Below are 468666 nucleotides of genomic sequence, written 5' to 3'. Positions count from 1 at the left end.
GCATTGTCTCTTGGTATTTTACGTTTCCTTTACCTAATGGAAACGACCCTTCTTATAGATCTTTGCCCTGGCTTTTAAATTACGTCACAGTGTATAAAATAGCAGAAATCTAGGTCTACTGGAAGTCAGTTCGCTATTTTACCCTTGAATTTTATATTTCATTTCCCATATGTGTGCTACCTTACATGTATATTATAGCCCCGACTCTTAAAGTCGATGACTGAGACAGAAAATGCACAAATCGAGGCGAACTTGAAGCTAATTTGTTATTTTTCGCTTTAATTTTACATTTCGGTTTGTAAATATAGGTTGACCTTTTTGTTTATTTTAACCATGGCTATAACATTAGGTGATATTTGAGCCCTGGCCATAAATGTGGGTGACAGAGCCAGTATGAGAAGAAATCTGGACGAACTTGAAGCGAAATCCATGTTTTTCCGTTGAATATTACCTTTTGTTTCCCAATCGAAAGCTATCCGTATTGTTTTCGTTATCCCTAGCCATAAAAGAAGGAATAGATACAGAAATAGAAGAAATCTTGTTGAGCTTGAATCCAATTCAGTGTTAATTGAATCCAATTCCGTGTTTCTCCACTGTTTTTTTAACATTTCGTTTTCTAAACGAATGGTTCCCTTTATATTTTCTTTAGCCCTGACCATAAAACTAGGTGCCAGAGGATGAATTTGTAGAAATCTTAAGGAACTGGAAGCCAATTCGTTGTTTTCCCTTCCTTTTTCCAAATGTAGGCTTATCTTTGTTGATTTTAGCCCTGTCCTTAAGAGTAGGTGACAGGGACGGCAAAAGAATAAATCTAGACAAAGTGGAAGCCAATTTAGTGTTTCTCTGATGTATTTTAACTTTCATCTTCCAAATGTGGGCTGCCCTTTATATTTAGTTTACTCCTGGCCCATAATAGAAGGTGGCAGAGGCGTAAAAGAAGAAATGTGGACGAACTGGAAGCCAATTCGGTGTTACTCCTTTGTACTTTACATTTCGTTTTCGAAATACAGGCTTCCCTTTATGTATATAGCTCTGCCCATAAAAGTAGGAAACAGAGACAATAAAAGAAAAAATCTAGACTAAGGGTGTCGAACTCAATGGTGCTCAATGGAACATGGTGCCATTCGGTGCAACACGCAGGATTCATGTGGGTCACATTGCATACACAAAACTCAGATTTTAAGAATTTTACGTTTACCTCGAAATTGTTTTAAACACTTAAATTAATTCAAATATTTGCTCAAGATTTCTTAAATGGAGCAACATTTAACAAATAAAACGCAATGTTAGGAAAAATTAGGGAATAAAATCAACAATTTTATATTTTATTATTTTTTTTTATTTTTGTATTTTTAATAACAAAATATGCTTTTCATTAATAGGCAATAAATATTTTTCATTTTTATACTTTTCTTTTGCACAACTAGGTTAGTTTTATAGATTTTTTTTTTACTCTGCAAATTCACAATATTACAAAAAAAAGATGACAGAAAGTGAAGCACAGAGAGAAAAGAAAAACCTGACACGAATAAAAAATTAAGATAAAGGAACTACATTTGTTTTGTTTTAAATAAAATAATAAAGATAAATTATAGTTTCTTCATTTTCGTATAAATATCTTCTGATAACAATTAATTTCAATTGTAACAAATCTTTTTAAATTATTTGTTTTCTACTGAATTTGAAATATTTTCAATAGATAAATATTAGTTACTACAAATAAAAAAAATATATATATTAAAATCAAACACTTCCCAAATATATACATACACATGTATTATTTTTTAAATATCACTAAGTACGATGGTAGAATAATAATAAAAAAAAAATAGAACTAACCAATCAAATACATAAAAATTACTTGAAAATACAGAACATTTTATTAGATTTATTTGTTGAGTGGGAACAAAACGATCGAGAAAAAAACTTCTTTTTTATAAGAGTAAAATGTTTTATTATTATTATTTTTAGAGCGATTATAGAAAAAACGTGTATAGCTTTCTAGCCACGTAAAGCGAATAATCTTTAATTCCTTCTTAATAAAATATCCTACTTATAATTGTACTACTATTTATCTTGATTTTTCTTTATAATGTGAGAAATATAACAGACAGTATTTTTATTACTTAAAAAACTTAATTAAGCACAATCATATACACTTAATCTTTAGTTATGCTTTTTTGTAACTGCAGAAGAAAGGGCAAAATTGAAATATTCTTTTAACAAAACAAAAACTATTTTGACTTTTGTCAATACTTATACTGCCTACATCTTTTTGTAATGAAAAACTTGGCTTAGTTTCAAACCAACAGCGCATAAATTATTACAATTATCCAGAAAACATGACAAATAATTTGTTTAAAAAATAAAAAATGCCACGGGAAAAACTCATGCACCGAAGTGTTTGTAAAATTTAAGTTAAAATTTAGCAGAAGACCCCTTAACAATCAATCACCTATTACGTTCTTATGTTTTCTGGTATTCAAATAGTTTGGAAATTCGTACAAAACTAGAGTTATAGTATTACTATTTTTTTTTTTCGGAAACACTTGTAAATTGTCAGAGTTAATCAAGCTTATGTCTTATTTTCCTCTTTCCGTGATATAAAAATATTATACTAGAACAGAGGGCTCTGTGTTCAGTAGTTAGATGAAATAACAGGTTTGTAAATAGCAAAGTTTGATTACTTGCTGGGGAACTAAGAAAACAGAATAATTGAAAATTAAGAAAAAACTTTTTAATTTAATTTCTTGAAAACTTATTTTTAGGTTGATTGAGAATATTTTTGTAAAAAAAGAAAATAAACATTTCAAGCCGTCCATTCAAGATCAGAACCTTAGCTATATGAGAAAATTGATAAAATCGTATCAGGATAGAGACCTCTGCTAAATTTAAACCTGTATTGCATTAAAAACTGGCGGTATTCGAAAAATATTTGTATTTAAGTTGTACAGATATTTCCAAATCCTGAGTGCTTATTTTCTGCAAATGTTAAATTCTTTAAAAGAATTTTAATTTGTAAGCCGAACAAGAGCTGAGCTAAAATAACAAAATTAAAGATCCTTCAAATCTTGTTCACTTTTTCAAATTGTTTATTATAAATATATATTTTTTAAAATTAATATTCTCTTTTTGGCACAAGCTGATGTTTATAAAACAGATACAAAAACTGAGTTTTAATTTATGTAAAACTAGGACCAAAAATAAACAAACAAACTTCTGCACATTCTGGAAAAATGAAAATAAGTGCACACTGCTCAGTTTTTGACCTCTACCTTTTAAACAAAAAAGAAGATATCCGAACAATTCTTAGCAACAAAAATTTCATTTAAGTTATTTATAGTTTAAAAAAATAAATTGAATGCAGCTAAAAATCAAAACTGCTTATTTGATACACCCGGGTGCAAAAAAAAAAAAAAAAAAAAATACTTGGATTACCAGAGTTAATTAACTTTCTACATTCTGAATTTCATTTGTTTGCTCTTGATAGAAAAATAAACAAGATTATAAAATCTTTGTCAAGTTTAAAAGTTTAATTAAAATCCTGCAATATGAACTGCTTCAATTAGGCATGCATAACATTATTGATTCTTTACTTCATTGAAAGAAAAATATATCTTCATTTTCAAAAAGAGACATCAAGATTGTTTGAAGGTAGCGAGGGAAGATGGCAGAATTTATTTATATGCGCGTTTTTGGTTCAATGGCAGTCAAAGTACTCTATATATTATGCAAAGATTAAGGATTGTCAAGTTGTAATGGCAGGTGTAAAATCAAGATCCGTCTTGAACCTCTTTCAAAACTGCATTCCTACTCCTTCGGATGGTTTATGGAGTTCAATGAATAAATGTTCGAAAGAGAAGGTTGAAAAAAGCGTTAGAGCGCTTCAAGATTTGATTGTAGACTTGAAGTTTCTTTATGCCACTTTACGGCAAGATCTAACATTGCTAATCGATAGCTCATGTGAACAATGCAGCAATGGAAAAATGAAGTCAGATGACTTCAGATCCTCTTAAGACGCGACAAAGGCACGAAAATGTTTGAGAGGTTGGCGTGAAGTATTTGTGTTGTACTCAAAAACCGATACCTATTTCTGCCAATTAGTTTTGAAAAGTTTATTAAAAGATTTTCGCTTGAAATTTTACAGTAGAATAATAGTAATGCGCTTTGCATCACAGCTTCAACTACAACCTACCTAGAAAAAAATAGCCATCTTTTGCATCCGCGTGTAGTTTTTGACAGAAAGTATTGTATTAAATAAATTGAAATTTTTTGTCAACAGAATAAAACAAATTTAAAAAATCACAAGCTAAAAAATATTTCTTATTATTTAATTGAATCTTCACAAATTATTTTTCCTGAAAATCCCTCTAGACAAAATATCTGAAATATTTGTTTCTAAATATATTTGTCACTAAGCTACCATGATTTCTTACTTACTTGATCAAAAGCCTTTCTTTCATAAATTTCAACTAGTCTAGCAAATTCCTCTGTCTCATACAATATTCCTTTAAATACACATCAATATATTTAACTACGAACTTTAATTATATATACACAATTTTTTAACAGATTCATATAGTTGGTTATTATTTTTCTTGCTTTTTTTTTAATTCATCCAAAATGAATTCAACTTCATTGTTACAAAACTCATAACTATAATTAAGCGCATTTGACAATGCCAATAATTAATTTGTTTTTTGTTATTTATTACGATAATAGAAAAAATGGACTGCGCCTTCTACGCTTTTGAACAAAAACTATTAATTATTTATTTTGTAAAAATTATTCCTCAATTAATATAAATTGAGCAATTGTAGGCTAAATTTTTATTATAAGTGCTTTCCTCATTCTTAAATTTTTTGTTTTGTTATAATCGAAGCGATCTATTAGAGTCCATTTCAAAATGAAGGTGTTTGGCAAAAAGTGATTACATACATTTCAAGTATTTTTCATTTTCTTTTTTCTCTCATTTTTCTATTCGGATGATTAAGTTGGTTAAGATGGTTCTCACTAAGAATTTTCCCAGCCATCCATTGCGATGATTTTTTTTTCCAATTCTATTGAAATCTACATATTAAAGTTAAAATTGAAAGATTTACACTCAATTAAAAAGCAATTAAAGGCTGTTTTATTAGCTTCCTTCTCAAAGGTCAAAAGTGGAACCCGAGAAAAAACACCAGTACAAGATGAGCAAAAACGTTTTCTGCGATCTACCAACTGGTAGATGATAGCTCGACTTAAGCTATTTAGCCAACTTTCGAAAATATTTCGAGAAAATCTAAAGGCGCTGGAATCCAGTATTCGCTAATCACTCAGCTAATTCCTTCCCTGGCTCAAACCATTCAGCCTAGTTCTTCCACCACTATTAGCAATCCATTCTATATCAACAACAGAAACCAAACTTCCGGAGTTCGAGGACTTACCCTCAAAAAAACTATGAAGTACATAATTAAAAGCATTGTCTACTCCGGTTGTGTAGTACCTTTACAACTTTCAGCAGTAAGCAGCAAGTATTGTTTTTTTCCTCTTTTTAATTACATATAAGTTGAGTACATCGAATTAGACTAGGAGGTTTCTTGCCAGACTTAATGAAAAAAATGGAGCCGACGTTATTACACTTAAAACGATTATTTTATGATTTGTAATTTCACTAAATGGATTTTGATAATAGAATTTTATGTGGGGTATACCTCTGCCAGCGAAATTCTTTTTTCCTAATTGCTTTCTGAGAAACTCTTTCAGTTAAAGTCGTTTTTATAGAAAAATAATGAACTCTTATTTTTATTTAATTTAATTTTTGTAATGACTATGTTAATAAAGCACTATTTCTTATTAGAGTTTTACAAAAAAAAACTGTCCAATTATTTTAAAAATTTTAGATCTCTGACTTTTGATAAATTACTAATTGAAAAAATATCTAATAAAAAGCATATAAAAGATTAACTATTTCCGTGTGAATTTTAAAAGATACAATTAACAGTTAGTAAAGACAAAAATCAAAAATATATAACCTTTGTGAAATGGACTCTCAAAAAAAAAAAAAAGAAAAAAAATTCACAATAAAATGTCACAACCATTGTTTTTTTAAAGGAATAATAAAAGACCGCTACAACTAAGTTTTGTTTTCTGAACGCTATGCCTCTTATCCTTACTCCTGAAAATAAAGGCTTAGGTAAGTTAGCAAAGTTTTGACTAAACCTAAGAATTTCGGAATAACAAATAGTGAGTTTAATATTATTACTATTATTATGTTTTGTACCTTCCATAATATTATGGAAAGACATTTTTTTTTAACACTCAGATAAATAAATAATAAATGTTTAGATTTAGATATACAATTATTTTTTACTCTGACGGTAAACAAACACTGAGTAGACAAAATGAATTTGCACAGTGAAATAATTAAAATTACGGATTTTATTTTGCTTACAAAAGATACTTTTTTATAGTGGATAAATCCAGTAAACAATATATGTAAATATACACAAAAAATTTATTTTATAAATAATGAATTTAACAATTTTTAAAGTGTTATAGGCGGCAGTAGCTACTCTCTTTAAATTCAAGTTTCTACTTTCACTTCCGTGCCTGTTATAGGATCAGAAGAGTCAATGGTATTGTAGGGTTAGTAAAAGCTCCATGGGTTAAAAGTACCCATAGGCGCAAGCTGACATATGGAACCTCTTTAGGCTTTGGATAGATAAGACGATTTTCTTTCCCATTCGAGCCTGTACAAGAGTAACCTTCCTCTCCGTCAATTTTCTTAAAGGCAACATTGAATTAAAGCTAAAAAGACATAAGACATTTCTGGCTAGTACTAGATTGGGCAGTAAGGTTTAAACATTGTGGAAGGCAAAAAAATATTTTTATCCTTCCGTTTTTTAAAAAAAGGTAATACATTGCCATTTTTTTAATTTTGTTTGCTTATTTTAATAAAACTCCAAACTTGTTTTAATTATTTCACTGTATCTGTTCAGTTTTTGAATTAAACTCAGTCAATATTAAAAAAGGGGGTAAAAGAAGAAAATATTTAGAAATTACAACAAACCTTATTGCACAATTTCAACTTAAAAAAAAATACTTAATTTAATTTTATAACGTAAACGTACTGGAAAGAAGAAAAAAAGTAATGATCTCTCAAAATTGACTAACATACTACGCTATTTACAACAAATTTCTTTACTGTTACCGTATATAAGTTATTTACATTATTTAATATAAACTTCGCGAAGGACTTTATTTTTAGTTTTTTGTTCTGTAATTTTACTTAATTTTGCTTATAGTTTCGCATAATAGTGCATCTTAGTTTTTTTTAATTTAAATAATTATTTTTTAATTTTCAAACTGTTTTCTTGTTTCTTTTTTTATTTTTGCACCTATTTAAATTTTGTTCTCTCTCTCCATTTTATTGTTTTGAAATACACATTTGCATTACTTGCAGGTAAAATTGCATTACTTCTTTTTTTTAGAGCGCTTTTATTTCAGCATCATTACCTTCTTTTTTTAAACACTCTTCCTCTTTTTAGACGATTTATAAGCTATCACAGAAAGTTGTTAATTCTTTTTATTAAATGTTGGATGTTCGTTGCACATGATTACATGTAGAATATAATGGTTTTTTTTTAACTTTTTATTCATCGTCCGTATCACCATCACTGGAGAAATCGTGGGCTGGAATTGTCCTATTGTATGGAGTTCCTGACATTTGTCTGTTGAAATAAAAATATACAAGAGAATACATTAAAAAAAAAAACTATGTATTTATTGATTTAATTACTAGAGAATTAAAGATATGACCACGACTCTTCAGAAATGACCACTTTCTTTTTAATGTGAGGAATGTTCAAAATCCCCTTCAAACAAAGCAAGCAGTAACCGTCAATGATAGCACGTTGCAGAACACTGCAAAATCTGTTGTGAAAAACACACTCACTTTCGTTTATTTCATGCGATGAAAGAAATGTTTTTTTTTAATTCTACGCTTTTAAAAGTGAAATAATATTGACAAATATCTAGGAATGGATTTAAGAGTCCAAATTGTTTATTCACAAGACGAGAAATCAGCTGACAGTGTCTCTTTGTTAATGAACAAGTTTTTCTGGCTGAGGTTTATACAAGAGGTATTTCATTAAATTAAACCTAGCATATTTGGCAATGTCAGTCCCGTTGGCGCTGTAACATTTTTTTGTAAACTGGATATTCTGCCAAATAGCTATATTGGTCTGCTCTTGCTGGTGCTTGGACGGACCACTCACCTCTAGTTGGTGATACAACTCACCCGAGTACTTCTTTTACATACTCTTTCAGATAAAACTAGTACTGTGACGTAACGTCTAAAATTTTGACAAGTATAGTCATTTTGCTGTTAAGTGTGTCAAAAAGTCCTCTTACAGGTTTTAGCAGCACCTTAAAGTGCTGCAAATACGCCATAAGAGTGCTTCGAAATTATGAACCGTTCGTATGAAAAATGCTAAATGTTTAAAGGTTATAAATATAACCTACTTTCCTATTACATTTTTTAATTCAATATATAACCGCAATAATTATTTTATAACAAAATAAATAAAATGGTGTTATAGTACGCAAGGTTTCATTACTTGATAAAATTAGCTAGACTGGTCGACTATTATGGTGTATTGATGCAAAAATATTTCGATATTTAAGTTTAAATTATTCTATATATGTCACGAAAGTGTGAAAAAACATATGAGAAGATTGAAGAAAACAAAAGAAAAGAGCTTCAGGTTCATTCAGGAGCAGATCATTAGAAGCAGCTAATCTAATTAACGCTACTTAAGTACTGCAAACTCGAAACCTCCCATCTAACCTCCCAAAATCCGTGTGTTTGGAGGCCACTAATTTTTTTTTTTTTTTTTTTTTTTTTTTTTTTTTTTTTTTTTTTTTTTTTTTTTTTTTTTTTTTTAACAAGTAGTGTTTAAATGACCGTGAAAAAATTACGATGAGAGTAGGGTGAACTAGGGGGAGCGTCGGAGTTCTGGTTTATTAAACAAAAAAACTAAATGAATTCGTCTCGGGAGCTTTTATCTATTCCAGAAATTTGAAGTGGAAAGAAGAAAAGTAATAAATCTTGGAAATTTTAGAAAAGTCTTTGATGTCACTGTCATTTTAAGTTTTCCACATAAGTGAAACAGATATTCTGTTGATGCTGTAATTGTCGTGTCGCCTGTAAAAAATTACTGTTAAAATTTTATTGTAAGCTATACTAGATCACCTCTAAAATCGACTTAAGAAGTGGTACAAATTTTGTTAATTCAAGAAGCGTGCAAGTGTTAATAGCTAGACGCTTCTACCTACTCTATAAGTGGCGAGGGCGTAGCATCTATAAGTGACTAGCAGACTACACAATAAAAAAGTGGCCAAACTCTGAAGAAAAAAAAAAATAGTGTTAATAACATACACAAGTTTTTGAATTCTGAATGAATAGATGAATAAAAAAAAATAACATGCTACTTCACTGATGCAGCAACCATTAAAAAAAATGAAATGAACAAATTGTTGTTATAATAAAACAAAAATTGATAACCTGCTACAGATTAAAAACGTAAGGCTAACTGATGTGGAGGTTACAGTTCTGTATGCTTCATCAACCCGAGTATGTGGCGATCACTGCCCTAGTAATGGGGAAAATATCCCCTGCAGTTAGCACATTATGTAACGTCTATAAAGGCTGAAGATGCGCCACAGAAACAGAATTCGAGCTCACGGATACGTTACTGGAAATATATTGCGTTATAAATAAGTAAAAGATGAACTTTTTACCATCTAACTCTACTAGGATTGTTATCCAATGAATAAAATAAAAGCAAAGACCTAAATGGTTAAAACATATTTAAACTTATTTATAAAACGAGAAAGGATCCAAAAAAGAAAGGTCAGAAAATCAACGGAAGTTAGAAAAGCAATAATAGCTTAAAATCTCCAGATAAACGGAAATAGAACATATTTATTTACCTGTTATCATCAATCATTAAAACAGAGGAAAACTATGGATTTAAATTCGGCATTAAAGTTACGCGAAAAACAGGCTTAAATGGAATTTGGGTATAAGAAAAATCGAAAATATTCTGTGTTGACCACTGTAGTTACTACAGTAACTCCATTAGAATGACTTTTTATTCTTGTTATAGAATGTCCTAAATGAACTTGCTATACTGCAAAAATTCCTTTGAGAATCTTAACATTATCTTGAAAATTTTACTAACAATTTCAGTTGTTTTTGTTTAAGTGTTGAAGCAGTACAGGTTTTTTAAAATGTTTATTATTTTCTAAATATGTCACTATATACCAATATTGATTCTAGAAAACTGACACATAGCAAATTAGTGTGACGAAATATAGTTTAATGGATAAGAAAAACAATATATAGCCAATATGCCAATTTTAATAAAATACAATAAAAATAAGCAATCATTATGCATCAGAAAATGCTTCAGTTTTCATAAATCAAATAATAAAATATACTTATGTTATGCACATGTAAGGGTATAAATACCTTATGTGTAACTTTACTGGAAAGTACTAATATTATTCTGATTAGAATTAGTACAACTTATTTAAAACAGCCCGTTTTTTATCGATTTACGTGTTATTTGTAGTTACGTCGCTTAGAATGAGCACACTTTTTTCAATCAAATTACTTAATTTATTAAATTAAAAATAATAAATTTACAAGTTATGTTACTTTTCTTGCCAAAAGACCGCTACGTCTTAATATCTAGTTCAAATGAACCCCTTTAGCGATCGCCAGCAAAGAAACAGAAAACTCAAAAAAGTCGTTCTACACTTTCGGAGAAATGATATTCTTCCCATTCTTAATTATGGTAAGAATTTCAAAAATATTATGCTAGTATTACAACCAAACAATATCCTGAATCGGCACTTTGGAAGAAAACTTAACTTTAACCCTCTTTCAGAACTCCGCTTGTAAAGTTAATTTGAAAAATGTTTCAAGTGAAATTATGTGATCCATTTAATGTGTTTTAACGATAAGAAAAGTGGGATCTTTCCGAGAAAATAACTGAAAACATTCAGTTTTTTTCCGCTGATAGTGTCACAACGTGGCACTCATTCCGGTCGTCCAATTTTTTTCAAATTTGGACCTTGTGGTTTAGAGGTAAATCGCCTCCCCTTTTCCTTTAAATTAATGTTAAATAAGTATTCTTCGGAAAGATTTTAAATAAAATATTCCTATCTACACGTAGAAAGCATTAGCATAACAATGTTAATGAAAAGCGTTGAAGTTATTTTTGAAAAAGATTGGGTAAAACTGACAACCAGTTCCAGTAAAGGCACACTTCTGGTTGACCTATAGACCCCTACAAACTCATTCTCACTCACACACTCCTTGCACAAAAAATTCAATTCCGTGAACCTCAAAAAAATTTATTTCTGTTAAAATTAATTTCCAATATTTGACACGATTACAACACTACCTTTTATTTATGTATTAAATTAAAATTACAAATTTACGAGTTAAGAGAAAGTAAGAGAAAGTAAAACTGGAGCCATAACGACAATTAGTTTCTTGGACATTTCGTCAATCAAGTACTATTCTGTAACATCTCCAAGGCCTTCATGATCTGAAACTTCCATTTGACTTCTAGTGATTTTAACAATTGTATACTTACGCTAAACTTCGGTAATGATTCAGCCATTCTTCTAACATTTGTGCTACAAGTAACGGATGCCCTTGAGCTCTCTGTTTGGCCACCAGTAATCCTCCATCTGTCGTACTTACGTCCAACCACTGACGCAGTAAATGTTCCTCACTTCCAACCTAAAATCGGATTAGAGCAAATGTACAGTGGATTAAAGTTGAATAATTGCCAAAATATTTACTTATGAAATCTCCAATAAAAATCGTATCTTTGGGCGATTGGGACTTGATTACTAAGTTAGTTGATTGCTTATTATTTACCCCTTTCCTTCGAAATAGACCATCTTCGTATATTTTGGAGGACTTTACGAACAGAATTTTTTTCAGAGAATTTAACTATATACAAGGATCCAAAATTTTTATCCATCAATCAAATAGTTCACAAACTTTATTCATTTACGAAATTAATGCTTCGATCTTTTCGATCACCTAAAGAATTGTATAGTGCCAGAATCTTAAACTACGTACAATCAACTCGCTCCAGTTGTTTAGTTTGCAAAGAAGACAATAGATTTCCCAAGTGGCCAGTTGCGATTTCTAAACTGCTTGCATATAGCCTTCCCACGCCTTTAACTTTTATTTATAATGCCTTGCCAAGCCAATTTATTCAAGAACTCTAGACATTACGGTGGCGCTGAACGTCAAATTCTGCCAGTTTTATGAACCTAAAACCGGTCACTCATCAAGCGTACTGCAAGAAAAATCTGTGGTATTTACTTAGCCAATGATCCAATTGATAAAATCTTGTGATTTTTCCGGACATAGTTCATTGAAACTTCTCTTACTAGAGAATCTTAACTTTAATTGAAAAATCAACAGTAAAGTCGAACTTCCCTGTCATGGGATTTCTAAGCATGACTTGTAGCAATCGATGTAAAAAAAAAATAGGAAAATCAAGCTAGAGCTTTCTAGAGATTTTTTTTAGTTCTTTCGATATAATTTTCACTCAAATGCGCACAACCACGCTCACACACACAACTAATGTCTTAAAGAAAGTTTTTCTAGCTCCAGTGAATTTTTTTTTTTTTAATGTATCACGATCATGGTACTTCCTCTTGTAAGATTAAATCCTGACGAGAATTGGTAACCTAAGCAAGATTTTATTCGTCAGGTACCAAGCATTCGGATCACAGAGGCAATGAGGCGGATCGCTTCGCCCGGGATGGGCCCTGTGCCGTTTTCATGGGAGCCGAACTCTTTTCTGGCATCGCAAAACGCCTAGTCTTTGCGGCCTTCAGGGAATAGGTACATGTAAGACGCAGCAAGTTGGGGGAAAAACCCTCAATGGTCCTTTCACTGGCCATTGCAGATTGAATGAACACTTGGCATCGCATAGGCCTGGCATAAGGGTGGCCTGAGTAGGTTCTGTCACAAAGAAAATGAAGCATTGCACACGTTTCTGAGAGAGAAGGGCTCAGTTTAGGTCAGCGCTCGGCTCTTCGAGGAAGAAATATCTATGCCTTAATATTTTGTCCAGGAGCCTCTCAGCAGATTTTCTGGTTAAACAGACAAGACTGAAGGGAGCCCTCTAATTTAGTGAATCCCACAATAGATACGTTAGGTTAGGATTCCTTGCTGAAGAGGCAGTCCACTTTTCCCGACAGGGTTACTAGAGAAAGCGAAAATAATAATAGCCTTGGTCAACAATGTACACATATAGAAAACTATTTACTTTATTTATTATTCAAATGAGATAAGTATGAATTTAGTTGTCTCCAACTTAAAAGAATTTTTCCGTAAAAAAAAACACTAACCTCAGCTTTAGTGAGGAAATGAATAGGTAGCAATTTCCGTTCACTGTCCACCAGTGGTAAATAACACACTCTGACCATATTATTTGGAACACCCATATCATGCGTTCTTGAATGTTCCACTGGAACCAAAGCTGAAAAATGACCACGCGTATAACCCAAAGCGACGGGGGTTACTGTACAGAAACTTGGTTCCCATAATAATGGTAAATAAACACCTAAAAAATAAATATAAGAATAAATACTGACGGTGATGTTTTATTAAGATATAATCAAAAGAGTAATAAAAATAAATTACCTTGAAATCCAGCATAACCTATATCTTCACCTCGAAAACTTTTTACAAATTTCACACCGTAAACAATAACTGGTCTTCTCAGGACATGTGCTAAAGCGAATACGTGCAACTGTTGTAAGCTGGCTCCAGGTTGTGAAGCTCTTCCTACAAGTGAGGACCAATCTTCAGCCCACTGTGCTTCGGAAAGGCTAAATTCAAGTTGGCGAGCTTGTCTAGTTTCTGATTCCAACCAACGGGGATAAAGACTGTACACAAAAAATAATATCTGGTTTCAAATTCATAAGCTATCGGAGGAAATATCAAAATCGCAGAAAATACTCACAGATGGCCACCATGTGTGAGTGAATCGGCAAGTGCACCTCTCAACAAGGAATCTCTATCGAATACACCCCAAGTAGCTTGCATCAATGAATCCAGAAGGCAATCACCTTGCGATCTATTCCATAGTGCGTATAATCTAGAACCTAACTGTACTGTAATTTCAACACTCCAATTTATCACAGCAGGTTCACTTTCTAATTGTTGCTGTACATCTTTGTCTAATAATTCTTCAAACAATTGTTCTTGCACTGCTGAAGGTAAATCTTCTATTTCTGTTGGAGGAAAGAAAAATCAATGTTTTCTGACCCAATTTTTTCATCTTAACTACAATAAGTGGGATGAACTGCGGAATCTAATCACAATTTTCCCGTGGTAGCCCACAGGCAACAAGTGCACGGCCACAGAGATAGTATTGACACTTTTACACCGCCAAGACTGGGTGGTCAAAGACGTCGATCCTCCAAATTTCTAACATAGAGAAGTTCATTGACTAAATGCGAGAACTTTCAGTAAAGGTAGTTTTAGAAACACCTAAAATATTTACCTACACAACCTACTTATGGGTAAAACTACAGAGGAGTTGCTCTTGCCTGTAAGAACCAGCGAACTAATCTTCTCCTTTATCTCACCTAATTTGTGAGCGGGATTTAGAAGATTTGACTAAAAAAAAAAGGAGAACGACCACCTTAGCTCAGTAATGAGAAGCCAATGAACAGAATTAAGCTCTGGATCAATCTCCCTGGATAGATTACTGAAACGTGTGAAGGAAAATAGCTTCGCAAGGTGCTTCTATGCGGGCCATAAGCGCCTCGAATATAAAAAGCATATAAAAAGGTGTCCTAGGAAGTGATACTCTGGCAGATTTGTTGAAGTGTCCAATGCATATACTAACGAACTGGGATGCCATCATCCAAGAAAGGTTTGATTTGGAAGTATGATAATTACGAAGTATTGGAGAAGGATATACCGTTAGAGAATAAATTAGTCTAAAATAAAAGCTACAAACCTGCTGGTAGAATAAATGTAGTAAATTCCGTAACAAAAGGAAACGGAAGCGAATGCGAGTGTTTTGCATTAAAAATGGTTGCTGCATGACGTCTAATAGCACTTGCTAATTCCGGCGCTACATACGAAGGAACCCTCTTCAATCCTGGACCACCTCCATCTATACTACTCACCAACATGGCCAGCATATCTTCTCGATGAAACCTTGACCAAACATTTAAGGTACTGATATTAATTTATTCTACAATAATGAATTGTCAAATTTTTTATTTTTAAATTCTTGAATTATATATTTATAAACCTGATGGCAAGATGAACCAATGTATGACCAATATCAAAAGCTGAAGGTCTGTTCAACAGTGACACTTCTGACGCGGTAAGTTGTCTGGTAGGGTCACCACCAGATTCTAGGAACGCTTCCACAGGTACGGGATCTCCTTCGACTACACCTTGACAAGCATGAAGCCATGTCCAATCAGCTTGTCGCCGTCGTCTTTCATATTCATAATTGTTGCCAGCTGTTGAAGCTTCACCGCTTCGCCGACTGTTGCTAACACGGCTACTGGAAATATAAAGACTAAATGATAATTTCATTAAAATAAAACTAGAAAATTCTTAACATTTCAACATATTTTCAAACTCTTTAGCGTACGCCTAAAAGAGAAACAATTCCCCCCAGTCGAATATAATGAGCGTGTTTTTCAAAAAACTTTTTTATGAGTTACGTTTTAAATTTTATATCTAAAATTGGTTTAATTCTTTTAACAATTCAAATCATAAACTGTATAGAACAAAATGAATAACAGCCATTAAATTTGAAAGAAAACATCTATTTACTTTTATTTATTCCCATATAAACCAGGGATCGGAGAAAAGAAACATCCAACTAAATTCCATCGATAAATATTTGTTCCATTATTTCTTTCTTTTTCATCTTCTTAGTCAGTAAACTCATAGCTCTTACATACCGCAGTGGTTCCTCCACTGTTTGCCGCATTCAACGTCAAACTCTCTTCTACCCAACTATTTTTCAGTACGTTACATTTTCTTAAATGTATAGTCTTTTACGAGTGTCCCTCGATCTTCCCTTATCTCACTGACCCTGCACATTGGCTTCGTAGTACTGCTCGAATACTCTCCTTACGTTAAACCATATCAGATAACCCCACCATCAAAGCCAGTCGGAGCATCTTGTTTTAATTTTCTAGATTAGACACATACTCGTTTTGCCATCGACCCAGCCTATTTTTCAGTATCACCAAAATAAGTCAAGTATCTTTACGCTTTAAAACAATTTTTTTCTAACATTCCATACAAATCACATTCTATACAAATCACGGTATTACTGAACTCTCTTGGATGAAGGTTTCTAACACCTTAAAAGGAACAAATAAAATTTCATATTTTTTAAGCTTATTCTTTATCCATCGCCCACTCAGACCGTTACTTTTAAACACTAAATCGTTAAATAATTTTTTTTGAACAAATCAAAATTATTATAATTGAGGCTGATTTATTTTATAGCAAGCTTACTTTTGGGCTTTTCAGTTCAAATAAATCATTTTTCTAAATTATGTATTCCATAATTTAAAAGGTGTTCCTAATATTGTGCTCTTCTACACAAAACAAATGTTAACTCAGGAATAAAAGTTTTTGACAAATCTAGAATAACGTTCTCAATTGCCCCACCAATTGTTTCTAAATGTGGCTACTGATAAGACTCCCAATTTTCGCAACTAATTAAAACTTATGGTTCCTAACTACCTTTTGCTTTGCCTTAACTGTTGACCTATTTAGGCTAAAATTTCATCTTACCTTTTATTGTCTCGGGTGACTGTAACATCCCTTTCAGGAGATGATGTAGGGATTATTGCAAGATTAGATCTGGATGGAGACAATCGACCAACAGGGGACGGGGCTGTAGGTGCTGCTGAGCCACACATGATACACTTTCTTGACTTTGGCCAATTTTCATACGTACAAATAACACAGGACCACTTGCCTCCGGTACACGGCTGATGATGATGTAGATGAGTTGATTGTTTAGAAAATTCCGAGTCGGCAATTCTTAACGGTTTAAGCTGTTCATGAAGATTGTCGGCAGTTATAATTGCGGCCGTACCTCCTCCTACCCCGCCGGAACCCACTGCACCATCGTCATTGTTACGCAGGCGGTAAATGTCTTCACTTGATAAAGGTTTGGCACCGCGACACATTGTACACTTTAGAGCGTTTGGGAAGTTCTCATATGTGCAATACTCACACATCCATTTCGTCTCGCGACTCATCACGGACAAGTCCTCCCCACAATGACCAACTCACTTCCAGCATATATTGCTTTCCTCAAAATTGATGATCCGAGAAAAACTGTAATAACAAAAATAACTCAATTTTTTTATGTCAAGAGAAAGGTGTGTGAATTTCCATTCCTACTTTCTTCTTTCTTTCTCTTTTAAAATGAATGTCCCCAGTTAATTCATACCTAGGTCCAAACTCAGCTGATTACAACTGCAACATAAAAAAACACCTGTGCTTGAAATCGTATAAAAAAAAACTTTTTTGTTTAAAACTGAATAATGTACATTGTAATGACCTTATATCCATTAATAACCACAGCAGTCCAAATAATTAGGCTATTTGCCAAAATTGACTTATTATTACACAAATTCTAACCAAAAAACGAATGACGTAGAAGACGAAAAATGAGCATATTAAAGCCACAAAACAAAATAAAAAGGTTTTAAGAATAAGAAATGAAATGTCATACTACCTTTCGTTATCTACAATCATTAGAAAATAAAATGACGAACCATTTAAAACACTAAAAACATTTCAAAATTTGCACTATTAAGCTAAACATAATCCCGCTAATTGTACTGTGTTTAACTACCAGAAAAAACTAACAAAGTACCCTACTTTACCACAGAATAAGAAACCTAACGTCATGCGGAAGCCATATTTGTGTACAAATTTCAAGTTTTATACAGCAGGTCTTATAATCTAATTTTAAGTAATAATGTAAGTTATTAAAATTGTTCAGAGAAAATAATTATTGGAACTCAACATAATATAACTAATTTATGATTAATTAATTCAATTAAATAATGATTACATTAGACATAAAAACATGATCTATATCCACTGCCGTAACTATGTAGGTCACAAGAGGAGGTCAAATTCAAATCAAAGATGAAAATAAAATAAATAGGTATTGCAAATATTTTATTGATTTAGATAAATACATATTTAGAACATCTGGCTTCATCGAACATTTCCTCGTATCTTTGATTTTCCATGTTTTCTTTATTTACATATTCCAAAATCAATGAATCTCCATCTACAAGGGAACCCATATCAAAAAGACTTTGCATTGTAAGAGACATATTATTTGATATAATTTTTCCATCACTACTAAATAATACTAATTTTGGTGCATCACAATCATCATTTTTGTTAATAACTTTCAAACGTTTGGAAAACGTATCAACGCTTTTACCAAGTGTCCAAGTTTTGCAGACATAAAATCCCCTTGCTATACTTTTATCGTCATTTTGCCGAAGAGGTGGGGCAACCAAAAAAAATACACGATCCTTAACTGGGATTTGATTATCGCCTACTGCTGAACTCTTAATTTTCATTAACTTAATTTTATTTGCAAGTGCTCTATTTTTAGCATTCCTTAATGTGTCCTGCACCTAATGAAAAAACACAAATATTAATTCAGTTATTTTAAAATTATTGTAAATATCATAAGTCCAGTTTTTAAGAAAACCATTTTATCAGTTTCTGCTTTGGCTTGTTTAAACTGCTCCTTAGAAGCTCTTTGTTTTTCCTTTTTACTAGTGCTTGGAGCAGTATCGAGACATCCATGATGGCGATGTTGGAGGCAAAAATGTTTTTTGCATAAGATACACTTCATTTCAACAGCATCAGAACTTTTGCAGCCAGCTAAATTGCATTTGTAAGAAGGGGAAACCTAAAAGACAACCAAATCTAAAAGAACAAGAGAATTTACATCTATCTAAACATGGTAATTTTTAAACATGATAATTTCAACTAACTTGCTTGAATAAGCAGAAAGTAGAATAATATCTCCTACCTTTTTCTCGGTAATAAAATTATCTTTATATTTCGTACATTCATGTGAAGTTGTGTCCGAATGATCTTTACAAAATTCTAATTGACAATGTGCACATTTTACTGGTAAAAATTCTAAAAGTTTACAATATTTGACGTTACATTGTTTGCCAGTCTTTGGAAATTCCATTCTAATTTGATTTTTAATAAAAACATAAATATAACCTAGGTATTTCTTATATTCTTAGATAACCACCCAATTGTTGATACCTTCCAGTTCCATTTAAGATATCTTCCTATCACAGAATCATATGTTATATGTACTACATACTTCGAACTTCGGAGTTTAGAGTTCAGAATTATGAAATGGGCTACGGTTGCTGGTTGTTTTTCTAAGAGCACTAGTGCTTGTCATTTAAAAAATGCGTTAATATTGTTCCAAATCCGCGTTTTATGTTCATATTGAGTGTGAACTGATTTACTTATTATGGAGGCAATCAAGAGGCAAGCACTTGCCACTTTCAGAAACCACAACGGTTTCGAAGAAAACTTATCTATGTTAGTATCGTTGATGAATAAGCTGACCTCAAGCGATGTAAGTTTGGATCACAGGCTTTTAAATAATCCAGTTGGAAATAATTGGGCTCCAGTAACTTATGTTGGTATTATGGATAATGAACATTTTACTATCAGTATGTTTGTGTTAAGGCAGGGAAGCAAATTACCCCTACATGATCATCCCCTCATGCATGGTATCTGCAAAGTGGTTCATGGTAAGGTGCGGATGAGAAATTTTTCATTTACAAGTGATCCTCTTAGCACGCTAGTGGAAGGAACAGTAATGGTGACTAGAGATGGTGATAGGGAAGTAACAGCGACTGATCCGGCAGTAGTTTTGTCGCCAACAAGAGGTAATATCCACGAAATCTCTGCTCTTGATGGTCCTGCAGCGTTCGTTGACGTACTCGCACCTCCTTATAAATCCTTAATCGTTGGATACGGCCCAAGGCCTTGTCACTACTACCTAGAATTGGACTGTGAAGAGGAAAATGCTCAAAAACTAATTAAGATAGCAGATCATCCTGAATATTGGACTGATATAGCACCCTATCAGGGTCCATAGCATAAATCAAAGAATTCATTTAATATTTTAACCAAATTTCAATATTTATTTGAAAAAAGTTGTTAATAACTTTGCGATAACAGTGATCGTCAATCCTATATAATATGAACATTAATTTTATTAAATATTTATCGAAAAAAAGCATTTGATTTACAATGTTGAAGTTCACGCTTGCAATGATTATTTATTATTGTAACCACTTATTTATCATTTAATATTTCTTAAGGTAAACAATTTAAAGAAAATATAGCAATAATACAAATATTGTAAATTTGATTGCTAAGATTAAATTGTATTTTTCAAATAATTTGTGTTCAAATGTCCAAATTGCTTATGACTTCATTTTTCTTTATTGCGACCTGATAAAAAAAGTAAAATTAATTGCTTCTCTACGCGCTTGTTTTCTTCCTCCTTATTCTGACCCATTTCGGATTATTATTCATCATCAGAGGTTGATTTAAAGATATCAAGTGTACCAATAGCAGAAGCTTTCTTACTGGTGTGTAAGCCAAATTCTGCACCAAACTGAAAAATCAACAATAAATTAAAAAGGAAGCTAGTAGCATGACGGGACATAACGATAAAAATATTTTTGTGTACGTGCAACTATGTCTTTCGTCCTGTATGTCTCTGCTTTGAAATAGCGTCGTTAATACTTACCACTTTATCCAGCCTATTTCACTTCATCTCCACACCATCGGGTGGCCTTCCCGATACTCCCCACAATCCAAGTTCATGTTTAAGGAAACTTACCTCTAAGAAAACTTGACGGTAATAATAACACTCGGAACACACTGTACACACACACACACACACAGATAAAACGTACTGTCTGTATCACTTCGACCAAGTTACAACATTGGTTCGCTACACTCAACCGCTGTTACACCAAGTCTAAGGAATATAGTTCATAGATGTTACGTAACTCAAAATTGCCGCCAACAAACAATTAAAATGACATAAATTAATTATTAAACACGGAGACAATTTTTCTTTGAATTCACTATTTTAGCAAACCATAGCAACGTGTTTTTCAATTTAGGTAAATGCTAGTTATAATTTCATAATGTAACTAGGAAACAAGTTACTGTAATTGTTAATTAGTGGTAGATTCAAACAAATTTTTGTGGGCGATTGTGGTAATTATCGAAGCATTCAAATGGACGATAGTAAGGGCCATTTGATATTACCATTTAATATTTTTACAACCTGAAAAAAAGTAACGTCAAACTTCAAGAAAAGAATATTCATAAGTTTAGGTTGATTTATCCTTGCGTAATTGTTTACAGCATTGAAGTACAATATTGGAGACCTAGGCTCCAGGGTACGAAGGATCTCAGATATGAGGCAAGCAGCAGTTTTCTCTTTAGTTGGCAACTTTTCCTGATTGAGGTCTAACACGAATTCAATTCAGATCCACTAAGTTTTTTCTAAATTGACAAATGTCTTATATTATAAATCGAGAAAACATTTATCACTTTACTAATGCGATTCCCTTTTTCTTTATTTGCCTTGCCAGTTACTGTTTGGTGAGCATTATTGGCCATTCTAATAAGTGTTGTAGACTTTAACTTTAGTCATTCTGGCAGTTGCTTAATACAAGTTCTTTTATTACGAATTTCGGGCAATCCATCCAATTCTTGTCATTTAATTTCCGCGTTATCATTATTCTGGACTCCAGGTACTAAAAGTGGTATATACTGGCAACTGGTAAGTTGAATTTTTAAATTTTGAACCAATTTATTTTTTTACACTGGGATACCTCGAGGTATGGCCCACCCTATTACATTCCTGCAGCTCCCGAAAAACATCTACCATAATCTTCAATTGTTCACTCCTAAGAACTGCATGTTATCTACTATGCATGATGTGACTAGTTATGAATTGTAGTTTCACCAGAGTTGGTTTTAATAGCAAGGTTTGCCCACTCCACTCAATAAATTAATGTGGTTAGGACCGCAGTGCTATTTTATTCAACGTAGCACGCGTACTGAAGGGGCAACAAAAGTAGTTGGAGATGGAAGCAAGAATGAAGTCGAATTTGAACATCAACTATTAGTCAACCCCTGATGAAGGATAAAAGTCCGTAATTGGTCAGGAATACAATAAACATGAGTTTTCTAGGAAGGATAAAATCAACGATAATAAATAAAACTATACTGAAAGAGTATTTCTGGAGAATCTAAAAACTTAGAACTTAACTTATGAAATTTTATGTATTTTATGTGTTGTTTAACTTCTTCAGGAAATGTTGAGTTTTTTTGGAAAACTGACTTGCCTAAATATTCGTAGCATTTGTTATCAGGCGTGCGCTGGTTGGGGATGAGGCATGTATGTATGTGATGAGAGTATCGTGAAGAACGCTCTTGAAAAGGCAGAAACAGAAAAATCTAGATGGATTGATGGTTGAAAATAACCTTTCACATCTTGGAGAAAGCAGATTCGAGACAAAAGGCGAAAAAAAAGTGATAGTAAACAGTTGTTGACGAGACCTAAGTTGGCGAGCCGAAAAGTAAGTATGTAAAAAGTAAAATACCAATATTTAACTTTCTTACTTCAATTTTAATTCTTACCAGTTGTAAGCTTATATTTAAGGCAAACAGAATTATTGATATAAATATATTAAGAAAAATATATCACCATAACTTATTTAAAACAAAGAAAAAAGGTATTTCGTTTTTTTAGTTTAGAGCGTAAGTAAATATTAGTATATTTGCCTTCACTATTCAATCAAAAAAGTATTAATATCTACAAAAGTTTTTTCTTTTATTTGAAAATCACAATATCTACCTATACAATTATAAAATCAATGATAAAATTGCAACACTATAAATATAATCTTTTCAAATATTATTTTTTATTTTTCATATATTTTATTTCAAACTTATTCAGTTTTATAAGTTAACAATAAATTCAAAAAATTTACTCCCCACCCAATAAAAAATTAAACAATGGTCTCTGTTTATAATTTCTATTTTCAACAAAAGGAAAAAAACAAAAAACGAACAAGTAGGACAAAAAATTACGAATAAACTGGCACGTATACGAAGTTTATTTATTTATTTTTTTTTTTTAAGAAGGAATAAATTGTTTTAATCGTGGGAAACATTTTGATGGTGTGCATCACCGCCGGTTAGTGTTGATATCCTGAGTATTCTAAGATTTTCCTCATTGTAATCAAGAATTCTGCGCCTACTTAGTCTTTTGTACACTTGTTGTTTATGATACATTTTTATTATACCTTTTACTGCGATAAAAGCAAGGCCACCCTGTAAAATAAGAAGGCAAAATTAAACGACATTAAATACTAAGGCAAGATGAAAAGTGTTCGACCATGTACATAGTTGTCGCTGCAATTAATGCAATTTTTATTATAATGTGGGTTTTAACAGAATAATGTATGGTTTAACTTGATTTGTCAAATACATTTTTCTATATACTTTTTTTTTTATGTTTTGTGTAATTATTAAAATGGGTGAATCTGTGAAAATGGTTAGGAATAAAAAAGTATCGAAAACATGTTACTTACAAGAAGTGTCCGTTGCACACTAGATGGTATTGAAGAGAAAAACATGTTTCCACAAACTGAAGCTATAGTCGGCAGCAGAAGAGCTCCTGTGAATACGCGTGTAGCACCCATTCCTTCGGTAACGGGAACCTCAGTAGCTGTTCCACTTTCATTTACTCTAAGAGGGTAAACAAATTAAATTAAAATAGTCTTTTATCGTCCATAATAAATGCAATTAAAACTCAGATTTTGTTTTTAATTAACAGATAGTTGAATTTAATAATATAAAGTCTGTTATAATAAAATGTATTTTAAAAATTGCATTGTAAAAATGCATTTTCGGTTTGACTTATTTTACTCGAACATAATAGTTATTATTCTGAATGGAAAGTCATGGGAAGCTTAAAACAGCAGTTCACCCGAGAAAACCCTTTGGTAAACCAATTTCCCGCCTTCAAAAAAATATATATATAGTCAATTTAAAGAAAATTTATAATAATAAATAAATAAAAGAAACTGAAAATTGCAGAATTTAATACTAGGATTAGGACCATTATCGGACCTGAAGATAAGCTTTCGGACAAAATCCGCCAACCATAAGTGCCATTTTACTCTGAATAGATTGGTTTTCAAGTTTTTTGTTTTTTCATGATTTTCTTTAAACATGAAACGCAATTACATCAAAATCCTATAATTTTATTACAAACATTTTCCCCAAAAAATCTATTTAACTACCCTTTGAAGGGAAGGAGTTGATAAAGACTTGGATATATGACTTGGCTTGACGGCATATTTTGAACAGTAATTTTTTAAGATAAGATAAGCTCTCCTCTTGTGGGCTCTTTTTGTATTTTTACAAACCTATGTAAAATTAATCAGTATTAAATGTATAAATAAAATTCCAATTAACAAACATTCAAGACCGCTGCTAGTATAGTTGCCTTTTCCTTAATTTTTTAAACCTGGCGAAAAATCTTTTGAACTTGAACACAACCTCTTTCACTACGAACGTCTCTCAAAAAATGTAGCTTTTAATAAGGTTCTATGGAAGTATGACGTTTCGAATTATTTTATGTATAATTTTCTTATAATGAGCACATGTAATACTCAAGATTCAAGAAAATTAAATTATGTAAATCGTGGGAAGGACCATGTGTTACCATTCTTACGAGGCATGTGAGAAAGTAAAAATGAAAAACTAAATTTGAAATAAAACATACACTGGTGCAGGTAAGAAATAATTGAGAATGGGAAGACTTGGTGATGTTTTTCTAAGAAAGACCAAAAGCGAATCTTCCCAATGGATCATCTTGAGCACGATCAGAGCCACGGGGATAGTAGGTAGAGCTGTTAACAGGACAGCAGGCTCTACTCTGTCCATCACATCCATTGCACCTTCTTGACCAGCTATCTATAAAATATACACAAAAAAGGTGCGTTAAAAATAAATAAATAAGGAAAAATTTCATGATTAGCACAACTGTTCAAAAAATTTCAAAAACTAACTTACTTGCATAACGGTAACGGCACCATAAGTTACGGCCGTCCAATACAGCGAGCCAACCATTATTCCAGCAGCGAAGAACGGACACATTTTGTAGACTAAAGCATCCACTTGATCCAGTACGAGGACTATGCGATCTGAAAAGCAATTATTTAAACGTTCAGAATGAAATGAAAACACATTATTCTAGAAAAAAAAAGTCTAAGTTAGTCTCCCCCTAAGTAAAAAGGCTAATCCCGCAAAAAATTGAGTAAGTAGAAACTACATCTATTAATAATGTACCAATTCAAATAAAATATTAAATAAAAGATCCGAGCAATACACATTACAATGAAAGATAATGTAAACGATAGAAGCTAAAGAAAACTCAAGAGCAATCAGAAATGGCAAGCTAGAAGTTGGAAGAGGTGTTACAATGATGCAGGAGTTTCAAAATCAGAGATTGTAGGAGAGTAAAGATTGTTTTCAGGTAAAGAGTTTTAATAAGAAGTGGCATGGATGAAAGAGGATTTATCATAGGATGCAGTTCTATGGGAAGTAATACAAAGGTCAGAAGGACAAGAGCCGGTGTGTCGCGATTGCACATAGAATTTAAATGGGGAGAATGAAGAATATAGAAAGGTCTTTAGGCTTTAATAGCGAGAGATCTCACGGAAATATAGGACCCCAAGAAAATATTTGAGGCGAAATTCAGGGCAGAGCCAATAATGACTGAATGATAGAGTCATCCCTAGGAATTCCGAAAATAAATCATAAAACAAGTTCATCTAACGCTTTACCTATAAGTAAGTCTCATACAAACAGACACCTATCTTCAAAGTGGGAAAATTTAGAGAGGAGACGGAGAGGGGAGCTGATTGAAGGAATTGAGAAAAAGGATGGTCCGTTCGGATATTTAAGCGAAATGTTGTTCCAGTAAAGTAGTTTTAAAGAAAAAAGCAACAAAGCACAGAGTTGACATTTCTGGAAAGAATTAAAGGCAGGAGACTAAATAAGAGAATAACTACATGTATAAGCAAAATTCAAGATTTTCAGTACAATGGCTACTTACAACATATTCACAGATTGGACCCATCAATGTTTCCAAAGCAAACATTACAGCAAAATACAAGCTATAGAGTCTTATGAATACCTGAATAAAATGCAATAAGCAGTGTGATCAGGCAAAAGATCAATTATCCAAAGCAATGTAGTTTGCCAGAATAGTTTATTTAATTACTTCCAAACGGTACTAATTTTGCTGTACATTCAAGCTATAACTAATAACTAATTAAATACTTACTCGCTTGTGGGAAAAAAATTATATACTCCGTCTTGCATTGTGGACAGGCTACTTTCTTATCACGACTCTCCCGTTGCTTCTCATCTACCCATTGTTGTAAACATCCCTGATGAACCTATTTAATATTTCAAAAAATTAGTTAAATGACAAGAAAAGATAAATACAGAAAAAATTGGATTGTCTTGAAAGTTCATGCTTTAAGTTTAAGGTAGTAGGTGAAGTATTTGTTACTGTCTCTCATTTTTAAATGATTAACTTTTATGCTCTTCACTCAAACAAATATCAATTTTCTATTTTAACTTTTTTACTGGAAAATCAAATTTTGTTACCCGTCCCAAAAAGTAAAATTGGTCTTTCAGACATTTTTTTGGGAGAGAAGCGAGTAAATTTAGGAGAGTGAAATCTTAAAACGGTCTAGGTAAGAAACAGTTCCAGAAAATAAAGAGCTTATTAAATGAAGTCTTGTTCCTTTTTTTTTTTTAATCCCAAGACATGTGCAACGAACCTTCCAGACAACCCTATGTTACTTTAAATTTTATTTTGTACATACCCACTTCGTTGTTCCTCGACAATTGCAAGGTTGTGTCCAAGACGCTCCCGCATCATCTTCTTCAGTTGCAAAACATATCCAACATTGCCTCATACCGCTTGCTCCTCTTGTAATAAAGGAATAAATAAGTAAAATTATCAACATACAATTACTTAACAATTTTAAGCTTGCTCAATATTATGAAATCTTACGCTGATTCACTTGGAGCTGAAGACGACGGCGGAGGAGTTGGTACACTAGAAACTACATCTTCACCTGGTAAGTTCCAAGCAGGGCTTGGATTTACATCGGACATATCACTTGATGAGTATTTATATCTAAAATATAATGTATGGAATTTACAATAGTTGACATATGTTGAGTAACGGAAAAAAATCAGATAACCTTACAATAATAAACAGGTTGGTTTTATACAATTCAATGTTATTAATAATTCCAAGCTACGGATATGTATAAATTTAATGTCCTATTTAAAAGTAAATTTAATTTTAATAATAGTTGAAAAAGTTAAAAATATTTCAAAGACACACATCGCAAATGTTTTCACTCAAATCGTTCTCACATTAATACGCAGCACAGCCATTAATTCAACTGATGCAATTGCAATACAGGTCAGCAGTTCTTTAAAATTTTTGGAGAATCACAAATCGCCCGCAAAATTCGTCCAATTTTTGCAAAAAAAAAAGAAAAGAAAACGATATGATAACCAGATTAAAATTAGAATAAGTGACATTCACTATTTATTTTTATTCTTTGTATTGTTGCAGAATTTAAAAAAACTATATCATAAGCTGAGAAAATAGGTAACTCGTACACAATTATTTTAATTCTTTATAATCCTATAGTTCAAGAACTGATGTTTAATCATTATTAATTTTGCTAATTAATAATTCATGAGAATCAAAATACTGTTGAGGTCGAATGTTTTAACAATGTAAGATTGTACCTATAATCCTTTTCCCTGCCTTTAATAGTTGAAACATAATTTGTTTAACAATTATTTCTCTACATCGCTTCAGAATAATAGAAAATTAAACTGCATTAAATTCACATAATAATGTAATTTTTAATAGTTTTAAAAATGTCAGTCAATTACCTGCCCGTATCTCATTCTAAACAAATGAATTCCAATTTTTAAAAGATTTTGATTGAAAACAAATAAGAAAAGAAAACATGTGTAAAAATTTTGATCTTGGAGTCATTTGGGTTTATGTGAAAACCTAACAAAAATTTCCACAGAAGCGCTAATATTAAAAAAAAAAATCTATTTTAGCCAATCTTAAGTGCTTTGACTTTGGGGAGAACTAGTTACTAACTAAGAGTAGTTATAGTTAGTATTAGACCTTAAGCAAGTGAGTCAATCTTAATAAATTAAATTATAAATATGTAGATACAAAAAATAAGAGGTGCAAATAATTGTACAATTTTTTTCTGAGAACTAACAAAAAGCTAACTACATTAAAAAATTGATACACAGTTCTGTAATAGAAAAGGCTCCATTATTAGTGCTTTTATTTATGCGCGAACAATTCCGTTCCAGAAAAGTGTTATGACTATTATTACAATATTTGTTTTCCCTTTTATCCAGTGCTTTCAACAAGAGATGGATAGTTGGAAGCCCTGTAGAACATCATAAAGAAATTATGACTTTAGAGAAGGTTCTTTGCCTCTAGCAGCACTTCCTCGTTATATGCTGGGTAAGCCATCCAGTTTTACTTCAAACATAAACTGAATTAAGAAAATACCTTTTTATCTAGTTTTGGAGGTACTGTTCGTCAGATAGTCTTAACCATTTTTTTTATTACGTTTATAGTATTATAACTGAAAATACAATGTTAAAACCGATTTGATTTTTATTTATTTATTTATTTGGTAATTTACAATCTTTATACATATATACAATGAGTAAATGTGATAAATAAGATGAACTGATGCGGGAAGAGCAGGAGGAGAGAAACTACCCAGCGGTAGCACTTTCTATAGAAGAATAATGATGTTTATGATCTTCAGACCTCAAGGAGGTCGCGGGGCCTCTGCCGATTTAGTCGGCGAGGAGGATTTTAGGGATGTCAGAGGAGACGAGAGATAGTACAAGAGGATTAGAGCAAGTAGAGAGAGCCGTATGGAAAATTTAAAATTTTCAGATACTATAGAAGTAATACTGTATTTTTAAAATAATTTGATCTGATGAATCGTATGTTAATTTTTGGAAATTGAATTATTTGTAATTGCTAAAACTTTTTTAGTTCTGTATATGTATAATGATCAAAATATTCAAATTATCGCTGTGTCTTAGTAAATTAGTATAATTTAAGAAAAAATACTCTACACGGAATTAATATAGTTACGTTTAATAATCAAAGTATTATTTTCCTCCTAATTAATTTTATTACAACTTGGTAATAAGATATACTTATATCAATTTACTTATATTGAATGGAAAATGGTTTAAATTGGTTGAAACTAACTGAAAAAAAAAATTTCTTTTACAGAAAGTGTTAAGTTGGTAAAATATTTCTATTCGTGGGAATTAAATTTAAATAAGGTACATACTATGGTTTTAACATAGTATTTGATATTCTTTTATCCAATGCTTTCAATAATTTGCAGGTTTGTAGCCCAGTAAAAGGCAGCTTTCATAAAAAATAATGACCTTAAGACCGTTCGTTGCATCCCGCAGCTCGTCCGCACATTAGCCTAAGTAAGTCTTATCCATTTTAAAGTATTATTCGAATTATAAAGCCATTAAACCAATTTGAAAATTTGACGCCGCATTTTAAAATCTTTATTTACACAGGTAGGAAGGCGAAAAAAATATAAAATTACGCATTTAATTAAAAATAGTAGTTAACGAGTAAATTTATACATTAGTTACACAAATAATTATTTTGGATATTGATCAGGGTGGAAAATAAATGTTCACATTCAGGCCAGTTTTTTGGTATTCTTTATTTCTATTCCCAAGGCTACATTTAAAAGAATTGGTTCCATGTGTAGGACGAATGAAATAAAGTGAATCAAACAATGAGCCTTACGTGAACATAATATGAAAACTGTACAAAGTGACATAATGTTAGCCTTCATGTAGCATTTAATTTCCTATTTGATTTTTTTTTCTGGAAGTTTAATTTAGGAGATAAAGACTCGATTAATTCTAAGCCGTCAAGGAAACGCTTATTTAGGAATTGTAGTATGTACACACGTTGCTGTACTTTTTACAAAATTCTGCGGAGTGGGGCCTCTTTACATTGTTGCCACTGATAGCCAAATGTGGGACTTTTAGTTACCTTCCGGAGGTTACTAATGTCTGATCTCATCACGTCAACTGATCTCAGCCGGCTTCAATCAGCGCTCCTAGTACCAATTACACTTCGTGTTTGAAGTTTACATATTTAGTATTATTGTCTTGGGAAGTTTCGTTAACTGTAGTGTTGTTATCTGCAATAACTCATTAAATTCTTTTAGAACTATAGACTGAGTCTGCCTTGGACATGATCTACAGTATAATCACTGTACGTCTTTACCTATTCTTTATTTTTATACATCTAGTCTTTCGATATAATTGTAATTGCTTATCAGTCATTCAATTAATTTATCCATATTTTTCAGTCTATATAAGTTTATATATATTCGTTGTCATTTGATTTTATATAATTCTGTGCACCGTTTAGCTTGATATATATAATTTTTCATGACTAAAGATTAATTTCACGTGACTAAAGATTAAACAATTAACAAATTACTTTGAATGTTATTGCTATAGCTCTTTTTATTAATATTAAATCATTTTTTTTCTAAATAAAATTAAATCTTTTTCCTAGGAGATTAAAACTGCCTGAAAAAAAGTAGTTTAACACAAAAATGAAGATTTACACGTTTATAAATGTGGGGTGATTTGCATCTACGTCTAGTCAGGCAATAAATCAACTAACAAAATCTCCTTCAACTGAGGTTTGTCAGTAGTCTTTATTCATTTATATATTTTTTAATTCGTTATAAGCAATTTAACAGCAAATGGAACTTCTTTTCTGATCTTATCTTTTTTATCATCTGAAAAAGAAAAAGTTTACGTTCTTTTGAAACCAGGGTTTTATTTGATTTAAAAAAATCATAGTGGCACTTTGTTAAATTTTAATGAAACATTCTTAATCAGATAAAACCACTTTTCAGTCAACCAAAGAATTTAAATTTAATTTCGTTTTTTGCAAAAAAAAAAGAAATAATACTGTAGACAAATAAATCTGATTGACAATGAATCATATGTTTATTCTTAGAAATTTAATTCTTTCGTTAAAGTTTATGTGTGGTTAATATAGCTTTTTCAAATAATATAACAAATTTAATTTCATAGAAATTGCTTAAACAGACTGCTTGAAACAGGTACAGTAGACCAGAAAAGTTTTATCCAATGCTTTTAAGACTTGATCTTGATGGACCTGCAGTCCTGTAATGCTCAGCTTTCTTTCGAAATGATGACCTTAGGGAACCGTTCGTTACATCCTGCAGCTCGTCCGCATATTAGCCTAGGTGAGTCGTATCCATTTTAGAAATAGAAAAGAAATTTATTATTCTGGGACAATTGTCCCCTAAGAATAAATACAGGAACAAATAGAGGCCTTAACAGTTTGGCCTGTGTTTAAATGAAGTTTAATTGTAAAGTGTTATATCAATAAATGTCTGAATTAGACATGTTTTATTTATATATATAGAAATTGTTTAATTTGATTGACAATAAAATGTAAATTCCTATAGAATTTTTCTTTAAAATATGGAATGTTATTTAGCCGAGCCGTTTAGTCAACATTTTTGACTAAATTTCTTGAAACCTACGTTTAAACTATAAAAACTGTTAATATTTAATGGTTGTAATAAGTTTTACGATTTAGTGGAAATTTAATCTATTTCGTTTGTAAAGAGTCTTTAAAAAATGATAAAATTTACTTATTAATTTTTTAGGCTAGTTATTTAGTTTAATTTGATTCAAAAAGTTAAGTTTTAATGTAGGATTTGTTTCCTAGTATCCATTGCTTTTAACACTTGGCGGGCCTACAGCCGGTAGAGCTCTAAGCATTCTTCTGCAATGTTTGATTTCCTTCAGCAGCAACTCGCCTGCATAATAGCCTAGGTAAGTTCGCACTTAAATATATTTCTTCTCCAAATATAAACTAAATAAAGAAATGACCCACTCTAATTGTGTTTGTGGAGGTGTTCGCCAGGCAAACTTGATGTTTTCATTACGTTCAAAGTACATTAACAGCAAATTAAACCTTTTTTCAGATCTTAGTCTGTCAATCTGAATTAGAAAAGTTGTATTTTTTACATAGACGGATTCAATTTGAAAATTATTCGGGCCAAACATTTCTTGAATAATGTGAAAACTTATTTGAAGATGTAAAAGTGCAATAGATTTTAGTAGTGATACTGTATTTTTCAAACAAGTTAACCGGATTGTCAATGAAATCGAACGGTTATTAGTGGATATTTACTTACTTCTTGATGAGGAAAACAGATTGTTTCTTCAAATATATTTAAATATCTACACCAACTTGGTAGCTTAGTTATATATTTTATTAGAACCTTTTGAACCAAATTATGTCCTTTTCTAAGAAAATTGAATTGCTACAAGATTGATATAGGACTTAAGTTCAAATAAGTTACTGACAGCAATGTAAAATAATTCGTTTTTTAAGATTTATTGGTTTGATAGATTTAAAAATTCATATTAAATTAATAATTTATGTAACCATGGCCTAATTGTAGGTATTGTTTTAATAAAAGAATTATCTCAGAAATTATTTTCATTTTTTATATTAATTTTCAGAATAAAAACAAGTGAAACTGGAGTGCATCCTACATAAATGTTCATCAAATTAAGCCAAAATGAAAAAGACGTTGCAAAACATCTACCCAATGGAATTACACAAACTTTATTCTTTTATAAAATATTTATTTTTAAAAAGTATATAATATTAGAAAATGTTATGTAATGTAAATTGTAATTTTATAATCTTTCCTTAAAACATGTAATTGAATTGAAAATGTTAGTTATTAAAAAAAAAATGTTGGTAGCAGATTAAATAATCAAAAAAGATTTAAAAACTTCACTACTTATTTTCTCTTTTTCCCATAACTTGTTATTTTAGTTATATTTGTAAAAAAACAAAATTAAAAAACACTAAAAATGCCATTTACATTAAAAGTAGAACGAAATTTCCAAAAAAAAAAAAGTTAAAAAAATGGATTAAAAATTGGGAAATAAAACAAAAATAATAATTAGTTCCAAAAAATGCCGTATGAGAACGGTAAAAAGCAAAAAAGAAAAAGTTAGTTTACATAATTGCCACCAGGTAACAGCACCTACTGGATATCCACGTCAATAGAAAAAAAAATAGTTTACATGTTTGCCGCCAGGTAGCACTTAAACTATATACAACTGTCAAACAAAATTTCCCTTCAGTACGACTTGAGTGACGAGCGGGGGCATATCGCTCGTCGCTCCAACATATTTCTTGTCTAATCCTACTATTCTCACCTCTTAAACAATCTTGATTATATATCATATAACAGTCTGAAGGCAAATATTCATCTAGTCTAAACATCACTTTCGCCGAAGATAATATGTTAATTATTTTTGGGGACTGATTCATATATGTATATCATGACTGAAACGGGCAGTTATTTTTTCATCCTATTGATATAATGTGCCATTATTCCTTGTGCCCTACAAATACGTTAAATATTTTTGAGATGTGACCACCTCGACGGTCAGAGAGCAAATGAATGCCCCACCCTCCCTCCCACGAGGCGAATTTGCTTATATACCCTCGGACCCATCATGGCGGCGGGTCATATCACCATGACAACGGGTTCCCCCCCTAGTATATAGTTCCACCAGTTGCCACTAGATCGCTCGTGCTGCCTGTTTTACCTTTAAACTTTGTTTTTACTCTCAAAACTTTGGCAGCTGTTTTTGTAACCTTTCTTAATTCTTTGTACATACTCTCTAGACTCTGGCGGCCATTTTAATCTTATTTAAAGGTGTTTTTTTCATATTAATTTCAAAAGATTAAAAAGGAAAATAAACACAATATTGATATAATAAATTCGTTTATTAATTATACATTTAATGTAGTAAAGCAGCATAACACTTTAGATGTAATGAAAGTGCATCTAGAAGTTTTTGTAATGGAAAAAATTATTTTCGTTTATTAATGCGGAAACAACTAAAAGAACATAAGAAAATCATTACAATGCCTTATATCTATAATACCTTTAAACAATTCCTGTGCCTAATGAAAACTACCTGGAAAGGTTATTTTATCTCATTCGAGTTATTTGCCAGTGACTTTTATTTATAACTACCTACAAAACTCATCGAAACTTTAAAAGTGTTAAAAAATTATATACTTGCCAACAAGGGTTGAGGAAAGAAAAGGTAAAATCGAAGTAACTTAACAAAAAATAGCTATTCCATGGAATACTAGCACGTAATAACAAACTTACTGAAAGAAAGCAAGAAAAATTTCGTCACGAAATTCCCTAAATGATTCACTTAAGAATTCAAAAATAGTTCTTTTACTTACGTTAACACATTCAAGCTAATTGTTAGAACTAAAGCCACCCACAAATATATGGAAAATACAAGAATAACAGTTACGATATGAAAAATAAATGTATCAAGAAACAGCAGTCCGTGTAAAACAATTGCTAAGTCAATCGACGTTCTACGATAAGAAAAGTGTTCATCCGGAAGTAGATATCACAATAGATAGCATTTACTAAATTGATCTGTGTAATGTAAGTTTATTTTTTAGATTCGACTATACAACTAAACGAATAAATTAGTTTATACGCAGTTTCATTTGTTTATAACTTTCTGAAACACTTGCTATTTTCCTTGTTTCTGGTATTCACCGTTTTAATCAATTACTCGTCTAATATACATACATATGTGGGGTTTAATAACCTTTAAGAGGAACATCCCTAACAGGTTATCCATACGTAATATTACACTATTATGAACGTCAACAGATAAATTAATTTTTTTTTATTATACATACATTTTTTTTTAATGTATTTAACATTGTAGCCACTTCAATCTTATCCTTGAACGTGAGTGTACATAGTGCCTATTTAAGTGATTTTATTCATCTAATTTGTGAAATACAAAAAGAAAATGGCCCTTAATCATGCTAAAGTATTCAAACAGCCGATCAAAGCATTATTGTTAGATATTAGTGGTGTATTAAAAGATGGTGATATACCAATACAAGGATCAGTAGAAGCTGTTAGAACGTAAGTAAAGTTATTTCACACTACATATTACATTATATAGATTGAACAGGATAAAGTATCTCATTTAATTCCAGATTACAAACTATGGGATTCCCATTCCGTTTGATCACGAATGAAACATTAAAACCAAAGTCTACGATCAGAAATACATTACAAATGCTAGGATATAAAGTAAATGAACAAGACATGCAGTGCCCTGTACCTTTTTTAAAGGAGATATTAATTAGAGAAAATCTCAGGCCACATTTATTGCTTCATCCAAGGGTATGGCCTTTTAAAATCATGTACAATTCATATGATATGACTGCTAAAAAAGAATTTTTTAAAAAATAATGAAATCAGCTTGTTGAAATAAATTGGAGAATGTTTGTAATCCATTTAAATTAATTAACAAACTAATCTGATACAGATGTTTGCAGAATTTGATGGCATGGACCTATCTAATCCTAATTGTGTGGTTATGGGAGATGCAGAAGAATATTTTCATTATGATTCTCTAAATCAAGTTTTTAGAAAACTAATGGACATGCAGAATCCAATTTTATTTTCCTTGGGAATAAAGTAAGTTTATTTTTTCTAAAAAATTTTAAGTTTATTGATGACTGTCATCTCTTCGGATTTCGAAGGCAACATGCACACATTGTTGGAGACCCCAATCAAAAATAGATATGTTTAGAAATAGACTTGTGGTTTGCAAGAAACTTTTGTGCACGTTTATTTGTTAAACTCTCCTATTATGATCATTTTTTTACTTAAATTTTGTAAATTTTCGGACGCTGTTTCTATTGTCACCATAGTGAAAATCAGCGTCTAAAATTTGAGAACTTTTAGGAGCTACTCAGTATTTCAAACCAGATGTTTATTGTTAGTTATTTTGAAAAATTCACAAATAGAATAGGAAAGTCATTGATCTGAGAGTAGAGTTATTTTGAATTCTTACTAAGATAAATATGTAACATGTACCTACTAGAGAGGATATTTCTGACAGATATTTATTTTTATTTAATTATTTTTTTTATAGCAAATATTATTTGGATGATGACGGATTGTCAATGGATGTGGGAGCTTACTGTAAAGGAATTGAATACGCAACAGGAGTGAAAGCTCGAATCGTTGGAAAACCAAGCAAAGAGTATTTTTTAAAAGCAGTTGATGCTTTGGGATTTAAGCCAGAAGAGGTGAAAGTACAAATATGCTTAAAAATAACTTTTGTTGCATTTATATAACCAAAAAAAATAGATTTGTTCAGAAAAGATCTGAACTGACCTAGATCTGATTAGATCAATGTAAAAAAGTATTCGCTTGTCACATAGTATCTGCCTAAATGTTCTTAAGTAAGTGCAAAACAAATTTTATGTAAAAGTGCCAATAAGAATATCAACTTATGTTAAATGAAAATAGTTTTTCAATCAGAAAGAAATAATAATGTTCGAGTAAAGAATAAATTAGAAAATGTTTTTCGCATAACTCCTTGGCTAAAAAAAGTAGTGTTTAAATAGGATTAGAAATATATTAAACCAAACCAGTTAAATACAAATGGGCAAACCAAATTGTGCCATATAAGTTCATGAGAATAAAATCTGAAAATTTCATCAGGCAGAAATAAAAGTAGTAAATATATCGGTATTATAATGAAATGTATCTTAATTTTTAAAACTGATTTATGCGGGGTGTGAATATAAAGCAAAATAAACGTGCACCAATATAATATAAACTCTTCTAAATAGTAATTAATTGGATAAACATTGCTTTATGTTAGAATTTAGGAAAATTTTATGATTAAAAATCAGATAAATTATACATATTTTTACAAATGGCTGACTGTTATGTTAGTGCCTAAATTAGGAATTACTACAATGAAATGTTGATATCTATTTAGTTATTTAAGAGAACATTTTTACAAGTTGCAATGATTGGGTGGGACCAACAAGTATGAATTTCAAAGTTTTGGACACCTTCACGAACTACTATGAAGCAAAATCTAATAAAGGAAATTTTTGCTAAGTTATGAGACCCCTGAGTCTGAAAATATGTTTTTTAGAAAATAATTAGAGTTAAGGGTTCTCTCATGAGACCCTACAGCAAATACTGATGAAAATCTTAATTTATCTCTATACTGAGAGGAATCTTTTACTTTCTTGAAGTTTTCCTCAGAAACGATTCCCAATAATTTTCTTTAAAATTGATCCACTCTTTGCGTGCTACATTTATTTTTTATATTTTTATTTTGCATTTTTCACTACTTAAACGTTTTTTCAATAAAATAATATTGAGGGCACTTCCAGGGGAGGGGAAATATACTTTATAACATGGCATCATGGTGCAATTAAATAGATTTGTACATTGTATGGCGTTGACGAGGAAGAAATGGTTCGTGTTTAATATAAATTGTGAATTTCTTGAAGACTTTTTCCTAGTTTTTCACTATCAAAACTAAAACTAATCTATCTGATCTCTTTATCTCCCTTATAAATGAAGCCGTTAGATTAAATAATCTATTTAATAAATAACCTAATTTTCTAGGTGGTCATGATTGGAGACGATATTGAATACGATGTAGGAGGTGCCCAGGAATGTGGGTTACGAGGAGTTTTAGTAAAAACTGGTAAATTTCGTCAATCAGACGAATCACATCCTAAAATTAAACCTGATGCAATAGTAGACAATTTACAACAATTTGTCGATATGTGTATAAAAGTACAAGGTAAATTATAAAACGAAGTCAATATTATTTTAAATGTTCACATTACTGATTGAATGTTTCTGCTTAAGGTTTGAGTTACTTGCCCACTCCTAAAAAGAGAGATATACAAATAAATAATAAAAGAAACTAAAATTATTTTTTAAAGCATACTTTTTTTTATTAATAATTAATTATTACTTTTTCTCACTCAATTTGTGAAAAAGGTATTGCAGATTTTCTATATTGAGTTTATATATCTGAAAATTGTACTAGAAATATCTGTTTTGGGGTTCCCCAAGCCCGAAACAGTGGGTTTACAAAGTTTGTAGTATGTATATCTCTACTGTGACTTGAAAAGGGAAAATTCGCAGAAAGTTTTAATTTGTTATTTTGCATAGGTACCAACAGAGGGGGCGCGAAAACGATCAAAATCGAATGTACCACTTTGCTGAATCAATTTAAGATATTTTTTAAAATGGTTCCAGCAATTTTCTTTAAACGTTTATTAATTGCACTTAAATAGAATTACAATTTTAATTAAAATCATTTTTCAATCAAAGTTCTGTAAGGAACATTTCTGGGATATAGACATTGGTGTAATATGTTTCCTCTAAAGTCATACTTTTGGGTATTGTGTTTTCTCGATATCTGTTATAATACGTAATTATTAGTCTTACTCAGACTTTAAGTAAGAACAAGTAAATTAGTTCATTCAATTCTCTACACAAACCTTAAGAATGAGTCTCTAGAAATATGGAATCAAATTCTGAACAGGGACGAATTATAAGCAAACATAAAGTGGTCATGATTTAAAAAAAATATGAATGAATAACTTGAGTTTTTCATTTCAATTTAGATAGTAAACAACAATAAGAACTGAGGAGTCAGTAATGTGTCTACCCCAATCTACCAAGTAATTTACCAGTCTTAAAAGATGAACTTTGTGAGAATAAGATGTGTTAGCAACTTTTTTCTTTCTCGAAAAGAAAAAAATAATAATTCAAATTAAGCAAAGAAAAATCGTAAGACACTAAAGAGTTAAGGATTTTTCATGCTCAGAAAATATAAGAATGAAAAAAAAAAATTAAGAAAATTAATTCCAAGTTGACTTATCAAATATTTAATAAAAATTATGTTATTGAAGGCATATAAAAAACCTTGTATAGTAACCCTATAAGTTGTACAACTAAAATATGTTATTCAATCAGCGATTTTTCTTTTTATACTAAAGTAATTTTATATAGGATAGTAATAACACTTATTTACATAGAATATGAAATTTTTTAAAAATTAACTAATAAAATGAATGTTTTTAATAAGCTGAAGAATGTAAAATCATAAAGGGCTGTTAATAAATGTAAGAGCTTTTAAAAAGATAAATGTTTGTTTTCATATAATCATCAAACGACAAGAAACTCGAATTCTTTTATTTTTAGTACGTTATTTTGACTAATTTGTTTAATTTTTTAACTTATTTAAATAGAAATTACCATGTTTTAATTATATAACCATTTGTGAAAAAGAATAGGCAAAATTGTTTTTTGGACAAACTATCTAAAATTAACTCATCCGAATATTCATTTGTATGTACTTCATAAATACGAAGTCACAAACGAATCCAATTTCCCCACGCTTTATTTTCAAAATAACTTCATTGAACATCAAATAATTACAACCAAGTCACTAAAGTATTAGCATCGTAATGGAAAATAGATCCAAACTATTTTTTTGTTAATTAAATATATCGTTTCACCTTTCATTCTTCTCTTTTGTATGCTGAGGTGGTCCAAATTTGAGGTAAGGTGGTATCTTTTCACATTCTATCTTCCAGATAGTTTTCATCGCAAATTGGATGGTGTTTGGCTTGCCCGAAGAAGAATAAGAAAAAAGTATTAACGGTGAGGCAAAACTACTAAACAGCATTCTGATTGGTTTTAATACTTTTTAAATTTGTTAATAATAAATAATTCTTATTATTCTCTCCGTCAAATACACGTTGTCACTCTGTAATAGGACTATCATATTTGACTTATTTGTCTTGCCAAAAGAAGAATAAGAAGAAACCATTAAGGATGGTACAAAACTAAATTCTGCTGCAACTACTACAACACATTATTCTTAAAAGTTTTGTTTTATAAATTTATAAATAAAAATATATTATTTTTTCAGTCATACTTGATCTCCCATTCAGTAAGTCAAATAAACATAGATAAGGATAGAATAAATTTAAACAATACTCATAAGGTATATACAAGAAATAGCTCCATCATAAGAAGGTGGAATGAAATGTAATAAAAAAAAACCTTAACCATTGCCTTAATGAAAGCAATATCAAATCCTGAAAGATTCAAAGATAAATCTGAATGTGTTGCCCAATGTTTTCGATCTATTCAGACCTTGTCTAAAAATTTACTAGTCAGCAGAGACATGGTGTCTCGAGATCCAAACCATAATCCGCAGACGTAAAATTTACCTTACTCTTCTCGGATCGCTCCCTTACTTGTACTTCTTTTTCTTTTTTAAACAGATAAGTAGCTTCTCTTCTACGCCTGGTCATCATCAGGCTTTATTATTAGATCTAATAATTCCAAAAAGGTAGGTCACATTGTCTGCTGGTAGGTAATGCAGAGCGCAAATTTCTTGCAATTGCTTTAAATTTTTATTGCAATTTAATAAAATGAAAATTTCTTACTGCTTTACACTCCTCGACATGGCCTCCTCTTGTCTTTTCTGCCTCCGAACACAAGCGCAAAATATTGAATTTTGTACTAACCAAATTAAACTTAATTAAAATTTCCTTTAAACTCTTGCACCTCTTCCAGCAATTTCGAATATCGAAGGCTTCAGAAAGAGCGATGTGTTAATTAAATTGGAAGCCATACTAAGATACTTAAATATATATTTTTTTTTAAATACTCCAGTTACAAAGTAATGATAGTCCTGTTGAATTATAATTATATTGTAATGAATATTACTTACTTGGAGAGCCAAGTAGAGGCTACAATATTCTTACATTTGTAACTTGCATCCCGCTTTCAATCTCTTAACTGTCACGACGAGCACTCCAGGTCATTCATTCTCCCGGGTGACCTAAGAAGTATTAAATATATCAAACAAATATATCTATTTTTGCACTAATTACTAAAATAAGATTTCGACTTAGAAGGACGCAATGCCAGATCCCAAGTCTCTTTCATAATTTTGTTAATAAATGCTAATAAACATAAATAATAGGTAGCGTGTAAGAAATTTGAACCTGGATTGATGATGTTTCAAGGGATCCTTTTTGTTCGATTAATGCAAAATACATACTGAAAAAAGCAGTTTTTGAGGCGTAACCTCTTTTTAAAAACAAATGATTATATTAGTTACAGTAAAGAAATTAAGTAAATACCAACATCTAGCTCATGTTCCCGATATTTCAATACTTAGTGGTAAACGTTTTTTTAAAAAAACTAGTTTTTTAGCAAATAAAGACTTCAAGCAACAAACAAATTGAACTAGGACGACGTCTAGGGGATAATAAAGATCTTCGTAATTCCTAAAACCATAACTCAACTGGGGTAAGAATTTACTGAATGCAAATACTGCTGTTGCCGTACTGCGTACCTAACCACATTTGCAACTGGGTTATTAGTTTAGAATGATAGCATGATAAGCTGATGCAAGCCTTCGTAAACTCATGCTTTTCAAGTATAATCTCGCTTATGTGGAGACCTGCGCAATTGCAGGAAGCTGAGAGAAATTTTGCAATCTTAATTTACCATTAAAATCTCAATTTTATTAAAGAGACTCCGATAATTTGAAAGAAGTTTGTCAAATATGTATTTGTACATTCGCGGTAAGAAAAAGTCTATTTGTTCACATCAGATTTTTTAAATGTTCGTAATTTTGATAGAAACGTCACTTTATCTCACGAATAGAAAGAGGAAGTAAAAGTAAACTAAAGTATTTCAGAATCACCAGAGACCAAACTAGAAATTCTTTGTAAGTTGGTTACACAAATACATAAAACGCAATAACGACGATGATTCATTAAAATTTTGGCAATCATTTCAACTAATATATGTATTTTTTCTTTTCCTATTAGTTGTAATGAGTTTATTTATAAGAAACGGTACGAAGTGATCGCTGGATATATCATCATATTATCTAATTTTAGTAACTACTTTAAACTAGCAAATATGTATATAGGTTAGTGATATATTAATAAAATTTATACTCAGCTTTTAGCCCGCTAACACATTAGCTATTTTTTTTAATGAAACAACTGTTTATGTGCGTAATGTGCTAGGTTTGATTTAATTGGAGAAATATCCAAAATCAATGAGTACTATTTTATAAACGTACATAATTTACTACACCACATTCAAAATGAATCCTACTTTTGAGAAAATAAAAAAAGTCGAAGAAAAAAGTTCATGAAAATCGCACTTTTAGACATACTTACTAATAAATGAAGCGATATTTTGTAATCAATAAACTATTATCCAGTTTAAGATAACTATTATCCAATTTTATCTTCATAAGAGGAAGAATTGAGATCTGATCAAATTTGTAAAGTGACTTTTCACTAGTCTATACATTTTTTTGAGATTCCCACATCACGATTAAAATATACGTTGGCTGTAAATTATGTTATTGTTCTTTGGGAAGGAAGCAAAGTGTAGACCTTTGGGTCTACATAGGTACTTCAAAGAAAAACAAAAGCAATATCAGCCGAGTATAGGACAAATATCTAATTCTGGACTTGTGTCACCTAATGTTCATAACTGTCCGAACAAATCGTACATCCTTAAAGCGAAACAGCCTAAGCTCTTTCACGTCAACCAGTCCCTTATCTTAAAACTACATTCCTCACATCCCAAACAATGCATAATGCAATAAATGAGCGTTTCCTACTCTATCGCAAAGATTACATAAATTAGATATTATGAAAGCGAAAATTTCTAGAGAAGTCTCCTTAAATCAAAATCCATTATTAGAGATGCTATCTGGAACCTCCCAGATGATGACCACGAGAAACACTAAATCATTTTCGTAACAGCCATAAAAAGAGTCCTAATCACCATTTTAGGTCTCCAATTTCCACAAGAATGTCTGTTTTGAAGCTGTTCATTCTAGGGAGCTAAACAGTCAATGAAAGTTTATAATTCTGTATAGTCCCGGTGCAATTGAACTTTGAAACTTCTGAAGTAAAAATTTTCAGTAAAATAAAATTCGTAATTAAAGTTAATAGATTATGTCCTTTCTTTCAATTATTAATACTGATTCAAATTTCAAAATATGAGAAGAAAATGCGTTAACCTTCAAACAGAACGATTGTAGAATATAAATTAAAACTCCACTGAAAGAGAGATGAAAATAACAAATTATTCAGTGTTTCATGTTGTAACAATAAGAAATATAATAGTTCTTTGTTACAAAAGCCTAAGCATTTTTTATTTTGCAAGTTGATTTTTTTTTTTTTTAACTTAACGCTAAGTCTACTCCTTGAAATATATACTATCATTTTATACACCAAAAACCCGTTTTCATTTCTTTCCACTTCCTGTATATTTACAAACGTCAATTTAAAGAAAAGCTTGATGGGAAAACACAAATTTCAATTTATCGATTAGTGAGAACATTAGCCTTGTTCGGCCCTCCGTTGTCTTCTATCTTATTTTTTTGATTAATCTAAGAGAAATAAATTTCAGCAAAAACGGAAGGTATGCTTTTTCTAGCAGTGTAGAGTACAGTTCCAAAGTAAAGGTTCGCTCGACAGAAATCAGCTCAAAATTAATGACATCTACTTTCAAAATTAGGGTAACACATACATTTTTTTTTTCTAAAATTTGGCAAACTGATTGTAATATTTGTAAACTAACCAAATTCATTATTATCGTTTGTTCTTGAGGTATAAGTTTAGTAGTAGTGTAGAGCAATGCTAATATAATTAGTTGTATCTTTGACTTTAACCGTCTTAGCATGTTTATTGTATTCCTGACCAATTTCTTTATCCATCACCTGAGGTTGGATTAATCAGTTTAGTGCAGTTATTTCCTCTTCACTTACGTTTCCATCTCGCACTATACTTGCTGACTGAGTGAGGAAGGTTTCATGGGTGTTTCATGTACAAAGTGTTACTGAATCGTATAACATTTTGTAAAAATAATGAAATAAATTTAATGAAACCTAGTAGTTTAAGGGTACTGTACGTTTATTGTATCTATAACGTACTAGAATTTTAAAGATGGAGTTGTATTTTATAAGAGGACGCGCGAAATTAAGTAAAAAACATGCAATTATACTTTTATTTCATTTTTACTGAGAAACAGCTATTGTTGAATACGAGATTCTAATCATTTAACAAATGTAAAGTAAAATCTTAAAAAGAATACTTTTAAACAGAATACGCAAAATGCTAGTATTTTATTGGTTTTTGTGAGGGTTTCTCAGTTGTATCAGTGTGTTTAGTACGGGAAATTTAAAAAATACAATTTAATCAGAATTAAAGTTAATTGGGTCGTGGGTCGTTCATCATGTTATGAGGGTTGTAAGTTTCGGTATGTGCATGTATTCTGTTGCCCAGTTTGTTGTTGGTCTTAGACCCGGTTTTGAGGCCTGGTTTTTTGAAAAGATTACATAGTTTGTATGTCTCGTTTCTCATTAGTAAAAGCGCCGAATATATTGGTTGGGTAATGGTTTGCTTGAGTTTGCTATTGGATTCGCTAAACACAAATATTGCATACATCAACTATCTTTGCAGGCCCTACTAGCATTTTATGGGGTTGACAGTGTAAGTGTTGTTAGGCTGGATTATTCTCGCGTTAACCTAAGATCTTGGTGTTCTTGTGAATCTTTAGTTCTATTCTAAGACAACATATTTAGTTGTGGGATCTACACTGCCCTACGGTTATAAATTTATAATTAAATAAAAGAAAAAATAATGCGAAAGTAAAATGTACATATCTAAGATAGGAAACAATAATTTAGTACTTAGTAACGGAAAAAACGAAACCAATTTACACCTTTTCAGATAGAAGGGAGAAGAGGGTTATATTCAACAGTTCACACCCTTATTTCATACCCCTCTATAGACTGGAACAAGAATTTTAAATGAACCATGGGCTTTTTATTTTTACTGAAATTGATCCAAAATAGCCAATTCATTCATAAAATTATTTAAAGATTTATTTTAGGATAAAATTAACTAATTATTAACCATTAATTGATCTAAAAATATACTTTTTTTTTAAATTAAAGATTTTCCACGAATACAGACGGATTTATCTCATGTTTCTAAATATTCTTCTTATAGTTAACCCGCCTCTAGTTCATCACTAAGTGGTAGTACTTTATAATGCTTCCTCCAGCTTTCTATGATTGGATGGTCTCCTATCAAACACTACGTTACCCCCTACGGAGGTGAGGAGTGGACGAAGAAAAATAGGAATATCTGCCTATGTTTCTTTCACTTATCGGTGCCGACCATATATATGTGAATTTATCTACATTGCTTAATATGGTTGAAATTAAAGAAAAAACGTAAGATTAGTTCGGCAATTGAGAGAGAATACGAAACAATAGGATTGTTAAAATATGAAGGAAATGCCTGATGGCAGTAAAAAAGTGGAAAGGCTAAAAAGAAAATGACTGATGGCAAGAGAAAGTGCAAGAAGAAAACGTGAAGCTGGAAGTGTGGAGGTGGACTACGAATGCCAGGTACAAAGAAGACTGGATGAGGATTTCTAATGAAATCAAGCCTTTCAATGGTACTAATGCTAGAAATGGACATCCCTAGTTCCTAATGGAATAAAATCGATTAACCAAAGTTGTAATTTTACAAAATGTAATTTAGGAGATTTTTGGAATTCACTAAAAAAAAGAAGCAGTTTCTCTTTAATCTTGAAATGATAAACGCCCACATATGTATGTATATTTAATTTTGATTAGAAAAATTATTTCTTGAATGTTTTAGGAAATATGAAAGCTCGTTGAAGTGTAAAGTTGAGATTATTTGTTTTTCCATTCACGAGACCGTAACACACATCTAACCAATAAAAATAAAATTATTTCTCTTACAGTTGTAAGGGAAAGCAATAAACACGATATAAAATTCGGTAAAATTCGGCCATGTTCGTGAGTGGCGCCTGGCTGGCCCACGCTAGTACAAGTTGAGCGGTGAACGCCGCCAAACGGACTTTTTACTGTACAGCCGACAGACCTCCTTCATGACTGAGTAAAGTACGTCCTCTGACGGCCGACTGCAATGTCTCTCTTTAAGTTAACATCGTGATACTAAAACAAGTGATTAGATTTTATTTTTTTTTAATATCAAGTTTTTAGCCCTTTTTTAATAAAACAAAAAAGACTATTGCGAAAGAATGGTGGAAGTGCACGAATCGCGATAGAGTAAAAAGTAAATACTAAGTGAATGATAATAACTGAACTAACAAGGCTTTTTGAAGTGAACTATAATTATCAGCAAACATGGAAAAGAAAGCAGAAACGGAAAGTAAGTATGTTATAACAATAATTAATGTAATAAAAATGGAGAAAATATGTTGAAATAAGAGTCCAGGAAAGCGATTTCAATTTACAATCGTCCCTTCCTATAGGAAATTACGATAAAATCCGAAATTAGAAGTAACATTTTATGTGTAGTTTTCCTTGAACATTCTTTTTCACCTCATCAAAGGAAGTATTACGATCCTGCCTCATTTGACCGGAAATTTGTTTTGAAGAACCCTGTAAACGAAACTCCAGATAGAAAGTGACCGGTAGGGCTATAATATAATGTCATAACGATATTTGATTTCATTTTTAAGAGATAAACCTACGTCTCCCAGAACAATCGTTAAATCAATTTTTTCATAAAATATGCTAATCGCAATCTAATGCAAATTGCTTCAGACTTTTCGAGTAAACTGCAGAAAAAAATAAAATTTTGTAAAATCGCTCTTCAACCTATTCGATTTTCCTAAAATTTGGTATATTAGGTAGGACTTTTCTAACCAGAGCTCGGAATTGTAATTTTCTTTCAAGAATCTTTAAAAGGATTTTGGCAGTTACTGAGAATTAATAATAGAATTATAAGTCCTTATCTGAACAAGCAGTTTAGTAGTTTAAAGGAAATCTTTGTAACCATTTTTAAGAAAATCACTTAAAAAAACAAAATTAATATCAAACTCAATTTATTGTTCATTGTTCTGAAACTTCTGGGTATAAATTGCACATTTGTTCCTCGAAACAGAAGTGAGAAAAGCGAGGATACAGTTTTTAAACTGGTCTGTCTGACAGTGACTCTATCAGTATTCATACTAAACGAGGGTGGCCCTTATCTGCTTTGATGAAACTTGCTATCAATAACTTAGCCCTACCTTGAAACAATAGTCTCATCGTGTATTGGAATTTCGAAGGGAGTATTCTTCAAAGGGACTATTATCATTAAATAGAAAACGTGAGAGAGTGAATAGAAGTGAATTTATTCAGAAATGAATTTTAAGCCGATTAGTTGCCTTCATTAAAAACATTCTTTTAATTAAATACAATTTTGATATATAAGAAAAAGTTTTCAATTTTTAAAGAAAAAAGTGGGCAATAAAGTCAGCTTTGAAAGGCAGTAAAAATTCTTAAGAAAATTGACTATCCTTTTTACAAAGCCCTAACAATAAAACCCTCACCTTGCCGACCTGGCTTGCTGACGGAACTTGTAAAGCTTTAGTTTCTTGAAAATTAAAGGCTATGGTCAAAACTAAATTCAATACTTAATTCAACACTAAATATTAGTATTATATTTTGTTCGTAATGTTGCTTACTTTTATATTCAATTATATAAAATTTAATAATATTAAAGAAACATTTCGTATTTCATCAAAACAAATATCCTTTTTTAAAAACACACTTTTCTGATTCAAGAGGCTACAAAACAGATATATCCGGTTAATGCTTAATTTCGAAAATTAGACACGAACGTAATACTTTCCCTACCAGAGGAAGTAATAAAAATCATACTGACCACCAATTAAATTAAAAAGCTCACTGTTTATTATTTCATAGTGAATTTTAAAAACTAATTATAAAGCCATAGAAAATCGTTTCCCAAGTTTGTCTGTCCTTTCATTTACAAAGTCAATTTCTGTCTAAGATTTAGGTAAAACAAAACTTTTTTCTTGATAAAAACTTGTTTGCTTTCGGACATAACATGATATCCTTCTAATCAAGCTGGATCGATACCGAGACTTCCTCAATTAGTAGGCAAATAAGATTCCGTCCATGACACCTAATTTGTTAGTTGGACGTAAAGCCAGCCTGAAAAAATAGGCATTACTTTGCTTTATACCATATATATAAGATACTTGATTATTGACTGCGGCACTAGTTAATGATTAATTTGATTAATTATTGGCTTAAAATTTGATGCGAAAATCTGTAATTTGATAAGATTGATTAGGCAATTTTTTGTTTTGTTTGTTTAAAAAACTCATTTATTCATTAGTTTCATTTAGCGAGCAAAACAAACAGGGTTTAGCTTTTGTGAAACAGTCCTTCAATGTTAACACACTCCCGCTCAAATACGAACACTCGCAGGAAGCACCAAAATTAATATTTCATTTGTACATCACGATAGGACCTGGGTGGGCATTGGAGCGGGTGATGAAGCAGTTCGAGTCCCGCGGGTGGTAAATTTTATTTGTTAGAACAAATACTCAAAATAGAGTAAGTGATTCCGTCTAGGACACCTAATTCGCTGTTTGACGTTAAGCCCCGCTGAAAAAAATATAGGCGATTACTTTACTTAATCTAGAACAATTAGTTTTCGGGCAGTTGCGGTGGTAGGTAAGGGATAGACACCCCTCTAAATTACTTTAAAACTTTTCTGTCTGATCTACGGTTTTATAAGCTATATAATGTTATAGAAAATTAGATTTCATTTCGAAAAGTCGAAGGTTAAACTTTTTATGGTAGAGATTTGTTATAAGAGAAAAAAATCGTGTTGTAATAATTTCGTTTTGTTCAATCACTTACTTGTCTTAAATGCAACCAAACACCTTCGGTTAACGGTCCAATTAGTTTCAGACTTTTCTCTGAGCAAGAGATTATCCAATTATAATATAGTACGAATTTGATGAAGCGAGGATTCTTTGTTAAGGCGAAGATGTTACAGGTGGAATTTCAGGTTTACTGCTCGACATTCATTTATTCAGGTCCTGCAAACAGATGCAGATTATTAACTCTAATTAAAAAAAAACTTGTGTGTAAAAAATGTAAAGCATTTATACACCAACCCAATAATCAAACAATTTATTATTAACTTTCATCGACATTTTTTCTATTTGGTTTCAAATGACTAAATATTGTTATTTTTTTACATATATATGTTTCCTATACTTATAGATTTACTAATAGAAAAAAAAATGCGGTAAATATCATTTGTGTCAACTAGTTTTTTTTATATTTTTTTTCTTTTTAAACAACCAGACTGACATAACAAGAAGCAGCTGTGATGAATATAATTTTAGAGGCGAAGAAGGAGGTGTGAAGCAGTAAAGTAGAATGAGGTGGCCTCTGTAAGAAGGCAAAGTGATGTATAAATGACAGGAGAATTGAAGAAGAATGTGAGACACCATTGCCAGCTAGATGATTTACATGTTAAAATAAAATAGTACACCCTTCCATTATACCGCCATTTTTTTTTTTTTTTACATTTTGAAACGAAAACCTTTAAAAACTTTCTATTACAAATTTTCTAGTTTCTCTATTATTAGATTATAGTTTTTGAAAAAACAAAAGATTCGAGAATCCATTCAATCAATTTTCATGAACAGAATTTCAAACAAAAGCGATATCTTTTTCGAATAAATCATTATGTAAATAAAGCTAAAAATAATTTTTTTACGAGAATCACATTCCGGAAAGCAAATTTATTCTAACTCGGAATTTTAGGCTCATATTTAGTTCTCAATAAACTTTACCTATGTACACTTTAATGAAAAGATACTTTTAAAGGAAGCCATTCATCCATACCACTTCCACAACAAACATAAAATGAATTTACCATGACATAACTTATAGCCTTTCATATGAGTGGTTAATAATATACTAAGTTTAAAGACAACAAGAGGAGTGAAACGTGAAAACCCCTTCAGGAATGCGTAATTACGATCGCAACCTTTTTTTTTTAACATAGAACATTAGCCGCTTATTTAATCCTCTTTGCAATAATTATAAAAAGATAGCTATATAAACTAGGAATACTAAAGTTACTTTAGAGAAAAGCCTAATCAACTTCTCATTTAGTAGAGTCCTTCAATTAAAATTTTCTTAGAAAAATTGAACTTGGTCTCGAGAAATAAAAACATTAAAATTAATATATACACAATCTATTGGAAATTAACTTAGTTTGAAACTTACAATTTATGTCATTTAGTTAAATTTTATTGAAATAACAACTTAAGAACATTTTATCCGAGCTTCTAGGTAGAAAAAAGTTTTATTTACTAAATAAATTGCAATGTTCAATGTTAAGGTTTCTAAACTAGTTATCGTTTAGTTATGTTATTTCTATTTTATAGAGAATTACGTAATTTAAAGTGAATGATAAGGTAAAAGGAACAACACATAATAATTGCTAGTCATTCAATCGGTAAAAAATTGAAAAGGTTTATTCAATTAATTTTCGTGAAAATTGTATTCTTTTTTATTACCTTCATGAATTCGAGAAATAAGTTTTCCACAAGTTGTGCGGCTTTAGCTAATTGTAAAACCTCTGATTATCTCGACTGTTGGCCTTAGTCATCTTAGGAGAGATGCTCAGATAAAAAATGAACACAACGAAACCTAAGAAATTGTACCAAATATTGCTCGTATTTTTTTTATTTCATTTATTTATTGATAATAAAAAGGTATAAAATACTGTCAAGATTTTTTTCTAGGAGAATTATCTTACGCAAAAGTACGTTAGTTTCACATTAAAAAAAATAAATAATAATAATAATAATTAAACATTAGATAAAATGAATAATAACAACATAGAAAAGGAAATGGCGGTCTAGACAAACTGGCACTTCTTTGTAACAAAAAAAATGTGGGAACTTGGTATATAAACAGAATGTCCATTAGACAGTTCTACGCCTACTAAACTGGCTTTACACAAATTCTAGATACATGTTTGTTAGACCTCTATGCTAACCACAAGTTAGTACGCTTGGCATTTGGCGCAGTACATTAAAATTTAAGAAATAAACGTATTCGATAATGCAAGTTTTTGTTGTTACAAATCATTACGTTTTCTTGAAAGGCTATAATATAAGTAAATGCTGAATGTTAACTAAATATACTCTTTTGGACAAAAGCCCTTTTCATTTGTTTGTACTATTAAATACGAATTGAGAGAGGTTGATGATAACTAATATTTTTATAACTAGAAAAACCATGTTTAATTTTTCATAACTGTCAAACTGTTTTGGCTGAAGACGAAACACTCCCGTTTTTTGGTGGGTATTGGAAGTACCCAATAGAGTATGAAGCATGGATTTGTTAAGTGGGATGTACCACGTCGATGTAGCCACTCTTTATTTTTTAAAAAAAGAAGATAATTATGAAGTATAAACTTCCTTACCCGTCAACGACAATTAGTTGGTAGTTTGAAATCAAGCCCTTTTCGAGAGCCTTGCACAAGATTTCAAAGGACGAAGCTACCTATTGCAGCGCAATCTTTCTGATGCAGCCGAAATAAATTCCATTAAAAGATATCTCCCCGTTGTTCAGCACTATGGTCAAGTGAGAGCAGGAAAACCCTCACATCCCTGGCCCCCTCCACTTTTGAGATTTGGCAGAATCGGATGTCGGATAAGTTTAAAACAACGCTATTCCAGAAGTAGTGGAATGAGTTCCAGAGGAAGATATGGAGGCGCTAATAACCTAGCAACTGGTGCACCTACAGAAAAAAAAAAATCATTAAAATATAGCTATATATTAAATTTACATGACAATTATTAACCAATTTAGAACCTAAATCCAACAGAACATAAATGTACAGCTCTCTTCTCTCAGTGTTTATGTGATCCAAATAATACAAAAACGAAAAACCGCTGCAAGCACAACTTTGATATTTCATTTCGAACATGGCGATACTGCTTGTTTTAATTAACTAATTGAGCAAAAAAGACTCTTCCGCGAATTCTGATCTGAAAAAATGTTTTACGCAAAATATGGGAACTAAAAATTTGCTTTACTGACTTTAGCAAGCTTAGTTTAGTTAGCTAAGGAATTTCAAGGGCGATTACATTCAGATCTGCAATGATCGCTTATTTTAGCTGATGAAAAAAAAAAAGAAAAAGAAATCTAATACAATTTATCAGATATGTGTAAGTCTGAGCTGCATTAAGACAGAGACACATAAATCTGACAGCAACACAGATGTACTGTCAGTGGCCCGATTATCTCACGCAATAACCTTAAAAATTTACTTGACATCTGCATTCATAAATCCTGAGCATATATATAAATATATTGTGTGTTTCAGTGTCTAATTTTGTATCAACCATTTAAGTTCCCCAATCTCTTCAACAATCTTTTTGTAGAATTGTAGATTGTTTTACGATTTAAATACTTGTTTACTTCATTTTACTGGCGGAAGAGAATTTGAGCTGTAGTTGCAAATTTTCCAATAAGTAAAAATCAGAAATACATGGTGAAGAATCCTTAAATATGAAAATAATTGTGAGATGTACAAAAGTAATTTTTTTTCCCTACTAAAGAAGGTCCGTGGATCCATCTGAATGCTCTTGCTTACACTTAACAACTTTCTTTTACTTATATGAAATTTTTTTAAAAACATGCGTCTTTGTGATAACAAATCGCAAAAAAAAAGTGCACTTCTGCTCAATGACTTTCTTAAAAGTGCATTTTGCATTCTTAATTTATAATTAAACATGCAATCAAAACCGCTATTCAAGTTAAATCCCAGCTCTTTCTAAGAACTACCTTAAGAAGAATTATTTGGAATGTAAGGAGGATTGGAAAAAACTTTCATACAAAAGTTTAAGGTCTGTAATGATTATGGAAATCCGATTCTGTATTCGAGAAAATCTCAAAAAAACTAAAAATCTATTCAATAAAGAGACCAGAACCTTATTGATATATCACATGATAAGGGCCAAATCAAATATCAAGTTTGAACTTTCCCCGAATTTTCAAGATTTGGTGGATACTTACACGTACACATGACCAATTTGTAAAAACCTCTTTATAAGATTCAGGGGACCTCATAACACAATGAATTTTGGACATAATTTTAGCATTACAAGCAATAAAAGTGTCATATCAATTTGAGCACTCCTCCACATTCAGTTTTTGAAATACATATTTCGTTCACACATAACAGAAAAGTAAACAATATGAATCACAGGATAAATCGTGCGCTGAAAACTTCTTATTTTTTTTTTTTTTAAAAAAACTCAATAAATACATCAAAATTTGGGCCGATAATCCTCCTGGACTTAAGAGTTAGCATCAGTTTTAGAAATCATTGCCCACTAACCTCTTCTGGACAAAGCAAATTGTGGTAACCTCATAACGGTACTTCTGCCGGGTCGCATGGGTCTTGGGTCGGACCTCAAAACCAGTGAAAACTGTACCAAAAATTTGACCCGATTTCATAACTTCTTTAACCCTGTTACAGAAATTAAAAATACATATTAATTTTACCAGTTTACTAGAAGATAAATATGCTACCACCATTTATTTTTTGTTCTAAAAATAATCATATTTCTACTAATTAATCAAAGAGATTGAAATGTAAAGATATTAGATGCGTCAAAGCTATTTTTTCTTTAGTTTTACGCTGACAAGAAAATATATTTTAATTAGTAATTTATCTATCTAAAATGTGGTAAAAAAATGATTAGCGACTAATTTGTTATATTTTTAAGAGTAAAATTTAATTTAATATATGTTCAAATTCCAATGCTGAAACTTGGCATTCGTTTATCATTAATACTGACCTACTCAACAAAGTTCTATGTGAAAGACACAAACGACTTCATTTTGAATTCAGAAAGAAAAATTTAACGAACAAATTACTTTTTGCGAATGCCTCATACAATTATTGAAGTGCCTAGAGAAAAGCATTGAACTTGCGATACGACAAGAATTGCCATGACGACAGTGTTACATTAATGGACGTTGAAAGAAAGGAATATATACACTTTCTTCTGAGCAATCGCGCGTCTTTTAAATCAGAACTATTTTTCTTTGCTTCAAATATGGGTATCCAGTTTGAAAAAGACATCAAGCACTATCATTCTACAAATAAATGTCCTTGGGGAGGAAATCAACGCGAATGCGAAGAGCGTCACCGCCCAAAAATGAGTTCAAGGGAGACATTTCGCCCTTCAACAACTACGGTAGGATTTGATAAATGATTTACGACAAATAGAGTCCATTTTCTGTCGCTTTCGTTTGGTCTCACCCCTAACAGCATTGTCGAAGATTACCATTGGTCACGATTTCGTAAGTCAGTCTCAAGATTCAATGGGGTCAGACAAATATCAGTGGATTTTATCAATAAATAATATTAAATTTTTGAGATGAATTCCGTTTTCGTTCAGAAGAAATGATCGACAACTGATAAAATTGTTCCGAGAGTGAAGGGGTAATTATGAGTTATACCAGATTGATGGATGAGACACCTACAAAGAGTGAGTCATATAACTGACCTCTGTCTCCGAGTAAATTGTGAAGGCAGCACCTTTTCAGCCGGCAACTAGAGAAATTTAAATGATATGAGAAATATTAACTGCGATATACGCTACAAAAAAATAATAATACTATAATAAAAGAGGAAGATTAATCGTTAAGTGCGACAACCATCATGTCAGCAGAATAATAATAATTCCTAGGAGCTTCTTACAGCTCACTGTCCGTTGATGGACAGTGTTGTCTGTAACGAGAGAACACTGTCCGGAGGCCGGCAGTGCACTGGAAAAAGCTCCGGGCGCTAATGACCTCAGCTGTTGATGCGCCAAAAAAAAAAAAAACAATAATAATAATGTAACAGATTTGTTTTATCATAATACGTTTATAAACACAAATGTTTCTATAGTTACATTAAGTTACTAGTTCTAAAACAGTTTGCTTTTAGGTTTTATCTGGAATAGTGCAACCATTCATGTCAAAATGTTTGCTCTCTTCAACGAGTTAGATATGCTATTCTGGTCACAAATACAATTCAGTTCAAATTAAAATGTGGTACGTGCACTCGCTAGACTTACTCTAACAAAAATTTTCCAGTTTTTTTTTCCTAATTGTGAATCTTGAATAAAACATAATTGGCCTACCATAGGTTCATTAAAGTAAAGGGCTTTAGAGGAAAGAATGACATGACGTCTCAGAACTTCATTAAATCAAGTCCATGAAAAGAATTTCAAACCTTAGCGACAAACTTTATCCTTAATAGTTAATGATTGCTAAAAATTTTAGCATTAAAACTTTTCAACCTAGTAATGTATTAATTCCGAAAAAAAGCCTTTTTTAATTTCGCCCCTTAAAGGTTAATTTTGGCAAGAGTCGTATGGTGACAAACTGTCCAGTATGAATTCACTGTTTTATGTACACATATTTACAAATTAAAAATTGACCGGCTAACTTCTTCAACAAAATTGAATTTAAGATTCATCACAAGTTAAGACGAGAAGAAATAATGGCGATAGCAAACTGACGAACTGACTTTGCTAATGTTGACCCAAGCTTAATAAGTACTTAATAAAAGTGTTCAGTATCTGCGCGTTTGTTAACCATAATTCTTTCCCTTACCAGCCCATTTATACACTTTTTTTCTAAATAAAAAAATATTTTGGTTTATGAGGAAATACATTCTTCGGTTAGAGATGAGCTTCCGTAATGATTACCTACTTCGATGTTGAAGGGCGTAGATTTATCATGGAAAGGGTTTTTAGCAACACGGAGCGCCTCTACAGCATTCGCTAAAAATTTTTAGATTTTCTCCAATACAAACTCCCTGAAGGATTTTACAGGGGGAGAAAATTAAAAATCAGGGAATGGATATGCCTAATGGCTGACTTTACCACCTGTGTTTTTGAAGAGTACCTAGGTGTCACAGATATATTTGGTAGCAGTGCATAGCAACAAAGCTGTCCATTCATAATGGCAATCAGTAAAAGGCTTTACATCGAACTATTTTAAAGATCAAAATATTGTTACGATTTTGTTAAAACGACAAATTACGTCATTTTTAACAAAGTTTCTGAATTTGTACGTACATTTTGAAGTGTTTTGAAATCTTTAAAACTTTCAAGTTTCAAATGTCAAAATAGTTCGTACAAGAATAAATAGAATAATATACGATTTAAATAGAGTTAGAACTGGCAAACTTATGTTGTAAATTGCGTCTTTATGACCTTAAAACCATTTTTTTCTTTTCTTAAATTTATTATTTTGATGTTAACAAATTTACAAACCTCAGTTTCTTCGTAAAAGACATCTTGTTAATAGGATTTCCTCTTAAATCTTCCTCTTTCTAAACGAGAACCTTTTTGATCGAGAATATAACACAGCACCAAAAAGCATCTGATAAACAAAAATATTAATTAATAAATGGACACCTTTTGTTGCAGAAGATATGGACGATGATGGAGCTAGTCCTGCAGGAACAGAGGACAGTCTGACCGCATCACTGACAGGAAGCGGTCGTGTCAGACCGCACATATCCCTCAGGATACCGGCACCAATAACTGTATCCCCAGGATCACCTGGAAGCAGGCCACCTAGTCATTTCTATTCAGCCCCTATGACACCCACTTTAGTTGTGAATCCAATGGATGGTGGATTCAATCCAATTATAGCGTATCCTAATAAAGCAGGAGAATTTATATCTAAACAGTTTTTAAGTAAGTATACAAATTGGTATATTATGTTAGATATCTTATAAAAATAGTTATTTATACAACTCATGAAGCAATACTGATGGTCTTCTTTTCTCATATAAAAACAAAATTCTGCATGTTTTCCTTCATACTTCATATTTTTTAGATTCCACCAAATGGTTCATTTTATTAAAGAATATTAATTTGAGGAAAGCATGTCGGTCCAAGCCTCCGTCATAAGATAGATTTTCCAGAAAACTATTTCCAACAAAAGCAATACGCCTTTACCTAAGGACTGGTTTACGAATGCTAAAAAGAAAATGAGGAATTCGCACTTTCAGTCGAACTACTTTTTTAAAACTCTTATTTCATTCTCATAAAGCCTAAAGATATAAATGCCATAAACGAAATTTTCGTGGAAAAAGATGCAAATAAAAATTACATCTTTTTTTTACGAAGTAGTTTAAACTCTAAGTTAAAAAAAAAATTAGGTAATTGAATTTAAACTAGAACATCTCGCAAAAACTAAACAAATCTTCCCATTTCTCAATTCTACTTGGGATTTCAGCAAGTTTTAAAGACTCTCTTACCTTATATAAGTGTTATGTCCGCACATTCCATAAAACTAGCACTTTGAACAACGTTTTCTTGAAACATTTATCCGGGAAAATTTTATTAAAGGTTACCACTTGGAGAAGGGTTAGAAACTCTTCTAGTGTGCCCTTTGAGTGAAAACGTTTGATCTTACCACCTTAGCGGCTAAAATTTCACATCAGGAATTAGCTCTTTGCTATAAAAAATAAATTGGACATTGAAACACTTTCTACTACTGATAAAATTTAATTTTGAACTATTTATTTTTTCTTTTTCCCTTAAATAAAAATCAATCAGATTGCCTGTCAAGATCACGTTCTGTTTATAATCAACCAATTGATAACTTAAGAAAAGAAGATGACAAGAAGAATAAGATAACGCTGCATCATAAATAAAATTGTTAACGAAGTCAATTTAGTTACGACACAATACTATAATATTAAAATTATAGTAATAAACCAAGAATGTTTTGTAAAAACATTAAAATAAAGATTGTTACAAGCGAACTATCTGGTATACTTGACTTTTATTTACTATTTGTATAAACATGAACAGAAGTAGTCAAATTAGAAAGAATCATAAGTTTATTGTACTCAAAAGTTTTAGAATTATATTGGGCTTCGGTATCCTTAATTGGTTTATTCTAATAAATTTGTCATTCCTTGTTATGGAGGCAACAGATGCAAATAATTAGAACGGCGTCTACAACTCATTTAGATCCTGTAACAAAATTTCGTTCTTTGCATACAATCCCCAAAGAAATACTATATACAAGAAAATCAATGACAAGACCCTCATTACAAACATACTATTATGTATAAATTAAAACTTTATATACCAGAGGGTACAACCTTTGTTGTCTAAGGGCTAGTATTCTAAACAGTATTAATAAAGGGCCGCTCTAACTACTCTCCAATATCCCACAAAAGCCAATATCTCATAAGTTAGTTTATTATTGTAGTAAATCTATAGATGGGTACCAATTTACATACTACCTTTCGAATTTTCCATTGACGTTCATTGGCCATGGTATAAGTGATTCAACTTGTCTGTAATTTTTGTTTTGAGTATTTTGATTTAAAAAAAAAGTACTAACAAAAATAAGTTGTAAAATAATACGGTAAAAACTGGTAACAACTCTTCTAGATGTTAGATTCTAGCGAGAAACATTCACTCTTATTTTTTGGATATCAAAATTCATACTCCTTCTACAGTGATTCTAATTTAAGAATATTTAAATTAAAAGTGCTTAGGACAGGTCTGGAGAGTTAGCTTTAGAGTGAGGGGAGCCACAACAGATCCAAAGGGATCTGAGGCCTTGAGGCCGCCCTAGTTTAATCTATCTAAAAGTGCTTGACATATAAATGTAGTTGGTAGAGTTTTCACTCGAAAGATTCAAGCTAAGTGTACCGAAACGAAAATGCAAAAATTAAAATCTAAATGATTTCTATGTACATGTATCTAACCACATAATCATTTAAGGAACTTTTAGAAATTAGTAAAATTGTTTAATTATAAACCTTATTACCGTAACAGCCATGCGGATCTGAAAGTTTAACTGGTAGTGTTAATGGAAAATTCATTTAAAACATACGTACATTTCTTAGATCAATGTGTTTTTACCATTTTCTCTCAGAGATGGTTAATACTTCAAGCAAGCACAGTAAGTAAGCTTTCTTCATAACAATGTAAAAGCAGAAGTCGTAAAATACTCGTATATCATTACCTTATTTCCAACATTCCTTATATTTCAGGATAGTGTGTAGTCATGTTCCGAAAAAGGACTTTCATTTCGATCAATCTTCTTTTCTGAACAACTGCTTGGCTATGTATCAATTTTTTGTTCAACCCTACGAGTAAAGAATAACATAGGAGTCAACATTATTATTACTTTCTCTACACTAGGCCAAGTTCTAATAAAATTACCTAAAAGGGATCAGGATATAGTTTTTCAAAGCAATAAAAGTTCCCTTCGTCTGGATTTTGATAACTGCAAATAAAAAATGATTTATTAGCATTTTTTTAATATTTGAAGCTGTTTCATAACAACAGTCTTCAAAACTGCAACAGAACAAAACCACTATTTAAAATTATGGGTTGGTTTATGGAGAGCAAATCAATACTGCGTAAAAAGTCTTGTAAGGAATTAACAAAGTACAAAACAATCACTGAAAATATGCCACCATTATAAATTTCCTTTAATGCCGTAATTAGGAAGCATTTAACATGATAGTACTTTTCAGAAATTAAGATTAATAGAATTTTTACTTTCACTAGACTTAAATACTGTCGAATTGAAATATACCTGAATTACAAATGAGTTTACCTGATAAAGCTAGAAAGATGTTTTAACTAGTCAAAGAATAGATGTACATACATAGCAAAAAACAAAAATAGTACATTTGGAGATCAGCATCTTTATCATTTATGCATGTATGGTGCGAAAGAATATAATACACAAATTGCGTTCTTGGCACTTCAACAAACAAAATTTTACTCAACGAAATTTGATTCTGTTATCTGTTGGCATTATATCTTAACGAGAAGTGAGAATGGGGCTCCTGTTATTTTGTTTGTGCAGTTTCGAAGACTTACTTTTTAACGTACAATGTAGTTATGAATAATTTTAGAAATTGGCTGAGTATTAAACTTTAGTAAAAAAATTAACTAAATATATACAAAAGAAAGTTTCAAGTGGAAGTTCTATCTTATTAATCATCTGGTTTTTATCGATCACGAACGATAACCATAACTAAGCTGTCTCAAAAATTGTATAACCTACTTACACCAAAAATTGCATCAATTACTTTTAGCACCATCTATTCTATTTCGAACCATTTTCTCTAATTTGCTTCTTCTTACCTTGTGAGAAAATGTATCTGCATCATAATTAAAACTCCAAAATTTGAGTTTTTTTTTTTTTTAAATGAAGTTTAATTTATAAGGCCAGAAGAAATTTTTTTTGGTAGTAATAGTCATTATTTCTACAACTAAAGTATCTCACAAACTAATAATTCAAGTAGTGCAGATCCGACTGGCAAATAGAAAGTACCGAAGAATAGTAATTAAAGACAAAAAATATGAATTCAACTATAATGTAAATTGCTCATTCTCATGTGCCTATAAAGACCGAAGAAGCCCTTATTCGCAGATATGATCCTCCTGATGATCTCGCTCGAGGCGTCACTACTAGCAGGTATTAGGGATCCCATGTATACAAAATTGTAGACTTTCTCACAGGAGTAGCCGCCGACTCTAAAAGGGCCTTCAAACCTTTGATCATTAGTGAGAAACTTAGTTTTATTTTTATTTACAAGAAGGCCCATATTTCTGCCAGCCTTTTCTATCTCAATAAAAGTAGATCTTACAGCATCGACAAATCTTCCTATAATGTTGACATCGTCGGCATACGCCAGAAGTTCTACAGACTTACGTAATATAGTTCCGGTGGTTTCTATTCCGGATTTTCTAATAACCCACTCCAAAGCTAGGTTAAACAATAAGTAGGCCAACGCGTCACCCTGTTTCATTCAATTAGAGCCCTGGAAGTTTTGGGACATATCCGACTGAACTCGCACAGCAGAGTTGACGGAAGACATAGTCATCCCAACAAGGCGCACTAACTTAGCTGGAATGCTGAGGTCTACCATTGTCTGGTAAAGCTGGGTTCTATTCATGCTATCGTAAGCCAATTATGGTACTATGAACAAATTGTAGGTGTTCAGCTGAATTTCCTTACCTTTCTCCAGGATCATTCTTAGACTAAAGATGTTCTGTAATATGTTAAATATGAGACGGTGATCTATATTTCTCAAATGAAGAAATACAGAAAAATTATACCATTTTAGATCAAAATTTTTCTAAATATTTTCCCTTGACGGTACCGATTCACCATCACTTCAGACTGACATCGATACGTCTTGGAAATAATTATTTAGGTTGTGAGTTTATGGAATCATGCCTCGCATGTTTTTACTCTTCTTCAATTTAAGAACGCTTATTTTGCACGCTTTTTTGAGCAGTTCAAAAACAAAATCTTTTGTGGTAACAAGGAAAGTGGAGTTCGAGACATTTAAATTTCATATCTAGGATTACCACAATCGTTTAGGATGAGTGCAAATATCACCATGCTTAACTAACAACACAATGACACAAACGATTCATGCGATTTTAAAAAAATTGCATGAAAATTGATTTTAATGAGATTTGACAAGTATGGGTCGCTGTTACTCTCTTTACCATAAACCTTTAATTTTAATTTGACACATTTTCCAAGGAAAATTCATTTTAGGTCATTTGGAGTGAGGGAGGACTTATTAATTACTATTAATAAGTAATTTTTTAAAAAATCCAAAAATTATTGAACACTAGTATAAAGGAAATGAAATATTGAACAATGAATCATAAAATAAATTTCACTAGAACCCTAATAGCGTGCTTACTAGCCATATTTCTTTCAATGAAAACGAAATGCCGTAATAGGTATCCATGGAGATTATTGTATTGGTATTTTCATTCTCAGATAATATTGAACATATACGCACTTATTTTAATGGATGTAATAACATTAAAACATAGAAATGGAAAGGTTGAATAAGAACTAAATAGACAATGTAATTAAATGAAATTTTATTGGCACAGTTTTCAAAGAAAAGAAAAAAAAAACGGATGCAATTCACTGAGTGTAGCTATCTGTTCTTTGTGTACCTCTCAATCCTTAAACGTACTTTTTAGAGTTTACAAAAAGTTTCTTCTTATGCACAACTTTTACTTTCACTTAACCCTTAGATCAACAAGATAACGATTACAATGTAGACTGCGTTGAAACTCATAGAAAAGACAAATTCGGATGACATCGTGTCATTATTTTAAAATAGACTGTAACTCTGCTATCGCAGCTTCTAAAATTAATGGTAAAGAAGGGCAAACTCTTAAGAGGCAGCGGTTAGTACGGTGTGTAGTAATTTTTAAGCGAACCTGCAAGAAGGTGACCTCCAGTTCAAGTTCCGCGTGTACCTACATTTGGGAAACATGGTTTTTCCAGGATAGGTTTTGATCGAAAGTGATATCAAGGTTTTTCACAGAGGAACAATATTTTATTGGGGTATTGTAAAGGAAAAGATTAGAAAGAGGAGCCAATGATTTAAGGAGTGGGTTGGAGCCAATAACAATAGCTTTGGTCTTTTCTACATTCAGGGTAAGCTTATTGTTCGTGGCCCATGCTGAGATATTATTGAGGTCTTCTTGAAGTTTAAATACAGCTTCAAACAAATCCGACGGGGAAAAGGATAGGTAAATCTGAAAATCATCAGCATAGAGGTGATACTGGGAATGAGAGATGGAAAGAGGAAGGTCATTGATGTAAATTGAGAAGAGGGTGGGAGATAGGGAAGAACCTTGAGGTACACCGCGTGACAAAGGAAGAAGTGAAGAAGGATTACTATCGGGAGTGACAACGAATTGGGAACGATTAGACAGGAAGGATTGGAACCAACGGAGGGTGCTATTGGAAAAAGAGAGGGATTGTAGTTTAGATAGCAGGATATGATGGTCAACGGTATCAAAGGCTTTGGAGAAGTCTAGGAGTATAAGGATGGTAAGTTTTTGGTCGTCAATAGCCGTCTGCAAGTCATAATCACAGGCCAAACTGTTAAGGCCTCTATTTGTTCCTGTATTTATTCTTAGGGGACAATTGTCCCAGAATAATAAATTTTTTTTCTATTCTATTTCTATTCTACTCTTAAGTTCGTCTTCAGGATTAGTCACAGTATTAAAAAAAATGTAAAAGCATTCCCCTCCTAAATAATATATAAAACATCAGAGTATTTCATTAAAGCTATCCACTCAACCATTTGAACACTTTAAATCAATCCAGTTTAATATTTCACGCAGTAAAAAGCCAATATAATTAACAAAATTAAAAAGACTAAGTAAAACTTTAATTAAAATAATACATAAATTAATTAACAAAAGATTAATAAGAACAAATAATCTGATGTGAACACCCCCACGACTTTCTTTTACTGCTACTCTCAACGGTTCATCTCACAAAGTAATGTATTTATATAAACTATAAGAGTAGAAGTAACTTAACAAAAAATACTTTTTCCTGACTCCTATTACATATATTTTAGCCACAACTTGAGATGAAAACATAAGAATCCCATATTCTGTTTATCCGAGGAATACCAAATCCTTGTAACACTAAGTACCGCACTTCCAAAAGAAGAATAGAACAATACCCAGCCTTAAAGAAAGTTAAAGAAATGAAATCAACAATTAGTCTCCCTTCAAGTATGATTTCTGAAATTATCACAGTTCGAGGTTAAAACATAGGCTGAAGGTTAATGAGTATTAGTGGAGTTGTTGTGTAAAACACATTCTTTACCATTTTTGCTAAGAATCTTTGTATTTTCATTTCTTGAAAATTATAATTCTTATAATTATACTTACTAAATTATAGTTCTCTCGAAACATGTTAAGTAGAGCAATGTACGATTTCTCAGCTATATATTGTTAGGAATATTAAAAAAATTATTATAATTTAAAATTTGAATAAAATCGTTTATCAAAATGGTACCTATGAAGAACAGATATCGCAGTTTAATTTTTTTTGAAAGCAGTTGTGCAATATTTATTAAAATTTGGATGCAGATTGTTTATGTAATGTAATAAGCAATAATTTTTTATCTTACATATTTTGTCGGGAAAACTGGTTAAGATTTCTGGGAACATAAATAACTCAAAAATTGACAAATACTTCCGGTAAGCGGTTGACGCTGCTTCGTGCGGACACGAAGATACGTAAGCAACCAGCTAAGAATAACTGAACAAATTGTTTTCAACTTAATTGTGGAAGTTTACGACTGCTTTAGACAAGGCTGTCGAAATGGAATAAACAATTATGTGTTTCCAGTGCTTTTTCATGTTCGACTATTTCCGCCGAAAATTCAATATTTTATTCAAACAAGTGAAATGTTCACAAAACAATACATCTCACAGGGCTTTTTAAGTCTTAAAAACAGAAAAATTAGTCGTCAGAATGGATTAGCATCTTTCTTTTTCTCCCATATTCATAATCTCTTCTAGCTTTACTTTTCGAAATATTAATTTTTCTTTTTTTCTTACCAACAGGTTTCCGTGATTTTACATTAAAATCGGCCAAATCTGGGCTTAGCGTTGGTGAGAAGGCATCAATCTGGATGTACGGCAAAGTATGGGCTCTGTCTAGGAAATGGTTCACACATATATTCTTATTTCTAATTATTGCCGCATACTCCTTGCTGGGTGGTTTCCTGTTCCACACTATTGAAGGAAGAGCTGAACAGAAGAATGTAATAGATATTATCCAACACAGGAAGGACGTCCTATTAGAAATCAGGCAGGTTAGTTTTTATTACTATTGTTGTTATTCCGTATCTTAGGGAAATATACGTACGTATAACTTTCTGAAGTTCTATAGCAAAAAATAAACTTCTATAATCCAGTTATCTCCAAATCCACTCAAGCCTGATGTCAATTCATTAGTTCCTTGTTGTACGTTTTACAACTTTTCCAAGGCGAACTGCCTGTACAAATCTTTAACAAAATAAATTAAAAAGGAAGAATCAAACAAAAAACAAATAAAATGTATGAACAAGCCTGATGTCTATAAACATCCATAAAATTTCTAGTCCCCATAGGCTGTTTTTATATTACGTCCCCTTTAGATAAATTGGATCTTTTTTTTTTTTTAGAAGGCTGTATTAGGACATAGTTAAGTCTCATAATAGCATAATGTTTAAGTGGAACTCTCTTTTTCGAAAAAAATCGCAAAAGTAAACCAATCCATTAAAGAGACCTTTTCGTCCGCCAACTTGCTTCAAATTAAACATTTTGGTTATTTAATAATTTCTTACATTACACTAGTTCTTGTAACTAGTTATGACAATTTTTTTTTAACCTCGTGTTTACGTTTAGGATTTTCTTTTAGGACAGTTCTGGAAGTTGGGCTGCAGTATGCTTCCCTCTAAAAGTTTTGAGTGTAGTTTCAGGGTAACGTACGGTTTTAAAATGTGTATCAATACCCAATCATATATGGTATGGAAATTCGAAGAATGGAGAAAATATCTTGATTAGAACTATGGGAATTCCAAATTGGGTGAAAGGTCACAACGTTTTTTAATTAAACTCTATTTGATATTACATTTTATTAAAACACATGAAGATGGAATAAAAACATAAATACTTAAAGAAAAGATGAGCTTACGATCTACAGTCACCATCTTTCATGTCAATTCTAGTCAGCATACCCAGGGCTGTAGTTATTCAACCTCATTTAGTTCTTCAGCCGACTTCCAATCTCAAAACATCTCTAACCCATTTAGTTGATTCAACCTCTTTTATAAAGTGGGTTTAATGTAACCTTCGCTCTAAATTATCTTCGTCGAATATTAATTCCTTACTTTACTACCAACAAATTGTTCACGAATATTTCTTAGTCTTCTAAGAAATACTTCTCCCTTCACACATCAAAATCTCAAGAATCGTCTTTCTTTTTGAGCTTTTTTTATCCATAATCAAATCATATTTAATCGATAAGTCTCTCCTGCGTGTAGGTAATTCATGTTTTTAAAGAACATCTGAAACAGAATTAAAACAATCTTTAAATACAAATAAAGCTTTTCCAAGTTTTTTGTGTATAATTATTAAATGATTGCTTTTCTGGAATTTATCCCTCACTTAATAAACTGAATCCCAAATACCCAGAAACAGTAATTCAGTAAAATATCTAACAAATCATCAACACTGTATTAAGCTTAATAAACATGTATTAAATTTCTACTGCAGCCGTAATCAATAGTCTGAGCTGACTAATCACAAAAATATGCTTCCTCTATTTTAAGAAATATAACTTCTAAAATTAGGAATAAACGAAAAGGCAATGGAAATTAACATTGATCAAATTATTGGATTTAACGATTCGAATTTTAAATCCGAATTAGTTAACAATGTCTAATAAATTCTAAGTATTTATGAGTAGAAGTAACCGTTGCCAACAGATTGTTTGGCACTGCACTCCTGCACAATGGACTCTTTCTGTGATTAATCATTTTTTGTTTCAATATTTATAATGCTTAAACTAATGAATAAAGACAAAAAAGAAATGAAAAATAATTTATAACTTACTGGAATTGAAAGATGTTTAATAAAGTATGGTTAATGAGTTTACGATAAGTGGAATTGTTTTAGAACCTCCTCCGTCATTTCGACGGATTTCACCACCTACGAAAAACAGAAAAATTGTTTGCATTAATTGTCACAGTCTAAGGGCTGATTATTACTTTTAATTCAGTGGCACTTCATCCAGTACTTCTGGATGAAGGAACAAATCTGTTAGATGACAGGGAAATCCGGGGGTTGGAAAGTGAATCTACCATGCCATATTATTGAACATTCTTTGATAATTAAAATAATAAGAAAGTGACATCAGATGAATTAACAGCAGTTTACCACCGCGAGGTAGTCTATTATTGATGTAAAAATATAGGCAGCCATTTTAGTAGTATAAAGAACGTTATAGAATAAATCTTCATGCTATGAACTGCGCAATTAATGGCATTAACAAAGCTTTTTGTTATCGACGTTAAGCACATGATTTTGAACAGATTCACCTCTTCTTGGAGTGGATCGATGGCAAGACATACAAATTGTAACGGAAGTCTTATTGAGCGAGTAATGGCCGATAAAATTAAGAACAGAAAAAAAAAATAGATGGAATATTTTTTATATAACTGTCATTAAGTTTTGACGGATATTTAAGCAGGAACCTTTTCGTCTTCATACAAATATCATTTTACTTAATTCTTTCGTTTTAGCTGAGTGTGGTAGAGTTCAGAGTTAATCCAGAAGCCCGATGTACAAAGTACATATTTCCACATCGGCACCCGGCTTGTTTGGGTTTAAGTTCGTGTGGAATACTTCAGTAGCTCCTGGTAACCATGTCGATTGCACGCAGACAGCGGTTGTACCTACAAGTGAATCTAAGAATGTAGGTATTGCTGAACGTAGCTAATTTTCCTGCTTATATCACTTTATTCAATGGAAGCCTATGCAACCCATGTAGAAACAGAACCTATTCCAAGTACTTTACTAATTTCAAGTAAAGTAATTAGTAATATCTAAGATATTTGGAGTTTTGGCCTCCAAGGGTATCAAATTCGCCACACCTGGTTCTCTTGAAAGACACAGAATTGCTGGGCTTTCTAAGTTTTAGAAAACAATGGTCTACACTTCGAGGAGTAAATTTATCGAAAGAATAGATAATCCTCATCCTACCTAAAGAGGTTCTAGTAAGAGACTCGGATGTATATAAATCTATCTGTTCCTGTTTACATAAAGTATTTACCTGGCAGGTACAGATTGCTACCAGTTTAATCCTAAAATACCTCGTAGGCTGGTTTTTACATCGCTTTAGATCTGGATGCTACTTATGTACGACAAAGGTAATGAATTAGAATTAAATTAGTGAAATGTTCATTAAATTAATTAAATTTATGAATATGTCGTGAATTAGAGTTATTTGAGCATTATAGAATTTGCCAGTTTATAAGCCGCTTTGTTACGATCTGCCTCAGGCTTCGCTAATGCCAACGGCAACCCTAGCTGATCCTCTGATCTATTGTTAATTTTCTGAAAACTAATAAATTAATAATAAGAGACTGTTGAAGGAAACCTAACGTTATAAACTTTTAGAATCACTAAATCAATGTTCCCCGGGCAAAGGTTCCAAAATCTAATGTAGTCGAAAGATAGACACTTCTTCCAACTCAGGCTTTTGGATAGACATTTGTGAGTCCATAAATACAAGTGATAAAACCACAAATTACACTGAAATGGCACTTGAGTGTAGAGCCATATTAAGTAACGTTTTCTAGAAAATAACGTTTAAACCAAAATATGTAGAGGACAAATGCAGGGAAAGTTTAAAAAAAATTCTTAGAGGCCATTTTCAAAAAACTCAACTTAAAAAAAGAGACTGCTCAGATATGCATTTTCGTACTCAAAGAAATCTATAATGTGTACTTACAAAAAAGTAATAACTAAAATGAAAAATCCGCACATTCATAATACTTTCTCTTATGAAAAATAAGTGAATTTAAAAAAAATATGCCACCTACGTCATCGCAGAAATTTTAGATGAAAGACTTCATCAAATTAGAAAAAATTGTACATTTATAACTAGCCAGAAAAATCTAACCAGGAATGATTTGGAACTGTTTTAAATTAAGACGTCGTCTATTAGTAAACAATAGATTTAACAGTAATGTTTATAAGACGATCTTTTGTTTACGTTTCAACAGGAAGAAAAATCACTACTCACTTAGTTTTTATTTTTAGAGAAAATAATGCACCAAATGACGAAAACAATCTGAAATTTCGTTATCACTTAATTTTCTTCCCAATTCTTTACACTGAAAATTGCCAAACGGACAGATTGGAAGTTTAGAACACTATTATGTGTCTAAATTCGAATGGTCTATTGTGTATTAATTTGATGTTTATCAAACCATCTATTTATAACAATACCATGTATCGTTGATAATTTCAACTTTTCCTTTGTACGTACAGTTTTTCCGTGAATTTAGCCCAATGGAAAGTGATGAAGATGAACAAAGATGGCTGGGGAGATCAACGCAAGCGATTAGAGAATATGAAGGAGTTCTATTGGAATATTTCAAACAGGATACCCATATAATGTCAAAAGGAGATAAACCCGTTTGGGATTTTTGGAGTTCAGTATTCTTCTGTGGGACAATATTCACTACTATAGGTTAGTTTGTATATATTTATATTTATAAAAATTGTTGAAAGAATGCTGATAAGATATCCAAAATTTGTTTAATGTTAACAAGCAGAAATGCAAAGCTTTCTCCATCAGAAATGTATAAATATAAAAACTGCAAATGAATTCAGGTGGTGCATTTTTTTGGCTTCTGATTTGGATGATTGAGTGAATGGGATGATTAATTGAATGGACATCATTTTAAGACATTTTTTCGTCCCGGCTGAGGAAGTAAACCAGCAACCTCTTGCAACCTAACTGGGCCGGTACCAGCCTTTCTTCCGACTAAAGAATGTGAATGCAGCTACTAGTCAAAGTTCACGAAAATCATTTTTGGAAGCCAAATCAAGAAAGGCGAGAAAAAAGTTTAACAAACTTTCGGTAAAGCCGTAATCTTCTCTCTCATATCCTTCTCAGCTGTTTTTCAGCTGCTGGAATCCGTGTTCTCCGAAATGTTTACCGATAAATACTCAATGTCAGCTTTGTAAAAATTACAAAGCTTCAGACTACTCATGAAAGAAATTTTTGCGGATGCTTTGTAAAAGTTGATTAATTACTCACCTTTGCATAAACAAGAACTTTTTTTAGTTTTATCCCAAACAATTTTACTACTAAAAACAGTAGAATCATGCAAGAACTAATTATAATTACACCTAAGGAAGCAATGCTCTTCTTTTTCTCTATAGCGTATTTCAGAAGTGATTTCGGGTTCTATCGATTGGCCTACATTAGAATTAGTACCTCAGAAGAAGCACCCAACAATAAACAACAATTAATTCCTTAAAGGTTATTTGAAGAATTTTTGCTTAAATAATACAATAAAGTAAATTACCTGGAGTTGTTTTCTAAAGTGCTCTTTCTTAAAAAAAAAATTGAGAAAATGTTCGCACGATGTTCCATACCAGGACCATGTGTGAAGTGGCTGCTGCATTCTAAGCCAGTTGATTTGTCCATTTCAGCATGTTTTGCCATAATTCAAGTAAAACTTTTTCACTCGAAATCATCGACAAGATTTTTAGGTGGTTTTAAAAACTATCAATGCTTTTAGTATAGCCTGGCTGTCCGCAAAGATGAGAATATCCCCTTCTACAGGCCTTTTCTCAAGTGTTCCTCAGCTTAGATCTCATTTCATTTCAACCATTTTAACTTGGAATATCGTGCACTGATTCCATTTCATTGTACGAACATCTCTTGACTCTCCCGATAGACTCCGGCTGCTGTTCCCCAGAACATTTTTGAGCTATTTGATACATACAAGACAACAAAAGTTTGTCATTTCAGGAAAATCGTACGTGTACATTCATACCATAATTTCTACAACACATAATAAACATTTTCTATTAAATATAATAAAGGGCACTATACTTGATATTCGATATTTTTAATGGCAAAAAATAAAGTGAATGATCATGAATTAATTTAAAAATTATTAAACTATTTAGTTATATTTATAAGCAATCTATTAACTTTTTTTTCTTTTAATTACTGATTTACGCTCTTTCGTTTGATAATTCTGTTATAATATTTAGGTTTATTATCAAATAAATAAAAGAACAGCTCGCAACAACACAACTTACGAAGTATAAAAGGTAGATTTAATTTAATCCTAATTCTCAATTTAATTAAAAATGTCATTTGTCAAATGTCAATGAATTTGTTTAAAATCTGGTATACATTCACAACAAATCTAGTACCTTAGTTTTGTAATAAAATTCTACACGAACCTATTATTTACAACTAGAGAAATTCCCTTGTTAAGTTGACTTTTCGATTATGTAAGGGGGGGGAGCAGTACGCTATTGAAGGGAACACATACGTAAGAAAATATTTAATAAAGGATTCATGTAACTATTGAAGAAAATAATATACGAATATAATGAATTATACGTTGTCATAAGCGAAGCGGAGCTAGATTTTAATAAATAATTTTCTACGGATCCTTCCTAAAAGATCTTTACAAAAAAAGTTTAAGTTATTAAGGTGTGAGCTTAGTACACCAATAACTAGATAGGCTGTCCAGAAAATAGTGGCGACCATAAAAAAAACTCTTCGAGAAATTCGCACTTCCGACACTCCATGTTCTTCAAACTAGAACTTAAGCAACACATTCAATTCTGGTTTAGCATTTCACAAGAAATATGAGTCCTTCCTTAGCGATGGTACTTTAGAGAGATGCTTAACCAACCCCTTTTTTTAGATACTCGCCCCACCCAATGCGTGTTCCAGTTGAGGGCCACGGGTCATCCTTGTTTTAGAAATAAATGTGGATTTAAATAGCAAGTTTCATGAGATAAACATAAGAAATGGCAACATTTTGCTTCACACTGGAACAAACAATCTGACAGGAAGACGGACATTTTAGTAATCAATTTCAATAATCTTTGAATGTTTTTTTTTCCCTAAAATAAATAACATAAGCAGCAAAGTAGAAACATTTAGGATGTAAAAACAGCTAAAAGTTATTTATTTATTTATTTATAAGACAATGAAGTTTACTACTAAATGCAAAACTAATTTAAAATTTAGCAACACAAGAAATCACGCTGGAAATATACCAAATAAGAATAACCACTTTTAACAAATTTCTGATGAGTTCAGTTTACAGTCAAATTAACAGCAGAGAGGCCTCTTCCGCATGAGCAAAAAAAAAAAAAAGTGCTGAAAATGTTTGGAATCACTCCAATCTGCTTTTTAAGAAAATACAAAAGACAAGAAAAATGGTGACAAGTAAAATAAATAAATGAAATTTATTATCACAACCGAACAATAATGCGTAAATTAAAGTGTAACAATTTTTATTATGTTTTTTTGTCATCTTTATTTATTTGATTATATTTATATATATGTAGTTTGCCGCATTTTCTTTATTTCTGAATTGTAAAATAATTTTTTTTTCTCTCTGGAGTTGAAAGAAAATAGTCCGGATTTTCCAATAATTTTTTCCAGTTTTCCGCAATTTTTATTGAGGACTTATAGTTTAACTTAAAAGTTTTTCAAAATTGATTTTTTCAGAGATTTTTGTGGAGAAATGGGAGTATTTGAACTAGCATCTCAAGTATTTTTTGTGACTTATTCAGATTTATATTTCCCAAATGTTAATGTTACCACGATTTCAATGTGAAACTAAAATCCAAAGAATGTCAATTCAAAGAAAACTTTGTCCTAAATCTGTAAAGTTTTAAATTAATGACAGTCGTGTGAGGATTCTTACCAGATTCATTTGCTTACTTGTCGGACCGAATAGTCAAAATGTGCTTCAATAAATATTAGAAGAGTAAATTTTGTAAATAAAAAAGCACTGTTCGCACCAAATTTGTGATCAGCATAAATCAAATCCATTGATATTGAAGTAAGTTCGCAGCTCTGCATTGCAGTGTTCTTAGGAGGACATGAAATTTCTTTAATCGATCCGTCATTTTGGTTACATTATGATACACAATATTGAAGGCCAGCAGTCATGTTTAACACAATTATCACAAACAACATCGGGCAAACTTAAACCACATTGTAAAAAGGGGATGAATATTTTCTTCCTTTTATTTCTCTTGCCAAAAACCACAGTGAGCTTTCAGTTGTTTTTTTATGATTATTTCTTCGAACGCAATAGGTCTAAAGTTCAAATAAATAAAATAACCTATTAATAAGCATCTAAATTTAAAGTTTACAGCGAATTCAAATAGTTCTGCAGAATAGGGACCAGGTGTTCATTTAGCTTACGTTCTTAATAAAACTCTGTTTATATAATTCAAGAGAAATGGTTGCATTCTAATTTCTATTCTGTCTTAAGGAGGGTGCATTGGCCCTCCCCCACAACTTACAACAGTTGGGGATGTCCCAGCAAAATTTTAATGGAGGCTAAAAATATAGAGAGATACTCTACATTTGAAATGTAACTTGGCACTGGATTCGATATTCTAAAATAAATAAATAAAAAAACACGCACGTGTTTTTTTTCAAAATCCTATTTAAAAGTTGCAAGTGTAATGCATTTTGATCATAATTATTTCTTTAATTATAAGAAAATAGGTCTTTTCATCTTAAAGTGGAGTTAAAAAAAAATCACACTAAGCCTACACTTTGGATCTCACCGATATCTCATAACAAATTGGCTGCCAAAATCTTTCACGCATTGACCAACTTTTCTGAAAAAAAAATTTGGTTTTTAGATTTTCTCAAAATTTCCTGTTATAATATGAACAAGTAAATCTTCCACTGTTTTATTTTAAACATTTATTCAGGTTATTTTTTATTTCAGGGTGTAGGTTGGATTTGGAGGGAGTATGGGAGTCTATGTGTCTGTGCACTTCTCTATTTCAGTAAATGTACAGTTCTACAAACACTGAGAATTAAAAATGCAGCTAAAAGACCAATTTCATAAAAAAATGCTTTGATGGGAAATTTCAAAATGCAAATCAAATCATATGAGTTGAATAAAAATAAACTTACTTTTTTCCTTTCCAAACATATATTAAAAATGTACGAATAATACATAGATAAAATAATTATCTACAAAGACAGTAGGGTGTTCGGGGAATAGAGAGCACAATGACTTCAAGTCAATGTAATTGTCAATATCTTTAGGTAACACAATGAAATAACTAGAACTGCGAATTTTCGAATGGTTTTTTAGGGTTTCGGAACTCCTCGAAAAACATACCAGCTATTATGTTTAAACTTTATTATTATTCATATAAGTATGTAGGTTCTAAAAGTGAAATTTTGAGAAAATTTACTTAGGAAGTATCTCGGGAAAGATATATGAGCTTTCTTCTAAAGTGTCATTACTCATCCTGAGTATTCCACCACTTTTCTCCGACGACGAACTAAATATAAAAGCAAAAAAAAGTAAAGTAATGTCTATTTTTTCAAATGGGCTTTTCGTCCAACTAACAATTATTTGGTGTCGTGGACGAAGGCGACTAATTCGCCCTCAGTAGTGGCGTCTTATTTATTAACATTCCATGTTTCTTATTCAAAAAATGAGCCAAAAAAAGCCGTTAGAAATAATGAGTTCTCGCAAAGAATTAGGAAAATATCGAAATAAAAAAGCAAAAATAATCATCCTTCAGGAAAAGTGGGTGTTTTAGAAAATACTAACTTCTAGATGTCCAGGAGATATTGGGTGTCTGAGGCATGAAGATGCGACAAAAATAAAGCCGACTATGTGGAATACACTTGTTAAACACAGAAGCAAGTAATAATATCACTACAAGTTTTCAAATTTAACGCTAAAATCGTAATGAGATGTTTATTAAACAATCACTTTAGTTTCCAACGAATTATTTGATACATTTAACAAAGTATTAAAGACAAGCGTCGGATAAAAAATCACCGACAGGAGCTTTATTATTCGGTAATCAATTTAATCCCAGTATGTATTTTAACTGGTTCGTATTGCAAAACACTATACTTTGATCCACTTAGGATGAGACACGTATACCTATGTTTAGTATTGAATTGATTGTTATAGTGTTACTACTTACTTCAGGCAGAGTTCGAATCACAGTTGAACTAGCAATTTTAGGGACAGCAGAAATCACACTACATGAACTTCTATCAAAAACTGAGCACCTAGAATTAACTATTCACAAATCCAAGACAATTTTGAAAATTAAAACGTATCTATGTATCCTTTTAAATACATTTTTGCCTAATGAATTTTTTTTTGTTACGAAATATTTAAAGCAACTCATAAAGAAATAAAACTAAACACTACGTTATTTCAAACTGATTACACTCAACAGGTTACTTTAAACGAGCGCACATTGTCAAGATAACAGTGATAAAAGCTGTTGCTTTAAAAAAACTCAGATGCTATCTATTGGCAGTTTTTAGATACTAACTTGCCGTTATCGATTATGCGCATTGCGCGCTGCCGCTGCACTATTTTTAGGGCGATGCAGACAGTTTGATCACCGTGAGTTGCAGCCCCTTCTCCTAAAACTTCAAGAATTTTTTTTTTCTTTACTACTTAAAATAAACAGCGCTACAGTTAGCCAGTCCATGTTGAGTTGCTTTGTTGTTTCTGTGGGTGTTTGATTAATTTTAGTGAGTGTGTCAACATTTTACCCGTTGATATGAGTGATGAAGAGGAACACAATGGTCAGGATACTGCTGGACAGCAACCTGCTCCGGCTACACCTCCAATTAAAAAGCCACCAAGAAGAAGCCCTACGACAGGACATAGAAGGCGCAAACAGGAGGCGAAAAGAAGTCATTCATCACCTAGAGAAAAACTTGAAGCTAGCTCTGAAGATGATGAAACGGTTAGGAGAAATTCTGAAGAAGAGAAACCAAAAAAGACAGTGAGAAGGAGGAATAAAGTAAAAATTGAAAAACCAGAAGAAATTGTGCGTAGTGTAGAGGAACCTGAAGAAGAAGAAGAAGCTGCTGTAATTGTTCCCACAGAAGAAGAGAAATATGAACTACTGCAACAAGGGTGCACCACAACAACTGTAGAGCCTGTTTCCTGGTGGTCTCGTTGGATCCCATATTGGTCTCGGATAAATGTACAAGATGAAGAAACGTCTAAGGATAAAACCGAAGATACAATCAAAGATGACGCTGATCTTAACTCTGAATTCGCTGCCCTAGTGAGTCAGACAGAGCGTAAAATACTTGCTGAATTGGAAAGCCAAATCATTACAGACCTAGAAGATCAACCAGAAAAGAAAGATTTACTAGAGGAAGAGCCATCAATACCACCTCCAACCTGGTCTTCTTGGTCACAGTTTTTCCATGACACAAAACTTAAATTTAAAAAATATAAAGAAGAATATCCTCAAGAAGTGGAAACGCTAAAAAAATTACGCAATAGATGTATAAGTGAATTAGTGATTATGATGATATTTTGCGGCCTAGGAGCTTTAGTTTTTAAATTTGTTGAAGGTGCTTTTGAATCTTTTTATAAATGTGGTGTTAAACGTGTAAAACGTGATTTTATTGATGAACTTTGGCGTGGCAGTCACCATCTTAGGGAGGATGAATGGAAATCTAAAGCTAGAAGAAAACTAATGGAATTTGAAAATCAATTGCATGAAGCATTTGACGCCGGAATGACAACATATAGCGGCAGAAAATCATGGAGCTTCATTAATGCTGTGATTTACTGTTTAACAGTAATTACAACAATAGGTGTTTTACTTAATTAGTTTTTTAAAAATCTTTATTATTTTACTTATTGCTAGAACTCATTTAAGAAATCCGCTTTTCCCCCTTTAACTTTAAGATTTATGGAATAGCCAACAATGCGCAATAGTTACGCAGCATGATTTATCTAAATTATTTTACTAATACGGTTTTCCCTTTAATATTGCTAATAATAGCTTCAAAATAGAACCTTCACAAAAGTAATAGTCATTTTCTACATAAATAGACTGAATCATACTAAATTCTAAAAACAAACGTCATTTTTTCTTAAATTTGTTTTTCTACTTTAGTTTAACTTTTAATGTCATGAACCTTATTAAGTATAGGGACCAGTTATTTTGATGAGACAACTTTTTCAAAAAGCCTAATATTATACTAATATTCACGAAGTTCTGTTAATATAAATATCTCTCAAATATTTTTTTTTAACAAAATTACTTTAGAGTTACAGACTTTCAGTATTATAAATACATAAATACATATAAATGCATTAAATAAATACTTATCTAAAGTCCCAAGTTTGAAGCAAATTCCTGGAATGGCAACTATCAAATCGATCTGTATCTCAGGAATTATCCAAACGAACTTTACCAAAGACATTCTAGTTAGAGTCGGCAAACAAAACTGCCCACCTTTGCTGTCTATTGCCATAAAAACGGATAAATGTTTAATAACTATTTCGAGAACCTAGGAATAGGTGAATGATGAAATATCCTACTCATCTAAATATAATTCGGGAAAATTTCATGAATTTTACTTGAATGCTATACTTTCCCTTGCAAAAGAATTAATTGAGACTATAGTAATTTTTTTTTTTTTTTTTTTGTAATAGGTTATGGTCACATAGCTCCAGTGACGACCACAGGTAGAGCATTGACGATTGCCTATTCCATCATTGGCATACCATTGTTCCTTCTTTTACTAGCCGATTTTGGAAAACTATTTACCAGGAGCATAAAATTTTTATGGGCATTTGTAAGACGCGTGTATTATACAGGAAGTTGTAAGAAAGTAAGGAGGACGGCACCGGTTCAGGTATGATATTATATAATAATATTTATTAAGCTGAGGAAAACAACTTATGCCCAAGGCTTTTTCTTACAGAATTTTATACAAATATATAAAACGTATAATTGTTGAAATTTCATTGCTTATAAAGTGATAGAAGATATAGTTAACTTGCCAATTAACAGTGTCACACAATGGGTGCCGGGCACATAAGTATTTATGGAAAAGTAATAGTTGTTACAGCAGCAAAAAGAGATGTCGGTAAAAAAGCGAAAATTGAGCAGACGATTATGGTCTCAAACATTCAAAAATTCTAGATGTGAAAGAGTGGCAAGCTTTGTACGAGATGCATTCTACGCATAAGGGGCATAACACTTCACCAACATGAACAAGAAAAAAAACATTGTGTCAGGGCTTGGAAGGACGAAGAGTACAATGAACTTATTAAAGGCTAAAAACTTCGAGGCATGTCAGAACGAAGAGAATAGAATAGAAAAGAGATAGAGAACTGCAAAATATGTAGAGACACCCGATAGAAAAACCGCATTCTTAAGGAATTACAGAACATGACTGAAATATTGAAAAGTTCTGCCAAGCTATCCTCGATTTCCTCTAAAATAAATTTTTAAAACTAGGAGTTTAGAACATTTTCCTTCACGAATTAGGACAATTAGCTAAGGATATGCTCTTAGCAGTTAATATAACCTATTTTATTTTTATGACTTTGGTCCACAGTGCACAGGCCGTAAAATTTACTAAAGCTCGTTTGTCTCCTTCACTAATATCACTACGAATAATTTAAAATTTCATCCTCCGAACAGGATACTTCCATCCCTGTTAAAGCGCTTTCTTTTGATTGGTTTGAAAGGTATTCATATTTCGCTTTATAAAACCGCAATAGTCAACTAAATAGCCGACTTGCTGCATGTTCATTCTTCGCAGGCACCCAGTTATCACGTCTTGTAGAGTCTACTATAACTTCTAAATAGCTAATGCTGGCGCTTACCAACAGCTTAGAACCCATTGCTCATCGAATTAGGGAAATCACAAACAATAAATAATAAAACTAACAAAAAATGAAAATGCAGTAAAATGAGTTTTTTGGTCGGTCTCCCCTAATAGCATTTAAACGAAATTTCAAGTCCTAAATTACTGATATTCCATTTTTTCTGATATACTCCATTCATTTCTGAAAACTTCAATTATGTAACAACAAACAATTGTACGGATCATAATGGTTCCTAATGAGAACAAATATTTTTACACTTAATAGTTCGTAGTAATGTAATTATTGAGTCTTTTATCACAGGAAGTGATGAAAGGTGTACAAATGGTTTACGATATGGCCCTATTACGACGTCCAAGTCAAATGCAATCGGACAACCCTGAAGGTGGCAATCAAGTACCTCCGATGACACCAGCTTCACCAGGTGATGCACCCTCAACACCAGCGCTTTCCGCATTTGCTGTTGACGATGAATTCAACCTACCAATCACTGTAGCCATAGTAATACTGCTCATTTACATCTTTATGGGTGCAGCGGTATTCTATATTTGGGAAACTGATTGGACATTTTTTGATGCTTTTTACTTTGTTTTCATCTCCATGTCGACAATTGGATTTGGTGATTTAGTACCGGCTGTAAGTTGATATTTGTAAGAACAAATTATTTATATGAAATTAAGGTTAAAAATAGTAATTGAGTGTTGACTCAAGTCTATCAAAGCTTAATTTTGTGACCCAGAATTAGAAGGCACTGGCCGTTATTTTATTGATCAAACCGTGTTTGCAAAAAGAAGTCCAATCTCGAACTGTCACTCAGCTTTTTTAATGCATTATTATATCGCTTTTTTGAATTGCTCAGAGTACTCTGGAAATAAAAGTGATGAGAATCTATCCTAGGTATTAGGAAACGGCGTTTATGCGTCGGTTTCAAACTAATAGATTCATCTATTCAACTCAAATACTATTTCCTTTTTAGCCATCTTCTCCTGCTCTCGCAAGGAAAAGTTTTGTGCTCAATACCTCCGAAATTAAATTATTTCCGAAATAACTAATTTCCGAAATTGAGTTTAAATTATGTTTAAGTTCTTCAGCTGGTATCGTCTATGAATCCACACAATAACATCTTATCCCAACGTGAAAAGAACCGAGACCACTGCAAGCTGTACAAAGGACGGAAGTCACATAATTCTGCCAAAGCAGAGGACTCTATAATTTCGACCCATAAGGTTCAAAGTTGAAAGTGCCATTCACTAAGAAACTGTGACAAGCCTGATGCACACATTTCTTTCAAGGAGTTGAACAAGGTTTTATTTTTCTGTACACATTTCCTACGCAGTCCTACCCTATGTTTAATATGGTGCTAATACTACCCTATGAAGATGTTTCTTCGAATGGCAATGACCTGCAATAAATAGGCAGTAAACTAACTCAGCTAAACTTTTGTTCTGCAAAGACACAGAATTTGGTTGACTTTTCAGTCACTAGAATAAGTTAGCTCATCCCCGCCATGATATTGAAGTGGGTGGAGAGAGGCGTTTGGAAAAGCTACCAGATCATCGCTAATGGTTTTAAATGCTTATTTACTTAGAGGGCCCAACGATCATCCTTGAGCCCTTTCCCACCACCACATTGACCCAAACTTAGTGGAAGAAAATTTGTCAATGCTTAACATTGCAATTGGAGAAAGAGAAAGCCAAGGTTTTTTTACCAGAATTTTTAATTTTTTGTTACAGAATCAAATGTACATGATGGCATCAATTGTTTACTTAGCTTTTGGTTTGGCTTTAACATCAATGTGCATTAACGTTGTCCAGGTAAATTGATCTGTTGTAGGGCATAAAAACAAGACAAAAGAAAAGTTTCACAAGATCCTACTTACCATTTCAAAATGTAATGAGAACCTGTCTTGTTCGTTCATGTCTACAGGAGAAACTCTCGGATACATTTAGGCAAGCCAGCGCAAAAATTGGTGCTACAATAGGTTTAAAAGTTTGCGAAGATGATGGAACAGTGGAACCAGCTTCACCAACACACGTGGAAATTGCGGAAGTGCACAAAACACCATCTACACAAATATAATAATGAATAGTTATTGAAAAAATCCTAAATTAAAGGAAACATTTGAAAATATAAAGCATAATGCAGCATGTGATTACTAATGCCTTCCAATTTAATATTTTAAATTTAAACAAATAAATTACAATTTATTTGCTCAAAAAATATAATTTACCTTTACGTGCGACGTCATTTCTATTCTGTAAAACCATAATGCTTTATTTTTACTGTCAATTTAGTGATTCATTATATAAAATTAGTTATATTAATTAGTTACCAGAATTCAGAATTGGATATCAGATTTAGAAAAGAATTAAAATAATTTTTTTACTTGTTAACACTTCCGATTTTTTTCTTTGTAAATATTGTCTTTTTTAATTTTGTTTTCGACTAAACTAATTGGTTTTGACTACAATAATTTTTTTTTAGTAACTGCCTTCTCTCAATTGGTTGTGAGCCACTTATTGCCTAAATTGTAAATAGCTTTTCTTAAAAGAAGGGAAGAGTAATATTGACTAGACAGAGATATTTAAAATATAAAGCCATATTGTTCCATGATTAAATAAACCAAAAATATTTACATGTATATATATTTTGAAATAATTTAAAATAATAAATAAATAAAATTTAGTTGTATGTTACTTTACCTGACTCCTTACAAATTCCTTTTCTAAATTGCCTAAGTATTGCTATCAACTGTCAAGGTTACTTTTTACCTGAATAATAAATCATGAAATTTGAAACTTCAGTTTATTATGCATTTGGAATGTTTTTTAAATTTGTAAATATTTGAGCTTCCTAAGATTTATATGTCTTTGTTTAAAAATTATGATTTAAAACATGTTTGTGCCGCAATAATTATTTTAATAAACACTTTGGAATTAATTTATTTTATTCATTTCTTTTTATTTGGCACTTTTTTCTATCTACGTAGCCTTTTTATCCTTATCATTTGTTTCAAAGTAACTTCATCCAGGACAAGTAAGTATGTAATATTATATTAATAATAGCATGTTTCTAAATGCATTTTTAAAAAGTGGAGAATTAGTTGATTATTTAAGTAAATAATATTACTATTCAGTTGTGTAGAAGAAGGAGCAGGAAAAATTCAATTTAAAATCCAATTAACAAATAAAGAAAATAATTTGCTAAAGATTGACCAATGTCTACATTTCCGAATTAAAAATATCCGCTGCCTCCTAAGCAAAAGCTTCGATTAATAAGTATAAATTATTTAAATTTACTAGATAAGATTCATTTTATTATACCTTCATTTTTAATTTTAAGCCCTATTATTACTAGCAATATAAGCTTTGTAGTTGAGTTTATTCAGAGTAAATTACGTTTTTACAAACTTGGAGTATGATAAAATTTATAGGTTAAAATTTAGATCCTTGAGAACTGTAAGTAAGAAAGTTGAGCGAGTGCACTTATTAAACAAAAATCTTATTAAACAAATACTTCATACTTGAATAGTTTGTTGGAGGCAATTTTTTGAAATTACCAATAGATTGCGTTACTTGATTAGATATTCTAATCAGCTGATCAATGCGTTTAATAAAGGGAAAGTGATACTGCATTAAATCAGCTGTATTTGCCTTTCGTTGAGAAGTTGTTATTCGTTATTTCTGTAAAAATGTTTTTAACTAGTGATTTACTTTTAAAAAAATATTATTCCGATTTTCCATACTCTCTTTTCTCTCTGTAAGTACTGGTTAATTAAAATTATTCGGTTTTTCATTACGTTTTTCCAACGATGGAGTATTTTGGCTTTTGTTTACTTAAAATAAGCGAAGTATTTTCAGATAACAGATTTGGGGTGCTTTTATTTCTTTTAGGAAGTTAATTCTAGAATTTTTTTAGATAAATTATTAACTAACGAAAATCCTATTTAACTTCTTGATATTATATTAAAGAACTAATCAAGGTTTTGCTCCTTTTTATAAAAAAAGAAGAAGATATTTTGGTTAATAGAAGTCTACAACAGTACGTGTGCATTCAGATAGTGTTTAGCATCAATAGTATTTGTCATAACTAAAAGATATGCTTGAAGTATCTTCATTTTTGATTAAATTCTTATCTAAAACTGAAAAAGTTAAGAACTTGTACGCGTTTTTAGTCTATGACTCATAACTTCAGTGTTGTTGGTTATTTACATTTTACGCTTACTTTTTAATCCAATTAATTATTAATTTTAAATTTACTGTTTTTTTGTTTTTAGAATTTCTCTTGAATTCTTAAATAACATAATTTTTGTAGTTTTATGATGGTAACTTGAAGGCTCACAAGAGAAGAAATGTATGTGTCAAAACTAATTGAAACAACTATTCCCGAACCATCACCATGGAACTCAACATTAAATCTGGATGGCATACAAATGGACAGCAATTTTGCTATGCTGCTTTGTTCATTGATGATGGCCATGGCGTGGGTTATATATATTACATATTATAATTCCAGAGTAGTGGGTTACATTATCACGAGGGCTCTGAATAGAATGTATGTCACCGATGGTTACTTCAAAGTTGGTTAGTTTGTTTTATATGTAGACTATACTTCTATTGGACAATTTAAGGTATTAGTTTGTAAGGTGCATTATGAATTTACGTTTGGAAAATTAGGTCTATTTATTTTACTTCTTCATATCACAGTGAAGGCATAAGCAGTGTGTTCTCCTCAATAATTATTAAGAAAGTGATCATTGAGTGTCTCTTTAGCGCATTTGGTGGTGGTTTTTTTTTAAAGAGGTATTTTGATTGTTACTTTCAGTACCCTTGCAGAACCCTTTAAAAATGATTAATATTTAACGACTTTCTTAAGCGGCGAGATTAGGCCATTACCGTAAGTTTTTATTTTTCGCATTTGTATATATAATTTTGGAGTTGTGGGCTTTGATTGGAATGTATGTCACAGATTGCTCCCTTCATAACCATTCTTTTACGTGATAATAAAATGTATTGCGATCATGTAAAGTTTTCCTATTTTGAGTTTTCACAGGAAATATCTTTTTTGACCGAAAAAGGGAGTTTCAAGTAAATGTAAACTAACTACCTAAATAACTATAAAATCGCAGGAAGCTGAAGCGACTGTTCTAGCTGAATTTTTATTCATATTTACTTAAAAAGTAAACAAAAGTTTGCGGTGCTAATCTTTTTTTTTCGAGGGTTAAAAAGCTTAGAAGTTTGGCAATTCATTTTGTATTTGGATTTCAATTAATGTTTATGAGGATATTATTGTAAAATATGTAAGTATGGTTACGACAACTGATCGATAATTGGACATAAAGCCCACAGTTGAAAGTAGGCATTACAAATAAGCTAAAAAAACATCTCCCTTATTGGGAATAAAAAACTTAAACAGAACCTATTAAACATTTTTGACTTAAATCTGTTTGTGAAAGTAAAATAATAAGTTTTGTATTCTTTTTTGTACATTTTACAGGATCATTCACACTTTGCTGTTTGTCTGGCAAGATTATGTTTAGGGACATAGTGTATATAACACATGATTTTAGTTTTCGAGTTCAGGATGGTTGGATGATATTTCGGTGGTGGAGAGCCTATGTTCCAAAAGATGTATCAGAAGGTAAGATGGCATTTTTATTTAAGGAAAGTAGTCATTTTATATATGATGGGGTGCAGGCCAAAGCTGCTCTGACACATCGACCCGCAAGGTCCCAGTCAGCCACTAATGACTCTGAGCAAATTCTTAAGCTCATTGCTCAATAGCAAATCTCGCAAGGAAGAATGACGAACACAATGCTCTTTCTTAGCAAAGCAAAAACCTGCAGTGACCACCTTTAAGTCCACCAATAATATATAATGGGGTTAATGATACTTATTTACATCTGCAATGCTATTTAGAGTAAAATCTCCAGATTCTTCCACTGAGCCATTTATACATATATCGTATACCCAGGTTAACTCTGTCTTATGGTTTATCCTGAAGATTTGTGGATTTTTCCTGAGCTTTTTTCCCTGTTTGGCTGGCGGAAAGCTGACGCCCCTAAACACGTTCACCCCTCATTCCAGTCAATCCTCTTGTTTCTCATAAAAGGTACAACCATAATTATGTGCTTTTTTGTTTGTTTGTTTTCATAATCTTTGAAATAATTTTGAAATTTGAAATAATAATAATAAAGTATACTGTTTTCTAATTGTAGACTTATCTCATTCTGATACAAGACTTTCTGTGATGTTAAATGGTTTTGAACTGCATGTGTACAATCGATCAGATGTGTATAGCCAGTTGGAAAGGGTATTTGGATTAGAACCGGGTATCATTCCTTCAAACGATTCTAATTCAGGTTTTTTTATTTTGCTTCTTTTTTAAATTCATGCATATTTGTAATACTTAAAGTTTTGCCATTTTTTCTTATTTTGTGAATTGAATGTAAACTATTTAGGGACGAACAATCAAGATGAAATCGAACTAAGATCTAGACGGCAACCTGGTACTAGATCTTTAGGGAAAAGTTGGAGAGATCTCATTCCTGTTATTAAATTTGATCTTTCTTCGGTAATTTATTAATAACCGAACACTACTTGTTTGAATGATTATTAATTTTATTTTATACCTCGAATTTTTTAAATTAATCATTTTTTGTTTGCATTTTCTGAAACAGGGTCGTGTAGTATTTGGGAATCGTTTAGTGCCCACAACGTTATCAATTCAAGTTGAAGAAGCACATATTGTTTATTCTACAAAGCCAGCTGCTTCGAGGCTGGATCATTTTATGCACTTCGCCAAATGTAAAGCTGAAAATTTTAAGGTATTTTTTTTTATTCGAATGTAATATGTAATATAGCATTAAGAAGACAAAATAAATTTTTTTGCTTATTAAAATGTTCCAGGAAATTTAAAATCCATCCAATGACATCTGGTTTAAAATTTGATTTACCTTTTAGACCTTGGAAAAGTTTCTTAACATGGTGTACTTATTTTAAATATGTATTTAGTTTCTATGTGGGCCTTATAGTAGAAAATCTTTGAAATAAAAGTTGTAGAGCACCATTGTAGCCAAACAATAATTTTAGGTAAAGAGGATAAATTGAAGGAAAAAAGTTTTGTGGTACTAAGAAATGATTCAATACGAATTCATTCCTGATTGCCTTTCCACGTATTCTTGTGTATCCACAAGATAATGCTCAGCCATATGTAACATTTAAAACATTCATTTCAAGTTCGTGTGTTTTAAGATTTTGAAAGAAGTGGATATAAGTTAAATCCATAGCGATCTATTGCACCCTAAAGTTCTGTATTCTTTTTGGTGTATGTAAAGTGTAAGCGCTAGCGATGAGTCTGAGATGGCCGGCGAATTCGCCAAAACAAGCTTAAATCACACTTATTAGCTACGTTTTCGGGCAGTGTGTGAATTGTGTGAAGTTGAAGGCGACTATGTAAATATAAGAGTGTCTTTAGTGTACATTATCGTTTCTCTTTTGCATGTTTAAGGTTATATTAGCTCCAAGCCCCAAATATACTGGAATGGCGGACGACCCTCCAAGATATATGGGAGAAGGTTTCGTAGTACTCTCTTCAAATAATGTAGATCTCTACTATTATATGGATGAACCAGGTAAACATTCAATTGTTTTATGTCTCGAATTATTTTCAGTTTTTAACTTAAAATAGTTTTTTTATTTAATAATTTTTAGGTATAGTTCCTGCAGAACCATTGATGTTGCAGTTAGCAAATGGTGATATTGTAGAATCGGCGCCTCCAATTTGGGGCATGGATATTAAAGTATGTTTTCTAATATTTTTATAATTTTAGTGAAAATATATTAAATGTTACACATTGATAAATTCCTATTTAAAAAATCACAGTGTGGAAAAGGAACTGATTTCAGTTATGGTCCTTGGGCAGATCGTCAAAGAGAACACCTTTTTAAGTTCTTTTTTCCACAGGATTATCAAGGCCTTAAGGTATTACGTATTTTATTTATTATGCCAGTTTTTGTGTTTTACTTTTAAAGTTATTTATTTATTTATTTTTTTAAGGTTACCAGACCACCTTTACCAGGTGAAAAAAGACAGGTGCAATCATTTGATATAAGACTGAGTACACTATACGATGCTACTATAGATATATTATTTTCTAAAAATAAGGTAAGTCGCAATCATTCCTACCGGGTTGATTGTGCATTCGTGCTATTCTATTTCAGGATTCTTTGCTGGATAGAATTGGATTTGTAGATGATTATTTCTTCTGCATATATGAGTTTTCCTATTGGTTTAATGACATTGGTATAGATGTGCCATCCTGAAGCTTAATCCTCAAATTTTCCTCCATAACCTTTTAACCTCTGTTGAGTGATTGTAGTAACCTTGTGCTTGAAAGTGATCAGTAAATGTTATAACTAATTAAATGAACTTAAAAAAGATTATTTGACGATATATATTTTTATTTAATCATAGGAAACAAATGCAGTGCATGTAAATATAGGGCCTGGTTCGTACCTGGAAGTAACAACTCCTTGGGTAGTAGGTAATGATGGTTACACTACCAAAGTTACAGGGCAGTTGTTACATTTAGAAGCAACTACTAGTTTACAGGTGAGATTGAATGTGAATTTCAGAAAATGTTTTTTTTTTTTGCTGATTTGTAAATTCTGGAAAAAATGTTTTTCTAGTATCGAAGTTTAGTTGAAAGTGAAACATTAGAGTTTACAGTTAGAGCCAATTTCCCCGTAAAATGGAACGATCATCAAGATTGGGTACTTAATTTAACTGGCTGTAAGGCTACCGTATGGTTTATCTACGCTCACAAGGAGTTCTTTCAAGGTTTTTCTTTTTACAAAATAATTGTAAAAAACCTAAGAAAATTTATTAATCTTTTCAATAAATTATTATTTACTCAATGTTTAAGCAATGATAAACGATTGGGCATCAAAAGCAAGACCAGATTTATTACATTTCATACCGTACACTTGGAGATTTACATTGCTTATGAAAGAATTTGAATTCATTATGCCGGCCAATGAGTATAATTGGATTGATTGTTCATCTCAAAGCCATGAAAATAGTAGGTTTATCCTAAATTTTCCAAATTTTATTCAGAACCATGTACCTAGTTTATGTTCCTAGCGATTTCAATTTTTTTTTGTTTCTAGTGTATATAGCATTTTGTGGAGATCTTTTTGACTTTTCCTTTGACTTACCATTTACGGATTTTCTTCCCCCAAATCTGCCTCTCAAATTTTGGATACAGGTAAATCTATTTATTTAGAATACAGGATTTTCATTTATGTAATAATTTTATTTGTATACTTTTCTATTATCTGTAACAAGTAAAAGAGAAATAAATATTAAGACATGGTTTTTTTTTTTGTTTTTTTTTACCACTATTAGGGAGAAAGTATGGATCTTTCACTCTATCTCCCCGAAGTTTACACATCTCGTTGTACAGTACTATCGTTGGATAAAAGTGCAACTTTACTGGGTCGTGATGGCAATATTATGGCACCAAGAACCACTGATTCGAATAAAAAATGGAGAAATATTTGTAGAAGAAAGTAAGTAACGTATATTAATTCCACAGTTCTCCATATTGATGATTTTGTCCACAGTACATAGATGAAAATTGGAAACCGGTAAAATTTTAAAAAAGTAAAAACTCTCTTACTACGATTCTCAAGGTTCTAAGGTTATATATTTTCGTTAGCTTAGATGTTTTACTTAATTTTGGTAGGCTTCATTCATAAGTTCATGATAATAAAACTGATGTTTGGAGGGAAGCGTGACATCTCAGCTTCCCAGGCAATCCCTTTAAATTAATTTTCACAAAGAATTTTAAACAAAAGCGATAGATGCATGACTGAATTGCTGGTACTCACGCTTCCGATGAAGTAATTTTATTCAGTTTTCTTAGTGACGTAATGTAATTCTCACTAATTTTTATTTTACTGGTGGTCCAAAATACCACCTACCTTGAGACTCTCTTAAAATTAATTTTAATAAAAAACTTTTCATAACTAAAGTTACATCATATTATTAGTTTAGTTACAACTATTAGTATAGTTAAAAATGTAGTGATCCTCAAATACTGAAAAATCTACTCCAAGTTAGTAGCAACTTCTGGCTAGCTAGTTTTGATCAAAAGCTAATTATCGGATGCACTTGGTAGTACAAATTTTCAATTTGATCTTGTTTTTTTATTTTGCCTTTAATTTTCAATTTTAGTCTTGTTAATAATGACAGTCTTTCACGCAATAACTCTTTCTCTTTCTCATGGCCTTTGAATTCATTAATTCTTACCCTCTTACTTTCTCAAAAAGTTAAAAAACTCGTGCTTTATAATCACTACTAAATTATTATTTTAATAATTATTAGCCCACATTTTACAGAGACGGTTGGTTAGACTGTTGGTCAGTGCCGATTGTAGCCTTGTCAATCAATTATATCTACCATCCAATGCCAATGTTTGGACCACCTCCTCAAGCAGATATTACCACACCGGAAAAAGAGGAAATTCTACTTTCTCCGATGAGAATTCCACATACTAGAAAGAGATCAGTAATTAGAAATTGGCGTCAGGTATCTTTCATACAATTAAAAATAAAGTAGCTAGATTATTTTAGTTTAAAAAAAAAATGTAATTTTTTTTCTAGGATGGCCCTAAATTTGATCCTACAACACTTTCACCGGATAAAGTTAGCCTTGAATTGGAAATCGGCCCTTCTGTATTACTTATTTATGGTTCATGGATTAAAGGTTTTGTGAATTTAAAGGTACAAATATTTGAAAAAAAATGTTTAAGTATATTTTGTTCACAATGTATGTAATCTTATCTTAATTTTACCCCGAAAGGAAAACATCTTTGGAGATGATCAAGTATTCACAGATATGAATGAAACACCAGAGTTTCATTTGACACCAAAAGCACCAAATATAGTACCAGAAACGCCTAATTCAACCGCAGAAGATTCATCAAAAGAAGATTTTGACCCTCGTGTTTACAGACCTCTGGAAGTAACAGTGTCCATAACAATGCACGACATACAAGCACATTTAATGAAGGTATTGTAAAGAACTAGTTCTTTCTTATTTGATCTGGATTTGTCGTTCATGAAGAATTTAATCTCAAACGATTTTAAATCCCTTGTAAACCCTCTTATTACTCTTCTCATCACTGTAGTTAGTGAGCTGCTTCCTAAAAGGTCAAGATGAACTTCCTTCTCGTAGTTTTCTTCAAATTCTCCTATGGAACACCAAGGCCTGGACACTCCCATTTCGACGATCTTTAAAATTGACATTACCTAATTGATAGAAACTCACCTGACTGATTGGATAAATTTATACATTGATGGTTACATAGACAAGTTCTTGTAGGTTACATAGACAAGTTCTTGTTGGTTACATAGACAAGTTACAAGTGATATAATAGCAAAATATTGTACTGAAAGGTCATAAAGGTTTATGGACTTGATCAGATGTGTGGGGCTCCACCAAGTTAATTATCTCCGACTACAAACACTCCATTCAAGTGATCTGTTATTTCTTTTAAATTTGTAAAACATCGCTCTTCTTTCTTATATAGTTAAACTCTAAGCGCTTATTAATCTACAAATTACTCTCATCTCTCACAACTCTACTTATAATACCTTCATCTCATTTACTATCAATCGCCTGCATATTTCTCACTCTTCACTACTTGTAAATACTTTGGAGGGTTGTCAGTGGACAGCTACTCCATTCTTGCTCTCATCTTTTTCACATTTACAAGTTTTTCCAGTTGTAAATTTTTCAATAAATAAGCATGAAAAACAACATTAAACAAAGTTACAAGCACGGAAGTTGATTAAAAATTAAAAAATGATTCGAGACCAAATATGGTGTCCTTTGTAAGAGAAAATACGGCAAACTAAAGGGAAAATGGGTATTCTCCTACCAGTAGATTTGAAAATAAAATTAGATTAAATTAAATATAGATTTAAATAGATTAATTAGTCTGAGGAGAGGAATGCATCCCAGTTTGAAGACCTCCATCCTTAGATGACATGACTTGGGAATCTCCCAAACTTTTAAAAAAATGAGTAAATAATAAGTAGTAAACATTGGATTCCTATTGTGAAATTTCCATAACCACCGACTTTCATAGAAATCATTTGGAGTGGAATTAGCGAGTTCATCCTGCAAGTAAGAACTTTATTAGCAAGTTTTAATTTAAAGTCTATGCATTTCTCTGATTCTAGCAGAATCTTGCTGAATTTCAAATATTTGTATTAACAAAGCATTATTTCACATAGGCTGTCGTGCAGATAGATTGGTACTATTATTTTCATCACTTTTATTTTGTTTTGTTTTTTTTAGAATTGTACTGAAAAAGATCCACCATGCCCAATAATTCTTTTGGAAAGATTTGGATTTGAAATGAAAAAAGGTTATAGGGAAACCCAGCTTCAGTTGTTACTGTCACCAGCAATTCTTTTGAGCAGCGATAAGGTAAATACTAGACCTTCAAAGGACAAACATCTAGCACAAGGACATCTTATGTTATCTGGTTTCCAGGTTAGCGTTTGCAGGATTTATCCTTTTTGTTTTTTTACCAAAATATATATATATATTTTACAATTTCTTTTCTGCGTAGTTAAGGGGACAGGCCATGTTTAGTGATGAAGGTAGAAGTTTAGATCAAGAAACATTAGAATATGCTTGGCTTTTAGAACTTCAATTGGGCAAACTTAGCGGAAAAATGACTACTCCTCAGGTGAGTAATCAAATAAGAGCTTCGAGCAAATTATGGTGTGTTGCATTTTTGTAATAATTTATTTTCTAAAAATATTTTACAGTTGTATAATTTGATGACAAGCATGGAAACTCTTATACTTTTAACAATCGACAGCGAAAATCGTTTAGTTCCGCCTAAAGCTCCACCTCCTTGCCATCATGGTCTAATACCCGTTGAATGTCCGGAAAGTGATCCTAATGGTACTTATCGTTGTCCACCGCCTGATCAGATCAAATATCGACTCGTCAGAGTAGCTTTGGATGCACTAGATTTATACATACTTGAAGTTGGAACTGCTATTAATCTGTGGGTAAGTTGCATGATGCTTGAAGAAAAAAAAGTATTCTAAAATTTAGAAGGGATTAACTTATTTTTAATTAACCTAATTTTTTTTTTAATGTATTGTCACAGGCAGCACCAATACGGTTCTCTACTTGTAATCTACATGGAAATCAAGTAAAGTCAGGATTAACTGGTGTTATACCTCAAGTGAAAATTAGACAGCTGATCGTAACTAATCACTTATCTGCCACGAACACAACAGGAAGTGGTCGTTCTCAACACAAGTAAACACATTTGGATTAATCATGGGATTTTTTGTTCAGATTACCATTATTATTAAGCCAATTTTAGTAACAAATTTATACCTTATATCTTACATTTTTTTCCATCCCTTCTAAAGCATACAATTTTTTTCTATAAACCGCGGCGAAAATCTCAATTTGTTTTTAAGGTTTTTAAGCAATTTCGCATTTACCAAATCGCTAAGAATCCTTATGGAAAGTAATTTTAAGTCTTTCCTCATTTCATCCGAATAAAAAAAGTAACCTTTACAGTCCAATTATTGCTTTGACCTTATGGCGAACAATTTAGTTCCAAGACAAAGAATCGGAACTAAAGTTTTTTTTTCAACTAATCATTTATTGCAACCTTCTCAGTACTCTTCTTTCATCACTTCCTCCAATTTTTGTGTAAAAAGTTAAACCTGTTTTGCTGCTAAATTTTTCTAAAGCACTGAAATCCTGATTTTCCACTTAACAAAAAGTCGTAATACATTCTTAGTTTTATTTTTTCCAGATCCAGCAACGAGCCAGATGTTTGGTTGGAAGTTGGATCAGTATCGCTTGGTCCTCTTATACTTGAAGCGGCCGTATCTCTATCAAATACTGATCACAATCTACATTTAGTACAACATAGGTAATATTTTTTTTTAAAATCTACTTAACAATAAACCTCTATAGAAAATATCTTATAAAAAATACTGACTAATTGGCAGATTTTTGAAAACACACGATGAAAGGACTAGACGATTGTGGTTGTTATGGCCAGGTGAGAAGACAGGAAAGTGTGGATGTATCGGAGGATGTAGTTTTTTTGGTAGCAATTCCAATGGTGCAAGATTTTTCAGACCCAGTAGACAAGATGCTGTAGATGGTATAAATATTGCAGCGTTTAGGTAAGATAATGTGAGACAAGATTATGTTTCATTGAGATCAAAACTTTGGAAAACTAATATTTATATATTTTTTAAATTAGCATCAATGAAACTGGTAAAGATCCCGGATTTGGACAGAGTATCCTACACGAAGCTCAACTAGTATTCCATACACCACCGTATAATTCGCATGATGTTAACATTTTCGATTCGGTGGGCATCTGGAATGATAGTATCAGCCATCGATCAACCGCGCATAAGGTAAAAATACAAAATATTTTCATTTTTTAAAACTTTAAAATTTTAGTAAATGTTGGTTAGCATTAATTTATTTAACAAAGTATACTTTTAAAGTATGCAGAACGTCCAGCTCTTCTGGAATAACCTAAAATCTCTAACAAAAATTAAAATCCAAAAAAAGAAAAAACTCTCAAACTAAGCCATCGTACATACATCTCAGAAGTGGCATTATTTAGTTCACCTTCTGTAAATAAGCTCAGCAATATCCTGATCTTTTTACTTGAGACCAATAGGTTAAAGATATAGTAAATCTCGTACTAACCACTAAATCAGTCCTCTATGGACAACTCAAATGTATCCGCAATATGAGGAAGTAGATAATAATAATAACAAACAAACTCATTTTGAAAATTAGAAACAAAATGTTCATAAGTTTGTGATCTTGTTTTTAACTGTGAAGTTGTCAATTAACAGATTAACAGTACCTGTACTTCTGAAACAACATCAAGTAATACAACAACAGTCAGCACAACTACATCAACAACCTCAACTATAACCGCTGTTGACAATCTACATGTTCATGCTAGCGCAGTCAACGCAGCGGCTGCCGGCACCCTAGTTGGGGAGAACATGAAAGTGGAAAGATCTAGGTCGGTAACGGATCACCATAGGGATAGAAGGAAAGTAGATACACCTAGTCCTGTAGCAAGTATTAAATCTAATCAGCCTCGTAGATTTTCTTATACATCTACCACACCTAACAGGTATTGCATTTCATTTTTATTTTCTATTAAAAAAGTAATCATTTAAGAGGGCGTAAAAATACATCCCTTTTTTTAAAAAAAATATTAACACTACTGCAACATTTTCAATAAACTTTAACTTCAACGAACTTTAACTTAAGAAATCATGAAACAGTCAAAATTCTGTAGTTTTTTCAAACATTTAGATTTTAATATGACAAAAATTGAAAGTAGTGAAACATGAAGAAATTCACTTAAAGGTCTGTAAAAAAATGAAATTATATCTGATGTTGTGAATTAATTTTTTTTAATTAGCTATTTAGGAATATGTTCATTGTAATAAACCTACAACTGCAACAAAGTAAAAATAACTTAGAATAAATTGTAAAAATTAACTTCATAAAAAATAAACTGAGATGCTCATCAAGAATTTAGCCAATTTTAGCTTTTGTCCTGCTCTAACTGAACTTGGAGTTCTTATCCAAGCAAAATTTACGATTTAGAATTATTTATGATTTAGGCCTTTAAGAAATACTTGCTGAATAGCCAAGCCTATAAAACCTTATTTAAGGTCTTCCCATTAACCCTTTCAGAACCCATCCATTTTTTTTTTCCTTTAAGAAACAGTTCCATTAATGTTTATTCTCCGATCTATAAATTTCTCTTGATAAGCCTCTCAGTCAGCATCTGGAGAAACATTGGCTGATTCTTGTCACATATGCTTCCGGGTTCCTCGAGATACTCTAAAAGGCCGGAAACTTAGAGCATTTGTTTTCGCTGTTAATTTTTTTGTTTAGTGTACAAAATAAATTTGATCCACAAATGTTCTGGAAGTTTCGTTGCAGGTAATGAACAATTCATTTAGTAAAGGAAGATGAAACTTTTTTGCTTCCAGCATAAAATTTGTTTTTGTTTTGTTTTTTAAGCAATGATAATTTTGAAAATTTAATGAATACAATAAGTTCACATCTTCCTTCTTAGGATGGTCTTTTTTTATAATTTAGTTGGAATGATTTAGAACTTTCAATATTATTTTATTGACTGCATTTTAATTAATATGTTAATAATCATATTTATTACTTTTTACAACTTAACTTATCTTGGTATATGCATTTCACTAATTCTAATTAATGTAATATAATTTTGCAGAATTAATATTGTTTTATAATAAGATTTGGTCTTAAATAATTTATTTAGTGGATTCAATTTGTTTTAGTCAGTTAACTTTTTTGGGGGAATTTGTCAGTACTTTCGTTTTAATTTATGTAGACAAATTCAGAGTAATAACTTCTCTTACCGCAGCTAATATTAAAAAAAGAAAAAGAAGAAAAAAGAAAACATAAAATCTTAGTATATATTCTGTCAAATAATTAGATGACTATCTCACTGCATATAAAACTGTCCAGACATCTTGAACTCCTTTGAATGCAACAACACATTCCTTCAGAAGGTGCTGGAACGGTTCCCACCGTTTATCTTAAACAGTTCTCCAAACCATCTACTCTTTTCTTCTTTGATTTCGGTTTACTTACGAATTAGAAGCAAGTGAATTTAGTCTATCTGCTTTCTTCGTCTTCCAGTCTTCTTCATCTCTTAATTCACAGAAAAGCTAAATGTACAATGTACTGGAATTCTATTCAACGAAAGCAAGAATAAGTTGAGTTACTCTTATTCGGACTTAGTTGACCATACTGTGCAGTTAAACGCATGATAATCATCGCTATATGACCTTCATTCTAATCTTTCCGAATAGGCAGTTGTAAATTAATTAAAAAGTATGACAGAAATAAGAGTCTTTAAGAGATCATCTTCTGAATAGAACTGAAAATAGCTTAATGATAATTCACTCAGAACAAAATTTAACTTGAACTCCAAATATTCCGAAAATGTTATATTAGAAACAAAAATGTGCAGTAAGAGAAAGTTTTTTTCTAGATTGTCTAATCAGAATGCATGTTCTTACCTTATGTATGATAATTTTGAATAGTTGAGAAATTATGTAAAAATGTAACCAAAAAAACTTAGTTTAATTCATTTGTAACTTTTGTTTCTCTGTAATTTTTTCAATTATTTTTCTTATAACAACCACATTAATTTGTTGTGAAAGGTCCTCAACAAATGGACAGGTCCGCGACGTACCTTATGCTAGACTGGTTGATGCCAGTCCAACCGGTCTTCTGCCTCCAAAATTGGATTCAGATTCCCGTTTACATGCTTCAGATAAAGCAAGAAGTATACTGAGCGTACCAGAAGCAGAAACACAACCTAAATCTAGTATTTCTGATTCAAAGTTAGCAGTAGATTATTTCAATTCAACAGCACAACAATATAATGCACTTATTAGCAGTGCCATTGCTAAGGTTTGCAATAATTCTATTTTTTCTGCTTAGTTAACTATTTAAGTGATACTTGATTTTCGTTTAAATAATAATTTTCCAGGGCCATATAGATCCTTCTGAATCCGAACATTCATTACAGGAACAGCTAGTACAAAGGACTACGTCAATGTGTAGTGAGAACCATTCAGAGGCATTTTTCTCAGCTGAAGAAGATTCTAGTCAAGGATTGCCACCTGGTGGTGGCAGCCGATCATCGTCCTTACGTCATTCAATAAGTCGTGCTGATAATAAGTAAAGTTTATTTATTCAATTAAATAGATATAAACGAAATAGACAGATTTTTGGAACTCATTCTATGTGGAATTTATGTTGTCAGTGATCCACCACTTTCTCAAAAATGTCTCCAACTTAAAAAAAAAAAAAAAATCTCTATTTAAATGGTATTCATTTTGGCATACAATTTTCATTTGAAGCATTTTTTAGGAAAATTCTGATTGTGGTACTTTCTGTTGAGGTAGTGAATGGGTAGGCATTTCTCTAAACGTTCTTTTTAAGTATGATGTGCAGTTTTGTGTTTTTGGAAGAGTTAAATGTGATATAATTTCTAGTTTTTATACAATCTAAAACCGCGAATGCATCTTCAGTAAGATTTTTTTTTTTTTTAAAGAAAATTTCTCTGAACTTAGTGAATAGATTACTAGGTTGTATTTGATTAATTTTTCAGTGAGAATTCGTTTTAGGCATTCTGTGATATGTCAAATTGGATAAGTTAGCACTTTTAGAATTATAGAGAAGATCGCGTGAATGTTCATACCTGATTATTATTATTTTATGCAAAGGACCTTTGATGTTGCGTACCTTTCAAAACAGAAAAAAAAAAAATATTTTATTTTTATTTTTTTAGAAAACGATTTGGCAGTGATATGAGCATTGTCGGTGGGGGAGTATTAACACAAACACAATTAGGAGCTAATGGCCAACCAATACAGCGGCTATGTACCCACCGAAGTGATCACGAAATACACACCCCTCAACATAGAACCGAACAGGTTCGGTTTTGATAACCTTAAAGTGGAGTTTGTAGAAATACTTTTAAGATTTAACGAAACGTTTTATGTTTTTCTTAATATATAGATTGATTATTCGAAGAATGGTAACGATGTAGATTTACAGAAACACAGCCTAGTTACGCCATTGTTTCGTCATGGCGGTGTAAGTCCCAAATCAACAAATTCTGAAACACAGGCAAGTTTTTTTTATCTTTTAATTAATATCTACTTTAATTTAGTTGTTCTTGAGTTAAACTTCAACTTTCACATGTTTTCTTTCACATAGGATGGTGTAACAGTAATGCTTGACTCCTCCGATACACATTCCATTTCAAGTACTTCATTTATTTCGGCTGTTTCTTCCCAGGAAGATCTTACAATGGTAAATCTACATATGCAGGTTAATAAACCAATCGTGGATTCACCGTTACTCATGTCAAGTTACGTGAACCATCTATCGCAGGTAATTGTTCTCAAAATGTTTTATTTATTGATTTGTTTTTTTCTTTCTTTTACACTTAGTACTAAATATTGCTATCGCAGGATGTTCATCCTTGTAAAAGATGAGCCCTGAAGGTGTTAAATTCCTAGCAATCCATTGAAGGTGTAAATATTATTGACATTACACTAAAATGGCACTCATCGTGTCATTATCCGATGGGGACCTCCTCCAAAACAATTTGACAATTTTTAGCCAGTACTACTTTACTGATTTGTTTTCTGAGATTATCTCGAAAACGGCTGTGACTTAATATTTTGTACGTAGAACAAACTTTCATAAGTAGCTAAAACTTTTTGAAACTTTTACCATGGAGATTTTATTAAAGGCACTTTGGAGAAGGAAGTGATTAAGCTCGCTTATGAGTCATTTTAAAATTTAGTGTACGATCTTTTCAGTTAATTCCTTTGAACATAAAATCTTCAGGCTCATTTTTTGTTTAAAAATTTAATTTCCAAAAAGAAATATTTTTATTAGTTTCATTAAGAAACTTTGTTTGTAAAAATATCAAGTTTGATGACTTTTTACCATTTAAAGCTGAAGATTTCAGTAAAATAGTTCCATTTAAGGGTCTTGCATTTTAAGAGTATTTAAAAAAGTAACCCAATATATGTTTTCATTTATATGAAATGGTTTAATAAAAGGATACAAAATCAAAAGCAATAATCATTTATATGTTTCAGTTAACATGTACTAATTGGGCTATGTCTTCATTTCCAAGTGGATGTGAGGCGTTCACTGTTCCACTATTTCAAAAAACGGATGATGGTAGATTAATATATGTTGGTATGTTTGATATTATAAGGAAAAAAAAAAAATCTAGACTTATATCTTTAACATTCACTAAAAGAAATAAATATAGCTTCAAATTAAATTTTACAAAAACAGGAAGTAGATTTACTCCAAAATTTGAGACATTGACTGAAGGATTTACATCTTTGAAAATGATCAATAGAAACCGTGAAGGGTTTTCACCACCTCCTTCACTTGGAAAAACACCAACACATCCATATTCTTGGGATATTCTACCGCCTGATTCAACAAAACATGAATCTGATACTGATTATGGTATGTATTCATTTATATATCTTATCTATAATAATCTTTAAAGTAAGTAAATCCATGTCTACAGAAATGGCAGAGTACATAATGCTTTAGCAGTTTCAAACAAAATCCTAAGACTCTGTACCAGTAGTGTTTTCCTGTCATGGAGTTCGAACAGTACTTCTACAAGTTTCTTTCAACTTGCCAACTCACTTTTAAATGAGAATAAGCAAAGAATAATAATAATACTAGATTTCAATTAAGTTTTGATTTTAAGACATTCAATTTTCAGGCCTACTTCTATCTTACTGAATTGATGTATAACATAACTACAGTGTAAAATTTCGTCCTTGAAGCGTTACTAATTGTTCCAGGAGCTCAAGAAGAACTTCTTTCAATTAGAAATGAGACAGGAACGCGAACAACATTAGTGGTGAAGATGAAAGGTGATGTGGACATCATGTTTAGCCCTTTAGTCCTTGAATCGTTGCAAAGGTTTGTAGTTTAATTTTATAATTAAGAAACGATCTTACAAAATTAAAAAATAAAAAAAAACTGAGAAAACTAGTCAAATTAAAGTTTAAATAGAGCAACAAACTGCGAATAGTAGAATTTATTGAGATTATATTAGTTAAAATGACCCTGACCCACTTGTGGATATCAATGGATATTTGATAGTGGCGAACCGAAAACGTTAATTTTTATCTTTGACTTTCCTTCTCTGTAAAAGATGGACCTAGAAGTGAATAGAAAGCCAATAATTACTTGAAATAATGATGTTCTCGCTTAGAAGTAAAGACTAGACAAAATTTAGATCACAGAGATTCCTGGATCAATCAAACTGGCTTAGATTCTTTTTTGTAGGACAATAACCAGCGTTAGTTTGTGTCGAGGAAAACAATCCAGAAATCTGCTCATCGCATTTTGAAGAAATACCAATGGCTACCAAGAAATCTAGTAAAAACTTTGGTTTAAAATTAAGATGAAAGTTTTCATTATAATTTTTTATTTCATTTAGAAATTTACTAGTGGACTAAAATTTACTACAAGTAAAAAACGCGTGGAGAAACTACCAAATCGCAGCCACTACATATAAACCATTTCCTTGGTCACTTCCAAAGGAAATCTTTTGCGGGCAATTTGCGGACCATTAGCGTGGTGGATTTTCAGGTATAGGAAGAGAGGCGAGAGATTACGAAAGGATTAGAATAGTGCGAGAGCAGTATGGGATTCATATTTTTTCTTGGCGGCATCTTTTTTACAGTTTGATTATTGTACTGTTTATTAGTTCTTCAGTTCCATTTGTAACTTAGAATGTCTTCCAAGAAGTTGGTAAAGAAATTTGACACGTTTGGTTATAGTTTTTCAATTAAGTCTCAATTGTGGGTTTGATTCCAAGTAAGTAGTTTGTATGTGAAGAACCCAAGGAAGCGCACAAAGTCTGCAAAATAAAAGTAAATAAAGTGATGTAATAGTTGTAGAAAAAATGTTCTTATGGGTTCTGTAAAATAGTGCTTGTTTGTTTTTTTTCAGAAAATTAGTTTTTCTAGCATTGTAGAAAATTTATGGAAAGCACCGAGAACGTAGTGAACTTTTTTGTACTACACATCGAAATATTTAGTTATTATGGATTTTTTAGATTTATAGATTCAGTGACACCAACTTTATCCAGCCTACATCCATTAAGCGTGATAAATAAGTTAGCGTTAAGTTGTATGGATCGTGTGGAAGCGTCTAACGTATTAAAACGGGATCAGTATCTATCACAGCTTCAAGGAGGTGGGAGTAAACGTAGTACAGCAGAACGTGGAAGTTCTACAAAAGCTGGTGGACAGCAACCTCATTGTGTGATTGAACAGTGTATAGCAACACAGATTCAGGCTACTATTATTTTACCTAAGGTCAGAAGTTAATAATTATAAGCAGCAGCTGTCCAGTGAGGTAAACAGTCTTTCAAAATTGATATTTTTTTTTTTCTTCAGATCAACATAGCTCTTTTACAAGCCTCTGTGGTTGAAGAAGTTATATCCTTCTCAGCGTTGGATAATGTACGTGATCTTACCTGTGTCTCACTTTTAGCTGTTTCGTTTGACAATCTAACGGCTAGTTTTCATTGTGGCAAACAGGTAAATAAATAGCTGCTATCTAGCAGTTATCATTCTCAAAATTCAGAGCTTTTTTAACCCAAGAAAATTAACTTTGCAGACTAGAGAAATAGTTGAAACTTTTGAAAGACCGGCCGTACTACCCAGCGGTGCTAAAAAAAGTGGCTTCAAAACAGGTAAAGCCCTATTTTTAGGACTTAGAACCAGCACAGCTAAACATGATCTAGCCGGAGAATCTGTATATATTGAAACTTCCCAAAAACAACAAGAAGAAACTGTAATTACACTGAATATAAGTAAGTTAAAAAACTAATTAATAGTTATCACTTCCTGGTTTTTGTTTAATAGAATTTTTTTTTTATAAATATGAATTTAATTTAAACAAAATCTAGGTAAGATTCATGCCCAGTTGAGAAGGTTACACAATGAATGTACTCTGTTGAAAGATGCAGAAATTACTGCAATACCAAGTCACTGTTCTAAAGTTATGTTTGCAACACGATTGGCAACCAGGAATCATGAAGAAGTACCGGTAAGTTTATAAAATTATAAGGTACATGTAAAATAATCTCAAAATTTTGGATTATCAAAATGAGCATCATAATTATCCTTATCGCATTTTCTATAAATGTTTATAAAGAACGAATCTATTAAAATTTATTTCCTTTTCCTTTCTCTTCAAATAAGTCACTTCATGGGACCAGTAACCTTTGTCCTTCAACTATTAACTTGACAATTAGACATTCCTATTATAATGACTAAGCGAGTTTTTGAAATTAGATCTTATGGGACAATTTCTGTATAATAAAAGAATTTTCAACGCTGACAATACAATATGGTATATAAATAAATAAAAACTGTGTTGGGTTCTAACTTACTCACACTTCTGAAGATAAAAAATTATTATTTTCCTTTCTTTTTATAGCTAAGATTATCCGGAACAGATGACCCTGCTTTAATTGGTCTTTCGGACGAAAAACTAGGTTTCATCATGTTTGAATGTGGCTTAGAGGGTGTTTCATTCAAGGTAATTGACTAATAATTTATATGTTTGTATTATTATCGTTGTTGTTATTATTAATATTATTATTATTTTATTATTATTTTTTTGGCGCATCATATATTATTATTATTATCATCATTATTATTATTATTATTATTTATTTTTATTATTTAGAAGAAATCAGAAATTAAGAAATAGTTTTTCATTTTAGGTTGTCAATAGATCCAAATTTGATATTGAAGAAACAGACGATGGTAAAGGCTCCCTAGCTCAACCTGGTGAAAATGAAACGAACTACACGGACTCTGTCCGATCTAAAGAAGAACTAGAATCGGTTATTGTTGAATATCCACATCAGTCAGGTAACCTGATTTCCATTTACAGATTATCCGTAACAGGTGAATATTCCTCATAAATGTAATTTAACGAGCAAAAATTTATTTCAGCATCAGCTACCCAACCAGATCCTTCTAATATGACCCCTACTTGCTTAAAAGCTAATACTAATACTCAGCAACCACCAACAGATAGCAATAGTCAACAAGAATGTCATTCAGAACCGACGTAAGTTTTTGAATCAATCTAAATTAACCTTAACTCAAGTTTTCCTGGGTTTTATCTTAAGGAAACTTAAAGAAAAATGCATTCTGATTGTGTATCTAAGGTATACTTTTCAATATTTCAGAGCAAACAATACTATTTCTTTACATGGAAAAGATGGAAATGCTTCTTCATGTGTTATCGACGTAAAACAGGTATGGTTTAACTTCGCTGCTCCACCTAGGACACCAATTACCAGAAAAATCGACTTTACTCGGTACGATTATCTTTTAGTCTCAGATATTTCTTGATATTTTTGACCAAACTGTTTATTCAATTTATTATTAGTGTTTATTTATAACTGATTTTTTTACAAATACATACAAAAGTTAACTACATAGGGTAGGGCTAACCTAGTTCTTCAAGCTCTTGCCGTCCTTGCTTTTGTCTAGCCTACCGCCATTTTCGAAACTTAAATTGACATTGCAATTTTCATCCGGGATTTGGAAAATTAGTTGATATTTGCAATTACCTACAACTTCTTAGCATACCATCAAAAAAGTATTTATTCTCTTTGTGATTACTACGCATTAATACTGCATTTTATATCCTCGCATAAATCGTAAGAGTTTCACTGGATCTTTTGTGGTTAGTTTTGATTTAACTCTGATCAATGCTCCCTGAAAATGAAATCGTAACTTCTTGTAATTATTGAAGTTTTAAGCAAAATTTGATAATAGTCCTTACTTGAGAATTCAATATACTTAGTTTAAAGCGTTCAGATTGAATCATTTTCCAGTAAGTGGCAGAGAATTGATAAAATGTATTCAAAAAACTCGCATTTCCAGAATTACCAATCTCACTAAGCTAAGAATTAGGCGCCACGGTAGCCGAGAAGTTAGAGGCGAGACCTTCGAAGCTAATATGTATTGTGGTACTGGGTTCGATTCCCGGTCTTAGGCCTTGGATTTTATTTAATGGTTAATAAAAGAAGTTTATAGTAAAGTATGTTTGCTAGTCGCCTCCGTGCACGACACCTAAATTGGTAGTTGGACGTTAAGCGCCGCCTGAAAAAATAGGCGATTACTTTACTTTACTAAGCTAAGAATTGATAAACTACGATATAATTTTCTTCAATTTTATGTAAGGTAAAGTTACTAAAATAGCACTTGGATTAAAGTTAACTAATGTCGTTTTCTTCCCAAGAAGTGTGTTTGATTGATTATTTCTGGAAAATGTTTTTTTTTTAAAAAAAAAAAAAGTTGCAGATCTACTTGGATGCAATAAGAAGTGTATACTCGTATAGCACTTTTCTTAAACTAATTTTTTTTTAGGCTCACGTGATCTCAAAACGTGTATTTCCAGTGCAGATTAGATGCAATCGAAATACTTCCTTTTTTGGGGGAATAAGAGAAAAGAAGATTCAGTTTATAGCAACTAACACATACTCTTTCACATCTTCACTTCCAGATTGGATTGGAACCTACTAAGTACAGCTAGTCCAGCGATAAATGCATGGATGAACCCAAATAATAGATTTGCCATTAGAGTTGTACACATGTTGCGTTGTAAATATAGACGAAGTACAGCAGTTGTAACTTGCCTGATGGCTGAAGCTCTAGACGTCCAAAGTATTCATATGCCTATCAAAGTTAGTATCAAAACAAGTATTAATTTTAAAGTGTTTTTTTGGAATGAAGGATGAATAAGGACTTAATTGTTTTTAAAAAATTTTTTACTTTCTTAATGCACCCTAATTTTTAGAAAGTTTTTTTTAAAAAAAATTGTCTTTCTGAAAAAAAAATTCATTATTAAAAACTAAATTTAAACTGATTGCGTTTGAATCTAATTGTTAGCCTGATTAGAAATTGTAAAGTTCGTGGATTTTCCCATTATTACTTTACTAATGAAGACGAATTAGAAAACATTAAGCTTTATTTATAGTTCACTACTACAAGTAAAGTGGGCTTTTTGTTGGTTAGTAAAAAAAAAATGTTTATAGTTAGGTGCTTCCATCCCCGTTCACGATACCTAATTGGTAGTTAGATGTTCGCTACCGCCTGGAAAAATAGAGGATTACTTTACTTTTGTTTTAGAGTCGCTATGGCAGATTTACCCCGTTGAGCAAAACGTTACAAGAAGATCCATCATGTCAACTCTGCTGTGTTCTTCGAAGATATATATTGCTAAGTACTACCAATATTGAAGATAATTTTCGGGAAACAGATCTGCCACATTTGTCAACATTGCGTCAGGTTAGATTTTAATTTATTTCTAATTTTGGTGAAATAGAAATTATTTAACATTTACTATTTAATTAAAATGATTGTATTAATGACTAAGTTGATTAGTGATTTTGAACAATCTACTCAAATTTTATGAGTTCTATTGCATGAATATTTTTAAATTTAATTTTCTCTTTAATAAACTCTAGTGCTTTATCAGAATGTTTTTTTACTTTTTTTTTTAATTTATATTCCTTTGCAAGTAGTCTGTTTCGTTTAATTTGTAGGTTTTATATCTGTTTTTTAGGGTGTAATAGTGCTGAGTAGACAATGGAAGAATGTATTGTATACTCCTCTACTGTTGGAACACAATTTCAAAACGAGGCATAATATTATCAAACCATTGAATGTTACATTCGCCGTACCTGATGCTGATGACGTAAGATTAAAATATTCCAATTGAAATCAGACTCCAAAATAAATTTGAAAACAAACAACAATTTAAAATATAACTAAATGAAAAGTAAAAGAGTCTACAGAAAACTCTTGAGGTTTTTAGAAACTGCTGGAAACTTTTAATAGAGGCTTAAGAGGTGTTTGTAGAGGTAGATGTAGCGCTATTCCAAGACGACGTTATGGCTCTGTTTTGTGTTGAATCATTCTTTAAAAAAATGGAAATTTGAACCTGTTCCAAGGTATATTTTGCACTTACTTGGAGTTGTCACATTTTAGAGAAGAAATCTAAGTAAAAGAATTGAGTTTTGAGTCCTTTTTTGTTTATCATATATTTACTTCAAGGTTGTAGGTTTTTAATGGACCAAGGGTTACCGTAAAACGTATGGAAACCCTCAAACTTCTTTTTTTAAAGAACTTACCACTGTTTTTTTTTCATTGCTGAAGATTTTGCTTATGTCTCTTTTTCCACTGCATGAGTGTATCTTCAAGAGTATCTTCCACCCTTAAGGTCATAATTTCCCTACAAAGCGCTCTCTAGGACTGTAATCTTTCAACTAAAGTTTTAAGTGATTTCCGTTTCTGTTTTGTCACTCTGAAGCCTCTTACTTTTTAAAGCCAGCGGCGGTAATTCTGAGTTATTAATCATCTTTTGAATGCAACCTCAAATCAAAGCCAGTCTTTACGCTACTGTTTGGAGCAAATTTCTGCTTGGAAGTGCAATTGCTTGCCTCATTCTCGCATTTATTATCTTTACGAGTGTTGATACGCCAGTTCTGGCTGATTGAAGGGTACCTAAGTTTTTAGTTTCCAATTTCGTAGCAGCGTGCAGAGTTTCGTAGTAATTGGAATTTCTTCGACAAACTAGAGATCTGAAATTTCTTTTATTTTTCTACTTAAGAAAATACTCATGTAATGCTTGGGGGTTTGGATGATAGAAAAAGGTACTTCACTTCAATAAGAAATGAGGCCTGTTCGCAAAGTTTTCTAAATTTTATAATTTATCTGTAATATTCGATATAATGTCTAGTCTGCCTCTCTTCTAAGTCCCTGAAAGTTTAAGCCTTTCCAAAAACTTCAAGTCTTGATGTTGGACTCGTGTCTTTTGTCGCAAATTAGTATTTTTTTCTTTAATGAAAGCAGTCTGGGCTAACTTATTAATCCAATGTCATTTTTTATTTATTTTATTATATAATTATTATTATTTTTTGCAATAAGGGTTGAGTTGCCAATAAATTAATAATTAATTGTTAAATAATGATGCCGCATTTTATTTTTTGCTTCATTTAAAACCTTATTGCAATGTATCGATTAAATTTATATTGCTATTTTTATTTAAATTACTTTAATATAATTTACAATTAATTAGCTTTAATTTATTATTAATAAATTAATTCTCTTCCTTTGTTCTTTTTTAATTTTTTTTCGATTTCTCACAAAACCAAATTTGTTGCTATAATACAGGTGTCTTTGTGTTACATCTCAGACGATACAGAAGCTGATGAATACAGTCCATTTTGTAAGGAAGTATTTTTATTTGCAAAAATGATTGACTTGTTTAAATTAATAATAATAATAATTTAAAAAAGACAATAAGAAATAGAGAAAAAGAACAACATATAATATATCAGTCTAATAATCTCCTCCCATAATCCTCTGTATAGACGCTTTTAACGTAATTCTAATTTTTCTTTTGGTGTTAGATTTTTTCGTTTAGTTGTTTTTTTTATTTTTTTTTGTTTTTCGTGTTTCGTTGATTTGTGTTTTAACTAATCATGTAAAACTTGGCAGAACAAGTTTTTGTTATTATTATTTTAATTATTATTTGATGTTTTTTCATTGTCTTTAGAAATTTCTGTTATATTAAAAAATTTAGGTTAAAAATAAAATAAAAATTGAATCGTTATGGCAAATAGGAAAAGCCGTCTGCGCCCCTAAGAAGTTGATTCATTAGTAGAACAATCTAATAACAATCTATTCCAATTTAATGTGTTTGAAGTTTGTGAAATAAAGTTGATTCTAAATTCTTAAGTTAATGGGGATAGAGTTTAACGGCTTATGAAAAAACAAGATTTTTTCGCTCAAATGTAAGAAAGGCCATTCGTGATGAATTATTGTAACATTGCTATCCTTGTTAAATAAAAAAAAGTTGATTGTTGAATTATTTCCTCGCGGTTTGGGATTAAAATGTCCTCATACAAATTCTACATGATTTGAATTTCACTATATAATTCAAAATAGTAGGCATGTAGACCGACGTTTGTAGGTCACAAAAGAAAAGATCTAGATCGCATTAAAGCATAGAATAAGCAACTTGTATATCTACATTGCAGATATAACAGAAATTATTTATTCAGGTTTTTTTTTTTAATTAGATCTCCCATACTTATCTGAAATATTTTGTTCTGCCAAATGTTCAGTAACTCGCTTGATTATGTTTATGGGGCATGTTGATTATACAATTAATGATTTTGTTTAATGTGCGCCAGTTTATTTTATCTTTAATAAGGCTAGGAGAATTGGTTAGCTGCTTTATTTTTATAAAATTCCATATCTATTACATATTAATGAAATACCTTTATTATGTACATTGTAAATAATATGTTAGCCTTGCACTGCATTATTATATGAATACGCACTTTACCAAAGAGAATAAAACACTTTACGTTCTTTTTTTTAAATATTGAAGAAAATAGGTCATATTTTTGTGTAAACAATTTCTTATCTATATAACGAGCCTATAATTATGTTACGAGAAATTTATATGAAACTTATGTTCTATCATTGAAGACTAATTAGTTGGAAGCTTTGCTTTTGCATTAACAAAATTTTCAGCGAATGAAATCATTAGCCAAATAGATTTGCACTCTGAGAATTATTTTTATTATGGAATACTAGATTACTGAAAGTTAGTTCGCATCTTTTAATTTTTAATTGTCTTGAAACAAAGCTCCAATCCCAGCTACGGCCTAAAACTCATAATCCAACGGTTCCCATTTTTAGTTATCGTTTTCTTTTCCTCAAAGATTCGGAGTGCAGTTTTGTGTAATGCAGAAAAACGTTTTGTGAGGGGGTAGAAAGCCTTGCTAATTCTCATTTTCACGCTAGCAACATCCACCCTTCTCTTAATTCAAGAAGTGAAATAAGCAGTTATCTTTCTTAGCGCTACGGAAAAACAGGTAGTTCTAAATGATTTAGAAAGAGACCTAGTTTGCTCTAATTTCGCTTAGAACCTTTAAAAGAAAAACTTCAGTTTCCAACAGTTCTAAAAACGGTCTTTGCTCGCAACAGTTTCGCACTGTATCGAAACGCAATTTGTTTCCAAATCCAATTTTTTTTTTCTCTCACTACTCTTTTATTTTTAATCCCGCTTTTTCCAAAGATATCTCGGCTCAGCCAGCTGTTATCTTTGAAGTCCTTCAACAAATTTTTTCTGCTAGAAATGGGGCATCTATTCCATTTATTGGTCCACAAACTTTCAAAGGGTTAAACAAATTTCTGAAATTGATAAGTGCGCTCGTTGAATAGTTCTTCGCTCAATAATTAGTTCCTGTTCCATTTCTGTTTTCTACAATAAAAATATAAATAATTCGGAAAAAGTGCATCTAATCCAATTTGCTAGCATAAAAAAATGTTTAAAAATGATTTGTTATTTGCTTTTATTTAGTTTTTAATTAATATAACAGACGTGATATATTCTAGATAACTTTTCATCATAAATTTTTAAAGTAACGGTTTTTTAATTTTTTTTAAATAAATAAAAACGAACAAAAAAATATAATTTGGCATAGTCGAAACGAAAATCTTGGTGTTGGGCACAGGAAAATGTACTCACAGATGGCGAATTTTCTTATGAAGATTGTGAAATCACTGATGAATGCGCTATGTTGCTAAATGCTGAAGCAGGGACCACTTTAAGAAAAGTACTCAAGGCTGCGCAAAAGCACGGTAACATTTCATAATTTTAATAATGATTGTTTCAAAATTGTTATTATTTTTTTTGTATTCAATATTTTAATTTATTTATTTCTCTATTAATTATACTTGATGGTTCTAAATTTGTAGAAAGGGATTTGATAAGAAAATTATATCAATGGTGAGAAAGAAATGTATTATGAAATGAACTGCTCGTAAACTTTTTAAGTTTTCTTCAAAATATACTATTATCTACATTAATTTGAAAAATGTAAACATTTATTGAAATTCAACTATTTTGAATGTTATCTGTGTTTTGCATAGTTCTTCACATTCTCTACTTATTGATATTAAAGTAAGGGAGCCACAATAGATCCAAAGGGGTCGCAGGTCGTAGGCCTTGAGACTGCCCTAATCTAATCTAATCTATCTAGAGATGAGAACTCACTCGACTCACTGCACCCTTCTCAATCCTTTTTCTCTAAGAAATTTTAGATTCTAGAGGGATATGGGATGATAGTCCGTTCAATAGTTTTCAGAACTTCAAAACCTCTCTGTAGACAATCTTTGGAATAACCTGCATTTTTACAAAATTTGCAAGAACTGTAAATTCTGGAACCTATGTCTGTAAATGCTCCAGAGTAATGACCTCCTCCTAGAAAGGTTATTTCTTTCCTAGCCAAATCTGGCTGCAATGCCAGTGAATTTAAGAAAGTCTTTAAGAGATCTGAGCATACTCGTATTCCAGCCAACAACTAACATCAATAAGTTCATTTAAATAATTTTACTTCGACCTTACACAGTTAACGGATGGGGGCCTTACAATGGTAAGCTACAAAATCTTTTAAATTGTAATTCCCCTAAATGAAAAAATTCAGGATTGGACCAGCCAATGTTAAAGTTTTCTTCTTTTAGTACAATTTAGATACAACTTGTTCTTTTTTTGCGGCAACATTTGAGAACACGTTTTCGAATACTTTTTAAATTTTTTTTTTATTATTATTAAATTTTTAGTATTATACCAACCACGTTTCGGGCCATCTAGTATAATTTCTATTATATTTTCAAAGTTTAATTACTTATATTACGCAATAAATGGACAAATTTCAATGATTCGTTCAGAATTTCAAATAAAAACACTTTAAAATTGCAATACGCGTTTCTTTACGCAATGCAAAGAAGATATGATGGATTGTTAATTTTTATTGATCTTTCAAATAATTCGTTGATCCCAACACAATTACTCTCTTAAGTAGCACTGCTTGAATATGGAAATTAAAATGCTCTACATTTTGCAGCGCTTTTTTTATTTGTCACAAAACAATTCAGAAATATAGCATGAATATTGTTTGTTACTATTATGATGCTAATGTGAACCAATCTAATTGTATTTTTTGTTTCTTTTTTTTGTTTGCATGTTTATGTTTATGCCCCTTTTGATTATTTTTTTCTATTGCATACAACTTTTGAATAAATTAATAGAGTTTAATTCTCAAATATTTATTCAGTTTGTATTTTAGAATTAAATCTTTTGCGTTCTCTTTTTTTTAAAAAAGTTTGAAATATTTGCAGATTTTCTATTCGAGTTTTCAACAGAAACTTCTATTTTGATGTTCATTTAGTACTAACACGTGGTATTAAATATTAATTGGTTATTAACATAACCAACAAATAGAAATTCGTAGAAAGTTCAAATTTTATTTTTCGCTTAGGGAGACGCATCCATTAGTTTTAAGACTTTATTAAATCGAATATTTATTGTACTTTCAGGGTCCGAAAATATTGATGTAAACGGCTCATACTAGTTTCTTTAAATTTCGTGTACTTATTCTTAATAGATTGTGATCTATTAACTTTTATTTAAAACATTTTCTTAAAAAAAAAAATCAAGTAAAAGCAATTCTGAGAGAGGAATGTTTAGGCCTTCCTCAAAAGTGCATATCATTGATTTGCATGGTCTTTTCACTTTTAACATTGACCAAAAAAAAGTGGATAGAATTTAATGCAAAAAAATCTACCAGAGCTTCTTCAGGTGTTTTTCCTCTCCTTTTTCCCATATTTGGACCAAAAATGAGCCTTAGCACTTGCCTGTCCCAACAAGAACTGGAGCTCAGAAGCAGCTGTCAAGGTACAGGTCTCTGTACCAAACAGGACAGTAAGACTGATAATTAATTGTGAGTAGTTAATTTGGCACTTCGGGGAATGTTCTTCTTTCTTAGAATCGGTTTTAAGATAGCAAAGCATCTGTTTTTAACCGCACAATGACTTCATAGGCCTGTAATTTAACAGATTTGATATGTACATTACATTACTTTATAATGCTTGAGTACTTCAGTTTACAGAAAAACGACTTGGTTTCCTCAAAATGACTTGGTTTCTTTTTTAAATTTGTAAATTGGAAATCAACGTGAAATTTATATTTTTCTCAAAACTTACGTAATTTTTTTTCATGTTGTTATTCTTATATTTTGAGATATAAAATCCATTCTTGTTACTTTCTAAATAGAATCGATAGAAACTAATAAAATTTGAGAATTATCTTCCAGTATTTTTGTTTTTAGACTTAACGACTGTTATATGACTTTTAGTTTTAAATCTGTATTTAATTCATTTCACTTTGTCATCATGTGGCGAAGTCTTATAATTGTTGATAGGTTATTGAATAAATGCTCAGTATATTTAAACCATTTTACAGAAATCATTTTTAATGATAGATGCAGGTAGAAAAAGTAGATATTTTGATTAGTTTTGCTTTACCACATTTTTATTTTGTTTTGTACTATTGAGGCTAGATGAAACAGAAATTATTGTTCATTGGAATTTTAGTTCACTGTAGTAGTTTGGTTTTTAATTACAATTTTACAATTCACCTAATAGAAGGACTTTTATTTTTTCTGATATTGGCACATTGTTTTTTTTTAATTTTTTATTAATATAAAAGAAAACCGAAAAAGCGTATTATTGCACCATTTTTTATTATTATTTTGGAATGAAAATTATATTTTGTGTTTGTGATTGATTAATTTTAATGGAACAGATTATAGCTAATGAAAACTGTTTAATAGACATCTTAATCTAATCCAACTTTTTAATCTAAATAAATGCTTCAAAAGTCACATGATTTAGATTTGGTAATTTTTTTCTATTTTTATAATTCTGTAACAAAATATCACTTGAGCGAAAAAAGAAAAAGTAACAAATAGTATATCTGAGAGAATTTAGCTTTCTTCAGCTAAAGATATTTTTTCATTAAGCCCCCTTCTTAATTAACTGAATATAATTGGTGAAACCCAAAGTATAGACGGTCACTTCTTAATTTCTCAAACTGGATGGTTTATATTAATATCTTATAGCCAGTATAGTTTTTTTTTTATCTCCACATTTGCTATTGAGCTGAACAGAAAATTCACCAATGAGCGGTTTTGCCTAATCTTAGTCGTTCAGTGATGTTTTTTACTGCTTAGTTTCTAATGGCTTGTAAGATCAGCTGTCTTTGAATTTCTTTTAATACTGTTTGATTAATAAACCATATTCTTTTTCTAAAAATACGTATTTATAGACATACCAACTACAAGTATTGAAGCGCCACCAATCAATGTTCAATCACCTCAAGCTGCTCATCTAACGCTAGATAGCCTTGCGTTTAGTTCGCCAACATCGCCAAGTTCTGTGCAACAAGTAAGAATAATACATTTTCCCCTATGTCAAGAAGTTATTGTATCACAAATTTTCTATCAATAATAATCTTGTACCATGCCATGTTTTGTTTCACTAGGGAGGCAAAAAGAAATCATTACTGCCTACGCAAGTACCTTCATCATCAAGAGCTAGTATTGTATTTCCTTTGTTAACAAACAATCCATTTATAAACCACCATAGAACAGAAAGTGACGCCAAAGGAATTGGTGAGTTTTCATTTTTATTATTCACTAGTGTAAAATAATAAAAAAGTGTAAAGTACAAATAAAACATTTAATCGACTTATTTTAATAATCCTCCATTCAAAAAAACCGAGTAATTAGTAGTTGCGATAAATTAAATTTCTGCCGAACAGTATGGACGGTACAAAACATTTTGCTAACATCTAAGATTCAAAAGTGGGTGGTAGGTATAATAAATTTCAAAGACTACCCTATTCTAAATTGTATTAGAGATAATTAAATATGATTATTGAAATTTATAACTAATTTCTGCAGGTTATTCCACTCTAAAAGAAGACCAAACACGAAGTATGGCCACGAACGGTTCAAATCCATCAGTTTGTTCTGGTGCAGGTCAAGAGGAATCACCACCACATCCTTCATTGCCTTCTCTGTCTCCTCCTAGAGATACAAATGAAGATCTATACACTTGGATGGCTAAGCAGCAAGAGTTTACTGAATCAAAAAGGGAAAAAGTTGTTCATAGCCATTTGCGCAATTCTGTGGTTAGTTTATATTCATATGGAAATAATTCTGTCGATATTTATATTAATCTGAGTTCTGTTAAATTTCTCTAATAAAACTAATTGGATCCCAAATAAATACGTTTTACAGGTCGAATCGAAGATCTCAGCAATACCTGAAGCACCAATACACATGAATCCAGATACTTATATTTTGCTAACTTCTGGCTACAGTCTGTACCCGATGCATGATTCTCTAAGGTTGTTAGATGCTCATCTGATATTTGAACCGCTTCTGTCAAGTCTTGGTGTAATGCCAACGCAAATGATTAGTAGTACAGGTATCAAATTAGATTTCACTTTTTGTTATTTCTGCTGTGAAAAGAGGTTGTCCATGCGCCGTTTGTAAATGCGGTTGTTGTTATGTAAATACCGCTGTTGTAAAACTTATTTAATTTTATATAAATTCTTTTGGCTTTAATACAATTTTAATATTTTTTGTTGAAATATAAAGTTGAAAAGTTTTTTAAAAATAATTTTATAGATAAAAAAATTCTTATTTATAATTTTTGCCTCAACAATTTTAGGTTCAAGTACTAATACTCTGGAATCATGGGGTTCAAATCTTTCGTTGATAGGAGGTGTTGATTCAATGCGTATAGATATTGTTGTCAGTGAATATGGTAAACCACAAGATAAAAAAGGCAAAGCTAAGTCTGCAGGTAATTAATTATAATTGCTGGATGTTTGGTAATTTTTGAGAAACAAAATTTGTTTCATTTATGAATCAGTTTATTTTTTTCTTTCACTATTATTTTATATTTCACGTATCGGAATCTTTGAGTCGTACCATCATTTTAAATGCACTTAATGAATACTTGGATTATGATACAGTTCTAATAATAATAACCGTTGAGTGTTAGAAAAAGAAATAGTTATTTTAATTTGTAGTTTTTGACACATCATTTTAAAAATGTAATTTTTATTATACAATAAAAAGTAGAATAATTAAAAAAAACATACAAACAATCTCAAAATAAGGGATATTACCCAACCATCAAGCGATTTTTAAATAATTAGTCTACACCTAAAAGAAAATATATTAAATTATATTCTCAGAAAAATACTTGCTGCCATTTAAAAATATTAAAGAACATGCTAATTAAATTTAATCATTATTGTAGATGCTAAATTTTGGTTGGAAATGCCACCTGAAACACCAGCATTCATTTGTGAAAGAATTAGTGTTGAATTAGAGCTGTGCAGATTGGCAGATATGACAATAGTTGAAGATCTGAGCAGGCAGCGTAGGAATATGCTTTACGTCTCTAGAGGACAACTTAAGAAACATTCAAGCACTGTACTTAACGTTACAGTTGCTATCAGATATATCTCACAACAGGTATGCAACAAGTAACGTATAGCCAAGCACAAATCCTAACAACTAACCCAGCTAAATAATATGTACTTACCTCTTTTGATACAGGTTAATATGCCATTATTAAGGCTACTTCTCCAGATCAGCAATATGTATCAAAATGTAAAGGAAACTCAGTCAGAATTAAGAGAACAACAGCCAACGGACAATAAAACTGTCGCCAAGACTCCTCCTGCAACAACTTCACGTTAGTGATCATGTCATCTTCGAATTAAATTCCTTGAACATTTTATTATTAATTACTAAAAAATTTCATTTATTAGGTTTAGATCTTCAAGAAATTGTATATCCTCTACCTTCGGACATTGATAAACCAAAAGTTTTTCAGAGATCAAAACTTACATCCGATAATAAAACACTTGTATCGCCTTCATCATCAATTCGTGCACAGTCTTTGGCGAACAGGATTCGTTCTACCAGTAAAAGTGTCAGAGGTTTGTGTATTTTTTTAAATGCATCTGAAAGCATTTGAATATAATTGTTCTTAAACTTAATTTTGTGGAACCTTTTTTTGCAATCTCTTTTTCTTTTCCCTCTTTTTATTATTATTTTATTTTTACTCTAAGAGTTCTTTGAAAATATAAGTTAAATTTGTGGGGTCAAACTTATGTAGAGTTAATAATCTGGTTGGGCTCACAATGCTGGGAAAATATAGTTTCTTTTATTCGTTTAAGAACGCGTTTTCTATAATTCTGAGATATTTCGGAACTTCATTCTTCTCAGAGATTGATTCTTCTGAAACAAAAATTATCCTATCCATTTCGGTATAAAGCATCCAAGGTGTCGAAACGAATGATTACATGGCACAAGGGAATTTTTTTATCGAAAATAGCCACTAACGCAGCCTGAAAGTTTGCGAAGTTATCATCTTTTAAAGGAGTGCGGTCACTCTTTAGGGACCTATTTTCATTTCCAAGACATTAATAAATTTCTAAGTTAGTAGTAATGGCTATTATTTTTATTAGAATTTACGCCCACTTCCAAACAGTGTATTAGTGGTAGTTTAACGTATTTTACTTCAAATTTCATTTTGTTAGCAATTAAATAAAATACAAGGCCAACATCGGGAATAGAACCCACTACCACAATACACCTCAGATTTGCTGTTCATGTTTCTAATCGCTCCTCTATAACTTTTAAGTTATTTTGCTTACAAGTCAAGATTCTTCCTATCTTAGACGATTAATCGATTTAAATCTTGATCGGCAGCGATAAAAAATTTGCGGAGTGATGTTTCCTTCCATTAAGTTACCAATTTGGCTATATTTCTCAAACTAGTCTTTCATCACTCTTTCTAATTTACATCTTGATCACTGTGAAAGACTTTCTTGTGACCTCTAAAATCATTTAATAAATACATTTTTATATTTTTTTAGGTTATATGAATCTTTCTGAAGCAAGCCAACTTACCTCGCCTATTTCAGTACTAGATCGTAGAGTATCAGTAAAAAGTAAAGAAGGTTCAGTAACAATAACTCCTCGTTGTTGGAAAACTGTTTATCATTTGTTGGATCTGTATGCTACGAAACCACACACTAAAACTATAACGCATAGGTATTTTCGATTAAAATTGTTTTACTAGTTCAGTTTTAGTATTAGGAATTAGCGAAATTGGAAAATAGTTTACATTGTTTGTTTGTTTTTAATTTATATTCTTATGATTTTTTTTTTAAATCATATTTTTTATTTTTTAAATTAACATTCTATAGCAGATTTTCAATGGTTGGTGAAATGTCGGATAGCTTCAGAAAGAAAGCAGAATCAACTTCAAATGAAACGAAAAACGACGATCCAGAAAAAGGTGAAACGCGCGCATCAATAAGTCATCCAAATAGCAGCACAACTAACAAAGAAACAAGTAAGTATTCTATATTAACAATTGAGGGATACTTAGGGTTCTTGTGCAGGAAAGTGTAAAGGAGGCTGATTGTACCCTTGGGTTAAGTATTGAACAATTGGATAGAGGATTGAGGCAAGATAAAGTCGATCCAATGTTCGGTCAGTGTTCTGTTTTCATCATACAGTGAACATTGATAGACAAATTCACAAATATAAGATGAAAAGGGCTTATTGAAACTTCTTTCAAAGAATCGTAATATCATTGGATATCGTATAGGTGTTTGCTAAGGAATGTGCTCTGCAGCTAGGTATGATTTCTCAGTTTAGAATAACATACATGTTGAAATAAAGCTGGGTTGGGAGATTAAAAAATTCGGAATTTGAGGGTTTTAAATTGAAGGTGTTGCCAAGTTATCAGACTGGTGCTAACACTCAAGGTTTTAGAGCGAAGCACTGAATATCAGGAGTGATATTCTGAGAGAGGCCCAGAAACAGGTTCTATTCCAGATTAGTAAGAAAAATTATGCGTCCTACCCAACGTAAAAAATCCTGCTTTTGAAAGAAATGCTTTGTGTAATACAAATTATTCTGTTGATTCTCTTCTATGTTAAAGGCATTCTTGGCGAGAGGACTCGTTTAATAGTATTTGCAGTAGCCAGAATTCATCGTACACGATTATTAGCCACATTGAGCGGTTTGAAACTTGAAGCAGAGATGACAAATTTACATTCTAGTCTCACTGTAAGAAAGAAAACTAGGCCTATCAGTTTGGAATGTTCAGTGACTGGTCACGTTGGACGTACCATGATTGTATTGTTGGAAGGAGTTCCGCCAAATCAACAGTGAGTTCATTTTTTATTTTTGTTAATTGATGTTGTTATTCTTGACAAAACTAATGATAATAGTAGACTCTCTTTAGATACTAAAGCGTGGCTGCTCAACTTAGTTGAGCTTCTAGTAACATACTCGTAGTTTCCTGATCAGTTTGAAAGACATCAATTTGAAAGTCTAAGAATAAGTTTGCAGGCCAAAAACGCGATTCATGAAGACCATATTATCAAGGATTATATGTGAAACACAAGGACTCCGCTAGAAGTGTGACGCTGCTAAAATTGACTCCCAATCGAACACCCTGACATTGCAAGCCTCGATTCCCTAATAATAATAAAGACAATTTTTTAAATACATTAATTCTTCACAGGACTGTCGTAAAAATGATGATCGGTAAATCTCAAGCGTTGTTTTCAAGTATGAACATACCGAATAAGGATAAAAACTCTGCTCTATTAACTGTGGGATCGATTGGCATAACCATACCACAACATCCTGTTGCCTTGCACGGTATGATGGCTAGAGGCAGTAAGCATCTGTCTTCAACTTTACAGGTAAATGTTCTTTACTTTGCCTTGTAACAGTTTTTCGTTTCTTTATTTCAACAGTTTTTTCTTTTCTTTTTTTTTCACAATACAGGAATTAAGAGTAACCAGGACTTCGAGTAGAATTGGACGAGCTGCTGCAGTGGACGAGGTCGATACTCACCATCCTCCCCGTTCTCCTTGTCAGAGTCGTAACGTATATAATTATTCCAGTTCTCAACAGAATACTGGAACCACACCACCTTTGCTCCAGCCACTCGTTATTCAATTTACAATTGTGCTTCAGGTGACTACTACCTTTCTTATAGAGTTAAGACACCCTGCTTTGTAAAAAAATGTTCATTTATCCATTTCCAGAGCCTCACTATAACTGCCGCATTGTTACCATCTTTGCAAGCCCAATATAAAATGGAACAAGTAACAAGTACTGGGGTAACTGCTAGTAAAGTAAAGTTTATCGTTGATCTTCCTCGCCATTCTCTTTCATTTTCTACTAAAGTGCAGGTGATTATTTCTCAAAAATGGCGCAGAGAAATTCTTTTACTCTTTTATTTTACGGCTGCATTTATCATTATTACTTTTTTAAGGTAACTGAGACTAATCTTCCATCAGAGGCTAATATCGCTCTGCCTCAAGTACATGTTTCTGCTGAATATGTTCAGGATAGTAATACTTCTGTAGAAGGACAGTTTGGTGGTAAGCTTCAAGTTGTTGTTGTAAATGTGGTGAATATATTCTAATTAAATTATGCTTGTTACCCCGAATACAGTCGACTTGAGAAAAAGATCGGACTATTAGTTGTGCTAAGTTAAGTTCTAAAGGAATGGATTCTTTATTAATAAATCCGAAAACTACCCACCTACAACACCTTCTACCTTCAGGACTGAAAGCCCAAATGAATTCTGCATCTCTGTCAAAAAAATATAATATTTATTTATCCTAATTTCTGCGTATTTTTCATGTTTTTTCAGATGGTGTAGTATTAAGGCATGGTAACTATTTAAGCGCTGTGGCTGATATTGGGGTTTTTGAACATTCCTTAACTACAGATCTTCTCAATCATTTAGTTTTTGTGCAGAAAGTTTTTATGAAAGTTAGTTTTAAAGTTGATTTCCTTTAATGAAACTACGAGCATTAAGTATTAGCATTAGTTTCGCATTTTAAATTTTTATAACTTTTAATTATTTTATATATATTATGTATGTTTTTTATAGGAAGTAAATGAGGTTGTGCAAAAAGTTTATGGTGGGGAGAAGCCAGTCCCTTTATGGGAAGATGATCCAGAACATTCCAATGCTAATATTAAAAGAATGCTTTTTCTTCTAGTCATTAGGCTTAAGGTTAGTTTTCTACTTCTAAAAGTAAATTGAAAATGTCTGTAATTAGAAAAAATAATATCAAATTTGATTTCCAGAGAATCCAGTTAACTGCTGTTACACCCACAAATTGTGCAGTTCGTCTGGAAACTGGAAGCGTGGATCTACAACTTTCAAATAGGGTACAAAATGTTTCCGGACCTGTACAACCGAATACAAGTATGAAATTATTTGTTAAAGCTACAGTCGATGTGAATCTTTCGTTAGGACAAGTTATACGGCATGCATTATTCGAAGAAGCTGATCCTGAGTTTCAACAATTTGCTTTTTTCAAAACTAGAATAGGTATTTATCTAAAATAACAATAGAAATAAGGTTTTTGGTTTTTGTTTGTTTAACTACTTTGTAGGCCTTAACAATAAGTAGAGTTGGATATTATGCATTCTAAATTAATAACTCTTGCTGCTTTTTATTTAGTTCTATTAAACATCCTGTTTTGAAAGTTTGGTAATTTTAATTACGAGAGGCAGGCATAAACAGTTTGATGAATTTACTGTCAAAAGTAATATGTTCTATTTTATAATGCAAAAATGAATTTATAAAAAAGTGGGGGCAAAGTAATGTTTCGGACTTTTTTGCGGAAGGAATAAGTAACTTCCTATTTAAAAATACTGCGTAGGTGTTGACGTAAAAGTAGTTTAGTAGATTAAACTCCAGAAGCAGATAGAATGAAAGGAAAAACTTGCCCTAAGGATAACAAAATCCAATGCGAACAGAAATATTAGACCTCATTGAAATGTAAAGATTTGAACTTTAAGTGTCTACAATTGTAGCATGTATTCGTGTAAATAATGATGATAATAACTATGAATGTGCGAATTTTAGAGATGTGATATGACGCAATTAGTCAAAAATAAGAAAAACATTAGCTATCTCCTCAGAATCAAAGTGTATTGTGTAAGCGTGAGTTAATAGATAGTTTTGTTGTTATTCTGGGTTCGGGACTTCACAGTATCAAGAGAAGTGGATAATCCATTTATCTCCCAGGATAATAAATGCTTAATATTTTCTAGTTTATGGTACCCTTTTTATAAGTTACACTATTTTCTTGTAAAACAAAAATAACTCTTGGCTGATAATTAACAAAGAGGACTTTCTAATTGCAGGTTTACGAAATGCTTTTCAAGGGGAAATGATAGGTACAGGAAGTGAAGGTAAGGAAGTAATCCTGATCACACTTCGTAGGCCATTGATTTATATCCAGCCTATGGCCGTGGACAAAGCTATACTTGTTTGGCTGAATTATAAGAATGCCTATGAATATTGGAATGAACAGCGCTCTTCTCTGAATAAGGAAGTTTTGACGGCCACCCAACAAGTATTCGAAAGAGTTCCTTTCGAACGTCTCACATCACCACCCATTTTGGGCACTCTGTTCTTACAGTTGACCGTAGACGATATGGGTATTTGTATTCCATTGAATCCTCTACCTCCTGTTAGTTATTATTGTTTTTTATTGTACAGTTACAATGTTAGAGTATTATTTTATACTTTGTGTTCTGTTTTTTACCCCAACAGCAGCCAACATGGGGTCGTCACATGTTTGCAGAAGATTCTTGTTCTGCTGTTGTGGTAACCTTGGAATCTACCAGTATTTCAGCGTGCAGCTGGGGCTCATTAGTCAGTAAAGGACGTTTTGTGGGGCTTTGTCTTAGATTTGCGGATGATTTTGAAACATCACTTGATGATTGGAAACCTGATCCTTCAGAAGCTGCAATGAATTTATGCGTAGTATCCGAGGGTACTTATGAAGTTTGTAGTCGTACTGTAGCTGCCCAAAAAATTGATTCTGGTAAGTAAAGTTTGTTTTTTTTGCAATAAAAAAAAAAGAAAAAGAAGTTTAATGTACATAATCTTTCATTGTTAAGAAAATGCGAAATGGTTTCTAAACGTTCAGTGGGCTATGCAAGGAGTTGATATACATTTAGATGTAAATATTGGCAAACAGCTTTCTGCTTTAGGCCATACATTGACAACATTAACCAGCTATCAAGAAGACGATTTGCCAAATAGAAGTTACGATTCTGATGACAATGATATTATCGATAATCCTGAAAATTCACAGGTAATTGAACAACAATGAACAATTATTCATTGTATTGATAATGTTTTAAATATTCTAATGTTTTTGCAGGAAAGTCCATTGATAAAACGATCACGGCTAACTTGTGACAGCCTTCCAGCTTTTGCATTAGATCCTTCGTTAGACGCTAAAAAACGTTCGAAATTAATTGAAAAAGAAATGAATGAACAAGCGAAGATAATTAACGATCTGAGATCCTTAGGTGCATCACACGGAACAATTGAGCAAGAAATGAAAAGATTGCGAGAACTCGAAGCTCTTGTGTTTAAAGATTTTAGAAGGTAAGAAGAACCCTTTTATGCGATCTGTATTTATTGAATATACATTATTTCTTACCTGAATAATCGGCATTTGATTCATTGTAAAAAATTAAATCCTAGGTTTATTCATAGTAACCTAGATTATTCCTAAATTCTGGGCTAATATCCACCAGTTAATGTTTCAGAATATTTGAGTTACATTTGAGTAACAATTTTGTCGAAGATTCCTTCAAGTGTATTAGAAACTCGCAGCTAAAAAAAAAAAAAAAATTGACCTATACTATAGGAAGGAGAGAAAAAGGCCTTAATGCATATTAACAATGCAAAAATTAAATTTAATTAAAAAGAGATTATCAAAATTCTTCATAGTGTAATTCATAATTAGTCGTGTTTATTGGCAGCATTTATAATTTTTCAATAAAATGAAATGTTCATTTTCTTCTAAGCTAGGAAACTCAAGACTAAGCTCCATTACAAATTGTAGTTTACAATACACTATTGAAGTTATAGAACTTGCTTGAATTGCCATGTTTTCATGTCTTATTAAAACATTATATATTTTCAAAAGTTCGCATTTAAACAGGACCAATTTTTGTCTTCAAAATGTTTTAAAAGTGATAGTTTGGTTATTAAAAGTAATATTTAGTAATTTATACGAATTAATAATAACTGCATTTCTGCGTTAAGTGTCCAGCAATCGTTCTTTTATTCCAAAAATTATTACAAATGTAATTTTCTCGGAATTCAGACTTTAGACTACACTTTTTTTCTAATTAATATATTTCTTCTTTTTTCAGAGATATGATGCAAAAATTGAAGCGACAAAGTGTAAAAGCTTCTAACATAAAAAAACGATTAATGGGCTCAAAATCTGCTACATTCAGATCTAGATCATTTATTGTACCGTCTCCAACACCGGAACATCAAATTGAAATTGAAAGGTAAAAGAAGACATTTTCTAAGAACCTTTATTAAAGATAATTATCTAGAAAAAAAGAAACGCACAATAGATTTTTTTTTGTATATTAGTTTTGGCTTTAGTTGTAGTTAAACACTTAAAAAAAACTATGTATAACTTTTTATTTTATCTAAGTCCTGACATGGATGCAAGCAGTTTTGGAAGTTCACCAACTTCATCATTATTTCCTAGAGGTCATTTAACATCATCCAATCGAGTGACTTTCAGCGGAGATGCACATAATTTTCCCAGGTGTGATTCTAACCAAATTGTGAATATTGTCTTGCTTTATATATGTCTTTCCTCTTTGTTGTTAGTGTTTTATTTCACTTCATATAAATTTTCTTTAATTATTATTTAATATGTTTTACAATCTACATTGTTTTGTGCATCGTACTTGTAAAGTGTAATTTTTTTTATGAAACTATTAATTTTCGGGTAGATTTTTAAATTTGATTTATTGCCGGAAGTGCTTGTTTGTGGTGGTTCTCCAATGCATGTTTATGGAAAATGCTTATATCCAATTGGATATTAGATTTTATGACAGTCAGACGGCACATCAAAAATATTTTATTCAAAAATCAGCTAACTAGGAGAAAAACTTTAAGAATAGGCTACTTATACCTATATAATTTTGCCTGCAATTACAGCGAAAAAAATAGTGTAAGGACTTTTTTAAACAAACGTTTAAAAAAAACAAAGAGAAATACCCAGACAGCTGAAGTTTCCAGAGTTAATTCACTTTCGAACATGTTGTCCCTGTCATGTTTGGGCAAATGTATTTGTTTATCAACTTGAGCCTATTTACCAAAACGTTTTATGCAAACACTATATAGGTGTGGAAATGGCGTGAACCCGAGAAGGAAAGACTGAATAAAACAAAGAGAAATAGGTAAAATTATTTGTGTTGGATATTCGGTAAGAAGGCATCTTATAAATGTTCGGCAATAAGGAAAAAATTATTCTATTATTATATAAGTATTTTTAATAGGAAGAGGTTTTTTATTTTTATAGGAACCTAATTCTTGTTTGTATCGACCACCCCTCAATCAAACATTTATTCAATTTTTTTTATATTTATTTACTACATTTAAGCTGTTGACTTATTGTAGGCAGTTGTTTTCATACTTTAAAATGCAAATTCATTTATAAAAAAGAAATAATGCCTACATAAAATAACAAAAAAAGAAATATACATATATAAAATAATATAAACAATAATTAGAAATGAGACCATTACTTTTATCACAATACCTAAGGATAACCGAGCGTTTGTTAGAATTTGCTTTGCTTGTTACTCTTTCGATTTACTGAAAGAAAAGGAGAGGGAGAGAGTAAATTGATTCTTAGTATTTTCTTTGAACTTCCCAAGAACTTGAACATTAACTGTAGAGCCTTTTGCTATTCTATTTCCATCTGGGTAATTTATGGTTTTAAAATCTTTTTAATACTAGTGAAAATCAAATATGATTTCAATTTTCATAATTTGAAAAAAATATGTAAAAACTGCTTCGGGATAATTGTGTAAGTGTTTTCAAATATTTTTGAGTTGCATACTACCTCCACAAAACATTAAAAAATCATAAGTATTATTTCTCGTGATCCAGAGAACTTAAAAATGTGTTTTCTGAGATATTCAAACAAATCTTCGTCAAAAATTTCGTCTTTTCTAATACTAGAAGAAAAAAAAAATTCATATTGATTGAACACTGAATATTCTGAATTAAGATATTCTTCTTTTCTGTTCTTTATCTTTTTTACTTTTAAATAATTAGTATAATACCTATTATATTTTTAATATGAAATAAAATTTTAGGCAATCATCATTGCCAAGTGCATCTTCAGAACTCAGTCTTCCAGTTGAAGGGGAACTATTGGAGTGGCAAGCCGGTAGGCATTCTACAGACAACATTCCTCCTCATACTGATGTAGATCATGGGTAGGCTTTTGTCATTGTTTCACTTGAGAAGTTTCTTTCCACTTATAATGAAAGAACATTAAAGAAAACTTCTACTTTACTAAATGATATGTGTCGTTTCAGTGCTTTATTACTTGGAGAAATGGGAAGTAGCACTACTGGATCTAGTCCAAGCACTACCACGGTTCAGCAAAAACCGACTGAACCAAATATTGATTTTGAGCTAGATGTTAAAGTATTGATTAATCGAGGAAAATGTGTCCTGCATACTAAAGACCAAGCTAGAGAAGATGAACTGAAGATGTAAGATTTTTGAATTACTTTATTTTCGTCTCTCGTAGAGATTTTATGCATTTCTTTTCCTAAGCTGTTTCTAATATATAGGGTGAGTTATGAATATAATTTTTAATTGCTCTTTAAGAAAAATGTCATCTCTGTTTTATTATGTTAGTTTTCGAGAATCTAAGTTTCCGAACCGTAGCCCAAAGGAATAATTATTATAATATAATTATAATTTGTAATTGTCAGTAATGAAGGCAATTCTGTTTAAAGGTTAATAAATTAGTGAAAAGTTCATATCTTAGAGATGGTAATAAATAAGGAGTTCTCTTTGGTATTTGGTTACTTTCTTGTAAAACTCTTCTGAGCTGAAAGTTGATTAGTATCTCGCTTGATTGGAAAATTAGTACTAAGAACATCTGTAAAACTTTAGTACCCATTTCTACAAAATTCAAGTCCTTGGTGGGATAGGATTTCTGTTCAGAATGATAACTGAGGTAATTCCCTCCGTTGAATCGTCAGGATCGTTTACATGATTATATGAATCATTAACTACTTCATTTAACATAAATCATTAACATGTATGTCTTATCATATTAGTTCTCTAATAACCGCCTGAGACAGTAAGCCTTCGAAACATTGACTCAACTAATTGAGCTAAGATTATATTGAAACTTGGGCGTTGTAGGAAAACAGCTTATTGTTGAAAAAACATTTAATTTCTCCCCAATGATTATTTCTTGTTCTCATTCATACTTTTATCAGATTGTCTAGAATGAAAAAGGAACGAAGCTGTTCAGGTGGTATGTTTGAATTTCCTCCATCATCGCCAAGTTTAAGTAGAAAAACTCACACCAGACATCATAGCTCTACGCCTGGAAATCGTTTGAGACAATTACAGGCAGCTCCTCTTGGCGATGTTACAGTATTTCACATTCCTGGTCTTGATGTAAAGGTAATTTTGGTTTGATGTCTCTTTAGTATTTTAATTTGTGACAGAAATAATTAATTTTTTGATTTTTTAACAAAAAACATTATCATTTTAGGTGCATTATGAATCTAAAACTGCCCCTGATTTTGGAAAGTCTGACTCTCCAGCTGGCATTCGTAAAACGTATGGTAGTATACCAGGACCTCCTCCTCTAGGCAGCACCGTCTCTAGTGGTACTAAAAAGGCGGCCTTGTTCGCTTGGACTACCCTTCAGAGTATACCAGAAGAGACAGTTATTTCTCCACATATTCTTGAATTTCTTGAACAAACCCTTGAACCGATACCAACGCATGATAAAAGCCCGCCTCAAGTATGATTTATAGATTTGTCAATATATTCTATTTTTTTATTTAATCTCCAAACCCTGGGAGTATGTCCTCAACTTAGATCTCGTAATCTCCAGCACACCTTCACCTACAAGAGAAAAACCTGGCTAACTGCACGTTTCCTCTCTCATCCTCTGGTATCACGATAATAAACTTTTGGTGAACCGTTTCTGCAAATCAGGATGTCCTCAAGTTCTCCCACATTTCCCATTTATTTGGCTTTGGTTGACTTTTCCTAACCCCTTTTTAAATGTTTCTGGGAAACTTCTCATTCTGTCGTATCAGAACTCAAACATGTTCGAACATTCTTCAACACCTCCAATTTAAATCCTTTTTTGCACTCTAACCATCCCTATCTTCCCTACCTTCTGTCGTTCATATTCCTTCCCACCGGTAGTAACTTACAACAAATCGTTCCTTCTCTGTGCCTATTCCATTTGGACTCTTTTTCGGTATCTACTCGTCGTGCCACTTAGCTCTAGTTTTTAAAATCCATCTTTTCCAATTTCCCAGCATGCTTGAAAAAATGATTTCCTTGTTTTTTATAATATCCACAACATTTTTATTTTATTTAGTTCTTGGGAGAATTGATTTTGTTAGCCAGATTAGGTCAATAATTTTTTCATTTAGTGGACATGTTTCAGAATAAATTGTATTTATTTCATTTCAATTTTAGGAAAATGATTTGAAACGGATGAAGCTGTTCTATTGTTTTATATTCTTATTAATTTTTTAGGTTGGTGGCATGTTTACTAATGGCAATGCTGCTAATAATACAGTGCAATACTACGCATCATTTCCGGTCGACGTAATAGTTTACTTTCATATGCAACCTTCTACTTTTCGATTTTCCTGTTTGCCAGTGTCGCGGGTTGAATGTATGCTGCAGTTACCTTCGCTTGATATAGTATTTTCTTCTAAAAGAGCAGATCCTCAGTCGCCGTAAGTTTATCTTTATTTATTAAATTTCTGAAACTTGAGGGAAGTTAGTACGTTTAACAGTTTATATCAGTTATCATTGCATTACCTCGTTCTTTACCCATGGAGTCTGAAGAGTTATTTGGTATTTATAAATTATAAAGTTACGAACCGAGACATAAATGTTCTTCCAACTTAGTCCCGAAACCCGTCTGAAAAAAAGAAAACTAAATAGTTTTACTTTTACTTGATACAAGTTTGAAGATTTTTTGCCTGATTGGGAGATAGTCATTTCTTAAGAACCCTAAGGAAAATCAGTTTTCAATTGTAGGTGTTGGCCTTTCTTTGCTTCCACAGTAAAGGGAAGTTAAAGAAAATTGTTGGAGCAATCTAACTTTGTGTTCGTTGGTACCCCGTTTCTGCTACTTACATTAGACTTTACGGAAGGGAAGCCACTTTACAGAAGTAAATTTCAGTTTAATGATTTTTTGAACTTCGTGCTCTAGTGTCTTACTAAATGCCTTTTTAAAATGAATTAAAAGCTAATTAAATGTCTAAATTTTTATTTCCCCATGATATTTTCCCTCCAACATCTGTAACTACCCAAGTTTTTCAAGCCTGGGGAAAGCCCCAGGGAGAACAGAGTTAGAGTTATCCACTCCCAAATTAAGCCGTTGAGAGAGTTATAGAGAGGTTATATTTACACACCTCCAACCAAGGTATTTTCCCAGGCTCTCCAGTGAAGGTATTTCAAGGGAGCGGGAAGCTGGCTGTTAGACATAACTGGTATTCCTTGTGCCCAATACCTCTTGCCGAAATCCTCCATCCAGGGAGGATAAATATTCTGGTTGCTATCTAGTCCTAAAGAGGAGAGAGAGCCGGCAGATTTGGATGTCTTCTTAATACTTCCACTCTCGAGTGAGTTGTTAACCGTTCTCCAGGCTTTCTGGAAAATACACCTTTCCCAAGCCTACATTAATCAAGAAAGGCTGCTAAACTGTCGCCTGATCAATTGGAGGCTCTGTTCACGACAGGGCCCTCCCTTTGCTATCCATGTCGATGCAAAATCAAATACGCCTCGGATTGGACAGAGCTAGAATTGCCTGTAGGATCAATAAATTTAAATAGTTACATAGTTCATCTACCTCTTATAATACTCTTTACTTTTTTTCCACTTTTGTTTGTTCACTTTGTTCATTATTTTTATTAAAATCGTTACAAATATGCTAGAAGTCACAAATTTGGGACTGATGCCTTGATTTCAGTATCCAGAGGAATAAATTGCAGTTATAACTCTTGTTATTTTTTGCAGTCCAGGAGTGCCGGGTGCAATGGGCGGTATAAGTGTAACAAGTTGCCTTTCGGATTTCTCATTGTATATTTTTCATCCCTATGGAGGAAAGAAATCTGGTATTTTGACTTTTTCTTATTATTCATCAATTATCTAAAATTCTTATTTTTTAAAAATTGAATAATAAAAATTATTGCATACATTTTATTATTATAGGAATGAAAGAACCCCAGTGGAGTCCGTTGTCCGATAGCGAACGAAAAGATTCTCTTAGTGTTAATGTGGAATTTGTAAAATTTCATTTATCTAGATCTAGAAAACTAAATCTAGAACCAAAAAGTACTTCAGATCAGAGTCAAGCGATTATAAGATTTTCAAGTAAGCATTAGAAATTCGTCTTTGACGAAGTAATATATATATTTTTCAAATCTTTAATTAAAAAAAGTGAAATCTTTATTTATTTTATTATTATTATTTCCTCTAGCCATCGTTGACATAGGTTCAGCATCGTTTAAATATGATATGCGACGATTAACCGAGATTCTAGCATTTCCAAAAGCATGGTATCGACGTAGTATTATGAGAAGATTATTTCTTGGTGATTTGAGCAGCACTGCAACCTATAGTGATGGTGATGATTCTGATACGGGGTGTGGGTAAGTAGGAAAACTCTTATCTAGTTAGCTTTACAAACTGGAAATGCAAGAAAGGAATAGGAAGGAAGTAATTAAAGTTCAAAATTGTTTTGCATTTTAATAATAAAGTTCTTTATTTGTTTCAATTCTTAATCTTTGAAAAATAACTGTAATAAAATAAAAATAAACATTATTTTTGTTCACAGAGACTGTAGAACTTACAATGAACGTAGTCCAATATTATCACGTGATAACTTAAGGCTAAATTTAGATTCAGATTTATCGAAAATGGTGAGATACAGACAAGGTAAATTATTTACTTATTGTATTTCAAATCAATCTCTGACTGATATTTAAGATTGTTGGAATTTTAAAACCATGCAATATACACAGAACATTCACTAGTTAAAAACAGAGCAATAAGCGATGGCTGATCTTTGAAAACACTGTGAACCCAGAAGCCGTTTTTGAGAAGTAAACTATTGATTGAATAAATAAGTAATTCTGATTAAGGAATCTCTTTCAAACTCGATTGTTAATCCCTCTAAACAGAACACAAAATAATGGACCGTACATTACATAAAAATGGCACTCTAAAGGAACTTTACACTCACCTTATCCAAAAGTGTCATTAATATAAATTCCCTAGAAAAATGCGGTTCTGAAATCTCTCTCTATTCATTATTCCGGTCAGCCAATTTCTGTCAAATTTTGAACTCAAGTTCGACTTTTGATTCTTATTTCTATTATGATAAAGGTGGCGAGGTTGTGTACAATTTAATTGATTGATTTAATCTGAATTAAATTATGCTTTTTACTATTATTATTCAGGTGACATAATAGTGTAGAATACAAAAATTACACATTAGAGGAAAGCCTAATCATCCGCTCTCTAATAAATGCATTTAATTGAATTTAACTGAGATAAGCTCAATTAAAAATTATGGATTAACTTAAATAAAATTTTTACATCATTCTTGGTGTAGTAACATAACTTTTATTTTTAACAAATAAAATTTTCCCCAAGAAATTATATTAATGGTGCTTCTGGGTGAGGGGGCGTGTAAATTTCTTTTTAAGTGACATTTTTCTGTTATGTACGGTCTTTTCTTTAAAAAATCTCATAATAATGTTGAATCCTAAACAGGTCAATATTACGTTTATGAAATTTGAAACTTTCTACATAATAATGGTCATTTACAATTGTGGGAATTCTAGTAAAAGAAATTCGTGAGATTTATATCACACAAATTTTTAAAAATCAAAAAGTAAAGCATTAAATTTAATAAATATACATTAAATTCCAGAACGCAGCTCTAGCTCTGATTCAAGCCCAGTTACAGCAGATAAAATTCCAAATTCTGCTTGGGAAACCTTAGTACTTTTTGCGGTAAATTTCAAAAGACTTAATGTGCACATGAACATGGGTAATGTAATGGGAAATGTCATGTAAGTAACTTATTCCTTACCGTAATACGAGAATAAGAAATAAATGAAGCAATAAAAGTTTAATACATTTTTGTTTTTCTTGCAGGTGGCTAACGAAAGATTTTAGATCAGAAGGACGACTGGCTATAGGTAGTACAGGACATAAGAACATGTACATTGGGCTAGGATTGGCTGGTGCTAGTTTGGACGCTAAAGGAGGTATTGTCGGTGGAACAATTGATCTGAGCAATATAGATACGTCAAGTAAGTAAATTACATTTTCAAATTACATAGCTTTTTAAAAAGTTAACTGTTTTAATATTTTTGTTTATAGTAACAATTCGAGAAGACCCAGGTACTGAGCCTGACCATACTGTAGGTCTGAAACTTGCAGCACTTGAATGCCGTCTAGACTATATGGGGACAGCTGTACTTATGGGGCGAGTCAGCTGCTTAGAGGTTCAACTGAGAGATGAATGGAAGACTGGCGCTCCAAACGTGGATGTTTTTTCTTCTACAAGAAGGTAGGGCAGCATCTGCTGCAATACACGATCTCTTTTCTTATCATTCAATAGTCGTATTTCATTCAGTTATTTGTCAAAATTCCGGGTTTGAAGAAAATTACTTAACTGTAAGTAATCTAAGAAGAAAAGAAAAGTGTATGAGTAAACATTCCTTTTTTGGTGCGATTATTCAACCAGCTTTTTCGAAATACGAAATCCCAATAATTAAAGTAGAAAGTGTAACCATATAAAGTTAGTTCTAATCATGATTTATGTTAGAAAATACCTATATTAATTGTAATACTGGAATTACTCCTTAATCCTGTTCTCAGACCGGCTATGATCTTCATGCACGGAGATTTAGGATGGGATCAGCTACAGGTTATGATATCTAAATCGACCACAGTTGACCTTCTCAAAATGCACTATAAATTAGAAGAGTTTTTCACTCAACAATTTAAGAGTAGCAAACGAGTGTTCTCGTCGTTAGGAAATGAAGGAGCTGGAGGAAGTGGTGGAACATCTTTTAGGAAAAGACAGCCAAGGAAAAAAATATCAGCTACGGAAAGTGAGTAGAATCCTTTAATAAAATCAACGTTAATAAAAAAAGAAAGTATTAATTTTGTGATATTCTTCTGAACTTCAGACTGGGCACAAGAAGCTCGACATCACCGCCATTGGCAGCGAGCTCTCGGCCAAGCAATTGGACTAAACATCACATCGCATTCAGATAATAGTGCAGTTCTTGGTGGGACATTAGATCTTCACGGTACCAATATTTCTTTAGCCTGCTTTCACGGTATCAACTTTAAATCCAAGTCTTGGGCTTTATTTTCTTTAAAAGAACCAAGTATATCTTTCGCTACTGAAGCTCAAAGGGTTCCTAACAGTGACAGTAAGTGTTTTCTGATTTGGAATTTTTAATTCTCTAAACTTCACGCAATATTTGTTGATCTAAATGTAAATCTGATTTTTGTTTTTGATTTGGAATAGGTGGTCTCTTAGATTCACACATCGTGCAGACGCTCACATTTAGTTTAGGCATGATGCAACAAGGTACTGCTCAACATGACAGTATGGCCACTGTATGTAAAGTTTCTAGAAATGTCGTATTTCCACCTCAGTTTAGAACACTACAAGAATGGTTTCATTATGCATTCTCATGCAGTGAAGGTGATGGTAAGTAAATTTGTTTGGGTTAGAAAAAAAAACTAATTAGCACTTATACAGACAGACTTGTTTCGGTTGTACCCTACCCTTGCAGACTTGCTACAAGTCATAATTAGGTTTACAACAATAAACTTTTTATAATAGAATTTACGTGTAAATCTAACACTTTTGGTGGACTATTTTTCTGGGAAATAATTTTCTTAGAGGAAGCATTGGTTTCAGGCTTTTTTCTTTTCAGAGAACAGATATCAGGAGCGCCACCTTCCTTCATCAGTGCGTTTCTAAAAAAATTTGGAGCCATTTAAGATTTTTTACTAAAATCTTGATTAAAGTTAGAAGAAATTTTATTAGATTTGCCTTTTTACAGCTGTTGACAGATTTCCTTGTGTGGAAAAGGAACCAGATATTGGTTCTGGTCGTGCAAGAGCAGGCAGTGGGGTGCCCAAATCGCCAGATCCTAAACATACTCGTGAAGTTATTTTTGCTTTACCATCCTTGCAGACACATCTTAAAACTGAACATTTACAAGCACCTACGACGCCTTCAATTACAGGTAAGGATTTTCGATCAATCTTGTCTGCTAATTCGAGAAGAAAAATGTATTTAATAAGATTTTAACTTTTTTTTAAATCATCATCCTAGAAGATAAACCAATTGTGCAATGCAGTTTTGTTACCGAATTTGAAGATCATATATTTGTTACGGTTGATGCTGAAGCGTTTTTCTTTCTTCACGATCTTATTACGTCGTATTTAAGAGAAAAAAACAGAGTGGTAAGTCGCAGCCTAATATTGTATTTTTATTTTTTTCAACAATTCGAACAACCCAAATCATGATTTTGCAGTTGGGCACGGTACCGTCTATCAGTAGTGCTGCAAGTAGCGGTCGTGGCCAGAGCCCATCACCAGAACCCTCTAAACCTGAGCATAGAAGAGGAGACAGTTCTTCCGGCGGTGGATCTGATGTAGGTGACGAAGATAAATCAACAAAATCCTTCGATCCTACAGATGTATTTAATATGGACTGGAGATCATTTGTTTGTAAAACATGGCATTTAGAACCGACTGTCAGGTAAAATATTTGATTGAATATTTTAATAAGAATAACATTAAGTATAAAATATTATAGTAATAAGAACAGATAGGATGGCAAAGCAAGGAATACTATTATATTTATTTTTTTATTTGAATAGGTTACTTTCATTGGAATAATTATTAGAAATCGTTCCTATAAAATATTTACAAATCAAATAAACATAATGCGATGCTAAAGTGCAGATGTTACAGTACAGATGCACACAGTTCTCCATTATGTGTCACAGTTTTTCAAAAAAAAGGTTTGTTATTCAAATCCTGCCTTATGATTCATTCCATATCTTGCCCTGTCATTTTTTTTATCTTTTATTTATCTCAATATCCTCATCTGCATGCAACTGACGTGCTTCCTAGTCAATTTCTAGAGTCGTTAGAATTTTTGAAAATACGGGATCACCTTTTTCGTGTCTTTTGTTTTCTCTTTTTCTAATTAAGGAGTCAGTTATTAAAATAGTTAAAACACTTCCTCGCAGACTTTCCTTTCTCTTTTCTCCTTGTCTGGAGCCTTCACCCTGCAAGTGAGGCTCCAAAAATTTGAAGAAACAATAATTCCATCGGATTCTGCTATATTCAACAATGACATACTTCCTCTCAATTTCTATCTCTTATCACTGAAGTATTCAGGAAGTTCAAAGGCACATTCATTCCAACCAATTGAAATACTGAAATACCACTGTTCCTCTTGAGATTTCTTTTTTCCCAAACAGAAACTAGTCATCTGCAAATGCCTTCAGTGTAGTCAAGGTGAAATTTAAACTTTTTTCTTGAGGTAATAATCCATGACCATATCAATAATTTTTATTTTTTTTTAACTTATATAAATTAATTAATTAATTTTTTTACCAGATTACTGTCATGGGGTGGTAAACGAATAGAACCTTACGGAGTGGATTATATTTTACAAAAATTAGGATTTGCTCACGCTAGAACAACCATACCAAAATGGATGCAGCGAGGTTTTATGGATCCACTAGATAAAGTATTATCTGTATTAGTGTCTCGAATGTTGACTGTAGCTCGAGAAGAATTGGCAAAAAATAAGCGATAGGTAAAGCATATTATTTTTCTTTTATAATAATTTTATAAAAAGTTATATCATCATCAACTTTCGATGATTATTTATAAGTAACTTAAAAAAAGTAAGTTATAAAAAATTGAACCAGTTTTTCCTCAATAATTGTGTTTTCCCCCTCCTGTGAAAACTATGTTAACAGAGTTATTATTTTAATACATTTCACCAATTTCTTAAACTGCAATATAAATACCTATTAATCTGATTCTCTCTATTTAATTAAATTTATTTCATTTACTATTTATCGCTTTTGTCTTTAATGAGCGGTATGTTTGATTGTAAAAAGGTTGTGAAAAATGAAAAAGAAAACAAAGTATCCTAAAAAGTGGACAATAAATATTTAAAATAAAATAAACAAAAAGAATTAAATCCATTTCATCTAAGAATGAAGTTTATAACAAAAAATGTTGCTGGTCACTTTAATTTTGTTTTTATTTCTAATTTGTACCAGCTATGACTTTTTACAAACAAATTTTGTTTCTTCAAATTGTTAACAATGATGAATCTTAAATAAGTAAACCTAATTTCCTCTTACAGTATTATTTATATGATTATTTTACTTATAAGCATTAGTGAATTAGAAATTTAAATAATATATGTGATTTTTTGATGGAGAATTTTAGAATACATATTTATTTATATGTTATTTTTTCGGAGAAAAAGAAATTTATTATAAAGGACACAGCGATTTCCTAGCTTTTTTTTATAGTAAAACCTTTTATTTATGAGGTTGTGTTGGGTGTTTGAGAATCGGGTCAATGCTTTTCTCATTAGACTGGGATATCTTAGAGACGCCGAGAATCTGGAAGAGGTGATTTCAATGGGATGCCTTGTATGCGGATAGTTTCTAGCTATAATGCGTGCACATAGTTCCCAATTTCGCATTTCATTAACAAATCGTAGTTAAGCCTGGAAATACAAAGAAAGTATTTTGTCCTTTTTAATTTCCAAATATGACTATGTCCAAATGAATATGTCGTGCTCCTATCACTTCTTGTACATATTTTTGAAGGCGTCCACTCTAATCAGCTTTGCCATTTCTGTCGGTACGAAGCCTAAGAAATTCAATGCCGGTTATAAGCCTAAAGCAGGGTTCTGATGGCTGTTACTGATTCCGACAAATCACTCATTCAAGACCAGTCCAGCGCTGGTCCTCAGTGTGTTCCTCTAGGAACTTTCTTTGCAAAAAGATGGTTGAAAATTCATTAACGCTGTCTTTAGATGTAGAAGCTGGCCTCTTGTGAAGTGTCTGAAAACTCCGTGATTGTCCATTCTTTACTAGGAGGCCATTACCGTTTTAATTTAGTTAATTCTGCTGCTATAAATTATTTGACAAATGTGTTCTATAATAGCATTTTTGTCGATTATTAATCATATCACTTTTCTCTTCTTATCGTAGGAAACCGCGAATACTTAGTTTCACGTTTTCTTTTCAATTCACCAAGATTCCCTGTAGTGATAAAGCTGAAGAAAGTCAATGCCGGTTATGAGCCTAAAGCAGGCTTGCTGGCTGTTAATATTTCCGAGAGAATCATCATAACTCTACATTCGATAACTTCTCTCTTAGGGTTCAAAAATAAACTCCCAAATTATGGAAAGAATATTCAGCCTTTTAAAACAAAAGATTAAACAGGGCTAATTGCAAATGCATCTTCTTGAACATCTTTTTTTTCTATTTATGTTCTAATAAATTAAGTAGGAAATAGTAATTCTGTTTAAAAGTTATACACTAGTATACTTGATTAATTGCTTTTGTAGGAATATTTATTGCACATTTAAGGGAAAATAGCGAAGTTAGGTCATTTTTAACATTACCATCTGATTGTTGCTCATGAAGTCAGATAGGAATAAAGAAAACAAAAAAATTATATCACTCACATAAAAAAAATGCGAATAGTTTTGTGAATAACAGAGTAAAAAAAAATATCCTTTTTTTTGCATAAATTGAAGAACTTGAATGTATTCTGAACATTTTGTAAGAAAATCTTTAAAGCATATAGACGTACTCAGTTTCAATATTTTTTTTTTTTTTTTTTTTTTAATTATCTGATTATAAATTTATTTAAAGTTTAACAGAACAACTGTTCCAAGTTTCTACATATTTGTATATTAAAATAAATTATATTGTTTAAAACTTCGTGATAACTGCGTGTGCGATACAAGACTGAGAATCATTAATTTTAATAACTATTACCTCCGATTTTTCATTATTATTATTATTATTATTACTATGCTATCCAAAAATTAGTTCATTTTTCCAATTTTTTGTTATTGAAAAGTGAAAAATTACCCATGTTTCCAATTGATGTAATTTTTGTAATTATTTTTATTTCCGATTCTTTGTTAATTAATGTAACATATTTAAATGTAAACTGTTTTTGTTTGTACATTGGCAAGAAAAATAAGTATATGTTTAAGTTCTGTTTAGAAAAGTTTTTATTTTTTCCTTTATTGTACTTTCTCCTACGTTACTTACGTGATTTTATAATCATATAGATTTTCGCTGTTGAGATTTCATCGGAAGTATCCGTTTTAGTGGTTTTGATTATTTGCTGCATGTGTGTGTGTGTTTATCCACATTAACTAAAAACGAAAAATCACTTACAGTTCAACTTTGATATCGCTTAGGTGCTATCAGAGGATGCCACTATAAGATTTTGTTTAAAATCAGCCAATCGGATGCGATAGAAATAAAGAATTCAAATAAATTACAGCGAAGATACCAGTATTAAAAAAAAAGAAAAGTAGGCATTAATATAAGCCTTATTCTGGTTGTAAAGATGAGGTAATCGTAGTATTTCTCCTAAGTTACTTGACATGATTAATGCACTTTCCTCAACTGCCCTTATTTCCGAATGAAAATAAAACTGGTGATATGATAAAATAGTTTTGAAGATTAATTTTTGTTTTCAGGGACACTAAAATATTCCCTGCACAATGCCCATACAGTTCAGGCGCTTTATGGAAAAAGGATGTTTTGGAACAAAGGTTTCATAGCAGAATGTAATCATTTTCTGAATGCTGCGAGCGACGGGTCTGTAAATTTTAGTTTGCGTAACGAATGTACGTGTTGGCTACATTAAAAAACCTCAAAACGTAACATTGCTGGCTAACAACCAGTCTTGATATTTGGTGTCTGCGAAAGAGTGACTGTTTACGAAGAAAAAAAAAAAATGAAATGAGGGAGACAATGAGTAAGGATGAAGGGAGTAGAAAAAATTGCTGAAGTTGAAAATACGTTTTATACTAGGTTTAAAATACCTGTACTAGGTTTTAAAACTTTTTTTCTAGCAATTTATACTGTTTTTTTTATGAATGATCACTACGATTTTTTTTTTAACTTCCTAGTTTATTTAAATCGCTTTTGCTTGAAACATTTTCTAGGAAAATTGATATTTTTGGAGTTCTCAGGTAGGGTGACTTTAGGCATCCTCCTAAAAAAAAGGCCACGTCAAAGTAGTTGCAGAGACCTAGGTTTTTTAGTATGGTGGGAAAGCTGAGAGTTCTTTGAAGTTTGAGTGATGTACTTTTGGAGTGATAGCAGATTACAGTTCTATTGGTGGTAAGAAGACAAAGGATAATAACCCTGATAATATAACACAAAATCATTAATCCCAAGATTTTATTTAATTCTAATTACAACTTATCATCTAAATTTATGTGAAGCACACTTTTAAATTTAGTTTTGTGAAATTATTAATTGCACTTAAAATGTACATTAGGCAAGTGACATAAGCAGTGGTGGCAATGTCCCAAGAAAAAATCATAAAGACTGCTAAAATTGTCAATAATTAATTCGTTATTATAAAGAATTTTGCAATAATTATAAAAATAACAACTTTGACTAGCAAATATTTTCTTTCAGAATGTATTTGAATATTGTCGATCTTAACCAAATATTACTAGAAGGTAATAATATTGTTACCCGTGCATTGAATGAATAGTGAAGGAGTAATTATTTGATTACGAATAGCTTTTTCTTTTTTATTGTTTATAGCTTGAAATTAATGAAGTAGCTTTGTGTCATTGCATCTTTCAAATCTTGTGGGTCAAGATGCCAACTACAGCTGACATAGAACGGAGAAGAAATTACAGTTACCCTGCTATACACAGTTGGACTGATGATCTTCCAGTTTGTCGTAAATCAGGTAGCGGTTTTTATATATTTTTTTAAATTTTCATATGAAATTGAAGAAGCATTTGATTTAAGTAGAAAAACAAAATATATATCGAAGAATATCTCTTCAATTGATATTCTGAGTGTACTTTTTAAAAAATGAGAATGAAGATACTTTTTTTAAAAGAATCTTTATTTATATATTTGGAATTATTCGTAGGTGTTGGTTTTGCAACAAATCAAGTTTATCGTGAAGATGGCCATAGGCAAGAAAAACATCCGTTTGAGGACACTTCTTTCCATTCTGGAAGTAAAGAGGATGGCGGAACCACAACTTACCTTTATGGTGTTTTTGATGGACATTATGGAATAGAAGCAGCACAATTTGCTGTACAAGGTCTTGCCGCCGAACTTCTTCTAGGCCAGTTAAGCGGAAAAATCAGAGATCAAGACATTAAGGAAGCACTGAGGTCAACCAATTACTGTTATATTGATGTCTTAAAACTTTGAATGTTAAAGATTGTTCTGTGATAATTGTAATGTGAGTCGGGATGTTGGACACAGGGTATCTTCTATTGATGAAGATACATGTCATAAATATTAAGCAATAAGATGTTCTGCTAACAATATTTTTCTGAATTACGAAATATCTTTAAAACGAATTTTTCCAAGTACACCTTTATGGCTGCAACATAGCTGAGAATGTTTTAATAAGGTGAAAGATGTGTAAGTTTTAAACCGTGCAAATGAAGGTATTCTCGATTATATTTTTGAACCACATGACAGAAGAAACAGCATAGGTTATTATGATCAAGAATTTGGTTGACTATTAATTTATTGTCTTTTCATGACGAAATATTCATTTCAAAGCCCATTTGTTGAGGCCTATGAAAATGATGTATTTTTAGCGATTTAGAATTTAGCAAATTTAGATTTTTAACAATTCTTCCTTTTTCATTTATTTTATGTAAATCTGAAATTAATGACATTATTAATATTATATATTGTTTACATCATTCAAAATCCTTCTTACAAACTCATAGCCTGACACTTCTGAACAATTAAAAATTTTAATGAGAGTCCTGTTCAAAAAATATGCTTTCAGAATATCAAATGATAAAAGTAATAATAACGTATTTAAGGCATTATTTTTTGTAAAGGCAGTCAGGCGTTTGTCGCTGTTGAAAAGAACTACCTCGAATCTCTAGATGATCTCGTTGCCAAAAGGACAAGTTTACAATTTCAAATTCCTGATGGAATAACTTCTTATGAAGCATATCAGAATTATCCACATATCGTTAGTATTTTATTTTTATTATTACCATGTTCTCGCAGAGTCCTAATGATTTAACAAATATTACTATGGAGCTGTTTTTAGGTTGACCAAATAAATAGTTTAAATGGACAGCTATCCTGTGGAACTACAGCAGTAGTAGCCTTAATTGTTGGTACTAGATTATATGTTGCAAATGTTGGCGATTCACGAGCACTTCTTTGTAAGACGGACAAGCATGGAGTGCACAAAGTTGTACAGGTCAGTGCAGATCATAATCTTACCAATGAAGACGAAATACTGAGATTATACAATCTTGGTCTGGACTTTACACCAGCTTCACGTAAAAGTTGTTAGTAATCAATGATTACCCTACAAGGAATAATTAGAATCAATCAATGTGAATCATAAAGATATTTTTTTTAATGCTTAAAGGTTGTACATTGGGCAACCAGGAGAACACTCGTTGTCTCGGTAACTATCTAGTCAAAGGTGCATATAGAGAATTTGAAGAACTTGCACCAGCTTCTGAGGAACCTATTATTGCAGAACCAGAAATACAAGGTGGCATAGAACTGGATGAATCTTGCTGGTGATTATTTTTACAAATTTATTATTTTACAAATGTGTTTAACATTGTCATAATTGTTGTTTTGTTCTTAATAATCGATTCTAATTGAATCTAAAATAATTATAGTTTCTTACTACTAATGTCAGCCGGACTCTACAAATCCTTAGAAGAAGCTACAGATTCCACCCAAGTCAACAAAGATATTGTTCAAATGGCAATTGCTGAGGTATGTTTATCAATTATTTTATCATTCATAAAATTTTTGATAACTTTGTAATTAGTATTTTTATTTTCACCACAATAATCGATTAGTCAAAGGGAAATATTCCGCAAACGAAGTATGGATAATAATATAGTAAAATTTAATAGTAAAGAGTAAACAAAAAATATAGAAAACAAAAATTGCAGGAAAAAGAGCAGATAAGGGGACAGCTAAGAAGATATAATTTAAAAAAGAGGTGATGAGAGAGAGATTCAGCTTAAAATAAGTGAAGTGATGAAACAGATACAATTTTAAAAAAGTGAAATAATCTCTTTTTTTAATAAAAAATAATAATTTTTTTTTTTTGAAAAAACTATGTTAAAGCATTGTTAAGATGACAATAATTTGAAATAGAATGTCTGCCTTGGTTGTTATTTTGATAAAAAATGTTTAATTTTCGTCACCTTGAAGACTGCTTTATAAAAGTAAATCAAGCATCAGAAATATTCTGCTAGATGAAGTGTGATTGTTCATATCATGAACAGATATTGAAGTAAACATCTTCCTCTCTGATTAGTTTCTGTTTTTTATCAGAAGAAAATTTCTTTCTTTCGTTATTTCCTGATTTGATTCATTGATGATAATTGATATTTTTTAATATTAAATAAAAATGAGGGTAAAATGCCGTAAAGATAAAAGTGGCCTTTGATTAAGTTAATTTGAAATAAGTAATAATCTTATAATTTGTTTCTATATGATTATTATTATTATTATTTCTTTTTTAACTAGTTTCGCGAACAGAAGACGTTAACAGGAGTAGCACAAGCAGTTGTGGACAGAGTAGTTCGACTGCACACAGATAAACTCATGTCCTCAGTTTTAACAAACGAAGGTCAAGCCTTCAGAGAAGATATGACATTATTAGTTAGAAGATTCAATATTTCTGTTAACACTACACCCACTCAACCTAATATACTTGGTCCGGATACTTTACAAGGTATTCTCACTGAATTTTATTTGTCTAAATGGGGTTTAATTATTTATGACAATTTTGTCTGAAAAGTGGGAAGAAAAATGGGGACTAAGTGTTTCTCTTTTATTTTTAAATTAAAAGAATATGCAATAATTAAATAATACGTAAAAACTAAATTGCTAATATTTTATGGAGATATACCGAAGAAGCAGTCTGCAGTTGGTTCCGCGCATTACGACATTGATGTAAACGTAGCCAACCGAGATAGCGGCTAAACAAGTTTCGCTGATGTCCGAATATAATGGTCAACCATAATGCACAGCACCTAGGAATATTTTAAAGTATGAGGTGTAATTAGCGAACCTAAGTAACTTTTTGAAAGTTGCGAAAAAAATGAAATGGAAATGCTTAACAGCTTACCCTAGATCTTAGGCTTTTCAAGGCTGAGATAACGTATTTTTGTATGATAACAGTCTATATTAATTGCAGATGAACATTTTCCTGCATTCGTGGATTAGTGCAATCCCGTTTCTGATTTGCATGTTGCCAAAGTGACTTTAGAGCATTTCGATTTGCATATTGCCAAAGTGGACTTTAGAGCATTTCTACATTTGCTTCTCTCTAAAGATCAATCAATCTTCTTGTAACTAGACGATACCGTACGGTTCCAATTAGTGCAATCTGGACTGTAAGATGGTTAACCTCTCTTCTAAAACCAATTGCTTAGCAAAAAACTTTCCATTCTTGAAAATATTGTTGATTTGATATCTGGATTAAACATTTAAATTTTTAAAAGAAAAGAACATAGAATTTGTTATATTATAAGAACATTTCTTATTTATATTTGATAAAATTAAACGACTCAAGAAATTTTTTGTTTTTTAATCCTTAAAGCAATTTAGTTATCTGCCACAGCTTACGAAGAAACCAGTCCACATCTGCTTGAGTTTATCATTATCATCATCTTAATACTTGCATATTTGTGCATAAGGGACCCGTTTAACTGCTAGCCATAATTTAAAATGAGAGGTATTATTTAATAAATCCGGGAATTTTTAATGTTAGTCTTTGAAAATTTGTTCCTTAAAAGTCACCAGTCTGAGTTCAAATCTATGAATGAATAATTTTTGCTTGCTATTGTTAATTGTAGGTATTGGAGATAAGATATTTATTTTATATTTTATGTATTTAATAAAATATAAAAGATTAGGAAAAAATCATGAAAAGATGGGGCTACCTTTACTATTTTTGAATTTATTTTTCAGTTACTGGACAGACAGTTTTTGAAAGTAATTCTACGTCGAGCGGTGGATTATCCAGCCAAGCGCCCCCACCACCTGTTGAAATTCCACCTTACGTTGATTTCTCAGAATTTTATAGGAATATTGCTAAAGCTAGAAAAGATGGCATTCTTCCTCCTGAACTTGAAGATATGTTATGATGATAATTTTGAACCCAATTTGTCCCACCATATATACAGCAAAAATAGTAGAGTATTCCCAATTTTATTTCGTTATAATTATTTTTTTTTTCATTTGAAAAAATTGAAAGGGAAATTTTGTTCGTACAAAGATTTTCATTAAGGAAAGCTTACCAAGGCCCAGAACTTACACCAATTTATTGGATCCGTTGACTTTCGAGGGATCTAAAAACACTTGCATGGTCTTTCTTTGCAAACAAAGGAATATCATTTGAAAAAAGTATGTTTATCCTCACAAGTTTCTTTAATTTTGATTTTGTTATGTTATCTAGAAAGATGTCTAAACATGAAGTTTAACAAAAATTTGATTGTCTGTTGTGTTTCTTGTTGTAAAGTGATTTTTCAGAAAAAAATTAATCATATCCACAGATTTTCTTATTGGAAATAGAAGATGAATTGTTTTTGGACTTACCATTGCATCTGCCTCCTATCATAACAAAGAATATGAGTAAGATAAAAAAGAAAAAAGAAAAAAAGTTCTTATAGAGAAACAGAGGATATTAATAAAATCCCCAATACTTATTATTTCCCTCTTTCCTGATTATTTCAAATTACTTTGCTTCGGATCAGAACCATATTTAAAATTCATTTTGTCGAAAAACTTAAAAGAGTTGTAAGCAGTATTTACTTTCATTTAAAAAAAAAAAAAAAGTAATTTAGAGTGATCTCTTTTATCTGAAAAGTAGACATTTTTTTGATATTTGTAAATAAATTAATTGTTACCGTACTATTTTTATGGGGAAATTTGGTTTTACGATATTTTTCTATTTAATAGAAATTAGTGACTTCTTTTTAATGTGTTTGGTCCCCCAGTGTTAGATAATACAGTTGATTTTTTTATCCATCAAATAAGTTTGTTTCCCATATCTTTTTACCGGTTTCGGATTTTTATCCATCATCAGAGGTTGATCTGACATTTAATTGTTGAAAATTGATTTCAAATTATAAAGCCTTTGGTCGCACTACTGCATTTGCTAAGACTCAGTCTTAGTATTCTTGGTGGGGTGCTTGTGGTTTGCTGACTAACTCAAGACGTAAGAGAAATAAAAGTAATTGAATGTAAATAAAGTGCGCGTTGTGACAATGTTTATTATTGCAATTAAGAGTATTGAATTGATGCCTTCATATACATGACCATCTAACAAATTAAAGATGAGGTCATGATCAGAAAAGACCAGTCGTCAAATATATATTATGCACACAACATCATGAAAATTCGGGAAGTTCAAAAGAAAGAGAAGGTTAGTATAAATAATAATAAACAATAATTGATATCTATTATATTTATTTATAGAAACTAAAATAAAATAATTATATTTATTTGACAAAAATTTTAAAATATATTAAAGAATATGTTACCTTATCGGTAGTTGGAAGTAAAGCCCATCTGAAAGAAATAGGCTTTACTTAACTTATACTAAAGAATTGTTCAATATTTCTTTTACTGTAAAGTTGTCACATAGGTTCTTTTTATGTACGTAATATGACATAAATGAAAAGTACTCATTTTGATAAGAAAAAAGTGTAAATAATAAAGAAATGTACCTTTACAGATTTTGTTTTATATTTGACAGTCACTATGAATTTGTAAAATGCAATTGAATGAATTAATTTGTGTCGAGGTTATTAAATAACATACAGGCAAAACACGAGGCTTATGAAATGTTTCGGAAATTTAAATAAATGAGCATAATATAGTTTTTAGAGGGTATTTTTTACTAAAACAAATTTTGCTTATATACTAAAAACGGTAGAGTAAAAAAAAAAACCTACTTAGAATGTTACGTTGATTTTTCATACTTCGCCGCGTATCAGGATGTTGCCAGTATCTTATTTTGGATTGCCCTCAACACACTAATAATAAGATAAGAAGTTTGCTTTTTTCTCAGTTGATATTTTTATTTTATTAAAAGCTCTTTAACTAACACAAATGTTTTAGCCAAACATGTTTTCTTCAGTAGCAGGGAAAGGGTATAGTTATTCTAATGATTTTTTTTTTTTAGGAATTAGAAATTTCCCTTGCACAATGATTAAATAAACGTTTCAAATTTGTTTACTTTGGGAGCAAATTAAACGCAGTGAAAACTAATTTTTGTTAGCGAAGTCATTTTTTGATAAGTAAAGAAATATACCGTGATCTAAGGCTAGGCTAGGCAGAAACTGAGACGTGTGATTCGATCTGACTTGCTTGTATTGTGCTAAAGATTCTATGGTGATTCAGACATTTAGAGTTCGTTGATTATTATTATTTACTTAAGTATTTTTTAAATTTCAAATTCACTTATTTTAATCATGTCCACTGCAATGTGAAGAACATAATGTGAAACTCGTTTACACAAATGAATTGAAATTTTGTGTAAATTTGCTTCAATAAATATTGTTAATAGGTAGACGCACATGAGGAGACTAATTGGGCCCGGTAAAATTTAAATTTTGGTTATTTTTTTATTTATTGTAAAGTGATTACATAAGAATTCTCTAAGTAGCTCTCACGATACGAAATGAAGGAGTAAACATTTATTAAAGTAATATGTCAAATTTCTATCATACAACAAATTATATTTATACACAATTGTGAGAATGATTAAGTTGGGATCTGGGCGGAATGTTTTATTTCAGAAGTAGGTAACTCTTTTCTCCATTGCATTTCTTTTTCTGCATCTTATCCCGTATATAATACTATACCATTACATATATCAAAGCTACTGAAGAAGCCATACCTAGGCTAAAAATGTTGCGACATTTACTTATATCGTCGACATTCTTTCAAAACCTCGATAAATCTGAATTTAGTTTTTTTTTTGCTGGCCACTTTTTCATATTAACTTCTTTCCTGTTACTTTCACTACTTTAAGTCATTCCGGAAATGAATCGTAATGAGAAACATAAATCAAAATGATACACGTTTTTTGATGTAATAACAAAAATAGAGTGTCACCATTCTCGGCACTGAAAGAACATCAACGATGTACAACTGTTATAAAATAAACGACTGTAAACGTGTTTTTGATTATAGATAGTTTTATACACACGTTGTAATATCTACACTTGTACTTAAATCTACTTCAATAATAGCAGAAAACTTTCTTCGTATTATCGAACTTTTCTAACTCTGCCTTTGAATTTTAATAATACTCTTAGTAATTAATTAATAATATAACTTTATTATTTGAAAATCTTATTTTTATTTTTTTTTTTTTTTTTTTTGGCGCATCAACAGCTGAGGTTATTAGCGCCCGGAGCTTCTTCCAGTGCACTGCCGGCCTCCGGACAGTGTTCTCTCGTTACAGTCAACACTGTCCATCCCCGGGTAGTGAGCTGTAAGAAGCTCCTATGAAGAGAAAATCTAAGGGTCAGCTGCTGGATTCGAACCCGGGACCTCCGAAGTATTATATTAAAAACTAATTTAAAAATAATAATAAAATGAAATTTGGTTTAATAAATCTATAAAAAAAACCCTCGGACTTTGGGAGGAGGCTATTAAAATAATTTTTTTTAAATAATGCTTTCATTAAAATATAGACTTTTATTATTTATATCATTTTAAAATAATTGAGCATAAAATGATTTTGTTTTATATTTCAATTTAGTTAAATACTTTGGTCTCATAATCATGGAAATGTTATAACCTGCCCTAAGCTTAACTACATAACACGAAAAACAAGTCACATAAGAAAAGCTGTTTACTGTTCTTTAATAAGAATTTTTTCCTTTAAAAAAATTACTAACTTATTTGACAATTAGAAAACAAAATTAAGGTATATACACATTATTACTGATTGCTAATTCACAAGAGAACAATGATCTATAAATTCTTACTATATTTTAAATGTAAGAGAGCTATATCTCCTATTTTACATCTATTATTTATTATATACATAAACATTTCTAAAAAAAAAAAAAAAATGAAAATAGATAAAATATTAATAAATCTGCAATTTACATTATAGTGCAACTCCAATTACTATTGGGTGCAGTAGGGGAAGAAGACTGCAATGATATACCTGCCACTGTGTTAGTCTCTTCTAATTCTAAGTCATTTAAATGACCATATAATGATTTATCATCAAAATTTACGGCCATTGAATCTTCAATGTTTGTGTTTCTGCTGTATGGTGTCGCTGGGAATGGTGTTTTATATGGGGTGTGTCCAGGTGGTGGAGTATCTCGGGGTGACCAAAATCTGTTAAAATTAAATAAGGTAAATGTTATTTATGTGATTTAAAAATTAAAACAAAATATGAAAAACACTGCAATACCAACACAGGGAGTGAGCTTAACGTTCTAGCTATTTGCCACAACTTTCTAATATGTTTCCTCAGAAAATGTTTAACACAAAAGTATCAGCCTGGTGATTTTAGGAACGCTTATAATATATTATAATTAACTGAAGAAAAATTTACTCAGTAAAGAATTTTCATCAAAGTATTAATGATATTTTTTTATGCATAATTTACAGGGTTCAAAACCCGTATGTTACATTAAAGTGTTTTTTTTTTTTTGAGAAAAGAAAATATTTTTGAGTCAAACGTTAAATATATACGATTTCCATTCGTCTACTAGGGTATTTCAAAATAAAATAAATTAACATTAACCATAGAGCTCTCAGGTCTTTTTCTGAACAAGAAGTTTGAATCAGCTATAATTGGATCGTTAAGAAAAGGAATAAGAGTATGTCAAATGAAGGAGTAAGAAATCAGTGCTAATCAAATTACAGTCTTTTATAAGAGCTGTTACTGTATGATATTTCAGATCGCGCTGTTTCCTTCAAAGAAGGAATTTCTTATACTACGTTATAGGGCACGCGCATGCTGCTGTATTGTTTTTTTGTATACATTTTTGCAAGTATTGTTGCTAATAGCAGATATGTAATACCTTTCAAAAAGACAAAAAAAAAAATTGTAACAAAAGTTATTGATCCACGATATGCCAGGTTTCGAGGTAATCGTTGCGAGGCATTTTCAAAAAAATAGAAGATACAAAATTTGAAGTAGTACTTCCGGCAGCGGAATTTCCTTGAATTTAGCAGGAAGTTTAATCTTTCTTTGTATAAGACACAGGAAAACTAAATTTTTAAACTCAGGGGACTTCAAAATAAATAACGCGAAATAGAAAATTTGAATTATTAAACTTACCTATTATTAAGAGAGAGTAAAAATGAATTAATATTGCGTGGTCCATGCCGCAATAATAGGTTTTTATTGTGTTCTTATTGATACCTACCTAGTGAATGGTGATTTTATGAATTGCCAACCAGGACTCAAAATTGAAGGAGAAGACAATGCTTTTGATTGACTGAGTGCCAGCTTCTTTTTCTGACTGCATCCATCATTTGTAAAATCATCGTATTTTCTCTTCTTATATGCGGATGATCTTTGCTGCCACAGTGATCTACGTCCTTCCGATGGTGATTTTATTAGTCGTACTGTTTCAGTAGATATAGCTACAGCTGTCGGTGTGGAATCTAGACCACCAACAAAAAAGAGATTACAACATCAAGTTTAATAGAATATTTGTTTTAGATAATGTCTCTAATAAAGAGAATGGAACAAATTTATAATTCCGCCACTCTTACAATAAAATACAACTTTATTCCATAAGTGAGGCTTATGTTAATATAAAATCAGAAATATACAAATACCTCTTGATTCCCCTCTCTTTGTTTTTCTTTGTGTTGTTTCCTGCGAATCTGATCGTTTGGAAGCAGACGGTTGGGATTTCGAGGAAGCTGCTTCTACAACGTTCACATCCGCTTTACCTCGAATACTACGTCTAAGAACTCTCACTGGAGATTCTGTCGGCTCTTCTTTTCTAGCATCATTGATCTCACTTCTTACAGTGTCTTTTTCTTCTTCCTCATCTTTAGCAGCACTTTCTTTATCTCCAATGCATTCTTGAATAACTGCATCACTAACTATTTCGTTTATGTCATTAGTCAAACTAATTTCAATTTCCTTGCGCTCAATTTCCACCTTTTCAGTAATTACTTGTTTTTGTGTGTTTATCTGTGGAAGAAGTTTTTGAATTGAAGTAAAAAAAATTAAAACACTCAAACATGATACAAACACTCAATCTTAGAATTTTAGCATAATTCCTGTTATATATTCATAAATAAACTGTTAGCAGTGGAACATTCATCAGACGAGTAGAATTTGGCTTTGTAGCCAGTCCATATCAATTAACAAAACCACGGTAGATATGACTTACATCATTCTCTCCATTGACATCGCCTATCTTCTCAACTGCTTCATCTTGATCAACTTTATTATTACCAACATTTTCCTCACTTTGCGATTCCCCATTAGTCATTTTTTCAATTTTTTCTTTGACACCATTATTAATATTTTTAACGTCTTCTTTAATTTTTTTATTTTCTTGAGTATCCTCGTTTTCAACATCAACACTCATTTTTCTTTTAACAGATTTGTTACCTTTTCCTATATTTCTGTCTCTGATTTTCTGAAAAATAAAGGCCAATAATAAAATTGTTTCCAACATTCATTAGCATTTGTTTAAAAAAAAAAAAAAGTTGAATAAATAAAAAAAAGTTAAAAATACAGTAAAACGAAATAATATCACAACAAACTTTAAATCTACGCAGTCTATGAAGTGGTGTTAGGGGATCCTTTAAACGATGTACATTAGGATTCTGATTTTCAGTTTTACTTTGCCCAACGCTGTAAATTAAATAATAAATAATAATGATAAATTAGTTGATGGAAATTATTAAGTTTACTTTCATTTCTTGTTGGTTAAGTTATGAAAATGAAAGAAGAGAAAAAAAAAACATTCTAAACATTTAAATTAACACAACTAGAAAAAAGTATTACCAGTAAAAAAGTAATTACAATTTCTCTCTTCAAATTGAGTGTAATAGTACGCACCTATTTAGGTCCTTCTGGACCCTGGCGTGGAAGTTCTTCTTTTGATGAGTGGGGCTCTTTGAACTCCTTGGATCTCTTACTGGTAATTTACTTCTTGATCTACTCCCCATAATAGTCGGCAGTACGTGTGATAACTAACATTATGTGTACACTTAAAAAGAAACCAAACTATTCACATGCACTTTTATTTTTTTAACAAATAAATCACAAAGTAGCAAAAAAAAATTTGCCCTTTGTTTACCCCAAACTATAAGAAAGAAAAGACTGAAATTGCGGGACTCAACAAACGCGCGCGGCTTGTGTTCTTTGTATGCTTGGATCAACCAACAAACTCCATAAGGACGCTTCTAGCAATGTTGCCAACTGCTGGTTCACTTGTTTTTTTTTCTATTCAAACTCATTCAAGGTTTCGAGGTCACCAACCAATTATAATTATACAATTAGTTGGTAACGCTATCTATATTATCAAAGTAGAGGTTAAGTGAGGTTATATTTTAAAAATCTAAATTATTCATGAAATAAACAACGAATTCTTAAAATAATTGTTGCCTAAGAATGTTTAGTCGATTATCTAAGTGGACACTTTATAGAGATAATGATTGTGTCTTATTACAAAAGCCCATTAGAGTCATTTTTTAAATATCCATTAATGAAATTAAATCTTCAAAAGAACATTCAACAATTGTGTTAAATATAACAATATGAAACAAGAAACGAAGAAAAAAACAGAAAAATTTAGTGATGAAGAAAACAATCCTTGTCTGAAGGTATAAAGTTTTCATGAAAAGTTCTATTACAATTACAAAATTAGCCACTGGAGCCAATTTCTTTCAAAAATTAAAATAAATACACCTCCTCTCCGATTTACTTAAAGGAACGGTTCCACACTAGCCCGAGTGAATAAGTTAAATTTCAACTAGAAATCAAATCAAATACAAAATTATCATTTAATAATGAAATCAAGATATATTAAATGTTGCCATCCTGGGTTTATTATTATTTTATACCCGATTAACTATTTGATTGAGGCAATGTTGGTTAAATGGTTTTCGAGTTGTGAAAATTTCGCATTGGGCGTATTCTTAGGCTTCATCCTGGCTTGAAACTTAATAATTTTCATTTTGTAACCGAAAAAGCTTTTTAACATACAGGATAGAAACTGATTTCACATCATTACATAGTTATTGTTTGAAATTATTCTCATGCTTTCATCTGATATAACGTTTAATATCTTTCACAGTGGTAGTAGCGAATTGAACCTCGAAATATTTTTATTTTACTAACGGGTTAAGCCACTAAACTACGGAGAAATTAATTTTTTTAATGGTATAGTAGTAGGCAGTGCAGCTCTTGTTGGATTCATATTCTATAATCTGTTAGGTTTTATCCAATGATACAATTGATCAATTACAAAAAAAAAAGTGCTGATGAATAGTTATACGATTTGACTATTATTACGTTTCTTATTTATATTAATATTCTTTCTAGGAGCACAATATGTCATTAAATTGTTTATCACAAAATCATTACAGTCCAGACGAATGCCAGAAACAATTTCAAAACTACAAATTATGTAAAACATTCTGGGTAAGTTTGATAATGTATTCATTTTAGAAGGTTTCAATTAATATAATCGTAAAAATAGAATTATGTACTCTCTTCTTTTTAGTAAATTGGTGAATAACTTTTTGCCATATTTTTTGTAAAGCTTTGACAATTAAAAATATTTATAATTTTACTGGCATTTTTTTCAAAGTTATGACTATGCATGGACTTACTTCTGAAAAAGATTTGTGCGCTTCTTCTCTTAACAAGTTGCTCACTAATCATTAACTCAATCAAGATTCAAATGTTTGTGGTTCTAATATTACGAAATCTGCGGCAGATTAGATAAAAATTCTTTGTTGATTAGTATTTAAGCAAACATTATTTGTGAGAAGTTAACATTGTCCACTTAAACTCATTAACTAATCAGCAGGCTGTAAATTATGAGGTACTTTTTCACTTCGGCAGAGAAATTCTTAACAGAAAAGTGTTTTTAGTTCAAGGCAGTGAACTATTATTTTTTGTAGGACCTGATAATGAAGGATAATTATAATTTTAAGTTACCTGACCAAAAACAGTATACTATGAATTAATTTTTTTTTTAATTGATTTTTTTATCCCCCTTAGTAATACCCAAATATTCGTCGGTATGAAATGAAAAAAAATATCAAAAATAAAAATTATAAAATTTCAAAATGTCTATTTTCACGGTAAAAATAAAATCTGTTTCTATATTTTTTAGAATGAAGTCAGACGATACAGAAGAATAAATGGTATTAGTCCTTTACTCCCGCCGCTTAATGAAAGGGAATCTGTGAAGGCTAAGTATTTTGAAACAGGGAAATTTAGTTAATATCTATATAAGTATATATAGAGTAATAAAGTTATTTACTTTGACAAGTTATGAGTTGTTGCTAATGAATGTAAATCTCCGAAAAATAAAATAAAATAAAATCTAGGTTTAGTTGGTTGATAGGTTCCAAATTTAGCCTTCAGTGTCATTTACTAGAAGGGGGTTGAGGCATTTATATATATATATAATTAATAAAAACTATTCTACCAACTGCGACTGTTCAGAATAGGAGTGACATATGATCAGATAAGGAACCCCTTTATTGCGAATAACGGTGATTGCATGAAGGTCCGAGAAGCAACTGTGGTTTAGTTATTTAGAGACGGTGAACGGAAACTACAGGATTCCACGGTCTGTCCGGCTATTTCGTGGCTACTTTTTTTAGCTGTGATACCCTTCCAGTAACTTTTTTAACATCCATAACCAAATTTTCTCATGACTCACACAATGTATATGTTTTTACTGTCTCTACAATGGACTGAAATTCGTAACTGGTAACAATATTCAAGAAAAATCATTTTTAGACAAATAATAGCAAGCTTTAAAATTGTCTAGCACTGCATGGATCCTGTTTTTTTTCAAACGTTTCGGCACTAGTACTTCCGTCATTGTTTTGACATATAAGCTGTGTATGGGTATTACAAAACCTGTCCAGCTCAGAAATACAAAATATGGCACAGTTTATCTTTGCAATCGCAGTAGACTTTTATTTACTCAGTTGCTTACTGAAACGCAGGATTTGAGTTCTAACATTAAAATTTCAGGGAGAATTTAGAATTTAAAGGGAAAATTCCTCAAAAAAAAAGAATGAATGAAATAACTTAAAAATTTTAATTTATTAAATTATAAATTATAATGTAGGATAAGAGAAATAATTCGACATAAGGAATAGTCAATGGAACGCAATATTTTTTTATACACACGATAAATTTTTCAATTTTCTCTTAAATATTTTTTATATAAATTTATATCTACAAATAATACAGAATTTAAGATATTCTACTTAAATCCCGTTCACATTTTTTTTTTTTTTTTTTTTTTTATTGTTTATCATTATTTACAATAATGTACAAAACATCCTGACTGTAATTTGCCCAACATAAAATAACCTTAGTTATTTAAACATCTGGTTCCCAGTAGGATTTCGTTTTTTAAAAGTTAAAAATCCTTAAGAAAACTGAATAAATGTTAAGGTGATGAATTATCTTGTGAAGACGATTCGACATCTCCTCCAGCAGTTCCGCCTCCAGTACCACCGCTACGTCTTTGACGGCGCAATTCTTTCCTACGGTTGCTCACATATCTTTCCCAGTGTCTATGATTTAATTGAGTCAAATCTTCAAGTGGAGCGATAGCATCGAGGTATCTGGAAAATAAAATGCACTAAGATAAATTAAGGTGGCAGTTTAGTACGTAATCCAGAGTAAGCGTAAATTTAGAAATGCAGGTAGTAATGATTACAGATTAAGAGTAACCAGACATTGTAGTTAGGAACTCGCAGAATGATATAAGATTTATAAATTATGGATATCTAATGGTCAAGGCGAAACGTGCAGCTTATCTCATCGGATAGGAGAAAATGAAATTAAGAATCATTTGATGAAAGGTGCGACTTTTGTGGGCCCAAAAAACAAACCTTTTCATGAGACATTCTCTCAGTAATGAAGAGATTGCATTAATATAAAACGTAAATAACCATGGTAATCCAAATTTAATTAATAAAAACTATTCTACCAACTGCGACTGTTCAGAATAGGAGTGACATATGATCAGATAAGTCACCAAATTCGAATCACTCTTAATATGCCTTTAGCACATAATTGTCATTTCCACTCAAAAGTGGCTAATCTACATAATCAGCAAATTAAAAAAAAAATTCTTATGTGACACTACTACGACTTTCTCTCATTATTCGTTCTCAAGGTTCTAACACACTTTTTCTTCAAACTTCAAAGATATCATATTTAATTCTTTAATAATTCATAGTTCTTAAAATTGTGCATAACCTGAAATTTATTTATTTAGAAAAGCTTATAGAACAGTCTTAAAATGAATTATTGTAGAAAATAACTTCAAAGTAATAAAAACTTGCATATAAATTACTCAAGAAAATTTCAGAAAATATGAAGAGCATTTGTGAAAATCTCAAAAAAAATGAATACATCATCCCTAAAACTCTCAAAGAGAATTTATGCTTCAATCTAATCTTAATGGAAAATGAAACATATAAATCTATTACTTAGAAATAAGGCAAATATTATTGACGAATTATGCTAAATAATTAACAAGAAATACAGTAGATTGATTTATTAACCATGCATAAACTGACTTAAGACATACTATTCAGTAAAAACTTACGATTTCCTTACATTATTATTATTTTTTTAAACCTACAAAGTACCTGGTTAAGCGAAGTAATTCTCGGTCTGTAGCTCTGTTTAGATGTGCTTGTCTGAATGGTCTTATTCTCAAGCCGTTCTGAGGATTCATGATGAAATTTCGACGTATATCATCAAACATTATTGTATTGGATTGTCGGTATTCATTTGGAAATTTGCCCCAAATTACTCCTAAAGGTTTCACCTATGGAATGAAAGTGATAAGTTCAATTAATTCCAATGAAGTATATGTACACTGCATACTTTTTCACGAATATCGAATTTGTCTTTGTCTCATTAAGACGCTTATAACTAAACAAAGTGATGGACGTGATAAGTACCTGTATAACTCCATACTTCGGAGTGTGGACAGAAATCATAGCTAAATAATCAAGATAAAAGACTATTTTATAATTTGCATGTGATGAAACGCCTAGTAATTTCATTTTCTCTTCAATCCATCTCATACTAGTTGCAGACCAAATAGCAATATCAAAATCCTATGGACAATTTTAAATTAAGTACAATTTTTTAAAGAAGGCCGTCTTTATTAATGAAATTAAACCGAACCTTATACGCTGATGTAAGAAATTCGTGAAGGTATGGTCTCATAAGTTCATAACCTTTCTCAGCAACAGACTTATGGTCGAAAAGTGTGTAGTCTATGTCTAAAACAAGAAGTTTCTTTCCAGGTCTTGGAGGGTTTAGTATTTTTATCTATTAAAGAAAATTTTGCTATTAGTTAACAGATTGCAGAAGTAATAATTAGGAATTCAATAGTCATTCTCACTGTGTATTCTTTAATACGTCGGTCAATTTTCGCAAGATAAACATCTCTATTTTCTATAGCAACTTCTTCACCATCTTCAATATCAAAATCATCGATAACTTCAGGTAAATCATCTGGGATTGTATTGGCATCAGCTATTGCTTCTTCTAATGATCCCATCATCATAACTTTGAAACCTGACTTTAAATTTAAGGCGGCCAGAAGACAATCATTGTCTGGTAGTTTTCCTAATGACATTTGTTAAATTATGAACCATACACAAGCAAAAATCTCATTCAGAAAAAAAAAACATACCTTTGAATTTCAAGTTCAACAATTTTTGCCTTTCAGGTCTAACTCCAGTTTTTTTAAAAATAACATCCTTTAGCGTCCCAACACTGTCATTGTCTGATAAAGCATCAATTTCATATTCTTTACAATTCCACTTCACTATTAATTTTACTTCGTTTTCCATTACAAAAATTTAAATAAGCAAAATAGCAGCCAAATCATAACATAACCTGAAACTCACTATCCACCCTGTACCCACTTTACAAAGATATATACAGTTATATATATATATATATATATATATCTGCACTGGAATAACGAATAATCTGACAGAATGTATAGGAGTTAATTTACTTAAAACTATCATTAATTTAAATTCTACCAAGTTTTGTGCTTAAAGAAAAAAATAATAATGCAGATTATTGTACATTTTTCAAAAGAATGAACAGAAAAAGTTTAATTATTGTTGTTAAGTTGGTATCTTGCATAAACCACATCTTTGGTTAACTTGCAACTTATATTTTGTGCCCGAGTATACTGCTTAGTAACACTTTATTTAGGGAGGTTTGAAAGGTATTCTTGTCTATTTTATTAAATACGGTTTAAAAATGACCATTCAACCAAAGGAAAAGACACAAGATACACAGCAGGAGGAAATGGTGAGTGTAAAGCGGTTTACATTATATTATTGCTATTCTATTCGATTTGTAAATTTGAATAAATTATCAGATTAGAAATTTTTTGCCGAGTAAATTTACAGTTTCTGCTGTTAAAAATTGTTTCAATATTTAGAAAATTATTTTTCTTATTAGTTCGATTTTTTCGCTAAATATTAAACTCATTCATAATTGCATTGTCATGTTATGAAGTCTATAAATTTTACAGTCCGAAGAGGACAAGCGCCTCCAAGAAGAACTCAATATGCTGGTTGAGAAAATTACTGTGAGTTCAAGATAAAATGAAAATAATCTAAAATTGCCAAGCTTATAGTGGGATGGTAATAATAATAATAAATGTTTTAGGGTCCTGACACGCAGTTATATATATCTGCACTGGAGGCAATGCGTGATCTTATCCGTTCCAGTACAACATCTATGACTTCTGTACCTATGCCTTTAAAGTTCCTCCGTACTCATTATACACCACTTAAGGATGCCTACACTGCGATGTCTGATCCTTCAGCCAAAAAGCTATGTGCAGCTATAGTTTCGGTCTTAGCAATGGGACAAGAGTTAGCTGCCGGGTCAAGGGAATGTCTGAAGTAATTTCATTAACATTAATATATTTATTGTTTGTAAATTAATATATTTTTTAGTACCATACCTAATTTAAATTTCTTTCAGATATTGCCTTGCCGCTGGAAGAACAGACGTGGGTGACTGGGGTCATGAATATGTTAGGTAAATTTCAGATTATTTATGAATGAAAATTGCTAAAATTATGGAATTAAAGGATTATTTTACAGGCAGTTGGAAGGCGAAATTGCTGATGAATGGTCCACTACTGAAGATAAGGATTCTCTTTTACCACTGGTTGAAGGAATTATTAAGTTTGACATGGAACATAATGCCGAAATCCAAGCTTGTGATCTCCTTATGGAAATTGACAGGTTCGTTAAATGCAGAAGATGAATTTTTATACTGAAAAATAGTTATTAAAAAAAAGTAAAAACACTCAGTACTAAACCTAATATTTTCAAGAGGCTTAGCTTCAGAGCCTTTTATGAAGTCCCCGCCTATGCTTGTAGAGCAGGGATTTAGATATTTTACATAAAATGTGTTTTAAAATGTCTAAGCATTCTACGAGTATTCTCTTGTATAGTAGTGACGATATGTTGCCAGTATTTGCTTAGGGATTACTGGAGAGAAGTTAATATCTGTATCTGAACTTAGTATGTAAATCATCGCTGAAAAGCAGTATAGTGTTGCTTATTAAATTGATTTATTTATTGAGACAGGGTGTCTGTCTAAGGCACTGCAGCTAAAGATGCCACTGAAGGTCTGATAGAAAAGTCCTCTAATTTTCATGATGGTCGTTTTTTGTGTTATCTCCTCTAGCCTGCAAATGCCAGGAGCCTGGGTATCTTACATAATGCCACCAACAAAATTAAAATTGAATAAGAGACAAAAACATCACCATTTAACAACCTGGTTGGTTGAATAATGCGTACTGGATCCTCAGTTTTCCCCATATCTCAAACCATCTTAATCTTCAGGTGGATCACTCAGGCACACCCAATTAATTATTTTCTGTTCCTTTTAGAGTTTTCTCTATCGTTAGGAAATTCAGGATTTAATTTAATATTCTTCATTTATTTTAATTCTTTTCTAATTGTATTCCTTATCTCTTAAGAGTATTTTTAATACTTTAAGTGTTTCCAAAGTATTTTTCTTTTTTCTGAACTATACTTACCTTTCTTAGAGGATAAGCATTAAAATTTCTCCCCGTATCTTGTCTGGTAATATCATACAGAAGACGGCTAGTTTATTTTTCGCTTAAATATTTATTGTGCTTCCTGGGATCGTGTTTGTCTCAGCTTGAATGTATGCACTTCTTTTAAACACTTATTTCCGAAGTAGTTCTTCTCTATGTGGATCAACAATATTCTCAGAAAGGTCTGAGCATCTAGATGCATTGTAATTGCAAGTCAACAATAGATATTAATGCTAAAATTGTTTTTGTAGGTTGGACATGCTAGACAGTCATATGGATCAGTCAAACTATTCTCGAGTCTGTCTCTATTTAGTCAAGTGAGTAAACCAAACGTTTCTCTGTTGAGTCATTTTTTACTTTACGAACTTTTCATCTTTTATAATCCTTGTTTTTTTTTTTGTCTTTTTATCAACTAGCTGTGCTGTCTATGTTGAAGAACCGGAACGTGGTAACATAGTGGCTGGTGTCATGCGACATTATCTTAGATTCAAGGAATATCCAAGAGCGCTGTGTCTAGCTATGCAACTGAATAAACCTCAGCAGATGATTGACATATTTAATAAATGTGAAGACCCGTGAGTATTGTTTGTACTTTATGCTACTTGTTTTCTGTTGCTGGAAGATGAACATTACATTCCTATCAAAGTGTACAGTGTTACTTTTTCTTACACAAATAAATTTTCCTGTAACTTAGAATTTGCACCAAAATGGTAGTAGAGCCTCAATATTAAACATGATGTTTTTAATGAAATCATTTACGAAAAAATCGCTAAAATAATTTCAGAATAAACGGTTATTCTGGTAGACCGATTTTTAAATATTTAGTCCTTGGAAGATGAGACTTTCCATCAAAAAGGCCCTTTATTAAAGAATTGCGGTTAGTCGAATTTTCCCTGTTAAATGTATCAAATCAAACTTGTAAACCTACAAGAATACCAACTTAAATTAATTTAATCTTGTTTGTCTGTGAGTTTGGAGTTATGTATGTGTGGGTATTATAACTCAAAAACGGACAGTCGCAGAAAATTATAGTACATCTGAGATTTCGACTAGGTCTCATCAGGAGACGCGACAAACAGCTTTTGGCCGCAGTCGATTAATCGGAAATATCACTTCCCAGAAAGAATTTTTCATTTTAGAATTTTTGAGATTTCCTCAAAAATGGCTTCTGTGATTTTCTTCTCAATTAATTCATACACCTAGATTTATAATTTTTATTTCCCTGGAAATTCCATTTACATTAGGCCATTACTGGAAATGAGAAGATAAGTCTGGCTGTAAAATATCATTTCAGATTAATTTATAGTCGCATTACCTGCATAAAATTAATAAGGATTATATTAATTGTTAAAATTTTGAGTTTGAAGATATTGTTGTGGCCGTAAGTACATTCCTTGAATAGTTTTTTACCTTTCAGCGATTTTCTCAAAAATCACTGTAATTGATTTCTTTTATTTTGGACATTAACCATCCTTTTAGAAAGCTACAGATTTTGCTTTAAAAATTATTCTGAAAACAGTATTTTAGTTGGTTTCGGGTGAGGGAGTACTTAAGACCTTAATAACATGCCATTGTATTGCTGTGCTACGTGTCCTCTACTGGTGAGAAGAAATGTGTTTCGCAAATTCGAAAAATTCACTTTTTTTTTTTGGATTATTATGTGTGAATCTCTTGTAAGATTTCTTGTAGTTTAAGCTCTACTCAGTTATTTGCAGATTTTGTTTGTTATTCTCTTGAACATTAAATATTTGGTAAAAATTAGAACTCCGAACGGAGTTTGAAAATTAGAGAAGTGTAAGTTTAAGAAGTGTGTAATTGAAAGTCATGTATGAGTTCATAACACTAACTTTTTTTTAGCAAAATACATAACCTTTTTCCCTTTTTCTCTACAGTTTTAAAATGTTTGTTCAGATTAGTGAGAAAACAACTAGCGTTCATGGTTGGCAGACAACAGTTGAGTCTTGAATTGAGCAGCGATCTACCAGATAAATCAGATCTTACAATTATTATGTCGAACACTCATGTAAACGATCACTTCCACAGCCTGGCTAGAGAGGTAATCTTGTTAAAAAGTATGCTAGTTCGCAGGATATGTACTGATTATTAAACAGTATATTTTAATAAGTAATCAAGTATTATTATTTATTTATTGGGGGCATTTTTACAGTTAGACATAATGGAACCAAAAACTCCTGAAGAAGTTTACAAAACATGGCTGGAAGGACTTGTATTAAGGCCTACTTATAATTTAGATGTACCTGTAGATTCGGCCAGACATAATCTAGCTTCTACATTTGTTAACGCTTTCGTGAATGCCGGCTTTTCCCGAGATAAACTAGTGTCAGTGGAAGAAGGTAATAAATGGATGTACAAGAACAAACAGCATGGAATGTTGAGTGCAGCTGCATCTTTAGGACTTATCCATTTGTGGGATGTGGATGGAGGGCTTACACCTATTGATAAATATTTGTACACATCAGAAGATTATATTAAGGTTAGCTAAAATATAATTCAATTCATTAGTGCACTGTGTTAAAGGCATTTCTTTAGAATAATGTCTAATGATTTAATGTCTATTAAATCTGTCTAATGATTTAATGTCTATTAAATCTGTCTAATGATTTAATGTCTATTAAATCTGTCTAATGATTTAATGTCTATTAAATCTGTCTAATGATTTAATGTCTATTAAATCTGTCTAATGATTTAATGTCTATTAAATCTGCCTAATGATTTAATGTCTATTAAATCTGTCTAATGATTTAATGTCTATTAAATCATTAAAGCCATAAAAAAATTTCCTCTTGATCATTTATAATTCCCCCAAAAAAGTTAATATTTGCATTATTGTATATACAGTGTAGTAAAAGCTCTATTTCTTCTTATTCCATTATTTTTTTAATTTTCAAAGAAATGAGTTATCCTTAATTAATAAGTATATTTTTAAAAAAGTATTTGAATTGTTTTAAATTATTCTCCCAATGTATATATTTAGTTGCTTTGGATAAGTGAATGAAATTTAAAAAAAGCTAATGTCGCCAGATAGTACTACTTCCTAAACTACATGAAAAAAAAAAATATAAATCTTCAGAAAGTTCACATTTCTACAGTTTTAAGATAATCCTAGCGTGACGTATAAGTTGCTCATTTTTAAACTTTTATCTTTACAGTAAAAAGCCCTTTTAAAGTTGTTTTAGAAAATTATACTTTTCCCTTACAGAGACTTTTGAATAGGATAATTTCATTATAATCTTCTTTAAACATTATTTTTAACTAAGATTTTTTTGTTTTTGTTTTTAGAGTGGAGCTCTATTAGCTTTGGGTATTGTAAATTGTGGCGTAAGGAACGATTGTGATCCAGCATTGGCACTTTTGTCAGACTACGTACTTCATGAGAGTGTTACTCTGAGAATTGGCGCAGTTTTAGGCTAGTTTTCTTTCAATTTACTTATTTTTCCTCCCTTTTTGACAAAAAAAAAAAAAAAAATGCGACTGACTAAAAGAGGAAGAAAATGCAGTTGCTTTTGTCCTAGGGACTAGTTCACTATAAAATTATTGTACAATAGCAATTTGTTTTATACTGTGAGTATAAACCTTATCAGTTAGTATGTATTCTATCCTTATTTTTTAGAAACTCAGTTGTCCATGAGTATGAGTTATAAAATGAGTACATACATACAGTCAGGACAGATGACATACCAACCTTTAAGGTTTTAACGCTCAACATGTAAAATTGTTTCTAAGTAATTACAATTGTTTCTAAATATAAACCCTGAAGATAACCCAGGTCGAATGCTTGGCAATAAGAAAAAAAATTAAAAAAGTAGAACGAAATTGGTAATAATCTTCCTGCCCCTTAGATTAATGAGTCAGTTACTAGAAAGAGATGAACACAACTCTATAGTTTATTTTCTTTTAAATTTGTATAGGTCTTGGCTTAGCTTATGTTGGTACTAAAAGACAGGATGCCATTACACTGTTATTGCCAGTTTTATCAGACAGTAAATCTACTCCGGAAACTGTGGCCATGGCTGCATTAGCCTGTGCACTTATCAGTCTTGGCAGTGCACATCCTGAGGTAGTGTCAACGATACTTCATACTCTACTGGATTTACCACAAAATGAATCTTCGGATAGTTCTCATTATTCAAAATTTTTACCATTGGCACTTGGCCTGTGCTATTTAGGTAAGTTATCTTGAATGTTCAGCCGATAAATAGGACATCAATAAGCTTTAGCGGTTCCAAATAAATAGTATTTAAATGGCTAATGCAGGTCAGAAAGAAGGAACTGAAGCTACAAAAGCAGCTTTGGAAGCGCTCCCAGAGCCAATGCGATCTTTATCACAACATATGCTGAAGATGTGCGTATATGCTGGCACCGGTGATGTTTTAGTCATACAAGAACAGCTACAAGTTTGCAGTGAACATTATCCAACACCTGTAAGTTTTTATAATTGATGGTATATGATTTTGTTATATAATTCAATTTATTTTTTTGTGATACAAAATACGTTTACATTACCATGTAGGAAGAGAAAAAAGAGAACGATAGTAAGAAAGACAAGGATAAGTCCGATAAAAATGAGAAAAATGAAGAAAACAAAAAAGAAAAAGTGAAAGATATGACGTGTATGCAAGCAGTAGCTGCTCTGTCAGTCGCCGTGATTGCGATGGGTGAAGAAACCGGATCAGAAATGGCTACTAGAATATTTGCCCAGTTGGTGAGTTACTACTTGTTATTCCATACTGTTTAATTGTTCTGTTATTCTTTTAATTGTCAACGTGAACCTTGATGGTTGTTTCGATTTAGGGACGATATGGAGAACCAGCAGTCCGAAGGGCAGTACCTTTAGCTATTGCGCTTTCTTCAATATCAAATCCTCAGGTAATGACTTACACTGTTGTATTTTAGTAGATAAAGATTAATGCAATAATGTATAAAAGTGATGTTTTGAGGATGTTGCAGAATACTTAATATGAAACTAATAGAGAATTAATCACAAAAGATCAATACATTTTTTTTGTTTTTTAAAAATTGCCCTATCTTGGCACTTTAAAAGAAAAATCTACTCTCTCTCTCCCAAACCGTAAGTTTCCTTAACAAAATTTTTACGGAAAATATTTAAAATAAAAGTTGTAGGACAACATGTGAGCAATGAGAAAGAGTGGCTAAGAAAATCGTTTGGGTTGTTTTCGGAAAAAATGTCGAAAAATTAAAAAATACTTTCTCTAAAGTGCTGTTTCGGTAAAGGGGTTTTTATCTTCCAGGATCTTAGGAGATACCTAAACAAAATATAGTGATATTTCGCTGTTTTTTGAACATGGAAAATGTTTTATGGTAGGTTGATTTGGTAAAAAAGATAACGTAACAGTGACATGTAACTTTTGATGTGTTGGAGACACAAAATATAGATTTTAATTGATAATTTTTGTGAGAAATAACTTACTATTCGTGGAAAACGTCATATGGGAGATTCTTGGGGGAGAGAGTGGATGAAACCTGTAAAAGTAGTATTATTTCTTTATTGTTCCATGATTCATTTTTAAAAAAACCATAAAAAAATTTATCTTGATATTTTCGTGAAAAATCGCTGTTTCTCCGCCCTACAAATTCGGAATGTTCAAATACTTACAAACATCCCAATTTCAGAACTCCTTAGGCAGAATGCCCGAAAATGTAGCTTCCTCTCTAAGCAGTCACAATTATAAACTATCTATTACGTTTATTTATTATCTAACTACAATACTTCGCCTTTTTTAACGTGTCTTTTTATACCATTTCAGTTGTCGGTGATCGATGTCTTAAACAAATACTCCCATGATTTAGATGAAGAAGTGGCCCATAATGCAATATTTTCAATGGGCCTGGTAGGTGCTGGGACAAATAATGCGAGGTAAAACTAATTTTAAATTAAATACTTTTTAATTCCTTTATTTTCCATTAAAAGTTTTACATGATACAATTATCTATCCTAGGTTAGCAACAATGCTCCGACAGTTGGCACAGTATCATGCTAAAAATACTGGCCACCTTTTCATGGTCCGTATCGCACAAGGGCTGACACATCTCGGAAAGGGTACACTATCCTTGTCGCCTTTCCATACAGACAGACAGGTTATGAACTATTCTGCTGTAGCCGGGCTGTTAATTACACTTGTCTCGTTTTTAGATACGAAAACAAGTAAGTATTAAAAGTTTCTCTTTATATTCTTCATATTATTAGTTTTATTTCGTTACGTATTAATTATTAAGACATCTATAAACTAATTTTTTATTCCTGTGTTTTTTTTCAGTAATGCTTGGTAAATCTCATTATTTATTGTATACCTTAGCCACAGCGATGTATCCAAGATGGTTGGTTACGTTAGATGAACAACTTGAACCATTACCAGTTTCAGTAAGAGTTGGTCAGGTAAGATTAACGAGGTCTCATTGGTGTGCTGAAATTCCCTAACTCTAGATTTTTTGTTTAATGAGTTCTTTTTATGCCTTTGAAAAACTCTAGCATATGCTTTACATCATTATTTAAGTTTGAGGTTTCCAGAACCGATGTTTTTAGTGCCATTGTGTGTTTACAGAATTTCTCAAAAACGAAATGTTGCAGGAAGCCCATTGGTATCTTGCTTTTGATATAACTTCACTTTAAAAAGGCCAATCACTTTTATGTGAAACTTTTTCCCAGGGAAAAAGTTTTGGGAAGGAGGTGCTCAGGGAAATACATTTTTCGGTCTAAATTCGCGCACCCTCCGTTCAAAATACAACTCCATTTTTACAATTCGAAAACATTACATATATGTTACACTTAACGTAGTAAAATCTTATTCAAATACTAGAATTCATGAATTTTTCTTTAATTATTTTTACAAAATGTTTTGATTCATTAACTTTTTGGATAACACATATGTAAAATATACCTGTAACCTTCCATATTCAATCAGTAAGGTTTATTACGAGATGTAACTAGTGAAATCGAAATCCCTACACCAAACATTAATCTACCTCTGCAGATGGATGAAAGTCCGAAACCAGAGATTAAAAATAAAAAACAAAAATGCGTGCTACCTCTTATCCGTAGTTTTTTTTTTTTATTTTATTCAATTAAAGATATGTATAATCTGGTTTTTACAGGCAGTTGATGTAATTGGAAAAGCTGGCACACCAAAAACCATTGCCGGAGTTCATACTCATACAACACCAGTATTGTTAGCTGTTGGAGAACGAGCCGAATTAGCTACTGATGACTATACACCATTGACACCAGTTATGGAAGGTTTTGTAATACTTAGGAAGAAAACTAGTACATAATTAATGGGACTATAAAAAGTTGAAAAGAACCACAGAATATATTATCGTATCAATCACATAAGTGATTGGCCTTGAATGGTATCTACTTGAGACTTACAAGAAATAATTTCAAGAGAAAGATAAAAAGAAAGGTTTATAATATATTTAATCAAATCCATCTTTCGATTTATTTTCGTTAGTTTGTATATTTTTAAATAAATTAAGTTTTTCGAAGAATAGGATATCGTTTATTAAAAAATAAAATATTTTTGTTTAATTTTTTTTTACAGTTTACTTTTGGAACAAACGTTAAGTTGAATAAAACTAATTATGTAAAAAAGTTTTTAATAATAAAATTATAAACACTTGATACATTCATTAAAACGAGCCTTTAAATTTAATAAATTAATACATTAAATTAATGAGTTTGCAGTCTTTTAAACCAAAATCTTGCTCTAAAATCGTCAGAACATGTCAAGAAAGCAGCTGAGTGTGGGCTGTGTACAATCTGCCTTACAGGACCGTTATGACCTAGAAAGATAATTTGGAATATTCATTTGTTTACTTGGATATAATTAAGTAAGTAAGATATATATATATAATATTCATTCAATGTTTACCTAAAGATAACAGCTGTCTACGAGAAGCATTTCTGGCGTTCCATGCGCAAAGAGAAGTTGTAGCCTCATCTGGGAATAACACAAAATCTTCTGTATGGTTGAATACAGCTTGAGTCCTGTGTTCTTGTTTGCCTAAAGTATTTCAAATATATATATATATAATGTAAATTTGTATTGTATTTGAATTTACTGAAAGTTCTTGAATAATTTTTTAGGTCTGGTGTGGAAACAATTATCTTGGATAATTCAAATACCTGTAGTTCCCGCTCCAGTATACGCAATGAGGCATCTACTGGTAGTAAGTTCCCACAGTTTAACTAAGGAATCCTTTCCTGACGATAAAAGGTACTAAAATAAAAAGATTATAAACATATTTTTTAGAAAATTCTCTGAAAATATTTTTTGATAGTAAAGAATTTCTTAATCCTTTTGATCAGCAATAATACGATAAAGGCCTACAATAAACCTTTAATTATCTTAGAAATACAACAAATTAATCCTGACTACTACCTATTTATGTCTCACTGCAGTCGGGGCAAAACCCTAAGTATTTACAAAACAATGTTCCGACCAAAAAATTCTGAACCTGAAACAATCTGTCATAAGAGAGAAAGATTGAATGTTAAGATTAAAAGGGGATGTGGCACGAATTTCATCACATAGAAATCTCTTTAAATTAGAGTAAAGGATCCAGAGTCTGCAAGCGTAATAGCGTACAATAGTAACATTGTTGGAAGTCGAATTCTCCACGCAAAACTAATAGAATTAAACACTGATGAAGAACGCTAATATGAAAACTGTCGAAATTGCGAGCTACGATGGATAAAATCAGCGATTAACTAGGAATTAAAAACGGAAGTCTTGAAAAGTTCAATCTCTTCCTGGACAGGCAAACCCAATCGGCATCTTTGGTGATTGACCACCCATCGAGCTAATCTAAAAGTATGAATAATGAGAAGTCAGTGTAAAACTATGATATTAAAAGAGAGATGCCAAGCTGTGAGGTTTTCCTTTCAGTAAGCACGGAATATTTAAAGGGTGTTCTTAATTTAAAGGGATATCGTCGCATTATGCAACCATTGCTGCAATAAACCTAAGAGAGTTTCCTAGTGCTGTACCAAAATCTGTAAGGGCAAATATAGTTTGGCAACTTCAACATACTTTTTTTTATAATTTAACATAATTTTTCGTTATCTTGACGACTAAATAACTAGTTAAAACGAGGATTGTAATGAAGATGAAGTATGAGTGATGGGCTAAATAGTTGTGCTCATCAACAATCTGCAGGCTATTATGTGTAATGTTAGCCACCTCTGGTGGCTGCGGTGCCGTGGGGCTTGAGTCCCGTCCCGTTTTCTAATCTTAATCGTTAAGGTATTAACGTTAAGATCAATTCGAAGTTAATTTATCAACTAATCAAATTTAAATGTCGAATGTTTCATTTTTTTTTTTTACTATAAGTGGAATCTTAAATCTTTACCTTGCCATTACGAGTAAACGCAACTGAACACACTTCAGCCCCATCATGTGCTTTATAAAATGTATTCACACATCTATTGCTGACACCATCCCATATTTTTATACTTCCATCTTTACTAGCAGAAGCATAATATTTTCCTCCTTGAGTATATCTAAAAATCATTAAAACTTATTTACTAAAAAAAATCAATTGCGACAAAATAATTTTAAAAAATATAGATGTATTTACTTTATAGATGTAATTGTATCGCTATGTTGATGACAAGGTACTGAACAAACATAACACTGTGCCGTATTAAAATCATAAAGTCGAATCACGTGGTATAGAGTACCGACTAAAAGGTAATCTCCTGTAGGATGAAATGATAAACACTTTATTCCATAAGAATCCTAGAATCAGTTAGAAGGTGGTAAATGCTTAAAAGTAAACAGTCAATATGAAAACTTCACCCAGTTACTGTTAATCTTCCTCAAGGTTATTTATTTAGCAAAAACATTTACCGTAATAGTTTTATATGCCTTCTTAACAGAAGCTTTGGCGAAATCGAACACCTTAATAGTAGCATCTTTAGATCCTGAGGCTAGTATAGGTTCCCTGGGATGGAAATCCAGAGCAGTTACTTCTTCAAGATGATCGTACAATGTCCTGATAACTGGATGTCCTTGAGAGTCCGTAGTACTTTCCATAGCATCTGATAAGGATTTTGCCAACATTCTATCTACATCTAAGATCTGTTCAGAATAAAAAATAGTCAAAAAAGTTAGAATTTGCAATAATTTTAACTACGTGGCTAATTTGAGGTAAGATTTCGTTATACTTTAATAGAAGCGTCCGCACTTCCAGTAGCAATCAACTGTCCATCAAGACTGAAGGCACCAGCTCTACACGCACCTTTGTGAGAAGTAACATAAACTGTTTCGTAAAGTGCTGGTTCAGGGGCTGTGATTTCCACGTCAGTCTCGTACTCCAGATCTAATTAATAATAGTAAATTAATTTTATTCAATCTCAAGAAATACATGTAAGAATATTTGACCTTGCAATCATACCAAGTCCTGGTCCAACAAGAATTTCCTGAATCGGATTAAGTCCTGGTATAGGATCTTTCTTATGTCTTTCCGGTTCATGTTGCAAACCAATCATAGTAACATGAAGCAGCCTATCCGAAGGTGGGCATGGCGGATCGGCTTGTACCAAACTAGACAGTTGCATCGCCAATTGCTGATGACCATCGTAAAATAACTGGCTGCAAAAATGTGCTTTAAAAATTGATTAAAATACCTATTTCAAAATTACTCCATTCTTACCTGATCATCAAACGGTATAACTGCTCTCTCTTCTTAACAATATTTTTACTATCTTCTGTTTCTTTTTCGGGAGTGTCCTTCATTTCGGGAAACCTGCCACAAATGTGAGCATTTTTTTTAAATAGTAATAACGCGACGGGGATGATAGTAGAAACAAACTGAGGGACTGTTGGAAAAACATGTGTAGCTCAGAGAACATCTCCACAAATCGGTTTCGGGGACAAACAGGCGCACCTTGGTAAAGCGGCTGCAAATTGATTTCGCTGGCCCAATTGCAGATAGATATATACACAATCTAGTGAATGCCTATTCCAAGTCTATTCATATACCGACCACTACAATGTCGCGCAAGAAAACCATTCAATCGATAAGGGATAGTTTATCTGATTAGAATTGCCAAAAACTGTCGTTATCGACAACGAAGGATGCTTTATATTTCGAGAATTCCAAGAATTTTTGAAACCTAACCGTAATCTCCATAGAAACATCCAGTCTTGAGTGACAACCTTGGATGATATCTGCTGATGGTTAAATAGGCCTTACAAAAGAGTAGAACGAAGATAATCTAAATTGAAAATAATAATTCAAGAAAATTGAAAATTGCTAGATTTATTTTCCAGCACTTCTGCAACGACGGCAAAGTACTAGTGTAACATATGTTTGGGCGGAATGTGATACAGCCACTTAAAAATGAACATTTGCGGAACAGATAGGAAAAGGAGCAAGTTAAAAGACTGCATGGCAAGAGAAAGTTGGTGAGATTTACAACGATAAGAACACCAGATGGAAGAAGGGAAGATAATGAGGAAATGGACTGAATAAGAATGGGGAGCTGTGGAAGGAGACGACTAAATGAGGGAACTGTGATAATCAGTAATTATGTATATGTAATTTACTTAAATATTAAAAAGTACGGGGCACAGGATAGATAAAACACTATGTATTCAAACTTAATTATGGGCTTTTTAAAAAAATTACTTGAAAACTTAATCACGAAATGTTATCAAGATTGAAGAAATACCCCCTTCAGGAAAGCTAATTTTTGCACAGTGAGTTTACAACAAGAAAAAAGCTTCGAATTTAGGGGGACATGAACAATACGATATCCTATGGCGGGTCTCAAAACAGATCATTTAGAGAGATTCAATAATTCACCAGACAATAATTTTAAAATTGGATTTCAAAACACACTCTTACAGCTTAACTATTGCTTTTTATTCTTCAAGAAACTACAACAGATGCCAACTAATATTCTTACCTTGATTCTTGTTGTATGAATACAATTGTGGCGAATGTTGGGTAAACACCACCAGTAAAATTACTCGTTTGGAGAACAGTCAAGTTCACTCTTTCAATCAGTGATGTGTCAGGTTATGTTGATACCGTGGTTTAAATAATTTTAAATAGCAATTTTAATAAATCATTCTAGAAATTCATCGACTTACTTTAAAGAGGTTTGAACTTGCTATAGTTTTTTTTCTGGTAGGCATTTCACGATATTAATTGCAATCTTAACATCAAAAATTGATAAAAATCAATCTTTTTTTAAAATCTAATTTATATAAAAGTGTGCTTATTTTAGTGAAGATAAATAAATAATTTCTAGAGTTCGTAATATCTTCTTGAGAAGTAGGATTAATTCTATCCGTGTGATTGAAATGATGGAGGGGAGCCAGATTGACAGGGCTAGTACACTCCTACACTCTACATCTGTGATACATAAACAAAGAACAAGATGGATTCCGTAAGTGAGAGGAAGTGAAACATTAGTTCAGTTTTTGAGATTAAGTTTAACAGTTTTGTAGTAGTTTTAAGGCTTAATAATTGTATATAATGACTATTTCATGGACTAATGTAAAAGACACCGACAGGTTTGGAATAGGTAGGTTAACTTGTATTTAAAGTTACTTGTTTAAAAAATAACCCACCTGAATGGGGAATTTCCTCAACCTTGATATAACATTTCTTAATTACGTTTTCAAGTAATTTTTTCTAAGAGAAAGCACATGATTAATTTTTCGCTTAGTACTTCATAAACTTTGAATATTATTTACGTATTTCGATTCAAATAATGTTCGTCCTAAAGTGGCCAAGCTTCTTCCAAGATCATCATTTAACGTTTTCTTTGAGATACTTGAAGAAAAGTTTAAAATAATGAATATTAAGGTATGTTTTTTGTTTTCGGTTCAGCTAGACATTCCCTATGCAATTTTTCATTTTATTGATAACATCCAATAATGACTCATAAATTCTAACGACATCCTTGAAAGAGAGTTATCTAGAATAGAGCGAATTTAGTTTTTTAATGTAAGAGAAAACTTTTACAATTATTAATTTATTCTTGAAAGTTTTTATTTTGTTTTCTCTAGTTATTCCAATCTGTTGAGATAAATAGGACATCCTCATTTAAAATGTCTAGCGCAAAAAATTATTTCCCACAATTAGCGTGTAGGTCGTTTGATTAGTTGGTAAAATTTTAAGCTAGATGAAAATGGAAAATATATTTATATTAATATTTTGTGTTTCTTAATTTAATTAAACAAAGCAGGTAATTAGCAATTCGTGTTTTATATAAAAAAAAAAACGTTAAGATGTGTTTAGTACAAAAATCTTTTTCTATTGTTTGTAGTACGAATTTTATTTAATAAAATATCTTGCTCTATGTATTTGTCATCTCAAAGACTGCTTTGAAAACATGAAATATTTCAGATGAGCGAGTGGACCTCAATCATATTCTCTTTCAGGGTGATAACATAGCTTACATTTTTAAAGTTTTGCCTCAGTAAAGTAAACAATCTTATAATGGTTACATAAGTAAAATGTAAATTCAACATTTCACTTTTAAATCGTACGTTATAAGTCATTGCCGTCCTTTAGATAAGATAAGATATGATTTCTGGTCTTTTTTTAGTAAATGCTTTGCTTCATGTTTTTTATGTTGACTATCTTTGTAATAATGAAATTAATACCAACTTGATTTACGAAAATTTGTTAGAAATATAATTTTGCAAAAGATAAGATTCAAGTGTTGATGGGATTGGCTATTCCTTTATGAATTTTAGATAAAACAGTTCATCACAAAAATTATTTGTCAGTTACATCAAGAATCCACTTTATTAAAACTGTCCGGTAGGGCAGTTGTATAAGGGTTGATCGACAAAAACTGCACGAAAAAGCATAACGTGAAAACCACCTAACTTTGACCATTTTTCTCTCTCTTACTATAAAAGATAAAATTGCCAAATTTTCTTTATAATATAGGCCAAATCCTCTTTTATAACTGTAATTTTTTTTTTTATAAAAAATTATAAATATATTTTTTTAATGAGCAAAAAAAATCGCAATCAAATTATCGATGCATTTTCAAAAATTGTTCTGTTGTTACCTTTTTTGTAAATAACGTAGCGCCTAAACGCGCGAACCGATTTTCATGAATGAGGTGTCATTTGATTTGGAATTTTATGTAGATGTGCTTTTTGGGATCTTGAAACTGTACATCGAATGGGAGAGGAGTTATGTTAAAGCGACATTCCGCTCTAACCTCTGTTATAAGGAAGTATGGCAAGCGTTAAAAATTATCGACCGGTGAACCGATTTTCAAGAATGAAGTATCATTCGAATCGAAATTTTGTATAAATTTGTATTTTAAAAGTCTTGACGCTGTGCCCCAGAAGGATGAGAGTTTGATCCTCGGATGTAAGGCTCTCTCTAAAGCTAATATTTCTAATATTACTATATCGCTTAGTCCGATTTTGATCAAATTTAGCACGAAGAGGTGCTAAAGCTTCCCTACGTGGCTGTAAAGTGTCTTCACGCTCTTACACCTACTAAGAGGAAGTACTGCAATCGTTCAAATTATCGACGCATGAACCGATTTACGTCAATGAATTGTAATTCGATTCGAAATCTTTGCCTCTGCGTTTTAGAGAGAAGTACTGTAATCGCATTTTAATTTTTCTTACTCCTATTAAAAGGAAGTACTGAAATTGCAGTTTAATTTTGCTATTTACGTACAAATACCTTCTAATTTTAATCAAAGTGCTTTCCCAACAAAATTGTTTTTGTGGATTCTTTGGGGACCGCAATTCTGAGCATTCTTTTAAAAGATTTCTCCAGTGGTAGTCACGGTTCCGACTTTACACCATGTCAGGTTATAATGAAAGTATTGTTTATTCCAAATGTTAAGAAAATTTTTAAAGCAGATATACAACTTTATATAAAACAGAATAGACAAAAAGGAAAATTTATCCAAAAGGTACAAAAATCTCTTTAACAAAAACTTACAGTATAAAAAGCTCAGTATAAGGGTTGATTAAACGTCAAAAGGTACCCAAATCAGCAACCTAAGTACACAAATACAAACCTAAATAATAGTACCAAACTCCTTCTGCAAGTTGTTTAACAATTAACTTTAAAACAAAAATTCTGATGTTATCTGATAAGTAAATTAATTTCTGATTGGTTGAATTTGCTATTGTTTTTGTTGACAGTTATTCACAATTTCTGGCAACCTGGGGCACATCGCTTAAAATTAACATTAGGTGATGGCGTACGAATTCTTAAGGAACATTCCTCCGGATGGTATTATGGTTATTCCATGCAGAATAAAAACTTGCATGGAATCTTTCCAAAAAGTTATGTTCATTTGAGGGATTGTATAATCGACAAATATGGGTAAGTTTTTATGAAGATTCAATTTATAATTCAAATTTTTATATATTTTGTTTAATTACTGTGTTTATTATTTTTTGTAGGCCTACAGAAGAAGTGGTCTTAAAGCAGCCATATGTTGTACAAGAGATCACGTCAGTGTTGAGGGAATGGGGAGTTATATTAAAGAGATTATATGTTGTAAGTTATTAATAATTCAAACATGCGGCAAAAAAGTGAAAATTAGAATTAAAAAATAACGAGCCTAAATATTAAATACTTTTACCTATCGCGACGGTATTTAATTAAGAATTTTAATTTAAATAAAATCCACACTAGACTTAAAAGAACAGAACTAAACAGACGCTATAGACTACTTAAAAGACTCTTAGACGATAGATCAAAACTCTCTCTGGACAACAAAAGACTGATTTATACTTCTATTTTAAAACCCATCTGGGCGTATGGAATAGAGCTGTGGGGTTCAACCAAACGCTCCAATCTCCAAAGGATTCAATCGCTACAATCTAAAATACTTGGAACTATCGTAAACGCTCCATTTTATGTCTCCAATCTGACTATACACACTGACCTTAACATTCCTTTTGTCACCCAAGTTGCTAAAACACGATACAGAAAACTCCACTTCAGCCTGCAATCTCATATAAATCCTCTAGCTCAAAATCTTTCTTCTAGAACTCTTCCTGACAACCCGACAAGACGTCTTAAACGACAGTGGCCTCGTGATCTCCTCTCAAGTGAAGAGAGTGACTAAACATATAATGTTTTGGAGTGTTACCACTGGGTAACTTCTCCACTCATTTACTTCGACATGTTCACTGTTATCATTGTTACTTATAGCGCTAACGCGCTGATTGTAGCACTATAAACGCAAAAAAAACACATTAATTTCTTGTTATTTTAATAATATTTGTATAACATTAAATGTTAATATTTAGTTTTCTGTAATCTGTTTGCTGAATTATTGGTTGAAATAGTTATGAAGGTGAAACTAAGTTTCGGAAATATCGGAAAAGAAATTCATGATTTTCATGATCCATCTCCAAGTAACAAAAAAACAACATTTTTATTATAATTGTTGTCATTTTATTTAAAAGAGAAAGGATTTTTATGTGCGATTGAAGTTTATCTTTGAATCTTCCTCCCTAATCTTCCAGGGAAGGTGTATTCTTCCAGAACGTCTAGTAACTCTAGGAAGATTGAGGAGCTCAAGGATAACTGCTTTGGCGGCAAATCCATTATTGTACTGGAGTGTACTTCTGATTCCGATGTCTTGATCGATGTTGAAATGGACTCACATTCAGTTGTAGAGACTTCCGCGTGCCTGGAAGATTAAACGTTAATTTTCCAAAGATTCTGAGTTCTGGTTATTGAATTTCCAATATAGTCCTAAAAATTAAGATTTAATTTTATAAACCCAACGATATAATATTACGATTTCAAAATGAAATATGTCTATGGCTTCTCGATAATAGATCAAACATTCTGTTGGATTAAGTTTTTGGTAAAGGTAATTATTTTAAGTGCGATATAATTTGGAATTTTATTCTGAAGTTATTAAATAATTTTTCAGACTAATAGCGAACATTTCCGTCCAATTAAAGCCAAAATGTATGATTTAATGAGGTATAGAAGTCAGATAATTTCAGGAAAATTCCCAGTGGACCAATTAAAACAGATTAAAAAGACTGTTACCTCAAGAATTGATGTTGGAAACAAGTACGTTATTAGTTTTCTTATTTTCAGTTCATATTAACTTTTAGTTATTTTAAACATATATATTCTGTTATTTTAAATTTTCATAGAACTTTTGTGTTACTGTCTGGAATGGAATCTCTAGTTAACATCCTTTTGCATTGCCTATTCATCAAAAAATTATCGATTGAAATTGGTTTACCTTTTTTCTTCACCTCTGAGGAGTTTTAATTTTTAAATCATTTTCGTGTTGTGAATATATACGTATTTAGGAAATTCTCAGGAAAATCTGGATTTTAAAAATATGTGATACATCGTCAAAAGGTTTTTGAGAAGTTGATATACAATAGAATGTTAAGTATGTCCCTGATATATAGAAAATCTACTACGTTTTAAAAGTTTACTCTCCTCGTCTAAAGTGTAGTGTTTGTGAGTAGTTAGTGAATATATGTTGATAATGAGTTACGAGATTGTCTTCACTAAACCTGTGAATACATTGAAGTAGAGACTGTTATGTACGTTTTTGTTTTTATGCGAGTGAAGATATTGTCTGTGTTGTGAGACTAAAATCCCTGCAGGGACGTCAAGATCACTAAAAAAAGTGGCTTTTCTTTTCCCTCTATGAGAAAAAATTCAAGTTTAAATAATGTTCAATAAAATCCGCCAAATTTCTTCTTATATTTTAAGTGGAATCAAATAACATCCCTTTCATTTAATTTCTTTGAGAGAGATTGAAGGCAGACGTCGAAAGCGAATTGACTAGGTTGAAACTAAAGTGAGTTGATGGAAAGCGAAAATCTTGGAAACTTCAACATCAAAGCTTGAACAGACTTTCAGCGATTTTTAAATGGCTGAAGATGCACACTCTACACAGTTGTACTACAAGTCCAGAAGACCAACTTCGGCATACGAAGAAGAAGAATAAAGGTATTTGCATCCTAGAGAATGCGAATTATAGAGAAGCTTTAGATATATTCCTGTAAAGTTTAATCTCTGGGATTTATGAATGAAGTGTAAGTTAAAATTTTCGTGACTCTTGTGTTTCTTAACGGGCTGACGAAGATACAAGTTTTTTGATAGACAGTGTACTTAAGATATTTAATAGTGAAGCGATCATTATTGTTAAGATCACCTAAACTTTTAAATGGCAGTTGTACTTTTAATAATTGCAGAGAGAGAGGGATATCGTTCACATAGACTTTTACTTTTACAGACTACTTAACTTAGACATGGTTGTGCGAGATGATCAAGGAAACATCTTAAATCCAGAAGTCACTTCTACAGTTGAACTATACAAACACCATCACCTGGCTACAGAAAGAATTACCAGAGCTATGGCAAGTGGTGATTAGAATAATATTGTTTTTTAGAGTAATGCAGAAAAAGATAGACATTTGTGATTAAGTAAAATTCTGTTTTGCTCATAGAGTGAATCTTCTAGTAGTATCAGTGATGACAAACGAACATCCATAGCTGTGACCAGTTATCCATTGTCACAGCAACATTGTTCGCATTGCCTATCTGTCAGATTGATGGAGATCTCTTGTAGACTACAAGAACCTTTACAGTTATTAGTTTGTTTATATGATGGCAAAGAAGAGCGGAGATATACCGAGACGCATTTAATTAGACAAACGCCACATAGATTAATTTTCACTGTAAGTTTTTTTTGTTTTTGTTTTCAATTTATCAGTTTTATATTTCAATTTATCAGTTTTAAGGTGAATATTAAGTGCACGTCAGAACCATGCAGGTTTGTTTCAGTTATTCAATAAAGGGATTGTAAAATCAAAGATTTTTGAATAATTCATAGTTTGAATGTTTTAACCTTTAGGTTTTTTTTGTTAGACAAAGTCGTGTGCGTGTTTGTCTAAAATTAGATTTTCTTTTACTCCCAAAAGATATAAACTAAGTATAACAATTTCATGATTATTTCATTGAGCTTTGTATTACCTAGGATCTTGGCAGCCGAGATATGGCTCGGGAAAAAGTCTACTTGGTAATTTATATAGTGCGCGTTGGAAGTATGGAGAGGTCGACAACCTCTTCGACCCCTAGTACTAATAATAATATCATTAAAAGCATTTTGGAACCTGTCAGAAGGCCTTACGGAGTGGCAGCTAAAGATATTACTCTAATTGTTAATGGAAAGTTGCAACCAACTGATGAAGATTCAGTGACATTACCTTTACTTCTGTAAGTTGACATTTTTTATCTCCTATTTACTATGGTACGTATGTTAAAGAATATATCACAATAAGGCTGAATTTATTAGCTGCTTAATGACACGCTCTTAACCTGTCGTAAGCTCTCTAGTGATGACCCTTCTCCATCTTTCTCTCTTGTATCTTTTTCATCCCTCTCGCATTTCCATCCTCATAAGATGTTCTGATCATCTAAAGCGATATTGCAGCACACATTCTTCCTCGTACCATGATTCCATCATTCAGTTTGACGTTTATTTCTTTCTACTTTTACACTTTTTCTGAGATCATGGCGTTTCTGGCAGCTCATTCCAATAACCCGAACAGCACTTACACTGAACCTCACACACAATTCTCGTAGCACCTGCAGAGATTTTATTTACAACTAATTGGGTTTAGCCTTCCTAAAGGCAATCTTTAAGCTCTGCATCGCACAGATGCTTACATTCTATGTGAAACACTTGAGCTGTTACGCTTTAGTCGCACTGAATTTGCAGTTACCATCGGTCATCCTCCCAGGATGGCATTGCTTCTCACTTAATTTCCCCATACATCGAAATCCAATCCTGTGGAAGTGCACGAAACTTCATAAGCATTGCAAAATATTTGGTTTCTTAATTCTGGCTTAAAAGGCAGTGGTAATGGTTGTTACAATCGTGTTAACAACTAAGTCTAACCTAAGTTCACACATAATGCAGCATTACTTTTACAAAGTTTTTATTTTCAGCTGCGAAAAGGATAATCTAGAAGGAACACTTAAAAGATTGTTTACAATTAAGGATTTAACACATAAGGATCATAAGGGTCAAACAATTAGTGTTAGGTTAAAGATGTTGCAGGGCGATTTGAAACAGGTAAACTTTTGTTTTAATTTTTTTCAAAATGAAAAATTATACAGACTTCAGGTTTTGACTTTTATAACTATCCATTCAATTTTTCCTTTTGCAAATTGTGCTTTAATCTCAAAAAATGACTTCATGGAAATATTTATTTTTTTTTTTTTTTAAGGTTCGCGAAGAAAATCCTCATTTAGTAATTGGTCAAGTGTCAATAGCAAGGAAAATGGATTTTCCAGAAGTTATCCTACCAGGTGATGTAAGAAACGATCTATATGTGACACTTGTCAGTGGGGAATTCAGTCGAGGAAGTAAGTCAACCGACAGAAACGTTCAAGTCAGCCTTTCTGTTTGCAATAGTTCTGGACAAACGCTTCCGGTATGTTGCCTTATTATTAATTTTTTTTTTTTTTTTAAAATAATTGAAACATGTTTAACATGCTGAAAGTCATTTTTGACGAACGAAGATGGCAATTCTTTTAATTTTTTCACTTTCTTTTACTACATATAAAAAGCCTTTTAGTATTGTGATTTGGTCACAACATAAAATTGAAATTATATTTTCATCGGAAATACTGTTTGCCCGAAAAAATGTTTTATATCTAATGATAGTGCATGTATAATTGGAGATAACACTAGCTCGAAAACGAAAAAACGAAGTAAGTTCCGACTATATTTTTGTCTTTGCGTACCCTTAAGAGATTCTATAGGAATAAATATTCAGAGTCCCTTGATTAAAAATAGTAAAAGGTAACCTAACTTAAATCTTCAGCTTCTATCTCGATTACTTATTCTTTAAATTGATTAAAACGCTGAATTTCTTCAGAACTAAATAAGTAAAAATAAAATAAACAAATTACAAACTATAACTTGGTAATCTAATTTGATTACTGGTAGTAATTGGCGTGTGTAAAGTGATTTCATAACGCAACAAAAGTTAATTTCTAATGCTACTACTGTGAGGTAAATAGCTATACCCTGCCTGAGCTTAGCAAAAAAACTGTTGGAATAAAATAATACTATTTTAAGAAGAAGAAATAGTAAGCAAAAACTCACTTCTTACAAAAATTTAAGCAAATATTTTAACCAAAACTCATGATGTCAATGGAATTATCTGATTGTAAAGGTTTTTCTGTTAAAATACGTATGTTGTTGAAATTCTAGTGTTTAAGCCTAGTCGAATTAAGTTAAAATGATTTTTTTTTTCGGTTTTCCAAGATTTTCTTGCAAATAAGGTTCTTTTGTCTTGACAGATTAATTTTTATTTGAAACTTTGTTAAAGAATTTTTATTTTAAGAGGAATATTTGGTTTTTAGGAGAAGTCTTTAGTCTTGTATTTAAGTGCTATTTCAAAATTTTCTGCTTGTAACTCTACTTTCCTTTCTTGGATTGGGTGTCGGCTAGTCCATCAGCTGTTCCACTTCCTCTCTACTCTTGTGATCCTTAGTTACCTCTTCGTTTCCTTTAGAAGTTTTTTCTTCTTCTTCATCATCTTTTTGAGGGTACCTGAGCAGTGTTTCTTCAGTTCGCCTCTACCATTTAAAAATTCAATAATATCCTAAAGTTTTGAGAAATAAAATAGTATGTCCAGAAGTGCGAATAGCCTTCATAAATTGATTTCAAAGAGATTTAGCGAGATGTATTTATTTGCCTGGGTTTCCCTCTAAACTGCAATTTTATGTTTAGAACTAGTCCTTTGGACTCTAAATATTTAAGGTAATCAATTAGTGTGCAAAATAAAGGTCATCATTTTGGAAATAGCTGTAAAAGAAAGACTTTTATTGTTCACATCCCATTTTTTTTCTATTAAATCGAATAATTTTTTGATAATCATGGACTAAATTTCAGTGTCACCATCTTTATTTTAATTTTTTTGCCTGTCTATAATTAATAGTCTTTAAAGACGTTAAATATTTAATTTTCATATTAATTAGTGAGTAGATAAAGAATACTATTTGTGCTTCTAGGGTGGGTAAAAATTATTTAAAAAAAGGACCCCATGTTGTTTCGGTGAGTTTTTATTTTTATATAAAAGAAAGAAAGTTGTTAAGACAGAATCAAAACAAAAAATCTTGTATAAATGTTGTTTAATGCATTATCAGCATCCTTCCTTTGTATTATTGTGAATGTTTTTTTTTTCTTGTTTTCACATTGACACTAATATTATGACCAAAATATAAGTAGTTTCGTTTTCTTCTCTATCTCAAATCTAATTGTAGGTATGTGCGCTTTTAATGTTTGTTGATTAACTATTATATTATAAAATGAGACAATTCTGAAGGGATTAGAACTAATTTTTACTTTTTCTTGAAGTCAATAATGCAGGGGTGTGAAGTGTGGCAAATTTTTTGAAATTGTAAAGCTTGGCACACGATCTTAGATTTCCTGTCGTACACTAGAGTACAGTCTCCTTCTCCTCTTGGATGAGGGGCTATAATTTTAATAAAATGCTCTTTTTAGATACTACCTGCCTCCCAAATTAACTTCGATGGAATCAGGCTTTTAGATCGGTTAGTTTGGTATAGTCAAGAATGGATAACTCGTGTCTAGTAACTTCTTCTGACAGGCTTACAGAAAAGAACATTACGGTGTTCTGCAGTGGAGCTCTGGACACTGTGACATCTGCGAATCCGAGAGGGCGGAATAGCTGACCGCCAAAACTTCTTTAGCAAAATCTGCCCTTCACAAACAGACATTTATATTGCAGAAGATGGAAAAACACTTTTTAGAAAGATTTACCTTTCCAAAAGAAAGCATTGGAAATATTTGGACAAGATAAAATGGTCTGATCCCACCTCTCCTATTTTGCTAAGAGCTGTGTGCTATCAAGAGTTAATATGCCAGATTTGCTGGAAATACACTACACCTTCTGGAATTACGGGTCATCCCTCTCTATCTCCAATTTATTCGCCATTTGGTCGGCCACTCCATAAGGTACACCACAAGGCGGAAATCTCGCCATATTAATGAACAGATAAAAAGACTCAAATTATTTTATATTTCCTTGTATAGTCATCCTCCTCACTACCCTGAGTAAATGTGGGTTAGCATACTTTTATACAAACGCCATTTATTAGTTGGCCGAAAATAAAACTAGAAATATGAATTAAGGGCTTATTATTTTTTAAAAACTTAGCAAATCTTCTTAAATACCCTTTTAGAAAACATGAAGCGCTTGTGACAACTTACTGAATATAACACCGGTATATATTGTTTTTTCTCTAATTGTACTTCTAATGATGGATAATACATTTTACACATATTCCAATAGTTGATATGTGAAGATTTAGCGCGTTTTCCAAAGTTCAGAAATGTCTCATCCAATTCCACACTTAATTTAAGAAAAATAAGTTATTAACCTACAATAACTGCTTTAACGTGCTTTTCTTGCGCACATTTCCTGTAAATTGATGCACTATTTCCCCATTATTCAAGATTTCTGATTGCATTTCTGTAAGAATTAATCGTAATATTTTCCCTTTCACAATTTTCCCTATTCATCTATATTCAAAAGAAAATGTAGTATTATTTTCACTTTTTTGCAAACTAAAGTGAATTTAAGTTCTTGAAAATACCTGGGACGGTATCTTTTTTTATTGTTTCTATCAAAATCTAGCGTGTAGAGGAGTAGTTGATAGAATAGTTTTATTTTTTTTTTTGTTATTTTGAATGCCTAAACTTCTTTAGAGTATAGTTTTACATAAATTTTTTTCCTGTTTTTGTAAATATGAAAGAATAATTATTATTGTTACTTTCTTTTTAGATTTTCGTTAACCATCATTTTTCTAGGAATACTTTTATAAAAATAATAATCCTTTCTTTTAATTCGATCTTTTAATTTTATGTTGTTTTCTCGGTAAATTATTCGTCAGCTATATTGTATTAAAACCACGATTTTTAAGTTTAGCGAAGCATATAACTTTTTCATTTTTTACATTTAAAGCAATAAACAGAATTAAAATTCGCTTGTATTTTTTTTAAACAATTTAAGGTACAAACAATTTTGTAGATATAAGTTTTGTTTTTTTTAAATAGTTTGTTCCTTTTAATAAATGGATTTTTTTAATATATATATTTTTTAATTCGGCAAATTGCACTGTCAACCAAATAGTTCTATAATGCCTTCCACTCATACCATGTGTGATCACTCACCAGGTGATAAGCAATCGCTCAGTCTGACTATCTCTGCAAATTCCAAGAAGGGCGGGGCTCGTTAGTCAGGGATAGTGAATCCTTGGTAGCACACATCTTACCGCTCCAATGCCTTTCCTATATAGTTCGAAGAAGACCCCTCCCATGTTTTAAAAAGTAACAGAGGATTGTAAGGATATATTACCCACTAACATCTTGTAACTTCCCAAGTTACCCAAGCTGGCCAGGAAACTCTTAGGTTGAGTGAGCTGTGCTATTAATTCTGATGTCAACACATCCTCCAGTTATTCCAAAAATGACTTCCGGTTTAAGAAGGAGGTTACTATGAACTTATATATTTCTCCCGCACTCTTCGTTTAAGTGAAGTGAACAGGCTCATTAATAAGAATTCGGTCTAACAGTAAAATTCTAAACTGGAAAGAAGTTCGAAGAAAGTGTAACGACAAAAAAGGCCAGTTGACATTTTTTCAATTTTTATTTCGTAAAAATCCTAAGTTTATAAAAATTTCAGTTGGTAAATTGCGTTTAAAGAAAATCGTGTGAATGCTCGAACCAGAATTTTTGTATTTTCTAGAAACATAAGTAATTTAAAAAGAAGTAACCTGAGATTTATTAAGTTACGTGTTTTTTCCTATAGTACCTTTAGTAACTTATTTTAATTATTCTACTAATTTTTCCCTAATTGTGCCAAGATTATTCTAATTGTTTATTGTGTGTCACTTTAACAGGGAGTCGTTCATTTTGGTGGTGAAGAGAATGATTACAGATCCGTAGTTTATTACCATGAGGATAAGCCAAGGTGGGTGGAATCTGTAAAAGTTGCTGTACCGATAGATGATTTTAAAGTTAGTCATCTGAGGTTCACGTTTAAACATAGGTAGGTTATTAGTTGTTATTTAATGTTTATTTTGTAATTTTTTTACTTTGAAATAGTTAATTTTCGTTTGTCTTTTCCAATGACAGGTCATCCAATGAAACCAAAGATAAAAATGAAAAACCATTTGCCTTGTCGTTTGTAAAACTAATGCAAGATAACGGTACAACATTGCCGGACACAACGCATGATTTGCTTGTGTATAAGGTAGTTTTCAATATTCAGTTTTATCGATTTTGATAGTTAAAATTGAGATGGATTTCAAAATATCTACAAAAAAAAAAAATGGAAACATGTCACAGCTTTCTCTTACTCTAATTATTATTTATTAATATTTCAAAAATTAAATTTTGCATACTACGTAAAATTGAATTACGCCTTGTTTGCTGCCATTTCGTAGGTTTCGGCAGAAATCTATCATCAGATTTTACTGAAAGAATTGTTCAGTTTTATCGCGATTTTCTGTAAACTTTGAATATAAGGTAAGAATGGTTTCTGTAAGGGTGGTTGTTAAATGTAACTAAATTGAAAATAACCAAATATTTCATAAGGGCGCTGCTTGATAGTATTATATCAAGTTACTTATATGAAGGTGTAATTTATGGTAGGCCCAAGTTCATTAGGAAAAATAACTAAACAAGTTCTGTAAATGCATAATAGTAAAAAAATTGTCAATTGTAATTTAATGGCAATTTATAGGCTAAAAAGCTATTGAGAACAAAATGAATTGGATATTATTTTTTCTTACTTCTTTTTTAGGTTGATCATAAAAAATACGATCCTAATGACGTAAGCTACTTATATTTGCCTTCAACAAGAACTGAACTTAAAGATGGTATAAAACAATCAGCACCCGGTTTAACATTATCCAATAAAGATGTTTTTGTAATACAGACCAACGTTTGTTCAACTAAATTAACGCAAAACAGTAATGTATCCATATTTTTATTTATTATTTAATTTTATTTTCTAACTGGCAAGATCTAAGTTCCTGTCTACGTTTCAGTTGATTTGTTAAGTTTATTAAATTGGGTTAGTAACGAAGATAAACTAGAGGAAAGCCTTCTGGCAGTTTGTAAAGTTAGTGGCGAAGAGATTGTAAAATTTCTTCAGGATGTTTTAGATTCATTATTTAATATTTTACAAACATCTACATCGTATACATTGGATGATACAGTTTTCAGTTGTTTAGTGAGTACTCAATATATATATTTTAATGTAAATTTTACAGTGTGGTCTTATTATTTTTTTTATTACCGTCGCTTATCGCTACAAATTATCGTTCTTCGTGGATTCACTGACAAACTATTAATTTATATCCTTCTGTTAGAAAGCCTAGTCCGTAAAATAACAAGAATACTAAAACATAATGTACTTATGGTATTGAGTTCTCTTCCAAGATGACATGTCGCACGCCTTCAAATTACGTCCACCGAAGGAAAAAAAAACCTTCAGAATTCTTCCTTTGGGTATCTCACAATGCCTAACTCACTTATACAAGATACTTTTCAAAACAAACCCTGAACTGCTGAACTCTTGGATCTCAATCTTACAAATCTCTTTAGGGTATTTTCGAGTAAGTAATACAGATTCTTAAATATCTGAGTTTTAACAGACTCGAATAGGTCCTAATATAAGAGGGACCAAAGATTAGAACCATACACTAAAACGGTGTCCACAATGGTCCGAAACAATTCAGTTTTATAGCCTCAACTTTCAGCTCTATATTACCACAATTATCAGAAGATATATTCTGGACCATATCAGTTACACATATTTGCTTTGTGCAGTGGCCTTCGCGAATTCACCAGAAGAAGTTAGAGGAATTCCCAGTGCTATTTCTGTTGTAGTTTTATTGTAATGGAACTGGTCGTAATAGTAATAAATTCAAAAATTAAATAGCATCAAGTATCTTTTGATAAAGTGAAACTTTCTTTGTCTACAGTTGTACATTATAGGATTAGTTTCGGATAGAAAATATGAACATTTTCAACCTGTACTGGATCTTTATATCAAGGAAAGTTTTTGTGCTACTTTAGCTTACAAGTAAGTTCATTTTTGTCTTCCCATTACTCTGTTTATTTATTTTTATTTCTTAAGTTGGAAAGAACTTAATAATACAACATACTAATAAGATTTTAATCTTCATGATATTTTTTTTGTAGTAAACTAATCGCAGTTTTAAAAGAACATATCGAGAATGCAAATTCACCAGATCGCGAAGAAAGAGAAATACTGTTAAAAACTATGAAATCATTGCAGTACATAATAAAGTTTATAGTTCGTTCTAGGATATTGTTTTCAGAGTGAGTATTGCTTCCAGTTATTAATTTTCTTACTTCTGTATAGCAAATCTTTACATTTGTATCAAATTTTCTAAATGTAGTTTTTACCAGAAACTTAGTCATCGAAGTGAGAAAAAGGTTTTATATTTTATTTTTATAATTTTTAACGTTTGTGCATATGTTTATGAACACTCAAAAACAAAAATCAAGGAAGCTCAGACATTACGTTTGAATTTAGTGTCTCATGGGCCCGACCGCAACTTAGCAATGCAAATCCTATAACGGAAAGTACCACTTCACTGATTTTTTTCATTGATCGAAATTTGGAGTTGATATTTATTTTTAAAGAGCTTAGATTTAAGTTACAATTTTAATTTTACGTTTACAGAAATTTTTATCGAAGTTTTTATCACTTTTATCTATGGAACTTTTTCAATAAAAGTTTAATGTAAACGTTTATTCTAAAAGTTATAAAGAACTTTTAAGGGGGAAAAAATTAAGAAATTCAAAAATAAAGGTTAATCTCTTGGATTCAGACAGTATTATTTAGAATTTAAAATTTTAGATTAAATGGTGGAAAAGATGAAGAAGAATTTGCCACATCATTAAAAAACATGTTGATCAGTACATCAGCGCTGATGGTTTATAACACGGACAGTACATTGGTGGTACAAGCTGCTAGTCTTAAGTATTTACCAACTACCATTCCAGATTTAGTTCAGGTTTTCAGTCCCCTTTTATTAAGGTAAGAAGATGATTTAGGCTGTAATTTAAACTTCTTTCTGTAAAAATTCTAAAGGTTGCCACTCGTTGAATTTTTAGTGAATTATTATGTCAAATGGTGAACAATGTACCACAACAAAGGTTGACCAAACAGAAAATGATGACATTAAGTGATCTCGTCCATTCACCATTGTTTCTACATTCAGATTGCAGACAAGTCTTATTACCCGTAATATTTGGACACATCAAAGACTTACTAGAAGCTAAAGACGAAGTGAGTAATAACTAGTAACAGATAATCTAGATTTTTTAAATTTGTTTTTAGGTTTTCTGTTTTCAAAACTAGGGTTCATTCTCATTTAATTGAATTCTACTTAGTGAAAGTTTTAAAAGAAATTTTCATGATATTGGTTTTCACATTGCGATTATCGGCTTTTCCAAATTTATTAGCCTCAGACTTTTTCGGTGAATCTAAACAATTTGAAACTTAAACTCTTTTTTAAAAGGATTTTTCCAGCTCTACATTTCCAATTTGACGGGACATGTTATTTAGAGGTGACTTCAAATTTGCAGCTTTACAAAACAAAAGCTTTGAATTTTTCTCTCATTTGGAGTGTTCTTTCTACTGGTCTAAGTTATAATTATAAAAAAAAAGTCAGGACCCTAAAGGGGACGTGTTGCCTGTTTGACCAAAATTGGGGCTTTTCAGCTTCTATTACACTCTGGTCCTTTTTTATGTTTTATCTATTTTTTTAATTTACCTAATCTGAGCTTTCTCCAATGGTCTCCGTAAGTGCACTCCCGATGAAGTCAACATTGTCTATTATCCGACAGTGAGCTGTTAGAAGTTTCTAGAAAGAAAAGGGCCGGCCGTGGGTTCGAACCCAGGATTCCCGCGTGGGAATGTAGCACGCAATCCACTTAATCATTTCCTTTATCAACTCCGACCCTCTATTTTCTCCGGTGAGGCAACAATCCGTATGTTGAGAAAAGTCTGTTGATAGGGACCAAATCATCCCGCGTCATCTAATGTATTAATGGTATGAATCATTATTACAAAACAATGATGATTTACACGCTACGGTGATGGGATTCGCCCATTTGCAACACAAGGATACATGGTTATAAGGAAGTAAGGGTCCTGTAACTACAGTGCCAATCTCTGCTGTGCAGAATGTATTAGATCTTCCAGGAACATCTTGAGTGCCCCTGAGCACATGTATTGTATCTCATTATGGGTTTAAAGGAAGGTCTATACGAGCAGTCCCAGGAGAGTACTTGGCTAGCACTTATACCTCATTCTTTGACAATTACGTCTTTCGAAGACCATACCGTACCTTGCTCAGAGTTTTTACCCTTTCATTTAGGGTGAGTAAGAAGGTCTCCTTTTCTATATATTTTTTTTAATTAATCTCTTCGTCAGGTACATGATTTTTTTTATAAATTAATAAACTTTGAACTTCAATGTTTATTGTCAATAGAAAAATAATTTAAATTGAACAAAAATAAAGTAAAAGAATTTGGTCAAATAGTTCATTGCCGATTACTTTTTTTTCTTTAATATTTCTTTATAATCTTTAATATTTCCACAATTAAATCTTAGATTTATTTTATGATGTCCTAAATTTGTTTTATTTTTTGTTGTGTTATTTTTGTTTGACTTGCATGCTTGGACACACAAAAACAATTCACACAGAGTTGTCTTAAACACGTAAGTAACAAAAAATAATTAGACTTTCATTATTTGTTTTATTTTTTTTTTGTGTATTTTTTTAATTCATAATAATTAAAAAACAATTCAACAAGGTAAGTTGTCAATTATTTAATGCTGTTATTTCTGTGGAAAACTCTGTGTGGAAGCACGTTTTATATATATTTTTTCCTTTTGATTAACTTGGTTTTATTTTTTTTTTACATATTCTTGTTTTTTACTCTTCATGGTTTGTTCAGTGCGTGTGTAAAGTGTGTGCGTTTTTGTTTGTCTGTCTGTAATAATATATTAACACTATTGCTTGACGTTTTTTTCGTAACCACGTTATATTTTGAGGCTTATGCCACTTACTTTTTTGTGAGTTATGAGGATAAAGAACTAAAGTTTATAAAGAACTTGTGCTTCAAGTTCCAACCATAAATTATCCACATTATTTACCATCAAGTTAATAGATAATGACGATCTTGTGCATAATCTTGACTTTTTTGACATTGCAAATTCTATTGTAATGCGGATGAAGTCAACAGCGGTTATTAATGCTTAAAATTTCTTGGGTTTAGGAAAAATATGCAGTCATTAAAGCGAAATCTTGGAAAAAGGAAGCTGCCTTTAGAACTTCTAAAACATTTCTATAAGAAACTTTCTGTCTTCTTCTGCATGCATTCCTTGAAACTTTTGCATACGAATTTTCATAAAATGTTGGCCTTTCACGAAATGTTAGCTATTGTTTGTTCTTAATTTTTTTTTCCTCATTTATATTTTACTTTTATTTTGTTGAATAATCTAGAAACACCGAGGACTATTCTATGACGTGTAATTTGCATGTTTGCCAATTGTCAAAATGATCGTTCCATATTTTTAGATTTACTCGTTTAAATAGTTTAAAGTTTTTACTAATTTAAAGTTTTGCTATCATGAACAATAATTATTAATTTAAAAATTGAATTAAATGATTTATTATTATTAATCCTCATATCTCTTACAAGAAGCTTGTCAGTTCTTTGTAAAAAAGTAAGTGGCCAATATTTAAAATTTGTGAAGCTTTTTATTTTTCAATAGATATATTAAAAATCTACGAATAAAGCGTCAGTTATTATTTATTTTTTATTTTTGTGAATTGCTTGCCACAGTCTCCACCTTCCAGCACTGAAACCACCTTGGCTGCGACTTATTTGTGTTTGTTATAAAAAAAATAGATTAATTAATAATTTTTTAAAAAACATGCAGTGCATTCATTGCAAAATTAAAGTGCAAATTAATCCATATAAGAGCACTTCACATATAATTTAATCACAGCACTACATTTGAACATTTTTGGATGTCTGATTTTGGGGAAAAATAGGTTTGTTCATAAATATATATATTATATATGTACGGGATTTTGTATTTTCTCAAAAATAATTTGCTCCTAAAAAGTTATGCATGTTTTGATCAAACTTTGAATGTAACCCAAAATAATATAATTTTTGTATTCTCTGAGGGATTAAAAAAATAAGTTAAGAGGAAAAATAATCAATTAACCACGCCTTTTTGGGTTGTGTTTTGTCCGCTTTTTTATTTTATTTATTTATTTTTGGAATATCATTGCAAACCTATTTAATTTATTTATTATTATTGTTGCTTTTTCTGGGATGCTCAAGCGCGCGAGGCTTAACCCCACACCATTCCCTCCTAAAAAAAAAAAAACTTAAGGCCTCCTCAGAAAAGCCTAGCTCCCTCGAGCTTCAAATCATCATGCATCTCCTTGAGAGAAAAATAACCAAGCGTCCAAGGCTACTATATCTGTTTATCCCAATTCTTGGACTCCTCATTTTTTATTGAGCAGCTGATAAGACGTTCATTAGCCAGTATTTATTAATGAACGTCTTGGCGCTACAACCCGTTGCCAGGTCCTAGCTAGTTTAAAAATTCTACATGATCTCTCTTTTACCTTAACAATCATGTACCATTTCCTGTAGATAGTGTCGCAATTGGTGCAAGGCAGTTGGAAATTGTCTTACGCTGTTTTTCTCTTCAACTTAACCTTCATCATCATTCCTCAGTAAAACAAATCATTGCTTAGACCTGGCCTTCTAACCAGTTTCCGTCAGTAAGTTTTATTTTTATTTTGAGCGGCTGCTTTGTAATGTATAAAACATTAAAAACCGAAAACATCACCATCTAATCGTCACAGCTTAACTCGCCCGTAGAATTATTTGGTCGTTGTCTTTTAGCAATATCTTCGCCTCCCATCCCCCCTTACATATGCAACTATAGCTGCCTAATTGAATAAATTCGAGTTTTTTCTCTAGTTACAAATCGGGGCTCAAATTTGTTATACAACTGCTTTGTAATTTCATTTGTAATAACGCTATCCCTGAGTAGTCAGAGAAATGTTCACCTCGCCCAATATATCTCTGCATCATTTCTTCGTCCACTCTAGCTTAACAAAACTTATTGATCTCTTACTGATCTACATTTCATACAGGGCCTGTCTAAATACTTAATGCAGCCTATCAGAAAATGAAATTATTGGCTTTTTCTCAGATATCTGATGATTCAGTAGTTTTTTCAGACTTTATAAAAAAATTCCTTTCTAAGTGAAGAGTTATTGAGGAACACCTTTAGTGTTCCTTGATGTTTCTATCACAACCATCAGTTTAGGTGCCTATCGCACCTTCTTAACTTCTTTCGACTCCCGCACCTTCCTTAAGCTCTTCGTTCTTAACTTTCTCTCCCTTAAAAATCTTGTAGGTCTCCGTCTAAAGTTCATTTCTATTGCTTGAAGTTTGTTAAGTAAGTACCTCTTACTTGCTTACAGGCGATAAATTAATTTTGTGGATTTTCTTGATCAAAATTCAATTCTCGACATCTTCAATCTTGAAGAAAAAATCTTAAAGAAGGAATAACAATGTGTCGGTGGAACACATGATACCGATTGTCAAGGCATGGCCATTTTTAGGTTCAACAAGGTTTTAATTTACTATTTACAATATCTTCGTATTGATAATTGCAAATGAAAAAATTGTGCACCAAAATATGATGTTTCGGTTATGCGTTCATGATTGCCTCTAATGTTTGTTGCAACACATTAAAAAATATTTGGCTTTATCATTTAACATTTATCGGAGCTTTAATGCTAAATTAATTTCTATTAAAAATAATCCAGCACCCAGGAATTAATTGTGCATTTTGCCTAAAAATTTAAAACAAAACCAGATAAACTGAAAAAAATGTAGGGATATGAAATTTGCATAAAACGGATTTCGCATCACAACATTGAAAAGAAAAACAAAAAATTCTAAAAATTATGGCAATGATTTAAAGTTTTTAATTTTAGTTTTCTGTTTTAAATATTTCTCAAGTTGTGTGATCTGGTAGGAGTTTAGGAACAAAACAAAATCAGTTGCCAAGGTGGCGAAAGTGTTGGGAGAATCCGAGGCGAGATTCCAAGATCTTCATGAGAATGATATTTCCAAGGCAAGTATTTGAAGGTCCAAGATAAAATAAATGTATGATGTGAATAACTCATTGGACTTTTTCTTACTGCAATTCTCAACTTTTTTTTTAGTTTGTTAATGCCCGATTTAGAATTTTCGCCGTATATGCAATATATAGTTTCACTAAAGTGATAAAAAAAGGAAGATATTGTTCAAGTTAACTTGCATAGATAATGACTTAATGCTGTTTGTCTTGATGGAGTTGATGAACTACGAGGGTCGTTTGAAAAGTCCGTGCAAAAATAAAAACTACTTAATTTTTGGGGGTAAACCTTTTTTATTTTTCAACATAGTCTCCTTTTAGGCTTATACACTTCGTCCAACGCTGCTCTAGTTTGTTGATCCCTTCCGAATAATAGGATTTGTCCAAGTCTGAAAAATAGCCATTCGTTTCTGCAATCACCTCCTCGTTTGAATAAAATCTTTTTCCCGCCAGCCATTTCTTCGTATTGGGGAACAAATAGTAGTCCGAGGGAGCCAAGTCTGGAGAATAGGGGGGATGTGAAACGAGTTGGAACCCTATTTACATTAATTTTGCGACCACAACTGCTGAGGTGTGAGCTGGTGCGTTGTCGTGATGGAAAAGGACTTTTTTGTGGGCAAATCGTGGGCGTTTTTCTTGCAGCTCGGTTTTCAATCGGTCCAATAACGATGAATAATATGCACCTGTAATAGTTTTACCCTTTTCCAGATAGTCGATGAGGATTATTCCTTGCGAATCCCAAAAGACAGTCGCCATAATCTTTCCGGCCGAAGGAACGGTCTTCGCCTTTTTTGGCGCAGATTCCCCCTTGGTAACCCATTGTTTAGATTGTTCTTTGGTCTCAGGAGTGTAGTGATGTATCCATGTTTCATCCACAGTGACGAAACGACGCTTAAAGTCCTGCGGATTCTTCTGGAACAGCTGCAAACCGTTCTTGCAACACTTCACACGATTTCGTTTTTGGTCAAGCGTGAGCAATCGCGGCACCCATCTTGCGGATAGCTTTGTCATGTCCAAATGTTGATGCAAAATATTATGTACCCGTTCATTTGAGATGCCCACAGCACTAGCAATATCACGCACCTTCACTCTTCTGTCATCCATCACCATATCATGGATTTTATCAATTATTTCTGTAGTAGTAACCTCAACAGGGCGTCCAGAACGTTCAGCGTCACTTGTGCCCATATGGCCACTCCGAAAATTTTGAAACCACTTATAAACTGTTCTAATCGAAGGTGCAGAGTCACCATAATGTTTATCAAGCTTCTCTTTAGTCTCCTGAGGCGTTTTGCCTTTCTTAAAGTAGTGTTTAATCAACACACGAAATTCTTTTTCGTCCATTTTTTGAAAATCACTCGACTTCCTCGATTCAAACGAATGCCAAACACAAAGAAATAGACCGATCTGGCTGAAACTTGGTGTGTGTTCTTCCAAGAGATGCTACTAACTAAACATAACCTCGATACGCGCCAGTAGTGCTATCTCTCTGACTTTGCACGGACTTTTCAAACGACCCTCGTAACATAGTGAAGATGGGGATTTGCAAAAAAAAAAAATCTGCTGGTGTCAGTAAAGTGTAAAGCCGATTCGAATCAGGTGTAACAGAGGAGAAACTCGGCCTTCGTCAGCTTTGATGTGATTTGCACAATCAGCGGCGGAGGCAGCGAGTGTTGATGCTCAAGATGTAGCTTATGTCGTGTAACACCTGTGTCTGAATAATTTTCTTTACAGAATTTATTAAAAGTACAGATACTTCCTAAGAGCAGTATTTTGCCAGTTAATTACGGCAGCATCAGTCGAAGTTGTCTCGTGCAATGTACAGTCGGCAGATTAGGGCATATCAACGAAATATGAGCCGCCGTCGGAAGGAAAAAGAAGTAAAAAAAAAAAATCATTTGATGTGACCTTCCGTGTGCATTGTAATGCCTACTTTCCCACTATAAAGATAAGTTGTCCGCAAACTTCAGCAACATGGTATTCCAAGGATTGACCTGGCGTAGCTGAAAAATTAATGTGTTTGAACCTTTATATATAATTACGAAAATAATAACGTGCCTTCAGAAAAGCCACATATTTTTTTTATCTTATGTTCTTCAAGACCAAGTCAATTTACGATCAAGGAAAAAGAAAGAGAGAAGGGGAATACTTCCTTCCACTGTCATTCGTCCGCTTCCCCGATTAAACCTTAGGAAGCTACGGCTTTAATAACTTCTTATGTACTGCTATACTGCAATACCATGAAAACTGAGACATCCTGGATAGTGGGGAAAAAATGAATGAAAAGTCTTTTTAGTGTATAAAAAATTCAAATTCAAAATCTATAACGAATAAATACTTCAGCAGTAAGAAAAAGTAAAAATGCATGTTGTTTTTATTTTTTTGTTTATTTTTATTTTAATGCGAATCATTTATCTACAAAGTAGGTATGAGTCGATTTTATAAACTAATCATTTCATTTTTACAATTTTTATTTCGTTAAAGTGTTAGTTTCAGTTTGATGTGTTGAATGAAAAACTTCGTTCAAGGGTACTCAGAAGTCTCATGTAACCTAAATATTAGAATCTTATTTAAAGCTCTCGTTAAAAAAGTGAGATGAAAGTAATGTTTGTTTTATTGTTTAGAAACTAAATTATTATTTTTAGGTGGAGCTTTGCGTGAATATCCTTAGCGATATAATGGAATTATTGTTTCGCGACGATATCGGCACTACAGTGCTTGATCTGACAATCACGATGCACGGCATACTGAGGACGGTCATTCAATCAACCATTGCAATGGATCGAGAGAGTACTTTAGTTGTATGTAATTTTTTTCCCCCGAAATAGTAATAATTATTGTATTGGTTTTGATACATTTACTAACTGTAGAATAATTTTGGTCCTAGGGAAATCTTGTTGCAGTAATGTTGGATATTCTGAGACAAATGGGCCCAAAACATTTTGATGATTATATAAATAGATTCCCTACCAGTACGGACCTATTGGATTTTTTAATGGAAATACTGTTAGTTTTTAAAGATCTCATTTCCAGACCTGTGTATGCTAAAGATTGGACTGAAATGATATTATTGCAAAATAGGTAAGTAATAATACGAGGTTTTCTTAAATTGAGTCTATTATGGGTTGACCCTTAGCCAGTCTGCTCAAGGACGCTTTATAGAACTCAAATTATCTAGAGTAGCTTCCGAGTTTCCAGCAGGGTAGTTCTTATTTGACTCTTAATTCTACCAATGCGATTTAATGTTGGAAGCTCAGTTATCGTCAAGCAGTTGTATCAAATACTTGAAATATAGGTTTTATTTCCATGTTTTAAATTTTGTTTTTTACAAGAAATGCTATTTCATGTTCCTGGCACATAAAAAAAATGTGTTTACGCACGGTCTATGTATGTGTCCCTGTGAACCACTTGCTTCTAAAACGAAAATCGCAAAGAGTTCAAACATAAAAATTAGACCAATTTGGAGTTTGCTTTCCATTAATTTGTGTAATACGTTTTGGCATCGTTATAGATCTTCTGTAACAATTGTAAATACTAATTTTTGGAACATTTACATTTATTGCACTTTATTTTCTTCTTCATAATATATTTTCGTATGATTGTAGGTTAATTAGTTTTACATAACTTTTTTTTTTTAATGAACATGCGTCTTTAAAATTATTTAATTAAATTAATTTTGGAAGAGACGAACAATAATATTGTAATTTATAACAATATAAAACTTATTAACATGTAATCATATCATTGTAAATAATGAAGACGAAAATAAAATACAATAAATCAGAATGTTTTAAGAATTAATACATATTACTACATACATATATTATTAATTGTTACTGCAGATGGCATATTAATGATGCTGGAACGTTTTTGATGTAAAATTAAGCCTAATTGAGGTATTCCCAACTACAATCAAGCTTTTATTATATTCTTGAACAATTTTGCCTTAGTTCAATTTACCTACAATGCCTGTAACTTTTTATTGAAACTTCTTTCCTGAAAATGTTATGTTTTTTGCTTTTAAGGTAGTTTCTAAAAGGATCACTATGTTGAGCTTTACTCTAGTGTTCCTTCAGAACAATTTACTATTCGCCAACATTATAATCACACTGTAATGTTGAAAGATAGATTTCAGTATTTCCTAACTTTAGATAAATCTGGTAATCAGAAATGTGATTTAACAAAATATATTTAAGACATTTTTTGGGGAATCTCTTGAATTAGGCTGTATACAGATTTTCTATATATTAGAAATGATTTGGCTCACATATATATTTTATCTTTTTTATTTAAAACATTTCTCTGAAAAAGTTATTTTCGGGAATTACTAATAAATCTGAAAACTTGTTTAGTTGGACTTCAGTGCAAGATTAGAAGTTTCTCCTAATGGAACCCTACCATTAATTTTATTCAGAAACTAACTAAATCTCGCCTCCTCTTTTTATGTACTATACTGGCAAGAAAGTTTGTGATTTTAGAATTGTATTAGTTTTTCAGTTAAAGAAAATCATGTGGTTGTTTCAATTTTTTTTTTTTTTTTTTCAGCATTATATTGAAATCTCTCCGTTACTTTTCGCACACAATTCGTGATTACTATTTCCAAATGTTTGAACATCAAGCATGGAATAACTTCTTCCATTGCGCTATATCTTTTTTAACACAACCTGCTTTACAATTAGAATCATTCAGTCCAGCGAAAGCGAGGAGAATAGTAGCTCGTTACAAAGATATGAGAATGGAAACTGGTTTTGAAATTAAAAGTATGTGGTTCAATCTTGGTAAGTAAAGGTGGAAACAATAAAACTTCTTTTTCAATTTTATTTTAACTATAAATCTATATTTTTATTACTTTTATATCATCTTAGGTCAACATAAGAGACATTTTATTCCTGGAATGGTCGGTCCATTCTTAGAAATGACTTTAATACCGGAAGTAGAATTGAGAAAGGCTACTTTGCCAATATTTTTTGATATGATGCAATGTGAATTCTATTCGAGTAAAGATTCCAGGGATTCACGTCGTGATTCTACACATATTAAGGCTAATTTTAATGATGTAAGTTAATAAATGACATTAGTATTTTAAAATTTATTATGAAACTTCTTTCACCTTGATAAAAGATTAATTTTATCAATTTATTTTCATGTTTCGGATACCTTTTACTTGGTAAATAATAACTTCGTAAATTCACTTAGATAAATTCACAATTATCTGGACAATATCTGTAGATTTTATTCATAAAACCTTGTTTTTAATTTTTTTTCTGACTGATTTCGGGTTTTCATCCATCTTCGGAGTTATTTAGATACCTCTTAACTGAAGGGAAGAATTTGAATTGGGATTTTGTTGATACAGTTCTTAACTTTTCTTCACGAAAACATTTTCCTCTAATACTGACTTTCTTTTATGGGGCTTAAGAAAGAGCAAAAATTTCATCTCTACTATTTTTATTATGTTTATTTTTCCCCAATAAAATTGATTTGGCTAAAATACATTTTCCTGCTTAAACTTTCAGTTTGAAAATGAAATGATATCCAAATTAGACAATTTAGTAGAAGGAGGTAGAGGTGATGAAGATTATAAGAATTTATTCTATGAAACAGTTGGTGTACTTTGTAGTAATCATTCTACGTTGAAAGATTCTGTTAGTATTTGATTTCTTGGCAACATTCATTCATTGGTTAAGTTATTGTCAGTAAATGATTATTTATTCATTTTTGTGTTTTAATTCAGGGCGTACGATTTGTGCGTACAGTAACTCGCCTTATGGAACGCCTTTTAGAATATCGTTTAGTGATGAATGATGAGAGTAAAGAAAATAAAATGAGTTGCACTGTTAATTTATTAGTAAGTAGATATTTTTTATAGGATTTAAAAATTATTTATATTAATTTTTCAATGAAATTAATTATTTTTTTAATATTTATTGTTTTAGGATTTCTATTCTGAGATCAGTCGTAAAGAAATGTATATACGTTACTTAAATAAACTATGTGCTTTACATTTAGAATGTGATAATTTTACGGAGGCCGCTTATACTTTAAAATTACATAGTAAATTATTATCATGGAGTGATAATCCATTATCATCTTTGTTGAGATCATCAAATTATCCACTTTGTACGACGCACAGGTCACTAAAAGAAGCGCTCTATTACGATATTATAACGTATTTTGATAAGGGAAAGGTATTTTCAATATTTTTTCATAAATTCTAAATTTTTTCAAGTGGAGAAATCAGCTAATCAAGTTTACTTTGAATATTTCAATATTATAGATGTGGGAATGTGCTGTCGAAGTCTGTAAAGAATTAGCTAAGCAATATGATGAGATGACTCATGACTATCATAGGATGTCGATAATTTTAAGAAGAATGGCCGATTATTACGATAAAATTATTACGAAACTTCGTCCAGATCCAGAATATTTCCGGGTGGCTTATTATGGACGTGGTTTTCCACCATTTTTACAGAATAAGGTGAAAAGTTAAAATATTTATTAAAGGTTTTTCCAGAGTGTTCAGGGCTTATTTGGATATTGTTTCTAAATGTGTATCTTCTAAGAATGTATTATTGGAACAGTCATTTTGTAACCTTTTTATTTTTATTAGTCTTTAATCTTAAATCTTTTCTAGTTTTTATGTTTTAGTGTAGCTAGCACTTTTACAATTAGTGTTTTGGTAAAAAAAGAAAGGGTACTTCTAAATAATACATTGCTTCCCGAATCTTCAATAAGTGGTTGTGATCTCACGTTCTCTGGGCGCTTGTCGTAAGAAGATCCATCTTCGTTACATTCAATTCTAAAGACCTAAAGGCTCGGGCATTCCATCTTTTGAGACATGAGACGTTAACTAGCCTATTTGAGATTCGATTTAATAATTGCGGGATCTCACATCAAATTCTTTTATGGAGGAAGGGAGAAGTTGGGTTTGTAAAGAAATAGTTCCGTCAACTACAGCTCGCTACTTTCAAAAACATGACATTCGATATGCTGATTGTTAGTTTGATCATCGCTCTTGATTAGATTCTTTACTTGGTTTTCGTGAAGGATTCATAATGATCGTTATGTAACGAAGCTGACATCATACTTTTTCTGTACATTTGTTAGATTTTTAAGCAAAAGGTAACTTAAAACTGCTTCAGATGAGTTAGACTGAGTTTAAGGGCTAATAGTGTTTTTAAGGACATTATTCCACTTGTGATTAGGTTTTTTTTTAAGACAGTTATAACGCTTGTCCCCAAAGTAGCCCTGGATATCCTTGGTTTATTTATTAAGCAACTTGTACTTAATTTTTGACGAGCATAACATATATGCAGTAAAATGCTATCTAACAGGTTTTCGTCTATCGTGGCAAAGAATATGAAAGATTGAGTGATTTTTGTACAAGAACTCTTAATCAGCTACCCACTGCGGAACTTATGAACACACTTACACCTCCTGGAGAAGATATTACAGAATCTAATGGACAGTGTATCCTTTATTTAATTTTGTTTCTCTATATCTACATGTTTGATTTCTAAAAAGATACCAACGCATATGTTAGTTTAGCGGTTTTAGCTAAATTGACATGAAGCTTCCTACCGAGTTGACGTATAAATTAATTGTGCATTATACCACCTGGTTAACTTACCCAGTTATACTTATCAAGAGTAAGTAATATTGATAAGTAAAGTAATAAGTTTTATTTATTTAGACAAGAAAAGCTTGAAAGTTAATTAAGGTATAAACTTTTACTCAAATATGGCTTTTTTGTCTTGTACATTTCTGTAAAGACAATGATTTTAAATCGACAGTTGTGATAGAATAGTGATTTGGCGCTTTTGAAGCCTTTATTCACATTCTTTTCATTCATTAACACAAATAGGTTTATGATGAACGTAGTGTGTACCAATTATGAACGTGAATGGCTTGGAATATCAGCAGCTCCAGGGCTTGATTGAAATTGAAGAACTTGATCAAGGTATGGAAAGTAAGAGCTTTCGAGGTAATTGAGATTTTATATAAATATATAAAAAGAACTCTAAAGCACCAAATCAAGATTTATCGCAATTGTCAATTTAAAATCATCGTCATTACAGAAACTTACAAAGCAAAAATGCCATATCTGGGTATAACATAAAGTTCGTTTATTTATGTTTATAAAGTGTAACCTTCGATTGCTGACTGATTGAAGGTTACAATGTCTGTATGCATGTAACCTTCACACAGACATGTAGTGTTGTGCAAGATGGGAACATGAGTGAAGTCGAATACTTTACACTAAACTGATAATCTTCCTCATGATAGATGCAAGTCCGAAACCTGTCAGAGTTACAATGCAAAATTTGTTACGACAGTGGAAATCATGATATTTAGCACAGCCAATCAAAACAAATTTGATTTTATTTAAAATTCGTTTTCTTAAATGAGATTCCTTCTTATTGTGGAAAGACAACGAGAGAAGTGGACAAAATGCCGAAACACGAAACGTTTTGATAACTACAACATTATTGTCTTATTTTTCATGTATTTACTGATTTTCCTTAACAGAAGCGCTATTAGATGTCCAAATAAACCATGTTGAACCTATAATGGATGAAAAGAAGCAGAGATCAATGTCTGGGCGTAATGCAAGTTCTCAAGTGCTAAAATATCATAGGTAATATTTAGTTGAAAGTTTTTATTAAAGTATCATACATATCTTTATCATTATAATTTTTATTATTGTTCTTTATTTTGGTCTTATGTATGTGCAGATTAACCACATAATTTATTTTATGACTCTATTTTTAGAGTAAATAATGTACAGAAGTTCCGATTTTCAAGACCGTACCATAAACGTGATTCAGCCTCAGAAGAAAATGAATTTGCTACACTCTGGGTAGAGAGAAATGTTTTAGTCACATCGTATCCCTTGCCTGGTATTCTGCGCTGGTTTCCAGTAGCCTCTACGCAGACCTATCATCTGTCACCTATTGCCTATGCAGTTGAAACAATGCAAACAACCAATGAGTAGGTTTTTAAACTTAAATACGTTAAAAAACTCCATTTCAATTTGTCAACAAGTTAATGTGGATTAATTTTGAGCTTCCCTGTAAAACAGGTCTCTGAAGGAACTAATATTGGAACATAAAAATGATCCTCATCAAAATTTGAATCCTTTTACAATGCGACTTAATGGAATATTAGATCCGGCTGTTATGGGTGGAATTACTAACTACGAAAAGGTAATGTTGTAGCGATATTTATTTTTAACAAAAACACTAAACATCATAAAGGTTTATTGAAATAAGTTTTAAAAGTAAGTTTCATTTTATAATGCTTTAAAAATTAGCCTAACATTTCACTTAAGCTAGAGTTGATTAAAAATTATCCTACTTCCAGGCATTCTTCACGCCAGAGTATCTGGAAAGACACCCAGATCAAGAAGCTCAAGTAGCCAAACTGAAGGAACTTATTGCTGTACAGATACCACTTTTAGAGGTAAGTTTATGACTTTTGATTTACTGTTTTATCTGTTTCATGAAATATACTGATAGTACAAAGCCTATCGGAACTAATTTGATAAATTTGGTGGGCGATTTGTGTTTTCTACAATACTAAATTGCAAAGTGTTCTTTTTATTATTAAAACCAGAGGGAACATTTATTGTTACTGTTTTTTCAAACACTCGGCTCTACGTGATTTATTAATTATTTCTTCACGCCATGATGTTATCCACTGATCGTTCTGCGCAATTGTTATTATGTGCTAAAACATTAGGAGGCTCTAGGATGTTATATCGCTAGGTCGATATGCTAGTATAATGCGACGGCTACTTCTGCAGATACATTTTTTAAAGTTAAATCGTTTATTGTAGTTGTACTTCAACACACAAACATTGCAGTTACTACATGCTTTACTATGTTATATATTTTATTAAAAAACAAAGGAAAATTATTAGAATATATATAGTCAGTCACTTTTAGTTACAAAATTTTTGCCATTTGTTAGCTTTGTTGATGATTTGACACTGTCACTGGTATGAGTTCATGATTAGCTCAAATCACCTTCTCTAACTTTCTTCATTTTGTACATTTGCTCATCTAAATCCCTTGAAACATGCAAAAGACGGGTTGATCTTGAAACTGTTTAAAAGCGGAAGCCTTCTCAAAGGGTGAGTTTGGCATCTATCCTCTCTTTGATTAGTACACTTCTTCCATGTCTATTTTTTAATTACTCTTAGGAATCTGTTAAGAGGATCGAGGGCCTTGGTATAAAGGCAACAGATACCCTCACAATCCCTAGTCTTTTAATTGCTTTTAATTGGTAATTGTGAAAGTCATGTGATGATATATTTTTTTAAAAATTCAGGTTGGAGTCAAAACTCATGGTGATTTAGCGCCACCTTCATTGACACCTCTACAACAAAGGCTGGAACAGTGTTTTAGTCAAATGCAAGCCCACGTAATTGCTAATTATGGACCAATTAAAGTTAGTGTTACAAAGAGTCGACCAAAACAAGCTTTTTTTTTTATCAAAAATTATTTTCATTAATATTATTACATTCGAAGTAAAATTTTTCTTCTTTTAGAGCTGTGATATCCGATATGAACCCGTTACATTAAGAAGACAGACAGTGTCGCCAGCGACTAATGGTAATGATACGAATCGTTTATCATCGACTAGCTTTGGATCTACTGAGTGAGTAACCTATTTATTCTCTCTTTTTTTGTTTTAATTTTATTTGTACAATATATAACGACATTCAATTTCATGCATGTTCATTCCCAAAGTAATTTTTTAGCATCCTTTTCTTTTGCTGGCGAATACATTTTTAATATAGTGTTCATTAAATTTGGTCTTGTGCAAATGTTGTTTTTAGTTATTGTTGCAAAAAATTTGTTTTTCGTTTAGATCATTTCATACCCAGTCCATAATGTAAAATGTTACTTTGTGTAAAATTCGTTTATAGTCTTTCTCGTAACATATTTTAACGCACAATTTAGTTGGCAAGTTTTTAAGTGTAAAAATAAAGGAAAGTTAGAATAAGAACAAAAATATTGTAGTAAAAAAATATGGCTCTGTTAAGCTACCAGAAAAATTATTTTTTTGTATTAGTCGCTTATTCGTCTAAAAGAAACGAGGCAATCTATCAATAAAACCTCGAAAAAATGAAACTCTCGCACATAAGAAGCGCGTAAGATACCAAAACTCAGCCACAGTACAACCATGTTGTCAGTTTTGCCCTGATTGACCTTGGGGTTAAATTTTTTCCCTTGAATTCCCGTTCTTTACCACCAATTAGCAGTTTTCCCGCATTATTGCAATCTTTCAGAATAATTTTCTGGAAATACTTGAGTTTATTTAATCCATTCTTGTACTTTTATTTAAAACAAACTACACACATGTTCTTTATTTGTTTAAGGATCAGTTAGCCTAAATTTATGTCTGAGGCAAGTTGCGTTGCAACATTGACTGAAACTAGAATAAAGTGTTCAAATTAGAAAAAGTTAGGAAGTGTGGAAGAAATCCAGCAATTTCTTATCACATGTTTATTTTTTCGATCTACCCGAACCTTCTCTGCAATAGAAAAAAACTAATTTTACGATAACTTTGGTCGCTGACTTAGTTCATTTTCAACCAGAACATCTTCTGCAACAATTATAAGAAAAAGTTAAAATGAGATGAAATAAACGTATTTTTCAGTTTTTTTTTTTGCTAAGAATCATTTTTAATTTTTAATTATTCACCTGATTTGAAAAACAATTATCGATTGATAAACAATCTATCAAAAACTTCAAACGCTGATGAAAAATATTGAAACTCTTTTCATGACCGGGGTAAGTTTTTTTTTATTTTTCTTATCGAAAATGTTTTAATAAATTCTGTTATGACGAATATATAGCTTGTTTGTTATGTCAAATTGATGTTCAATTTTATGTACAAAATTTAAATTATAACATGCATGAGATTTTTCGTTTTGTTTATTGCCTATAATGCATTTTGAAAACTGCATAATATTTTTATGAACGAAAATTTAAAAAATAAAATTAGTAATAATTCCTACATTTGCATTTGTTTGTGGATGCAGTGTATTGTGTGCTAAACAACTAATTCTGAGATAATTTGTTAAAAAATTCACTGCCCCAATTTAAACCAATGCACGCTTTTATGTATGTTATATATTTTTTTAAATGCCAAAAATTATTTTCCTTTTTTTTTTAAAGATATTTCGGCTTTTTTCATATATTGTATAATTGACTATATAATTCAATACAATTTTATATGAATGTTAATGGACTTCAATTAGATTGAGAAAGCTACAAAAAAAAAAAATAGTCATTTTTCTACCGTGGTAGTAAGTTGTTATGCTTTGTTTTGTCAGTACAGTCGAGGTTCTGGCACTATTTGTCGCCACTTTTTTATTCACATTTTCGTCTGGATAAACTGTTGTAGTAGAAATTCTCGAAAAGAGACTTATGCCTCTCCCATCCTGGTGCGAATTTTAAGTTTAGAAATTTGGCTTAATTTTTTATTTAGAAGTCAAAACTCTAATGTTCTGGGATAACTTATGAACTTTATTTTTTAATTGAACAGTTATAGTTAACTTATAATTGAATCTGCTTCGTTGAGTAGTATTAATGTACATTATTTATGTCCAGTTGTATTTATGAAAAATAAAAATAAAAAATCCTAAAGAAAGAACAAGCGGTTACAACTTAAAAATCTTGATATTCATGCTCTGAAATCAGAAACCGTAAAATTATAGAAATATTTTTAACGTTTTCATCCGTCATATGAATAGCGTTGCATGCTTGTTTTTGTATTTCTGAAAGGTTTCTGATTTTTATCCAGTTCTGAAGATTGAGTAATAGATATAGCCTTCCTCTATTAAACTAATTCATAAACTGAGAAAAAATATTTTTAGTACTAGTATACTCTGCCAGAAGTGTCCCATCTACTTTCTAGTTAAATAAAGTAAAATATTTATCCGCTGTATTTGTAGTTGACATGTGTCGTCTTAGTACTTATAAAATCGTTTGTGTTTAATGGGTACTATCTTAGGTTATTGATATAACATAATTTAAATAAATAAAAAATTTTAAAATATTTTTATTTATTTTTACATCCGTTTACATAGTTGTACAATACAGATGGGGTGGGTTTGACAAACAAAAACAAACTAATCAATAACAAGAAATAGAAAAATTGAAAATGAAAAGTATTACTTTTACAGACGAGGAAAAAAGAAAAAGCGATTAATGTAATAAAAATAATGATAATAATAGTACAATGCAATATAAAATAAAATGAATTTAATCAAAATAATACTAAATAAGGGCAATGGATTTAAAAAGATAACAATAATATTTTGAACATAAATGTTTCCAGTAAGTGATTTACAAATCCAAATATACAATAATTATGAATTAGTCTACAACACTGTATTATTCATTCAATAAAAATGACCTCAGTTTTAAAAAGTTGCAAACAAAATAAAATATATCATAAATTTGCTCCACTTTAGAGATATATAATAACTCATTCACATTTCTGAAGACGTATTTATTAATATATTTAATTCTAAAGTGCCCGTAGAAGGGACACGACCAAAAAAGATGATGTAGATTTTCTACACATTGATGACACAATTTACAACTTTCATCAAGGTTGATCGTATACTTGATGTTATCTATATATACTCTTAAATTTATTCCTGAGGCTAATCGCAGCTGGCTAATGACTCTCTTCATTGCATAGGGAGCATTAGCCGATAAATAAAAATTGTGACAATCAATATATCTAATGCTGTTAAAGAGTGCACTAAAAGAGGAGTTAGCAGCCCGGTTACAATCATAATTATACAGAACGGCACGATAATCATTTAATATTTTATGTTTGTTGCTCTTCAAGTGAGTCACATCTAGGTTATTCCAAACATGGCCGTGACCTGCCTCAATAAATAGACATTTCAGTTGTGAGACCCAGTTGTGTTTGACAGAATTACTAGAGGATTTATCTAAAGAGAGAAGCTTGTCGAAACCTACTTTAGGAAATCTATTATTAGGCATGTTTAATAGTTTGATTAGCCAGCTGATAGCAGACTTAAAAACAATAAGTTTCAACCTGATTTGCCCTGTCTCTAAACGAATCATATAACTTGGAGTGTTAATAGGCCAAAAAAATAAAGACTTAAAAAATTTAGATTGTATAATTTCAATTTGGTCACAGTATCGTAACGCCCAAAGTTCGCAACCATAAAGCAAAACAGAACAGACTGTACTTTCAAATAATCTAAGTAGGGAGGGCCATGTCCAAGTGTACCTAGGTCGTCATATGGCTTAGCCATCAGCGAAAAAATCTCAAGTTCTGTCTAAAGACAAACTCGAAGCCCAATACAAATTTTTAAAATAAATACAATTGAATACAATTTTTTTCCTCTGCGTTTAGAGTATCTTATTTTTGAGGAGTACTTGAAACTCTTGTTAATTGTTAAAAATAGTATCTTATTTTCTTTAGATGATGAATTGTTAAGTGGTTTAAAAAGTTAATGGAAACCTATATACAATTTGTAAGCTTCACCTTTAAAAATAGCGCTTTGTTAGGTGACTGTGCCCCAGTATATGATTAGCTAGTTTACAATTTTGCATGATGCTTGTTTTCTTATAAATTATTGGGAATATATAGTGGAGCTACTGAAAGGACTAGTACTTCTGGAAGCGGTAGGTCTAGAGTTTCAAGTCTGACTAGATCTCAGGTGGCCAGCTTGAAGACATTTGTACATTTGGCTACTATGTCACCATCTTCTACGCTCTCAAGGTTAGTAGATTTGGTTGATTTTCATTATTTTATAGATTTATTTTTTTATTTTTCTGGTATTGGATCCATGAACTGCACGTTTGCTTCTGCCCCTCTTGTCAATAAAAAGTCATTTTAGTTTAAAAAAAAAAAAAAAGTATCTGTTGGTCCAAAGTTTCTTTATTTAGGCAGTTTAATTATCTCCTTAGTTAATTTAAATCCAGTTTAATACTTTATTTAAAAATTGCCCTAGACAAAAGGAATGATTAAAAATTGGTTCTTCTAAAATCTTACAAAATAGTATTCTTTTCTTGTCCTTATAATGCGATTTCTCAAATTCCAGGCTCGACCTTTTTTTTTTAATATTAGGAAATTTTTATAGATGCAACTCACGAAATATTTCCATCAAAAAGAGCATAACTTTAAAGGGTATATTTTTTTGAATGAGATTTGATTTATAGTAATTTTGAAAATTGGTGATAATAAAGTAAGCTTTTGTTTATCGGGTGTTCTTTATCATTCTTTTTTAAACGTTTTGTTACTGGTATGAATTTTATAAATTTGTTGATAATTGTGTTTGTTTTGTTGTTAAACATTGTTTAAAATTATATAATCCATTTAATGTATTGTTCTATTCTCTCTTTGACAGATGTTTATTGCCGACGGCAACTATCACACATTCGCAAACATACTGCCATTCAAATAACGTTTTTGTTTCATTATTACAAAACGGAGTTTTCTGACCCAATAGCATTTCCACTTATACGGACCTAATATCCTCTTATAAACAACCATTCACAAATCTCATCTCTGACTTGACTTGATTTTTTATTATATATATACGAATGTATATATATATATTGTTAGAATATTTATTTAATTTTTTGTTTTTGTTTTCCTATATTTACTTTTAATTTGTAAAGTTAATTAATTTTTTTTAAACCATGGGAAATTCGAAACATGTTTGAACAGGGCAATTTTTGTTTTATGATGTTTATCCATTTCACTACAGCAGCAACAGAAGAGAAAACCTCTCCCCAAAACGTATTATCTTCGCGTTTATTTCCTAAGGCTGGCTGTCTTTATTCAGACCAAAATTTCCACACCCGAAGCGGAGAGGAATGGTTCAATGGATTTCTCGGGCGCCTATTCCTGCTTCATGCATTCCGATGATTCGTGAGCTAGCAGAAGTTCAATACTCTGCTTTCACATAAAATTTTAGAAAAAGGCTAATTATTTATTTATTGTAATACAAGAGGTTCGGTTCAGAGTTGCCTACATGAATTAGAATTTAAAAATACAAAACTGAAAAACATAACGACACAAATAAGATAATGAACCCTTTTTTTTGAAGAGAGTAAAAAAAGTAGATTGTTAATTACATTGCGCCTAAATTTGCATTGCCCTAAATACTCAATAAAGAAGCTTCAAGATTGTAGGTAGTTATCAATTCTAAAAAGATAACAACTTTCAAACTTTTTTAAACCTTTTTAATATCACTTTATCAAAGCCATTTACAACAAAGACAAAATTATGTTATTAAATTGAACCTTCACTCAAATTACTTTATTTAATAAAATAACTTAATTCCCATAAATTTCTTTAATTTTCATATTTTCTCCCATTTGACATTATTTCAATGTTATTTCAATTTTTTTAAGCTCTTAGTTTATTTCTAGTTTCAAGCTTGTAATAGTTTTTATTCTTTCTTTTATTGTAAATATAAAACGTGAAAAATGGCCTGTTGAAATAATAAAATTGGTCAATTTCATATTTTTTAATTTAAAAAAAAAATGTACATATGAAAATATTTAATTGGGGCGTTTAATTAAAAAGTTCCTTATGTAAACATTGGTTTAAGTGGGTTCCTAGCGCTTTTTAAGTTTGCACGCCCATTTTCAAGGAAGAAATGTTTCATTGTTTCTTTTCCAAATGGTAATAAAACCGCACAAAATTTGTACATATATTTTAAGTGAAATTAAGCTTACTAACGTGGAATGAGTTTTTGCATAATAATTGATAATTTATGTGAATTGTATTTTTTCATAACTAAACTAACACCATTGTTGCGCCTTTAGGTAAATCTTATTAGTGGCTTTTTTGTGTTGTTTTATAGTTATGTAAATAAGATTGGCACTGTTACTATCAAGTGACCATGTTCTCATTCTACAATGGGATTCAACTTTTCATCAGCTTGGTGGCCTTTTTTTCTCCAATTAATTTTATTTTAAGTTTTGTGTTATTTTTTATTTAATTTTTTTTCTGACTGATACATTTATTTACAAAAACCAAAACACAATAAACTTGTGGACTTCTATCGTGTGACATCCAACAACTTACTAAACCAACATCAGAGCTGGAAGTGTCTATGTGAGAAGTGTATCGCAAACGCCAAGCAGTCTATCATTGGGTGCCAGCGGCACATGGACAACCTCTCGAAAAGAGAAGAAGAAGAAGCGCCGTCATTCGAACAAAGACCGTGACAACGGTGAAATCCAGCAGGCAATCGGTCAGGCGAGGCCCAGTTCTCAATGGTACACTTCACCACCCCCGCCACCTCCACCTCCACCACCTCCACAGCTGCATGTGTCGGCCAGTTCTTCTTTAGCTAGTTCTGTTTCTAGTACACCAACTTCTAGTCTCATATTTACCGACAATGAACCATCTACGCCGATCTTTGAGTTAAGGCAACAGGTTAGCATGAATATGTTAGCTTTAATAAATATATTATCATTTCAACCGAACCGCTTTTTTCTGACTCAAACACCAACATACTCTGCATGATTTTTATTTTTGAATTTTTAAGGAGTTTCTCCTTGTTTTCAGTCCTGATTGGGAAAGTAAAGATGATGCTCTTGATGATGATCCTCGTCCCCCCTCACTAGCCATGTAGGTGCACTGCAACCTTTAAGATCTATTGTTTCTCTTTTTCTGATACTAAGCGAGACCCTACAGCATCCTATGGTTGCTCAGGCAATAAAATCAATGTTATTTGCATTATTAAAATAAGTATTCAAAATTATTGCAGCTAACGCCAAGCCGACCTCTAAGATCAGAAGTGGAAAGGGAACGAAGATTAAGTCGACCTCCCAGTGGTCATTTTCACAGCAAGCTGTCTCTTCCAGCTACGAATGGAAATAGAGACTCTATAGGTAAGTTTATTATTATTTTTTTTTTTATTTTTTTTTTTTATTTTTTTTTTTTTTATTTTTTTTTTTTTTTGGCGCATCAACAGCTGAGGTTATTAGCGCCCGGAGCTTTTTCCAGTGCACTGCCGGCCTCCGGACAGTGTTCTCTCGTTACAGACAACACTGTCCATCACCGGACAGTGAGCTGTAAGAAGCTCCTAGGAAGAGAAAATCTAAGGGTCAGCTGCTGGATTCGAACCCGGGACCTCCGCGTGGGAGTCCAGTATGCTAACCTCATAGCTAATCCCTTCCCTTATTATTATTATTATTATTATTATTATTATTATTATTATTATTCTATTTTCACACCTTCCGTGGTTATAGGAACAACAGATTCAACAGCCAGTGAAGAAGATCCTCCTCCGTTACCATTGAAAACTAGGGAAGCTGATTATTGCAATCTTTCAGATGATAGCACGCCACATAGCCCTCAGACACCATTAACGCCTAGAGTTAGAAATAAGGTATATCTATTAGATTTATTTCGAACTAACTGCCCTGTTAATCAACAATTGATTCGTGATTATTGTTGCATGCAACCGCAAATCTTACTGTTTTAAGATTGTTTTTATTTCAATGTTTGATAGGAACGCTTTGCTCTTTCATTATTTCTTTTCTAATCTTAGATATCCTAGTGTGTTCTAACAATGTATCAACAAAGCCATTATTAATGGTAATCTAGAAATTTGCGGACAGTGTGTGTGTGTTCAAGATTACACCGATTTTACAATCAAGTTGAGTTTAAATATTTCGGCCCAATCCTAGGGCAGCTATTCTATTGTACAGTTCAAATGGAACTTGTCCCATTAACTATGCCGAAAGAACATAGGCACTTCCCTAATGGTCTCTAAATCCCTCAGTCTGATAATTATAAACCTTACTTCTGCATACTTTGATTTTACTCTTTTAAAAATTGAAGGATTTTTTTTTGTTAAAGGGAATGTGGTCTTTTCCACATCATTTCTGACTGTTCTGTCTACGGAACCGTCCAGTCGAAGGACAGTTATGTACTTGTAACACTGAAATGTAGGATGAAGCTCCAGTTCATTAACCCAGTCATATAAAATAAATAAATCAATATTCAATCACTGTTATAACATAATTAATTTTGGGGAAACAATTTATTTTCAGCCTGTACCTCCTGTACCAGTAGAAGTTACTCAACAACCACCCACGCCCCCACCAAAAAGGCCAGGACTAAAGGCAACATTGTCTCAAGAATCGCCGCCCTCACCCACGTGACATCTATGGAAGTTATTGGTTTGATAATTACTGTTTTGCAGAACATTTTCTGTAGTTAATTTTAGCATTTTATCAAGTAAGACAAAAAAAAAAGAAAATTTAAAAAATCTAGTACAAAAAAAAATCGTTGCCGGTGAAAATGATAATTATTTTAAATAATTAGCATATATATTATTATTATTATTTTATATTTATTTATTTTATTTTTTTTTTGTAGCTATTTTTTTCCACACATTTATGTCAAATGTTCAAGTGTGGTGTTTTCTTGGCCTCAAGAGGAGTACTATTCATAATGGTATCAAATTAGTTTTTGTATTTACGCTGTTTATTTGCTCACCATAATATCAAAGTTTTGTTGAAAATTTTGAATTCTGCAACGAGTAGAGGCCAAAGTCTAGTCACAAAATCTAAAATATTATTAATATTATTCAGTAATATAGATCATTTATTCAACTGCATTTAAATAATATAAAAAAGAAAAAAATATAAATTTGAATCTTTATTATAAAAAAAATAAAATACATAAAATATATATATAAACCAACAAAATAAAAATCCTTTTATTTATAATATATATATTTATAATTAAATTGTATTTTATTATAAACTTTATAATTTTTCAAATAATTATTTGTTGTTTGAAATATGTGTTAAGTTAAAAATATAACGTGTATATTTATAGCATATGTACATTTATGTATTTGTTATATGGTAAAGAAAAAGAATTATCAATTATATATGTACCGAAGTTTTTATTGAATTGAATTCTGACCCATACCATTTTTAAAAAACGTCTTTCTCGTGTTCAGACGAAATCTGTAACGTTACAAATTTACATCTTACTAGGAAAAGTGAAAATAGAAACCTCAAAAGTAAACGTAGATTTTTTCCCTAAAAACGGGATTTCTGAGTTTTCAGATTTGTAATAAATTTGTCGTTTATAACCTTTTTATTTATTTAAAAAAACGTATGACGGATGTTTATCAAAAAAACACATGATTTTAACGTTGAATCTTCGAATCAAGCTATGCCTTCAGTACAGTCAGCTGAGTTCAATCAAGGAGTTATAACCTCCTACAATAAATCGGTCTATCATTCTCAATGAGGGACGTGTGCTGTTTGGTATTACTGGAGGTATTGAGAAGTCTAAGATGAAAATTGAATGAAGGTTCATTCAATTGCTTATTATATTTCTGCATAGGGAAAATTTAGACTCAAAGAGCCACCACAGAAGAAAATCAAGTTAGCGATAAGCCCTGATCTAAGTAATAAATTCATAGCACAAGCTGCGGATTGTTTTTTCAGTGCACAAACTCTTCACTCTTCAGCGCAAGCTAGCACTGCATTGTACATAAATTATTAGGGCCTTATGTGCTTAAGGTACATATGTTTGATTTGGATTAACCTTCATATAGTGTCGTAAGTTAAATCCTCAACACTTCCTGTAGAATTTATCAATCTCTGGAGTGCACAACAATGAAGCGTTGTTGTCTTGGATAATTATACCTACAAAACAGACCCAAACAGTGCTAATTAAAAGGTAATTTAAATTTTTTTGTTATTTGCGTTAAATGCCTGTTTATTTTTGTAGCAGATAAAAGTGTAAAATCCTAGACAGTTGATAGTAGATGCATTTTAAGTGTACGCATGTAATTTTAAAGAGTTGATTTTAGTCTTCATTATTTTGTTTGGTAAAAATGTTTCAACTGTCATAAGTAGGTAGATTTAATTCGTAACATGTTAATGATTTTTGGTCGTCTTTATTACTGTAAAAGTAAATTGCTAATTACGATTATATATTTGGGAATAATGAACTTCCACTTAATTATTCACATTTCACTCATTTAAAGGGGAGAGTAATCTCCATGAAAGTTAAAGTAATAATGTAAAGTTTGATAACGTCCTAGAATTAAGGGCCTTGGAGTTTGCAAGGTTCACACTAGTAGTTTAAAATTCTAACTTATTGAAAATTGATTTGTTTCTAAATATTTGTAAATTATAATGATAGCAATAGTATAAATAATAGTTTATATAATTTTTATTTTCGTTCTCAGCGTTCTTTCGACATTCTAATGGTAATTCTGAAATAGTTCAATTCAAACAAATGGCTGGGTTGATGACATTTTATCCTGTTTAACACATTTTAACTCCTACAGCAACAGTAAGTACATGTTTTCAGCTTAGAGCATGTTGTTTCTTAGATAAGATATTATGTCGTATTATCTAAAGATAAATAATTAAGTTTATAGTAATAGATTAGATACCTAGTAAGTGAAATGATTTGTCTAAATTCAAACTATGCAGAAGAAGAAATGAAGAACTGTGAAGAAGAAATGAACTTACATTTACGTTTTTTTAAAAAAAAAAAAAAAAAAGTGGATGTGCTGCACAGATTGCACATTCAGAATTTTAATTATACAACTGCCCTACCGGACAGTTTTAATAGTGTCTTTTTACTTCTTCAAAACTGAACTTTTTGCAACAATTAAGTCAAGTATCTCAAATAGGCAGATAGGGCGTGTTGTCTTCCGCTATTATAACCTATGTTTAATGAGTTATTGAATGAGGAATGGTTTAATTGTTTCAAAAAGTCTTACTTTTCATTGAGAAATTATTTCAATTCTTGGTCAAGTTTAATTCGTTTATACCTTGAGGCATTGTTGCTACAATGCAAACTGTATTAATAATAATTTTACAATATTGAATATTGTTATTAACTTAAGATTGAATAGGTATACTTTAGTGAATCTTAATGTAATTTTTATTATTGTTAATAATAATATCTTCATTCGTCTTTCTTTAGGACCATTCTTTAAATCCAGCATCCACAACAGTTGAGGTATTTCGCAATCCATTTCATCATTCCAGGGAAATCAAACCAAACTATCTTATTGGGCTATTTTTCAGGTAAGCTTTACTTGTATTAGTTCATTACCTTGAATAGATAAAACTTTTTATCAGATGAATTAAATCTTCCCCTTTGAAAGGTTTCAATTTGATTGAAAAATACCATGTTCAATCGTTTGTGAATTCTGTAGCTTCTTTGTATTTGCTCTTTTTAAATCAAAGAATAAATCAGAAATTGAAGTCCTTTCAATTAACTTTGAGAAATTGGGCATCCTTTTTAAAAAATCTATATATAATGTTCTTACTTTAAAATTAGGAATGGAAAAAAATAGAGGTATTAAGGGCATGCCAATGCTATCTAGCGGCAACAACTTGGACTAGAAAGTTGTAATTACATAGGAACTAGTTCTAGTAATTACCGCTAGGGAGCATGAACATGCACTTTGACAGTATTAAAATAAACATTAAATAACCTCCCAACTAAACAACTGCCCGGTAAGACAGTGGGGTGAAAAGATTTTGTCCAAATATTTAAATTATCATGTAGCAGCAACAGTAATAATTTGCTTTATTTATTAAATTTTCTTCACCCGCGTTGAGAAACATTTTATATCGTCAGAAAATATATTTCATTTTCTTTGAAAGAAAGGGTTAGGTTCTTTAAAAAATGATTTATACACATTTAATTAATTTTTATGAATACACAATCAGTTTCTTTTTTTTTTTAGGTACTTAATTCAAGCTAAACTCAGAAAAAACATTATTTTATGTACATAAATATTGTTGATTGTACATAATGTTGATTTTCAGATTAAAAGCCTCAGATTCTGGAGTACTGCCTGCAAAACTGGTAATCAATAGAAGTGGTTATCAATTAGTGAAATAGAAGTAAATCATCTGACCTAGGATATTTTTGTGAAGAATAAATTAATAAAACAAGTATTGTATTGTATTGTATAGTATATGTATATATAGTATACACGTATATCACAATGTAATATTAGAATTTTTGCTTTAAACTACATGTTCTTTATTTTTAATAAAATGTTTAATTTTTTGCTGTAAAAAAAAAAATAAAAAAGAACAAAAGTGGAAATAGTCTCTTAATTTCAGTGTAATGCTGCTGTTTCTGCATTTGATGGTTAATATGAAAGGCAATCCTAGATTGTGTATGTTGGATCGTTTTGTTTTGAAAATCAAGAAGAAAAAACTATTGGATAAAGTAAAAGATTAAAAAGGAAAAATTAGTTTTAAAAATGGCCACAAGGTTGCAGCACTTACTGGACTTGTCAACTATATAAACACATTTTAGTTCATATGTTTGCCACCTGGTAGCACTAAAACTATATACTACAGTCAAGATTTCTCTTCAGTACGATTTGTGTGTTGGAGGGGAGTAGGTCGCTCTGTCGCTCGTCACCATAAACATATCTGCTTTAGTTTCACATCATCAAATATGAAAGAGGTAAGAAGACATATGTCTGTCTAGTCAAAAATAAGAATTATAATAACAAATATTCCAATCAAATACGAAAAAGGTATAATGGTAACATATGTCAGTCTCGTCTAAAAATCACTAACATCAACATACACGAAAATGCTTCTGTAAGAATTATTTAAAAAAAATTATGCTGAATATCAAATATGAAAGTTAGTAATCATGCATATACACGTCTATCCAGCCAAAAATTTGAATTATTCTTGAAATATATAGCTTTGAATTGTTGATATATATTGGAAATATATAGCTTTGAATTGTTCTTGATATATATTGCCCCACCCTCCCACCCAGCAAAAATCACTTACTTATATAGTCTGGCAGTACTGTTGCACACTCGACAAGCAAGAAACATTTTATCCATTTTTTTCAGCATAAAACAATTTATGTTAGTTTACTTCCGGTATCAATAATTAACACATTCATAATGCCATCTAACTATATTATATATCCTAATTAAAAAAGCTTGAGCTACATAATAATTAATAAAAACAATAGAGTCATAAACGAATGAACTGCAGTTCGTACTGTCACTCCTAGGTAGCAGAATAATCACTATTTTAACCATTAGATTTCTCTTTCTAGACTTCGGAGGCCTTTATAACTATTTTTTTGTTTTCTTTCTTTGTATCTTTTTCATTATTTTCAATTTCTTATTATTTAAGAGATTAAAAGGAAAAATAAATGCAATATTATTAATTAATTATTTTTTTATTATTTAAAATTTATAAACTCTTTTACAATAAGTTTAATAAAATCTTTACAGAGTTAGGGAAAACTTCTATCGACTGGTGATCACGAGACCAATATAGGACCTCCCTTCACTCACATTTAACCATGTTGGTGAGACTTAAATAGGACCTTCTTTCACTCGCATTTAACTCATTTAGAGACTCATAAGACTTATATAGCCTTATATTCGCTCACATTTAACCATTCGCTTGTAGAACGGGTTGGACGTCAACATGACATTGACTACTTATATTACATTTACAATATAACTAAGGAGTCATTAAATCAACAGATATAGATTTAATAAAAAGGAACCTTATTTAATGATGTTAAGTAACTATGTACGTATTATATACAATTGTTTATGTATTTTGGGAGAATCGTTTCATGTTTTTATTGTTGTACTTCGTACAATATAGCCAGTTAAAAAAAAAATAAGACGACAATGTGTATATATAATAAATAGCAGCTGGATTGAGAAATCAGTACTTTGACAGAAATCATGGGGTACTTACTACCTTTCCAATTGTCAAAGAATCCACTCTCCTCAACAAAATTCCTTTGGGTAATAGTAAATGCTCTTCGGTTCGCATTGATTTTAGCATTCATAATGACCTCAAAATCTTTTATCTTTTATCTAGAGAAATTCTTTTTTCCCGATTTTATTTTATTGTTTTGAGAAAGTTCTTAGATTCTATAATACTTATCGTGTATAATATTGAAGTGACGAGAATTCGTGTATCCTCTCATCAGAATTCGTTAGCGAAGCTCATCAGTGCATCGTCTAAACTAAGTTATGAATGTTATTTTTGAAGTTTGATTAAGTTTTTAGATTGTGGTGGCTTTTAGTCGATCTTGAAGGTTACTCCGAGTAAATTCTTTTTAGTTTTATTTCCCCGCTTAAAGTTCATTAAACATTTTTTACATACGTGACATACTTTAGTTTATGGGGCAACTTATTTGGTGTAGCGTACCCTTAGTGTCAAATTTCTACCTATTTTCACCACTTCATTTCTACCTATCTATTTTTAGACAGCAATGTCTTTTAATATTTTAAGCTTTTATTTGTATAATAAAACTTGAAATTTCATTTCTATAATAAGAAAATTGTCAGTATTTTAGTCAAGTTTATCGTTTAGTAAAACGTAATCGCGATTCACGGCTAAATTAGTGACAAACAGATAGAAGATTTAGGTTTTTAAAGGTTTGTTAAAAAAAGATCAATTCTTTAGATTAATCATAGTGTTTATTTAATTTATAATATACATAAATTGTTATAGATGTTTTTCTCGTGTTTCCTTATACTAGGTAAAACTCAGTAAACATTTAAATTATTTGAATTACAATAAATAATGTTGGTTTTCAGGATTAAATACTGGGGATTCCAGAGGACTGTCTGCAAAACTGTTCATCAATGGAAGCCCAAGTGAAAAAGACGTAAAGCATCAATCCAGTGTGAGTATTCTCTCTAATTTGGTTAGGAATCTATTAAAAATTATATGAACCGTCGAAGCGACAACATCTCCTTCACTCATGATTCTTTGGGAGAAGAGGTGATGAATGTTAGACTAGACTAGATAAGATATGTTTGGAGAGACAGAGCGACCTACCCCCTCCATTACTCAAGTCGTACTGAAGAGAATTTGTGCTGTTGCCGTATATATAGAGGAAGGTTACAGCACTGCTACCTGGTGGAAAATTCTGACGAACTATACTTATATAGAAGTGTCTCATACTCATATTTAACCATGTTGACGACTCACTAAACATATATAGGTTTATCTTACACTCACATTTAACCACGTTAGAAACTCACTAGACTTATATAGGTTCAACTTACACTCATATTTAACCCTGTTTGCGTCTTACTAGACTTATACAGGACTATCTTACACTCGCTGTTAGCTTATTTTTTTACCGCTTCACATGTAACCTATTTATTAATTTGTTTATTTTTGTCAATCTATAAATACAAAAAAAAAAAAGAAATGGAAAGATTCTACGATCCAAGCACACCTGTTCCTTTAGAATTTAAAAAATACATAAAAAACAAAAAGTGGAACCTTTGCTAAGTTTACATATTTATTTTTAGAGGTTTTCGCTTTGAATGATGAAATATTTCTAATTTTTTAAAATGTATATTGACAAAATTAACAAATAAGATACAAGTTACATGGTAAAAAATAAGATAAATATTATTGTAATGTGGTCCTCTATAAGTCTTGTGAGTCACCAACTTGGTTAAAAGTGTGTGTAAGGTGGTCTTTCTTATATAAATCTTGTGAGTCACCATCTTGGTTAGAAGTGTGTGTAAGGAAGTTCTTTATAAGTCTTGTGAGTCACCAACATGGTTAAATTTGAGTGAAAGGAGGTCTAGTATAAGTCTTGAGAGTGTCAAAAAATGTATCAATAATTAATAAATAATAAACGATTTAATTATAACAATATTGTATTTATTTTCCCTTTTAATTTCTCAATAATATGAAAAATTAAAAAAGAAAATGAAAAAATTGCGTAGAAATTAAAATAAAATATAAAAAAAAGGTTAAAATTGGCTGCCAGAGTCGTGAGAGTGTGTAAGAAGCATTAAGCAAGGTTACAACAATGGCCGCCGAAGTCTAGAGAGTGTGTAAGAAGATAGGAAGGTTACAACAATGGCCGCCGAAGTCTAGAGAGTGTGTAAGAAGCACTAAGCAAGGTTATAAAAATGGCTGCCAGAGTCGTGAGAGTGTGTAAAAAGTATTAAGCAAGATTACAACAATGGCTGCCAAAGTCTTGAGAGTGTGCAAGGAAGGCTACGAGAGGTAAAACAGACTGCACGAGCGATCTAGTGACAGCTGGTGGAACTAAAAGTAGGGGGGAGCCCGTTGTCATGGTGATATGACGCCATCTAGAGGGTATATAAGAAAGTTCGCCGCGCGGGCCGGGCCGGGTGGGGCGAATAGTTGCCTTCCGACCGTCGAGGTGAACGCATCTCCCTAACCATTACACATGAAATCTTATCAAGATTGTTTATGTGAAGAGAGGTGTTTTGACTAGAATTAGATATTTTTGGAACGACGAGCAACATAGCCCCCGCCTCACGAGTACGACTCTGCAGTCGTACTGAGGAGACATCTTGTTTGACAGTTGTATATAAACAGTTTAAATGCTACCTGGTGGCAAACATGTGAACTAAATTTTGTTTACATAGTAAACAAGTCCAGTAAGTGCTGCAATCTGGTGGCAAATATGTGAACTAATTTTCTTTTTTTCTTTTACGTCTTTTTGATGCAATTTTTTTCAACTTTTTTTACTTTTTCTGCTTTTTAACGCTCTCTGACGCCATTTTTTCGTACTACTATTACTTTATTTTATTGTATATTTTATACTTTATTTACCGTCCACGACACCTAATTGGTAGATGGACGTTAAGCCCTGCCTGAAAAAATAGGCGATTACTTTACTTTACTTTTTTACTTTATTTGCCTCTTATCATTTTTAGTCTTTTTTAACTTTGTTTTTAGTTGTAACTTTGCAAATATAATCAAAATCACAACACTATGGGAAAAGAGAAAATACATAATTACTTTTTTAATAATTTATAGATAATTCTTTATTTGGCTACCAATTATACATTTTTTTTTCTTTTGTATTACAAAAACATTTTAAATAATTCAATTACATCTTTTAGGTAATGATCCTTAAAATTACCTACATAACAAAATTAAAATTTACATTACATTTTCAAACTTCAAATATATTTTTTTTACATATAATCGATTAAGTAATAAAATAATTGGGAGAGTTGCAATTGGATAGATGTTTTCCAACGTCTTTTTCATTTTGGCTTAATTCGATGAACCTCTTTGGCAGGAAGCCCTCCAGTTTCGCCTGTTTCAACTCTAAAAAATAACATTATACAATGAGAAGGACTGTTCGTCTACTGAATCGTCCTACAAATCAAACTCAACTTCCTTGAAAATCAATGTTAATTTTTTATACGTTTAAATAAAAATAGATCAATCTTTTAGAAAGAAAACGCAAGAGAGTAAAACTGAGTGTTAGTAATTATATGAATTTAATTCATTTTGAAAATAGCAGTTTACTGCACTCTTTTAAGTGAAATAAACATTTTTTTAATAAACACTCGTCATTTTTTATTCTTGTACCTTTCAATTTTCCAATCAAATTAAAACTTTCTTGAACACAGAATCTTTACTATACTCATTCCGATTCTACAGGAATATATGAACAAAAAGGTTTAATCACGTAAAAATACTGAAGTTTTATTAAATAATGGATAAGATTACCTGGAAAATAACACCACAGAGTGGTAGGTAGATCTCCTTATTTGGATATTGCAGAAATAGAGATGGATGGGAATCACCTCTTATCTACGGAAGTGCTGCAGCCTTAAAAGAAATTCCCTCAAAAGTAATCATTTTAGATTATGTCTTAGCTTTACTGGGCTGCGAATCGGCCAAGGGCTGAAAGTATTAAAACCTTAGTAAATGATAGAAATTCATTCACACTTATTGTAGTACGGTAGCATTTTACATACAAAATCTTAGTTAATTCTGTTTATAACAAATTAAACCATTCTGCAACTAACTCGGAAAATCTAATTTAAACCATCTATTGCACAAAATAACTTTTTATTCAGAATCAAAGGAAAATATTTAATTTATCGGAATAAAGGTTTAATTGATGTTAAAATGCTTTAGATGTAATCAATAATGGATAAGATAACATGAAGATAGCATGGTAAGTATGGAGATTTCATCATTGATTTATTTGAATGTAGAAATAGTTGCGAATTACCTCAAATTATTTGCAATAAATAATAGTTAAGACTACCTGAAGTAGAATTCCACAAATTAACAGGGTACCTTCGAAGATTTCCTGATTTGTTTCATGAACGAAATGTAGAAATTAGATGTGAATTACCTCAACTTATGTAGGAGTGCTGCTGGACGTAAAGAAGGGCCATGATCAAGAATAGCCAGCGAAGGGCAGAAAGGGTCCTTGAGCAAAGAAACTGGATGGAGAGAAATACATACTACATTTTAAACACATAACTTTTATTTTTTAATGCAATTTTGATATTGAAACATAAGATGAAATTGAGGCATAGCCTCTAAAACAGAGATTTAATCTGAGTAAGCTTCATAATCAAACTCATAATTAATATTACGTTACAGGTTGGTATTACATAATGTAAAACAAGGACAAAAGGACCCTTGAGCATATATAAGACAAACCGAACATATTATCACTTTTATATATAATTTTAATACTACACTTTGATCTTAGCCAAAAGGCCGAGAAGCGAAGCATACATGATCTGATAATTTACCAAATACCTATAGGGAAAAATTGTGTAACATCTTAATTTTTCTGTGAAATAATAAACTTAAAGACTGCAGAGGAAGGGGAGCAAAATGAAGAGTAAAATGTAGGAGCTAAAAGGGATTTATTTATACTTAATATTGCATAGAAATATTGAGAAAACCAGTGAACTTGCAGGTGTTCCAGCCATGCACATGCAATTTTATGTAAGATTAAGAACTTACTTGTTTTTCAACCAATTTTGCACTTAAGTTTTCTTATTTTTGAAGAATATTAGCTTCATTATTCTCTCTCAGGTAGTGTCTTTGGAACTTAAGAATATCTGCGTACTCTAACCCGACGTTGGTTACTACTTATTTTAATGTGACTCCAGTTTACCTCTCTAACCTAGAGAATAGTTGCTCTCCGACCGTCGAAGCGCCATCTCCCTAACCATTATCCAACATCATGATACTTTAGAAGAGAGGTGATGAGAGTTAGACTACATAACACATGTTTGGAGAGAGAGAGCGACCTACTCCCCACCATTACTTAAGTCTTACTGTCGAGAATTTGTGCGTTTGCCGTTTATATAGGGGAAGGTTACAGCACTGCTACCTGGTGGCTACTTCTGGAACTTTTCTCACCTATCTGATAAGTGGCGCCCTCTGACGAATTTTTTATAAAATAATTTTTTATTTAACTTTTTTACCGCTATTTCTTACTATTTTTTTTTTTTTTTTTTTTTAATGATTTAAGGCGCGTCAACATCAATGGTTATTGGCGCCCGGAGCTTTTTTCAGTGCACTGCCGGCCTCCGGACAGTGTTCTCTCGTTACAGACAACACTGTCCATCACCGGACAGTGAGCTGTAAGAAGCTCCTAGGAAGAGAAAATCTAAGGGGTCAGCAGCTGGATTCGAACCCGGGACCTCCGCGTGGGAGTCCAGCTCGCTAACCACTCTGCTAATCCCTTCCCTTATTTCTTACTATTTTAAGTTTTTCTGTTAGTTTTAAATATTTTTTTAGCAATTCTTTTTGTATTTAGATTTATATGTACATTTTTCGTATAATAGAATGTAAAATATGAAGTCTATGTAAAAACATATTATATCTAAATAATACATATTTTAGTAATTGATTAACAATGCTGAGGTAATTTTATAGCATTTTATTGTTAAACTAAACCTTTTTTTAAAGCAAATTCAACTTTTAGTCCAGAATTAATTTTTTTTTTTAACCAACATATCTTCAATCTTCTTTACAGAAAAGTTTAATTTGGTTAAAAATTATTGAATAAAGACTAAGAAGTTGCATATATTATTATATTGTGTTATATTTGATATAGAACTTTTCAGTAAAATTAAAACAAATATGGTTGAAAACAGCTATTTATTAAGTTTCTCTGTTGGGTTAAAATGTTTTTTACCAATTCTTTTTGTATTTTATTGATTTGTATGTATATTCTTCGTATAGTAGAATGTAAACTATGAAATCTGGGTAAAAACAAAGTATCTTATGCAAATAAATAATTTTTTTTCCCTAATTAAAGATTTCTATTTATTCTCCTGCGTAATAATACTTTTTATTTTCACTTTAAGTCAAAAAAAATCATTTAATAAGTAAGATTGCGATACAAACATGCAAATTACACATACCTAAATAATACATTTTTTTAAGCAATTGATTCATAACAAAAGTTGTTTGTACATACTTATTTGATCGATGTTTTTCAACGTCTTTTTCATTTCCACTTCAGTTGATAACGGTTTTCCAGGTACTACTCACAGTATTGGCTGTTTTCAATCTGAAAATCATTATTACATGAAATAAACAATTTATACAGTTAGTCTTTATTTAAAAAGCATTCTATTCAATGATACTGCAAATTTAAACGCAACTATTTGTTTAAGATAAATTTGTATCTTTCAGAAATTTAAGAAATAAATAAAATATGAATGCTGAAATATTAATTTAAATCTTTTAAACAGATCTATCTTTTAGAACGTATTCGTAGCATTGTAAACATTAAATTATTTTAACATGGATTACTCTTACGTTGCAATTTAACGTTATACTAAACTTGTTTAAGTCAAGTTACCCTCTGCCAACAATTTAAATCATTGTCAACAAAAATAAACGATTTTTTAAGTTCAATTTTGTTCATTCATTTTTAAGACTAAACATAATTTTATCCGCTTGATGTGTGTCATGTTAACTTACGAGTGAAGGATAAAGCAAAAAAGGAAGTGCCCCATTAAATGAAATCGAACTGTTAAATTTAGTTTGATTACTAATTTTTGAATTCCAAACGGTATGAAGAACAACATTAAAACAGGAATAACAGGTGTTTACGTGACATAAACAGATTTATTAACAACTGGATAGTAAAGCAGTAAGTTGGCAGAAGTAAATATTATTGAAATTAATAAGAACTTTCCGTTAATTCATAAACATTGGAATATTCACAGTGAAATAGAACAAATTATTTACGTGACTGTGAATGAGCCAACTTCAGTCGAGTAAATAGTAATAGGGCCAGATTTGGAAGGATAAAAGTTTGCCTAGTATCGTTTAAGAAAATAGATGGTGAATCCATCTGTTGTGAAACAAGTCTCGACTTTATATGATGCCATAATGGAAGAGAAAAGATGCCTAAAATGCAAACGGTTTTCGAACGAAGAGAGCTAATAAATAAATTATACAGTCTTGAATAAAAAAAAAGTATCTGAAGTTTGCTTCGACAAGTTTGACAATGATAAATGATTGTTCAAAATATATTAAAAGGATGTTTAGGTCAGCAGTGCATGATATTAACGCTAAAAAACGTGCATGCTATTTTGGATATGTTTAAAAAATTAAAGATGCCTTTAAAATTCATTTAATCCAACGGTTTAAAAACTGTAAATCAGTTAAAGGTAAGGTAAGTAAGGTAAAAAACTTTAATTAGGGAAGAAGGAAAGGCATACTCACTGTTAACTAGGCCTACAATTAAAAAAAAGAAGTTTATCTGGAATTTGAGTTATCTCTGAATCAGTAAAACGTAAAACGAAAATTCTGACTTTAAAATAAAAATCACTGAATGTTAAAAGCTAAATTTATACATAAACATTATATTCGTAAACAATTATGTGCATTTTTTTAAAAATATATTGTACATTTCACACAATTTATTAATCATCATAAATAAATGAAGAAAAAAGACAAGTTTCACATACCTTGCGATCTTGAGCAGTAATGGCCCTGCCAGTAAAGTAATCCTAATTGCAGTTTTTGCCGCTTTCTTGAAGTTTTTTTTGTTTTTGTTTGCCTGCAATTAAAATTTATATTAATTGCATTTACTCCTTTATATAATAAAGACGTTTATTATTACTCACTGATGGTTAAATATAAAAATTTATTGCTTGAATTAAGAAAAAAAAAAAGACAGAACTAAGAGGAACGTTACTTTTTCTATCGAAATACTAAGACTAAGGCTAATTCTAGTTTATGAAAGTGGCTTTATTTGGTCGTGCCAGCCCTGAAAATGATCATGAACCTCCGTTATGATAGCAAAGATAGAAATCCCTCCCTACCTAGAATCAGTATAATAAAAGGATTCTTAAATGTTCAAAGATTAAAAGCTGGTTTAACAATTACAAGTAAAAATCAGAGAACAAAAAAAAATTCAAATCTTCAAGTAAAAAAGCCTTATTTTAGAATAAAGTTGTTGAATGAAGCGTTAATACCCGTTGAGTATTCAAATCAAACAAATGAATTAAATACGATGCATCATTTGCTTGCAATAACAAGTACTTTTGATAAACACCTCCATGTTAGCACTAATTGACCTTCACTTCTCCCACCAGTTGGTCGATATATCTTTTCATCCTATTTGATTTTATAGTTTGCTTGGCAAAGTAGTGTCCCAACAACCTTTATTTTATAATGTGCAATGTTTATTAATAATTAGTAAACTGTTTTATGAAAGCTTATGCTGCATATAAAAATATAACTAGGTAAGATAACTACTCTAAACGTTAACATTATATATTTAAATACATGGATCACCAGTTAGGTTTTAACCAAAATAGAACAATCATCCTAAGAGACGTTACTGATAACAAACTAGCAAACTCTCGCCTAAACATGTTCTTTGCATTATAGTAGTATAAGTACATTTAATACACTACTCAGACTAGTGTTTCAAAAAAGAAAGGTTCTGATAACAAAACCAAAAGATTTACGTAAAACTTATTGTTACTTGCATTGAACAAACAGTTACTAATTTTACAAGCTTACGAAGCCACTTACACGAACGGAACGAGGGAATGTAAACACTTTCTTAAGTGAACAATACTAAATTTCTTCAGCAATCGTTTCAATAAATTAGAAGATGAACTCTTAACTTGAACTAAAAGACCATCTACTGAAGGTTGGGAGAGCTGATTGAATTTTAGAATACATTATTTCAAATTAAGAAAAAAAAGTAAAATTATTAATAAATATGTACTTAGATTTAATTTTTTACAATTTTATTTTATATTAAAAGTTACTTACGATTGATTCCTTAAACAGCAGTGATACCTAACTTTGCTGTTGATTAGTAGTGCCTATTATAATTATAAATTTTAACTTGACATTAGCCAAATTATCTTTTACTTTCCTGCAATTGAAAGTTTCTCTTAGGTTACAAACAGGGCTGTCTCAAATTAACCATAAGGTCTAAAAGGAATTACCAAATTATAATTTTAATTTAAAATTTATTTTATTAAAGAGAATTAAATAATAAATTTATAATATATTATTTAGTCAATAAGATTAATGTAAGAATCAAAATTACTAATCAAGAGTACATAGAATAGAAGTAACGATACTAAAATAAGGGCCCATTATTTAACAATTCCAGAAAAAATTAAACAGGTATCAGATAGAGCAAGGTTTTTTTTTGCTTTTTTATCCCAAAAGTTAAACGTTTTTTGAATCAGCAGTTGCTCAATTAGATGATTTTTTAGAATTTGCAACCCACACTTTCTAAGAAATTTAGAGTAATTTTCAGGCAAATACATATGCTTAATATTACTACTAAAAATTTACATTCACGCCGCCAAATTGTGTCTTTCACAGGATAACGTTTCCTTTTTGGTGGGGCTTGGTATAGTGGTTATGAACGTTACCTTCTAAACAGAGTTCCCCAGTTTGAGTATCCCGCTTAATTAAGAATTACTCAAATAAAAATAAATAAACATTAATTTCGGCGAAAACATTATTTCCTCAATATTGTGTATACAAATAGCAATATTTGTTTTTCACTAAAGTAGAAAGCATTTATTAGAGCATGATATTCTCTTTGAATATTTTAATTTTTGCACAACTGCAGTATTTTCTCCTACTTCCAGTTTGTTAGTAAAAAATAAATAAATTAGTTTAATTACGTTTTCAGACTCAAATGGATTCAATATCCGCATCGCTATTGTTTGTACTTCTGACGGTCATCCTCTATATCGTACGCCGAGCATGGAAAGCCAACCAATACTGGAAAGAACGAGGGGTCCAGCAAGTAAAAGGCTCACTATTCTTTGGCAATACTCTGTCATTTTTATTATGGAAAATGTCACCCGGACAGCTACATGAAAAGTTTTGTAAACTATTTCCAAATGAACCATTGATTGGTTTTTATGAATTCATGAAACCAATATTACTCGTTAAAGATATCGATTATATTGAAAAAATACTAATTAAAGATTTTGGACATTTTGTGAATCATGGAGTACTACCGTTGGACGACGAACGTACTCCATTAGATTCAAACCTGTTCAATATGAACGGCAAACGTTGGAAAGCTGTAAGAAGTAGGCTATCACCAATTTTCAGTACTGGGAAATTGAAATTGATGTTTAAATCGATGACCGGATGTGGCGAAGAGCTGATCAAACAGTTGGATAAAGAAGAGAAAGAAGATGTAGAATTGAAAGAAATAATCAGCTGTTTTGCCATGGACAATATTGGGTCAGTGGGGATTATTTTTTAAATAATTAGCCTTTCCTAACTCACTAACTGAAATTACATATTCACAAAACGATCTGGAGCATGCAAGTGTAAGTACTGAATTCGTGTCGTTATAGTATCAAGGGCGTACCCAACTTTTTTCGAGAAGAGGGGTTGTAATATACATGTACGTTTTCTAATTAAAACTATTATTTCAATTAGGATACAATATAATCATATTTTATGAAATTTTACCTTAAAAATGTTGACAAATAAATTAAGTCTAATAATTTAGACATCTCTTTACGCTGCAAAATAAACATCATTTTTTGATCATAAGTAATTAATGACCAGACTTTGTGCGGTTCTCGGACGGTTCCAGGTTAGATGAAGTGGAGCTGGTTTGTACGGTGCCAATCCGAGGGGTCATATCTCGATAATTCTAAATTTCGAACAAGACAAATACAATCGATGAATCAAAACCATAGGCCCGAGTCGATACATTTTAAAAGCAAGTATTAGCCTAACTTTATAAGAAAGTAACCAAAGGACATTTTGATTAAAACATGATATTTTCTTTGAATATTTTAATTTTGGCATAATTGCTATATTCCAGCAATTTTTCGCTTTTGAGCTAGTGTTCACCCACAAACCCTTTTCAAAAAAGCCCAAGGGTACTAAATTATTCTAATATTAATTTTTTATTTTTCATTCTACGATGTTTGCCGTCAAATTTACTTAATAATGGGTTTTGTACATGGTGACTGACGTACATGGTATAATTATTTTCATAACAAATAATAAAATACAGTTCATATTTTTCTAGTTCCTGTGCTTTCGGCATAGACTCAGGAAGTCTATCCAAACCAGAAAATGAATTTCGCCAGATTGGTAAACAAGTATTTCAAATGGACATTTCAACATTTTTAAAATTTATGACAATGATACACGCACCAAGATTGGCTAAATTTCTAAATTTAACCTTCAGCAAACCAAAGATTATAAAATATTTCTCAGGCATTATTAAAGATACAATGAAGTATAGACGTGATAATGGATACCAAAGAAATGATTTTATACAATTACTGATGCAACTTCAGCACAAAGGATACATAGAAGTGCATACTAAAGATGCAAATGATGATTATTTGGGCATGGATGCAACTACATTTTCTAAAGAGAAATTTGGTAAACTCTCTATTGGTAAATACAAATTGCATAATTTTGTAATAATCTAATTGTTTATTTATTTTAATTTTGCAGAATTGTCCGACGATCAAATAACCGGACATGCTGTATCATTTTTAACAGCTGGTTTTGATACGACTGCAATGACAATTTTGTTTACCCTGTATGAACTGTCAAGAAATCCCGAGATACAGGAGAAAGTTCGTGAGGAAATTCTTAGAGAGATGGAACAGTCCGGCTCGCTGACTTACGATGCACTGAAGGAAATGCACTTCTTAGAACAATGTATTAAAGGTAATCTAAATGCTTTTTTTTTTACAGTTCATAGAATCTTGTTTGAAGACCATTTTTACTTTCTATTGTGTAGTACAGCCTTTTTCACCTGTTTATTGGAGAACTATTACCAAAGCAACTAGGACATAAACGTTTCGTTGAAGATATATCAGAACTGGGACTAATAACAATAATTCGCAATGCTATCTTTTTTCACAGAGTCACTGAGGATGTACCCTCCAGCGCAAATGTTAAGTCGCGTATGCACGATCCAATACACCTTCCCGAACGGAATAACCATAGAACCTGGCCAATCAGTATTTATACCTGTAATGGCAGTTCACAATGATCCAAAATATTACCCAGAGCCAAGAGTATTTCGACCAGAAAGATTCGATCCGGACAACACGATACCTGCTTGTGCTTATCTACCATTTGGAAATGGACCGAGGATGTGTATAGGTAACTTCTAATATTTCAGATTTATGTTAAGCTTCTAATTTCTATATTACCAACCTTATTTTATTTCTTGCAGCAATGAGATTTGCCATGCTGGAGATAAAATACTGCATAACCACCTTACTGCGCACCTACATCGTCACTCTCAGTCCTAAAACAAAACAACCAATCACACTTAGACCAATAAGTTTCATAACAGATATAAATGAGACATTGTATTTCAAGATTAAAAAAAATTAAAGAATCAATTGTAGTAAAATCATGTTACGATATTAGTGACTCTTAAATTTGTAAATATTGTATAATTATTTTAAATATATTTTTATTTTTAAAAAAATGACTTTTTTTTCTTACAAAATAATCATTTTGAAAGTTAATTAGCCAGGGACGAGCGGTCTCTAGGAGATTTATTTACGGAGCAGCGATAAAAAAAGGAGTAACGCCAAGTTAACCAAGTTTTCTCCTCTCTCTCTCTCTCTAAAAAAAAAAAATCTAGGAAAATATTCCTAGAAAGTATGATAACATTAATTACCAAATGTAGCAAACAATTCTATTAAAGACAACAAAGGGATAAAGCTGTGTCTGAATTACTTAAAAGTATTTACCTTTGCCAGAATTGAGATATTCCTCAGTTTCTCGCCACGGATATTGTCAACTCAGTGAGTATTTGAAGAAGCCCAATTTCTTTAATTTAATTATAAGGACTTCAATTTCTGATTTATTCTTTGATTTAAATAGAGCAAATACAAAGATGCTACAGAATTAACAAACGATTGAACATCGTATTTTTCAATCAAATGAAAACCTTTCAAGGGAAAGATTTAATTCATCTGATAAAAAGTTTTATCTATTCAAGGTAATGTACTAATAAAATTAAAGCTTACCTGAAAAACAGCCCAATAAGATAGTTTGGTTTGATTACCCTGGGAATGATGAAATGGATTGCGAAACACCTGAACTTTTGTGGAAGCTGGATTTAAAGGATGGTCCTAAAGAAAGACGAACGAAAATATTATTATTAACAATAATAGAAATTACATTAAAATTCAATAAATTATTTATACCTATTCAATCCTAAGTTAATAGCAATATTCAATATTGTAAAATTATTATTACTACAGTTTGTATTGTAGCAACAATGCCTCAACGAATAAACGAATTAAACTTGACCAAGAATTGAAATAATTTCTCCTTGAAAAGTAAGTCTTTTTCAAACAATTAAACCATCTGCCTGTTTGAGATACTTGACTTAATTGTTGCAAAATGTTTTGAAGAAGTAAAAAGACCTATCACTGTCCGGTAGGGCAGTTGTATAAGGGTTGTATAATTAAAATTCTGAATGTGCAATCTGAGCAGCACATCTACTTTTTTTTTAAAAAAACGTAAATGTAAGTTCATATACCTTCTGCATAGTTTGAATTTAGGCAAATCATTTCACTTACTAGATATCTAAACTATTACTTTATACTTTATTATTTATCTTTAGATAATACGACATATCTTAACTGAGAAACAACATTCTGTAAGCTGAAAACATGTACTTACTGTTGCTGTAGGAGTTAAAATGTGTTACACTGGATAAATTATCTTCTTTTTTTTCTCTCTCTCTTTTATCTGCGCCACCCGTAAGTCACGGCAGTTCTGCCATCCGACGTCGGGCTTCCCAGTACACTTTTTTCCTGTAGGTATCGTCCGATAAGACTTCTTATGTCCTCGATAGAAGGACACACGTCAAGGTGTTCGGAGGACATGTCTTCTCTTCCACACAGAGTGCAGGTCGGGTCCACCGCCAACCCAATGCGATATAGGTGGGCCTGCAAATAATCATGACCCGTGAGCAGTCTTAGGATAAATTATCATCAACCCAGCCATTTGTTTGAATTGAACTAGTTCAGAATTACCACTAGAATGTCGAAACAACGCTGAGAACAAAAACAAAAATTTTAGAAACTATTTATACTATTGCTTTTATTGTAATTTACAAATATTAAGAAAAAAAATCAATTTTCAATAAGTTAGAATTTTAAACTACATACTAGTGTAAACCTTGCAAAATCCAAGGTCCATAATTCTAGGACGTTATCAAACTTTACATTATTAATTTAAATTTCATGGAGATTACTCTCCCCTTTAAATGAGTGAAATGTGAATAATTAAGTGGAAGTTCATAATTCCCAAATACATAATCGTAATTAGCAATTTACTTTTACAGTAATAAAGACGGCCAAAAATTATTAGCATGTTACTAATTAAATCTACCTACTTATGACCGTTGAAACATTTTTATGAAACAAAATAATGAAGACTAAAATCAACTTTTTAATTACATGCGTACACTTAAAATGCATCTACTATCAACTGTCTTGGAAACATGTCAATTTCATAAACACTTCTAATCACATCAACTCGTAATTAAAAATAAAAGTATACACAAAAAATGTAGCTTACCGGTAAGAAGTCCTTAACGCAGTAATGATGCAAAAACAAGTTTTTTAATTTCCTAGCAAGTTATCGCTTAATGCAAATGGATAATACAATCAGTTTACTAAGGTATGTAAAGTTCTTACTGACTTAGTTAAGTTACAGCAGCATCAACTTACAACTATCAATCATAAATTTAAAAAAACATCAAATTATGAGGTAAACAGTGAATTTTAAACATGGAAATTTTTTTAGAGGAAAACTTCTTTTTAAAATACTGACGATAGAAAATGTTTATCAATGTAGGTGAAGAACATTTAATAAATAAAGCAAATTGTTACTGTTGCTACATGATATACGAGGATATTTGGACAAAACCGAATGTAACCTTTTTACCGGACAGTTGTTTGATTAGGTTGTTTTTTAATAGTGTCAAAGTACATGCTCATGCTACCTAGCGGTAATCATTGGATTACTAGTTCCCATGTAGTTATCTCTTTCCAGTTTAAGCTATTGCCGCTAGATAGCATTAGCATGATCTTAATACGTCTAGTTTTTTTCATTCCTAAAGTAAACATAGAATGTGTATAATTTCTAATTAGGTTGTCTAATTTCTTTAATTTAAATATAAGGAGGCGCCACGTTAGCCGAGCGGTTAGAGGCGAGACCTGCGAAGCTGATATGTGTTGTGGTATTGGGTTCGATTCCCAGTCTTAGGCCTTGGATTTTATTTAATGATTAATAAAAGAAATTTACAGTAAAGTTTGCTAGTCGCCTCCGTCCACGACACCTAATTGGTAGTTGGACGTTAAGCCCCGCCTGAAAAAATTTAAATATAAGGACTTCAATTTCTGATTTATTCTTTGATTTAAATAGAGCAAATACCAAAATAATATATTTAAAATTCCACTCTTTTCACAAGCTATGTATAATACAACCAACCAATCTTATGAAACTGTTTTAATAATTATGAGACAATATTGGTACAACAAACGAAAAAAATTCTTAATAAATCTCCAGAAGATGTATTGATATTTCACGATTAACAAGTAACGCAACTAAAATTTCCATAAGTAAATCAATAAAAACTAACGATTTTTATAAGAATTTGAAGATGTGGAATAAAGAATTTGAAGATGGTTGTCAACTAATCTAACGTTGTTTCTCAGCCATGCTAATCTATTCAATCCAGCAATCAACAATAGGGCTTCAATCTTCTGCAATTACTTTATGCTAATATGAAAATACATTGAAGGTGATAATAGATTGTCCCAAAGCAAAGGTGACTTCGTACTTAAATGCCCTACTGTCAAGGGATGACAATATCACTTACTGCTTACTAAAAACTTCACCCAGCTCGATATCGAAAATTTCAGTTTTACTATTAATTTTGTCTTACCATTACCACAGGAAGACTTCACAATCCTTTCTAGAACAAAGTGTCTCAACGTATCTTTTAGATTATTCAACGTAGCGTTTTACATTTATTTATTTTTTAAATGTGTCCAATATTCAATCAAAACCAGCTGTAGTAATTAAAGTAAGCAAAGTAGAATTCCCAATCTATATTTTGTTTTTTTCTGCTCTTGAAGCATTGCTCTTATTGAAGACTAGTATAACTGCAATCGGATTACTGAAACAAAACAGCATTTTCAACGAAACAATAAATATGCTCGAGATTACCATACAATAACCAGAAATCAATTTAGTTTTGTGGATGCACTAAAAAGTATACACCAACGAATTCTGTTGGGAGCATTCACAAATTCTCTCGTCACAACTTACGTATTTACTAATTTTTCTTTGAATATACCATTTTTACCAAAATATAACATGAAGTAATTCTTCATTATTATACATATTAAGTATTGTAAAATGATATGAAACCATAAAATCGGGAAAACAGGATTTCGCTAGATAATGAATGGATAAAAGGGAAATGGAGGTAATTATGAATGGTAAGATCAATGCGAACCGAAGAGCAATTACTATTATCCTAAAGATTTGATTAGGGAGACTGGATTCATTGGTGATTGGAAAAGTAGTACCCCATGATTTCTGCCATAAGTAGAGATTCCTCCACTAGCAGCAGCTATAGCAGTCTCTTATTGATTACAGACCTTTTAGCGCCTGCCGAAAATGCTTAAAAGAAGTTAAATGCAGAGATTGGTTCCTTTCTTTTCGATCTAGTGTGAGAGACCGAAGTGAATTTTTATGTTCTTGCATTTCCCTGCGTTTTTTTTATATTCTTCTGAAGCAAAGTCCGCATAACACTGAGATGAGTCTGAAATGAACAGTGGGCGGCTAAATGATCAAGATTTGGAAAAACACATTATGGCTTTTACGTTCGCAAAGGTCCACAGTCCTATATCAGGACATTGCGGAATAATAATAAATAGAAGGGGACCGAGAACTGAGCCTTGAGGAACTCCAGCTCGTACGGGAAATGTATAGGATTAGGCAAATCTATGATTAATAAAGTTGTCCTTGATCCTTACTTCGCAAACTCTGATTTCTTAATCTTTCCAAGTCCGGACATCTTTGTAATATCCAAGGCACTCACAAAGTTCAGCAAGGAAGCGAACAGAAGGCGACAGAAAAACATTTCAATACAACCTCTAGATCGTAATGATTTAATGAAATCATTAAATAAACTTTGAACTTTCTATGAATTTTCATTATTGATTTTCATCGCACACCACACTTGCCGATTCGTAATAACATTCATCGAAAACAAATATGTCCCTTGAAAACTGGATAACTAAATTTACTTGATCGTAACACTTTGTTATTAATATGAGTAAGAAAAATTAATTTAATTGTAACGAGTGCTTGGTGGATATTAAAGTAAATATGAGAAAAGGGACAATTGAAAAGATAAGCAAAATACGTTATGAAGCCGATGAAAAAGGAAAGGTCTTGTTCACATAACACCTGCTTCAGCAAGTAATTCTCATTCTACTCCTGCTCATTGGCACTTCTACCCTATTCATTCCTGTTATAATATAGACAAAAACTATTAGTAGCAAAATACAGATCTAGTTCTTTTGATGTAATGGCCCAACAGTTATACTGCTGTCAATTTCATCGCCTTACTCGTTGGGATGCAAGTTAAGCTTAACGAAATTATCGTCCATGTCTTGCAGCTTACTTTAGTTCACTTGAATATAGAACTAATTCTTCCCTTACTTCTCTTCGTTATTACGTTCTTTGTACACGTCCAGGTTGGTTGTCTGACTTTTCAGGAGCTGTGTCGTACGTAATGATTCATCGATCATCTGTGGTTATTTTGATTTTTAATACTTGTTTCCATAGGTTGATCGGATTTTTTCTCTCTATTATTCTCTACTTTTAATTTAATTGAACAAATATGTATGTTACTCACTTTAATTAAATTACTTTGCTATGAACTTCAGTATAAATTTGGTTTTAGTAAACAAAATTACGCAGAAATTCATTAAAACTTAATCCAGGGAGTATGTTTACAGTAAGACTTCATAATTATAATATTGAAGGTTCCTCTTATTTTATTCTGTGTCCTACTATGTATTATTTCTTATAATTTTTTTTAAATACTTTTTTTAGGCCATTGTAAAGGCTGAAGTTTTTGGACTGAACTTCTCTAATGTTCTTGGGCCGCACTACAATTATTGACTGAGCACTGAGTAAAGGAGGTTACTTGGTGTTATCCGAAATATTAATGAATTGTCAAACATCTGTAAAAATTAGGAAATAAAATTATTAAAACCTAGTATTTGTTTAAAACTTCTCTTCAATTTTTTGTTTTTAATTCTGTTCATGTTTTTAGAACTGAAAAGTTGGGAATGTATTTTATAAGTGGGAAGTGCGAGAATTTAAGTTTAAAACACGGACATTGTTGCATTTTCACTGCGAAATATTTATTGATAAGTAAAATATGAATGAATATGCGATTCTGATAATTTAAAAAATGCGTAAATTAGTAAAATCTTTAAAGGAAAACTTTTAATCAGCATAGAACATGCAATGTTCTGGTATATTCAAGCTTTGTGAACGGCATTCTGTTTGCATCATTTCTAATACTCACATTTCTATGCCTAGCAGAATCATTTCAAGTGTTATGAGAGAGAAACTACACGATTTAAATGCACAACAGTACATGACCAAGTAATTTTACTAAGTGAGACTACCTGTCAAACAAAACTACTTCAGATTTAACAATAACTTTTACCGAGCTAATAACGGATTGGTACAAACGATTGGTGTGATTCAATTTTCCTAACGTTATAAGCATCTAAATCAGTCTCTGTCCATCTTCCTAAAGGAGAAAATTGAGTCCGCGATGGAATTGGCATTAGCGAACTTTAAATTTCCATGCAAGAATGCCAAGTTATGAAGTGTTACTTTGGACAGAGTACTAATTTGGAAAGGCCACTTAGACATGTGGAATTAAAAATCTTAAATTGCATTTTGATTTTAACAAAATTCTGCAATATTGAAATATAAAATTACCAGATAACGATGGAAGATCTAAGGTTATAAAGCAAGCCTTGCAGGAATGGGAGGCAGACTACACTATCGCCCACAAAAGGGTGCATTTTTTAGTCCATGATGACCGAGTTACCTCAACGACGACAGTTTATAAGTCCGGCTCAAGTTTGTCAGGGCATTAAGTTGGCTGAGATGTAATTACTGCTCATTTCTGAAAAAAGTTAATAAGAGATTTTCAAAGCTAAATGCATAATGCCATGATGAAAGAGATCTCAAACATATAAAAGATATGCCCTCGCTGCATAGGAGGAAGAAAGAAAATCCTCGATAATTTACACATATATTTAGAGGCAACCTTTGGGTACGAGGACATCACATATACTTTTGCGGGTCAAAATCTAAATCTAGTTGAATCATCCATATTAGATCTCAATAGATGAACTTTTAAGAAAATACTGTTCAAAACACACTTTATTAAAACTAAAAACAGTTATCTACTCATTCTTTGTTGTATGTACGGTTAAAAACTTTAATAGAGTTACGATTCTCTGACTGCAAATCTAAATATACCTTTCCTTAAGTATCACAGTTAAGTCAAGCTTATAAAAGAATTGGCTACGACCACAAGCTCCCATCTCCTAATTTTCGCAACTCAAACCATCTCAATGATGAAGTGTCGTTAATGGATGGCTTTCCTATTCAAACTAGCATTTTCACTAATCTATAAATGCAATTATTGTGCAAAATATTAATTTCCGTTTCCCCATTAATGAATGAAATTCTTATTAATGAATTATTTTTACTAAGTTAAACATGGCATACTTAATTTTATGCTTGAGACGTCGCAAAAGAGCCAGTTTTACTGCAAGTCCAAGCTAGCTTACTTTTTTTAATGGGAATGTCAAATATCCATTTCATATTTTTTAGTTTTACTAAATATTTATTCTATTTTACTAATACTCCCAAATAACAAACAATTTGTCTAATTTCATTTCATTTAGTCCATTCCTTGTTGTATGTACGGTTAAGCTGTAACACAGACAAACTACTTCATTATTATTATTATTATTATATGAGATGTTTCGGACCAACTAATCCGAATTGATCCAAGCTCAAACATACAAAACACTTTTTGCACAATCTTGATTGTCTTGTACAACCATCCATCTTTATGATTTGGCTTATTAATAAACATGAATACTTCATTTTAACCAGCCTAGAAAAGAAAAGTTATTTAAATAATATCTAAGTATTACATTCTTAAACTTCTTAGTTTATATTTAATATACGATGTCTTTTTTAAAAAATGATTTTCCTCGTTGAAATCGCCAGACATTTCAGTCAAAATTGTACCTGAAGAGAATTTAAAAAAAGAAATTAAAAACACATTTTGTAATTCATTCTAGTCAAAACATTTTATATTTTCAAAAATATCACTCAGGTTAATCATTATTTTTATTGAAAAGTTAATTCACAAGTTTTAATATCATTAAATTAATTATAATTTAAAAAGATAAGCAATTATTACAATATACAACACATGTTACAATTCACTTCCTCTTAATTTCCTCTAAAAAAAAAAATAATAATATTAAAGAAAATTTATTTTTTTAAAAAAAACTAAGTATATTGAGTTTAATAATACTTTTAAAAACATTGAATCCCAATGACTTTCTAACTACAAAATGTTATGATAATAAATGGACAATTTAGAGAGCAAAAGGACTTTCAATTTAAAATTCCACTTCCTAATACTGCCTGGTATAACTATTGATATATAATCACACAGTCACTTTGAACAGAAACTAGAATGAACAAGAACTTAAAATATTTCGGCGATGTTACGCGATAATAATGAGAAGAATAGAACGATCCTACCTTATAGGACATCATAATTTAAGCCAATAAGAACATCAAATGGTCTGGGTGAGAATTGGAATTTTCAATAAATACCATAATTTCAAAATTTTGAAATATTTTTAAAGATCAGTTTGGGTCAAGAAGAAGAAATGAATATTTCAACAAGGTGCCAACAAAATATAAAAGTTTCATTTTATGGAAGAAGCCATTAAGTTTCATAATTCGAAAAACACGTCTTGTCTAATTTTAGCTAAGAAGGTAATAATAACAAATTTTGTTACTTATTTCATAATCGAATAATGACTTCATAGTTTTCGAACATAGATTGCTAATAAATAATAAAAAGTACATAGTTTGATTAAAAACGTGTGATTAAATTAATTAAAAACAATTTTTTAGAGAGGTTTCTTAACTATTTCTTATAAATAAGGAAATTTAAATAAAACAAATTTCTTTTTAGCCTGTAGTTTTTTTTTTTTCTCGAAAAGTCGAGTAAATTTGAAACGAGGTGATCTGTGGCATTCGGGGTATGATTGGGCCAGTGACAAAGACCTTTTTGTTGCTTTCGGAGATAGCTTTATTTTTAGGTACTTGCGAGTTTTTGGGCTTGGCGCAATGTACAGTCTGTCGCACTAGCGCTTTTAGTAGTCAGGCTGGTGATTGCCGGGGTCTCGATTCCCGATTACAAAAAACATCTTATCACTAGGTTAAAAACCTTGTGGAGATTTTAACAAAAAAAGAAAAAACCAGTATACATAGACAAAATAAATAAACCATTTTTAACAAAAAGCTTTGTAAAAACGAAAGTCTTTTTTATGACGTTTTACGATCCAGGGCTCATATCATATGACCTAATCCAATCTAGTTTCTACTTTGGATTGAATAAGAGTCATTTATTGCACGGTTGCAGAAAATATACGTTCTCCTTAATCAAGTACTTCTTCTGCTTTGCTGCAATGAAGAATACAATTAAATACAAAAAATGACTTCCTGATATAGAACAAAGAACAAACACGGTGATGAATACAGGTCTAATAAGAAGATGAAGTTCTATCTACCGTCAAAAAATCACACTTATCCACTATGCTCATCTGTAATTGACGTCTTGAATTAGGAATTGTAAAAATAAGATTTTTCTAAAACAAAAGAGGCTTCGAATAAACAAATTTCCACAATTTTCAAATTGCCTGAAGATAAAAGATATATGTTAGACTTTTAAAGATTAGAAGGAAAAACAAGAAGACATTAAGGGACAGTTATAGGAAAAAAAAATGATCAGAGGGCTTTCTATACGGCCTTCTCGTTCTTAATTGGCATGAAGGTCAAGATGAATTATGATGTCCACCAGCAATGATCTGAAATCATACCAAGCCTACAACTGATATTTTTTATTGAAAACATACAAATGATTTAGCACTTAAAAAAAAATCACATCATTCTATTATAAAAAGGTCTGAGGAAGATTTACTCATTAAAAGGGTCTCTGATCCCAAAAGCATTAATCTAAATAAGTATTTAAGATGAATTTGCGGAAAAAAACGCCATCACTTCTCCAAACTATTTAAGCTTCAAAGATAAAACAACAATCACTTCAAAAATCATGTATATTGAAAAGATATTGTCTAAGTTAGAAGGAAAAATTTAACATTCCCGTTAAGGCCATCTATTAGTTTTTTTTTTAATTTATTCATATTTAGGTCTATTTTTTAGTACTTTTGTTTTTCTACTTAAAGAGATACTTCATTTTTTACAACAGTTTGATAGGAACGGATGGACACATCAAGACAAAAAAGTCATAGTACACTGCATCCATTTTCTTTACTATTTATTTTAATTAATTAAAGAAATCAGTAACCTCATCCAATTCTCGCTGCCTGGCTTGTTGATGTGCCCATCTTTCTTCAGCTAATTTCTCTCCAATTCGCCATTTTTCATGGTAAATTTTCTGTCCGCAGGTTGGACATTTTTTACCACCTAAGTTAACAGTTTAAAAAAATAATTAATTAGTATTAATAGTATTAATTACTAAAATCACTAAGAACATCTATTCTAGACTGTTCGTCAAACAAGCGTAGGCATCTGTAACACAATTACCCGGTAATCTTTTATCATTACAGCGATAAAAGAGAATTCGGTGATTTTTAGGCCGAAACATCTAAGAAATGGGACTCAACACATAATTTGTAACACTCATTTTACCTAAAGATTACGTATCCATCGTTTTCCCTCTTTATATACCCTTCATAATCTTTATTTCATTGTTTTGTCCCTTTCTTGGACGCACAATTAGTTTTCTTTTAACTTTTTATAATAAATGTACATCCTATTATTGTATAACTAATTGTATTCTTGTATTACGCTCCACGGTAGCCGAGCGGAAAAAGGAGTGGGTCGCAAAGCTAAGAATATTGCGGTACAAGATTTTAGATTTTATTGAATGTTATATCAAGATATTTAAGTCAAGTATGTTAGCTATCCTTCTACAGGCATCACCTTACTTTATTATACTATTGTTTTCAAATAATTTTGTAAACAGCCCACAGACAGATTGAAACCTCTTCTAAGTCTTTTAATAAGCTTGTGTATATATAATAAATACTATATACAAACTGTAGTCTAATGAACATATGCTGTCTCTTCTCAAATACAACTTTGACGCCCATCAACTTTGGTGACTTCCATTTTTCAAGAAATAATAAATAAACATATATTCGCAGCTGCAGCGAATTAATGGAGTGTGCCCATGCCAATTTTTTTTTTTTTTTTTAATGAAAATATGAATTTTACAGGCCAAAGGGCCAATATCAGACAGATCATTGCTCACCTCTATCATCTAAATAATTCTTTAGTACTACCTAAAATCTGGGCTAATTCGGCTAGCCATACTTCATTATTTGACTTTGACTCAGAAACACAACAGCTACATTTGCAACCTTATAAAAAGTGTACATATGATCTGTCGGATATGAAGATGCAGGCGAGCTAGTTAAAGAAAGCTCTCGGAAACTTCGGTATCATTACCGCTGTGTGAAGCTAAAAGGAATATTTAGTACCTTCTTCACAACTGGTTTTGCAACATTTACAGTAGGAAGTATAATAAAGAAAGGTGGAGAGCCTAAAAGAAAGGTTCAGGACATTTGTCTTTGAATTTGGTATGCTTGGGATTGTGGACCGGACAATCTACACCTCATAGGAGTTGCCGAATGTCCTACCTGCGAACTGTTTTTTTTTTTGCAGTGATCGACTCTGAGCAATTGGTTCGTGTTCTATACTACACATTAAGGACATTAAGGAATCTTTAAGGCATAACGATTCACATGTACGCCGTAAAAGCCACTGGACTGAAAGGACGCGAACTTACTAATTAACCAACAATTTCAAGAGAAAAACAAACTTTTTTCCCCACCGTCTTTATATTTTTTGGTTTACCAAGTTTATGAAGAGTATTAAAAGCTTCTATCAAACAATCACTGAATTAGTCAATTTAAAAAGAGTTTTATAATGCAAAAATCTCAACACAAACATGTTACACTTTACTTGAAGAAGATGAAAATCTGAAACGGGGCAGCGTTAATGATCATCATTAAGGAAAATCTTAATCTTATAGAGCTTGATTAACAGTGACTTCATTTTAAGGCTGATGTAATATTAAGTTTAAGCCATAAACAATTATTTTAAATAATAGAAAAGAATAAAAAAATATATAAATATTTACCCTGAAATGGTGGTGTTTTCATATAAACGAGTAAACAATTTAGATGAAACAGATGATTGCAATACATCCGCTCTACATGTAAACTGTTGGTTTCATCAATTATTACGTCCTAAAAAAAAAGAAAGAATTTCCAATAAATCGATGATGTGAAATTTCAACTAAATGTAAGAAAAACTTTCAAGTAGTTTTTTAAATTTCAGTTTCTCTTCATTTCTTTTATTAAATTTTGCTAGTACATACAAAAAAAAAAGAGTCATATTATACATGGTTTTGTCACTTAATGTAGGTAAAAATGTAATGATTAACACAAAACGTAACTGTCATAGAAGCAACATCCGGAAGTTTTTCTGTTTTCTTTAACCCAGTAAGTGAATACTTGCTTTGTTCTTATGTTGTACTGGTGCTGATTTTCTCTAGTAACTATATCTTTATTTTCTGTTTGTCTTATGTACAGTTAAGGCACGATTATATGAATGAAACTGCGTTTTCCCGCTTTTCTTTTTTTCAATAACGGCATTTTTTTTTTTTTTGTAGTTTGAAAACATTTCCTTCATTTGGTCATCCCCCCACCGATCTGTTCTGCTCCATCTTAATAAATTGTTCGCAATACTTCCAAGGGTACCTCATTTCTCAATTATTTAAAATAAATATACTGAATTAATTTATAGCTCAAAGAATAAATTTGCGACTTCCAAGAGTGCTGTCCAATGTACAATAATTTACAGAAACAGCGACATTTCATTTTGGCTTCCTTCTTTACAAATGCTGAATGTTTTGTCTTCAAACTAGAACAAAACGGGGCTGTAATACAAATAAAAACGCTCCTATCTAAAAATCTTTGGCCATACTATACCGGTTGTCTATACCAATTACTCAATCTTACATTGCACACAGAGATTCAAAATTCTCTTCATCTCCACACTTGCCACATCCTTTTACAACAGATTTCAATGTAGACTCCATGGTTATTCAAACCAATCAGCACTGACTCTCTTCTCACTCTTACTCGAAATTTCAGAACGGTGATTATTGCGTCGATGACAATTGCCTAATGGAATTTATCAATGGTATAAAAACCATGCAAGACAATCAAGGTATTAACTAACTAACTAACTAACTTATTAAGATCATATGTACTATTTGTATTCAGTACTGAAATAAATTTAAAAAAAATAAAACAGTGTTCACTTCGAGTTGCATCAGCTTTTCATCAGCAAAATGGGTGAATTTTTACTAAAAAAAAATTAGAATAAATGTTTTCTTTCTGTTCTAAGTATGTTGGAACATTAACATTGTTTCTAACGGTTTTTGAATATGTTACAATCGGACAGTTATGGTGCTTACATTTCCATGCAGAACAGATGAAAAGTCTGATAAAAAGATACTAACTCTGCTCTTTACTCAGAATAACTTAAAACGTACATTTCACTAAAAACTTAAAGCCAAACATTTTCAGCATAACGAATGCAATGTCCCCTTTGACGAGGATTAAGAGGGTAAAAAGCTAAAATATAATTTAAATAAAACGTACTCACGTCAGGATTTTCTGGAAGACATGCTTTATGACATATCTGGCAGAGTTCTAATGGCAACAATCTTATACTATCTAAGAATACTGCAGCTGCTGGGCCCAAAGAAGGCCGTTTTACAAATTTAGTCCTAGCTGCTAAATCTAGCTTTAATGGTGGTTCTACAGATTGTCTAGCTTTTTCTCTAGCTTCACCGCTCAGGTAACGGCCGATGGCCGGTGGAAGATTGGTGTCCACTTCAATTCTAAATTGAACACAAAAACAAAAAGTGGTTTTAAGCAAAGTTGCCAGTGAGAAGGACGTACTTCACCAGAGAAGACTATCACAGAGCAAATAAGTATAAGATACTTAATAATAGTTTGGTCAAACTGCAATAAATTAAGGACACAACACAGCAGATCGGCAAAACCTTGCTTTCTGATAAGTTAATCAAAACCTACCCAAACTTATAAATTAATGTACTATAATTAAAAAGATAAAAAAAATTAACTTACCCAACCACTTCGTTTGGATAATCATCCGGCAGGTGAAATGAAACATTAACAAAATATTTTTTTTCCTTCAATTTTAAAAAAATTTTTGATGCTTTCTGTCTTAGTTTGAGTTCATCATTTGCTGTTAATTTTGATTTTAAAAAAGTTATTTCATCGTAACAACAGGAAAGTGGATTTTCATCAATGAAATTTGTTATAAATTGCAATGTTTTCAATATCTTGAATACAGATAAAATAAATCAATTAATTTTTTCCATAATATAGATAATAAAATCATGTAGGTTAATTTCAGTATGGAACCCAATCACCAAGCAAATTCTACAGTAGATGATGTAAGAAACACATGGGTTACAGTAACAGTAATCCAGAAATGAATGTACTCAATAGAAGAGGGTTTTGTGGGGCTATCTGTGTTAACCTTTCTTCTATTGTTATTTACTTATCCACTTAAAATACATGCGGTCATTAAATGCATAGCTAAACTAGCGTTTGATGAAATCACGAAAAAAGGAAATACTATCTTCCAGAATAGTTTTGGACTTCTGTAGAATTCACAAGAAAAAGGCTTGACCACTTTTTTGTACTAACTACATGTACAGATACAAAGCAATCTTTGTTCCCACAATTTTTTTCAAATCCAATTCGAGAGTTTTAAGGGTTTTAAAAGCCTAGTTAAATTTTCAAAAAGCGTAGTTTGGTTTGTATTTGTATGAAAGCCTACAACTAGCCCTATTTAAACATTGACCGGTTTCTGACTGAACTGATGGCGATGAACTGTTTTTGGGAAACCACAGCCACCAGTTTTCGAATGTATATATTTTTTCTTTTCTTTTTACTAAGAATTTCCTACGTTTTAATAAATAAACTACAAAAAAAGAGAGGTTTACATTACTCTAAAAACTGATGGTTTTTCTAATACTTACTTGTGCTTTACCCAAATACTTCTTTATTTCTTCATCACACACCGTAGTCAATTTACTAAGTAACTTTTCAGAAAGTTTCTTACTTTTAAGTTCTAATAATATTGGTTTAGTTGGGTATTCTAATGGAAACTGTATACAGACAACAATATTCTTTACTGAAGTTCTTCTGTAATTTTTTTTTTTTAATAAACATACTTTTACTTCAATTATTTGTATTCAAAAATTACTAATGTTCTTAAGTAATCACCTTATTTCAACTCTGACCATTGAATGAACACAAGAGACAAGTTTACTTCCTGGTATAACACGTTCGCAAAGTTTTCGTACTTCATCAAGCTCATCTTCAATAAATCCCATGGACTAAATACCAAACTTAATTGAAAACGATCATATCAATTAAATAAAAGTAGTACATCAGGCTGATCGTTTGGTAGAAGCGATAGGATTAAAAAATAAATTGTATTCAAGTTTAAATACCTTCATTCATAATTATCACAAAATCTGTAAATAAAAGTTATAATTTCCATTAAATTCACTTTGAATCTCGACGTAAAAAGTTACAAAAATATAAAAACTAACCTATAGAAAAGTAACCTTTTTCTTACTCACTGGCGCTGTCAAGTTACAAAGTAATGCACTTTTTTGGTGCATGTACAATATAGGTATCTATTCAAAATCTCCAATTGCACTGTGAGTAATTACTTACTTTCCAATTAAATAGATCAACAAATTATTTCGAATATAAACGTGGGAAATTTCTTTATATATGCTTGATATATGGTTTGACAAAAAAATGTATTTTATAATTTCAACTAGGAATAATTGAATTTGAAAAATATAAATTGTCATGGGATCACATTTAAATGTGCATGTAATATTTCTTTAAATTATTATATAAAGTTTTAAAAATGTGCTTATAAATTAAGTGCTTATAAATTATTCCTGAACGACCAGTATGTTGTAATTCAGAACGTAGAAAATACAAACTACATTGTTCGGAAGTTGGATAAAGAATATAAGAATGGGTGTTGCTTAGCTGCAAAACGAAGTAACTAGAACAGGTTTATAACATGGAGTTGAATACTAGCCTCCCAGACACCAAAGAAGGCTTGTTGATCTGATTTTGTGTAGGTCTATATTTTATCTCCTCTAATTTTCAAGTGCAGAAGGTCGGATGTAGTTAACGAGCTATTTTATATGACCAAGGTCTTCAAAGGAACTAGAACAAAAAGATCTGTGAGACATCTTGTAGAAAGTGCATCTAATTAAAATTTGATAAAAAATACCTTAATATAAGAGGCCAATCATTTCAAATATCTTGAATCAATATTAAAAGTGATTCGAGATGGAAGAGGATTGCAGCGAGGATTATGGAATGAAAGAAAACATTGTTTTGCTAAATTTGATCTTCGAAGATAAAAAGTCCAAAAACACCAATAGAGAATTCTAGAAGCAGTTTAGCCATGAAAGGAAAAGAGTGACTGAGCCATTTTAAGGTTCGGTTTTAGACCCGTGGATGTTAGGCTAGTTAACATAAGTTACCACGTCCCAAGGGTTGTAGTGGCGCACACTTATTGGAATAACATCTTATTTTTCGTCAGGGGTCTGATAACAGTCTCCTGATAAAGCTTGAAGGCATCAGTCTTTTTGATCTCGAAAAATCGAACTTTCGTCCATAAAAACCCTTAACTCAAAACATATTCGTTTTCTCTTCTACCTGACAAAATCTCCACATCAAATATGATTTTTGATGTCAGGCTCTGCTACATTTAGGCGAATACCAAACAATAAAATTTTCGATTTTCCGGTAAGTGTCCATTCATCATTCGTGCAAAATATTGTACACCCATGCATTTTGCGATTACCAAAGTTTCAGATTCTTAGAAGGCTACGAGACTTCTCCAGGTTAAGATAACCTGGAATACCTAGATGTCATTCCTAGAGGGAAAAATACATTAGCCGAACAGACTCGCGGAAATATTAAAATACCCAAGTTTTATGGCTAATTTGATAATGCACAACTGATCAACTACATTCATTCGATGATGGTATGATTCTATTGTGAATAAACAGACGCAACCTTAAGACCCTCCTCGCTGGGCCGGTCTCCCCTCTACTCTACCTTGAGTTATGCGTCTTTGACTTTAAGGAAAGTAATAAGCAACATTCAATATTCATTGTTGATGTAAACGACAGGCAGAACGCGTACAACTTTGTGGAGAAGTAGAACTATAGAACTTCAAGTTGAAGAAGCACTTCTATTTTGATTTCTACAACAAAAATAATATTAGCATGACAATCTCATCACTGTTGGAATCTATGCACATTATTCACTTCATACATGTGATAGGTACATGTAATTCAAGTACCTATCAGCGTAGATTCCTGGTCTCCAAGCCGGATCCTGGAGATCGTTTTAAGTATTGTGTGAGAAAAAAAAAGTGAAACTCACCTCAATTTTAATTTATACTCTATAAAAAAATTTAACCCTTGAACATATTCAGGAATGCACTTTTATAATTTTTCTAATCTAGAAATTAATAATTTGTCAAATTACTTGCATAAAAGCTAATAAAGCTTTTTTCTTCCAATTTATCTTAATGATTGGAATACACTGATTGAAATTTCAATATCCAGGCTAAAATAATGAACACTTTTGGAAATTTCAATAAACTTTAAAACTCTCTTACGTATTACTATGTTAGGATCACATTTTGAATTTTAATGCGAAATTTGATTTAAAGTGGACTGTTGTAGATAGCGACAGTGTTCCTTTTGTAGTCGCATAACCATTGGAAGTGAGAGTGTGCGTGATGTGATGAAGTAGTAGTATAAATAATTTGCGGGCCGTGTAGCTAACTTTAGTTGTGATCATTAACTCATACTAGGAGTGTAAAATTTTTTATTTTAAAAAAAGTACGTATCTAAGTGGTTGAGTATTCATAGTTTTATCAAATGTTTTTTAAGTGATCACATGCAGTCCAAATTTTTTGTACCTGTGTGAGTACCGCTTAGGTCATTGCCTCTGATGGCAACGCCTTTGGCTACTTTAAATTCGGTTTTAACAGCTTATTCACTTTGAAAAATACGTATATATTTTTTCTTAAACCCTACCATACGGGTATTTAAAATCTTTCTTGTGCAATAATAGAAATCAATATTCTTGTAACCCGTCTTCCCTGCTGAGAGATTTGTTTATTACTAAAAGGAATAACCTTAATCAAAGAGTGTGGGATTGTGGTGACCTCCCCTTATTTTAATTATCGTCGAAGACAAAAACAACGCGAAGGCTTGGAAGTTCCCAGTATTGTTATTTCTATTAAGCAGTTTAAGACTTACTTTTTCTTCTCTCTCTTAGTTTTATTTTTATTTTCAGTTATATCCTGTTTTTTTAGTTTATATCAAGATGTCGAAGAAGCCAACTCCTCAGCCTGCCTTGCATAAGGTTATCATGGTAGGAAGTGGAGGTGTTGGAAAATCAGCTTTAACTTTACAGTTTATGTATGACGAAGTAAGTTGAAACCAGTTTACAGAAGTATTCCCTGCTTAATTAAATTTACTTCTCAGTGCAAGTGCTTTGTTTTCTTCATCTTTTCTTGCCTTTAAAAAATAAATTACCTAGTTTAAAAAAACGCTAAATAAAATTTAGGGGAGTTAGAAAAGTTCTAGTTTACACAGTTAATGATACAAGTGAAGCATGTATTTATAAATAGTTCAGTTGTTATGTGAGTCAACGATAACCTTGTTTTTAATTTCTTATCATTTTCTCTTTTTCCTTTATAAAAGGTAAAAGACCAGCTTTGTGTGTTTTAAAGTCTTTTCTTTAAACTTTTTAAATAATTTATAAAATTACTTTTTAATAATTAAAAAATTAAAGAACAAGTATGTAATTGAATATTTTATCTAACATACATGATCACGTTGACTCATAAGTAGGCGTTATTTATAACGCTAGTAATTGGGCGGTTCAAGGAATCGGTTTAATCATCAGGAATGTATTATTCATTCCTTTAGTTTATAAACTCTTGTAACAGTTATGTTTTTAAAACTTTTGAAGATAAAATTCTTTTTTTAATTATTTTTTTCATAAAATTTAGGATTTGATTCAGGTATAAAATATATACCTATTAAGATAAAACAAATTGTAGATGTGTAACTTTTTACTAAGAACACGTCCAAATAAATATGTATTCACTAAAAACTTTATTTTATTAATTAAATAATTATTAATCTTTAGTCTCTACATTGTGTTTCTGTAGATATTATATTCCTTTTTAACAGAACTGTCGTGAGCATTTTTAGAAAACTATAAACATTATTTGAAGGTGAATTAGTACTGAAAAAACGCTACATATCTGTACAAGCTACGCGTGTTCTATGTGTAATCGAAAAGGAAATTGTCCATTAATCGTCCTGCCTGACTTTGGTTTCAGAAATTAAGAAATGAAGTGTAATGTTGCATGAAATTATACCTTAACTGCTACAAGAATAATGGATCTGGAAGTGGTTTAATAAATGCCAAATCAATGAGCCCTAAAGATCTTTGTAACTCCATAAAGTAGTATTTGTGTTCGATGAATGAAAGTGTAATTAGTCTAAATGAGAGTGAGTGTGTGTACGACATTGAGCTAGGTGTTGCCCAATGGCGCAATGGCCCTAAGTTTATTTTGTGAGTGTTGAAATGTCAATGTAAAATGTTGGTGCTGACTGAGACTACAAGGTCCCTGAAGTACCTGCAGAGTTGCCCGTGTGGGTTCTCAATTGCGCACTTCAATCATCCCTAAGTATATTTTGTAACAGTTAGAAGCGACAGTATTAAGTTTAGTTAGGACGCATTGATTTGGCTTGTATTAAACCACTTCCAAATTCTTTGTTCTAGTAGCTGCTGAGGTGTAATTTCATGTAGCACTATTCTTCATCACTTTTAATTTCTGAAACCAAAACCGGGCAGGACGATGACTATGGAATGACAAAGTATTTTGATATCTTGGAAATCCGTTGTTGTAGCACTCTGCTTTAAATGATTAGTATTATCCAGCTACGGCAATTACAAAAAGTTTTTGTTCAAGCAAGATAATACTCGGCTACATATCTCTTGCCCGAATAAAGAAAAATGTTGATTACCTTGATGAATAAACTCTTTTACGAACAGCTTTTAGTCTGGTCTTATCGCCAACCGACTGGCATTTGTTTCGTACGGAGCACACTTCATTTACTGAGAGAGGAAATTTATTAACTTCAACGAAGTTAAAACGGGGTGATGTGGACGAAGAATACTGCAATCTACAGTTAGCTTCAACCTTATGTATCAAAGGGCTTTGTATTAAAATTCATAAAGATAGTAATACAATTTTTTTTAAAGTTAGAAACGGTCCATTTTTTGTTTATTCAACATCCCATTACTTTATATATTGAACTTTCTATTCGTATAACTTTCTTTTTATTTCGTTTGATTTAACTACAAGGCTAAATAAACCATTAGAAATAATGAAGAAACAGACCGTAGTAGTCTTCAAAAGTTGCCAGTTGTTTATTTCTAATATTTTCATGGTTAATTTAAGCTCTATATTTAATTTTTAACGTGAAGAAATTAATTAATAATATCTGTTTAGTTTGTTGAAGATTATGAACCAACAAAAGCTGATTCTTATCGGAAAAAAGTTGTGTTAGATGGTGAAGAAGTTCAAATAGATATATTAGATACAGCTGGCCAAGAAGACTATGCAGCTATTAGGTAATAAGAATTTTGTTTTTAATGTTTACAAAATTGATTTTTTATGCTCTTGCTCACTATTTTTTTTCTCCTAATATTTTGTAAGATACTTTTGAAACGCATAGATGAAGCTGAGTTCTCACAATTTTTGGATTTTTTTAAAATATAGTGTACTAGATCATTAAACATAAGAAATTAAAGAAACGGTTTCATTTAATGATCATTTATAAGAAGAATTCCACTTTTGTAAAAAAAAGGAAATCGTACTCCGAAACAAAATCACTTAACAATTACCCAATACCTAAATTTTTCATATACACTGGGCCAAAAAAGTCTGTGAACACTAACCTAAATTTTATTACTTTTATTATTATCTTATTAGAAACTTCTTTTATTTTCAAATGAAATATACTATTCGATAGAGAGAAACCAGAGTTTTTCATTTTATATTCAATCTTTTATTTTTGTTCAGCAGGAATATCACAATTAAATGTTTAACAAAACAACACCCCAAACGAATGCAAAAAAAGTCTGTGAACAGCTGTATAAATATGTAAAAACATTAAGATAACAAACAGAAAAACGATTGAATAAAGTTTGAAAGTTCTCTATTGTATTGTAGAAACCACTACAGTCAGTTCTGTGAATAAATAATCTAATTAGTACATATTTAACCACTAATATGGAAGTTCCCAGACCAATTCGAGAACTTATTGTGACGTTGTGAAATGAAAGAAAAAGTATTCGAGAAATAGGGAAGATAGTTCAAAAAAACCCTTTAACGGTGCATAATATAATTAAAAAGTACGGAAATGTGATTAGTAGGCCACGCAGTGGACGGCCACCAAAACTTAATTCCTTTCATAAACTGCAAATTCTGAAGTCTGTTCGAGAAGAACCCAGGACAAGCGCTCAAAAAATCAGTCAAGAATTATCAAGTGGTTATGTGTAAGCGTAACACCACAGACAATTAGAAATAAATTACATGAATACGATTATTGCGGTCGAGTCCCGAGGAAAAAACCTTTAATCAATAAAATAAATAGTAACCGCCGATTGGATTTCGCGAAAGAATATGTTTCTAAGCTTTCTAGTTTCTGGGAAACCGTAATCTTTTCAGATGAGTCGAAATTCAATGTATGTGGGTCTGATTGACGACAAAAAAGTGTGGCGAAAAAGAAATGAAGCTATGAAAATGAAAAATATGAAGCCTACTTTTAAGCATGGGGGAGGCAACATTCTGGTGTGGGGTGCATGAGTGCTAAAGGAGTGGGCAAGTTAGATCTAATTAATGGTATGATGGACCAATATGTGTATGTGGATATATTAAGACGCAATTTAAAAGAAAATTCAAAAAAATTAGGGTTGGAGGGAACGTTTGTCTTCCAACAAGACAATGACCCGAAACATACCGCACTAAAAACTCGGGAATGGCTTTTAAATAATACACTCTGGCGCCTAAACACCCCTCCACAATTGCCAGACCTTAACCCAATAGAACATTTGTGGGATGAAATCAGCCGCGAAATAAATAAACGAGGAATAAGAAACCGTGAACAACTAAAAAACGCTATTTTAGAAGAGTGGGATAAAATTCCAACATTGACGACCACAAAATTATTAGGATCGATGAAAGCTCGCTTGTTGGAAGTGATTAGGAACATAGGAGGTCCTACAAGTTTTTAAAATTTATAATTCACGTACAATGTGTAAGAATGATTTATTTCTGCAAAGTGTTCACAGACTTTTTTTGCATTCGTTTGGGGTGTTGTTTTGTTAAACATTTAATTGTGATATTCCTGTTGAACAAAAATAAAAGATTGAATATAAAATGAAAAATTCTGGTTTCTCTCTATCGAATAGTATATTTCATTTGAAAATAAAAGAAGTTTCTAATAAGATAATAATAAAAGTAATAAAATTTAGGTTAGTGTTCACAGACTTTTTTGGCCCAGTGTATAGGTAATATTCTATTACCTTGGTAAAAAAAAAAACAAAAAAACTATCAAACTAACCAGTAATCTCATTCCAGACAAGAGAAAAAAAACTGAAGTTTGCCTTATCATCATCATATTTCCTAGTTTCTTCAAGAAATAGGGGCCTAATCTCCACATTTTTGCGATAATGCGTTTTGTATTGCATCAGAACTTAACTTAGCCAAAATGATTAACTCTAAAATTGAGGGGAAAATAATTTATTTTATTTTTAGAGGATTTTATAGACTAAGAAACAAAAATAAAGCATTCTACTAACCTTTTTTTGTTTGTTTGATGAGTGCATCAAGCTATGGAGCTGCAAATGTACAGTTTATCATTCTTTGTTTTATTTAAATATTGTTTGCTTTGGAGACATCTTATTTGAAAAATAACTAGTCAGTTTATCCTAGGAAGGAATAAGCTTTGAAGTTGACTGTATGGTGAAAAGCCAATGTCAGGAAAAAAACCAAAAAAAAACTAGTCAGTTTCTTTCGGGAGAAAATTTTTAAATATTTACCTTAATCTTTATTTTATAAAATGAATTAAAAAGGGAAGGTTACGTCTGTTCTTTAATATTACCAGCTTAAGACCAGATCTGTCACAGCCTCGTTTATGAATGGTAATTCTTAACTTTCATAACAAAATTTCCAGACTGTTTAAATTTCCCTTATACTAGGTAACTTAGATATTCTCAAGAATTCCTACTATATCGTCGTCTGGGAAGCTGCTTAAGAAGAGAAAACCTGTAATTTATCTTTCACACCACTCTCTTATTTCTCTTGCTGAAGTAATTATAAGTTAATTTAAACATTTTTCTCTTACTTAGAGTTTTGATGAACCTATAGATGGCCTTTATGAATAAATAATGTTCTATATCTCCAATATATTAAGTTAGGCTTAAGTGAATGTGACTGGTTATGAAATACTTCCAACTGCCACCATTAACTCCATTAGTGAAGTGTGTTTTCAGGTTTAGAGTAAAACCTTGTCTCCCAGTAGCAAACCTCTTATTTTAGTTTTTCTGGAAAAATGTTACAAATAAAAGTTTAATTTGAGAATAAGGTAATTAACACACTCACATTTAACAAACATCCCTGGGGCCTTATCGCGAATGTTCCAAATAACTGTAATTTTATTCAGAAAAAAACTTCCGGACGAAAAATATGTGTCAAACTTTAATATGTGAAGCGACAAAAGTTCCAAAACAGAATTCCAAAATTGAAATTTCTGCATTTCTTCCGTTTTGAGGTGTTCATTCTTTTACACACTTAATAGAATGAACATCTAGGTCATGCGCTACAAGTACTGTACTTTTTTCATATTTGTGGGATTCAAAATCCAAATTCTGAAAATTTAACACATTAGCAATACTTCTCACTTACTAAGGGAAGGTGGAAATAACATGCTAAGTGTTGACCCTTACATTTTCTTTTCCTAGGAAATTCTTCCTAGCTCACTGTCTAGTGTGCGGTATTTTCTGTAACGAGAGAACATTGTCCGGATCCCGGCAGTGCGCTGAAAAAAACTTCGGGCGCCAATGGTCTCAGATGTTGACGCGCCTTAAATTAAAATAATAATCATGTTAAGTCATTTTCATTGTGAAATTGTAGAAGCAAATTTATACATATGTAAATGTTGCGACATTATAATTAAAAGCATGAATTAATATAATTATGTAATTATGTGTAATGTCTTAACAGTTAAGCTCATCAGTTATCATCATTCATTTTGGGTCATTTTTGCCTCTTATCTTAATTACAATGATTCTGTTTTAAGGGCCATTAAAAATTTTTATAAACATAAATTTTATCGTATCTTTTTTAAAAGTAACCATAATGTTCTTAATTTTGCAGGGATAACTATTTCCGTAGTGGCGAAGGATTTCTATGCGTATTTTCGATAACAGAAGAAGAAAGCTTTCAAGCTACCCAGGAATTTAGGTATCTATTTAAATAAACCTAGGTTTAAAGTACTTACTTATTGGGTGTGTGTACATTTTGTTTTGTCCGTTATTGTGTTCTACATACAGGAAGTGTTGTCAGATTGGCAAGCCCCCGAAATAAAAGATTTTATTGTCACTGCTTGGATTTATTGTTATCTAAACCAACCTTCAATTTTTGTACATTATAATGATTTAATTTTGAGAGATTATTTTTTTAATATTTTTGCTTTGCCTCCATATTTTGTAAAGAGTAATTTATCCCAATTTCTTCTTAATCTTCCCCCCTCATAAGTGGAAAAATTGTATCATACCTACTTTATTGCATTGTATCTGATTTGAGTTTTATTTCGTCAAAATTGATCATATTTTAACAAAAATGGATCCATCGTAATTTTCTATTTCTAAGAAAACATCATCACCATTTTCAAGGGAATATTCTTGGAAGCAGCTCATTTGAATAATTATTACAAATTTCCTATTTAAAAAGACAGTGGTTCGCCACCTTAACTAACACACCGTGAGTATTTCAATATCCGTTCGAGCAGTCACGCCAAATCTACTATTTGCATTGCTCGATCATACATTTTTGCATTCTCGGTAGTTCACAATACATAAACTTTCTCTTTATCCGCATATAAGAATTGTTACGACAAATTGTCTATAATTTTTCAACTCACTGTGGTGATCACATTAATTCATGCTGTCATGAGTAGGTTTTGTAGAAAATATGAAGATAAGAATTTTTTCTTACAGATTAGATTAAAGTTTTTATTTTTAGGGGTACGACCGTGCACTGCGTCCTTTAAGTTCTTACTGGTGCCAGAGGAATTTCTACACTCTCCCAGATGTCTGATTTCAGAAAAAGAGTTTTTCTCCAGCAAATAGCATTCCAAGATGTCTAAATGTTCCTCGAATTATGGTATCGAGTCAGTTAGGAGGTGTACTGGAGTTGACTCTTATTTTCCCTCAAAAATCCCTAATCGCCGTCACACATTTTAGATCCAGCTTCTTCAGGTGCCTCTTAATCAAAAAAGACGGAAACTTGTAATATTCTAAGGATAGCTTTCCACAATCCAAAAGAGAACCAAGCTCTCCTGGAAAGTTCAAGGAGTCAGACGTTGTCTTACCAATTAGTCTGAATATCAGATTGAGGGGTCCAGCATAGCTTAATAATAGAAATAGTTTAAAGTTCAAATTTAAAATTTAGTTTCAGTATCATCTGGAAATCCGACAGACAATAAGGTTTTGGATAAGAGCTGCCAATCGAAGAACTAGTTTTTATTGGATAGATTTCTTACTTTTTTGAACAGTTCCAACTATTTTCTTTCAACCTTGGTGAACGCTTTGCATATGTGTAGAGATCTGTATTTTTGTATTCGCAAAATTTTTCGAATAAGAACTTTCTTAATGCAGTGCCGGGCGAGTGTTGACATAAAGCTTATTATTTGCTTGTTATAGTGGTTAAATTAAATAGAAGTGTTTGCGATTGATTTTTTATTATTATTAAATTATTGGTTTTGTTTTACTTGTGTGTTTCCGCTTTATTTTAGGGAGCAAATTTTACGTGTGAAAAATGATGAAAATATTCCATTTTTATTAGTTGGTAATAAAGGTGACCTTGATGAGAAACGGAAAGTAAGTTTAATGGAAGCACAAAGTCGTGCTCAACAATGGGGCGTACCTTATGTAGAAACTTCAGCAAAAACAAGAGAAAACGTTGATAAGGTTAGTATTGTTCTTTTTTGTTTTCTTAATTAGGTTTTGTTATGGATAGTACTCCATTGATAAGGGCAAGAGAAAGAAGTTATTTATTTACATATTTCTGTGATTAAAATAATTAAACAATATCCTGGAAAACGTTAACTGAGAAAGCGAATAGAAAGTCTGAAAATAAAACAGAATAAACAGCTCATGCACCTTATCTTCAAAATTTGTTCAATACCAGAAAGTTTTCCTGTTCGTATAATTTGGGCAAAGATCGCGTTTAGAAGCGATTGTAATTTCCAATTTTTGCTTTGTACTCACATGTAGAGTTATTACCTTCTCATATTAAGAGTACAATTTTTGAAATTTCTTTGGAAAAGCATATTTTGAGGTGCTCTGAATTAATGAAACATATTTTTAGCTCAAGATAATTGGTTGTGGTTCTCAAAAACTTAGTATTCAGCTTAGAGTTGCAATCGCTTCATTAGGATATGGATATCCGTCATCATTTGCGCGATTTTGTTGAAAATGACTTGAAGGATTTTCATACTTAATTTCATACCAAAAAAAATATTGGCCGTAGAGTTACTTATCTCCGTATCCTGGAATCTCTTAATTTATTGTAAGTTCGCCTCCACTGCATATAGGATTACAGGTTTCGCCAGTTTCACTACCACCACCTTTAAGACGTTAGCGCAGTTCTTTTTTATAGTATTGTTATTTATTGTTTTAGGTATTCTTTGATCTCATGAGAGAGATACGCAGCCGTAAAATGGAAGATAATAAAATGAGCAATGGCCGAGGAAAAGATAAAAGTAAAAGAAAGAAATTAAAGTGTACAATACTTTAGGAAAAAAAGTTTGGTTAAAGGGGGGAAAATCAATGAAAAGAAATTAGAAATGATTAGGCTACCGAGATTTATCGACTTTTAAGTATTGGGTCGGTTCATTAATTTTTACTAAAAGAAAAATCTAAAAAAAACAAAATGAGGGCTTCAAATTGACTTTCTACTTACAATTTTTGAGAAAATTCTTTTGAAAACAAAAAATAAACTCAGTCACAGTGGAATCTTATTAAGAAAAAGCTTTATTTTATTTTTTGCTTTTGTTTTCTCTCTATTTAAATTTTAATAGGTTAGTTGAAATTTATTATTTTTTAATTATTGCCCTCTTTCCTGATATAAACTATAACTATTTGTCTCATTTTTTAAACATTGCATAAATAGATCCCACTGTGATTGAATATATCAACATATTGTTATTTTTAATTTTATTGTATAAAATTATAAATATAAATATTTATACGTATAAGTAATTTTTAAGTCAAAATATGTACAAAGTAAACGAAAAATTAAAAAGGAAAAACAATTAAAATAAAAAATGTAATGCTTTACAAAGTGCTTGTATAGAAAAAACAAAAGTGTTCATGTGCAGCGCTAATGTTACTTGTATACACGAACGAAAATGAAAAGCAGGAGTCCAGCTATTTCTTGAATGTCGAACTAGCATTTTTTCCTCTTAACAATACATCAAACTACACTTTCGTTTGTACTAAAGGGATGTTTTTATCCCTTAGCTAGTTTACTGGAAGCGATCAACCGCGCCTATAAAAAAAAATTAGAATCCATAACCCCGATAAAATGTACCCTTAATGTACAGCTATTTAAGAATATACGTAAATCGTTTTGACGATTTGTCGCAGGTTGAAAATGGGCCTCTAACGAGGGATTCGCTATAGCATGGTTTTTTTTTGCGTTTTAATCAGTACAAAGTTTGGTTATCTAATTGTATAACCGTGTTTTTGAGAGTTAAGTGGAGTTGGTAACACCAGCTTTATCATAAAAAATGGATAATTTGTATTCGCAGTTAATTCTCAGCAAGCAAAGCTAACTTCCCTAATTTGTTTTTGCGTGCATTGAGTTTAAATAATCTTTCTTAATGATAATAGTAGGTAATCGGTTACCATTACTAACAGCGCTCGTTGTCTCTATACCTTAACATTTTTATTTTAAATGTAAAAGCATGTGTTTACTAAACGGTCGCTTAGTAATTTTGGGTTTTCGCAGCGGTCAACTAATTATGCGGTAAATTAAGCTCTGAAATTAGAACTCCAACTTAATCTTTACTTCGGCCAGAGCTAACAAAAACAAACTTACTTATTTTCTATTCAAATAGCTTTAAATCAAGTTTTTTTTAGAAGCCTGTGTTTTTGGCATCTCAGTATTAACTAACATAATAACTAGAATGTAAGCACACTAAAATAAAGTTAGTGGAATATATTTTTACTTACTTATTTTCTTTAATATTTTTAAAACAGTTTTTTTTAAAGTAGTGTTTAACTTTTAAGTTGGTAATAATTAACGAGATTCAAGAAATGGGGGCTCCGGTATACGTAAATAAAAATTGTAAAATTATTTAATTTTTTTAAAAAAAAACCTACATTATGCTGATTTAAAGATCATGTGTAAAAAGTGTTATTTCCCTTGTAGCACTGCCAAAAGAAAAAAAGAAGTGTATCACTATATACTATAAACTAAAATATGGACATGTAATCAAATGTTTTATGAAACTATTATAATTTATAAATATGTATAATAAAAATACATAAAATAATATTAACTTGCAAATGTGCCTGTTTTTATATTAATAATAATATTAAATTATACATATTATAAATAAAAACCATTATGTAAATTAGTAAAGGTAAGAAAATTGATCATTTTTAGAAAAGAGACTTAAAAACCGAAAGTTATGTATTATCAAATAAATACACATATGAAAATGAAAAATAAATAATGTTCTTAAAATTTGAGTAAGTTTTGATGGATTGAGAATGTTTTTTTTTTCTACTTAAAGGAATAAAATATGGAAATCTATTTAGATTACGTTAACTTTTTTTTTTAATTCAACATAATTTGATAGGATTCAGCTAAAGCTTCATTTTTGAACATTCTTGTTTGGAAAAGCTTGTAAAAAAAGAAAGACAATTCTTGGGATCGAGGGCTCTCTTAGCATAAAGTTCTTATAAACTATCTCTGGACGTAAGATTAAGTACTTAGCCTCTGTTTTCTTATGAGTGGTCTGGGGATACGATCCGTGTACAGTTCCAATGTAAAAAAAATAAAAATAAATATGATTAACAGTACGGTAAGGTTCTCGACTTAAATTTCTCTCCAGAAAGTCATACTAACATCAGTTATGTCTTCAAAGAACACTGGCGAATGTTAATTTCTAATACGGCTCTAGATTAAAGACACCAAAATTTATTAATTATAATCATAACCCACTTTCAAGAAGATGGTTGTCCTATTTTCTATGTACCAGTAGTCCCATCCTATGTAACGTTTTCTTTGGAATGCATTATGACCAGCTTTCAGCTTTCCTTCTTCCAAGACATAAGTTGAAGGAGTATGCAGTACATTCCAAAAAGATTTTTAAGTGCACATCCCTGCCACCCTTCTCCAGTAAAAATTCCACGAGTCATTACTCAAACATCCGACTAGCAGTTTTGTGTGAGCTTTTTTCATAAGCCTTCAATAAAAATCGAAGAATGTTCAAAAGAATTTCAAAATAACTTTTTAATAATTTTTAATAAAGATTAAATAATTTACTTTAATGGCACCAAAAGCTATTTTTTTTTTTTTAATGGGGAGGACTTCCCACAAAATGTTTCCTCAAAATAATTCAAACAAAAAAAAAAAAAAACATCACAGTATTCTTTACTGCATTTTTTTAGTTTTTCAATGTGGAATAATTATTGTATAGTTTTGTGTAATTGTTTTCATATTATGTATTTAATTTTCTTATTATAAGGTGCCAAAAATGTTCAAAAAAAAAAAAGAAGTTTTATTACTTTAACTTAGTTGTTTTTTAATTTTACTTTTGATTTGAAGAGCGCAAGAAAATTTTTCCGTTCATTCGTACTTTGATTTTGGTCTGTTCATATAAAGAATTAAAAAGAATAATTATTTATTCGGATAGGTATTAAACATATATATAAAAAAAAACTTTAACAGTACCTTCTTATTTTGTAGCTTTTTGCCTAAATGTGAAAGTATAATAGAGGGAGAAAATAGCATCATTTTTTATAAGAATGTATAAAAAATGAAGTAATTATATTATTATATTTGCTTTTTGCACATGGAAACAAAAACAATATAAAATTTTTGTTATGATTATAATATTATTAAAAACAAATATAGCTTAATATATGCGAAGAAAAAAAGTTAAATAAGAATTTTTTTTAAATAAATGTTATGGTCTGATATAGATATTGTACAAGGAATGTCTTTTTAATGAAAAACTAGTTATTAATAAATAAAAAAATAAATGAATAAAAAAGAGGAAATATTTGATATAACTTCGTCATCGTGTACATTTGTTTAATCATTTTGTACATTTTTCATAACCCTCCACAGTCGATTAACAAAATCCACTTCAATTGTATGAAGTGAAAACGAATGCTCATTGGAATGCGCTCATCCTCACTAATCAATTACAGTGAAACCCAGCTTCCAAATTTCGTAAATGTTTATGATGGAGAAATAAATTTCTAATTAAACTTACTTTTGCATCAAATGTTATGGAAAGGCCTCGTGCGGCTAAGATGTCCACAGGCTGGCCATATTTCAAGGTCAATAAGGGTGATCCATTTCTCAAGAAGCCACTTCAAATAAGAACATTTAAAGAAGAATTAATCAAGATATACACTAAGGACGGTAAAAAAGGAAAGCCCACTAAATAATAATTTAAAAAAATTAAATAGAAAATAATAAAATTGTTTGGAAGCCTCAGAAACGGTATTTCTAGAGAAGCTGCGGAGATATATCTCACGAATGAAACGAGGATCTAAAAAAAAGGCGATTTGTTTACTGCATTTCAAGTAAAAAAAAGTTTGGAAGAAGTTAGCTAGAGACTAGTAGTGCTATGTATCGCTGATTGTATCCAGCCCTCGGAAGAAACTACATTTCCAGTTCAGCTTGTCTAGACAGTTGCTAAATTTATTAAAATAAATGTTCTATAAGTGGCTAAAAAAAACTGAGCAAGAGCATGGTACCGCTGATAATAATCAGCGATAAAGAAATTTCATTTAATGATTTTTTAAATTAAAAAAAATCGGTACAAAACAAAAAATGTATTTAAAATTCCAGTAAAGTAGCACTTCCACTCAACCGATACTTCTTTGATTTGGGAATACGACTAAAAATTAATTCCTATTGATTTTATTCAAGTAATGACCCATAAAAAGAGTCTAGAGGGAGGTGTAATTCCAGTCTCTCCTTCGACAGCCCTTATTAGGAAAATGTTTCTATTGTCTAGAGCAGTGTTTCCCAACCTTTTTTGTGGCATGCCCCACCTTAACCTTTCTAAAATTTTTATGCCCCCCTATGTAACATACATAATTTTTAACATTAAAAAATTGATTTGTTCACTTAAGAAACATAAATGATAGGTTCTAGGAAGAAATCACTCTGAAATTGTTAACAAAACACAGTAAGTAAAATTTTAAATCTTACAATGAAAAACTGAAATTCAAATTCCAAATAATTTTAATACAGATTTTTCTATATTAATTTATTATTTTAATTTAGTGAGATCCTTGCGCTTGATGCTTGCTGCCCAGAGATTTTATATTAGGTTCCAATTTGGTTAGCTGCAGTCCCGCGGCAGACGGCACGCTCCGCGGTGAACCCCGGACGAAGTTTACTTGACGACGCCAATCACCCAGTTGATATTTTGGTCTCGTCAAACGAAATTATACCTAATAATTATTTACTGCAATTATTTAAGAATTTGCTTTTTTTGTTAAATTTGGCACCGATATCTAGCATTGCATTTAAATGGCCCGGAGCGAAAGGGTTAAAGTCGTGTCGAGTCCATTGTCGAATTGCCCCCCTTAACTATCAAATTGCCCCCCTGGGGGGCGTGGGCCCCACGTTGGGAAACACCGGTCTAGAGAATGTATAGATCCACACGCATTCAATGGGTGAACGAATATTAGGTGAAAACTGTTAAAACCATAAACATTATTGGATATAAATGCACGTACTGAGGTCATCTGAATACGAAAAAGTGGTATTTACAACTTGATTTGTAGGTGTGTCTGTGGATATCGTTATCTCGCAAACGTAACAATATGGTAGCTCACATTTTATTATCTCGGCTAGATCTTCAAGGGGAACACAACAATATTGACCAATCAGATACATTCTGAATCGATGTTGCAGTTTTTTGAGTTGATTTTCTAGGAAACAGCTGGTAAAGATTTCCTTTAAACTTGGTATAAAACTCATTATGTACATATAGATCTATAACTTTCATTGGACATATTTTCTCAAGGAAATCCTCGAAGAAAATTCTGAGAGCCAGGTGGTTGTACGCTTCCTTCTAAAGCGTGACATTACTGTGTAGTCATTGTTTTCCAGTAATAAAACAGCGTTTTAATTTGGCGATGAAATGAATTAACCGCAAAATTTTCCATAAGAAAGCCATGATTACTATTTTCTATGAATCCTGACGACACGAGCTTCGGTTTCTGGTAGGACAAGCATGGGCAGGAGAAATCATTAGGGCACATGAAAATGAGAAGTCTTCCCCATCAATTTTGAAATCACTATAACTCGGAAGAGGGATTACCAAATAAAAAATAAAAAAATTAGAGTAAACATCCAAAGTACAAATAACTTTAATTAATTCTGTCAACTGATTATTGACTTAATAACTAACATAGTTGATCCACATACTTTTGTAACTTAGCTGGCCAAGATCTCTAAGGGCGATGTCAATTCCTTCTTCGTACAGCACAGCACACAGTAAGTAGTACAATCAAAAAAGTGATAACAATTCCATTTTTAGGAGTTGATGCTTGATTCGCTAAATTCTTTAACACTTGAAAACTACAGGACCAATTATAAAATAATTTAAAAAATAAATGTATTTAATAAAATTATTATAACTATAGAAACGTTTTATTAACAAAGATTAAAGTTTACAAATTAAAAATCAGCCAAATAAAAAATGATTATGTACAAAATTTTAAATAAGACTTTCATATACAATAGATTTATTAATTTAAGGTATGTAAAAAAAAAATTTAAAAGAAATTATCTGATTAAGGGAATTTATCGGAATACACGAATTTTCTCATATATATTTTTTTAATAATCTAGTTCTAGCAGATTTGGCATTAAGCAGTTCAAAACTATAACAAGAGACCTTAGAGACTTTTTTTAATTAGCCACTATTTAGGCCTTATTATCACTTGTGGTTAATGGGTGTAACGGTACTGAGGACCGGTTTCAATGTTCTCCTCCCGCTCCGTTACGGATTGGTCTGTTCGATGTTTAAAAGCAAAATAAGCTTGATCACTCGAATCGTATCGCATTCCTATTTACTTTATTTTCTCAATTAACTCTGAAGTTAAGAGAACATTTTTTTAAAAAAAGATATCCTTCGGTGATCAGGTTTTCTGAATTTTGACCTAACTTTATAAACTACTGTTTCGACGTTTTAACCTTCCTCTGTTTTCAAATACATCTTAACATATTTCGACGCTTCCAAAATGACCTCGACTTCTCTTTCCCCTAAAGCACTTACACTTCCAAAACGTCTATCCAATTCAAGTGAAATTATCGCGACAGAAGTAACCGCTTTGAGACCTACAGAACTATAAAAGTTGTTGTAGCGCAGCTTGGTATCTTGAACCAAGATATGAATGATTGAATTTTTAGAAAAGTCCAGCATCAAAGAATTTTTTCCAGTGGAACTACATCTAACTCTTTCGGAGATTTATTTTAGAACGAAACTTTAAAATGAGAATAATCCAAAACGTAATAAAGCTCTAAAAGAATCTGACTGCATGGAGTATAAAGAGCATAGTAATTCTATATACCATGAAGTCTTCTCATCAGCGTTATCTTCTCGTGGAGTTTCCGGGCTTCTCAGCTCCCTCATGCACCAAACAGAGCAACTGATAAATATTCAATGAAGCTAACACTGCTGATCTATCTTTACTTGAAGAGAGGTGGTCTAGCTTGAATGGCGATCCTGCAAACATCCATATCGTAAATATTACTGGCACACTCACATTTGTAGTTTGTAGGCCCTAGTCAAACGTAGTATTATGCGACCCGTTTGGCCCGATGACTATACCTCCGAGGCATCAGACCCTCGAAGTGATTTGCCTATTGCAGGCTGTGAGGGGAGTGTTGAGAACTTCCGAAACCTTCTGTAGAAGAACGAAATACCCTCCCTAGGAAGGAAGAGTATTTTAGCATTAAGGAATAGTAATCCTTGATAACGGAGGATAACAGGCAACTGAACGGAGATGATTAAAAATCTGAACTAATATTACATTTGAGCAAAATTATTTGAAGTTAAGTTCATTTAATTATATAAGCACAAAGTCCTTTAAAACATAACAACATCCTTCCTGGATTCTCCTTTCTTAAGCGACTTTTCGAAATATCCAGATAAGACATTAGAAGAAATGTATTGACCTGTAATGAAGCTCCAATGTATTGAAGAGATGTATTGGCACCTGGTAGTGGTTACCTGTAACATCCGATTTCCACTACACTTTTTAGAACTAGATGAGTCGTCATCCTCTAGTGGTGCTTTAGATACCACTGCAGATACAAATTCATTCGGTACACACAGTATAATTAACAAAAAGAAATAAAAAAGCCACAGACAAAAGATTTTCAACGGACATTTTTTATTTAAAAAAAATCAGCGTGAATAGCACGAATCCGGTCAGGGATACGATAAACATACGGTTATGACGGATAAAATCAATGATAACTATAATCTACTAAAAACTTTAAGGCTATTAAAAATTAAACTTTTTGTTACACATATTTCTTTTAAAATATTCTACAATTTTGTATGGTAATTAATACCGCTAAAGAACTTACAACTTATTTATAGACGAATTGCAAATGTTGTATCTGGTAGAGCAACCGAGGCTGCTGTTAAAGCTACAGAACAGCAAAAACACAGATTTGTACCATGTTGCGAAATATTGATGACGAAAATTCCTAAATCCTTGGAACCAATTAAACTTAAACCAGAATGGCCAAAACCAAAGGTAGTTGTAGTCGGTGCAGGGATGGCTGGATTATCGGCCGCAGCAGAATTAGTCAATGGAGGTATCACTAATGTGATTGTATTGGAAGCTAAACAAAGGTAAAAAAAATAAAATAAATAAGTCTTTCAAATCTTAAAGAAAACTATATATTCTTTTAACGAAGGTAAATTGTTAACCAATATGTATAGACTTTCTCTTTTGAATTTTTCATTTATAAATATCTATAACGTTTCGTTGTCTGCAGATCCAACTTCAGCTCTGCAATTAACATATATTATTATTATTGAACATATTTCACTTAAAGCATTTTCTTTGATTCTGCGAACACTTGAAACATGTTTTTGTACATTACGCCCTAATATTTCAGCAATTTACTTTTCATTTTAGGCAACAATTTGTTCCATTCTTTTGTATTTTATATTTTTTATAAATTAAAACAAAATACCAATGCAATAGTCGATCTACCTTGTTAATTTATAAATATTTTTTGTAATCTTTGTTTACTTTTTAATTCCCTATATGTTGTAAAGCTTAAGTAGGACTAGATCCTCTAAGAACCTTTTCTCTCTTTTATGAATGCTACATAATATCGTTCATTCTGTTGTACTATACTTTGCTATATCACAAGTCAAATTCTCTAAACCAACCTTTCGATTGATTGATTGATTTATAATTTAATACTTTTTCAATAATTTCAAAATCAATGTACTCAGAAAAGAATATTTTCTTAATCTTTCCAGGCCAGGTGGACGTATTCATTCTTGTAAGCTTGGTGAAGTTATGGTAGAATTTGGTGCAGATCATATTGAAGGAGGTTGCGTAGCCAATCCGGTCTATAATCTCGCCTGTATGGGTCGAGTGATATTATGCTCACCAAATCGTTACAGCACTTATCCGGATCAATTCATGACTATTGATGGTCGCTCAATATTACCTGAATATGATTTTTATGGCATCCTAGACGAAATATTACAAGATGCTGCCGATTTTTTCACAACAAAAAAGAAAAATTTACAACCATTGAATCTTTATGATTTTATACATCACAAATTGTACAGTATTGCGAATACACTGCCAAAGGAGGAGAGAAGTGATTTCCATTTAATATCAAATGGACTTTTGAACCAGGTATTTAAATTTTTATAATTTCTAAGATTTATAATTTTTAAAGCCTTTTTGTTCATTTTAAAGTAAAAAATATAGTCTGAATCACACACACAATTTAATCTAACTGCATTTATTAAAATCAAAACTTTAAGTTTTCTTAAAAGTAAAATTAAAGGTCAAAATACAGAAATTATTTCTGTATACAGAAATGTCAGAAAGAACTAAGTTTTTTCATTATCTATCTTTTGAACCAGCGATTGATTGCTTAATCAGACCCTTTGACGTATCACATCATCGAAGAAGACACTCAAGGAGTCACGAACGATTTTAGTTAGAATCATATGCTTATTTTTGAAAATAATATAGTTATTCAACCAATTATAGAGGACTGGCGTTAAACAAAGCATTCCAATTCCTACCGTTTGTAATTCAAACAATCACAAGTCCTCAGTCAAAATAGCCATTGCTTCCTCAAATAAAATCTAAACCTCCACACCGACCTAAAATTCCCACTGTTCACCAGTAAATAAAATTCCGCTACCAAAAATCCCTCGATTACACATCTACCTATCCTAATCCGCTTAGAGGTGGAAAAAAAATTGTGTACGCTAGTTTTAGTAACATATTTTAAACAGGTGAGGGCAAGATGGGGTGATGACTTATCAGTAATATCCCTAGAACAGTATGGAAGTCAGATATTTGTGCCAGGAGGATTAATACGTATTCCAAGAGGAGCAAATACTTTACTAGACCCTTTATTAAAACAATTACCCAGTGACTGCGTAAAATATAACAAACCGGTTCAATGTATCAGGTAATTGAAACTTATTTGCTATTATTACCACTATTTACAAAAAAAAAAAAAAAAATCGATGGCGATGTTAAGCCAAAGTAAATACAAACGAATGGAGTGCAAAATACAAAAAAATTGGAATACCTTTATACCAAGATACCGCTGTTCCTGCATTTTTTCATTAATCAATGTCGAAATAAGAACTTAAGGCCACAGAAGGCTGAATAATACGACGATTCTTTTTCTGCCTTGGATTTCTCTTTAACTTTTAGTTGAATTCTGACAGAGGACTCTGACTTATGGAGACATCTTTACCTTTTGACCATATATAGGGTTGTTTGAAGGGGGATAAAATTAGTTGAAAGATCTTTGGCAGGTACAATTAACAGAGAAGCGTATTTATGTTAGGGACATTTTTCGGACAGCTGAATATCTTAGGCGGCTCCAGTCTTAGACTGGTCTTTTTCTTTGCTCCCATTATGGTTCTATTGGATTTGCTTTGAGACGCTACATATGTCCAACGGAGCTTTAATCGAGTAGCTTAGTTTTTCTCCAAGGACAAATTGCAAAGAAGAATAACAGCTCAATTTGCGGGAGGTATAAGCTAAAGAAAGGTTTAAGGCCCTTTTTTAAAGTGGACTGTCGTTAAGAATGTTTTTAATAGAATACTTTTCTCGTTCTCTGAAGAAAAGATTCTTTTAGAACAACATTAAGAGCCACGTGGTTTTCGCGTTATTCGAATTTTCTTCACTCGATCAACTTCATAAATCAAAAGAATATAATGTTTCTCATTATTATTCATAAAATCTACGAAAAACTAATAATATTATCCTGCATTTCATTCCAGATGGGGAACGAGATTAACGTCTGAACCCAGAGCTGTTGTAGTGTGTTGCGATGGTACGGAAGTGGATGCGGATTACGTCATATGTACAGTTTCATTAGGTGTACTTAAGGAACAGGCGGATGTACTTTTTTCACCAAATTTACCTAATTCCAAGAAAAATGCGATTAATAATTTAGGGTTTGGTTATGTAAACAAAATTTTCACTGAATATGCAAAACCATTTTGGGTGAAAACACAAGAACCAAAATTCAAAATAGCTTGGGCCACTGAACAATTAAAAGCCAGAGATAATTGGGTTAAAGGTTAGTTAAATAAATAATCTATAGTCTATGATACAATATATTCTCATAAAATTGATTTTTTTTTATTCCACTAACATATTGATTTAAGGTTTTCTTTGAAGTATGCACCAACTATATTTACTCATTTATCCCATCGCATTTACTTCGCAACCAAACCTTTTCTTTGGAATGATCTTTTAATGACTGTGGCGAATACTGTTAATGGCATTAAAAATCCAGGACCTAACTTTAATTTCGGGAACAAGAAGAATATAGTAGGGAGCTTCTTTAAGACTCAGGCTTTTATTCTTCTGTCATTTTTATTTTCTTCAACATGTTTTTAGGCATCAGTGTCATAGAAGAAGTGGAAGGAAGAGGAAACGTCCTAATGACCACAATTTCTGGTAAAGAAGCTAAGTGGACAGAAAATCTTAGTGATTCACAACTGGCAGAAGAGTTTACAATATTTCTGAGACAGGTAATTGTTAAGAAGTGATGGGTAATCGCCAAAGGGTGAGCGGGTAACTATGCCCCTTATACTTAAGAATACCTCTTAACTGTACAAAGAAACTAGAACAGAATATGATATATAAGCGAGGTACTTTAAAGTAATGTTTAAGGACGAAAAACCTTCTGAAAAGTTATTCTCTTGCGAATATATTTAAGAAATGTTTTATATTTTTAAACAAATTTTTTTTCAACAAAGATAACAGGTGACCCAACTATTCCATGTCCTACAAATATCAGCAGATCAAAATGGGCATCTGATGTACATTTCTACGGTTCAAGAAGTTTTATGAAAGTTGGCTCTTTGGTTGATCACACATGCAGTTTGGCTGTTCCATTACCTGGACAAGGTGTAGATGTTCCACCAGTATTATTGTTTGCAGGTAGATAATTTCGAAGTATATATAAACTGAAAAAAAAACTGCATGCCAAAAAAATTCGCGTCAGATAATTTCACAGATTAATTTGTTAATGTTCACCTTTGTTTATATCGCAATAAAAAAACACAACTTGTCACTAATAATAATGTTATTTCTTAGAATGATGACTTTTTTTGCCATCTCTGAAGCTTAAAGAATTACTATCATTGTTAGCCATCAAAATGGCCAACAGGAGTTAAGAAGACTAAACAACGATACAAGACGTTAAACTGTTCATAAGGACATTCTTAACAAATCCACTGTACCCTAATAGTAACTAAAAGATGATATCTCAAGATTTAACTCACTTCATGGCGACGGCGAATTCGCGATGATTACTTGCCCAAGGAGTTCCATTTACAGAGATTCATCATTTTTCATAAATTCAAAATAGAAAAATATAAGTGCCAGAAGAATTTTTCCAAACGACGCGCGATTTCTAAATGGAAGTCTTCAAAGTTAACTATTGCACCCTTTTATCGTAGTTAATTAGGATTAATCCTGTAATTTTTTCCTACAGAAGTTCGACTTTCGCATACATTTTTAGACAAAGAGAAATTATTTTATCGAACGAATCCTTCGTAAACATTCATTTGTTTGTGCTCCAACATGAACTTATTACTTAATTAGCATTTCTGCCCGATGGAAAAATTTTTACTTAAGTTAATGTGAAAATTTCAAATCTGTAACATCTATTCATCTGGCTAATGCATTTTTTTTTTTGGCACGTGGTTAATGTGGCTTCAATTTTTTTCTTATTTTTCAATTTTAATTAATCACCAATAATATGAATTTAGGAGAAGCAACCTGTCCTGGACACATAAGTACCTTGCACGGGGCACGATTAAGTGGTTTGCGAGAAGCACACAGAATTTTTGGTTTAACCATAGCATTTGAAGGCATTCCAAGATTTTCACAAAAACCTCCTCCAATTCCAATTTGTGATTCACCGGATTCATTTTCACATTTAGAAGAAAAAGAAACGCCAAGTACACCACCAGAACCTGACAAAAAATCGATAGAAGTTGCAGAAAAATTACAACCTACAAAATAATGTCCCTAATGATTTATTTAAAAAATAATTATTATAACAATAATAAAAATGAATTTTCCAGTTCCCTAAATGTATGTTAAATAAAATGTACAAAAAATTATGGGTTGATAATTTATTAGATCTAATAATATATATTTTTTTTCTTATGATTTAAGGCGCGTCAACATCTAAGGTTACTGGCGCCCGGAGCTTTTTCCAGTGCACTGCCGGCCTCCGGACAGTGTTCTCTCGTTACAGACAACACTGTCCATCGCCGGACAGTGAGCTGTAAGAAGCTCCTAGGAAGAGAAAATCTAAGGGACAGCTGCTGGATTCGAACCTGGGACCTCTGCGTGGGAGTCCAGTATGCTAACCTCATAGCTAATCTCTTCCCTATCTAATAATATTAAACCGTTTTATCTAAGGAAGAGAAAAATTAATGAAAAAACATTAAAATTAAATTATTTATTGAAAACAGGGAGGATAAGGAGGCTGACATTGCAGTGTTGTTTCAGTACACTTTAGCCACATTCGCAATTTGGAAGGTGCATTTGATTCAGTTGATCGAGAAAAGCATTAATTAATATATTTTCTTGCGTCATCAGGAAAAGTACACTTATGCATTTTATTGTTGTACGCCCGTAAGCTGTTTAACAGTAACGTTTTCATATTTTTGCAACAAAATAATGCAATGAACCAGTTGCCAGTTATTAAAATTACGGAATAAAAAAAAGCTCAAATAGACAATACTAAGAGAAAGTTGTCAGAGTAGGATTAGTAACTTATTTTTGTATTTTAATGAAATGTAAGAGTGTAGGGGCAAAAAACAAAGCTAAAAAGCTAAGATTTAAACTCCAAAATCAATTTACCTGTTAAAATTCCAAGATTACCGCTAGCTAAACTCACAAGGGTGACCACATCCTGTTGGACAGTAGGTATTGTTTGTAATCCAATCTTTCATATGATCAATATGTCCTCCGTGCATACATCCTTGGCACCATACATACAATCCATGAACTGTCTAAAAGTTGATTTTAAAATGTTAATAAATCTTAAAATAATCCAATGTTAAAATAATTAAATGAAAATAATAAACTTGGCAAGAGAAAATACCTGATGACAAACACTGCAAACAGTTTGTAGATCACATTTTGTACACAGCCAACCAGTTTGATTCAAAGGTTTATTACACTGTGAACATCCGGTATAAACTGTGGTTGATTGTTGGTTTAATTCGCTGATATTTGATATCCATGACAACTTTATAATCTGGGAAAAAGTTAAGATAAATGATTTTTTACAAATTTAAACAAAGTACGTTTGGGATATTTGTAATGCCACATTCATTTTCAACTATCAGGAAATTCATATTGAAGGATATTGGAGTGAAAATCTTGAAGGATTTCAAGTTTTCCATAATACAAAAAGTTCATAGATGAAAAAGTACTTTGGACTACCCTCTAATATGCTATTATCACCGAATATTAATTATTACACAGAAATCAATATTTTGTTTAAATTAGGAATTCGAAGGAAGAGAGAAGTTTTAATATGCTGCTAAATGAAACACACAAACTCATTTCTTTTCTTCAATAAGTAAAACCTGTAAAACATTACGTTTTTTCATACCTCAGTAGAATGCACCCACAGCCTGTGACGTGACAAGAGATCGAGATATGAGACTAGCCAAGCTTCCTGCTCAACTACATCTATATGCGAGAGGAGCTGTGTCCTCTTATCACCCAGCGATACTAACACACAGACTGCTGTCTGAACGTCTCCCATTTCAGCATGTTGTCTTAAGGCTGCAGCTAGAGTAGCACAGTGATCCCACCATGAAACACCTGCACTTCCGCAACCATATTTTGACACCATCAATCCCGAAAATTCCGGCTGACCTTCTGTAATAAATGGCAGTTATTATTAAAATTAAAACTTTTACTCAAAAACCTAAACAAATAAATGCATACCACATAAGTACCATCTAGGAAATAGGTGCTGTAGTTGTTACTGCCTAAGTAGTCAGCACGTTAACGCTGGTTATTTTTTAATTCAATAATTTGATTTTATGAACGTTATGTCACGGTACCGTTCTTTATTTAATATAATATTCAACAAGAAAATTTTATGAATACTATTTACCATCATTTGAATCAGGTGTATCTGTGATGGATGCCTGATCAGAAGGCGATGCTGTACCGCCTCCAGCTCTATTAGTAGTAGCCGCTTTTGGTGCAAACGCTTCGACAGGAAGTGTCCAATCTTGTGATACCAGACCATCCAATTTTGTAGGTTCACTTAACTGATTCGGTTGATCAATAAAAAAAAGATCTCCCAATACTTCGGTTTCAGTATCCAATTCAAGAGCAGGGCTGTCTCCTTGGACATTATCACCAACTTCTTTGCCAGATTCACCGCTAATTGTTTTCGCAGCAATATTTACCCGACGTTCATTAACCTCTTCAATTGGCGGTGTAGTACAGCCACCTTCATTTGGTACAGTGTACATAATTTGCACAGTTTTCCATACTAAACTCACCTAAAACAATCACGAATTAATCAGGCAAAGATCATAGAAACAAAAAATAATTACTATAATTCAACTTCAACTCACTGCAAGCCTCCCAAGACTTTGCGCTACAGAAGAATTACGCAGACATATATCTGCTAACGGTTTACCACTTAAAATGTATCTTTTAGCACACGTTATAAGCCAGTCAACTTCTTTGTTAGCTTGTCTTGTATACACAGTTAGCACGCTTTGAGCTTGTCTGAATTCTTCAGAGTTATTGGTAGCTCGCCTATGACAAAACAAATTTATATAAAGGGGAATTTAATTTTAACGATAAGACCACCAGGAGTTATACAAAATTTAAAGAAAATCGTTCGTCATTTTCAAAAAAAAATCCAAAAAAATTAAAAATGCCTTCCTTAAAGTGGTACTTCCACGTGAACGATATTGAACGGTAAGTCGTATTCCCAAATACCAATCAAAAAATGAAGTTTCAGCTCCCTGCGATTTTTTTTTGAGATATTTTATAAATATTGAGTGTGAGCATGAATCATTTGAAAAAAAAAAACATTTCTTTTGGACTTAGGGGGCCTAAAAACGGATATATCCCTTGAAAAATCGAAACCGAAAATTGCAATTCTTCTTCTTAACTTATAAAAATAATAATAAAATAAACTGGGATAGATATGAAAAAAGGTAAAAGTACTTATTTATCATAGAAGCGAGAGAAATTTTTACAGTGATATTTCAAAAATTAAGAACATAAATTCTAAACATAAAGTTAAATGCTACCAGTTCATGGTTCGCTAGTAAATTGAATTAACTTGAACTACAGCAATGAATAAATTAAGTAACAAATTAAACCCGCTAAGACATATCTAAATTAATGTTTTGACAAAATATTCTTCTATGTACTATTTTTTCCATAAGTGGCACAATAAGCAACGTTTGTTCAGTTGCTGTTGGTTAGTTGCTAATTTTTAAGTAAACAAATATTTATCTCTATTTTGAGAAATTAGTCGCAGCATCGTAACTTTATACCAGAATGTAAGTTTTTTTTTCAGGTGTGACTAAATTTTCTCTTTGTATTGGCCTCTTGAGCTAGCAAATCAGCCATTTACATTCTTCTTTCGAAGCTTCTTTAGTATATTAAATATTTACAGAGTTATCTTGTTGTTTTTATTTATTGTTACTGAATTCCATAATATATTAAACTTAAAATATCAATTTTTTGTACGATTAATGTTAAAATGGGAAAAATTAATTGAGTACACATATGTAGCAATAATGAACGAAACAGAGAATTGAATTTTTTTTAATCTTTAGTGATTAAAGTTTAATCTTCCCTAACTAATTGTAGTGTAAGATTGGGCCTATCATTTAGAGAATGGAGAAAAGTCGTTTACATCAGAGCTACTGTAAGAGATTAGCCATTTCTGCCGGAATATTGTGAAACAGAGAGAACACTCTATTTGGAGGCCTGAACATTTTAACAGAATAACTAATAGTAATAGTATAGTCAATAGGCAAACCTGAATATTCCAGGTATTTTACTAGGTTTTGAATGACTGATATTAACTCTGCAGGCGAATGCTACATTTCCCTGAGGGCTTATCGCCAATGCCTGGGGATTTGCATGTAATGCTGGATAAATAGCATCTTTAAAGACGTGTTGGTATAATGTACAATCCTGAAAAAAATAATAATAATAATTTCGGAATAAATAAGCTTATAATACTTTTTTCCGTTTAAGAACCATGTTTAGAAATGTTCACAAGCAGATACACAAAAATACAATGACTATCCATGAACCAGAATGGGCATAATTCAAACTAATTCTAATGAAATATGAGGAATTGAAGTTGATTAATGAAAGATGAAAGTGATTTTTAGATGTCTTAACTTGGGTAATACGTGGTGTCAGGAAAGAATTCGTTTGCGAGAAAGCGGGTTCAGATAGTTCAAAATCAGTAAATAAGTAGAATCAGAAGATAATTAATATGAAGAAAACTACGTTTAAATTGTTCTAAACTGATTATAAGTGATAAGAGAAAATGATTGGCAGTTAAAAGAATACGAATTTATTTGTTATTATTCGAATAATGCATATGTATGTTTTTGATACAAATATAATTGTATTGCCTAGCATATAAAGTTCAATATTATGATATAGTTTTTTGTTTTGTATATTAATACACTCCTTACCCGACTAGTCGTAAGACAAAGGTTAGGATCACTTCGCCATGTTATTCCAGTAGCTACATCTTTATGTGGTGTGAAAACGGCGTAAGGTATGTAGGGTCGTCGAACATCCCAAACGTTTACAGAACAATCCACGACTAAAGCTACGGAAGCAATATGATACTTGTGTTGTGGGCGCCATTTCACTCGACCTACAGAAGCTATAGTATTTATTGTGTACTCTAACGACGGTCGGCCAGATATATCCCAAACCTAAAAGAGAATTCATAAATATTCAATAAATCATTTATTTTTTACACCTAAGGGGCATAATAATAGAAATAGAAATCCCTGAATTGTTGTTTGAGATTTCAGTTTATAAACAAACTTTTAATTTCTTGGTCTTTACAATGTAACTCTTTCTATCTTGGAATGCAATGTCTCATGCACGCAATATATCAGCTTGTTGGGTAAACTTGGAACAATTCCCAACAAGAACAGCGCTTGTGCACACTTTTCGGATGTTAAGATGATAATCATAGAAAAGGATTTCCATCCAGGTGGTTTCACATTTATTTTCATAGGTTTTGAGCCTCTACGGCTTACTGATAAGTGGCCGTCGTGTTAGGTGGCATAATGTTACATTGATTTTGTCAATTGATACACTTTCTCGTTGACTGGAAAATCGTTGTGACTTGCGATCCATTGATACATAATCTTCAATTGATACATAATTCATAATCTATCATATGTATCTATAATTCCTTTTTCTTTTAGGGTAAGTACTTTGTTCATAGTCCGCCGGTGTTCAGGGAGGTCAAGGCATTTATTGCCGCTTGCAAGTCTATGAAGAATAGAAGCTTGAATAAGGCGATGTATAAATTTCAAACCTTACCTTGATCATTTTATCACGTGAAGCCGTCGCTAACCATGAATTTTCCGGATGCCAATCGCAGGCAAATATAGGGCCGCTATGAGCGGTAAATTGAAGTACAGGTTTATCTGGTCTTCTAACGTCCCATGTTTGTACATTTCCATTTTCAGACACCGAAGCAAAACTTATGTGTGAATGTGGTGAAAACTGTACGTCACGAACACTTTCTGTATTGCTAATCAAGTATAATATCAGAAAACACAAAAAACATTAAATACTGAAACAGAAGCAAAGCTGGCGAAGACTATATAATACCTGTAAAATGTGTTTGTTGCAATTTTAGCTCTTAAGTCAAATGTTTTCATAGTACCATCCTGAGAGCCTGATATCAGCCAAGTAGGTTCTACACGATTAAAACAAACTTTATTTACTGTACGTTTATGATCCACAAATACGTGTTCTTGTTTTGAACGCGAAGGCCTATTCAAGTTCCAAACAACGACAGCACCATTTGTGGCAGCAGTGGCAAGAATATGATCTGTTAATGAGAAAAAATAGCTTTTATATAATTTATTTTAACATATTTTAAATAGTTTTAATTAGAAATAAATCAAACCATCAACAGTGTTCCATGCCACATCATTACAGGAGAAATTCAAATTCAAATTTTTTCCAACTCTTAAGTTACAACTTTCCACGAATTCGTCTTCTTCAATAGTAAAAATTTTAAAAACTGGAATAATAAAATCAATGTCAAATTACAAAATACATAGAAGCGAACCATCTGTGGTCCAACTGTTTATTTTCAAGAGTTACTCAAATTCCAGAGAAGATTAGATTTTCAAAGCTGTAAAATTTAAGAGTAGTTTTATTAACTGTTTTTTAAACGGTATTTCCGCCAAATTAAAAAATCTCAGAATTCTTTGTAACTGGGTGATTGCCCGTTTTGTAAATAAATAAATAAATAAATCTGGTAGGGTTCTTCAATAGCTAGACAACTTTCTCTGGATTCCAAATCTCCCTTGAATATAATGCTATCGCAGTCTGTTCCTGTCTGGAGGTGTATTGGAGAGTACTCCCTTTCCTCACAAAATCACGTTCTAGGGCCAGCTTTTCCAGGTCCCCTCTAAGTTGACAATGTCCCATAAAGAAAATATAAGCATGGGAAACCAATTGTCACTCAGGGCAAAGCGCATTTCTGACCTTCCCGTTTATAGCTACCCAGAAAAATTTGCTGTATCGTCTGTAGTTGAAAGAAAAACAAAAACCAATACTCTTATTTCTCCAAAATTAATCTGAGGACATCCCATACTAACGCCATACGGACCATGTACTTATAGTCGCTTTCTCATCTGTGAACAATATTTAAGCCTGTTATTGAAGTTGGTGCAACTTACTCAAAATTCTAGCACATCACCTCATTCACTCATTTACTCAAGGGCCCTTATAACATTTGTTTACCAGGGAATTAAAGCACGTATCGTAGGTGGTAATAAAATTAAACTGGTTTATTACAAATTTTCAGGTCTCAGGGGTGTAACTTTGAACGCAAAAATAATATATAAGCTACAGAAGAAAACTGCAAGAATTGTATTCAAGAAAAGTACAAGGGAAGACTGTAGGCAATACTAATAGAAAATAAGATGATGAGTCATATTTCTCTGTTCACTTAAAAAGACTTTTATAGGAAAAAAAAAAACCTAATGCATACATTCCAACTACAGATTCGTCAAATGTGACAAAGCCCCAATTATTTTGTATTCAAAGTTTTTATATTTTACCTAAAGGATACTATAAAAGTAAATGAATGTACTGTTTTGTCATAATCAGTTAAACTCCTCTGTATCATGAACTTTATCTTAATTTTACGTATATTTTGTTTTCTTAATGAACTTTTATACTAATAACGAAAAATAATAAATGTTTGGGATTCAGAGTTGCTCCCTAAATAATCCGGAATATACCCTCAAATAATGGAACGTTTTATAATTATTTTTATCCATGAAAATCTGTTTTCAACAGGTTTCATATATGTAGTAATTTTTCGAAGTTGATCTAACAGTTAATTCTAATGATTCTTCTAGGAAATTTTACTTTCACTTATGTTGATTATGACTCAATCTTTGTCATTAGAGAAATCTTAAAGATAAATATAAAATCAAAACATGTACAATTAAAAATTGGTTTAATTAACGTTAACTGCCAGTATGTGGACCCACGAGAATTAAGTTTTATTTCTGCTCAGGATTCTTCCTTCATTAATTTAAAATGGATCCGGTTTTTTCTCGAGATTGTTTAATACTGCTGACTCCGTCATGCATTTTTTTGCCTGACTATTGAGAATAGCAACGTGAAGTGTCCGTAATGCCACTTTAACACTTAGGTTCCAACTTAGTTAACATACTGTTTTGTAACATTCTATAGAGATCTACTGCTTTTTATAAAGCAAGATTTGTCCCATCAGGAGAAATCGTATCAATATTTCCTACAAATATAACCAATATGCAAACAATAATGATTCAAATAAAAACTTACCATTCCTACCAGCTATCACAACATGAGTATAATCTTTATTCAATGCTAATGCATTAGCCGGGCCTTCTTGTGTAATAAATATACTTTTCGACATATTGTAAAACTTGTTTCTTCATGTTTTAGGTGAAGAGAACACTAACGTACTTGTCTAAATTCATTATACGAAGTTTAAAGGTTTTTCTAGTAGTTTGGTTAAGCAGCACAAAACTTTGTTATTTGAATAGGCAATCCTAAAATCTGTAGGAAACTTTAAGTACAATGAACAACAAAAAAAGAAACCTTCAAATTATCAGAAAAGATGCCAACTATCACTAGCAGCACAGGAGAGTGTTGAATTCAAGGAACTAACTCTTAAAATGCCCTCCCAACGCCCACAGACCCTTAACTAAACTACACCGAAAAGGGGTGTCCGTTTTGATGTATAGATGTGTGATGTGAAGGTGATGTCATGTCGGTTTTTGTTGCTTCTCTGGGTGGGAGCTATATGATTTAAACATGAGGTAACTTTCAAAAATTCTATATTATTATTTTATTTTCACTGGGTAAGATTTTTCATTTTATTTATTGGTATTAAAAATTGTTTAATATCAAATTTATGGCTAGTACACTAACTATTACTGCACATCTGCTAACCTTATTTTTTTTATCAAGTAATGCTTTTTTTTTTTAAAGTAGTCTGTGGAAAACAACAGTTTAAATTAAAAATAAAGATTTAGGTTTGATCAGTAAATCAATGATGAATTTTCAAAGGAAAAATTTCAAATTAGGTTTTAAAAATTTGAAAGGTAGCATTAGAAAAAAAATGGCCTGGACGGAGTATGAGTCATACATTATCTTGTTTAAACGTGAATACATGGGGCATTTTTAAGTATTTAGTCACATCTCATTTCTTCTTCGTTACTTTTTTTGTATGTTTCAGTTACTGTCTTAGGTAGAAGTTAAAACCCATTTAATCTAGGAGAGAAACGCTACAATAGGTAGAAGACGAGGTACTATGTCACGAGCGCCTAATGACGATCTCCCCACGTATAAACTGGTAGTAGTCGGGGACGGAGGCGTTGGTAAAAGTGCCATAACCATACAGTTCTTTCAGAAACTTTTTGTAACTGATTACGATCCCACAATTGAAGATAGTTATATTCAGCATACAGAAGTCGACGGAGTATGGTGTATCTTAGACGGTAAGAATTTCTCATAATTCTTTTCTTCAGATCTTAGGCGTGACTTCTTTAATGATCTAAGTCTTTTATTTCCTATCTTTCAAGTTGCCCAGCTTTATTGTTCATTACATTTACATTATTTTAATATCAATAATTTACATTATTAGTGCTAGACACAGCTGGACAAGAGGAGTTCAGCGCAATGCGAGAGCAGTACATGAGAAAAGGTGACGGATTCCTTCTCGTATACTCGGTCACGGATGCTCAGAGTTACGAGAATATAGTCAACTTCCATACCCAAATACTCAGAGTAAAAGATCGGTAAGTTTTTTTTTTTTTTAACGTTGATAATCGGGATCCCAAAGGCGCCCCTGAGATAATACATGTTAAATGAAAGATAAGACTATCACATAAGTGTCACAAGGTGTAGAATAAATTGAACTGTTAAGGAGAGAATAATTCTTAGATTTCTTAATGGTTGTTCAGTACAATGGCTTTGGGTTTGAATGGTTTTCTCTAGAAAGGAACTTATGTAAGTCAATAAATCAAAACTTGGGAGTTGTATCAAACTTAAAAAAGTAAAGCAATTTGAAATATTTTCTCTTTTTTGAATTAATTTAAAAAGCAGTTTTTTATTTATTCCTAAAATAGGCTGGGATAGAGACTGTCATATTTTTGGGGTTGATTAATGTTAATTCATTCCCTAGCCAATTCAACAGAAGATTTGTCTTTCTTGTGGATGCAGTAACGCAATCAGCACCAAATACTAAAGTCTCCAACGTTCACTGAATGCAAATAAAACCTGTGGAAGTAGTTCTATTTCTTGGATATTGCGAACTCACAATTGAACTGTTTTCCATAATTACTATCATCTTCCACATTTCAAATTGTTCAATTAACAATCGTGTTTAATTTTTCTGTTGTACCTTTTCCTTTTTTTAGGAAGAGATAAGAGGTGGAAGTCAGAGATAACCAATTCCTGGAATCTCAAGCACTCCTCCTTCCAAATCCATATACATTAAGTTTTGTAAAATTTGTGTCTTTGGCTTACCAGCTTTTGGTCCCGTAGAGCTATTTGGTTGTCTTTTTTTTGGAGTTTACCTAACCGCCCAAACGTGCTTCATTGGAATTACGTTAATTAGATGAATTTGACTTATTTCTTATTTATTTTTTTGTTTATCTCTATGCAGTTTAGCTAAAAAAAATGTTGAGTATCCTTTTGAGATTTATTTCATTCAACAACTCTATTCTTGCCTCATGCGTATACGGCAAAAATTTGACTAAGCATTCGTCTTCGAAAATTAGGAGGCCTATTAAAGTCCAAAGAAACTCCTGTAAGCTAGTAAGATCTGTACCTTATCTCTGCTAACAAGTCTTTGTCACAGAGTAGCTCAACTCGTCTTCTTTTTCAAAAGCGAATTTGCTAGTCGATTGACTTATATTTTACTTTCCAATTTATTAGGTAGCTAATTAAGAACGAATTATTCGAACGAAAAAGATATATATTGCTTTCTGTGGAGTTATATATATTCATATAGTGCTGTCATCTCTAAAGTGTACGAAGTTTTGATGTGTGATGTGGTAAGGTAGAGATTGTTGATAGGCCTTCAAGGCTTAAGTAGTTTTTCTCATTTTCTTCTGCATAGTATTTGTGAGAGGTTATTGTAGGATTCATTGTGTTAAATTAGACCAATTTACTCCTAGGAGCTCCAATAGCCCTGAAGCAATGTCCGGCCCTCTTCCCTTGTTAAGTTCAGAAAATATGTAAAATTGATTAACTGTATATTTAAATATATAATCTATTAATAAATTACTAAATTTTCGAGGATGTATTGAGTATACATATATTTTTTTTAAATCGATAGATTTTTCTTTTAACAGATTTTAAAGTTCCTAAAAAGGTCGGGATTCTCTGAATTACAGGAATCAGAACAATTGTAATTTGATTTTGTTTCTTTTTCGTTACTGATAAAATACATTTTTACACCTCCTTACAGTGATATCTACCCAATGCTGTTGGTAGCTAATAAGGTAGATCTCGTTCATTTAAGAAAAGTATCTGAAGAGGCAGGAAGACAATTGGCTTTGAAATTAGATATACCATACATCGAAACAAGTGCCAAGGATCCTCCTCTTAATGTTGATGCTGCTTTTCAAGAGGTAAGTTTAATGTTCATGTAAAATCATGCTTCTTGCCTTTAGATTACTTCTTCCTGAAGGTTCTTTTCTAAGTAAAAAAAAATTTTAAACGTATATAGCTATACACATTTTATTTTTCAATGTATTGGTGTCTTGTACATCATTTTCTCAGAAAATGTTAATTAACTTTTAATTCTTCAGGAAATTTCAGAGATGTCCATGCTTTTTGACTGAAGAACCTACATATTTATCTTAATATTTTTACTATTGTTTTTTTTTTTTTAAATTTCTTACAAATTATGTTATACTTTTTTTTCTAAACTAGTGAGAGAAAGTAAATATTTTTGGGTTACTTTGTGTATTTTACTGTTGTTACTTCCTGTCTGTAAATTTTGATTCCTCCAAGAATTAGACTTCATTATTTCCGGTCATTTTTTTTATTATTACACTTTATTATTTGCCTCCGAAAAAATTAAGTCAAAAAATGAATTAATAAAATGAAAAAGAAACAAAAGTCATTCAAATTGTGTCTTTCGTTTCGGAATTTCGATCTTGTCGCCACATACAAAAACGTGACTCTTCACTAAAGATAATGTAGGCAGAGACATTGTCGGTAGGAATGATGATTATACGGCGTTATCTGGCGGCGGTAAACTGTTCATCCCTTTGATGCACCCTTTGATTTCAAGTCGTTTATTCAAAAATTGTAGATTGTATTTGAAGGGTGGTTTCACCCAAAAGGGGAAGACACGCTGGTAATCCAAAATGCCCATTGTTCCCCAATAGTTTTTACTCATAAATAGCTGAAAGTCGAAACCTCTCTCATAAATCCATTTATTTGAGGCTACGATCTTCTTGGTTTTACTTTCCCCAAAGATGGTGTAAAATGCCTTGCTCAGACTGGAAGCTACTTACCCGAAGCTCAGAATAATGGTTTTTAGTATTCATACCTTATGCAAATAGTTAAGCAGGAATATATTTTTAAAAACGAATTTTTGTTTCCTATTTAGGTTGTACGTATCATTCGAAATCAACCTCCAGCAGAACTAGAAAGAAACAGACGAAGAAGAAGAAGGTCTGGAAAATGTAATCTTCTCTAATCTGTGATCAGCCAAATTGTACTGATAATAGGAAGAGAGAAAAAAAAAACAAAATTAAGGTTTTTCTTTGTCACCAAATCAACCCTCCACACAAACAAATAAGAAAAGAAGAAACTTTTTTTTAAAAAAAAAAAAGTTATCAAATTTAAAGGTAATAGCAAAACGAATACAAAACGTATTTTCCTAACTTCTAAATCTATTACATTTGATAAATTAAAAAATTCAATATCATTTATTTTGTTTTTTAAATTTCTCATTATTTTTTCTCTTTTTTTTAGTCAGAAAATGAATGTATAGATTTTCAGTTATTATAGATACTTGTATTTCTTATTTCATGTGAAAATATTTCAAATTTTTCTTTTTCATTTTTAAATTTTGTATTTTATTTTGAAATTAACGTCTTTTGAAGGACAGGAAAAAAATATCATTCACGAAAAAAATTATATGTGACAATAAAATAAAAGAAAATAAAAAAAAAGTAAATAAATGAACTAAAATGACTCTAGCAGTATTTTAGCGTTGGCTCATTTTGCAAAAAAAAAAAAAAAAAAAAACCATTGCAATATATGCTTTTTGAGCCTTTGACCAATTTTCGAGAATTTATTGTTGCTTTTAATAATAATTATTATAAATAATAATAGTAATAATAAAAAGTAATTAATAATGGTATTATTTATATTCTATTATTATTATTTTTTCTATTAAGTAATTCGTTGTTTTTAAACTATCTTTTCAAATATTTAAAAATTAAATTTACGCGCTGTAAATGACGAACATTTTTGTGTTTAGATTAAGTTGAGTTCTTACGCATTTTTGCTCCTTGTTGTGGTTGTGCTGAATTCCATTTTCTAATTTTCAGTGGTCAGTTGCGTTTCCCTTGAAAGTTTTCAGAGTCAAGTACTTCATTCCATTTCACTTTTGTCTTCCTGATTGAAACTTAAATTCCTTCATTTTTTAATTTCTAGGGTACTTACTATTGTCAGATTTACTTTTCATCACAAATTTCATTCGTCATAACATTCATATTTTGTTTAGAACATATTCTGTTTTGGATATATTAATGATTTAGTTTAATGCCAGAGGTAATATTTCTTTTACTGACTTGAACATATGGGCATTTCAATCACATTTGCTGCCGGCTTGAGTGTTTTTTAAAATGGGTGCTAAGAAATGTCGCTACCGATAGGAATGTCAAGATTGCTGAAGAATTGTTTTGCTAGAATCCTTGAATTAATCTATCCGTGTATAATTATTTCCATCCTCTAAGAAGTGTGCGATTTTACCTTGTAGAGTTTGGACCGTACTCCCTATTACAGATTAAATCCAGCTTTTTTTCTTATACAATTCTCACGCCCTCTTCACCTTTTTCCCACTTCGGCCTTGATCTCCTTCTATCTCTCTTCTGGTTTTGGAATCTGAAATGAACTATATCCCCGCATGTTTGGCCCCTACCATCAACATCCTATACGCGAGCGTTGAACATCCTTGTTGTCAGTAGAAAATCCTTAAGTCTTGTCAGGACAAATGTTTTATCATACACAGGAAAACAGCACAATTTAATGATATTATTATTTTTTAATGAATAATTTTCTAAATTTTCTGTAAAATAAATTTTAATAATGCATTTTTACGATGAAAAATTGTAACAAAAGAAAAAAAAATTAGCATTCAGTTGATCTGAATGGGTATTATATAGATTATAAATAAATGTATTTATGGAATGAATTTGTAAATATGTAAAATATAAATTTTTCGCATTTAAATAATCAAAAAGGAAGAAAAACATAGCTGACGTCAGTCAATTATCATTTGAAAATTTGATAATGAACACAAAGTTTTTTAGAACAGTGGCCAGATGTATTTATTTTGTACTATTCTTATATAAACAGAATTTTAACCTCTTCTTTACTGAGTTTGTAGAGAGTTAAAGTGCACACAGTACTAACAATCCAGCCGGCTACATTCCCCACCATACTGAATTCTTTTTAACTCAAGGTTGTTTTCCCCACTACTTGTTTACAAGCATTTTAAAGCTTAAATCCCCTTCTTTAAGGGTTTTAATCTTTTTAAATCTCCTTATAATTAATAACTATTATATTTCCTGTGCATTTATTCAATTTTTTTCAATAATTAATGCTTTTAATTATGTTTAATTAGCCTAATGTTTTGGGATTATGATAGCTAGAAAGAAATACTTTTTAAAATAATTTATTTTTACGTTTTTGTGACAAAAAATTACAAAATATAAAATATGTCTTATGAAATAGAAATAACTAGAATGTTTTTTGTGTGTGATATATTTCAAAGCATGGGACCACACACAGTCCTTCATTGCATTTATCACAGTAATATCTAGTATCCTTTCTTTTCTGCGCTTTTTTACATACTGCGCAGGTTTTCCGTGGGCTTTTTACTTTTGGCGAGTCAGGTATTAGCTTTGGGAAATGTCTCTCTGTCAATCTAAATGGTGCGGATTCTGATGACCGTCGCCCGGATTTTTTCCTTTCTTTGTGGTGATTCTCTAAGATTTCTCTAATTAGAGAAAGTTGAAAATCGGCGAAAGGCATGTTCTTTCTCGTTGTGATTTTATGCAGGATATAGGCATTCATTATACACAAATCTAATATGTGGAAAAAATACTTCCTATACCATTTAGACGATTTTCTTATAGTTTCCACAGTTGACAGTATCCTATCTGCTATATCCACTGCACCCATATTTTTATTATAATCAATTACACATGCAGGCTTCATTTTTTTCAACCCCGTAACAAAATCAGTTTTGTTACTTTCAACCATTGATGCATCATGACAGGTTGTCAGCATCCAAACCTCTCTCCTGTCGCACCATTTCATCGCAAGTAGCATTTTGGATGCCCGAAAGGTTAATTCGCCTTTTTTCAAATTTTCTTGCATTGAAGGCATTTCTTTTCTATTTTTTCTGACTGTTCCACAGGCATTGAACCTGTTCTGATGAAGCCATTGGAATAAAATTGGGCTGGTATACCAGTTGTCCACATACACTGTATGGCCTTTGTTTTTGTAAGGATCCAGCAAAGTGGAAACAATGTTCGCCGATTTTCCCAAATCTTTATTTTCAATATTCACATCTGTTGAGGCTCCTGTGTATATAATGAAATCCAAAATGTAATTTGTTTGGCAGTCACAGAGTACGAAGGTTTTTATCCCAAATCTACTCCGTTTTGATGGGATGTACTGTTTGAAAGAAAGTCTACCTTTGAATAAAGTTAAACTTTCATCAATACATAACTTCTGGAACGGGTAGAAACATGTTTTAAATTTACCTCTGACAATGTCGACAACTCGTCTAATTTTTATTAGAGGATCATTTGTAATATTGGTGAGAGTGTTGTCACTAAAATGAAGAAAACTCAACAGAAGCAAATATCTGTCTCTTGCCATTATTTTTGTAAATATTGGCGTCTCTAGAAGAGTATCTTTGGTCCAATATTCTGAATATTTTAATTTCTTAATTCTAGTCATGAGCATTGATATCGCCAAAAAACAATACATTTCATCTGTATCGGTATCAACCCATCTTTTTAGTCTGGATGAGATCCGACTCACTTTTCCTATACACAAATTACCATAATTATTTGTTTCAATACAAATGATTTTTATTAATCCTAAAGTAAAAAAAGTAGTGAAATAATTATAAATTGAAGTTTCACTATCTACCTTAATTTTTGGACCAGAATTAGTGCCATCAAATTTGTGTATGGTTGGGTTCAAGTCTGTTACTTTCCACGAAAAATAATTTTCATAATCTGTCTGCCTACCTGCTGTTTCCTCATCAGTCTCATCAAAAGACTCGGAATCAGTTGAAATTGCAAGCGGAGACGGAGGGAAAGTTGATGGTCGCGGAGCATCCGGTTCCTTGGATGTAGATGGTCTAGGCTGATCATCAAAAGTTGATGGTCGCGGAGCATCCGGTTCCTTGGATGTAGATGGTTTAGGCTCTTCATATTCTTCTTCTGAAGAAGAAAATTCTTCTTCACTATCACTTACTGTCAAAAGTTTTAAAATTTCTTCTTCACTTAGTATTTTACCAGCCATAGTTTCTAAACTGAAGAAATAAACTAAAATCTGAACTGTAATAAAATAATCGGAAATTCAAACTCACTAAAGTCAATAAATTCAAAGTAAAAACTATAATAAACTATCCGAACTTCTAAGAATAACTAGAAATAAAAATTAAAACAATAATACTAAAAATAACGCAATAGAAACTAATAAATAAACGCAAATAATAACTACTAAAAATTCAAAAAGTGTAACTAAAAAATTGCAAATAGTTGGTACTTGAACGAAAGCAAACGCAATAGTGATAAAAATATGTATGCAAGTGTGTTATCCACCCTTAACATGTGTTCATAGTCGTAAAAACATAAACCATACAATAAAAAAAAGGAGCAGGTAGAAAAACTAAATCTAAAAAGGAAAAATAGGGTTCTAGTAGGTAGTGGAAAAATCAGTCTGTGTACGAAACAATAAAATTTAAAAACACAAAGTTGCTATCTATTGCCATTCCAGTAAATTAAAAATATTGTCGATACCATAGATTGTATAGATGTCGCTGGAGAATTGAAAACTAATAGAAATATAACAAAAAAATGTCAATAGATGTCGTTGGGAGAATTAAAAAAATAACAACACACACACAAAAAAAATGCCATCTATTATCATTGTAGTACATTAGAAATATTATATAGAATGTATAGATGTCGCTGGAAGCATTAAAAATTCATCCACATTTAACTGGGAATAGTAAACAAACGAAAAAGCACCAACCGCATAAATGGGTAGTTAGTACCAGGAGAAAGTCGGCCGGCACCGCATTAATGGGGTGTTAGTACCACCAGCACGTCAAGTCAAACCGCATATATGAGTAGTTAGCACTCAAGAGGTTAATAAATATAATTACATAAATAAATAAAATTGCCCTTTTTCCAAAAGTAAAGAAGAAAACCTATGTAAAAATCACAATAAAATTTTAGCGCATACTGTCGATTGATTTTTGATATCGAAAAGCGGTAAGTGATTAGTCGGTTGCTTGCAGTAGGAGTGTTATTATTCATCTAAATTAGGGTCGCAAAGGTTTCTCTTTCTTTTTTGTTTCACCGCAATATTATATCGAATTTGCAGATGTTTGTTAATTGGTACTCTCTGTCTAACAAATGCCGTACAGACTGGCCATTTCTTGGTTACTATAAATCTCTAAAGAAGCACAAGTGGGAAAAATTGTTTTAAAAGAAATAATCTTGCGATATACTCGATCACGGGTTAAGGAGTAAACCTAATTCATGACTATCGGCGTGTTAAATTGTAGGCAATGAAGAAACAGATAAATTAAATTCCGGACTTAAGCCGTTCAAGATTTACAGTGGAACCATACCGGAAAATAACTTAAAGAGGAATTAGCCTAAACCTAATCATCTCAAATCTACAAATAAAAAATCTGTCATGAGATTATTGTGTGTTTCCTCCACCTCACAATCTTAAAAGTTGATTTGGCATGATACCCTTATTATGAACAGATGTTTCCTTAAACCTTAAGAGATCTATCCAGATATTTGTGATATGTCCTTGAAATATCTATAATTATCGTACTATTCAGGCCTCTAAAATTGCTATGTATATGCGCACATAGTCCGTAATACTAAGTTGCGTGAAGGGACGTTTGTTCCTTAAGATCTATTCTAAGAGCCATGTTTCTTGCGATTATTTCAGTTACAGTCTAGTTGTTTTGTTGAAATATTCTCTCACTTTCCCTATTCGGCGCTGAGACTCTGAAAGCAACTGACTGCCCAAACAGCCTCCACACACTTTCAGGTGCCATTCCTATTTTCCTCAAGTCTCTTACCACTATCCAGCCACTATACAAGTTTTAGCCTGCTTTCCAGATGGCGAATTTTAAAAGAGCCTTTGTATAATTTCTTCTGCAGGCATTCCTTCTTGAAACCCAAGTCTCGTTTGCATAATTGATAACACTGGTCTACTGACTGTTATATACTAAACGTTTAGCCTATTTTGGCCGAGATTTGGAGCCCAGTAATAATAAATAAAATTTATTTCTTGCAGTGATCTTGGCATTTATAATAAAACTTATCTTTTTCCGTTAAGTGATCACTGCTTCGAGATATTTAAAGTTGTTCATTCTCGCGAAGTTGTAAATTCCATCAGCAACGGATTCCTTTTTGCCGCCCAGATCTCTAGCGGTTTTCATATAAAAGTTGTTTTCTTTATTTATTTACTGCCTTTTTAAACTGTTAAAAAACTCCGGTTATTATTTTCATTGTATTTCATGTAATACGCTGCGTCAGATTATTGCAAATGATGATCGTGGATTTGGTGCGGAGAATGTCCATGAGGTTCTTTCTAACCAGCTAGATTGAAAAGATAGTGGATATTAACAAATATTTTTAAAAAGAAACGACAGGAGTGGATTTCGAAAATGAAACTGTAACAATCAGACGATGAGTTTTTAAGGGCTTAAAAATTTATAAGAAATTTAGTCGTGATTGATTGATAGAAACTCGGGTGAGCTCCTCTGGTTTTGAAACTTTTTTAATAAATTTAGTCTAAATTTAAAAAAAAAGGAGTACTACCGCAATGCAAATACCAATTTTAGATTACTTTTCTGTCCAAGTACAAAGAAGTGCTTGATATATGTTTAGAACAATATACGAACACGTTCACACAGCATCAATAATTGCGTTCAAGTTCACAGTGCAGGTTCTTGATGCCCTACGTGTAAACGAATATCAGTTTAAATCTTGTTCAACCCCTTTCTGCATTTTCTACATTTAAGAGAGAGTTTTCTATTTCTAGCTGTATTCTTTTAATCGTTTAATGTATATTATTTAACAGTTCGTATAATGCTAACAATCAATAGTTTTTGACAAGCCCAAAATTAAAAATAAATTTTAAAAAACTCATCAATGCGAATTTAAATAAACACAAAATAAAAAATATAGTAAAGAAACAATCTGTTAACACCTACTTTTATAAGGTCTACGATATTTACAAAAAATAAATAATAATATTAACGTGTTTATCGGTGCACACCAGATTTTTATGTTCAAAAGAATCCAAATCTTTATTTGGTTTTGTACTCATTTATTATTACAATTAAATTTAATGTAAAATATATGTATCTATTAAGTTGTTAACTAGCTTTTTAGAGTCAAAAAGAAAATAAAAATAAATAAACTAAATATTGTTTTTTAATTGGATGAGTGAACGTATTTTAAATTATAAGAAAAGAAAAAGAAAATTTTACAGTCATTAAATAAGATTTTTGTGATCCATTGACCAAAGCTTTAAAACAAAAAATTAAGGAAAAAAAAATTTATGACTGTACATTATTTATTAAAACATTTTTGTAAAAAAAGAAAGAAAGTATAAATTATAAATATACATATATATATATATATATATATGAATGTGTCTCTTTAGAATTTGCTCAACAAAGCACTTGCTAGGCTGTTTTCATTTTTATTGATTTATTTATTTCATTTAACTTTATGTAAGCGATATAATCGGGTAAAGCATGAGATGATCTCAAAAGTGGATGAATGATAAAATACTAAAGTTTTATGTAACAAAAGATTATTTTATGAAAGTTTGAGGTACAATCCACACTAGACACATCTTTTATTTTATATGTGTTCACGTTTCCTTATCAGTATCCGAACTGATGCGCAACAACGGAGATCATTACAAAAATAGTTACGATACAAAATTATCGCGAATGGGAAACTTGAAACAATGTTTTGCTCTACATTTGCTAGAATGAATGGGTAAGCTACATGTATAACGTCTTCTTCTCCTTCTCAGCTTGGTTCAATACTTAACATAGATTGACCCGAGAGTCAACACTATCGCGACCTAAAGGCCACACAATTGTAGAAGACATTTTCCTAAAATTTTAGAAACGTGTCCACATTAAATGTTGAAGAATGTATGGTATTGTTGCTATAAAATAGCCTAAATAAAAGTTTATTTAAGTCTATACTTTTTTCGAGGTGCAGGAGTTGGATTGGAACTCATGTAATTCATATTTTCGTTGTACATTCCCTTAAAAAAATAAATAAATAAAAATTTCTTGACCGTAAGGGGCCCCCAGTTGATGATGAGAAAAGGAGTTCCTTTGACAAAGGTTGAAGTCATTATTTTCCAAATTGTCGAATTCCTAAGACAAGAAACTCGTTAATTTTGTATCTTAACTATATCTGTTCGTAACACACTTTTTGACTCACCCACAGAAGTAATCATAAGTAAATTTGTAAATTTTTATAACTTCTCAAAATTATTTTTTTTAAACATTGTCAGTACATAAATTTTATTGATCCGTTTAATGAAGATATAAATCTTGTATACCATTAATAAATTATCAGATACATAGTTTAATATGTAAAGAGAAGCAGTAAAAGTAAGTAAGTAAAGTAATGCATATTTTTTTTCAGGCGGACTTGACGTCAAACTACCGACCTGGTGTCTTCGAAAGAGGTGAAAAGCAAAATACTTTACTATAGATTGCTTTTACTAACCATTTAATAAGTGGTAAAATAAGTTCAACAATTCATATTTGGCTGTGTATTTGATAATTTATGAATTAATTACTGGTATACTCAAAGGCAACTCCGGAATGAAATAGGAAGGATTAGAAGTTGAAACCCAAAAAGTGAAATTTTCAATAATTTGATAAGTTACATTTAACATGCACCATTACATTGTTTAGGAAATTCCAGTTCTAAAACAAGATTGAACGGCTTAATGGCTCCTATATCTGCAAAGAAACATGAATCCGCATTTTTTCTGCATTCTAAACTTAATTTTTTAATCCAAAATTTGGACGTAAGTTTTGTGTAGAATACGTGGAGATTAGCTAGGCAATTTCATCTACCCAGGAATTTGTTATGGCCCCCACCGAAAGAAGCACCACTACACTCCTGTTTATTTGATTAGACGTAATAATCTGGAGAGGAACTAACACCCTTAATATAGATAGAAAATAATACGTGTGACTTTTCTTCTATTTTCAGTCAATCCAACAAAGTCCATCTGTTGACAGGCCTGTGCGACGCACATGTTTACTCCGTCTGCCTTGGCTCTTCAAGAAAGCTATGATCGTTCGAATGTGTTCCAGCTTTGATGGAGTACTGCCGTAACAAACTTACGCGAGCGACCTCTATCGCCTCTAATCTGGGGTTACTATCCTCCAACTGCTACGTCTATTAGCCGTCTTTGTGGGTTGCACTTCTGCGGCATTTTTCTTCGCCGCAATGTTTAAAAGAAAGAATTAAGGAGTTCTTACTATTTAAAGATCCACTGATGTTAAATGTCCCTGAAGGTGAAAACGTCTAGTTTGTATTAAAGTAAATAAAGAATTAGACTAAGACAACAAAATTCTGGGGTTATACTTGATAATCAACCCTTATGTTTAAAAGTTAAAAATACAATTTTTGAAATGTGGATTTACCCATAAGAATGGATTAATTTGAGTCTTAATATGAGATTATTTGTAAAACAATTTTACTTTGTTAACTATAACAGTTCACTCTCCGCTGATCTAGGCTTTACTCCGAATTAATTAATTATTTATTCTTAATTAATTATTTTATTAGCGAAAACTATCGTATAAAATATGTTTTTGAGTAGCTGTGAGCTAAAAAATTAAGCTTACGTGCCAATAATTATACTACTCATAAAAAACTTGTTTAAAAAAATAGAGAGCCAAACATTAGAGAATTTTTTTTTTTTGTGGGAAGACCTGTCCTTTGTAAAAATGTTGGCAAATGCATGTGAATTTCTTTGGATCTTTTTAACTAATTTAAATTACCATTCGCCCATCGAAACGTGCTTCATTTATCTGTTTCCACACAGTTGTATGTTCAAAAAGTGCTGTGTCAGATAGTATTTAAATAATACATAACAGATTCTTTTAAGCGGAAGTTAAATTTCTCTACAAAAACCAAATTATTCTAATATCTGAAAAATCTGATACCGGTCAGATGCAAGCTTACGATATAATGGGAGGAATCGCCATATCTGTGTAGATCGGTGTTTTTCCCGCACATATTTCCCTTTCATAATAAAAAAGATATAATAAAAGTAGTTGCAAAATAGAAAATGAAACTTGAATAACCTTTTTTATCAGCAACGAGGTAGGTTGTGAATTGTAACGAAAGTTGTTTTTAAATCAAAATTATTGCGCTCTAAAAGAGTTTTATGTTTGTGCGCACCCTGTAGTGTTTCTGTAGGGTTTTTAAACTAGGGTATTCGCAGGAATGGATTGATCCTTGAATATTTAGCTAGTATAATTTTCTCTACAAGTGGAGTGAGTTGTAAAACCGATATTTAGTTAGCCAAAAACAATCCTCTTCTAAACTTAAGCAGTTCTTACATATGAAATGAAAACTTACTTCCCAGTTTTTATAACACGAATAACTCCATTTGCTAAAGAAATACTTCCGTTTGAGGGAATTTTTTTGTGGATAAACTTACCTTTGGGAAGAACGACTTGTTAAGAAAACAGTCCTTTGGTTTTTTCAGCTAAATAATTTTTTATTCACCTTAATAACTTAGAATTCTCTAATGTTCAATAAACGTGGTACCCCCTAGCGACAAAGTGGCGGAACATTTGATTCTGCCCCAGTAATTATACATTGTATCCACATCACAAGTTCTACAATAGAAATTAAGACGTAGTGTCCATTGCAACATGCCACTTGCGTTTAGTGGTTGCCATAATTTTACGTTTTTAATGCCAATTTTGTCGATAAATACATTTTTTTTTCTCTCTCTCTTTTGGGAGGTTGATTTTGAAATAAAATCATAATTTTCTTACTGACTTTTTAGAAATATTTATTCTTATCTTAAGGAGAATTACCATAAATCTTGAACTAATTAGTAACAATTACTCCTGAAGTCTTTGACCATGTTTAATGTGACCTCCGTGCTGGTCTGATTAAAAATTACTTGAAACTTGTACATACCAAACGCTACGTAAAATTGTGTATATCAATTTCGCCATTTAATTGGGAAATAGCTGGTTGAGACTTTCATATACGTGGCACATCAGATCATGCAAAATGTTTTGTGACTCTTGATCCGCGACTTTGTCGCTAACTTTGTAATAAGCGAAAGACAATTGGTGCGGAAGCCTGAAAAAAGGGAAAAAGCAAGGTTTCCTTCCATTAATTTTCAATTTGTTTTCTTTTTCTATTATTATTTTAAGTAAATGTCAAGTATAAATGTAATCGTTATTATTTAATATGAACGATCAAAAAATAAGAAAAAGATTATTAAAAACTTAAAAAAATACAAAAAAAAAATTGAAATATTTATCGATAGATGTTTGATGTTTTAAATGGTTACTAGATGTCAGCTACATATTTTATTCTATAAGTAAGACTTTATTAACGTGAATCAAATAAAGTAAATAGTAATAATATAATTAAACTGATATAGAAAAATATTATATAAGAGTTAAGACAACAAAAAACAGCTTGGTTTTGTTGGTATGGTTTTAAAATGATTGAAATCAACTAATTTTTCGATTTCAACATGTATATTAGCTGTAGTAGAGTAAATACTAATAAAATTAACTTTTGTCTTAACTCTTGAAAACTATTATTGTAAAAACTGCGAATATAAAGCAGAAAATAAAAGGGAAAAGTGTAAACGAGTGATAAAACTTATTTATGTTATAAATAAAGAAAAGTAAAAAAAAAAACAAGAAAAAAATTGCGCACAAAATCGAACATATATATATATATAAATATATTTCGTATATAATTAGATTAAAAAAAAACAAATCCAAAGTTAAATATGAAAAAGGTTGTTTACTATAAATTAATAATTACAAAATAAAAGACAAAAAGAAAAAGAACTATGGCCTATTTCTAAAAGGTATGTTGTATAAAATAAAAATAATTATAATAAATTTTGCTTCTTTCTATTTATTCAATGTGCTTCCAAAAATTTGTATTATCAACTTTCACTTAATAGTTAAGGAAAGTATAGCAATCGACAAATTTTCTATTTCGAGTATTCATGGGAAAAATCTGTTTTGAGGTCTCCTGAGCCCAAAAAAGTGGTTTATTGAAATTAATTAATTATTTATGGAACATGGAAAGGACAAAATATCTGAAATCCTAAAAATCGTAGGAAGTCTACATCTTAGATAGGGCCCTATACCGGGATCTAATTACAACCCAGGGCAGCAACCTATGTTAGCTTCCTCCTCAATCCTGAGAATGACTTTTAGCTCTTGGCCAAAAAAAGTTAAAGTTTACTTTTATTTCTTTCTTTTTTTTGTCAAATTTAATTTTATGAAAACATTTCTTCCCCCAGAATCCTATAATTTTTTTAGTTTTTGTTTTAATAAACATATTTTTAATAAAAATGATACGACTAATGTGGTAGGAAAATGGGTGGTTTATAACTTTATAAACTACCGAAACAAGAGAAAAACTATTAACCTTCAGACAAGTGGAGCATTAAATTTTATTGCGAGTCCCTTATGTCTAGCAAACAAACATAAAACCAACTGTAATAAACCCTACTTTTTTGGAACTGGGATACCTGAATGAATACTGACTGCAGTTAAAATTCTAATTTTGAAAAATTGGAAGATCACAGTGCTACAATCCTCTTACACCTTAGCATTAAGTAAAAAAATAAATAATGGTTTCTACATTCTTCCTTGACTTGTTTTTTTTTAAATTAAATTAATTGTACCTTCCAAAAATGTAATAAATTATTAATATTTAAATAGGTAGGTGATAAACCGGTATGTATTTTATGTGAACCAATATAAAATATTTTTTATTAAAAACATTTTGCTAATCATTATTTTCTAATAATTTTTATTATTATTTACGTTAGCGAAATATAACTTGTAAAATCTTCCCATTTTTTTTAATAAAAAACTAAAATGTGAAAATAAACTAACTTCCTTTTGATTTAAATTCCCTCTAAGTGTTACATTTCTTCTTTCTACTAAGTAAGAGGCAATATTGCGATCGTGTATTGATTGATTTTGCATTTATGCCTAAAATATCTGATTTAAGATCAAATTCTACGATCCAAAAAAACTTAGTTTGCCAATTGGTAAGAGAACAAAAGAAAATCTAGTTTGAGGAACTTCGCAACTTTCTCGTGCTACAATACTTGTGGTTTTCTCTTGGTAACTTTAGGTTTCTCATGGAAAAGCCATTTTAGTGCTACGCCGAAGGACCTTTTTTTTTTATCCCAAATTTAAACCTAGATAGTACGGTAAAATGGTTTGTATCAGCAGAAGAGTGACTGAATGGTTAGATTAGATTAAACTAGGGCGGCCTCAAGGCCTAAGCCACTGCGACCCCTTTGGATCTATTGTGGCTCCCCTCACTCTAAAGCTTACCCTCCAGACCTGTCCTTTTGATCAGACTCTTAATTCTAGAGAGCGATTTTTGGGTAAAGCTCACAGACATTGGTTTTTCCTCCCCGAGAAGTAACATCCTTAGCACCACAAGCCCCTCACACTGACACAATGAATGGTTAATCCAATGCAGCCTAAAATGAGATCTATTTTTAACTTCCTCGGCTGTCATGATGACAAACTTATGAGCCAGTCACAAAATCGCCAATTACACAATTGAGGTATGTAAAAAAATTTGCACATTTTATTGAATGGAAAACGTAAATTATAGGATTCGAAATTCAAAAAAAGGTTTTTACAAATGGTCTCTTTCTCTCTCTCTCTCTAACACACATTGAATGTATATACGTATCGTCGTTATGCGATCATCATAACTAAGAAAAAAAAAATATATATTACAAAGTTCTAATTTAATATCTAGTTAAGATCACATTGATTATTTAGTTCAAAAATTGTGTACAACCTTCACAAATTTATTTTATTAAATTTTGCAAGAAGTAAAAAATCTCTATAAAAATTAATCTTGTTTTGTAACTAGAAAAATGATAAAAATAAAGTTGAATAAATGAAAAACTATAGAAAAGAAAATAGTAACTAGAATATATGTATAATTAAATAAAAATGGTACTGAAAAGCTAAATTAACAAAAGAAACAGAAATACAAATAGAAAGAGAAAATCTTATCAAATTAATTTTATTTAAACAATTAGTTGAGACCACTGGACATGACCATGTTGAGTGGTCGAAATAAATATATCATCAATGATAAACGATCTGATCTACACTTCCTCACTTAGAAAAAATAAAACAATCTTAGTAAAAACCTTGATTCTATATTTGGAGAACAGCTAATGAGGCCGAATTTAAGGGGCACAGCTATAAATTGAGGTCTAAAAAGATATGTTTTAGATCACTTTGTTTCGCCAAAATTCAAACCGTACAAATTTACCTGTGAATTATGTAATATTTCATTCGAGTATATAGTATCTTAATTAATATCTAGTGCTAGTTCTTAAATCATAATACGTTTCATTTTTATTTGAAACATAATTAGATGAAAATTTTATCAGGGCAGCTTTAGTGAAGAGATAACTGTTATCCCTTCCCCAAATTAAATGCTATTTTAGAGTAGCACGGTCTTCTCTTATCGTTACATATCAAGTATTAATGAGCTGCTAAAATTCCGAATATAAAGAAAATGTTTCGTGTGGCATTATGAATTCTTGAACTATTTATTTAACATCCGTTCCGCTTTCGTAGATTAATTTCCAATCAATTTTGAAAATAAATAAATAATAAATAAAATAAATTCATCACGTAAATTTATTAATTTTTATGGGGGGTTTTTAGAGATGACTAGGCTTTCCTGGAAAGTCCCTTATTGAATAATTAATCTGTATGAAGTCAAATAACATTCAGTAAACATTCGAACTTTGAAAAAACGTTAATGTACTAAGAACTAAGAATTCGTTTGTAGCTGACACTTTTTCTTTAACCATTAAGAACTTTGAATAAAATGCTCTTCAACTATTTTTTATTAAAAAAAAAAAAATAATAGCAGCAAGTTTTTAACCGATTTCAAGATGTTGCTAGTTGATACATGTTAATATTTGTTAGTTAATTAAATAATTTAAAATAAATATTAACATATGTATAATTATTATATAAGTTAATAATTTATTAAAGAAAATTGATTTACTTGATTTATTAAGATGAGAATTTGAGCCAAAATTTGATTTTCTCATTATAACTTTATAGGAATCATTTGAGGATGCTTCTGACGGTAAAAAATATAAGTTGCTTTCAAGGTGCAGTTCAAAAAATTTTCTAAATAGTGAAGATAGAAGAAAAAAATCTGCAATTTGTAAAAGATAAAAAGAAATTGTTTCATATCTTTTTTTTTAAATCTGGAATTCATAATGAATATATATTGATAAAAAAACTAAACACTTTACAGTTCACATAAATGGTACTGGAATTTCCCTTAGGTCTTTTGCGAAAATAAAAATTTAAACATTACATAAAATTTAATAATTATTTAATAAGTTTAACAGTTGAAATATTTCTTTGTTTGTTATTATATCAGTAATTGAAATCACAATTCAAAAACGTAATTTCATATAATTTTAATTTCAGTCATTGACCGTTAAAATATTTATTGGCATTCCGCCTTCGCCATATTTGTTTGTTATTCAGATTATTAAGGCAGTGCTTTTCAACATCAGGGCCTGCGTGGCGTAGGTTTATTCTTATTAAGCCGTCTGTTTTTATTTACATCCATATATTTTTTTTTTGTGATGTACATATGCTCTGGGATATTGTGAATTTTAAAAGTTTGATAATGTTTTAGAATCAATGTAAGTAATACTTAAACCAGCTTATGATGATTAAGAATGGCACATATATATATATTTTAATTTTCTGTGTTAATGTTTTCAAGTTTTGTTTGTGACAAATGTCGGACATTACATCGTTTCTTTTTGGCTTAGTGTTTTTTTAAATTATTATTATTGACTATCCTTTAAATTCTGATTATTAAATATTATAATTTTGATGTTATAATAATTACATGTTATTTTTTTAAATTACTTTTTATACATAATCAAATCTAAAGTTTATTATCTCTTAGTCAAATCTAAATGTCACTTAGTGACATTTGAATTTAAAGTTTTTTTTTTTAATTTAGTGCTTAACAGCAGAATTGAAGCTATTTTTAAGAAAGAACATTATTTCTTAATTAACAGTTTCCTTAATGTTTTAATGATCTTGAAAACCTTTTTCAAATAACTTCTTTATTGAACGACTTAAACTTTTTTAAAAAATGATCATGACTGTGCAATGTGTTAGTTTAACAACAAATAAAAATATAAGTAAATTATTTAAAATATTGTTTCTTTTAAAAATTTGTTAAGGATTTTATAAAAAAAGTTCAAAGTCTTTTATCAGTTATAACTACTTGGTTCAATGGAGTTGTTTTTAATGTGTATTTGTAAAAACAGTTTCTGAGAACTTGCAGTGAATTAAAATATATTTTTGCAGAAACGCAAGAAGGAAAAAAAGAAAGAAAAAAAAAAAGAATTCATTATATATTAAAAATAATGTTAGGTCAGATCATCATTTCTAATGCACAAGGAGTTAATGCAAAAACTTTTAGAGTTGAAAATTTAAGAACATACATAGGAAGGGATAAAAATTGTGACATACGAGTTGAATTACAAGATGTAGCCCCTCAACATTGTCTAATTATAATGCCAAAAACTGGATTTCCGGTGAGTAATTTTAACTTGGTAAAGAGTAGTAAAATAGTAGTGATTTAGATCTGAATTTTATTTATTTTTTAACTTTATTCAGGCAACTGTGCGCAATTTATCACAGACAAATCCTACTCTAGTAAATGGTCAAGTTATTGGTGCAGCAGACTTTGTACTAAAGAATAACGATGTACTCACTGTAGGGACAAGAAAGTTTGAATGGAAATATTGTGAAAAGTTAGTTTTTAGTTACTTTTAGTTAAACGTAGTATTTCTCTTTTTTATCTCTCATTCATTGTTTCCTGTATTTTTTAACATTTAATATTTTATTTAGAAATGCTTCAGATAAACAGATAACAAAGAAGTCACTAAATAAAAAAAGGAAATCAGAACCGGCCCCAAAACAGAGACTGGTTGCTGTTGTTTCACCACAAAGAAGTGATGTAAGTTTTTTTCGCACATTTCGCTTTTTACAGTCTCTTCCTCTATTGTATGAGAATTACTGTGATCGTTTCATATTTTCTATAAAGAGTTATCACCAGAAATACCTGTTCTGAGATCCCCTTAGTTCGGAAAAGTGTGTATAGTCCGTTACTATGTGATTTAAATTGCATAGAAGAATTGTGTTGTTTAAGGAAATTCCTCATCGGAAGTATATTTATTGATGTATTTTTTACTTTTTTGAGAAATTTGATTCTTTTTCTACATGTGAACGCTACATACTCTACTCTAGTTTTTTTTTAGGCTCCAAGGCTGTACCAACCTAAACCATTCTTTGAGAAACGAAAAAATAGTTTTGGTTAGTCTTTGATCACTGCACATTTCTGCGTAAAAATGCAGTTTTGATAAAAAGTAAATTTGAATAATGTGATCCTTGAATAAACAATATTCAGCCTCCAACACTTGAGCTGTTGTTTATTCCAGTTTAATCACGCTTTTGGTTGCCTTCTCTTCATCCCTTCATATAATTGTGAAAAGAGGATATAAATTGTAAGAGGCTTAAGCGATGAAAATTCTATTTGTCAGCTTATGCTAAAAAAGTACATTCAAGAGGAAAGATAGTGTGAGATGAAGTTATTTAAAAATTTTTAATAATCATTTGAAACAATAATTACTCATTTTATTGCAGTCATTTTGACAGGTTTGCTTTTGTTTTTTTAATTAACTCTTGAGGATTATTTTATTTTTATTTTTTAATTGTAATGAAATAATTTTTTCGATCTTTATATTGTTTTGTTTAGGAAAAGGACTTACCACCAAAAAAACGTCGGAGGACAATGTTCTCTAATATACCTTCTTCAAGTGGAATTGGTAGCGTCGTCGGTGGAGGTGTTAACCGCCGGTTCCAGGATAAACCAGCATTTGATATCTCCAAGAGGAATGTGGACGCCATAAGAGCCAGTTTTTCAAACTTCAGGAAAACTGCAACCAATAGGTAGTTAATTCTTAAATAATAAAATAATAATTTGAAGTTAAATTAATTTTAAAAACTAAGGGCAGGTTCTGATCCCTAAATCACACAGCCATCAAAGGCTTATTGTAGAACCCCCCCTTAAGTTATAGTTGGCAATCAATTACCAGTCGCGAAATGATATCTTCTGGCCATAAAGAGTCAAATATCTGTCCTTAACCGTATATATGAGAGGATGTTCCCTCCTCTTTTTGACATATGCGCAGAGGTCCCAGGTTGATTATTAAGTTTAATTAACTCCATCTTGAACCGATGTTTCTGAACCTATTGTACCTTGTGATAATGCTAGTCACCAGACTGATTTGTTTTCTACCTAATCTTAAAAATTTCATCATATTTAGTTTTGCACAGATTCAGCATTTTTTAGCTGTATAATGAGGTTCTCACATCCACATAATTCTTTTCACAGTGTTGGAATGTATAAAAATTTTATCCATACCTATCTAGATTCCTTATGTGACACATAAGATAACCGTTATCAGAAGTTTTTCAATTTTTAGAAGCAGTTCTTAGGTTGAAAGCTCTACATCCCCCATTTACTTGGCGATAAAAATTTTCTATTTTGGTCCCTGTACTCAACTACCGTTTTCCTATGTATTTCCTGTACGTAATTTAGCGCAAGTTATACTCCACTTTTTTGTTCAACATGCTCTTATAGTTAAAAATACTTATTAGGTAAGTAAAATGTTAAATTTACAATACTAAAATCTATTTATTTTTATTTTACAGGCTCCTGTACTCTAATTTAGCAAGTGGAACGAAGAGCACTAATTTGAGTACGAAAATTCCAATAAAAATTAACCAGGGAAGAGGAAAACCTATGCAGAATGTTCAGTCAAACATTTGGCAGGGAAATTTCTTAATGTTCGGCAATAATTACTTAAATGTCGTGCAAACACCTCAAGTTGTTGGTGCCAGTGAGACAAACAGTAATATTTCTCAGACTACTAACTCCGTTGATGCAATTTCATCTACTAATAGTTCTGCATCGAATAATATTTCTAGTAATGATGCAAATATTAGATCTTTTAATAAAAAAATAACTAGTAAAGCAGTAGCTTCGAAAATTTCAACCGCTAAAAAAATATCATCGTCAAAAAAGAAAACTGTCACTCCTGTTAATCTACCATTACAGATTAATAAAACATCTGCAAATAAAATAACAACCACGTTACCCAGCATTGTGACACCTCGACAAAATGATGTTAAGGAAAACCAAAATTCGCCTAACAATTCAACATCAAATTCCACATCACTCTCTCAGAATAATAGGTATTCAGCGAAAATTATGTCGCCACCACGCGATTTATTAACAACACCAAAAAATACATTGCCTAGGAAAACTGATGTAGAAAAAGCATCACCAACCGGTGGAAAAGTATTGTTAAAATCAATAAATACATCTAGTATAAAGAAATCTACGCTGAATGTTAAACAAAACAGGTCTTCTCTTTTGCTTAAAGCGCACACTTCTAGAACAAGATCAACATCGCTGCACTGTCACTATACAAACAAGACAAAAAAAACTCCGTCTAGAAGAAGCACTACAAATCGGCTGAACGAAACAACAATCAGTAAGACATTACCTCAGTCAAAAAAAAATTTTAAACACCTCAATAAGGCACCAAAGACTTCAAGTACTAGTTCTTCACCTAAAACTGGGACTCCACAAGCATATTATACACCCAAGGAAAGAATTCTAAAGGAGATAGCATTACAAGTTTCTGAAAAACGTAGCAAGAGAAATACATCAATGATTGCCAGCAACTCAAAAAATGAAAAATCTTTAAAAGTGAAAAAAGTAGTTTCATCAGCTGTTAAAAAGCCACCATTAGTGACTACACGATCGACACGATCATCCCTGCTAAGTATAAACAGTTCTTCAACTCAATCATCCTACAGGAGTCTAAGATCAGAAAGTACACCCAGTCCTGTAGTAAAGAGTGCCAATACTTCACGAGAATCTCGATTACTATCGGAAATATCACAGAATGTGATACCAGAAACTCCTTTTGAACAAACTTCATTAAACATTACGAATGAGAAATTTATTGCTACATCATCTTCGCAAAGGAATAGTAATGCGACTTCTGAAGCTACAATAGTTAACCAAGGTCAGGTTACCCCTGTTAATAGATCAAAGCTAAAAGTTGTAATGCGTTCATCTAAAAGAGAATCATTGAGAAGACGAATTTTTGATAATTCAGTGATCAAAAATTGTGAAGATTCTAATAATTCTTTACTAGAAAAAAAGAATATTACTAGTTCAAGAACTAGCTTTACCACTGTTCAGTCTTCTGAGAAAGAAATGAAACTGCAACAGAAATCCCCATTTAATAGCAGTAAACTGTCACAGAATTCATCTCTGCAAAGAACACCTCCCAATAGAGGTTCTGTTGTAGTAGTAATGCGTTCATCGAAGAGAGATTCCTTAAAGAAACAATTTTTTAACCGTACTATTGAAGGGGATTGTGTGAAACAAGATGAAACTCCTATAAAACCAAGGATTTCTTTTAATTCTTCCCCAAAAGTTGCTAAACTTCTAAGAAAATCGTCAGATATTAAAAATCGTACGACTAGCATTTTAGAACTTCGCAGTAATAAAGCCAAACCTGTTCTACAAAAGAGTAAAAGTTTATCGTATATATCTGAAGCCGAGCAAAGCAATACACAAAAACAGGGTGTACTTCTAAATACTTCTAGAACATCTAGGAGTATAAATCGTGACTTGAAAGTGAACCAAACACAGTCACCTCAATTTAATCCTTCAAAGAAATCTGTTGAGAAACTAAATAAAGAAGTACAATCGGTTGACAAAGGAAATTCTGCTTCAACATTTAACGAAGTAAAAGCTATTAAAATATATTCCATTCGTCAAAAAGAATTAACTAAATCTTTAGATGTCCAACCTGCGAAACATTGTGGTAGAGGTAGAAAATGCAAGAGTGTTACAGAAAATATAAGACGAACAAATTCAAGCGAAAATGTAGGAGTGTTTCAATCTTCTTCAACAGAAAAATCAGCTAACTCTAAGATAACAGAAAATGATTCTATACTGGAATTGACACCAAATTCTGTTTCAACTAGATCAGAAAGTTTATCATTATCAAGATCAATACAATTAAGTAATAATTCTAGTTTTTCATTGTTGGATAGTTTAGAAATTACTACGCCCGAAAGTTCTGAGAAAATCAGTGTTTTGGAGTCATCTATTCGAACTCCAATACAAACCAGAACAAGATTACTCAGTGGAAATACTTCTCTCAGCAAGAAAACTTTAGAAAGGATATTATCAACAGGAAAGAATAGTATCAATTTGAAAATACAAGGTAATATTAATCATTCAACGCGTTCTTCAATGATTGATTCTAAATTAAATCCAAGCCTTACAATTGAGCTGAAAACTTTAAGACGATCTTCGAAACGTTCAGGAAAAGACAGTTCTGAAACTGATGGTACAAAAAAAAACACACGACATACTAGCAACTCTGGTAGTGCATTAGATATTACAGGAGATAAAATAATTACTAGTACACCTAGAAATGGTGGCCGAACTCCTGCCAAACCTGAATGGAATCTTCTGTCAGAAACAGTTAACTCTTCCATTGCATCATCTCTTTCCTTGAGTGAGGATCTTCCAAAGAGAAGTAACATTGCAACTGAAGTTGATTGTACAAAAAAGAAGGCAACAACACCCAATACTATTGATATACATCAAAGTTTGAAAAAATTAAAAGGGGATGATGAATTATCTTCTGCAACTGCAGCCCCAACACCTATTAAAGATGGTAACACTCCAGGGGTTAGTGGTAAAAAACAAAAAATCCCACTGAAGAGAAGTAAAAGTTTATCTTCAATTAGTTCGGAAAAAAGTGTCAATAAAAGATCAAAAAGAAATGCAAGTCTGATATCATTAACACCATCAAGTCGAAGCACTAGAAGATCTAAAAGTGAGTCAGTGTTGTCCGACAAGGACAATTTAAATAGTACAAAAAAGTCATTACAAACTTCAAAAACAAAAAAACTTGCTGAAACTCGCCAAAAAAAGATGAGCACACCAAAAAGAAGTTCAAATAAACAAACAACTCCAAAAATTCATTCCTCACAGAAAGGAATTAAACAAAAAGAAACGAAGAATAAAAAGAGAAAAGTAGAAATTTATTCTTCTTTAGTCGACAAGTTAAAGGGAAAAAATGTTTCCAAAGAGAGTCGATCTGCTACTTGTGAGAAAAGTTCAACTAAAAAACCAGTTAGAAAGACTTCAACGTCTATAAAAATTACGAAAAAACAATTAATATTCAATGAAGAAAGTCCAAAATCGCCTGTTAGAAAAAACTCTAGACAACCGTATAAAAATACCGCTAAAGTAACCGAAAAATCACGAGTAAAAAATGGTAAAGAAAAATTATACAAGAGTTTGACAGAAATAGGAGAATCTAAGAAAAAGGATCAAGGTAAAAAACGAAAAAGTTTACCTGTCATATTATCTTCAAGTAAAAAAACATCGCCAATCAAAAAACCAAAACAAATAAAATCACCAAAAAAAGTACTACCAGCTAAAGGAAATGTTACACCACAAAATACTACGTTTCCAAGCATTATAATGCGTTCGTCGAAGCGATCCGCTTTGAAGCGATTTACACCTTCGCCTGGTTCTACGCCCAAAACTGCTATAGTCATTCGAAGAAAAGCAATAACAGAACAAAAACCAATTAAAGTTACCACAACATTAATGAAAAGAAAACTGGAGGCACTTTGCTTGGAGAAATCAAAAGCAGCTGCAAAAAAATTGAAATCAGAACCACCAAAATCATTAGGTATTTTTATTATTTTCACCCCTAAATTATTACGTTATTTTTAAATTTTCACCATAAATAGTCGTTTTGAAGTTCCCTTGATGGGAAAACATGGTCTTTGGTTGTTAAATGTAAAGTCCGCTGAAAAAATATGCATTACTTTAGTTAATCAGAGGGTCATTAATTTCAAACCGGATGAGAGAGGAATTTAAAATTCAAATCATCCTATCACTGAGGTCATTCAATGCCATGTTTGCGGTATTACTTTAATAAAGAATAAAAAGGTTTATTTTGTATTTTCTAGTATATATATGTTATATCCAAGTAATAATAAAAATATTTCAGCCCAGAATTAGTATTCAGAAAAACTGGAACAGTATTATCCGAGTCACTTTTTCCTTAAATATTTCTTTCCTAAAGAAGCGTTTTAGTTAAAAGTAATCTAAACAATAATAAATCCTTTGTTTAAGTTCTCAAAAATAAATCCACTTTTTATCGCAATTAATATTTGATTCATGAATCCAAAGCCACTAGGGCTTCGTTGTCTCAAAATTTCAGCTGACGACTTACTGAGGCATTGATTTTTTTTACAGATATTGCAATTATTTCATTTTTTCTTTTTTTTTTAATTTATAGACAAGAAAAAACTGGCTGCCTTGTTATTATGCCATAAAAAGAAAAGTCCAATGAAAGAAGTGAACAAGCCACGTGTTACAAATTGTATGAAGAAAAATGAGTCGCAGGCACCACCGACTAAATCATCGCCCTTACAGCAGAAAACTCCTAAAAAAGTTGAAGCATCATTCAAGTGTGGTAGCGTAAGTTTTGTGCATTATATATTTAATTTTCAATTCTATTTATTTTTATTTTTTTATTAGTCCTCACGACATCTCATCAAGCCCAAGGAAGCGCCAATTTCTATATATATATATATATATATATATATATCTAGCGAAAAAATGCTTCTCTGTCACATCCTTCGTGCTTGTTGCCTTTTTTTTGTTGCTCTTCTCAATAAAAGTTCTTATATTCGCCGAAAAGGAGCCAAGTTGCAGTATCAGTGACTGCGAAGGCCACATTTCTAAGTAATGTTTTCAGTTCGTTTATTTTTGTGTAGGATTTTGTTTTATTATTAGTATACATTCAAATATGTAACATTTACAAATTTCTTCGGGAAAATTATGTTGAGGAAACTTTTCGGGAAGGAGTAATGATGTTAGACTCCTGTCCAAAGAGCCAAGTAATATCATTTAATAATAACTTCTTCTATCCTTCCTGAGTGATATCCAAATTTGAACTGGTAGTTATTATTAGCGAACGTGAATTTCTATGTTAAGTGCATAATTTTCTGTAAGCTTTGGCTGGAGATATCACGTATCTGACTGTTTCAATACAAATATAAATTGTAGATATGTGATTCTTTTGTTTGTTTAGTATCACAGTTTTCTCTTTAAAGTGGCTTGTGCAATGTATGCACAGTAAAGGTGATTTTCATCAAAATGTTTGAAAAAAAAAAATCCCTGTAAAAATGGTCGCCCAAACAGTTGTTCAATCAGTTACCTCTGCTGCACATAGTATAATCTGTTAATGCATTTATGTATTTCTTCATTTTCATGTAAACGTACAATTTTATTTCAGCCTGCAGTCAAGAAATTGAGGTTTGCCACTCCAACTGTGACTGCATCACAGCAATCCAAGGATTTGTCGATTATAAATCGTAAGAAAACCCCCGGAAAGAAGAAGTTTCCCGATGATGAAGAAATACAAGCAAAATCTGTATCAGTGTTAGAAATTGTTGAAGATGAAAATCCTGAACCTGCTCAAGTTGACGATATTTTTTCAGCTTTATATCTGTCTAGAAAAACAGCAACGTCTGTACAGGAAATAAGAAAACCTTTACGTAGATTAAGAAGTTCTGTAAATAAATTGAAAAGTTCAAACTCAACTTTAGAACTATCTTCTACCTCATCGTGCAGTGTTAAAGATGTAGATTTTGCCACATCTTTAGCTGGTTATTCAGCTGTGGATAGCAGTAAAAGTGGAAATTCTAAATTAGATTTTTCAGCAAATACATCCCCATATTTTAAGAAAAATTACACGCAGTTGTGCGACGTAGATGTTAAAGATGTTGCAGAGAAGAAAAATGTGAATCAGACTGATCATGAATATGTCTCTGATATAAAAAATATAATGAAATTGAAACCGGAAGCTGATTATACAAATGTTTCTTGTGAAAAAAGAACGCTGCAGGTAACACCGGCTGCAGATTACTGCAATGTTTCTGGTGTTAAGAAAACTTTACGTCTAACACCTGAAGCAGATTATTCAGCCAATGTGTCAGGTATAAAGCCATCTCTACGATTATCACCACAACCAGACTATACTAATGTTTCAGGAGTGAAGAAAACATTGCATTTAACCCCTGAACCTGATTACACTAATGTTGCCGGTGTAAAAGGTATGTTTGCATTGAAACCAGTTGTCTCCGATTACACTCTGGTGCCACAGAGGGTGTTTACTACATCTCCGGTAGCAAATTACACAGACGTTACCGGTGTTAAACGATTATTTACAGTTCCGCCAACTGCTGACTATACAAATACTAGAGGACTTAAAGAATTGATTCCAACAGACAATTCCAGCTATTTAAATGTATCCGGTGTAAGAGAACTATTTAAAGATCCATCATCCCTGTCAGTACAAAATGAAAACCAACAGGCTATTGTAACAGTTGATGTTGCAGAATCAACAAAGCAAACAAGAGGTAAGAAAAAGAAAAAGAAAGATGACCAGGAAGAAGTTGTACCTACAACTACACGTCAACTTAGGTCAACTACATCAGTAAATCAGAATATTATCTCCCTAGACAAAACCAAAAAAACCAGCAGCCGAGGGGCACATAAAGCAAATGAAAAGGTAGTAATCACCCAGGAAAAACCTCTAGCAAGTACTTCAATTCCAACTTTGCCTGCATCCGCAAAAAATAAGAACACTAGGGGAAGAAATAAACGGAACTTGTCTGAAGCTGCAACTCTGCTCGCATCGGCAGAAAATAAGAACACTAGGAGTAGAACTAAGAGGAACTTGATTGAAGCCAATAAAGAGGTAGAAAGGCGTAAATTGGAAGAAACTGATAAACCATTAACAAGAGGGCGATCTAAAATTACTCGACAGACTAATACATCCCCTACCCTTCTTACAAGAACAGGGAGAAGTGGGAAATCCATTGCAAAAAAAACAGAAATTACAAAAGTTTCCAATGTAAACAGTAATAATTTATTAGAAGTTTCTGAAAACAAACTTACTAAAGAGAACAGGAGAAAAGTAACTAAAAATGAAAACCATTCCGAAGAGAATTTACAGCAGTCACCTCCAAGGAGACTAACTCGAACCAGGAGTAGAGTAGCAGGTTGTGAAGTAAACGAGAATCTGCGGATAGATGTCAGAAACACTAGGAATAGAGAAAAGTTAATGGCTGGAACAAATACAAATAGTACCGTTTCAATTAATAGAAAAAAACTTTCGTACAGAAAGTCTAGCTTACATTTAATATCTTCTTTGAAGAAAAGTACAAAGCGTAAAGCAGCTAACAAAACTGTACATTTTGAGTTGTAAGTATAGATTTTTATTTATTTATTTTTTTCAATATCAAATGAAAATAGGTTAAAATCAGTTGGTTATTTGCTATTCTGGTATGTTTAAAGATTTCGAAAGCTAAACTTAGCAATATTATTGAAGTGATTATACTTTACTTTACTAGAAATAGAATATATTGCTGATTTTTTTAATCAAATAAATATTCAAATTTTTAGTGCTTCTGAAAATAAGAGAAAAACGAGTAAACAATCTGATGTGGAATTAAGATCAGAAAGTAAAGCTAAAACGATATCAAAGAATGAATCCAGTAAAGAGAATTCTAGAAAGCCAGGCAGGCCAGCTAGGCAAAGTATTCCGACCGTGGTGTCAACCAAAGTAAAGAAAGAAGCGACCAAAACAAAAGAACCGCAGGCAAAGACTAGAATTAAAAGAAAATCAATGGAGAAGAAGAAGGAATCGCCAAAAAGGAGAAAAACTAGAATTAATGATCTGTGAGTAGACAATCTCTTAGTTGGTATCTGCTAGTAGTATGTATTTTTATTTTTACTTTCTTGTTCTTAGTAAGTTGGTAGTATGTCGATTGCATCCAATTTTCGAAATTGAGTTTTTTATTTGTCAAAAAAAGTTATTTAATCTTTTGTTCAATCACTCCACTATTTTTTAACTGTACATGTCATTGAACATTTGTCGAGCTATTTAAAATATCAATGAACATTAAAAGAATTAACAGAATTCAAAATTTTATTTTAATCTTTTTGTTGGAAGAGAAACTGTTGAAGTTAATTTTTTTTTTTTTAGTTTCTCTTATCTCTTGTAAGAATCAATACTGTAATAAAAAAATTGTTTGAAGCACAAGAAAATTAACTAAATTAGTTTTTAATTTAATTAGTAATTTTTTTTAAATTTAATGATTTTAAATAGTTAAGAGCAAAAGGAAAAGAAAGTAGTGTAAGTTTTCATCGCAGATTTTTTGCTGTTTTTTCAGAAATAATACAAGAATACGCACCAGAACTTCAAGAAAGAAGTAAGTGCTGGGGAAGTGCTAATTTCTGGCACCACATTTTTTAATTTTTTTGTTTTATTTCGTTACTATTTTTTGTAATATACAGCTGTTCTACTTTTTTTTATTTATTTTTCTTTTATTATTTATATAAATATTCTTTTATACATAATACCTTGTACATTGCCTAATTCTCTTGATATGAATAAAATAAAAATACTTAGATTACTTTGTGAATAATTCTAAAAAGAAAGAAAGAGAAATGAAGCTGATAAACAAAAGGTTTGATGGGGAAAAAATTAAGAAAAATTAAATTGAAAAAAAGAAGTAGATTAGTTTAGTAGATAAGAAAGGCTATAATTAATATTTTAGAAAGTATGTTTTATATTTTGGGATTATAGTTTTTGAATAAATATTAGAATTTTGTTTCCCTTTTAGCTTTCGAGAATTTTTATTTTTAATTATATTTTAGAAATAAGTTTTATCGAAAAAAATTAATGATAGTTGCAGAATATCATTAATTTTAGGTATTTTAGTATATTTATGTTTCACAGTGTATAGTGCTGAAGTCACAATGCATCTGCCGGTTTGTTTTTTCTTGCTTCCTGTGGCTGCATTTTCGTATAAAAATAAAACAATCGGTGCTAAATCTTATGAGTAAAAGAATTGTGGATAATGTTTTGGTGTTTCAGCACTTTGTTTAAATTATTTGCCATAAATTCTCACAAATAATATTTTTAAAATCGATATAACCAGAGTTTGTAAAATATGTTACTATAACTTAATAAAATGAAAAAGTACAAATAAGTGTGATTTTTATTTTTCTTTCCTATATGGTGGTTAAATTAACTAGAGACTAAAGAAAATCTTTGGCTCTGTTGGGAAAACAAACTAGTGCTGGGGTTTCCAGACTATTAGTTGCCGACATTTTAGCTAGGTCTTAGCATTTAGGTAAAATGGAAATCTGTTTTATTTTTGCCTTAGATATATTTTAAAGTATCAATAATGTATTATTGCAACTGGTTCTAAGTGGGTCATAATTTACTTTTTTTCAAGAATAAGCACCGGAGTAAGTTGGATTTTGATTTCCCCTATCTCAAATCTAAAGAAATTTAGGGCAGGATGTCAAAATGGCTTCTTTCGCTGAAAAGTAGAGAGTACTTAAGTAAAAATAAATTTGATCTCTAGCGACTGTGCAAGTTACCAAAGTCTTTAAAAATTTGTTCTGTGTAAAGTGAAGAAAGTTATCTCTTTCATCAAGAAGAGAAAATAGCTTGCATATCGAAAGAATTAATCATTAACAAAATGCTGAGAAATGGCTATTGATTATGAAATAGATCAGAACCTAGATCAGTGGTTCTTAACCTTTTCATAGCCGCGGAACACAATTATATGTATATATTTTTCTCGCGAAACACTAACATTAAATAATTTGAAATTCGGTATTTAGCAAGAACTTAAAATTAAATTCAAATAAAAAAAGGAACAATTTTTTTTTTTCGTATCTTTCCTAAGTTTCTAAATTTCAATACATTTAAAATTGAAATTACGCGGAACACCGGTTAAGAACCACTGCTTTATATCTTCTACATTTATAGATCTGTGCACAAAATAACTATAGTTTATAATTGAGAAAAACAAAGTGTATAAGAGAAAAAAAATCCATACCAATACGTGGTTCACAGTGAGAGATATAGATCGGCCACAATTTTACAGAATTTCATGACCCAAAAATTTTTTAACCCTTTATATCTTCTACATTTATAGATCTGTGTACAAAATAACTATAGTTTATAATTGAGAAAAACTAAGTGTATAAGAGAACAAAATTCCATACCAATACGTGGTTCACAGTGGGAGATATAGAACGGCCATAATTTGAAATTCGGTATTTAGCAAGAACTTAAAATTAAATTCAAATTAAAAAAAAAAGGAACAATTTTTTGTTTTCTTATCTTTCCTAAGTTTCTAAATTTCAATACATTTAAAATTGAAATTTCGCGGAACACTTGGACCATATTCGCGGAACATCGGTTAAGAACCACTGACCTAGATACTTTATCTGAGCAACCAATAAGAAATATGATAAAAGCCTAATTTGGAAGGTGGGTTCCCAAGTAATTGTAATGAAGAACCAGTCTAGACCCCTTAGATTTATATATATATAAAATTTGTTTAAACACTCAAAGTGACTGACTAGAGAGTGGCTAGAAGTAAATATCTTTAGAGAAGTGGCTAAAAGAAGACCTTGCATCTTCCCTAATCAGCGTTTGCAAACGAAGACATTTAAAGCAAAAAAGTCTGTAGAATATATTTGGGTTAGAGATAGTGAAAGGGAGAAGGCAGTTGCTTTAGTGCAAAGTAATAAGAAGGAAAATTGTCCCGGGTACCGTGCTTAAAAGATGTTTCTGTTTGAACTTAAATTTGAGAAAATATTTCGCCTGGTTTCTATCTAAACTACCAGATTTAAATCCAAAGGGAGACGATGAACTTAACCAATATTATCACAATGTCACAGAAATTTTCGAAAAAGAACATTAATTACTAAAAAATTTGTCTGAACGTGCAATAGAAATACTAGAATGCCTCAATATACATTATGTAAACTATATTATTCCTTTAAAAAATAACTAGAGAACTTTATAACAATTCTAGTAACAGGAAGCGTTGGCAGAACCCAGTTTTTAAAACTTAAAATTGATAAAAGTCTACCAAAGATCATCGATGTTCCATAAGAGTATCAAATTTAAAATATTTTCCAATAGATCAGAAATAGGTGAAAAAAGAGTTATAAAACAAGTTTTTAAATGCAGATGTTTCACTTGTTTACTAAACTTTAAGTCAACTAAAAAAAAATTGTTTAAATTTCTTACATTTCAATGTTCAAAAATAAAGCCAAATAATGACTTATATCTGTGAGAGTATTGCAATCGTTTCATTTTAATTTTGAGTTTTATCATGAAATATTTGTTTTCAAATACCCTGTTTAAAAAACGATCTCATGAAGTTCAAATTTATACTTTATGTTTGTAATTCATCCAGTTTTATTTTATTAATTTTTTTTTTTGTTGGGTCAAATTTCACTGTTATATACATTTTTATTTAAACAGTTAATAATAAATAATAAATAAATAGTTAAAATTTATATTCCGTTTGGATACAAACATCATCGAGTCTAAAAGAAAAAGAAAAAATGCGATCAACCCGACAAATAAAAAATGGACCGATAAAAAGAGTCGGGATGATCCAAGTGCACAAGATGCTAAAAACATTTTTGTTAAAAAATAGAATGCTAGTTAGCTAACAGAGTTAGACAATAATCTTTTGCAAATTTTATTTTATAATTCAAAGATTCTTTTTCACGGGTTCATTCAAAATTAGAAATACTCATAGGACTTCCATTTACCGCAATTATCGAAACTCAGAATTTTACTGAACTCACATGGACTTTAATATTTGAAAAATTCTGATTGGAGGTTCTGATAGGGCGGATAATGAAACAGAATCTGTTTTTCAACGAACATTTTGTATCCAAACCGGGTATTGTGGGAGACATCTGTATTGGGTCTCATATCAGATCATTTCGTAGTCTACATGATAGAGAACTAAAAAGAAAAAATTATCTCACATCATATAGTTCGGGGTAAAGAGATTAGACTTTTAAGAACTTTGGTCATAACAGGTTAACGGAAGATATCATGGTGTTTACAGTAGTGAATATTAGCTGATAGAGGTGGTCTGCTTTTGTCCTAAGCTCAAAAATTGAAATAGCTACATTCGGCTTGAAAGTGTCACTACTTGGAATAAAATCAGTTTCATTTAATCTCTAGTTAATGCATGTTGTCTATGAATAATACAATATTAATTAGAATTTAATGGGTATGCAGACTTCAAAAATCTGTTATCACGTTGAACAAGTGTCCGTAACATTAATTTATTTATACTGCCATATCACGTTTTATGATTTGATAGAAATGTCATGTAAGTTATCATTGATAAGAATAGATAAATAAAAGCGTATAGGCGTGAGAATATAAAAAAAACATTAAGTGGGAGAAGCGTGTGATCATTCAAAAGAATACCTCTCTACTCTAAAAAACACCGCTATCCTTCCTAATTTTTTTTTGTACGTGAGTTGTTTGGAACAATTAGTATCATTCAGAGATGTGCAACTGTCGTTACGGTCTATTGTGTGCATTGTTTGTCATAATTAACACACTTTTATCTTTGTATTTTGTAGTAACAGTAATTGTACATACTTCTTATACGTCTAAAACTAATACTACAATTTCTTGAGAAACATTTTAATATTGTAAATATGAACAGGACCAGAAAAACAAAAAAAAATATTAGGTTGAAGAAGTTTTTCATTTTCCTCGACCACTAATCAGCCATAACGTGGCTTTCAAAAAATAAGGTTAGTTATCAACCAACCATTTTTGTTATATTAAATTATAATTTTCTGCAATGACGGAACTAATTTATTAATTTTTTTTACATTTATAACTTAATTTAACAACTAAGACCGAACTCATTTTACTGTAGGCATGTCTTTAAATTTAATTAAGGTGAAGGTGAAATATGCGTTTATTTCTTTAAGTCTATTTTAAACACAGCCACGGGTGGCAGGATGCTGGGTTAAGGATATAAACCTGCGAGAAAATATACATATTTTAATAATTTTATTTCTAGTATTTTTTAAGCATTACCAAATAGAAATGTTAAAAAATCGAATTTCATACGAAAATACATACGCGTCTGGGAACCACTTAATTCGAAGAAATATCTGTTACTAGTTTTTGAAAAATGCATCTTGTAAGTAGTAAGCGCATTACATGTCCAGAAAATTAAAATTTAATATTTCATCTAGTTGCCACCAGGGAAATCGACAATAAAGTTGTAGCATACATCGATTGACTCGTAATAACTACTGAATTTATTCACTTATTTTTTGTTTTATAAGTGATAGAAGTGATGTTCTTTCGTTACAACACGCTTAGTAGGTTATCATTCATTTACATTTCTCAGTAAAATTTTTAAGCTTTTAAAGAGGGGCGGGAAAGAGGTATATTTAAGAGGTATATCTGCAATCATCTATTTCCAGAACGCTAAAAATCATGTTTCCAGAAAAATATTAATGTATCAGTAATTATGAATATATGCGTTGCTTACTTGATGACCTTTTCTTCTTCGGTATTTTGCCATTCTCTGTTTGCCAAACTTTTAGGAACTTATGTATGTGTAGAAAATGCTTCGTGAGGGAAGAATGAGACGGGTGAAGGCATGGCGTAGATCTAGAGTAGTAGGTTATACCTTGATTTGGTTATAACTGTTGCTGAAATTCATTGTTAGCAGGTGCTGTAATGGAGGTAATGATTAATTTATAAGGACCCTAGGCCTGTAGGAAAGAGATTTAGTTAATAAAGTAACGTTTCTATAATTGAAACCAAGGTAATATTGAAAATAACATAATTTTTGTAAAAAATCCGCATCTAAGAAAATATTACATTTGCCATGTAAAATACAGTAGTGTTTATATAGGTTTGTGACAGGGGTTCACATAGAAACGACGTTTAGAAAATAAACCTGGAAAAATTAAAACAAAATCTGTTAAAAACTCTCACATGACTTACGCTTATTGCAATACAATTTAATTAAACAAAAAAACGAATGAGGCGTGCATATTGTATTCTGCACCATTTTGATAACAACCCTGAGACCAGCGTTCGGAGAGCATCAGCTGCATTACAAGTGCCGCGGCAGACAATCTGGCGAACTTTGAAAGATGATAACCGCCACCCGTATCACATTCAAAGGGTGCAGAATTTATTACCTGAGGATTATTTTAAGAGGTTGAATTTTAGTAATTGGTATCTTGAGCAATTTAATAATGATAATTCCTTTCCATCAAAAATAATGTGGACGGATGAAGCTACGTTTACAAGAAGAGGAATTATGAATCAAAGAAATTGTCATATATGGGCTGATGAAAATCCACGGGCTGTTAGGGAATGGAGGTTCCAGCATGAATTTGCTGTTAACGTTTGGCTCGGAATTTTGAACGAGTCTGTAGTGGGACCATTTTTTTTACCCCGCAGATTAAATGCAGCCAGATATACAGACTTTTTGGAGAACGAGTTGCTTAATTATTTAGAAGATATCAACCTGCAGCAACGCATCGAAATGTGGTTCCAGCTCGATGGGTGTCCAGCTCATTATGGCAGAGCTACTCGAGCTTGGCTAGACAACCATTATCCACGAAGATGGATTGGACGTGGAGGAGTAGTATCTTGGCCACCCCAATCGCCTGATCTGACACCACTGGACTTTTTTGCATGGGGTCTCCTGAAGCAGGAAGTTTATTCGTTACCAATCAACTCAAGAGAGCAATTACAAGACCGAATCGTGGCTGCAGTACACCAAATATCACCAAATCAGTGTTTGGCTGCAACACGAGCTGTCCGTACTAGATGCAATGCTTGCATTGCTGCAAGAGGGCAACATTTTGAACAATATTTACATTAGGCAAGTGACAACGCGAACAAATAAATATGAATTAAAAAGTAATAAATAAGTACAGAAATAAAAACTACGTTTTATGTTTTTTGCGATTTTCTCCAAAACGAAGCAAAAACGAGCATATCTCTATACCACTTTTTCTTTTAGTTTATCGATCCCCTACACGCTCCCGAAGTTATGACATTTAAATTCGGGACACCCTGTATAGGCTGACTTTCATTAAACTACTATCCTTCCAACTCTAATTTTGATCATTTCCTAATCATAAATATTATACAGGTGCTAGCACTAGTTTCTAGATACGTACATTTTTAGCCTCTTTGGAGCCTGGAGCTTGCCTTCAGAAATTGGGCTTTAAAGACTCCTAGAATCTAGTGGAAGCACGAAAGGACTTGAATCGAAAAGTTTCCGGCTTGATAGTCCACCACGTTCCCAATTTAACCAATAAAGTTTTCCAATAAAATGTTCCAAATTAAATATCTGCATGAATGTAATGTGTAAAAAGGTTTAAGGATTTGTTGTGCACCCAATCGGAAATTTTTTAAAACTCCTCACAAAAAAAAATTGGTTCAGTTGAAGTATACTTTCTATAAGCGTTAATGTGTGGTCCCTTGAAGATCTAATTTGAGCACTATGATTTTTCGTTTTGAATTATAATGTAAACATAATTCCGAACAGATAGGCCACTGATTGTTAAAAAAAAAATCTCTTGAGTCCTCAAAGGGAAGGGATTAGCTATGCGGTTAGCGTACTGGACTCCCACGGGGAGGTCCCGGGTTCGAATCCAGCTGCTGACCCTTAGATTTTCTCTTCCTAGGAGCTTCTTACAGCTCACTGTCCGGTGATGGACAGTGTTGTCTGTAACGAGAGAACACTGTCCGGAGGTCGGCAGTGCACTGAAAAAAGATCCGGGCGCCAAAAACCTTAGATGTTGACGCGCCTTAAATCATAAATTAAAAAAAAAATTGAGTCCTCAAAACATAATCCTAAAGAAAGAACCTTCTACACCGATTGTAATGAATTCTTTTAAGAGATATTAGATTATATTAATAAATAATAATATTTGTTTCTTTACATTATCATAATTTTTTTCTTTGTTTATTTTAGCAGATGCTGAATAAAAACGAGTCTCGAAGTTTCCAATAAGAAGCTACTGATCTATCTTCACTGTAAAATCCCAATTTGTTTAAGAAACTTCAGGCAGATTTTTATTCCTCAAAAAAATGACTGTAATTTACTGTAAATATAATAACAATAAATAAAATATTTATTTTTATTAATTTTATTTACATATTAAAATCAACTGAAAAGTTATAATCATCCCCAGCTTCTGTTGATAAGTTAAAATTTTCTAAAACGCCAGCTAAAGATGTTGTTTCTCTTTCTGAAATTTAAACGAAAAATTATAATACATACATATATATATCTATATATATATATAGATAGATAGATAGATAGATATAAAATATTCAAATTTTTTAACACATCCTATCCCAGATCTTACAGTTTTCATTTCTTCTTAACTAAACTTCTAACTAAAAAAGAAGAAACTTCTTACTAAGGAACATAAAAGAGAAATATCTAAAGGAGTTGAAAAAAAAGCAGAGGACATTGCAATGCGACAAGATATCTATTTTGCCTTTTCTGATGCCAGCAGAGCCTATTCACTCTACAATCCCACTTCCCAAGTGAAGAACAACTCTTGGGAAGTTTAATGAAGCGAAAAGGAAACAGGAAGTTAGTGATAACCATTCACAGGTGCCACTCACCTCTCCCCACTAATATCCATTCTGACTTTTCAAAAATACTACCTAAATTTGAGACGTTGTGAAGTTTTAGGGAGTATTTACCCCTTCAGCCATGGAAACTACCCAACCAGGAAAATTCCTGGTATCGGTATTGTGAGATGTTTGTGTTGATAGACTGAGATACCTCTAAGATCTTCAACAACCCTGATGAAGAGGCTACTCTAATTTCTCTATCGGTAAAGCTTGGAACCTATGTCGTGGAGATGGCGAATAGTTAAAATATTCTACCACTTCCACTATTTTCACTAGAATCTGATACTACAAGAGATATGCACGAAATAGAAGTTCTAGAATCTTCTTCGTGCCTGGACAAGTTGCAGACCTAACTCTTCCAAAATGCGACTAGAAATACCTCATACTGCCTACTCTAAGATAGTCTATCAACATCTAAGGTGTCCTGAACTTACAGATGTGAGACTTTACTTACAGATCCCCAACAAAATGAAAACACTAATTTTTGGAAACGAGACAGAATTAACTTTTTACCTCTTCTAGACGACTCCTTTCTCATCTTCTTCGCCCATTTATTCTGCATTTTCTTGTTACTAACCGGAATTAACTCCTCTTCAGGTTTTGGCTTAATCGGATGTTCAGATTTCTTTTTTCGTTTCTGAGCTTTTGATACTACTTTTATTTCATTCTAGACAGGAAGAATTTAAAAGTAAGGTTAGTTATAATTTTTATTTTTGGAAAATTTATTTTATTTATTTCTTTTTAAAGTAAACTAACCAAGGCTGGTTGTTCGATGTCCATTGATTGTGCAATTTCAGTAGTCTCTATTTTAAAATTAAACGCGGGATTTAATGGAAACCCAGCTAGTAAATTTTTTATCATTGGTTCGCAACTTTCTAAATCGAATTCTTTAGACATTTCACTAACTATAGTGCTGCTTACATGTGTTACACTTCTTTCTGGCGGTACTGTATAGTATCTAATCTTACCCCTGTAATTAAAAAAAGATAAATGTAAAAACATATAATTGAAATAAGAAGCCGCTAACCAAATCTCTTGTGAGTTCGGCAAACAAAACAAAATAATCGTAAGATCTGAAAAGGTACCAGTACAGGTATTCCTTGTGCTAGGGCCTACCTACCTAAATTCAAGTACCCGTACATTCCCCAGTAGATCCTAGGATCTAGGCTTCTTAATATTTTTTGGGAGATAGCAATGCAATCGTCATTAATTACGCATGTTATGTTTCTATAAAAAAGCATGACTAACTTTAATCGCAGTAAGTCTTACTCAGCCTCAGTTACTCAGAAGGCTTTCCAGAACAAAGCTCTCTTGATAGTACTTTGCATGTTACAAAGTTGCCTTACGTTACCCTTAATAAAATCACGCATTGTCGTGTGAGTTAAGATTTTAAGGCGGCTTGATTATGAGTAAGAATACTAATTTATTATATTATTTTGTTATATTAGGTGGAAGTTAAATCAATCCTTAGACTCTGTCGTTCGGAATTCACCTCATACCTGTTCCAATCATCAATTAAACCACGGGCAGCGGCCGCCGTATCGATTATACCTCCTTTCTTAAATTTTCCTTGTCTTTTAGCTAATAAAGCGAAAAATTCTTGCGGAGTACTATATTCTCCGATACGATATTGTTCCATCATCTGGGCAAATAAATGTATTAAATTAGAAAATTACATTATAGTAAAATTGCAATATATATATATATTTTTTTTAATCATTTATCAAAACCTGTTCTTTATTAGCTCTCTGTAAAATAGCTGCAGCTGGAATAAAAGGATCATCCAAGGTTTCGACTTTTATAGCATTTCTAAGCGCTACCATGGAATCCGTTTCATCACCAGCACTAGCAGCAAACACCAGACCAGGGCTGTCTAACAATTTAATTTTTGAATCCAGTTGTACTTCTTGCATGGTTCTAGACGAGAGAAAAAGACAAAAAAGAAAAAATGGAACTTTCAGTTTCAAATACCTTAAAATGGATAAAACGATTAAAATGTCGCACAAAAATTTATAACTTCATCATGTAAGGAAATCAGAAATTGAAATCAATTCATACCTGGTGACTCCAGGTGTGGCGCCGACATTGCAAGCTCGTGTACGCTTCAAACTATTGATTACGCTACTTTTGCCCACATTTGGTAATCCTTCAAAAGTATGTACAGTTAATTTTTCAAACTTTCTTCAAATATTTTTTTTTTTTAAACATATTTGATCTTTATCTAAGTAGTTGGTTGGGAAGTCATAAATAATATTATTAGTAGGTAGGTAATCGTGTCTAATTACTCTCTTCATCTTCACTTAGTCATTATTAACAAAAGTACTCTTCAGTTGGGAGGGAAACTCAATCTATCCAAAGCCATTTAGAGCCAAAAATAGCTACTCCAAATAACACCAATAAGAGCAACAGACCGAGTCTAATATGAAAACCCTGACCGGGACCTATCAGATTAAATCGAGCTTCAACCTTAAGAGAAAACTGACTCAGCTCCTTTACTGTCAAACCGTTATTTCTAGGCAAAGATTCTAACCCTAACTTCCGCACCCTAAACCGTCCTTCATTTTCCTTGTCGAAATAGAACTACGCTTTTTGAGCAACTTCAGATCAAGGGAAAAACGTGTTTCACTTTTTGGGCGATAGTACCAGCCTGCCTGAAATACGTCTAAGTTGGTTAGGCCTATGATCGCAATTAAGATCCAAGATTACTTTTTCTTTAGAGTAAAAGCTGTCAGTCTTAAGAAATGTATTCCCGGCTATACTCAATGTCTACTATTTGATATGCATTTCTTCCAATTAAACAAGTGAAAGAAAGTAAATAATTGCTTTCTATTTACTTAAAGGCACATATTTAATTATTATAACAGTAAACTTGGTGGCTATTCTAAAATCTCCAAAATGTAAAATTTATCAGGATTTTACAAAATATAATTTTCAGTGTAGGAATGGAATGAAAGAAAACAAATCCTGAAGCAATAAATAAATAATCTTAACAAATAAAAGAAAAAAAAAATCAAAATTTGAAATTAAACGCATAACAGCAAGACTATAATTTACGAAGATAATAATTTTTATTAGAATAGATATTATATTTTAATGGCTTTAACTTTCTAATAAAAACTGATGATAAAAAATAAATAATTAATTAGGAATGAGAATCTGTTATCTCCAATCATCATTGTATGACACATTTTTATTATCAGAATATTTTCGTCTTGAAATTAATTAAATACAGAATAAAATATTCTAAACAATATTTATGAGAAATTTATATTTATTTATGAACTTATTTAAAAAAAATTCTTACTCCTAGACTCAAGTAAAATAATTTTGCAGGCTGCTTTGGAATGTTCATAAACATTTATGTGTATACTTAAAAAAATTTATAACGAATTTAAAAAGATAAGTGGTATAAAAGAAGCAACTAATCTGGTTACAAAAAAGTCCTCACGAATTCCTATTCACAATAATTAAAATTTTAATTAACAAAGTTTCTTAACAAAATCAAGTGAATGGTTATTTTGGAGACTGGATCCGTACCTAGTTAACAGTAATTCTCTTAGATGGTGCTCTTTCTTTTTTATTCTGTTGAACTCTCATTGAGTTTCAAACTTAAAACGAAACAAATGTACAACCGAATTTCCCAAAAATAATAGTTCAGAAAAATTAAAAGGAAAAAAAAAACATCTTTGCGTAGTATTTTAAGTGCTGAGTAAGACGATGGAGCAATTTTCAAGAAACTTTAAAATATTTTAGAAAAATCGCAATTCCTGTAAACAACTCTTCTTGATAACTCAGTGAAGTAAGGCCGAAACTGCAAACGAGTGAAGAAAACATCAGGAGGGAGCACAATATGGCATTGGAAAATCTGCGATTAAAAAGGTTTAAAGTTTAATAATTTAAAATAATTTATATTTAATTTTTTTAATGTATTATTATTTAGTTTTCAATGTATCATTATTTATATTTTTTTCAATTTTTTAATGTAAAAAATAAAATTAATCGCCTTTTTTCAAGGGAGGGCTTAACGTCAACCTTTAAATTAAGCGCAATTGATGTTGGTGGAAGCATATAATTAACTATTAATATTTCCTTCACAAAAAAAAGTAGCTTTACGCTACTCTTCGAACTGGGGATCTTCCACTTACAAATCAATGTTTCATAAACAACTACACCAACACCCGTTCACAATAACTTGAATTGATTTTATACCAACAACTCCAACAGTGATGCTAGTCTTGACACCTTTATTCCGGCAATAGTTAGCCAACAAGGACATAAGTAGTTCGGCGCCGACACAACTAGAAATCTGAGCAGTCTGCTGTGCAGCCCGGTGTTTCGATTTACCAAGCATTCGCCTGCCCAGATGGGTTGTCTGCTTCTGGGTACTGGCTTTAAACGGTACCGCAGGAAATTCAGCTCGCAAATATTTCAACCATGAATCCAAAATGTCACGTGGAACCAGATCTAGAGTGTGATAAAGTAACCTTTTTTTTATTCTATTATTTCAAATTGTTGGTTATAAATAATGGAAACTGTTGTAGCTAAAATTATTCTTAACCTGCTTTGTTTATAACAATGACCAGTCTTTTGTTTCCTTTGGATTCTTGGACTGCTTGTTCAACCTCTTTACATCTAGTACCCAACGGATCCCTAGCATCTACAATTTCAAGGATCACATCTGCAGCTTCTACTACCTAAACAAATTTATCCAATTTACATTAATGCACATGGTTCAAATTTAAATTTCGGCATAACATTAAAAGTTAAGCCTGGAGGTACACAACGGTTAGAAAGAACTAGAAAACAAGAAAAATGTGATCTAGAAACGCTATAATAGGAATGAAATAGTAATAACAACAGTTTTCTACTTTCTCTCTTCCTATCACATAATTTCGTTCAAATAATTTGCAAATGTTAAGAAATTCATAAATACATGTTTAGAAGACTAATAATACCTAAAATAAATAAATATTGCTAATACTATAAATACAGTATAAGAAAACTCCAACATATCAAGTTGTTAAAGTGGGATCATTGTTTCTACAGATATAGGAGGATAGGTGTAAAAAGATGACTGGAACTGTTTCTAACCTTAAGCTTCGAGTTCACCAGGAGATCTTGAATGAACTATATCTACATTTAAATTAAACACTTACCTTCTTAAATTCTCTGTAATAAGCTCTAAGAGATCCTTCACGCTTTGTGAAAATTGGTTTTTCTTCCTCTACTGGAGGTTTGAAAGCTTCATGTATCTGCTGTTTTACTTCTGCTTTATTTTTAAATTCTTCTAAATTTCCTTTTCCTTGTTCCAACATTTTTAGTTTTTCACGTTCCTCCTTCCACAAAGCTCGCTGCCTTTGTTTTTCCTCCTCTTTTTTCTTTTTCAGTTCTTCTACTTCTTTTAAAATATCATTTTTAAAAGGACATGCATTCGGTATTGAAATAACCTTAGGTTTTCCACTTTCTAGAAATAAATAAAAAACAGTTTTTGTAATCAGAAAGTGCTCTTCCACCTCTATTCCAGAAAACTGAAGTAAATTTATCTTTTAAAATAGAGAAAATAATAAAAATAAACTTACTTTTAGTATTTTTCTTTGTTTCTTTTTTAATTTTTCGATTGTGTTCTCTGACTTTTTTTTCAATTTTGTATCTTAGGCGAGCTGGAACTCTTTTGCTTTTCTTTTCTGTATAAAAATTAAGATATTAATAAAGGTTTTCTTACAAATAATAGCTGTCAAGCCGTTAAACAAAACTGTTCATGTATCAACTATAATAAAACGAAACTAAGACAGTAATTACACTTCACTTAAAACTACTTACTTAAGCATAATTTAGCCATTTCTTAACGTTTGAAACTATATCTAGATAGACAAGAATGAATTACTCAATTAATTTCCTCACTCCTTAGTACTTTATGTACTGTTGCACGTGAAGGAGGTTTAAGTAAGGTTATCTCGAATTACAGGAAATAAATATATATTATTTAAAAATTGTCTTCTTGGCTCTCAATATTAATTTTGTTTTCATGTTAACGTAAATATTTTCGAAGAGATAAATACTAATTTTTTATTTGTTAAAATAGTTTTTTTCTTAATTCTTGACTTAAGCCTTTATATCTTGAAAAAAAGGATATTTATTTGTTTACAATTGGGTAAGGTTATGTTTATATTCTAGCAATTTAAATCCCGCAAAAAATGGCAAATAGAACTGTGAAAGATGCAAAGTCAGTGCGCGGTACAAATCCACAGTTTTTGATAGAGAAAATTATTAGATCTAGGATATATGAGTGCAAATACTGGAAGGAAGAATGTTTTGCTTTATCAGCGGAATTGATTGTAGACAAAGCTATGGAACTCCGGTTTTTAGGAGGAGTTTATGGTGGTAATGTAAAACCTTCTCCGTTTTTATGTTTAACACTAAAAATGTTACAGATTCAACCTGAAAAAGATATAATCGTTGAGTTCATAAAAAATGAAGAATTTAAATATGTTAGAGCTTTAGGTGCACTTTATATGAGATTGGTTGGTACTTCTATAGAATGTTATAAGTATCTGGAACCATTGTTAAATGATGGTCGTAAATTGAGAAATCAGACAAGAGATGGTAAATTTGTAATGATACACATGGATGAATATATTGATGGGCTTCTACATGAGGAAAGAATGTTCGATATTATATTGCCGAGGATTCAAAAAAGACATGTCCTGGAGGAAGCAAATGAATTGGATCCTAGAATTTCTGCCTTGGATGATGACGCCGACGATAATGTTGAGTCTTCTGGCGAGGAAGATGAACCTCCGCCTGAGCATAACCCCAAACCTAGACGGGAAGAAAGGAAAAGAACACCTGTACGAACTAAAGAACAGGACAGGGGCAAAGATAGAGACAGGAAATATCGTGATCGAGAAAGGGATAGAGAACGAGAAAAACCAAGGTCTGATCGAGAACGTGACCGCGACAGAGATAAGTATAGAGATCGCAGTAGAAGTAGAGAACGAAGGCATAGGTCGCCGCCAGAGAGAAGGGAAAGGACCCCTGACAGACGAGACAGAAACAGGGATAGAAACAAAGAAGAGAGAAGCAAACGTCGTGATTACGATAGGCATGATTATGATAGAGACAGACATGATCGCGAAGAACGTAGAAGAGACAGGGATCGTGACAGAACTAAAAATGTATACGGTTAAGTATTGTAATTATGAAAATTTAAAGAACTTTCTCTTTTTATTTTATTTTGAAATTATATTGTACTTGTAAATAATTTATAATAAATATTAACATTTTTTGAATTGATGTTTTGTGCAATTTGTTTGCATCAAACTTGCTTTGTTTTCTAGAACCTGATTGCAGTTTGAACTGGGTACTAAATACAAATTTTCTTTTCAGTACTAGAATTCTTCAAGGTTTTTTTAAGAAAGCAGGCAAATAATTCTATTTAATTTGTTACGAATGTTTAGGGAGTTGATTAAAAAACTACTTTTATTTCTTTCTGGAGTGTCTACTGTGACAACCATTAAGTTAGTGCTTCTATCCAGTTTTGTCCGCTTGATTAGACTTAGTATTTGATGATAGTCTTCTGACCCTCAAACCTTACACTAACAATACGAGCAATGCTGTTTATTCTTCTACATGATGAAATCTAGGTACGTTATTATCCGTCGTCAGGGGTAGCGTGTGTTTCACACCAGCAGAAGCAGACTAGGCGGACAATTGGCCGCCTTTTATTGTTTGAGTAATCTCTCGTAATGAACTTGAGCCACTACTTAATTATTCGTAAAAATCGAAATTTTTCTAGCCGTACTTAACTTCCAGCCATCAAATTAATTGACGTGGACGGACAGCGAAATGTAATAAAAAGTAGCTTCACGTTTTGTCATGAGCTGGTGATCGATCTCAAAAGTCTGTTTATTATAACTATACTAACAACCCTATAATTTTCCTATGCGTATTTAAAGAAATTTCACCACCGCAGAATAAGAAGAGGAAGCTAAAACTATAAATCTGAAATAAAAAATATATAAAATTACTCTTTACATTAATATCATATTTATTTTGTCTACTACTAAAAACAAAGTAATAAATACATAGGTACACATTAACAAAAGAAAATAAAAAGTACTTAATCACTACAGTAAATTTTTAATTTTAATAAATTTTCTCTTTTCTATCGAACTTTTTTTCTGGCTTTACAGTTTGCTTTATTACACTTAATTAATTTAAACAGAGAAACCCCTGAATTCATTGAAATAATAAAAAAAACACCTTCTAGTTTTTTCTCATTGAATGTAATATTCAAAAAGATAGATCTTCCATGTATTCAAATTTATATGGTTAAAAATCTCATAAGGAAAAGGTTAAAGTACAACAGTGTAAAGACAAAATTATTCTATTATTATTTTTTTTGAATACATAGACATACTTTTTGAAATAAATTAAATTTTAGTTAATTGTTTTTAAATAAAACAACAGACTGGTCTATTAAAGCCTAACTTTTACAAACCATTGTCACAATTTCAACTCAGTTCAACAATTTTAATTCCAAGATATCAAAAAGAGAAATATAAAAAATAGAAACAAATTAGATTATGAAATCTACATGATTTCAACAAATCTTCTACTGAAAGATATAAGTTTCTTCCCAATAGAAAAGGTAATTTTTTAGGTAACCAAAAATTAATAATACAATTTTGTTTATAAGAAATAAATCTTTAGGCCAGTTTTTATTAAACAAAATTTAGAAATTTGAATTAAAGTCAAGAGACAAAAATAGATCATTGTCGTTAAAAAGTAAATCTATAAGTAAAAACTCTTTCTTTTTTTTTAGAATTGCCAGATCGGTGGATAGAATGCGCAATATTTATACCCCAATACTTTTAAACTTTAAATCAGAAATTTTCACAGAAAGATAAGTATCTAGAAGTATTTTTTTTAAATCAAATGCCGTACTGAAATTACCAATTGAAAATAACACATAAGGAGAGGGTCGCCCTTGGTAGATGAAAAGGCTATGGGGGGGGGGGGAATGATGCAGCCGTAGGATCATATTGTAGATCTAATGATTAATACCAAACAAAAGTAACTCTCGATCAGAGCTCCTAGAGGATTTACAAGATCTTGCTTACCTGAGCGATACATGTTAAATCATTATGTTATATAAGTGAAAGATCTGAAAATTAAATAGAAGTGACACTTTTTAGTGTCCATAATCAAATTTACAGAAAAAATGTTTTAAATTAAGAAGTCAATTTGCATGTGCAATCAGTGAAGCAACACTTCTGATTGTTTTGTCAAAGAAAATGATTTCCGGGTCCAAAGGAGGCATCAAAACCAAATATCAAATTAGAACCCTAAGTGGTGCTTACCCTCTGCCACACTTAAGTCCAATTTGTATTCAAGGGGCCTTATAATGTGATTTCCGGTAAAAATAACAATATGTCTTATAACGAGGGGGAAAGAGGAATAAAATATGTAAAATGAGCACTATGAGCTGCCAATTTAAAAAGCCAAATAACTTAATAACCTGCAAACATTTTACAATGTAGATAACACAATGTAACAAGAATTTATTTAATTAACAAGAAAAAATCCAAGGATTGAAAATGCTTGAAATGACACTGATTTATTCTTTCGTTGTAACATCTCGAACTTGACAGAAAAGTGATAAAATAAATGTAATACAAATTTTTGAAATCCTGGATTTGTACAAAAAAAAAATCTTAATACATCAACTAGCAACTTATTGTTATGTCAATTTTATTACATTTATTTTTTTGAAATTAAAATTACATAATTATTGTGAAATACAAAAGAATAAAATGAAATTTACAATTAAGTAGGCGAGAATTTTGAGCACAGCCTCTAAACAAAATATTCCTTAGTTTTTATTGATAAAGGAAATATAGTTTATACACATTACAATAAGGAATTTAAAAAGAGAAAAATGAATAACTGTGATAACTTACAAAACAAAATTTAAGAGCTTTTTAGGGCAAGTGTACTGCGAGAGCCAAAAAAAAACTAATTTTTTTGGGTTAGTTCACTAGTGTTTGTACTTTCCAGATGGGAATTCTCCCAGCACAAAGACGTGTCCATTTCATATTTGAAACAAGACTTTCTATATCAGGATTTAGTGAAATTGTTCAAGATTTAATCCGCCCTAAAGCTCTGAGCTCAGTTTCACTAATTCAAAAATAGACGATACGTTAATAACAGTGACTTTAGGTAGATGTGTTAAAGTTACTCTAATTGGAGATGCCAAATTAATTAAACAACAAACTTTTTTCTTTTTTTTAAGGATAAGTGTTAGCATAGTAGAAAAGGAAGATGATTGTGTCTACCCAAAATAATTTCGAGAATAGAAAACATTTGCTTTCATGTCCAATGAACATTGAACACTTACACTACTGAGCTGGCTTTGGCCTTCACTCCGGTCTTTACGTTAAAGGAGACACTTTTATCAGAATGGCGGGCTTTTCCCTTTAGTAGAATTTGTGAGATAGAGGAGGAAACATCTAATCATCACTTCAAGACCAATTGTATATGGTGCATGAAAGTTAGCCACAGAAATTTTAATGGGAATTGGTAGTTGGTAGAATAGTTAAAGGCATTATTCCCTTGAAGAAACGTCCTATTTGATTAGAATTTCGTGAATCAGAACAGGGCTTTTATCCCTCCAAATGGACGAATAATAATAATAATAATCCCGCATCCGACAGGATCCCTTAGGGAAAGAACGGTTACTGCTCACAATAAACCTCACTTGATCTTAGAGTACTGTATTCCGAAAAAATTCAAATTTTACTAAATAAATTCAAAAATATTCAATACTTAATTTGTTCCTATAATAAAGATGAGTATTTTTTTTTCTATTTTTTGTAAGTTATCGGACCTATTTTTAGAAAAACATAAGTTAAAACAATATTACTGCCTCCTATTTCAAAATATTTACAAATGGCAAAGTTAAAAAGTAAAAACAAAAAAGAAAACTAAATCACAATATTTTACTTCTATTTATTTATTTTTTTATTTAATTTTACTATTTTTTTTTTTTTAATATTTAATTAATATACATAATATTTATAAAAATTGTACATCGTTTTATTTTTATTTAGTACACTGCACATAGCGTTTTTAATTAAAAGTAAATGCATTAAAAATGAGGAAAACCTAAATTCCAGTCTTAAAGAAAGTTTTATTACATTTTTTTGACAGTGAGAAATATTTTTTATTAAAAGAAAGAGGAATTATTGAAATCATTAGCTTAAAAAAAATAAAAAAATAAATTTTAGTAAGCTGCGTTGAAGAAATACGAGATGCCAGACAAAAGTTACCGATCTAACTCTATGCACCCTAGATATGAAAGATGGCATTAAATATTGCTTTATCTTTACAAAGGAAAAAAAAAATGGAAAGAACTAAGAGATAATGAAAAGGAAGATTCTTGGGTCTAAAAAGCCAGAAAACAACGACAGAGTTAAGAAATGTGAATTGTGAAGTCCAATCCTTAAAAAATCCGTCGACTGACAATCAAAGACATTTTGTATTATTTTATAATTATAAGGTATAATAAATATTAAATAATTAAATGTGCAATGTACTTTTTTGTTTTTGTTTTAAAATATCTTTTCTTCCCAAATGAAAAAAAAAATTGACTACATGCTTTCAAAAGTAAAATTTTTTAAAAAAAACAAACAAAAAAAAATCACCTAATTATGACAAGTGATCGTACTGTTATTGTGAAGAATTCTTTTCTTACTCGTTGGCTAAACAACAATTCAGTTATAAAAACATCATCTTCATCATTATTAACATGTTTTTCCGGTGGGGTTTGTACAATTGTCGTCGTTGTCATTCCAGCGACGACTATAATTATAAAAAAAAATAAATAAAAATAATAATTCATATTACTAATTATACTATTATAGTAATATTTGTTATTATGGAAGTTATAGTGGTAAATTTTGTTTTTAGCTTCTTGTCAAACATGTTTCTGTTTACGTATTTTCTCTTGGGCTTCACGTAACAGTACATCAAATGAATCATTTGATCTGGAATTTTGATGATATGGTGTGTAACATTGTGAAGTTCCATCTGAAATTTAAAAAAACAAATTGTTCTCAATAAACAAGTGGAACAAGATTTGTGGACAAATGCCGAAGAAACAAAAAACCTAATAACTTCAAAACTTTTTAAAAATCCTGTGTGAATAATACTCATGCTACTTTCTCTTACCGCAGTTCATATAACGCAATTTTTCTTTAAGCTTAAAATTTGTACTTTATTTAAAATTATTCATGTTCTATTTTAAGGAACCATTTTCGAAAAAAAAAAAAATGCAAAAACAAGAAAAGTCTATTAGTAAAGTGGGATTTCCGGTCAGCGAACTTTTATTCAAATTTAAATTATATTTCATTCTAATAATTATTAATTAATTAAATGACTAATGCACATATTTCTTAGACACTTTAAGTAGTTAGTACACAATGCTTTAAGAAAATACTATTTATTTTCAAGAAAAGTTGCTAACAAAAAGTATAACAACGCCCGCAAAATCGTAATTACGGTTTCGGTTTTATTAAAAATCAGGTATTATTAGAAAAGGCAATTTAAGTATTTTGTTCGCTAAAACAAATACAGTTTTTTCGCAAACATTTTCAGATTAAGTGTTTCCAATGGATTCAGTAGATTCCGAAAATTTAGTACGATCGCACTACTACCTCTCTAACTATGATACTAGTTTGTCGTAGTGTAAATGCTTACCAAGATCTGAGTATCTTTGTTTACAGAATGCTCTTCTACCTCCAAAGCAGATATCATACTGCGGTTCCATGGGATAGTCGTTGCCATGTTCTACGGCTTTATAAGCATCCACCTTATACGCAAAAGTGACGAAGCCATAGTTATCTCTGCAAATAATTGTGATAATTTGAATGTATTCGTAAATTACCACTTTGTAATAAGAGGACGTAAAGTACGTATTGGATAAAAGTAACTGAATGCATATTAACTGATAAAAAAAAAAAGATTTTAGATAAGAGAAGAAACAATTAGTATTAATTAAGTGTTATCTAAAAGAACCACCATATATTTCAAAATTTAGATTCCATAATTTTAGGGCTATTTGGGAGGCAGTTTTCTATTAGCCGAAAGCACTTCCAAGCAAAGCAAGATAGGGTTGACAGTTGGTAGCTTTCAAAACATTAAAAGTATAATGATTCAGATTAATACAGCAACTGGCGATCTTTCGGGACCACTTGGACCAATGAATTAGATCCAATCATTCAAAAATTAATTTAGCACAAATTTTTTAGTATTTACAAAAATAAAAAATCAAACAGACACCAATAAACATTAAGTCCTCTGTACTTAAAAATCTAAAAACTTCTTAAAAAATACTTCATCTGATACATTCAATGAAACAATGGATAGCTTTTAAGGTATGTGAAATTCTAATATCTTAGAGAATCGTGACTTCGTTTATGGATCTAACATTCTCAAATCAAACGAAAATTAAAAAAAATCACCTGTTTTTTTTAAAGAAATATAATTAATTATAATTATTATATTATTTAATTATTAATTAGAGCACTATCAATCAGAATTACGTCCTCTGAATATAAATAAAATCAAAAGATTTCATAATCAAGACTTCATCATTTTAGTGCTCTCTGGAAGGGGGTGAGTGATGGCTTCTTATACATTCAATGGTTCAATGGATGCTATTTAAGAATCGTGAAATACTAATTTCTTGGGGAAATGCTGCAAACTTACATTTAGGAACTAATTTTCTAAAATGAACACACGAGAATTAGAAAAAACATCACTATATTAAGAATCTCACAATATCAATTAGAACACTATCAATCAGTATTACGTCCTCTGTAATAAAAAAAAAATCATAAGATTTCATAATTAAGACTTCATCATTTTAGTGCTCTCTGAATGGTGATGGCTTCTGATACATTCAATGGTCCAATGGATAGCATTTAAGGTACGTGAAATGCTAATATGTTAAGGAATTGTGACTTAGATTTGATTTTGGTTCTAACATTCTCAAATCAATAAACGAAAATTTAAAAAAAAAACACGTGTTTAATTTTAAGAAATATAATCTTAATATTATTATAGCACTAGCAATCAGTATTACGTCCTCTGTGATAAAAAAATCAGAAGATTTCATAATCAAGACTTCATCATTTTAGTGCTTTCTGAAAGATTGCAGCTAGTTCGAATGCAACCAACTGCAGCATTATCACGATTGATAACATCTAAGGTATTTGCAAGCTATATGGATGCATTCTAGATTTGTTAATTTCATATGTAGAAGTGCACTTTAATTTACATACTTTTATTCAGAAATTAATATATGAAAATATAAAAACATTTTTAAAAATTAAAAATAAACAAAACCAAAAAGAAAACTTCTTTCTGTAAAGGCTGAGCACTGTTGATCAGTATTACGTCCTCTGTAATTAAAAAAAACTGAAGATTCAAGACTTTAATCGTTTTATTGCTCACACGGGGGATGATGGCTTTGTTCTGATGCGTCCAAAGATTTTCTAATTTGGGGGAGGGGGAGGGTACTTCGAATTAGGTACGAATATTCTCAAATAAATGTAAAAATTAAAAATAAAGAAAATGAGGCTTTGTTCTGAGCTCCCTATGCCAGTTTGCGCACGACTAGGAGATTCGCAAAAAAAAAAAAATAATGATATCGAAAAACTGAAGACCGGTTACCTTCCTTAGTGAAAAAAAGAATCTCAAAATAAGATTTACTTACCCACGTTCTCTAAAATGAAGACTAATATCAATAATTGGACCAAAAGTTTCAAATCTTTCTCTTAGTTGGCTTTTTGTAGTCCCTTCTTCAATCTGACCAACATAGATCACTCGTCTTTCTTCGATTTGTCGCATCTTTTCAACAGGACTCCAATCGTCTTGCCTTCTTTGAATACGCTCAGGAGAATATCTAATCAAAATTCACATAAAATTACTAAAGAAATACAAATTTTGTAAAATTGCTACATTTTACTCGAAATTTATTCTTATTTTATCATAAAACTTCAAAATTTACGCTTTTCTTATCCATTTGAAATTATACTATAAGTCAAAATTAACAGACAACTGTATTTCTGAATTTATATGATAATTAAAGACAGTTAAACATTACCTAGAATGTCTGCCGTAGTTACTCCTTCTATAGCCGGTCCTGGATCTATAATGGTATTTTGAACTCCTACTTCTGGACCGGGATCGAGAAAGACTTGAAGAAGATGATCTATAGCATAGTTGAAAAAACAAATCAGAAAACTATTGATTTTCACTCATTGCTGCTAACTTGATTTCATATCAAGAACTTTAGGATGTACTTTTGTTTTTCATTATTAATTTCTTTAGATAATGAAGTTTCCCTTACAAAGATCTAGCTGAGGAAGATGAACGTGTCCTGGACCTTGGCCTTCGACCTTTACTGGACCACCTCCTAGTTAAATGACACATAAAATCAACATATAATGACATACAAACATATAATGTAATTATTCGTAAAAACCTTACTGATATTGTAAACTGCTTTACAATATAAAAAAAAAAATTAAAATAACATTTAATTATATGCAAATATATATATATACATATATGTATGTATAATATAATAAATATATTATACTTCATATTTAAAAAACCGTGACAAAAGCAAAGACATAAAATAAAGGAGAACTGCTTTCTCATCTGGGTTCTTTGAAGCAAACTTCTTGAAAAGGTAACACGCTGCTTAACAGATAAGCAAAAAAGATTGTTTTACTTCATTTACTAGTTAACGATCTCCTTAATCTTTATTCACCTTCAGGTTTTCTTGGAAACAAAGAGTACTTTATAATGCACACAAGAAAAAAAAATGAAAATCTGTTTTTTTTGTTTCTTTTTTAAATCGCATCAAAATTATTTCTATCTTTGAGGGATGTATGATTGTTAGAAAGAGATTTTGGGATTCTTTATGCCAGTGAAATGCTGAAATATGATTATGAAATTTTAAATTATGCCAATTTAACTCTTATTATTTTTAGATTGAAAGCAGAAATTTTATTTGTAGAATACAAAATTTAAAAAAGCACTATCAGAATTACGTCCTTCGTATCACAAGATATCAAAATTAAAACTTCATCATTTATGTGCTTTTAAAAACTTAAGTTTTAAATACTCCCGAAAGATATATGCATCCACTATCCGTAAGAAATAAATGATGCATAAAATTAATTGAGTGTAGATTTATTTAGCTTCGTACAGAGAATACTGTAAAGCCACAGTAGTCATAATTAAACATCTAAAAACTATCTATTGTCGGCGCCCATACATGTGGGCCTCTATAAATTTGTATGCGTAAATTGAAGATGAAATCGAGTTTACCTGTGGATTAGCAGGTAAAGAAATTAGGTTCAGGTCTGAACACAAAAGTCGAGAGAGCTTCGGCTGTTCGCCCATTAGATTACTGATGGAATTTTTCGGACATTTGTGAATCATGGGCAGCTTAACTAAGCTAGATATAGTTATTAAAGCGTTGTTAATTCGTGAAGGGCTATAGATAGCGTAGGCTTGGTTAAGCCCGAGATGATCAATAATAATAGAGATATGAAGAAATAGTTTTGTCTGCAAGTGAACCACGGACATTTATGTACACCGAGTCACTGACTACTTGGGGGATGTTGCAGATATATTTCCATGAATACTCCTATTAACGCTACAAAGATGCCAAATACGAAGGAATCAAAATTTTGTCTTATATAAGTAATAATTTTACGTATTAATTTTTTTTAGCCAACAATTATATCAAAAACATACCTGCCACTTCGTTCTCTACTTCGCCATCTTGATCGAGAACGGGAACCACTACTCGAGGAACTTGAAGAACTCGACCTCCTCCTGTACCTCTGTAAAGGACGGCTACTCCTACCGAAATAATTTTTAAAAAGCAATAATTATAATTTAATTATTCATAGAATTTTTTTAATTTTGGAAATAATCTTTTTTTACCCCGGCATTTATTTTGGGTTCTTTAAACTAACCTCCTATCCTTACTAGGGTCACGTTTCTTCACCTCTTTCTTTTCATCGGTTACTACAGTTTGTACTTCGGCGTTCATCGCGGGAGGTATAGGATTGCTGTCAGCTGAAACAAAAATATGTGTTTGTATTTAACGATAAATATTTTAAAAAAGATCGAATAACAAGTTCATAGCCTTGACTCCATTTCCTTTATTTACCAACAGTTACTTTATAAAAGTTGTAATTTAATTAGCAAACCTGGTGTTACATTATCTGGCTGTTTCCGGAAACCATTTACATCCGCATTAGCCAATAATTTTGTTGGTGAAGTTGGTTTGCTTTTTATATTCTTTCTTCTACTTCGGTATTCTTCAAGATTTAATTTCTTCTTCTTCTTTGGCTCTTCCGTTGATTCATCTTTCACATTATTATTATCAGGAGATTCACTCTAAAATTTTTAATGCTAATTAATAAATCAATCATTCTTAACATATTCTATACCTAATTACATGATAAATTGAAAATCGAATTTATTTTTAATTAAACAGGTCCAAAAATGTACCAAGAGCACCTCAGTATTACGTCCACATAAATTTTCAAAAATCATGGAATTCAGAATAAATATTCATCATTGATGCTCTAAAATAAGTAATGTAAAATCTTAACTGAGCATTTTAGACATAAGAATGCAGCTTAAATTTACACATTTTTTTTCAAAACTGATATTTGCTGCTCTAAAATTTCCTTGGTAATTTAAACTTATTTTAAAAGAGGTTTTAAAACCTGGTAATAGAAATAATTTACAGAAATAGGCAGGCAAGATTTTGGCAAAGTAAGTTCTATGATTACTAAAGGCTTCTAATGCAGATTTTCCGTCTGAAAGACCAAGAGTTCAAGTCAATAACCTGAACTATTTGGTTATTTTCTTCTCACAAACAGATTCTTGCTTATTTCCACCAAAGCATACTACGAACTGTCAATTATAGCACCTCTACAGAAATCAATAAGAAATAAAATATCTACACGACTCTTATCAATACATCTGACTGCTCCTTGTTCACAACTATACTATTCTATGACCAGTTCATCTCCTAAATCTACTAGGAGATCTAGTGAATTAATAATAATAATAATAATAATAATAATAAAAAAAAAGAAAAAAAAAGAAGAAGCAACATCAATAAAAATCCTAATTTACTTAAGAAAAAAACTGGTAGAAAACTCTTAACAATTCTCAAAGCTCTGACTTACATATGTATTATATTCAAGCTTTAAATTTCAAAACAATTAATTTTAATACTTTACGGCAGTAAAACCCTAAATTTATCCGAAATGCCACATTGAGAGAAGCTATGTACTTCTCAGAAAGGCCCTAAAACGAATTTCCCAAGAAAAATCATTTAAATTAAAGTATAGATTATACTTTAGATTCTAAAGTATAATCTATACTTTAATTTAAAGTATAGAGTATAATCTATATAAAGTATAATCTATACTTTAATTTAAAGTATAGAGTATAATCTATATAAAGTATAATCTATACTTTAATTTAAACTTCTAAAGTTTAGAAGTTTAAAGAAAATAAAATTTTATAGAATTTACAGAAAATCAAAGGAGCTACCATATTTAAAAAAAAATATCAGATAAGTTGAATATCATGATGGTTAAAATGTACTTCTACAAGAGAAATTTTCTTCAAACTTTGAACTTTAGAAACATATTTAATCCACCTAAATAACATACAAGACCTGGTTATTCTACGTTCACACATACAAAATATATTATAATAGAATCAAAATATACTTACAGGAACTGTGGAGGAATTATTTAAAGTTTCAGAATTTATTAACACACCCGTATCTGCGTCTTTCGTGTTGGCATTCTGTTTTATATGATTCTTAATTAAAAGGCTTTCTCCTGGTTTTACCTAGAACATAAAATACAAAGTGTCAATACAGAGAATTATTATTCTCAAGCATCTTTTGAATGAGCACAATAAAATAAATTTAAAAAATCTGAAGCACTATCAGAATTACGTCCTCTTTCTTTTAGTTATCAAATAATTTCAGAAAAGTTCTAGAAATCATTTAAGTGCTCGCTTTAAAAGCTGTTTTAATTATATCAGCTACATAACTTAATTGCGTTCATAAAAACAATTATTTAGTCAAACATTAAGTCAAAAACATCAAGCAAGGACGGATTGGTACCATTGAAATATTTCTTTCAGCAAGTTTATTTAATTACATGATTTATGGAGTAATAATAAGAAAAATATATTATTAAAATCTAGGCTGAATTTCTGTTCAGTGCTGATAGAAGAGAATAATGATGTCCAACCACTTTTTCAAGTTTTTTCGTTCGTTGAGAGCTAAACCTAACATTATTGAACAACCCTGACACTACGTATGTCCCCCCCCCCCAAAAAAAAACACTCAGGACCAATAGAGTTGGGTTTATTAAGTTAGGCGTGCACTTTTAGTGAACTCTCAAACCAATAGCTCCTTATAACACAAATTCACTCCCAAATAACCCCTTACAGGCACTACATTGTATAAATACATCTGACTCTGAAGAAAGTTTTGGAATATATTAAGCAAGTTTACCTGCACAATAAACGAGATTCCTGAGTGGCAAAATAACATCTTCACGAAAGGAACTTCATGTAACGTATTTGTCTTCGGTCAAGAACATTAATTTACAAACAGCAAACGAGAGAATAAGAAATTTCAAATATTTAACCAGCATTGGAATCTAAGGAAATTAGGTACATTAAAGAATAGACATTAAGTGTCAAAATTAATGCACATCACAAAAGGAGAAATATTTATAGGGTAAGAATGTTGATTTGAGAACTTGGTTTGAAGAAGACATACGTCGTCTTATCGCCGTAGCCTTCGACGACTCCTTATTCTTCGCTTCCTTTTCTTTTATCTTCGGTTGTGGTGAATTGGATAAATAGTTAAGACACAGGTGTCAATGCTAACAGTTTACCATCATTAAGTACCGTACGTTTAACTTCTTTAATGGCTATTTCATAAGGAGCCAGGCTCGACCCCATCCAAGGGGTTTATGTTTCCAAGTATGGAATTTATAAAAGAAAAAAGCACACAAGCATGGAGGAAGTCTACGCCGTAAATACCCACAGTTATGCAAAGTTCCCAAATATTAAAATATTCTTAACTGTAAACATATAGGTTTCAACATCCTCTTCAACAGCATCAACTTTAACCAAGATAATTAAATTCATCAAAAAAAGACCTCTGAATCTCTCGATAGTGTAAGGTATTAGCCTAAACGATTTAGCTTCCTCGGTTCAGAACATTATAATAGACTGCATGTGAAATTCACGTACTTGTCTATTTTGTAATTAGTGCTAATTTTTAAACATAAATTTTAAATATTTTACTACTCGTTTGACTGATAAATACGCTCTTAAATTAAAAGTTTACAGTTACAACTCAAGAAGTCTCACTTGATTGCAACCGTACCAGTTGTAAATATAGTATTCTCTCACTAAAAAGTCCTGTTTTTACTGCTGATTACTTCTCCTAGGTGTTTAAATTTTGTGGTTTCTACTTTGTATTTCATATATATATATATAGATAATTTTCTAGGTTTTATTTTGTTATTTAATCGGTGAAACTTCCGAAAAAACTTTTAGGGTTTACTTTGGCCCAATCCTCCTTTTCTTTACCAAATAAAATATTAATACTAAAGCAGAATGCAAAAAAAGCACACCAAGAAAGCATTAAAAAAAAAAAACTTGCCAGCTAAAATAATAATTGAGAAGGTTGTTTGGTCACCGCAAAAGAAAATATTTTCCTATAAAATGGTACTGTGAAAGTTAAGTAAACTAAAATTTCCATAACAATCAAAAATCAAAATCATCTTTTAAGTTAAAAAAGAGCTGTGTAGAACGTATCAATAAGGATTTTATCAAACTTCTAATTCTAGATTTATTTTTAATTACTATTAATATTACATAGGTTATGAGTTCATATGGTATTGGCGTCATTCAGAATGTAGCATGTGATGGCAGTTTTCTTTGAGAAATCCCAAAAATATATTTTTTTTCTTGTATAAAGCTTTTAATTAAATTAAACCCCTCATTTGTTTTATTACTATTACTATTATTGAAAATCGTACGAAATAAATAGTTTTTAGTCAAATCGTGTGAAAATCAATAAAAACCGATGGAAGTTGACTTCCTTTTCAAATATTCTGGACACCAAAAAATGAGAAAAAAAAAATACGGAAAAGATTTTTAGGAACAATTTTCCATTTTAATTTAGCTAAAATATTTGATGTAAAAAAGCATTATTAAATGCGAAGAGATGTCTAAAGAATTATAACGCTCGAAAAAATGAACTATAGAAATCTTTTGCCAGAAAAAGCTCTACGTTCTACTTTCCATTACCCTTTACCACAAATTTTAACTTCATATTGTCAGAAAAATTTTCATAAAAGCAATTTTCCACTAACGAAAAATATATTGAAAAAAGAAGATCTTCGAAAAATTACATTATTTGGAATGAATTGTAGAGTAATTTGACACGTTCTTTGTGTAAGCATTAGTTCTGAATATATACGTATTTGCTTCCAATAATGGGTAGTTTTTTATATTTTCTTTGCTTAGTTAAGTAAAGGATACTAATAGAATCCGAAACGCACAACAATAATTTAGTTTTTTTGCCAAACAACATTCTCCAAAAATATTACAATTTTAACGTTACAAAAAGCAGAACTACTTTAATAACTATTTTTAATTGTTATTAATAAATAAATGCCTGATTAGCGACTGTTAAAAATGACGAAATGAACAAAAAATTTGGGTTTTACAAGGAGAAATATTATCCACATGTAAACAAAAAGAAAGGTTAAAATTAAAAGAATAAATAAAGCCAAAATTATAAAAAAAAAATGCAAATAACTGAAAAGAAGCATCAGTGAATAAAAGAGCCACACAAAATACTGAAACACATAAATATGATGATAAGACAAATTATATTGGCTTTATCTGTTGAAAGACTGACATGAATAACAGCCGTTGGATGTGCTGTGGAATAATGCGGTTGCGGTATTACAGATGGTGTTAATATTGAAGAGAAAGTTGAAGAATGGTATGATGATAATGATGATGATGATGGTGGTGGTATGGCCATCGTTCTACTTATTGTCTTGCTGCTTCTGTTGATGATGGTACTTGGTTCACTACTACTGCAATCACTTACATCTCCAGATTCTAGACCGCTATCCTTTTTGGATGAATGATCTGAAAGTGATGGCGAACTAGTCGTATTCATTGCCGCTGAGGCTGAAGAGGAAGCCGCACTTCTGCTTCCATTGTCTCCAATGCCGCCATTATTGCCTCTGTCATGACAATAATCATGGTCCAACTTCACTGTTTCACCACGTTTTGCGGATGTCTAAAAAAAGTAAATTTTGTTTCGTTTTGTTTTAGTAGCTTGAAAATATGCGCTACAACTGGGCTGAAATTAAGGTGCAATTTTTTTTTTTTTTTTTTTTTCTGAAAGTATTTAAATCCCAACTTGGCTATGTAGAATATTATCCCCTAAAAAAAGTTCATAGTTCGCGTACAAAACCATACAGTACAACCACATAAGCGATTTTGTTTTATTCAATTCTCTACCTTAAAACTTATTCATTTTATTTAAACTTCTAATTTCAAAAACTATTTAATGCTAAAAATTACACAGTTTAAAAGAACACACATTACTCCACATGGCACTTCAGACGGAAGCTATCCATTTTAACTACAAAAAATATTTGTGATCACGTGCCCTTCAGAACAATGTACTGTTCCAATCACTTGCCATTTTCAGGAGTCTGTTTCTCTTTCCTGAATGCATTTTAACGAAGTATGTTATCGTTTAACACATTCAACCAATTAATCTTCATATTGATCTGTGTCAAAGAATCCATTTAAGAAATGTAGCATTAAATACTTACACTTCCTTTACCTTAAGTCTGATATAGTATTAGAAGTTTTGTAAAAAAAAAAAAGTATCGCAACTTTTTTCCGTGAATTAATTTTTCTTAAACCTTTTTAGAAAACTTTTATTTTAAGTGTAAACCTCTAACCTTTGAAGAGTATTCACTAGATTCAATTGTATCCAACTGAACCAAGTGGCCGCAAAAGCTAACTCAAATCAAAGTTTGCAAAATTGGCCTAAATATTTATTAAATATATATCTGGAATAAATTCATTTAAATAAAAATAAACTAAAATTAATTTTCAACATTCGGCTCTAAATATCCCGCCACCATTGATGCATGAAGCAATATGTACATAAGATGGTTGGCTAATCTTTTTTTAAAAATATTATCTACTTTTTAAAAATTCAATAAAAACTAACCAATTTTAGTAATTTATTTTTTGTAGCGCCAGGGTCTTTCATATGGTTAAAACCTTTTGCTGGTAGCCTTGCAGGTGGAACAACTGATATTCCTTTTTTCCTGGTAGAAGAATCCTTTGGGACAATTAGAATTATATATGTAATACAGATATACTCAGAATATTTATAAAAAAAAATGTATTTAAATTTATTTTATTTTTTTAATTAAACTTAAAAAATAAGTGATGACCAAAAGTAATTGAGCACTACGATTTCCACGAGGAAGATCCCAGGTTTGAATCTAACTGTAGGAGTTTGATTTCCTAAAAGCTTCTTACAGATGACTGCTTGGTGATGGACAGTGTTGTTCGTAACGGGAGAACACTGTCCAAAGACCGTCAGTGCATTGAAAAGACTTCGGGCGAAAATGATCTCTTTAAATAAATAATAACACCATGCACTAAAAAAAAAACTCTTACCTTAATTCTTTCAATAACTTCTCTTGGTAACGCATCTTTTATAGTTTTATTCTGGTTAGTTGGCACGTATTTATTATTAGGTACATAAGAAATTTGTTTATTATAAGTAGAAATGTTAGCTTTTTTATTTTTATTAAATTTTTCCACCATAGGCTTATTGTTGTTATTCAAGAGAGCTTCAGATGCTTCAAACTGTTCCAATAATGTATCTAAATTGTGGGCCTCAATTGCTGAAAAGAAAAAGAAAAAGTGGTCACCAATTTAAGAATGATAAATTAATTTACGAATCAGTTCGAACAGGTACTAGTATTAATTATGAAAACGAGTCACCATAAGTTATAGAAAGTATTAATTTATTTACAATTACGCTATGTATGGAAGTTTATTGATGATTTAAGAATTTAAACAATCTGGAAAACTATAAATTTTACTTAAATCTGCTTTTAAAGCTAAATACGATCCCTGCATGTGAGGACTTACGATCAATGTGTTGTTTCTTACCTGGTTTAGTTTCACGAACAGTTTCAATATTGTTAGTAACATCATCATCATCAGGTTCTACTTTGATTTCCACCACATCATAATTATCGGGGCCAAGATCTGTGGTGAACATTTTAATGTCCATTTTTTTTTCTTTTCTGAATCTAAAGGGTGTAATATTAGAAAAACATGGTTATTATAACGAAATTGACAGATTAGTGTACAATCAAAATATTCGACTTACTCGTGCCCAGAGATCTCTAGAAATGGTGGATTTACCGACGTATATTCCTCTAGTTTTGGCTGAACAACATCCAGTTCCGGACTTAAAACTGGCATCTCATGTCCAGACGAAGCGGCACTCTGATAAGAGAGCTCTTCGTTTATTGGTTCTCGTTTAATACTATTTACATTCAAATCTGGCGAAGCCATTGTTTCATTTGAATTTTCACTATTAGACTGTGATAAATCTTGTTCTATACAAATATTGTTTAATAATAACTTGTTAGATTCATTTAAATTTTTATCTATCTGTCTTAATTGTAAATCACTTTGTGTATTAGTCATTTCTTTATTGGTGGTTGGTGATTTATGCTCAATCGCGTGATTTTCACTCATTATTTCAATGTTTGGAAAATCTATCAAATTTTCATCTTGCATGTATGGTTCACCTTTAATCTTGTCAATTGGTATTGTTCCGAAAATATCTGGTAGATCTTCAGGAATCGGTGATAATAGTGGATCTTTAAGAGCTTCATCTCGGGACTGCAAAATAATTTTTAGGATTAGATTCAAGGGTAACTTAAATAATTACTGTTAAATTGTTTGCTATCATCTTAAATGACCATCTGCTATTCGGTTATTTATGGTGCAATTTTATGATTATTTTATAAGAAACTATGCCTCACAAATCAACAGAATTTAGCATCAATAAGATTTTTTACGGAATAACTTTCTCCAGAAATACACATTTCGAGGTCCCCTGAGTTCCAGCAAAATAAAGTCACGCTGAGATTTGTTGGCTTTGCAATGGTTTACAAATGGTTTAGTAATATTATAGCTGTCCTCTAAAGCACTGTTCAGACCTATATTTACCTAATTCAGAATATGAGTCGTCATGGACGGAAAGGGGCTTCAGACTTTTGAAAGAATTCTGCGTTACTATGGTCTTAAATAAAAGACGTTATGACTTGGAGGCGAAGGACGAATCAGACTGATATTTGGGCACCACTTTCAACAAGCAGACACAACAAAGATGGTGTAGCTTGTGGCAGACTAATTGGAGCCATGAATCTAATATATCAGAGGCTTACAAAATACTGCTGGAAGAGAAATTGTGGAAACTGAGCCAGAAGTTCAGCCAAGCCTAAGATGTGATGGACTGAGTTCAATAAGATGTCAGGTACCTATGGTAGTTGCTTTGAAATAATTTGAAATTTGAAATAAGAAAGTTGTAGCAAAAAATACAGAAGACAAGCGGAAGCAGATTTAAGAGGCTTAGACTCATTAAGGGATATAGTGCCTAATAATAATAATAATAATAATACTGGGATTAGCTATGAGGTTAGCATACTGGACTCCCACGCGGAGGTCCCGGGTTCGAATCCAGCAGCTGGCCCTTAGATTTTCTCTTCCTAGGAGCTTCTTACAGCTCACTGTCCGGTGATGGACAGTGTTGTCTGCAACGAGAGAACACTGTCCGGAGGCCGGCAGTGCACTGGAAAAAGCTCCGGGCGCTAATAACCTCAGCTGTTGATGCGCAAAAAAATAATAATAATAATAGCAATTGCCCTACTCCACTTAAATCAAAAATCAGTATGAAGTACTCAATACTACGACTCCCTCTTACTGCAATCACTTTAATTGATTATTTAATAGAAGATAATTACTTTTCGCTATTGTAATGATTTGAATTGACGAATTTTCTTGTTTCTTCGTTTATTTATTTATTTTGGACTATTTTACCTCTGGTCAAAGTAAATATAGTAAAAGTTAAGTAATGAATATTTTTTCAGGCCGGCTTCACGTCCAACTACCAAATTAGGTGTCGTGGACAGAGGCAATTAACAAACATACTTTACTGTAAATTTCTTTTATTAACCATTAAATAAGATCCAAGGCCTTGACCAGGAATCGAACCTGTACAATACATTTTAGCTTTGACGGTCTCGCCTCTATCCGCTCGAGTTTTTCAAACTCACTGCTTGGTGATTAAATTATTTTTATTTCGAACGATTGACTCACGCAGTGATTTATGGGCACTTTGCAAAGACGAGAGGGTACTATGACGTATATTCTGGTCCAAAAAATATGAGCCGAAAACAATAAGCTTGAACTAATAATAATATACCAAAGCCAACTAAAAACATTTCAGTTGCATTTAGATGAAGATATTTTGACAAATAAGAGGAAGCTGTACAACTAGGAACTGAAGACCAAAAACATTCTCAGAAAATCGTTGATTTTGTTTCTATCATCTAATGCGTTTTTTAATATTTCTGGACAGTTTTGTAGTTGTTCGCCCTTCATGTTTTAGAGGCAGTAAGCGTCGTGTGAGTCTTAGTGTGAGAAACTTAGTTGATATCGAATTCATCTCACCAAACTAATTAATCAATTTCTGTTGTCAGATAACCATTCGAAACCGGTCAGGAATGTCATAAAACAAGGTGCTATGAAGGATAAAAACCAGCAATTTCATCTAACTCAGCGGATCTAACTACGCTTTCAATTTTCCGAAAGTTTAAACTTAGAAACATTATTTATTGAACAAAAAGCTCGATTCTTAGATTTTTATTTCAGTTGATCGATTCAAATATTTTTGCGAATCTATTTATTAAAAAAATATACTTTGTTGAAAAGGAAATCTTATTTATATTCCTTATTTTTTTTTAAAGAACGAAGTAGAGCATTGCAAAATGTAAAAAGACATACATGCTGCAAACTAACGATATCATGCGTTTGTAGTATAATTTTATTTTATTTATTTAAATTTTTGGATAATTAGCATGCCTACTTAAGGGTTAAGAAACTAAGCCATCTGTCGCTCGTAATTTTTAATATAAGAAAATTTCATGTTATGAAGCTTACTTGTAACGATGAAATATGCTGCTGCCAATCTTCAAAAGTTTTTCTATAATCTTCGTTATATGTTTGTTTTTGAGGGCTGAAAAATGAAAGAATATTCGTATAAATATAGATGAGAAATTGGTGCGATCCAAAAAATAATTATAATAATAAATAAAACTAACACTTCATCTGGAATAATCCATTCGGGGGTCCTATCAACGTAATCAATTGTAAACACATTGAACATAGAATTCTCACTTTCAAAACCATTACTCTAGAAAAAAAAAATAAATTGTCAGTAACACATATCGGAGGCTAGCAGTGTTCTTAAAAAAGAGTCCTGCTAAAGTTTGCTGATGTTCCAATTTAATTTAAAAAATACTGTGAAGAAATGCTGAAGAATTCATGCAGTCAAATCATTTAAAATATATTTCTTAAAATATTGCGTTGACGTTGATATTAAGTTATTGCAAATTTTTTCTTTAGATTAACTTCATGCTCGTTGTTGTTGCGTTTTCTTAAACTAGATGTTTTGTTATATAAATTTTTAAAGGGCATTTTCTGCATTATCTCCTAGCAATAAATTGTTACTATAAATCTGTTTTATAACTGTTTCAGACTAGCGAAGACTAATAATGGCACATTAAGTATAAGTTTAGATGAACCCCTTCACTATATACAAACTCCAACGGTTTCCTAATGAAACACCAAATCGTCCTCACTAATCCACAACTATCCACTACCGAACAAAAGAACGCTTGATAAAAATCTTATAAGAAACACAGGTCTGTTCTTAGATATTTTAATATTTATTTCAACATTAATTGCTAGCTTAAAATAAATTATAATATGCACAGATAAGTAAAAAAATTACCTGTTCATATCCATCAATAGAAAAGTATTCGCTATCGTGCTTATTTAAGAAACCAGTTTCCATGACAAAGTACCACTTTTTTGAAGTAAGTTATCTACAACAGGATTAAACAAAAAAAAACAAACAAAAATTTAAGCACCGTTGCAGAATTCAAAAAATGATTTTTTAAAATTTCAGCACCATTCGTTAGTAAAAAAAATACACAAACAAGCATCCTTGAATTACTTCTTATGTTAAATAAATGAAATATAAGTAGATAACAACATACACAGATATAGTAGATCTATTAAAAGAAGAATGGTATGAAAGTAATCATTCATTACAAATATATGGGTACGCGACTTGAAAAAGGAGCGAATTTTTGTCAGCGATACTCAATAAATTATTTCTTAAACTAGAAAAATTATTTTCAATTGCTTAGGGAATTGAAGTTATTTATAATCAACTATAAGAAAAACGCATTTCTTATGATAAGAACATAACATACTGAAAGCTAACGAACTTAATTGTAAAAAAAAAATAATATTTGTGAACGACTCGAAAGTAATAAACTTATTTAGAATAAATCAAAATAATAAATAAAAATGACAGTTATTTACAAATAAATTCTAAAAAAAATACATTTGGACGTTAGGGAAGAAAGTTTTTAGGTTAGGTGTGAAACTGATTGGCAACGATGAAATTAAAGATAGGCTCTTTGAAATAACTATATTTTCACTGATTAATAAATTATTCTTAATTCACTTCTTTACAAACCTATATATGCCAATTATATATTCAACTAAACGGTGATGTTATTTATAGAATTCGTTGAGGGAATTAAATTTAGGCAGAAAGGAGAGGAAAAAAACGTGGCCAAAAGGGACCAATATGCTTTGTAAAAACTAATATTTAATGGCACCTACTGTCTTTGCTGTTAAACTCAAAATGTTTATCACTTAAAATTAAGGAAATATATCACAGATACAGAGCACAAAACAACATGACACTAATTATTCGACCACTGCAAGAAAAAAAGTCAACAACTGCACTAACGACCTAAACAAGTCTGCTGTCACGTGAAATCTTTCCGGTACTGCCACTACACACATTTTTAAATTCCCGCTTATTTTTTAAATTTAATCCTAACTAAATTATAAGTTGCACTGGTTAAAACAATTCTTACAATATACATCCTCTTTTCTAACAAATTATTACTTTAATTACATTTTTAAAAACAATTTTAATTCTATTTAAAGGTTGATTGGGGATTTTAAACGGAATAGTGTTATTTATATAGCGGAAAAACTAGACACTTGTGCAATGTGCAGTGCAGAGTTGGTAAAAAGACATTGCTTACAAATCGCAAAGAATGTAAAATTATGTTTATTGAGCTGAAAGGAAAACCAACGTGCTTATGAAGTACCCTCCACTTTCTTAATAAAAACCGTTTTGAAACCGGTCACAAATTACTTCAGGAAGAATTTGGCGATATTTCTGATTTTATTATCATTAACGTAATGTAACGTACTTTCTTCTATCTAGCATGTAGTTACAATTATCGCCTGCTGTCATATTTTTAAGTTATTCCCTTAACCACTCTTGGAAATCTACATTTATTTGAAACATATGTATTCCTTCATTTGGATTTGGTTGTTCTATTCGCTGTACAACTTTTATACTATTAAGGAAGGTTAGTGTGGAGCTAAATTTTAAGTTTTTAATAAAATTTTTGAATTAAAGGTTGATTGGGGATTTTAAATGGAATATTGTTATTTATATGGCGGAAAAACTACACGCAATTTGTAGTGCAGAATTAGAAAAAAGACAATGATTACCTACATATCGCAAAGAATGTAAAATAAAAATGTTTATTGAGCTGAAAGGAAAACCAACGTGCTTGATCAACTTTTTAGAGATTTGCCTATAATTTCCTCTAAAGTTTTTGTACTTATTGCAAATTTAGGATATCTATTTTCTGGAATATTTGATCGAGGGCATTTCTGAGAGAGCAGTGCAAATGCATCCTTCTAAAGCTGTGGTTCTTGTACATACATATATGCGCATGCGGAGCTACTTGCATGCGCCCATACCAGTCTTGAAATTAATGAAAGTAAAATAAAGTTAGACCTCGAACACATTTGTCCCGACTGCAATACAAATTAAAACTAAACTAATTTGTAGCACTTCGCCTTTATTAGGATTTTTACTTATTCTAGATTAATGTACTCACTTTCTTCATTTTTATATAACCTCCAATTTGATTTCGCTTCATGAGAGCAATGAATGCAGTATTCTTGAAATATGTTTACACTTGATGATTTTGTTACTGATTTTTATTGCATAGGTCCCTTTTGAAGAAATTCCAACAGCAAGTTACTTAAATTTTGAGCTTGAGTTATCAGCCTTCTTTTAATTGAAAAGGTCTGTCTACTCTTCATCTCCATACCCTACATATTCGGTTTTTGTATTGTTGATTTCCAGGTCCCTAACTTTTACATGACTCCTGCACCTTTCCATATATTTATTAGCAACTTTTTCAACTGCTGCACTCGTTATATTACCAAGCCATCAGAAATTGTAGTTCATACAAAAAGTCGCTCTTTGCTTTTCATACCCTAGCATTTATTTTTCCAATTATTTCGAGTTCTATAATCACTAAAAATACGTGATAAAGGGCAACGTCTAAACCCTATAGTAAAAGATATATATTCAATATTTGGTTGCTTTATTTAATTGTTCGTCTGGTGTTTACAGCTAGACCTTTAATTGCCTTTATTAGGTTATCACTGATTTCTACACAGCATCTGAAAGAGTATCAATCACAGGTCTGATTAAGATACAACGATCTTTGTCATATGTTTTTCTCCACTTTATAATTTGGATAGAGACAATATCTAGTCTATATATTATCGCAATCCATTTGTATGATCTATGAAACACCCTTATTTTATGATCTACATATTTTTTGAAAATATTGATAGATCCGCTGGTTAGATAATATTTTTGAGTACAACCGTCATAGTCGGCCGTCATACCGTCATAGTTTCGGATGATGGATGAAAGTCCTTAACCAGTGAGAGATATGATAAACAAGCGGACCACGACAAATCTTCAAATCTTTTTTAGTATATTCCCAAACATTCAAGACTCATATTGCTCAATACTGTGCTATTCCTTTTTGTTTATTCATTGGGTCCTCATAGCCCCTGTTGCCTCCAGTACTTTTGATTTTTAATTTAATTATAACTTTAAACTAACGAGATTTTAAAAGGTGTATTTAGGCTGCTTGTCTCTGGCCTTAATAAGTTCAATTGGAAATTTTTCTGGTGATTGTCAATGTGGAGAAATATATATATATATTTTAAACTGCCACTATTTACTTGAAACTTTGTAAAATTCTTTTCAACTTTATTTATTTAAAACATTGTTTAATTTTTATAAAAAGTCAAACAATGTCATTCATTACAATATTATGCCTTTAAACTTCAATGTAACTCAAATCTATTAGATACATATAAGACAAAAGTATTCTATAGAATCTTTTTTTAGTGAGGTATAACATTGCTTTTCTATTTAAACATAATTAACACTTGTTTCTTGACCAATACTAATTACAGAGATGATAAATACATTTCTTAACAAATTTAATCATCCACAGTTTCAATAGAATTTTAAAATCAAATGCCAAAAAAAAAATATCATGTGTTTCCTTCATTGATTGTAAAATTTTTGATGTTCAAAAATTTTGTGTGTTAAAAAAAATTCTCCGTGCCAAAATTTTTGCATGCAAAAATGGCTACAATAGCACATCACAAAATACCACTTGAAAACTGTTTGGGTAAGTAATGCTAATAGATTGTTGACCATTTCCATATTAAAATAATTTATGCAGAAACAAATTAGTAAAAGTCTTTAAATAATTAACTAATGGATGTAAAATAGCAATGCTTTCATGACAATGTCCTGAAAAGTTATTAATATCAATACTTAGTTATCACTAATCAAACAGAATGCGAAACCTTTTATTTAATTTATAATATATTTGTTTTATTTTCTAAAAGTTGATAGAGGAGAAAATTCTTATCGAGAGCAAAGGATGTATCATAAATGTACGAAAACATTACCCAGATATGATGAATTGAAACAAACTTTGGGAATACCATTAACAGAGCTTTTATTTGAATATGGAATACCAGATCTTTCTTCTCGACAAGTATGTATTTAATGCTTTAGTTTTAAGAAAGTTTGCATAAAGTATTTCAGTTAACTTTACCTTTCTCATTCCTCACTTGTTATGAAGATTAAAATGTATTGTACATTATACTTCATTATTTATTTTATGAATATATTTATTGCAATAAATATTAATTAATTCATTCATTCGATAAAAACGCAAAGCCTTAGAATAAAACAAAAAACCAGAAAATAGAAATTATAATTTTCACGATTGACAGCTTTTACAGCCTAATTTTTTTATTATTACATTTTATTATTTATTTTTTTTTTTTCGTATTTAAGGCGCGCCAACATCTATGGTTTTTCGTGCTCGGAGCTTTTTTCAGAGCATGCTGGCCCCCGAAAAGTTTCTCTCCATCACCAGACAGTAAGCTGTAAGAAGCTCTTAAGAGAAAATGGGACGTGCATTTGTGGAGTAGTACTTGCAGGACACGGATTTAGAGATGGACCTACTTTTGTTACTAAAAGAGGTTATTAAAACTGTTCAGCAAGACAGTTGTAAGGGTTAATCGTCAAAAACCGTTATTACCAGGGTTGTTGTAACTGCTCCAACAAAGATTAGCATTTATTCTTTACTATTAATATTCATTTTGAGGTATGTTGAGAATGTAATGTTGGTATTTGCTAATTGGGCTGTCTGAGTTTGTTAATTTCTTTGGCCAGAATAATTCATTCAAAAAGGTAGAATTGTTTTACGAAAGTAAGGATTGGACCCTAACAGTAAGCTTATTGACAGAATCAGCTAGAAGTTCTACTTTAGGCAATCAGTTTTTCAGTTTTTTCTCTCAAAAATTTCCATTAAACTTATACTTACATGTATGTCTATAACTTTTATTAGAAAATTTTTCCTATTAAATTTATATTAAGTCACTTTTGGTGGAAGTTATGAGCAGGCTTCCCTCTAAGCAGTGTCATTTCAATGAATTGCAATGTAGCTAAGTCACTGCTACAAATTTAAAAACTTGAATTAGTTCATAGTGGACATAGTTTAGAGAAATGCTTGCTTAAATCGTTAAGATTCCAATCAGGAAAAAAAAAAACATCCATCCCAAGGATCTGCAAAAGTTAATAATGGTGAAATTTCGAAAATTTTCCAGATTGTCTTAGCAAACCCGCTTCAAAGTTAGCCAAAATTAATTTTTTGGACAAAAGCATTTCCTGTTTCTATTGGGTGGGGAAGGGAAGTGAACGATTTTCAGTTCAAGTTAAGCTCATAAATAGGATAGTTTTGTTCAAATTGTTATGTTTTGTACCGTTATTGTTTATACAACATAAGATTTAAGGGATTCAACTAAATATATTTTTTTCATAATGAAGTACATTAACTTCAAAATTAGTCCCCTGTCATGGAGAGAAAAGTGGTGATTATATTGTTAACTATGGTAAAAGGTTTACCTGAAGGTTATTCTTTATTTTTAAACAATGGGTCAGGCAAAAATTCAGTAAGAATGCACTAGAAAATCCGTTAGTCTTTTTGTGAGACAATACGGACATTGTATTGACGGGATTTGTTTGGGGTTCTATTGCACCCTAAACCAGTATATTTATATAAATAATATAAATTCAGGAAAATGTTTTAAATAAGAAGGCATTAATTAATATTTTATTTAGTAAGCCAAGTAAGAAAAATACGCAATTAAAAAAATTATCTAATCTTAAATTAAAAGTTATTTGGATGATGATGATGATGATTTAGATATTTTGGAAATCGAAAACTTACAATTTCTTGGCGTAATTAACATTAATTTATTTTTTGTGTTTCGAGACGAGTTTTATAGTAGATCCTAGTAGTAGAAATTTACTTATAATTAGGACTGCATGTTAAAAATGTCTGCAAAATATTAAATAATAATATTTGCTAAGGAGGAGATTAGCCAAGTGGTAAGCGAATGCTTGATTCCAACACGGAAGATCCCGGGTCCGAATACAGCTGCCCTTAGATTTTCTCTTCCTAGAACTTCTTATAGCCTTTATATAACCCTGTCCGGTGATGGAGTTTTCTGTAAGGAGAGAACACTGATCGGAGGCCGGCATTGCACAGATACATCTGATGGTCCTTTGGAAGAAAGCCTGTCTACTCGCTCACCTAGAAGTGCCCTAGGTAAATTTTTCCTAGGAAAATGTTTCAAAAGTTGTACACTCATAAGTACAATCTGTTTACATAGTTTAAAGGAAATCATTTGAGCATTTTCAAGAAAATCTTTTAAAAAAAATCAAGAATCTGCCATGTAAAGTGGTTCAGAGATTTAGATTATTCCATTCAGGTCCTCTAGTAAGTTCACTCTAATTATAAAGTTAAGCTTTCTGCGGTTTTAAGATATTTTGTTCATACTCAGATATCATTATCTTTTTTGGGTACTTAAGGGATCTCAAAAAGGATATCTCCGGCGAAAACTCGAAATAAATTGTAGAAAATATAAAAAAATTAAAGAAAAAAGTATTTTTGTTTGATAAAAAAAATTAATACTTTACTAATCTTTGTAAATATGGCTGTCAATAATTAGATGGACTTAACAGTTGCTTTATTTCGTAGGATTTATGGGCAAATTCCTGCAGGTTCTGCAATACTTCCATAACCTTTTGATTAGAACCTCACTCAATCCCTCGTAATAAATAAAGTCTACAACTTATCTATAAAGGTAACCACTCTTAAACCTTTTGAAACTCTATAAAACATACATATGTACACTTTATTACCGCCACCCATACATTTATTGTTTTATACTGATTGGTCTTATCGTGAAGATGTGGGGTGAAAGCTTTCTTTACCGACCAAAGCCCTCGTGTTGTTTATATTCTAAATGGTATTCCAACTTTTATCTTATCGTTGTTTCTATCCGACATAGCATGCTTATTTTTCTTAATCTTTACCAGTTTCGGATGACTAATTTTATTTAAGTGATTTTACTTAGTCACAGTTGGTTCCATAGTGGCTTCTAAATGAATTATAGTTTAGGTCTCATAAAAAATTGGGATGTCAGGGCGTAAATTTATTGTCACTGTAATAAACGAGCTGTGATAAAGGTTTGAAAGAGGTACTAATAAAAAGGTAAGAAGCTAAGCTTTCTTGAATTAAAAATTTTCTTTGAAATTTGTACTCTAAGTAAAAGTAAAACTTATAATATGTGTAAAAAACATCTTTATATTATGATAATACTAAAAATAATTACTAAGATAATACTAAAATCTAAAATTTTAAAGTTTCATATAGTGCCAAAAAACAAACCATTAAAACACTGAAACATTTAATAATATTTCGAGTTGAAAACGTTAAATTACATCCTGCCCTGTTGTCACCTTAAATTTTTGATACAGTTGATTTATCGTATTACGCGTTGGCCTTAAATCACACCCCCTACATACTAAATCAGCTATATGTGCTGCACTGCGGGCCCATCCGAATTTTCAACAATTTTTAATGATCTATAGCCTTAGAGCCGTGGAGTTAAAAATTGTCAATTTTAATACAAAAAATTACTATTTGTTTGGATTGGAAAAGAATCTGCTAAGTTCTTGACTTTTATAAAATTTCAATTTTAAAATTTAAAACTATTGGTCGAATGATAATTATTTGTCGATATTTTTTAAAAACAAAAATTGCAACTCCTTCTAATTACTTGAGGATTTGATCGTACCATCAATTCTGTCATAAGTTCCACGGCAATAATATCTTCATTTTGGGAAGTTTTACTAATAAATTTTTGAGGTAAAACAATAATGGTTGTTCTTTTATGGAGTAATTTATAAAACAAATTTAAACTTGCAGTTAATGTTTAAACTCTCTTTTCACCAATCTAATTATTCCATAAAAATTTACCGCCATTCTTAGCATAATCTGTCGTAAATATACAGCGCAACCTTTGAGAGGCGGAGTCCAAGTTGGATCGTAAAAAAGTAGTCCAAGGGCGAAGCCCTAGTTTAAACAGATTATTTTATAACGGCCTTTTTCTTTTACTTCCTGGGTTTTAAGATACCTGTTATTCAGTGATGTACCTAATAATAGAAACCTTTTTATTTTAGGTAGGAGATGTTCCGAAGGAGGAAATACTTGAAGGAGCAAAAAAGCAACTTTGGGCGTCACCCAGTGAACTATTGCAAGAAAAATTAAAACTTAAAGTACCCCTGATGCGAAGAGGGCAACAAGTACTATGTTATCAGTCAGTGTTGGGTAAGTATATGTTAACAAAATATGTATTTATATTCTTTTTCTTTTATTGCAATTCTCTAGCCATTTCCACATTTACTTTACATATATTTGTCCCGCTTATAAATGTTCGGAACAATGCCCGCAAACAAAAACACATTGTGATTTTTGTTGTGTATGATTAACCCCTCCGTTTCAGTTTTTTAAAAATATTTTCTTTTATGTAAATTTAGATTTTTTGTCGATCTCTGTATTTTTTCTATAAAATTTCCCCCTCACTAGTGCATATCAAAATCAAGAAGAGCTCCAAAAAATTTACAGATAAAAGAAGTGAAATTTGTTTAATCTTTTTCGTTCAGATCATTAGCTTACCTGAGCTCTACGAACTCATGGTAACTTGAAATTTTTTTCAGCAATTTAAAGTCCATAGCATTATGGACAGTAAACTCGTCCGTTATTTTTCCTGAGTCTCATCCTTATCATTTCTTGCGATTGCACCCTTTATCATTCATTAAATAGGGACACGTATGACTCAAGTGGCATAACACAATTCTTTGCCAGTTTTTGTAACGAACGAAAAGTAATTGAATGGCGCATGTTGTGTCAGAACATTTCACTCCTCTGATCGCGGCGAATGGTGGTGTGGTTGAGATAGTTTTCCTTGCCGGATTAACAAGCCTTTTGATCTTTCAGCTGTCTTTAATTTGTTTTTAAAGGTTTCAATGAACGATAGCTTATTTGGCCGTTTACGGAAAAACACATAATAAATCTATGACTTCTTCCTTATTCTCCTAAAAAAAAAAAACTTTGACCTCACTCTCCTTAAGGACATAGAGTGTTAAACTCAAAATAAATTTAGAAAATGTTACAGACGTAATAATCCAAAAAAGGCAATATACTAAGAGGTTAATGCCCGAAATCCCATCGTGCAAGTACAGGAAAACTGCACACAGATAATAAATAGAGTTCTTTAATTAAAAAAAGAAAGTTCTTATTAAAGTGTCTTATTATCTCATCTTATCTGTTTTTTATTATTTAATGTTTTTATGTTATTCGCAAATATTTTTTTGTGTTTAAAAAAAATTTATCTAACTTTTCATCAACTACTTCTTATGAATCATGGCAGAAACAAAAAATAAATTATAGAGATTGGTGAAGAAGTAGAAAGAGAGTTTCATGAAAGAACGGAAAAATTTCTTCAAAAGAAGGCGCAGGAAATTTATGAAGAGGCAAAAGCTCAATTTGATGTTGAAACCGATCGTATTAGAGACAAATTGAAGAGAGACATGTATGAATTATACACGTTGCGTTTAAAACAAGTTTTCTGTAAAATGTGGCAAGAATTCGAGGTTTATTATTTCTTTATTATTGTAATTATTAAATAACCAAATTTCCAAATTCATTAAATTATCACTTTGTTGAACATTAGGATTATATAACTGACAGAGAACATGTATTGCTTGCGGAAGCGGAAAGGAACAAGAGAGAAGCTGTGGCTGTGGTTAAGAAATCAAAGGAGAGAGAATTACAAAGCGCTGTAGAGAATCTTGAAAATAACTTCAAACTTCGTACGGATTTCCTAGCTGAATTGAACAGAAACCAGATTCATGAGGAATATTTACAAAAGATGAAGTAAGCAATATTTTTTTTTGTCAAGGACTTAGGTTTTAAATAGAATAAAGGATGATTAAACGAAGTGCAGGAAATTGAACAACCGAGAGGACCATTTTAATGAATAAGTAGCTCTTTTTTTGATATTTTTCCAATAAATAGCTTTTTTTTTGTTTCTATTTGTATGCACATTGAAGATATGTGTTGACCAACATACAACTTTTATTTGGACTATTTTGTTAAGAAAATTCGAAAATTTCTGCACCGGAAATGCCACTTTATTGAATGGATATTTTACTTTTCTAGAGACTGCTTCGGAAATGTTTCCTACGATGTTATCTAACCCTACACCACAAATTCATAGATCTATAGATCATGATCTAAAGTAATTTATTTGAATAATTTTCTTGAAAAATTCGTTGTGGTATATTCTGCTGAAGAGTGATGATGGGCCGTTAATGGTGCTATTTTGGCATAATGAACAGTTTTACAATCAGGTTAATGTAAGCAAAAATTAAATTTTTTTTCTGAAATTTGGAGTCGAAAATCTGCAGAAGATAGGACCTTTGAAGATTGTTGTAGTTAGAGAAAGTATTGCTCTCGCTAGATTTTTTTTTTTTAATTTATTTGCTGCGCTGAATTTTAAAAATAGTTTAAATATTTAAACTAGATTTAGTCTTTAACATTTTGTATTATTTTCTTTCTCCGTTTTTCTGGAGACTTTAATTTTAAATGTATATATGAATTAATTCTTTTTTCTGAGTTATCACATTATACATATTAATTTAAATTAAAAACAGTATGACAATTAAAGTACTGCCTTGAAGCCTTTCTTGACGAGTCTCACGCTTTCGAAAGAATTCGGTATTACCTTCTCCTGAAATGAACAATTTGAAAACTTCGATTTACATAGATGTGCGCCTGGGGGTCTTAAGGTTGTGTGACAACCCCATTATTATCTATTATCACAATCGCAATTCTTTCTTCCATCCTAATACCGTTTCATTCTTTTTTGTGGAAGAATGTTACTCAACCCAACCATGTGTTCAGGTTACTCATTGTCACTCAATGGTAGACGCAACTGCTCACCAATTCAATCAGCTGTATTCACTTCTGTATAGGTGCCTTATCTTGGGCTCTATTTAGTGCTCTAACGAGGAGCTCACACATGAGACAAAATAAAGAAAAACAGCCTTGCGGAGACTTGTTGGGTTTAAGCCAACCATGGCAGTACATACGAACTACAGGCTGCAAAACACTGGTTAGACTGATGTGAATATAAGTAGCAGAATTTAGGATTACCCCAAACCCTCCCGTATAAAAACAAAAACAATCCATCCATTCCAAAGTCCTTTGCCAAATAGGTAATGCACGTTACCAACCTCACCCTTCATCACATCCTTCATGCTCCAGTTGTCACTCAATGAATCAACAAATCTGTTGTCAAAAATTTCTATTCCAACCTTCAGGATCATCCTAATCTTCTAGCGCAACCTCTTGACATACTTCCAATCCTAAAAATCAGCAAAGTTTGAAACGTTTCTGGTCAGGAAACCATGCTTTCCAACCTCTTATTCGCTAATATATAACATTTAAATAAGTAGTAATATCATTTTTTCAAATTTATAATTTCTTAACAGCATGTATAATAATAAATGGACTGAATTAGTAAAAAAAGCAGAAGAATCTGAGGTAAACAAACTATCAGCAATTGCAGACAATTTAAGAATTGGTTATCAAATAAGTTTACTTGAAGTGATTGCGACGGAAAGAGATCTAGCTAATCGAATGATGGAAGAAACAGCATTATATTTTATACAAAGAATTCATGACCTACAATCACAGATTAAAAAATTATTTACAAGTCTGCTACAGACTAATGAACAATTGAAAATTAATAAAACGGAATTAACATCATGGGAATGTCTGCTAAAGGATGTTGTTGGACAATTTCAAAAATTTGTCAACTATGTATTGCAAGCGGTACCTGGTGATGCTGAGTATCTAATAAGTTTGGAAAAGTTATTGGAAAGAAGAAAAGAAAGTTATGGAGAGGTGAGCTAATGTTAATAATGATCTTAAAATCTTTTAATGCACCGAGTAAAAAAAAGAAGTAGAATTTTTATGTTTAAACATTTTTTTATACATATTATTTTTCCCTAAGTGTTTACTTATTAGTAGCTACCCGTTTTCAGTTCAGTAATTACCCTTCCTCGTGGTGGTGTCCTTTCATCATCTGTGCGACTCAAGCCCGGTAGTTCGAACTAGAACTTTCGCTTTTCTGTAAATGACTACATTACGGCTTCCTTCGGCCATCTTTCGTAAGCCATACGTCTAACATGGACGAAACATTTTCGAGTACTAACCTCAACTTTCCTGATGATATACTTTTGAAAAGCCATTAGCTCTCGTAATCGTCGTTCCGGACTCTTTGCAGTTTCGAAATCTTACACATTTTAGGGTTTATTTATTTATTTATTTATTTTTGTAGCAAATAAGCTGTAGAATCACCAACTTTGCTGCAGTAATTTTTAACAAGTACACCACACCTGTAAAAATCGGAAGTTTCTCTTATTTCTTGTCCAAGCTAATAAACTGGTTTGGTTCCGTGTTGAAGGAGCTATCACCCTCTCTTGACTTGCTTCTGCTCCTGATGAAGGTTACCTCTTACAGAGCAACTATAAATTAAAGAAAAACTTTCTCGGGCCATTTCTGGCAATACTAGGTTCTTCTAGTACCTAGCTTGATGCCTGTCACATATAGAACCAATTGCTCTTTTTACGTTTTTCTCAACTTCTTTTTTAATTTTCAGAGAATGAAAGATGTTGAAAAATTTACTGAAGCCGTCCATCCAATTCCATCTGCGGAAAAGTTATCCATACCAGAAAGTGTTTCATCAGAACAGATGAGTGTTGTTATACAAACAATAATGGAATCTATACTGTACAGAGGTATTGTACAAGTAACAAAAAAACCATCTCATGAGGGCGTTTTACGTGAGAAACCCAGGAAGAAAATTTCGGGACCAGAATCTACTTTGCTCACACCTACCACTGCAACAATATCATTTTCACTGGAATCTGCACTTTCCACGACTATTTCACCACTTAGAGCTTCATGGAGCAGTTGTGCTACGGATAAATCGTTTACGATCAGACCACATATTGAAAAAGAAGACTTTTGGGATGAAGCTGGAGAATTTGAACAAGAATATGAATTAGTTGAAGATCTTTGGTCCGAATTTCCTGACCTAGATGATGAAGCAATAATAGAAGAATTTATCTACGGCGATATTTGGAATTTGGACAGTGAAGCACATGCTACTGAACAAGACTTGGATACGAATGCCCTGCTATATGGTCAACAATGGATGCCCTTGACCGAATTATTTGATGGAGATATAGAAAAAGAACATGATCTGTTTGATGAATATTCCTCTATAATTTCGCCAACCGTTGTCACTGATTATTTACAGTATTTAAATAACGGGATTGAAGCATCAGCAATTGAAGCATCCATTATTAGCTTAGAGAGTAAGTATCTATCATCAGATTTCATATCATCCACAACTTTAGATCTAGACTTTTGTGAAGATGGCAGATATAAGAGGACTAAATCCATGATGGAAATAGAAGCAGCAAGATTTGCTAAGAAATATACTGATTTTAAATTTGTCGGCACTGATTTGCCGCCGACTCCATCGGTCAAGGACACATTTGTTCAAGGTAGGATCTTGTCCATATTAGACATCATGAGAGCCCATCCGAAATTGCATAATGTTTTAGTAGAACCTTAATTTATTCTTTTTTTAAAAATACATGATTACTGATTTTTTGGGTATGTTATTTACATTTTCATATTTATTTGTATTTATTTGACAGTAACTTAATGGAGTAGAATAGTAAGAATTAGATGTGACACGCTCAAGCAACTTTACTGGAATTTAATTAAGATTGCTGAGAAGGGCACACTATATTTAAACACTATAGTTTGAGGTTCCCTAACTATATTTTGTCTACTGGATGGTTTACAAAATTAAGAATATCAAACGTAGATTTAAAGTCCGGATTCAAAGAGAGATTTCCTAGAGCTTACGACCAGAAAACGTTAAAGATAAGGAGAAGGGCTAGCTTTTTTGATGTAACCTAGGAAAATACTTCCGTAATTAAGAAATCCAAACATCTGAAACAATGTTTATTTGGATGGTTCAGCTTTCTTGGCTGACTGTGTCTAGATATCTTTGTAATTACTTATATATTTTTTTGAGGAAGTCAAAAATGCATTTATATAATAATGTGCCGAACATTTCAAAAAATTCCCGATGAAAATCACTCCCAAAGTCATTCGAATTTACGTATCTAGATATACTTGAAACTCCTCTTAATGACATGTCTGCAAAATTAAAGCTGAAATTGTGATTGCTAATAAAACGGGCTTTGTCGGCAATTGAAAAGTAGAGACTTGAGTCACCTAAGCGTTGATGCTAAGCCTCTAATAAAACTAATTTGTTCAGGGCTCATTTATAGCATTGGAGACAGAGATTTAAACCATGAGCTGTATTCACTGCTCACTGAACGAGACAACGTTAAAGCAATTAGAATATCTGGACCAAGATGAGCAGGCCATATTGCGCGAATGAGCGCTGAAGAAATTCAAAAATACATTTTGATAGAAAACATGCATACATAGCACCCAAGGTTTCTCTAGTTCGATAGAATTGAAGATGCCAGGACTATTACTCTGATTTCGGAACAGAAGAGCAGCTGCGGAGGACCCGGCCAGTTACTCCTTGAAGAGAGCAAGATCCCTAAGTGGATTGTAACGCTTTAGAAGAAGAAGAATTTAGGTAAAAATTGTTTTTTTACTACCTCAGTAATCAAAAATAAGATATAAATAGGGATTGTTACATATACTTGATTGTCTAATGAAGTAAATGGTTTGATAGTTGTAAATGTATTTGACGAATTGGTTTAAACTTTTAATGCTCAATGCAGTACTCGTATGTAAATTTTAATGTGAAAATTTTTCCAGAGTAATAATGCCTTCCAGGACAGTTGTAGCAGGTAGGTAGGGTGAAGTTTCCTTGTTGCCATTTTTAATAAGCGCCTCATACCTATACGATTATTAATAAAAATTCAATGTCAATAAAATTCCAAATTTGCTGTTGCCCACTTTCTTCACATTTAAGTGATTTTTCACTTATTTGATGATATTTCTCTTCAAGAGATTTTAATTTGAAAAATTGCAGTAATAGAAAGTCATGCAAGTGTTCCCAATAGATTTTAATCCATTTATTTTTCAATTTATCTGTTTTTAATAGTGTTATTTTATTGATATACATTTAAAGCAATAAGTCGTAATAATGGAATAATTTTGATTAATAATTTTGGCATTATTTTGATTAGGTTTATGTTGGCAATTCTGACTTTCAATGGCCACTTATCCTTTACTTAGAATTATGTTTTAAATGTTGAGAAAAGGTATGTTTAATTATTTTCTATTTTCAGTTTTTTAATTATTATATAGCTTCAACGATAATATGATCGAAAAAGGAGAATAATTTAAGGAAGAAGATGGTTCTGTTTTTGAACGCTTATCAAATGTTGATGCTAGCTCTGATAGCAAGAGGTAAGTTCAGACAAATGTTTTACAAAAAATTGTTTTTGAAATCGGTTTTCCTTTTGCAAAAAAATTGGTGGAAACAAGATACTAATTAATGGATTTTTTAGTCTCCAATCTAGAAGCCTAACAATTAAAATAATCAATTTTATTTTATTAGACAATATTTATTTTAGCTGCGAGCATATGACAGCTAACAAATTATAGTGAATTCTAATAATCTATTGGACTCCATCGTTGGTATTAAATTGTTGATACTCAAAAACATCTATTTTTCCAGAAGTTAGTATAAGCATTACTCAGTCTTAGATTTTAAATCCATTTAAAACATTTATTTGAAATATATTCCCAGTAACATTCTATTAATGTCTTTTCTTGAGGGGTAGTGTTTATAATGTTCCTGCCTCCAATAATGCCATTTCTAAGAAGGTAAGAATCATAGCAATTATGTAAAATAAAAGATAATTAAATTTTGTGCTGAAATTAAAAGTTTAAATAATATTCTTCCAACGGAATATACCATTTTACTGCACAAATTTTTCACTTATTGTAGATGTTTTCGAAAGTAGCGCCTACGAGTTGTTCTTAACTTTGAATACACTTTACACACACGTAGATCTGTATATTAATCTGAATTTTTTTCTAGAATAATTTGTTTTAGGGAAGGGATATTTTGTTGGAGGGAATTTAAGACTTCTCTCTCGAATCATGTATTGCTTCACAAACTGATGCTGTGGTAAGAATCAAATATACATATTTTTCAAATTTAGTTTCTAAAGAAAATGTTTAACCTAAACCATGAAAATTTTATTAAGAGAAAGTGATGGGATGTTTAAGCCATATTTTGTTTAGTGCTGCATTTTACAGCCTGTGTTTGCTTAATAAATGAGTATATTTATTAATATACTTTTTTTTTTTATCTTTGTTCTTGTAGTTTAATACTTCTTCATGTATTCAAAAAATATACCCGTGATGCTGCACTGAAACATTGCGTAATGGATGTACCCTAGTAGGGCAGAACTGATCTCAATCGATCCCCTACCACGTGAGTACGACACAGCCTCCCTATTCAGTGTATCTTTTGGTTATCTGCCACAACGACTCGGTAGGTTGTTACGGTCTTTTTAATTAAATTTTCAACGACTTGTTTAATAAGATAAAAAATGTCTATGTTTTGATCTTTTTCATGTGCTTTAATTTTAATATTAGTGTTTAAATAAACTAAAAAAGGATGTGAGTGCAACGTTAGCTTAACTAAAGTGACCGGTAAGCGCATTTGCACAATCTTATTCAACTTTTATATAATAACAAAATCTGGAATGATCTTTCACTTCATTTTCTCTTACTAACCCCAATTCACAAAGTTGTCTTAAAATTTTGTATATTTAGTTACCACTATTTAGTTTAATATTATAATAAAACTACTTTTGGGGGAAGCATGATATCTAATGGAACGTGCATAGGAGCTTAGCCATCATTTTAAGGGAGGGTTTGAAGTAAAGCCTATATTTAAAGGGTTATTTCATTGTATAGCTTTTGAGCAGGACAGATTCAAACTTGGGCAAAAAATAAATTATGCATGTCACTTTGGTTTAAAATTTCTTTCAAAGAGCAATGATTTCATTGTTTTTGTAGAAGCTTCATCACTCTTCCTCCAATATAGATCATTTTATTATAGGAAACAGTGTTGAGAATCGTTATAAATTGTAAATAAAAAAGGAAATCAGTAACTGTAACTGCAGCTAGAAAAAGTCGAGTTCATTTCAGATTTTTAAAAATGAAATTATTGGAAATCTATGATTGAAAGTTACGAAATTAAAATTATTGAAACGTGATATGAAGAAATAGGGTGCCCTAACTCAATATAGTCCCATTCATAAAATAATACGAATAATGATTGTAAAAGTATTTTTAAATCAAAAAGAAAAAAAAAAGAAAGATAAATAGGAAAAGAGGGTAGTTGTATATTTTGGCTGGCGCTACTGTCGGCTAGTATAGGAAAGTACAGAAGGAGTTAGTAAACATTAAACAATCTTGCAGGTGTGGTGGGGGACTCACTGGTCTGGCTTGAGTCCTTATCACATGGACTATCATTCTACGAGTGTCTTTCGAGAAGTCAGGTGCAAGAAGTGTACGAAGTTGAAGTTGCAGCGTTCATTCATTCTTTTTTACTTAGTTGACTTATTACTGTAAGTTTCAAAAAAAATTTTTTTGTACTTATTTGTTGACTTTTTTAAATTTGTTCTTATTTTGGGTGTTATTCGAATTTTTTAATTTTATCATTTGCAATACAGTCCCTTAATTACAAAACAAACTAGCCTTTTGCTAGCATTCTATTATTATTAAGGGCAGACCATTTTCCTTCTAGCGACGCTAAACTAGGTGCTATGTGTACATTCTCTTAGCATAAACTACTTGACTTAATCTTAACTTTTGCATAATCTTTAATCATCTCTACACTGGACTGAAAGTCAATCTCTGATGAAAGAAGAAAATCTCAGACCGATCAGAAACAATAATCATATGTGCTTCTCTGAATAAAATCTATAGTTACTTTTTCTACTTTGTCTGAACTGGCGAAGCATTTTAGTCGTTTAGGTCTTCGATTTTTTTTAGTTTTCTCCGGAAACCGGAATTACAAATATAATATACACAATCCAATTTCACGAAAACTGAACTTTGTGTCTGGTAATTTATAGTATTTAAATTAAGATTTTTTTTTTCTAAACATATTAAAATTATTTTTTTGTTAAATTTATGTTTAAGGCCATCGGATAACAAACACATTACGAAAATGTTTTATTTTTCCATTTAACTGCCCATTAAGCACCTAATCACACAAAAAAATTCAATCTTAAAATGTTATAATTTTTTTTAATGAATTAACTAAAACTGTAAAATGTTAAGACAATGTACAGAAATTGAATTTGTAAAAAGTATTGACTAAAATGTTATTATTTAAAAGTTTTCTTGTGTGAAGTTCTTCGCGATCAAATAGCTCTTTTTCGACTTAATAGTGAAACTCTTCTAATTAGGTTTCTTGAAAAACCTTTATTATTTCATTGCGAAGGTTAATATTTAAATAATATTAAATTTTAAGAATAATTTTAATAATATTACGAAAGATAGCGCTGAATAGAAGGAATTGGGCTGAATGGGTCTAGATTGAATGGAAGCGCCTTCTGTATATCGTAATGTGCTCATCCACGATATTATTGATCAGCTGGTCTTTAAAAATTAGTAATAATAATAAACAAACAAAAAACAAATTGCGGAAGTAATAAAAATGAACTCTTAATTTACTTACGTGTCTGTCAGTTTGTTTATAATGAGTTTATGAAGGTTGTATTAGCGCAACCATTTCTATAGTTTGTTAACCTTTTTAATTTGTGTTACGCTAGTAAGAGAAGATTTTAAATAATTTTTGAGTATTCTTAGAAATGTAGGTTTTGGGCACCATTAAGTTCAAAACATTTTGTCATGAAAATGCTGTTTTGGGTAGTTAGGGGGTGAGATTAGGCGAAATTTTACTTTTGGGGCATTTAAGGGATTCTTTTGGGGCACTAAACCATGAGCGTGCCAGTAAAGTTCCTCTAAAAATTATGTCTTGCTATCTATCATCTGGAAGGTTAAATAGGTGCCTATATTGCCGAATTCTAAAAACTCTGAATTAAATCAATATTGAAGAGAAAAGCTTATGCTATTTAAGTGTGCTTTTAAGATAATAAAAAGAAAATAAGGTTTTTTTTTGTAGCTGTCAAGTTGTTAAAATAAATGAAGTGTGCATAAATATAAAAAGCAACGACCCTTTATACTTTGTAACCGTTTGTCAAAGGGCTTTTTCTCTCGGTCACATATTCGTTCCCTTTCTCTCACCTTGGGCGAGCTTCTCTTTTTCTCTTCGTGATCCTGGCTAGCGAGAGAGAGCTCTGCACGGTCTATCTAGTGTTTGTCATTAGAGTGTGAAATATTTAGTCAGCCGTTAGCAGAGACAATCAGGGTGTTATGCGCAGACAAATAAGTGCAACCCAAACTCTGTGGACTTTCAAGCAGAATATTTCCGGAAATTATGTACCAGAAACTATTAACTACAATGGTTCAAAATAGGTAATTTAAATTTTTCATCGTAACTAGATAATTTTTTATTTAATTCTAAAATATTAACAGTAAATTTGTTGTCGTCCAGACTTGACTGTTATATAATTGTCAGTTAAATTCATGTTTTTGTTTGGGAAGTTGGTTCGTGGAAAAGCCCAAACTGCAATTGTCTGACGGATGTTAATATGTATGCACTCTTGTGCACGATGAATAATTCAAGACTCTAATAGTATAGTTGTTTATTGTACGAGTACAAGTGGGTAATTTTACTTTTCACACACACAGAGTTCAATCGATAACGACAGAAGCTTAGTAAGTAATTCTTAAGCCAGTATTTGAAATGTATAATGTATAATTCATTTATTTTACCTAGATCAATATTTTTTTTTTTCTTACCCCTTGTAGAGGAAGTATTGCGATCTTGTTTTTTTTAGATTTAGAGTTTCGATCGGGTAATGCATACTTATAATGAGTGTTTAGGAACTTCTATGGGCTGGACATCTCAAAGTCGTGATTAGTGCCACCCACCAGGACATGCGCCATTAAAGTATTGGTTAAAATCGGTGCAATCGCTAGTGCCATTTTGCTAACTTCTTTTTATTTATTGGATTTTCTTTAAACTTCATTTCAAAGAAAACATCAATTTGAACCATTTTCTGTGGAAAGTCCTTCTTAAGGTGAATAATATAAAGGATACGAATAATATTAGGAATGTATAAATACAATATTCCAATTTGAAGAAAATCGGTTAAGCGGAGTTTCCATCATTTTATTGAATTAATCTTTTTGTTTTTAGAGATTATTTGGTACTAATTCTAACTTTCTAGGAAGTTTCTGTACATCCATAGATTTAGAAACTACAAAGAGCACTTTTCTTCTCTCTATGTTATGATTGAATTTATTTTAGTAAAGATTTAATCATATAAAATATTATTAATGAACTTAACGATGTTAACTATTGTAGTTGTTTAAATAGAGGGCACATTATGACGTCGTATTTCGTGAACGTAGTATCTGCTTGTTATCACGTAGGCCTTATTAAAAGCATCGAGTGCGGCTTAATTTGAAAATTAAATCAAGTGGTAAAAAAATTCCATCCTTACAGTAAAATTAAAACATGTCGCTAGGATGATGTAAAGAATAAATAATAATGAGATGAAAAATAAACTTAATCAAAAATAATTATTGAAAATGATTAATTTGAAATAAAAAACTATGTTTTGTGATTTCATTCATTCTAAAAATCAGGTTGATTTGTTTGGGTAATTCTGTTAATAATATTTTACGACCAAATAAAGGTATTGTGCGAGGAGGAGCTGGCATCCTGGGATAAGTGCTCTTTGTTGCCAAGGCATTCTATTATATTTCGATATAAACTAGAAAGATTTTTGGGAAGGACATATTTTGTACTACTTGTAACTTCTAAGATTATCCAGGGCTCACCTTCTGAAAAGTTCTGTGAAAGGCACTTACCATATTAATGGCACCGAAGTTCTTCCTACTAGGATAGCCCCAAAAAGAGCAGGGAGCTGGCAGTTAGGGATGAGCATTCCCTAATTCCTTCACAATCCTTCCCGTAATCTGTGATCCCCACGAATGTTTAGCTGCGTTAATTAATCTCGCCAAGTCTACCTTAGATTTACTGAGTATAATTCTTAATGCCCGCTTACCTGCCGAACAATGAAGAGGTGTAAAATTCGTTAACGTTGGCAGTAGGACCTTACAATCTCTGTAAGATCTCCTATTTGGGGTAGTTGAAAGGAGACCTAGAGTACGTAGAGGCCAGATTTCGTCGCCTTACATTAAATTCGAAACAGACTGGGATCAGAAGCTCCGTGTTGCTGAGATTTTGGCCGGAATTTGTCAGTTTGGAATGTGACTTTATTTATTTTTCATTTATTTGCAATTTTCATGAGATTACTCAGAGGAACGGTTTTTTTTTCCAATTTCCCTCAAAAAATTGCATTTTGATTAGAATATTTTTATAGAAAGATGATCTTAGTTTTGTTAAGCCTTTGTTTTTTTTTGTAGAATTGTAAAACTATGATTACCTTTAAAGCGTCACATCTAAACATTGTACAGATCCACCTTTATAAAGGTGAAAACAATTCATTTGCTTACCGCCCATATTAAAGACAATCTAAACGCCCAGAACGTGCCTGCTCAGATTAGGTCACCTTTCCTTGAAACGCGCTATAACGATTTTCTTTAAATTTGATTTAGAAGTGCCTGTATAATGTACATTTTTCCTTCTCTAAATTTCTGCTTATAATAGTAATTTTTTTTTATATATATATATAACTGATGATGCTATCAGCGAAGGATTAATAATTATAATTATTGATCTATTAATACTCGTATGATGATTGATTGCTGCAATGTCGATAAAAGGGAAAGTATTGTATTGTACGCAAATACATATCAATACTTAGCGACTATCAGTATCGTTCAATAGGTGCCAACTTGTGCTTATCAATGGATAATGTTCTTATTGCAATCAGTGGAAAAACGGCTTCGAATTACCGAATTCTGTGAACCTGTAGTGCGAGTTTACTGTTTTAGATTTTTTTTTGTCAAAAATAGTACTCGTATACTATAGCACCTAAATATCGTATTACTTTGATCAGAAATATTTCCCTAGGAGAATAGCATTTTAAGAAAGGTTCTCAGAGAACCACACTTCAAGTACACCTCTGAAATGCCTTTACAGAAAACATTTAAATAAATAAATTTTCCGCTTATTTTAATAACAAATTGAATTAAAAGCATTGCTAAATTTTCAAATATGAAACAAAATCTCATCAACCGGATCGAGCGACTTTACAAAGTATATTTCTGAGATGTTTATATATATCATTTATTATTATTATTAAATTTATGTTATGAACTTTTATTTGAAAACATTTTTCTTGGAACATATGATTCATATGTGTATAGGGAGTGTTTCGGATGGCGCAGTTAAGGGGTATGAAGTGTAAAATTAGTTTTCTTCCTCCAAATCGAAAATTTAACAAGAGGAAGTAATTAAATGTTTTTATTTGCTATGCCCTACATAATGCCGCTTCTTCTCTTATTAGTTAATTTAAAAATCGATTAGATTTTTTTCAGTTTAACATTCTGAAAATATTGTTTTTTTTTTTGCTCAACTTCAATCCATTGAGATCCCCAATGATTCGCTCTCACTCTTTCATGCAGTAGAGGTTGCACCTTGTTTCCCCAAAATACTTTCCTCGGTTACCTTTGACCTACTTTGCATCTGTTAGGGGTTTGATAATTGACAGCTGAGTAACTTCTACTACTGTCAGATTCTCAGGTTTCCTTTATGACGTAGAGCTACAAAAAAATTTATCTTATAACATTATTTAAATTATATAACATTAAGTTCATTTGTGCCACTACCAGAAGTGTTTAAAGGTTGCGATAAAAGCATAATTTACTCAAACTACACTTTCATAAAGTGCTTCACTTATACGTAACATTTAACTTCCAATTTTCCGATAAGTGTACATTTATTTTCCATTTACCAATTAACGTTGTTATTGTTTAGTATAAAGATTAAAAAAAAAAAAAGGTTCTAAGATATTTATTTGACAGTAGTTTGAAGAGAGTGACAAGATTACGTCAAAGTATGGAAGTATATTTATTATATTGTAATATTTTCTCCTTTAAAATTTGGTCTAGTTTTCAAAAATCCACCAGAAACCTTGTTTTACGATATCCTGTGAGTGTAGAAAAGTCGTAGAATGCTTTAACATTCACTTTTTCCCTTCATATTATTAGAAAGTAGCCTGTGAAGGGAGTACCTTCAGGATTCGTCCTGCGCTACCTAAAAGTTCTATGAGAGATCCACTGAATTTAAATAGTTGCACACATCAACTATCTAAATTTGGGAAATAAGTGAGTTGAGTGCAAATTTAAGACGCATTAAAGTGCAAGGGCGTGTGTAAGTCGCTACTTAACGTGCGCACATGTACGTTATTGATGCCAAATTTATACTGCTGTGACCTAAACTGTCCCAATGATGTATTTTCATTCAAGTGTTCATGCATTTATCATTTAGTATATACTTCATTTTTTCTTTTGAATAATTTGCTACGAATGTTTACCGATTATGTGTTTTAAGGTAGTTTAGTAGTAATGTCAATTTGATTCTGTTTTCAAGAAGTCTTTTGAGCAGTTTCTTACTGTTTCAGCTTGATGTGAGGTTCTACATTTCATATTTTTGCAGCTTAAAGAGGCGGAAGGTATAAAGGAATTGTTTTGTAGTAAATTGAAGAACAGATTAGTTTTAAAAGTGGTATGTTCACATTTCTGTTCATTGATTCTCCGCCTCTTAAACCATGTCTTTAAAGAGAATAGATCTTTGCAAGGTACAGGATTTCAGAGTCATCTTACATGGGTAGATAGGATGGGCATTATAGTATACTGTGTCGAAAATGGGGCCAAGGATACCTCCCTGTGATATTCCTGCCTCTATTAGATTGAATGAATGGTAGGATGCCTTTGATCTTCCAAAGCAAACTTGACAAACCCGTACAAAGGCTACTTTGACGTCTAGAGAGACGTCAGAATAGCATTTCCATTCCGCTAAGGGAAGTAAAGCGATGGTGACTATAACACTTTGTGAAACTTTTGAATAGTTGAATGGTGGCCCTTAAATCAAAGCTGGTGACTCAGGACAAGAGTAGAGGGCTCCTAGGGCAGGTGAAATGTGTTTTATTCAACTTTCGGCCGCTGCACACAACAGGTCTTATTAGGTGATGTTGAGTTTCCTAGGTGTAGGAATCATGCTGATATCTGAAAGTTTCCATGGTTAGGGGAGTAAATGTTTCTGACAAAGGAATAGCAAATTGTCGTATTTAGGTGCCCTCAGATGGGTTGAACAGTTGTCGAGATGGAGTGAGAGCTCTTGAAGGAGAAAGCAGAGTACCAAAACAAAACAAAAAATTAATCCTAAAATTTTATCAACCTTTCCCTAATCTGTTCCGCAGAATTGCCAGTAATTTAAACCCATTTAAGTAGCTCCTTCCAAATTGCACAATACACCAGTTAGTTTGAATTTTATTAGGATCATAAAAATTCCATAGATTTCCATGAATCACTTATCGCATTTTTGTTTAGTTTTTGATTGCGCTGCTTACTTCATGTTACTTTGAATGAATATGAGGTAGATTGTTTAGAGATGCATCTAAAATGACGTAAGTTCTAAAAATATATTTGTTAACAAGTTGGTTTTTAGTATTGTCTAACTAAAGACTGAAAGACCTACATAAATTATCACATCCAGTTGTCTGATTAGTTCAAACTTAATAAGGTTCTAGTTCACTCAAATTTTTGCACTTTATTAATGTAGGTTGATTACTTTAAGGCGCGTCCTTACAGGTAGTAGTAGGGCGATCACACAAAATTTTCTAAATTGAGATTTCATAGGGAATATTCGTTTTAAAGCTCAGTGAGGGTGAAAACCTTTAATTTTTAAAAAACAAAAAATCGCAGAAAGAGGAAACTATAGATAACTATTTGGAACCTGACCATAGCCTATCGAACAAAATTATCACACAACTGAATAAATCTTTAATTTTTAAAAAACAAAAAATCGCAGAAAGAGGAAACTATAGATAACTATTTGGAACCTGACCATAGCCTATCGAACAAAATTATCACACAACTGAATAAATCTTTAATTTTTAAAAAACAAAAAATCGCAGAAAGAGGAAACTATAGATAACTATTTGGAACCTGACCATAGCCTATCGAACAAAATTATCACACAACTGAATAAATCTTTAATTTTTAAAAAACAAAAAATCGCAGAAAGAGGAAACTATAGATAACTATTTGGAACCTGACCATAGCCTATCGAACAAAATTATCACACAACTGAATAAATCTTTAATTTTTAAAAAACAAAAAATCGCAGAAAGAGGAAACTATAGATAACTATTTGGAACCTGACCATAGCCTATCGAACAAAATTATCACACAACTGAATAAATCTTTAATTTTTAAAAAACAAAAAATCGCAGAAAGAGGAAACTATAGATAACTATTTGGAACCTGACCATAGCCTATCGAACAAAATTATCACACAACTGAATAAATCTTTAATTTTTTGTTTTACACTTATCTAAAAAAAATAACCTCCTCATGGGTTTTCTTTAAAATCGGCACCTTTTTTCTTCGCAATCTGGTCTACAACGTTTATATGAAACATCCTTAGAATTCTATAAGGCCACTTCTGGGAGTCAGTGGTGGGTAGCCTGCCTTTTAAAGGACTATTTCAGTAAGATGTACATATGTTGTTGTTCGTAACCTTTTTGAAGGAGAGGTTATAATGTTAAATGTACTGAATCAATTTTTCATTTTTTAAATAATTTTTTTATGTATTTTCTAAGTTTTGTTTCTAAACATCGTAAATAAATTACATTAGTATAGATCCAATAACTTTTATTTAAATAATTTTATGGAAAAATCTTTTTTTGAAGACATTCTTATGTTAGAAAGGTGAATTCCTTGTAATGTGCACTTTTATAAGCAAAAATTAAAAATATTTTAAACATTCAAAATGTGAAAAATAGTTCAAGTTAGAATCTAGAGAATTGAGTTAAAAGAAATGCAAATGAGTGTTGAATCCTTATACTTATGAGTTGTTATAGACAGATTTACTATTCCAACTATCACTTCTTTCAACTTATTTGGGTCAAACTAATTCCAATAATATAATTCAAAACTTTCCTCATTAGAGAAATTTTAGTATACTCTATTATTCAAGGATAGAAACTTAACATTTAATCCAGTTTCTTTCCTAATCGGTTAGAATTTAAAAAAATCTATAATTTTCGAAATAGTATTATGTACACATATTTTATTTTAGCGCATTTCTTGTGTGTTTATTTTTTTAATGAACAGAAATTTCAAATTGGGCTGGCACTTCTGTCTGCAGTTTCCTCGTGCAGTTGAGGAGGATAGTTAGTAGTAAAATTCCCCAGGGTTGTTGGCTCACCTCTCTGGTGTGACTACGTGGATAAACCAGTTTTCTATAAATATTTTAAATAGAATCTTTTTTTCCTTGTCTGGTGCACAGGTGCTTTAAGAATACTGTCTTGGGGAATTACAGAAATCAACAGATGGCGTACCTTTGTCTGGTTGTGTGTTTGGCTGACTGTGCACTATGTTAATTTTATTTGTTTTCATCTTAGAAAATGTGACTTTCATTGGCGTAGCTTTCTATTTACAGATCCCCATCTATAAACGAAGTTACAACTCACTCGATAAAAAAAACTACAAGTTGGGTTTCTTAACCGAGCTCAAGCTTGTGGTTTCTGTTCGGATTCTATTATAATTCTAACTTCTAGGTTTCCAAATTTTCTCTAAAATGACTGTAAACATTATCTTTGATTTTTCCAAGGAATTAATTTTTTTAATTAACAGCGCTTTAACATCTCAGCTTTTTTTCATTTCACTCCTGTCTTCGGACATTGTCCTCTTGTTACACACAATATTGTCCATCATCGAACTGAGAGCTGCTAGAAGCTCTTAGGAAGAGAAAATCTAAGGGCCAACAGTTGGATTTAAACCGGGGATCTTCGCCATATTCAGCTTCTTTCCTCTAAAGTGCAGTACAAGTCATGTTCTACCATCTATGTTAACTCACTAACATTAAGGACATTTCTGCAATTCCAAATTTTTGGGAAAATCAGATTACTGAAAGTGCTGCTAATTTACAGAATGTATTGGTTAGTTCCAATTTCCCTTACTTAGTACCCATACTTTAAGGATAGATGTTGGCGCGCCTTGAGGCAGGCAGTGAACATAACAGTGCAAATTTGTGGCAAGCTTTACTAATCTAGCTAGTTAAAAGAATAATTGCACGTTTACTAAAATTGTGACCATAACTACCGTTACATTATAGTCAAACCTTCATCACAATCACGCTATAATCTTTCGTCCTAATAATCTTTTTTTTGAGTATTCACTCCAATTTTTTACAACTATTCGAAGAAAATTTTTGAATCAGAATTGAACTATTACAATAATTTAAAAATGGTTTAGTAAAAGCCTAACATTATTGCTTAATCTTTCAGACATCATAAATATTAAACATTTGAATGATATCTGATCACCATGACAACGAAGTGGATTTAAACAGAATTTTTAATTTGGTTACAAAAGACTTGTTAAGAATAACGAATCACCTCTTATAACCGCAAGGTTAAATACATATCTCATTCCAGGCGTTCGTTTCTAGAAAGATAAATATAATTTTGATTTCAAATCAGATTTATTATTTTCAATTGATACTTTATTTTATTATTAAAAGTAACACAAGTGTCATTTATGTTTAATTTACGGTTTCAATACCTCGATAATAATGCTACGATTTAAATAAAAAAATAAAACTCTAGAATTGATGTTTGTAGCTTAGCCTTTTTCAGTGACTATATCGAAGTATCGGCCCTCTCCAAGTGAAAGAAGGAGTGTGCAGAAATGGGTTTAGGCGAGAAACGAGACGAATTCCGTTTATACTACGTATTGAGGAAACTGCTAGGAATGGATTCGACGGATACAATCTCTCTTACTTAAGAATTGTCACTACCCTATTTCAAAATATAAATCAATAAATTACAGAATTTCAACAGATAGTAAAGAAACATCCATTTTCATTTTTTGTTGCCGTTAGTCAGTGAAAATTATTTAATAATGACTGAGATTCACTGGAAAATTGACTAAAAGATTTCCAAAACTATGAGATCATACTTTAAAAAAAAAGGCATTAAACGAAAAAAATGTTTTGTTATCTAGCTGGGAAATAGTGCTTTCTACGTGTTCATGAATTATGCAATAAACTAAAACACTTATACCAATAATTTATTATTTTTTTTCTCTTTATCTTGACCCCCAAAAAATATTATCATTCTTTATAAGATATTTATTTACTGGGTGTTAAAAACGTGAGCGAAACTATGGGGAAGCTGAAGGGAATCTAAGACTCAGATTCCCGAAATCATTATGGAGAATATATTGAATATAAAGAGTGCACAAGGTCAATGTATTTAAAAATTGTCGGTAATCCAGGAATCAATCGCTTCAGATTGAAATGGGATGTTCGAGCTGATTCGGTTCATAGTAAAAGGAACCATTTTATTTAATTTCTTAATTTAAAAAAAAAAGAAAGCGTAACAAAATTTCACAAATTAAATTGAAAATATTAAAATTAAATTTGCGAAGATATTATTTAATACTTATATTTAATAAATTAATTGTATATTCTGTTTTGAACTCTAGTATTAATATCCACGTTTGAAGTAATATCCCATAATGCTCCTTTCCGAACGTAAGCTTTGATTCAGATCCACTTAATTTTACGTTATTTCGAATTTAAGTTTCTTTCTATTCCAACAATATTGGGATCTTAATGAATTTCATATATTTGAAAATCAAATGGTAAACACTTTTACGCGCTCTAGCGTACCAACCTTGTTTTCATTGTTATGAATGAGAGAGAAATTCTTACGAGTATCTCTGTCCAGCCCTTTCTGATGGAACACAGGCAGATCTATTCGATGCCGCTTTAGGCTGGAAACATAGTGGAGCGGCGAGCAAAGCGGCGATGATAGCGAAGAGCGAAGCGGCGAAAACAAAAACTAGAAATAGATAGAGTTGCTCTATCTTCGCTTTGCTCGCCACTATGCGCGGTCCCATATGTTTACTTGTGTTTGATTTCGCCGCTTCGCTCTTCGCTATCATCGCCGCTTTGCTCGCCGCTCCACTATGTTTCCTGCCTTAGAGGGTCTTTAAGTACGTCACCTTAAGGCCTTTCCTTTGCCAATCACTAGCTCCCTACGTACCGAGTCTGTTTTAATTCGCTAAGATCACCAAGACAACGACAAACTAAAATAAAATTATGCCATGTTGGCCTGAAGCAAGCATGGTCTGTGCACAGCATCCTGATTTTCACAGAGGGTTTAATTTTTCGGGTAAAGATAGGTTTTTTTATACCAATCTACTCAGAGTAAACTTGTCATTATTTGGAAGAAAGGAGGAACTATCACGAAAGAGAAATGAATTACAAGAGTAAAATTCTGCTTTAACTTTCCACCATATTATTTGGAAATTAAACTTTTCATTAAAGCCCAACAGTTACTCAAATTACCGACAAACCCTAGGATTATGGGGATAAAAGAAAAAAATCGAATTACAAATGAGATAAATAGCTATAGATTCTGCTTTAATTAATTACAGGTGCCACAATAAACCAAATAATTAACTGCGAATAAAAGGCCATTAAGAAAGCATCGGTAAAAGTCGCCAAAACTTACCTGATTGTAATTACACTGAGAGAAACCTTCATTCGGGTAATAGAATTTTATCCTTTTTAGGTATTCTCTGTAACATACATAATTGCGTATAGCCTTTTAAAGCCCGTAAAAATTTTCTTCATTTTGAATCGTAAAATATGTCGGTTAACCTAATAAAATGAAATATAAAATTTACTAGAGAAGTAGGGACATTGCTATAAACACGGTTGTAAATCAATAATTATATTATTAATTGTCAACAAAATCGTAAAGACAAAATAATGGCTTTATGGAAATAAAAAATGGGATATAGTTGGGAATTTCATTATTTAAACTGAAGAGAACGTAATAATTCATTTTTCCCCCTTTAATTCAAGGTGTGTCTACGTCTGAGATCATTGACGCCCGGAGCTTTATCAGTGCGCTGCTGGCCACCGGACAGAGTGCTTTCGTTGCAGACAACACTGTCTATCACTGGATAGTGAGCTGTAAGAAGTTCATAATAAGAGAAAATCAGGGGTTTGCAGCTGAATTAGAACTCGGGAACTCCGTTTGGGAATCCAGTACGCTAGCACTTGCGCTAGTCTCTTTTCTGGTAAAATTAATTCAGTAATTTTAAAACATCTTTTATTTACTAAAGAAGTATCGCTTTTGTTAAAATTTATTCTTTTCCTCAAAGTAGATTTGTTCTTAATCCCTTGTGAGAGATGTTCTATCCCTGTTTTACAAACTCAAGTTTGAAGGCATCTTTAAGAATCGTCTAATAAAAATAATCCGCATCACACACCTGATAAACTTCATTAAAATCGTATAAATACTTGAGACGATAAAAAAAAGATAAACAGTCTTTGACATAATTAAAAGAAACGTATTGAAATTTAAATAGAGTTTATTCATTCAATAATAAACATTATAAGTTTATTTATTCATGCTATAATTTATTATTTTAATTATTAAAAATAAAACCTTTTTTCCCTTCTCCAAAAATTGATTAGTTTTGAATTATTATTAATTAACTATGATGAAAAAAAACCTCCATTATGCCATTGAGATAAGATTGAGAATAATATTAGACGTGTATATTCATCATAAATTAGGCATCGCGAATTTGGAGGCAATCCGAACAAATTTTTATTTTAAACATTATTTTATTCTCATTATTCACTTTATGGAACATGAAATAAAGTCAAAGCCATATTATGCAGACTAGCTTGAAAGCGACATTTGTTCAAATGATAACCCTTATCATTAAACTTGAACCTTCCTCTATTCCTCTGCAGTTATAGCTTTTGATGTCTTTCAACAATATAATAATTTCATTACAGTTGAAAGTTAACAATTTAAATCCTTAACCAAAAGTACCAATTTTGTGAAAGTTTTTTCAAAAAACGGCCCTAATCTCATAAGATTGATGAACTAACATTTATCTAAAACGGTATCAAAATGAACTTGTTGATTTTTATCTCCATGTTTATTATTTCATGAATAAACATCAATTTAAATTTCAATAAGTGTAATTTTTTTATCGTCTCAAGTATTTATAAGAATTTAATGAAGTTATCAGGTAAGAAACAAAAAAAAAAATAACCATTTTATTTTTTAATTATCAGTAATTATCTTTGATAAAAAACCCTCCATTATGTCTTACAAGTTGCACAAACAATTGTAGTCAAGAAACTAAACATTTGCCACAATTCTTTCCCACTTCCTTGTTTTAATAGTTCCAACAATTTTTGTAGCGGTTTTAGGTAGGCACCTACCTATTGTATTTTATTACCCACTGTGTTCTATTGCTATTGAATTTTTTACTTCCGTTTTATTAAATAATAATTGTTCAAAATTGCAATGGTTACTTTTCTTTTTGTTCCTTCTCTAAACATTGACATACGAGTAAATTAATAATTTGATATCAGTGAAAAGTTGGTTAGGCAACATCCCAGTTTTCTGCATTTCCCTCTATTCGGAGTAGGGTTTTTTATTAAAAACAAAAAAAATCCATATGGTCTTAAAGCTCAATAAATGCACAACTTTTTCTGTAATTTGGGTGACTCCTTCATTCATTAATCATTGAAAAAATACAGTTGAAAATTTTAACAAAAATCATCGAGAACGAATTTTTTAGACATTAAAGTAAAAATTTCATTGATTATAAGAAACGTTTATGAGGATCAGGTTCAAGCAGATTTATAGGGCATTTAATGCTCTTTCGTTTGGAATAAGCAGATTTGTTGTAGGATAAAGAATAGAAAAGTTACAACAGTATTTATGGTGAAAAACGCGAATATCGACGGAAAAGTTAAAAATGTTAAATATCTTGGACACTATCGAGAATCGGGCCAGAGTGAATAGAATATGTTTTGTTTTGTTGCATTTGAGCTGCTGAATGTCCTCCCGAAGTTTCGACCTCTCTCCTCCGTGTACACCCTGTATACTTTATTTTACATAGTACAAGGGAAGGTTTCTTGCGTTGCTAAATAGCAAATTTTGGAGAAAATTCCATAACCAGGCCTGGAAGAACTGCTCTAACTTTTTGTAGGTAACACAATGGACCCTGTCAAAGAACGTATAATAACGAAGACGTAGGCTTTCTGGATAACCCTCTTAGAATCTAATCTCAACAGTGATTTTTTATTTTATTTTTTTGAGCTACACGTATACTTACTATTTTCTTAAAACTACTTTTTTGCCTCCAAGGACAAAAAGACAAAAATATATATAGTGAAAACTCAATTTAGAAAATTCGAAATGATAACCATAAATTCTCTTTACTGGAGTAAGAAATTGTAAAAATAAGGAAACGATAGCTGAGATGAAGTGAACACTATTTTTAGATGTTATTCTGAAACATGTAGCATGGAAATAGTTATTTATTGTTTTTGTGGTCTTGGAGGAAATAGTTAATAATTCCACTTGGTTAGGAAGGGAGAAAAAATTAAAAACTAAACAAAAATAGATAATAATTACTGAAATGCGTTTATTTAGAAATCTTATAATATCTTCCTAATCAAAGATAATACAAGTAAATAAATCCTTAAGGTATTTCTTATCCTATATTAAATTATACATATTTTAAAAAAGCTTGATATTATCAAAAATATTTAATTTTTTTCATTTTAGTTCTTAAATCTGCCGCAGATAGCAGTGCAGTCGACGGCTTTAGTTCCTTCTCTTAACGTTAGGTATCGCGGCAGTCATATTAAATACTCTTAAAAGAAACTCGGTTGCTAAAACTTTTAGCTTAAGAATTCTTTGTTTTGTTTTTAAAACCTGTTTTTCTCAAGAGAAACTATATTTAAATAGTTTTCAAGGTCAAGAAATTTAAAAGTTATACGAAGAGCCCGGTTACATTTTGGTTATAAATTAAAATATTTTATCCTCTTCAAGTTATAATTTCAGAAACATATTTTTTTTAAATTATTGCTTTCATTTCTATTAACTTATACTTTATTTGTAACGTTCTCTTTCTAGAAGTGAGGTACTAGTGGTAGGACTTGAATTTTTTTACAATTTCAAATTTTTACTTTATGTTAGTTTAAAATTATCCTTCAATTTTCGTCCCAAGTCCTTCTTTGATGACTTTTATTGTTGTTGATGACAACTGATTCATCTTCCTTTGTGGTTACTGGTCGCAATAATTTTAAACAAAGCTCAATATTAATGTATTCCATCTGTCTGAAACCTAATAAAAACCTAATTTTGTTTTTTAACTTTCTCTCATTTCAAAGGGAGCTATTTTTCAGGTAATTTATATTGTCTAAAAATGTGTTATATGTTACATAAATTGACTAAAAGGAATCTTAAGTTGTCCATCTATACATCTATAGGATATTTATCCTATATCTATAGGATAGAATTCAAGGTAATTTGTGTATTGAAATAGTTGTTTAATTCTTATTTTGGAATTAGTGTGCGGTAACTTACTTTTTGTGATCCTCATTAATTCTAATTGTGAATGTATCTCTCACAATCTCGACAGTTTGCTCTCAGCCAATATTCTTTCACTCATTTTACTTTTTAATCGAAAAACATGTGAAAGAAAAAAGATATAAAACAAAAAATAGAAGAAATATTAATGACGTGTCGCCTAAAAGCAAACAATGACAAAGGTTGGTATCAGAGCAGTGAATCAGCAACTGTTATCCACATTTGCGTCAAAGTAACTATCTTGTTACCTAAAGCAGGTACATTGAAAGTAGATGAAGCAAGCATACGGTGCAGGTAAGAAATCTACTTTCGTTATCTGCACCTTGCCTGCACTCAACCTGCATTTTGTGTAATAATCTTCAATCTAGGGAAAAAAACTTTCAGTTAATTCATGCATCCGGTTGGATGCATTTTTTTTTTTTTTTACTGCGACCTTCCAGTTTCCCTCTCTAACAGAGGTGTAAGTTCAAGGAGTAGCCACTTTACTGACGGTCACCCTCCGAAATCTAGGGCTCCACCTAAACCTGATCGTAATTACAATGTGAGCATGTTTTAAGAGAAGTGGGAGAGAAACCCTGACTGAAGGTCGCACTGCAACTTAAATCGGAACTAGTTAATAATATACATAATAGTGTATTCCAACTACTAAACAGCAGCATTGTTCTGCTTATCAATTTTCGTACTGTTGTCCACTTCCGCTCTCTTGCTTCAATTTTGCATATATATTTGACGGGCATTTTTTTTAGTCATAAATTGTAATGATGGTTGTTTGTTTTTCTTTATCATTGCATTATTTTACGTGCAACATGTCTATTTGAAATTCCACACAAGTTCAACATGACCTACATTGCAATATTTCTAACACTATCGCAATTAGTCAGTTTACCTACACACTTTACTGACCATTTATCAATGACAATGCTATCTGGAAATTTTAATTCATAACCCATTTTTATTTTTATTACTCTTATTGACATTACTAGCTCATCAATTTCTGTTAAGATTATTATTTTACTTACTGTATGAAATTACTACTGGCCATAAAAAAAAATAAGTTGGAAGAATTGATGATATCTGTGCACAGGGATTAGACGTCCCTTTGATATTTCGATGAGTCGCTCAAAATGCACCATTATTATAAAAATTACATTAATTATATTAAAAATTATAGGCGCAGTTCATGGGAATGACGTCTGTATAATAACTGGGAAATTCAGAAAGATTTAGTGTAAATAATGACTACACTTGGCGAGAAAAAAAGTTAACACTAAATTTTAATTAATAATTAAACAATAATACATTTTAATTCAATTAATATTTAAATTGAGTAACTTGCTAGTGATAACTATATCCGTGCAACATAGCTATTGCATTAATCAAACTGATTTTGTTGCATCACTTTTTCTTTTAATGATTTTTAAAAGAAATTTATAACACGGGATTTCCTCTCTATAAATTGTTAGTTATCTATTAATTAGAATTTAGTTATTTGCACCATAAATGCTAACAAGGAAAGGACCTTCTATTTATATAATAATATTTTAATAGTAGACGTATATTATAATTATCAATAAAAAAGAACATTTGGTATTTGAGAGAGAGATAAATCTAGCGTGAACACTTTCTCGACTATCTCTTGCCGTAGTGCACGTAATTAAGTTTCCTTGATACTTGGAATTTGTCCTAAAAAATCGTATCAAGCCAAAGTAGTATACCAGCCCAGCATAATGGTCCAAGTACAGTGAACCCTACAGCACTGTCTGGACCGTAACAGTTACAGTAAACTCAAAGAAACCAAGTTTCAACTTTGTACTTCTGTCATTTTCCACTTTTGGGCTAACTATATTGACCTAAATCTCTTCCATAATCATAGATAAGCATCTTCTTAAAACTACTGCTTCTGATTCAGGGTGTTTTAAAATTTATTTTTTTTAGGTAAACATTTTGTAAAGAAAATTCGTTGCAATCGCCAAAACCTCCTCTTACAGGGATTTTACAACTACAGATTGTAATAAGAGGGTATCGTGTGAATATTTTCACTTTGGTCTGTCTTTAATATGCTTTCCGCATGTTTGGTACGTGCGTGTAAAATGTTCCTGGACATCTGGTGAATGTATTATTTCGTTGGTCTTTTAAAAATTAGATGAACAGTTCAAACTGAACAAAGTTGAATTTATCAATATTCAAAAAAAAGTAATATTCCAGGACCACTTTCAAGCTGAAATACCCCACCTATTTTAAAGGACATCTAATATATATAAGGAGTTCGGAACTCTGAAACTAAATATTTAAATCAAGGAATGGCTACATTTTTCTCCATTAAGTACCAAATTCATTTTCAAATAGTTTTAAAGGAAAAAGTGTCAAAAGAAAATAAAATGTAGAGCCATTTGTCAGTTTTAAACGTTAAATTATATTTACTTTCTCTTAAGAGTAAACGTATTGTGATCATGTCAAATTTTCTTTATCGAGTTTTCACCCAAAAAATCCATTTCGAGGTTCCTGGATTCTGAAAAATAATAATAAAGTTGGGCGATCGGAATCGTTCGGGTAATCAAATGGATTTACCAAGTAGATTTTTTTTTGTTTTTTGTTTGTTTCTTTGTTTTTTTTTTTCTGAAAGACTCCAACGATTTTGTTTAAACTTGATGAATTGTACGTATTCAACATGCAGATTTAAAAAATTAATTTGAAATTTTGTCGCAGGGCAGTTCGAATAAAGAGATTTCTGGAGGAGACATCTTCTAGTAAGCTGATGGGCTCTGCTTTCCTGTAAAGAACGATAACTGTTTAAGGAGAAAAATTGCTGAATTGTGGAAGTTGAAGAAAATTTCTTAGGTACTACTTTAATCTATGGATTTTCACTTTTCTGGCACTTTCTCGAAAATAACACAATTTTCATTGAAATAGTTTTATAAATTTTTGAGGTAAACTCGATTGAAGGCGCTTCTCGAGAGCGGAGTGACTAGGCCTTGCTCTAAAGTCCAGTTCTTTAACTCTCCAATGCTTATATACAATCTCCTTAACAAAAACTTACAGTTTCAAAAGTTAAGTATAAGGGTTGATTAAACGCCACAAGGTACACAAATCAGCTAGTACCCAACTTTTCATTCAAACTTCTAGAATCGTAATTTTTAGAATGTATTAGATATCACTGACCCTTATGCTGGCCTTTTATCACCCATAAATATTTTTCTGTTAGAATATTAAATGATGTATCTCATCATCATATTAGTATTTAAAAGACACTTCTTTTTAACACTATTCCAAATTGTTCTTGTGATTTATCTTTATACTGAATAATCATCACATTCACTCGCACATTAAAAAGAAAAAGGGAAAGTTAGAGTTGGTCTTTTACTGTTGTAATTTGAATTACGGAGTTAAAACGAAATTTCGGTCTTGAATTCGTCTTACGTGATCTTAAAGATGGCTTATTGTATTGCTAAAATTGTTGGAAAAAAGTAGAAAACTAGAAGTAACACTTTACTAATCAATTATGATGATCTTTCAAATTATATTTATTTGTACCGTGTTTATGAGAACATTTGAAATTTTAGTAAGAATTTAACGTGTTACTCAAATTTGAAACCTGAAAATTATAGTAAATGGTCGTTTTCTGAGCGTTCACGCCAGATTATTAATAAACATTTATAAGCGTGAAAGAAAAGTATAAATCTTTGGCCACATCTCTATAAAGGTTACATTAAAATATTTTGGAATAACTGAATTTATAATTTTCTGCTTTTAAAATATGTGAAATATTTCATTTAAATTATGGACGGTTGTTATGTTATATAAGTTACAGCTATGTATGTTTAGACCTGCCGCATTCCACGGAGCAGGTATAAACTTCGCCCTTCATACTTCATATATAATTATTTAAGAGGGAATCATTAGAAGTATCTCCGTTGGCTAGTTGAAACTTTGTATCCCAAAAAAGATACTTGCGGAAATTATGTCGGTATTTTTTTTTATTCCATTTTAGGTTTAAACGCAGGTTACGTGTTTAGTGCTCTGGGTTTCCCTTTGAATATTTCGGGTTTGAATATAGAACTCCTCTTTGATTTTATCTTCTTACACCTCACTGTCCGATAAAGAGGCCGGCCCTAAATTGGGTAAAAGCCCCTGATCGCCAATAACCTCAGAGTTAACGCGCCTTAAATTAATGGGATGGGTATAACGCCGATGATTTTAGGAAAAAATCTGCATGTTTTATGGATTTTCCTTCCATTTTTGCCGAGTTCAGAACTGAAAAAATGCTTCTGGGTTCTAGGAAGAACGGCGACTCGGTAGTCTGAGATTATCATTTCTTAGGGCAGATATACTCCCCTCTCCAAATGACTTTATTTAGGTTTGCAAAGAAGTAGAGTGAGTAATGTTTTTGAGTCAGACCGTGGAAAGAAATTTTTTTTTTTTTCAGTATGTGTAATGTTGTCAGTAATAGGATTGGTGTCCGTAAGAAGCTTGGGAAAATTAACGTACAAAGAAAACTATTCAACAGATCGTAATGACCATACATTGTAAAACGGGTACCAGTATAGAAAGAAAATTTCATTTTTATCGACGCGATCTTTGTGCTTAGACGAGAACTTCTTGCCCTAGTACTTCAGCCGTATAATTAGGCAAACTAGTACACCAGCTAATAGGGATGGACGAAGCACTTCGCTTCTCAAAGCTCCAGTGTGGCAGTGTATGTGCTGTTAGACTATGATACCCCCAGGAATGCAAAGAAGAAGTGGTTAGTCTACTTTCCCCTTCCCACTGGAACAACACCCTCAATACTATAGAGCAAAAACTCCCGAAATAAAATGACACGAATTTGGGCATGAACTCCATTTACTGAGCCAATTATCATTCTATAAACAGCAAAATTTTTAAAGAAAATTTGATAAGGTAGGACCTTGAAAATTGCAGTACGAAAAAGTCGTAATTGAATTTTATTTTAAATTTAACCTTTAATATGTTTTTAAGTGTTTATTTATATCACTTTTATTATACATTCATATTTTTATTCCGTTTATCAAATTAGTGATATAAAACTTATTTTGTTGTGATCTTTTCTCTTAGAAAAAACAAAATAGTTAATAAATTAATTGTTTTTGTTCAGTTCTTAGTTTAAATTCTTTTTTATTTGTTGATTCTAGGATAAAAAATAATAATAATTTTATTATTGGCAGCATTAAATAATATTCCATCATCAACATTTACAAACTTGTCGGTTCGCTAGTGGTAATTAAGCGAGATATCATGTTAGAATTTTGGGAGATTTTTTTTTAGTTGTGTCGTTTACAGACTCTCGCATACGTGCAGGCGCCCACGTGCACACCCTGAGAGAGATAGTGTGTAAGAGGGAGCGGAGTAGAGGGATATGCCTGTTACTTGGCATGTTAGGGTATTTCTCAATGATTTATACGTAATTCTGAAAGCATTAGCATCTTTTGTACCCGAATCTCTTCTTCAGGATATAGAGTGATATTGGATATTGAACTATTTATTATTAAAAAAGGATTGAATGTGAAGTTCCTAGATAGAGTTTTTGGCCAAGTAGGAAAAATATATTGCGACTAGAGGGTTTAAAAGACGTATTTACATTGGTCATATTCTCTTATCTTTTTTTCTAACCAGCTGTTGATTACGTGGATTCTGAAACCTCAAGAGACTTTATTTTGATTTTTTTAATGAGAACCCTCCTTTAAAAAATAGAAACAGACGTGCTAAATCCTCTTGAAAAGATGTAGGGAATAAATTTAATAATATTTGTTATGAGTACTCAGACAGAAGTGTAACCAGTTTTTAACCTTCAAACAAAATTCCCTTCTCAAAAAAAAAAAAAGAAGATTTTAGAGGCTTGGTGGGGATGAAAAGTCTAGCAGGCTTGTTGATAGAAAACATTCTGTGTGTGTATTTGCTGTGGAAGTGGTCACTATCACGGAGCGTTGTTTTGGATTCGATTTTCCTTTTTTGAACAACGTATTTTCCGGCGAAAATCAGCATCATGGAAACGAAAAAGACTGCTGTAAGTTTTTGTTCGTTTTTATTTTTTGTTTTCTATATTTAGTAGGGTTTTAAAATTATTTTTTAAAATTATCGGTTTTTTGTTGAAGTGTTATTTTCCTTTATTGTCGATTTGTCTCAGTAGTGAGTTAAATGATTTTTACCCTCCTAAGAGGATATTGTACAGTCAGTAGATTTTCAATTTTGTGTTTCCACTGGTTTTGAGATCGTCGGGAAAAAATCTGTTGTGTGAACATTCCATGATTCTCTGATTCATACCGTTTTCTTCCCTCCGATTTTTGAATAATATTACACTCTTGTGTTATTGTAAAGGTTTTACTCTGAAATGATTCCAATTTTTCCCCGAGAACAGCTCAAAAAATTTACTTTTATACAAAAATTAAAGTTATAATTATTTAGGCTATTTATTTAAAACACAATTCAAGCATTAAGCAACATATTTAACCCTCATTAATAATATATAAATCGACTGGACTGTATTTTCCAGTGTAATGGCACTTTATTGGCAATACTGATCACTTCCCTCACCCAGAATGGTATTACAGTATTTTCTGTTCGGTAATTTTTTTAAGGAAAATAAATTTCCAAATGCATAGGCACCTATATGATTATCAAGTGTTTAGAATATTTCTAAAATTAAATATTCAGTAGTAAGTTCAAATATTTCGTTTACTCATGGTTTCGAGAAATAGCCGTAGATGATACTTCCGTTTCATCAGGATAACCCAAACAGGAAAGTTTGCACGAAATTCCTTAAACGGAAATATCAGTTTATTTTTTCTTTCCTTTTCTTAGAAAGAATTATTAACAATTTTTCATGTACACACAGTAATTTGTTTCTCCATCTATCTTGCACTCAAGATTCCTGCGAAATTTGCTTTTTTTGCTTTCCTTTCCTTCTGATAGAAGAAGTATTGGGAAAGTGTCCATTTTACGAAATTAAGTTTTCCTCGGAAACCTCTCTGTTTTCCATTCCAGGGGAGTTTCCTTTCAACTGTATTTGTTGTACCATCTCCTCTGGTCTCGAAGTGCCAAAGTTCTCGTATCGTAATGCAAAGGTTGCAATGAAACAAAATATTTCTTTTTATTTTTTTTTTTTTTTTAACAATCAACATGATGGTAAAAATTAGTTAAATCTTAAGATAGGCATACCGTTGAGTCTCCGCGTTCCGGAGAAAGGCGTAATCTTGTCTAATCACTCAAACGTGACATTTCTCAAGATTCTAACTCATGCCTTTTTTTTTTTTTTGTTATCTCCGAATATTTGAATCATACTTATTTTTTACTAATTTTGTCAGTTTGTTAAACCGAACATTGCATTAAAACTTAACATTAGAGAAGATAGTTTATTCCAATCTCTCCCCCCCCAGAATGCCCTAGAATTCATTTCCAAGAAAAACGTTACAAATCAAAAATCGTAGGAGCCGATCGCCTTCTAACTCGAAATTTTAACAACCCGTTTTAAGAATAGAGCGATAAATTATACCAATCCAGTACTTTCTGCAATTTTTCGTTTTTAAAAACTACTTTTTTGAACTTACTAGATAGATCTCAAAACTTAAGTTTACATTGTGTAACTCAATACAGAAAACTGGATAAGTTGGTAGTGAGAGAAAATAAAAAGCACTTGTTTTACCATCTTGCTATCACTGTCAGAATTAAAGTTTGGTGTTTATTTTGTAACTTTGATGACACTGGCGCGTTAGATTTAGTTACACATCTGTAGTAGTATGTTGTAATAACCGCAGAAGGCACTAGGTTTATGCGCAGTAGTAAATAATTAGTTGTTGTAATAAGGAAAAACCATTCGAGGAAGGCATAATTCTAAGTTAATTATTGTAATAGATTTATAAGTAATTATCTATTTATTATCCAGGAGATAAAATGTCAATAAATTATCAACTGAGGTCTGATAATGAACGCTTCCAAGGTGGGCGGAGTCAGATAGAATAAAGGCAGGCCTCAGACAAGATTCAGTTACTACAGATTGTGACTTTATTTCCTCTTGCTGTTCTTGATGAGAGGACGTGTTGCGATTGGTCTAATTTTCGAATTTAACCTCGGAAATGACGGTTCTGAAATCCCCTTGAGTAAAAAAAAGAAAAAGACTTTTACAAATTGGACCTCCCCCTCTCTCACTCTCTTCTATGTTTGGCCCACATAATTAAAAAACTAAAAAAAAAAGCCGTATATTTGAATTAGATAACTGGTTTAGATGTCTCCGTCGGGTCTGGTCACTAAACTTATAGACAAAAATCAGCCAACTTGTAGCGTCAATTTACTGAATCGATTTATTTTATTTTTTCAAGTTTGTAGATTTTTTTTTAACAGTGCGTGGTTTTCTTTGATCCAAACCCAAGTTTCTTCACAGTGTAGTTCAATAAACCTTTAAATTCCTTATTACAATCGGCTGCAGATTGTTACGTTGCCCGTACTTAATGAAATAGTATAATAGAATGTAAAAATTATCACATTTAGTAAAACGCGCTTCTTTTTACTTACTTGTAACAAATAGATAGAAAATAGTCGACACATACATCTCTTTGTTCTAAATATTTTATTACAGAATGAAAAGAGACTGAATGATTAAGGTAGCTGAATGGTGAATCAAGTGTCAGTATATCAGGGGGAATCATTTAAACAAAATTAACTTCAGAACATTTTTTATAGAAACTAAAAAGTACTGTTCGTACTGATGTTGAAATGACCAAGAGTTTGTTTTTGAATTCAGTACTGGTGCAGCCCGCCAACTTTTCGAAAAAGTTGCAAAAGGCTTTATAGGTTATATAACAAAAGTACGGTGTTCCTTTGATTTTTTAATTTAAATACTCGATTGAGGTGTTTCAGATATTGGTTCGAAGCCAAATTTCAGCCCATCATTGATTTAATGAAATTAGACTTGAGCTACCATGACTAGCGGAAACGGTTTTTCTTTTTTGGTGGGAAAACAGCGCTGATTCATTCGTTCCTAGTTAAAATTCCCAATCAAGTGGCCATTGTTTCAAGAATTTTACATTTGGCCGAAGTATCAGTTCACAGAAATTGTTACAAAATCAGTTAACATTGCAAAATATTAGTTGATTCTGTGTCTATATTCTATATATAAACTCCTGACATACATGATAAACCTATCTTTCAACATTATCTGTACAGTAGAGATTTAAGGTTTCCCCAGGTTTCTCATTATTTCTAACTCAGGAGACCTCATAAAATTTGTCTCATAACCTTACAAAGATTAAGAGAAAGTAAAAAGGATTTAAAATATTACAATGAGCCATATATCTTCTCAGACAAACATGTGTTATCTTGTATTGATTATTTGTATTACCGAATTCGGATCTATTTCTACTCCACTCTTAATATCTAGTTTAAAAACAAAAATATGTACATCCTTTTTATGTAATCAGCGACTGTTATCTGAATCTGATGTACCAACTATGAGAGAGTTGTTTACTACGTTCATTTCCCCACCACTGAGTTCTTGCTCTCTGTGGTTCTGTTGTCGAGATTTCAGAGCTACACCCATTCTCTGATAAAAATAGCTCCTTTATTATAAAATACGGATTTCCTTTTTCCCGCAATGCTCAATTCGCTCTTTCACTCCACAACTCTTTCAAGACTATTTTACAAACATTTTGATGCGTTTTTAACTATCTCTTGCCAATTTGCAAGAGATAGTTCTTGATTCGTGTAAATTTTCATTTTCACTGGGTTTTGAATGTCTGAGTGGAAAACAAAATTATTAAAAATTAGTTGCGTGTGTATGAGATGAGTGTAATTCAAAAAACGGAAAATTTCAGCTATTTGTCAAATAGATGGATGGATCCATCAGGAGTACCTCTTACTTTTAAAATGTAATTGAAAAAAAGTAACGATGCACGTTGAAATTTTACTTATTATTACTACCAGAAGTGACGATCTGCTCAACTGATGAATGTCAAGTTTGAGCTTTATGCTTAAGTTCAATAAACACTATTTACGTTCTCTTTCTGCTATTAAAGACTATTTCGAATTTGAATTGTTTTAGGAAGTGTTTTTAGAAATTTGTCTTTTTTGCTCGGCATAACTTAAACACGGAAAATCAAGGAAAGTAGGCCCCATGGTAGACAAGCGGTTAGAGGGGAGGCCCACAATTGGGTTTGATGCCCGGTCTCGGCCTTTGATTTTATTTCATGTTTAATATGAGAAATTTATAGTAAAGTGTGTTTGTTAGAACGCCTCCGTCCACAACACTTAATTTGGTAGCTGTACGTAAAGCCCGCCTGAACAAAATAGGCATTACTTTACTTTACTTTCAAGAAAAGTTCAAATTTGACATTTCGAATTGTATCACTATGGTATAAGCTTTTAGACAGACCCCATTAAGCAGAATGGCCACCTCACAGAATTGAATTTTTTTTAAAGATGGAACACTTCTCTGATTGCGTAGAAATAGATCTATTCTTTTATTTGAAACAATTGCCCTGGAGGGTCTTTGTTAAGGCAGTTCTGGGAGTTATATGGATTAAATTCCCTTTAAAGAGAATTTAAGTTTCTGCTTTTTAGTGTAAAGATTTCCATAAAAATTTTATGCTTCAAGGAAATTTCTGTCCGTAAATCGCGGTAAAAGAAAGTCATGTGAGTGAGTGTTCACACCAGATTTTTAAAAAGTTTTGTAGTCAAATATTTGCATACAAATAAATTGTATATTAATCATAATGTATTTTACTTATTTTACGACTAACTTTTGGTGTTAATAAGATAACAATAAAAGTAAATAAACCAATTATTAATTAATTTGTCGCAACAAGAAGAAGGAGATAGTATAATTCACAATTATTAATTATAATTCAAATAATTCATATTATTCTTATAAATTTCATAGTTCCCTGTTAAACTCTGATAATGGTGTCCAACCTGATATACAAGTTATAACCTTTATCTTAAAAAATACAACCTTCTTTGTAATGATAGCAGTAGCAATTAGTTCTCTAACGACTGTTTGTTTTTTAATCATTATTAGTTGTTTTTACGCGTTAATGACAACCGGAAAATTATTAAGCACTGAACAAACCAATTACGGAGCAACATGTTCTTCTCAAGTGGTTTTTTTTTTATTTTAAGATCTTTTAAAAGAACTGCGTTATACATCTGGAGAGATTTAAAGGAACTGGGAAATTTAGATTGTCATTGAATGAACAATGAATATTAGAATAAAATATTTTTCTATTCTATATTTTACCTTAGTCTTAGAAACTACACTTCAAATTGGAAAAGTCTCTCTTGAGGCCCATTTGTACATACAAGTTTTAAAAGCATCCATTTTTTCTTGAGTAAGGTAGAGATAGATTCAAAATGTAGTAATCTAGCTACAAACTAGGATATCTTCAAAGACGCCACAATCACCGAAGCTGTTCCTATTCATGCTTTAAAATCTGATACTAAATGCTTGTGTTATTGATTATTCCAGGTAGAAGAGGAGAAAGTACCTTTACAGGGGAAGATGAGACAGACTGTTGGCATAAGTCAAGCGACTTTGGTGTCCGATGGCACTAAAGCGTACAAAGTTCCTCAATATATTGCAGCCTTGATCGTAACCATCGGCGGACTGGCAATGGGCACCATACTTGGCTGGACTTCACCAACTGAGCTGCCGCTGAAAGCTGGTCAATATGGATTCGAGGTGAACAATTCAGAGTTTCCGTGGATTGGTTCCTTGATGTCCATTGGTGCTATATTTGGTGCAGCTTTTACCGGTACAATTACTGATAAAATAGGTCGGAGGACAACCATTATTGGGATAGTAATTCCGAGCGTGGTTGGATGGGCCCTCATGATCTGGGCTGTCAATGTAAGTATTGGTTGTGTAATTTTATATTGTTAGTGCAGATTAACGTTAAATTTATTCACTTATTATTATTTCAATAGATTAATAACTATTTTTAATGATAATTATTATAATTTTGTTACAATTATACTAAATAGTAAGTTCCTCAGGCTGGAACTTACCTACATATTTTTAACCACTAACTATAAAACAGATTATTAAAATATGTGTTACCAATGTTAATTAATATTGGTTTAAAACATATAAGTTTAAATTTAAAGTACACCAGTGTTTTGTGCATTCTATGAGAGTTAAATACACGTATTTAACAGAAAGTGTTTAGTATTATAACACATTTATCAATTTCGCAGCCTTATATGATGATGGTTGGGAGAGTGATACTAGGTTTGGCCTCTGGTGCCTATTCTGTCGCCTGTCCAATGTACACGAACGAGATCAGTGAAGTAGAAATCAGAGGTACTCTTGGCACCTACTTTCAGCTTCAAATCACCATTGGCATTTTGTTATCTTACGTCATCGGTGCCGTGGTATGTAATAGCTATAACAATAATAATAGTTTTATTTGCTTTTAAGAATGAGTTAATCGGCAATAGGTAAGAAATCTCTTTAAATAAATGTATAACTTCGCACTTTATAGGTAGATGTGTATTGGTTATCAGTAATTTGTGCCATTATCCCGATCCTAACGTCAGTATTGATGGCATTCATGCCGGAAACGCCGTATTACTTATTGATGAAAAATGATGTACAAAAGGCTCGTCAATCGCTGCAAAAACTTAGAGGAAAAAAATACAACATTGATGGAGAAATTGAACAATTCCAAGCTACTATTGAAAGGGTAAGTGTTTGATTCCCATTTATTTTTTCAATTTTTAATTAGTGAAATTAACTCGAAACTTCATTCTTCATAAGTATGAGATTTCCAATTGGTATCGCCTATATATTGATATTTGATGAGGCTTTATTACAAATCTGGTGCTAAATCTCATTTTTTCTGAAAAAGATGGTTAGTTCTATGTAATACATCATACATAAGGAGGGAGCTTGACGTCACAGCATCCCTCTAAAAAATCGAATGAAAGCAAAGTGATAAACCTAACACATGTTCAATCCAAGTTAAAAAAAAACTTTGCCCAGAAATTGGAATAGCTAGGTGTAGTGATATTCTTGTAGAGTTCAGGTTATGCATACAGTTCATAATGTATTGATATGAATAGAGTGCAGCATTAAAATCGTAAAATTTAATAAATCGGCACTTTTAGAAGACAGCTTAACTTCTCTCCTAGACTAATCAGTTCACCATCTATATGAAAATAATAAGAACTAAATAATATGAGGTAAATTTCCAAATATGAAGAAAATTGACTGATCTAAAAGTGCCGTTTAATGAAAAGATTTTTCATTATTTAAAAATTTTCACGAAAAAAGTTTTCTATACGATTTTCTTTAATACATGCTCCTCCAAATGACACTTAAAATTTAACTTTATGAAATGTCTTTTAATAAACTTTAATCTGTTCTAGGTTGCCGCTGAAAAACTTTCCTTCAGACAAGCTTTCACAACAGTGGCAGCAAAACGTGGTCTTGCCGTTGGACTAGGTATAATGTTCTTTCAACAGTTAAGTGGCATTAACGCAGTCATTTTCTATACGTCACAAATATTTCAGGTTTGTATCAAATAAATGTTAAAATATTAGATTTTTTCTCTTATCAATTAGAACTAAAATTAAAACTATTAAATTTAAATGATAACGTACTGAAGCATCAGTACCTTTTGAATCGACAAAACATCTTTTTTTTTGCTATAATGTTAGCGATCATAAACAAAGTATACAACTTTTTTTTAATTCAAAAAAATAGATTTTTTAGCAGAGAAAAAATTCATAAATTTACTTATTACTGTACTAAAAGTATTAAAAAAAAATTTAATTGAGACTGAAGTACGATTTTAAAAGAACTAAAGATAAGACTGTTTCAGAATTTCAGAAAAACAAAATCACTTTAATCCTAAGAATGTTAGAATAGTTGTTCTTTTGAACTTTTATTTCAGCAACACTTAGTTTTGGTGAGATTTCTGTTAATAGCGCGTTGAAATTCTACATTTAGGAGAAATAAATATAGAATTTCAACCCTCTATTATAATAAAATTCTAAATTTATTATTTTCTGAAGAAAGTTACCAAACAATCCTGGAGATTTCATCTTTCTAAACACAAATATTAATCTTCACAAAGATCTCAACACCCCTTATGTACAATACTCTTCCTCAGTGTTCTAATCCCTTTGTACAGAATCTTGCATCTTATAACATCCCTTATGATTCTTTACTGACTGAACTACCACTATCTACAAGAGTTTCTTCTTGACTAACTGGTTCACGCAGAGTGCTATTATTAGATAATAATCTTATTTACTTATTGTTTCTTTTTAATATTGAGAGTAAATTTCTAAAAAAAAATCAAGAGTTTTAAAATTATCATGTTAAGTTAATTACAACATTTTGTTCCTTTTTTATCAGAGTGCTGGATCCAAATTAGCCCCATCTGTGGCCACAATTATCGTTGGCGCTGTAAGCGTGGTAGCTACATACGTCAGCACCCTGATGGTGGACCGCCTGGGCAGGAAACCGCTACTGTTCATCTCTGACCTGGTAATGGCCTTATCGTCGTTGGTACTTGGCATATTCTTCTGGATACAGACGCACGAACCAGAAAAAGCGACCAGCATTGGTTGGTTACCAATTGCCTGTCTTTCAGTGTTCATAATCGTATTCTCTATAGGTTACGGTCCAATTCCTTGGATGTTAATCGCGGAAATCTTTTCACCAGCTATCAAAGGCCCTGCATCTTCCATTGCATGTCTGTTTAATTGGGTCTGCGCTTTTCTAGTCACTCTATTGTTTCCAATAGTAAAAGATGCTATTGGTTCTGCGACTACGTTTTGGATATTTACGGTGATTTCGTTTATTGGTACGGCTTTTGTATATTTCTTCGTACCAGAGACGAAGGGTAAATCGCTGGACGAAGTAGTGAAAATATTCGGCGGATCATCGAGTTCGTCCAGTGATGCCACTATTGAAGCCAGTGGTGAAAAACGCCACTGACACCAATGTTACCATTTTTGTCCATTTTATCTGTGAATTCCATTAGATTTATGCCCTACTTACCTTTCTTTTTCTTTTTAGTATTTTCCTTGATTTTATTTGTTGCCTCTGTGGGAAAAGACTATACATATGTTGTTTGCAGGGAATTTCAGGACATTATAATACGTATACCTGATGTATCTATGCTTTCGGTAGCTTTTTCTTTTAAAAAGGCGAAAAGGGTAAAGGTGAGATCGAGTTCTTTTGAGTTGCACTGCACTGAAAAAGGACTCTACATTTATCAAAGCTAAGAATATAAATCAAATTAGATTGTAGAAGTTAAAATATGTCCATTTTATCCTTTTAGTAAAGCTAATATCGGCAATGTTTCACAAAAATCGAGCTGGGACAGGTAGAGGGGAGAATAAAGGAATCGCGTGCGAACCACAAGAGTATTTCTCCATTCCATACTTTCTTTAAACTTATTCGTAACTATTCGTGTTGTGTAACTATTAGTTCCTAGGTTTCAGCTTAAGTGTATTTTAGCTTCCACGGATCTTTTTTGGGCTTCTATCGAACCAATTATCAAGCACGCATAAATTATCAGGAAATCATAAAAAAAAGGACTTTTTTTCCTCACTAGCCTAATTTGTGCTATATGTTCTTCACTTACTTAAGGGCATTCATGATGTTAAAAGATAAAACATTGGTTAAGCGTAGACTTGTTCAGTGGGGTTAAGTCAGTACACACAATAATTACAATATAGCATTCTAACACATCGGTATGGTATTTGGATTAATTTTGCACCATTCCTTGTCTATGAAGCCTAATGAGTCAAGTCAGTAATGATAGGCAGCAAGTAGAAGCTATCACATCCGGCTTCTCCAAAAATGGATGTAATTTTTAATAATGATAATGATTATATTATGTATTTTTCTAGTAGAAATCCAAATTATTTAATTATTTTAATTTAATTTAAAAAATAAATCACTAAAATATAAAAGTTATAGATTAAAAAATAAATAAATGGAAGACCAAAGACTTTTATAAAATAATAAGCTTGTACAGAATTTTTAACAAAATAGTAATGAAAGCTATAGAAATACATATATTTCTATTATTTTGAAAAATAAAAAAATTAGCTTCTTGGCCTTTCGGCTAAGGTAAGAAACTGTAAAAAATTAAGTGTATGTGAAATTTGTGTGTGATAATTTTACCTTTTTATAGGTGTAATTGTGTAAATAGCTATAAATTACAAGTAGCAATTTTTTATGTGTAAATTGAGTTAAAATAAAAACTTGTTTATGTATTGTATATAAACAAAAAGTAAATTTGTAAATTTTAGGAAATAATTTATCTTTTATATAAATATAATTATGGGATCTTTATTTGCTTTTGTCTTTTCATGTAGGTTAAAGAAAATTAATTAATGAAAGATTTGTTCTAATTACTAAGGACTGGTTTGTTGATTGGAGCATGGTGTGCAACTGTAAGCATTCGAATTTCAAACTATTTCGCAGAAATTCCAACTCATATCTAAATTAGCTCATGTTTCCTTCTAAATGGTTTGTGAATTTTGATCAGTCAAAGCAGTCAGTACTTAACGACATCAGTAAAAAAAAAAAAGGTATACTTTTGTTTGGCACCTTCAATTATTTATATAGGTACATATGTTGCAGGAATGTTGAACAATTCGATTTTTTTTTCACAATTAGAAGTATTTTCGAGAAAAAAAAAAACCCGGCAAATAGAGAAGTAGACATATTATGCAATGTTACTGAAAAGAACTTGTATTGATTCGAAATTTCTTAACAAAAAAACCTGTAAAAATTTATCTAATCTTATTGGACAATTTTAGTAATTTAGCAAAGATTCCATTGTACTTTCAAGTAAATGATAGAAGAGAATTTTTATTTTGGAAAGTTTAGAAATTTTACCATGGGTTTTTGTTTATCATTTGAAGAAAATAATGATTATTAAAGTTATAATTGATTTATTGATAATGAAGTATGTTTTATGATAATTCATTTTCACTAATAGCTTTTCAGTTTAAATTTTATTTAATAATCAGTTGTCTGATGAGCAGATTTCTGACCTTGTTAAGGATCGATCTGCTTCAAATAAGATGTAGTACTGGGACAGTTTGGTAGGAGATGTGATGATACAGGACTGAATGGACCAATTATTTTAATTGCAGCCTTTATTCGAAGCTCTGAGAGAATATTTCCAACCTCTTTAGATCCTGGAGATCCTTAGAGTATGGAAAAAAGCAACAATTCCAATACTTGGTCCATAGGATACTAACTCCCGTAGCAGAAAAACAAAAATCATTCTCCGGACCATAAAACAGCTCCTCGTAGTAACTTCCATTGGAATCTTTGCTGACTAAAATTGTATTCAGGCAGATTGTTTAAAAATCTATTTTCCAATATTATGTACTTGGATAATAATTTTTGCAGGTTTATTTTTTCATTAACATTACATAATAATGTTTAATTCTCAATTTTCTACTGCTTTATAAAAGGACCAATAATTTTGAAAAACAAAAATAACAAACTTCTTGCGACATAAATATATTTAAAGGTGCAAACCTTTTCAGTCTCCAGAAAATTTTATAATTTTGTTTAAAAATATCTATATTTTTTCTCCAAGACGATTTTTCCAAACCATATTTATTTTCAATCTACAAAATATAAATTTCATAGAGACTTTACAAAAAATAAGGTTATATATTACATAGGTTAAAGGAGCAAAGTTACACATCTGCTTGATAGATTTTTAAACGAACGCCAATACCAAAATGGATTATTTAGTTTGTTTTCCTTGACTTTACTAGATGGAGACATTCGTGAAAACAAACACGACTGTGCTCTAAAAACTTATTTTCTTATTTACTTAATTTTCACCTCTTCTAAATAAGATGTAGAATTTAGACAAAAATTTTGCTGTGATCACTGTTTTGCGATCAAGTTCTTTGCATTTGCCCAGTAAGGTTCTTGCCATTTTTTCTATGAACATCCAATATTTACTAAATGTTTCCTTCCGTATAAAAATGAAAAATTTTAAACGTGTCATCCCAGTGCACTCTTTTAAGAAAAAAATTCTAACAAAAACAATGAGACTTCATCTCAGGAATTCTCTCTGGTTGAATGTCATAAACGTAAAAAAAAAAAAAAATACATTGTAATTCACTAAAATTACATTTTTCAGTTCATTTAAATAAACCAACTAACCCATAACTTTAAAAATAATAATAAAATAACCTGTTCGATTTTGCTCGTTAAGTTATACTATACTCTGAGCTACTTATAATTTTGTTTGGTTTTGAAGATATTTGTTCAGGCTATTTTCGGACTTAAATTTTTTTTGCACCTGAAGGAATGTTTTTCTGAAACTTTAGCATCGAAAATTTGGTATGAACGTAATACTTAAAATGGTCAACAAAAGTGAAGTTGAACGAGCGTTCCACCACAGATTATTGACAGTTGGTCTTACGCCCTCTAGTGGATACCAGGGAGACTGCTGTGCTGATGGGAAAAGCTGATGTAGCAAGCGGTTTTTATTTTTGAGGTAAGCTTTCAGAAAATTTTGAAAAGCGAAGTTTTCTTAGCTATATTTTCTTCAAACATGGTACAAGTCTCAAGCCACAAATCATTGTACACTTTGTGTTAAAACAGGATGTGATCAAAAGGCATCGAAAATCTGAAGAGAACAGAAAACTAATAAAATCTGCACTTTGAACTTGGCTCTTTGACATTTAGAGAAAGGTGATAAGTTTGTTTTAGATGCCGATAACTACCATCTGATTCATAATGTGATCGTGTTGGGTATTGTGGGATGCATGATATCAAGCCGTTGTCAATGTGCGTAACCTAGATCTGCAATGTAGCTTACCCTGTTTAAGAAACGTTTGTATAATATAAAATGGAAGATGAAAAGGAAGAAGGAGGCTACTATGAACTAGAGCGCAAAAAAGGTAGAAGCCGTTTCTAAATAAATAAAAAATAGTATACCCGAAGGATTATCACATTCGGTTAAAATTCCTTCAGGACTGCATATGCTTTTAGCAGAAGCACTTTCGTTGCAATAGAGCTGATGATTCTCAGAACTTCAATTGGCAACATGCTGATATGTCGGTGAGCATTTATCAGCGTTGCTTTGGCGATGCTCCTAATGATAAAATAGTGGATATTATTAAATCGTTAATTTGAAAATGTTAGGTCAGTGCTAGATAATGTCTTAGATTTCATCCGTCGTAGAACGCATTTCATTAGTCTTGACCCAAAAATTACTATTCTGAGTTTAAAAAAAATATTAAAAAATGATTAGTGTATCAATGAAAAATATGAAACCTAATTCTGTTTAAAAGTTCTGTATGTTTAATGCATGTGTAATGTTTTAGGAACGTAAAGTTAAAAATATGAAATACAACTCCAACGTTACAATTTTAAAAATTACGCTTGCACTTAACGTACTGGACCCTCCAACAAGCTCGAGGTTTCATTTTACAAAATGTAACAACATTTTGAATAACATAACGCCGTGAAACCTTCGTACTTTCTCAATTCCTCCACAGCAAGAGGCGGAGAAACATGCGAAGTAGAAATTTATATCTCCACACCAAACCGTTTAATATAGCTTTGTATGAGCTATAAAATAAAAAATAGTTGATTGGGCTGATATCTTTTTTAAATGGATATGTATTTTTTGAATGTTTTTTAAAAAAATATCTGTTTGCTTATAAAAATTAAATTAAGGATGAAGAGTTAACATCTAAGAAAAATCTGTTATTCTATACAATTTCAATTCTTACATAAATTGCTGGAAAAATCGATTCTTCAACATGTTATCAATAACCTTCTTTAGGTTATATAATTTATAGCAGTATTGGCGTCTCAGAGTACTTAAATCATGACACTTTGTTTCAGTTTCATTTAAGTGTATTGGAATAGTTATCATAATTTTTGCAAAATGACAATATATTGTTTGCCAGGTAGGTTTTTTTTATTTAAAAATAAAAAATTACGTTAGTTTAAAAAATTTGTAAGTTAAAAAAGTGCTCTTTAAGAATGGTAAATGGATAATCTAATCTTGAATTATTGCTGGTTTCTTCAACTCAGTCAAATTGGATTTTTCTCCTAAGTTAAAAAGATAATCCAATTAAGCATTTGATAACAGGAAATCGAATATGTTTAGCAGAGAATAAGTATATATCAGGCCCAGGTACTTATGAAAGAAAAGGATACATTCATGCATCAATAGCTGGTATTGTTAACTTAAATAAAAAGGAAAGTGTAAGTTAATTTGTCGTATTAGGTTTGCTAATTAATTAGATTATTAGTTACTATTCTTTCATGTTGAGTTTCATTGCAGTCAGTTGTCGTAGAAGTTTTAACTAACAAAGGGCAAAATACAGTTCCAACGCCTGGGGATATAGTAACAGCCGAGGTAAACCTCTTCTACTCCTAATACAATTTTAAACTAAAACTTTTAATAACATCTCAATTTTTAGGTAACATTAGTTACACAACGATTTATAAGATGCAACATATTGTGTATAAGGGATACTCCATTAGAGAAGAGATTAAGAGGAATAGTTAAAAAGGAAGATATCAGAGCAACGGATAAAGAGAAAATTGAAATACATAAATGTTTCAGGCCTGGTGACATTATCTTGGCTAGAGTTGTATCCTTTATTTTATTATATTGTTGAAGATAGAAAATTATACATTACTTCTGTCCAGTACGTTTAAACTTCAGAAACATTTACGACTACAACTTAAATAACATTGAAAAAGTTATTTATTAGTTTTTCTGGTGCATCTGTAAGAGAAAGGAGCATAAAGCTAGTATTTTCCTCTGCAATCTGAACAAACTAGAATTGAAAAAGGCTACGTGTCCCCCCCCCCAAAGAAAAGATCAATAGTTGTATAAAAACAAATATGTTTTTGCAGCATAAAAAAAGATGTAGCAATGTTTGAAAAAAAGCTTATAGTCTGTTCCAGGCGAAACTTAAAACGAAGAGACGGCACATACGAACCCGATAATTTCGAAAAAGTCAAGATCCTTGAAATAAATACTGTTTTTGTATTAAAACTATCCGGTAGTGCAGTTGTTTAAAAATTGATCGTCAAAAACTGCATGAAAAACCTATCGTTGAAAAACACTAAATTTGTCCATTTGTTCTCTTAAAATACTGTTTACGTTGTTTTTTTCTTACTGAACCTTTTTATATAGATTTTAACAAGCGCAGGAGAAGCACCGCCTTAACTTTAATCAACCTTTTTAATTTTTTAACCACTATGAAATTTTTACTATTTCGTAATTTCAGATTTGCCTAATTATCTCCTTAACATTAATTCAGTTACCAATTAAGGAATTGCTATCGTATCAATTAACTACTGCGGAAAATGAATTAGGAGTTGTAATTGCTCAAGGAGAAGCTGGTGAGTTCACATTTTTCTACATTAGAGAAGCATTTTTTACACTAAGACTTATATAAATTATGAAAGTAGATAGGCATTGATTGTGACATTAAGATTAAACTGAAAACGATAATTTTTCAAACTTATCCGACATAAAATTTAAAGCTATGTTTAGCATGTTTCGAGTACCTTTTCACAGAGCCACATTAGTTTGTAGAGGGTTGACCTATGAGCGACTGATATGTATATAAAATATCAGTTATATTAACATATATATTATTTACACCAAAGTTTACAATGTGTTGTAGGTGCTCAACTCGTCCCAGTCAGCTGGACTGAAATGCAATGTCCGATTACTTACGTGAAAGAATTTCGAAAAGTGGCTAAAGTTGTGCCAGAAGATGCTTAAGTTCCTTGTAAATCATATGAATTAAAATGATTTTGTAATATTTTTTATATATAACAATTTAAAATAAATTTGTCAAATGACCCATATAAAAATCTTTGTCTACTTATAGGACAAATAAATATGCAAGGGACCTAATCTTCAGAGAGTTAGATTCTTTCAAGCTTGATTGTAAAACGTTTGAATTGTGTAATAATGGACTCCTGGTCACTGCAGCTTTAAAGGTAATGACTGATGTAAGTGGCACTCATACAACCAATCTTAAGAGAAGTAGCTATTATATTTACTACCCCTAGCAAGTCTGTGGGCTGTGTTGTGAGTAAGGAGGGCTCAGATAAATGGGCCATCTAGGAACTTCTTGAATTTCCCTGATGCTTCTTCAACGTAAGAAAATTCGTGGTTTTCTTTCACCATTGTAAATTAAATTACTGTGTCAGAAGTGAACACTTTAACTTTTTTGTGTTGTAAAGTACTTTTAAAAGCCAGTCGATGAGTTCATAAAACAAAAGAGTAAGTCAGGAAGGATGACCTATAAGAATGCTCTTTTAGGAAAAAGACCTCCCTCTGCATGTCCTGAAAAGTAATGAAATTGCACTATGTGGGAGGGTATCATTGTTGGATTCCTGTGAATTTCTCATTCCCCCGTGTTCCAACAGGTTAATTTATTCTAGTGTCGGAAAAAGATAACAGAGGAATCAATTTTCATCTGTTACAATTTGTACAAGAGCTCCTGCTGATCGAAAGTGTTCTTCTAATGGGTTCTCACTAAATTTGGCAGCACGTTGATTCTTATTTACTTCGAATATGAGGTACTGCAACAGAGATCCCAATTTCTGAGTCTTCCCTATACGTTTCCAGTGACAAAACTATTCTGTTCACTACTAATTCGCGGATGGACGAAACCACATAGATCAAATTGTTAAATAGATCCTCCTTAATGTAGGTCAGATGCCAGTGCGAGGAGTCATCGATTCCTGTCGTGTAGTCTCCACAGGTGATTAGCATTTTTTGAACCCTAAAGGAGAAGAGTTGCAGAGATAGAACTTTAATTTTACGTCTTCTAGACATAACATTCTTCAAGAAATGCGAGGATTAACTGTTACCAACAATCACACTAGTTTGTATGTTTTAAATCTATATTTTTTACATATATATCTTATAATTAGCAACGTCAATACTAGCCTGTAAAAAAAAGGAAATAAAACGGCACGAATTCGTTCATGAACTCTTTAATTTACACTGGATTGGCAAGAAGCGGATTTAAACATGCTTTTTTATGTGCCACTCGAGTAAGTAAAATAAATAAATAAACCATATTTTTTTAAACAATAAATAGATTCACAACATTTAAGACTGAAAAAAAAGAAGGTAATGAAACCGTAAACAGAGTGAAAAATTTATACACAAATGTTTTAAGGGCCTAACCTGTTCTTTAATTCACTTATTTTTAGTTGATCAAAGAAAAGGAATAAAGCATTAATAATGTCTAATTCTGAAAATTTACATACTTGGTAAATAAAAATGTTAAAATCTACATCTAAGAAGATATTTAACGTAAAGGCACTTTTTTTGAATCAACAAAGATTAACATAGTTAAGTAATATTACTCGGGTGCAAAAAATTAATAACAGAAAGGAACACCTTAGAAAACGATTCTCTTCATTGGTTTGTCTCTTCATTTATAACACGATTGTTACCACGCTCTTTAGAGCTATGGTGCGTTTCGACCCAACTTCTTGAATAGGTTCCTTTAGTGAGTCTTTTGCTACATGGGAGTGTAAATGGAAAGTGAATTAAAAAAAAAATTAGTTTATTTCTACTCGTACAGACCAGAAAAAGGTCCTGAACTTTTAATTCATATTGGGAAGTGTCCTTGCGATGTCACACGAGAAAGAGATTACGAACTCAAATGTAAGGCTAAACATGGAAGAGATCTGTTAGTTTATATAATTAGATAGTTTTAGACAATACTCCGTGTTTAAATTGAATAATGCTCAGCACTTAATCATATTTTAATTATTTGGTAGTAAAAAAAAAAACTTCTCTTGTGGATATGCAAAGTAGGGAGTGCTTCCTTGAAAGGTCATAGCAAATCTCGAATTAGGACCTTGCCTTATCATGGGCACTACCTTGCAACAATCGAATTTCACGAGTTATCTGTGTAAGGAGAGAAAATACTTCATATTGAATGTTTTTTTAAATGTTAATTGGTAATATTAGAAAATAAGATTTTTTTAATTGTACAACAATTGTTTAAAGTTTATACCTGACTTTCACACAGCAAAAAGTATAAAGGAATTTCTTAGATTAAGTTTTATTTATTTATTTTTTCTTAACACCGAGAAAATCAGGTACAAACAAAATAAATTTTTGCTTTAAAAACAATAATTTCTATACTGTGACTTAATAATTAAAAACATGAAAAAAATATTCCCAGAAATAAAAGAATTCTTACAAAAGAAATTAAAACATCATATCACAGATGAACATTAAAAAAAAAAAAAGTTTAAAATAGAAATCAAAAGTTGTTCACAAACCACGAAGAAGTATTTAATATTATTAAGAACACAAAACTAGTTTCTTTAAAAAAAAAAAACAAACAAAATAACACGTTCACTAAAACTAATCAGTTGGACGTTTTTCACTATGCTTTCTTGTATAATCTTCAGCATTCTTCATAAATTTAGCCTTATCTCTAGCATATTCCTCAGCTAGTTCTGGTCTTAAAGGATGGTCTGGTTCCGGATCATTAACCAAACCTATCAACGAGTGTATTACCTGTTCAGTTTTTGTAGCTGGTTTCCATTTATCACCAATAATTGGCAAACAGACTTGCCCTTTTTCATCAATATTTGGATGGTAAATTTTTGTTTTAAACCTGATTTTCGGCGGTTTGAATGGATATTCATTTGGAAATTGTATTTCAATTCTAAAAGCACCTTTATTAAATGGCGGATTCTCTGGTACGATTAAACCTCTCCAAAGGAACATATTATTTTCATCTACACGAATGTCTCTGAATGATTTCATACCTGCGCCTAATATATCGTTCAGTTCTTTCTGTAAACGTCTGGCACCAGCCATTTTTGTAGTCTGTTTTTTTAAATAAACTTCATACGCATTAAAACAACGAGATCTTAGTTTATAGAGCAATTAAACTTGGGGAACAAGTATGAACAAACTAAAAATAATATGAGAACGACTGGCTAACCTCGATACTGCATACTGCATAGTACTCGGATATACTTCAACATTGTTTACAATGTTGCCCGTTGCTGTTAAAAAACCGTGGGATAAGTTTTACTAAATCTTGGGGGCGCCGCTACATTAGCCCTATTTAGAAGTGTCTTTCTATCTGTTCACCTTTAATTTATTTTGCATTCATTACTAAAATATATATTTTTTACAACTATATTTACTTGAGTTATCCATACTTAGTGGAGCTTCTATAAAATAAAAATATCTTTGAAGACTTTTATCTTCAATATCTTCTTCACATTAAATTCACATTCGATTGGTGGATTCAGTAAGTAGCAGTAGCGTACATACCTATAATGAAGAGGACATTTTGATACTATATTATTTGGTAAGTACTAAATTATGTATCGTGATAATTTTATTTGAAAGAAACTAGTTTACACGTCATTAATAATGTAAAGTTTAATAATGTCCTAGAATTATGTACCTCAGATTTTGCAAGGTTCGCAGCGGTAGTTTTAAATTCTAACTTATTGAAAATTGAATTTTTTTCTAAATATTTGTAAATTACAATGAAAGCAATTGTATAAATAATAGTTTATATAATTTTTAATTTTGTTCTCAGCGTTCACTCGACATTCTAATGGTAATTCTGAACTAGTTCAATTCAAACAAATGGCTGGGTTGTTGACACTTTATCCAGTGTAACACATTTTAACTCCTACAGCAACAGTAAGTACATGTTTCCAGCTTACAGCATGTTGTTTCTCAGTTAAGATATTATGTCGTATTATCTAATGATAATAAAGTATACAGTAATAGATTAGATACCTAGTAAGTGTAATGATTTGCCTAAATTCAAACTATCCAGAAGGTACATGAACTTACATTTATGTACGTTTATTAAAAAAAAAATTGTATGTGCTTACACTTTTAATGATCCTCTATTATCTTAAGGCTTTTTAGTGATCGAATTGGTTTACTGAAGTGAATTATTAAGTCATAAAGATTAGTGCTGAACAGATTGCACATTCAGATAAATTATATAACGCGATTGGTCTTTTCACTTCTTCGAAACTGAACTTTTTGCAACAATTAAGTCAAATATCTCAAATAGGCAGATAGAGCGTGTTGTCTTCCGCTGTTATAACCCATGTTTAATGAGTTATTGAATGGAATGGTTTAATTGTTTGAAAAAGACTTACTTTTCAAGGAGAAATTATTTCAATTCTTGGTCAAATTTAATTCGTTTATTCGTTGAGGCATTATTGCTACAATACAAACTGTAGTAATAATAATTTTACAATATTGAATGTGGTTATTAACTTAGGATTGCATAGGCATAAATAATTCAGTTAATTTTAATGTAATTTTTATTATTGTTAATAATGATATCTTCGTTCGTCATTCTTTAGGACCATCCTTTAAATCCAGCATCCACAACAGTTGAGGTGTTTCGCAATCTATTTCATTATTCCAGGAAAATCAAACCAATCTATCTTATTGGGCTATTTTTCAGGTAAGCTTTACTTTTATTAGTTCATTACCTTGAATAGATAAAACTTATTATCAGATGAATTAAATCTTCCCCTTTGAAAGGTTTCAATTTGATTGAAAGATACCATGTTTAATCGTTTGTGAATTCTGTAGCTTCCTTTGTATTTGCTCTATTTAAATCAAAGAATAAATCAGAAATTGAAGTCCTTATAATTAAATTAAAGAAATTGGGCAACCTTTTTAAAAAATCTATATATAATGTTCTTACTTTAAAATTAGGTATGGAAAAAAATAGAGGTGTTAAGGGCATGCCAATGCTATCTAGCGGCAACAGCTTGAACTAGAAAGATGTAATTACATAGGAACTAGTTCTAGTGATTACCGGTAGGTAGCATGGGCATGTATGTTAATACTATTAAAATAAACCTTAAATAACCTCCTAACTAAATAACTGTTCGGTAAGACAGTGGGGTAAAATGGTCATTCTGTTTAGTCCAAATATTCTCTATATCATGTAACAACAGTAATGATTTGCTTTATTTATTAAATTTTCTTCACCCGCGTAGATAAACATTTTATATCGTCAGAAAATATATTTCATTTTCTTTGAAAGAAAGGGTTAGGTTCTTTAAAAAATGATTTAAACTTACATTTATCCATATTTATTTAATTTTTATGAATACACAATCAGTTTCTTTTTTTTTTCTAGGTACTTAATTCATTAAAAACATTATTTTATGTACGTAAATATTGTTGATTGTACATAATGTTGATTTTCAGATTAAAAACCTCAGATTCTGGAGTACTGCCTGCAAAACTGGTTATCAATAGAAGTGGTTATCAATTAGTGAAATAGACGTAAATCATCTGACCTAGGATATTTTTGTGAAGAATAAATTAATAAAACAAGTATTGTATTGTATTGTATTGTATAGTATATGTATATATAGTATACACGTATATCACAATGTAATATTAGAATTTTTGCTTTAAACTACATGTTCTTTGTTTTTAATAAAATGTTTAATTTTTTGCTGTAAAAAAAAAAATAAAAAAGAACAAAAGTGGAAATAGTCTCTTAATTTCAGTGTAATGCTGCTGTTTCTGCATTTGATGGTTAATATGAAAGGCAATCCTAGATTGTGTATGTTGGATCGTTTTGTTTTGAAAATCAAGAAGAAAAAACTATTGGATAAAGTAAAAGATTAAAAAGGAAAAATTAGTTTTAAAAATGGCCACAAGGTTGCAGCACTTACTGGACTTGTCAACTATATAAACACATTTTAGTTCACATATTTGCCACCAGGTAGCACTAAAACTATATACTACAGTCAAGATTTCTCTTCAGTACGACTTGTGTGTTGGAGGGGAGTAGATCGCTCTGTCGCTCGTCACCATAAACATATCTACTCTAGTCTCACATCATCAAATATGAAAGAGGTAAGAAGACATATGTCTGTCTAGTCAAAAATAAGAATTATAATAACAAATATTCCAATCAAATACGAAAAAGGTATAATGGTAACATATGTCAGTCTCGTCTAAAAATCACTAACATCAACATACACGAAAATGCTTCTGTAAGAATTATTTAAAAAATCTTCATATCAAATATGAAAGTTAGTAATCATGCATATTATACGTCTGTCCAGCCAAAAATTTGAATTATTCTTGAAATATATATATATAGCTTTGAATTGTTCTTGAAATATATTACCCCGCCCTCCCACCCTGCAAAAATCACTTCCTTATATAGTCTGGCAGTACTGTTGCACACTCGACAAGCAAGAAACATTTTAGCATTTTTCTCAGCGTAAAACAATTTATTTTAGCTTACTTCTGGTATCAATAATTAACACATTCATAATGCCATCTAACTGTATTAGATTTCCTAATTAAAAAAGCTTGAGCTACATAATAATTAATAAAAACAATAGAGTCATAAACGAATGAACTGCAGTTCCTACTGTCACTCCTAGGTAGCAGAATAATCACTATTTTAACCATTAGATTTCTCTTTCTAGACTTCGGAGGCCTTTATAACTATTTTTTGTTTTCTTTTTTCGTATCTTTTTCATTATTTTCAATTTCTTATTATTTAAGAGATTAAAAGGAAAATATTATTAAGCAATATTATTAATTAATTATTTTTTTATTATTTAAAATTTATAAACTATTTTACAATAAGTTTAATAAAATCTTTACAGAGTTAGGGAAAACTTCTATCGACTGGTGACTCACGAGACCTATATAGGACCTCTCTTCACTCACATTTAACCATGTTGGTGAGACTTAAATAGGACCTTCTTTCACTCGCATTTAACTCATTTAGTGACTCATAAGACTTATATAGCCTTACATTCGCTCACATTTAACCAATTAAGTTAAATAATTGCGAATGAAAGGAGTCGTCAATATGATGAAATGTGAGTGAAACAAGTCCTGTAGTTTAAGTCTAGTGAAGCTGTGTCTAGAAATTTTGCCCAAATCTGACTGTAAACATGCACATTAATATAGTAACTACATACTTGTTCAATTAACTGATTCCTAATCTAATCTGTAGGTATATTTTCTTAGATAGATGATTTACGTCTTTCCTACCTGGTCTTCTATTGATGAACGGTTTTGCAAGCAGTACTGTAGTATCAGCAGTGTTAAACTGAAAATCAAAAATGTTTAATTAAATTACTGTGCGTTTTGAATTTTACCTTGAATTAAGAAACTAGAGAAAAACATCTATAACAATTGATAAACCTTTTCGTTCAATAAATGAAATAAATTTCCAAAAAATACACTTATTATTTATTAATAAAATTAATTGAATCAATTCAACATGAAGTATTTCTGAATTATGCTATACAAAACTTTACAAAATTTATCATTGCAATGAAGTTAATATTGAACTAAACATTGTGATTTAAATTTACTGAGCCAAATAAAAAAAGTTCTACTTACATTAACTAGATATATTTTGTAGATACATGTACATGGCAAATGGTAAAATTTACATGTTAATAATAAGGCAATTCTAGTTTATATTGCAAGGGACGATCTGTTGTGAAAAACAAGAATCAAATACCATTGGAATATGTAGAAATCGTCCTCTAATTTCACTCGAACACTCTTGTTTTGTATTTGATAGTTAATAGTAAAGGCTAATGATATATTATACGTAATGGAACGATCTCTTTTGTTAATCAAGAAGTAAAAACTATTGGAAAAAGTTGAAAGGGTCTCCTAACTTCACTGAAATGCAGCGATTTCGTATTTGATAGTGAATAATAAATGCTAAATTACAAATGAAGGCTCAATCCACTTTGAAAAATATAAAGTATAATCCATTAGAAAAAGTTTAATTTATTTCTTTATTTCACATGAATCTAGCTGTTTCCGTGTTTGATAAGCCATTGCAAGATTGTGCAAATTAGTTTGTTCTATTTTGAAAAACAAGGAGTAAAACCTATTGGAAAAAATAGAAATCGTCTTCTAATTTCACTCAAAAACTCCTGTTTCGTATTTGATATTTACTACTAAGGCTGATGATACAATATCGTACAGTAGGTACGATCTTTTTTCAACAGCAAGAAGTAAAAACGATTGGAAAAAAGTTGAGGTTCTTGCCTAATTTCGCCTGAATACTGCTATTTCTGTATTTGATTTTAATAATAAGGTCAATTCAAATTGGTGAATTTAGGATTGATGTGTTTTGAGAAACAAGAGGTAAAAACCAATGGAAAAAGTAGACATAGTCTCTTAATTTCACTGTAATGCTGCTGTTTCTGCATTTGATAGTTAATATTAAAGGCAATCCTAGATTGTACATGTTAGGTCGATCTATACTGAAAATCAAGAGGTAAAAACAATTGGAAAAAGTAGAAATCGTCTTCTACTTTTAACACTTCTGTTTTGTATTTGATTGTCACTATTAAGGCCAGTGGTAAAATGTACATGCAGATACGATCTTTTTTTAAAAGTAAGAGGTAAAAAGCTATAGGAAAAGTCAAAATTGTCGTCTAATTTTGCCTATTTGATGATAAGTATTAAGACCAATACTAGATTGTAATTGTAAAGTATATCATTTTTGTAAAAAAGATGGTAAAAATAATTGAAAAAATTGAACTTTTATCCCAAGTTCACTGAGATCCTGTAGGCTCTGTATAAGATAGTTAATAATGAGGCAATGCTACAGGAATGATGCTGCTCCTGTATTTAATAGTTAATATTAAGGCTAATTCTAGATTGTGCATGTTGCGTCGATCAATTTCGAAACACAAGAAGTAAATACCATTGGATATAGGAAAAATTGTCCCCAGGAAGACTACTGATCCACTTTTTCCAATGGTTTTTCTTTCTTGATTCCCAAAATTGATACACCTGGCTTACACAATCTAGCCTTGGTCTTAATATTAACTGTCAAACACGGAAACATTAGTGTTCTAGGGAAATTAAGAGAAATATTCTCCCTTTTCCAACTGTTTTTACTTTTTGTTTTTCGAAATAGATCGACCTAATTAGTACAATCTAGCATTGGCTTTAGGGTTGACTATTAAATCCAGAAGCAGCATCATTACTGTAAAGTTAGGAGAAAAGATCCTCTTTTTCCAAAGGTTTTTCTTTTTTGTTTCTATAAATCGAGTGACCTAGCGTATAGAATCTAGCATTGCCCTTATTTTTAACTGCCTTATACGGAAACATGAGTATTCTAGTGAAATTATAAGTAATGCTCACCTTTTCTAATCGTTTTTACTACAGGTTTTAAAAATAAATCGACCTAGCTTACACAATCTAGCCCTGGTCTTAATAATTACTATCAAATAAATTCAGAAACCGGAGAGTTCCAGTGTAATTAGAATAAAAATTAAAGATATTATACATTACGGATGTTTGAAATGATTTGACTTACATATTCATTCATATTTTACTTAAAAATTATTATTTCGCAGTAAAAATGCAAATGTGTCCTGTTTTAAATTCTCGCGCCTCCCTCGTATAAAATACATTTCCAACTTCTCAGTTTTAAAATATTACTCGGACAGAATTAAAAAAAAAAAAATCTTTTTAACGTGTACTAGATTTCAATTATTTTAATTCATAATTTTTACAAATGTTTGACAATTCGTTAATATTTTGGATAACATCACGTAACCTCCCTTATGCAGTCTGCTCAGTCATTAAGAATAGTTCGACCAAAGAACTTCAGAGAAGTCGAAGTTTCTTGATTCATTCGGTAATCCTACCTCTGAGATAGATGAAAGTCCGAAAGTGATATGGGATATAAAAATACATCCTACTGTGGACAAAATTTCAAGTATTATTATGTACTGCGGACATAACGTGATCCTCATGAGATTTGTAAATTCTTAAGCCTTTACGATGGTAAAGTTCGAGAAGTGTTAGTTCTATATCGAAATGAAGTAACGAAAACCATAAGATGAGGAAGATGAGATGAGTACGATAAGCTTAATTCGCTTGTAGAACGAGTTAGACCTGTACATGAAATTGACTACTTACATTAACAGTATAAATGAGAAGTAATTAAATCAACAGAGATAGATTTAATAAAAAGGAACCTTATTTAATGATATTAAGTAACCTATGTTCGTGTTACCTACAATTGTTTAAGTATTTTGGGAGAATCGTTTCATGTTTTTGTTATTGTTGTACCTCGTAGTTATAATGTAACCAGTGTAAGAAAAATAACAAGATGACAATGTGTATATATCATAAATTTTAGGGCTTGAAAAAGGTGTGAAACATATCGAAACTGGTATTTATAGATGATGGTGATTTCGGCAATCCAGATGAAAAATTAAATGGCTTCGTAGATAGGACTGATAAGAAGTTACTAGCTCTGTATTTCGCTGCTAATGGTTTTTGACTATTTCGTAACAAGAATGAAGAGGGTAGTAGTGCCTACAAGCAGGAGTTGAATGAGAATTACTTACTGAAGTGTTGTGAGAACATGACCTTTCCTTTTGTATCGGCTTCATAAGGTATGTTGCTTATTTTTGTCACTTGGCCCTTTAATTTTTACTTTAATATCCACCAAGCACTCGTTACAATTCAAATACTTTTTCTTAGCTATAATAATTACAAGGTGTTACGATCAATTAGAATGTTGAGTTTTCTACGGATATATTTGTTTTCGATAAATGTTTTTACGAGTGTTCGTGTGTGATGAAAATCAATAATGGAAAATTCAAATTCTGATATTTAGGTTTTATTACCGCTTAAAGTTCATTAAACATTATTTACATATGTGAGATATTTTAAGTTAATGGGGCAGCTTATTCAGTGTAGCGTACCCTTAGTGTCAAATTTCTACCTATTTTCACCATTTCATTTCTATACTCTTCAACCTATCTATTTTCAGATAGCAATGTTTATTAATATTTTTAGCTGTTATTTGCAAATTTTATTTCTATAATAATTTTGTGTCAGTACATATTGTAGTGAAGATCAGAGTTTAGTAAAACTTAATTCACGCGATTCACGACTAAATTAGTGACAAATAGATAAACGTCTAATGAAAAGATTTAGGTTTTTAAAAAAAGATCAATTCTTTAGTTTAACTCTTTATTTAATTTTATACAATATGTATACATAAATTGTTATAGATTTTTTAAAAATATTTTTCTTTAGACAAATGAACCTAATTGACATTAAAATGAAGTAAATTTGAAGATTTAATTCTATTTTATTGGTTTAAAAACAGTAGATTCTTAAAACTCCGTTTATTAAAACATGTGAACTCTAGGTTTATTTCGTTCAAGTTCATTTATTTGGTTATAGAAGTATGTGTCTTGGTTTCTTCGGGTAATAGGCACATTTTGAATGGTATAAAATTTTATTTTAAAAATTTAAAGAGAATATTTTCCAAATATGTTTTTGACAAAAGGCTTAGTTTAACTGATAACTTCTACGTTTTAAATGATGTATTTATGTAGTGTGAAAGTAGTGTGAATCAAATTACTCCTAATTATTTTTAATGTAATATTTTTTCAGTTGATGCAGTGCTAACATCAATGGGCTTTTTGTGAAATAGTAGCCCCGTTAAGTTCAGCTTTTACCTGAGATATAGTTTTAAGGGTCTTCCTATACTTCCAGCTGCACGACCATTAATATGAAGATATCCAGGTAAGTCTTATCTTATTGTTTATTACGTTCATCGTGATACAACAAGAATTAATATTTTTTTAATACAAATTATTCTTTTTTTGTATCTTTAATTTTTAGTTGAATGTAGTTGTAATTTAATTGAAAAATTCAACACCAAAGATGCATGTGAATTCTGCATTATTTTCCAATCACATATAACTAGTTTTAGTCGAACTTATAATATTTTAATTAATATTCGAAAAAATAATTTCATAATAATAATGCCGTCGAAGCGACAACATCACAGTCTAGAGAGTGGTAGAAGTAAAAAAGAAAACCTAGAGGGAAGGTTACAAATGTCGAAGCGACAACATCTCCCGACATCATGATTCTTTGAGAGAGAGGTGATGAATGTTAGACTAGACTAGATAGATATGTTTGGGAGTGACAGAGCGACCTACCCCCCTGCATTACTCAAGTCGTACTGACGAGAATTACCTGTGTTGCCGTATATATAGGGAAGGTTACAGCACTGCTACCTGGTGGCGATTTCTGGAACTATTTTTTCACCTGTCTGGTGGCGCCCTCTGACGGATTTTTTTGGAACTAATTTTGTTTACCTTAATTTCTTTACTATTCTAAGTTTCTCTGTTAGTTTTAAACGTTTTTAAGCTATTCTTTTTGTATTTTATTGATTTATATGTATATCTTTTGTATAATAGAATGTAAAATATGAAATCTATGTAAAAACAAAATATCTTCTGCAAATAAATAATTTTATTTTTTCAAATTAAAGGTTTCTATTTATTCTCCTACTAAATAATACTTTTTATTTTTACTTTAAGTCAAAAAATCATTTAATAAATAAGATTGTGATACAAACATGCAATTTTGTAAGTAATTGATTTAGAAGAAAAGTTGATAGTACTTACTCATTTGACCAATTTCCTAAACGTCTTTTTCATTTCCCTCTTTGCCTATATAAGAGAGGGATATGTAAGGGTGGGGAGAACCTTTGTCATGAACACATCGCTCTACCCCCTACTAATCTATATATACAGGAACGTTTCAGCACTGTTACCTGATGGCAAATATTTAAACTTTCTTGCATGCTAGAATTTTGAATTGCATTTTTAAATCTGTAAGAATATAAATAAAGGCAGCTATTAGAAAGGAAAGGTTTTTCTTTATTCTGAAAACATCGCCTGATTGATGAAAATTTCAGCACACAAATGAACAACATTTGCATAAAGGGCTCAAGGACCTTGAGCATATATAAAACAAACCGAACATATTATCTAATTATCTTTTTTATATAATTTTAATAGCATAATCTGATAATTTATCTAATACCTATAAAGGAAAAAATTGTTTTAAACATCTTATTTGTTAAGTGAAATAATAAATAATTAATCTTAAAGACAGCAGAGAAAGGGAAACAAAATGAATAGTAAAATGTAGGAGCTAAAAGGGATTTATACTATTATACTGCATAGAAACATTGAGTACAGAAAACCAGTGAACTTTGAGGTGTTCCAGCCATGCACATGCAATTTTATTATTATTATTATTTATTTATTGCTTTTAAATTTTGTACAATTCATAGCAAGAGTTGGTCTCGGTTACCAATTACTATATATATATATACAACACACAATAGAATGATACATACAATTTTATAATATATTTGCTAATAATTATACACAATTGAGTAACTATGAGAGAGAGTATACAAATAAAAAGAAAGAAAAAGTAAACAAATCTGCGTTTAAAAAACAAACAAATAAGAAATATCAACCCACAAGTATAGCTCTTAGCCTTAATGCATTATAAACATAAAAATATATACTTTTTAATTTACTCAAGTTATCTACAAAAAGGAGATCATCTACTTGGTCTTGATGCAATTTTATGTAAGATTAAGAACTTACTTGTTTTTCAACCAATTTTGCACTTAGTTTCCTAATTTTTGTAGAATATTAAAGCGGAAAGAACCGTCGAAGCGACAACATCTCCCGACTATGAATGTTGACTAGACTAGATAGATATGTTTGGGAGCGACAGAGCGACCTATCCCCCTGCATGCAATTAACCTATACTAAATAATCCTTCTTTTAAATAATTGATTCATAACAAAAGTTTTTTGTACATACCCATTTGATCAATGTTTTCTCAACGTCTTTTTCATTTCTACTTCAGTTGATGGACGGTTTTGCTGTTATTGGCTCTATTCAATCTGAAATCATTATTCAATGAAATAAACAGTTTATAGTTATTCTTGAAATAAAAAACAATTTTATTCAATGAAACTACAAATTAATACGCAACAATTAGTTTGAGATACATTTGTTTCTTTCAAAAATTTAAGAAATAAATAAAATATAAATGCTGAAATTTTAGCCTTTTAAACGGATCAATTCTTCAAACGTATTCGTAGCACTGTAAAACATTAAATTATTTTTACATGAATTACTCCTAACGTCGCAATTGTTTTACTAAACTTGTTTTAGTTAAGTTACGCTCTGCCATAAAATTAAAACATTTTTTTATTAAGTCTGTCAACAAAAATAAACGATTTTTCAAGTTCAATTTTGTTCAATATTATTTCATTTAATTCATAAAGGCTAAAGAAACACATATAATATCTATTGATGAAATATTATTCATAAAATTAAATAAATGAGACTGTAATTAAACTAAAACAATGCACATAATTTTGCAAAGAAAGGATTTCGCTAGATGGAGGATAAAAGATTTTGAGGTCATTATGAATGGTAAGATCAATGCGAACCGAAGAGCATTTACTATTTTTCTAAAGTATTTTGATTGTGGAGACTGAATTCGTTGACAATTGGAAAGGTAGTAAGTACCTACCCCATGATTTCTGTCTAAGTACAGATTGCTCCATACCAGCTGCTATAGCAGCCTTTTATTTATTACAGAGACTTTTTAGTTTTTACCAATTTTTCGAGAGAAATGTTTCAATACATGCTCTAGGTCATAATAATATAGCGAAAGTACGTTGTTTACAAGAAATCGTAAATGCTGTTCAATAGAAATTACAAAAAATCAGATTCAGTAAATTTGTAGTTAGCTTGACAGATTTTTGCCTTTAAACTAAATTTAAAAACCTAAATCTTTTCATTAGACGTTCATCTGTTTGTCACTAATTTAGTCGTGAATCGCGATTACGTTTTACCAAACTCTGAACTTCACTACAATATGTACTGACACAAAATTATTATAGAAATAAAATTTTCAAATAACAGCTAAAAATATTAATAAACATTGCTATCTGAAAATAGATAGGTTGAAGAGTATAGAAATGAAATGGTGAAAATAGGTAGAAATTTGACACTAAGGGTACGCTACACTGAATAAGCTGCCCCATTAACTTAAAATATCTCACATATGTAAATAATGTTTAATGAACTTTAAGCGGTAATAAAACCTAAATATCAGAATTTGAATTTTCCATTATTTATTTTCATCACACACGAACACTCGTAAAAACATTTATCGAAAACAAATATATCCGTAGAAAACTCAACATTCTAATTGATCGTAACACCTTGTAATTATTATAGCTAAGAAAAAGTATTTGAATTGTAACGAGTGCTTGGTGGATATTAAAGTAAAAATTAAAGGGCCAAGTGACAAAAATAAGCAACATACCTTATGAAGCCGATACAAAAGGAAAGGTCATGTTCTCACAACACTTCAGTAAGTAATTCTCATTCAACTCCTGCTTGTAGGCACTACTACCCTCTTCATTCTTGTTACGAAATAGTCAAAAACCATTAGCAGCGAAATACAGAGCTAGTAACTTCTTATCAGTCCTATCTACGAAGCCATTTAATTTTTCATCTGGATTGCCGAAATCACCATCATCTATAAATACCAGTTTCGATATGTTTCACACCTTTTTCAAGCCCTAAAATTTATGATATATACACATTGTCATCTTGTTATTTTTCTTACACTGGTTACATTATAAGTACGAGGTACAACAATAACAAAAACCTGAAACGATTCTCCCAAAATACTTAAACAATTGTAGGTAACAGGTACATAGGTTACTTAATATCATTAAATAAGGTTCCTTTTTATTAAATCTATCTCTGTTGATTTAATGACTTCTCAGTTATACTGATAATGTAATGTAAGTACATAGTCAATTTCATGTTCAGGTCTAACTCGTTCTACAAGCAAATTAAGCTTATGTTCTCATCTTCCTCGTCTTAGAATCTTGGTTTGTGGTTTTCGTTTCTTCACTTCGAACTAACACTTCTTGAACCTTACTTTCGGTCTTCGTAAAGGCTTAAGAAAAAAAATTAGTCTCATGAAAATGAGGTTACGTCCACAGTGCGTAATAATATTTGTAACTTTGTTCGTAGTAGGACGTATTTGTATTATTCCCCTTATCGGTTTCGGTCTTTCAACCATGTCGGGGGTAGAATAACCAGATTAGGTTAGCGATTTCCACTTCAATGCTTTCCACAGGCCGTACTGCTCTTACTAACTGAGCAGACTGAGTCAAGGAGGTTACGTGGTGTTATCCAAAATATTAACAAATTGTCAAACATCTGTAAAAATTATGAATTAAAATAATTAAAATCTAGTAGGGTGAAGGGACCAGTAATTGACTGCTTAAGAAAAAATTCGAGTTTAAGGTAGAATAACTTCCGTTATTTTGGCTCCAGGTGTAGGTTGTAAAATTGTACCGCTCCAGTAGGATGTATTTTATTTTATTAATATTTTAAAAGCAGTAAATTCGATCTTTATGTCAACCAAAAATGATTTTTTTTGGAAGTATGTCAATGACCCAGTAATTGACATACCGAATTTTCGGTGGAACCAGTGTTTGACATGGGGTGGGACCAGTAATTGACATACAAATATATTCATGAAACGACATAAGATATGCATTCAAAATCACTTTTAAATCACTTAAATCACCTAAATCACTTTTTCAATTGGGTTTATAACAAAAATCGGTCTTATTCATAATTAATTACAATCAGTTTTTAAATAGGCAAACCTAAAAAATCTAATATTTTTCAACATTACGCTATTTTATACAGTTTTTGACGACCAACCCTTACACAACTGTCCTACTGGACAGTTTTAATTAAGTCCCCAAGCCAAGACAGGTAATTTGAATAACAGCCCTTACTTTCAATAGTACCAAGGAGATATTAGCTAACATACTTGTTAGATCGTACACAATGTCTGTCGGCTCGCTTTTATCTCTTTCTCTCAACTCTTCCGCTCTCTTATCCTTTCAAGTTTCCGCTAAATATTTTGTTACCTAAACCTCTTTTTGGGAATTTTTTTTTTGGTTCTCACTTTACCAAACTCTCTACTTCCGATTAGACTATGTGGTCACATCCTTGTTTTATCCATTCCGCCTATAACGTTGCTACTGATGGCATCTACGCGTCCTCGGGTTCGAGTTGTTGGTGCTTTCTAGTGAACAAAATTTCTCCTACGCTTCCCTTCTTTTGGAGCGCTTCGCTAATATTTTCCACAATCTGTGCTGCCAGTGTCATTTGCTTCGAAACCAAACTATCCTAATGTAATTCATTCTTATTTTTTGCATCTAAACAGTATTTGGTTGTTTATTATTACTGAGTTACCTCTTGGGCTCATGTATAAATACACTGTGCACGTTCATTGCGTCCCGCCTCAGGTTGTAAGCATTCGCACTTACAACAGTAATAAATAAATGAAACATCAATGAAAAAAAAACTAGATTAAAAAGTAAGAAATGTGTAACATCACTAAGTCACCAACTTCTCCACTTATGTTTAATTTCGCACCTGGTACTTCTCTTGAGGGAGCTTCATTTTTCCCCTGGCCGTTTTATTTGATGGAATTCTATGGTTCAGCCATTTCCTCCCTTTCTTCTTTGGAATGTGGCAAGGACCCAAAACTGAGGGAGAATGAGAGATTTTCTAACTCCGATAAGTGGGCGTCGTTTTTATCAGTCACGTTGGCCTCGTGAAACTGTTCGGCGATCTCGACTATTCCAGTTTGTTGTTCATACATTGTTGTTCTGTACAGAATAATCATTCTGCATGCCCTCTTGAAATAAGGCGTACATTTGCTAATTTATTAATTTAAACATATTTTGTTGGAAGTTTTACTATTTATTTTATGTTGCCGATTTTTATCAATGATTTTATTTTACAATGTATTGAATTTTTAATTATAATAAAATTTATCAACCTATCTTATCATTTTCCCTGGAAGTCAATCACTGGTCTCAAACAAAAAAGCTGTAGGACTAGTAATTGACATACATGTCAATTACTGGGCAGATTGCCGTTTCAAGGACCAGTGATTGACAGCCCCATTTTAATCCTCAATGCTTCTTATAATTAAAAAAAAAACTACATAAATTAAAGCTACAAGTAATACTAATTATAACAGAACATTGATAACCACACGAATATATGAACAAATAAACGAAAAATAAGAAAAAAGAAAAATTATTTTCTTATCAATCCACCTTAGCAACGGCTTGTTTTTTCCTTGATTTTGAACTTTTAACACAAATAACCTTCCACTGATACCAAGGAACCTTCCAATAATTAATATTTTTCTGGAACTGCTGCCTAAAGGCTTCTCAATAACGAAATTGAAAGAATCACCACTAAAAACGGCTCATATCCCTTATAATACCAGTTTATTTCTGGTATGTCAATTACTGGTCCCTTCACCCTACTTGTTTAAAGATTTTTTTTTTTTTTAACTCTGTGCGAGTAATATTTTAGAACTGAAAAGTTAGAAATGTATTTTATGCGGGGAGGGGGAACGAAATTTAAAATATGGCATTTTCACTGCGAAATAATTATTGTTAAGTAAAATATGAATGAATATGCGATTCTAATCAATTAAAAAAATGCGTAAATTAGTAAAATCTATAAAGAAAAACTTTACAAATATGCTGGTATATTCAAGCTTTGTGGATGGCTTTCTGTTTGCATATTTCTAATAATTACATTTCTATCTGGAGAAGAAACTTCAGTTTTTATAAAACAGAGACTTTATGAAATTGGTTCATAAAGTATATAATTGTGTATGAACGATTCTACATAAAAATACTCAATGCATTATAGGTCATACACTAGAATACACGTTTCGTTTATGACAGTTAATATTAAGACCAAGTCTAGTTAAGGAGTATATCTTTTCTCTTAATTTCACAGGAATCTTCTGTTTCCGCATTTGATAGTAATTATTAAGTTAAAAGCTAGATTCTGCATATTGTGCCGATCTATTTTGAAAAACAAAAAGTAAAAACAGATGGAAAAGGTCGAATATTTCTCCTTATTTTGTAATTTACTAAAATTTAAAATCTCCATCTTTCCGGTTAACTAGACGAAAATTTCTCATTTTACTTTTATTTTGCAATCATAACTTCAAGTTCAGAGACCCCGCTTGTACAATCCACTTCACACTTGAATTTAGAATTACTATTTCAAAGCAATTGGAAAAATAAGTAATTGTTGTATAGTTTTAAAGAAAAATATTTTACTTCAGCTTCAGTGCATTAATAACTAAGACAAAAATACAATACAAACGGAAAACCGAATTTAATGTTACGATGGCAAAGTTAATAAAAACAAAGAAATTCTCGTCTAGTTTGACTGGAGAAATTGACATTTCTGCATTACACATTTCATTACTAAGCCGGAGGTGGAATGTTCACACCTTAACATGAAGTTACGCCTGAGAAATGAACGTATAAACAAGGAATTGTCAATTTCATGAAGTTTTAAGGAAAAGAAGGAGATTTCTGCTTTAGTGTTTTAATAACTAATCTAGACGTGAAATGTACACCCTGGGTTGCTCTAATTTGACGTTTTGTTTGAAAAATTATTGGCAAAATAAGAAAAAATCCGTCAAGCGGCGTAGCCAATTTGAACAATCGAATTCACGCTTGAATTTCGAATCACAATTACAAAATAATTGTAAAATATTAAATTCTTGTCTAGTTTTGGACAAACCTATTTGATTTCTGATTCACTCACTATATTAATAACTAAGACATACGTAGTTGGATTGTACAACTAGGGTAGACTAAATATTAACGAATTGTCAAACATTTGTAAAAATTATGAATTAAAATAATTGAAATCTACTACTTGTTTAAAGATTAATAATTTTTTTTTTGTTTAATAAAATATGGATGAATATGATAGTCAAATCATTTCAAACATCCGTAATGTCTAATATCTTTAATTTTTATTCTAATTACACTTGAACGCTTCGATTTCTGTATTTGATTAAGACCAGGGCTAAATGGTTTAAGCAAGGTCGATCTGTTTTGAAAAACCTGAAGTAAAAACGATTAGAAAAGGTGAACATTACTCATAATTTCACTAGAATACTCACATGTTTCCGTATAAGGCAGTTAATACTAAGAGCAATGCTAGATAGTATACGCAAGGTCAATCTATTTCGAGAAACAAAAAAGAAAAACCATTGGAAAAGGAGGATCTTTTCATCTAACACACAGATAGAATTGCAGGAAAATTTCCTGATTTTCAACTGATGCGAACTGCCCTCTAATAACAATAATAATAATAAAAACATAGTTAAAATATTTCGAATAACTAATGATTTCTCCGTCGTCGAATCAATTAATGGGTTTTCATCTACCATCAAAGGTAGATCGATCAGTTTGGTGTTGGAATTTCGATTTCATTTATGTTTCCGTTTTGCACTCGGTCAGCAAGTGTAGTATGAGACGATAACGTAAGTGAAGTCGAAATCTTTACCTAAACTGGTTAATCTATCTCTTATAATGGTTGATTTCCGAAATTAGTGAGGGATCCAAGCAATATCGCGCAACAACAGATAAAATCAAAGATATCCAAAACTGCGGACCTAACCACGTTTTCAACTTTAATTTACGCCCACTAAACTGAGAGGCTGATTTACGTTTTCTGTCACACACTAGATATACTTTCTATAACATGATGTATGGTAGGTACTAAATTAAATGTAATGTATTTAATGCATAATGTGTACTAAAAATGCATGCAGATGTATAACAGAAAAAATTAAATCTCACCCTTTTCGTTTAAACATCAATGAATTTACTACACTATCAAGTTAGGGGTACACTAAGTACTTACTACTGATTTGATATACACTTTATTTAAGTTGGTCTGGTTATTTATATTACCTAATGTAGGTATTTTTCACCAAAGTGAAATTAAAAACATGAATTCTTCATACCCATGCGATCTATTGGAAGACTGTTTGGAGGACTTAGTTTTCTTATTATTATTATTATAAATAACAGGAAATGTATTTTATGTTTCTTTAGGACGATCTATAACAGTTCGATATTTTTATCAACACTGTATGTACACAGTTGACAAATTCTTTGTACAGTGGCCACTCTAGTAATAGTATAATGGTAACAACAGAGACGGGAACAACCGATAGCTATTGTAGTAAAGTTGGACTGAGTACAGGGTGGTACGTTTCTCCTCTCTCTTTCTCTCTGTTATTATACATTATTTTGTACTTTATACAAACTATGTATAACAGCGTGCCGTACAAAACAAAAACAATTAATTGGAGATCAATGGAGTGCGTTGACCTCGAAATCTGCATCACTATAGTTTTGATTATGATCGACTTTAGGTCATCGTTCATCGATCATATGTACCATGTATATCCCTGGGGGTTGAAATCCGAACCACTGGCGCGAATGTAAATTTTACATACATTTCTACCATGACCAACAATCGAAAATAATAAGTTCTTGCCATTGCAGTTTTAACAGTCGAATACGATCAGCATCTTTAAACTCAAGCTTTATTTTTTATCGAGTTTTATGAAATATAACAATTATTTGTTTTTGTAACAACAGTTCTAAACCTATAAATTTTATCACATTCCCAAAACACATACTGCACTATAGAGTCGGCAATCACTGACGTACATTTCACGGATATGACTCTTTAGGAACAATAATTTTTATGCTAAAAGACATGATTTTTTTGGTTTTCTTTTTTTAATATTGGCAGGCCGCACCCAATGGTGAATTCAAACAAGTTTACTGTTCGATTCTCCATCACTTTGAAAAATCGGACCTTGAATAAGTTCTAGTCCGTCTTATTGACCTGACATTGCCCCTTCGAATTACTACTTATTCCGCTCGATGGCACATGGCCTGGCTATGCAGCACTTCCATTCTTATAAAGATTCTATGGGACTAAATGGATCGACTATTGGATTTCCTCAATAGAAGTGTCGTTTTTCCAACGTGGAATTCAAATGTTTCCAAGAAAGATGAGAAACAGTAGTTTACGAAGAAACATCAGAAAACACAGTTGGGGACCTTAAAAATTTATTATGAATAGTTTGAAACAAGGAATTATTTAAACAACATGCCTGATTTGTAACTATTACCTGTGCAATAATCCAAACGGCTTGCACACCGACTAGAATCAGCAATACCCTCTTCCTACTAAATCTCAGGCAGAGATTTCAACCAGCATCTCCAACTTATCTCACGGCGGCTGGTATAAAAATTCTGAAACAAAAAATTAATATTATTTTAACTAAACTTGGATAGTTAAAATCTAGTATTTATATAATTCTTTCAGTGCTCTATCAACTTTATATAAAATGGTATTTTTGTTGGAATGGAAAGCCGCAAAATGCGCCCAACCGCCCACTAGAGCTTGGGGAGTGAGGAAGAGAGAAGGAAAAGTCGCTGTAATAGGCTAAACGAAGACTGGAAGGTTGCAATCGCATTACTCGTATTAGCAACAAATTAATTTTACATAAGTATATGACAGTACTCTTAAAATGAACGTTGAAACACTGAGACAGAATCTTAATAACTATAACTTTAACTCTACCTACTAAGAAGTGTGCCCTAAAAAAAATTTATTAGAATAATATTTCAAATAAGTGTATTTTTCATAAATGAAAAGAGAAAATCTAAAAAAAAAATTACAAAAGAAACTTCTTTTTGTAAAGTGCAATGTTTCCGATTGTGATAAGCCAAGTTTCAAACCAAAATGATAAGTTTTTTATATTATATATAATTTTTGCATCAGTAGATAAGTGACAATTTTAGAAAAAAATATCATTAAGTTATTAAATGTATATGAAAATATTTTCAAAACATGAATTTCCCTGAGGATTAAAATGTAAGGCCTTCCTGCCTAGGAAAATCAGTATTATAGTAAGATATATAAAAAAAAAAGTGGCTGTAATTATGTATTACTAAATAAAGCAGAAATAAATTTGAATCTCCTACCATTTAAATTGAGCAATATCCAACAAACCATATTAGGTAAAATAAAGTGCATTACAAATTGACAATGAAGCGTAGAAAATCACAAAACAGCAAGACATCAAAATACAAGGAATTACTGAGAATGGCACTCCTTTAGGATGTAAATGAAGCACAGGTGTGTGCGAGTGCGGATCTTACAAGAGTTTTGGAACAAAATTATAAGATTTTAACAACCGCTTTTAAACTATTTCCTTTACAACAATAAAAGAAGCTTAAGAGTATAAACAAAAAATTCCTTCCAAACTATTATAGTTGTTGCTAGGATGATTCTAAAAAGTTAAAACAATTTAAATTTTAAATTTGTCTCGAACTTCCCAATGTTTAATTTGACAATTAAAAAAGAAAACATTTACTTTTGAAATTAGTTCGGACTAATTTATGGCATAAAAAATTGTTTTCTTTTTAAACACTGAAAATCTTACAGAACTTTTATTGGAGTAGTATAAAAAAATTAATGATCTGTACGGTGTAACGTGTGTTCAAAAAGAATTGTAAGTAACTAACTTTATTATCTAACTAAATATATATACCTACTTCAAGGTAGTCCCTAAGAGAAACCAAACACTTTTCTCAATGAAAACAAATGGAAACCACTGTTGGAAGCAGCGCTAGAACGCCTACTTTAAAATGGCGCGAGCTGTACATTCTGCGTGATGTATTCTTTGGACTAATATCGGATCCCTTTCAGAGGCATTTTCAGCTTTGGAACAAGCTAGAAGTCGCACGAAGTTTCGCCAGTTGAATAGAGATGCAGTTGAAGCCCATGACTGTGTTGCGTTTGGCCAGCAAACTCTGTATCAAGTACATTGTTATCTCCCAGCGTCACAATTTTATTCTAATGTCAATTACATCCAACACTAGAAGCATTTTTAATTCTAACTGAAGCAGTTCGTTCTTTTATTATTAAGAATAGATATTTTGTTCTATTATAGGAAAAATCCTTACTAAATTTATCAGTATATATTATTTTTCTTTCGCGTAATCTAAAGGAAATATTTCCCTAGAGACTAAAAAATTAAGTCGGCAAATGTGACAATTAGGAACACAAGTAATTTTTGATATTATTCTACTTTTTTTTTCTTTAACAAAACTATTGGAAAACTGATTTATTATGCAAGTTAATCATTATTAACTTGACTAACTATTAATTAACTTAATATTAACTATTAATATAATAAGCATTATTATTTTGAAGTCGCACTTTAGACTGATGTTTAAAGTGTAACTTCACGATAATTACACCAACCACCAACATTACCATTTTGTCTAGGATGCTATGACTGAAAAAAAATATCTAAGCATTTAAAAGATTTAAACAAGTTAAAGAATACTGACATTTCAAACGCAAGAATACATTTGAATTTGCCCTTACCTCAATTTGATATTAAAAGTTACACTCTTCTCAAAAGAATATCCGTTCATCATTAATGCAACAATGGTTTTACAACGCAAATGATTGAATATAAAATAAAATAGTTGTAACTACATAATTGTGAAAAGAAAATGCATTGATAATTAACACTGAACCAACTCGAACGTAAGTGATTGCATGTTGTTGTAACCTACTTCTTCATAGGGAGGTTTTTACCTTGATCGTAAGGTTAAGGTTATGTTAAGAGTTTACGATCAATGTACATGCTACTAAGATTGACTAACTTTTTTTTAGATGAACGTAGGAGTAGAAGAGAAAACACATCTGTTTTCCTCATTCTTCCGAAAATGAAACATAACCTTTATCATAATAATAAAAATAATTTGGTTTACAAATAAAACTATTCTAATCTTCCCACCTTTGAATTTCCTTCTAAGACTAATGTCCATCAGTTTTGTCCTTCCAGATAGATAAGCAGGTCAACAGCAAACGTGGGATATTTCTTACTGCGGGACTTCCCCAAGGATTCAACTGAAAATTAACTAGCAATGATCACTTAAAAAAAAAAAAAATGTATTTAACTTATTGATCTTACTTGATTCTGCATGCACATTATTTCGCTTTAATAAATTGTTCGTCAAAAAAATTTTTTAATGAACCTATATACCTTTTTTCAAATAAAAGTTTTAGATGAAGTAGATTTTTGTACCAACTTTATGACCACATATACACAGTTAATACCCACACAAAAAGGAAGGAATGTGAAGGCATTGCTTGACTGAACAAACTTAAAATAATGGCAGTTTAAACGATATAAAGGTAAATGCAATTTAAATTGGGTTTCAGTTAACACGAAGGCTTATGATACAGAAGAGGCCTCTTGTTTGACCTACATCTAACATACATCTATACCCCAGGCTTCGCTGGAATAAACCCATTGAAAAGCAAATAGAATAGATTAATAAGAAAACTGACTAGAAAAAAAATGGAGGCCAGCCAACATCCTAGGAGGTATTTTTATAAGAAAAGTGAAGAATCTATTACATAAAAGTAGTATTCCAGAAGTGGAATATCATTCAAACTTTGAATTCTTAGCAACTCATTTTACTCTATTTAATAATATATAAAACATTAAATACAGAGTACTGAAATTGTTCTTCTTTTTAGGGAAGCCTATCCATCATTCTCGCCAGAAATGCCATGAACAGAATTTTCCTGGAATGACTGAAAAGGCTTTTTTCCCCATCTTTCAAAAATGCTACCAGTTTCAAAACTTTGCCCAATTTTCAATACCACAATAACTTTTAAAAAGAATTATTTGTGATAAAAACTTTTATCAAATAAAACTGAAATTCCATTTATTTGTAGAAGCCGAGAAAAGAATGTCAACATTATATTTGTTAAGTCACAATTTCACATTGTTTAAACTTTTACTATTTCTTATCTATGTTTGTGTACTAGAAAGGAGTGCCATTAGGTACATGGTCCATTGAGGCCATCTGGGCAAGTACACTGGGTGAGCCCCAGTAAACATCATTTAGAATGTTAATTTCCTAATTATTATTAATATTTAGAATAAGAAGAACATAGTAATAAAAACACTTTTTACAATAGAATTTAGAAATAAATAAAAAATTGTTACTTGCTGCGTTATTAAAGATTATTCTACATCATACGCCATTATTTATGTTATTTTCTAATTTAGTTTCCTATGAGATTTATTTATTATTGCAGTACAATTCGTCACCGTTTGGTGTATTTTCATTACAATCACTTCAAACCTGGAATTATTACTTTCGAGAGTAACTTTACTGCATTGTTCCATGATTTTCTTTTTTTGTGGAAGTAAAGTAAATACTGCGATCATGCCAACTTTACGAAATTAGTTTCAGAGGAAATACCTGAGAAATTAAGTTCAAAAGTACGTGTTCTTACAAAATTTATCAAAACCTGGAAGTCGCAGCAAGCTGAATCTTTAAGTTTTCTAACTTTAATTAACATTAATATAAGATTCATCACAATCTTATGCATTAAGAATGTTTAATGAACAGATAAATTAATGTTTTTAAAAAAAGGACTATCTAATGCAGGAATAATTGAATGACAAACCTCCATGTAGGAGGGCCCTTGGACTGAATTCGTTTTTGTTTATAATTTCCATTAAGGTATAAGAGAATGTAGGAGGTAACATTTTGCGTAAGTTTCTGATCTAAAAAGTAAACTACCTACTAATATTGAATTTTAATAGTAAATTTATTTGCAAATTAGAAAATGAATTAATAATAATGATTTTGAGGAATATTGAGGTGCGGTCATAAATTAAAAAAAAACAAATTTTGTTACTTCATACCAACGTTTCGGTAAATATATTACCTTTTTCAGGGTATTGTAATATTTGTGTAGCTTACTTTTTAATTTTTTCTTAAAAAAAATTTAAGGGTTTCATATAATTTAAGAGTTTACCCTAATAATATAATAACTCTATTAAAAATAAAAACCCAATTGCTCAAAATAAGGATATTCCTAAAAAAAACACATTACAGAACTGAAGGTCTATTCTATGGCACACATTCCTCAGAGACAGCCATTACCGACCTACTTAATCAGTCAGATGGTATTGCACCAAACTGGAAAATAGAAGCTCGTCAGCTGTTTTAATAGAGACAGGATATTGTCACAATTTATTGTAAAAATGTAACGAGCGAAGGTGGGTTCTGTTTTATTTAGTACAGGTCACGCCGTCAGTGTGTTGTATTAGGTAGGAAAATTATTTGGAAAACAATCTACACATTCATACACCCACAGAAATCAAGTTGATCTGCATTGTTTTAGTGACACAGGAACTGTAAACTACTTCCGTTTAGATGACTTGTATTTTTTTTTTTTTTCACACGTTGCTGTTTTATGAATTTTATTTAAAAATTATGTAAAAAATCTGTTCTATAATAAAAGATATTTTAATTACATTAAATTAAATTACTGAAGTGACTTCCAAAGTTTCTGTACCCTAACACACTTACTTTTTCAAACAAAAAAAAAAAATGGTTGCACCCCCAAAATTCGGAACTCCGGAAAACATGGTACTCAGCTTATTGTCCGTCAATGGGTTGTGTACTTAATCTTTCGCAATTTGTCAAAAATGGCACCATCGATTCTTTTAAGAGTTGGTAAACTCAATATGACTCTTTTCCCCCTAGAAAGCTAACAATATATAGTCCCCACACATTATTGCTTGATAATCGGCCTCAACAAAAGAAGTCGATTGCAGTAAGAGAAAATTGTGTGAGGATTCACACGATAATTTATTTTTTTACATCTCACTGCTTTCTCTTAAAGAAGAAGCCCACTTCTACAACCTCTGAAGCACATAGGCGCTTGACATTTTAAGGAAAACCAGTGTATCTAATTCAAACTATTAAAAATTAAAGAATTTTCCGCAAAGAAATTATCTTATCAGATAGGAACGACAGGCTCAATCTATTACCACACAAGCTACAAGCAAAGAAAAACGTTAATGCCCTTTAATAGTTACGACTAGAGCTGCCAAAATGCAGTCAGATGTTGCCGGTTGTACGTTAACAATTTACTATTCTTAAGATTCAATTATTTCCACCAGATCACAGGGGACAGTTTACCTACCTCTTTTCTATGGAAACTACTAAAGAAGAAGTGCACACAAATGGTAAGTTTACCATGCTATACGAGGACATTCTGTTGAGGTAGGAAGGAAGGTCAGCAGACTTGTGCAAGATTTGGACATCGGCCGCGATAGGTTGAGGTCAAGGTAGTTCTTGTCTACGTTTTCCTTGTCCACTTACAATGTTGAATCCTTTCTTTGTCTCAAAGTGTGCATGAGTTTTCCGTTTTAAAGTAATGACTGGCAATGAAGTAAAGCGACCTCTGTAACAAACAAATTTTTTGTACTACTGAAAATACAATTTTAAAATAAATAACATTATTCCATTAATGTAATAATAGTAAAATCATTACACTATCGTAATACTCTAACTATTTTTATGAGAATGTTTAAACATGTTTTCCAATACTTTTGGAATCATCCAGTTGAATACTGTCGTAAAATCAACACTACAGACTAACAACACATACATGTCTAATTAGCAAATAGTTATCTATCTCATTAACTTTTGTACTCAAAACAAAGATTACTACTCGTACTATGGAAATTCTCTCATCTAATAGGATCGATTAGATCAATAGATTTTAGAGTACATTGCTTTGACGTTGGTTTTGGCGTTGCCGCAACATTATGCGAGAGATAACCACAAATAGATTATTCTGCTTGTATTATAGATTATTCTGCTTCATCTACTGATAGTAACCTATAGTCCAGAAGCTGCACTATCTTTATGTGCTAAATGTACAACACTATGAAGAACTCAGCAACAGCTAACACTATTTTTTATTTAATATAATAATAATAGTAATAATAATAATAATAATAATAATAATGTGTTCGTTGTTTAAAAAAATCAATTCTTACAATAATTCTTAGCTTTGCAAATCGGTGCCTCCAACCGCTCGGCTACCGTGGCGCCTACAATACAAATTCTACATTTATGCGCAACGGGCACATTTACTCGTAGTTTAAAGAAAATGGTTAAAAACTATTTTCGAGAGAATTTTAAAAAAAGAAAGAAATATAGATTACTAAAGGAAACACAAAACGGATATTTCCTGTTACAATAGAAACATTTGCTCAATCTCAACTCTTTTTCTTGGTAGAGGTGTAAGAGAAAGTGAAAAAATGAAGTAGTTTCTATTTCTAGGTCTACGGCATTAGTAGAACAATTTAAAACAAAATGAAATGAACAAAATGTAAGAGAAGACAAATCCTAGAACCAATTAGGACTATTTATGTCAATGGAAAGAGACCCTTTTTCCCAGTGAGATTGTAAAGAAGCAAGATTTTCAAACATTAATCGGAATTAATACATAGAAGATTAAAGCTGTGTGCACATATACGTATATGTATGCTCACATAGCTGTAATCTGATGTACGAGTATATATAGCTTTAATACAATAAAATAAATATTTGTTTTATAGCTCACCAGTCTCGACCGCTCCAATCTTCAGACTTTATTTGAATGACGTCACTGTTGTGCGTGAAGGCTGTAGGCGTCTATTTGATTGATGTCTACTTCAAGAATATGATGGTACGATTGCTCTCAGAACTCGCCTTCTTCACTGAAATTAAAAAAAATATATATAAATATTTTGAAACACAACACATTCATGATTTACTCTTATTTTTAGTCATTTCTTCGTATTTCCCTTCAAACTTTCAACTGTCCGCATTTAGACAGGATATTAAAAAAAACTGCTTCTTAAGAAATTTAGAGAATGTTTTAAATGTTTATGATTGCAATTACAAGCGAATGTCTTATAACAGCAATGCATTCTTTAGCGAATCTTCGGCTCTTCACTAGTGCCTAATTAACCATTTGAATTGTAAAAATTAATAATAATAAAAAAAAACTCCCACGGAAATTGCATATCCGGTTATGCATATAATATGTATCTACAACCAGTAATTCTACGAGCACGAAAGTTCATCCATATTTTTTAACGTCTTCGTATTGTCTGTTTTTCATTAAACACAAATTTTAACACAGAGTAAAGTTAAAATAATCACCGAATCATTGCCGTAGCCCCAAAACTCAAAGCGTCCTTGAACGGAAGAACTATTTTTAAAACGATTGATGTCATAAAAGAGAAATTGCTAAGGGATCTGAGAAATCGATTGTATGAAAGCCTTTTGGGAAAATAGAAAATGCAAAAAGCATTTGTTGTTTTGAAGTCTATTTCGAAGCTTTTATCTACAGTGCCAGAAGAGACCACAAATCCTGGATCATCCCAAGTGATAAAATCACCCAACCAGAGACTCCTGGGAAGTTCTAAGAAGAGCGGAGAGCAGGAAGTCAGCCAAAGTTCTTCTCTTATTAAAGTCCGCTCCCTTAAACCGTACCCACACATCAAAAGAACTGGTGAGATTTATTACAGGGTATCTCCTCCACTAACATTTGGTACCCACCAATACTTTCCAAAGAAGTTGTGAACTGCTACAAGGGTTGTACATGTACTTCTAGAAGGGTTGTACACCTTTTCCATCCGGGTAACTATCCAGGCTCCCTAGAAATTCTCCTGGAAAAATGGCAAGCCACCCAATAGGCATAATCATTCCCTTAGCAATCTCTCCAATTTAACGTCTTTAACAGTTGTTCTAAAGACAGCACAAGATTTTTCAACTTCAAAGTGAAGAAGTTAAAATTTACGGATTACGTTAATCTCGGCAGCGGGCAAGTTCTTATAATCTTTGCTTGTCTATTCTTAGGATTTGTTGAGCACCAAGGGGACGTTTAGATCCGACTTTGCCATCCAATTCTCTACCTAGACGTAATGCCTTTGTTTCACAACTTTTTTTGACCTCATAAACACATCTTATGATATCGCAACAAATAATTCCAGCAGGGTGTAGGAAGTGCATTTCCCCCTTAAACTGTTACGCCCACAATAGAATAAATCTTCAACTACAACACCATTTTATTATATTCTTAAAAAAGTTTAAGAATAAAGATTAAGCCTGTAGTAAAGAATAATATATCTTCTCTAATTAGATAAAACTTGCTGAGACTAGGGTAGTGTTGATTAAAAATAAAAAAATTAACGACTTAGAAGAGAAACATGGTAAGAGACTATGGGCGAGGTCGGTCAACCAGAGCAATCTGATCGTCAACAATAATTAAACTGGTTGCAAATTAAATTGGCATCACTGACAACCGAATTTTTCTTTACGTCTTCTCCAACGAATTAATAAAAACGCCAAATTAAAAAATGACTGCTTCACATGAGAGAATTATTTTTTGTTTTAGTACCCCCTTGCGACAAAAGATCTTTATTACTTTTTTTTTTATGTCCTACTAATTAAAAGTTTTCATTAACCGTTTATTAAAAACCATCAGCGTTTTCTTTCTTGACGATAATAGAGCCAGCAATTATCATGAGAACCATGTATTATAATTCTAAATTACATCTAAACTGAATAATGAATGATTGTACAGTGAAATTAATAAATTTGAAAGGGAAATCTTAAAATAAGTGTATTATTAACTTGTATTAACGGATGAGAGTTTAATTGTGTGAATACTAAACATTTCAAAACAGAAAAATTGCATTTTTCACGAATTTCTTTACCATCGCCCAACGATTTTGTTAAAAATTCTTTTACTACTTTCAACTAAATGTCTAATAAACTAGAGAACTCAATGCTACAGTGGTTTAATGTTCAGTACAGGTAAGAGTAAACGTCCAAGTTTATGCAGAAAAAACTCGTCTTTATCCATTTCTCTTTTTCAGAGTGGACTGCAATGATAAGGATAAGTGTGATCCATGTGGAGGTTATACTTTGTAGTGGTTATTATAACATCAGGTAAATGCAGTGCTGCCTATTGCAGCTGCCTTTCAAATTAAGTTTAGATTATGAGGTTGTATTTGAGTCTATATTAAAAATTAATTAGGAATCTTTTACTGTTTTGTATTTTTTTGTTTTTGTCCTTAATCCAAGCGTTATTTGTGTTGAATGTAAAGTTTGAGAGTTTGTTCCTAAGACTATTTTCCTTCCTGTTATCCAAATCTCCTTTGTGTAGTTCTGTGTTTCTGTACTCTAAATAAATTCAGCCGAAACGTTTGGTAAAAAAGCGACCTATAACACCCTAAAAACCGAAGTTTTAAATCTAAAAGAAGGAAAAGAAAAGGTCAACTAATAAGATACACTTTTAGGCAGAGAGTACAAAGTATGCGTCAATAGCATTTATGGAAATGATGAAAACAATGCTTTAAAACGTTTTAAGCTTGCTTTCTTTTTGAGCTACTGTTATCGAAGATGCAATTAAGAGACACCTCAGGAAAAGAGAATTAAGAGAATCCGCATTGTTTAAAAGAAAGTATAGACCTTAGATCACCAGTAAAATTCGATTAAAGGCACTACTGATAAGGATGAGGGAAGAAGCTTTTCTTTCTTTTTTGTGTTAAAAATGGTTTTAAGGAGGTTATGCTGGACGGGTGGGACTAGACTGTACATAAAAATATTTTTTATTGTGAACGACATGTTTGAAAGAGCATGCGCAGCAAAAAGAACAACTACAGGAAAACTGTTTATGCCAAACGAACACGAAACACAATTCTTGCACTTGTTCTAGGCTTCTAGTTTGTCTGGTGTAGATAAACAGTACAAAGGACTGTTTGGGATAAAAGAGAAGAAAACATCCAGACTTTTGTCACGCCTAAATAAATATAAACAGACTAAACCCGCATTGCCTAACTGTCGGTTGCGAACTCTGGTGTGAGTATTAAGATAGAATGTTCGTTTCTACTTAAGAAGAATGTTATTTTGGACATAGTATTCGTTTTAAGAGTCTTGGTATGAGTAGGCGAACTAAAGTCTAACTCTGAATTTTAACAACAGATCTAATAGTCCATTAGTCCAGCCACTCACTTGACAGGACCTTGTAGGTGAAGCCCGTCTGAAAAATAGGCTTTTTTTCTATTTTATTTTTACTTTATTCTGCAAGTATAACACCTAAAATATAATGGAATGCCACTTTAGGAAAGGGCCAATCAATCCACTCTCTCCATACGCAACTGTATTATAATTGGAAATTCTAAAAACATGTTTCAAATAAACGTATACATGAACGTAATCTAAATAAAGACAAACGAACATTTTTTTAGAACCAAATTTTAAAAATTACTAAAAATTGAATAACTTCTTCGGTAAACTTTTCTAGTCGTTTGATTTTCGTCAAATTTGGAATTTTATTTCTTTTACCTATTTAATCCCTTTTGATAACACCTAGGAGACGTTGGCTAACCTCTATACCCCAATGACTCATTCTTATACCTAAAAATGCCTGTATCTCTAAGTTTAAGGTTTTTTAGAAAAACATCTATGTCTGTATGGAAGTCAATGCATGATAAAACTCAAGCTCAAAAACCAAAACTTCTGTGAAGCTCAGATTTAATATTTCCAAAGGAAAAAGATTATCGTTGTACATGTTTAGTGAGAATCGAGGACTTCTATGGAACCTAAGAGTAACGCAGCTAATGAAATCCATTAACCAGGAAGTGACACAAAATGATCTGAAAAATTGTATAAGTTAGAATTTTGACAATTTTAGAGCAAGCGAAAGACTTTTGTGTGTTCACACCAGATATTTCGACCTCATAGGATCACAAAACGGATATATTCAGGGAAAATCTAAATAGAATATATGCACAAATATGGTGCTCGCTTTAAATAAATTTATTTACGTTTTATTTGAGAAATGGGGAACATTTAGGTGAGGGTGTTCGCACATACATTTTACTGGCCTTTTTATCTCAGCTAGGTCGTGGGGGTATGAATAAAAATGGCAACACAAAGTTATTACGGTCTAAATGAGGAGACAGTGTTCTGGATGAGCGCCGAGGACAATAGGGAGTAATGCCTACAGTGTCCTAAGGGCAGGGTACCTCCACCATTCATATATGTCTCGTACGTGCAACGCCTACACAACTTTTCCATTCTCACCCGCTCACTACACCAGGAATGGAAATCCTGCCAGAATAAAAACTAACAAACATAACTAGAGACAGAGAAGATGGTTGGAACAGGAAAGAGGTAAAGCAAAGAAACGGTTGATAAGAGGCCAGAGACCAAAGTATCCTAGAGAGCGGTAATGCCAACATAAAGACCAGTGGAATAGTGGGGGATGGCTGAATACATATATAGAGGACTGGCAGGATGGCAGACTGCAAAACGAGTACTCACTTCCCTCGGCCATTCATTCGTGTGAACAACGCCACAAGATGTACGTCTACAAGGTAAGTACCAAAATCACATCTGTAATTTATTTACTTAATACTTATAATTTTCCCTCGTTACGGGATGTATTGTGATCGCGAACACAACTTTCAATACTCGTTTAATGATCCCAAAAACCAAAAAAAGGCTAAACCGATGTATGAGTGTTTGTATGTTGAGAAAATAATGAAATTCGGAACTTTCTGTTGAACTACCCATATGTGAACTGTTTTACTGAAGAAAATTTCTAATCCGAAAGCACCGTACGAAAATTTCCAGTGGATTAAATAAGCTGTAAAAACTCGTGAGTTTAAAGAAAATTCCACAACCAGTACATTTAACTAAAAAGATTTTTCTGAATGAACTAATACCCATAAATTTTCCCTGAAATTCGTGTATAAATTACAAAAACATAGACCTAAAAACTTTTAAATTCAATTATAATTTTTCTAAAATTATAATTATTATTTAATGTTTCCCTAAAATTCGGAGTTAACAAAACAAAAAGAAAACCTAGAACCCTGAAAATTATACTAAGAAAAAGTCAAATTAGCCCACGGGCATATCTGACTGACATTTCGGCCTCTAAAAAATAACAATAAATCATGTTTTCCTTTAATAAAATTACCCCAACAGAAAATGCCTTTTTATTCAATCGATTTTTAATTTGTTTAAATCGTTCCTCTAACTTAAAATGTTTTTATTTGAGTAATGTTTCAGAGGAAATTCATTTTGAGCATTTTGAGATGTGTTCCTCCTATAAGTCAATAATTAGAGACTTGTAGTGTTGACACAATTCTTTTTTTCAAGAACAAATTCTTTGATTCTAGAATAATTTAATCACGTAAATTTCGATAAGAGAATAAGCGTTCACATCAATTTCTACAATTAGTTCAAGGGAGCAAATTTACACGTTTAATTTAAATAAATATTCAATATAACAAACCATCTATATCTGTAGTATGATCTTCATAAAACGAATTTCTAATAAAATTCCATTACCTAATGAGAACTGAGATTTATTAATTACTGTTTTGAACAATGAAGGTAATGGGAAATGATGAATTTAATTTTAATAATAAACTGGTATGAACATTTACATCAGTTCTAATAAGAAATTTTCCTCGTAACTCCGAACGTTTGAGTCATATTCAATTCCTATCACTTTAGAGGGAAATCTACCAAACCTATCCCGTAATCAAATTTTATGGACAAAAAATTAAGTAGAAGTTGTAAATTTATGCGTTAGTAATCTATATAGAAATTTTAAATAAAATCATAGGAGTGGTTTAAGAGAAAAACTGAAAAATCGGAAAACTTATTTGATAAAGCGGCACTGTCGATCAGACGTTTTTCTTCAAATAAAGAAATCAGTCCCACTTTTAATTTTAAATAACGTTAGGTAAATAACAAAACACAATTAACAGCAATTGTCTTTTATACAAAAGCCTAACCACCCTCTCTCTTCCAGAAGTGCCCTAAATCGAGTTTTTTCCCCAGCAAAATGTCTTTAATAAACATTTTAGATCAACATAAATGCGACTAGTAAACCTAGTTTAAAAGTAATCGTTCGAATGTCTGAGAAATTCTTTTAAAAAATGCATTAGGCTGGAAACATAGTGGAGCGGCGAGCAAAGCGGCGATGATAGCGAAGAGCGAAGCGGCGAAATCAAACACAAGTAAACATATGGGACCGCGCACAGTGGCGAGCAAAGCGAAGATAGAGCAACTCTATCTATTTCTAGTTTTTGTTTTTGCCGCTTTGCTCTTCGCTATCATTCGCTTCTGGTGGACTGATTTCGACAAAAACTTATTGTGGTGTTCTCCGATGGTATCTAAGTCTAACTCCAAATCAAATCAGATTTTTCTTTCGTTTTTGAGGCATAGTGGATATTGACCTAAAAAAAACACCAATTTGTAAAAACCAATTTGCGCGGACTCACGGGGCTTGGTGTAAAACTCTAAAATCTACACGATTACAGTACTCTATTCTCGATCCTGGTCCTAGTTTCTATCGCTACTAGAACTTTATTCGAGAACTGACCAAAAATTGCGCGTTTTCATCAAGCTTCCTTTAAAAATGAGCTTTATTTTAAAATAAGTAACAGTATCGTTAATAATAACGTAATATTATTTACCGGAAATAGAACGCTACTATTTACTCCTCTTTAATTATATAGGAAGAAGCATAGCTTATTTGTTTATTATTAAAAACTAGCAGGATTCATGTTGTTTCGAGTAATAGACTGTATTTAGAGTTCGGACGGTGAACGTGCGTGTTTCTATTTTATCAGTGCTACTTGGGCAGTGTGTTTTTATTAAAAGAAATAAGGATTAAGAAAAACAATTAATTAACTCTAGTGGTAAGTTTCAGAATTATCAACTTGTTAACTTGCAAACGTATCGAATTTTAAATATCAAGTTCCACAAGAAATTTTTTGAAATACCATGGTTTCCTCGAATTTTTTAATTTTAAATTTGGAAATATGGGAAAGTGAGGCAAAGTCGAGATGCCCCTAGAACTAAAGTGTTTTAAAAGAGAAGCTGTAGTAGCTGATCTCGATTAAGCACTAGGATAGGAGTTGAAGGCGGGTTGGAGGTGTCTCACCAAGTAAAGTATCCAAGTAAAACTCCCAAAAACTTATACAATTATTACAAATATGCAAGGGAAATCAGTATATAGCTGACGGAACTGTAAGTAGTTCTAAAATGAGAGGGAAGAAGGAAAGTTAACAAAAACAATTTTCCAAGAATCTTATCTTGTTACTTTTGGAGCACTTCATGGTCTGGATTGACAGCGTATTAATAAATAATAATACATCCCATTCTTACTGATGAAATATATCATTCTAGATGACGGTTCATGATACGGTAAAAGATACTCTTCATAGATCGAAAGATTCAATCACAGATTACGCAGAAAATCGTACCAAATCAGAAATCTTTTACAATCAATAAGAAATCAAGTTTTTTGTATGCTTAAAAGGAATAACTACATACACACATACATAAGAAATAAATCGAATATCAAAACAATGTACCTTGATTACTACGTACATAATGTAACCTTCCCAAGGGACCACTGCTCTCTCAATATCTACCATACATACACGTAAAGGATAGGTAAACACTAGTGATGGGCAGAACGAGTCCGTCTTTGGACTCGTTGGATTTGAATCAGTTCCAGGGTTGGAATCGATTCCAACAACTCGTTCACCGATTCCGGTCTCTGTACTTACCCTATGCATTAGTAACATTGTCACGCAATTTATTAAAAAATATCATTAAATGTTAGCTTTCCCAGTTAATAACAAAACTATATTTCTTTAACACACATTGAGTACTATCCCTAATTTCCAATTGCACTGATAAATATAAAATTAACAACGTAACACAAAAATTAACATAAAAATAGACTAGTCAATTATAAAAATTAAAGCAATGCTGTTTAGTCATTATCTAGCTTGACCACTGGAAGACTGGAGTTAATGTGCTTCAAGAGGATCCAAGATAGAGAAACGGAAATGGGTAGGAAATTATTCCCATAAAAAAAAATCTAACCCTTCAAGCAAAATGATAATTACTCATAAATAAAGAAATATTTATTTACTAGGACTTGTATATCAAGCTTTAAAAATATTATCTTATTATCTTACGAAAAGAAAAAGCTGTGTGCTTAATCTTTAACATAGCGCTGGACACTCTTATTCTTATCTTCATTGGGTAAGTTTAACCGTGTACATGACCGTGAGACAGTCAAAGTAACACTGAGCCAAAATTTAGTATTACCTAATTGGTTTACTTACAGTATCTTACTTGCAGTATCCCTCCCACTCTATCACCAATTTCACAAACATTCATCGATTGGAAATACTTTTTAGTTAAATATTCGTTTTATTTGAATACAAAAAACATTATAACGCTTTCTTAAGATGATTTTAATTTTTAAAATTTGTTTTTGTCCATTACTCTTATAAAATACGAAGAATTTCAAATAAAATATAATATACAAACACAATGATCTAGTGTGCAGGTGGAGTCAGTCCTCGTTACCATAGCAATGGAACCGTTAAACAACTCCGGTTCCAGCTCCAGCAATTTCTATTGGCTAGATTCAGTGAACGAAAAAATGGAACGAGTCCGGTTTCAAAAGGATTTAAATCACTCCGGATTCGACTCCACCAACTCCAGTGGATTTAACCAATGAAAATGCTAGAGCTGGGCCGGAGTCGTTTAACGGTTCCGTTGTCCTAGTAACTACGACTGACTCCACCTGCACACTAGATCATTCTGTGTTTGTATATTATATTTTATTTGAAATTCTTCGTATTTTATAAGAGTAATGGACAAAAACAAATTTTAAAAATTCAAATCATCTTAAGAAAGCGTTATAATGTTTTTTGTATTCCAATGAAACGAATATTTAACTAAAAAATATTTTTAATCGATGAATGTTTGTGAAATAGGTGATAGAGTAGGAGGGATACTACACTAAGTAAACCAGTTAGGTAATACTAAATTTTGGCCCAGTTTTACTTTGACCGTCTAGCTGACATGTACACGTTCAAACTTACGCCAATGAAGATGAGAGTAAGAGTGTCCAGCGCTAAGTTTAAGATTAAGCACACAGCTTTTTCTTTTTGTAAAACAATAAGATAATATTTTAAAAGCTTGATATTCAATTCTTAGTAAATAAATATTATGAGTAATTATAATTTTGAAGGGTTAGAATTTTTATGGAATAATTTCCTACCCATTTCCGTTTTTCTACCTTGAATACTCTTGAAGTAAGTTAACTCCAGTCTTCTAGCGGTCAAGCTAGATAATGACAAAACTGCATTGCTTTAATTTATATTTGACTAGCCTATTTTTGTGTTAATATTTGTATTACGTTGTTAATTTTATATTTATCAGAGCAATTGGAAATTAGGGATAGTACTCAATGTGTGTTAAAGAAATATAGTTTTGTTATTAACTGGGAAAGCTAACATTTAATGATATAATAATATAATAAATTGCGTGACATTTGTTCTTATGTTTAATCGTTCCAAACCTTCTGCTGCCTCATTTTCATTTTTATTTGCCTAAATTTTTTGGGGCGGGGCGGAATCACTTTTTTTAAAAATAGGGATTTGAATCAACTCGTTCCACCATCGGACTCGTTCCAATGGAACGAGTCCGCTCAAATAGCCCATCACTAGTAAACACTGATTGATGGTTTTCCACCTACACACAATAACCTTAAGTTATGTAATCCTTTTGCTAACATCAATATTCCACAAATGCTGTACTGTGTTTTTTGTCAAAACATTTAGAGGAGTGTCCCTCTGTTGATTAAGATGATTACGCATGCAGGTCCCTTTTGCTCTACCTAATGCATAAATGTGACTGCCAGCTATTCAAAAGATTTGTTTCTCGAATATAGTACATACCAATAGATCAGACATTTAAGATGGCGCTTAAATGACCATCGTGGAAACTGGTCCAACTCAAAAGAATGCTGGAAATTGCAGTGTATCTGAAAATCAGACTCCATTCGGTGTTGCGACGGTTTAAAGAGCGCATTTGAAAGATGAATAAACTCGAAAAGTTGGCCTCTCATGTGGCAAAAAATATGTCATATATGGAGGTTTCTTTTTCACTACATTTATGCAAAAAAAACAACCACTTATTTTTGGATCGAATCGTGGAGTTTGGACATGAGTGACTTCCAAGAACACTTTCCAAAGGTCAAAATCCTCTAAAAGGAAATCCATGGTTACGGTAAGGTGGGGATGGCGGCCAATGTTTTCTCCACAATTTTTTTAAAAACCTAACCTAACCATTAATGCAGAGGAGTATTGTCAATAAATCAACGAAATGCGCCGGAAACAACGCTAAAAAACCGGCTTAGTGAACTAAGGATAGGAAAGATAGATGACAAAGCACCTGAACAATTGCAGCAGCATCAATTAAATACTGCAATTAGAGAGAAAAATGCAACCCTTGATTTGTCCAAATACATTAAATAAAATACAAATTGAGCAATAACAGTCCTAAAATCTTACAATAGAGAAATTTAAAAAAAAGGCATTAAGGGATCTGTACGCATCTGAGTATAAGTCAATAGTAGTATCTCGAGGAATCTTAAATCATACGAGATTCACTCAGGGAAGTCAAGTGTTCCAGATCATTAAAGATCTGATCAATTCTCTAATACCAAACACTTCCTGGGTTTTTTTATAGGATGAAACTGACAGATCATTCATTAATACCTGTTTCTTCCCCATTGTTGACCTTCTCGGCTTTTTAGAGTGTTCAGGTTCTCTGAAGAATTCGACAATCCGTGTAGTATTTGTGGTCTTAACCAAAAGTTTTGATGTTCGCAAAAGTTGCACAGCCGTCTTCTTCGTAGTACCTGCAACTCTCCTTCTCCCATCAGCTACGTTATCTTGAGTTTCATATTTTGGTGCCCTTTAAATAATTAAAAGCATGTTAGATTAGAATTTTTTTAAGAATGACAGTAAAGCAAAAATAATGACGATCTATCATAAATATAAAAAAAAAGTACATCTATTTTGGCTCCATTAAGTTTAAGTGTTTGTCCAACAGGCTGTAGGCGTCTGTGAAGCGTACAATGGGTATGTGTGAGTGCGTGGGATGGTGTACCGAGGTTTTTTTGTGGGTTTGCTAAACCCACGAAGTTGTATGAATCAACTATCTCTACTGGCGCTGTATGCATTGGATGAATGTAAGGGGGATAATGTCAGTTTGTAAGTGTTGTTAGACCGGAATTCCTGCAGGAACGCCAAGATTTGCCACGCACAGGTTCAAGTAGTTTCGTTTCCAGGTTCCCGTGCATAATCAATAGGGTACATCAGGAACGCCAAGCAGAGCAATATAATTAATGCACTTACAACTCAGATCCTGCCCGCAATATTTGTTACCCGTAGAAATACTTGTAAGATTTGGGTGTATCTAAAGTGTCAGATCCTCCTCACTCTTTCCGTAATGCCTAAACCTCAAAGACCTTAAAACAGCTGCAAGAGAAAGTCGTGTGTGTGTTTCACACAAGATTTATATTTTTTTGTTATGACTGCCATTTAAATTAATTCATTATTAATGTTTTGTTTGTTTGTTTTATGTACAGGGAATGTTCGTATTGGCAATACTGGTTGCGCTAAGTTTAGCAGAAGAGGGCCCCAAAAAACCAGCCGATGGAGATCTCAAAACTGATTCATCTAATAGGTGTAAGTACATATCTAAAATTTATTTTTCCAATTAACTCTTTCTTCAATCGCTCGAATACAAAACCCCAGATTGTTCTTGAAAAGTGTTTTTAATATGTAATAGTGGTCAGCTAACTCATCAATTTTACTGAACCTACTTAATTTGATAATATTAGATTTTGACGGGAAGGGTTCTGTCCCTGAGAAGCGAGTCTTATTATGCCAACTTTTTGAAGATCTAGTAAGAGTGTCCTTTCTTCTGGAAAAAGAAATGTTTCTGCCATTGAGGGCAGGATGATTTCTGAGCCAATCATGCCCTATAAAAGTCATAAGGCCAGCATAAGTCGGCATAGGTTTTAGTCAAATCTGGTTCAAGATCCCCGGCCAATAACCCCGACAGAACTACGAAGAATATGCAATTTGCCTTGGCCAGTAGAAGCTAGTTACCTCTATGTAACTTGCTAGCTCTTAATAACTACCTCTCCAGCTCAGATGTAGAGATACCCTTTAGAATACAGCTAGGTCCTTAGGACAGCCTCCAGGTCTTTCATTGGCTCTGAAGGATCGCCGAGTGCTAGATGCCTACGACCTCCTAAGGAGCCATTCCAGATTAGAAACCTAAATCGAAAGAAGGAAAATTAAAGCGTGTTTGACTGTCCTGCACGAACTGTAGTTCGAGAAGACGCAAATCTGATCGCAACTCAATGAAGTCATCCCTGACACCGATCATCAGACTAAGGGCTCATTGATATTGTTCAAGAACTTAAATTTGTACGTAAACAGAAGTCAACCCAACATAGTGAACAGCATATATAATTCGTGACCGGAATTTAATGGCAAAAAAAAGAAAGCGGAAATACATTTTTTTTTTGTGCAGAACAAAAAAAAAAAATTCTGTACATTATACGCTGTCGAGTGTTATGATGGGAGATTTAACTTCCGGTTCAGAGCGTTGTCAGTGGCAGGTAGATGTCCTTCCACTAGCCCAACAACTACAATAATTATCTGCAATCTACAGATCGCAGAATGTTCATCCTCCCGACCATGTCTCGCCATATTATAATTTTTATTTATTTTTTGTTAATAATATTTATGATTATGTTTTATTGTTACTGAAGTTCATTGAATTCAAACGACATAACTGACTTTCCATGACGTAGCTATCATTAACTGTTGAACTTTTTTAACTAATAATAAATCGGTCAATCAGGCCAAATAGAACTACATGAAAGTAGCCTCCTTATGATAGTATTTCCAAACACGTAATAAATATCTAGTTATTTCAAGAACAAAAGAATTATTTTTTAAACCTTATTTAAATTTATTTATTAAAACCTTGCTGTAATAAAACTTTCAAAATAGAAAATATTCACGATTGCAGTAACTTCTCTCACTAGTAGAGTAAGAAGAAACAATAATGATAAATCGAAAACAGTCCAACACGTCGCAATGGCTTAAGCGAAGCTAAGATAAATTGGCACAGATTGCAAAAATAATCCACCAAGAAACTGCATTGGAGCACAAATTTCTTAAAGAAAATGCCCCATACTACAGGTATAAACCCAAGCGCTTTGCTGGGGTCAGATTATTCTAGAAAATCCCAGAATCTGGGAAGATTCTAAAGAAGTTATTCTCCTCCAATCCATGGATAAGAATCTAGTCTCTTAAAAGAACCTGAAGAATGATGGCATCACTGCCCAGCAAGTAAGGGGTGCTCTTATACTTTCTCACAGAATCATCAGGAATGGTCGCGTTTCTTAAACCCAGTTTTCTTCAGGTGCTCACCAGTTCAGCTCACAAAGCCTTTTTGTTTCCCGAAATATTTATTTTTAAATGCAGAAAGTTGCTTCATGTTGAAGAATCATTCTGATAACAAACACAATATGACGGAAATCGCTAGAAACACAATTGGTTTTTTTCCAAATAAAGTGCTAACCTACATAACCACTTAACCATGACTAACTTCAATTTGCAAGAGAGAGAGAAAGAGCTGAAAAATAAGACATGCATATATTGACATGCAGTATTAAAGACAAGGTTGTAGAAAATGCTTACCTTGTCCGAAAATGCTGCGTCCTGATAGTAGAGTGGGGGGAGGTGTGTCCAACGGTCTCGAATCAAACTCATGCTCCTCCCTAATAGGGCGGCAATTTCCCATATCCTTGATTGATGTTTCTCTCTCTTTGCGGAATCTTTCACGATCTTTGCCTCCACTGCAAAGTAGAGAAATAATTAATACGAAGATGTATTAATTAATTATAATAGTACAATATTAAGAATCCTCCTATGTTAGTGAACAACGAAAGAAAAAAAAACATTTTAAAACATCAAAATTAGATGCAACAGCAAACTTGATACTCAATTAATTATAAGTATTACGTAGACATCTGACCAAGGGATGTGGTGAAAATAAATCGAACTACCAGGATAGCCTCCTTATCGAGAAAAGCGCTCCATCGATTTTCATCAAAGTATGTGGTATCTTTGAGTACATTTAGATCTACAACTTAGATTTGAAACAATTTTTTATGAAAATTTATTTTAATAGTATTTCCGGGAAAAGTAGTTGGCTCCCTCAGAAAAGCCATTTCAATGAATGGATCTCTCAATTATTATAATATTAACAAGGATTGAATGACTTACGAGATTCAAAGTTTGAAGAAATTAGCTTGAACGAGGAAGGAGATTAGCTCACAATGGGTTCCTGCTCGGAGATCCCGGGCTCCAGACCAACTGCCTACTGCCGATGAAGATCCTTCCTAGAAGCTTCTTACTGTTCACTTTCCGGCTATGGACGAGCGATGCGTGATATACGAGTAAACTTTGGTCCAGATGTTAGCAGTGCATTGAAGAAAAGCTCTGGACGCCAATGATGATTTGAGATGCTGACGAGCCCTTTAAAATTAATATGCATAACTTGAACGAAAAAAGCACATTTAGAATTAAGGTTCTCTAAGTATGAAAAAATGAAATGATTTTTTTCTATGAATTTTTCTGTATTTGCCGTAACTTAAAAACAGAATCTCACAGACTGTTCACACGCTCATTCTCAAAAGTACTCCATTAGAAATCTTAACTCAAACAGAAAGAAATCTGATAAATAAATCTATATAGCTAAGTACGCTGATTCAACTGTATTAAACTCGGTGAATAATTTATACACCTGTAAACCTATAAGTGTCAAAATATTTTAATACCGAGTTTTCACAAGAAATAACCGTTATTCCGCTGACACTTAGTGCTGTGTAAATCTGCAATTAAAGAATGTGAAGTCTGTTAGGTACTCTTCATCTTATTGATAGTGAATTGGAATTAAAATACGTGACCACAATTGATTGCTTGGAACACTGTTGGCGTATAAAACATGTTTACTTTAGAAGAAGAGATAAAATAAAACAAAAAAAATCTTTGCATGGACTTGCAAATGTTTTCATAGAAATTTTATTCATTTGTAACAGAGCTCGCTTGCAAAAATTTGCGGGGAGCTCAACTTATTCGTAAAACATATTATAACTATTGTTATAATCAGTGATCTACATAACTCACAATAGCTTTCAGCGGAGCTAAATTTATTATGTGATTTAATAGACATAATATAGTGGGTTAACAAATTTAGCCAATCGGAAGAACCATTTTAGATTATGTAGAACACTTTCCTAGAAAGAATCTTTTAAAAGCATTTTTTGGACTCATCACCTTAATAAACTTCATACAAATCGAATATGAACATAGAAATCCATATTTGAATAAAATAAATCTACAGGAAATGCCATTGTTTTGAACAAATTTTTCACCGTTCAGCATTTTTTTTTTAAATTTGATTTTTAATTTTTAACACGTATAGAATTGGACACTGCCACTAATTGACTTTCGATACTTGGAGAGGTGGACACTTCTACTAATTGACACTGAATCAATTACAGAACCTTGATAACTGTTCTGCATTTGTTTCTAAATTAAGATATCCGGGGATTCTGTAAGACATCTGGAAAATTATCGAAGGTAGTAACCTTGCGAACGCAATCTTAACTCTTCTAGGAAATAATTTGCCTGAATTACTATAATTAAATACGCGTTGATTTAACTGTATTACTTTGGGAGTGTTTAAAACAATACAGAATATATTCATTGCCCTTACTAAGAAAAGTGTTAATACATTTAAATAAATGCTATAAAAAGAACGAAATATTTCTATAAATTGATGATAACAATAAGAAACATCTGGGGTAAACACTCTTACAACTTTTTCCTAACAAAATTCTCTTACTTTTACTTTAAACGGTTTGAAGTGTCAATACTAAATTTAAAAAACTTTGGAGTGAAGTCATTCTCATTCCTGCTCTTGAACTGCCCAAGGGAAAACATCTGAAACGTAGAAAAATTTTCGTAGAAAATTTTCGTAGAAAAATTACCCAAGAGAAAAACGTAAGAATTATTATAGAGAAAATGAAAAAAAAAATCCAAATGACAAAAAGGTATATTCATACAGTTGGAGGACCAAAGAAAATTGTTTTGAAATAAACATTCCATTGGATGCAATAAATGTCTTATTCTATAACAACATCTTTCTTTTAGAATATACTCAAATTAAACATTAAATCAACTAAAACCAAGTTCTCATGATCACTACCATGAAAGCATTAAAATAATATGGAAATTGGAAAGATTATAATTGGTATATTAAAATAATATGATGCCGTTATTACGTATAACTGTAAATACTATTATTATTCAGTAACATGAACTTGAAGTTATGTTTTTTTTTTATTTCACTTGAGAAGGTTGGATAACTCGCGAATCCTAACTAACTATCGTAACAATGGGGAAAGGTTATATGATTAGCATAGATATAATCGTGAAATACTAAATTTTCTTGACCAGCTGATAGCCTTCATAACCTACATACTTGGTTTCAATATAAGTCCTTCCCAACAAAGGGCGAATTGTGTAGTACTCTTGCGGTACTCCATGGAATTGCTTCGAGAAAAAGGCTACCAAATTCAGAAAGAGGACTTGACACGCAGCCAGGATTGAGGTACTCCTTAATCTTATACTTCTTCACCATGTAACTGATACTTGAACAAGGAGTAAGAGAACTCCCACCGGAGCTTAGAAAGGTGGAGCAAGTAAAATGAGCTAAAACTCAGAAGCAACCTCCTTCCCTCCAGGACTGAGATGTGATGGAAAGATGTGACAAGGGAAAACATCTGATCCGTGCTTCGGCTAATACAGATCTTCTCTAGAGCATAGTCGATTTAAGAAGAAAACCTGGACCTAAAAGTGTGGGAAGTAAAAAAGTACCTAACAGATCATCCAGTAAGATTTGGAAGTCTGGGTGGAATTTTATTTTTAACCCAGATATCTCTAAAACAAGTCTCACCAATAAAAAGTTTAATTTAGAAAATCTCTTCAAAATGCAAATATCTCTCTCTGTATAAAACGCAAGAGAGAATAACAAAATTTACAATATAAACAATTTAAGATAGGAATTACCTCTTGAGAAAATAGATGTACAGATCTGGATGAATTGTAAGTTGGGCAATTAACATTCAAGGCATATCCTGGAGATTTGCTGGCATTCTCCTTAGCTATGGTAACTTCATTTAGACAGCTACGTGCAAGCGCAACAACCTGAAATTAAAAATATTTTCAAGTTAATGAAGTTTACAAAAATTATTATATTTTTTAAAGTTTTTTTTTAAAAATGAAAATAAAAAAAATTGTTTTTCTCTAAACTTATTATGTGTACGGAACTCTCTGTTGCAGACTTCACCAGCACGTACGATAGATATCCTTACAATTATGGTAGTGGCTACAGCGGCTACGGTGGATATGGCGGTTATGGAGGAAATTATGGTGGAGGCGGATCGTACGGATATCCGGGTGGATATGATAGAGGATACGACCGTGGATATGGCGGTTATGGATACAGACCGGATGGTTACTATGGAGGATCCACAGGCTACAGAGGAGGTGGTTATTATGACAGCTATCGAGGCAGATACGACCCATATGATCCTTACTACGGCGGCTATAGAGGAGGATATGACAGGTTGGTATAAATGTAGATAAGATGTTGTTAATGTTTGTCATTATTGTCATTGTTCTAGCTTTATGTGACTGTAGGCTCCTTAATGTTCTATTTAATCAATTTAAGCTTTTGTTGTCTTAAGTGCCTTATATTGGGAAATCGCAATTATCTTCTGATTATAAGAGATAAGAGGCTAGGTTTACGTTTATAACTGGAACACAGAGTAGGCGTGAAGGCCACATGTACTTTCCCGAATAGTTTTAAAGGCCGAGCATGTTCTTCGAAATTTATCTAATGAGCTGCAGCGTTTCTTATTGACTTAACCTAAGCATCCCTACATTGGCAAGACGAGCCCATTAATAAAACATAAGCATGAAACTAGAAAGTAGACCATCCCAATATATTTTGTGCAGCATAGCTCAAACAAGACGATCAGATCTCATTCTGGTCCATGCCATGGCCTGACCCAACTTACTCTTGCTTTAAAACGTACTTATTAAAGATCTTCTTAAGATGTCACAGAAAGAGCGGGACAGTTTTTTTAGTAGACTGTTTTACCAAATTTTTCCCTAAAAACACCTGCCCTTTCTATCATAACAGCTGAAGAACCTTAAGCGAGTTCAGCTCAAATTTGGAGCCCATAGTTTTCGAATTCCTCATACATCCACACAGCTAAGGTACACAGCTCACTGAGGATACTCCCGCTCTTGTGTAATTTTTAATCAATTCATTTACGGTGCAAAAAACTGTTTTAAAACAGCTACTATTTATAACTTCTACGTTAAAAATAACTTTTTGCGTAGAACAATAAAATTAACTTTAACTTCCTTAAACACAATTTTTAAGCCCAAGGCATTAACTTCAATATAGCTATATTAAGAGTTTAAATAATTTTAATTAAACGGGTAAAAGTGAATAACCCGACAAAGTTTCGGGCGAACATCACACTCCTAAAAGTGTTATATTACAAGCTGTCAGTTAAATGAATCACTACCCTTCCCCAAACTGGGTGGGAGGGACAGCATCACAATATTGTAACTTGTATATTAGATGAAGTATTATTTGATAAATCTTGACGCGATCTCTACTATTTGCAGGAATAACTATTACGGTGAAGTACTTTTTTAACGTAAATAACATTACCAATGACACTATAGAAGCAAAGTACTGTGATATTGGTTGATGTTGAAAGAAATAAGTACATTCGAAGGGCAAGGTGAATCACTCTTGGACTTACCAATGAAAGTCAATTGAATCTAAATGTAAAACAATGTAATTGATATCAATTTTGCGCAAGGTGCAGTACGGTCATCTCGTCTTAGAAAATTTTGGCACAATTACTGTGAGTAGATACTCCATTTAGCAAGAATAACGAAACACTTAACGGGAATTCAGAAATGGGTATACTCTGGGCGCTAAATTTATAGGAATAAATACTCAAGCTGCAGAATTTAGAGGTTTTTGTAGTTGGGAAATATGTACTAGATTTCGTCTATGAGAAGAGGTAGTTAGACTGGCCTAATTAGGCCTTTTTTTAAATTGGATTCGAACCTGCTGACGGCATGAATCTGGACTCTGGTCTGTCTAGCTTCCAGAACTGGTAAGGGGTTCAAAGCATTCATCATTTCGTTTTTTTTTTTCCTTTCTTAAGTTCCTTTTTCAAGTATTTTCTTAATCATTAAAATATTATGACACCATACCTAAATGAGCAAGCCTCACGATGCTCAATAATATCTTGAATTACAAATTTGATTACATACTAATCACACATCGTGCTCGAGAGTAAAATGTACTTATTTAAAACAAAATTATTTTTAAAAATGTTATCATCTAAAGATCTGGATATGGTTAAAAATTGAAACAAAATTAACCTGCTTGATTACGAATCAAGTAACTGTTGTAACTGTAAATATTTATCATCAATCTGTGAAGGTTGTTTCTATAAAAATGTTTGTAAGACAACAATAAACAACGTTGCTAGTAGTTACAGAGGAGGTTATTACGATGGTTACCGAGGGAGATATGAACAACCATACGATCCTTACTATACCAACTACAGAACTGGCTATTTTGACAGGTAAAGATTTTTTAAAAGAAAAAGAATTGTTTCATCAGAGTTCATTATCCAGAATGAACTAACCACAAAAGAAAACAATTAAGCAAACAAGTAGAACCCAGAGCACCTTTCCTACACCCTATATTTTTAATTAACTGAGCACTTTAGAGGGCGAAAAACAGCACTGAATTAATTTAGATGATCATTTTAATGGGACTGATTACGGGAACAGGAAGTGGGAAAGTATTTTTGAAACATTAAGATTGGTTTCTTGATTCTTAAGGTGGATAGATGTCGCATGCAAATTTCTTACAACTATATTTGACTATTATTACTCTAAAACATCATTTAAAGTAAACACTATCTTTTCCCTCACGACTTAAAAGTTGTTAGTAAAAAATTTTAGAATGCTTCATCTTCTAGATGGTACAAATGGTAAGCAACAAGTAGTACGTTGTCTTGTGCTAGCACATAGCTTATGCTAAGAAGAACCAATCTTTCTTTAAATTATTTCTCCCACCTAACTTTTTACTTTCTCTTATAAAAGAAGAACAATACTTGAAATTGAGTAGATTTTCGTTTTGGGTTTTCTCTAGAAATATGTGTTAGAATCAATTTTCTTGCCTACAAGATAAAACTCATTCGAACTTATGCGAGAAAATTAAAAAAAAAAGAAGTAAAAAATGTATTCTGACAAGTAATACTTGCGCCTAGAGATTCTTCTCTCCAAGTTATAGTCTTAATATACATATATTAAGTTCCAACTTGCTGGGATTTTTTTTAACAAATTTATTTCATTTAATTCAAGCAGTCCATTATCTAAAAACCTCTTTTGGACTCTCAAAACGGATATTTCACATGAAAACTTGAAATGTCAAGGAAATATATTAGAATATTTTTAGAGTTTAAACACTTATGTATTTTTTTTTTTTTTTCATTAAAACGTACGATCTTGAATTTATTGAAACAATATTTAAACGGAGTAGAAGGGAAAATCGGAAAGCGTAGGGCAACAACAAAACTTCCTTTAAAAAAAGGCTTCCTTCGGCATAAAACCTTTTCCTCTTATTTAGAAGTCACAATTTAAGAAACTCGAACTAAAGTGAACATAATTTAAAGAACATAAAATTAATAAACACGCTATGTTTTACACTTCAGTAAACACGCACGATGTCCCATCATCTGGCCCATCGTGATTGACACAATTGTGATTTCATATTTTTTATATCATTAGTCATTTTATTCTATATACCTAGTTTTTTTATTCCATTGGATAAAATAATAATTATTTCCTGTTAGTAATTACACTTCCGCACATAAATATCCCCCAAACATCCAAAATATTCAATGAATTTTTCAACTAATCTAGAAAAGAAAATTAAAAACAAACTTGTTGAACAGTGGCTGCAGTCGTGGAGGATACAATGACGGCTATAAAAATAGGTTAGACCAACCATATGATTACTATTACAACAATAACTATAAAGGATCAACTGGTTATGACAGGTAAAATATCTTGGTGTGCTGACAGATTTAAAGAATTTTGAAATATAAAAAAGCACACATAAAATTAGCACATAAATAAGCTTTTAATTTTTGTTTTTGTGAGATTTATGCACGTGTGGCACAGCTACTGTTTGACTTAAGAAAATTACGAACAAGTAACACCTCCGATGGTTGAAACAGTAGATTTTTTGTTTTTATTTATTTTTAAAGTCTCAGTTTACACTTCTAGGTAGCCTACAAAGATTGCATTGTACCATTAATAAAAATCTGTTTTTATTTTGATAGCACAAGAACCGTAATTGAGCACGTCATTAAAGAACTAGATTTGTCGAATAGTTTTCTTAATATGGCTCTTTAAAGTGAAGCTCTTTCCGTTGAATTGGATAAACAGGAAAATCAAGCGATCATAAAATTCTCGTTTTTGTTGATCCAACGCAAAAGGAAAATCATCCAAAAAGGGGGGAAATAAAGGTGCTTTTTCTTTTTCAACTGTAGAAATGGGAGGCTGAATGAATTCGTAAATGATCAACGTGAAGGACACCCCAAAATGTTATCCAGATGAAAATATCGAGAAGGTGCTCAATAGGGTTTAAGACGGCTAACACTACATTAATTGAAAGTAACAGTACCTCTTATATCAAGTGTTAAAAATGCAAAGTGCAATTAAATTTGATTGCAAATGTAGTTAAGTGCCGCATTTGTTAAACGCTGACCAAATGGAAATGCAAAAATTCAAATTACGCAGCAACTCTTGGATCTTTTTAAAAAGAATCCAACATTCGTTATTCTGGACGAGATGTGGATACATACAAAGACGCTGGCTCTGCACCAAAAAAGATCGATGTCTATTTCATCTGTCAAACGAGATCTTGGCCAGTGTTTTTGGAATGAAAAAAGGAAATTCTAAGAGCCATATTCGTGAAAATTATACAAAACAGAAAATTATATCAAGTGTTAAAAGCAAAGTAGTACTCCGGTAAGACGATTTTGACTAAAACCTTATGACATCCTCTGGTAGTACTTACGCGAAATATTAAATTTCAACTTCAGCAAGCGGATACACATAGGCACATACAAACAGACTAATTGGTAAAAGCCCCTTTTTCCTACACAAAACGGATAATCCAGCGAAAACTCAAAAACAAAATCTGTACGATTACAATTCCTTTTCTTACTAGTACAATAAAATAAAATAAGAACCTGTTCATGGAAAAAATTTGAACAAAGTGCATTGAACTAAATGGGATTTAAGAAACACATAGTCTCTCACTGGTATGCAGAGAATGTTTCACCTCATAAGTCAATGAAACTTCATTTTCATGAAATTTGAGTTGATGATTGCAAATTATATTTTAAGAGAAAACAATTATTGCTACAAATACTTACAATAAGTGTAACATGCGGGTTTCCAACTATGGTTCTTTTGGCTGTTATCGTCCTCTCCTGCTGCCGAAATCTGCGCACGCCTCACCTGTTTCAAAGTAAATTAACATCATTACACAGCCTGACTTCATTCTATATAAATACATATCGAAAAACACGATAGAAAAAAACAAGGATCTCAGTTTTCGGACGACTAGTAGGATGTACGAACCTGTTTGGGCCTAAATTCTCTTCCTTCATGGGGCTTTAAAATTCAGGCACTGTTACAAGAAGAAACATTACCTTTTTACAATGCATTGTCAAACGAAAATTCAATAAGCTGTTCTTCTTTATCCGTTAAGGATCTTGTTTCGAGTTTATTTTCATTTAACAATTACCAGACTAATTTTCTATTATATTTTCATTCCTTTACACAAATTTAGGAACAAAGTACGTTTTGTAAATTATTTATTAAAGTAGAGACAACTAAAGCAATATAGTTTGTTCGTATTTTCAATTTTTAAAACGATTTTGCGCCGGTCATTTTTGAAACAGAGTATAGAAATTAATAGAGGAGAGTAAATTTTCTTGAATTGAACAGCAGTACATTATCTATCTAATAACTTTACCTATAAATTTATTACTAAAAACAACCAAATTTAATACATTTCTTTCTGCCATCATTTACTGGATCTCAACTTGAAGAAAGTTTACTAGTCTAGTCTACATGTACATACAATTATCACTTTAATAGCGATATAATCGTGGCAACGATCGATAGATCCTCAGCTTTAATACTATTATGACCATCCTATTATTACAAGTTGTAAAGAGATCCAACAATAGTATAGATATATTAAGTACAAAATTTGGAATATTAAACTATATTTTTTGTTAAATTTATGCAAATGTGAATAAATAAACTTGTGTAGTATTAAACAGTGACAAAGAACATTTTCATAGATCATAAAAATGGAATAAATAACTTAAAGACGTTGCAATGTTAGTCACTGGATTGAAGGATTATTGTTTCGTGTGTAAAGACTTCATGCAATGAATAATTTATCGCTGTTATGCCAAGAGAATTTGCAAGTACTGGAGAGTTTGTAATGAACATTTCTTATTAACAAAATAGTACATCTTTCAAAGAGAAAACCTTATCAAGAGAGAGATTAGTAATAAATATGTAGATATATCATCAGAAAAAAATGAAAAACCTAAATTAATTAGAAAATAAATTATTATAATTAGTAAAACAACTGTGAATACACTTACGTTGAACAAAAAGAAACTTCCTACAGTTCAACTTCTTTCCTTAAACAACTTCAAAAACAAATCACAGCTTACTTAATATTTCATCCATGCATTCTCCTTGAGGGGCATTTACCTTCAAACAAACATATAAACAAATAAAGAGAGACTTTACTCATTAATGCACAAATTAATAGTCCTCTTTATAAAATTTCAAGTTCTCTTCAGATAACCTTGAAGGATGGTTGTAATTATAAATTTTTTGAAAAAATACATGCGCGAAGTAAATGCGCAAACCGTATTACTTTCATCTACTTGTATTTACGATTTTCATATGAACTGTTTTTTTTATTCCTGATTGAAGTTACTGATTCAGACTAATGCAATACCACATAAAAAACGAAAGATGTTTCATTACTTTAACGAAGGACTATGATTATAGTACTTAATAAATTGTGAAAAGAATATTGAGTACAAATTAAAAGAAGTTGCACAATGTAACCTACCTCATACGTATGTATGTATTTACTACTGTGGACAAAGGACTCAATTAAAAGATACATTTTTTCTGTTTTTAAAATAATGTATGTTTTTTTTAACACGATAAGAAATTAGCAATTTTTATAGAAACTACGGTGAATAGTTAGATGTGATCGCAAACACGACTTCTCTTGCTCAAGGTTTTCTTCTTATTCTTACTAAATGTTGGCAATGAAAACATTGAGATTTACACCAAGACCCATGGAAAAAAAAAAAAAAAAACAGAACGAAAGATCTGGGACCATCTCACCACTATTTTATGACTTTTTTTTTGTATTATTAATAGAGATTATGCATTTAAGTTAAATCCTTAAACTGAAAAAATCGGTTAAGCGAAAGTGGCCCTTTATCGTATAAATTTTGTAGAATCTGCTGATTTTTCTGTGCTAATTCTAAGTTTCAACTTAAAACAAACAGTGGTAAGAGGAAATTGCGTCAATTTCGAGTTTTTCATATACGCCATCAACTTACCTTACATAGCAAAAATTGTATTTTTGTTTTTCTGTCGGCCATAGAAATAGATTTCTGACTTTTTTCATTATTGTTACTGATCACCTTTTACGTGAAGGCAAGGATTTTTTTAAACTTGGAATCGCCTAATGGCACATCTGAATGCTTTAAAAAGAATTTAGTTGGAAAACAAATCATTTTCAAGAAAAACTGAAATAAACTAAACCTTTCTGGAACTCCACATTTCTATTTCACTTAAAATTTTAGTAACCAATTTAATCCTCGTTAAAATTATACAAATTACCTTTCTTTTTTAATAAAAAATTTACATCCCAGGAAAATTGTACATTGAAAAATTAATAATCAACGCCAAGTTAATCAGTATAAGATGTTCAATAAAAAAATCGTTGAAATTATTTTCAAGAAAATCTGAAAACGTGAAAAATCCACTCATTAAAAGTAGGAAGTCCATTTGATAGTGAATCTTCTACGAAACATTAAGTTCACGCTTTGCCCAATTTATCGTTTTTCATTGATACTATTTCTAAAAAACACTTTTCCAAAACATACTCAGAGAAAACTCAAAACAGAAAATTGAACAGATTGCAATATAATCTCTTAACAATAGTAAGAGAAAGTAAAACTGGAAAATTCAGTGGGAAATTAAAAAAAGTTAATATTTTGTTATTCATAATTTAAATTAGAAACTAACTTAGAGCTTTACACTAATTAATAGTACTGGTTAAAACAAAGGACCTGGTGCAGTCTTCAAACTTCCTTAAAGAAATGGATTGTCTAATTGATGGTTTGGCTGATGGTAATTTCTTAAGGAATAAGATGAAGTGCTTGTTACTTTAGTAAGGTGAATATCTCGGACGACGAGTTCTCTGTCAATTTGATTTTTAGGAGAACCAAGAGTATTTTTGTGAAAAATATTTATTTTGAAACGTTAGTAATAGTTTCATCCAAACTGGGCAGATGTTTGTCAGGAGAGGTCTGTGGAGAGTATTGTAGAGTAGTAACAAGAAGGAAAGACTTTTTATAGTCTATCTAGTCTGAAAATGAGTCTTGAGTCTAGCACTACACCGAGGTTACTTACTCCTTGGTCTTCCAGCTACCAAGGAATTTCTTGTTTTAGAATAGTAATTGTAGGCTAAGCAAGTTCTTCTTTCCTGAAACTCTGAAGAGTGAAGATTTTTGCTTTCATTTTGGTCAGGTTTACATTCAATTTCCACTTTTGGAACTAGTTTTTTTTATTTAATCAGTTGATGTTTGTCAGTGATGCATTTACTAAAGTATATGTTGGAGGTAGCTTTTTGAGGATTTATGGTTTGAAACTGAAGGTCTTAATTGAATCTTACTTGGAACTCCCTATCGTATAGAAAGGATTGTATTTTTTGAAGGCATGAAGTCTGGTGTATTTATCTTTCTCGTAAAATAGTAAAGAGTTCTTCGTCCCATAGTGTCAATTGCACCACCTAGAACAAGATTTACAGCTGCTGAGTATTTTTTGTCCTCAAAGTTATGTATAATGTTTTCTATCAAGCATTTAAGTTAGTGTAATAGTGAGTGCTTCAGTCTGAATCCGAATTTATGAAGCAGAATTAGATGCAAAGTCAGTCCAGGTGTTTCAGAGAGATAGTTTAGTTAGCTAATTAATCGATAAGTAGTTTTGGTTTAAGAGCCTTGTGAAATATTACTGCGTTCTTCCATACTTTTGGAAAGTCCTATAAAAAAAAAAAATCAAATTAGATCACATCAACTGCGACCATAGCAACGGCAGAGCTAATAAAAAAAAGGTATAGCTTTAAAAAGATAGATTGTGGCAGAAGGGAGTGGTACGTCAACTAAATTAACCCACAATTTCTTTTATTGCTTTTTTCTCTTAGAATGGTGGATATGGTTTTAGAAAACCTGAGGAATTTCCTGAGTTGTTTTATTTTTTAATCACAGCACAGTTAATCACAGTTGACTTTTGTCAACTAATTTCTCACTTTTTTTGTCAATGAAATAAATGAAAAATTTGTATTATATCCTGGGTATTCTAAATAAATAATTAAAGTGAAAACTCCATTCTAGGTACAACAAATACGATAGCTACAACCGATACAATGGCTATAATGGATACGATCGCTATAATCGGTAATATTTAATTGAATATTTGATTTGAATTGATTTTTTTTCTTTTCAAATTAATGAATAATAATTTATTTTAATTTAAAAAATTAAAATGAATAACTTATCAACTTTTTTCTTATGGTTGGATTATTTTCTTTGTTTTAGGATTGATTTGTTTGTGTACAAATTAAACTAATTTATATGCATTTAGATTTTAAATTTTTTGATGTAAAACTAACCGAACTAATAAATAGTATAGTTATAATTGTTTTTACTCTCTGAATTCTTGTTTTCTCTCTGCTTCTAACAAATTACAGGTCTTGAAGTCTGATTGGCATTTGGGTATGTTCAGTATATTTCTTGGCTTTCTTGCATGTTATATTTATTGCACTATTTTTTTTTTTTAAACAAATACATTGATATATTACCAAGTTTACTGTTAATATGGAATTTGAAAGTTTTTTCAAAAATTTTAATCTGATAATGATTTACTTGGAGGTAATGTTAACTGATTGGAGCTCTATTAGTTGAGCAGAACGTGAATCCAAGAGGATGTTAATTCTCAAGGTTTCGAAAGCTTTCTACAAAGTAATTTTTATTAACATGACAAAACTACTCCAATTTTTCAGAACAGATTTTGAAAGCATACAAAGACACTACCTGTAACCGCCTTTATTTATTGTTAGAGTTTACTACTAACTGCAAGCTATATATTCAGCGAGATTATTGTAAATTCCTTCTTATAACAGCTTAACCTTATAATCAAATGAACGGTAAATTAATAACAATAATCCGTATGTTTAGTGGTTTTTTATACATTTTATTAAATTTTTGCAATAAAAATTTTTTATTTTAAACGCGTTTGTTCATAAAATAATAAAGTTCTAGATGACGGTCTCATTTGGAATGCCCATTTCGCTCAAGATCGCGATATAATAAAATCTTACAAAAGTAGATTCATGAAGGAACCTATCAAAAGGTTTATAAATATCTAAAACCTGACATCTTTCTCTCCACACATCAACAACTCGGTCTCAAATCATCCGATGTGGTGCTATAATAAGTTAGATTATCAACTTTCATAGAAACCACTTCAACAATTCGTGGTGGTGGACGACCTTAACTCATTTTGTGAAGGCAAAAAAAAAACTATTTTAAAAAAGAAACAAATAAGAATTCTAGTTTCACTTACGCCAAGCAGGAGTTACCAGTAAATGTAGTTTTTTTTGTAATTAAAATAGTTCTGAACCCTTTCCCTTTAGCATTTTGTTGTAATGAAGTTACAACTGTTTGAGTTAAACTCGGACAGATGAGGCCTCGCTCTTCAGGTGAACTACAAAGGTAATTAATTAGTTGTATTAACCACATGGATTAACTGAAGTGCGGCTTTTCTAATTTTCAGATAAGTTAACAAATACAAAAACTCTTACTAACCTGAACTGTGCAAATTTTGCAGACAACCAAAATTCTATAACACTGCCAGCTCTGAATGCCACGATTGTATACACTGGTTCTGTAGCATCTTTCCTTTAAATTCTCTCAAAAGTTTACATTCAATAAATTCAGTAAACTTGGTAAAAAGATACAAATATCATTATTTCACCTTTATGATTTTATATAATTTTTTTTTTCAGGTACAACTCCTACGACTACAAATACCCAGACACAAGATATTACGACAAAAGAATTTGAGGAGTCAATAAAAAAGTATATAATGATAAAAATATAAAAAAGGATTTTTCTTTTTCATTTAAAAAAAAAATAGAGAACAAATGGAAGAAAATGATCTTCACTTAAATGTAAAGGTTTTATAAATATTGTATTATATACAATAAAAATATCGTATTTTAATTTATATTTTTGAAGGTAATATTTAATCTAAGTGAATTTTATACAATTTTTATCATTCTCAACTTGTGCATTTTTTAAGTACTAAATAAAAATTAAAAAGGGTACATATCTGACACTAACAACTAACCTGTACATTAAAAAAACTAATCTCGTCTTTCTAAGATTATTTCTCTGTCGACAAATATTTTTTATTAGACTTTCTCCTGAAAAATAAAAGTAATATTTAAGGCTCTAATTCTAATTTAAGTTATAAATATAAACACAGATACCAAAAAAAAACGATTAACATAGAGTTAATTTTAAAACCTACTGTCCATTGTCCAACTCATATTTTGGATGTTTAAGTTTTCGAAAATACGATCAGGTTATATTGTTGTACAGTTTACAATTTTCACCAAATTCGAATTAAAATGCTGCTGACATTATACGTGTTAAATTGAAGGACGTTTAAAACAAATTCTTTATTTAATATTCTTATTTTTAAACTAAGTTGGTGTTAAAAGATGAAAATAAAGAAAAATAAAATCAAGACTTAATGAGTTCTTTTGTTTTTTTTAAAAAAATATTCTTTTGCTAAAACATTTCATAAAACGGACAGAAAGAATTTAATTGTAACTGCTTGAAGGAAAAAAATTACTTGTATTTTATTATTAAACAAATACAATGGAGATTCTTTTACTTTATTCACAGTTTTTATGTTTACCTAATTTTTCATGAAGGTCAACTCATCTTAATTATTACTAAACTCATGGTTTTTGTTCCCTTTCTTTAAACAGCACCTTTATTACAGCGGAGTTGAGAGTTAAAGAAGGTTGATGAGTTACTTTTTTAGTTTACTGATACTTTGGAGTGTCTGATTCGGAAAAGTAGGCATTTTGATCGAGAAAATAGTAGTTGTGAGGCTTCTTCAAAGATCAGTTTTCACTGAGCACCATGGTAACGTCCACAAATTCTGCAGAGAATATAATTTTTTGATGTACTCAGCTTGACGTGCATTGCATGTATCCCAACGATTCGAAAATGGTAACCTCATGAGAATAATACTTTGTTTGTGACTACAGTCACTAGATTTTCTTCATCACTTTAAAAATCATCCCTCCCACCTCTTCTCTGAACCGAATAAACAAAGGCAATGTCGATAGAATAAGTAGACTCTCTGAAAATTGCTCTTTTAATGTCTGCACTAGACTAGTTTGCAGAAGTTTTACTGCAGTTAATTTACTTATTCTACAATGATTCTTACATAGAAATTGCTTAATTAATTATTTACAAATGTGACAAGATTTGGTGTAGAAAAGATACGATTAGCTCGATGGTTATGCACTGGAATCCCACGTGAAGATCAGCAGATGCCCTAGTTTTTTATTCTCTTTAGTAGTCTCTTATAGCTCACAGCCTGTTGAAGAATAATGTGGGTAAACGAGTAAACACTGACCAGAGGCTGGAAAAAGCACTGAAAAGGCTCCGGACGCCAATAACCTCAGATGACTCATATTCTACTTCATGTTATTTTTATTATTTCATTTAAAATAATAGATATAATGAATAATAATTAGTTACACGGACTAAGATATAATTGCTGCGTGAGAGATTTTGTTACAATGGTACAAGCATTATTATCTGGATTTTTTGTTATTTTTAAATATATGAATGTTTTTAGAGGACAATGCAACGACATTTTGTATGAAGTTGTATGTGACAATTTAGTGACAGAATATAATGGCAGTACATTCACAGAATAAAGGAAATATGTTAAATTTTAAACTCATAAATGCTATTCAAGCTATGAGAAAATCGTCACTAACAATAAATTAAACGAGGAAAACTCTAGATGCTGTAAGATGTACTAACAATTCATCTTTCACCAGAACTGATAATAGAAAAGGTTTCTTTAGTCTGATCGATAAACAATGAAAAAACACCCTTTGCCACACAAATGTATTTTCTAAATGGGTTTTCCGTATTCCCTTTTAGTACTCAAATGCCTTCAAGGAATATCTTAAAATAGACCATGTTTAATGATCTCTGCTTTTATAGTATTGGTGTATGTGAATAAAACTATTTCTCTGCTTTTAGAAAAGTTAAATAAAAAATTCTATTTTGGGGCGGAGATTATAAATGCAGAGTAAAAGTATCTTTTCTGTCTTTCTTGTTACTGTTGACCATAGATCCCCAAACAATTTTCACTTACCACTACGTTCTTTAATTTGATTTGAAGTTTTAATGAAATTGTAAGTTGACAATAGATGATAACAAGTTTTTTTTTTTAGTTTAATAAATCTGGAAACTTATAAGTAACAGAAATTACCTGTAAAACATGTAGACTTAATAAAAAGAAATCTCGTTCGAACAGCAAATAAAGATCCCAGACTTAACTGAAACAGGTAGAGAAAACAGATGATTAGAAGTTGATCATTTCTTTAAAGAAATCATTCAATTAGATAAATATTTTATGTTCAGTTGTAGTTTTAATGGGAGAAACCTTCTCTTAACCATGGCTTTCCAGAGTCTTTGGTTACTCAAAGGATCAAAGATTTCCTACCTCTAACTAACAACTGCAACGCAATCAGACAGGATGTAAAAGGTCGTTTCTCCTTCAACTTGAGGATTGATTACCTTCATCTGCATTCCTTCTTTCCGCTGCACATGGATATTTATATATATAAAAAAAAAATAATCCTACACCTACGGGGATAGCCCTGTGATGATGTTTTTTTAAGCTTATCGGTGCCTTTAAAAGGCTTAAGATATGATTACAAACATAATTACAAACAAGACATTCCAGACTAGAGAAACGTATTTCTAAATACTAGTTCATGCTATTTCTTTGTTGCAGCATCACATTACGAATAATTAAAAGGAGAAACATTGGCAAAGAAAAAATAACGCTAATGAATTGTAATAAAAACATTGCAAAAAATAGCTTTTGATATTTCCAGCATAAACATTATTACAGGAAAATTTGGTATAGTTTAAAGCCTCATTTCTTATACATTAATAGACAGGCGTCAGCCTGAGTTAGTTATGTGGTTAAGGAACAGTAAGAAATAGTAGTGCAACATTAAGTAATTAGGTGGAATAAACATTTCAATTGGGAAAATATAATGAAATATTCAAGAATATTAAACATATACATTGATCAAAAGTTATTATTCAAAATAAAAAAAAAAAAACTTACTTGTACGAAACAGTTTAAGAATAAAGTGTAATACTGTTAATTTCGAAAAATAAAACATTTTTATCAAATTTGCCAAATGGATGGCAAAGAATAAAGATCAGTAAATAATTCAAACTACATTTGAAACGCTGTATTTTCATAAGATATATAGAAACAAACTCCATATTTCTTAGTGGACAAAATATAAAGAATAAAGCCACATAACAAAGTAGTTCTAAAATTATTCACTAGATAGCAGGAGCAGTTCAATCCGTAAGCTGAACATTTCTAATGCGTCCGCTAGAGTGCATTAAAGTATCCTTTACTACTGTTTTCAGTTTGAATTAGAAGCGGAATTCTGCCTAATTTAGAAGATTACTTTATAATTAATGGAATATAATTTAAAGTTTACAATTGATGAAATTATATTGTAAGCCATTGCTGGAAGGAAATATTTTAAGATAGAATTTTTGGTAAAATAATGTTACACGAATAAAGTTGTTGAAAACTAGATGGATAGTTTTAAATATCCCAGCTTCAAAACCTTACATTATTCAAAAAGTTTACTATTTAACTATTAATGGGCTAAATAGGCAACTTTTGAAAATAAATTTGCTGAAGTTCATGCAAAGAACAAAACTTGGATGGTATTTATCAAAGGGCAACCCCTACATTACTTTTTCATTTTAAAATATACTCACTTTCTTGATGAGTTTTTCCTGAGAATATATTTACAAAAATAATTTAGACAAATATGGTATCTTTAAGCTGTAAAATAAACATTAAAAACTGAGTGATTATATTAATGGCTTACTGTTTTAGGATAATAAAGTTTCAAGCAGAAAATTATTATTATAACAGTAAATTATCGCTATGTTATGAGAAAAGATAAACTAGTGTCGTAATGCTCTCAATTCATTACACCTTGATGATCAATAAATCAAAAAAATATTTTATCTTAGTTAAATTCTTAATTAGATCAAAGGTTTCATTCATTGTAAACATGATAAAGAAGAAAAAATAATAATAAAAATGAAACTGATCTTTGAATTTTGATATATATATATAAAAGCCAGTCTCTCCATCTTAATATTCCATACGGCCTAAATTTCCCGAAGTTCCTTTCACTTAAAAATAAAAAAATCTGGAAAGTGACAGACAACACGACTACATTTATCGACCAGGTTTCACTCCCATTTATTTAAAATTTGAGACGAATTTTAAAAAACAGATTAATCTTAATCTCATCGAAAAATAAAATATAAATAAAAAGTCTAGTACGTATACTTCAGGACTTACTCTTTTTATAATTCCTAGGTTTTTTTTTTATTTTTTGGAATTTTTGCAAAATATTCGTTTATTTACAAAAGTACTTTTGAGGGAAACTCGAACCCCTCGTTAATGTCCATTTTCATGAAGAGAATTTCAAACAAAAGGAAAGGTGTTTTATTAGGAGACGATTTATGAAAATAAGAAGAAATCGTGATAGATCGAGGTTTTAGCGATACGTTTAATTCTTAGTAATGTTATACGGTGTGGTTAAATCGTTCAACTAAAGCAAATGGCACTTCCAACTTTGCCCTCTCATTTTCTGCAGTATTTTTTTTTCAGAAAATTCGTTCTACTCGCAAATGAAAGTGATTCACTAAGAGGTTAGCAAGTTCTGGATTTAAATTCTAAGATCTGGGTTCGAATTCAGAGCCTGGGCCTTGGATTTTGTCTTTCTAGGAACTTCTTTCAGCTCACTGTCCGGTGACAAGAGAACACAATGACCTCAGATGTTGATGCACTTTAATTTGGGGGAAAAAAGCAAGCTCACATTTATTAACTTCGAACAGAAAACGAAAGTAAAAATAAAACTCTTACGTCCATTTTTTTGAAAAATTTAATGGAATTACTTACATAAATGAGTGCAATTATAACACACAATAGTAAAGCTAGATCCAGATAATACCCACATCACTGCAGCAACAACCAGTAAAGGATTAAACAAAGAATGCCGGCTATTAAAAGTGCGATATAACTGGTATAAAGATTTAAATTTTGTTAATTACGACCAATTAAGATACTGTATCTGAAAACATCTTAATGTGTTAAATAAATTTAAAAGAACCACAAATCGAGTAGGAAATATGCTGTGAAGATTAAATCATTAAAGTTATTAAAGTAGTGTGAGAGTGAAAATATCAAAACATAACCTGCACACAATTACCTCTAATCTATTTCTCAAGGAGGTTATTTTTTTTTTTAAATCTATTGATTATCACAAATAAGAAAATATAGATTTATGATGCATTGGTTATTTTAAACTTTCTTCGTTCTTCATAATTTTCCAGTCGTGTTTTGTTTGCATCTAAGATAGAAAGCTTCTATTGTTTTCTTGTAAGTAGTTAAGGTTTCAGAAAATTTAGTTTTTACCTGAAATATACTATTTGAGAACCGGAAAAAAATTAGTTTAAATGGTGTTTTTACTTGTGTGTGTTTGAGAAGAAAAATGGTAAATCTCAGATAGCTCAAATTCATTATGTTTTGGTATGATTTGAGTCAAAAAATTTGGCAATTTGCTCACGTTTGTAGTCCATACTTTCTCTAACAGGGCTTAAGCAAAAGTGGGAACATGGCTAAGAATATTTTAAGAAACGAAATGAAAAGGACTGACATACACTGACGTAAAGGACAGAGGAATCTGCCCCAGGGATTCTACATATATGGTTCACTGATGATACATGCTTACTTGATCGTACACTTTTATTTGTAATAGCATGAAATATATTTTCGTTTATAGTAACCAAAGACCGATTTAGTTATAATAAATAGGATATATTCGCGGTTAGCTAAAAAGACCAATGTGTAAGTGAATGTGTATGGCCATGTTAATTATTGTTTAGCAACGACCCAATAGCCAACCAGTACCAAGAACATGAACAATTCGTGTCCAATAGAGCGAATCCGGTCCAAGGTTTATCTACACATAAAGTTCTCTCATGAAGTGGCTGTGTTCCTTAGTTTCGACTACGGCTGGCTGTGCTTCACCACTCACTAGCAACAGCCATGTTGTGCCCTAGTTATTATTTTAGTGAGAAATTCAGCCTAATGGTATCTCTTGTCGTAATTTAATTTTTGTTTCTGTTTTTCTCATTTCATTTACATCCGCCGGATACAGAGCAATATGGAGAAGTGAGCAACGGGATAAGTGCACTCACAATGAAGTCTTTCTAAGATTAAGCGAGTTTAGGTTGTTATCTAACTACTGTTACTGTTGTAAATGATCACTTTTAGCCCTGGTTAGTTTTTCGTGGGTAGCTGATAATGATTATATCAGGGGATTGGCTTGAGCGGTAAAGATTGAGTGAAGTAAGACTAGAGATAAATACGTTACTGTTAAACACTATTTAGAATAATCGATATGCTACAAATGGAAATCCTATCGAACTTTTTTTAAAACTTTTAAATCGATAATGAAATAAATAAAAAAATATGCTGTAACTTTTAACCCTTTTTAGTTTAGATAAAGATTTAAATTATCTCCAGTGGATTATAACGTCACGGCCGCTTGTCACGTCACGCTGTTCTCTCACAGCACGTGGATTAGCGTCACGATTTTTCTAGAATGAGACGAGTTGTCCAACGTCGAGAGGTTAGAGGCGGGTGTTAAACTGGCAGGCCCCTCTTCTATAATTTTCTTTCTTATATATGTATGTTAAAAGATTCCAATCTCTGTCCATCTTGTTAAAAGATAAAAAATACAATTTAAAAAAAAAATGCAAAATTTGTATTCTATACAATGGCATTGACACAATTTTTTTTGTAAACTTTTATTGTAATCCTTTGTGCAGCTTAGTTTAATGATTTAAATAAATTTAAGACAAGTGAAAAGATTCGGCATTTATTTTGTGTTACATTACACTCGCTGATTCAGGATTGGTTGTAGTGTGAGCCGGAAACGTAGACGTGAATCTAGCGTAAAAAATCCGTTAAACCGGATGTTTCACTTTACTGATTTTTTTTTTTTAATTTTCTCTTAATTTTGTATACATTTCACAGGCTTTTCTATCTCAAGGAAAATTTGAGCATTTGCGTTGACTTTTTTTTAAAAAAACTAGTTTTAATTATTATGAAATCAACATCATTTGTATTCATTGTAAAAATTGTATTAAGTAAGCCATGGGAAATAGTTTTTTTAAAGAAGTTGGGGGGGGGGGGGGGGTTTATTTCGTTAGTGGGCTAATCATTTTGTACAACAGAAAAACATTGTCTCGTGGGAAGGTTACACAAGGTTACACATGTTGTGATTGTAAACAAAGTATTTATTCTGTGTTTTTAATAGTTTTAACTATTAATACTAACTGCAAATTTTTTAATTACGTAAATAACAATTTTTAAGCGACGGAGTTGTGTAGTTAACAGGCGGTTCACGGATACCACCCACTCAGAATGTTTTATAAAAACCACTTTTTTTGAGATCAGGAGTTTTCAAGACGTTTACTCCCGGGAAAAACTCAATTTAGAAAATTTGAAATTTTACTATTCTACTTCCTTTTAAAAAAATGCGATACTTCCTTTTTATCAGGAGTAAGAGAAAGCAAAAAAAAAAAAAGAATCTCAGAGAAATACAATTTTTTTTTGTAAGTAAAAATATAAACCAATTTAATAAATACTTAAGTAACAAAAACGGTGCAAAAAACAACTGGTAAATTGAGCCGAAAGAAATGTGCAGCTGATTGCAATGATACTTGACCAGATAGATATCATTGAACTGTAATAAATTGTAAGTTTGCAAATGGATATACTTGATATCTTGTACGGACGCGTGTAAACAGATGTCCAGATCTGTAATTATTGG

At 31.4% G+C, this 468666-nt stretch overlaps 29 protein-coding genes and 6 long non-coding RNA genes across 123 annotated transcripts; 23 read left to right on the top strand and 12 right to left on the bottom strand.

Moving 5' to 3' along the window:
* Nucleotides 1-4572: 4572 nt before the first annotated feature.
* On the bottom strand, nucleotides 4573-18281 carry trbd (ubiquitin thioesterase trabid). 5 transcript variants are annotated; one of them, XR_012453711.1, is made up of 10 exons: nucleotides 17649-18034; nucleotides 16871-17563; nucleotides 15357-15617; nucleotides 15057-15259; nucleotides 14052-14322; nucleotides 13730-13974; nucleotides 13435-13649; nucleotides 11652-11800; nucleotides 9548-9737; nucleotides 4573-7712 (listed from the first exon to the last, which is right to left on the bottom strand). XR_012453711.1 is itself a non-coding variant. In XM_074112930.1 (9 exons), the coding sequence occupies exons 2-9, from the start codon at nucleotides 17341-17343 to the stop codon at nucleotides 7634-7636; spliced, it is 1896 nt and encodes a 631-aa protein (XP_073969031.1). In that variant the 5' UTR covers nucleotides 17344-17563; nucleotides 18168-18281; the 3' UTR covers nucleotides 4573-7633. The 5 variants fall into 5 exon arrangements, 4 of the variants coding, with proteins under 4 accessions (XP_073969031.1, XP_073969029.1, XP_073969032.1 ...); XM_074112930.1 differs by lacking the exons at nucleotides 9548-9737; nucleotides 17649-18034 and adding an exon at nucleotides 18168-18281; XM_074112928.1 differs by lacking the exon at nucleotides 9548-9737 and having other exon boundaries at nucleotides 17649-18033.
* LOC141446478 (AN1-type zinc finger protein 1-like) lies at nucleotides 18261-19322 on the bottom strand. Of its 2 annotated transcripts, XM_074112975.1 has the most exons (4): nucleotides 19155-19322; nucleotides 18828-19031; nucleotides 18552-18750; nucleotides 18261-18392 (listed from the first exon to the last, which is right to left on the bottom strand). In XM_074112975.1, exons 1-4 carry the CDS (start codon nucleotides 19320-19322, stop codon nucleotides 18286-18288), a joined length of 678 nt encoding a protein of 225 aa, XP_073969076.1. In that variant the 3' UTR covers nucleotides 18261-18285. The 2 variants fall into 2 exon arrangements, with proteins under 2 accessions (XP_073969076.1, XP_073969075.1); XM_074112974.1 differs by having other exon boundaries at nucleotides 18261-18750.
* LOC141446492 (uncharacterized) lies at nucleotides 18945-29701 on the top strand. 2 transcript variants are annotated; one of them, XR_012453749.1, is made up of 3 exons: nucleotides 18945-19085; nucleotides 22561-22767; nucleotides 28688-29701. It is a non-coding gene; the product is annotated as an uncharacterized lncRNA (long non-coding RNA). The 2 variants fall into 2 exon arrangements; XR_012453748.1 differs by lacking the exon at nucleotides 28688-29701 and adding an exon at nucleotides 23753-24010.
* Nucleotides 19620-20647, top strand: LOC141446482 (2-aminoethanethiol dioxygenase). The gene has a single exon (XM_074112990.1). It carries the CDS (start codon nucleotides 19620-19622, stop codon nucleotides 20253-20255), a length of 636 nt encoding a protein of 211 aa, XP_073969091.1. The 3' UTR covers nucleotides 20256-20647.
* LOC141446477 (E3 ubiquitin-protein ligase MARCHF5) lies at nucleotides 23318-28302 on the bottom strand. Of its 3 annotated transcripts, none has more exons than XM_074112972.1 (8): nucleotides 28196-28302; nucleotides 27291-27416; nucleotides 27100-27205; nucleotides 26550-26664; nucleotides 25274-25404; nucleotides 24984-25174; nucleotides 23785-23941; nucleotides 23318-23524 (listed from the first exon to the last, which is right to left on the bottom strand). In XM_074112972.1, the coding sequence occupies exons 2-8, from the start codon at nucleotides 27392-27394 to the stop codon at nucleotides 23348-23350; spliced, it is 981 nt and encodes a 326-aa protein (XP_073969073.1). In that variant the 5' UTR covers nucleotides 27395-27416; nucleotides 28196-28302; the 3' UTR covers nucleotides 23318-23347. The 3 variants fall into 3 exon arrangements, with proteins under 3 accessions (XP_073969073.1, XP_073969074.1, XP_073969072.1); XM_074112973.1 differs by lacking the exon at nucleotides 28196-28302 and adding an exon at nucleotides 28046-28064; XM_074112971.1 differs by lacking the exon at nucleotides 28196-28302 and adding an exon at nucleotides 27489-27711.
* A 5559-nt stretch (nucleotides 29702-35260) lies between the features above and the next one.
* On the top strand, nucleotides 35261-39457 carry LOC141446480 (phospholysine phosphohistidine inorganic pyrophosphate phosphatase-like). Its single transcript, XM_074112976.1, has 6 exons — nucleotides 35261-35394; nucleotides 35469-35658; nucleotides 35804-35955; nucleotides 36416-36572; nucleotides 37918-38098; nucleotides 38934-39457. The coding sequence occupies exons 1-6, from the start codon at nucleotides 35276-35278 to the stop codon at nucleotides 38948-38950; spliced, it is 816 nt and encodes a 271-aa protein (XP_073969077.1). The 5' UTR covers nucleotides 35261-35275; the 3' UTR covers nucleotides 38951-39457.
* A 6776-nt stretch (nucleotides 39458-46233) lies between these two features.
* Nucleotides 46234-81470, top strand: LOC141446465 (TWiK family of potassium channels protein 18). 5 transcript variants are annotated; one of them, XM_074112934.1, is made up of 8 exons: nucleotides 46234-46577; nucleotides 56701-56973; nucleotides 64678-64928; nucleotides 69154-69355; nucleotides 77349-77551; nucleotides 78834-79166; nucleotides 80264-80344; nucleotides 80457-81470. In XM_074112934.1, exons 1-8 carry the CDS (start codon nucleotides 46553-46555, stop codon nucleotides 80607-80609), a joined length of 1521 nt encoding a protein of 506 aa, XP_073969035.1. In that variant the 5' UTR covers nucleotides 46234-46552; the 3' UTR covers nucleotides 80610-81470. The 5 variants fall into 5 exon arrangements, with proteins under 5 accessions (XP_073969035.1, XP_073969036.1, XP_073969037.1 ...); XM_074112935.1 differs by having other exon boundaries at nucleotides 46249-46577; nucleotides 56704-56973; XM_074112936.1 differs by lacking the exon at nucleotides 46234-46577 and adding an exon at nucleotides 55162-55315.
* LOC141446490 (uncharacterized) lies at nucleotides 62156-80539 on the bottom strand. Of its 4 annotated transcripts, XR_012453744.1 has the most exons (7): nucleotides 74851-75134; nucleotides 73456-73509; nucleotides 70200-70607; nucleotides 66712-66807; nucleotides 65792-66164; nucleotides 64982-65121; nucleotides 62156-64910 (listed from the first exon to the last, which is right to left on the bottom strand). It is a non-coding gene; the product is annotated as an uncharacterized lncRNA (long non-coding RNA). The 4 variants fall into 4 exon arrangements; XR_012453743.1 differs by lacking the exons at nucleotides 73456-73509; nucleotides 74851-75134 and adding an exon at nucleotides 80410-80539; XR_012453741.1 differs by lacking the exon at nucleotides 73456-73509.
* Nucleotides 81471-82134: 664 nt separating the features above from the next.
* Nucleotides 82135-136678, top strand: tweek (transmembrane protein KIAA1109 homolog tweek). 7 transcript variants are annotated; one of them, XM_074112903.1, is made up of 89 exons: nucleotides 82135-82289; nucleotides 82845-83113; nucleotides 84027-84170; nucleotides 84748-84891; nucleotides 84991-85103; nucleotides 85210-85356; nucleotides 86040-86163; nucleotides 86243-86331; nucleotides 86415-86513; nucleotides 86589-86696; nucleotides 87006-87143; nucleotides 87221-87371; nucleotides 87457-87612; nucleotides 87701-87798; nucleotides 87939-88102; nucleotides 88934-89123; nucleotides 89198-89317; nucleotides 89397-89606; nucleotides 90900-91097; nucleotides 91177-91296; nucleotides 91379-91627; nucleotides 91729-91883; nucleotides 92395-92514; nucleotides 92594-92773; nucleotides 92854-93013; nucleotides 93467-93756; nucleotides 95843-96095; nucleotides 96214-96365; nucleotides 96979-97123; nucleotides 97209-97319; nucleotides 97410-97586; nucleotides 98306-98408; nucleotides 98511-98690; nucleotides 99041-99161; nucleotides 100306-100567; nucleotides 100649-100792; nucleotides 100872-101067; nucleotides 101164-101303; nucleotides 101697-101798; nucleotides 101986-102136; nucleotides 102221-102338; nucleotides 102460-102591; nucleotides 103785-103965; nucleotides 104411-104569; nucleotides 104847-104978; nucleotides 108784-108940; nucleotides 112467-112585; nucleotides 112683-112812; nucleotides 113104-113333; nucleotides 113443-113632; nucleotides 113879-114013; nucleotides 114476-114693; nucleotides 114778-114916; nucleotides 114993-115163; nucleotides 116106-116283; nucleotides 116439-116587; nucleotides 117182-117410; nucleotides 117770-117953; nucleotides 118039-118230; nucleotides 118302-118448; nucleotides 118532-118640; nucleotides 118916-119037; nucleotides 119159-119284; nucleotides 119359-119605; nucleotides 120427-120755; nucleotides 120839-121112; nucleotides 121189-121385; nucleotides 121455-121684; nucleotides 122461-122604; nucleotides 122757-122873; nucleotides 124438-124560; nucleotides 124663-124842; nucleotides 125584-125773; nucleotides 125865-126119; nucleotides 126872-127077; nucleotides 128366-128463; nucleotides 128561-128722; nucleotides 128829-129000; nucleotides 129186-129286; nucleotides 130287-130428; nucleotides 130514-130671; nucleotides 130742-130931; nucleotides 131243-131478; nucleotides 131557-131805; nucleotides 131904-132089; nucleotides 132448-132633; nucleotides 132723-132853; nucleotides 132925-133151; nucleotides 134021-136678. In XM_074112903.1, the coding sequence occupies exons 2-89, from the start codon at nucleotides 82882-82884 to the stop codon at nucleotides 134220-134222; spliced, it is 14715 nt and encodes a 4904-aa protein (XP_073969004.1). In that variant the 5' UTR covers nucleotides 82135-82289; nucleotides 82845-82881; the 3' UTR covers nucleotides 134223-136678. The 7 variants fall into 7 exon arrangements, with proteins under 7 accessions (XP_073969004.1, XP_073969003.1, XP_073969002.1 ...); XM_074112902.1 differs by having other exon boundaries at nucleotides 96175-96365; nucleotides 108814-108940; XM_074112901.1 differs by having other exon boundaries at nucleotides 96175-96365; nucleotides 116442-116587.
* Nucleotides 134085-143165, top strand: LOC141446470 (TGF-beta-activated kinase 1 and MAP3K7-binding protein 1-like). Of its 6 annotated transcripts, none has more exons than XM_074112947.1 (9): nucleotides 134085-134222; nucleotides 138244-138394; nucleotides 138584-138833; nucleotides 139528-139660; nucleotides 139742-139988; nucleotides 140072-140228; nucleotides 140334-140433; nucleotides 141199-141406; nucleotides 142648-142961. In XM_074112947.1, the coding sequence occupies exons 2-9, from the start codon at nucleotides 138301-138303 to the stop codon at nucleotides 142821-142823; spliced, it is 1365 nt and encodes a 454-aa protein (XP_073969048.1). In that variant the 5' UTR covers nucleotides 134085-134222; nucleotides 138244-138300; the 3' UTR covers nucleotides 142824-142961. The 6 variants fall into 6 exon arrangements, with proteins under 6 accessions (XP_073969048.1, XP_073969047.1, XP_073969052.1 ...); XM_074112946.1 differs by lacking the exon at nucleotides 134085-134222 and adding an exon at nucleotides 137287-137808; XM_074112951.1 differs by lacking the exons at nucleotides 134085-134222; nucleotides 142648-142961 and adding an exon at nucleotides 142277-142616 and having other exon boundaries at nucleotides 138163-138394.
* An 806-nt stretch (nucleotides 143166-143971) lies between these two features.
* LOC141446488 (coiled-coil-helix-coiled-coil-helix domain-containing protein 7) lies at nucleotides 143972-152249 on the top strand. Of its 2 annotated transcripts, none has more exons than XM_074112997.1 (3): nucleotides 143972-144103; nucleotides 151235-151333; nucleotides 152034-152249. In XM_074112997.1, the coding sequence occupies exons 1-3, from the start codon at nucleotides 144023-144025 to the stop codon at nucleotides 152142-152144; spliced, it is 291 nt and encodes a 96-aa protein (XP_073969098.1). In that variant the 5' UTR covers nucleotides 143972-144022; the 3' UTR covers nucleotides 152145-152249. The 2 variants fall into 2 exon arrangements, with proteins under 2 accessions (XP_073969098.1, XP_073969099.1); XM_074112998.1 differs by lacking the exon at nucleotides 143972-144103 and adding an exon at nucleotides 150209-150513.
* Nucleotides 145624-150070, bottom strand: LOC141446472 (uncharacterized). 2 transcript variants are annotated; one of them, XM_074112954.1, is made up of 6 exons: nucleotides 149747-150070; nucleotides 149449-149539; nucleotides 149070-149321; nucleotides 148504-148867; nucleotides 148086-148326; nucleotides 145624-147045 (listed from the first exon to the last, which is right to left on the bottom strand). In XM_074112954.1, exons 1-6 carry the CDS (start codon nucleotides 149854-149856, stop codon nucleotides 146802-146804), a joined length of 1302 nt encoding a protein of 433 aa, XP_073969055.1. In that variant the 5' UTR covers nucleotides 149857-150070; the 3' UTR covers nucleotides 145624-146801. The 2 variants fall into 2 exon arrangements, with proteins under 2 accessions (XP_073969055.1, XP_073969056.1); XM_074112955.1 differs by lacking the exon at nucleotides 149449-149539 and having other exon boundaries at nucleotides 149747-149841.
* A 707-nt stretch (nucleotides 152250-152956) lies between the features above and the next one.
* On the bottom strand, nucleotides 152957-155865 carry Ublcp1 (Ubiquitin-like domain-containing C-terminal domain phosphatase 1). Its single transcript, XM_074112964.1, has 6 exons — nucleotides 155607-155865; nucleotides 155313-155539; nucleotides 155093-155239; nucleotides 154864-155022; nucleotides 154546-154727; nucleotides 152957-153510 (listed from the first exon to the last, which is right to left on the bottom strand). The coding sequence occupies exons 1-6, from the start codon at nucleotides 155764-155766 to the stop codon at nucleotides 153333-153335; spliced, it is 1053 nt and encodes a 350-aa protein (XP_073969065.1). The 5' UTR covers nucleotides 155767-155865; the 3' UTR covers nucleotides 152957-153332.
* Nucleotides 155866-156063: 198 nt separating this feature from the next.
* Nucleotides 156064-165327, top strand: Rpn1 (regulatory particle non-ATPase 1). The gene is made up of 18 exons (XM_074112922.1): nucleotides 156064-156241; nucleotides 156468-156524; nucleotides 156605-156843; nucleotides 156926-156982; nucleotides 157048-157191; nucleotides 158267-158332; nucleotides 158432-158590; nucleotides 159927-160071; nucleotides 160183-160509; nucleotides 161316-161442; nucleotides 161945-162202; nucleotides 162291-162457; nucleotides 162547-162738; nucleotides 162828-162902; nucleotides 163802-163911; nucleotides 163994-164199; nucleotides 164312-164430; nucleotides 165147-165327. Exons 1-18 carry the CDS (start codon nucleotides 156191-156193, stop codon nucleotides 165321-165323), a joined length of 2676 nt encoding a protein of 891 aa, XP_073969023.1. The 5' UTR covers nucleotides 156064-156190; the 3' UTR covers nucleotides 165324-165327.
* A 303-nt stretch (nucleotides 165328-165630) lies between these two features.
* On the bottom strand, nucleotides 165631-170121 carry CstF50 (cleavage stimulation factor subunit 1 Cst50). The gene is made up of 10 exons (XM_074112953.1): nucleotides 169966-170121; nucleotides 168708-168800; nucleotides 168450-168646; nucleotides 168220-168374; nucleotides 167903-168133; nucleotides 167631-167791; nucleotides 167403-167553; nucleotides 166177-166270; nucleotides 165923-166054; nucleotides 165631-165833 (listed from the first exon to the last, which is right to left on the bottom strand). Exons 2-10 carry the CDS (start codon nucleotides 168788-168790, stop codon nucleotides 165721-165723), a joined length of 1317 nt encoding a protein of 438 aa, XP_073969054.1. The 5' UTR covers nucleotides 168791-168800; nucleotides 169966-170121; the 3' UTR covers nucleotides 165631-165720.
* A 276-nt stretch (nucleotides 170122-170397) lies between these two features.
* Nucleotides 170398-211261, top strand: mbc (dedicator of cytokinesis protein myoblast city). Of its 11 annotated transcripts, XM_074112909.1 has the most exons (39): nucleotides 170398-170589; nucleotides 173198-173381; nucleotides 173462-173558; nucleotides 174952-175097; nucleotides 176287-176410; nucleotides 176501-176731; nucleotides 177031-177269; nucleotides 178005-178131; nucleotides 178286-178492; nucleotides 182994-183142; nucleotides 183229-183346; nucleotides 183899-184067; nucleotides 184146-184330; nucleotides 185085-185185; nucleotides 185305-185445; nucleotides 185990-186169; nucleotides 186247-186421; nucleotides 187844-187858; nucleotides 191219-191317; nucleotides 193966-194121; nucleotides 194208-194401; nucleotides 195866-196098; nucleotides 196186-196376; nucleotides 196837-196965; nucleotides 197055-197168; nucleotides 197257-197508; nucleotides 197598-197798; nucleotides 198655-198790; nucleotides 199862-199958; nucleotides 200093-200311; nucleotides 200403-200526; nucleotides 200684-200782; nucleotides 201653-201772; nucleotides 201873-201982; nucleotides 205970-206101; nucleotides 208435-208774; nucleotides 209109-209232; nucleotides 209593-209732; nucleotides 210400-211261. In XM_074112909.1, the coding sequence occupies exons 1-39, from the start codon at nucleotides 170541-170543 to the stop codon at nucleotides 210508-210510; spliced, it is 5958 nt and encodes a 1985-aa protein (XP_073969010.1). In that variant the 5' UTR covers nucleotides 170398-170540; the 3' UTR covers nucleotides 210511-211261. The 11 variants fall into 11 exon arrangements, 9 of the variants coding, with proteins under 9 accessions (XP_073969010.1, XP_073969011.1, XP_073969012.1 ...); XM_074112910.1 differs by lacking the exon at nucleotides 187844-187858; XM_074112911.1 differs by lacking the exon at nucleotides 191219-191317.
* Nucleotides 211262-213433: 2172 nt separating this feature from the next.
* LOC141446494 (uncharacterized) lies at nucleotides 213434-219017 on the top strand. The gene is made up of 3 exons (XR_012453751.1): nucleotides 213434-214007; nucleotides 214168-214822; nucleotides 216954-219017. It is a non-coding gene; the product is annotated as an uncharacterized lncRNA (long non-coding RNA).
* Nucleotides 219018-219152: 135 nt separating this feature from the next.
* LOC141446475 (uncharacterized) lies at nucleotides 219153-246944 on the bottom strand. Of its 27 annotated transcripts, none has more exons than XR_012453719.1 (24): nucleotides 246753-246929; nucleotides 245284-245414; nucleotides 244673-244696; nucleotides 244443-244555; nucleotides 244196-244361; nucleotides 243273-243490; nucleotides 242785-243022; nucleotides 241250-241358; nucleotides 239390-239508; nucleotides 236497-236703; nucleotides 235696-235885; nucleotides 234590-234920; nucleotides 232604-232837; nucleotides 230329-230597; nucleotides 229389-229772; nucleotides 229138-229289; nucleotides 228841-228934; nucleotides 227119-227305; nucleotides 225436-225600; nucleotides 224115-224206; nucleotides 222611-222703; nucleotides 220427-220607; nucleotides 219880-220056; nucleotides 219153-219471 (listed from the first exon to the last, which is right to left on the bottom strand). XR_012453719.1 is itself a non-coding variant. In XM_074112969.1 (10 exons), exons 3-10 carry the CDS (start codon nucleotides 244676-244678, stop codon nucleotides 237016-237018), a joined length of 981 nt encoding a protein of 326 aa, XP_073969070.1. In that variant the 5' UTR covers nucleotides 244679-244696; nucleotides 245284-245414; nucleotides 246753-246928; the 3' UTR covers nucleotides 237001-237015. The 27 variants fall into 27 exon arrangements, 3 of the variants coding, with proteins under 3 accessions (XP_073969070.1, XP_073969068.1, XP_073969067.1); XR_012453722.1 differs by having other exon boundaries at nucleotides 220517-220607; XR_012453715.1 differs by lacking the exon at nucleotides 220427-220607 and having other exon boundaries at nucleotides 229389-229588; nucleotides 229668-229772.
* On the top strand, nucleotides 224625-229090 carry LOC141446469 (probable cytochrome P450 6a13). The gene is made up of 6 exons (XM_074112945.1): nucleotides 224625-224894; nucleotides 226319-226884; nucleotides 227690-228051; nucleotides 228127-228345; nucleotides 228544-228786; nucleotides 228860-229090. Exons 2-6 carry the CDS (start codon nucleotides 226325-226327, stop codon nucleotides 229021-229023), a joined length of 1548 nt encoding a protein of 515 aa, XP_073969046.1. The 5' UTR covers nucleotides 224625-224894; nucleotides 226319-226324; the 3' UTR covers nucleotides 229024-229090.
* Nucleotides 246945-246974: 30 nt separating the features above from the next.
* Rala (Ras-like protein A) lies at nucleotides 246975-259877 on the top strand. 3 transcript variants are annotated; one of them, XM_074112991.1, is made up of 6 exons: nucleotides 246975-247111; nucleotides 247591-247706; nucleotides 249808-249929; nucleotides 253738-253824; nucleotides 255377-255551; nucleotides 256264-259877. In XM_074112991.1, the coding sequence occupies exons 2-6, from the start codon at nucleotides 247602-247604 to the stop codon at nucleotides 256378-256380; spliced, it is 606 nt and encodes a 201-aa protein (XP_073969092.1). In that variant the 5' UTR covers nucleotides 246975-247111; nucleotides 247591-247601; the 3' UTR covers nucleotides 256381-259877. The 3 variants fall into 3 exon arrangements, with proteins under 3 accessions (XP_073969092.1, XP_073969093.1, XP_073969094.1); XM_074112992.1 differs by having other exon boundaries at nucleotides 246978-247111; nucleotides 247572-247706; XM_074112993.1 differs by lacking the exon at nucleotides 246975-247111 and adding an exon at nucleotides 247212-247499.
* Nucleotides 259878-260095: 218 nt separating this feature from the next.
* Nucleotides 260096-300200, bottom strand: Wdr24 (WD repeat domain 24). 3 transcript variants are annotated; one of them, XM_074112924.1, is made up of 15 exons: nucleotides 300060-300197; nucleotides 297254-297409; nucleotides 293126-293293; nucleotides 275788-275904; nucleotides 275487-275709; nucleotides 275193-275406; nucleotides 274322-274570; nucleotides 273649-273806; nucleotides 272219-272405; nucleotides 271747-272143; nucleotides 271234-271505; nucleotides 270718-270873; nucleotides 270474-270625; nucleotides 262273-263575; nucleotides 260096-260195 (listed from the first exon to the last, which is right to left on the bottom strand). In XM_074112924.1, the coding sequence occupies exons 5-13, from the start codon at nucleotides 275534-275536 to the stop codon at nucleotides 270497-270499; spliced, it is 1812 nt and encodes a 603-aa protein (XP_073969025.1). In that variant the 5' UTR covers nucleotides 275537-275709; nucleotides 275788-275904; nucleotides 293126-293293; nucleotides 297254-297409; nucleotides 300060-300197; the 3' UTR covers nucleotides 260096-260195; nucleotides 262273-263575; nucleotides 270474-270496. The 3 variants fall into 3 exon arrangements, with proteins under 3 accessions (XP_073969025.1, XP_073969026.1, XP_073969024.1); XM_074112925.1 differs by lacking the exon at nucleotides 297254-297409 and having other exon boundaries at nucleotides 300060-300200; XM_074112923.1 differs by lacking the exons at nucleotides 293126-293293; nucleotides 297254-297409; nucleotides 300060-300197 and adding an exon at nucleotides 277707-278083.
* On the top strand, nucleotides 260876-269717 carry LOC141446466 (peroxisomal N(1)-acetyl-spermine/spermidine oxidase-like). 2 transcript variants are annotated; one of them, XM_074112939.1, is made up of 9 exons: nucleotides 260876-261022; nucleotides 262286-262341; nucleotides 264458-264715; nucleotides 265358-265745; nucleotides 266360-266538; nucleotides 267365-267666; nucleotides 267990-268123; nucleotides 268352-268535; nucleotides 269369-269717. In XM_074112939.1, exons 3-9 carry the CDS (start codon nucleotides 264555-264557, stop codon nucleotides 269623-269625), a joined length of 1605 nt encoding a protein of 534 aa, XP_073969040.1. In that variant the 5' UTR covers nucleotides 260876-261022; nucleotides 262286-262341; nucleotides 264458-264554; the 3' UTR covers nucleotides 269626-269717. The 2 variants fall into 2 exon arrangements, with proteins under 2 accessions (XP_073969040.1, XP_073969039.1); XM_074112938.1 differs by lacking the exons at nucleotides 260876-261022; nucleotides 262286-262341 and adding an exon at nucleotides 262495-262605.
* Nucleotides 278070-294743, top strand: LOC141446484 (ras-related protein M-Ras-like). Of its 4 annotated transcripts, XR_012453738.1 has the most exons (7): nucleotides 278070-278206; nucleotides 278626-278887; nucleotides 279034-279187; nucleotides 280864-281026; nucleotides 282016-282256; nucleotides 290594-290636; nucleotides 291173-294743. XR_012453738.1 is itself a non-coding variant. In XM_074112994.1 (5 exons), the coding sequence occupies exons 2-5, from the start codon at nucleotides 278701-278703 to the stop codon at nucleotides 282103-282105; spliced, it is 594 nt and encodes a 197-aa protein (XP_073969095.1). In that variant the 5' UTR covers nucleotides 278070-278206; nucleotides 278626-278700; the 3' UTR covers nucleotides 282106-282779. The 4 variants fall into 4 exon arrangements, 1 of the variants encoding a protein (XP_073969095.1); XR_012453739.1 differs by lacking the exon at nucleotides 290594-290636; XR_012453737.1 differs by having other exon boundaries at nucleotides 290594-294743.
* LOC141446456 (uncharacterized) lies at nucleotides 297751-310476 on the top strand. The gene is made up of 10 exons (XM_074112908.1): nucleotides 297751-297911; nucleotides 298594-298823; nucleotides 298906-299042; nucleotides 299140-299248; nucleotides 300047-300240; nucleotides 301006-305093; nucleotides 305709-305890; nucleotides 306711-308683; nucleotides 308885-309160; nucleotides 309655-310476. Exons 2-10 carry the CDS (start codon nucleotides 298653-298655, stop codon nucleotides 309695-309697), a joined length of 7173 nt encoding a protein of 2390 aa, XP_073969009.1. The 5' UTR covers nucleotides 297751-297911; nucleotides 298594-298652; the 3' UTR covers nucleotides 309698-310476.
* Nucleotides 310477-313117: 2641 nt separating this feature from the next.
* LOC141446489 (uncharacterized) lies at nucleotides 313118-317468 on the top strand. Its single transcript, XR_012453740.1, has 2 exons — nucleotides 313118-314086; nucleotides 317296-317468. It is a non-coding gene; the product is annotated as an uncharacterized lncRNA (long non-coding RNA).
* Ns1 (Nucleostemin 1) lies at nucleotides 317422-323938 on the bottom strand. Its single transcript, XM_074112940.1, has 11 exons — nucleotides 323790-323938; nucleotides 323549-323653; nucleotides 323126-323433; nucleotides 322528-322663; nucleotides 322179-322433; nucleotides 320028-320115; nucleotides 319700-319886; nucleotides 319469-319611; nucleotides 318726-318939; nucleotides 318483-318636; nucleotides 317422-317572 (listed from the first exon to the last, which is right to left on the bottom strand). The coding sequence occupies exons 1-11, from the start codon at nucleotides 323806-323808 to the stop codon at nucleotides 317475-317477; spliced, it is 1707 nt and encodes a 568-aa protein (XP_073969041.1). The 5' UTR covers nucleotides 323809-323938; the 3' UTR covers nucleotides 317422-317474.
* A 75-nt stretch (nucleotides 323939-324013) lies between these two features.
* On the top strand, nucleotides 324014-325258 carry Prp38 (pre-mRNA processing factor 38). Its single transcript, XM_074112970.1, has one exon. The coding sequence runs from the start codon at nucleotides 324164-324166 to the stop codon at nucleotides 325154-325156; it is 993 nt and encodes a 330-aa protein (XP_073969071.1). The 5' UTR covers nucleotides 324014-324163; the 3' UTR covers nucleotides 325157-325258.
* Nucleotides 325259-325998: 740 nt separating this feature from the next.
* Nucleotides 325999-347336, bottom strand: srl (PGC-1 family member spargel). Of its 3 annotated transcripts, none has more exons than XM_074112918.1 (18): nucleotides 347169-347336; nucleotides 346264-346357; nucleotides 345572-345663; nucleotides 345411-345486; nucleotides 342568-343088; nucleotides 342345-342487; nucleotides 341844-342073; nucleotides 341386-341499; nucleotides 340042-340434; nucleotides 336816-336935; nucleotides 335267-335456; nucleotides 335030-335132; nucleotides 334806-334913; nucleotides 333385-333450; nucleotides 333139-333246; nucleotides 332749-332937; nucleotides 330729-330874; nucleotides 325999-330059 (listed from the first exon to the last, which is right to left on the bottom strand). In XM_074112918.1, the coding sequence occupies exons 2-18, from the start codon at nucleotides 346324-346326 to the stop codon at nucleotides 329947-329949; spliced, it is 2775 nt and encodes a 924-aa protein (XP_073969019.1). In that variant the 5' UTR covers nucleotides 346327-346357; nucleotides 347169-347336; the 3' UTR covers nucleotides 325999-329946. The 3 variants fall into 3 exon arrangements, with proteins under 3 accessions (XP_073969019.1, XP_073969021.1, XP_073969022.1); XM_074112920.1 differs by having other exon boundaries at nucleotides 340240-340434; XM_074112921.1 differs by lacking the exon at nucleotides 340042-340434.
* Nucleotides 347337-349923: 2587 nt separating this feature from the next.
* LOC141446462 (uncharacterized) lies at nucleotides 349924-360067 on the top strand. Of its 2 annotated transcripts, XM_074112926.1 has the most exons (7): nucleotides 349924-350083; nucleotides 350307-350458; nucleotides 354502-354649; nucleotides 355772-355974; nucleotides 356055-356257; nucleotides 357877-358291; nucleotides 359049-360067. In XM_074112926.1, the coding sequence occupies exons 1-7, from the start codon at nucleotides 350038-350040 to the stop codon at nucleotides 360030-360032; spliced, it is 2151 nt and encodes a 716-aa protein (XP_073969027.1). In that variant the 5' UTR covers nucleotides 349924-350037; the 3' UTR covers nucleotides 360033-360067. The 2 variants fall into 2 exon arrangements, with proteins under 2 accessions (XP_073969027.1, XP_073969028.1); XM_074112927.1 differs by lacking the exons at nucleotides 349924-350083; nucleotides 350307-350458 and adding an exon at nucleotides 353164-353530.
* A 25525-nt stretch (nucleotides 360068-385592) lies between these two features.
* On the top strand, nucleotides 385593-396490 carry LOC141446468 (facilitated trehalose transporter Tret1-like). Of its 2 annotated transcripts, none has more exons than XM_074112944.1 (6): nucleotides 385593-386194; nucleotides 391643-392023; nucleotides 392371-392547; nucleotides 392658-392858; nucleotides 393544-393687; nucleotides 394538-396490. In XM_074112944.1, the coding sequence occupies exons 1-6, from the start codon at nucleotides 386174-386176 to the stop codon at nucleotides 395120-395122; spliced, it is 1509 nt and encodes a 502-aa protein (XP_073969045.1). In that variant the 5' UTR covers nucleotides 385593-386173; the 3' UTR covers nucleotides 395123-396490. The 2 variants fall into 2 exon arrangements, with proteins under 2 accessions (XP_073969045.1, XP_073969044.1); XM_074112943.1 differs by lacking the exon at nucleotides 385593-386194 and adding an exon at nucleotides 391124-391274.
* Nucleotides 396491-399935: 3445 nt separating this feature from the next.
* Csl4 (exosome component 1 Csl4) lies at nucleotides 399936-402028 on the top strand. The gene is made up of 6 exons (XM_074112995.1): nucleotides 399936-400095; nucleotides 400281-400396; nucleotides 400476-400550; nucleotides 400615-400788; nucleotides 401467-401548; nucleotides 401836-402028. Exons 1-6 carry the CDS (start codon nucleotides 400074-400076, stop codon nucleotides 401934-401936), a joined length of 570 nt encoding a protein of 189 aa, XP_073969096.1. The 5' UTR covers nucleotides 399936-400073; the 3' UTR covers nucleotides 401937-402028.
* A 1118-nt stretch (nucleotides 402029-403146) lies between these two features.
* Nucleotides 403147-405179, bottom strand: LOC141446486 (ubiquitin-conjugating enzyme E2-18 kDa-like). Its single transcript, XM_074112996.1, has one exon. The coding sequence runs from the start codon at nucleotides 405015-405017 to the stop codon at nucleotides 404556-404558; it is 462 nt and encodes a 153-aa protein (XP_073969097.1). The 5' UTR covers nucleotides 405018-405179; the 3' UTR covers nucleotides 403147-404555.
* A 1886-nt stretch (nucleotides 405180-407065) lies between these two features.
* LOC141446491 (uncharacterized) lies at nucleotides 407066-414521 on the top strand. Of its 3 annotated transcripts, none has more exons than XR_012453746.1 (5): nucleotides 407066-407246; nucleotides 407409-408068; nucleotides 412406-412621; nucleotides 413634-413765; nucleotides 413865-414521. It is a non-coding gene; the product is annotated as an uncharacterized lncRNA (long non-coding RNA). The 3 variants fall into 3 exon arrangements; XR_012453747.1 differs by having other exon boundaries at nucleotides 407066-407337; XR_012453745.1 differs by lacking the exons at nucleotides 407066-407246; nucleotides 407409-408068 and having other exon boundaries at nucleotides 411783-412621.
* Nucleotides 414522-425340: 10819 nt separating this feature from the next.
* Nucleotides 425341-428092, top strand: LOC141446493 (uncharacterized). The gene is made up of 4 exons (XR_012453750.1): nucleotides 425341-425552; nucleotides 426332-426598; nucleotides 427280-427444; nucleotides 427601-428092. It is a non-coding gene; the product is annotated as an uncharacterized lncRNA (long non-coding RNA).
* Nucleotides 428093-436171: 8079 nt separating this feature from the next.
* On the top strand, nucleotides 436172-461349 carry LOC141446481 (uncharacterized). 11 transcript variants are annotated; one of them, XM_074112981.1, is made up of 8 exons: nucleotides 436172-436313; nucleotides 443423-443522; nucleotides 449268-449553; nucleotides 451514-451609; nucleotides 452990-453094; nucleotides 458777-458839; nucleotides 459133-459157; nucleotides 460450-461349. In XM_074112981.1, exons 1-7 carry the CDS (start codon nucleotides 436299-436301, stop codon nucleotides 459137-459139), a joined length of 672 nt encoding a protein of 223 aa, XP_073969082.1. In that variant the 5' UTR covers nucleotides 436172-436298; the 3' UTR covers nucleotides 459140-459157; nucleotides 460450-461349. The 11 variants fall into 11 exon arrangements, with proteins under 11 accessions (XP_073969082.1, XP_073969080.1, XP_073969087.1 ...); XM_074112979.1 differs by lacking the exon at nucleotides 459133-459157 and having other exon boundaries at nucleotides 451517-451609; XM_074112986.1 differs by lacking the exon at nucleotides 452990-453094.
* Nucleotides 461350-468666: the final 7317 nt, after the last annotated feature.

This window comes from Rhodnius prolixus, unplaced genomic scaffold (assembly GCF_049639745.1).
Source record: "Rhodnius prolixus isolate KJV_2025 unplaced genomic scaffold, Rpr scaffold_7, whole genome shotgun sequence".
Classification (NCBI taxonomy): Eukaryota; Metazoa; Arthropoda; class Insecta; order Hemiptera; family Reduviidae; genus Rhodnius; species Rhodnius prolixus.
The sequence above is the reverse complement of the archived record's forward strand: the minus strand, read 5'-3'. Positions and strand labels throughout refer to the sequence as shown.

Excerpts from the sequence above, each read along its gene's own strand:
- Rala (XM_074112991.1), top strand. The coding sequence starts at position 247,602 with ATGTCGAAGAAGCCAACTCCTCAGCCTGCCTTGCATAAGGTTATCATG. Across the intron at positions 249,930-253,737 it reads GAAGACTATGCAGCTATTAG|GGATAACTATTTCCGTAGTG; the intron begins GTAATAAGAATT and ends TTAATTTTGCAG. Across the intron at positions 253,825-255,376 it reads CAAGCTACCCAGGAATTTAG|GGAGCAAATTTTACGTGTGA; the intron begins GTATCTATTTAA and ends GCTTTATTTTAG.
- trbd (XM_074112930.1), bottom strand. The coding sequence starts at position 17,343 with ATGAGTCGCGAGACGAAATGGATGTGTGAGTATTGCACATATGAGAAC. Across the intron at positions 15,618-16,870 it reads GTCACCCGAGACAATAAAAG|TAGCCGTGTTAGCAACAGTC; the intron begins GTAAGATGAAAT and ends TTATATTTCCAG. Across the intron at positions 7,713-11,651 it reads AATCATTACCGAAGTTTAGC|ACAAATGTCAGGAACTCCAT; the intron begins GTAAGTATACAA and ends TTATTTCAACAG.
- LOC141446469 (XM_074112945.1), top strand. The coding sequence starts at position 226,325 with ATGGATTCAATATCCGCATCGCTATTGTTTGTACTTCTGACGGTCATC. Across the intron at positions 228,052-228,126 it reads ATTTTCTAAAGAGAAATTTG|AATTGTCCGACGATCAAATA; the intron begins GTAAACTCTCTA and ends TTAATTTTGCAG. Across the intron at positions 228,787-228,859 it reads TGGACCGAGGATGTGTATAG|CAATGAGATTTGCCATGCTG; the intron begins GTAACTTCTAAT and ends TATTTCTTGCAG.
- LOC141446486 (XM_074112996.1), bottom strand. The coding sequence starts at position 405,017 with ATGGCTGGTGCCAGACGTTTACAGAAAGAACTGAACGATATATTAGGC.
- CstF50 (XM_074112953.1), bottom strand. The coding sequence starts at position 168,790 with ATGAAGGACACTCCCGAAAAAGAAACAGAAGATAGTAAAAATATTGTT. Across the intron at positions 166,271-167,402 it reads CGTTTACTCGTAATGGCAAG|TACCTTTTATCGTCAGGAAA; the intron begins GTAAAGATTTAA and ends TTTTTATTTTAG. Across the intron at positions 166,055-166,176 it reads TACTGGAGCGGGAACTACAG|GCAAACAAGAACACAGGACT; the intron begins GTATTTGAATTA and ends GAAATACTTTAG.
- LOC141446465 (XM_074112933.1), top strand. The coding sequence starts at position 75,445 with ATGAGTGATGAAGAGGAACACAATGGTCAGGATACTGCTGGACAGCAA. Across the intron at positions 76,502-77,348 it reads AACAGTAATTACAACAATAG|GTTATGGTCACATAGCTCCA; the intron begins GTGTTTTACTTA and ends TTTTTGTAATAG. Across the intron at positions 79,167-80,263 it reads TTGGTGATTTAGTACCGGCT|AATCAAATGTACATGATGGC; the intron begins GTAAGTTGATAT and ends TTTTTGTTACAG.
- LOC141446482 (XM_074112990.1), top strand. The coding sequence starts at position 19,620 with ATGGAGGCAATCAAGAGGCAAGCACTTGCCACTTTCAGAAACCACAAC.
- srl (XM_074112918.1), bottom strand. The coding sequence starts at position 346,326 with ATGGAAACTGGTTTCTTAAATAAGCACGATAGCGAATACTTTTCTATT. Across the intron at positions 335,457-336,815 it reads ATAATTCCTCCACAGTTCCT|AGTGAATCTCCTGATAATAA; the intron begins GTAAGTATATTT and ends TAAAAATTTTAG. Across the intron at positions 332,938-333,138 it reads AACTACGGCAGACATTCTAG|ATATTCTCCTGAGCGTATTC; the intron begins GTAATGTTTAAC and ends AATTTTGATTAG.
- LOC141446478 (XM_074112974.1), bottom strand. The coding sequence starts at position 19,322 with ATGGAATTTCCAAAGACTGGCAAACAATGTAACGTCAAATATTGTAAA. Across the intron at positions 19,032-19,154 it reads ATTTTATTACCGAGAAAAAG|GTTTCCCCTTCTTACAAATG; the intron begins GTAGGAGATATT and ends GTTGTCTTTTAG. Across the intron at positions 18,751-18,827 it reads AAGCAGAAACTGATAAAATG|GTGCAGGACACATTAAGGAA; the intron begins GTTTTCTTAAAA and ends TTTTTTCATTAG.
- LOC141446472 (XM_074112954.1), bottom strand. The coding sequence starts at position 149,856 with ATGGGGAGTAGATCAAGAAGTAAATTACCAGTAAGAGATCCAAGGAGT. Across the intron at positions 149,540-149,746 it reads GTCCAGAAGGACCTAAATAG|CGTTGGGCAAAGTAAAACTG; the intron begins GTGCGTACTATT and ends TTTAATTTACAG. Across the intron at positions 149,322-149,448 it reads ATAGACTGCGTAGATTTAAA|AAAATCAGAGACAGAAATAT; the intron begins GTTTGTTGTGAT and ends TTTATTTTTCAG.
- LOC141446456 (XM_074112908.1), top strand. The coding sequence starts at position 298,653 with ATGTTAGGTCAGATCATCATTTCTAATGCACAAGGAGTTAATGCAAAA. Across the intron at positions 300,241-301,005 it reads AGGAAAACTGCAACCAATAG|GCTCCTGTACTCTAATTTAG; the intron begins GTAGTTAATTCT and ends TTTATTTTACAG. Across the intron at positions 305,891-306,710 it reads CATCATTCAAGTGTGGTAGC|CCTGCAGTCAAGAAATTGAG; the intron begins GTAAGTTTTGTG and ends ATTTTATTTCAG.
- Csl4 (XM_074112995.1), top strand. The coding sequence starts at position 400,074 with ATGACAATATATTGTTTGCCAG. Across the intron at positions 400,096-400,280 it reads GACAATATATTGTTTGCCAG|GAAATCGAATATGTTTAGCA; the intron begins GTAGGTTTTTTT and ends ATTTGATAACAG. Across the intron at positions 401,549-401,835 it reads AATTGCTCAAGGAGAAGCTG|GTGCTCAACTCGTCCCAGTC; the intron begins GTGAGTTCACAT and ends AATGTGTTGTAG.
- LOC141446477 (XM_074112972.1), bottom strand. The coding sequence starts at position 27,394 with ATGTCCGATGTAAATCCAAGCCCTGCTTGGAACTTACCAGGTGAAGAT. Across the intron at positions 26,665-27,099 it reads GTCGAGGAACAACGAAGTGG|GTTCATCAGGGATGTTTACA; the intron begins GTATGTACAAAA and ends AATATTAAATAG. Across the intron at positions 25,405-26,549 it reads AATTTTTTTCCCACAAGCGA|ATCGCATAGTCCTCGTACTG; the intron begins GTAAGTATTTAA and ends ATTGCTTTTCAG.
- mbc (XM_074112909.1), top strand. The coding sequence starts at position 170,541 with ATGACTATTTCATGGACTAATGTAAAAGACACCGACAGGTTTGGAATA. Across the intron at positions 183,347-183,898 it reads ATGATTTGCTTGTGTATAAG|GTTGATCATAAAAAATACGA; the intron begins GTAGTTTTCAAT and ends CTTCTTTTTTAG. Across the intron at positions 196,966-197,054 it reads ATTCTACGTTGAAAGATTCT|GGCGTACGATTTGTGCGTAC; the intron begins GTTAGTATTTGA and ends GTTTTAATTCAG.
- Wdr24 (XM_074112923.1), bottom strand. The coding sequence starts at position 277,800 with ATGTCGAAAAGTATATTTATTACACAAGAAGGCCCGGCTAATGCATTA. Across the intron at positions 275,407-275,486 it reads GCAACAAACACATTTTACAG|CAATACAGAAAGTGTTCGTG; the intron begins GTATTATATAGT and ends ATACTTGATTAG. Across the intron at positions 271,506-271,746 it reads TACACCTGATTCAAATGATG|AAGGTCAGCCGGAATTTTCG; the intron begins GTAAATAGTATT and ends CATTTATTACAG.
- LOC141446462 (XM_074112926.1), top strand. The coding sequence starts at position 350,038 with ATGGCTACAATAGCACATCACAAAATACCACTTGAAAACTGTTTGG. Across the intron at positions 350,459-354,501 it reads CAGATCTTTCTTCTCGACAA|GTAGGAGATGTTCCGAAGGA; the intron begins GTATGTATTTAA and ends TTTTTATTTTAG. Across the intron at positions 355,975-356,054 it reads AAATGTGGCAAGAATTCGAG|GATTATATAACTGACAGAGA; the intron begins GTTTATTATTTC and ends GTTGAACATTAG.
- LOC141446480 (XM_074112976.1), top strand. The coding sequence starts at position 35,276 with ATGGCCCTTAATCATGCTAAAGTATTCAAACAGCCGATCAAAGCATTA. Across the intron at positions 35,395-35,468 it reads TCAGTAGAAGCTGTTAGAAC|ATTACAAACTATGGGATTCC; the intron begins GTAAGTAAAGTT and ends ATTTAATTCCAG. Across the intron at positions 35,659-35,803 it reads ATTTATTGCTTCATCCAAGG|ATGTTTGCAGAATTTGATGG; the intron begins GTATGGCCTTTT and ends AATCTGATACAG.
- Prp38 (XM_074112970.1), top strand. The coding sequence starts at position 324,164 with ATGGCAAATAGAACTGTGAAAGATGCAAAGTCAGTGCGCGGTACAAAT.
- LOC141446481 (XM_074112977.1), top strand. Across the intron at positions 453,095-458,776 it reads GGATCAACTGGTTATGACAG|GTACAACAAATACGATAGCT; the intron begins GTAAAATATCTT and ends ACTCCATTCTAG. Across the intron at positions 458,840-460,449 it reads GGATACGATCGCTATAATCG|GTACAACTCCTACGACTACA; the intron begins GTAATATTTAAT and ends TTTTTTTTTCAG.
- LOC141446488 (XM_074112997.1), top strand. The coding sequence starts at position 144,023 with ATGATCAGAAAAGACCAGTCGTCAAATATATATTATGCACACAACATC. Across the intron at positions 144,104-151,234 it reads AAGTTCAAAAGAAAGAGAAG|GAGCACAATATGTCATTAAA; the intron begins GTTAGTATAAAT and ends TATTCTTTCTAG. Across the intron at positions 151,334-152,033 it reads AATTATGTAAAACATTCTGG|AATGAAGTCAGACGATACAG; the intron begins GTAAGTTTGATA and ends TATATTTTTTAG.
- LOC141446484 (XM_074112994.1), top strand. The coding sequence starts at position 278,701 with ATGTCACGAGCGCCTAATGACGATCTCCCCACGTATAAACTGGTAGTA. Across the intron at positions 278,888-279,033 it reads AGTATGGTGTATCTTAGACG|TGCTAGACACAGCTGGACAA; the intron begins GTAAGAATTTCT and ends TTACATTATTAG. Across the intron at positions 279,188-280,863 it reads ATACTCAGAGTAAAAGATCG|TGATATCTACCCAATGCTGT; the intron begins GTAAGTTTTTTT and ends ACCTCCTTACAG.
- LOC141446470 (XM_074112947.1), top strand. The coding sequence starts at position 138,301 with ATGCCAACTACAGCTGACATAGAACGGAGAAGAAATTACAGTTACCCT. Across the intron at positions 139,661-139,741 it reads ATCAGAATTATCCACATATC|GTTGACCAAATAAATAGTTT; the intron begins GTTAGTATTTTA and ends AGCTGTTTTTAG. Across the intron at positions 140,229-140,333 it reads GAACTGGATGAATCTTGCTG|TTTCTTACTACTAATGTCAG; the intron begins GTGATTATTTTT and ends AAATAATTATAG.
- LOC141446468 (XM_074112943.1), top strand. The coding sequence starts at position 391,140 with ATGATAGCAGTAGCAATTAGTTCTCTAACGACTGTTTGTTTTTTAATC. Across the intron at positions 391,275-391,642 it reads GAGCAACATGTTCTTCTCAA|GTAGAAGAGGAGAAAGTACC; the intron begins GTGGTTTTTTTT and ends TGATTATTCCAG. Across the intron at positions 392,024-392,370 it reads TCATGATCTGGGCTGTCAAT|CCTTATATGATGATGGTTGG; the intron begins GTAAGTATTGGT and ends TCAATTTCGCAG.
- Ublcp1 (XM_074112964.1), bottom strand. The coding sequence starts at position 155,766 with ATGGAAAACGAAGTAAAATTAATAGTGAAGTGGAATTGTAAAGAATAT. Across the intron at positions 155,023-155,092 it reads TTCTTACATCAGCGTATAAG|GATTTTGATATTGCTATTTG; the intron begins GTTCGGTTTAAT and ends AATTGTCCATAG. Across the intron at positions 153,511-154,545 it reads GAATTACTTCGCTTAACCAG|ATACCTCGATGCTATCGCTC; the intron begins GTACTTTGTAGG and ends TTTATTTTCCAG.
- LOC141446466 (XM_074112938.1), top strand. The coding sequence starts at position 262,547 with ATGATTATGTACAAAATTTTAAATAAGACTTTCATATACAATAGATTT. Across the intron at positions 267,667-267,989 it reads CAGAGATAATTGGGTTAAAG|GCATCAGTGTCATAGAAGAA; the intron begins GTTAGTTAAATA and ends ACATGTTTTTAG. Across the intron at positions 268,536-269,368 it reads ACCAGTATTATTGTTTGCAG|GAGAAGCAACCTGTCCTGGA; the intron begins GTAGATAATTTC and ends ATATGAATTTAG.
- Ns1 (XM_074112940.1), bottom strand. Across the intron at positions 323,434-323,548 it reads AACAAAGAAAAATACTAAAA|AAAGTGGAAAACCTAAGGTT; the intron begins GTAAGTTTATTT and ends ATTTATTTCTAG. Across the intron at positions 320,116-322,178 it reads CATCACTGTTGGAGTTGTTG|GATTACCAAATGTGGGCAAA; the intron begins GTATAAAATCAA and ends ATACTTTTGAAG.
- LOC141446475 (XM_074112966.1), bottom strand. Across the intron at positions 243,491-244,195 it reads AGTATTTGGGTAAAGCACAA|ATATTGAAAACATTGCAATT; the intron begins GTAAGTATTAGA and ends TCTGTATTCAAG. Across the intron at positions 239,509-241,249 it reads GAAAACACCACCATTTCAGG|GTGGTAAAAAATGTCCAACC; the intron begins GTAAATATTTAT and ends CTGTTAACTTAG.
- tweek (XM_074112900.1), top strand. The coding sequence starts at position 82,882 with ATGTATGTGTCAAAACTAATTGAAACAACTATTCCCGAACCATCACCA. Across the intron at positions 101,799-101,985 it reads TAGAGGGTGTTTCATTCAAG|GTTGTCAATAGATCCAAATT; the intron begins GTAATTGACTAA and ends TTTTCATTTTAG. Across the intron at positions 114,917-114,992 it reads TCCTCCTGCAACAACTTCAC|GTTTAGATCTTCAAGAAATT; the intron begins GTTAGTGATCAT and ends TTCATTTATTAG.
- Rpn1 (XM_074112922.1), top strand. The coding sequence starts at position 156,191 with ATGACCATTCAACCAAAGGAAAAGACACAAGATACACAGCAGGAGGAA. Across the intron at positions 158,333-158,431 it reads GTCTGTCTCTATTTAGTCAA|CTGTGCTGTCTATGTTGAAG; the intron begins GTGAGTAAACCA and ends TTTATCAACTAG. Across the intron at positions 161,443-161,944 it reads GAGAATTGGCGCAGTTTTAG|GTCTTGGCTTAGCTTATGTT; the intron begins GCTAGTTTTCTT and ends AAATTTGTATAG.